At 42.9% G+C, this 576716-nt stretch overlaps 6 protein-coding genes and 1 non-coding gene across 18 annotated transcripts; 3 read left to right on the plus strand and 4 right to left on the minus strand.

The window, feature by feature from the left end:
• Window positions 1-4495: 4495 nt before the first annotated feature.
• On the minus strand, window positions 4496-324015 carry Fz2 (frizzled 2). 4 transcript variants are annotated; one of them, XM_076313303.1, is made up of 3 exons: window positions 323593-324015; window positions 242994-243073; window positions 4496-10395 (listed from the first exon to the last, which is right to left on the minus strand). In XM_076313303.1, the coding sequence occupies exon 3, from the start codon at window positions 10343-10345 to the stop codon at window positions 8066-8068; it is 2280 nt and encodes a 759-aa protein (XP_076169418.1). In that variant the 5' UTR covers window positions 10346-10395; window positions 242994-243073; window positions 323593-324015; the 3' UTR covers window positions 4496-8065. The 4 variants fall into 4 exon arrangements, with proteins under 4 accessions (XP_076169418.1, XP_076169410.1, XP_076169402.1 ...); XM_076313295.1 differs by lacking the exons at window positions 242994-243073; window positions 323593-324015 and adding an exon at window positions 237047-237181; XM_076313287.1 differs by lacking the exons at window positions 242994-243073; window positions 323593-324015 and adding an exon at window positions 164902-165711.
• On the plus strand, window positions 300730-323052 carry LOC143149690 (BTB/POZ domain-containing protein 9). 8 transcript variants are annotated; one of them, XM_076317269.1, is made up of 10 exons: window positions 300730-300888; window positions 304995-305215; window positions 316937-317057; window positions 319518-319683; window positions 321305-321498; window positions 321713-321930; window positions 321993-322175; window positions 322248-322326; window positions 322386-322564; window positions 322641-323052. In XM_076317269.1, exons 2-10 carry the CDS (start codon window positions 305019-305021, stop codon window positions 322840-322842), a joined length of 1539 nt encoding a protein of 512 aa, XP_076173384.1. In that variant the 5' UTR covers window positions 300730-300888; window positions 304995-305018; the 3' UTR covers window positions 322843-323052. The 8 variants fall into 8 exon arrangements, with proteins under 8 accessions (XP_076173384.1, XP_076173419.1, XP_076173376.1 ...); XM_076317304.1 differs by having other exon boundaries at window positions 304998-305215; XM_076317261.1 differs by lacking the exon at window positions 300730-300888 and adding an exon at window positions 301025-301722.
• On the plus strand, window positions 320370-321152 carry LOC143149727 (putative small nuclear ribonucleoprotein E). Its single transcript, XM_076317332.1, has one exon. It carries the CDS (start codon window positions 320453-320455, stop codon window positions 320735-320737), a length of 285 nt encoding a protein of 94 aa, XP_076173447.1. The 5' UTR covers window positions 320370-320452; the 3' UTR covers window positions 320738-321152.
• Window positions 324016-325427: 1412 nt separating the features above from the next.
• LOC143149974 (knirps-related protein) lies at window positions 325428-356400 on the minus strand. 2 transcript variants are annotated; one of them, XM_076317907.1, is made up of 3 exons: window positions 356388-356400; window positions 338509-338586; window positions 325428-330932 (listed from the first exon to the last, which is right to left on the minus strand). In XM_076317907.1, the coding sequence occupies exons 2-3, from the start codon at window positions 338584-338586 to the stop codon at window positions 329727-329729; spliced, it is 1284 nt and encodes a 427-aa protein (XP_076174022.1). In that variant the 5' UTR covers window positions 356388-356400; the 3' UTR covers window positions 325428-329726. The 2 variants fall into 2 exon arrangements, with proteins under 2 accessions (XP_076174022.1, XP_076174012.1); XM_076317897.1 differs by lacking the exon at window positions 356388-356400 and adding an exon at window positions 348926-349724.
• Window positions 356278-356349, plus strand: Trnap-cgg (transfer RNA proline (anticodon CGG)). The gene has a single exon. It is a non-coding gene; the product is annotated as a tRNA-Pro (tRNA).
• Window positions 356401-451546: 95146 nt separating the features above from the next.
• LOC143148803 (protein GVQW3-like) lies at window positions 451547-452381 on the minus strand. The gene has a single exon (XM_076315471.1). The coding sequence runs from the start codon at window positions 452202-452204 to the stop codon at window positions 451557-451559; it is 648 nt and encodes a 215-aa protein (XP_076171586.1). The 5' UTR covers window positions 452205-452381; the 3' UTR covers window positions 451547-451556.
• A 10753-nt stretch (window positions 452382-463134) lies between these two features.
• LOC143151194 (uncharacterized) lies at window positions 463135-555853 on the minus strand. Its single transcript, XM_076320103.1, has 4 exons — window positions 555709-555853; window positions 555493-555605; window positions 467761-467981; window positions 463135-463349 (listed from the first exon to the last, which is right to left on the minus strand). Exons 2-3 carry the CDS (start codon window positions 555587-555589, stop codon window positions 467761-467763), a joined length of 318 nt encoding a protein of 105 aa, XP_076176218.1. The 5' UTR covers window positions 555590-555605; window positions 555709-555853; the 3' UTR covers window positions 463135-463349.
• Window positions 555854-576716: the final 20863 nt, after the last annotated feature.

A 576716-nucleotide genomic window follows, 5' to 3' on the forward strand; every position in this document is an offset into this window, starting at 1 on the left:
TCTTTTGATAGCGTTGAATTTCCAATAATGGATCTAAAGATGATACAACAAAAATTATCTCTTGTAGCCGAATGCATGTATGTGTATATATATGAATGTATGTATGTGTATATGCATGTATGAATGTATATATGCATGTGTATATATAGAATGTCTTTCTAGAATCTTCTTGTAATATTTCTCTAGAAACCCAAAATTCCAATAAGTGGAAACTCTCTTTGCGATTTATTCAAAATATTTGAAGTATGTTTACGAATAAGAGACACGTAACAAAAAAAATTGTAATAAGTGCCAGAGGTAACCATCGTTGTTTATCGACCGATTTTGCTCAAGATCGAGCCAATTATTGTAACGAGAATATAGAACTTGAGTATGAAGTTTCGTTAAAATCCGAGTAACGGTTTGAAAGTACACACGTGTAACCTGCGTGTACTGTACGCAGCTGGAAAGAATGCTTCTGAATGAAATTCAAATTTAGCTGTCACAATTTTTGAGAAGTTTCGCGTTACACAAAAATAATTAACGACTATCGTGAAATAACTATCGTGAAAACGCAATTTGTGAGACTATCCTTTCGAATGCGTTCTTTACAGCTGCTCACAGTACATACTTTTATTTAATAATCAACAACGTGATCGTGATGTTTTACAACGCGATTTCTTCGTAAAAGAATTCTGCTCGTTATTTTTCCCACTGATAATAAACTCACCTTGTTTAGAGGTTAAAAAGGATAAAACTCAATTGTGTTGCGTTAAACGCTTGCAGTTCCACGAAGCGAGTCGTGGAATGCGACGGTTATCAGAGAACTCCAGATTTGGTGGGAAGAACCGACAATGAACGCCTAACCGAGAGAAAACGGGAAACGGTACCTACGCTCGATACGATCTAATGTTAGACGCCTCGTAGGGATCAGGGCGAAAAGTCGAGGTCCTTTCCACGCCGCCTGGAAAATGTTCTCTTGACTCGACAAACAGAGGGCGAACGCACGAGATCCGTTCCCGCCCCCGTAAATTAGTTTTCTTAGGCGCAATTAGTCGTCGTCGATCACGCCTCGTAGGAGACCAGCGTCGCGACCGATCGGTGAGGTGTCTTTCGGCAAATCTACTCGTAAATCGTTCTCGAAGCCAGTCTCTCGGTAAATAACGATGTCCCAGGATCTATTTCGGACAGCCATCGAAACGAACTACGTAGAGACCCGCGATCAAAGTCGAAACAGATTCGTTGTGGTTTCGATGTAACGCTTGAAGGGCTAGCTGGTTCAAAACAATCGCCATTTGCAATTTTAGCGAGGTTCAGAATAGTCGCCATTTGCAATTGTAGTGAGGTTCAAAGTAGTCGCCATTTGCAATTTTAGTGAGGTTCAAAATAGCCGCCATTTGCAATTTGTGTGAGGTTCAAAATAGTCGCCATTTGCAATTTTAGTGAGGTTCAAAATAGTCGTCATTTGCAATTTTAGTGAGATTTAAAATAGCCGCCATTTGCAATTTTAGTGAGGTTTAAAATAGTCGCCATTTGCAATTTTAGTAAGGTTCAAAATAGTCGCCATTTGTAATTTTAATAAAATTCAAAATAATCGCCAATTTTTGGTAAAAAAAAGCGTGTATTAACATCAGTATCGTCGATTGTAGTTGTAACTCGCCATTTTTTATTTCTATTCATCATTTTTGACGCACCCCTTGACGCCATCTTTGATATTACTGAGAAAGAATAATACGAATCGAGGAAGAGAAAATTGTGTAAGGTACAATGGGACCTAACAAATAGGGAATTATGTTATAATTAAATTTGAGTTTAGATAAATGGAAGTATGAAATATTATGTTTATGTAACGCGCATTCATACCGAGCCGATGATGTTTTACAATATAATAATTGATACTCTGACTGATTAAGTATGGGTTGGTAGATAGATGCATGTTGTATAGAAGATTCCCCTCACCTTAGACTAGTACTAAAAATGGCGATCGAATTGGTCGGACGCAAGCAATGTTTGAACCACGTATTTAAAACTCTCGACCCTATCTTGCGTACTTAGAGGAAAGGATACTTAAAAATTGACAAAATAAAACAAATACTTAAGAAACGCTTCAAAAAGGAAAAAAAAGCCCCCCAAGTGAGATAAATTATTATAAATACACATCTTGCGGTATATACAATGTCTAGAGAAGTACTCAAACATGGACATACACGGTCAAACTCTCGATCTCGAACAAAATCGAGAAAGAACGAAATCAAAAAAGATGTAAAAATTGTTACAAATACGAAGATATAAAAATGATCATAAATACAAAGATACAAAAATTGTTACAAATCCAGTACACCCAATGTCCGAAGAATCCTTCAAAAAATTCCGTTTAAAAACCATCCCATCGAACCCCCCCATACTCTCCACCTGCCCGCTACCAAACACGACCATAATCGAAGCCGGTCCTCCATCGAGCAGCGTCCAGATCCCGACGGCGAACGCGTTTAATTAAGTCAAAACGGGACACCCATAGATATCAGCGAACGATACGGGGACACGCGAGCACACCCCGTCCCTCCATCGGTTGACAACATGGCGATTCACCGCGAGCCCTTCCGTTCCGCGGAAACTGGCAACGGGCGGGCCGCAATTAAGGAAATCAACGCGTCGCGCGCGGCCAGTTAACTTAACGAGCGAATGACTAACGGAGATCCTTATCTTCCGGAGCAGCCACCGAGGGCCGTAAACGTCCGCTCGGTTAATATCGTTTGTTTATGGCGGCGATCCTCGAGGTGCAGCGACGCACCATAAATTCGTCGCTGCGCTCGGAAGGAGAGAGGTGGGGCGAGAGGGGGCGGTCGTTGTAGATTGTGGGTGGTGGCGGGGGGTCGTTGGAGGCGGGGAACGGTAACGTCGGTGGTGTTTGCCCCGCACGGCGGCGACCGCGCCGCCGGCAGTGACTCACGACACCCAGGGGTAGGTTTACTTAGGTGCCCCCCGGGTTAAACGGCGATTTTCACCAGGGCGATTCGTAACCTCGTGTAAATACCGACGTCCACCCGGGTTTCAAACCCGTCTGCGTTTACATTAATTCCGAGCCAGCCGGTGATACAGAGAAGGAAAGCGTTATAAACAATATCCAGCCACGGGCTCGTTTCCCAGCTTTTCTGCCACCCCACTGGCGCGTCTTAAAGACAGATTTATCCTCCCTAATGGATCCGCCGAGAAACGCGAAATTTTCGGCATTTAACCCTTTGAGGCAACGGAGAGAGTATTCTTAGCCACGAGCTTCCTCGGTTACGGTTCGGTCGGAGCGGGCGTCGTGCTTTACTTTACGCCGCTTTTTCCGTGGAAATAGAATTCGAGGGGCTGCTTCCTTCCTCGTCTGCGGTGAGGAACGATCGCGTCCGGTACGGGTTACTTTGTTCGGGACGCGTGGAGTGGGGGGACGCGGTGGGCGGGACGCTCGGTACACTGCTGCCCTCTGTTATTGCACCGCCCACTTTCAGGTGAGACTCGTCTAGGATGTGTTTCGAACTATTGTAACGGAGAAATGGAAAAATTAATTTTTGTGGTATCCGTGGAATAGGTTTGATCAGGGTGGATTGGTTTTGATATTTGGTAGTGTGTATCTGTGTGGAAAGTTGTTTTCACGATACTATTTTTTTTTATGTTGGAATTATTTTGCACGATTTTTCAAAGGGGAAAAAATTTGTAGTTTTTTTTTTCTTAAGGATCGGTGGTCACCGATGACACAACTTGCATTAACGATACGTATGATCTGTGTCTGAATTCCTTTGGTAGCTTCTTCTCGTTGGGGTACTCTCGCTCCCAGATGGAAGAATGTGGCCACTTGTTCGAGCCTCTTAAACAGAAGGGACCCTTTTTTGTTTTATACAAACTGAAGTGTGGGGTCCCCGGGACTTCTGTTTATAGTCAGCCATGATTTAAAGCAGGAAGTATTTACTTAAGACGACCCCGACGTTAAATAATTATACCCCTGGTGTTCCACGGATCAAAACATAAATATTTATTTCGTTTTCCGTGATTCACGTTGGGAAGCGGAAAAAACAGTACGATCTTAACCGTTTGGAACCCGTGTCGGAGAAATGTAACGCGTGTTCGTTGTCGATGGTGGTACACGAGTTACGAAACTTTCAGCCACTATTTTTTTATCCAATAATTACAACGTCGAAGTTGCAACAACTTATTACGTTGTCGCAGATTATGTATGTAAAACTAATTATATCGCAAAATATACATACGTATAAAATTAAAAAAATAATATACACAAAACTAACTTACCTTCGTTTCCGTTTCCCGTATCCTGGATTTGAATTTCGCGCCGGTGGACGTTCGCCGAATCGTTAGGGAAATGAAACCGATAATACGAGGATCGAGGACAGCTCTGAGGTACTCAAGAACAAACGCAAGGAACTTAAATAATAATAAAGTATATTAAAAATCGTATACAATTTTGATTTCAGTATATATATATTTATATAACGATATGGTCGTCGGTCATTCGTTAACTACTATGGCAACGTAAAAGTTGTACAAAGATGGTGACGTGCACGGATCTCGAGGATCCGATACGTTTTCAATGGGGGGGGGGGGGGGGGGGGGAGAGAACATAAAAGCCAAACGAGGAAAACGTACAAAAGAAAAAGTAGAGGAAGACAAACAACGATCCGTTGTTCGAGCCCGGTCGTAGAATCGTCACCAAAGTAAAAAAAAGAAAAGAGTCTCGAGAAAGAGCCCGAACGTGGATAAAATTCCGGAACACACACGTTACACACAGTATTTTCAATTTTATTGACAATCATCGTGACAAAAAGTGGCTTACAAATACTCGTTATAAACTCCTCCCTCTTGTTTCTCCGGCGTCGCGTTCGTTTCCTCAATCGGTCGTACGATCGGTGCGCGGTGACCGTCTCGCGACGGCAGCGCGCTCTGTCGTTCGTTTTTTCCACCAGTTTTTTCTCCGGCCGGCCCTCGTCGTCAATCGTCCGCGAACGCGACATTGTCCGTTTTCGCTCGTAACGGCTTGGCGTGATATGTGACACTAAAAGGTTTCTTTACTCTCGCTACTTTACAACATTACACGTGTACGTTTCGTTTGGCAGGGGTCCCCGTCCGGGATGCGATACGGGTCGTGTTTCTTTTAAGGTCGCTTGAGGCAGTTATCGTTTTTCAGTCCTTTCGCCTGTTTCCTTTCGCTCTCCTCGCGTGCACCCGTTCCCACCTGCTCTCCTCGCGAGTGACGCGTCTCGCGGAGACGATCGCGTGAGCCGTTGAAATTTCAACGACGAAAAACGGACCCCCCGATTAAGAAGAAGAAGAAGTAGAAGTAGAAGAAAAGAAGAACGACGAAGACGAAGAAGAAGAAGAACAACGCGAGAAAACGTTTCGTTTGCCTCGGTGCCATCGAATCCTAACCTCGAACGCACGCGATTTCCTCGCGAGACGCGCCTCGAGCGAGAAGCACCGACGAGAGACGGTTCACCCCGGGAATCTTTCTATCCTCTCTGTTCTCCTCCAGTGAGTACGAAAAAAAGGACGAGAGAAAAAAAAAAAAGAACTGCGAGATATCCGTCGGTGAACAGCGCGCGTATTCGTTCGACATATATAATATTTATATTTATATATTTATACGTATTCTGTAATATTTATATATATACGCGTACTTAAATATATATTCATATATATCTCTATATACACGTATATATTTACGTACTTGACGACGACTTACTCGTTTATGCGTGCATTCGATTTCGCACTCGTGTCGACAGCTACTTCTAGGTTTTTTTTTTTTTCTTTTTGTTGTTGCGCGGACATAGACACGTGAGCGTGTACAAATTTGCTTCGTTACTTTTTCTTTTTTTTTATTTTTTACCTACGAGATACTCAGGGGGTACACAGAGAATGTTTTCGTATCTTTCTTCTACGGCGTGCGCGTGTACGGCTGTATGTATGTGTTCGTGCGCGCCCGCGTGTATGTGTGTATATATATATTTATGTGTGTGTAATACTGTGTTGCGAATGAGGTTAGTGTCCCGTGTGCGTATGCGCGACCCGAGGCACCGATCGGGTACCGAGAGTCGCGCTAGGTACAAAAAACAGGTGTGTCTCTGATGGTGGTGGTGGTTTGTCTCTATACACTTTTTTGCCTGCTACGTTCGAGACGCGTATATACGAGTAGTAATATATAAAAAACGGTCAAGGGGGGGAAAAAAGAGACCTTCGTTCGGCGGTAAAAAAAAAAAACGGAAAGTTCGTTTCGCACGCGTGAAATCGCGCAGGGTCGCCGCGCGTGCATCGCACGCGCGATCGCGTTCCTTCCGGACGCGTTCCTTCGTCCGTGGCAAGACTAGCGGCTCTTCGAAGCTTCCTTCGAGGTATTCCGATCGCTAATTGATATCCGTCGAAGCCGACGCGACGCGATCGGCTCGACATCTGTCGGATTCTCGAACGAGCGAATCGTCCATCTTCGTCGCACCGTGACGTCACCCGAGCCGACAGCCGCGACGACACACGCGCACACACTTCGAAAGAGATTCGTGACGAATTCGAGGCTCCACGGACTTATGTACGCGATAGACCAAGTAAAATAAAAAAGGAACGCGTACGATGACCATATCCTCGCGTCTATACGCCTTCTTGTGGATCCACAGCTCGTGCCGATCGATGAATCGTTCCGACGATCGTTTCATTTTCCCTCTCTCTTTCTCTCTCTCTCTTTGTTTATTTACAGCGCTTTTTACCTAACACCTAAGAGTAATATTTACAGTTACGTCGCCTCACCGTTCTCTTCTCTCCTCGTCTCCCAGCGTCTGCGCTATACACTTGCTCGTCGTACCCCGTCGGCGATCGTCGCCGGTGAGTCTGTATTCCGAGTCTGTTTACTTTCTTCGTTCTCCCCGCGAGAATCGAGACGGAACGGTCGGTTGTTTTTTCCCCTCCCGCGCGGCTCGTCTCGACCGTGTGCGAAATTATAGAAAAAAAAAAGGAGAAGAAACCTCGTTCGCTTCGGAACACCGGACTCACCGTCGTCCACGCGCGCGGTACGATCCAGAAAAGAATCGTGTTTTACACCTATATTCAGTTATGGCCTAGGTTAGATAAATAGACGAGACGATACACGTTAGACGGACATGCGGACTTTACGAGCTCCGCTACGGTATATAAGTAAGAAAGAGTTTTAGAGATAGATACGAGTAAGAGAGTGTACCTGTCACACGTTTTCTCGCATTCGCGCGTCCCATTCGTTCGTCGTTGCTTTCGATCGATGCACTAAAAAAAATCACAATCTCGCTAACCGAGCTGTCTCGAGCGCCATTTTGATACCACCGCGCCCTCTGGCGGTCTCGCGCAACGAGGGTCCGTGCGCCGTCTATCGCTGGAGGTTTTCGTCGCGACTCGTTTTTACCGATCACGAAGATACGTTTCACCGAGAAATTTCACCGACCGATCGAAAGAACCCAATGAAAAAAAAAGAAAAAAAAAACAGAAACGAAGAGACGTCGGTAACCCCTTTCGCGACTCCCGCGATAACGCGCACCGATGATACGATGGTAGTTAAAAAAAGGGCGGCTCGAGACACCCGGCGAAGAAGACACGTACGGGCTAATACGTATATCGGGTAATCGTGAAGCACCGTCGCGAGTGATCGACGCTGATTCGTGGCGGCGTTGAGTGGCACATGGCCCGCGCGTTAACCACGAAACGCGGGCGGGCGTCCCCTCGAGCCGATCGCGATCGCGCTCGAGCATCGCAACGTACCTACCTACCGGCGTAAATCGATTCAGACCTCAGTGGCCTGGGTGTAAGATGGCGCGAGCCCGTGGGCCGGCGTGAGCGGGCCCGTCGTCGACGCCAGCGACCTCCTCGAGTAGATAGTGGCCGCCGAGTGGGGCGTGTGAGGTGCTGTGTGAGGCGCCGCGTGAGGCGTATGCCTGCGCGAGGCCGAGGCGAAGGGCTAAATGGGCCCGTAGTTGCTAAGGGCGGAAGGCCTCTCCTGTTGCTGCACCGACTGTTGTTGTTGTTGTTGCTGCTGATCGCAGCCAGCGGTGTTCATGTCGCCCCCCGCCGACTGGTGACGTCATACGTGCGAGAGAGGCGGTTGCTTGAGAACGTGATGATGAAGATGATGCTGGGAGGCGCTCGCGACGCTACCCGGCGGTAGCAACGCGCTACCCGGTCCGGATGCCGGTGGATACGGGACTCCGACACGTCCTACGACGCCCTTGATGCTGGTGCTGCCTATGCCGCCGCTGACGCCTGTCACGCCTGCTACCATACCGCCGCCACCGCCTCCGTGACCGCCTCCGCCGCTCCCGCCTCCGAACAAACGCCTCCATAGACGTTTCCACGAGTCGACGGTTTTGCCGCTCCAGATCCACACGCCGGACGTGATGCCTACCGCGAGCGCCATGAAGTACTTGAGCATCAGGACGGAGTAGAGCGGTCTCGCTCGCGTCCGACACGGGCAGGCCAACGAAGCGAGCCACTCGCCCCGTAACGCGGTCTCGTACATGTGACATGCCAACACCACCCCGGCCGGTAGCGTGTACAGCACGCTGAACACGCCGATGCGTATCATCAGCTTCTCCAGTTTGTCCGCTTTGGCGCCCGGTTGACGTTTGATCACCGATCGGATCCTGAACAGGCTCACGAAACCGGCGAGCAGGAAGCTGGTGCCGAGCAACAGGTAGACGAACAACGGTACCAGGATGAACGAACGTATACCGTCCGGTGCCACGGTGCAGACTCCCGCCACCGGATCCCCGGCCACCCCACCGGCCACGTACGCCGACACCGTTTGAACGGTGGGCGCCAACCAAGCGGCCAGATGGAAGTACTGAGAGTAAGAGGCGATCGCCTCGTTCCCCCATTTCAGACCGGCCGCGAGGAACCACGTGAACGCGAGTATCACCCACCAGACCGACGAGGCCATCCCGAAGAAGTAGATCATCAGGAACACCGTGACGCAGGCTCCCGGCCCCTGGGCCCCGGACTTCAACGCCGGTCCGTCGCACGCGATCTCCTCGTGACCGAAGACGCTTCTCGACAGGTAACCGATCGAGACCACGAAGTAACACGCCGAGAGGAAGACGATCGGTCTCTCAGGATACTTGAAGCGCTGGGTGTCGATCAGAAACGTGGTGACGGTCACGAGTGTGCTTGCGGCGCACAGACCGCTCCACAGAGCCAGCCACACGGCCGCGAACCCTCGCTCTTCGGGGGTGAGAAACGCCCCGTAACACGGGAGAGCGCAGTTCTGTACTCCGGCAATGTCCTGCATGATGTTCCGGGCGATGTTTATCGGTGGCGCTGGTATGGCTCCACTTACGGCCATGCCTGCCAGTCCAGCCCCGTTGCCGATGTTGCCGGCGTTGCTGCCGCTTATCGGACCCGGTATTACCGTGCCCCCCGCCCCCAGGGGTACGAGGGGTGCTCTGCACCGGCACGCGCACTCCCTCGCCCTTTCCCCCGGGGGATGCTGACAGTTTTTTTGATTCTTGCCCGGCTTGCAGCGCGGTGGTTGGGTGGTCTTCGTCGGTCTCGTGGGACGCGGTGGGGCAGCGGCCGGCAACGGTGCGCTGCTCGCCGCTCCGCTGTTCCCGGATCCGGGTCCCGTGCTGCTGGTACGGTTGTCCTGCTCCATGCAGAGGTTGTCCGGGTCACCGTGAGTCGGTAAACGCTCGCACGCCATCCTCTCCGGCCACGAGAATCCGTACTGTTGCATCAACGGGGCGCATCCAGCTCTGGCACGTTCGCAGACGCTACGGCAGGCTGGCAACGGTTTCGTGTACTCCGGTAGACAGATCGGCGTGTACATCGAGCACAGGAAGAACTTCAGATCCGGGGAGCACTTGATCTCCACCAACGGCCAGAACTGGTGCACCTCCATACCCGCCTCCTCCTGGGTGTCGTGGTTCAGCTCGTTCGGCATCGCTGTCAGATTGTAACCGATACCCCGGCACATCGGGATCGTGATCTCCTCGCATCTACCGTTCCCTGTCGCCCCACCGCCGCTCAACGACGAGTGTCCACCACCACCGCCACCGCCACCGCCGCCACCGCCACCGCCACCGCCACCACCTCCGCCACCGCCGCCTCCACCGGCTACCACACCACCGTCTGACCCCACCATCCCACCGGAACCCGAACCGCTGCCAGACGCGACGCCCACCATCGACGAGGAGCTCGCGGACGAGGAGGACGACGACGAGCCGCTCGACACCGAGCCCACGCTGCTCGCCGGATTGATCGCCGATTCTAATCGCGCGTTCGGTAACGCCGCGAGTTGAAGCAGCAACGGTAACAGAGACGCCATCGTTCGCCCGGGGAGCAGCTTCGTCCGTCGAACGAGTCCCATTGTGAACGATGCTTAGGGCCTTACTCTTGCGTGGGTCGCATCACTCCGGCCTGGAACAGACAACGGAAGACATTTTATCGCGTGACTACCACTTGCGTAAGCGGATTCGGAGTTAAGCGGGGATCGTTCGGCATATTTGGTCAGGTGCTCGCGCCGGAGATGTTGCATCCCCGACGACAGGAGACTAGACCCTAGGATCATCGATTAGGAGGGGGGATTACCGAGCGGTGAATGTGTTATTGTTAACTATTGCGCTCGTGACGAAATTTGATAGTTGTAAACGGAACGTATCTCGAAATTCTCGTTCTCGAAATTTCACAATGATATTTCTTATATTTGGTAATATCGTTTTATTTACTTTGTAAAATATTAAACTTTGTAAGCGTAATTTACTTTTTTTTTTATATATTACATCGTAATGCTCGTGTAATATTATTTGATACAGTGTAACGAAATTGCTAAAGTATTTGAAGCCAAACGCGATATTAATAATCAAGTTTGGTGTGAGAAAGTTCAACGCGTGGAACCACGCATAAGCCAACGTCACATTGTGAACAATAGTACCTCGACTTGCGTCTTTTTCCGCGTTTATTACAGACGACACATTTTCGGACTTGATTTTTTTTTTGACGCCTCATTCGAGGCATTTTTGATGCCAGATATTCGATTAACAAAAGTATTTCGTGTAAAGTATGAGGTGAAAGTATATACTGCATGAACGCATATATACGCTCTTCGTACTTCAGCGACCACTTTTCTACAGCGTATATATACGCTCTTTGTATATGAATGGTCATTCTTTGAGAGCGTATATGTACGTCCGTCGGAGCTAAAGGGTTAAGAGAATACTTCTGTATTCTATTGATGGTGACATCTGCTTGCATGGGAAAGAATAAAAAAAAAAAACAAAAGAAGATCTAGATTGTTATATGGCGAGCACGAGTGTGGCTATGTGCAAAGAGTAACATGGGAATATTAGTGTAATTAAGTATAATGTAACTAGTAAAATTAATATATATATATTTATTATATATATTACATACTTTATACTTAATTTTACTAATATTCACATGTTACTTTTATAACTATATATACATATAAAACCACAGTGCATATTTTCCTTCAGTTATTCTTTCGATGCTCACGGTGACTATAGTCATCCCTTAGCCTACAGGGACCCTCAACAGAGGACGATGGGAGACGATGACGTGAATCACCACCGTACACTCGCTATATACTGTGGGAGATTATGGTCATCCATCGTCATATGTTTGCGGTATACTACGGGAGACTATGGTCATTCATCGTCATATGTTTGCTATAATACTACGGGAGACTATGGTCATCCATCGTCATATGTTTGCTGTATGCTACGGGATACTATGATCATCCATCACTATGTGTCCACTGTGCCCTACTGGTAACTATAGTCGTCCATCACTGTGTGTCCGTTGTACCCTACTGTTAACTATAGTCTTCCATCACTAGATGTCCGCTATGCCCTACTGGTAACTATGGTTATCCATCACTATGTGTTCGCTGTGCCCTACTCGTAACTATGGTCACCTATAGACTCGTGTGCTCGCTGTGTCTTAGAACTCACTACGATCACTCGTATCGTCGCGCACTACAGTTGCGTCTCACTAATGACTACAGTTACTCGTTAAAATTTACCATCGACTTGCAACTTCGTTCAAACATACCACAACTCCTTCATTTCAAAGAACCGACAGTGAACCGTATTCCCACTTGACCAGACCACGTACTATGCGTTGCTGGAGAAACGATTAGCGGAACAGATGCAAGAAGAGTACCTCTTCTCGTATCTCCCACCATTGCATCGCTTGCTTCGAACTATTGGGTTGTTCGGAAAGTAATTCCGTTTTCCAAAATGGAGAATATATAATTTAATAAAATGTTTACACGCTCTAAAAAAATCGTATTTCCTTTCCACCAAAAAAAAAAAACCGAATTGACTTTCCAAAAGTTATTCCGTTTTCCAAAATGGAGAATATATAATTTAATAAAATATTTACACGCTCTAAAAAAATCGTGTTTCCTTTCCACAAAAAAAAAACGAATTGACTTTCCAAAAGTTATTCCGTTTTCCAAAATGGAGAATATATAATTTAATAAAATGTTTACACGCTCTAAAAAAATCGTGTTTCATCTTCACCAAAAAGAACGAAATTACTTTTCGAACAACCCAATATTTCGCTCCCTCTCGACGAGTCCCCCTCTTTGTTAGGGCAACGCGATCGGTAGCAGATGAGAACCGTTTCGCCCAATACAAACACACTAAGACCAAATGTGGATACAATTATGCCTAATCCGCTCCGACCAATCGAATTCACATTCCTTCCACTCGTCATTCTCCCATCAGCGCATAGTACACACTTTTGAAACTCAAACGCAATAAAGATGAATTAATTCACGAATGCAATTACTCCGTTTCCATACTCATCACAAAACATTTCGCTAAGAAGATCGAGCAATACTATCAAACACCTCGAAACCGTCTAAACTGCCCACATTGGTAGAAGTTTGCCCTGAAATATCTCCCGATACAAGAACAGTGTGTACCTCGTCCTCGTCCCCATCCGTATCGAAAGAATTAACAACGACAGGGGACGATCGTTCAGGGAGCCAGGATCGCACCTGTTGGTCGACAGGTACCGAAGGCGGATCGCTGTTTGACTTTGGAGAGGTTTACGACCAGGTTCGGGCCGTACACAGTGGCTACGAGAGTCACGTAGCCATCGAGTGTCGCGCGATTGTTTAGAGAAGCCACGGACCTTTGGCGAGAGAGGCGAGCACGTTGGATCGTCCGAAGAAAGAAAATACGGTCTATTGGGGATCTGAAACCTAGGAGGGGCTTCCGTGTCTTCCCTAGGTGGATCGCTAGGAACAGCACTTAGCCTGGAATCGCCTTGGGGAAAATTAGTATCGAGCGAGCGGAGCGAGTCGAGCGTGTTCTCCTATGGTTCTCGAACGTACAGTTATCATCGCCATTATCCCCCGGATCTAGATACCGAAACGAACCGTTCCCGAAGTCGCGAAACCGTTCCCGTATCTATTCCAGCGTTGTTCGAGACACGAGCTGTGGTAACACACGAATCGTCTATTATCGGTATTACTCCGAGATGCTCGCAGAAGGCCGATATCGATGGAGGTTTCACGGAGACTCTCGTAAATATGCACACCCGAGAGACTCGTCCCCGGCCAACCGTGACACACGTCCTTATACCCGGGATACGCGCGCGGGCCCCGTGCAGGCCCCTGTTATCGAGACTCGCTTAATGGACAGATATTATTACACTGTTATCGTTCCAACCTCCTTGTAACCACGCTTGGTGGCGGGTTCGCGCGTTGTCCGAGTGAGTCAGACATTCCACCGCGCGCAACTGAAAAATACCACGATAAACTTCTGACTTCGTACTTGTTCGATAATAACCGAGATGAGGGAGAGAGACTCCAACCGGACAAAACGGGCAATTATTCGAACAGACGGCTCGCGCGAGATTAGATTAAGACCGGCCGAAAACTGGTCACTTCGTACACAACCGTGGAATCGATCGAGCATTGAATGCGGTTCCTCACCCCCCCTCGTCCAATCTAGGACGAGCGAGGACCCGACGAAAGAGACTCAATTTTGGAGAGAAATAACTCTCTCCGTCTCTATCTGTCTCTCCGCATCGTCGAGTCCCTCGCCCCTTAAATATAGTCATTTCTTCGTACCTTCCCGCGGTAGACGGCGGAGAAGGGACAGAGGAGGGGTTCACCGTGCAAAAACGTGTTCAATCTACGGATCCCTTTACGGTGGTCCTAATTAAGCTCGCCGATGGTCCTCGTTGCCGGTGAAAAAGGAACAAACGCGACCGTCCGCGGCTGAACTAGCATAACATTATATAACCCCGGGACTCACGGTTCTAGACGATCGGGGATCCGGTGTATTTGCATAACCCACGCATACGGAGTAGGAGGAGGATACTACGTAGACCCAGGGACGTCTTCACGACCGAATATCTCGATTCGCTGGTTTATTCGTGGAGAGAATACAGAGAGAGGGGAGGAGGGAGCGACCGTCTGCGACCTTAACGAACAAGGGCACCGCGCACGAGGGGGTTCAGGTGGCTGGGACGCATAAATCAACGTCCGAGGCTAGATCCCGGGCTAGATCTCTCTCTAGGCACCCGGCCGGCACCGGAGATATCGCAGGAAACGGAGGAGGAATCGGCGCAGCAAGGGGGTGGGAAAGGGTGAGCTTCTAAGGCAACCGACCGGCGAATACGAAGCTCGAAGGAGGCGGAGGAGATGGAGGTGGAGGAGTTGGAGTTGGAGGAGGTTAGAGAAGACGACAGTCACGGATCTTATAATAGTCGGGACCCGCGGAAAACACGTGACCGGGAGCGAAATGTTATTGTAGGAGGGCGGTGTTAGTTTTAACGTTTGTTAACTGCTAGCACCCCGAGACACGCGCTCCGTGGCTATTTATAAGACGACGTGTGCGCGCGAGCGAGCGAGCGAGCGGAGGAACAAGCTCTCGGGGCGCTACGTGTGTGGCTCCCGGGAGCGGAGAGATTGACGCGCGCGAGGAAAGGATCGGAGGCGGAGAAGGAGCGGACACGTCGCGAGGTGTCCCTAATCTCGACTCCAGAGACCAACCGACCGATGCGCCGGAGTATTTTCTCTTCTTGGTAGCTAGGGAAGTTCAGGTGTACCTATTCTCGAACGATATCGTTCAGTATTTTCTCGTATGGGGAGCTGGACAGTTCGAGTGTCCCTAATATCGACCGATACAGGAAAATAGTTTCGCTTCTTAGGAGCTAGGAATGTTCAGGTGTCCCTATTCTCGATATTGTAGAGTATTTTCTCGTATAGGTAGCTGAAGAGTTCGAGTGTCCCTAATATCGACCAATATAGGAAAATAGTTTCTCTTAAAGGTAACTAGTGAAGTGTCTCTAATCTCGACTGATATAACAGTGTAATTCCTCTTCTGGGTAGTTGGAGAGTTTGCGTCTTTAATGTCGTCTAATACAGGAGTATTTTTTTCTTCTGGGTAGGTGGAGAGTTCGAGTGTCCCTAATGTTGTCTGATACAGTAGAGTATTTTTCTCTTCTGAGTAGCTGGAGAATTCAGATGTCCCTAATTTCGACCGTTATCGGAGAGTATTTTCTTTTCTGGGTAGCTGGCGAGATGTCCCTAATCTCGACCGAAGAATAAAGACCGATACAGTAGAATATTTTGTATTTTGTGTAGTTAGAAAGTCCAGGTGTCCCTAATATCGGCCGATACGGGAGAGTATTTTCCCTTTTGAGTAGTTAGAAAGTCCAGGTGTCCCTAATATCGGCCGATACGGGAGAGTATTTTCCCTTTTGAGTAGTTAGAAAGTCCAGGTGTCCCTAATATCGGCCGATACGGGAGAGTATTTTCCCTTTTGAGTAGTTAGAAAGTCCAGGTGTCCCTAATATCGGCCGATACGGGAGAGTATTTTCCCTTTTGAGTAGTTAGAAAGTCCAGGTGTCCCTAATATCGGCCGATACGGGAGAGTATTTTCTCTTCTGGGTAACTGGAAAATTGAAATGTCCCTAATATAGGTTAATACAAGAGAGTATTTCCTCTTCTGGGTAATTGGAAAATTCAAATGACTCTAATATAGGCTAATACAGAAGAGTATTACCTCTTCTGGGTAACTGAAAAATTCAAATGTCCTTAATATCGGTCGATACAGCAGAGTAGTTTCTACTCTGAGTAGTCGACAAGTTTAAGTGTCCCTAATATCATCCGATACAGCAGAGTATTTTCTACTCTGAATAGTCGACAAGTTCAAATGTCCCTAATATCGGCCGATACAGCAGAGTAGTTTCTATTCTAAATAGTCGACAAGTTCAAGTGTCTCTAATATCATCCTACACAGCAGAGTATTTTCTACTGTGTATAATTGACAAATCCAAGTGTCCCTAATATCATTCGATACAGCAGAGTATTTTCTACTCTGAATAGTTGACAAGTTCAAGTCTCTGATATAATCCTATGTAGTAGAATATTTTCTACTCTGAATAGTTGACAAGTTCAAGTGTCTCTAATATAATCCGATACAGCAGAGTATTTTCTACTCTGAGTAGTCGACAAGTTTAAGTGTCCCTAGTATCATCCGATACAGCAGAGTATTTTCTACTCTGAATAGTCGACAAATTCAAGTGTCCCCAACATCATCTAATACAGCAGAGTATTTTCTACTCTGTATAATTGACAAATTCAACTGTCCCCAACATCATCCAACACAGCAGAGTATTTCCTACTCTGTATAATTGACAAATTCAAGTGTCCCTAACATCATCTAATACAGCAGAGTATTTCCTCTTCCGTATCTATCTAAAGAGCATATCTCCACTCCCAACCGATACACCAGCGTATTTTCTCTCCATAACTCGAAAGTTCAAGAGATGGGTTACCCCTACGACAAAGTTTCACCGATCCGCGACCTATCGCGAGATATGGGATTCCCCGGGATAAAAACCAACCAACAGGATTAACCGTGGAACCAGGGAGGAGCCTAGGAGTGGAGCAATATGGGTTTAAACTCTTGGAGAAATAAAGAACGGAGCCAGCCGTCACGAGTAGGATGACTCGCCGGGTGCTGCTCCCGTCCCTCGTAACTGAAAGACGGAAGGATTGAGGAAGGATTCGAGACAAATTGCTTCCCTTCGAGGAAGAGCTGATATTTCTCTCCCCGTGGCGTCTCCCCGGTGGTATCCAGGGTTCCGAGCGCGTTCGAGCAGCTCCCGTTTTCAGGGACAATGGCCGTTGAACGCCGAAGGTCTGGAGATACTCGAGGTCTCGGTTTGAAGAAAAAAAAAGAACGCGGCTCGCGAGCCAGCCGACCGTTTCGTGCTTACGCGGGGCGCCCTCTTAACGAAGAGGAAAGGAGCACAAAATAAAATGAAAATAAAGTAAACGCTTTATTGCTTCGCGAGTCCCGTGTTCAAGTACCGGGGTGAAACGAGAATCCGATATTCACGGCGGACGACTCTTCTCTCTCTCTCTTTCTCTCTCTCATTCACTCACTCACTCTCTCTTTCTCTCTCTCTCTGGTGAACGTCTGGACGTAGTCGCGACCGGGGTTTAATCGATCTTTCGCGATACGGCTGTCACCGGCTAGGTCTGGCACACGGTCTAGGGTTCGGTACGCTCCGATCCATCCAACGGGGGCGATATTTCCACCCCTACCATGGACTTCGCCCCGGTATTCGGAAACACGTGACTCATGCCACCGGGTGTCTCCCCACCCGTGACAGAGACACCCCTTGGATTTACGCGACGCCCGCGTTGGGACGACCAGCGCGTGAGTCTGCAAAGGTGCACCTTTCGGTTAATCGACGCGCGGCTAATGGATCCGCTGTTTCTCCGTTCGGTAACGACAGCCATTGGCTGTCCCTCTCGGCTACCTCCCCTCTCCAACGAGCAAAGGGTGGCTCGAACGGTGACGTTTCAACCCCCCGTTCCCCTTGTGGTCTCCGGGATTCGAGTTTCTTCGTCAGGGTACGGAAATTGTTAGGTTAGATGCGACGTTATGAATAATACATGACGAATCGGAATGAAATCTTGGTGTATTAGAAGCCATTGCCCCTCGAGAATATTAAGCGGGAAGTGGAACTGCTCGAGAGTTTCGAGCACCCTTCGATCATTCGAGAAATAAAACTTTCGCGCTGGGATACTTGTTTCGTCGACGAATCTTTTGTATCGAAAGGGGATTACGCGGTTGGGATATGGGGCAAGGTTCCTCGCGAGAATAGGTAAAGTTTGCCAGTTTTGCCTCGTTTTAAATTGTGAATATTTAATTATCTTATTATCTCGGTCGCTACCACGAAACGGTAACTCGTTAGACATTGATCTCTCGTATCGAAAGGATATTACTTAGGCATAGTATAAGACGAGATGTTTGGTATAAAAATTTGGACAATTTTGTACACTGTCCTTTGTCTCGAATCGCAGAGATTCAAACTCATATAGAAGTTACGTCAAAATGGTAATTCGTCAGATTTCGATTTTTTATATCAACATGTTACTTGGTTGTATCAGAATACTTTTGTTGTAAGAATAGAAAAAATTCACGAGTTCCTCTTTGTTCCAAATCTCAGAAATTTAAACATCGAAGTTGCTACCACAAAATGGTAATTCGTCAAATTTCAATTTTTTATATCAAAATGTTACTTGGCTATATCAAAATACTTTCGTTGTAAAAATAGAAAAAATTCACGAGTTCCTCTTTATTCCAAATCTCAGAAATTTAAACATCGAAGTTGCTACCACAAAATGGTAATTCGTCAGGTTTCAATTTTTTATATCAAAATGTTACTTGGCTATATCAAAATACTTTCGTTGTAAAAATAGAAAAAATTCACGAGTTCCTCTTTATTCCAAATCTCAGAAATTTAAACATCGAAGTTGCTACCACAAAATGGTAATTCGTCAGGTTTCAATTTTTTATATCAAAATGTTACTTGGCTATATCAAAATACTTTCGTTGTAAAAATAGAAAAAATTCACGAGTTCCTCTTTATTTCAAATCTCAGAAACTTACTCATCGAAGTTGCTATCACAAAATGGTAATTCCTCAGACTTCGATTTCTCATACCAAAACGTTACTTGGGTACGTTACAATACATTCCTTAAAAAAATAGAAAAAGTTCACGAGTTCCTCTTTATTTCAAATCCCAGAAACTTAAACATCGAAGTTGCTACCACAAAATGGTAATTCCTCAGACTTCGATTTCTCATATCAAAATGTTACTTGGCTATATCAAAATACTTTTGTTGTAAAAATAGAAAAAATTCACGAGTTCCTCTTTATTTCAAATCCCAGAAACTTAAACATCGAAGTTGCTACCACAAAATGGTAATTCCTCAGTCTTCGATTTCTCATACCAAAACGTTACTAGGGTACGTTACAATACATTCCTTAAAAAAATAGAAAAAGTTCACGATTTCCTCTTTATTTCAAATCCCAGAAACTTAAACATCGAAGTTGCTACCACAAAATGGTAATTCCTCAGTCTTCGATTTCTCATACCAAAACGTTACTAGGGTACGTTACAATACATTCCTTAAAAAAATAGAAAAAGTTCACTTTTTCCTCTTTATTTCAAATCTCAGAAACTTACACATCGAAGTTGCTACCATAAAATGGTAATTCCTCAGACTTCGATTTCTCATATCAAAATGTTACTTGGCTATATCAGAATACTTTCGTTGAAAAAATAGAAAAAGTTCACGATTTCCTCTTTATTTCAAATCTCAGAAACTTACACATCGAAGTTGCTACCATAAAATGGTAATTCCTCAGACTTCGATTTCTCATATCAAAATGTTACTTGGCTATATCAGAATACTTTCGTTGAAAAAATAGAAAAATTTCACGAGTTCCTCTTTATTTCAAATCTCAGAAACTTACTCATCGAAGTTGCTATCACAAAATGGTAATTCCTCAGACTTCGATTTCTCATACCAAAACGTTACTTGGGTACGTTACAATACATTCCTTAAAAAAATAGAAAAAGTTCACGAGTTCCTCTTTATTTCAAATCCCAGAAACTTAAACATCGAAGTTGCTACCACAAAATGGTAATTCCTCAGTCTTCGATTTCTCATACCAAAACGTTACTAGGGTACGTTACAATACATTCCTTAAAAAAATAGAAAAAGTTCACGAGCTGCTCTTTGTCTCGAATCGCAGAAACTGAAACGAGACCTCCGAGTCGCTACCAAGAAATAGAATAGGAAAATTGATCGTAGATGCTTTGTATTCTTGCAACAGTGGGGTACGGCGAATACCGATCTATCGAACGGTTATTCAGGTACACTGGACAATCTATTGTCCTATATGTCTTGTTCAGGAATAGCAGACCCGGTGCACGTATCGTTGTATCGATTAAATCAAAACCTTGGTAAGTTCTCGGTAAGTACTCCGCTTATCGTTCTATGCCATCGTTTAACATTAAACGCATTGAGAGAGCCCGGGCGAGTATCGTAGCTCGCGACTTAGAGAACGATTCAATTAAGTCCCGTAACGCGGATCGCGGGCAACTCCCACGGGCCTTACGACGTCTCAACACTTTCGTAATTGTTAACGCGTTTGAAAACCTGGCGCGGCCGCGCCCCGTGACAAAAATCAACTTGAACCACTCGTTGTTTCGAAAGATCGTTGCGTGTCTTCCACCACATGGAAATGTTTCACGCCCGGAATAACGATCGACGCGGTAACCGTAGAGCAAATTGAGAATCAATTAGCGATAATTGGTGGAATTGTATACGTAGTCCCACGTGATCGGTTCCCTGCTTTACACGCGAGTAAACGCGGTACACGCGTTACAGGTCCAACGTGTCACGACTTTCGCTCGAGTTATCAGCGAAGTTGTTCTTCGACGATTCTCGGTACCGCGGTGTACGCGAGGTTAATAAATAAATTAACGTTTAAACGAGTAATACGGAACGTGTGATATATATTTTAGTGGCTGCGCGAGTTGTTTTTGTCGCGTTGGGGGCAGCGTAATGTGTATCGCGAATTGCGTCTCGTATTTATCACGTTTGGCCTGTAATACGGGCAATGGGCCCGACTCGATATTGTAAGGCGAGGGGTTAAGATATTTATACTTCGCGTTTGCACTGTTTAAATACTACGATTATCTAGATACGCGATTCGAGAAAATATTCGACGTAACAAGTATTGCAATCGTATTCGAATAGTACAGAATCGAAACAGTATTTAAATGGTAAAGAATTGCAATTGTATTCGAACGATGAATTATTAGTACAGTGTTCGAATCGACGTCTGAGGGACTAGTATTCGGAAGGTCGAGTACTGCAACGGTATTCGAATAGTCGAGTGTTCCAACAGTATTCGAATAGTTGAGTGTTCCAACAGTATTCGAATAGTTCAGTTTTAAAACAGTATTCGAATAGTACAGTATTAAAACAGTATTCGAATAGTACAGTATTAAAACAGTATATAAATAGCAATCGTATTCGAATGATGAATTATTAATACAGTGTTCGAATAGTTGACTGAGGGATTAATATTCGAAAGATCGAGTACTGCAACAGTATTTGAATAGTTGAGTATTCCAACAGTATTCGAAAAGTCGAGTACTGCAACGGTATTCGAATAGTCGAGTATTTCAACAGTATTCGAATAGTCGAATGTTCCAACAGTATTCGAATAGTCAAGTGTTCCCACAGTATTCGAATAGTCAAGTGTTCCCACAGAATTCGAATAGTCGAGTGTTCAAACACTATTCGAATAGTTGAGTGTTCCAACAGTATTCGAATAGTACAGTATTAAAACAGTATATAAATAATAAAGAATTGCAATCGTATTCGAATGATGAATTATTAATACAATGTTCGAATAGTCGACTAATATTCGAAAGATCGAGTACTGCAACAGTATTCGAATAGTCGAGTATTCCAACAGTATTTGAATAGTCGAGTTTTCCAATACTATTCGAATAATCGAGTATTCCAATACTATTCGAATAATCGAGTATTCCAATACTATTCGAATAATCGAGTATTCCAAAACTATTTGAATAATCAAGTATTCCAATACTATTCGAATAATCGAGTATTCCAACAGTATACAAATAGCCGAGTATTCCAACAGTATTCGAACAGTAAATCATCTCAAAGATGTTCGAATGCTACCGAACAGTCGAGTACTACAACAATACTCGATACTCAATTATCGGAATAGTGTATTCCATTGCTCGGAGCATTCGATCAGTGTACGAACGATACTGGAATAATATCCACACGATCGATTATCGTAACAGTATTTGAATCACATTTAAGCGACACTTGTACGATTCGTGCACATCCTTTCGACGATCTCGAATACAAATTGAAAAAAAAAAAAAAGTAGCGGCAGTTTCGCGTATAATTCCGGACACAACGGCATCCCCGCGCGAGGAGACGCCACCACCGCGGCGTCTGCTCGGTCGAAAACGGAAACACGCGCGCGTCTTTTCGATTATTAATCGCCACGTGGCCGAGGCATCGTAATTCATCCGGTCTGAACGAACACGGCGAGCTGCGCCTTATACCGGAACACGGTCACGCGCGATACGAGCGATCGATCGTTAATCGCCGGACAACAACGTGCCGCGCTTATTGACGCGTCGAGCGGGGCCCCACGGCCCCGGGAAATTATCGCGTTCGAAAACGCGATTGGAGCCCCGGTTCGCCGCGGGAACGACCGCTTATTATTCCTGCCTCACCCTCGCGCGGATTCGTGCTTCCTTCTACGTGACCGCCTCGAACGAGAACGCGCGGAACCGCGCCGATGATGCTCCCCTTTCTCTCTCTCTCTCTTTCTCTCTCTCTCTTTTTCTCCCTTTCTTCCGCTCGCGCTATAATTTCCCATTAAGGAACATTTTCGCGGGATACATCGGACACGTTTGCGGGTTTCTCGCGCCAAGTAAGAGAGGAGGATGGATCGTGTCGGTGTAATGAATCAGTTTTAAAGGCCTCGCCCCTGCCAGGAATACGCGGGGCCCGCTGGCAGCGCGTTGTTTGGGTTATGATTTACACTTCTTGCATGTAAATTCTGCTTCGCCCCTTTTTCTTTTCTGCCTACGCGCGACGCACGCGGACGTCTCGCTGTGAAACTCCTTTCCTTAAATACCACGCGCGTATTGTACGGCTTTCGACCGGGGAACACCGGGGAAGAACTCGTCAGAATTCATCCGTTTCGCGACTTCGGTCGCTCGTATTTTCCGCGCGAATGTTACACGAATTGTCCACCGACTCGATTATAGCTACTCGAATATACGGTGAATGTCGTTCAAATATCTGCTACTCGGATACTTTCATAGTATTTGATTTGATAGTATTCGAATACTCGACTGTTTGAATAGTATTCGAATATTCGACTGTTTGAACAGTATTCGGATACTCGACTATTTGAACAGTATTTGGATAACGACTATTTGAATAGTCGATGAGTATACGGTGAATATCGTTCAAATATCTACTTGGATAGTCGACTATTTGAATACTATTCGAATACTCGACTGTTTGAATAGTATTCGAATATTCGACTATTTGAACAGTATTCCGATACTCGACTATTTGAACAGTATTCGGATACTCGACTGTTCGAACAGTATTTGGATAACGACTATTTGAATAGTCGATGAGTATACGGTGAATATCGTTCAAATATCTGCTACTTGGATAGTCGACTATTTGAATACTATTCGAATACTCGACTGTTTGAATAGTATTCGAATATTCGACTATTTGAACAGTATTCCGATACTCCACTATTTGAACAGTATTTGGATAACGACTATTTGAATACTATTTCGAATAGTCGATGAGTATACTATTGAATATAGACTTGAATATTGGATTATTCGATCGTTCGAGTACTTACTATTCAAATACTCTAACGTTTGAAGAATAGACGGATACTTAATTATTTGAACAGCATTCGAATACTCCTCGAATATTCGTCCATTTGGATACTTACTATTTAAATACTACGATATTTGAAGAATAAATAGGTACACGACTTTTTGAATAGTATTCGAATACTCGATTATTGAATATAAATTTGAATATTTGATTATTCGATCATTCAAGTACTTACTATTCAAATACTCCAACGTTTGAAGAATAGACGGATACTTAATTATTTGAACAGCATTCGAATACTCCTCGAATATTCGTCCATTCGGATACTTACTATTCAAATACTCCGACATTTGAAGAATAGATAGGTACTCGATTGTTCGAATAGCATTCGAATACTATTCGAATAATCGATCGTTCAAGTACACACTATTCGAACACTCGATCTTTCGTAGAGTACTCGAACACTCGATCGTTTGAATACTATTCGAACGTTCGACGATTTCAATATTTCGCGCACCGATCGAGCGTATTTGTAGACTTTGAACAGCGCAAATATCCAAGTGTACTTGGTACACTAATAACGATCATCGACTACTCGAATACCCGAAAGGAGAGTATTCCTACCATTCGAATACATATAATACATTCGCGGACCATCCTCGAATATTCTCACATCCATAAAACATTTCAAAATTATACCCAGCGTACGACCAGTCCTAGGTGTAGAACCCTATCCCTTATTCCGACATTTCGCGATCGGTAAGCGCGAAGGTCTTTCATCGATGCACCCTCTTTTCCACGTTACGAATTTCTCTCTCTCTCTCTCTCTCTCTCTCTCTCTCTCTCTCTCCCCCTTGTATCGATCCTATTACACAATTTCCCACAAAGCATCGAGTCACCGCTTCACAAATACCACCCTCCCACGTTATCAAGAAGACAATCGTCACGAGAGGTTAGACGCTTCGAAAAAAATTTTGTTTCTCCCCCCACGAACGCTTGGAAAAATCCTCCCGACGAGAATCAACCAAATAAAAAGGAGTTTCGCGATCGTCGCCGAGTAACGGACGATTTGTCGACGTCCGTCGGAGCATAACTCACGACGCGCGAGAAACTTTCAGGAGAGACCGCGGGGCCGGAAACCGCGTGAAAAGGATCGCGGCGGGGACGAGGAGCATGGAGGGGACGGTTAGTGGAACCTCCTGGTTGACGTTCAGCATCTTTGAAAGGACGTCGCACCGGTGACCGGGGACACGCGTCCCTCTGACGCGGTCGTTGCAGAAATTTTTTAATCTCGACACGGTCCACGGTCAAAGGTAACCCGTTCGCCAGAGGCACGGACAGAAACGAAGTGAGACGGAAATACGGACAGACGGAGAGGTGTAGCAGCGAGGGCAACGTAGAACCGTGAAAGAAGCTCAAAGAAGAAATCCTGCGCGAACGACGGACCGAAAGATGCATAAATCAAAGCGGTCCCGGAGATTTATGGCGAGGTATGGATAAGGTACGCGCGGTGCACGCTCGTTAGTTGGCAAAACTGACGGGCCACGGTGTCAGGTTTTATATCAAATCGCGCGTCACAGGCATTAATCACGAATTCACCGAGGGGCCCCCGTGAGAGGTGACAGGGACACGAAACAACGAAATCTGTCGCGCTCGATTCTCCCTCGCGGTACCGATGATGGCCGCTCGTCGTTTCGCTCGCGTTCTCCTCTCTGTTCACGTTTATCTCATTGTACCGGGACCGGGTGGTACGCGCGGGACACCGTGAATGCGCCCGGAGCTGCTTCGACGCGGAATGTTAATAATTGAAGCCCATGGAACAGAGAAACGCGAGCTGGTGGTATCGGCTCTGAATGTCTACGCTGGAAAACAAACTTGTTAATTCTCTCGTGCGCGTGAGCGAGAGTGCGTGCGAGTTCGACGTGTGCTCGTCGTCTGCTGCTCCGGGGAACCCTCTTTGTTGCCAGCCCGTATCGCGATGCAGTTTCTGGTTGGTTATTGTTACGTTTGCCGCGTTTGGCGACCGTGTATCGCCGATAACAGCCCGTTCGAATTATGGAATTTTATTATCTACGAAATGGGGGGAGATACCCCTGCTGACGACTGTTTCGAGTTTTTTGTTTTGTTTTTTTTTTTCTTTTTTTTCGTTGTAACTCGAGAGTCGGTGAAACGGAAGTTTCGACAAAGGGATTCATAGTGGGCAGATTGAACCGGAGGGGGGATTTCCAAAATGAAAATGGAAATAATGGGGTGGGAAATTGTCTTTCAGGAGGACCAGATATTTGCTTGGTGAACATACTTGTACCGAATGCTAAATGTCCTCTGTTAATGTGAAATAGTACGATTGAAAATTTATTTTTGCAAATATCTCGAATAAAATAACAATGTAATAAATCTTGAACGATTTTTTACTTGTGTGTGTCTATTAACTTCTCTGAAAAAAAAAGATCCATATTCAGGAAAGGAAAAGTATCCTCGATCTCCTTACGAAAGAAAACTATTATATTTTCCAAAATCGTGGTCGTTCTCGAAAATCTGAGATTTTCTAGAAATTTTCAAATTTTTACCACCGTTTCTTTGCACAACGTTTCTTCCCTGTCAAATGTCCCCGAAGTGCCACAAACTTACAGGAAACGTCCCGTCGTACCCGGAATTGCGCGAAAGCCGAAAGGAGGCCCAAGGGGGCCCGTGTCGCGAGCCATCTACAGCGAGCCATCTACAGTCGCGAAATATCCCCCGTCCCCCCTTCTCAGTGCATCAGAGAGTCCTAACGCGTCACGAAAACACCCTCATTACGTTATTCCACGATCGAGAGTCCACCGACGAAAAAACCCGGCTCTGCGACATTTTACGCGGTCCCAGGTGTGTTTCTCCCTCTCCTTTTCCCCGAAATCGCATATTCCTCCTTGGCTTGGCGGGTCCGTGGTAAGAAAAGAAAAAAAAAAATAAAGAAAAAGTGAACGCGCCGGCCATAAGAATCGTAATTCATCGCGAATAAACAGGAGACGAACACGAATTCGGGTCTCGGTCGCGGTCGCGCGTCGGGCCCCATAAACAGACGAAATTAATTCCTTCCGAGAAGCACGATCGGAGGCAGCGAGTGTTAATTATAGACAAAACGAGCTGTTTCGTTTCCCTCGTCTCTCTCTCTCCCCACCACCGCCGCGGTGCCAAACGGTCACGGCCAGAGGCGAAATATTCCGAGGTAGGAATTTCGAATCGGCCGCCCGTCGCGCGTACGCGTCGTTGCATGATGGATCGAGCCAACGGAGATCGAACAGGGCCCCACACTGGGGACCGTGGTTGGTGGAGGGGGTACGCGGAGTAGATACCGCGAGAGAGAGTGAGTGAGAGTAGGTGAGAGAGTGAGTGAGTGAGAGAAAGAGTAAGAGTGAGTGAGAGAGAGTAAGAGAGAGAGAGAGAAAGAGTGAATGAGTAAGTGAGTGAGTGAGTGAGAAAGAGAGAAAGAGACACACCGTAAGAGAGAGAGTGAGTGAGTGAGTGAGAAAGAGAGAAAGAGACACACCGTAAGAGAGAGAGTGAGTGAGTGAGTGAGAAAGAGAGAAAGAGACACACCGTAAGAGAGAGAGTGAGTGAGTGAGTGAGTGAGTGAATGAGTGAGAAAGAAAAACACACCGTAAGAGAGAGAGTGAGTGAGTGAGTGAGTGAGTAAGAGAGAAAGAGACACACCGTAAGAGAGAGAGAGTGAGGGAGTGAGAAAGAGAGAAAGAGACACACCGTAAGAGAGAGAGAGTGAGTGAGTGAGAAAGAGAGAAAGAGACACACCGTAAGAGAGAGAGTGAGTGAATGAGTGAGTGAATGAGTGAGAAAGAAAGACACACCGTAAGAGAGAGAGTGAGTGAGTGAGTGAATGAGCGAGAAAGAAAGAAAGAGAGAGAGAGAGAGAGAGAGAGAGAGAGAGAGAGAGAGAGAGAGAGAAAGAGAGACACCGTAAGAGAGATCGTCGCCCGTAACGGATGACCTACGAGTTTCGGGGAAGTCGCGAAAGAAGTCGCGAATAAATTGTATTCGCGCCGGCGTTGGGACCGGGCGTCCCCCCACCTCGAGCCGTCGAGGTTTTTGCATAAATTATCCCCTTGCCGCGGGAGGTCCGACGCAGGCTGCCTGCTCGCCCGATAGGGAAAATATTTGCGAGCGTGGGGAAGCGCTGCCGCGTATCCGAGCGGAGTATCGTTTTATTTCTCGCGTCTTTCTCCCTCTTGTTCCGTCCTCGACGCTTTTCGGGGTTCCTCGTGTCCTTCTCGCCACTACCACGACCACCGCACACACCACCCCACCTCTGTCTCTTTCTTTCTGGTTTTATTGGTTCGTTTCGGTACAGGGGGGAAGAACACGACCAACGGCCACCACCTTCGAAAGAATATATACGAGCCGAGATATTTTTTTTCTCGCCCCGTCGGTGGAGGAAAGTAGTAAAATGTTCAACAAGATAAGAGTTTGAGGTCTGTGTCTCGGGCAGGCTATCTTCGGTGCGGGGTGTTTACGCGAGAAACGATTGGATAGTTATCGGGTTTCGGGTGTCGCGGGCCTTGATACGTTAATGCGTTTTCTTTCTTGCGGTGAAACCGTCCGCTCGTAATGTGTCCCGGTGCTTCCATTTCGCGCGTTTATGGTTATCAATCGACGAGACACCGGGGAATTGGACTGGTTCCTGCTTCCCAAGGAGGTATTCGGGTACACCCTCGGGGACATCGAGCCTCGTAGCTTTTCTACGTGTACGGTTTCGCGTGCATTGAGGATGTCGAATGAAACAAAGGGAGGGTTTCTTATTTCTTCTTTTTTTCTTCGGGGGACGTTACGGGGGAGTTTGCGCGGATTTTCGTTCGTTTTTGAAAATTGCGGGAATCTATCGAAGAGATGGTCGCTGAGAACATTTTACGGAGTTTTAATTCACCGAGTTGGTAATAGGTTTGTAGAGGTCTTGGAAATTGTAATAAAATTTTTCTTGGGGAAGGAGAGTACAGTAAGTATTTGGGCTGAGAAAATTTTACAGAGTTGGTAATATCTTTGCACAGGATTTGAAAGTTATAATAAAATTTTTCTTAGAGAAGAAAAATACAGTACTGAGAAAATTTTACGGAGTTGATGATAGCTTTGTAGAGGTCTTGAAAATTATAATAAAATTTGTATTTTGAAGAAAAATACAGCTCGTAGGTATTTACACTGAGAAAATTTTATGGAGTTGATAATACCTTTGTACTGGCTTTGAAAGTTATAATAAAATTCGTACCTTGGAGAAGAAAAGTACAACTCGAAGATATTTGCACTGAGATAATTTTACGGAGTTTTAATTCGCGAAGTTGATAATACTTTGTACAGGTTTTGAAAATTAAAATAAAATTCGTACCTTGGAGAAGAGTACAATTACTAAATATATATACACTGAGAAAATTTAAACAAATTGATAATACCTTTGCACAGATTTTGAAAATTAAAATAAAATTCGTACCTTGGAGAAAAGTACCATTACTAGATATATATACACAGAAAATTTTACGAAGTTGATAATACTTTGCACAGATTTTAAAAATTAAAATAAAATTCGTACCTTGAAGAAGAAAAGTACAACCAGCAGATATATACACTGCGAAAATTTTAACGAGTCTTAATTCGCGGAGTTGATAACACCTTTGCACAGGTTTCGAGAGTAATATTAAAATTCTCACTTCCGAGAAGAAAAATACGATACGCAGCCCGAGAGTCACGTACACGAGTGTTCGATTTTAGAAATTTGCTACGATTCGACGTCCCTCGTCAAAAGCAGCGTCGTTATAAAAACTCGTGCAATATAAAAAAAAAAAGGAGCCGTACGACATAAAACGAAGAGTCGACTCGTGGATTTCTCTTCCGACCTCGAATAAAAATACTCGAATACAAAATTAGAAGCATGGAGTACGTACAATATATTCCTAAAAAAAATTTGCCCACCGTCCTTGTAAAAGTTGTTTAGATCCCTACGAAGACGATAAAATATTACGATTTCGTCCGAGAAAAAAAGAAGAAAAAAAAAAATATATATATATACATACATACACATATATACGTGTTGCCATGGTATATATCGAGTTATGAAAAATTTCGGGCAGAAACTTGAACAACGAAAGGTTAAAAATATATATCGCAGGGGCAAAAGGGGGTGAACGGGCAGGTCTCCACTTTGAAACTCTACACCTCCGTCCGATATCGCGTTTCACGACTATGTTTCACGACTGCTGTATTCAAAATAACGACAACGATAAATTACCGTTTCAAGGGGGGCGGGAGCAAGAGAGAAATAGAGAGAGGGTGTGCAGAATGTCGTGTGTCGACAAAGGGGGACAAGAACGAGAAAAAATCCTGAAAAATCCTTAAAAATCCTTTAAAATCGTCGAACGCCGCGATATTGGAATCTACGCGCGTATATCGAGCGTTCGTTCGAGTCGTGGGATCGTATTTCCGTGGTTTCGAGGACTGTGACTCGCCACGCGCGACTGGCGGCTATTAATCGAAATTACCTTGGATCGTCTTCGAACGAATGAGAAGCACTGAGTGGTGGCGGTGGTGGGGCAGGGGCAGGGAGAGAGAGCCACGGTGCACCGGGAACGAAGAGACAGGTAAAATATGTCTGCTGTCGCCTTAACATTTTGCACGGGACGAAGATATACGTCGATGCCATGGACGCGACGTTACGAGCTCGCGAAAGAAACGCGAGTTTCGCTCGCGGGACACGTGTGCCCCGCTCGATGAAAAATGTCATAGCGTTTCTTTCGTACGTCCGATCGATTCGTTCCCCGACGTCCAATCTCCACGGAAGTCGATCCTCCTCTCGAATATTCCCGACGTATCGCTGAAACGACGCGACCCGAGTGGAACCGAGCGGTTCGTTCGTTCGTTCGTTTCCACGGCGATTTTTCACGCGCGGATTCCCCCGCGTACGGTGGTACGAATACTCCGTGGAGAATTCGAAATTTTCGACGATCGAGCCGTACGAGATCCCGGAAACTGGAACTGGTTTCTTTTAACGGGTATTTTATTCGAACGACCTCGGGATCGCATAGATCTCGCGGAGTCGTACCGCTCGATTCTTAACGATCGCGATCTTTTAGTTTCTACGTTCGGTGGGACTTTATCGTCTGTAATAGGACGAACGAACGGGTTTCGTTCGCGAAGGCGGTTTCTTGGATTGGATTTTCGTGGAAGCGGCGTGAAAGTTGGAGGTTTTGATTGTTTGGTTATTTATTGGGTTGTGAAGGTGGAGAGGTGATATTTGGGAGAAATTTTGTGAGGTGAGTTACGAGTGTAGGGAGTAGCTAGTTTAGAGTGATGGTGGAGAGGTGATGTGAAATTATCAAAGATGAATTAAAATTATTTATTGTGTAGTCAAGGTGGAGAGGTGATATTTGGGAGAAATTATCAAAGATGAATTAAAAGTGTAGGGAATATTTACTTTGCAGTGGAGGTAGAGGGATGATAGTTAGGATAAATTATCAAAGATGAATTAAAATTATTTATTGTGTAGTGAAGATAGAGAGGTGCTATTTGGGAGAAATTATGTAAGATGAATTAAAAGTGTTGGGAATATTTATTTTGCAGTAAAGGTGGAGAGGTGATTTTTGGGAGAAATTTTGTGAGGTGAATTGCAAATGTAGGGGATGTTTATTTTGTAACGACAGTTGAGAGGTGATATTTGGGATAAATTATCAAAGATGAATTAAAATGATTTATTGTGTAGTGAAGGTGGAGATATTTGGAATAAATTATCAAAGATGAATTAAAATTATTTATTGTGTAGTGAAGATAGAGAGGTGATATTTGGAACAAATTATGTAAGATGAAGTAAAAGTATAGGGAATATTTATTTTGCAGCAAAGGTGGAGAGATGATATTTGGGATAAATTATGTAAGATGAATTAAGAGGGTAGGGAATATTTATTTTGCAAAGAAGGTGGAGAGATTATCTGAGGTGAATTAAAAGTGTGAGGAGTATTTATTTTGCAGTGAAAATTGACAATTAAAATTTGAAGGAAAAATAATATATAGTCTTTTTACTTTTAGATTACCTGAAATAATAGTTTTCTAGGATCAAATTTTCGTCTCTACGCGACACCCAGTATACAAGATTACGCGAGGTTGACGGCGATTTAATTTTTAAAGATTTTCTTACGAGAAACCGTACCATAGACACTGTCAATTCTAATTAGCAGGTGTCTCTGTGCTCGCCGTGTCTTTTATTCGTCTCGTCTTTGGATCTTCACCTTTCCGTCTCTGACCGGAATCTCGTGAGGATAAAACAATTATTTAAGAGTAATGAAATTTCCTGTTAGGTGATGAAAAGTCGATATCGCCCCGTTTTAAAGTGTAACAAATTTTTATTCGGATAGATATTTAACCAATGCTTGCAACATATCTGATGGTAGAGGAATAACAAAAAAATATTTAAATATCCCAAAATTTCAAGTTAGAAACCGATATCAACTTTTTTTCGGCGCAGGAAATTTTTATCCGGATGCAAAATTATTTAAAAATCAAATATCCTCCTAAAAAGTAAAAAGTCCAATCTCACCCGTTTAACACAATGCATAAGAGATATTTGTTCAGATAAATATTTAATCAGTGCTTACAACGTAGCTGATGCTAAATAAATAACAAAAAGTATTTAAATATCCTGCAATTTCGCGATAAGAGTCAATGTCAACCACTTTTCAGCGTAGGAAATTTTTATCAGAAATGCAAAATTATTTAAAAATCAAATATCCTCCGTAAAAGACAAAAAGTCCAATCTCTTATCGCATCATTCGCAATAGATGTTTATCCGTATAAATATTTAACCAATTCTTGCCACGTATTTGATGCTAGACGAACAACAAAAAATATTTAAATATATCAAAATTTCAGGTTAGTAGCCAATATCAACTTTTTTTCAGCGCAGAAAATTTTCATTCGGATGCAAAACTATTTAAAACTCAAATATCCTCCAAAAAAGACAAAAAGTCCAATCTCTTATCGCATCATTCGCAATAGATGTTTATCCGTATAAATATTTAACCAATCCTTGCCACGTATTTGATGCTAGACCAACAACAAAAAATATTTAAATATCCCAAAATTTCACGTTAGAAGCCAATATCAACTTTTTTTCAGCGCAGAAAATTTTCATCTGGATGCAAAATGATTTAAAAGTCAAATATCCTCGAAAAAAGACAAAAAGTCCAATCTCTTATCGCATCATCCGCAATAGATGTTTATCCGGATAAATATTTAACCAATTCTTGCCACGTATTTGATGCTAGACGAACAACAAAAAATATTTAAATATATCAAAATTTCAGGTTAGTAGCCAATATCAACTTTTTTTCAGCGCAGAAAATTTTCATTCGGATGCAAAACTATTTAAAACTCAAATATCCTCCAAAAAAGACAAAAAGTCCAATCTCTTATCGCATCATTCGCAATAGATGTTTATCCGTATAAATATTTAACCAATCCTTGCCACGTATTTGATGCTAGACCAACAACAAAAAATATTTAAATATCCCAAAATTTCACGTTAGAAGCCAATATCAACTTTTTTTCAGCGCAGAAAATTTTCATCTGGATGCAAAATGATTTAAAAGTCAAATATCCTCGAAAAAAGACAAAAAGTCCAATCTCTTATCGCATCATCCGCAATAGATGTTTATCCGGATAAATATTTAACCAATGCTTGCCACGTATCTGATGGTAAATAATTAACAAAATTATTTAAATATCCTGAAATGTTGCGTCAGAAATTGATATCAACTTTTTTTCAGCGCAGAAATATTTTATCCAAAATGCAAAATTATTTAAAAATCAAATACCCTCCGAAAAAGACAAAAAGTCCAATCACTTATCGCATCATCCGCAATAGATGTTTATCCGTATAAATATTTAACCAATGCTCGGAACGCGCCTAACCATCGAATTTCCCAAATGGTGTGTATCCCGGCATTTTTCGCCGCGGTCTCGTAAAACAACCCCCGGGAAAGCGTGTCGCAACCGCTCGGCTATTTAGCGATCATTAGCGCGATTCGTGTAAACACAAATCACGATCCGCGTTAATAACCGGATATCCTGGTATTAATTAACGCCCGGTGGCGGGGCCGGCGCGTCGCGACGCGAAAGTGGACCGTAAATTCGAATTAAAACCGGCCAAACGCGATCGCGGCCCGTTCAAATTAAATACGCCCGGTCGAAACGAGGCGGGCGCTCGCGCGAGCTGCCCGTGTGCGAGCGAGATTCTTACCAATTGGTGGAAGCGCGAGTATTCGGTCGTTTTCGCGGATAAATGGAAAACCGTGACTAATGAAGCGCGAGCTCATCGGTGCTCGTGTTATAATTTACAGCAGGGGTCGGCCGATTTCGCTTACCGAGGCAGAAAGGAACGAGCACGATCGGTAAATTCCGCGCGGCGGGATCGTACACGCGTTCCGTGATGCGTTTCCATCCACCATCCACCATCCCCGTGCCAGCCAGTCGAGTTCCGTGTTCCGTGAATTCCGGCGGTATCGACGCGCTGAATCGCGATCCAGCGATTCGAATGACAAGCGAGACGCGATCGCGGCGAGAGATCGCGTTCAATGTATATACACCGGTGTCGATTTATCGTACGTGGTTCAAATTTTCGACGATCCTTTTCTCTTGTTCCGCGATGCACCGCTTCGAGCCGCTGACCGCGAACGGGCCGGAAACATTTTGCGATAAATACGGTAGCGCCGCAGCTTTGCGTAATGGTTGTTTTTTTTTAAATATTCGAACGATGTTTATTCGACTTTGAGTGCCCGTGTGTGTGCGAATGTTTTTTTGGGTTGTTGAATGTATGAGTATGAGTATTTGAGTGGTGAAGTGTTTGTGGAGTTGAGTATCATTGTTCGAGTATTCGAGAGTATTTAAGTATTTGTGGAATTGAATATCATTATTCGAGTATTTGAGTATTTGAGTACTGAAGTATTTGTGGAGTTGAGTATCATTGTTCGAGTATTCGAGTACTGAAGTGTTTGTGGAGTTGAGTATCATTATTCGAGTATTCGAATACTGAAGTATTTGTGGAGTTGAGTATCGTTGTCGAGTATTCGAGTATTTAAGTATTTGTGGAGTTGAATATCATTATTCGAGTGTTTGAATACTGAAGTATTTTTGGAGTTGACTATCATTGTTCAAGTATTTGAGTATTCGAGTACTGAAGTATTTGTGGAGTTGAGTATCATTATTCGAGTATTCGAATACTGAAGTATTTGTGGAGTTGAGTATCGTTGTCGAGTATTCGAGTATTTAAGTATTATATTTGTGGAGTTGAATATCATTATTCGAGTGTTTGAGTACTGAAGTATTTTTGGAGTTGACTATCATTGTTCAAGTATTTGAGTATTCGAGTACTGAAGTATTTGTGGAGTTGAGTATCATTGTCCGAGTATTCGAGTATTTAAGTATTTCTGGAGTTGAATATCATTATTCGAGTGTTTGAGTACTGAAGTATTTTTGGAATTGAATATCATTGTTCAAGCATTTGAGTATTGAAGTGTTTGTGAAGTTGAATATCGTTGTTCGAGTATTTGTGGAATTGAATATCATTGTTTGAGTTTTTGAGTATTTAAGCATTTGTGGAGTTGAGTATCATTGTTCGAGTATTTGAGTATTGCAGTATTTGTGGAGTTGAATATCATTATTCAAGTATTTGAGTATTGAAGTATTTATGGAGTTGAATATCACTATTCAAGTATTTGAATACACGAATACAATTATTCGAATATTTGAGCGTTCGAATATTGTCACTCGAAAACTCGACCATTCTTTCTTACAAAAACTATTTCATCACCAACTAACAAAGAAGCTTTCAATTCTTCATAAATTCAACACGATCTAACATCTTCATCTATCCTCCAATGTGTTCCAAATTATTTTGCAACCTCGAACAAATCAAGCTTCAACCTTCTCCGATACAAATTTGTAAACACTTTCATCAAACTTCGCGTGTATTACATTCATACACAACTTCAAAAATTCCTATCCGTTCAAAGAGAGTCATCTTCACCCCTCCCTCGTGTATCCCTAATACACAAAAAAAAAAAAAAATAAAGAACCATCGTTAATTCTTCCCACAAAATCGCAACTACGATAAAAGTTCCCCAATGAAGTCGATCCCCGGTGTCGTTCCACAAAACAGAAAATCACGGACCAATGGGATCGTTTTACCGCGATAAAGAAAAACACTACGTGGCTCGCGCGAGAGAGTCCAAGAGGGGCGCGCGAACTTTTATCGAGGCGACTTGGAGTTACAATTAGAAACTCCGTATTTAATAGTCCGCGTGGTAACCAAGTGTCGTGCTCCGCGCGGGGTACTCGTTTCGTTTAATGCTAAATACTTAATACACGGAAACGCGGCCGGTTGAAGTGTCGGATTTTTCGCGGCTACGGGCGACGAAGTCGTTCTACGCGCGCCGCCATTTCCCTAATGGATCCGAAATTGCCCGCGATTCACCCCCCTCCCTCTGACATTCGGTCGAAACTCACCGTTCCCCGCGCTAAACTTTTACGAGATCCTCTCGTCGTTTTTCCACATTACTCGAAACAGCCGCGATACGCCGACGAAAATTATAAGCCCACCCGATGGGCGCTTACTCGCTCGCTCGTTGTACGCTTGGGAAACCGTTATCGCGAAAAAGACGCGGCTGGGTACCTCGGAGCGTTTCTCAGATTGCCTCTCCGTTGCACGGGTAACAATCTCCACGATACGAAAACCTCGATTTCGCTGTTTCAAAGCGACGAGTTTATTAACCGTTTGCACTCGAGGCCGTTTTCCATTGGGGCGTAGGGGTAACTCGAGACTACGTGACGCGTATTTGGTGTCTTCCTTGCGGCTGGAATTATTTTGTCGCAAATGTTCCGATTATATTATCAGGTTTAATACAATATACGGTAATATAGTGGTTTAAAGTTCAGTTGTTGTAAAGTTCAGATTATAATGTGTAGTTTAGTATAATGTGCAGGGATCTCGCGTAGGAAATGTAGCGTTGAGTCGAGCTGTGTTGAGTCGAGTAGTACTGAGGCAAGTAGTGCTGAGTCGAGTAGTACTGAGTCGAGTAGTGCTGAGTCGAGTAGTGTTGAGTCGAGTAGTGTTGAACCAAGTGTCGTGAAGCGTTTTATAAGACTGTGCACAGCAGTCGCGTTACTTACTGTTATCTGGATAGTGTCTTTGTTGTAATGTTCCGATTATATTATCAGGTTTAATACAATATACGGTAATATAGTGGTTTAAAGTTCAGTTGTTGCAAAGTTCAGATTATAATGTGTAGTTTAGTATAATGTGCAGGGATCTCGCGTAGGAAATGTAGCGTTGAGTCGAGCTGTGCTGAGTCGAGTAGTACTGACAATGAGGCAAGTAGTACTGAGTCGAGTAGTGCTGAGTCGAGTAGTGCTGAGTCGAGTAGTGTTGAGTCGAGTAGTGTTGAACCAAGTGTCGTGAAGCGTTTTATAAGACTGTGCACAGCAGTCGCGTTACTTACTGTTATCTGGATAGTGTCTTTGTTGTAAAGTTCAGATTATAATATGTAGTTTATTATAATATGCAGAGATCTGGCTAGTGTCTGTGTTGTGAAGTTCAGATTATAATATGTAGTTTAGTACAATATGCAGGGATCTCGAGTAGGAAAAATAACCTTGAGTCGAGCAGTGTTGAGTCGAGCAGTGTTGAGTCGAGTAATGTTGAGTCGAGTAGTGTTGAGTCGAGTAGTGTTGAACCAAGAGTCGTGAAGCGTTGAATAAGACTGTGCATAGCAGTCGCGTTACTTACTGTTATCTGGCTAGTGTCTATGTTGTAAAGTTCAAATTATAATATGTAGTTTATTATAATATATAATCTCGCGTATCCAGTAGTATAGTTTTTGTACATATGAGAATACAAAGTCCGAAGAAACGAGTATACAGTGATATGCCTTGACGTGAACGACGACAGTGTCGTGTGGTCTTCGTGACTCTCGACTTGGAACTGGATTAGAAAGAAAAACCAAAAGGAAAACAGCCAAAGCGTTGACCGCTTGGCGGACGACCCTTCCGCGCCAATATGGAGACAGTCCTTAAAACTGACATCGACATCTGGTACTTGTCAAGAAATGTCAAGAAATGTCCCACCTTTTCAATACCCTGATATGCACTGTGGGATATTTTTCCATCCACCGTGAAAAATGAAATAATATCTATACAAGTTGCATACAAGTTGAGACTGTTAATATTCCATCTGGTGATTAAATATCTAATTGATCCACTTTTTAGTTTCACTTAATTTGTATCGTTTCGCGCATTCAGTAACTGTGCCTCGAAGAGTTAAAGTTCAGGGGGAGAAACCGTGACGGAGAGGGGTGGAGAGAGAGGGAACGAGTGAGGAACAGTGAGAGAGGGGTGGAGAGAGAGAGAGAGAGAGAGAGAGAGAGAGAGAGAGAGAGAAAGAGAGTCGAAGTCACGAAAGGACCGATAACCGGAACTATTGGGTTGTTCGGAAAGTCATTTCGTTTTTTTTTTTTTAGTGAAAATGAAACACAATTTTTTTAGAGCGTATAAACATTTACTAAATTACATATTCTCCATTTTGGAAAACGAAAAAGTGGATCGTAAAATCATTAGCTCGAGTTGAATTTATAAAGTATAGAAAGCTTCTTTGTAAGTTGGTAATGAAACAGTTCTCGTAAGAAAGAATAGTCGAGTTTCCGAACGACCCAATATTTATTAGTTCCACGACGATACTCTTAATATTCCATCAGACGATTAAGTATCCAATTGCTCCACTTTTTAGTTTCACGTATTCAGTATCGTTTCACGCATTCAGCGACCGTGCCTCGAAGAGTTAAAGTTCAGGGGGAGAGGGGTGGGGAGAGAGCGTGCGAGTGAGAAACAATGAGAGAGGGGGTGTAGAGAGCGAGAGAGAGAGAGAGAGAGAGAGAGAGCAAGAGCGCGAGAGAGCGAGCGAAGAGAGTCGAAGTCGCGAAAGGACCGATAACCGGAACTATTTATTAGTGCCCCGGGGCGATACGCGTTCGCGGGCGAACGATGTACCACGAGAGGGCCTTTATGCGATTATAAAGTACGCTTTATACGTTTCCGAGCGTGGCTGGTGTCGACCCGTGGCCGGCCCGCTTGCTAATAACTCTATATATCTTATTCCGGGACAGGCCACGGGAGGCACCGGTGGCATGCAACGCGACGCGTCGTTCCTTTTTCAACCGCGGGGACAGGACACGCAACGCGCGATTACGCGCGCGACCAATGGACTCGGCCGATAAAAAGCGCGGAAGGTATTCCTGATACTCGCCCACGTCGCGCCGCGCCACGGTGAAATACAGTCTCGGGGGTCTTCGACGCGCGTTCGCGGACACGTTTCCGTCACGATCTTCTTTCGCTTTCTAGATTTAGATTCTTTTTCTTCTTTCTTTTTATTACACGAGGGGAAGGGTTACACGGGACTCGGGAAGGCCTTCGGGACGCACGACTGGTTTCAACGGTGCGTTTTTTTTTTATTTTTCGAGGTACGAGGAGGGGATATTTCCATGGAAAAAGGTTTTTGAGAATTGGAAATATTGAGTTCTTCGGAAAGATATTTTGTTCTTTTTTATTTTGGTGGAATGAAACACACTTGTACACTCTTTTAGAGTGTATCATTGTTTTATTAAGTTATATATTCTCCATTTTGGAAACTGAAACGACTTTCCGAATAATCTGATGATTTGGGTATGTTTCAATGGTAGATTCGGGTTTCTTATCGGTTGGAAACTATCGGACGAGGAGCCTGTATTTTACGAGGTACGAGAAAGGTGGGGATATTTCCATGGAAAAAGGTTTTTGAGAATTGAAAATAATTTGGATACGTTTCAATGGTAGATTCGGATTTCTTATCGGTCGGAAGGTATTGGACGCTTCGATTCGTTTTAACGGGGAGTCTATATTTTCCGAGGTGCGAGATAGGAGAGGATCCCCGTGGAAAAATGTTTTGGAAAGTCTCGGACGCTTCGATTCGTTTTAACGGGGGGTTTATTCTTTCCGAGCTACGAGAAAGAAAAGTATTACAGGTGGAGAACTATTTTGAAATGGAAGTTTAAAAATTTTTTTCATATACGTAAGTACAACACTATTGGATCTAAACGATTGAATAGGTTTTCGAATCGCGAACAATGTTTATTTAACGCTTCCCATAGATACATTCCTTATTTGTAAAAATTTTAACAAATGTTTTCCATTGATCTCCAAGCGAATTGAATTGTAGGTAAAAAATTCGAATAAATAAAAAATTCATTGTTATCTTCCCTACTAAAAACAATATTTAACAAAATTTTAAATATTAAACGAACTACATTTTTCCCTCGAAAAGTATCCTAACATCTCCATTAAATCGACAAATACTCGAACCATCGAATCGGTTAAAATCGTACACTCCGTATTACGTGTCCCAAATCGCGATGAAAAACCTTACTACTTCATTATTTTTCCATACGAACTGATAATCACTCGTTGGTCCCAAAAGGAACGCAAAGTACCAGTCTCCACAATTGACTCCACAATTGTGAAACAACTCCCCGGGCGCGTGAAAGTTTCGAGAGAAAAAAACAAAAAAAAAAAAAAAATAAAATAAACATAACCAACCGGTCGTCCCGATCGTAAGGTACATCTCGATCGGTCGACCGGTCGAGAGGCTCGTTTACTCTCCGAATTCCGAGCGCAGAAAAGCATCGCGTCGCGTCAAGTCGAGTCGAGTCGAGTCGAGTCGCGTCGCGTCGCGAGACGTTGGCTCTCCTCCTGACACGTCCGTCGCGCTTTTACGCGCGGAGCGAGTCGAGACTATTTCTATGGACACGCAGCCGTTTACATGGCCGCGCGCTGCTGCGTGTCGACTCCGGGAACAGGATACGACAACGGCTGATGCGCGTATTCACGCCGCGAGAAAACAAACACGTATTCGTGTTACGGTCCAGGACACTAACCGGGCGACGGGTTCTGGGCAACGTGTCGCGCACCGCGGTGAGGCTCTTTTTAGCACGGCTTCTCCGCTCGAAAGGCCCCCCGTGCCCCCACCACTCCCACCTCGAGCGTTCTATCCCCTCCCCGCGGCCCCACAGCTTCTCTGTCCGGCCGAACGGATCCGACCGAAGGTGAAACCCGAGAGTCCGCGACGCAGGAAGTGGTCGGTATTGGGATCCACTTTAAAGTTGACACCTCTCGGCGTTAGCCCGTTTTCTGCGCGTCTCGTTAGGGTTGGGGGAGAGGGGGAGCTAGGGGGAGTGGGGGAGAGACCAGCGCGGTGGTTCCCGCCGAAATACCGGTTGCGTGTTCCGGTGTGCGATTACCGACCGTCTGCATCCTGATCACGCGACACCAAACGCCTTCTTTCCTTTCTCCTCTTGTTAATCGCGAAATACTACCCCGGGATGAATGCGCGGAGGATGGATAAAGCGGACCAGAACGAAGAGGGATTGCGACAACGACCAGACGCCACCGGCTTTTCTAACGAATTACGCGCGACCGAGTGCGTTCACGTTGGGAATCTTTTAACGAATTTTTCCGATCGTTTCGACCGCGGGGAACGTTTCTGGTAAAATACTTTGGTGGTGAAATGTAACCACGGAGGCAAAAATTGAGGATTTTCTGGAATAGTGCAGATTTTCTTTTTTTCTTTTCTTCGTACCGAATTTGGTTTATCGATGAGACATGGTATGATTGAAAATAGAAGATTTTCAGGGAAATGTAAATTTTTTAGTTATTCGTACCGAATTTGGTTTATTGATATATACCTGTCGATGAGAACGTATGGTTGAAAATAGAAGATTTTTAGGGAAATGTAAATTTTTTACTTATTCGTACCGAATTTGGTTTATTGATAGTACATACCTGTCGATGAGACAACGTATGGTTGAAAATAGAAGATTTTTAGGGAAATGTAAATTTCTTAGTTATTCGTACCGAATTTGGTTTATCGATATATCTGTCGATGAGATACTGTTTGGTTAAAAATAATAGATTTTCAGGAAAATGTAAATTTCTTAATTATTCCTACCAAATTCGATTTATCGATACATCTGTCGATGAAACACCGAACATGTAACAACACCGGATATTTGTCTAAACTCAGAGCGCTCTTTCTTACTGACTCTCTTCTTACTCTCTCGAATAATTTTCAAATCCACATACATCAGGGGGTCCGATCGAACTAAATTGAGCGCTCAAGGTCGTTCGGTCCGTCTGGACGCAATCGTCACTTTCACGCTGCACCGGCCAGCTGGCCTCTACCGCCGAGAGACAGAAATTGCCGGCAGACTCGCGCGTACGAAAAAACCCGAGTGTTTCGCGAGGTAACCAAAGAGTTACGGTGGGGATAATCCCACGGTAGCCTTCAACGGCCAGTGGATTCTCCACCGTCTGTAACGAGTTACGCTTCCCGCACCGCGCTCGAAAAGTGTCAATATTTACACAAGAAAATTCGTGCAAGTGCGTGTTTTCTTATCGCGGGAGGAGCGTAACACCACCGACGCGTTCCCGAGACCACGCACCGTGCGATTTCTGCTCGCTGAAAACGACGAAAGTACGTTTACGTTGCGAGACGGTGACCAAGGTCGCTAACGTACACTTGCAAGTGCAACAGTATCGTAACACGCGGAGGATCAAATATCTCACGGAGGATTCGAGAATTGTGGAATAATGGAATTGTTGAACACACGAGAAAAGTAATTTAAATAATAGTTTATATAAATAATATGACGTTTATTTAAATAATAGAACGTTTATTTAAATAATAGAACGTTTATTTAAATAATAGAAGATAATAGAGTGACGCGGTGGGGCATGGCGATGAACGACCGACTAGACTGTAACCGAGACACCGAAAAATATCGAGGTCGTTAACGACCCCCACCCCCGTGCCTTCACTTCTCAAGGGCTGCATCGGTCCAAGTGGTATTCCAACGAGAACCCGTGCGAGAATCGCAAAAAACGATGGAAGAATCCCCGAGGCCGAAATAAATTCAGAGACTATCAGACGATCGATACCATCGCGCAAACATTCTTTACAAACGTAAACATTTCGTCCAACACCGTAGTATTTCTCAAGAAACGCCATCGAATTTGTCCTCAGCCGTTCGTTAATTTCAGAGAATCAACTTTAACGCGCGCGGTCACGAAATTTATGTACTACACGTAACCGTAAAGAACGGCCCCGGGCGATGCCGAAGACCGAGTAAGAGAAATCCGTCTCTCCTCGATCGTAAATCTCGTTTTCGCGATACGGAGGCGGCCGTCGGTCATAAATCGAACGTGATTCCGACCGTTAATCGCTTTTTCGAAATCGTTGCTAAAATTCCAACCCCGTGGAATGGGTCACAAGAGGACGCGTTCTCATCGTTTCCACGCGCGACGGTGAATAAACGATCCACGTGCGCGCGCAGTTCGAGAGTCGGCAATTACCAATTAAAAGTCGCGCGCGTCCCCCTTCCCCCACCACCGCGCAACGAGCATACCGATCTTCGCTGTAAAACCGCGTTAGGAGCCGGACAGGCCTGGCCTAGACCACTGTCGTTTCCACCGCGAACAATAATCCAGGGGTTAATAGCAGCGGCGTGCCGCGAGGCCAGAAGCGGTTCGCAGCCGCTTTTGTCCTAGCTGGCGAGTTTACAGCACGCTCGTCTCGTCGGGCACGAGTAAACGTGGCCAGGAAAGGAAGGATTACAGTAGGCCTGTGTCACGCCTCTCTCTTTTTCCGTCGTTCCGCTGCTCGTCTCCGCTCGGTGCCGCGTTACCACCACCGCCGTACCGGCAACCCCTCCCCCCACCACGCCAGCTCGCCCCCACCACTACCATCACCGCGCGCCGTCTCTTTCTCCGCGCGAGTACGCTAATTAATTAGGAGTGAATTATGGATTCGCGGGGCCCGTTAATTGGATCCGTCGCTCCTCCCGCGGAAACGACGCCGATGCGTGTCCGCTTCTCCGCGTTTCCTCTCGTAGCGCGCGCCGTGGCAACCGACCGACCGAGCCAGCGAGCGGGGCCGTGACTCCTTCGGGGCGGATGCGCCAAACGACCCGCCGGTGCAACGCTCGTGACTCGCGCGCGAATATCGACGTTATCGAGCGTCGTCGTTTCGCCGCGTCGGAGACCCCGCAGGGCCGCACTGCGCGCGGGATATACGATCGAGACTGTACACTGTCGTCGTCGTCGTCGTCCTCCCTTCTCTTCCCTTCTTCCCCTTTCCTACGGGCTCTTCCTCGTCTCCCTCCCACCGACGTGTTTCAAGCGACGGTTGAACGCCGTTGACGCGTCGAGTGGTCGTGACGAGATTTCCGTGTCCGTGGACGTGCTCGATGGATTTTTCTGAATTCGTAATGAGGAGGAACGGGGACGCTTGATCGGCGAGACCCGGTACGCTACGGTGTTCCGTGGCGATTACGATTGTCGGACACACGAGTTCCCCCGACCGTTAGGGTTCCTGGAAACGGGACCTCTGCGGGAGCGGACTCTTTCGGTGGAAGAAACGCCAGGTATATTTAGAAATGCATCTCGCCAATTTTGTTACTGAAGCTTACTTCTGCGCGTTCGATTCTCGACTTTTACCGGGGTACCCGTTTCACCGGAACGGCAGTGTTCGAATAACGATGTTCGAATACCAAATTTGAATAACGATGTTCGAATACCAAATTTGAATAACGATGTTTGAATACTAAATTTGAATAACGATGTTCGAATATTAAATCTGAATAATGTATATTCGATGTACCTGATGATGTTCAAATTTGAATAATGATCGAATATTAAATCTGAATAATATATATTCAATGTACCTGATGGTGTTTAAATACCAAATTTGAATAACAATATTCGTGTATTAAATCTGAATAATATATATTCAATGTACCTGATGATGTTCAAATACCAAATTTGAATAACAATGATCGAATATTAAATCTGAATATTATGTATTCAAATACCTGATGATATTCGAATACCTAAAGATATTCGAATAATAATATTCAAATACCCAAAGCCATTCGAATAATAATATTCAAATACCTGATGGTATTCGAGTACCCAAGTAATAATACTTAAATACCTGACGGTAGTCAAATACCTAAAGGTAGTCGAATAATAATATTCAAAGACCTGATGATATTCAAATAATCAAATAATGATATTCAAATAGCCAAAGATATTCAAATAATAGTATTCAAAAACCTGATGATATTTAAATATCCAAATAATAATATTCAAATACTTGACGGTAGTCAAATAAAGGTATTCGAATAATAATATTTAAATAGTCAAATAATAATATTAAAAATACCTGACGATATTGAAATATCTGATAATATTCAAATAGCCAAAGATATTCGAATAATAATATTCGAATACCTGTTAATGTTCAAGTACCCAAACAATAATATTGAAATACCTGACGATATTCAAATATCTGATAATATTCAAATACCCGATGATAATCAAGTACCCAAATAATAATATTGAAATACCTGACGGTAGTCAAACACCTACAGGTATTCGAATACTAACATTCAAATACTCGTATAACAATATTCAAATACCTGAGAATATTCAAATACCTAAACATATTAAACTACTAATATTCGAATACTCGCTAACGTTCGAATACTGATATCGAAAGAGTAAATTTGCAATAACGATATTCGAATGGTAGTACTCGTACAGTGATATTCGAATATTTCTGACAGCAAATTACGCGATCGGCCCTATCGTTGAATCGGGTACTCGTAGCCATCGCTAGATGCTGGCTCGGTGTACGTAGTCTGTTTGCATTGTCGTGGAAACGCAATCTACGCGCGGAGCCGGGAAGCGTTACCCCGTAAGGTGCGTGTCCTCGTGGCATTAAATCGTGAGTTTTACCGCCGTGACAGTGAATGTTACGACATTTATCATCGTGAAAACTGAAAGTCGCGTTTTAACGACGTTTCAGACCGTGCCGTGACTTCTGTGTCACGACATCGACCCGACTTTGATTTCTCGCGATATCATCGGGCGACTGTTAGCGAATTACGCGTGCAACGACGCGGTACCACTGTCGCGACATTCTTTCAACGGTATTGTACAGCTGGTATGCAGAGTTGTGTACAACACGGTCACCGATCCATCGTTTTTTTTTCGTTTTGGTAGTTTTCGAGTAATAAATGACCCGACACATATGCGAAGGTTGACGTCACCGGAGCTGGATCCCTTTTTGCGTATATTTACCAAAGACTTCCGAAGAGGACCACCTAGGGTCGCGACACAAAAGAATCACTGTCTCGCACGAGATGTTTTAAATACGCCGACTGAATATTCTTAAAAGTGTATCGCACGTTAGACGACACTCTACTGTTTCGTTTCTTTCTCTAGACTTAAAATAGAGAATCATCTCTGTCGCAGATACGTACGTGATCTTAATCGGAATCTTAAACCGAAAGACGAACCATACTATACTCGTCAGGTCAGGTTGACCTGGAATCTTCGACTCTAGCGAGCACTGTGCCGCGCTAAAATCTTCGACCCTTGTTTCCCCTCAACACCTGCTATCTCGAAGGTTCGATGTCCCGGTACACTTAATCTAAGACATTACACGATGCATACTGTCTACCGTGTTATATTACACAGAAGTGGACCTGGTGTTTTCGGCTCTAACGAACACCGTGCAACGTTAAAGCCTTCGATCCTGGCTTCTCGGCACCTGGTACCCCAAGGAGCGAAAGTTTAATGTCCCGTGCAACCTATGCTAACGCACGTGTGACGTCTGGTAGCAAACGTGTTAAATTAAACAGAAGCGGACCCGGTGCTTTCGGTTCTAGCGAACGCTGCACATCGTTGAAACTCGTCAATCCTCTCTTCTCCACACCTGGTACACCAAAGAGCCGGAGGTTTAATGTTCCGTGTGCGTAACTTGACGCGTATTGTAAGAAACAGAATCGGACCTGTTACTCTAGGCTTTAACGAGTACTGCGTTCAAATCCTCGACCTTTCTTCTACACATCTGGTACCCCAAAGAGCAAAGGTCTTTACTGTCTTAACAAACGTTATATTACACAAATTTGTTACACACGGGCCTAGCGTATACAGTGGTAAACTCCTCGATCTTCTTTAGATTTAACACCCCAAAGAGGTACATTGCACACCGCTGAAGTCGTCAATCCTCACTTCTTCACATCTGTCACCCCAAAGAGCAAAGACTTTACTGTCTTAACAAATATTATATTACAAATTTATCACACTCGACCCTAGCGTATACAGTGTCAAACTTCTCGATCCTCTCTACGTTTGATACCCCAAAGAGCAAACTTTTCCCTAACTTAACACACATTAACCCTTTGCACTCGAAGCTTTTCTGTTACCAGAATCGCGTAATTAATTTAAAACGGAGCATTTCCATTTCAACATTTCATAGACATACGTCCACATCTTACAAAAAAATAATAATCGAATTTTAATTTAAATTCCAAACCACGATGGTTTTCCCAATTGGAGAGAAGTACACCGAATTGAATGACGATGTAGGATCACCCCTCGAGTGGAAAGGGTTAAAACAAACAGAGACCTGTTACTTTCGATTCTACCAAACATTGCACACCAAAATCGTCAAATAGTCAACCATTTCTCCCCAACACCTGATACCGAGAAAACGAAGGCTCGATGCCCCGTCGAATTGACGACACACGTGTGACGATTGGTCGGCAAACGTGTGAAATTAAACAGAAGCAGGCCGGGTGGTTTCGGGTCTAACGAACTACCGTGGAGCGCTAAAATCCCGCGCCGTTTCCTCACCGCAGCTGTCCGGTGTGCACCGACGAGGAGCTTAATGCCCCGTACAAGCATCGACGACGAGGTCTTCCTGTTCCAGGAAGCGATGAACGAGGTAGCCGTGAGCGCGTCCCTGCCCGAGACTCGCTAGAAAGTACACCAACCACCACCGGCCGTTTTACCTGGCCGTTCTCGGCTCTATCCTATCTCTATCGTTTAGCCGGCGGCCAGCGGAGGGCGGTGCAACGATGACGCGCTGGCAAGTCGTTGCCACGGCGCGCTGTTTACTTTTCACGAGCTGACCGGCCGGCCGGTCGGCCGAGCAGCCAGCCAGGCAAGCAGGCAGGCAGGCAGGCAGGCAGGGCAAGCAGGCGTGCACCGGTCGTCCTCTGCTCGTATATACTCTGGCGAAACCAGCTCGAAAGATCGGAGAACGAAGTACGGTCAGAGTAGGGAGGAGAGGGAGGGAGGGAGGGAAGGTCCTGGTCTCGACCTCGCCTGGATAGAGGAGCTCGGAAAGAGGCTCGAGACCGTAAATCATCGTCCCACTCTGCCCCCTCCTACCCCCCCTACCTCCCTGCCAGCCCTGACCCCCACCCCTCTCCGTATCCCTTGGCCGGCTCGAAGATGACGCATCTGATGGAAAAGGGAGGAAGCGAAGAGGGAAAAAAGGGAGAAAACGAAACAGAAGCGAACGACGAGCGAACGACGAGAAAGGGAGACCGAGGGATCGGGAGAAAGGGACGGGAGACGGACCCGGTGTGCTCGTTATACCTCTCTTGCTGCTCTTATCCGCGACGATCTGTCTCCTACCCACGGCTAACCTTGAACCCGGGGTGCGCATCGCCCAACGAGAGACCCATCCTCTCTCTCTCTATCTCTCTCTCGCGCGCGTTCTAGGTCTGGTTATCTCTCTCTCTTCTCCGAGTCTCTCCCTCGCTCTCTCTCTTTATCTCTCGTGGAAACACACACACACACATATACGTACACACACGTACAACACGTCGGGACGCAACGAAGCTCGATGGGTTCGAGAGATCGCGCCGTTCGATGGGACAGAACGGAAGCTCTAATCCGTACGAGGGGACCCCGGTGAGTGTCTCGGTGACACTGGGCCAAGGTGTCGTCCACATGTGCCCTTAATTAGGAACCCGGTCCCCCTAGCGTCGTACCTCACCTACCCCCGTATCGAGTCCGATTTACGGGCGTGGATGCGAGGCTCCCTTAATGAGAGGGTGCCCGGAGATAAACGGCTGGCGTGTTTCGTGTTTACAAGCTCTTTAAACGGCTCGTTGTCACTTAATTATGTTACGCGGAGGCGAGCGGCGTGACGGTGTACGCGTCGAAGGCGGAACACCGGGGCAAACGCAACACGGGCCCGGAGAGTGATGAACGAGCGTGACGTCGCGAAATATTCAGACGTGCGCTCGGACGGACGGCCGCCCGCCCGATACTCGATGGGAATCGCTGGAAACACAATGTCCCGACGGTGGACCACGGGTGGGGGCAGCAGACACCGCGTTATCTCCGGGGCTACCGGGAGACACGATAAATCGTCCGACACGGACGGACCGCGTTGCCTTTCGAACTTTCCCGACCCAGACCCACTCCGCGAATCGAGTTCCACCACGCGGGACGAGCGCGAAGCGTTACCAATAGGTGAGCCGGACGGATACTGACGTCAAGTATCGGGTTACCGGTGGCGAATAATTTCGTGGAAACTGGACGAGCGCATTAACGCTAATACTACCGACTGGTTCTCCCTCGGTGTATCGAGGCACATCTCGTACATGTCGCTCGGGGGAAAGGGTGGATGAAAAGAAATTTTTTGGGAATTGTGATTTTCTTTGGAGAAAAATTACTTCGTGGAGAGGAATCTTTGCAAATGGATTTCTTTGTAGAAGACATTCTTTGGAAGATACATATCTGTGTAAAAAAGTTGTACAAAAATTCTTTGCAATGTCAAGTTTCTTACGAAACAATTCTTTGCAAAGTCAAGTTTCTTACGAAAAAATTCTTTGAAAGGTCAAATTTTTTACAAAAAAATTCTTTGCAAAATCTAATTTGTTGTAAAAAAATTCTTTGCAAAATCTAGTTTGTTGTAAAAACATTCTTTGCCAAGTGAAATTTCTTACAAAAAAAATTCTTTGCAAAATCTAGTTTGTTATAAAAAAATTCTTTGGCAAGTGAAGTTTCTTAAAAAAAAATTCTGTATAAAGTCAAGTTTTTTACCAAAAAAATTCTTTACGAAGTCAATTTTTTCAAAATAATTCTTTACAAAATCTAACTTTTTACAAAAAAATTCTTTGCGAAGTCAATTTTTTTTATAAAAAAATTCTTTGCAAAGTCAAGTTTGCTTTAAAAAAATTCTTTGCCAAGTCAAGTTTCTTACACAAAAATTCTTTACAAAGTCATTTTTTTTCAAAAGAATTCTTTACAAAGTCTAGCTTTTTACGAAAAAATTGTTTACAAAGTCAAATTTTTTACAAAAAAAATTCTTTACAAAATCAAGTTTGTTATAAAAAATCTTCCTTCCCAAGTCAAGTTTCTTACAAAAGAATCCTTTACGAAATCAAGTTTTATACAAAAACAAATTCTTTGCAAAGTTTAAAAAAAGAATTGATTACAAAATCAAGTTCGTTACAAAAGAATTCTCTGCCAAGTAAATTTCTTTAGAAAAAAAATCATCGTCGGAAACGTGCAAAGACACGTAAGTGTCTTATAGTGTACATATACGGAATCCTTTCTCTCGTTCTAGATCGTGTCGGTAACCAGATTGTTAATCCGAATACAAAACGACAGTGAACTCGGTTTCTCGAAATCACTCTTCGGCGTGAATGGAGACGGTTAAGCCACGGTAATCCGTTCCGTTCCACGGACACCGAGATCGACTCGGTTATCGATTCGAAGCTCGGAAGAGCAAACGGATCCTTATTTCGGTTGCCGGGAGAGGAGCCCACTGTATTCCACGAGCCACCGACGGGGCGCGACTCGTAGTTCGAGGAACACTGGCTTAGAAAGGAGCTCTGCTCGCCGGGCGAGTAAACGACTCCTGCGAACGCGTGGGAAGCGCGTGGCTCGCGAGACAAATTGGAGAAGTTGTCAAAGGGAATGCGCAGAATCCGCCCTCGGTCCGTGAAATTCGGTCTTTCTATGGGGCGCCGCTACCTTGGAATTTATTTCGCGACGTTCTGGATGCCACGATGTGGCGTGTCTCGATCTCTCCTCAAGGGTCTGTCAAATATTCTAGAATTCGGATCCAAGAACGATTCCATAGGGGAATGTACGTTTACGGTCGATAGGTGTGTATACTTTTCACTAAATTTTCTTCAATTTGGAAAGTTTTTAACCTTATAAGTTATTTTTAGGAAGAGTCAAATAAATATGTAAAAATTATAAATCGAATAAAACAATTAGAAAGACACTCGTAGGAATTAGTTTATCCTTCTCGGAATAAAAATACTGCATCGTTTAGAAAAATTATTATACATTATATTTATTATACACGAAAATAAAGTTTAAGAAAGAATAACACGTTTGCCACCACGGTGCATTTATAGCGATTTTAATGAAATAGCGTGGCCTTTAATCTTGTACAAATTGAAACGCATTAAACAGGTCGGTTGAATTTTTTTGTTCACAGCGTTTCGCGAAATATGACACTGGTTCGTGTATTGTTCGTTTATACGGATGTAAAATAGAAAGTCATCGCAAGTGACACTCGGGAGAATCAACGACGCCACGCGTATGCGACGCTTGGTGTGCAAAGTGTCGAAGTACACGATTTACAATCCAGATGACTCGATTAGAATTCAAGCACTCGTGAATTATAATCACCGAATACGAAACAAGTCGATCATCTGCCTCGTCCTAACGAGGATTGCTATCCCTGTATCGAAAAATTGTAACGGGTTATTCGAAAAGTCATTTCGTTTTTTTTTTTTTTTTTTTTGTGAAAATGAAACATGATTTTTTTAGAGCGTATAAACATTTTACTAAATTATATATTCTCCATTTTGGAATACGAAATCACATTCCAAACAATCCAATATCATACGTTACAGAAACAATTCCCAAAAAGAACTACTATAACATTTAACCCTTTCCGCTACCAAAAACTACCACCTCGATGAAATCCTTGACATCGTGTAATTAATTTAAAACGGAACATTTTCATTTCAACATTTCGTATACATACATTCACATCTTACAAGAAAGTAATAATCGAATTTTAATTTCAATTCCAAACCACGATGATTTTCCCAATTGAATTGCCTCTCGAGTGGAAAGGGTTAAAGATTTATACAATATGTTAAAAAGACGACTTCCAACAAGAACAATTATTCCTACGTTTAAAAATCGTACCGTTCCTAACTCTACAACCGAATCCCGCATACACACAGCCTCCTATCGGTCCCATAAAGCATCGCCCGAGGACCGTTCCAAGAGACCGACGACACCGTCCGTCATTTACGCAGAACGATCATCTCGAATTACCACGATCGAACGTCCAATTTTCACAAGAATTCCCCGCTCGTTTTACCAAGAAGCGTTCACGAGTGTCCGTGGAGTAACGGTGAAGCGGTTAATTCCCGACCTTCACGGACGGTTTTTGCCCGCTCCCCGAGGACCGAAGGTATCCCAGAAGGACGAGAGGCTGGTTTCCGTGCTCTCGACGCCAATGCAAATCGCTACCGATGCATCACCGAGCTGTCAACCGTTCGTTGCTTCGCGATAAACTTTCCCGCTCGTCCGCTCGAACCGGCCCAGCAGGGAGAAAGAGGTCGTGCACGACCGATACGCACGCCTGGCTGTGCCCTGTGCGTTCAACGTACGCGGCGCATGCGCGTGCGTGTGCGTTGCGCGGACGCCCGCGCGCAGCTCCCCCGCGCGTCCCCTACACACGAGAGAAGTTCGCGCGAGCGAGCGGGCGAACGGGCGAGCGCCAGAACCGCAAAATAAAATTCACGCGGCTGTAAACGGCGGAACAATAGGCGTCGTCGTCGACCGGCAATCGCCTCGCGCACCACCGTTCCACCGGGTTAATCACCTGGGGTTAAATTTAGTCCCCAGCGAGACGAATATTCCCAGAGACGGGGATTTATCGGGAAGATTCCGATAATTCCGACCCTATCTCTCGCGCATTGGGAAGATTACAATGGCGCGTACGGGAAGGAGGGAGGGGAGGGGCTTGGGAACGCACGGATCGAGCCGCATCCTGTAAAAGGTGGAACGATTGGACAGGAAACGATTCTTCGGCGAAAAAATGAAGCGAGAACGCGCGTCGAATAGAATTTTTGCCCCGCGAGGTCTCGCCTTTTCGAGGAAATCGATTTCGAGTGCGCGCCGGGGCATCGTCGCGCGCTTCGAACTCTCTGTCTCGCGCGTTTCTCGTTTTTCTAGCACTTTGCCGCTAGTGGAACGCTCGCGTTCCTTCCGACGAATTTTTCGACGAATTAAATATCGAAATCGTTCGCGCGCCTTGCAATAATCCATCGTTAGAGAAGATTTGTTCAAGTTCGCGCGGAGTTCGAGATAATGAAAATTTTTTAACGGTGATACGACATACTTTTTGTCGTATATAAAATTTCTGTACGATTTCTACCGGGTAGTTCTTCAATGCTGATATTTCAAAATGTGATAGTTAATAGAAAATACATTTGGACAGTGTGTTTGGGGATTTAATTTATTTTAATTTACACGCAAATTGGTGCGTGTATAATTTTTTTTTTTTCGAAGATACTTACACCCGAATCATAGGAGTTTTAAAAATATTGTACCAACGAAGAAGTCAGATCCGTAGAATTGGATTCGAATCGAGTGCAGGCGCGTACCCCCGCTCGCGCGCGCGCGCGCGAAATCGATTTTCTCCCCAAACAGGAATGAAATTCATTCCACGTATTTTACGTATTTTTTCAAGCAACGTTGCTATCTGTTATACACGTGACATGTTCGAAAGTTTGTTGAACAAACGTTGGTGGCATGTTCTACGAGTAGAAAACAGGAGGGAAAGACCTTGTATAAACAGAGGTATAACGATTCTTTATTAAAAAGGTACGAGGAGATACGAGGCACGAACAAAAATAGTAACCGGTTTGTCGTTCGATAGGAGCGCGACGACGATGTTTATCTTATCTGTTTATTCAAGTCGTGTTTACTATTTGAGATAATCAAGGCATCGTTTGATCAGATTCAGTGAAACGACTACAAACGGGCAACGGTTTAAAACTCAAGATTAGGCGTGCGTGCGCGTTGCTTTCACACTTATTTACATTCGTCATGCATTTTACATTACCGTACGGAGTTCTCGTTTTCTGTATTTATTTTTTTTTTTGTTTTTCTTTCACCCCTCCTTTCGTATTTTTCGCGCTGCGAATTCAACGAACAAATTTTCCATTCACCTTCGTCGATCACGAAACAAACTTTACCACGAAGCGGTACGAATCGCGAATACGAAAACTTAATTACATTACATTAGCGACTCTCGGGGTCCTCGTTGCATTCATTACCCGCGCCCGGCTACTATAAATACGAAGGTCGTCGATCACCGACGCCCAGTCGTCGTCGCTATCTCGATACGCGCGCATCGCGATGAATTCTCGGAGATACCGAGTCGAGGAATTAACATCTTTCTTTCGACGAAAAAAAAAAAAAAAAAAAAAAAAACAAAACAAAAAACTCCTCGGATCATCGGACGCCTCTAATTGAACAATTTACGCTCGACGGTTCGAGTACCAGCTACGTGTCGATGATTCGATTAAACGCAATTTCCCCACGGACATGGTGTCGCGAGTAAAGAAGAAAAAAAAAAAAAGAAGAAAAAAATGATTTCCAAGCGCGGCGTCGGATTTTATCGTCGCGATTTATCTATCGGTATGCAATTTGTCTTTTTTCTTTTCAATCGTTAACGAGCGTTGCCCTCCGCGCGCGAAACTTATCGATTTTCCGTGGCAGACGCGGCAACGTGGGGGCACGCCGCGGATCCTTTTCGCGATTGCTTCGCCGCGGCGTCGCTTTCAGGTAAATGCGAATTTGCCGGGCGCGCGCGCGGAAAGCCTTTTTCCCCCCATTCGTCGCGATTGGAAAAACGCAGAACTGGTCCGAGCGCGCGCCGCGATGAAAGGCCGACGAGGGCCCCTCGGTGCGCGTCGAACTGGATTCGCGAGCTTTATTAGACGGGATTTAATGCGAGGGGCAGCGGCGGGCACAAGGCGCGCGCTTGTTCCATATTTCCGCGAAAGGGGACTTCGTCGCTACCCGACGACGGGCTCGCACGCTCGTGTGCCGTCGACAACCGTCGACGAACGAACGAACGGGGGGAAAATCTGTCGCGATTCCTTTTAACACTCGGACGCCGGACCGTCGGCCGACTACCCAGCGGCGGCGCTGGGCCCGAACGGACCCCAACGTCACGCGCGCAAGATTATGTTTCATTGAGGAGTTTTACAAAATATGGTACGAATTATATGAAGAATAATGAATGAAATTAATTGTGTGTGTGTGGGGGTAAACAATGTGTAATAAACGATGCGTGATAAACAGTATGTAATGAGCAATGTGTAATAGACAATATGTAATAAGAATGTGTAATAAACAATGTGTGTATATATACAATATGTAATAAACAATGTGTAGTAAGCAATGTTTGTATATATACAATATGTAATAAAGAATTTGTAATAAGTAATGTTTGTATATATACAATATGTATTAAACAATGTGTAGTAAGCCATGTTTGTTTATATACAATATGTAATAAGCAATGTTTGTATATATACAATACAATAAACAATGTGTAATAAGTAATGATTGTATACATACAGATATTTGTTTTATTCATTATCCTTCTAATTATTCGTATTATATTTTGTAAAAATAGTTAATTACACGTAATGTTACGTGAGTTACGTTAGGGTCTGAACGGACCCAGCATCGCAGCTTGCGAATGTTACCACTAGATTTACCAACCAGTCAAAACGACTTGTTACAATTATTTTCATAATGAAATTTTGTTTAAATTCCATAGCATAGTTTCTGAAGACGTTATGACTTTTTCTATTTTACAGGTATGATCAATTTTATTAATTCCTCTTTTTCCTCATCGATTGGTTTTTTTTTAGATAGATATAAGGTTCTAGTGTTCATCATTCGTGCGTTGTCAGTGAACAGAGGCTTCAGTCGATCAATCGACGAAGGGAGAGAGAGAGAGGGAGAGAGAGAGAGAGAGAGAGAGAGAAATCGTCGATTTTTAATCCCTACCTAACTCGACTGTTATCAAATTTTTGCAATGGAAAACTGGAAACGTCGAGTCAGTCCGAAAACATTTTCGGAATTCATCGGGGGACGAGACACCTGTCCAATTAAATTCTATTCTCGAGAGGAAGTCGAGAATACCTGTTCATCGATATACTTACGTGTGTGTGTATATTATACTACGTGCAGTTGGTCCAATCTGGTGTTCGAGACACGGAGTTAACCCTTTCCGCTCGAAAGGCGACTCTCGTTCGCCGTAGAATTTAAAAAACAATTACTCGACGTCGTACCGTGAAAAATTTCAAGATTTGTAAAGAGTAAAACTATTTTTAAAAGAGTCGATGTAAAAAAGTTACGTTTAAAGTTATACGTAATTTTTGTTCTAAAAACCAAAATTTACAAAACCAACGACTAGTTCTTCGTTCCAGAAGAATCTTAAGGGATAAAGGATTAAAAGTGAATTGTTTACATTCAACATTTTTTTCGTTGCAAAAAATTGCCACCTCGAGGAAATCCTTCAAAACGTATAATTTATAATGTGATATTTTTATTCGAATGCTTCGTGCAAGGTTGCTTACATTCTCCAAGAAAAATTTGAATTTGAAATTAAAAATAGAGAAAATATTCTTGAGTAAAAAAGAAGAGAACACTAGATTTACCAATAACATAAAATTACTGTTTTCCAACTGCTTTCACAATGAAATTCGGTTCAAATTCCATAACAAGTTTTTCAAGGACGTCATGGTTTTTTTTTATTCTATACATGTGATCAATTTTAAAAATTCTTCCTTCTCCTGGTCAATCGATTTTTTCTTTTTTAAACAGATACGAGGTATACATTAATATTCTGCAATCTATCGGTAGTTCTAGAGTTAAATTACCGATAGACGAGCAACGCGTAATCTTCGCCATTTTTCATTTCGGAAGCGAGCACTTCGCGAAGCAATCACCGCGATGGCGGATACACTCGGAACGATTGTAAATAGGAAGAACCGAACCCTGGATGATAAAACTACCGCAACGCGATTCCATCGTCGATAATATTTACGTTTCATCGATTAATCTTTTGCTCAAACGAGCCGTGATCCTTGCAGCTTGAGAAAAGAAACGTTTAAATCTAATTTTAGAACAAATGGAACACCTTCGATCCAAGGTTGTAGATTTCGTTCTCGATGTACGCGAATTTTTTCGAACATTATCATCGTCGCATCGCGCGATCTTCGATCTTCGGATTAGATCGATGCCAACTGCGTCGGAAATAATACCGAATCGATATCGACACTCGTGTGTAAAAGCATCGTATCGAATCGTTTCGATTATGCGAACCACGATACGTATCAATCGGAAAAGAAATTTTACAATATTGATATTATGGTAATCGTACTCCCTGTAGCTGATCGCATCGTCATACCTGTATCTATATTTATCGAAAATATTCCGGATTTCCGTGTATTGGAACAATTCTAGAACGGTCTATTTGTTATCCAACCAACGATTATATTACGCTTATTGTATTCGATGCTTTTGTAACCCTATCGAGATTTGCTCGGTTCGCGTAACATTGGTATCGATCGGCGTTTAGACTGAAATTGCGATCAGATAACTGTGATTCGAATTGTTTTATCGAATTGCTATTATATATTTAATAGCCGAATATTGGAGTACCACGGTGATTCGAGTACTATCGGATAACCGAAGTCTAGTGCCATTTCTTTGTTCGATTTCGATCGTTGAAATGGGGATACTCGAACGCTAAAATTCGAATAGTAATGATAATTTTAACAATGACAATTTGTATTTTTATCGTAACTTTTCTTCTAATTAACGTCCAACCAGACGGATGAGGATTCTTTGGTAATAGGAGAACGGTACATATTGAATTACTACATGTGTATTTCTGTTTTTTAATCTACGTTTCAGCCACATGCTGGCTTCTGGATGTAATTACAAGACGCATATTTTTGATTGTTAGTATTTTTAATCTGCACCGCAGATTTTTCCCCTTTGAACTCTGAAGCTTTTTTTTATTATTGATGCATTATGTTTGAATAACGATGGTCAAATAATGATAGTCGAATAACGATAATAATGTTCGACTATTCGAATATTCATGGTTCGTTCGTAGCATTCGAATATTCAAATATTTAAAATTCATTCGCAGTATTCGAATATATAAATATTTAAAGTTTATTCGTAGTATTCAAATATTTAAGATTCATTCGCAGCATTTGAATATTCAAATATTTAAAGTTTATTCGTAACATTCAAATATTTAAAATTCATTCGCAGCATTTAAATATTCAAATATTTAAAGTTTATTCGTAGTATTCAAATATTTAGAATTCATTTGCAGTATTCGAATATTCAAATATTTAAAATTCATTCGTAGCATTCAAATATTCAAATATTTAAAGTTTATTCGTAGTATTCGAATATTCAAAGTTCGTTCGTTTGAATACCCCCATAATATTCAAATATCATTCGTAGCATTCGAATACCTTCACAATATTTAATCTTCTGATAACTCTATTTGAATACCTCCGCAATACGAAAAGTTCCTTCGTAGTATTCGAATACCCCAAAGATATTTGAATATCGGAGCATTTGAATACTCCCAAGTTATTCGAATATCCAACCATTCGAATACCCTTAAGATATCCGAATATCCAAGCATTTAAATACCTCCAAGATATTCGAATATCCAAGATTTCGAATACCCCCAAGATATTCAAACATCGAAGCATTCGAATACTCCCAAGATATTCAAACATCGAAGCATTCGAATACCTCCGAGATATCCAAATATCCAAGAATTCGAATACCCTCAAGATTCCCAAATATCGAAGCATTCGAATACCCCCAAAATATTCAAACATCGAAGCATTCGAATACCTCCGAGATATCCGATATTCAAGCATTCGAATACTTTCAAGATATCCAAATATCCAAGAATTCGAATACCCCCAAGATATTCAAACATCGAAGCATTCGAATACCTCCGAGATATCCCATATCCAACCATTCGAATACCCTTAAGATATCCGAATATCCAAGCATTTAAATACCTCCAAGATATTCGAATACCCCCAAGATATTCAAACATCGAAGCATTCGAATACTCCCAAGATATTCAAACATCGAAGCATTCGAATACCTCCGAGATATCCAAATGTCCAAGAATTCGAATACCCTCAAGATTCCCAAATATCGAAGCATTCGAATACCCCCAAAATATTCAAACATCGAAGCATTCGAATACCTCCGAGATATCCGATATCCAAGCATTCGAATACCTTCAAGATATCCAAATATCCAAGAATTCGAATACCCCCAAGATATTCAAACATCGAAGCATTCGAATACCTCCGAGATATCCCATATCCAAGCATTCGAATACTTTCAAGATATCCAAATATCCAAGAATTCGAATATCCCCAAGATATTCAAATATCCAAACATTCAAATACCCTCAAGATATTCGAATATCCAAGCATTCGAATACCCCCAAGAAATCCGAACATCGAATCGTTCCAAAAGCTGAAAACAATTCCCACGTAAAATCCCTCGGAACACCTCCAAAATAATCGAGTAGTTTTCAATCCCAATCTGTACCAATCGTATCGAAAGCCGTCGTTAACGACACGCGTTGAGCACGGCGGTGCCTTATCACGCGTCTGGAACGGGAGTCGGTCGCCCGGTAACCTGGCGTGTAGAAACTAAAAACACACCTCGCCGAACGGGGCGAGAGCAAGTACGTCATTATTTTGCGGCTCGTTTATGGAAACGGTCGGTTTTTCGAAACCTACGGGCGCGCAAAAAAGAACCTGTTCGACGACGACGGTTTCTCCGCTATGGTGCACACCGCCACCGTGGCTACGTATGCACGACAGAGGACGCGACCGGAATCTCTCGAACGTTCATCGAGAAACTCTTATTTCGCCCGACCTCACCGCGTCGGGTCGGCCCGCTCGTAGCGAGCGGGAGAGTAGTTTAATTGATCGCGGGACAAGGCGAACTGTACCGATCCGTCCGTTTACCAATAACGGACTTACGAGGTCGTTTCTTCGTCGTTCGCGCGCCGCTTCTTCTGCCGCTTCGCGGGGAAAACATTAATTAAGACTCCGTGTGCCGCCCGATCTCGATTCCGCGGAACGAATGCCGGTTATCACGAAACCGAGCTGCCGCGCACGGTGGCGGTGCTCCGCGACCGTGCTAAACGAATCGATCGCCGTTTCGAGGTCTGGCCTCTTCGCGGAACGCGCTCGGCGATTTCCACGCAGTTCCGAGAGCTTTTCTACAACGGGTGGGGGGACCACACTCCGCGTGGACGTTGAATACGTGTCTCGGAAACCGAACTATGCGCGAATCGAACTCTTCGCGATCACCACCTGCCCGTACCATCCTACGGGCCTTGCGTGTTCCTCGCCTCTCGTCATTACGAAACAACAAGTAGTTTTTCAACTACTTTGGCAAGTGTTCTTTTCGAGACATGAATTTTATGATTTTTTTTTCCTACTATTTTTCGAGTTTTTTATAGAGTGGGAGGAACGTAATTTTAAGGGAAGAATATTTATTTTGGGCACGAATTATTTTTCTCGGGACGTTTCCTCTTCGGTGGTCCATGGTCATTGAGTGGTTGTGGAACGGTGTGGGTGGTCGTGGATGAATGTATGGGAGACTTTGAAAATTTTCAAAGTATACTTATAGTTTGAACGAAGTAAACTTTAATGGTTTTCTTCTTTAGTGTAAATTTTCTAATTTTTTGATCGGCATTTTCAGTATTCAGTAGAAGTGGACGAAAGCACGGGGGTAATTTTAACGAAAAATATGGAAAATTATTTATTTAAGCACGAATAACTTTCTGGTAAATTTCCTCCTCGATGGCCTCGGTCGTCGAGAGGTTATGGATGAAAGTATAGGGGACTTTAAAAATTTTCAAAATACACTTATGATTTCGAACAAAGTAAACTTTAATCGTTTTTTTCTTTAGTGTAAATTTTCTAATTTTTTGATCCGCATTTTCGGTATTCGGTAGAACCGAACGAAAACGCGATGGTAATTTTAACGAAAAATATGGAAAATTATTTATTTAGGCACGAATAACTTTCTGGTAAATTTCCTCCTCAGTAGTCTCGGTCGTCGAGAGGGGTTAAGGGACGGTGCGGAGGATCGTAAACGAAAGTACCAGGGAGCGTCACGCGGTCGGGTCATTTTTTAAACAAAATTTAATTAAAAAGTTAGCTATTCGTATCAACCGGTGGCACATAATGTGCTCGAGTGGAGCTCCACTGAACCCCCTCCCGCGCATATATTTTAAGGTTATCTTCCAACGAAGAAAATACACCTTCGTACTTCAGTTCTATCTTCGATACAAATAAAACGGTGTTTCGCTTCGTAAATGTTTACAGTTGTTTTTCAAACGCGAACAATCGATAGTCGTTCGTCACGGTGGAAAATTCCACCGAACAATGGCGTCGCCGTATCGATTTGGGGAAAAATTTGAACACGGGGCAGAAAATACGCGATGTATCCTCCCAGACACCGACACGAAGGGAAGACCGTAATGGAAAATCTTATGGTGCGGTGACGACGTTTCTCGTTGGCACACGGTCGATAGGGCCGCCACTCCACCACCACCGTCCCAACCACCGTCATTCCACCCACCATCAGGGCTCCCCTTGGAGAAGCTTTCCGAGCGTGCCGGTGCTATCGACCCAACAGCTTCCCGTGAGACCACTATACGCGAAATTTTGACCTTACCCAAAAAACCGTGGCAACGGGGGAACCTAACAGCAACCGTCGCTCGAGGAACGAAGCTGACCTCGAAATAAAAAGACCGACCAGACCATACTTCCGTAACTTGTACTCTCAACGTAGTACATTTGATACGATTTATTCGTTGGAAAGATTTCAAAGAAATCACACTTTCGAATGTACATTGAAATTAAATCTAAAAAAAATTAGATTTTTGAATAATTACTAGAAGCGTATAAGTAAACTATATTAGTAGGTAACCTCGAAATTAGTATCGGGAATCTTTATCGAGGGAACAGTGCGAAAAATTAGATTTTTGAATAATTACTAGAAGGGTATAAGTAAACTATATTAGTAGGTAACCTCGAAACTAGTATCGGGAATCTTTATCGAGGGAACTGCGCGAAAAATTAGATTTTTGAATAATTACTAGAAGCGTATAAGTAAACTGTATTAGAAATGGTAATATATACACATATAAGCAAACTATATTAGAAACAGCGCAAAAAATTAGATTTTTGAATAATTACTATACGCGTATGAGTAAACGAAGCTGACCTCGAAATAAAAAGACCAACCAGACCATACTTCCGTAACTTGTATTCTCAACGTAGTACATTTAATCTGATTTATTCGTTCGAAAGATTTCACAGAAATCACATTTCCGAATGTACACTAAAATCAAATGGCGGCGAAGGTAACCTCGAAACTAGTATCGGGTATCTTTATCGAGGAAATGGCGCGAAAAATTAGATTTTTGAATAATTAATTGCATATAAGTAAACTACATTAGAAACAGCGCGAAAAATTAGATTTTTGAATAATTACTATACGCATATAAGTAAACTGTATTAGAAACGGTGATAAATCGTAATTGAATTTCAAAATATTAACCCTTAGGACTCGAGAAGAGATCCTCGCTCGCCACTTAATATTCAGTGTACTGTTTTCGATCCGGGAAAACTTGGTGATTTCGAATTCAAATTGGAATTTAAATAGTTCTTCTGGAATGTAAACGCACGTGTGCGAACTATATAAAAATGTTCCATTCCATATGAATTTTACGACTTAAAGAATTTTCTCGTGGCGTCGGTTTCTGGTAGCAAAGAACTCTCGCACCTCAAGTACAAAAAATTAAATCTGTTCTCGAATAATAGAAAGAATATAAAAATTCATTGGTATCAATTTTTAACCACGAATAGTATCCACGTACCTCTACGCCTCTTCGTTACCTGATAACCAAGAATTTATTTCTCATTTTCAATATTATAAAAGACAATAATGTTAACAAATAAGCGTCAACCGGTGTCAAATATCAGACTCCACTGTCCAGGAGCCGATCGCCGCTCAAAGGGTTGAATATACGTATCTTGGAGTTCGTTCGGGCGAGCATTCGGCAATTACTGAAATCCAACGGTGTTTCTCTGAAACCCAATCCCATTCTTTGTCGCCGGAGCGTTTCGCGCGGCACTCTCCCCCACCCTCGAGACCCTCCTCCGATATTTCTCGCGCAATGATCGGCGCACAAAGGGCGAAGCTACTTATTTCGAGTGGGGCAACGATTCCCCGAACACGGTCGGAAGAAGACAAAGCGCGGTGCATCCACGGTGTACGATATCGCCGCGTTCGTGGTTTTTTCCAAGGATTCCGCGGGCGTAACGTGACACCGCGAAGGAAAACACCGGCAAAGTTTCACCGGTACTACTTCGGTGTGCAGCGGCCGACAAAGCGGCTTTGATCCTTATCAACCGCGTACCCCGACTGCGCAGCTTCGTCGACTGATCCGCGAGCCTCGAAAAAGCCCCCAGGTAACGTTCAGCAGTTTCGAGTTACCTTTGGCCAACCGTGGATTCAAAAGGGCCCGCGCGCTGCGCGTTATCGAGCACCGCCTAAGCAAATATAATACGCTACGAGACAGAGAGACCGGGAACGGAACGGTACACGACTAACCCTTTCGTTCGTGGTGCGTTTAATACGGTACAGTGAGTTTTCGGGCGTTTTCGAAGTAAGTTGGAAAATTCGGTTTCAGATTTCTTTTGTAAGGTATCTTTGAACGCAACGAAATCCATCGATATGTTTTCTAAGCGAATTAACTGGTTGTTGATTAACGAGGTGTTTTGGATAATAGTGCTTACCGATTCACACTGTGTAGACTAGGTTAATTCGTTTTTGTATCGTGTTTTATATATAAAGCGGTGATCATGGAAAATTATTAATAAATTATGACTTTTTGTAGTTATTGTTCGGAAGGTTATTTCGTTTTCCCAAATGGAGAATATATGATTTAATAAAATGTTTGTACACTATAAAAAAATCGTGTTTAATTCCCCTCCCCCCCAAAAAAAACACGAAATGTCTTTCCGAACAACCTAATATTTATCTTGTGCTCATATGTTAAATAAATTGTGCGTTTAAAGGGTGGTGGAATTTTTATGGTGATTTTTGAAAAATGTCTCTATATCCATAGAAAATTTTCTTTTATAGAAAACGACCTAGCATTTCTGTGTACACCGGGTGTTTGTAGATGTACAACAGATAATTATTTCCTTTTGTGTTTTCTTCGAGGTTTGAAGAATATTAAATTATCGCCGCAAGTAGTTTTAACGGTTTCACAGGTTACGCTTATGTCAACTACGTCGCTCAACGCCTTTTACACCAGAGAGTTGTAGAAATAGCTTCCGGATTCTTATTTCTCTACTGCTTGGGATTTCGTATCGCGTAAACTACCGGTCGCGGAAATGCAATTTATGGGCACAAATAGCACAGGTTCTTTATATCTCTTTGCAATACCGAAGCTACAGAAAAATTTTACTCGACCGTATTCTCTAATCTATGAATCGTCTACTCTTGGAAACCTTGATATTAGTAACTTTCGGCTTAAAAGTCGCGCAACGAACCCCGTTAAAAGTCGAGCCTCTCTGACGAAGTTTCTCTGGCTCTATTTCCAAAACTATCAATCGTCTGCTTTTAAAATTGCGTACCATTACTCTCGAAATGAAAACCGCTATCGTTGCGTGAACACCCCGTTAAAAGGCGAATGTAACTCTCGTGAGCCTCTCTCTAGTCTATGAGTCGTCTACACTTGAAAACCTTGATATTAGTAACTTAAAAGTCGCGCAAGGAACCCCGTTAAAAGTCAAGCCTCTCCAACAAACTTCCTCCGGCTCTATTTCCAAAACTATCAATCGTCTGTTTTTAAAATTGAATACCATTATTCTCGAAATGAAAAGCGCTATCGTTAGGTGAAAACCCCGTTAAAAGTCGAACGTAACCTTCGTAAGCCTCTCTCTAGTCTATGAATCGTCTACTCTTGGAAACCTTGGTATTAGTAACTTCCGGCTTAAAAGTTGTGTAAGAAACCCCGTTAAAACTCGAGCCTCCTCGACAAAGTTTCTCTGGCTATATTTCATAAACTATCAACCGTCTGCGTTTAAAATCGCGTACCATCACTCTCGAAATGAAAACCGCTATCGCTGGGTGAAAACCCCGTTAAAAGTCGAGCGTAACCCTCGCGAGCCTCCCCGCCCCTCGCGAGCAACCCTCCGTGAATCGCCTCTTTATTTGTTGCTTCAATTTCCATCGCGTGTCTCCGCGCGCTTCGTCGCCGGCCACAGGAGCCAACTGGGAGACAACAAAGGAACAATTCTTTCCCTTCGGTCGGTATCTCCTTTATTTATCTATCGTTCGGGGAACCGAGCCGAACCACGGATTCCTCCTCCTTCGAAGAGTTACGATCGCCGATCTCGCCAGGATTCACGGAGCTCTCCTGACCTTTCGAAGGGGACCTAGCCCTCCGTCTCCCTCCCTCACTCTTTCTCCTCTCTCTCTTACTCACTCACGGTCGCTCTTCTTTCTCTTTCTCCTCTATCCGCGTTTCGATGCAGATTCCAGGCAGGGCTGGCCAAGAGTCGAACCGAGGGAAGAACGAAACGAGAGGAAGCGAAGGAACACGAAGAGTAGAGGCGAGACGAGCGAGCAAACGGCCGGCGAGCAACCCACCGGAGAGAGAGAGGGGTGGGGGAGAGACACGGGAGAGTAGGGTGGGGGGAGTCGTCTCGCAACTGGTGTTAACTCGCATGGCTCTGCAGAGAGAAGACGACGACGACCACGGCCGCAGCCTGCTGCCTATTTTTTTCGACCCTTTTGCGGCGCACACCCGTTATGCAGATACGTGGTCCGCGAGCGGTATTCCGCGAATCGCGGCGGCCCACACGGACGTGGAACGTTGCCACGAGCAACGAATCGCGTTGACGTTAGCGCGAATAAGCGAGCGACCGACCGACTGAGCGAGCGAACGAATTATGCGGAATTGTGTAACCTCGGGATGAAAAGTGGGCCTCGCGCGTAGGAAACGCGCACGTGGGTGGTTAATCGAGGCGAGTGTCGCGCGAAACCGGGCGAAAAATTTTCTCGTAAACGAGTATCGGCCTCGCTCGGTTACGGAGGAGCAACAATCCTAACACTCCTCCTCCGGCGATCGTTCCACGGGCCACGTTCCCCAGTAGTAAACAACTCGCGGGGTGGATATATTTCGCGCTCACGAAGAGTAATGCGCGCTTAATTCGCTCTTGTCTCGCGCCGAAAATCCGCGCGGTTGTAAACAACTCCGGGTAGAGCGTATCGCGTTATGAGGAATAATGCCCGGTTAATTGCTCTTTGGTACCAAAATGGTTGCCTTCTGTATTTTTTTCATCGAGAAGCCTTCTGCTCTAGACAAAAAAAAAAAAAGAAAGAAATGCAAACGAACGTGGAACGAATTATTAACCATTGCGATACCAGCTGTTCGGCCGATGGCGAGGGAAGGTAACGTTTGGGTCGAAACTGACCCGTATTTTGATTCGGTTCGTGCAAATATTTCGAACAGAAGTTCTATCGTTTTGTAGTGACTATATAAGTTTCTAAAGTTGTACTAACGATATTATTGAGCAATGTAAAAATTTCTCTGCGACTGTTGTGATTTTTCTATCGTAGAAAATTGTACAGGACGAAAACGTGTACTAGTATTGCAGGTATGAGATAAATATCGACATGTGTTTGGGATAGAGCGATACGGAGAGGATGTTTATAGCTTGCAGTGCGATATCGGTTTCGAAAGTGTGAATAGAGTCTTGGAATGCGTTTTAGACAGGAGACGTACGAGGCGATCATAGAAAGAGCTTTGTCGAGAGAAGATTGGATCGTGGTCAGAGTCGCGCCGCGTACAGCGAAGAGTACCATTTTTAAATATATTTCACATTTTCATTATAAAAGGAACGTATTGTGTCACAGCCTGCTCGAATGCCTGGCATTCCTCTGCGATACATTGGGTGCAAATATTGTCCACGAAATGGACAATTCGCATGATTTTTTTTACATCGTGCTCGAGAAAAATATATGTAAATGTGGGAAAAATATTAATCGTTCACGAAGGAACCATTTTCTTTGACGATTTTTTATTTTAAATTTTATTCAAGGAGAATATATATATTGATCGTTCTTTTTGTGTCACTTTTCCCACTTTGATTCTAAACACAGAAAATGTACAAATAGAAGAAATTAAGGAAGTCTAACTGAAAAAAGATTTTATTCCACCATCTTCGTTACACAATTGCGTTTTTTTTTTTTGTTTATAATATATTTCCAAAGAGTAGCTAAAATACAGAGCAAACTACGATAAATCATAGAAGCCATTACTCACAGGATGACTACAAAGAACCCATTATTCTCCTGCAAGGGAAACGAAAATGAAAAAAAGAAAAAAAAAAAAAAAACAACCCGTCCGATGTATAAATATATATTCTTAAGGCGCAAGTACACGGTTCCGCGCGAGCGTATATTTATCCGTCGTCTCGTTTCTTTTACAACGACGCGCAAAATTTTTTTACATTAGGTAAATTCGTTGCATCTGCCGCGCGAGACCCGCGAAAAATCTCTCCCGATCTAAAGTTTCGGGCAACCAGCGACTTACGAGTGTCTCGAGTGAACCCACCTCTTTAATTAAACGGATCTTATTCCAGCCGATCTTAACGAGGCACTTCCCAACGTTACCGTGGAGTGTACCAAAATTACCGGTACACCTTGTAGCATCCATCCAGCACGGCGGAGAGCGAACGGTGACTGGCGTTCCTTCCCGCCAGCTGTTACCGGCTTAATAGATTATCGTAATTCCACCGCGGCGAAATTACTATATTCACGTAATTCCCGTGTACCAATTTAATTCTCGTAGCTTAATGAATGGCCACGCGGTGGCTGTCACCTGCCCGGAACAATATATACTTAGCATACACTTAGCGTACACTTAATTCCAGCGCGTTCCGTTCGGCGTTTAACGCGTGATTTCATTAAGCGAGACGGTACGCCGCGTCTTCGAGCGGGGAAAGGTTAATCCACCGCCGTCTGGAGGCTTCTATCGCGTACACGGGCGCGCGTGTACACGCGTAGACTGACTTCAACGTGGACGCGTACACATAGGCACGTGTACACACACAGAGAGAAAGAGAGAGAGAGAGAGAGAGAGAGAGAGAGAGAGAGAGAGAGAGAGAGAGAGAGAGAGAGAGAGAGAGAGGAGAACAGAGCGCGGTTGTGCCTCGCGTGCGTCGATTACGGTTTCACCTGCCCACCGGAGAGAAGAGTCAAAGGGACGGGTGTCGCGTACGCTTCTTCTCGCTTCCCTGTGTGTGCGCGCGCCCCGGCAAACGACTCTGCGCGCGGCAGAAAGGGAAAAAGGGACCAGGGGGGGTTGGTTGGTTGGTTGGTTGGTTGGTTGGTTGGTCGCGGCGCGACTCGGCGAAGTTGACGCGACATGAAAAGCGCTCAGAGCCCGCAGCGGCGAGGCCAGGGGAGGAAGGAGGCGGAGAAAAAGTCCCGTACTGCGAGACGCGTTCGCCAAGTTTTTCCGCGAAACAACGGCGAGGAACAACGCCGTAGCAGGTATAATGCCCGCCTCGTTAAAAAATAATTCATTTAACCACTATGCTTCGACGACGTGGGAGAAGCAAAAGTTCGCGCGCCGCGCACGCTAGACGAGCAACACCGCATCGAGTCTCCGGTGCAACCCCCTCGTGGCGATACGCAACAACACACAACCTCTCTCTCCCCCCCACCCCCACCCCCCTACTCCGATCTCTTCCGCCAGTAGTGCGCCTGCCCCCCTTTGTCCTGCGCGCAGACCCCACCCTACTCGCGTCACTGTGCTCACAATAACGCGGCACCGCGACGGGGCGTTATACCAAGGGAAAACAGCGCGTTGTAATTAACGCAATAAATAAGCATCGTGCGCGAACAAGCGACTCGGCGCTTCGAAACTGCCCGCCGAGAGGCATCGTCGTCGTATCGTCGTCAACGGCCGAGACAATTTTACTTTCGTTTCGTCGCACTTGTCCCGGTTTTGAACCCCGTGTCGCGTCGCTACTCGTACCGTTCGTGTATCACGCGCGCTCGAATATCTTTACCGCGGCGGCGTTTCGTGCATCGACCGCGGTTAAGTGTCGCGGCGCTACCGAACGAACCTTCGAACCGCGGGATGTTTAGCGTCCACCGTTCGGCCTTTTCACGCTCCTCGAACCGAGTTTGAGTGCACCGGTGGTCGATATTTTTCCGGTAAATATTAACCGGCCACTGTGTACCCGAGATGGAGTAGAATTTTACTCGGGGAAATTCTGCGCGACTGTTTGTTTGCAACGTTCGGTCGATTGACCGAAATATTTTTGACGAGTATTTATACAGTAGAATTTTACTCGAAATTTTATACGAGTAATAAATAATGAGGAAAATTCTGTGCGACGATTTATTTGCAACGTTGATTGACCGAAATATTTTTGACGAGTATTTATACAGTAGAATTTTACTCGAAATTTTATTCGAGTAACAGATGATTAGAAAAACTCTGTGTGATTATTTGTTTGCAACGTTGATTGACCGAAATATTTTTGACGAGTATTTATAGAGTAGATTTTACTCGAAATTTTATTCGAATAACAAGTGACGAGGAAAAAACTTTGTGCAACTATTTATTCGCAATTTAGTCGATTGCCAATTACTTGGAATTTTATTCGAATAGTAGACGACGATTGAAAACTTTGTGACTATTTGAAAAATTCAGACAATTAGAATTTTACTGGAATAATAAACGACAAGTGAAAACTCTGCGCAACTATTTATTTTTACTTCAGTCGATTGGCAATTACTTGGAATTCCATTCGATCGGAAACTTCGTACAACTATTTATTTGCAAGGTACAATCGATCGACAATTACTCGTGTGAGCTTTTCTCCAATCGTTTGTAAATAAATAACGCGTCAAGGGTCGTTCGGCTTTTATCTCGTTATTCGAATTTCACCCACTTCTGGCGCTCACGTTTCGAATTTAATAAAATAGAACACGCGCACGCGGTCGAGCCCCGATTACTGTACAAGAGCCTCGTTTGTTGCATTACATCGACGAGTGGAAGGGGATGACCATATTGCTAACGAGGGCAGCTGGAGGGGGAAGCAACTGGTAATAGTGACCATATACGTATAGTGGCTATATTCCCTACAAGTGAGCCTCCTTCTCATTGGATTGGTTACCTCGATCGTTGCGCGAATTTTCATCCCCGTTTTCCCGCAATAATCCACAGTTTCCACTGTATTAGGTACGCAGCAACGAAGTCGACCTTTCGAATACCATAATGTACAATTCAATAGCATTGAAATCTAAATCGAGCGTTCGAAAACAAACGACCCGATTTCGAACGAAAAAAGAAAAAAAAAAAAAAACAAATCACGGACGATCTAAAAATAGAAAAACACACCAGTGCACGTAAGTGGCGATCGATACGTTAAGTATAAATAATCGTTAAATTATTCACATTCCCCTCCTTGATTATTCTTCCGTTCAAGGACACTCCGAGACTTCTAAGGTCCACGGGACTAATTTCACGCGAATCCGTGAATTTATTCCAACGAAGTAAACCGTCCGCGACGTGGAAAGCGTAATTCGTACACAACGAGACACGCGGGTATTTTAAATCGTCGAGGACCCGATGCAACGGGACGATGATCCGGCCGCTAGCGAAGGGTAGCTTCGACACAAGGGAGGAAGAACCGTTTCCGGAGCGAAACGACCGGATTATAAAAAGTGTTTCGTCGAATTGTCGTCAATTAAACCTCCCCCTCCACCACCGCTCGTCCAACTTGAATAAATTTGTAAGCACCAGCATCCCCACCCCCGATCGATACCAAGCGAAGTCGCGGTTGAATGGAGACGATCCAGCGATTCGAATGATAATAACGCGGGACGAGCTGGGCCCGTTTGTTCGTTTACGTTCTACCTTTCTTTCTCGTTCTATTCTCTACGGTGCGCAAACTAACGTAGTACACAATATATATGTGTACACATTATATATATATATATATATATATATATATATATATATATATAAAAATGAAATATATGACTATAACAAAGTTTTCAATCCTTGTCTATTATTCGAATAAAATTCCAAATAATTGGCAATCGACTAAAGTACAAATAAATAGTCGCGTAGAGTTTCCATTCGTCGTCTATTATTCCAGTATTATTCCAAAAATGAAATATACGAATATAACAAAGTTTTCAATCCTTGTCTATTATTCGAATAAAATTCCAAATAATTGGCAATCGACTAAAGTACAAATAAATAGTCGCGTAGAGTTTCCATTCGTCGTCTATTATTCCAGTATTATTCCAAAAATGAAATATACGAATATAACAAAGTTTTCAATCCTTGTCTATTATTCGAATAAAATTCCAAATAATTGGCAATCGACTAAAGTACAAATAAATAGTCGCGTAGAGTTTCCATTCGTCGTCTGTTATTCCAGTATTATTCCAAAAATGAAATATACGAATATAACAACAAAGTTTTCAATCCTTGTCTATTATTCGAATAAAATTCCAAATAATTGGCAATCGACTAAAATACAAATAAATAGTCGCGTGGAGTTTTCATTCGTCGTCTATTATTCCAGTAAAATTCTAATTGTCTGAACTTTCCAAATAGTCACAAACTATTTACACTCCCATAACTTATTTATATATACGAATGGTCGTGTACTACGTTAGTTTGCGCACCGTAGAGAATATATATATATATATATATATATATATATATATATATATATATATATATATTGTCATATCGCTAAGTAGGATCGTTTAAAAGTTTACAAATATTTCATTTCTTGTAAACTCGTGACCATCGTGACATTCAACGTGTTTGCACTCAATCTTTCTTCGAATCTATATATATATATTCTTCGATCTATATATATTGTCGATCTAACTACATATATTATATCTATATATATTGTCGATCTAACTATATATATTATATCTATATATATTGTCGATCTATCTATATATATTATATCTATATATATTGTCGACCTAACTATATATATTATATCTATATATATTGTCGATCTAACTATATATATTATATCTATATATAATTCTTCGACACACTCTCTCTCACTCACTCTCACTCTCACTCACTCATTTATATATACGAATGGTTGTATATGGTTATGTATATATATATGTATATATTTACACGTATAATAGATAATATTGAAGAGAATCATAGTGGCCGTAGGCATCGATGCGACCATTGTCCGTAAGTTGAAAGCATGTCACGGCCTCGAACGCGGCGTTCCCGTTTCCGTTTTCGCCCTTTCCAAACATTTTCTTTTCTTTCATTAAGCGGTCTTTTCACGCCGACTCCCGGAGACCCGACCGTTCACCTTCGCCTTTCATGGGGGTTTCACGGGCCGGGGAGTCGCCGAGGGTGGACCAAAAAAGGCCATGGATTCTCGGGGAACCCGTTCGCATAATGGGAGGCACCTCCAGATGTAGGTTTACCGGATACTAAAGCGTGGAACGCGCTTTTTTGCCCGGCCCAAGTGGGACGACGCGCGAAACGACGTCGATAATGACTCGGGGGCCCGTCTATTCGTGCGCCGCGTGCCCGGGATCAACGGGGACACGACGCTGGTTTCGATCGGGACGAGCCGGTAAAAACGGACAAGGTGAACAGCGTGACAAGGTAGGGGAAAAAATCGACGGGAGACGGGGCACCGGAGGGGGCAGAGAAAAAGAAAGAAAGAGAGAAAGAAAAAAAACACGGGAAGAGAGAGAGGAGAAAAACCGGGAAACAGAGAAACGAGCAACAAAAACTAGAAAGTTCGATCAAAGTAACAGGTGACGCGACGAAATCGTTCGCGCGCGTTCCATCCACCGTGAGCCAGCCGCTTTCTAGCGCCGGGATCGATAAGGTTTCTCGAGAGACACTGGCGCTCGTATATTATTAGCGATCGTGGATTCCAAGTGTCGCGAGACTAGTGTGATAGAAACTCGGCGAAATTCTGAAACGATTGCGCGAATGGTACCGAGACTCGACGAAACGAGAACACTGAAAATGTTGATCAACATTTAACATAGGTATGTAGAGCGTGGGTGAATGTTTTTTCTTTGCGTCGATTTCAGTGTCGAGCATTGTGCTGTTAGACACGAATGGTAAATTACGCAATTTGTATCGTTACGGTGCAATATTTTATCGAAAAGTTTCATCTGTTTTGTGGATTAAAAGTTGTCAGTTTGAAGAGAAGAACGATCGAGTGCAAACACGTTGAATGTTACAATGGTCACTAGTTTACAAGAAATGAAATATTTGTAAACTTTTAAACGATCTTACTCAACGACGTGACAAAATAACAATTACATCGATACGTCGACGAGTATTTTTACTTTCTACGTTACTATTTGTAGAAATCTCGAGTGTCTACTTAAACAAGGAAAACTCACGCGTTCAAAGTGTTCAAACGCGGCAACGATTTCGTTTTCATTTCCGCGTATGAAAATGAAACGATAACAACCGACACGGTCGAAGATTTCCTCGAGAGGTTCGAGACATCGCGAGCCAGTTTCGATCGTAAGAGATTTTCAAGATGACCGGGGGAGTTTGATGTTCCAGATTCTTTCAAAGCCGGCAAATGTAACGAGGTTTCACCGGTCTGGTAATATTTACCAGATTCGAGAAAAGTTACAACTCCCACGTCATTTGTTCATTGCGTATAAGATATCCCCCGAGAATATATACGAACGAGGAGGAAGTTCAATGTGGAAAAATAAATTGTAAACCTGGGGAGTAAATTTCTATTCAGCTTTGGACAACGTTTATAAATATTACAACCAGTCGAACGATATCCAAGAATTCGTCATCAGCCTTTGTCATCATTTTCAACGCTATCGGACGACAATCGTTGGCTGTAAGGTCTGACCTCATCCCCACCCAATCGTTTCTCCACGCTCAATCTCAGGGATCTTATTAAACTTGATAAGCCGCACAAACACGCGGGCAAACGTTCGTATACAATATCTTTTAACCGACGATAGAGTAATTTCAACGGACGATTAATCATTGAATCGCAACGCGCGAAATATCCTCTTTCTCAGCTCGGAGGTAACACGCTTCCAAGATTCGCAACTTCTCGCATTAACCAAGTCGGTACCCCCCGTTCAGCTAACGAAGACTCTTCGAATTTATCCAGCTCCTTCGTTCCAGACTTTCCGCAAGATTTTCTTCGGCTTCGTTCCACGGTACGACACGTGTTTGCCATTAGAATTCTCCGCAAGTTTTCCTCCCTCGTTTTTCTCGACGTCCACGCGGGGACAGATTACTTTCTTTGAAATTAAAAATACACACCGATATTGACCCATATCGCGATAAGCTCCTATACGTTTCACCGCTCCGATGACTTCTTCCAGCGAGCGCGTCATCCGATTCACTCGTAGCAATTACGTTCGAGAGATTGCGATAATCGGTATCTTCGATTGAAAAAAACAAAGAAAAAGAAAAAATATCTACCCGTTCGTCTATATAATATTTATTCCCAATTACGTTTCTTCTACACTGGAACTAAGCCGTAAACTAACGCACGCGTACCCTTAAGTGGTTAAGCCACGTGAACGTATACCAGGTTGCAAGAAGCACGACTATATCTCGAGCAGCTAAACGTAATGTCAACCGGAACAGAATCGTTTCCACCGTTGAGTCTAATCTCGGCCACTTATCCGAAAAAAATCAATTATTCCGACACCACGAAGGAGGGCACCCCTCGTTTGAAATTAATTCAAACGATCGCGACGCAAGCGCTATGAATGAAAGAACGAAACGCACGCCTGGCCGCCATGGTTGGACTTCGCTCGGCGCGGTGTCGCCCGATCTAATCTAACCGCCGAAAAAAAAAGAAGAGAAAAAAAGAGAAAAGAGAAAAGAGAAATGAGAAAAAGAGAAGAAGAAAAAAGTCGAAAAAAAAAAAAAAAGAAAACTTGAGCGTCGTTTATCTCTCGGCCTTTTTACGACTATCGTGCGGCTTCCTTCCTGCCTGCGTCCCGGCGCTCTCGTTAAATTTGCACCAGGCCGCGCGACGGCGATATTTGCGGCCGTATATTTTTTCTTCGCCCGCTAGTCGGCCGTCGGCCCGCCACCGCCGGCGATATTTATTCCGGCGTGTCGTTCGAACGGAAACGCGGGACGATAAATCGGCGCGTTTTCCACGGAATCCGTCCGCCTCTATCAGATACTCGACCGTCAGCGTGCGATAAGAACGCGTACCAGCTTCAGATTACGACTAGGAACGCGCGAAGAAGACCCGTCCGTCCGTACGTCCGTACGTCCGTTCGTTCGTACGTCTCTTAGGCCGTGCTTCCACCTAAGCGACGCGCGGTCAAGGAAAAGGTCGTGAGCGTGCATCGCGCGAGAGACCCGACCGTGCTCGCTTCGCTTTGTTAGGCCATTCTTCCACCCGGGTGACGGCTATTGAAAAGATCGCGGCAGAGTCGAGCCAAGGCTCGAACCTCAAGCCGTTGTTGCGCCTCGACTATTGAAATGGGAGAGAAACAATTGCGAGACCATTTATACGGAGAATACTTAAGCCGTTTTTCTACTTGGAAATTGTCACTTTGTAGCACGATTGAAAATATTAGTATGAGAGAAACTATTGCGGGTTATGGTCACGTAGAATACTTAAGCCGTTGTTCTACTTGGAAATTGTCATTGTGAGATTGAAAATTTTAGTACGTGAGTAGACACGTAGAGTGTTAAGCCATTGTTCCACTTGAACGAAGGTATTGCCATGGGAGAGAAATAATTGCGAGTCAATTTATATGGAAAATACTTAAGTCGTGGTTCTACTTGGAAATTGTCACTTTGAAGCACGATTGAAAATATTAGTTTATATGGAGAATACTTAAGTCGTTGTTCTACTTGGAAATTATCATTGTGAGATTGAAAATTGTAGAACGTGAGTAAACACGTAGAGTGTTAAGCCATTGTTTCACTTGAACGCGAGTGCTACGATGGGAGAAAAACAATTGTAAGTCAATTTATATGGAGAATACTTAAGCCGTTATCCTACTTGAAAATTGTCACTTTGAAGCACGATTGAAAATACTAGTATGTGTGAAACAATTGCGAGTCATAGTCACGTAGAATACTTAAGCCGTTATTCCACTTGGAAATTATCATTGTGAGATTGAAAATTTTAGTACATGAGTAGACATGTAGAGTGTTAAGCCATTGTTCCACTTGAACGTAGGTACTGAAATGGGAGAGAAATAATTGCGAGGCGATTTATATGGAGAATACTTATGCCGTTGTTCTAATTGAAAATTATTGTGAAATTGAAAATTTTAGTATGTGAGTAGACACGTAAACTGTTAAGCCACTGTTCCACTTGAACGCGAGTAGTACGATGGGAGAGAAACAATTGCGAGTCAATTTATATGGAGAATATTTTTTAAGCCGTTATCCTGCTTGGAAATTATCATCGTGAGATTGAAAATTTGAGTATATGAGTAGACCGCGACAAACATTAAGCTTGTTGTTCCACTTGAACGTAGGTACTGCGATGAGAGAGAAACAATTGCGAGTCAATTTGCACGGAGAATACTTAAGCCGTTATCCTACTTGAAAATTGTCACTTCGGAGCTCGATTGAAAATATTGTTACGCGAGTAGTCGCATCGAACGTTAAGTCATGATCCAATTAGAGTGCGGATACTACGATGCACTTCACGCGATTATGACTCGATGGTCGTTTACAAGTGAAACACACAAGCCGTTATCCTATTAGAAAATTGTCACCTTGGAGAACGATGGAAAACATTAGTAAAGTAGACAACTGCTTCAATGTTTAACGTCCAAAAATAAATCGATTGATAATTCTTCTAATCTCGTTTAGGTGTTCGTACGAGAGATTGGTTGAACCGCTTCGCTTCGAAGTTAGCCGGGAGTACGGGTGAAGGCAAGCAGCTAGTCGCACAAAGAACTATAAACCAATACAATGTAAATTTACGATCAACTGCAGCCTCCTTTCAACGACGTATAATTATAGTCACCTTTACCCAATCGAAGTACCAACTATGCAACGCGCGAGTAATTATCAAATACTAGATCTTACTATTGCACAAAATTACCGATCGACCGTAAGAAGCAAACGAGACACGTATTCCCACGTTACCAATTTTTTCATCTACAAATGTGGGTTCGACCAGGTGGGAGAACGGCCTAAATGTTCGATCCGCGAGCGACTATTAATCGACTTTGGTATTTTTTCGATCGGGTCGCGTAGGTGGGAGAACGGCCTTAATTATCGTTCCCTCGTGCAACGTACGAACAAGTTCGCGAGAGTGTTGGTCGTCTCTCGTATCGGTTAGCAGTTTTCTTCCCTGTCGTTGGTTCGACGTCTGTCGTAACCATCGATGCTCGTATTCAGGATACGACGTAGATCCCGATCTGGTCGACGGATCGCGAAAAAGGAGCGAGAATCGCGCGAAACCGGACCACCGCTCGCGACGCGGGTTGTTTGCGTGAGAAATTACAGGGGGCCGGGAAAGCGCATGCGCATGCGCAGGCGCAGGCGCGCGCGCGCACTGGTTCGCGGCAAAGGTAAACTAGACGGCACCGAAGCGGGACAGCAATAATTAGTCATGTTGCTCGAGAGCCCACGGTCTCCGTTGCCAAGGCAATAAGAAGTCGATCCACCGGGCTCGTTTCGCGTGATATATCGTCGCCCAGGTGGGTGATGTCGAGCCTGCGAAACGCTCCTAGCGATCCTTTTGCACGCTTTCGGGAAAGGGTAGAGACAGGGACACGTCGCGATGAATACGTTCGGCGCGACTACCTCATTCTTCGCGTTAAAGACGCGGTTAAATGTGTCCCCCCTCCGTGTAATAAATAGCGCGAATGATGGATCGCCGACCGGAGTGTTTCGCGCGAGCTCCTGCTCCCGCTCCCGCGCGCTCGCACGGCTGAGAAACATGGATTTCGTATAATAAATAGCCGTGTGTCTTTCGAATAATAAATGGCAGTCGTCTCTCGAATAACAAATATCGTAGATAACGCACGGATTAAGATTGTTTACGGGGAGACTCGGTGAAGTATGGGTTACGAGCAACGCGCCTAGCCGGAGATAGCGCCAGATTAGGATATGCAACGGGAGTGGTCGGGACGTACCTTTCGAATAATAAATAGTAGATAGCCCGGTTGTTGGGTTGCGCACGGTTGAATGTCGAGAAATTCTCGTGGAGACGGTGGTGTGTTTGGGAAAATTCTATGGCCGACGATAGGGGCCCCGCCGACTCAGAGGCCACTTTCCCGGTACGCGAGGGTGAACTCTGGGAATATCGAAACGTCTCGAGAATTTACACTGGTCGCCCAATATCGCGCGATAATGCGTGAAAAGAAATTTACAACCGGTATTCGAACGCCAGGGACACCGGGGGAGAAGGTGCGCGATAAACGCGTCAGTCCGTCGAACCACGTCAAACCACGTCAAACTTCTGTGAACGAGATAGAGAGTAAACTTTGCGCGTTTGTAGCGATAGGCTACCGTTCGGAGAGTCGAAAGATAGAGTCCCGAGGGATACCACTGGGGTAAAGAAACGTTGCTCGATCGTCGAGATTCCTATACCGAGCGAGCCTCTAAATTCGAAGCCGGACAATAGATAGGGTTCTTCGTGTGCACGACAAAAGAGGAAAGATTTTGACCAGTCGGACCCGCCGCATTCCTTCCGCGACAGTTCTTTCCGCCCCCCTCCCCCTTACCTGCCTCACGGTACCCTGACCTCGGTGTACGACGAATTTCTCTATTCGCAGGGGTTAGTTAAATCCGGTAACGTATTCCGCTCCGCGAACTCCGCAAGAACTCCAGGAATGCGCGAACAATGCGCGCGATACTGTTAGAAATCAACCTGTCGATAATACGCGTACACGTAATAATACGTGCGTAGAACACGGTCGATAATACGGCGTATCGACGCGTGCGTAGTTGTACGCGATAATCCGGCGCGGAGCGTGTACCAACGCAGAAATTCTAACGTTCAATTAATCGCCGCGAGATCCTTCGTACAACGCGAACGTATCTATTTCAATCGGCATTTTTACCAAGCGTCCAGACCGCAACGCGAACTCGCGCGAGCGTACATAAAGATTCGTATCTCATGTTTATTCAAAAGTTCTTTTCTCAATGCTGCGACGTAGAATACAGATTGCGAATTTTCAGAACGCCGCTTCTGAATCCATGTATAAGATTACTCCGTCGTCGTCGTATCGAACAGACACGGTGTATTTTTATCGTCGCTCGACGATACGCGATCCGTATTTCTAAATTGTCCAGATACGCGTATCGTGATTGTTACGCGAATGTAAATAAATAAAACGAGAGCGGCGTACGAGCGCGTAAGAGGCGAGGTGCGGCTAAAATTACCGTTGTTAAACCCTAACCTCTATTGGAGGTTAGGAACAACGCTCGCACCTTGTACGCTTCGTTTTCCTGTATCTTATCTTTCGCGTCTAACGAACGTTCACGTTGCGCGCGTAATACCGTACATTACGCGAGACAGGTTTAAAAGAACGATACAATTTATAATGTAAAAATACGTCCTAGTCTAAGGGGTTAGAAATTGTTATTAAATTTTCGCTATAATTTGTTCGTTCGCTACGCCGCGTATGCGATCGTAAAACGATCGATAAATACTGTATCAATCTTCTGTCACCGCCCGAGGCTTCACGGGAACAAGGAGCCACGATTCTCGTCGTCGCGATTGCGATACAACGTCTGCTCGATTTTATTTGCATGAACGTGCTCGGTCTCGTCGGTCGCGTATAGACGCGGGCGCGTCCTTGATCGAAGTCCTTATTCGAAACGGGGCTCATCGCGTATGAATAGCAGGTACGCAATTACGAGAGCGCGCAGATGTCATCGGCAAACAAAGTTGACAAGTCTCGTTGGCCAGAGCCCGATTGTCGAGGATTAACGACACGAGAGCGAGCGAACCGGAGCCTCTCGTCGGACCTGCTTTCGTGTTGCAACTTTGTTCCACGCGATCTGTGCCCCCCTCCCCTCGCTCGTTATTTTTATATCGTCAGCCGTGAAACGGCCCGTGTAAACGGTGACCGAGAAAAATGGGGAAAGTCGTTAGACTGAAAAATCTGACGTGAAAGCGTCAGAGGCGTCGACAAAAGATTCTTTCTTTTTCTCCTTGTTTCACCGCGCTAATTGAGGCTCGGTTATCGGATGCCCCGGTTTATTAATACCGCGACTCGACCGATCTGCCCCTCCCCCTTCTCACGATATCGTTACAAATGAACATTACGGAGTAACACACGCGCTCGATACGTACAATACGGGAGGAGTGCGATTCGCACACCGAATGTTCGATTTCGCGAACGTCGTACTCGAACCGTTTTTGTTTTCTCTCGGGAACGTGAGAAACCTACGGAACTCGATCGCGTCTAGTACCGCATTCGTCGCGAGTGAGAAATTCCAGCGACGATCGAGATAATAACGCGGAAGATTAAATACACGCGGATCGATACACACCCACCCTTTTCCTCGGTTAATCCACGCTTTACCGCAATTTCGATACTCAATACTCGCGAGAGACGATAGCGCTACGAACATTCGTACGGCGTAAGTGTATAACCTATTTCGAGGGAAATGCGTCGCTTACCCGAGTTCTCTTGCACGCCTCCGATATTCGGTCTTTCGGGAAACTGATTTTCACACAATCGAGACTTCAGCACGGTCTTGGTCTATCGGCCGGTAATCGATTCATATCGATGCATTTCGCGAAAATGCTCGAACGAGCATTCCTTTTCGTACGCGCTCCGAACTACTCGATGCGAAACAATACTGTTTAGCATCGAGCGCCGCTCCCGCAGTTGCTCGTACAGCCGTCCTGGTCGTCCCGATCGGCGAGTGTTCCGAAAAAGGAAAAAAAACAAACGCGCGGCGCGGCCTGTTTACCGAGCGGGACCGTATTCCTAAACCATCGATCGCGTTTGCATGTATGATTTCGCGGAGGGACAAACGAAAGAGACTCGCGCGCGAGTCGTCGGCGGGAAGAAGTACGACGCGGGGTACCGCGGGAACGAGAAAGAGGAAGAAGAAGAAGAAGAAGAGGAGGAGAAAGAGGAGGAGGAGGAGCAGTAGGAGATATTCGGTAGGCATCGGTAAAATAGAAGGGGAATTGGAAGCAAGGTCTGTCGTTCGGCATTCAGAATGCAGAAAGACCGAACGAAAGAGAGCGTGCGGGGTGGCTCGAGTTCGCGTGCATGTGTTTCTCGTTCGTCCCTATGCACGGAGTCCAGCGAGTCGAGAGAGGAGACAAGGGAGAAGGAGCAAAGGAGGGAAAGGGAAGGAAGCGAGAGGCCGCAAAATATATGCTGCATGCTCGTGGATGCTCGTTTGCAGCGTTCGTGGAGGGACGGAGATAATCGCGGGCGCTCCGGCGGCGTGCAGAGCGAGACGGAGGAAAGGAGAACGTGGAACGGTTCGGCGAGGAGGCTGGTCAATGGTAGGCCGGCTATCGGAACACCCTTCTCGAAAACAAAGCCGGATCTCACCTTGATTTATCGCAGAGTGCTGCCGCGTTGCTGTTGCTCCGATCCGGGCGAAGCCGCCGGGGTAAACTCCCCGGCGAAAATTAATCCATTATCGGCTGCTCGTTGAAAACAAAATAACAAATCAGCGCCGATGCGGAGACGCGCGGACACCGCGGCCGAGAAGTAACGGGGGGGAGGAGACGGGGGCACGGGCGACTGCTCGCTTCCGGAGTCTCTTTTTTTCCCTTCTGGTCGGTCGACGGACAGCTCTACTCGGTCGGTCGGTCGGTCGAATCGTGTATACACACTCGATGCCCGCCACTAAATCAGCTCCGTAAACGTATGCACGGCAACGTGAGTCACGGACGGAGTCGAATGCTTGCACACGGCAGCGGATCACACAACGCGTTTTCCCCTACGCGTTCCGTACGCGCACAGACACACCGGACACGTTTCTCCAAATATTTTCCTTCGTGCGCACGCTCCCGCTGGCGACGCGTCCCGACGCAGACACGACGAGCGAGCACGACGGTATCGATGCACGTGCGAGCAGCGACGCCGAGTCACGAACCACCCCTAACGCCGACCGAGAACGCACTGACGTGAATGCAACCGAGGAAACACGAAAGCAGAGATCCGATCGAGTCCGCGGCCGCCGGTGGGGGAACCCGCTCGGATGACTTCGGGACACCTCGGCGCGGCTCGTTCCCTACCCCGCAGCGTCCCGCGCTCATCGTTACGCACACAACCGGCAGGCACACAACCGTAGGATCCTCCCGTTCCCTACGTAGCCGCGCGAGAGTCAGTTCCGACGTGTACACGTTACCCCCCTCTCGCCCTTTTTCACTCCTCCCGCGGCTCCCTCGAACCGCGTTCGCGCGCTCCCACACGCACACACCTGTTTCCGAGCGCGTGTGCACGCGACCTGTACCACCTTACCCTCTCGCGGCAGGCTCTACACGCGCGGTGACGTCACGCTGGGCGCCGTGGCGTGGATAACGAGATGGCCCGAGTCTTCCTCGGGACCCTCGATCGCTAATTATCGTCCTAGAGGTTTCGCCTCGTTCCGTGCTCGGTTTATTCCTTTTTCTCCCCGGGCTGCTGGCAGACGGAGAAATCGTGTGGCCCCGAGAAGGCACCCGGGAGTAGTCACCCTTCCCGCTCGGACGTGGATTTTCGTTCGGCCGCTCGTTCCCCGGTGGCATTAATGATGTCTCGTGTAGGTACAGTCACGACCGGTTCCTCGAGACCTACCTCCTATCAAGATCGAGTATCTACTAGCGACTCGGTGGACACCGTACCCGGTTACCCCGGGTACAACAATTCCCATCTAAGGTTTCACGTGGTGTGTAAAACACATTCTTCGGGACCGCGCTAACTTCTCGACACAGGACCCCGAATCGTTCTCGGATTTTTCTCCAGACTCGTACGAACGAACCGAGCGACGAATTCCATGAACGACGAGACGAGACGCGGACGCGAGCAACCGATACGCGCAAAAATGAGCCTCGCGTTCGACGTATAAATAACGAAACACCCCCTTGCAGGACGCTACGAGACCTCGTGCAATAAATAACGTCCGAGCGGAGCACACCTGCAGCGACAAGGCGTGTCCGATGGACGATGAAGTTTAACGTCCCTTCCTCGTTTATTTCTCTGCCCAAAGCTATTGCAAGACGCGACGCCAATAAAATGCTAATCGCCCTTCCTCGTTACGTCGCGCCCGCTGTTCGCCGGACCTGTGTACCCTTTATCGCGATTTGAGATACGAGCGCGTCGTGATCCCAGACCAGAATTCAGTCCCGAAGGACGACTCGTGTCTCGAGCCTCGTACGGAATTTATTTCGAGAAAAACCCAAACTTTGCCCACGTACTCGGATCTTCTTCTACAGACGACGTTTAAAGGTTCCGTGAAATCGAACGCTTTTTCTTTATATTTTTTTCTTCGTTTCGGGTAACATAGCGTTCGGAATATACGTTCCACGAACGTCACCGTGCTTAAAACGAGGGTCGGTGGTTTTATTTTTCGGAGTTTTTCGGCGACTTTGAATCGCGGATAATTATTCACGGACGATGGTACAATTTTCGGATCGATTTTTAATCGTTTTCACCGATCTCGAGTTATCGTGACATTACTTTTCTTTGACGATTAAAATTTCAAATCTCGAGTACAAGATTGAGGAACTTTTTCGCGTCGATCGAGGATCGTAATTGCAGTGAACAAATATTTCGCGTTAACGAACAAACGTTAAAATTTCAAACATCGAGTACAAGATTGAGAAACTTTTTTGCGTCGATCGAGGATCGTAATTGAGAGAAAAAAATATTTTGCATTATTGAACAAACAAACATTCAATTTCAAACGTTGAGTACAAGACGGAGGAATTTTTTCGCGTCGATCGAGGATCGTAATTGCAGTGAATAAATATTTCGCGTTAACGAACAAACATTCAAATTTCAAACGTCGAGTACAAGATTGAGAAACTTTTGCGCGTCGATCGAGGATCGTAATAGCAGTGAAAAAAATATTTCGCGTCAAATCCAACAAATTGGAACGAGTCTGGACCAAATTGAATTTTGTACGGTTTATTATTCGTGATCCGTCGCTCGAACAACATGCTACCCGTCCCTCTGGAAATTGCACGTTGAACTTTGGCGAGGATTTTTCATCCGTGCACGGTGCAATAAACCTTTGAACCGAGCGCGGAGGGGAAATCTTTATCGTGTTTGTTCAAAAATCTACGCAAGATACTCCATAAATATGACACATGCTTATTGTACCGTTTCATATCTCTGTACATACCGTACCGGGGAAGATATTGCGCAATCTATTTCGCGAAGAATACATGTATTCGTAAACGGAATACGAGAGATACAAGTTTTCTAATATACCTGGCCGACAAGTGTCAAGAACGACCAAACGAAGAGTCGTCCCCACCTCGAGGGATTAGAATAGTTTCAGGGTGGACCATAATCTCGGCCAGTTTTATTGCCGTAACGGTTTCCACCGTAACAGCTACTACCCTTTTCCTCTCCATTTAACAATTTTGCACTTACGACTCTATCCGACGAAACGAACCAACGAACTAATAGCGAAATGACTCGCTCGTGGCTCGCGCAAGGGTCCGGTGTAGTCTCCACGCGCCATTACCAATGGCGGTTCGAAACCCACCCAAAGTTGGGGGTGTCCGATCAATGAACCGTGTTCCGAGTCAATCGAGAATATATACCTGTAAGATATTTTTCAATGTACTTGTAAACCGTTAGCGATACCCGTAACGTTCACTTGTTCTCTTTCGTTTGTTTCAAGGTTAAGACAACTTTGTCGATATTCGCGTTAACTCGTTCTCTTTCGTTCTACCTGTTCGATTCAAGGCTGAGACAACTTTATCGATATTGTACAAAGTTAACTCTTTCGTTGTACTTGTTTGAAGGTTGAGACAACTTTTAAAAGTCAATTGTATATACCACAATTAACTGAAGACTAAATTGGAACGATTTCGAGATTTATCGCGTTAACTTGTTCTCTTTTGTTGTACTTGTTCCAAGGTTGAGGCAACTTTCAAAAATGAATTGTATATACTACAATCAATTGTAGACCAAATTGGAATAATTTCTATATTTGCAATGCTAATTTGTCCTCTTTCGTTGTACATACCTGTTCGATTCAAGGTTGAGACAACTTTATCGATATTGACAACGCTAACTTTTTCGTTGTACTTGTTTCAAGGTTGAGACAACTTTCAAAAATCAATTGTACATATTACAATCAATTGTGGACCAAATTGGAACGATTTCGGTATTCACCGCTTTAACTAGTTCTCTTTTGTTGTACTTGTTCCAAGGTTGAGACAACTTTCAAAAATCAATTGTAAATATTATTACGTGGTTTCTAAAGTCATTTTAGAATCGCAAAGTCACGTTAGAATTACCAAAGGGGTCGATTTGACCTGTTTCGAACTTCTTTTTAAAATTATTGGGTCGTTCGGAAAGTCATTTCGTTTTTTTCGGTGAAAATGAAACACAATTTTTTTAGAGTGTATAAACATTTTACTAAATTACATATTCTCCATTTTGGAAAACGCAATCACTTTCCGAACAATCCAATACAATCAACTGTAGACCAAATTGGACCGATTTCTATATTTGCAATACTAATTTGTCCCCTTTCGTTGTACCTACTTGTTCGATTCAAGGTTGATACAACTTAATCGATATCGACAACGCTAACTCTTTCGTTATACTTGTTCCAAGATTGAGACAACTTTCAAAAATCAATTGTACATACTACAATCAACTGTAGACCAAATTGGACCGATTTCTATATTCACAATGCTAATTTGTCCTCTTTCGTTGTACCTATCTCTTCGATTCAAGATTGATACAACTTAATCGATACCTACTAACGCCAACTCTTTCATTATACTTATTCCAGAGCTGAGACAACTTTCAAAAATCAATTGTACACATTACAACCAACTCAAGAAAAAAAGCAGAACCGATTTCGATATTCACGACGCAAACTCGTTCTCTTTCGTTGTACAGTACTTGTCCCAAAATCCCAACAACTGTATCGCCATTCACCTCAACTAGTTCCCTTCCGTTGTACCTGTTCGATTCGAGCTCCAACTTTCTCGACATCCAAAACACTGACTTGTCCTCTTTCGCTATTTCTTTCAAGACAACTTCAACTGTATCGACACCCTCATTCCCTTTATTCCAAAGTTCAGACGTTCAAACGTTCAAAAATTCAAAAATCAATCCCATGTATCAAAACCTTCACCGAGTGGCCCGAATTCGACATCGAAAGGATCATCGAGGGTTTCAACAACAAGAACATCCTCCGAGAAGATGGCCACTCTGCGGATGATTAATATATATATATCTTTTTTTTTTCATCGGTACGCGCTCGAGCTCCAGGTCTGTGTCCCCTCATCCAGGGTTATCCTCGGCGTCTCCTCGCGGCTGGAGGGAACTCCCCGAGCCCTTGGGGGCCACGGACACTTTCCCCCGTTGCTCTGGCAATAGCCGAGAAAGCGAAGGGTAGCTCTTTTCTCCCCGAACGAGCCCCCACAGCCGTGGCAGCGGCGGCGGTGGCGGCCGGGTTGCAGAGGAACGACGCGGAGGATTGGTTCTGATTACGATCTCGCGTCACCCCAGCCCCGAGGAGCCAGCGACAATGACGATGACTGTAATTCCGCGTGCGCGCAAGGTGGTCCATTATAATCCTTCGACTGGAACACGCGACGAGGGGGCGGTAGAGGGAGGTGGGGGTGGTGAAATTACCGAAGGAATCCGTTCAGTTCGCGCCAGCGAATCCTCCTTATTAAATTCATCGCGGTTCATTACTTCCTTAACCACCCCTTCGCTTGATCCCGGAAGAACCGAATTATCCGGGTTTATCGAAAACTATGCGACCGTCCGAGCATCCTCGATACGATTCATCGAGACCGATATTAATTAACGCGGCAAAGATTCACCGCCAATGGTTTCCACAATGGCCGCAAGTTTCAGCCCGTTGAACTCGGGGAGCCGAAGTAGTCGAAGAAGTTGGGTGCGTGGCTGGGTGGACGTGGGGGTTGAAAACGAAGAATTTCCAACGATTGTTCCGGCAACAATGCCACGGTCCAGGAATTTACCGTCGAACTTAAATTTTAAGAGTCACCGCCACGAATAGACTCGCCGCTGTTAAAAAGGGTTTCTTTTTTTTTTTTTCTCTCTCTCTACTTCTCTGTGTGCGTGGGTGCGTGTGTTTTTTCTTTTTCTTCTTTCTCCGCTCGAATGGACCCCAAGGTCCGTCGGAGCTCGCCATTCCGCGCGACGAATAATTCAAGAGAGAGAGAGAGAGTCGAAGAGAGAGGAGGACCGATCTCGAGGAAAGTTGCGAGAAACTTTTCCGTTTCTGTAGCCTCGATTCACGAAGATCTGGAGGGTGTGGGGGGCAGGGGGCGTCTGAAGAGGATTCTCCCCGCGGAGTCGATCGGTAGCTCGCGGTCGTTTCGTTGGATTCAATTACAGTTCTTTCTCGTTCGAACCGGAGGGGAAACCGGACCGGTGGGGTAGGCGTCAAAGCGAAAGTTTCCATTGTAACGCCTTCGCGGCGATGCCTCGCGTCTCTCGTCGCCCGGTCAGAAGCCCGAGAAGTTACGCAAACGAACGCTTCGCGAACAGAACGAGAAAACACACACAGAGAAAACGGGGGAGGGAGGAAGTCGCGAGGTGGAACTGTCTCGGGAACCGTGGACCGAGGGACCTGCTTTTTCACCGGAGTGTATCATCGGAGTCGAAGACCCACGAGCGAATAACGAATAACGGGTGATCGCGCGGGAGGATGGGAGGAAGCGGTGGGTTTGGGAGAATAGAGTTTGGTATTGATGGAAGAGCAAAAAGAGTAAGTAAGGAATAATGGAGATTTGAAGAGAAATGTATAAATCTGTGTGTTTTGAAGAATTGAGGAGTTATCGAAGAAAAAAATGAAATAATTAAAGGGAATAGCGTGAGGTGTTATTTGGGGGAAAACAGAAATTGGCAGCTTGGGAGAATAAAGTTAGGCATTGATGGAAGAGCAAAATGGTAAGTAAGGAATAATGGAGATTTGAAGAGAAATGTATAAATCTGTGTGTTTTGAAGAATTGAGTAGTTATCGAAGAAAACAATAAAATAGTTAAAGGGAATAGCGTGAGATATTATTTGGGGAAAAAGAGAAATCGGTGGGTTTGAGAGAATAGTGTTAAGCATTGATGGAAGAATAAATTGGTAAGTAAGGAATAATGGAGATTTGAAGAGAAATGTATAAATCTGTGTGTTTTGAAGAACTGGGTAGTTATCGAAGAAAACAATAAAATAGTTAAAGGGAATAGCGTGAGATATTATTTGGGGAGAAAGAGAAATCGGCGGCTTGAGAGAATAGAGTTAGTTGTCGATTTGAAGAAAAAATAGAAACTAGTGTATTTCTGGAGAATCGAATTCTTGTCGATGAAAAATACAATAGTAATTAACGAATAGGGGACGTTTGGACAAGAAAAATAGAAGTCAGAGTACTTCGAAGAATCGAGTAGTTATCGAAGAGAAAAATAAAATAGTAAAAAGGAATAGCGTGAGATGTTATTGGGAGAAAAACAGAAATCGGTGGGCTTGGGAGAATAAAGTTAGTCGACGATGGAAGAATAAAATGGTAACTAACGAATAATGGCGATGTGAAGAAAAAATAGAAATTAGTGTGCTTCTGGAGAATCGAATTCTTGTCGATGAAAAAAAAAACATAGTAAAAAAGGAATAACGGGAGATAATTGAAGAAGAAGAGAAATCGATTGGCTTGGGAGAATTGTCATCGATGGAAGAACAAAATGGTGAATAACGAATAATGGCGATTTGAAGAAAAAATAGAAATTAGTGTGCTTCTGGAGAATCGAATCGATGAAAAATACAATAGTGAATAACGAATAGGGGATGTTTGGAAAAGAAAAATACAAGTCAGTGTGCTTCGAAGAATCGAGCAGTTATCGACGTGATAACTACTCGATGAGTAGAATAAGTAACGAGTTATCGAACTCGAGTGATATTTATATTCACTTCCTTACGAGCGATGTTAGTAAGTTTGACAGAGCGCGAGATTCTTTTTGGCAATACGCGATCGTCGAGGTTGCACCATTGGGAAAATCGATACCAATTCCTTCTTCAACGGACCAGTCGCCCTTCTCGTCTACTCGAAGCTCCTCGAGGAGATTCCCCCCATCGAGAAGCAGCAATCGGAGGACAAGATTCGATAATCCGTGCAACTTGCGCGCTCGTGTCGCGTCGAAAGTTTCGTTCTCGCGAAAAAGTGTTTTCGTTTCCAACTCTCAAAACGGGTAATTGCACGTACTTTCGTTTCGAGCTCTCAAAATAGGTAATTACGTGTATTTTTATTTCGAGGTTTCAAAACGGATAATTCCACGTGTTTTCATTTCGAGCTACCAAAATTAATAATTCCACGTGTTTTCGTTTCGAAGTTCCAAAACAGGTAATTGCGCGTACTTTCGTTTCGAGCTCTCAAAATAGATAATTCCACGTATTTTTATTTCAAGGTTTCAAAACGGATAATTCCACGTGTTTTCATTTCGAGCTACCAAAATTAATAATTCTACGTGTTTTCGTTTCGAAGTTCCAAAACAGGTAATTGCACGTTTTCTTTTCGAACTTCCAAAACAGGTAATTGCATGTATTTTCTTTTCGAGCACCTAAAATAGGTAATTGCACGTATTTTTATTTCGAGGTCTCAAAACGGATAATTCCACGTGTTTTCATTTCTAACTACCAAAATGAATAATTCCACGTGTTTTCGTTTTGTAGTCCCAAAATGGATAATTCCACGTATTTTCGTTTCGAGCTTCCAAAACAGGTAATTGCACGTTTTCTTTTCAAGCTCCCAAAATAGGTAATTGCACGTATTTTTATTTCGAGGTCTCAAAACGGATAATTCTACGTGTTTTCATTTCGAGCTCCTAAAATTAATAATTCCACGTGTCTTCGTTTCGAAGTCTCAAAATGGATAATTCCACGTATTTTCCTTTCGAGCTTCTAATACAGGTAATTGTACAGGTATTTTTATTTTGAGGTCTCAAAACGGATAATTCCACGTGTTTTCATTTCTAACTACCAAAATGAATAATTCCACGTGTTCTCATTTCCAGCTCCCAAAATGAATAATTCCACGTGTTCTCGTTTCGAGCTCCCAAAACGGACAATTCCACGTGTTTTCGTTTCGAGCTCCCAAAACAGGTAATTGTCCACGTTTTATTTTCCCGCTCTTAAAACAGGTAATCGCGCACGTTTTCTTTTCCAGTTCCCGAAACAGGTAATCGCAGTTTCTTTCGGTTTCGAGGTCCCAAAAAGGGTAATTTCACGCGGTCGTAGCCACGCCGCGGAACTTGTAACAATCCCGGATACAAAACACCCTCGACACGGCCGAAAATAAAGGGACCGGTCGAGAGGTGCCCCCTCCCACCCTCTGCTCTCTGCTCACCGCTTCCCCCACCGCGCGTCCCCGTTCCACGGTGTTTTTTTCACTCGCGCGACAGACCTCGGTCTATCGGGGGGATGAAGTCCTCAGAAAAGCCGCGCGGCTCGACGGCAGGTCGGAAATATCGGTTTTTGTCGCCCCCGGGGGTGGAAGTTAAAGTCCTGCTCCCCTTGCCGCGTGGTGCGCGGTGCGCGCGGTACCGCGTGGCAGTGTCTTCCGTAGCCATTGTTGGGTCACGGTTGACATTCACGGGCGTCCAGGCTCGTCTGGGCCGACGACACCGGGGGATATTCTCGAGGGAGGGCATCGTTCACAAAGAGATCCGACCGGGGGCACCCTCCTCGAACTTCCTGCGCCCGTAGGACCTGCTTTAGAAATCCCCCGAAACCAATTTATCTTGAGAAGCTCGGGACTCCGGAGCTAAACGGATTTTCTCGTCGGTGGCATTAGGCGCTTTTATTCGACGCGAAATTAGCTTACGCGCGGCCACCGTCTCGTGGATATCGATCCCCGCGAAATTACACAGCTCGTTCTCTCCTCTTCTTCCTCCGTGGTGCTCGTAACAGGGAGCAGGAAGAGACCGGTAGACGGGATCGCCGATGCTTCGAAAACCGCGAGCAGTTGGCGGCCGCGCGAGTATCCCGAATCGCGTTTCCAATCGTTCCCACGACACCCGGTCCGTCCGTTGACGTCTTCCTGCCATTATACGCTCGGCGGCGTGCGAATGACGGATCGGTGGCCGACCACTGTACGTTCGCGCGATCGAGAATCGTCCACCCGGTTCGATGGTCCGCGTCCCTCCCACCGTACTCTGTACAACGAGATTACGACTTCCTGCGACGACCGAGAGCTATCCACGGTGCTCGTCAACCGTTCCACGGTGCAACGTGTGAGTCGCGTTCACCGTACTCGGCGGCCGGGTGGTCGCGGGGACCGAACGAGATAACGCGGTCTCGGTATCGCTCGGCGACCAAGGAACGCGATCCAGGTGCATATACAAACGGTGCACTCTCTCTCTCGAGCGTCCGGAGAGAGTCACTGTTTTTAAGCTTTCCATTGTAACGGTTCGAGCTCTACGAGTCGTTCCAAGCCGGGCGTCGTCGTTGTCGTCGTAGTCGTGGTCGTTCGTTATCTGCTCACGGTTGGCGATACGTTACGAAAGGCGTTCCTCTTCTCGCTCTCGATGGCGCGTTCGTACCGTGGATGAAAAAGGAGCACGGAAGGTGGTCGCGTCTCCCACTCTTTCTTCTCGTTCCAAGAGGGGAGCGGCGGTGGTGGAGGAAGAGTAGGGGGGGAAAAAAAAAAGAATTCTTCTGCTACGTGGTGGTACGGTGCGGTCACGAAGTTACGGGGTACTCTTCCGTTTCGAAACGCGTCTCCGAAAGGTCGAGGCAAGTAGCGGAGCGTCGAGTCATCGTTGCTCGCCTCTTGAAACTCGCCGTGGACGAGCTAGAAGGAAAGAGAACCACCGAGAGAGAACGAGACGACCACAGAGTGACTTAAATGACCGATAGACCGACGCTGCGGGGTACCGAGCAGGCCCAACCAGTTTCTGGACACCATTTCTCCTTCGAGTCTCTTCTCCCCCTCCTCTACGAAAAAAGATGCAGTTACGCGCGTATTTCACTCGAAATGGACTTGTTTCTTTCTTGCGCCCTGGGGCCCGAAAGGGAGCTTCCTCCCTATTGTTTGCCACGTGAAGGAACGTACGTGTCGCTCCGTGGCCGTTTCACAGAAGTTTGCAAACACTATGGGCGACCTCCTGGCTGTTACGGGCGCGAGTGTCGCGCAACGATGATGGACGAGGATCGTTTCGGTCCCCGTTCGACCGAGCCACGGATCGTTCCGAAGACGAAACCTTCGGGGCCCCGTGTTATCCGCGAGGATCTCGGTCCGCGTGTATTGACAGATACACGGACGCGGAATAAATTATGAAAATAAATCGTCAACACGACGCGGGAGACGGAGCGTCTAGCGTTCGGTACAGGCCGCGTTCTACGAGTTGTCTTGTTCCGATCTTGGAATTGTCTCCGTGGCGGAGTAAAGAAAAATTTCCATCTCGGTTTCTCGTACCACCGTGCCGATCCTTACCGCGAACCGAGAGAGAAGTTATACATCGATCGAGTTCGCTTCACGGAGTATCGACCGCTGGAGTATCAATTATTTCGTTGTCTGTACACTTATGCTTAATTTGTATTTTTTCTTTGTACTCTAAAGAGTGTACTTCAGTTGATAAACGAGTAATAAGAATTCCATTGTTACGTAGAGAACGACCGTGTGAATTTACGAAATTGTGGTAAATATAGTTTGAGAATTGAAAGAAGGGAGCACAATTTGAGCGCGAACATTGATGAATCTAGAGGACGTTTATCGAAGTTTCTAATTCAAATTTTCTAAAATATCTCGAGAACAAAAATTTTCCGAAACTGTGCTCCTCGGTGTTTCTTAAGCTTCTATTAGAGCAGAAAGTATATTTGTCGAATTTTCTAACCTAGAATCTCTGTATCTCGAGAACAAAAATTTTCTTAGGTGTTTCTTAGGAAGATCCTTGTACTTCAACTTCTTATACTTCATACTTCTTATATTTTATACTTCTTATGCTTCATACTTCTTATATTTCATACTTATACTTCCTACTTCTTATGCTTCATACTTCTCATACTTCCTACTTCTTATGCTTCATACTTCTTATACTTCATACTTCTTATATTTCATACTTATACTTCCTACTTCTTATGCTTCATACTTCTCATACTTCCTACTTCTTATGCTTCATACTTCTTATACTTCATAGTCCTTATACTTCAACTTCGAATAAATTAAGAAATATCTACGTGTATAAAATTTGCCAACTTTGGTGTATCTTAAAAAAAAAAATTTTTCCAAACTAGTGTCCTTCATCGTTACTCCTTAAACCTCTTTCAATCAATCAGAAAGTATTCCAGATCTATCAAATCTTCTCACGTAAAATCCACGAATCTCCAACTTTTCAAATCCGTGCTCGTCGTAACTATTGGAACAATTTCCACTAAATCAAACGTCAGACTTTTATCAAATTTCTATTTCAAATAAAAATCTCTGAAACAATCCCGAGTCACACCTTACCACTAGAACGCATCACCATTCGTATCAAATCAAATCCGTACCCTCCAAGTTAAACCGTAAAAAGTACAAATTAATTCGCGAGTACCATTACTCGTCTATTTAAATAATTGCCTATGAATATCGTGAGCAAACACTCGGTGAACGATCCAGTAAAAGTGTTAGAAAATTCTCGAAAGTAACGCATCGAAGTTAGAAAGAAGTCGAAGCGACCCTTTGTTAGTTCCAAAATGAAACAACATTCGCCCTTCATAAATTACGCGACACTGTTCCGGTATCAGCCCCGCGTGCTTCGCCACTCGTCAATGGCTAAAGTCGCGCGAGATATTGCGATTTCGTTCGACGTCCCTTCGTTCGAGCCCCTCCCCCTGACACCGAGTGACTTCTCACCGCGGACTTAATAACGTCTCTTTGCCCCGCCCCTCGACTCTTCCTCGACTTTTCCTCCGCGAAAGTATCCCGATCGGCGCGTCCAATCCGCTCTCGATCGAAATTATTGTTCGATCGGAGTAGTCGAGGTCGCTATGGTAGACGGTGGCTCGTAAATCGCGCGACAAAAGACTGGGCGAAATCGACGTCTCGTATCTAGAATACGCCGGGAACACAACGCGTAGACCTGGATGGCGGGGAGGGGAGGGGGTAACCCGAGCCGTAGGGAAAAGGGAGAAGATGCCGGAGTAAGATTTAATAAATGCCACAGGCCGCAGGTAGGCGACGCCTCGGCACCGCAAAGCCGCCTACAGGGAGTCGGATTTCCTCGAGGACTTCGATGATTCCCGGCCGCGACGAGACCTCGCGCGTCCCTGTGTTCTCTTAACGAGGCTCGAGTGGGACGAGCATCCGTTTCGTGTTCGACGCGCCAACGAGTGGGGGTGGGGGGAACGCGGTGGTGGACCGAAAACCTCCCGATCGGTCGTCACGGCGGCGCGTACTCGCGCGAAATTTCGTACACGGAGACTTCGACGCGTGGACGGACAACGCTCACGCTGAAATTACAGCGGGACACTCGTATACACGGGTTTCCATTGCGATTTGGACATGGCTAGGTGGAATTCGTGCAGAATTGTGCTATTGTCAGCTCTGTATATTTCTCTGTGTATTACTTAGAGAGAGTAATATACATATTCTCTGTATATTAGCTCTGTATTTTAGCTATGTATATTACATATAGAGAGGAATATAAATATTCTCTGTATATTAGCTCTGTATATTATATATAGAGAGTAATATAAATATTTTTTGTATATTACATATAGAGAATAATACAAATATTCTCTGTATATTACATATAGAGAGTAATATAAATATTCTTTGTATATTACATATAGAGAGTAATATAAATATTCTCTGTATATTACATATAGAAGAGTACTATAAATATTCTCTGTATATTAGCTCTGTATATTTCTCGAAGCTGACGACCTCTAGGTTTATTTATAATACGAATGGGTACACTCTTCTTGAATCATTGAAATTATTTTCCTTTTGTTCAGGGTCGTGTTTCATAGAATGGGAGTTGTAATCATGAAGAAGTTTCTTCAGGAAGAAGTTTCTTCAGGAAGAATTCTTCGTTAAACGTTTCAACAATTTCCATTACTTTTCAAATAGTAATAAATACTCGGTTGATAAATGTATCTCTCGACATTTTCGACACAACTTTCGCTAATTGTCACTCAAATTATCTCTTGTGATATTTTTTCTTTAATTTTATACACTATGTTTATTTCTCTTTGCGGAGCAATGGGTTTATTTAACCTATGCCCATAAAATAAATAAATAAAATCTTTGCAATATTTTGGTATTTAGACGTTCCATGACTTTCGAGATCTTATTTGGTAGACATTGACATTTGATTTTAGTCGATGATATCTCCAAGATTCTACGCAATGTTTAGAAAAATTGAAATACCTTCCGATGCAAATATCTTGAAAATAAATGCTAAAAACCGTATAATTAGTATGATCGTTAACTTTGTTTTAATATTCTATATTATAAGTACAAGAAAACCGAACATGGAACATACTATTTCAAAAATATCAATGACCTTGAAATCTCTAAAAAAAAAAAAAAAAAAATTCCTTGAAAAAATTTCTTCACACGAAAAACACTAAGATGGTGATTCTATTCATCCGAGACACCCTGTAGACAGCGTTTGCCACTGTTTCGACTATCTCCACGGACTCCGTAGCCCATCCCCCGTGAATGGGATCTTACCGGCAACGACCCTCTCTCGGTGAAAGTTCCAGCCCCGGAAATGGTCTTCGATTCGTTCCCATTTTTATGCAAAAGGAGACGTTCGCGCCAACAGCCACGACCGTCGGCTCTCGAATTTAATTCCCTCGGTTTTCGACAACGCCACGATCGAATAAAAACGTTGATTTAAACCGTCGCGTTTCACGACTCCGTTCGTGGACGTTCCAAGAGACGCGGCCCGCGATTATTCCGCACTCTCGCATACCAATGAAATAGAGATCGTTCCCTGGACGCCACAGTGTTCGCGAACGTTTCGAGGGAAACCGTAAAAAAAGAAAAAAAAAGAAAGAAAGAAAGAAAGAAAAAAGAAAAAAGACCAGAAATAAGAAACGTGGACAAGCGAGATTTGGAAGCTTGTAAAATTTCCGCTCGACGAATTTTTGTCTCGCGCCTCGAGAGTATTCGATACAAGTGGTGACAAGGTAATTGTGTCGCGGTTAATAACGACCCTTATCGCGCGAGATTTGTTACGCGTTGAATGCATCGGTGAGGGGGCACGAGCAATAACAGCCCACTCTTGGAAAGTCGTTACTCATTGTTGCGTCTAACGACGCCACGGGAATTAATCGACGCTGCTACGGTGCACTCGACCCTCGTACAACACGATTTGCGAAGAAATACAATTAGAATCGTCGATCGTAGGTCGGTAACATCCTTATGTTTATTGTCTACGTGTTGTGTATGGATGTACGAGTGTGTACGCGAGAATGAGTGTGAGCCTGCCGCGTGAGTCATTGTTTTTATTCTGTAAGGACGTACGGAACAACAAACATGTGTACGTATTAGGTACGTTAAAATCATTGATAATTAAATAAATTCTCGTTTATTTCAAAGTCTAGCTAAAATTTATCACGGTTAATTCGTTCCGTGTTGTAATCGAAATCAAGTTGAGTGAACATTAAACGTGGTGGGAACTGATTCGTGTTGTAGGATTTGGTCGAGGTTCATTAATAATGTATAGAAGTTTATAATTTACGCAACGTGTTATGAGAAGGTCGAGTGTATTTGTTCATAGATTTGGGATTTTTTGAGAGCATTGAAAAGAATTTCCATACGTTGAGTAGAACTTGAAACAATTGTCGATGGAAAGTATTCAGAAAATTTTTGAAATTTTTATCGATCTTTTCTGGAGGTCTTTTTCGAGAAGAATAAAAGGAGGTGTGTGTTTTAAAAAGAACTATGCATTTTTTTTTACATAAATAGTGTCTTTTTTTTGGAAATTCTTCAAACACTCGATCCTCCTATAATACTATTAATTTTTTGTTTTACATAAATGGTGTCTTTTCTTTGACAATTTATAAAACACTCAATCTTCCTACAACACTGCTAATTTTTTTTTTTTTACATAAATAGTGTCTTTACTTTGGAAATTCAGAAAACACTCGATCCTCCTATAACACTATTAATTTTTTTTTTACATAAATAGTGTCTTTTCTTTGGAAGTTTATAAAACATTCCTATAACACTATTTATTTTTTTTTTACACAAATAGTGCCTTTTTTTTTGGAAATTTATAAAACACTCGAACCTCCTATAACACTATTAATTTGTTTTTTTACATAAATAGTGTCTTTTCTTTGGAAGTTTATAAAACACTTGATCTTCCTATAACACTACTAATTTTTCTTTTACATAAATAGTGTCTTTTCTTTGGTAGTTTATAAAACACTCAATCCTCCGATAACACTATTAATTTTTCTTTCACATAAATACTGTCTTTTCTTTCAAAATTTATAAAACACTCAATCCTCCTATAACACTATTAATTTGTTGCATGTTGCATCGAAAACGTGTTGAGCGAAACCTAGCCAGTGTGATGGAAATATTCGTATTATTTGCGAGGGTTGTCCATGTTTATAAGAATCTCGTCATACTTACTATATTTCTGCACCGTGTTACATCTAAACCGTGTTATAAGGGGGTCGGGGGTAATTCCCTCGATATTTCGGCGCGCGATTTTATTTTCTCTTTGAGTCGATCGCAGCACCGCGGACAGCGGTAACCCCGGGGATAAAATGTTGCGTAAAGTTATGATAAATTTATGCAACATTCGGGAACATTTAGAATTCAGTATGTGGGACCGGCATTATGCGAATAACGGCCTTGCGTTGTATCTTCGCAATTTACATACGATCTTGTTTGCTCGGTAATAAGAGTTATTAATAGCATGCGATCTCGTAAATCGCGAAGCGCGATTAGCGAATAAAATTGAACCGATGGAGCTGGTCCGATTAAGCGAAGGCTCGTGTACGACTCGGGAAAAATTACGGATAAATAACGTACAGGTGGTTTCACAACGAGGGGAAAAATATTGTGATAATTTGCGCGTGATGTCGTAGCGATGAATAATAATTACAGCGAACCAAAGTTTGCCGACTTTTTACCGTAGAATCGGGGGTACAAGAATTTATCATCGTTAAGGTCATTATTTATCACATCTTCGAACTCGAACACCGGCATTACGGGAAAAAAAGATTACGAGCAATTTGTTGTAAGTACTCGAAGATAGATAATTGTACCACGGTTGAATTTTTACGATTTTTTTAATGTTCAAAGTTGTCGATTTTTTGAGATTCAATGGGCGGGTCACTTTAGACCCTGGTAGACGATACAGTGCATCCTGATAATATCTTTTGTATTTACATTAAACGTATGGAAGATCTCAAAGACTAAAACAATCTTAAAGAAACGCCTACCAGCGTTCACTGTATGTGTATTTTAAACGAAAGGGGAATCTTATTTATTAACAATTTTGATATTCGTTACACCGATTTTCAGCGTAGCCACTGGATCACAGGAAAGAAAAACTATTTATTAACAATCTTTAAATTCATTATATCGCTTTTCAACGCACCCACTGAATCTCGGACAAGAAAAATTATTTATTAACAATTTTTAAATTCGTTACCTTGTTTTTCAACGCACCCACTTAATCTCGAAGAAGAAAAATCATTTATTAACAATCTTCAAATTCGTTATCCCAATTATCAACGTATTCACTGGATCAAAGGGAAGAAAAATCATTTATCAACAATCTCTAAATTCGTTACTCGAATTTTCAATTAACACATTGGATCACAAGAAAGAAAAATCATTTATTAACAATTTTCAAATTCGTTACCCCAATTTTCAACGTATTCACTAAATCACTCTGAAGAAAAATCATTTATCAACAATCTCTAAATTCGTCACCCTACTTTTCAACATACTCATTGCATCACAGGGAAGAAAATTCATTAATTGTATTTTTCGAAAAGTCATTCCGTTTTTTTTTTTGTTAAAAATGAAACACGATTACTTTATAGCGTATAAACATTTTACTAAATTATACATTCTCCATTTTGAAAAACCAAATAACTTTCCAAACAACCCAATACTAACACTCTTCAAATCCGTTACCCCACTATTCAAAGCACCCGCCGAGTAGATGATCATTCTCGATCCAACTCGTCCCAAGAACCAAACCCCAAAAGACCCACTAAAGTATCCCCACTAAAGTGTTCCAGAAAACCCGTTACGGAACGCTCCCCGTGAATCACACACTCGGGAATAATTGATTCCAGATAACGTCTAACGGTGCACACCGCGGTGGCATACCATAAGAACGTTAGATCGCGGTGTTCGATAACAGTGGTGTGTCGTGGTTCTGTAAAACGCGAACGAGCGACCGTAAGTTGGGAAGTTAAAACCGATAGGTGTCCACCTACCCCGTGTTCCCCATTGCCGATGAAAAAATCTCAAGACCCCCCACGGAAGTGGACGATATCAGAGACGTCGTGGAGCGGGGGTCCTCGCGCGTAATACGAGCGTATCGACGCGTCCCTCTTATAAATACACGTCGATATACGGCGCGAACGATCGGGAGAGGAACGACAGGAGGACGAGGGTGTGCGGTTACGAAGTGATCTGACACGTCGGTAAATATCCCGGTGATCACCGGGCCCCGTGACTTTACGAGAAACGAAACAGGCCCGCCGCTGTGTACCGTAATATTCTGTCGAATTTACGGGGCGAAGTGCGTTACGACTTTATTATGGACGCCGTGGTTCTGGTAACCGTGGCACGGCCACCGCTCGCCCACCATACCACCGTCCCGCGCGAGTGTCTTTGTAAATCCCGGTTTTTTATACTGACATCGTCTCTGTGCCACGATGGCCCGTACCGGTCTAGCGATTATGGGAAAAGTTCAGCGGCGCTTAAACGAAAACCTCGGTAGCCACGAGTGGCCGCTTCGGGGACGTTGGAGAACGACACGTTCAAATCGAGTCACTATGGACGAACCGGTGGGTAACCGAGGCTCTGGGAACTGTTCACAGCGATGTAACGCGGAGTGTTCAACAGTAGGTTTACGGGACAGGTTTACTAGGTTTTTGACGCATTTCTATCGATGAGGAAAATTACTGGGGGATTATGGAATTGTTTAGCACGAGAGAAAATGTAAATGGACGTTTATTTTTAGATAAGTATATTACAGTCGTGCAGCGGGGTATGGTTACGAACAACTGAACAGATTGTAACGATCACGTCGTCACACCAACGGAAAAAATTGGAAAGCTGGTATCGAGCTCATCCACCATTCCGAATACCGTTTACGTTTTTCTTCGGTCACTTGTACCGACTTTTATCCATTTAACGAGAATATGTATTGATATGAAATTCAGTTTCTTCGAAGCTTTTTAATTTTATAATTCTCTACACGGTGTATCTATTTCTTCTTGATACGCGTCTATTTGACGCAAGAAATGTCCGTGAACTTAGTGTTTAAAGAAAAGAGTATTCGTAGGATTTTAGGGAACCGGTGGCGCCGCCCGTGGAGACAAACAAACTAACGATCGTGGACGAAGTGCGCGGTGTTTCTACGCGACTCGTTAAATACGGTGGGCTTTTTAACGTTGTGGGGATATGGGGATATGGGGAACGAAAATAGTCGAGATTGTTTCGGAGAAATAATTGCGTCGTTCGATTATCGTGGATGGTCTCGTGTGGCAGGAATTTATGATATTTTTAAGGAACGCGTAAACGTAGCTTGGATGATGCGATGTCAGTGTTGCATTGTAATGTAATCGTTTTGCTTTACTAGGGTATGTATAGGGTAGAGATTGGCAACCCTGGTGGGAAGTCAGGAAACTACGAAAACAGGAGAGCGATAGGTTAGAGAAGAGAGTTTGTGGGTGCCAAGTGCAATTTATAAGTTTAGTTTTTATAAAAGATCAGCCAAAGATTAATTTTGTTACTGTTTAGTTCGCTGTATTATCGTAATAAAGAATTTTGTTTATTTTCTTTTATAAAGTAATCACGATGTGCGATCCATTTTTGGAACATAACCTATAATAGTTAACGCTGTGAATATTATCCAATAGTTAACATTGGAAGTATGGTTGTTCTTACGTGCTTTTGGTAATGATAAATTCAGGAGATATTTTCGTGGAAAGAAGGTTAGAAATTTATCATATTTATGATGAGCGAGAAGTGGATAAGGGCTCGTCGGTTGTATTTTCTATGACATCATAATCATAGTGATAATGATATTGAAAATATTCATGGTTAATTGATCGAAATTAGATTTTCTCGTTGAACGATTTTCCTTTTGATAAATTACTTTTCACACTACCTAGTATAAAAAAACTTTTCGATTCTCAGAGATTGCAAATAAAAGATAATTCGAGCGAGGCTCCACCATTTCTCAATTCGTCTTTTGTAAATTTTATAAATTGTAATAAAGTTACTATCCGCGAGAAGAAAGTCACCGAGTGTTTACATCCCCCACTCTAACCACTCACAGCAAACCACTCCCCTATCTCGCTATTGGCCGTTGTCGATCTTTCTCACTGTCCTCGACCAATCTACTAGAGGAGCTGGTAATGTGTGACCTAGAGTGGGGGGTATAAACACTCGTCGGCCATCTTCTCGCGAACAGACAGTACCTTTCTTCCAACTGTTTCGATTATAATCCACAAAATTTCTAACAGTAGAATCGAGAAATCTAATGCTCCAACTGCAATCGTATTATTTCGATTCGTCGAGTATTCATAGTATAATACTTCTGTTCCAATTACTAGCCCCAATATACTAACCTCCTATTGGTCGCAAGATCATACATCGATCTCGGGATGAAAATATTCTCCGGGTGAAATATTCTCTAAAAATGTATCTACAGATTAAACTTAAGTAAATAAAACGATTAAAATACGACCTTCGAAGAATAAAATACCTATTGATCTCAAAATCATACATCGATCTCAGAATGAAAATATTCTCTAAAAATGTATCTACGGATTAAACTTAAGTAAATAAAACGATTAAAATACGACCTTCGAAGAATAAAATACCTATTGATCTCAAAATCGTACATCGATCTCAGAATAAAAATATTCTCTAAAAATGTATCTACGGATTAAACTTAAGTAAATAAAACGATTAAAATACGACCTTCGAAGAATAAAATATCTATTAACCTCAAAATTGTACATCGATCTCGGAATAAAAATATTCTCTAAGAATGTATCTACGGATTAAACTTAAGTAAATAAAACGATTAAAATACGAGCTTCGAAGAATAAAATACGTCTATTATCGAGATCGCCAATCTGTAAAACACGATACCTAAATGTGTCCACGATTCTTTACTACTTCCCGCGACATCCTACTTTGGGAGACACTGTTACAGCTGTCCTTGTTCGTCCACCATTGTACGAATAAAGTGTCGTCCGTGCTTGTTCCCCGAGGACTAGACGGGAATGAGATTCCAGGGTACGTGGTATCTGGTCGCGGGATAGGAGTCCCTCGGAATTACAAGTTACAAGCCAATCTGCCTTCGTAGCTTACCGGTGAATCGCTGGGACGATCGTGTTCCAGCTCGGGAAAATGATCGCGGCGTGGGCGTAGCAGGGACGTTCCGCGATCGGATTTTTCACGATGGCGCTATCTCGTACGAAACTCGACGTGTCGTAGGATTACGCGAACTCCCGGCCATCGAACGGATAACCTCCTTATCCGTTGGTAACACAGGTAGCTGAGCGTATTGGACAACGAACGAAAATTCCCTCGCGTTATTTATTTATTTATTTATTTGTCTCGTACCGTGGATAACCGTGTCGCGGGACCAAGTTGAATTCGAATATAATTGGTGTCGATAATGGTACTCGACTGTAACGCGCTAACAAGGAACGGTCGCGAAGTGCCCCCCTCTTGATTTTCTCGGAACTTTGTAGGGGTTTTATTTATTTCGGTTTCGAACGGGGAACAACCCTGTTGTACCGTGACGTTCAATCTGTGTATAATTAGTCACAATAATGGTACTCGACTGTAATGCGCTAACAAGGAACGGTCGCCGAGTGTCTCCCCCCTCCTCTTGATTTTCATGGAACGTAGTAGGGGTTTTCTTCTTTTTTTTTCTGTTTTCTTTCTTTTATTATTATTTCGAACCGGGAATAATCTTCGCGCGTACTAAAGCCGAATCTGTGCCACAATTAGTCGCAATAATGGCACTCGAGTGTAGTGAGTTAACGAGGAATAATTGCCAGGCGCCCCCCCCCCCCCTTATTTTCACGGAACTTTTTTTGCGGTACCGGGAATATATTTCACACGCGTCGAAGTTGAGTTTGTTTATAATTAGTTATGAGAATGGTACGAGAGTGTCCCCCCTTCTTTTAATATAAGTATCAGGGTACTGTATATTTTTTGTTGGAAATGAGGGTGAACATTTCGAGAATTTTTTGTAACATCCGATCGACAAGAATTAAGAGAAGAAAGTGTTTAATTGGGTTTCGAAAACTATTTTTTACGTTCATATTGGACGCGAAGAAACAAGATGGCGTTCCTCTCAATTAGAGGTCCGTACGGTGTGTTGAAGTTTTTCGATTTTAAGCTCATAGAATTTCAAAACAAAAGGTCGAGGAACGTTCTTTTTCTCGAAATATTTCCTAGTCGCTTGACGTACAGGAATTAAAAAAATTGTTTAAATTCTAAAATGTATATCACTTGAAAAAATAAACATCTTTTACTAATCGTGTTTCCATTATATTTCAAAAACTAATAATAAAAAACAATTGTATTTATATTATTTTTAAGGATTCGAGCTATACATTTGTGTAAAAGAAATTTTATTCTTTTCCCATCGCAAAGGTAACGTAACCCCTTAATTACCAACTTAACTTATTCTCTTTACGGTATGAAAGCCGATAGAATATATTTTCCAGTTCTCCGAACAGTTTAACAAAATGTTTCAACTCACTTTCAACGAGTGTCCTAATATCGAGGCGGCGGTGCAGAGTCCCAAACGCGCGCGAATTTTTCGAGTTTATCGCGCGCACTGTCGGGCCCCGTATTTACAAGTACCCGCGCGTACCCGGCCGTGAGTCAGACGAGATAAATAAAGATAAGAGACGCCGGTGCCGCGGAGAAAGTATCGCGCCGACGATAATGTACCGTTGTTGGTTTAATGAGCGGCTACGTTTCGTATGATTTACAGGAATGGCCAGGAGAGACGGTGAAAAAAGGAGGAGAGACGCGAGAGGTAGGTGGGGAGGGGGCCACGCGGCGTATCGATGATTTACACGGATCGAGATTAGGCCCGCGATAGCCACGGACTACTGTAAACGGGGTACATTCATAAATCGCGGGATCGAGAACTTTGAATTTCTATTTGTAACCGAGGAAAACCCTCCGGGTGGGTTCCGTCACCGATACCGTGAACTGGTATTTTCCAGTTGCGTCTAACCCGCACGTGGGACACCAGAGTCCCCGTGAAGCGATTACGTTGCCCGTTTATTTACGTTCTCTCGGAAATTTCGTACCCGAATACAAACTGACCGAGAACTACGCACAAGTGACCCCCGTCAACGTATATTACGCGACAACTTTATCTCACAGACAACTCTTGCGACACGTTTCACCTCCCGGTGTATACCATTTTACGTTTCACCTCAACGGATTCTAGGTTACCGTCGAAAACGACCTTCTCTCGGGCTCGATTCCTCGCTCGAAGGGGAATCGAAATGTCCTTTACCATTTTGCAATCCGAAGCTCCGTTATCGAGATACAAGCGGTTAAAGTTTACACGATACGACTCCCGGTACGCGGTATTTATGTCCCGGTCAGCTGATCGGGCGCCCCACGCGCATGCGCCCACGCTAGGGGACCACGTGACCGTGACGTTACGCGCTTGGTACATTATACGCTCGTATCTCGGGAACGGAGCCTCGGATCGCAAAATGGTAAAGAACTTTTCGTTTCGTATTCGCACGGAGCATCTCGTGAAACGGTTCTAGAATCACAAAAACGCTTCGTATTACTTCCAGAAACGTTTAAATTAAACATAACACAACGTTTCGCGAAAAAAAGAATAAGAAAGCTTCCCAAAAGCTTGGAAAGATACTACCGAGCGACGAACCTACCCGGATAATTTATTCGGTTAAAATACGATAAAATGCCACTTTCGAGATGATTATCCGCTCGTATTTATTCGAATCACGAGCGATCGGGAACCGTACCGGCTGCGTTGGACGCACGTCGGAGACCAATGTCTGCCCCTGGCAGACGAACGCGTTTCGCGGTGATAGGCGATCTCGACCGTTACTCGTCCGGCGATCTTCGATCGCGCTCGGCTCGTCCTCCGTCGGGTTCTCGTTTCGCCGCGTGAAACCCAGCCCCGTGATTTACGGGCCTCGCGATACCGGGACCGATGAAGCGCGAGAATTCCCGTGTAAACCGCGCGTCGGCCAATTAGAATACACGTGTACCCAGAGGTGCCCCGAGTCGCGCCTGTTGATTCGACGTTCGACGAGTTCGCGGGTGTAGTATTCGTCGGTGGCTCGTTTCCACGCGGATTAAGAATCGCTCGCGTGTAGCCTAATTTACGATGCGGCTTCCACAACCCGCCGCCCGCAACCGCCGCACGCCCGCCCGCTACCGGCCGCCGCGCGTTAACCTCGCGGTTAATTAATGATCGCGTTATTTAACGGGCGAACGAGGCCCTCGCGTGTGAGAACCACTTGGACGGGGCGCCGCGAGCGTTTTTCGGGGTGTTGTGACGAATGGGCCGCGATACAGTTATCGATGGCCTTCGTTAATAATCAAGCAGCGCGGAGTTTCACTTTCGATCTGATAAAACCGCTCCTTTGATTAATCGCGCGGCCGCTCGAATCCCACGAGTACGCGTCGACGATCGACCGTAAGAGGTTTACGAACCACGGGGATGACACGGGAAACCCGAGCCTCCGGAGGAATTTTACATTTTCGAACGAATTGTCTCGAACCTTTCCACCTTTCCACCGAGGTTAAGCTTAGGTTGTTTCGATGGGTATAAGTTGTCTAAATTTAGTACGGTACGGAAGTTGTTCATTTTTTCTGTACATCATTTTGGTGATATTAATGGAAGGTTCTGGGTGTTCGATTAAAATTGTTTGCACAAGGTTACACCCTCTTCCATTGATCTCTTTGTGCCACCTTTTAGACAGTGTCTCGTGTACTCCATTTTTCGTACCGGGCATTCGATTAAATTTTTGACAAGATTATCCATTTTGTGGAACGTTGTTAATTTTTTTTACACGTCACTGTGGCGATCGTTCATCCGATCCCTCTGTGTCGTCTCTTAGCCAGTACCTTAGCTACTCTTTCCTTTTCGTTCCGGGCATTCGATTAAAATTTTTAATAGGATTATCCACTTTGTAGAACGTTGTCCATTTTTCGTGCGATCCACCCACCGACCTCCATATGTAATCCCTTAAACAGTGTCTTAGTTGTTCTGTTCTTTTCGTAGCGAGTATTCGATTAAAATATTTTCAAGAAGATAATCCCCGTCCCTCTGACGTCCACGTGTCATCTCCTAAACAATGTCTTCTCTACGGATACAAGTTAGCGCGTAAGTATCCGCCGATGCCAGTTTTCACGTAGATATCTACCGATGCGAGTTATAGCACGTAGTATATATTCACTGTTGCAAATGTTATCGCGTAGATACTTACCGATGCAAGTAATTACGTAGATATCTACCGATGCAAGTCGTCGCGTAAATATTTACCAGTGCTAGTTATCGCTAGGTAAGTATCTACGGATACAAGTTATCGCGTAGGTAAACATTTACAGGTACAAGTTATCGCATAGGAAAGTATCTACGGATACAAGTTAGCGTGTAAGTATCTACCGATGCAAGTCATCGCCTAAATATTTACCAGTGCTAGTTATCGTGTAGATAAGTATTTACGGGTACAAGTTATCGCGTAGGTAAGTATCTACGGATACAAGTTATCGGGTAAGTATCTACGGATACAAGTTAGCGTGTAAGTATCTACCGATGCAAGTCATCGCGTAAATATTTACCAATGCTAGTTATTGTGTAGGTAAGTATCTACGGATACAAGTTATCGCGTAGGAAAGTATCTACGGATACAGGTCATTGCGTAAGTATCTGCGGATACAAGTTATCGCGTAGATAAGTATCTACGGATACAAGTTATTGCGTAGGAAAGTATCTACGGATGCAAGTTATCGCGTAAGTATCTGCGGATACAAGTTATCACGTAAGTATCCACCAATGCAAGTTATCACGTAGATATCTACCGATGCAAGTATCGCGTAGATATCCACCGATGCAAGTTATAGCACGTAGTATATATTTACCAGTGCTAGTTATTGTGTAGGTAAGTATCTACGGATACAAGTTATCGCGTAGGAAAGTATCTACGGATACAGGTCATTGCGTAAGTATCTGCGGATACAAGTTATCGCGTAGGTAAGTATCTACGGATACAAGTTATTGCGTAGGAAAGTATCTACGGATACAAGTTATCGCGTAAGTATCTGCGGATACAAGTTATCACGTAAGTATCCACCAATGCAAGTTATCATGTAGATATCTACCGATGCAAGTATCGCGTAGATATCCACCGATACAAGTTATAGCACGTAGTATATATTTACCAGTGCTAGTTATCGTCTAGGTAAATATCTACGGATACAAGTTATCGCGTAGGTAAGTATCTACGGATACAAGTTATTGCGTAGGAAAGTATCTACGGATACGGGTTATCGCGTAAGTATCTGCGGATACAAGTTATCGCGTAAGTATCTACGGATACAAGTTAGCGTGTAAGTATCTGCCGATGCAAGTTATAGCAAGTAGCATATATTTACTGATGCAAATGTTATCGCGGAGATACTTACCGATGCAAGTAATTACCTAGATATCTACCGAAGCAAGTCATCGCGTAAATATTTACCAGTGCTAGTTATCGCGCAGGTAAGTATCTACGGATACAAATTATCGCGCAGATAAGTATCTCCTCGTTGGCCGGTTCGCTGGAACTCATCGTATTATTTATGCCCGTTGAGTGCACCTCCGGTGTTACACGACCACGTTCGACGAAACACCCTGTACATTGCAACTGGACGCAGTCCGTTGCGGTCGAGGTTGCTTGCCAGACCGCGCGTACCCCACCGAAGACGCTCGTCGCTCGATCGCGGTTACACGCGGGGCGTTCCGCGCGCCGTCCAGTGAAAAAAAGAGTCCCATGAATTATTTAAGATCGCGGAGCCCACGGTGCTCGCCAGTGTTATTTTAATTCGTCGGTGGTATTTTCATATTCCAACTGGGCGCTACCAGGACGAGACTCGCGGCGCGGGGCTACGTCCGTCTTCGATCGTCGATGAATAGACATTGTGCGTCTCCTCCTCGCGCCAGACGCGGATGATCTCCCTGGTTGGGTTCGAGTGGCAACCGGAAGCTGCCTCTCTTCGTAGAAGAACAGTCGTGGAAAAGGAGGGAACCAGTTGTCGCTCAGAACGAGAGAGAGAGAGAAAAAGAGAGAGAGAGAGAGAGAGAGAGGGGGCCCGTTGGCTGGAGGGTAGGAGCGAGAAGGGGGAGGGGGAACAAAAAAAATAGCGAAGAGTGGAAAAGCAGTGGGCGGTTCGGGACCGTTTCGTATTCACGGCCAGTCAAAACAATCGTGTCAAAGAGAACGTTCTGCTACTCGTGAATGGGATAGCCAAACGGCATTGTAAAACATTACGCCCGGTGCGATCCGATCGAGCCTCGTACGATGGATCCGTGTGTAACGAGGGAACCTCGAGTGCACGCACGAGTGTACGTCCACCGGCCCGTTTAACGATGAATCGCCCGATGTGCGTCGATCTAACACCGTGTATTCCCACATTCGAATCGCGTGCTTGACATTTTCATCCGCGCCAAGTGATTTTCGCGCGCGCACCGTGGCCTCGGATTCTTTTTCTACCAACCGTGTCTCCGTTCACGGTACTTTTATCGGGGTGGTCGTTGCGGGCTGCTGCTCCCCGGAACGGGTATTCGTTATCGGAGACGCTCGATAGGTGTATCGGTCGCGGGTTATCACGGAGGTATCTTACGATGCAAATGTTATCGCGTAGGTATCTACCGAGGCGAGTATCGCGTAGACGTGTACCGATGCGAATCGTCGCGTCGATATCTACCGGTGCTAGTTATCGCGTAGGTAAGTATCCACGGATACAATTTATCGCGGAGATATCTACCGATGTAAGTTATTACGTAGGTATTTATCGACGTTAGTTATAACACGTAGTTAGGTACTTATCGATGCAAGTTGTAGTCGTTATACGAGTCGCGTAGATATCTACCCGATGTAAGTTATAGCGCGTAGTATATATATCTACTCGTGATAATGTTATCGCGTGGATATTTGCCGATGCAAGTAATTATGTAGATATCTGTCGATGAAAGTAATTACGTAGATATTTACCAATGCAAGTAATTACGTAGATATCTACCGATGCAAGTCGTCGCGTAAACATCTACTAGTGCTAGTTATCGCGTAAGTATTTACCAGTGCTAGTTATCGTGTAGATAAGTATCTACGGATACAAGTTATCGCGTAGCTAAGTATCTACGGATACAAGTTATTGCGTAGGAAAATATCTACGGATACAAGTTATCGCGTAAGTATCTACGGATACAAGTTATCGCGTAAGTATCCACCAATGCAAGTTATCACGTAGATATCTACCGATGCGAATATCCCGTAGGTATCAACCGATGCAAGTTATTATGGAGATATCTACCGATGCGAGTATCGCATAGATATCCACCGATGTAAGTTATTATGTAGATATCACCAATTCAAATTATACAGATATCTACCAATGCAAGTATCACGTAGGTACTTATCGATGAAAGTCATAACGTAAGTATCTACCAATGCAAGTTGCATCACGTAGATGTCTACCGATGTGAATTATAGCACGATGTAAATTATATCGCGTAGGAAAGTATCTACGGATACAAGTTATCGCGTAGGAAAGTATCTACGGATACAAGTTATCGCGTAGATAAGTATCAACTGATACAAGTAATCGCGTAAGTATCAACTGATACAAGTAATCGCGTAAGTATCTACGGATACAAGTTATCGCGCAAGTATCCACCGATGCAAGTTATCACGTAGATATCTACCAATGCAAGTTACACGCACATCCACCGATGCAAGTATCATGTACGTATTTATCGTTGAAGGTCATAACGTAGATATCCACCAATGCGAGTTGCACCACGTAGAGATCTACCGATGTAAATTATAGCACGTAGGTGGGCACTTACCGATGCAAGTCATCGCGTAGATATCTACCGATGTAAATTACAACACATAAGTGGGTATTTACCGATGCAAATTTGATCACGTAAGTATCTACCGATGCAATACATAGATACCTACCGACGCGAGTATCACACGGTGGTATCCACCGGTGCAAGTCATCGCGCGGATATCTTTTTCAATTTAAGCCCAGCGTCTTTTAATTCTAACGTACACCAAAAGGTTTAACCCACGCGCGTAAGTGATTTTCTACCCACGGTCATCGAAGAGAAAGTTCCACGCTCTAACGTTCACAACTACCTAGTACCGTGCCTGTAACCTCCATTAATCCAAAGCTCCTAAATCGAAAATATCTACCCTCTATTCTCCACCACCACCGAGTGATTCAGACTACGAATCATTTACTACATTTAGTAGTAACTAACTACCACCATTCCTTATTTACTGACTACATTTACTTACACCACTCACAAATATGTTCTCTCTTGCACCAATCTCGCTACCCAAATCCAACCCAATTCCACCATAGACAAGACTTCCATCTTCGCGATGTCTATACTTGAACATCTAATTCGAATTTTGAAAAAATCAATTGGAATTATCCGGCCACGTCTCGCGAGTTTTCGTAATAATTGGTTTTCGTCTCGCCGATGATCGAAGATGTATAAATAATCGGTATCTCGGTACCCGGATCGAATTCGAGCCGAGTCCGCGCGGTCGTCGGTCATTCAATTACGCCGTGTCCGCCATCGCGCACGGTTATGCCACGGATTATGCGTCGCGGGCCACCGCATAAAAATCATTTACTCGCTCGTTAAATGATCGAACGGCATCGGAGAGGCGTTCCAGCGCGGACGCGGCCGTCAGACACCCCGTAGGAAGATTTAAGGGCCTCGTAAAACGTAAAAGGAGGATTTTCGCGCGTCGTGGGTCTCGCGCGCCACCATCTCGAGTTTCCGTTTTTCGAGGCTGGCCTTTTTCGTTCCCGAGGCGTTCACCGCCACTTAAGCGGACAGAGGATGAATAACCCCCGCGCGAAATCTACCTGCCCGGGGACCGTTGCGGTGTCGCGTGACGCTTTATTCCGAGTCTCGTGTTTCCACGGCGATGCTTAATCGATCCTGACACCCTGGAAAATGAAATTCGGGAAGAACGGGGACCGTGAGCCCGAACGTGACACGGGATACGGGGTTACCTCGATAAATGGAGAAGCTCCGCGTTCGTGGGCTAACCTCGAGACTCGTACCGACGTTACGAGACGATGGTTATTTATCGTCGAACGAACTTCCAGTCGAAGGTTCCCGGGACATTACCGTCCGATCGAACGGAAAGAACGTTTCGTTTTATCGAATTGATTCTCTCGAGTATACATCACCGGTGGCAATTTCGTTGAACGGAGTCTCCGCGATTGCACCTCGATAATTGTGCTGCGTTGATCGATAGAACGGTTATTCATCGACGAAGATGGAAGTGACTATAGTGTTTCTACGATTCGGATGCTTAAAGAAAAATAAAGTTTCTTTCTTTCTCCGATCTGTTTGGCAAATTTTGCGAGATCGATCATTATAGATCGATCTCACTTATTCTAATTTCGGTACAGTGAGAAATTTTCGATAAAGTATTTCCAATCGAGTAAACTGTAACCTAACCTTACAAACCTGTCTCGAGCGTGTCTTAAATTGTAACATAACCTCGTAAACGCGTATTACACGCAACAGGAAGTTACAGAGTGTATTCAAAGCGAAGTTGAAATATTTATTCGACGAAACGTCTCGACAATGAACGAATGTTTTTCACTAAGTGAAAAAACGTCGGTCTGAATTTCTCCACGTTGTAGATGGCGCCACTGCGGCCAATCGGATCACTTTTTCGTCGATATCCGCGATGAATCTGGCGCGTAGCATCCCCCACGATTCGTGGAATCGACTCGGTTGGAAAAATGAACCGATTCGTTGTTCTCGTGTCTCTTTTATTCGCTTCCGGTCTTAACGATATCTCCTCGGTGAAATGCATCGAACTGGCGTCGCTCTCCGCGTCGTCGGTGTTATCTGGTCGCTCTCTCCGTGGCACGCTGTAAATTCTACTATCGTCGACATAAATAAAATGCTCCGCGACTATTTGACGCGAGCGGTTGTAGTTTACGTGCAATAAGGCCAGCTAGAGAGTCAACGGGAGTGTTAATGGATAGAATGGAGGTCGTAGATAAACGTTGTTTACCGGAAGTCTGGTATCCTTTCGAACGAGAGCGTTCTGGTGTACGATGTCGAAACCAAGCCGAAGATACGAGGGAATCCGGATCAACGTTGTCTTGTTCGGTTTTCGATACCTTTTGTTTTTTTTTTTTTTTTCGTCTTCGAGGTCGTTGGTTCTTGGAAGTAGGACTTGTTCCTTCTGCGGAACAGTTCCAAACAGACGAGTTGTTTTATGTACTTTTGGAATTGGATGAAATACTTTTTAGCTAGACTCGGTCGGGAAAGTCTGTGCACGTTTTATAGATTACGATGTTTGAAAATATATCGTCTGACTTTTCATTCAGGTTGTTCGATCTACGATCGGTATTCACAGAGATCGATATATTATTGCATAGTGTTCCATCGTATCATGGATCCGTAAGTAATTAATAGGCTTGTGTGTAATAATTACCATGGTGCATCATTGGTAGTACACGTGGCGCTGTAGTCAGTTTCGACGAAGCGAATCCTTGAATACAGTTGTTAATTATTGTACAGACAACGAAAAAACTTATTTGTTTCATTTTATATTTTTCGTAATGTTTCTTCTTTTAGGTGGAAATATCTTCTTTGGTCTGACATTTATTTTCAACGCGTTAAATAAATGTATCGACGTGTACTACATGTGGTGCACATGACCCGGAACGTGTCAAATAGGAAAAACTAGCTCAGCAGTCAACGTATTGATCTCTTGGGCTGGAAATTAATTGGTAGAAGCTCGTGACAAACTGGTCAAAAGGGAGTAATAGTTTCTATTAAAATTTTACGTAGATTGTGCGTAAAAAATGCATATTATCGCACAATTTAGATAACTATTTATCGGCGAAGGTGTAAGTAACTACTTATAATGTTTCTGCAACTCGTCTGCTTGAAGAAAAATAAATTGTATAGAAAACATCGAAGAGGATATACTCGATACGAAATATTGAATTATGAATATTAAAAAAAAATTCCATTTACAATGTTTTGAAGTATTTTAAAAAGCACACAACAGTCGGTGAGATACTCTGTTGCATAGCACCTCTTTCCAATACCCTTTTTGGGCTGGAAATTAATTGTCAGAAGCTTATGACAAACTCGTCCAAAGGAAGCTGTTTCTAATAATAATTTCTATCAAAATTTTAAGTAAAATAATAAAAGTAAGTAAAGTTAAGGTAAAGTAACTACCTATAGTGTTTCTGCAACTCGTCTACTTGAAAAATAAATTGTATAGAAAACATCGAAGAGGATATACTCGATAAGAAATATTCAATCATGAATATTAAAAAAAAAATCCATTTACAATGTTTTGAAGTATTTTTAAAAGCACACAACAGTCGGTGAGATACTTTATGCAACATTGCATAGCACCTCTTTCCAACACCCTTTTTGGGCTGGAAATTAATTGGCAGAAGCCTGTAACAAACTCGTCCAAAGGGAGCTATTTCTAATAATAAGTTCAATTAAAATTGTAAGTAAAATAATTTTTATTGCGCGTAAAAAGTGCATACAGTTTCACAATTTAGATAAGTATTTATTGGCGAAGGTGTAAGTAACTACCTATAGTGTTTCTATCTATAGTGTATTCGTCTGCTTGAAGAAAAATAAATTGTAGAGAAAACATCGAAGAGGATATACTCGATAAGAAATATTCAATCATGAATATTAAAAAAAAAAATTCCATTCACAATCTTCTAAAGTATTTTAAAAAGCACACAACATTCGGTAATATACTCTACGCAACGTTGCACAGCACCTCTTTCCAACGCGAGAAGTTAAGTATTTCTCGAGTATCGACACCCAAACCGATCAGTCATCCTAACCAGACCTCCATCTTGTCCGTTTCTCTCGGACCGATTACACCTCCCCCTATGCGTACAAACTTCGTCCACTCGACCAAAAGAAAGAAAAAGAAAGAAAAGAAAGTTTCTCAACCATCTCGAGAAAGATCGTGGAGAATCGTTGTCGATCTTGCGTCCTCGCCGCTAAATGCAAAAGCGAACGGCCGTGAAGCGGATTAAAGTGGCGACGCGGAAAATAATCGTGGTAAAGAAAAACTGGCGCGAAGGTATTGTAGGTACACGGGTCGCGGCTGGGACACGGTCGGCTTATCTTCGATCGGACACGGAGCGGCTGGAAATCTATTTGTTGGATTAACGGAGTCGGACACCGGCCTCGCTCGGTATCGGGTCTCTCCTCTCACGGTCCGCTTCACGCTCGCCGCGGAACCCCGGGAATCAATTATCGAACGTCGTCCCGTTGGTACTTCTCTCCTCGGTGGCGGGACCGATAAGCCCCACCCCTACGCCGCCGGTGTATCAATTAGAATACCCACCGATGGAAAAAGAAACGAACGGAGCAACGGGCCAACCAGCGCTCGCAAATCAGCTCGAAACGGCGAAACGGCCGGTTATGACGCTCAACCGGATCGTAATAATTAAGAATACAACCGGCCGGTCTGTACGTCGCGCGACTACCAATTAACTCCTGTAATTTATGTAGATTCGAGTGAAATACCACACGAGCGAGCGGCTCGCTCCCGTCACCCGAGACATCTGAATTAAAGGAATCCAAGGTGCGCGCACGTCCCTCGGATTGTATTTGTTGGATTAACGACTAGTTTTATTCCACGTATTCCCCCTCCATTTCACCGTGAATCTCTCTCTCTCTCTCTCTATACTTTTTCATTCTTTCTTTCTCTATCTTCCATCTCGCTCTCGACTCTCCCGTATTGGTAGTTTCTCTCCCGTGGTACACACAACCGGTGGAATCAATTATCGGCGTTTTCCATCTCCGGTTCCCCGTTCGAGTAGTCGAAGAGGAGCTCTCGCACGGCCTGGCCAGGGGCCCCGTGGTCTCGATGCCGTGGTTGGATCAAGGGGGTACAGGGATCACCACCGAGCGAACTTACGAGAGGAACCACTTAGATCTGACGCGAAGTCGCAGCGGGATACGACGCGATGTCCTGGACAGCCTGGGAGTGTCTAGCGTGAGCGTGTCGGTAGGATCGAGTCTCGGCCGTGAATCGGGAACGGAGACCGATCGAGCTGTACGACGCAACGTTCGAGAGAGACGCCCGGAGAAATGGGAGAAAAGGGCTAAAAAAAGACCAGGCTGCCGGGAGAACCCGGAGAGACCGCCGTCAGGAGGGTGGGGGTAAGGCCCATGGGTACTACGTGCGCGCGGACCCGTGTACCTTGTATGCCACACGCTGAGTGACTTATGACGACCGATACGCCAGCGGTTCTCATTCGTCGGGGGAACACGACGGTCACGGGGCCCGTTGGCGTCGCGACCAGGCGTCTCCGAAACGAAAACCGGTTGTTAAGCAAATACCGGGGCCCCGTTCCCCGAAACCAATCTCCTCGTGATTTTTATGCACCGATCCGACCAGGAACCGTCTCTCCGCGGATCTTTACCACGGGTGGGGGTAACGGGCCCTCGCGGAGATCGGGCCCGCGAGGGTCACTTACCGTTTAGGGACCCCCCCACCCCTTTTTTTTTTTTTTTTTTTTAAGCGGAGAGAGTTACTCGAGGGCAGAATACTCCTCGGTACGCGAATATTTCTCCACGGACGAGACCATTCTCCAACGGTTCAACGAATCGATCCTCCTCTTCTTACGAACACGATTATGGACAGGGTTGCTACGATGCGCTTCGTTGCTGCATCCTATTGAAATAATAAGCGCGGCGCAGCGTGCTCGCGGTACTGTGAACGCTCGTGTACTTTTCGGGGACGGGGAAACGGGGCCTTACGGTTCGGAGGATCTATCGGGGTATGGAAGATGTAAAATTCTCGACGCGCGATTGGTATTGTGTAAATATCTATACCGTGTAAACCTATTCTATCGTAGTCGTAGTATTGTGTTGTGCACTAGTGCACGGAGGAATATTGATTCTAGTTTTAGGTATTTTTATACCCAGTAGGTCCTTGAATATTATTTTCGTACAATTGGAATCATTACGGTAAATGATGTATTTTTTTTAGTTCTCTCAGTGTACATTGTAGAGTTTGGTACGAGTTTTGTATATTTGAGATATCTTTCATTCGAAAGTTTTGAATTTATAGTCGAAAGGATGATGGTTTACCAGTAGTTTGATGTAAGATGAAGACGTCGAAGTTTTCGGGTAAACAATGATCCAGGTATGCACGAAGTTAACAAGATACCGTTGAAAGTGCGATTGGTATTGTGTAAATACCTATACTGTGTAAACCTATTGTATCGTACGAGTACTATTGTGTTTTTGGTGCACGGAGGAATATTGATTCTAGTTTTGGAAGCTTTTTACACCCAGTGGGTTCTTGAATATTATTTTCGTACAATTGGAATCATTACGGTAAATGATGTATTTTTTTTAGTTCTCTCAGTGTACATTGTAGAGTTTGGTACGAGTTTTGTGTATTTGAGATATCTTTCATTCGAAAGTTTTGAATTTATAGTCGAAAGGATGATGGTTTACCAGTAGTTTGATGTAAGATGAAGACGTCGAAGTTTTCGTATAAACAATGATCCAGGTATGCACGAAGTTAACAAGATACCATTCAAAATGCGATTGGTATTGTGTTTTTGGTACACAGAGGAATGTTGATCCCAGTTTTGGGTATTTTTACACCCAGTGGGTCCTTGAATATTATTTTCATACGTAGATGATTTTGTATTTTCTTTTTAGTTCTCTCACTGCACTTTGTAGAGTTTTGTATGTTCAAGATATCATTCATTCGAAAGTTTTGAATTTTTAGTCGAAAGGATGATAGTTTACCAATAGTTCGATGTACGATGAAGTTGTCGAAGTTTTCGTGTAAACAATGATGCAAGTATGCACGAAGTTAACAAGATACCGTTCGAAGGTGCAACGAACCGAAATAATACCCGTATCAGATGTATCCGCTGTAAACACTCGTGTATTTAAAAAACAGTGAAACCCCTCGAGTGAAAATGTAAACTGAAGCACTGGAAGCGAATTATGGAGCAATGGCGCGACCCATTTGTTCGTCATAAATCATGTACCGTATTGTTTCGCGAAACAACGGTTCTTCTTTGTGACAATGTTGTCACAAGCACAGGGTCGGTCGAAAATTAAACTTTGAAGGGGCAAGGGGTTAATCTAGGTTAGGTCCCTCAACGGTAATATATCTGTATCTATAATTATTCGTTTCCAACCCTCGACTATCCACGATCCAAATTATCTTGGGTTTGTGGGAAAAATTGTGCGATAAACTATCGACAGATATCCACAGTGGAGAATTGAAAGGTAAATTTTTAATAAGAAGACCATTTAAACTGTGTGTCATCTTGAGCTGAGAAATTGTAATTAAAAACTCTTCTAAATCTATTATATTGTACTCGTACTATTGTTCAGAAGCTATAATGTCGATAATAAAATTATAAAGTCAGATTTTGCAAATACAAGTATACGTAAGCACGTGAATCCAAAGAGACTGGGTATAGACAGTTAACAGGGTCTCTACAATGTTCCAAACTCCGATTCGACAATTGAGTAACACCATTCTAACGTTCAAAGCTCGAAGAACATTTTTTCAAACACTCCACGCTTCAAAGTACACGTAAGTACGTGAACTCAAAGTGACTGATCATAGAAAGTTAACACTGTCTCTACAATGTTCCAAACTCCGATTTGACTATTGAGTATTACCATTCTAACGTTCAAAGCTCGAAGAACATTTTTTCAAACATTCCACACTTCGAAACCACACCAGTGACCTTACCTTCCAACACCCACAACGTCCACAATTTTCCAAACTCCGATTCGACAATTGAGCAACACCATTCCAACGTTCAAAGTTCGAAGAACATTTTTTCAAACACTCCACGCTTCCAAACCGTCCAAGTAGACACCATTGACCTTACCTTCCAACACCCACAACGTCCCCAATCTCCAGAACTCCGACTCGACGATCCAGAGACACCGTTCCAACACCCGAAGCTCCGAGACTTTTTTTTTTTCTTTTCTTTCTTTCTTTTCAAACACTCCACGTTTGAAAACGCTCCGAGTAGACAACCAGCGCCGCGTAAACCACTCCCTCGAGACGTCTCGCGAGACCCAACCGAGACGAGTTCTCGAAACGGGTGATAATCTTGGGTGTCCCCGGTGATCGGGAAGTCTCAACCGGACCTCTGTATTCCTATACATCGTCGATCAGGTGAAACCTCGTAGGAACGAGATCACGGGAGAGAGCCGCGAACACGTCCAACGAGACCAGTTGATAGCCAAAAAAGGGTTGGAAATTGACTCGGTTGTTTTTATCGGTGTTGCGCAAACAGCGTTGCGCACCGGTATCGGTATTAGTCATTTTCCAATTACGCTCGATAGGCCGCCGCCGCCGTTCACCGGCTCGAGCTCTCCTCGGGCTCGTGATGTTGCGACACGCTGGAATCGGGCGTAAAACGAGTCCTCCCGCGGTGTCCTTAAATTTCAACGACACTGGATGCGGGCCGAGACGGAAGTAGACGTTAACGAAATTTCGTCGTGTAACGGTGGCGTGGCCCCCGTCCTCGTTGGTGAACGCTCGTATCGATCGGCGATAGTTCGCGCCACGATAGACCCGGGTATTAGGTCCTACCGTAACCGACGCAGCTCGAGGATCGAATAAAGAGATTAAGGGAGTATCCCTTTCAAAGGGGTTGGAAAACCTCGAGCTTCCTTCTTTTCGTTACGTTCTCTTAACGACTTCGCCATTTCGTCTATTAACGGATAGGAGATTTCACGAAGGGGCTTATACAGTGTAGGAGATACTGTGTTAATTTACTAGGGTGTAGTAATTTATCGAATTTTGTGAATTCTTTTAAGGTTAACTCAAGCTTGAACGATCATTAGTAACTGCAGTTTCTGTTTACATTTGTATAAATTTGAAAATTATTGGATACAGTTTGGTAGATTGTACGTTTTGAGTTTAATACGTTATTGGAAAATTATTGGATACAGTTTGGTAGATTGATACACTTTGATTTTAATACGTTAGAACATTACTCTTCGTTCAATCGAATTCAGACACGATCCAACACTGATATGGATTAGTTGGTTTATCTGATCTATTAACGGATAGGAAACTCCATAGAGTGGGTTACACAGTGTACGAGATACTGTGTTAATTTACTACGTTGTAGTAATTTATCGAATTTTAAGGTTAACTCAACCTTGAATGATCATTAGCAACTGCAGTTTCTGTTTACATTTATATAAATGTGAAAATTATTGGATAGAGTTTGGTAGATTGATACACTTTGATATTAATACGTTATTTGAAAATTATTCGATACAGTTTGGTAGATTGATACGTTTTGAGTTTAATGCGTTATTTGAAAATTATTGGATAGAGTTTGATAGATTGATACACTTTTAGTTTAATACGTTAGAACATTACTCTTCGTTCAATCGAATTCAGACTCGATCGAACACTGATATGGATTAGTTGGTTTATCTGATCTATTAACGGATAGGAAACTCCATAGAGTGGGTTACACAGTGTACGAGATACTGTGTTAATTTACTACGTTGTAGTAATTTATAGAATTTCATGAATTCTTTTAAGGTTAACTCAACCTTCAATGATCATTATCAAGTGCAGTTTCTGTTCACATTTATATAAATTACAAAATTATTGGATACAGTTTGGTAGATTGATGTGTAGTTGACAGTAAAGAATAACGAAACACAAGACAAAGTATAAACGAAAGACATTATACCAGTCGAAGGACATTCAAGTTTGCTAAATCGTTTGTACCGTATATTTCATTAACCGTGTAATTATATTCCAAGTTTCCAGATACAACAAGCTGTGAAACGAGACTTCCAAGGCTAAGAATCGAGGCAACGAGCGACTTGTGGGAACAATTATCGTAGAATTTGAACCGAGTGATTCAAAGTCCAGCCTTTCCGGTGTGTACAATTTTATAAACTTGGGACAGAGTGGAGATAATGTTGGGTGCAGTCGAAGGTAAAATTTTATCGTCATCGAAGACCAGAGTGAGACACAGTATACTTAACGATACCGTAGATAATTTTCAAACCTGGAAATGCAACGACCCTTGGACCAAGACGAAAGTCGACCTTTGAATCCTGAAGTACACGAGTCACTTATATCGAAACTCTGCAAACACATTTCAATTCTTCGATAATTATTCAATTATCGAAGGATGTTTAAGGACACCCTGACCGATAACAAGATTGCTCATCCAACGGTTAAGTAGCTACGTTCATTGTTTAACACTAGGTTCACGTGACACGTCATTTTGACGCATTTCTATCGACGAGGAAAATTACGAATACCGTTTACATTTTTCTTCGGTCACTTGTACCGACTTTTATCCATTTAACGAGACAAACTGTCTCGAAATTTTCTTCGAAGCTTTCTAATTTTATAATTCTCTACTTCTTATAATAATACTTACTTCTTCTTGATACGCGTCAATTTGACGCAAGAAATGTCCGTGAACCTAGTGTTAAACATACAGTTTGGTAGATTGATACAACTGATTAGTTTTATCTGTTTCGTGTTTGAAAAATGAAAACTGGCAGTAAAGAATAACGAAACGTAAGACAAAGTATAAACGAAAGACATTACGCGAGTCGAAGGACATTCAAGTTTGCTAAATCGTTTGTACGGTATATTTCATTATACATACTACTCGTGGGAGCAGAGAAGAACTGTTTGGAGGGGTTGTGGGGGGGTAGGGGAAGCCTACTCGATTTCACGCGTGATCTAGACTTTCTCGCATCGGTCACGAGCAAGAAAGCACGTTTCTCACTTGTCGAAGCACGAAAACGAAACAATTTATTTACAATCATCGAACGTCGATACATTTTCCCTCGGTTTCTGTAACGGTTTCCCGTCTACCAATATTTCGATTCGTACGGTTTTATAAATCGATGAACTGGGATTGCGAAAGAATGATTCGCTCTCCAGACGCGGCTTCATCGGATCATTACTTATTCAGGAGTTTGCAAAACCCTCTACTTGGAATCGACTCAAGAAATGTTGATGCAGTCGGGAGGGCTCCGAGTGAATTCTTGGCATCGAAAATAAGACGACGGGTACCGTTGCAACGAATCGGGGAAAATATATCGATAATTAACGATCTCGAACGTACTTTATGACTCTCGATGGGGAAAAAAGAAAATGTATATTCGTATCACTCGCGATCCGATCGATTCTTGGAACATCGACGCGTAACGCGTGCTTGCAATAACGACAAATGAAAAGCAATAGGTTGCTCGATAAATGTTGTAGTTCGATAAGAAATTAAGCTGTCAGATTCGTCGTTTTATGCGCGAAGTTTCACGCAGATCTGTCGACTCGTTCGTATAATTACAGTTGTTCGAACGTTCAAGTGTCATAGTGTTTTTTTACAATGGAATAAACGACAAAATTTATCGAACAACCTAGTAAATTATACTGTCATTTACTGATATCTAATACTTTGAAGATCTAGTCATCTTCAAAGTATTAATTATTCATAACTGAATAAATTATATCACATATATAATAGGTTGTTCGTTAAGTCTTGTCGTTCGATAAGAAATGGAGTTATTGAGTTCGTTGTTTTATTTTTCTAAAGATGGTACTACTGTTCGATGAACATGTGTAAAGTTTCAAGTAGATCTGTCGATTCGTTCGTATATTTACAGTTGTTCGAACGTTCAAGTGTCATAGTGTGTTTTTACAATGGAATAAACGACAAAATTTATCGAACAACCTAGTAAATTATTATTTACCGATATCTAGCTATCGTCAAAGTATTAATTATTCACAATTGAATAAATTATACCACATATATAATAGGTTGTTCGATAAGTCTTGTCGTTCGATAAGAAATGGAGTTATTAGGTTGGTCGTTTTATTTTTCTAAAGATGGTACTACTGTTCGATGAACATGTGTAAAGTTTCAAGTAGATCTGTCGATTCGTTCGTATATTTACAGTTGTTCAAACGTTCAAGTGTCATAGTGTGTTTTTACAATGGAAAAAACGACAAAATTTATCGAACAACCTAGTAAATTATTATTTACTGATATCTAGCTATCGTCAAAGTATTAATTATTCACAATTGAATAAATTATACCACATATATAATAGGTTGTTCGATAAGTCTTGTCGTTCGATAAGAAATGGAGTTATTAGGTTGGTCGTTTTATTTTTCTAAAGATGGTACTACTGTTCGATGAACATGTGTAAAGTTTCACGTAGATCTGTCGATTCGTTCGTATATTTACAGTTGTTCAAACGTTCAAGTGTCATAGTGTGTTTTTACAATGGAATAAACGACAAAATTTATCGAACAACCTAGTAAATTATTATTTACCGATATCTAGCTATCGTCAAAGTATTAATTATTCACAATTGAATAAATTATACCACATATATAATAGGTTGTTCGATAAGTCTTGTCGTTCGATAAGAAATGGACCTATTAGATTGGTCGTTTTATTTTTCTAAAGATGGTACTACTGTTCGATGAACATGTGTAAAGTTTCAAGTAGATCTGTCGATTCGTTCGTATATTTACAGTTGTTCAAACGTTCAAGTGTCATAGTGTTTTTTTACAATGGAAAAAACGACAAAATTTATCGAACAACCTAGTAAATTATTATTTACTGATATCTAGCTATCGTCAAAGTATTAATTATTCACAATTGAATAAATTATATCATATATATAGTAGATTGTTCGATAAGTCTTGTCGTTCGATAAGAAATGGACCTATTAGGTTGGTCGTTTTATTTTTCTAAAGATGGTACTACTGTTCGATGAACATGTGTAAAGTTTCACGTAGATCTGTCGATTCGTTTGTATATTTACAGTTGTTCAAACGTTCAACTGTCATGGTATTTTTTTTTTTACAATGGAGAAAACGACAAAACTTGCACATCCAGAAACGAAAGATATTCGCAATGCATACTTACGACTCGAGAGATGCGTAGATCATCGACGTATAAAATATGCTTGCAATGTACCGGACAGGAAGTTAGGTAATCTCTGCATACGGATAGAAAATAACAAAAAGGTCGAGAATACTTCCTCGAGGCAGTGTTGCCCCTAGAGATTGTAGGGCCTGATTATTTCCATTCTAATACAATTAAAAAGTTACGCAGATGTTGTTTTTACAGTGTCCAATGCAACTTGAAAATCCTATATTTTTCAAGAAATCATATTTTAGGGTACATTTGAATTTCTTCGATGTAATTTCCAACTCGAATTTACTGCAGGAGTAATATAGTTTTAAAAGTACGGTAAGAAAAATTGAGTGTCTCCGCTGGTACAATTAAGCAACATTTATCTTTTATATTGGGTTAGAGAAAGTTCTGTCGCAATTCAAAGAAAAGATTAACTTCGACTATCGACGAAGAGTACCGAAAGTAGTCCTTTCGTGTTATACAAGAGGTAGGTAAAATAAGGTAGATAAATTTTCTGGAAAGTTCTGTCATATTTTATAGAAGAGATTAACATCGCAAGTTAACATCGAAATTATTTATACACGTTAGAATACAACAGACCATTTCCACCAACCTAATAAAATCTAGTAACCAACAAGTGCGAGGCCAATGTTCCGTTCGCTCGGTGCTAAAGGTCCGTTTTCACGTGGCGGTAAAAGTCATGACTTCAGCCGTCACGATATTGTGCGACAGTGACAATACGATGACAGTGTATGTCGTGACGATACGATAATCATCTTTTCCTACGTCATTGTCACGATAGTGATTCGAAAATGTTCAAGTAACCAACTTCATCGTTTCAAAATTGATTTTGCAGGCTTTAAAATTAATTTATCATAAAGTGTTCTTGAAACAACGAATATAACACACAATTGTACAGTTACCATTGCATGAAAATGAGCCTAAGGACGGTATACTTTTTCAGAGTACACATGATTTGAAGATCAATTCACGAAGATTCGTAGATGGTGCAACGAGAGGCTGTCAGATTTTCCAGTAACAAAATTTATCCCTTCAAAATTGATACTACACTAAAAATTGATAAACTTTAAAATTAATTTATCGTAATAGGTTCTAAAAGCAGCGAATATAACACACAAGCGCACAGTTACGTGGTACACACGATTTGACGAAGATTCGTAAATGATGCAACGAGAGGCCATCAAATTTTCCAGTAATCAACTTTATCGTTTCAAAATTGATATTACAGACTTTGAAATCAATTTATCATAAAGTGTTTCAAAAACAACGAATATAGCACACAATTACACAGTTACTATGACATGAAAACGAGCCTAAGGACGGTATACTTTCTCAAAGTACACATGATTTGAAGATCAATTCACGAAGATTCATAGATGGTGCAACGAGAGGCCATCAGATTTTCCAATAACAATCTTATTGTTCCAAAATTGATATTACAGACTTTAAAATTAATTTATTATCAAAACGTACCTAAGGACAGTATACTTTCTCGAGGTACACATTTGACGAAAATTCGTAGAAGACCCAACGAGAGATCATCAAATTTTCCAGTAACGAACTTTATCGTTTCAAAATTGATATTGTAAACTTTAAAATCAATTTATCATAAAGTGTTCCAAAAACAACGAATATAACACACAATAACACAGTTACTACGACATGAAAACGAGCCTAAGGACGGTATACTTTCTCAAAGTACACATGATTTGAAGATCAATTCACGAAGATTCGTATATGACCCAACGAGAGGCCATCAAATTTTCCAGTAACGAACTTCATCCTTTCAAAATTGATATTACAGACTTTAAAATTAATTTATCATAAACTGTTCCAAAAACAACGAATACAACACACAATAACACAGTTACTACGACATGAAAACGAGCCTAAGAACGGTATACTTTCTCGTGGTACACAGGATTTGACGAAGATTCGTAGATGAAGCAACGAGAGGCCATTGGGAAATAAATCGCGCGATACACGGGCCGGTGATTTAGTAGCGATAATTCCGGGGAAACGATCGGATTAACTCCGCCGAATCGGCTGGATTTATCGGTGGACCGAGGGAATTTATTAGCCGCGCTCCGACGCTCCGCGCCACTCCGCTCCGCTCCGGTCGACGCCACTCCGCTCGGCGGGATCCTTTCCTACGAGGACCCGCGATACGCGTAGATCCCGTTAATTAAAGAAGATTATATCCGCAGTTTTTTCCGATGATCGCGATACGAGTGGGTCCCGGACTCGAACGTGCACGCGCAAATATAACGGACACGCCTTAGCCGCGGCTCGATACATTCGTCGGCCATCATTGTGGCCGAGTCGAAAGGTCTGCAATTTATGCGTGTATCTACCTGGGCTAGCGTGGAACGGTGCCCGTTTATCGATTTTGTAGACGGTGCCCGGCTTATCTTCGTATACGACTTAATTGGGCGACGAATGACGAGCCCGCCTCGTGTGTTTGCCCGGGTAACAAGATCGCGCGGATTGTTCGACGCTACGTCAATTCGGATCGCGCAATCAACGTCAATGTTCGATCGATTATTAACGCTCGGCTCTGTTCTATGGTTTTTCGATGTCTCGGTAGTAACGAGCCTTTGTCGAACATCGACCGATCGCACTGGGTGAGCTTTTTAAAACGATCGTCGCAAGTATCTCTCTGCAATTTTCTCGTGGATCGTTTAAATCATCTTGATTAGGGCTACGTATAGTATCGAACTGCACAGAGTGTGCTTTTTTAAGTGGTCTTTGTAAGTATCTTTCTGCAATTTTCTCATGGGTTGCTAAAGTCACCTTGGTTAGGGTTATGTATAGTACTGAACTGCACATGGTGCAGTGCTTTTTGGAGTGGTCGTTATAAGTACCTCTTTGCAATTTTGTTGTGGGTTATTGAAGTCACCCTGGTTAGGGTTACATGGAGTATTGAATTGCATATGGTGTGTTTTTGAAGTGGTCTTTCTAAGTATCTCTCTGCAATTTTGCCATGGGTTATTGAAGTCACCTTGATTAGAGCAGTACGTACAGTACTGAACTGCACATAGTGCAGTGCTTTTTGGAGTGGTCGTTATAAGTACCTCTTTGCAATTTTGTTGTGGGTTATTGAAGTCACCCTGGTTAGGGTTACATGGAGTATTGAATTGCACATGGTGTGTTTTTGAAGTGGTCTTTGTAAGTATCTCTCTGCAATTTTGTCATGGGTTATTGAAGTCACCTCAATTAGAGCAGACGTATAGTACTGAACTGCACATGGTGCAGTGCTTTTTGGTTTGGTCGTTATAAGTATCTCTCTGCAATTTTGTAGCAATAGGATGTGTTTACTCAAGTGATTGTTATAAGTATCTCTGCAATTTTGTCGTGGATCGTTTAAATCACCTTGATCAGAGCTACCTATAGTACTGAACTGCTCACGGTACAGTGTTTTTTGAAGTAGTCATTATAAGTACCTCTCTGCAATTTTGTCGTGGGTTACTGAAGTCACCTTGATTAGGGCTACGTATAGTACTGAACTGCACATAGTGCAGTGCTTTTTGAAGTAGTCATTATAAGTACCTCTCTGCAATTTTGTCGTGGATTACTGAAGTCACCTTGATTAGGGCTACGTATAATACTGAATTGCACATGGTGCAGTGCTTTTTGAAGTGTCGTTATAAGTATCTCTCTGCAATTTTGTCATGGGTTATTGAAGTCACCTTGATTAGAGCTACATGTGGTATTGAATTGCCCATGGTGTGCTTTGTAAGTATCTCTCTGCAATTTTGTCATGGGTTATTGAAGTCACCTTGGTCAGGGCTACGTATAATACTGAACTGCACATGGTGCAGTGCTTTTTCAAGTGATCGTTGGAAGTATCCCTCTGCAATTTTGTCATGGGTTATTAAAGTCACCTTGATTAGGGCTATATGTAGGGCTATATATAGTACTGAACTGGATAGAGTGTGCTTTTTGAAGTGGTCATTGTAAGTATCTCTTTGCAATTTTGTCGTGGGTTATCGAAGTCACCTTGATTAGGGCTACACAATATATCGTTATTGATGGGTCATTGAGTTCACCTTTCTAGGGCTACATAATATGCTTTTATTGATAACTTATTGAATTCACCTAGAGTGGGGCTAAAGTTCTTTAAAATGGTCGTCGTAAGTATCCGTTTGCTATTTTGTCGTGGGTTATTGAACTCATCTTGATTAGGGCTACATTGTACAGAATCTTTATCGACAGGTCGTTGAAGTCACCTCGTCTGGTGCTACACAATACATCTTTATTGATGGGTCATTGAATTCGCCTTGACTAGGGCTACCTATGTATGTATATTCACCGATAACGTAGTCCTAGTCAAGGTGAATTCATTGACCTGTCAATAAAGATAACGTGGGCCTAGCCAAGGTGAATTCAATGACCCACCAATAAAGATAACGTAAGTCTGGTCGAAGTGATTTCAATGACCTATCAATAAAGATACGTATACGTGGTTCTAGTCGTGGTGATTTCAATGAGCTATCGATAAAGATGTATTGACTAGCCCTAGTCGAGGTGACTTCGGTAACCTGTGGATAAAGATGTATTATGTTGCCCTAGTCGAGGTAATTTCAATGATATATCGATAAAGATACGTTGTCCTGGTCAAGGTGATTTCAACGACTAACAGAATCGCAAAGAATTATTTAGGATAACCTCGGTTAAAAAACAACCTCTGCACAATCCATCGACGTACAACAAAGGCACGTTATCATCGAAGAGACATCGAGAGACTATAGAAGACACCTGAATAATTTATCAGACGTCTTCAACGCTGACATTGTACGAGTAAATCCATACAAGATACCAAATAACCTCGAAATCTCGAAAAATATAATCTTGATGAAATTTTCTGCTAATCCTTCCGAAAGGAGATTTAATTTCCCATACCCTTTCGCCGATCGCGTCTAGGGATTTGCCATATAACGAAGGGAGAAAACAAAGGAAAATTAATGGTCCCATAAAGGGCGAAATAAATCTAACCCTGGCAGCTAGGATAAACGAGAAATAGAGGATTCCACGGTCGAAGATAAACTACGAAACGTGGAATTATATTTTCAAATACGATACTTCGGTTTCGGAGTGAATCGAGGCGCGATTGAAATTCCCTTCGAGGTATTTTACCATAGATGTTTATCGCGTTCGATGCGCGCACAACGTGGCAATTTTTTTCACCGAAAATATCAAGCCTCGCACTGTTAACCCGACATGTTCCGCTTGTAAACACGCGAAAGACGTGTAAAACGGTTCCGCGAAGTGGAAACTCGCCAATCGAGCGCACGCGCTTTCAAAATCGATTATCCGTGAAACGAGGCTCTGTGAAATTTTATTCCACGTTTCCGATTTAGTTTTGGACGTTGAATCGATACACATCTCAATGGTACCGGCTCGCGTTAAACTCTCCGTTCAAGCGATTTACAAAGTTCACCATAATATGCTTTTGTGATTGTAAATAATTGTGGAACGTTAAAAATTAAATTTATTGCTCTGTGGTCTAATGCACCTTATACTCAATAACCTTTTCCTTATAATTACATTCTTTTCACTATCGTAAATATGTAACGTTAAAAATTAAAATTATTGTTCTATTACCTAATGCACCTTAAACTCTATAACCTTTTTTTTATAATTATATTCTTTTCACTATCGTACGTATGTAACGTTAAAAATTAAATTTATTGCTCTATTACTTAATGCATCTTAAACTCTCCACCCTTTTCCTTATAATTATATTTTTTTCACTATCGTAAGTATGTAACGTTAAAGAATAAATTTATTGCTCTATTACCTAATGCACTTTAAACTCTACAACCATTTCTTTATAATTATATTTTTTTCACTATCGTAAATATGTAACGTTAAAAATTAAAATTATTGTTCTATTACCTAATGCACCTTAAACTCTATAACCTTTTTTTTATAATTATATTCTTTTCACTATCGTACGTATGTAACGTTAAAAATTAAATTTATTGCTCGTTTACCTAATGCATCTTAAACTCTTCACCTTTCTTTTTCCAATTATATTTCTTCCACAATTATAAATATTGTAAACCTTACAATATTTAATCAGAAGCAAAACTACGACAATAGTATAAATCGTATACGGCCCGCGCAACCTGAACCGGAACTAACCTAAAAATCGTTCCTCCGCGGAAAGTGTGAACAGTATCGTGGAACACAATTCTCGTCTAAAAAGCTCGATGAAAACTCGCTCGGTGTCTCGAAAATTGAAATACATCGCTCGACCCGATATATCCTCGATCCGGTCGAAGAAACGAAGCGAACCGTGCCGAGTTCTTTTCTATCCTGTTTCTTTAAGGGGGGACGAGAGCAGCGCCCTCTTTCCCGGTAATATTTTGCATTCCTAAGGGTCAGCCGAGACCTCGCGTGGCTCGGTGGCCCGTACGATATTCGAGTTTCGATTTACTGCGCTATGAAACTCGAGACACGCCTTTTGAACGCGTGTTCATTAGTCATCTTCTTCGGATCAGAGGATCTGAAGTTTGCAAGTATAATAAACGCGGACCGCCTCGACAATAAACTTCGATAATTATGGACTCCCCGCTGGAAGCCCCTGAAATTTTCGCGGGCATGGACATCGTACTCCTCCTCCCGCCTCTTCACGATGAAAGTTCGGATCGATCATTCCGTGAACCAAGTCCACCCCCACTTGTCTGTCCACAGCTTTTCGTCAACTTAATCTACGAAGTCCTACGCCCGCGGACGAGTATCGAGAGAGCTAATCTCGTTAACCGATCGTTCCCTCGGGATAAGGAACCACAGGTACACGGTGTTCGGGAGGACAATGAGGAGGGGACACGTGGGTGTACGATAGACATCTACAAGCAAACTTCCAGATTCCCCGATCTCTCTTGAGAGAGAGGGGTTGGCTGGTAAAGATTCTGGAATGTTGAATTTGTGTCGACGTTGAACACCATTGTGTCCCTGGGAACAGATCGAAGACTGTCTCCAATCTCTCACCGATCGCAGGGTTCTTCTCACTTGCCAACGAGCCAACCCCGCTCGATCGAACGAGGTCTGGACAACCCACGTACAGTCTAACCGCTCGAGTTCGCCGAATCGTCGTGTCGGATATTCTTACACGATTGCGGGGAAGGAAACTATTGTGAGCGAAATAAATCGTTTGAATTGTTTCGTCACTCATGGTGTAGATGTGTAGGTTGAAATTTTTGATCGATCTATTTGTGTATTGCAGATTTTTGTTGGTCCAGGCGCGAGATCGAAGTCGTTGTGACGAAGTAAAGGATTTGTAGATGTTGGTTTTTTACAGAATATTCGCGATAGCATTGGAAGAGTATAGTGAGACTTTGGTTGCAAGAGAAGTTCGAATCTCGGGGGATACACTTTCAGATTGTTCCATACGAGATGTATAGTCTAGAATCCTAGAGGTCTAGGATTGAGACTTATTGTTAGTAGGAGGTCTACACTTGTCTAGAATCTGAGTTAGTTCACCAGATGATGTTACAATTACGATAGTAAGTGAGATTTCCAACTTTCACAACCTACTCCGCTTTGGAGACGATTAATGGTTCCGGTTCTGTTACTCGAAGGCGGACTTTCGGTGACATTTGTGTTTACTCCGATTGAAATATCTGAGACCTACCCCGCTTTCGAGTGAATGAATCAACAGGCTCTCTTCTCCTACTCGAAAACAAACGTTCAGTTACTTGCGACGGTTCTTCAATTGAAATATCAGAAAAGCTACAATTATTTCCATTTTTTTCAACAACTGCAAGTTCTTTGAAACGATATCTACCCCGCTTTCTAGCGAATTAACGGTACCTCTTCTTTCAATCGGAATCAAACTTTCGTAGTATTTGCAACCGTTTTACGATTGAAAAAGCAGAAGACCTACAATGATTTCTCTCCTCTCAACAAGATAAAGGTTCTTCGAAACGACACCTAACCCTACCCCGCTTTTTAGGAAACCAACGATTCCTCCTTTTTCACTCGAACTTTTACTACCCAGAAAGTCCAGAAAGGCCATAATGATTTCACGACGCTCCCACGTCCAAGTTTCTTCGAAACGCTACCTACCCCGTTTTCTACCGTCTCAACGATCATCCCTCCCACGTTAAAAGTCAAACTTTCAATGTCACCTGCTACGATTCTCCAATCGATAGCCCAGAAAAGTCACAATGATTTCCCAACGCTCTCACGACCAAGTTTCTTCAAAACGCTACCTACCCCGCTTTCTACCGTCTCAATGATCACCCCTCCCTCGTTAAAACTCAAACTTCTACTGTCACCTGCTACGATTCTCCAATCGATAGCCCAGAAATGTCACAATGATTTTCCAACGCTCCTACGGCCAAGTTTCTTCAAAACGCTACCTACCCCGCTTTCTACCGTTCAAACTATCACCCTTCCCTCGTTAAAAATCAAACTTTCAGTGTCACCTGCTACGATTCTCCAATCGATAGTCCAGAAAAGTCACAATGATTTCCCAACGCTCTTACGAAGAAGTTTCTTCAAAACGCTACCTACCCCGCTTTCTACCGTCTCAACTATCACCCCTCCCCCGTTAAAAATCAAACTTCTACTGTCACCTGCTACGATTCTCCAATCCATAACCCAGAAAAGTCACAATGATTTCCCAACGCTCTCACGACCAAGTTTCTTCAAAACGCTACCTACCCCGCTTTCTACCATCTCAACTATCACCCTTCCCTCGTTAAAAATCAAACTTTCAGTGTCACCTGCTACAATTCTCCAATCGATAGTCCAGGAAAGTCACAATGATTTCCCAACGCTCTTACGAAGAAGTTTCTTCAAAACGCTACCTACCCCGCTTTCTACCGTCTCAACTATCACCCCTCCCCCGTTAAAAATCAAACTTCTACTGTCACCTGCTACGATTCTCCAATCCATAACCCAGAAAAGTCACAATGATTTCCCAACGCTCTCACGACCAAGTTTCTTCAAAACGCTACCTACCCCGCTTTCTACCATCTCAACTATCACCCCTCCCCCGTTAAAACTCAAACTTCTACTGTCACCTGCTACGATTCTCCAATCGATAGTCCAGAAAAGTCACAATGATTTCCCAACACTTCTACGGCCAAGTTTCTTCGAAACGCTACCTACCCCGCTTTCTACTAACTGAACGTTCCCCCTTCTCCCAATCGAGATCGAAGTTTTAGCGGCACCTGCGACGGCAATTTGTTCCCTGAATCTCGAGCCGTGAAAAGTCACGAGGTGGTTCCACAGCGTTGGCGTTTTCCCTCGATTATTCGCACCTGCGAATTTCCGGGGCGGTGATAGCCGTTCGCGTCGGTGCTCTGGCTTGTCGCCAGCGGACTCGAAAGCCTTGAAACGATTTCTTCGTAATGGAAGGGCGTCGTCGGCCGATCGACCGTGGCTGATTAAGCCTCGAACGGTCGCGTCCACGAGGCCAGCGTCGGGCCAGCTCGACCGCAACGTGGGAGGAAAATGCGTAACCGTGTAAAACTCGTCCGCGGCGGTTCGTCCGGGTGGGGGATTGGGTTACCAGGGGGCGCGGAGGGCTGGCACTTTCCAGGGCACTTGTGGTTCTTCGTTCACACCTCGACCCTCCCCGGTAACTGTGTGGCGAGAGAACTCTCGAAGATACCGAGAGGCCCCCGTATACATGTGCACGAGCGTGTACGTGCTCGCGCGACTATCCGCGCACGTATGTCCGCGCGCGTACACGAGAGAGAGAGAGAGAGTGGTAGGGGGAGAACGAGAGAGAAAAGAATGAGAATTTATTGCACCCAATGGCGTAGGCCGTGACACAGCGGACTCCGCGAAAACACGCTCGGTTACACGGCTCGTCGTTACAACTACCGACGAGTCTATTAACGATTTTTGGTAGCGTATAAAGGGCTCTCGGCGTTTTATTCCTCGCGTCCCGAGCCAGGCCCGGATAAACGATGAAAAGAAGAAAAGAAAAAAAAAAGACGCGAACGGTGGAAGGGAGCGAAACACGGGTGGAAAAAAGAAGGGGAAAAAAAAAGAAAAAACGTAACGTAACGCTGGAACGAAGCGAGGGCGAGCACCGCGGGACAAACGGTACGAATTTATCGCACGCGACGCGGTGCGCGACCGGTCTCGCGCCAATTTCGAAATTCAAACGGCATCGTTCGTATTGTTTCTGTAACGAGGTTGGCGTCCTCGCATATAAACGATTTCGTTGCGACAGCCTCAGGAAACATCGATCGACGGTCGCGCGAGTGTGTCCGCCGGTTTCGAGAGTCCACGGCAACCGTGAGGCAAGGGGTGGGGGGAAGAGGGAGTTCGTTGCCCCTCGGCGTCTCAATGTTTGCAAAAAGGGCGCGGGGGCGTGTGGGGGAGGGGGTGTACGCAACGTATTTTCAGACGATTTCTCCCGCCTCTTCTGGATATATTTTTTTTTCTCTCTTCTTTTTCTACTTCGTTTTTTTTTCCTTTTTTTTTTTTCGTTACTTTTTCTTTTCCACGCCGCGCCGACCAGGCTGGCGGCCAAGCTGGAACGTTCGATGGGGCGCGTCTTGGAACTTCGAAGCTTTAATTGCTCGTGTTCCCGGGTTTCTTTTATTTTTGTTCCCTTTTTCCTACCCCCGTGTTGTTTTCAATATTTGTTGTGAAATTATATTACCGCGGTAAAAGGCGTCGATGGATTCGAGTTCGAGCAACCGTGCAATCGAATCGAAACGCGAACGCGCAAGGAACCGTGTGCTTGTATCCGGGGCGAGTTTGTAAAATTTCGCGGCCAACTTTCGTTACACCCTTCCCGCGAACAATGGAACATCTAACGCACGCCAGACGTCGTAATTTACGATAACGGGGCGCAAGGAAGTCGTAAGTTCTCCGCGTGCTACGACGCTCGCGGTAATTGTTTATTGCGTGTTGTTCTTTGCGTTCGGATTATAAGTTGTCTCTCGTCCCCCGTTCTCTTCCCGCATAACTAAACCCGGGCTAAATACCACTTCGCGCCCGGTGAATATGAATTGTACCTTGGCGAAAGTTACACCGGAAGTTACCGCCGGTGTACGTGTATAGTGACTGTAGTGGCACATTACGACGTTATTTACGTGATACGCGAGTAACGTCTCATTGAAGTACGCGTGAGCTGGAGTTTTCCAAATAATTGGACGCTTGGATCGGTTGATCAACTTGCAAAGCGATCGAGAGGTCAGTTCTCTCCACGTGGTACGAGATTATTTATTTTGGTATCGATAAAGAACGAGAAACTATTGTGTTATTTGGAAAGTCGTTTCGTTTTCCAAAATGGAGAATATATAATTTAATAAAACGTATATACGCTTTAAAAGAATCGTGTCTCATTTTCACAAAAAAAAAAAAAAAGCGAAATGTCTTTCCGAACAATCTAATATTTATATCGAAACCCTGAACTTTTCGCGCTTCAGACTTACCGAAAATGAAATTCGATGCATTTATTCAGACAAATGTTTCACACTTTCCGAAAATGAAATTCGATGTATTTATTCAGACTAACGTTTCAGACTTTCCGAAAATGAAACTCGATATATTTATTCAGACTAAAGTTTTAGACTTTCCGGAAATGAAATTCGATGTATTTATAGAGACTAACGTTTCAGACTTTCCGAAAATGAAATTTGATATATTTATTCAGACAAACGTTTTACACTTTCCGAAAATGACATTCGATGTATTTATTCCGACTAACGTTTCAAACTTTCCAAAAATGAAATTCGATATATTTAATCAGACAAACTTTTCAGACTTTCCGAGAATGAAATTCGATATACTTATTCAGACTTTCCGAAAATGAAATTCGATATATTTATTCAGACTAAAGTTTTAGACTTTCCAAAAATGAAATTCGATGTATTTATTCAGATTAACGTTTCAGACTTTTCGAAAATGAAGTTCGATTTATTTATTCAGACAAACGTTTCAGACTTTCCCAAAATTGAAATTCGATATATTTATTCAGACTAAAGTTTCAGACTTTCCGAGAATGAAATTCGATATATTCATCTGACCATACAAACTTATAGTATCGTTGCTCGGATGATCGTTACTCGGTCCTCGTCTCGATGCAACCCTCGAGCTCGTGGCTCTGATTGCCTTTGTATCGTCGCGCTTGACTACGTTATAAAAACAAAAGAAGGTAGCCTATTCTTAAACCTAGTTAACGGTGCGGTGTCGGTAACCTAATTATTGCCGCTACACGCGCTGTCGAGCGCATCTCGGTGCTCCTTGATCGATTTTTACTCCTCGAGGACGCATCGGGGCGATACACATCGATCGTGGAAGAAAAAATACCACGGCGAACTTTCGGTTTCCCGAATCGATCCGAATCGGTTCGTGTTCCATCGCGATGGACGATTGATAAATTTCCCTGCTCGACGTCGGCGATTTATTATCGTTAATTTATCACGTTATTCTTTCTTAATCGGTTCCGACTCGTTGCTGAAAAACGACGGTAGGCAACGTAACGAACACGGTGCGCGTAATCGATCACTCTCGTAAATAAATTAGTACGAGAAGCAATATCGCCGAAAGACGAGCCATTAGTCACCCCGAACAACGAACGGTAAACGTCGAGTGCACGGTCTTAACTTCAAAAGGGTAAGTGAAGTTAAACAGGGCCACACGCACTTCTTTGTGCAAAGAAAGCTCGAAGAATAGGCAGCTTTGTTTAACCTCAATGCGTTCTTCCGTTCGACTACTCGCGCACCTTGGACTCGAAAACGCGCCGAACGCACTTGCGTCTTTAAGGTTAGGATGGTACGAGAGGACTGAGAAAAATCGCGGGAATGTCGGTGCTGTTGGAGTTATTTGTTAATATATAAATACGTACTGGGTATATCAACCGATACGATCGACTCAATTCTTTTTCGTGAAAAACATAGTGTCGAAGAATCGAATGTCCTTTGTTATGTAACTTCTCAATTGTCGTAAGCAACTTTTTAATCTTTCTCAGCTTCGAAACGATCGAAACAATTCAAGTTACTCGAGGTTTGAGTCGCTCGGTACATATGTACATTCGAACTACTCGGTTCTTTCGAGTAGCTCGAAACAATTCGAGTTGCTCGAATTTTTTAAAAGATTCGAAACAATTCTACTTTCTCGAAAGATGTTCGAGCCACTCGGTACGTTCGAGTTACTCGAATTTCTTGACCTATTCGAAACAATTCGAGCTACTCGATTCTCTCGAGACGCTCGAGAAATAATTTAATCTACTGGGTGTTCGCGCTGCTCGGTATATTCGAGTTACTCGATTCTTACGAGTTACTCGAAACGATTCAACCTTCTAGAAAGATGTTCGAAGTACTCGAAACGATTCAACCTTCTTGAAAGATATTCGAACTATTCGAAACGATTCAACCTACTCGAAAGATATTCGAATTACTCGTTTCTTTTGAGTAGCTCGAAACAATTCGAGTTGCTCGAATTTTTTCAAAGATTCGAAACAGCTGTACCTATTCGAAAGATGTTCGAGTCACTCGGTACGTTCGAGTTACTCGAATTTCTTGACCTATTCGAAACAATTCAAGCTACTCGATTCTCTCGAGACGCTCGAGAAATAATTTAATCTACTGGGTGTTCGCGCTGCTCGGTATATTCGAGTTACTCGATTCTTACGAGTTACTCGAAACGATTCAACCTTCTCGAAAGATATTCAAACTACTTGAAACAATTCAATCTATTTGAAAGATATTCAAATTACTCGAAATGATTCAACCTTCTTGAAAGATATTCAAACTACTCGAACCAACTCAACCTTCTTCAAAGATATTCGAACTATTCGAAACCATTCAACCTTCTCGAAAGATATTCGAACTGTTCGAAACGATTCAACCTACTCGAAAGATATTCGAACTGCTCGAAACGATTCAACCTATTCGAAAGATATTCAAACTATTCGAAACGATTCAATCTTCTTCAAAGATATTGGAACTATGCGAAACAATTCAACCTACTTGAAAGATATTCAAACTATTCGAAACAATTCAACCTTTTTGAAAGATATTCAAACCATTCGAAACAATTCAATCTTCTTCAAAGATATTCGAACTGCTCGAAACGATTCAACCTATTCGAAAGATATTCAAACTATTCGAAACGATTCAATCTTCTTCAAAGACATTCGAACTATTCGAAACAATTCAACCTACTCGAAAGATATTCAAACTATTCGAAACAATTCAACCTTTTTGAAAGATATTCAAACCATTCGAAACGATTCAATCTTCTTCAAATATATTCGAACTACTCGAAACGATTCAACCTTCTCGGAAGATATTCGAACTACTCGAAACGATTCAACCTTCTTCAAAGATATTCGAACTACTGGAATGTATTCAAGCTACTCGAAAGATATTCGAACTGCTCGAAACGATCCAATCTCCTCGATTCTGACCGAGTGGTTCGTTCGTGCCGAGTTCTCGGAACGGATCGATCGCACGACTCGAATATTCCTCGTCTTTTCCCCGTGTGCCTTCGGAACAGTACCGGTGCACGTTGCCCGACGAACGTGCAAGGCCACGAGGTACCGCGTGACTCGGTAACTCGGCGCAATCGTTATCGAATTCTCGTGAAAAATCTCCCCCTCGTCCCGTTAACAAAATCGATCGCAATCGTTCGCACCGGAACGAACTGGTCCAAAGGCACAAAGTATTGACGCGGCGTGAAAGTGGCGCGTCGAAAAGCAAACAACGAACGCCGAGCGATTCACCGCGGTGAGATTCCGTCTCGCTCGGTCACGGCGAAGAAGCTCCAATCGTGACGCGGACGTCGCTCGAGAATCGATGACCCCCGGGCGACGCGTTGGACAGCCGGGGGAACAGAGGTTAGAGCTCGTGTACCGAGAAGAGACCACGCCGTGGAAGTAGCGAGCCCGATGGAAAAGGAGCCGCCGTGGGCTAAGTGAAATGGCGCGTGCCCGCTGGATTTTACGCCGCGTTAGTTACGGCTTCCCCCCACTACGAACCCCTCTGTCGCTACAAACCGCGCCAACGAGCGACGGAGAGACCGCGACAGCGAGAAAGTCAGCCGGAGAGAGCGAGATAGCGTGAAAGCGAGTACGAGAGGAGAGGGTGAGTGGAGAGCGAGAGATCGAGAGAGTAAGCGTGAGATAGTGAGATAGTGAGAGAGAGAGGGAGAGAAAGAGAGTGAGTGATATACTGAGCACGAGAGAAGGAGAGGGTGAGAGGAGAGAGAAAGAAAGAGAGCACGAGAGAAGGAGAGTGTGAGAAGAGAGCGAAAGAGAAAGAGAGCAAGCGAAATAGTGAGAAAGTGAGCGCAAGAGAGCGAGAGAGAGAGAGAGAGAGAGCAAGATAGTGAGATAGTGAGCACGAGAGGAGAGGGTGAGAGGAGAGCGAAAGAAAGAGAGTGAGATAGTGAGAGAATGAGCACGAGAGAAGGAGAGTGTGAGAGGAGAGCGAAAGAGAGAAAGCAAGCAAAATAGTGAGAGAGTGAGTGCAAGAGAGCGAGAGAGCGAGAAGATAAGCGTGAGATAGCAAGAGAACATGGAGCGAGAGAGTAAACTTTATATAGCAAGAGAGTGAGCACAAGAGAAGGAGAGTGTGAGAGGAGAGTGTGAAAGAGAGAGAGCAAGCAAAATAGTGAGAGAGTGAGTGCAAGAGAGCGAGAGAGCGAGAAGATAAGCGTGAGATAGCAAGAGAATATGGAGCGAGAGAGTAAACTTTATATAGCAAGAGAGCGAGCACGAGAGAGCAAGAGAGAGAGAACGAGATAATAATAGAGTGAACGTGAGAGAGAGCGAGATGATAATAATAGAGTGAACGTGAGAGAGAGCGAGATAATAATAGAGTGAACGTGAGAGAGAGCGAGATAATAATAGAGTGAACGTGAGAGAGAGCGAGATAATAATAGAGTGAACGTGAGAGAGAGCGAGACAATGATAGAGTGAACGTGAGAGAGAGCGAGAGAGGGAGCACGAGAAAAGGAGAGTGTGAGAGGAGAGTGAACGCTAGAGAGCAAACGAGAGAAGTGAATCCCTCCCCCCACTCCAGACCGCTCGTTTATTCCTTTTCTCGCAGTGTACGCTTCCTACTTACTTTCCGCGTTCCCCGGTTCCGCGAGTTACGCGCGCGGTCCACTTTATCCGCGCGGGAATTATAATCTCCCTTACACGGGGCTCGGTGGCGCGCGATAAATCTCCCCCAGGGCGGTGGCGAGGCTGCCTGGAGCGAAAGAAATCTTTTCGGTCGCAGGACGACGCGAAGTGGAGCGAGCCAAGGCGTAGACGGTGGAGGCGGCGGGGAAGAATTAATTTATCATTCAGTGGAAAAAAATATAACCGAGTGCCAACCGTGTTCCGTACAATTTAAAAGGCCCCGCCGTAAATCGCGCGGTCTCATTTACGGCCTCGGGGTTACAACGAAACTCTAACGGAGGATATTACACGTACACGGAGAGAAGCAGCTCCGTGGAAAATGCGAGAGGGGGGCGGCGGGGGGAACCGGACCTGGCTCAATGCTCACAAAGAGGAAACGTTCTGAAAATTCCTTCTGTGATAACTACGTTATAACGAGCTCAAGGCTCGTAACGACGGCTTGTTACCTTTGCACCGGCACGAAATTTAAATTTCCCGCGGCTCCCCCCGAGGCTGCACCGTGCAAGTGGGGTGTATCGATGTCGCGTTAACCGTATTATGCGTTACACACTTTCAACGTAAGCTGAAATAGCAAGAAAGCGATAAATGCATCGCGTGGGAACAATTGGCGCAAAATAAATAGCATAGAATTTGAACGACACGTGTTACATTATTTGGTGTTTTCAAGTCCGTGGAAACATTGGCAGCATTTCAGAACGAATGTTTATGAAATTTACGATACGTGGGGTGTATCGATGTCGTGTTAACCGTATTATACGTTACACACTTTCAACGTAAGCTGAAATAGCAAGAAAGCGATAAATGCATCGCGTGGGAACAATTGGCGCAAAATAAATAGCATAGAATTTGAACGACACGTGTTACATTATTTGGTGTTTTCAAGTCGGTGGAAACATTGGCAGTATTTCAGAATGAATTTTTATTCATTTCAACACTTTCAACACGAGCTAACGTAAAATAGTAAAAAAGCGATAAATGCATCGCGTAGGAACAATTGGCGCAAAATAAATAACCAAAAATTTTGAACGAAACACGTCACGTTATTCGATACTTTCAAGTCTGAGAAAACATTGGCAGCGTTCCAAAAGAAATGTTTATGAAATTTATTATTACTCGCGTACAATGTTACTTCGTTATTATATCGCACCGCGCAAGTATCGTTTATCGTTTAGTAATTTATTTCAAACACACGCACGATTCTCGGTGTTGGAAAACTGGACTCGACGAGAGAAACGATTCGAGTCGAAGCGAAGACACGTTTCTTTTGTAATTTCTCGAAGATCGAAGGCTTGGAAATATCGTTGCGAAGCGTCGATGGGAATTGCACGGCGTTATGGTTGTATCTATTAAGGGTGGGGGGTCTCGGTCACGGGGGGTCTCGTTGAAGATCATGGGGCCCCCCTGGAAGTTATCTGTAATTATCCTTGGCAAAGGATCATTGAAAACGAGTTCGATATTTTTAGATATCGATTTCGAAGGCATAAATTAAGTACAGTAGGGTTTATTAGATCTCTGGACTCAGTATGAGAGTTAGGTTGTAAGGCGATTGAATCTCGTCCATTAGTCGTGGTACAACTAAAAAGTTAAATAAAATATAAGGGACGAGAAACAACGTTCCTCCAGTTGTCGACGAATGTACGTGCAAAAATTCGAATTGCAAATCGAATGATTTACTCTGAAAGAAAATTCTTAAATATTGTAAAACTTTTCAGAGTAAAGAAACAAACGTGACCCATCGAGGAGAAATGTTAATCGCTTGCACACTCCTTGGAAAGTATTGCTACGAATAATATTACGTTACAGTTACATTTATCAACAGTAGGAAGGCTCAGTCACGAAGGGTCACATCGAAGATTAGAGGGGGCCCCCTTGGAAGTTCTCTATAATTATCTTTCAGGTTATCGAGTCTCTACGTTTAGGGTTAGGATTACGTCGATGCAACCACTGTTCCCTGAACTCGATAAACAAACAATAATTAACAACGAACAAAATTCTCCCAAACTGTCGTCAAATATATAAAAAAAAAATTCTCCTTTTTTCGAATAATTTTCCTCGTTGAAAAATCGTACAATTTTTTGGGGTCAAGGACCGCACGTGTACGTGGCAAAATGCCATTCGCGTGCACCTCGGTGCAAAATAACACCACGGAACGGAATTACCATATAATTATATTTATTAACATTAGACTCAGCCACGGGTCACCTTGAAGACTAATAAGAAGATATTTCGTCATGGAAATAATTGACAATCATCTCCAAAAATTAACCACTGAGATCGAACTTCGATCCTTTGGAGATACTCGGATATAATCATCGAAACATCGATCAAACACATCTTTAACATAAATCTTATCTCAGTAAAGTCAGTCTTAAAGTTACCTTCCAAAACACACGAATCTCGTCCAATCGTCGCGATACTCGTCGAATAAGGAACAAAAACCAATAAAGAAAGATACTTTTCGAAGCAAACAAAATTTTTTCCACCCAAGAAGAAAAATTCGCCAGAAGAATCTTCCAAATTTTCGTAATGAATGATCATGTACGGTAGTCCTCGATGTACCCGTTAGAAAAAATGTGATTCGCGTGCATCCTCAGCGTGCACACCAAACCTTATCTCGTCTTTAAACTCGGCCTTAAATTTACCTTCCAAAACCTCGTTCAATCGTCGAATAAAGAACAAAAATCAATAAAAAAGATACTTTTCGAAGACAAAAAAAATTTTCTCCACCCAAGAAGAAAAATTCGCCAGAAAAGTCTTCGAAATTTTCGTAATGAATGATCGTAGCCCTCTACGTACTCGTTAGGTAAAATGCAATTTGCGTGCACCCTCAGCGTGCACACCAAACCTTATCTCGTCTTTAAACTCGGTTTTAAAGTTACTCTCCAAAACCTCGTCCAATCGTCGCGACACTCGTCAAATAAAGAACAAAAACCAATAAAGAAAATACTTTTCGAAGAAAAAAAATGTTCTCCACCCAAGAAGAAAAATTCGCCAGTAAAATCTTCAACCCTCGACGTACACGTTAGGAAAAATGCGATTCGCGTGCACCCTCAACGTGCACACCAAACTTTATCTCGTCTTTAAACTCAGTCTTAAACTTACTTTCCAAAACCTCGTCCAATCGTCAAATAAAGAACAAAAACCAAAAAACAAGATACTTTTTGAAAACAAAAAAAATTTCCTCCACCCGAGAAGAAAAATTCACCAGTAAAATCTTCAGCCCTCGACGTATCCGTTAGGAAAATCTCGTCTTTAAACTCGTCCTTAAACTTACCTTCCAAAATCTCGTCCAATCGTCAAATAAAGAACAAAAACCAATGCAGAAAATACTTTTCGAAGCGAAAAAAATGTTCTCCACCCAAGAAGAAAAATTCACCAGTAAAATCTTGGAAATTTTCGTACTCGATGATCGTGTACGGTAGCCCTCTGAGTACCCGTTAGGAAAAATGTGATTCGCGTGCACCCTGAACGCGCGAAGAACCGCGAGACGCGTCGCGGATCGAAGGGGTTAGGAGAAAGACGGACGGTTTTATTATTTTATTGCGGTACGGTGAACGCCAGGCTGCTCGCTGAGCTACGAGACAATGAAGCGCGTGACGGGCGTATAAATAATGCCAATTTATCCTCGGTTACGAGATACCTATCGCTTGCGTGGCAGCTACCAAGCACGACGGGGTACCCGTGGCCGGACAGGACACGATCGGACCACGGAACAATCCTCTGGATCCGATGCTGGATCCGGTATACGTATAAAATGGAAGCGGGTTGGAATATTCGCTGTACGGTGTATGCACGTTGCTACGCCGAGCTTACTTATCCAGCTCGTTTTGCTCCACGGTTTCTCTCTCCTGTTCGTTCTTTTGGTGGCTGATACATTAATTCAATCAGGGTTCGTGATATCGGGCGGCGGCCCGGACTTTCGTGGCTCGTTAAGGAACAGGGGGGGGAGGAACGATCGTTTTTCGAAGATTCTATCGCGTAACAATTTGCTCGGACGAACGTGCGGGAATCGAACTATTGGCAGGAGCGTGTTTCGAAGCCTCGTAACGTCGCGCGAGCGAACCGTGTTCGCTGAGAACGGTTTGTGACTTTGGTTGTTCGGTGGGCGGGATGGACCACCTACGGACACCATTTTTGGTCGGGTGGTGGGAGAGGGGGGTTCACGACACGACACTTTCCATGGACGGGGCACGCTCGAAATGATTAGAGGATCGCTAAATCAAGCGACCTTTTCGCTTAGTCGTACGGGGCCGAGGTAGTCTCCGCTCGAGGAACTTGTAAATTATGCATTGTACCGGGGAACGGTTGTACACAAAAGTTGCGTGATTTCGAGGGGGCATAAAGTATGCACTTTGATCGTAGGTGGAGGCCTTTGGGGATATTTACGTAAGTAAGAAGAATGCTTTTTTTTCTTTTTCTCGGGGTAAATTACGAGGCTCCATCTATCAAGCTTTCGAGTGTTTGAAGGTAATTGTTTGTGACTGTTGTTTGTAAAGTTTGGGGAAAATTTGCTTCCTGGGATATGCATATACTTGTATCAAGTATGCACTTTGGTAGTAGTGGAGGCGTTTGATGATATTTAAATAAAAATAATGTTTTTTTTTCTCGGGGTAAATTACGAGGCTCGATCTATCAAGCTTTCGAGTGTTTGAAGGTAATTGTTTGTGACTGTTGTTTGTAAAGTTTGGGGAAAATTTGCTTCCTGGGATATGCGTATAGTTATATCAAGTATGCACTTTGGTAGTAGTGGAGGCGTTTGAGAATATTTAAATAAAAATAATGTTTTTTTTTCCGTGGCTAAATTACGAGGTTGAATTTATCAAGCTTTGGAGTATCTGAAGGTAATTGTTTGTGACAGTTGTTTGTAAAGTTTGTGGAAAATTTGCTTCCTGGGATATCAAGTATGCACTTTGATCGTAGGTGGATGTTTGTGAATGTTTGAGGAAAAAGAATGTTTTTTTTCCGTGGCTAAATTAGGAGGTTGAATTTATCAAACTTTAGAGTATCCAAAGATAATTATTTGTGACAGTTGTTTATAAAGTTTGGGGAAAATTTGCTTCCTGGTATATCAAGAATGCACTTCGGTAGTAGGTGGTTGTTTGGAAATGTTTGAGGAAGAAGAATGTTTTTTTGCCGTGGCTAAATTAGGAGGTTGAATTTATGAAGCTTTGAAATGTCCGAAGATAATTGTTTGTGACAGTTGTTTATAAAGTTTGGGGAAAATTTGCTTCCTGGGATATCAAGTATGCACTTTGGTCGTAGGTGGATGTTTGGGAATGTTTGAGGAAGAAGAATGTTTTTTTTTTTTGGCTAAATTAGGAGCTTGCATTGTTTGTAACAGTTGTTTATAAAGTTTGTGGAAATTTGCTTCCTGGGATATCAAGTATGCACTTTGATAGTAGATGGATGCGTTTGGCGACATTTAAATAAAAATAATGTTTTTTTCCATGGTTAAATTAAGAGGTTGAATTTACAAAGTTTTGAAGAGTCTGAATTGTTAATAAAGTTTCTAGAAAATTTGTTTCCTGGGATATCAAGAATGCACTTTGGTCGTGGATGGGGATGTTTGGGAATGTTTAAGTAAGAAGAATGTTTCTTCTTTCCGTAGTTAAATTAAAAAGTTAAATCTATCAAGCTTTGGAGATTCCGAATTGAATTATTTGTGAAATATTTGTCCATGAAGTTTCTGGAAAATTTTCTCTCTGCGATATTAAGTATGCACTTTGGTAGTAGATGGAAGCCTTTGGGGATATTCAAGTAAGGGGAATTTTTTATCCACGGAGAAATTTGACCCAGAAATATAAAACAGCTGTTAAAAAAATATCAAAAGCATACGGAGCAAATATTAACATGTACATATTTCTTTTTATCGAAGACTCTTATATTTCTCTTATTAAAAGTTTTAAAATAGCTGCAAGATCTTGCTATGAATTAAATGCACTTTGATTCAAACTTCGAATAAATACAGTTCATAATAATTCCATCACCAACTATAGTTACCTCTGTGTTGTTTCGAATAATTTCTCACGAGACGCGCACGGTTAATCGTACCTTTTTAATCAAAAAATTAAAAAGGAGACACCGAAAAACGTTCGAAATCCCTGTACAATTCCTCCGGAGAAAGCACGATTGTATCTCGGCCGATAACTATGTAGAAAACCGTATTGGAAATAGGCGTAGAAGCTGTCAGCGTGTCCAAAATCCCCCAAGTGACGAGAACCTTTTACACAACGAGTTCGATCGTGTTTTGACAAGGACTTACTCGTCCCCGGCGGGATTTAGGTCCCGTTTATCCAAACACCTTGTCCGATTAATTTTTCTCCGTTTCTATTTTTTTTTTTTCTTTCTCTTCTTCTCCTCGAAAAGCAACGGAATTATTTTCAGAGACGATAATCGGGCGCCTAATCCCGAATAAAAGCGTTCCCCTAAATTGTCGATGCATCTCGCCGAGTCGCATGCAAAGTGACGAGGGCCCCCCGACTTAAGGGCTAAAATCTTCACGAACAGGAAAACCCGTAATCCTCTTTGGAAGGAACAAACGTGTTATTCACGAATGGGTTCGACGCGTCAACCTTTCCGTATGTTTACGGGGAAAGATGAGAGAGCTGATTCGCTTTCACGCATCAAAAATCTAAATCTCTATTCCGTTCTCGACCGTCCTTTCGTTCGCGTTTGCTTTCTCTGTTTTCCATCGACGCGAAGCAAACGCTGCCCTTTTAGATTTTCTCAATTTTCGTGGAGATAAATTTACGCAAGATATACGTCGTTCGAAGATTTTCTTTCTTTTTTTTTCTTTTTGCGTACCGATTGGAAATTGTATTAAATATTAACCTTCTTGGATGGGTAACACGTGCGTATATTATACTTTGGAATCGATAATTTCGTGATGCACAATATGCACTTGTGAATGTGCAATTACGAAATTATGGAATGATTCTTTCCAAGTATTTTACACCGAATGTTTACGATTTATATAAAACTATTCAATTAGAAATTCTAACGGAAAGCAACGTTTGAAATATTGTTACAATTATATAAAAATAAAGGAATTTTTGTTGGTTGATGTTCTATGAAATAGTTTCTTACAAGTATATTAATTTTTACGGTTCATTTGAGTTCTTTCCTTAATTCTCCGTTTATTATCGGAAAATTTTCATTAACATTTATTCCTTGAGAACAGTGCTGGAAATACTGTCAATTTTTCTACTATTAAACCGATTAAAAAAGTGACAAGTTTTTAACGAGATTCCATAAGAGGATTAAAAAGTCCGAAGTAACTTTTCGTCTTTTCTACTTATCTTCTGTTTAAAAAATATTCAATATCATTTTGGAGTGACCGTGCTTGCGGTTACGAGCTAATTGAAAAAGGGAAACTAACAAATTGGATCAAGTAATTGAATCGATGTTCCGGTGTAAATTACTTCTTTCAAACGGAAACTTAACATCGACTGTTTATTCGTTGAATTTAAAGTTTTTATGAAAAAATTTGCAGCACTGTACATAAAAACGTTCCTACGAACTCTTTCTAAATCCAATTTTATACTATCTTTAAATACTTCAAAAGAATCGAACGATCCTAGGTGCAGCACGGATGGAAACTTTCTGACGTGATTTTTATATTTATAACACAGAAATCTAGCGGAAAATTATATTACATGCTTCGTCTAGTGGCGATATAAATAAAGAAATATGTTACAGCTATCCCTCTTTCCATACGTTATTTCCATCTCTGGTGAAGTCATTCGTGAAACAACGAGTAGATATCGCGAAGAGCTCTCGATAAAGTGTTCGCGGCTGTACGTATAAATTATATCTATAAATTTGTGTGAATTATATTTATAAATTCGTATGAATTGTATCTATAAATTCGTATGAATTATATCTATAAATTCGTATGAATTATATCTATAAATTCGTATGAATTATATCTATAAATTCACAAGGTAATTTAGTGTTATTTATAAAATAACACTCACGAAACTTCACCACTATGTATAGATATAACAATTTTGCAAGTAGCATGTGCACGTATATATATAATATAACAATTACCATCCCTTTATCACCATATTCATGTGTAGATATAATATAACAATTATCATCCCTCTATCACCATATTTATGTATAGATATAATATAACAATTATCATTCGTCCAACATCATATGCATGCATAGATACAATATAACAATTTTACAATGCATATACAGATATGATACAACAATTTTGTAAATAGCATATACACTTATAGATGTAATATAACAATTACCATCCCTCTATCACCATATTCATGTGTAGATATAATATAAAAATTACCAATCCCTCTATCACCATATTTGTGTATAAATACAATACAACAATTATTGGGTTGTTCGAAAAGTCGTTTCTTTCTTCTTGATAAAAATGAAACACAATTTTTTCAGAGCGTATAAATTGTGTACTCTATTAAATAATATATTCTCCATTATGGAAAACGAAACGACTCTCCGAACAACCTAATCTAATCCCTCCTGCGTCACCATATTCGTGCATAGATACAATTCAACGAATACCATCTCTCGTTCCACACGTAAATCCCACTTTTCCCGAAGTCTTTCGCGATGCAACGATCAGATATCGCGAAAACCCCTCGATAACGCGTCCCGGTGAAATTTACCGAAACATAGCACTTTGATCGGTCACCACTCCGTCGAAAACGAGGTTAAACTGACTAACACCAATCGAGGAGGGTTTGTCCATCCCCTCCAGGCCCAATCAAGATCAGAGGAGGCACTCGGGTCATCAAGCTCCGCGGTGATTGCAGTAAACAGTAATTCGCATTCAAGGGGCGTCGGACGCTGTCAGCTCGTACGAGATCGCAGCTCGTGCCCACGGGTTCGAGCGCGTCGCAGCGCCCCGCTCGTCCGCGCGGCGTCGTCGTCGCCTGGGCATTCGAAAACCCGTGGAAAATCGTAGAAAACATTCCGTGTCGTCGCCGCGAGCGTGGCGTTTCGTGGACCCGGACTGAACGCGCAGCATACGAAAAAAGGCCCCCGCGTACGTACCGCGACTACTAATTATTTCGACCGGTGTGGTGTGCGAACCGAAAAAACAGGGAACGACGAGGAGAAAGACGGACGGATCGCGCGCCAAGTCGCGGAACAGAGAGAGAGTGTGTGTTGTGAGAGAGCGAGCGAGCGAGCGAGCGAAAGAGAGAGAAAGAGAGTGGGGGAAGACGCGCGAGAGACGAGGATCGAATTCGTGGAGACGTTCGCGGAGAGGGGGTACCCGACCGTGGAGAAAAAAGAGGGGAAAAAGAAAAAAATCCCACGGAAAGAAAGGGAAGAGAGGAGGTAGAGGAGAAGAGAGAGCAAGGAGCGTTCACGGAGGCGAGCAGAGACCGAGGGAGACGGAAGAGGGAGGGGGGATGGGTTAGGTCTCGAGAAAGAGAAAAAAAAAGCCTCGTGGGCGAACGGAGAGAATTTGCATGAAAATACAGAAAGTTTCGAAGAGCGTTTCCCTTAGACGAGTTCACTCGCCGGTGGCGCGCACACAGAAGGGGAGTAGGGGTGGGGTGGCGCGAGATTCGATCGGGTGGGGGGTAGCGCGTTGCGCGGCGCGGCGCGGCGTGGCGCGGTGCGGCGTGGCGCGTTGCAGCACACGGGCAACCGGGCACAGTGCCCGGCTATATACAGAGCGTTTCACGCGCGCCGCGACTACCGGTCCACAAAGGGCGGCCTAGGAGCTTTTCTGTGAACCTGCTGGCAGCTTCCGATATGTATATAAGGCGGGAGAGTTTTTTTTAACGAGCACGGACCGAGCGTGGTACGCGGTGCACGGTCGTCGCTGGCACACGGCGCGTTCCCGTTTTATGTGCACGCGCGTCTATAAGCGAGCTACGCTGCCGCTTTGCCGCGGTAATGGCGCCACCGGTAATATTACTCTTCGTGCCCTCCCTGTATTTCTGATCGCGAGTACCAGTACCGAACCCCCTCCCCACCCCGTAACCGCTCTTTACGGCCACCGTGTGTGCGCGCGTGTGTGCGCGTGCTGCGCGCGTACTCGATTTTCCGTGGAAAAGCGTCACGGGTGTGTTACGCTCCGCGAAAATCGGGGTCGGTACAGCGTGCGGAATAGTGTACCGTGAAAAGGGGTAGTTCGCGGGGGTGGGGGAACGGAGGATAGAATTAGAGAAATAATGGACGACGGAGGATAGGGAGAACGGTGGAGAATGGTCGGGAGAAAATGGAAGAGCTTGGAGAGAGACAGGGTAGTTGGTTGGGGGAGGAGATTAAAATAGTGCGGAAGCGAGTTGGGGTTGGAATAATTTAACGTAGAAGTCCGTGGATGGGTATCGGAGTAGGTCAGAGTAAGAAGTTTCGCGCCCGGGTAAGGTAATGAGGTAATTAATAGTTTACAGGAAGTTAACGCGGGTAGAAGACGGCGGGGAAAGAAGTTGGAGCGTGGAATATTTCGCGAGCAAAATTATTCGGAATGGTTATCGGTCGGAGTGGGTACAAGGTAGGTACAAGGTAACGCGGGAATAAGTTAAGCGGTGGGATGAGTTAGCGCTGGAAAAACTTGTAATGGAAGTGCAAGTCGCTGGGAGGAGACATTGGCGTAGACCACTGTGCTGCCGTGCGCGAACCGAGTTGCAACGGTGACAGTGTCGGAATAAATTGCCGCTGGAGAATCGATCGTGGACAGAAATTCAAGGAACTATGTAGAAACGAATTGGTACGGAACAGTTTCGCGTTTACATTTGGCGTGTTTATTTGGCGTAAACGAATTAATTCGAAGCTCGAAGTTCGAGAATCGCAGCAACTGGGTAGAATGAAATTGGCGTAGCAAAATCGCGCGTGGATAAAAATAGAGAAAACGATGTGGAAACGAATTGGTATGAAAAATTTGAGCGTGAATAAAAATAGAAATGATTACGAGTCGATGTAATAAAAATTACTGTACTCTCGTCGATGGAATTAACGTAGAAGTAAATACAATAGTTGTAAATTACAGTGAAAACGTAGCGAAAGTAGAAAATCATTGTAACTGGAAACCAGACGGGAAAGAATCGCGCGCACACATCTGTCCGCAAACCTGTACGCGTGGTTGTGGAGGTGGATGTGGGTGCGCACCGTGCGGAGAACAAGAGACATTGTCGTGGATAGTTTTCGGGTGAAACACGCGCGAAAAATGCGGTCGTTGGCCGACTGGCCATTGTAAACCCCATGAACCGAGTTCTGATAATGGCCCGATAAGCCCATCGTTGCGCAAGTCAATTTTAAAATGGACCCGAGACCTCCGCACGATTTTAACGGACGCGTACCCGACAAATGGAGTACAATGCGGCTTTGTGTACACTGGGTGGCGCGCTTTGACGCGGTTCGGTAAACTAATCACGGCGCGGTATCGTGGTTCGCTGTGTAGAATTTTTTCTCTCGAAATTGTACGCGACCGTACGGTAATGTTAATTCCGCGCGTAGATACGCGAGTAACGCGTTGGACGTTGACGAAGTGAAACCTCGAGTGGACACACGCCGCGCGATTCGTAATTATCGAAATTACGTTACGAATCCGTAAGCGTGTTTATCGTCCTCGAATGTTCGTCTACGTGAAATTTTATCTCGTATTGCACCGTGGTTATCATACGTACGCGAATAAACGGAGTAATGGAAATTACGAAAAAATTGTATTCTATAATATATTTTCAGAATTGATGAAACACGAATATACGAATTTTGTTTGATCAGAGTCGGCGAAGTCTACTCGTCCAGTTCGAGGATCGAAGTTTAAAGATCCGGTTAGGGTCGAGTATCTTATTCGAATAGTTACTTAACGCTGCAAAGCGAACGAGGGTAAAACTTCAAACAGTGCTCGCGTCTCTATCGTTATCTTTAAATCTTTATTCCGTGTAGGTTTCTGTGAGTATTCAACGGCCCTGAATATCATCGAGCATCCTTTACAGCTCGACTTGCGCGACGTAGAATATGCATTCATTGCCGTGCTCCATTAAGATCTATAAGTCTGGATGAACCGAACACTCTGTGTCCAGTAGCACCGAGCACCGAATGTCTTCAACTTCTTCAATGTCCCATTCAGGTCGAACCTGTGCAGAATACGCGTTTACCAATGCTTTCATTCACCGTTCGAAAATTAATCGTAATTGAAGGAAAGGCGAGATCTCGAAATCCATGTAATACGAAGGTTTCGTGCACCTTGTGCACCTTGAATAACCGTTTACGAGCCCACCGTGTGTAAAACGGGCGTTTACGCGAACTTCTTCTCGCTTTCGTGGAAACAAAAATCGTACTCGATCACTGTGTACCATCAGTGTTGAGAATATTATTTCAAAGAAAACCTCCAACTCGTTAAACGCTCGGGAAGGTCTCTCGCTTGATAAATTAACGACACTTACTGCTTAGCGTTCTAAAAAAATTCTAAGCGTCGCGTTTGTACAATTTTCGTTACCGGAGTGTATTTGAATATTTAAATTTAAATTACAGATCCACGGACGTTCGAATCCAGTGATCGTTGCATCGATGGAAGAAATAGAAAGAAACTTTTCAGTTATTCTTCTCTGTGTCAGAAATTTTCTATCGCGAACTCTGTTCGAGGAACCACACGTTTCGAGTCCTCGAACACCGGCTCTGGATCGCTCTGTACACATCGAAGCACGCATTCGCAGAAGCTTCGATTTCTCGGTGTATCCGTGCTCGGTTATCCAGCGAGGTTATCGCGATTCCAACGGTATTCCTGTCCCACTCGGTAACCCTGATTTTTCCAACGCCTCCGCCCGCGTGGCGTGTTTCCCAACAATTAGGAGTCCTTGCTCGACGTATCCAACGTTCTCGACTTCGAAAGCTCCCCGACCAGCTTCGAAGCGATATTCGATTAACAGTGGTACGGGCTGGGCCGAGATCTCTCTCTCTCTCTTTCTTTCTCTTTCTTTCTCTTTCTGTTTTTCTCTTCGTAGTTTCGTTCTCCTCCTCGAGATCGTGAGAGGGAAAGGTCGATGGAGATAGGTGCCCAGGGTCTCTCCGCCTTGGATTTAAGGAAAAACGATTGCACGCCAGATGGATGGATACGGGGGTAAGCGACGCGAAGACTCGTAGCCAGCCGCGTTTTCCATGCACACGCGGGCACGCACGGATCGAGGGTGGAGCCCGATGCGGCCGAAGTAATCTACATTCATCCGTAGACAAGACGGATGTGGCGAGTACGCACAAAAGTACAGACTGCTTTTATTTCTTCCCTCGTTCACCCGTTCGTGTATTTATATTATCGGTAGTGTTATTTTTTCTTCGGTTTCTTTCTCTCTCTCTCTTTCTCTTTTTCACTCGCTCGTACGCATTCTCTTTTGTTACTCATTTACTCACTCGTTCGCTCGTTTACTCATTTCTCGCTCGATCACTAATTCGCTTACTAACTTACTGACTTATTCATTCACTCACTTACGCGCTTACTAACGTATTCATTTATTCACCTACTCAAGTACCAAGTTAGTAATCTACTCGCTTACATGGTTACGAACTTACTAACTTGTTAATTTACTCAGTTATTTATTTACTCGTTTACTCACTTACTCGATTATTCACGTACTCGTTTACTCAGCTCTTACGAACTCACTCTCTTACTCGCGTACTAACTTATCGAATTTACTCACTTACATACACTTACTAACTGACCAACTTATTAATTTACTCACTTACTCATTTCATCTCTTACTCACTGATTCACTTACTCGTGTACTTATTCAATTTACTCACTTATACACTTACTTACTTATTAACTTGTCAATTTACTTATTTCCTCTCTTACTCAGTCATTCACTCACTCACTCTGGTACTAACTTATTCAATTTACTCAATTACACACTTACTAATTTACTAACTTGATAATTTACTCACTTACTCATTTAGTTACTTATTCACGTACTCATTTACTCGCTTACTCACTCATTCACTTCCTCGCGTACTAACTTATTCAATCTACTAATTTACACACTTACTAACTTACTAACTTGTTAATTTACTCAGTTACTCAGTTACTCGCTTACTCACTTACTCACACACCAGTTACTCAGTTACTCGCTTACTCGCGTACTAACTTATTCAATCTACTCCCTTACGCACTTACTATCTTACTAACTTGTTAAGTTACTCAGTTACTCGCTTACTCACTTACTCACTTACTCACACCCCAGTTACTCAGTTACTCAGTTACTCAGTTACTCAGTTATTCAGTTACTCAGTTATTCAGTTACTCGCTTACTCACTTACTCACACACCAGTTACTCAGTTACTCAGTTACTTGTTTACTCACTTATTCACATACCAGTTATTCAGTTACTCAGTTACTCGCTTACACGCTTGCTCACATACTCTTACTCAATCATTCGCTTACTCACTCACTCGCTTACTCGCTTACTCGCTTACTCACTCACTCGCTTACTCGCTTACTCGCTTACTCACTCGCTCGCTCGGTCATTCTGTCTCTCACTCTCTTTCCCTTCTTCTCGTTCATTCGCTCGTCCTCTCTCTCTCTCTCTCTCTCTCTCTCTCTCTCTCTCTCTCTCTCTCTCTCTCTCTCTCTCTCTCTCTCTCACGGAGACACACGCCCTCGTGTCTCTCCTTTTTTCTCGAATCCACGCCGAGAGATCCACCCGTTTCCACGTGATCGCTGGCTCGCGGGGATAAAGTGGTAATCACGCGCAGTGAAGACCGCGTCCGCTAATCGTTCCTATCTAGGCGCGGAACGTTCGGTCGCGTTGGCACGCGCGTTACGCGTCGTAACGCGGAAAGGATCGCCTCCGCGCGTAGCAAAAAAGTCGACCGTGATCGAAATAAAAGTGCTCGCGGCTCGGGCGATCGGGTCGCGCGCAGCCGGTCTATGGGCGGTTCGCGGAATTTCCGCGCGGTCGATCGACGGGGAGGTCTCGCGGAACGTCGCGTGCACGACAACCGTAACTCGATGGAGAGCGCGCGCCGCGCAACATTCTGCTCGTTTGTCCCGAAGGGTCGAGAACCGTGAACAGAGGAGAGACATCGATTACCACGAACGACGCCGTTCCAGCCACTGGAATTCTCCAACGCCTTCGGGCTGTGGATTTCCAGCACGATTCGACTCGCCGTGTCTGATTTTATTTAGTCGGGACCGAAAATTAGATCCGACGATTCGATAACAGCCGCGCGAACCACTCGTGAGACGCTCTTCCAGCCGTTTATTATTATTTATTTCTCTTCTTTTTTAAAAGCTCCCGAAACCGCGCGTAACGTCCAAGAGAAATCTTTATTTGCTTTTTATTCTCGCCCCGGCGAGAAAAAATTCGATTCGACGATTCGATAAGGGTTAACTTCGCCTCGCGGATTTTGTTTCGTGGCGATACCTTTCGACACCGCGCGGATCGTTTTACTTTCGCGCGATCGACGATTAGATTTCGACGATTCGATAAGAGGATACGCCGCGTCCGAGACGATGGTGTCAAGGGATACTTTATCCGCGTAGGAGTCCCGATACTTGTTCCCTTACGTCGAGATTTACGAATTTCGATCGAGGTTTATTTATCTCACCGATAACTCGACTCGATAAGAATTTCGCGCAACGAGCGAAAGATTACCCGATTGAACTGTATCTGATTTTATTTCCTCGCGACGGATAATTGGATCCGGCCAGGCGATAGGTGGCACACAGAAGGGTGGATGGTGTTCCAAGGTAGTATTTTTCAGACGGTTGGAAACCGTGTTCAGTTTTATTTTTCGCGCGACCGAAAATTAGATCCGACGATTCGATAAGAGGCACGTAAACGTCGCACGTATGCTACTTTAACGCGGTGTTTTTCTGGCTGTTGGAAACTGGGCACAATTTCACGGTATTTACTTGTTTATGTCGATGTCGAGCTTGGATAAGAATCTCGAAGAACGAGTAAAAGATGAAATATTTTTTTACGAGTTACCTGTTCGATAAAATTCCAATCTTTATTGCGTTTCACGGTAAGAGATCGTCTCGCGCGGCTCTGTAATGAAATAAATCTCGATGAACGAATGAAAGATGAAATATTTTCTCACGCGTTACTTGTTCGATAAAATTCCAATCTTTATTGCGTTTCACGGTAAAAGATCGTTTCGAATAACTCTGTAATGGAATTAACGTTGCGAATAAATCGTTGTACAGAGTTTTTATTCATCGTTCCAGTAAAATTCTACACGCCTTTGCCCGGAGGATTAATTTCTTTAGCTATGAAAGAAAAAGTCACTCGTATGCGGGTGATTTCAATGGAACCTGTTCGGTATTACGAGTAACTATAATTTTAGTTGGATTGTTTTGCATAGATTTACAACGACATAGAGACCCTAGTGCTTTCCTCGTGATTTTCTTGACTTATCGAGCGATTACATTATACAATTTTGTTTTATAATTAACCCATTCTATCTGAGTTTAGAACCTGGACCAAAACCTGCTATTGTGAGTCACTTAGTTGTTCATCTCGGATAATCATCGATCATAGTTCGTATTTGTATCTGTACAGTGAAGGCTATAATTGTAATATTATTCTCATTTGGCAAACATCGAAGTGAAATGTCAAAAATCGTCCAATGGATATCACAGTTCAAGATGGAGAAGAAAATTGAAAGCTGAACAGGTTAAAATGATTACAATAGATGCAATTGGATGCTCTGTTACTCGCCTAATCGTATTATAAATTCAATTGCTCGATAAATTTTGTCGTTCGATAAGAAATTACGCTACTAGGTCCGTCGTTTTATTTATATAAAAATGGTACTATCGTTCGATGAACCTGTGTGAAGTTTCACGTGAATCTGTCGACTCGTATATTTACAATTGTTCAAAGTCAAAGGGTTAGTGTTTTTTTTTTTACAATGGAAAATATGACAGAACTTTTCGAACAACCCAGTATAGAGAAACTTCTTTTGTCCATTGGAAATTTCATGAAGAAGGTGAAATTAAGTCTTGAAGATTTTAATGTGTTTTTTTTTATATTCTTAATGGAACTTTTCTTGGGACCTCTTTGCAACAGAATGATGCAGCATTAAGAACATTTTTCGTAGGAAAAGTTTTCCTCACACTATTGCAAAGTCGTATTTAAAACATTGAAGAACAAGTGCCTCTGTAATGGCCGATTTCGAACGATTGGAAAGCTTGCAATTTTCACTTTCTTCGTGTGAGATTCGTCAAAAATTTTCTTACAACTTCAATTTGTAAAACTTCAATGTTCAGTGCTCTATCGTTTGCATAGTATTTTTTCATACAATATCCATAGTATTTTTCTCTCAACGGGGGAAAAACGACAAAACTTCTCAAACAACCTAGTTTTTAGAAACTCGAGTCCCAAGCGTTCGGAACATTTTCGTCCCGCGCGTACGACGTTCGAACAGAGTGAATAAACAAATAAACGGAGGAAAGTTTCGCGTTTCATTTTTTTCTTTCTCCCCTTCGTGTTTAAAAAATCGAAGAGAAAGTGCCCTTAATGGCCCAATTCATCTAATTTTGGACGATTGGAAAGCTTGCGATTTTCACTTTCTTCGAAACTTTGTAATCGTGCAAGATGCGACAAAAATTTCCTTACAATTTCAATATTCAGTGCTCTATCTTTCGCATAGTATTTTTTCACACTATATCCATAGTATTTTTCTTCCAACGGGGGAAAAACGACAAAACTTCTCAACCTAGTTTTTAGAAACTCGAGTCCCAAGCGTTCGGAACATTTTCGTCCCGCGCGTACGACGTTCGAACAGAGTGAATAAACAAATAAACGGAGGAAAGTTTCGTGTGTTTTTTTTTTTTTTCTCTCTCTCCCCGTCGTAAAGCAACCCCTTAATAACGGGTCGACATCGGGAGGGAAGCGGGTAGTAGAGCGAGGGAAAAAAACAACGAACGCGCAGAGGCGAGCGAGAGCGTCGAAGAAAGCGATCGAAGCGGATTCCGGAGCGGAGGGCCGCGCGGACGGCTCGAATGGCCGATATTGCACCCCCGGGCGGTAATTCGTATCGAGTTTTCCGTGCTGTCCGGGGCGACTCGATCGGAAACGCGATCAGGACGAGCAAAAGTAATTTTCGGACGATCGAGGCGCGTCCGTGCCGCGGGCCGATCCCGCGATAAGGAAAACGAAGCTCCGTGCGTGCAAGCGGGGTGTCGGCCGTAAAATTTATACCGAAACCGATGCTCTCTCTCTTCCTGTGTACCCGCATCCTATCAGCTCAATGGGAAACGTTCGCTTTGATCGGAATTGCCAATTTCGTCTCGATATTAATCGTCCCTGTCGCCGAGACTTTATTTCGAGCGGGTAAGAACGAACAGAGAGTTGCTTCGAGCGATTGGAAAATATATTTCGTGGACACGGTGTACGCCATTTTGAAGTTGGGTTTGAGGTTAATCGTCTCTGTTGTTGAGACTTTATTTCGAGCTGGTAAGAACGAGTAGAGAGTTGTTTCGAGTAATTGGAATGCTTCGAGTGATTGGAAAAATATTTGGTGGATAAGGTGTACGCCATTTTGAAGTTGGTTTTGAGGTTAATCGTCTCTGTTGTTGAGACTTTATTTCGAGCGGATAAGAATGAGTAGAGAGTTGCTTCGAGCGATTGGAAAAGATATTTGGTAGACACGGTGTACGCCATTTTGAAGTTGGTGTTGAGGTTAATCGTCTCTGTTGTTGAGACTTTATTTCGAGCGGGTAAGAACGCGCAGAGTTGCTTCGAGTAATTGGAATGCTTCCTGTAATTGGAAAATATATTTGGTGGATAAGGTGTACGCCATTTTGAAGTTGGTTTTGAGGTTAATCGTCTTTTTTGTTGAGACTTTATTTCGAGCGGGTAAGAACGAGCAGAGAGTTGCTTCGAGTGATTGGAAAATATATTTGGTAGACACGGTGTACGCCATTTTGAAGTTGGTCTTGATGTTAACCCTTTGCACTCGAGGCTTCTTTGCTACCGTTTCGAATTGGTAAGAATACTTCAGATAGTTGAAATAATCGATAAAAACCGACGCCTCGAGAAAATCCTTTAAGTCGTAAAATTAATCCGGAATGGAACATTTTCATATACTTTGCATAGATGCGTTTACACTCTACAAGAATGTAATATTTAAATTTCAATTTGAATACCAAATTATGAAGTTTTCCCGGATCGAAAATAGTACACTGAATTAAGTGGCGAGCGAGGATCTCCTCTCGAGTCCAGAAGGTTAACCGTCTCTGTTGTTGAGACTTTATTTCGAACGGGTAAGAACGCGCAGAGTTGCTTCGAGTAATTGGAATGCTTCTTGTAATTGCAAAAATATTTCGCGGACTCAGTGTACGCCATTTTGAAGTTGATTTCGATATTAATCGGTCGTCTCGTCGAGACTTCGTTTCGAACGGGTAAGAATACTTCAGAGAGTTCAAGTAATCGATAGAAATATTTCGTAAACTTAGTGCACGCCATCTTGAAGTTGGTCTCGATGTTAATCGGTCCTCTCGTTAAGACTTTTTCGTTTTGAGCGTGTAAGAACACTTATAGAGTTCAAGTAATCGGTAGAAATACTTTGTAAACTTACTGTGTGCCATCGTGAAGCTTGTTTCGATGTTAATCTTCCCTGTTATCGAGACTTCCCTATTTCAAACGCGTGAGAACACTTCAGAGAGTTCGAGTAACCGAAAAAATACTTGAGAAACTCAGTTTACGCCATCTTGAATCTGGTCACGATATTAATTGTCGCTGTTATCGAGACTTCCCTATTTCAAGCGCATAAGAACACTTCAGAGTTCGAGTAACCGAAAAAATACTTCAGGAACTCAGTTTACGCCATCTTGAATCTGGTCAGGATATTAAATCGACCCTATCATCGAGACTTCTCTGTTTCGAGCGCGTGGGAACACTTCAGAGAGTTCGAGTAACCGATAGAAATATTCCTAAACTCAATATACGCCATCTTGAAGTTGGTCTCGATGTGAATCCTCCTTCGCGAGATTTCTTCGTTTCGGAGCGATCGCGTAGGAACTGGAGGCCACTCGGAGCGCGATCGAGAAAAATATTTCGCGTAGCCATTGTACGCCATCTTGAAGCGAACTTTTCGCGTCTTCGCGCAGAGTTTCGTCGTATAGGACGGAGCGAATTTTGCGCGGCAAGCATCGTTGCCGAGCGACATATTGGGTGATAGCCTCCGCGCGCTAATCAGAGGCATTCCCCGGCCGACAAATGGCAATTTAACGCTGTCGACCGTCTCGGTCGATATTCGAGCGACCCTTTGACCGTCGACGCTAATGCACGGCCGGCCCTTTATTTCCGGCTGTCACCCCGGCTCGACGATACGCTCGACGTCGTTCGGTCCGGAGCGGTCGGACGTGGGTGCCCACCAACCCGGTGCATGAGCCGCGTTCTATACATCGCTGAAAAGGACCACGCCTCCTAGGCCAAAGGATTTAATTACGAATTAATTGTGATGCACAGGCGCGTGGGTAATTCCGGCGGCAGGTAATTGCAGCGCTGGATACTGCTTGCTTCGCGTACACCTGTCTCTTCTCCTTCCCTCCTTTGCGAACCGTTCCTATCCGTCTCCGTCTCACGAGGTGGTGTGCCCTTTTATCACGCACGACGACCACCACCCTAAGCATCCCCGTGATCGCGACGTTCACCCCGTTACTCATTGCCCGTCGACCTCGGGAGTTTCACCGTGATCGAACTCGATCCTTGGAAACGCCTCGAAACGTCTTGATTGCGCACGAGAGTCGGTCGACGTCGTGTGGTGGCTCGTTTTCGATCGAATTGAAACGCCACGGGAGGGGAAAACAATTTGGAATTTTTTTTACACGATATGGGTTTTCTGTGATGAAATTACTTTTGAAGATAATGGGGTGGTGGTAGTAGTAATGATTAGTTGGACTTTTTTTCCACGATACGAGTTTTCTATGGAGAGAAAAATCGTCGAAGTCGACGTTGAAGAATAATTGAAATACGAAGGGTACGGACGTTATGTTTGGCATTAAACTATGTTGTTTATTCGTATGTGGGTAATTGTCGGTTTTTATCATGTGTTTTTTAGTTGGTCTAAATTCTTGTTTATCGTTATGTTGCATTTCTCGGTTTAGAAATTAGAGCCTGCTATTCGAATATGTTATAGGTTGGTTATTCGAATACTAACGATTGAACTTCGATTATTTAAACTTCGAGTTATTTTATATATTTTTAGAATATTGTTCGAATATTTGAGTATCTCTATTCGTAACATCATTTTTATTCGAAAGTGATTCCAGAACAATCGAACTCTATTTCCTAGCTAGAGTTATCATCATCCAAGGACGTATTATAGGATTCCTTCTCCTCTGTAAACCTCGTAAATACAATATGGCTGCCTATGGTTGGGTTGAGGAAAAGCCACAGTCTGACAAATATGGCCGGTCCTCGGTTACCCAAAACACAATTTCTGTCAATCAGTAATACAACACACGCTTCCTTTTTGTCGATAAATGATACAGAAAATCGAGATAGAAATGGGCGAAATCCAGTTTCTGAAGCTATAGAAGATAAAGGTCCAAATCGAATTTGTTGCGAGAAGAATGACTGGGATTTGAACCCGGGTCCTTCCGCATAGAGGGCGGGTACTCTAACCGCTAAGCTATCTAGACCGTTGAGAATTCTTTCTCGTCCGTAAACCCTATAACGCAATATGGCTGCCGCGTACGATTCGAATGCAATCGCCGAAACGTTCCAATGACTCTATTCCACAAAAATTCAACTTGTCTCGGTCTTGAAATCTTTCCTCCCATTAAACTTACGTCAAACTTACTTCGTAAAGCAATATGGCTGCTGCCTAAAATTCGAACACTATCACCAAAGTGTTTAAAAAAATTCTAATTCAAAAATATTCCACTCAGTTCGGAAATCCCTGTTTCGAGAAGTATCTTGTACAATTTTCCTCGCGGGAAAAACACTAGTATATGGGAGAAATATTAATTTCGGTTGCTATTACCGAGAAACTCGGTTGTTCGAGAATCAACTGTACATTTTTATAAAATTCTATAATCACGGAAGGAAAAAGTACCGTCCAAGTAGAGTCTTGTCACGAAAAATAGCGCGCTTTTCTCGCTGAAAGAAATACTAGCACCTGTAAATGGGATAAATACTAACCTCGGTTGCTATTACCGAGAAACTCGGTTGCTCAAGAATCAACTGTAAATTCTTTTAAAAATCTATAATTACAGAAAAAGAAAGTGTTATTCAATGAAAGTCTTGGCGTAACAAATAACACAGTTTTCTCGCAGATAGAACGCTAGTGTACGGAGTATCAATCCTTTTCCTCGGTCACCATAACCAAGAAACTCGGTTGTTCGAGAATCAACTGTGCATTCTCCTAAAATTCTATAATTCCAGAAAAAGAAACTGCCATCCAATGAGAATCTTGACGCAACAAATAACGCAGTTTTCTCGCAGAAAGAACACTACTCTACGGAGTATCAATCCTTTCCCTCGGTCACCATAACCGAAAAACTCGGTTGTTCGAGAATCAACCGTGCATTCTCCCAAAATCCTCAAATCACAGAAAAAGAAAGTGCGATCGAACGAAATTCCGGACGCGAAAAGTAACGCGCATTCTTCGCGAAGAGAATCCTGTTCAACATACCAAATACCAATCTCGTCGTAACCGAGAAAAGAGGGATGGAGTGGGGGAGGGGTAGGCGTGTGGATGGCAAGATGCGCTCTTCGGATACGGTACAGCGAACAACGCGAGACAATATACATTTTTCGAAGGTTCAATGCGCGGTAACGAGTGCATCGGTTGTGCGTGGCCTCTTCTTCCGGTCCGCCCCGCGTATTAACCGATCGTTCGAGTGCCGCGGGTCCAGGGCCGCGCGTAATTGCGAAATAACGCGCGGGCGGAGCGCAGCCACGCCACGGCCCAGACCCATTGTCGGGACACTCGGCCGTGCCAGGTGTCCCCGGGACATACGAGAGGGGAGGGGGGTGGACAATACGCTACGGACGGATAACAGAATTTAATGAAGCGGGACCGCCACTTAGAAACGTCGTGTTTCGAACGGCGACAGTGTGTCCGATTCAAAGCGCTCGTTACGAGGGGGCGATCCGTGACGAACGCGGGGGAGGGTTTGCGTTGCTTCCCTCGGACAAAGAGGGACGCGCGCCCGCGCGCTCCAACCCTCTCTCGACGAGAGAGAAAGAGAGAAAGAGAGACAGAGAGAGAGAGAGAGAGAGAGCGTTTCGATAAGATGCCATTCCGCTCGCTGCGACGGCACGGACATGCCATGTATACTAAACACTCGGCAACGCGAGAAACTAACCGCGTCGAATCGATCTGCTCGCTCTTCTCGTCTCGATCGTTGCGCGTACGCGCCGCCCGATCTGTACGCCTAGCTACGCGGAGACGACGGTTCAAAGTTTGCACGTAAACGTGCCGCACGGAATATTAACCCTCTTGGTCCGTTGCTTTTTCCAGAAGCCCCCATTTGGGAGAGGAGTCTCGAGCTTCGAACAGGGGGTGCGAGGGAATGTTTTTTTTTTTTTTTCGTACTTTTTACTTGAACAAATTTTACAACTTGTTTTATCACGGATGTGGAGCTTCTTTGTGGGGGGATGGAAGAGATTTTGTTGCGTTTCTTGGGGATGGACGACTGATTGGAATTAAGGAATTCATGTGTGATCGGGATAGAGTGTGGGCAGGTTGAGGTTTTAGGGGAGAATTTAATTGGGGTGTTTGTCAATTCTTTGTTGATGCAATAGGTGTTTTTAGAATATGTTGAGTGGTTTTTTTATGGGTTTTGGAGACTTTGTAATTCGAGAATTGGTTAAATCGAGACTTTGTGGGTGACACGATCGAGATTTTGGAGACGAAAATCTCTTTTCTCTTTTCTTTGACAAGGAAAATACTGAAAGTAGAATATTCTTTTGTCTCGAAACTTTGCGTAGACAAGATCGAGTTTTTACACCCTCTGAGGGTAGACTGGGTTTTCTTTAAGGGACAGTTTTCGTTATCGAATTTTTCGAGGATCTTGGAATCCTGGAAATCTTCGTGTAGACAAGACTGAGCTTTCGGAGCTAGAAAAATGTGCGTTAATCCTTCCGCAAACGCACAGGATTTGCCAAGGAACGGCCGTGCTTTTGTTATTATATTTCTCGGGGATCTCAAAGAACCGAAAAGTCTAAGATCTTTAAAGTCAACACATCGGGTAAACAACACCGAGCTTCTGGAGCCGGAAAAAATGTGGATTAAAGCTGCTCAGACGCACTCGGTCTCGCAAGCAGCGGCAGAGGTTTCGTTATTGCGTTTCTCCGGGATCACGAAAGCTCGGAATGTTTAAAATTTTGTTCTTGGATACAGTGGGTCTATCGAGGAACAATCGAGCTTTCGTTATTGCGTTTCACCGTGGATCACAAAGGTTCAGAAACTACGCCGGGTTAAGACTTTGTCTAGACAACATTGAATTTATAGAACCGGAAAAAAGTGCATTAACCCTCCTTGGACACACTGGGTCTCTCAAGGAACGGTCGAGTTCTCTTTGTTGCGTTTCTCGGTGATCTCAAAGACACAGCGAGTCTAAGATTTTTAAAGTCAAGACTTTGTACGGGGAACATTGTGTTTACGAAAGGAGAAAAACGTGCATTAACCCTTTCGCGGACACACTGCCTCTACGAAGGAACAATAGAGCTCTCTTTATTGCATCGCTCAGAGATCTCGAGCACCTAGTAGCTCTATGGTTTTATGAATTCAAGATCGAGTTCACGGAATCTCGAGAAACTTAAAAATTCGACCGGTGACGGAACGTTCAATGTTTCGAGATAAGATACCAAATTGAATTGTCTCTGGAAAGGTTAAACGTCCATTCTCTATTAAATCTATTCCAGAACTTCTATCGATCTTGCAACGATTCTGGTATAATTGTATCACCGGAGTATAATTTCTTATTTGTACACGTATACCTCAAATTTAACGCATCGATATTAAAATTGATATTGTTCACATTGAAGTACTCTTACAATCCTTCTAATTTGCATTTACCCAAGAAGATCGCACTTTCCGTTAACGTTTACAATAAAATTCAAATTCACTCCGCAACGACTCGGTGAAACCTTTCTCAAGGTATTGTCCCAATTATCATTATTGCAGGTAGTCTCCACTTTACGAGCGTCACGGTTAATTCGAACGGAACGAGGTTCGCGCTAAAACCCCCCTTTTGGAAATCACCCTCCCCCCGTATTACCAGATCGACGCGACGATCGGTCCCCCATCGATCCACGAGGGACCGTCCCGCATGACTTCTTATCTAATTTCTACGCTTTGTCGATCTACGCTTCTTACCTGATTGCCGGTCCCGATTAGATCGTGCTAAATCGCCGCGCGTGTCCTGGAGGCAATGCGTGTCCCTTCTTGCGGGTGTCCCCCCGTCAACAACGAGGGATTCCCGACATAGTCCGCGATTTATCGCGCCGATAATAGACACCGATTCGGTCGACGATTCAAACGCGTGTTTACGCGGTAAAAAGAACTCTCACTTCGGTGTACCAAGGACGATCTAACGATCCATACGACCACTTCGATCCTTCGTTGTAGTCGTCGTCGTTGAAACTTCTCTCTCCTCGGTCACCCCGCAGGTAACCGCGATAACTCGAGTCCAACCGATTTTTCTCCCCGCGTTTTCAACTTCCACTCCTCCGTTTGGTCTTCCTCTTTCCCCTCTCGCACTGACACTAGCTGTTGGCAGCGGTCACGAACGATCCTCGTCGATTTTCAAACGAGAGAAACCTCCTCTCCCCGGTGCGCGGCGCTCAACCGCGGCGTGGATTCACCGCGCGGTGGTAAGTGTTCGTTCCTTTGTGCTAGTGACACCTTTGTTCGCGCGTGGTACCCGGTCAGTTGCTCTTGTTGCCCGTCAACTCGACGGGAAAACGAGCGGTTGCGCGATCCTCGGCGCGATTTCGAGTGAAATGTTCCGTTGGTCTCGACGATGGCTGCTTCTGCGAGGAAGAGAACAGGTAACGGTACGCCGCGCGTTGCGTCGCGTCGGCCGGGTTGCCGGTCTCGTAGGCGCGCGAGGAATGCACGCTCCGCCCGGCGGCGCTCGCTTTTATCGACGCTCGCGAGAAGTCCGCGCGTTCGCGCGCGCAAGCGTACTCGTTCTCTCTCTCCCTCCCACTCCTCTCTCTCGCTCAGTCTCTCTCTCTCTCTGGCCGCGCGCGCGTCGCGTCTCCTTCTCCCTCGATCGCGCGCCGTGTTATCGTCCGCGCGCCGTTCCCTTTCTCCACCCCCCACCCCTCCACTCCTCCGGCGGTCGACGCGCGCGAAAGCGCGTACACTCGGCCGCCGGAGTCGTGTGAGTCGCGAGCTGCGCGCATCGACGGCAAAGGGGCGTGCGCACGCGTGTGCGCGCGCCTGTGTCTGCTGTCTGTCTGTATGTGTGCGTGGCGTGCGCGCACAGTGCGAGAGAGCGAGGCCGCGCGGCACGATACGACGAGGAAACCGCGCGACCGCCGATAAAGACGCGTCGCATCGCCTGTACGCGACTGCCCCTTTCGCGCGGATGCTTTTCTTTCATCGCTTCGCGCGCCCATCGATCTGCTACGCGACTTCCGACCTTTCCCAAGTCGACGAGAAACCGCCCGCCGAACACGCTCGATTCCTCTCTCTTTCTCTCTCCGTCTGTTCCACGGTTCTTCGATGGATGAAGCACACACGGACGGACGGACGGACCGACCGACCGAACGACGGACCCGCGAGAGCACGCGACTTTTTCGAACCGCCTCGACGGATCCGCGCGGCAAAACCGCGCCGTTGAACGCGATCGCGACGACGCTCTTTCATTTCAGATGCGTTTCTTTTTGTTTACTTCCAATCCTTTTTATCGCTGGTGTACGGCTGACAAGACGTGCTCCGGTTTGGAAATTTTTGCACGACGAAGAATCCGAGGACTTCGGAGAACGCAAGATTTGTATACGCTCTCGGAGTACTCGGGCGTATTCGAGTATTTTGAGCGGCGTGGGTGTATCCGGATGGTGTTCGTGGTACTCGAATGGTTCGAGTACTCGGCGAATTGTGACGCGTTCGGCGGTGTAGCGTTTGGAACGTTCCGGGGATGGTAATTTGAACACTCGTAGGTTATTTTGTGCATCGATCGATTATCTGGATGTTTACAGTGAGAGAGTTCTATTTTTTGGTATTCGAGTATCGAAGTGATTTAAATGGTCGACGAATTAATTCGAATTCTATTCGAATATTTTGCAAACTGGTCAAGAATTGAAACGTTCTTGAAATAGTGCGATGAGTATTTTAATTCGAATTCTTTAAGCGCATAGTTCTTTTCAAAATTTTAATTTCATCGAAGATGTTACGCGTTTCTGCTTCGTCAAAGAAAAAATTAATTTCTCCACATTTTTCGCCCGTAAGCAGCTTCTTTTTGCGGTCAGCACGCAGTGGAAGCATTCCGGTCGTAAAAAATTTTTCTCAGCGAAGGAAAACGTAACTGAAATATACATTATAAAAAACAAGTTTCTTACTTTTACCACTTTAAGGAATATCCATTACAGTGCTGTATTAAAATTAGCAAAATTTAAGTACACGAATATTTTCTTTTTCGAATTTTCGAGTATTCGACATTTATTCGTAGCATTTGAGTACTTAAGTATTCGAATAATTCTGGGTCTGAATGCGGTACATTCGTCGATGATACAAGATCGACGATTTTATGAGTGCTGTCTAAACTTTATCCTATCAATCTGAAAGGGAAAATTCAGAACTGGGATTCTCGAAAGATTACGAAACTTTGAGAACATCTACAGACTACCTACCTCTGTGGAGAGAATTTCGAGTATTTAGATGACTTCGTTAATTTTCAAAGTTTCCCCACTTTTTTAATTTCTGAGAGCTCTCTTCTCGTTTACCTATCCTCGCAAAGTGGATGGACGCATACATCGTTAACGAAAGGAAAAAATTTCTACTAAAACGGTTAGATGTAAGGAAATATCATTCCGTACATATTGTACATCCAAATATCCATATCATTCCTTCTTAGTTCCATTTTCAAACAGATCCACACCTAGATATCCATCCACTACTTTGTTTCATTTTCCAAACAGATCCATACCTAGATATCCATGCACCATTTCTTTCCATGTTCTAAGCATACTTCACATCCAGATATCCACCCACCACTTTCCATTTTCCAAGCAAATTTCCACACCCAAATATTCATATCATTCCTTCTCGTTTCCATTTTCCAAACAATTTCCATGTCCAAATATTCATATCATTCCTTCTCCTTTCCATTTTCCAAACAATTTCCATGTCCAAATATCCATATCATTTCTTCTTTCTTACATTTTCCAAACAGATTCACACCCAGATAACCATATCACTCCTTCTTTTTTCCATTTTCCAAATAGATATCATACCTAGATATCCACACACTCTTTCATTTTTTAAACAGATCCACATCCAGATATCCACCACTACTTTGTTCTATATTCCAAACAGACTTCATACCCAGATATCCATCCACCACTTCGTTCTATTTTTCAAACAAATTCCACACTCGAATATCCACATAATTCCTTCTTCTTTCCATTTTCCAAATAGATATCATACCTAGATATCCACATACTCATTCATTTTTTAAACAGATCCACTACACGCAAATATCCACATAATTCCTTCTTCTTCCCATTTCCCAAACAGATCCACATCCAGATATCCATGCACTCGGTTAAATTTTCCAAGCAGACACTACACTCAAATATCCACATAATTCCTTCTCCTTCCCATTTCCCAAACAGATCCACACCGAGATATCCACGCACTCGGTTAAATTTTCCAAGCAGACACCACACTCAAATATCCACACACACAACCGTTCCGTTATCCAAACTACGGCAAACGAACCGCGAACATTTTCCAGCCGCGACGTGGCTCGAGGTCCCGATTTCGATAGCGGGTGACCCGTCGGCGGGAATGAAACGGTAGCGCCGCCGTAAGAAGCACGCCGACGCCAAACGACGCCGCTCAACGCGCCACGCTGAACAAATGTTTGAGATTGCTCGATTAAGAGCGCCGAAGTGTGTTTGCGCGGCGCATTAATCTAACCGAAAGAGAAAAAAAGAGGAAAAGAGAGAAAAAAGAACCGAAGAAAAAGAAGAAAGAGGACAAAAAAGAAAAGGAAACGAAGAAGCGGAAAAAGAAGCAACGGGAACCGGTGCCGCTTATCGGGTGGCGGCAATTAAAATATTTGTTCTCATACGACGCCGAACGCCCCGATAGATGCGCCGATTCCGCTCGAATATCGCGCGGGGGCGTTCGGGTTTTGTTTTCCTTTCGTTTTTTTCTTCTCTCTCTCTTTCCACCCCCCCACCTCACACAACGAACACTCACCCCCACCAGTCGTCCATCGCGAATTCAACGATCCACAAAAAGCGCCGCTATCTCCCGTCGCGCGACGCTACCGAATTCCCCACCCCCCCACACGCCCCCTCAGTGTATCCGTTCTCGCTCGTTCTCTCGCTCGTTCGCGTATCGAAAATTTACGATTCGTTTTGCGAGCAATAATCGCGGCCACGTGACGCCGCAACGCCGCTGCGAATTATCCCTTAACCCTTGATGAATTGATATTCGCTCGAGTGTTTTGCCGCGCTTTTTTCCTCTCCCATCGTTCACCCCTCCTCCTCCTCCTCCCACCACCCACCGAAACCTCCCACCTTCTACACCCTCTCATACCAACGTCGCGATCCCGTTGAATATGCAATTGATTACATGGCCGATCGGAGGGCCCCCGCGTTTCAATGGCCGCGATTAATTCCGATTCCACGGAGTATCGCGGCCGTCGCGTGTACGATTTAACATATTTGATCGATACCCGTGCCAGCGACCGATTATTCAACGTCGCATCGGGGACCGGAATTATTATCCCGTTACCGTTCGCGAATTTAATTGGCCCGCGGGGGGGACAGAGAGAGAGAGAGAGAGAGAGAGGGAGAGAGAGAGAGCTAGAGAGAGTTAGAGAGAGTTAGAGAGAGCTAAAGAGAGTTAGAGAGAGCTAAATAGAGCTGCAGAGAAAAGAGAAATATTTAAAGTGAATTAGAGAGAGAAGAAGAGAGAGAGAGCTAGAGAGAGCTAGAGAGAGTTAGAGAGAGCTAAATAGAGCTACAGAGAGTTAGAGAGAGCTAAATAGAGCTGCAGAGAAAAGAGAAATATTTAGAGTGAATTAGAGAGAGAAGAAGAGAGAGAGAGAGCTAAAGAGAGCTAGAGGGAAGGAGAGAGAGATCTAAAGAGAGTTAGAGAGAAGAAGAGAGAGAGCTAGAGGGAACTAGAGAGAGCTAGAGAGAGTTAGAGAGAGTTAAAGAGTGCTAGAGAAAGCTAAATAGAGCTACAGAAAAAAGAGAAATATTTAGAGTGAATTAGAGAGAGAAGAAGAGAGAGAGAGTTAAAGAGAACTAGAGGGAAGAAGAGAGAGATCTAAAGAGAGCTAGAGAGAAGAAGAGAGAGAGATAGAGAGAGCTAGAGAGAGTTAGAGCTAAAGAAAGCTAGAGAGAGCTAAATAGAGCTATAGAGAAAAGAGAAATATTTAGAGTGAATTAGAGAGAGAAGAAGAGAGAGAGAGAGCTAAAAAGAGCTAGGAGGAAGAAGAGAGAGATCTAAAGAGAGCTAGAGAGAAGAAGAGAGAAATCTAAAGAGAGCTAGAGAGAGTTAGAGAGAGGTAAAGAGAGCTAAATAGAGCTACAGAGAAAAGAGAAAGATTTAGAGGGCTAGAGCGAGCTAAATAGAGCTACAGAAAAAAGAGAAAGATTTAGAGAGCTAGAGAGAGGTAAATAGAGCTACAGAGAAAAGAGAAAGATTTAGAGGGCTAGAGCGAGCTAAATAGAGCTACAGAAAAAAGAGAAAGATTTAGAGAGCTAGAGAGAGGTAAATAGAGCTACAGAGAAAAGAGAAAGATTTAGAGTGAATTAAAGAGAGAAGAAGAGAGAAATCTAAAGAGAGCTAGAGAGAAGAAGAGAGAGAGAGAGAGAGAGAGTGGGGGATTTTCCGATGAGGCACACGGTCGTGTTTTCGGCGCGAACGTTGAGAATCGATACGCGTTCGCGCTCGAAAATGCGCGAGAAGGTTGTTCCTTCGGGACGAGGTGGAGAGGTGGGGTGAGGAAAAAGAATAACGTCGGTCGAGTAGGCGATCGCCTACGAATGTTTCACGGGTACAACGACACGGTTGTATTCGTTTCTCGAGGCACTCCGCGCGAGTGGTATCGTACGTCCGACGAGACAAATTGCACGTAGCGGGTTACAATGTATCGCGGGAAGCGAGAAAGATCGTTCCCGGGGTTGAGAAACACGCTGGACCGCCGAGCGTAGGGTACAGGAACATCGTCGATTAATGTCCGGTCGGTAGCTGGCCCCGCGATGGCCGACCATGATCGTCTGACCCAGTACGAGTCGCGATTCCTTCCGGAAACGATCTTTTTTCTACGTGGAATACATTCGACGCGCGGTAGGAACTTTAATCGAGGCGTAACCTTCTACTTTACGCGGGGACGAACCGAGAATAGGGAAACTTTATTTAACTCTTGGTCTGGTATGGTTTTAGTCGCTGTGGAAATTGTTCAAAGAGTTTTTTCTTTGAGAAGTAACTATGTTTAACGTGTAAATTAAATGCAATAGTGATTGAGTAGAGAAAATTAAGAAAATATATACTCGGAGCGAAACACGGTGAGTATAAATAGTATTCCGCCTGTTCTGGGGGGAGTGTTAATATAATATATGATCGTGTATCGTAAAGTATTTTAATACGATTCGAGTGTAGTCGTTAGAGTATTCGAGAATTCGAATTATAAGCATTTGACGAATATTCAAGTATCCGAATTGTAAGTATTTGACGAATATTCGAGCATTCGAATCATATTCACTAAATATTCGGATATTTGATTTGTATTCGCCGAATATTCGAGTATTCGAATCACATTTGAAAGTCAAGTATTCGAGTATTCGAATTATATTCGTCAAATATTCGAATATTCGAATCATATTCACCAAGTATTCGGATATTCGATTTATATTCATCGAATATTCAAGCATTCGAATCACATTCGAAAGTCAAATATTGAAGCATTCGAATCTCCATTTGTAAGTCAAATATTCGAATATTCGATTTATATTCACCAAGTATTCGGGTATTCGATTTATATTCATCGAATATTCAAGCATTCGAATCACATTCGAAAGTCAAATATTGAAGCATTCGAATCTCCATTTGTAAGTCAAATATTCGAATATTCGATTTATATTCACCAAGTATTCGGGTATTCGATTTATATTCATCGAATATTCAAGCATTCGAATCACATTCGAAAGTCAAATATTCAAGCATTCGAATCTCCATTTGTAAGTCAAATATTCGAACATTCGATTTATATTCGCCGAATATTCGAGCATTCGAATCACATTCGCCAAATATTCGGGTATTCGATTTATATTCGCCGAATATTCGTACATTCGACAACACTATCCCGCACCAATAGACATGCACGAGCAGCAAGATTTATCGTCGAAAGAAAAAGCTTTTTTTCAAGATAGTCTTAGCTTATTCGCTAAACGTTCTCGATATCGCGCACGTCCAATCATCGTACGCGTTAATCGTTTGCTCGTACAAGACAGCGGGGCACGTCGAAGCGGGACACGCGATGGAAGCCAGACTCGAAGATCGCGGACGTGCGTTTAATCCCGCGAAATCTCGTCCTGTCTTGTAACAGTGATCGACCAGACGTCCTCGCAAAAACGAGTCGAACGTAATTAAGATATTAATAACTCCATCTCGGGTGCGCCGCGACCCGCTGTCATAACTACCGTACGAAGTTCCTCGTGTCTCTCGGAACGATCCTCGATCAGTCGGTCGATCGAATCCCCATCGTGCGACCTTGAATCGAGAGATTGTATTTCGAGCGGATCGAATCGAATCATCGAGGCGTTCGCGCCTCGTCGTCGAGAGGCGAAAAATTGCTTCGGATAGAGACTAATTCGACCGACAACGATCACGCGAGGCAACGTGACTCCGTTACTCGGTGTCGTTCGGCTCCAAGGGAATACTTTTCGTCCACGAGATTACGCGAATCTCGGTCTTTAAGCGGTGTACCACGTACAAAGCGTACGTACACACAACCATGTACACGACTGTGTACATTTATACGTAGAGATGCTCGTAATTCACCGCCCAGGTATTTCAATGTTCGTAATTTCAGTTCAATCATAGATCCACGCGTGTACAACGCTGTGTACATATATTTATAGATGCTCGTAATTTACGCTCGGCTATTTGAACGTTTCGTAGTTTACGTTCCGTGGTAGATCTACTCCGGTGCCTGACACGTGGTTCTGAAATGTAAATCGAAAAGCTAGAGTTCGACGTTCGCTCGAACGAGTGGAAAATATCGAATCCCGTACAATACGATTCAATGGACGCGGAAGATCGCGAGTTTCATTGGCTTAAAGCCACATTTCCATCTAGATTCTTTCGCGGGAAATTTATATCGCATTTTTCGGAAATGGAGTCACAGTTTCGTTCGAGCTTCCTTTCGTTACGTTCTTCGGATTAAGGATACATTTTTGCTCGAATTTTGTTTAAAATTACGCGATACTGTAATAAAGCCACACTGTCGCCTAATTTTTCCTCGAGAATCAAAGTCGAGTTCCTTGAAAATAGAATTGTGTTTGGAATCTTTTCTCGATCAAGTTGCGTTAAATTCTTGTAAGTAAAGCCACAGTTCCATCGAATCTTTCACTCCTAATAAAGTCACGTTCCCGCTTGAACCTTTCTCGATAAATTTGAGTCAAGTTTTTCGAAGATAAAGTAACACCTTTGCTTAACGTTTGTATTAAAATTACGTTGTGCTTACTGTAAGAAGGTTATCTTTTCGCGTAGCAAACCTGCAACGAATAAAAAATGTTACCGTGATAACTCTACATTCGTAAAAATCGTTGTTAAATCATTCTCGGGACTTTCTATCATGTCCCAAAGAAGAATCCTGATGAAACATCGAGTTATGTTAAATTCTTGCAAGTAAAGCCACAGTTCCATCGAATCTTTCACCCCTAATAAAGCCACGTTCCCGCTTGAACCTTTCTCCATAAATTCGAGTCAAGTTTTTCGAAAATAAAGTCACATCTTCGTTTTAAAAGTGAATAATGCTTACGGTAAGAAAGTTACCTTTTCGCGTAGCGAATCTGCAATATACTGTACAATAATATAAAAAATGTCACCGTGATAACTCTACGCTCGTAAAGATCGTTGTTAAATCGTTCTCGGGACTTTCTTTCAGGTCCCAAAGAGGAATCCTGATGAAACATCGAGTTATGTCGTCGTCGTCCTTTCTTTCTTTCTTTTTTTTTTTTTGTTTCAAATTTACGCGCCGCGAACTTGAGAGATTTCGGTCACGGGGAATACCCAGCTGGACCTTTTTTAAAAAATCGTCACTGGTTCGAAACGCCCAATGGTTGGTGGGCATCGCTTGAACGGACACATCGAGCGTCAAGGAGCCAAATAATTCTTCGATTTCGTCGCAGTCGCGTATATTTCGTCGCCGTAACGCGCGCTCCGAGTTCCATTTAGCGCGATAAGTGTAAGCGTTCGTGGTAGCATTCCACCGGCTCGACGAAGACGCGTCCTAGCGGCTGACCGTGGTGAGAGAGACCGCGATGAAACTTAGGGCCCGTATCTGTTTAGACGCAAGAGTAGCGGAGCGTCTACTATATTACCGCGACTAATGGTAATGACGCTCGTAATTCTCGGCGATAGTGGCGGAGCAGGGGTCGAAGGGAAACGTGTCCGAGGCCCGATACCAAATGAGTTATACCTCCGTGGCAGGTACTTAGCCCCCGATGTTCGGTATCGGTGAAACCGAAGAGCGCGGTGAATCACGCGAGTGAAGAATCGAAACGTTAAAAAGGGAGTCGTGACCGAACGGGTGAGTGAAATAGACCGAGAATAGAGAGAGAATAGAGAGAGAATAGAGGGAGAATAGAGAGTGAAATAGAGAGAGAAATAGAGAGCAAAATAGAGAAAATAGAGAGAGAATAGAAAGAGTAATAGAGGGAGTAATAGAGAGAAAAATAAAGAGAGAAATAGAGAAAAAAAATAAAGAGAGAAATAGAGGGAGAATAGAGAAAAATAGAGAGAGAGAATAGAGAATGAAATAGAGAGAATAGAGAGAGTAATAGAGCAAAAATAGAGCTAGAATAGAGAGAAAAATAGAGAGAGAAATACAGAGAGAAATAGAGAAAAAAATAGAGAAAGAAATAGACAGAGAAATACAGAGAGTAATAGAGAAAAAAATAGAGAGAGAAATAAATAGAGAAATAGAGAGCAAAATAGAGAAAATAGTGAGAGAATAGAGAGAGTAATAGAGGGAGTAATAGAGAGAGAAATAGAGAGAGAAATAGAGAGAGAAATAGAGAGACAAATAGAGAATAAAATAGAGAAAATAGAGAGAGAAATAGAGAGAGAAATAGAGAGGGAATAGAGAGAGTAATAGAGTAATTCTCTCTCTATTTCTGTCTATGTTTTTCTCTATTTCTCTCTCTATTCTCTCTCTACTTTTTCTCAATTTCACTCTCTATTCTCTCTATTTCATTCTCTATTCTCTCTCCATTCTCTCTCTATAATGTAATAGAGGGAGAAATAGAGAGCAAAATAGAGAAAATAGAGAGAGAAAGAGAGAGGAACAGAGGTAGAGGGGAAAGTATATGAACAGCCACAGAGTGGTCATTTGTGTCTAGATGTGGCTACGAGGAATTTTTAAATAAAATACGCTCCGCGTGGAAAATTTTCCAAATAAATGTAAAAATGAATTTCTCCACATTTCTAGTAAATTTTCACAGTTGCCACGTTGCCGAGTCCTTTGTGCCTCGGAACGGTTACGAACCACGAGGCAATTCAATGGACGGTCGAATTTTAAATAGAATTCCCTTCACGTGCAATATGTTCAAAATAAATGTAAAAGTACATTTCTCGATATTTCTAATCAATTTTCACGCGACGCGTCGCCGGGTTCTTTTTGCCAGTGACGCACGGGACGTTTCGACGGACGGTCGGAACTTTAAATAAAATTCACTCTACGTGCAAAATTTACAAAATGAATTCCTCCATATTTCTAATCGATTTCCACGCGTCACGTAGCCTCTTTCTTTACCTCCACTGTGCGCAAGACGATTCGACCGTCTGTCGAATTTTGAATGAAATTCCCTCTACGTGCAAAATTTCCAAAACGAATTCCTCGATATTTCTAATCATCGATACTTCAATTTCCATGCGGCACGTTCTCTCAGCTTCGTCCCAACTATTTTAAATAAAATTCCCTCTACGTGCAAAATTTTCAAAACGAATCCCTCGGTACTTCTAATTATCCGTATTTTCAATTTTTCTTTACCAAAGCTATCTACAAATCGATTCGACCATCTCTGGAATATTAAATAAAATTCCCTCCACGTGCAAAATTTCCAAAATGAATTCCTCCATATTTCTAATCATCCATATTTCCATTCTCAATTTTTTTTTTATTACTACTCTACACAAGACGATTTCCAAAATTTCCAAAATGAATTCCTGCATACTTCTAATCATCCACATTTCAATTTTCAATTTTTCTTTACCAAAACTATCTACAAGACGATTCGACCTTCCGTCGAACGTTAAATAAAATTCCCTCCACGTGCAAAATTTCCAAAATGAATTCCTCCATATTTCTAATCATTCATATTTCCATTCTCCCTTTTTTGTTTTATTACTACTCTACACAAGACGATTTCCAAAAATTTCCAAAATGAATTCCTGCATACATCTAATCATCCACATTTCAATTTTCAATTTTCCTTTACCAAAACTATCTACACGTCGATTCGATCGTCTCTTGAATATTAAATAAAATTCCCTCCACGTGCAAAATTTCCAAAACGAATTCCTCCATGTTTCTAATCATCCATATTTCCATTCTCCATTTTCTTTTTATTACTACTCTACACAAGATGATTTCCAAAATGAATTCCTGCATATTTCTAATCATCCACATTTCAATTTTCAATTTCTCTTTACCACAACTATCTACAAGTCGATTCGACCGTCTCTGGAATATTAAATAAAATTCCCTCCACGTGCAAAATTTCCAAAACGAATTCCTCCATATTTCTAATCCTCCATATTTCAATTTTCAATTTTTTTTTTATTACTACTCTACACAAGACGATTCGATTTCCAAAATGAATTCCTCCATACTTCTAATCATCCACATTTCAATTTTCAATTTTTCATTACCACAACTATCTACAAGACGATTCGAACGTTAACTAAAATTCCCTCCACGTGCAAAATTTCCAAAAAATAAATTCTCCTCGATATCTCAAACCGCCTATAATTCAATTTACAATTTTCCTTTATCTATATATTATAATATTAAATACGATTCGCCGAACGCGAACAATTTTCCCAAATGGAGGAATAAATTTCCCGTTATTTCCAATCGTTTTCCGCGCGACCCGTCCGCGGAGTACTTCCCGTCAATTTTCGGCGCGCGTTCGCGGGAAAACTGGTGTCGAGTCCCCGATTTACGCCGCTTCATCGGGCATTCCGTCGGACGATACGATTAAATGCCCTGTAAACGCTTCCTACGGTCGTCCACTTGGTTTTCTCGCGTGCGCTATCGCACGTGTTTCAGTTTGGTCGCGTGAGCGCGGACCAGGAAGAGGAAGGTCCGCGCGGGGGACCACACGGCGGACACAATGGGCGTTGAACGTCGGTGGAACACAGCGCGGTGTACCCGGCGCAGGTAGAAAAGGAAACGAGATAAGCCGTGCGCGCGAAGCGTCCTGATGAATAGCCCGTGAATCGGCATTGAAATCGTACGTGACCATTGTCCGTGGAAACCGGGCGACGCTTGTATCGACTTCGCTCGCGCGCCGCCGGACCGGTATTGTCGTAAAAATCTGGACGCGAAATTAATAACACCCGCCTGCTCGAGCAAGACAGAGAAACAGAGTGGGGGAAGGGGAGGGGGGTTGGAACGATAGGGGGAGAACCCGCGGATCTTGTTTTTTCGAAAGCTCGTTACACTGCTCGTGAAATAGTGGCCGACGATTATCCGCGGAATTGAAACAACCGTATGAATAATGTATCGAGCGCGAATAAAATGCGTACGAGCCTCGGAGCGTATTCCCCGGCCGAGTGGCCGGCCGTTGGAATATTTTCAGGAGGCAAAGGGTAATATTCGAAAAAGGCCAATTTTTCGCGCACCGGGAAAAAAAGGAAAATGTTTTCATTACGGCGCACGGTGAAAATAATAATAAAATTCCACCGTACCGAACTCGAGGTACTCTAACGAGGCGATTCAATCGGACGGGTTTCGGTTCTTTACTTTTTCGCCGCTACTTCGTGATAAGAGATCGACCTTTTTGTAATTCAACGCTTTCGTGACAATTTGTTTGCGATCGGGTCGACGTGGAAACTTTCGAACGGAAGATTTAACGGATTTGTGGTTTTTATCGATTGTCTAGGTGAGGATTGTTTCGGAGTCTTGTAGGGGGGGGGGGTATGATTCCCCTCCCACTTTTTGGTTTTAACGCGGGTTTGGAGGATGTTTTATAGAGTTTGCTCGAAGACGTGGATACTTTGCACGTGGATACTCGATAATTTTGGAAATACGAGTAATTGAAAATGAACTTTGGGTATCTTTGTATTGTACGTAATTTTAATTGTATTTTTGCAATTATTGAGTACCTGCAGTTAATATTTCGCGCGTTGCAACTGTCGTCTTTTATTATTTTGCAAAAGTGCAGTAAGATCAGAAGGGGACAGTTCGTGTCTTTGTTTAGTAAATATAATTGTATACCAGGATGGTGGAGTCTCTCCGAGTAAAATGCTTTCAAAGTCATTTCCTGTTAACCTCCTAAAGATCGACGATCCTTCGAAACTGTATAATTTGTAACTAAAGAAGACACCGAACGAACCCTAAACTTCAGTTCCCAGCAGTTGCAAGGGTCAGTGTTGGGTCACTTTCGCTACCGGAGTTTGTAATTTTTCACCATTGTTAATACCTAGCAAGGTTTAGTACGTATAGCTAGGAGCTGCACAGATGTCTTCCGAATTTGGAAAAATGTACTGTGCGTGAATCGTTTGCTGTCATACGAAACCTATCCCACAGTTGACTGGTTCATTTTCTTCGTCACTGGTTCCAGTTGGCAAGTGTGACTTCTTCGGCAAATAATACACGAATTACTGTAAAAAAAATACGTGTAGGGAGCTAATCTACAAACGAACATTCCTTCCAGAGGTCATCAAACGATACACGCACTATAGAAATCGCTCGACAAACGTGAACAGGGTTGAGCAATGTTTGCTCACTCGTAGCCTATTGGAAACCAACCCAAACCAAAGGAGGTGATCTTCTCAGCTCTGTGGAATACGAATGGCATAAAAATTGCTCGTTCGAGTGCCGAGCAGAATAGATGTCTCCCGAATTTAGAAAAATGTACTGTGCGTGAATCGTTTGCTATCACACGAGACCTATCCCACTATAGAAATCGCGTGGACAAGGTCGAGCAATGTTTGTTCACTCGCAGATCATTGGAAATCAACCCAAACCAAAGGAGGTGATCTACTCAGCTCCGTGGAGTATAAAAATTGGTCGTTCGAGTGCCAAAACTAGCCATTTTCGAAGGTTCGATATAAAAATCGTTCAACAAACGCGGACAGAGTCGAGCAATGTCTGCTCACTCGCAGTCCATTGGAACCCACCCGAAACCTAAAAAGGTGATCTTCTCAGCTCCATGGAGCACGGACGGCATAAAAATTGGTCGTTCGAGTGCCGAAACTAGCCATTTTCGTAGTTTCGGTCGTCCGAGATCCGACGGAGCGTCCCCTTCCGATCGAGCGGTCCACCGTCCGAAGATCGGACTTTTCGCCGGTTTCAAGTTCATCGAATAAAGGGATCGAGAGTCAATAGGAGATTAATTATCAGAGGCCTCGCCGGCGGCCACTTACTTTGCGGCGTAACACACGGGTCAAACGAGAGCTCGTGAAACCAACGAACCTTTTTCAACCGGGGAACCTTTTCCTCGCGGGGCCGCGCGTGCTCGTGTGTTCACGCGCGCGCACACATACACCATACACTCACACATACACAAGCCGGTCCTTCTGGCTAGATGCATCGCGTGGAGCATCTTGTTCTTCATCTCCGGTGACGACGGTGCTCGTCCACCCTCCAGCCTTTTTCCTCTTTCTTTGGCGTTCCCGCGTACCGGGAGAGTACCTCGCCCCCTTTCCATCGGCGTGTTGCGACGACCGGCACAGCGAGGTAACTTTGTGCCTCCATCTCGGCCTCTCCTTCGGCTCTCCAGCAGCGTCCCTCTCTCTTTCTCGTTCTCCGCTACTCTTTCCTCTTCTCCGTCTTTTTCCTTTTCTCTTTTCTCCTTCTACTTCTTTTTTCCCCCCTTCTTTCATTTTTTTTCTTCCTCCTCTATTTTTTTTCGAAGCTCGAAGAGAAGAAAAAGAAAAAGAAAAAGAGGACCAAGAAGAGCGTACCGCCGAGGTAATCAAAGGGGTAGGTGTATATTCGTGGGTACTTTAACCCTCCCCCACCCCCTCGTCCCCCTTCCTCTGCCCCCTCCTCCGGTGGCTCTCGAGGTACACGAGGAACACGCGGGAGCGTTGCCGAACAATCGTTTCGGGTGCTTTGAAGTTTCCTCGGCTGCACGCCCCCGTCCTCCCTCCCTCCCTCCCTCCCTCCCACCCTATACCCCGTCACCGCGCGGTTCCATCAACGGCGTACGCGACGCGCGCAAGGGGGACCGAAACGCGTATGGCGTCGTTGGGCACGGGATGCGACACGGTGACGCGGTGCTGGCTCTTGGTAGGCGGCGGGCAGCCCGTGAGGGGTGGGGGGAGGGAAGAAGGAGGTTGCCGACTAGGGACCGAGGGGGAGGGAAATAGGTCCCGGACTCTCCACCCACGGTTACCGAGTACGACGATAATGTCGTCGAACGTGCCTCTGTTTCACAAAGAACGATCCTCGCTCGGCGGGGCGGGGTATGGGGTGGTCTCGTTGGGTGGTTGGGGTCGGGTGGGTGGGGATACGGATGTTCAAGGGGCTAATTACCAGTATTTTTCCCTCGGAGATTCGCACGATGGTCATCGTGGCTTGGATGGTACCTGCTTTGATTTATCCCTCGGCGGTATCTTTGCGCAGGAGACGGGGCTTTGTGACGCGTCGCCGCGATAGGTGTACTCGCGTAGCTGTCTTCACTCCCGCACGGGGGCTAATCAACCAAAAAGAAGCTCTTCTTCCTTCCTGCGTCTCACTCTGGCCAGCTTCCGTCCTCTCCGTCCCACGTTCGCTCAACGTTTCACTCCCTCGGTAGCTCGCAACCGCTTTTCGTTCGGCTTCCAAGCTCCTCCTCCTTCTTCTTCAGGCCACCCTGCGTCGCTGGCACGCCGCGCGGGTACCACTCGCTCCGTTCCGCGCGTTTCTTTCGCGGCCGCGCCGCGGAGAGCGGAGCCTTTGGCTCCCGATGCCGCCGTATGCAGAAAACATCGCGGAAGTGCCCACTCATTGTCCCCGGAGTGGCGGTCGAGTGCAGCTTTGCCGACGACGGGGTAATTAGTTCGTATTATACTTTGTGACATCGCCGGGGTCGGCCGATGAAGCCGAAGAGGATCCTCCTCCCTTCCGCTTTTTCCTATCCGCTTCTCGCTCCGCCACCACCGTCATCGCTCCTCTCCTCTACCACCCCCCACCCCACCACCGTGTCCCCGTACCCGCGCTCTCCACACTTCGAATCCAATTACGATTTCTGGTCCACGAGCCTCCTCGTGAGCTTCCCGGACGGCGGACCGTTCCGCGTGCGAGTGCGGATCAAACGTTCCACTCGCTCCGCTACCCTCTTCTCTCTCTATTTCTCTCTCTCTTTTTCCGATGGCTCGAGTCACCAACAACTTCCGCCGCGTCTGATTTCGACGACCGCGTTTCGAAGGTGCAAAACTCGCGCCGAAAAGCGTCGAGATCGGTGTAAAAAAGCGATCCGCTTTCGTCGCTCGGAAGAATCGCGTCGGCGCGAATTAAATTTTTTCGAGAGGACCGAATCGTCGTCTGTGACCAAACGGTGGGTATCTTTCAATCGAATTTCAACCGTGGAACGTTCAACGTTTAATATTCAATCGTTGATCGTCGTTACGAGCCTCGATACACGAAGAAACGTCGATCTTTCCATCGGAAGTAATTCTTCGCGCGAAAAGAGAACGAAAAGTCCTTTACCGTTTTCCGATCCGAGACTCCGTTCGCGAGATACGAGGAGCGAAAGTTGGTCGCTGCCCCGATCAGCTGATCGCGCGTCCGCGCATGCGCGCAGGCGAACCACGTGTCCACGGGGCACGCGCGCGCGCGAAAACTTTCACCGCTCGTATCTCGGGAACGGTGGCCCGGATCGCGAAACGGAAAAGAACTTTTCCGTTCGTATCGAAACAGGGAATCGATCCGCGGTCTCGTCGATGTCCCCCATGTGCGACAAACAGGCGAAAGAATCCCGGCGCGGTGTCCTCTTTGTCGAAAGATCGTCGAGGAGTGCTCGCGGAAGCGCACGGGCGCACTCGAGAGTAAAGAGGGCCGAGTGGAGAACATCCACGTTCGCAGAGAGCCGGTTCGATCGTTTTGTGGCCGAACGAGGGCGCGACGAAACTCGTCGAGCTGCATCGAACGTTCGTCGGACCGCTTTCAAAAGGCGACGCGATTTCCCCGAGCGGCGGCGTTATTGGCCTCGACTTTTCCCCGCGTAAAAATAACCTCTCGTTAGCGTCGAATCGGATCGGACACACGGCCGCTGTACAGGGAGTGGGCAGAGTGGGGGGTGGGGGGCGTGGCACGGTCTCAAAGACATCGCGCGGCATAATTTTCCATCAGAGAGAACACTCGCGCTTCGTTGCGCTCGGATTCGAAAATTTCCCGAGGGCCACGCTTCTGTTCTCTTCTGTCCGCTCTGTTTGACTCGCGACTGCCGTCCGCCCGTGGAACGGTGAAACGCGACTCGTTGGAGGGTTCGTCGATGAAACGGCGTCCCGGAGACACGGTGCGCGATGGGGTAGGAGGCGGAGGAGCGAAGATGGAAAAAAACTTCGAGACGACGATCGAAGCGAATCGGAGGGTGGAGGAGGGGGACGGTTGGAGACCCCTGCTCGCGTCTAAGAAACTCGGGGAAAAGTGTATTCCCCGCGTGTTCCCTTGTTCGTCGGCTGTCACCGACGTCGGCCCTCTTCTTTTTTTTTTTTCTTCTCTTTTTTTTTTCGTGCCTCCCTTTTTTCGAACCGCGCGCATCTCGCGACGCACCCCCGCGTTATGAGCCATCCAGCTGAAAATGGCATCTCGTGGACGTTCCGTGAGAAAGATCGTGAGAAAGGACCCCGACGCGCGCTAGACGCGCAAAATCGTCGGTCGAGGGAATGGGGATCGAGGGGGGCGACACATCGTCTGAGAAATTTCTTGCGTCGAACAACGGGACGCGGTGTTACGACAAAAAGAACGGAGTCTGGAGGGTGGAAGAGAGAAAGAGAGAATGAGAGAGAGAGAGAGAGGGAGGTCCTCGACTTTTTGGCTCGTTTGGCGTTACTTCGCGTATTGGACACACGAATGTTATGGATGTCTCCGCTTCCTCTGTCGTTTGCAGCCGTCGGTCGCGTTTCCGTTTCCGACGTGCTTTGATTTTTCTCCCGTGTACTTATTTTTATTATTTCTTTTTCTTTTTTTTCCTTCGAAGATCACCAGAATCCTCTTGATCAATTTTATCGAACGCACTCTTCAATCTAGATCCAATCCTCTAGCAGAATTCCAGAAAACGATTATGTTTCATAAAATGATTGTATTTAATAATTCGCTAGGAGACTCCCTAATGGGTCCTCGACAAGAACGAAACGCTTGGTATCTACTGTCGCTGATCAATAATGATTGAGAAATATTTATTTCGAGCGGTGCTTGTCAATGTACGTTTCACCCTTGCAACGCGACGAAGAGAACGATCGAGTTCGATAAAATAGAGACTTTTTAGTTGGGGCCCTCACCAAGATTGAAATCTTTCCTCTCGATTATCATCGATTAAAAAATATTTATCCCGCACTTGTTAACGTACGTTCCTCGTAGCAGCTGCAAAATCATTGCTCTAGATAAAACGGGGACTCTCGAGCGGGGTCCTCGTCAGGAGGACAATATCCCTTCCCTCTCGATCGTTATCGATCGATGACGGTTAAAAGATATAAACATCCTACTTGAAAGTGAAACAGTGCTTTAAAAGTGACACAAGTCACTCGTCCAGTAACCGGTGGATCCGTGACGGTACTCTCATCGACGATGACTTCATCCAACGACGTCTCCGTGGCATTTAACCCATTTGCATCAAAGCACAGAATAATACGCGAACCTACGACTGTCCACTATCACCGAGTATCATTTTACCAGTTGCAACTGGTATGTTTAACCATTTCTGAGAACTTTTTCGTTCCATTAGTTTAATATACATCAGTGTATTCTAAATAAGTGTTACTCTTCTGTGAAAATCTCTCAAACTGCCACTACGAGTGTTGCGGCACGCAAAAAAGGCTACAAAAAAAATATTTTGCTATATAATATTGTGTATCAGTCGTTTTAAACGGTATATCGTTACTAAACTCCATAAATAATTCTGATGCTCGTTACTGCACGTACGATCAATCGCTCGCGGTGATACGGGTCAGTCGTCATCGATGTTTGAACGCGACAGCCTAAACAGACCGATGATGCAAATGGGTAAACGCGTTGAATTTCGTCCTCCTTCCGCCCGTTGAAAGAAAACGGGAATTTCGTAGGCGACCACGGGACCTGGTACGTTTCCTGTTCCGTGGTACGCAACCCACTTGTAAATTCGAGCCGAAGGGGTCAACGCGTTCAATGCCTCGTCCAACTTGTTAATTTCGTTCGAGCCGTCCCGACAACTGCTGCCGCGGCAGAGACGATTTTATGGGAATTCAGGATCCACTTCCTCCCCATTTGCGCGCCGCGTTACATCTGTTTCGCGTACCACTAATACGCAAACCTAACCTACGGCTCGTCTACGTATCCAATTGCGAGAGCGAACGTGAAAATTGCTGAAACAGCATCTGGAGCATCGGTCTCTCGGTCCCGTCGTTTCCCCACCGCCGTGTCGCTACCCACTCCTACGTGATGGTAAATGAGCTCGCGAGCCTACGCGGCAGAAACTATAACCAACATTTTCAGGTTGGCTCGACTCTCGAAACAATCGCGAGCACCTGAAGTAGACGTGGAAATTCCACGTCCGAAAGTCTCGTCGGTTGCGCGTCGACGATCGACGCGGGCACGCGAGCCGTTGTATCGGCGGGTAAATAAATAAATGAAAAGAAAACAATGGAAAAAAACCACGAAAAAAATTAAAAAAAAAAAAAAAAAAAAGAAAGAACTTCCAGCAAAAGAGCAACGCCCGTTTTGTTTGGTTTACTCGAATTGATTCCGTGACATCGATCGCTCGTGGGTTCGTGTTTTTCTATTTTTCCTCTCGCTGGAACCCGCCGGGCAGACATCTGCGCGACTGAATAAATCATCCCGGCGATCGAGTATTCGTTTTGCGACTACCTCGGCCTCGCGCTGATTTTCTGCGACCAAAAATCCCAAACAAACAGCGACCGGTGACACGCCACGGACACCGGGGCTCGATGGGATGAAAAAAAAAAAAAAAGATAAAAAAGGAGAAAAAAAAAGGAACTTGCGCCGTTAAAAGTAAATTTCCAGCGGCGCCATTTTCGCGTTCCTGAATTAATGAAACGTGGCTGCGCGCGCACGCGCCACGCGGTTCTTGAAAGCGGGGCTCGTGAGCGAAAGGCTCGTCGTTTCACCGTGTAGAGACTCAAAGCGACAGTTTCGAGTTGTGGATGATGGGGGGGGGGGGAGGAGGAGCGAGGACATTTTTTGGACCATTTAGTTCCCGATTCCCTGTGAAACTTTTACCACCGTCGAGAAGTTACGGGGTTCGACCGACGAGGGAAAAAAAAATGCGCGGGGACCTAATTTGTTGATCGATAATGAAAATTTTTTGAAAGAATCTTATTTATTGATAGTTGGATGCGTAAATGCACGAAGGGTGAGATTATTAATGCCCTCTGGGCATTTTTGTATATCTTTTTCTTGTCGAAGAAAAATCTGGAGTTTGTATTTCTAGAAAGAAGATTTATGTAATAAATAGTATTTTATATTTTAGTTACTTTTTGAGTCAACTGAGGAAAGACACGAGCTTTACAAGTTATTGAAATTTTAAATTAATATCTTAGTCACTTTTGGGAATTACTTTTGGTTTTTAAAACCTCGTTTCGAGAAAATTGCATTTAAAGATTGAAGCATAAAGAAAAGAGAACCAAGTCGATGTATCGATTTACTTTGTTTAGTAAGTGTTGCGATCAGTGTTTTAACCTATGTAAATCAGAATTTGTATGTTTCAATGTCGAAATACTTTTCATCGAATATTTTAATACGGTTGAATCGTTCGCGTTAATTTTTAAGTTGTGAATAATAGCAAGTGATACGAAAAATTTGAAGAAAAACTGGTGGTGTTGCGAATCAGAAAGAAAGGCGATAGAATTAATGAGGGTGGAAGCTCTGAAACAACTTTAACAATTGGACCTATGTAGAATTTTCAAAATCGGAAGAAAAATCACCAGAAGAAGTTTCGAAACTGATTGCATTATAACATACATTTTGTTGTACAATTTCTCCATAAAAAACCTTCTCATTAATTATTCTTAGTACACGAGAAATAGTGTGCCTAATCTGTAATTTTTGCTACTTCTTCGCTATTTAAAAAATGCGTTACAATTTTTTACACAAATTCCATCAAAAAAGATTTTTCGACACTAGATCTAGAAATATTATACCGTTAGAAAATTCTAACGTTAACATTGACAAAGTTCTACACAATTATAAAAAATTCGCTCATACTCCCCTATTTCTACCCAATAATTTTATCAATCGCTTATATTTCAAGGCTCTTCTAAATAAATCCACTTCTTCTTAGAAATCTTCAATAACAATAAGTGTCTTTAAATTTGTCTATAAAAAGTCTTTTCAATAGTTGCTCTTAATATACGAGAAATAGTGTGCCTAATATGTTATTTTTGCCACTTCTTCGCTAATTAAAAAATAAACGAATTCCGTCAAGGTAAATTTTTAGCTACCATATCTAGAAATATACCGTTACAAAATTCTAACGTTAACATCGAAAAGTTCTACAAAATTATAAAAAATTCGCTCGTACTCCCCTACTCCAACCCAATAATTTCATCAATCGTCTCCATTCCAAAGACCTCCCTAAAAAATCCGTATCCACCCAAGAACCTTCGCCAAGTTTCTTACATTTATTCTAATCGGAAAAGTTTTACAAAATTATAAAAAATTCGCTCGTACTCCCGTACTCCAACCCAATAATTTCATCAATCGTCTCCATTCCAAAGCCCTCCCTAAAAAATCCGTATCCACCCAAAAACCTTCTCCAAGTTTCTTACATTTATTCTAATCGATCGACACAGACGAGAGACGATCGTCCGTCGTTCGTATCGAGCAACGATCGATTCGATCGCGAGTGAGGGCCGAGCCTCGGTTCTGCGAATTCCCATCGAAGCGATTCAGCCGTCCCCGTGAGGCAATTCCGTCCACCCGGTCCCCGAAAGGGTGAAAGAACCTCCGGTTTAGCTGCGTCACGGTTGACGTTGAGGGCGGTCCCTGTTCCAGCCCAGCCACCCACTCACGGACTTATCAATAAATCTCGAAACTGCATATACCGTAGTTTCCCGGCCGGCATGAAAGCAACGTGTCCAGGCGCACTCAGACACGAAGTCGTAACGTCGCCCGTGGTAGACGACGCCAGGGTACGTCGAGGCGCAGGGCGCGAGGGTCCACCACCCGGCTCGCTCACCCTTTCGCGCCCTTCTTGCGCCCATTCTTTTTCCTCCCGGCATCGGCGCACGCACGATGGATAGCTCCGCGTGCACACGTCCGCGCGGAGGAGCCAGCCGCTTCCTACGAGTCGCTACGAACCGCTCCGAGCCGACCGCCGCGCTGCGTCGATGAATTCTTTGATCCGCACTGTAATTAGTTGGTGGCAAGCAACCCAGCCCCACCCTACGCTATCCACCCCACCCCACCTCACCCCACCCCACCCGCCGCGTAACGTCGAGAAGCCGGCGAGCAACCGGGGGGGCCTGGGGTAGCGAAAATGTTTGAGTGGCGATCAAAGTAGTACGACTCTGCCCTGTGCCGGGCTCACTCGGGGGCAGCAGCCGAGGGTGCCTCCGCTAAGGAAAGAAGAGGAGTGGGGAGGAGTTAGAGGGGAGCCCAGCCCCGTCGTCGACGCCACCACGCGCTATTGCCGGCTAGGCCGCCATTGGCGTAGCCTCCGATTACTTTCTTCCGCTTCTTTCGTTCTCTCTCTCTCTCACTCTCTCTCTCTACGACGATCGAAACGGGAGAACCGTTCACGGTAGATTTTTTCAACGTTCGTCCAGAGATACCATTGAATCGTTCAGAAAAAACATCGGTTGTACAACCGAGCGTATTCTTCACGAATAGATATTTCTTTCTCGAACTCGATCGAACCATGTGACAAAGAACGGTCGAAATAATTCGAGAGAGTACTACGCCAGTGTCAGAGGGCGCCGTATGACACGTCGAGTGCGGCACTCCGCGCCCTCAAAGCACCGCCGTCATCGACGTCGTCGTTCGTCGTCGTCGTCGTCGTAGTCGTCGTAGTCGACGTCGACGTCGTCCTTGTCATCGCACCGCGTCCTGTAACGGCATTGCTTCCACGGAGACGCGTTACGGTGTGGGAATTTAATGCATCCGCGGGCGAAGAGCGACGATGGATAAACGGAACGGCACTCGACGCCGTCGCCGGGCGAAACGCAACATGGTTCTCGGGCCTCGGTCGCCGCGCGTCACTAGCAACGGGTTTCGGGATCGCCCCGCCACTTGCACTTCCCGCGGTACCGTGTTTACGCGGAACAACGTATCGCCGGCTGGGAGACGAGCATTGTCTGGGGACGCGCGGAACCGCCACTGGGAGACCGTGAACGTGCTGCTGGTGGGGGGAGCCTCTCGGTATCGCGGACGGATCGAGCGTACGACGAAAAACGTGTTCGGGACTGTGCGGTCGAAGCGCGCGCCAATTTCGACGAAACTTCGCGCGGCTTGCGTAGACCGAGCTAGTTCTTTTTCAGAGCTGGTAAATATCGAGTCGAGGAACGATGGAGCTTCCGTTGGATTTCTCGAATCAACGGAACTTTCAAATTATGGTACAGTGGGGACGGTACTTTTGGTAACAGTGTTCTTTCAGTTTCTTGGTTCGATATTTATTTGAGTTTTTTCTTTTTAAAGAAACTTTTGGATTTTTGTGTTATTGGTTTTGATGGGTATTTAAATGGAACGTTTAAACTTTGGTGCAATGGGAATTGTACACTTTGGAAAAGTGTTCTTTGAGTTTCTTGGTTCGATATTTACTTGAGTTTTTTTTTTAAGAAACTTTTGGGTTTTTGTGTTATTGGGTATTTGAAAAGTTTGGCGGTTTTGTTGGGTTTTAAATGGAACATTTAGACTATGGTGCAATGGGAATTGTACACTTTGGAAAAGTGTTCTTTGAGTTTCTTTCTTCAATATTTACTTGAGTTTACTTACGAAACTTTGGGGTTTTTGTATTATTGGGTATTTGAAAACTTTGGGGGTTTTGTTGGTTTTTAAATGGAACGTTTAAACTATGGTGCAATGGGAATGGTACTCTTTGCAAAAGTGTTCTTTGAGTTTCTCGTATCAATATTTAATTGAGAAGTTAAATATTGAGAGTTCAATATTTGTTACGAAACTTTGGGGATTTTGTAGGGGTGTTATTGGGTATTTTAAATCTTTGGGGTTTTTGTTGGGTGTTTACTTAAATTTACTTATATTACTTAAATTTTATAATAGGGTATCTAAACCTAGTTTACGACACAAATTTTATCAAAATATTATTACCAAATATTACTAAAATACTTGGTTATATTTCACCAAAAATTAATGATCTTTTACAATTAATATCTCCTCAATTTACTGTAATTAACTTAATTAATTTATAGATTCAGTTTAACCGCTATTACTGACAACAAATTTATCACTATTAAATTTAATTTATAAAGAAAAATTACCTTAAAAGGGAACGTTTAAATTATGATACAACGAGAATGGTACATTTTGGAAAAGCGTTCTTTGAGTTTCTATCTCGGTTCAATATTTACTTAATTTTTCTTACAAAACTTTCGGGTATTCGTAGAGAGTGAACAGAGGCGTGCTTTTAGCAACGGTAACTCGAGTGTGAATTAAACGGAGTGTAAATTACAACGAACACCTACCAAGAACACTATTAGTAAGCGTTCTTTCTCTTTCTCTCTTCGTCCGATAATTCACCTTGCTCGATTTTCGCTATTTCCGTTAAATTCCATCGTCGCGAAGAGTATTTTTCGCCCTATTCTCGCGTGCAATGTATTGGATTGTTCGGAAAGTTATTTCGTTTTTTTTCGATGAAAATGAAACACGATCTTTCTAGAGTGTATAAACATTTTATCCAATTATATATTCTCCATTTTGGAAAACGAAATGACTTTCCGAACAACCCAATATAATCTCGAAATATTCTATACGAATCTGTACGAAAGATTGCGAAAAGTCGATGTGTCGCGTTATGAAAAAATTGGCGAAAAATCAATGTGTCGCGTTATGAAAGAAAAAGCGAAAAATCGATGTGTTGCTTTATAGAAAAATTGGTGAAAAATCGATGTATCGCGTTATGAAAGAAAAGGCGTAAAATCGATATGTTGTGTTATAAAAAAATTGTCGGAAAGTCGATGTGTTCCATTATAGAAAAATTGGCGAAAAATCGATGTATCGCGTTATGGAAAAATTGGCGAAAAATCGGCGAAAAATCAATGTATCGGGTTATGGAAAAATTTGGCAAAAAAACGATGTGTCGCCTTAGAGAAAAAATTGGCGAAAAATCGATGTATCGCCTTATGAAAAGATTGGCAAAAAATCGATGTGTCGCGTTATAAAAAAATCGGCGAAAAATCGATGTATCGCGTTATGGAAAAATTGTTGAAAAGTCGATGTGTCGCGTTATGAAAAAATTGGCGAAAAATCGATGTGTCACATTATGGAAAAATTTGCGAAAAATCGGTGAAAAATCAATGTATCACGCTATGGAAAAATTTGGCAAAAAATCGATGTGTCGCCTTAGAGAAAAAATTGGCGAAAAATCGATGTGTCACATTATGGAAAAATTGGCGAAAAATCAATGTATCACGCTATGGAAAAATTTGGCAAAAAATTGATGTGTCGCCTTAGAGAAAAAATTGGTAAAAAATCGATGTGTCGAATTTTGGAAAAATCGGCGAAAAATCGGCGAAAAATCAATGTGTCGCGTTATGAAAAAATTGGCACAAAATCGATGTGTCGCCTTAGAGAAAAAATTGGCGAAAAATCGATGTGTCGCATTATGGAAAAATCGGCGAAAAATCGGCGAAAAATGAATGTGTCGCGTTATGAAAAAATTGGCGGAAAGTCAACGCGTCGCGTCATGAAAAACTTGTAAAAAAATTGATGTGTCGCGTAATGGAAAAATAGAAATCTGTCTCGATGCGTATGTTTGACACCACGGATGTTTGGCTCGATAACATCGGTAGCCGTTGTCGAACGATTCGGACCGGAATCGTCGTAAAGATTTTCAAGATCTTTCGACGTACGAGTAGGAAATCCGTTTGAAGGAGCCAGGGATGACGGAAGACCGAGTCGCATTAGGTGTATGCACACGCGTGTACACGAGTGATTTTATGCTCGCCAACCCTCCTTTCCGCGCGGCGTAAACCCTCAGACACGAGAGGGATGCCAGGATGGGGTTGCACTTTCAGACGTGAATTTTCACGAAGCGAATAAAGCGTGTTAAAGCCCGTGTTTTCGTGACGCTTGCTCGCCGCTACGCTCGAGTAATATCTTAATCCTCTTACACGAGAGAATGGTAACCCAAACTCCGTACGGCCGAGCGTACGGAAAAATGGGGCGGAAGGACGAGTTAAGCCCGAGCGGGGATCCCCGATCTCAAGATCCGCGCTAGCGCTCGAGATCTGCTTACGATCCGGTAGTCGAGCCCGATCAGCTTTCGGGGAACGTTATCTTGTTTGTTTTCAATTTATTTCGAATTCCCAGCCGCGTATTTCCAACCGAAAATGAAGTTTAATCGTTAACCCGAACGCTTTGGATTCGTCTCGCGGACGAAACAATCACCGATCTCTCTCCGCGTTCAAAGTTCCAGGTTACGCGAGTTGGTCCGTGGTTTCCAAAAGTGTCGTCGAAACATTCCTCTCCGGTCGATCGGCGGACGTACCTCGACCTAAATAAATTTCACCTCTTCAACTCGCCCGAACGAATTTCGAGACACTCGTTCAACCCGAGGAAACGTCACTCTTTGTCGATTCTTCGATCGTGGATATTTTCCACGTTCATGGGTGCATTCTACGTGCAAAGTGAAATAAAAAATCTGGTACGAAGTTTCTCCATACGAGGATTCGTTTACGAGAAAATCGATGTCGAAACCGTCGAGTAGGACAGTGGCTCGGGCATTGCGCGTCGAAGTGAACTTATCATTATTGTTACTTAAATGATATTCTAATTTGTTGGAATGGATGCAAGAATGATCTTAAGGGTGCCAGATGTCGATGTTATTTTTAAGGACTGTCAACGGTTTGGCTGTTTTCTTTTTTTTCTCTAGTTTATTCGCAAGTAGAGAGTCACGAAGACCACACTACATTGTCGTCGTTCACAAGGCATTTTACTGTATATTTATTTGTTTAGACTTTGTATTCTCATATGTACAAAAACTATACTACTGGATACGCGAGATCCCTGTATATTATAATAAACTATGTATGTAGGGACGACTTTTGCGCGAGCGAATCGCGTGAAGTTTCGACTGAGTCATTCTTTGAGTGAAGCCCAGCTGCGAAAGACAAAAGATGAGTTTTAATGTAACCAGCGACCGATACGGACGTGAGTCGACCGGTATCGGGAAAAAGATAGAAATAGTTTTCGAGAAAACGTGTGTGTGTGTTCCGCGGTGCGAGCAGGTTTGTCTTTTCCTTTTGTAAGTGTCGTGATCTTGCGCAGACCTTATATTTCCATTTGTAATACAGAGGGAATATATTATTATATCAGAGGAGTAGGTATATTTTCCTATACATATATATATATTTTCCTATACATATATATATTTTCCTCTACATATATATATTTTCCTCTACATATATATATTTTCCTCTACATATATATATTTTCCTCTACATATATATATTTTCCTCTACATATATATATTTTCCTCTACATATATATATTTTCCTCTACATATATTATAATCTGAACTCTACAACATAATCGTCAGTGTATCAAATTGTAAAACAAGAATCCCAACAGTACCAATATTTGCCACACAAACTCCCTTACACCGTCCTCCACAGTGCTCCCCGTATAAATGTTCATAACTCCCGTTAGAATTTCCTAAAAACGATCCACGCGTCCTGAACCACCGACTTTGAGGCCGATTTTCACGTAAACGCGGCCCGCGACGTTGCAACTGCATATTATAATAAACTACATATTATAATCTGAACTTAAGTACATAATCATCAGTATATCAATCGTGTAAAACAAGAATCGATCCCAACACTACCAATATTTCCCACACAAACTCCCGTACACCGTCCTCCACTGTGCTCCCCATAGAAATATTCATAACTCCCGTTAAAATTTCCCAAAAACGATCCACGCGCTCCAACGACTTTGAGGCTGATTTTCACGTAAACACGTCCCGTCAAGTACAAACTGCATATTATAATCTAAACTTTACAATTATCAATCGTGTAAAACAAGAATCGATCCCAACAGTACCAATATCTCCCACACAAACTCCCTTACACCATCTTCCACAGTGTTCCCCATGCATAGAAATATTCATAACTCCAGTTAAAATTTCCCGAAAACGATCCACGCGCTCCGAACCAATGACTTTAGGGCTGATTCTCACGTAAACGCGTCCCGCCAAGTTGAAACTGCATATTATAATAAACTATATATTTTCAACAAAATCATGTTATATCAATCGCATACGTAAAACAAGAATCGATCCCAAAAGTACCAATATCTCCCGCACAAACTCCCATACATCAACCTCCACAAAACTCCCCATAGAAATATTCATAACTCCAGTTAAAATTTCCCAAAAACGATCCACGCGCCCGAACCAACCACTTTAAGACCGATTTTCCCATAAACGCGTCCCGCGAAGTCGAAATGTCGGTTCCACCTCTTTTGATTCATTTTTGCGCGTAGAATCGTCGACGCGGCGTTCTTTTCCGGTGCACGGCGCCGGACACCCCGTATTGTCCGCTCCGGACGCCTAGCCGGCGGCTACGTGAAAATGCGATACGCAACGCGGGGCTTTACGGTGCGCGGCAAAAGGTCGATTTAAAATTTAAAGTGGCTGGTGAAACGACGATCCATCGAAGCCCGGGGTTCCTCTCGAGCTTAGCGATGGCTACACGTCCGTTACCCCTCACCACCGTCACGAGGAGCGTTGTAACCGCGCGATCGATTCGTTGAAGCGCGCCGCGCGAATTCCGACGACGACGCCGGCACCGGCACCGGGGCCGACCCCACTCGCTCCAACCCCCCGGCATTAATGCACCGAAACGTAGTTACAGTTTGTAACTCTATTTTGAGGGACATGCACGAGGTACGCCCCGCTCGCCTCTATGGCGGATCCGCTCATCCCCGGGTCCACCCTCTCGCAATATTCTGCGGCACAGATAACGTTAACGGTTACGACGACGACGTACGGGGCGTCGAAGGACGCGGAGAGGGGGCTGGATAACTAGGGACAACATAGACTCCGACTACTCTCTCTCTCTATATATATAATTTCAGAATTACCGACTCGCCGTCTCCGGCAGCCCCCTTTTCCACGTTGCTTTACCTCCCTTCCTTGTTCTTTCTCTACGCGTCGGGGTGCACGAAACGCCCGTAACATCTGTGTCGCAATTATTCGTTGCACGCTCTCGTAAGTGTTCGCCCGGTGATCGATCGACGACTGCTCGACGATCGTTTAAAAGAGCTCTCGCGAAGCGACTACGAGCCACCTAACGTCCTATGGACGTTTACGAGGAGATGATCCGTTCCGTAGCCGGCGGCTTCTACCCGATGCGATCGATCCCAGTCGTTGGAGACAAATTGAGAACGAAACGCTGCCCCGCACGGTGTCCTCGATTCCTTTCGAGATGCACGACCGGTGAAGGAACTTACAAAATTGCTTTTTTATGGGAGAGGGGGGTTTCCGGTGTTAACGTATGGGGAATTTTACGCTGGAAGTATCGATCGGGTCAATTTTTAACTGCTTAGGAATTCTTTTTTGAAATTGATCGATTTTTCGTCGTGTCTTCGCTTACGATATTCGTGGACGATTTATCTTTCGTGTTTCGTTGTTACATGGAATTTATCAAGATTATTGTCAATATATATCAATAGAAAACATAGAATTTATCAAGATTATTGTCAATATGTATCAATAGAAAACATAGAATTTATCAAGATTATTATAAATATATATCAATAGAAAACATAGAATTTATCAAGATTATTATAAATATATATCAATAAAAAACATTGAATTTATCAAGTGGCAATAGAAAACATAGAATTTATCAAAATTATTATCAATATATATCAATAGAAAACATAGAATTTATCAAGATTATTATAAATATATATCAATAGAAAACATAGAATTTATCAGGATTATTATCAATATATATCAATAAAAAACATTGAATTTATCAAGTGGCAATAGAAAACATAGAATTTATCAGAATTATTATCAATATATATCAATAGAAAACTTTGAATTTATCAAGTGGCAATAGAAGACATAGAATTTATCAAAATTATTATCAATATATATCAATAGAAAACATAGAATTTATCAAGATTATTGTCAATATATATCAATAGAAAACATAGAATTTATCAGGATTATTGTCAATATATATCAATAGAGAACATAGAATTTATTAAGATTATTATCAATATATATCAATAATCTTGATAAATTCTATGTAACAACGATTATGATTAGGAACAAGTACGTTGATTAAGTAAAATTTTTTTCATCTGTTTGGCCTGTATATTTACAGATGTGGGGCATTTGTTTCATCCAGAACGTAGAATTCTTTCCAACTGAATATTAACTATCGGTGGAAGAAAAACACTAGTGTACCACTTTCGTGGTATAATATTGATGAATTATATGTAACAACGATTATGGTTAGGAACAAGTGCGATGATTAAGTAAAATTTTCTCCTTTGTTTCTATATATCTAAAGATGTGGGGCACTTGTTTCATCTGGAGCGTAGAATTTTTTCCAATTCGTGGAACGATGATTTGTTAATATATTGGTTGGAGCTACTCGAATTTTCATCAGTATTTTACATTCTCCTTTAGAGTGTGCTACATCTTTGTTTACATTTCTACCAAAGATACTCTCAATTTTATATATACACACGAGGAATCTTGTCCCTAGATTTCCCCAGAAAATACTAGATTGTCCGACAAGTTTTCTCGTTTTGCTCATTGTAAAAAAATACTGTGACACTTCAACTGTAAATATTCAAACGAGTCGACAGATCTACACGAAACCTCGCACATTGTACTTCTTGCACAATGTCGTCGAATGTGTTTCGAAATGAAACAACGAGCACTGGATTACTAGTACCTTTTATGGTTTTCGTTTTATTTCGATTCAAAGTTCTATTGTTTTTATTGGAAAATTCTATAGATCGTTCCAACCGATATCAACTGCGGTGTGGTGGCAATATACTAGGTTGTTCGATAAATTTTGTCATTTTTTTCATTGTACAAAAATACTGTGACACTTCGACTTTGAACAATTGTAAATATACAAACAAATCGACAGATTTATATGAAACTTCACACATGTTCATCGAACATATTTAGAATAATAAAACGACGAACCTAATAGCGCCATTTCTTATCGAACGACAAAATTTATCGAGCAATTAAATTTATAATACAATGAAACGATTAGGGGAGTAACGGAGCATCTAATTGCATCTATTGTAATCATTTTATCCTGTTCAGCTTTCAATTTTCTTCTTAATCACGAATTATAATCTTCACGATCTACACGAAACTTTGCACATGTTCATCAAAAGGTAGTACCATTTTTAGAAAAATAAAACGACGAATCTAATAGTTTCATTTCTTATCGAACGACAAAACTTATCGAACAACCTATTACTTACATTTTCATTCTCTCTACGATAAATTTCACCTAAATTTTTATCCTCACCAGTACCCCATAGTTTCACTTTTGGTCGAGACGCATTACTCTTCGTGTATACCCGACCAGTTTCTTTAACATTAAAATTACCAAAGGGGTCAATTTGACCTGTTTCGAACTTCTTTTCGAAATTAATTATTCACAGTGCCTTTGTCTACAATATTCGTGGACAATTATTGACATAGACGACTAATACTCGTAAATTAATTTTCCACGTTTAACTTCGAACATACCTATGTGGTATGGTGCAAATAGGAATACATTCACCATACGTAGTTCTAGAGTTAAAAGTTGAAGATGGTAGGTGTATAACACTTGTTTCGAGGTAGGTGTTTTCGAGAGGTTTCTTTCTCTTCATCCTGGTTTATCTTCTTAGTATAGTTTAAGTATATTTAGATAGCAGAGTGATAATTCTTCTTTTGCTAGTTCCTTTTTACTTCGTGTAGTCTCGTCCTATGGCAAAGAAATACTAAATAACAATTAAGTATTCTTTCCTAGTTCCTTCAAGAGGACAGATGTTACCGTAAAAATACCAAACATAACCACAATGGAACATTATACTTTCCAATACCCCGACTCTCCAGAAAAGAAGTAAAGTTTCCCAACGATAACGAATAACTCTTCCTTCCACATTTCTAGGACTGACAAATTCAATTCAGACATCTCGGTAGAAAACACACAAAAGTTAAAAATTTCCCTTTTCCAACGATACCAAAAACATCCACTGTCGAACATGGACCATCGTTAGTTCGCGAGCTCCAGAATGACGAGAATCTCGAGGAATCGAAAGCTCGACGACCTCTCGAGGAAAGGAATCAATCCCAACGATAGACCCCGAACGACTCTTGTTTCCTGTTTTCTCAACACACACACACACACCCGTACAAACACACACCCGTACAAACACACACCCGTACAAGCACATACCCGTACAAACACACTCTCCGTTTCATCAGTTAGCGCCCTCGATAGTAGAAGCGGAAAATTCGCGAGGAATGAAAAGGCGTAGCACCAGGTCCCTAGGAAAGAAGAAAGTCGTTCCTTCTAACACCGGATTACAAGGTACACGTTACTCCGTGGTGCGGTGGCAACGGTCGTAAATAACGAATGAACCGGCGTCGACTCGATATTCGAGCGTCGGTGTCCGTGATTTATGAAACGTTCCGTAATGGCGGGCGGTGGTCGTCGTAAATTAAGGAGGCCCGGTCGTCATACACTTTAATCCGTGGCGCTGTCTTCCCATCTGCCGTCGGATCATTGGCGCGGTGCGTCCACGCGCGACAAATTCTTTCCGTCTGATTAATTTCCTAGTGGAAATTAATCACCGAGTTCGCAGAGAGAGAGAGAGGGTAGGGATGGGGGTGAACGTTTGCGAAACGAACGTAACGCAACGCACCGGGACCACGGTCCGTTGATCTACGTACACGAACGCGTCGAGATCTACACCACCCTGTACCGTTTCTGCGGGAGGGGGTCCCACGAACAAGGGAAAGCGAAAAAGGGGGTTAGGGGGGCGGTTTCGAGCCCCTCGAAATATTGATTGACATCCGGGTGACAGATTTCACCGGCCCCGCAGCACCCCTTTTGCCCTCGAACTGCAACGTACACCTCGGCCGGCACGGCTGACGCTGTTAGGCTCTCTTCCGTGTTCTTTGTCATGGTGATTCGCTCGCGTACGATGCCCACGGTGGTCGAAGCGACGCGACCGGCCGTAGCTGTTATCCAGGAGGATCTAGCTTCTTCTCACGAGCGTGGTTTCGAATCGACGGGGCGGAAGCGAAGGGAAACCGTGCATTATCGTGCCTGATTGCGACCAAGCGCTCGGTGGACCCGAGAACGCGGGATGGAAAATAATTCGTCGAGGAGCGAGCTCGCGCGCTCGGGGAAAATGGGGATTGGTTTTTATAAGATCGAGGTGAATTTCGCGAACGTTCCTTTGGATGTGGAAATAATTTACCGATTTCTGGTGTGCGAAGTAATATAATTACAAATTAGCTGTAAGTCGGGAATATTTGAACATGGAATATTGGCGTAACGTGTGTGGAAGTGTGAGTGAGTGTGTTAGGATGTATTTAGTTAATTATTAGTAGAGTTATAAGATTACGTAATACGACAAATACGTATCAAGTAGTATCCAATGAAGTTGTGATTTATTTAAAATCATACTATAAAAATTTATTACGATGTAAAGGGCCGCGCGCGAGAAAAATGGGGATTGGTTTTTCAAAGATCAAGGTGAATTTTGCAAACTTCCCCTTGAACGTAGAAATAATTTATCAATTTCGGTGTGTGAAGTAATACAATTACAAATTAGCTGTAAGTCGGTAATATTCGAACGTAGAAGATTGGTAATACGTGTGTGAAAGTGTGAGTGAGTGTGTTAGGATGAGTCGTTAGTTCATAAGATTACATAATACGACAAACATGTGCTGTGCAAATGCTATTAATATCAAGTAGTATCCAATTAAGTTGTGATTTATTTAAAATCATACTATAAAAATTTATTACGGTGTAAAGGACCTCGCGCGAGAAAAGTGGGGATTGGTTTTTAAAAGATCGAGGTGAATTTTGCAAAAGTCCCTTGGATGTGGAAATAATTTACCGATTTCTAGTGTGTGAAGTAATACAATTACAAATTAGCTTTAAGTCGGTAATATTTGAACTTAAAATATTAGCACAAGGTGTGTGAAAGTGTGAGTGAATGTATGTTAGGATGAGTCGTTAGTTAGTCATTAGTAGAGTTATAAAATTACATAACACGACAAACATGTGCTGTGCAAATCCTATTAAAATTAAGTAGTAGCCAAATAAGTTGTGATTTATACCATACCATAAATATGGTAGTCATACAATAAAAACTTTCAGGGTGAAAAGAATCGCGTGCGGAAAAATGGAATTTTTTTCAAAGATCGAGAAGAATTTCGAAATGGTTTCCTGGGTGAAAATCATTCACCGTACGAAAATGGAATTTTTTCTGTCGAGCGACGGAGAAATTTAATAGGCGTATCGAAACACTTTTGGATAAATTAATGTATCGTTGTGTGTGTTTATAAATATGTAGGATGGTTGTAAAGAGTGGTGATATTTAAATCGATAAAGTGAAAAGTTTCGTAGAGAATTGATTTAAGAAATAAGATGATTTTGAGAGGGGTTCTCAAGGTTAGATGACGACTCGTTTCTTTTTTTTTATCGTAAACTTATGTGTTTTTTATTTTAGTATTCCATTCTATGTAAAAATGTGAATGTGAATTTCGTCCGAAATATTTCCTTGCGAAACTTCTATTTCCTTGAGTATTTAAAGATCGTGAAATTGTTACATTGTTGACACTGTTTATGGGTAGAACAGGTGGAATGGAAGAGTGGTTGTGCAATGAAAAAATACCCCAGTCCAGGAAGGTTATTTCCGTACGATGCGCGATTATTTTCATCTTTCTTTTGTTCAGAACCGATACGTTAAATTACGTACAATCCTCTGGTGCGGTAAATACACAGAATCTCGAAATAAACATCGATTGAAGCTGAGCTTGAAATAAAATTTCAATAACAACAGGAAAATTAATCGGGTAGTGTTCCGCTCGACTAATAATCGCTTAAGTGTGTCTGATGCAATGTTACAAACACGTATACATATAAAATATATATAAATATATATTTTACACACCCAAGCACACAAACAAACACATAAAAATCCTTTCATTGATTTTCGTTCGTTTCTAAAAAAAAACGGAAATTTTCAAATTTCCTATTTATACCCAAATATTCCTTATTTAGTCCCAATGTATTTAATAAGAAGTATATCGTGAAAATAAAACCAAAGTTTCATTCTATCTTTGATTTTCGTTCGTTTCTAAAAAAAACGGAAATTTTCAAATTTCCTATTTACTCACAAATATTCCTTATTTAGTTCCAATGTATCCAATAAGAAGTATATCGTGAAAATGAAACCTAAGTTTCATCCTTTCTTTGATTTTCGTTTGTTTCTAAAAAACGGAAATTTTCAAATTTCCTATTCCCAAATATTCCTTATTTAGTTCCAATGTATCTACTAAGAAGTATATCGTGAAAATTAAACCAAAGTTTCACACTTTCTTTGATTTTCGTTTGTTTCTAAAAAACGGAAATTTTCAAATTTCCTATTTATTCCCAAATATTCCTTATTTACTCCCAATGTATCTAATAAGAAGTATATCGTAAAAAAGAAAACCAAAGTTTCATCCTTTCTTTGATTTTCGTTCGTTTCTAAAAAACGGAAATTTTCAAAGTTTCCTATTCCCAAATATTCCTTATTTACTCCCAATGTATCCAATAAGAAGTATATCGTGAAAATGAAACCTAAGTTTCATCCTTTCTTTGATTTTCGTTCGTTTCTAAAAAAAACGGAAATTTTCAAAGTTTCCTATTCCCAAATATTCCTTATTTAGTTCCAATGTATCCAATAAGAAGTATATCGTAAAAAAGAAACTAAAGTTTCATTCTATCTTTGATTTTCGTTCGTTTCTAAAAAAAACGGAAATTTTCAAAGTTTCCTATTCCCAAATATTCCTTATTTACTCCCAATGTATCCAATAAGAAGTATATCGTGAAAATGAAACGAAAGTTAATTCCCCGAAACGAAATATTAATGGAAAAGGTCCGTTCGTGCGATTCTTCTATCCTTATCGCGTTAATTGCGACCCAATAATACGCGGGACACCGATATCCGTATCGAGATACTTCCACGTCCGTTCGAAGTTAAAAATATCCAAGTTCGATATTGGCTCGGATTGGCGATAAAGCGCGCAAATTGTGCGCCATTGTCGCGCATCGGCATCAATATCCGGATCTTACGTTATTTTTTTTTCTTTCTTTCTTTCTTTCTATTTTTTTTTTTTTTTCGTCGCTCGTTTCCCCGTTCCGCCGTATATTACGCGCGGGGAGAAAGGGCCGAGAATCGGGAGAATCGTGGAACTGAAAAGGGAGTGGAGAACACGAAGAGAGAGAGAGAGAGAGAGATAGGGAACGGGGAACAGGAGAAAATTAACCCGTCGCGAGCGCACTCCAGTCGAGGAAAAAGAAAACACGCTAGTGAAATGTAAAGCGCACTTGAGATTCTGTAATCGCGTTATACACATCTCGTAATCCTCTTTCCCGAGCGTTCCGGTTCACCTGCCGGTGGGAGAATGTGTATCAATGCGATTCAATGTCCCGCGAAACAGTCACCGGTAATAAAATCAAGCGGGCAACGTGGTATGTATCTACGAAGATACTTTATCGTCAATTTTTTTATCCGGAAATACTTGAATCGGATTTGGAAATTGGTACAAGTGTGTAAATAGGATCGAGTCTCTGATCCGTCTCGTTAGAATATTGTTTTTCGATCGTATTAGAATTTCGAGAGTGCAGCTTGTGGAAAATTGATACGATGTACAGAGTGAGTGTTGTAACGCGACGAGTTGCAATAATAAATTATTTCTGCGAAGTAGCAGTGGTTACGTTTGAAAAATTGAAAGGGATCTTCGTGTTTTGACAAGAAAACGAAATAGAGGGGATAAAAGATTCTTTTCGAATTTAATTCTTTTCTCGTCTCTTTTATTAATAAATACACGATTTACCGAGCTGTGCGTATCAACACACTGGTTACAGTTTGGAAAATTGGAAACGCACTTCGTGTCTCGATAATAAAACGAAATAGAGCGAATAAATGATTTTCCTCGAACTTAATTCTTTTCTCATCTCTTTTATTTACAAATACACGATTTACCGCGAAAATTATACCGCGCGAGTGTCGTTACCGTGGGATCATGGAATTGTTTAGCACGAGAGAAAATGTAAATAGGACGTTTATTTTTAGATAAATATAATACAGTCGTGTAGCGGAGTATGGTTACGAACAACTGAACAGATTGTAACGATCACGTCGTCACACCAACAAAAAAAATAGGAAAGCCGGTATCGAGCTCATCCACTATTCCTTGACTTCTCAAGTCAACTGCATGGTTCAATGTCGTATTCCAACAGTTACTTTTGTCATCTCTGTCAATATTGTTCCCAGCGATAAATTTTTCCACAATTCCTCCGAAAGTATCACTGTTTCGTACCCGAACTGACTCGTGCAACTCTCGTTTACTGCCCCCCTTTAACTCGTCGAGACTGTAATATTCAACGGTGGGAAAATCGCGAATAATAATTAATTTTTAATCAATTCCCTCGCGTAGTAGGCACTGCAAGAGAGGGGTGCAATCGTGGTGGGGTAAAGCGATTAATTTCACGGAATGTAATTTATCCGAGCGAAAAGTACAATTATACTGTAAACCGATCGGCGATTATGATCGCTAATATCGAGAGGGTTTCACGTTCGAACGAGCGGTGGCATCGAGTGGTTCGTGGTTCGAATCAATCGAAAAATCCAATAACAGCGAGTTTCTGGAAAAACAGATACGCGCCGGTCGCAATTATGCGATACGTATCGGCGGCGGGAGGCTAGCGCGGCGCGAAATCGAAACGCGATCGGGTTTCGAGACCGAAATGTAATTTTCAGCGGTCGACGCCGCTCGTTATATTCCCGGCAACCGATACTCGATTTCGCGCGACTCGGTGCACAATGTTTTCCATCTTCTACCGCGGGAACGAGCCGAACGTACGCGAGTCGATAAGGCCTGGCTGTGAGGGACCGTTACGTTCGGTTCACGAATACGGTGATGTCCTTCGGGTTGCCAATTTTCGTTCCTCGAGTTGTTATCTGCGTTTACCTGGGGAAACTACACGCAGCGAACCCTGTTCTGACCATCGTTCGAATTAGACGAGTCGACGAAGCGGAGATCGAACGATATTTTTTGTAGCTTTTCTCTTCTCGTCGAAGAATCCGTTTCGTTCGAACGAATGCAACAATAATTCTGAGAAATATTTCCGTATACGATTTTTGATAATTGTGAGACGAGTGAGTCTGCGACACGGTAACATAATCATTTTGAAAATTTGTGAATAAAGAAAAATAGAATTATTAGTACAGAGTCTACTCTTTCGAATCGAGAAACATTGATTCGGTTGAAAGAGGTCTTGGAATTTTTGAGAAATTAACTTTCAAATGACACTATTCTCATTGCATGGGGGAGACTATTGTAAAACTATAATTTAAAAATAATTTTCTCAGAAAATTGTGTGTTAAAACTTTATATGTTTTTCAAGCAAGATTGCATAGTTTCATTACAGAAAAATATATTTCTTACTCCGGATCGACGTAACAAAATTTTAAACTTTATCCCGTCGACAGGAAAGTCCATGAAAGTTAACATTTATTACATTGTGGAAAATGTGATTAATTCCACAAAAAATAAACAAACAAACAATTTATTGGGTTGTTCGGAAAGTCCCTTCATTTTTTTGTTTTTTTTTGATGAAAATGGAACACGATTTTTTTAGACTGTATAAACATTTTATTAAATGTTGCAATGAATGCAACAATGATCCTAAGAGTGTCAAATGTCGATGTCAGTTTTAAGGACTGTCTACATATTGGGGGGGAAGGTTTTCCTTTTGGTTTTTCTTTCGTCGTGGTTTTACTTCACGTAGACACACCCTACATACTCCAAAACGTTTAAACAAAAATACAAAAATTACAAAAAGCAAAAAATACAGTACTTTTTCATTCTTTTTGAGCCCTAAAAGCATTTGCGTGCGAGTGTCCCACGTAGACACACCCTACAAACTCCAAAACGTTTAAATAAAACTATAAATATTCCAAACGCAAAAAATACACTACTGTTCCATTTTTCTCGAGTTTCAAAAACATTTGCGCGCCAGTGTCCCACATAGACACACCCTACAAACTCCAAAACGTTTAAAAAAAGCTACAAAAATTCCAAACGCAAAAAATACACTACTGTTCTATACTTTTCGAGCCCTAAGAAAGTTTGCGCGCCACTGTCCCAAAAAAACTACAAAAATTCCAAACACAAAGAACACACTACTATTCCATTTTTCTCGAGCCCTAAAAACATTTGCGCGCCAGTGTCCCACGTAGACACACCCTGTAAACTCCAAAACGTTTAAACAAAACTACAATTATTCCAAACGCAAAAAATACACTACTCTTCCATTCTTTTCGAGCCCTAAGAAAGTTTGCGCGCCAATGTCCCGCATAGATACACCCTACAAACTTCAAAACGTTTAAAAAAAGCTACAAAAATTCCAAACGCAAAAAACACACTACTCTTCCATTCTTTTCGTGCCCTAAGAAAGTTTGCGCGCCAATGTCCCGCATAGATACACCCTACAAACTTCAAAACGTTTAAAAAAAGCTACAAAAATTCCAAACGCAAAAAACACACTACTCTTCCATTCTTTTCGAGCCCTAAGAAAGTTTGCGCGCCACTGTCCCAAAAAACTACAAAAATTCCAAACACAAAGAACACACTACTATTCCATTTTTCTCGAGCCCTAAAAACATTTGCGCGCCAGTATCCTACATAGACACACCCTGGAAACTCCAAAACGTTTAAAAAAAACTACAAAAATTCCAAACGCAAAAAATACACTACTGTCCTATACTTTTCGAGCCCTAAGAAAGTTTGCGCGCCAGTGTCCCACGTAGACACCCTACAAACTCCAAAACGTTTAAAAAAAGCTACAAAAATTCCAAACGCAAAAAATACACTACTGTTCTATACTTTTCGAGCCCTAAGAAAGTTTGCGCGCCACTGTCCCAAAAAACTACAAAAATTCCAAACACAAAGAACACACTACTATTCCATTTTTCTCGAGCCCTAAAAACATTTGCGCGCCAGTGTCCCGCGTAGACACACCCCGCAAACTCTCAAACGTTCCACCGATACGATCCACTGCTCCGTGCGTTCGCGTAACGGTGTCCCGTGGTATTCGTATCTACCGCCTGGACTCCCTCGTCTGCGAACGTTTCCCCGCGAAAAATCATCTCGCGGAAGTCCCTCGTAGGAAGGCGCGTAGACGCGCTGGCTGCTCGCGCGTCCAGCTCGACGTCTTCGGTTAACACATCGGGCAGACGGGAACGGGGTTTTGTTTGCCAGCCACTCCGCTATCTAATAACGCGCAATTAGCGCCCGGTGTATAATTACAATTAATACTCGGGACGAATTACCGCTTCCGACTAAACGCTTTCGATAAACAGGTTTCCACGGCGTCTTCGTAACGTAGACGGACACCGTCCCGTTGATAATTCACCTGATGGAACCTCCCCGACGGAACGCGGCGGGCTCGTTATCGCGTACGGTTTCTATTTACCGTCGAGTTAGCCAGGTATAATCTGCTGCAAGGTGCACGATCTCATGCCCGTCGTCGCAGTATACCGTTATCAATACCTGGAACGGCGTAACGATTAACATAATCACTGTCCCGACGGAAACTCTCTTGCCCCGGTACGATTAACTTTTTAGCTGCCGGTACATCTTGGCCTTGGCTCACCGGGCCCACCGCCGCACCGTGTTATTAACGCCCCTTTCCCCTCCCCGGTACTCCTCGTCCGCGTACCCACCCAAGGGCCCGACATTACGCCACAAAATATTCCGCTTCCTCTACACGGATTCGGTATTACCCGGGGCCCTTCGGCTCATCGCGAACGATTCAATCGAGACCCCGTCGCTCGCCCTCGAAGACGTCCCGCACGCACCCGAACCCGATAATTATTACCTACTCGCGAATAACATCGAGCTGTCGTACATCGCGAAATTATTAGCGCGTATTCACGGGGCGTGGGGCCTCACAGAGGTCAGCGACAGATTATTCTTTGTTTTTTGTTTCTTTTTTGCGCAAACGCACCGGGGGAAGACCCAAATGGAGCGGTTTGATTCTTTTTGCGGTTTTTCCGAAGTTGGGCTTCTTTTTCGGTGTATTTTCGACGGAGAAAGATTGAGAGAGATTGAGAGGGATTGAGAGAGATTGAGAGAGATTGAGAGAGTTTGAGAGAGTTTGAGAGAGATTGAGAGAGATTGAGAGAGTTTGAGAGAGATTGAGAGAGATTGAGAGAGATTGAGAGAGTTTGAGAGAGATTGAGAGAGATTGAGAGAGATTGAGAGAGATTGAGAGAGATTGAGACATCGAAGGTCTCATGGGCGAGTATGACGAACGAATTTGAGAAAATTTTGAGAGACTTTATCGAGAGATTGGAATTTTTGGAAGGTGACTAGGTGTGTTTGTCGAGACACGGTATGAAAAGATTTGAGGCTCGTGATGGAGGAATAGAATTAGAATTACAGTGACTTCAGAAAGTATTTGCACATTGTACTATAAGGAAGTTCTTCTTATTTGTAAGATTGATTTTAACGAAAGTTTGCGAGCACGTAGAGCACAATAGTGTATATAGAGGAATTTTTTTTATCCACAGGGAATTTTGGATAAGGTGGAATCAAGTTTTGGAAATTTTAATGTTCTTTTTTGTTTTTTCTTTTAATGAAACTTTTCTTAGGACTTTTTTGCAACGGAATGATAGAGCACTGAGAACATTCTTCGTACGAGAAGTTTTGCTCTATTTTACAATATTGCGAAGTTGTATTTGAAAAATCGAAGAAAAATGTATTAAAGTATAGATCGAGCTTGCGATAATTTTTATTTTCTTTATAACTTTGTAATCGTGTAAAATACAACAAAAATTTTCCTGCAAAGAATATTCAGTTTTTTCAGACAAAGTCCTCCCGAGAAATTGTATTAAAACAACGAAGGAATGTTGAATTTTCTAGTCTTAATTTTATCGTCTCGAGAACATTTTTTGTCAACAATAAAATTATCTCATATGCGGCTCAGTGTGCTTTATGTACACACAAACTTTCATTTAAATCGGACTTGTAAGTTAGGAGAATTTCCTCATAATATAGTATACAAATACTTTTTTGATCCAGTGTAGGTAGAAATGTAACCCATTTGGTTTTGTATTATTATTGTTATGTACGAAACAAATTAGACGCGATAGAGGAATAGAATTAGAATTGTAATATGTGTAAGATACGTAGAAATGTAACCCATTTGGTTTTGTATTATTATCTCTATGTACAAAACAATTTAATGGACGCGGTAGAGGAATAGAATTAAGATTGTAATGTGTATAAAATAGGTAGAAATGTAACCCATTTATTTTTGTATTAAATATTGCTATGTATGAAACAATTCAAGGGACATGATAGAGAAATAGAATTAAGATTGTAATGTATATAAAATAGGTAGAAATGTAACCCATTTATTTTTGTATTATTATTGCTATGTACGAAACAATTCAAGGGACATGATAGAGAAATAGAATTAAGATTGTAATGTATATAAAATAGCTACAAATGTAACCCATTTATTTTTGTATTAAATATTGCTACGCTTCTCCTTTTTTCGAATTAATCACCTCGAAAGTCATCAACGTTCGAACAGATTACACGATCGACGAAGAAGCCCGCAATTGTAAAATCATGTAGAATCTAGGTGAAAAAAGTGGTAAAAGTATCGTTGCACCTAGGATGTCGTAACCTTGTAAATAGCAACGAATCTGTAATTAGATTCTATCTGTCGATCTATCTAGATATCTATTTACTCGAACCGGATGTCTCGGTTTACGATAAGTTTGCGCAAACGTACGTTGAGAAGAAAAAATCGTCCGAGTAAAAATGTTCGTCGAGGCATGAGCGTTCGAACGAGACGGAGAAATAAAGAAAGGAAGAAAAAAAGCTGAAAATTACGACTCGCAGCGTTACAAGTGGTACATATTGTGTATCTCGCGACAGGGTCTCTATTAGCGAAAGACTAGTCGCGGAAAATATGGCACTAAATAAGGAAGCAGCTCGTGGAAGCCCGAAGCGAGACGCGTTAAATTTTACAACCTCGACGACGTTAATGATTAAATGCAAATAGGGCTCGTTTTCTCGTCTTGTTTCGCGTACAGGGCGATTCAAGAACCGGTATAGCGAAGGATCGCGTGCTCGTGTTCCACCCTCTCGGTACGTGATAAAATTCCAACGTAACCGGGATATCTCGAGCCACCTTTTGCCACCGAGATATTTAAATTATCGCGTTAGCAACGTGGCTTAACCTTCGTTTAATGCCACACGCATTCGTCGATACGTATCGTTTCATTGTTACACGCTCACGAACACTCATGACCGATTTCAAATCGTATCGCTGTGCTTTATCTATGCGTTCCCGCAATCACCGAAGAGTTTGCATAGAGAAAAGGTCAGATAAGCTCCGTCGATACGGTAGCCGGGAATTTATTCTAATAATTCACCGGCTCTGTCTCGACATTATCGAGAGTTGGTTCGAGGTAGAGCTTAAACAGTGCTTGTACCGTGTCTCGATCGAACTTGTCCCCAGATCGGTGCAGAATACGTTCATCTTGCGATATAGCTTTTGAATCGATTCGTGGGCGTATCTTGACGATCGTTCGGTTCTTCGTTCTAACGGTTCACGCGTCCACTTCAACGTCGACGAGTATACTTTCTGTTGACACTTGGAAAATGTCTATACCGGTGTTTACCAGGACTTATTTCTTAGTTACACGGTATGAAACGCGCCCGTCAATATTGAGACATCACTTTCGGATCGTCCTGCACGTTCCTCAACCATTCTTTCGCGTTTCTTTCGGTTGCTTGTACATCTGAATCGAAATTGTTCGGTACTATTTACACCGTAACTGAAAACGTGTAGATATTATAATGTACTGGAACCTGTTTCTTAATTCTACACCGTGGAATATACTTATTAATACCGAGATTGCATTTTTGAACAATTCCTTGAGATTCTTCTCAACAGCTTCTGCATCTAATTTAAAATTCTTCGGTATAATTTACACTGTAATTAAAAAGGTGTCGATATCATGCTCACTAAAATTTGTTTCTTCATTCTACAGGGTGAAATACACCTATTAATACTGAGATTGCATTTTTTAATAATTCCTTGAGATTTCTCAACAACTTCTACATCTAATTTAAAATTCTTCGGTATAATTTACACCGTAATTAAAAAGGTGTCGATATTATATTCACTGGAACTTGTCTCTTGATTCTACAGGGTGGAATACACTTATTAATACCGAGACAGTATTTTTGAACAATTATTACAAATTATTACAACAAAATAATTCCTTGAGATTCCTCTCAACAGCTTCTACATCTAATTTAAAATTCTTCGGTATAATTTACACCGTAATTAAAAAGGTGTCGATATCATGCTCACTCAAACTTGTTTCTTCATTCTACAGGGTGGAATACACCTACTAATACCGAGACACCGCTTTTGAATCGTCCCGTACATTTCAGAGCAATTCTTTGAAATTTCTTTCGTCTAAAACTCCCGCATCTAAATTAAAATCGCTACAACCTACACCTTAATAAAAAAAAAAAAAAAATCTCGATGTTACATTCATCAGGATTTGTCCCTCGATCTCACAGTGCATCGAACAAACCACTCTCGGACAATCCTGTACATATCGAAACGATTCCACACGACATTCGTCGCGACAGCTCCTACGTCCGCCTGAAAATCGTCCGGTGTAATTCGCTCCGTAAAAGCTATCAACACCGATTTTTCTCGCTCCCTACCGTTCCCGAATCACCCAACACACATGTCCAAACCATCCTCGACGTTCCTTTCGCAACGTTACCCGCGTCTCGTGTACATTTCGAGCGATCGAAAACGCGTCCTCCACCGAAACACGTTTCGTAGCTCCGCGCCGCAAGGAACAACGCCGTGTCGTCGATTTCCCAGTCTTGTTCGCAAAAAAAAACAGAAAAAAAAATTAAAAAAGCCAGAAAAATGATCCCGGTAATTTTTGCAAAGCTACCCAGTTGTTTCGCTCACCGCGACGTGTAGAAAACATTGACCCGAATCGGTGCAACGACCCCCGGGGGACACACGACGCTGCCTCCGCGGGTTTACGCTCCGAGAAAGCATTATCTGACGGGGGCCAGGGGCCGCTATCTCGCGCAACTTCCGTTGTAGAAGCGTGTTTTCGCGGGCCTGCGACCACCGTCGAATCACGTTACGGCCGGCAGACGCAACAGATAAGGAGGGAAATCGCCGCGGACAAAGACGCGCGAGTAGCGTACTGGCCGCGCCGTGGTGCGACTCTCCTCGCGAGAGCCGCACCGCAGGACGATGATTGGCCTCCGACGGTGGAGGCAATTGAAGATGTGACAACGGCTGGACGCTTCTGAATCATGTCACACGTCAAATGAATGCTCGGAAACTGTCAGCCGGTCCAATTACGTCTTCATACCACAATGGCCGGGAGCCACCGTTACGGCTGTCCCACGCGGTAGCGTGACTCGCGACAGGTTCGATGGTGAGCGTTGAAAATCATCCGATCGGTTTTATCACACGACCGTATCAACGGTCCCGTTTTACGTCATCCTGTGTCACCCGGGTGCCGGTTTGCCCCGTGGTCCTCTCGGCACCGGTGGCACACAGGCAATTTCACGACCCTCTCCTCCTCCTTCTCCTCCTCCACCTCCTCCTCCTCCTCTGGGTACGCCCGATTGCGACACAGACACGTCGACCCACATCGCGGCGACACGACCGTATCGTGAGATTGCAACTCGATCTCCGAGCTGCACCGATCGTTGCTCCTGACGCGCGATCCGATCGCCCAATTAGACCACGTGCACCGGCTCAACGCCGATTAACCCAGCCCCTCGCGAGACACGGATCCCCGACGATGCCGGAACCTGCCCGAACCCAATCGACGTCAAATCGATCTCGTATCGTTGGAAATTGTTACCGACTCGCTTCTGATTTTCACCGTGGGTACTTGGTACTTTTGATTCGAGTCGACGTTGCAATTTTGGAGACTTTTAATCAGAAGGTGGTCGGATCGAGATGATAAACCGTGACGGGGGACAACAGTGGTTCTTGTATTGGATTGTTTGGAACATCGTGCGAACAGAGATGAATAAGTACATAATGTAGGTAACCGTAGGTAATATAGATGCCGCGATTGGTATAATAGTAGCGTACTTCCCGATAGAAATTGACGAGAGAGTGTATAATTAAGTGTAACATGGTTTTTTATTTGTAGGAAATGTTGGAGGAGAGACTTGTTTCGTGACTAGGTATCGATGATGTGTTTATCGAAACATTGTTACGTTTAACATGTACGGTTACGTTAATATCGTGGACATTAACGATATAGGGTAACCAAGGATGATCTTTCGGTGATCAGCGGAAACAGAGAGCGGAATACGAGAACAGAGATCGTGGAAAGGACGTACGAAGGTCATCGATGTTTTTCCTTCACGGAATCGTGGATTTTTGAATGGAACGAGAGCTACAGCTGACCATTGCTAACAAGTATTAGAGATGTAGTACGATTTCGTTTGGAAAAATGAATCTTTGTGCGGCTCACTCGTTGCGCGTACACTCGCGAAGAAATTAATCGCATTAAATTAATCACGAACTGAACTTGAATTAATCTCGATCGACGAACCGTACGGATAATCGCATTTATGAATTAAGATACGGTGTGCGTATACGTACGCTCGCCGCGGAAAGTTACGTCCACTTGCCTTGGAATTTTTCGTTCAGAGGTAATTGAGTATGACGAGAAAGAAATTTACTAGGTGGGAAAATTGTGAAACTTTGGACAATTAATGGGGAATGGTCGATTTTGATAGATTTGTCGAGGAAAATATGTACGGGAGGATATGACTCTTTTATGACTCTTTTGTGACTCTTCTGTGACTCTTCTGTGACTCTTTTGGTGGGAAATATTGGAACACGACGAGAAAGAAATTTACTACGAAAGAAAATTGTGAAACTTTGGGAAATAAATGGGGAATGGTCGATTTTGATAGTTTTGTCGAGGAAAATATGTATGGGAGGATATAACTCTTTTATGACTCTTTTGTGACTCTTCTATGACTCTTCTGTGACTCTTCTGTGACTCTTCTGTGAGTCTTCTGTGACTCTTCTGTGACTCTTCTGCGACTCTTCTGTGACTCTTCTGTGACTCTTCTGTGACTCTTTTGGTGGGAAATATTGGAACACGACGAGAAAGAAATTTACAACGAAGGAAAATTGTGAAACTTTGGGAAATTAACGTGGAATTGTCGATTTTGATACGATCGAATTTTGCGCGTTAAAAAACACACGCGAAAGGAAAGTGCAGCATTTGCATGCGAACGAGCACGATCGAGAAAGGAATGGTAGTCTCGAGCGCCGTGTACTTTTACGAAAGCAGAATCGGTGACTCAAATGGATCGTGATCGTATAAACGGGACCGCGAGGGTCTACCACTTCGACGAAAAATAGAATCGTCGAGCTACTCGAGAATCTCTGAATACGAGTTATCGAACTTTCGCGAAATAGTATGTTTCTGGTCGAGGGACCATTTCGTAGTTATAAACGGTATATGTTATTATACAGACTGGTGCGTCCGATATTACGGTCGAAGAAATCTGCGTTGCTCTCGTGGACGCGGCCAACCGTTACAATTTTTCAGTGCTTTTTAATAGAAATATCGATTCCAGAGTATCGGCGTTTACGGACTTTCGGTGGAGAAAGAAACAGCCTTAGAATTTTTCCGCGCGGAGCTATTCTCTGCAAAAATACGATAATCGATCATAGTGATTTTCCAAGGTGAAGCGATAATTCTTTGAAATTATTCTTGAACGTTCTCTCTTCTAAGGAAAATTCCGAAAACATCGTCTTTGAAAAAAGAAAAGCACATATTCACCTTTTAAAACCCCCCAAATTAAAAAAATCATATATTAAATATTCATATATGAATATTTCGATTACACATTCTCGTCTCAAGTTTTTCTACAATTTTCAACAAAATCGATCCATGGATAACAATGACTTGCACTTTTCTACTTTCTCCAACACGTACTCCTTATTCGAAAAAACTACGTAAAATATTCTCCGTCTGAATCTCAAAGCAAAAAAAAGAAGAAATAAATCAAAAGAGTTCAACTGGCTGTATCCCCATTTTCTCTAATAACGCAAAGATGAAAGCTCATACCGCGCTAAAATCGCACTCTGTCGTCGGAAAGTGCACACGACGTATCTCTGTCGATTCTTTCGTGATTTAGAAGTTAATAATCCGGGTGATAACATCGAGTACCAGTGGACTGCTTTCTGTACCGAAACGTACGCACCGTACTAGCTACTAGATTACAATATTACGAGTGCTCGATAATCCCGCGGCAGCTCCCAACGGATGGATTAATAACTTTCGTCGGTTCTTTCGCGCGCAGCTGGAATTTCGCGAGATTTCAATTTTACAGAGCCCATTACGGGAAATTGCGACTCGTTCCCGTGTTCCGGCAAAGAGAAACGTTGCGAGCGGATAGCGTTTGTAACTATTAGAAATGAACGCGTTACACCGTAACGGTAATGCTCGTCTGGTTCTGGTCGGTAAATAGCGAGGTTTGTCCCGGCGTCCCGTTAGAATATTATAAAATTACCACTTAACACGACAGTTTACGAACATGAGCGCTCACGACACCGCGCACATCTTAATTTACGCGTCCGCCGCCGCGCCGCGCCGCGCCGCGTCGGTTGCGTCGCTTGGGAGAATTCACGGAACTACTCGTTTTCTACGGCGATCACGAGACAGCCGGCTGACTACCGGTCGAAATTTATTCCGATTCGCGGATCCAGCCGATAATTGTTCGTTTTTGAGCACCCGAGCCACCGATACGGATGTTTTCTCGCGCGCGGCGGCCTACGCTCGCCGCGGAAAGTTACGTCCACTTGCTTTGGCATTTTTCGTTCCGAGGTAATTGAGTATGATGGGAAAGAAATTTACTGGGTGGGAAAATTGTGAAACTTTGGGTAATTAATGGGGAGTGGTCGATTTTGATAATAGATTTGTCGAGGAAAATATGTTGGGAGGATATGACTCTTTTATGACTCTTTTGTGACTCTTTTGTGACTCTTCTGTGACTCTTTTGGTGGGAAATATTGGAACATGACGAGAAGGAAATTTACTACGAAGGAAAATTGTGAAACTTTGGGCAATTAATAGGGAATAGTCGATTTTGATAATAGACTTGTCAAGGAAAATATGTACGGGAGGATATGACTCTTTTGTGACCCTTCTGTGACTCTTTTGGTGGGAAATATTGGAACATGACGAGAAAGAAATTTATTATGGAGGAAAATTGTGAAAATTTGGGAAATTAACGTGGAATAGTTGATTTTGATAATACACTTGTCAAGGAAATTACGTAGGTAACGATATGACTCTTTTGTGACTCTTCTGTGACTCTTTTATGACTCTTTTGGTGGAAAATATTGGAACATGACGAGAAAGAAATTTACTATGGAGGAAAATTGTAAAAAGTTGGAAAATTAACGTGGAATTGTCGATTACATAATTATACTTGGAATCTTTTGGTGGGAAATATTGAAGCATAACACGAAAGAAATTTACTACAAAGGAAAATTGTGAAACTTTAGAAAATTAACGCGGAATAGTCGATTAAAAATACCTAATAATACTTGGAATCTTCCGTTTCAAAATATTGGTGCACGATGAGAAAGAAATTTATCGGAGAATATTGTTAAGTTTTTCCTCGTTAGGAAAATTGTGAAAAGTTAGAAAATTAACGCGGACCCCTTGGAATCTTTCGTAGCAAAATATTGTAACATCCTAGAAAAGAAATTCGTTTACTTTATTAGGTAATTAATCACGAACTCTTTGTACATTTTTTGTAACAATAATCGAATATCAGGAAGAAAATAAATAGTTTAAAAATAAATCCAACGGATCGCAAGTCTCCAAGGAATGCGCAAACCATCTATTCAATTTATAATCGTGCAAGAGGGTCGATAAATAAGATCCTGTGGTACCAAAAATAGAAATTACGCGTTCGCAAGCACGGTTCGTTCGATGTATGCAATTTTCTATTTTCCTCCGCGAGTATGCAGTCCGGTTTGCACTTGAGGCACTCGTAGGAGCAAGGTCTGTGCCGAATTTGGTCGATTGGATGGCATTCCAAATTCACCAACGAACTATTCCGTCGAGGCTTAGTTCACCGACTTGTCACCTCGAATGTCGAACATTGGCAGGTTCGATTCGAGTTCGCTGTTAATACGCTAGTAGAGAACTTTTCAATGGACACTTCGTAAGTGTTTAATAAGATCAGCGGGACGGAAAATGTCTATTATATCGGCTCGGTAATTCGAGAACAGAGGTCAAACGAATGTAACTTCTGACCACGGAGGCTCGCTAATAAATGAATCATGTTTTCTAATAGACCTCCATTTATCCCGTACAAGCATGGTAGCTCGACTCGGTGATGTACACCCGGTCCCGAACAGACTTAATGGTATTTGATTCGATAAATCGTGAAATCGTGTACTTCGAAGATATAAATGGAAGAATATGTAATTGGATGTTTATTTAGAACGGAGTTCAACGAGTAGAGAACTTCATTCGGGAGTTCTACGTTTCGAGTTCGATATTTGTTTGCTTTAGAGTTTGATACTGCACGGAAAATCAAACTAAAATTAAGGAAATCATTGTTCATGAATGTTACACAATCGATATTGCAATGTTCTGTGAGTATTTGAAAAAATCTTTTAGATTCTTTTCGTTAAGAAAACCGAACATTCAGAAATGTCTTTCTTCAATTGGTGGTCGTGATTATTTATTTCATTGTGCATTGTGCAAGATTTATTATTTTCTCTACTTTCTAGTATTGTGCAAATAGTTTCCTCCGATCTTGCAGAAAAGGTTACTGATAATTATTTCGTATTCATTTTTCGTAACGTTGCGTTACAAGGAATAGAATATTTGTGTCGTAACTACCGTAAATAAAAAACTTAGAAGCTGATAATATCTATTTTGCACCCGGTAGCTTCCGTGTATCTGTCTCAATAATTTCCAACTAGTGTAAAAATAGACGTACACGTCGCTCGGATATGTCAGGCATATGTTTCATGGCGTATATGTACAACTGTCCTGACAGGTTAAGAATACCAATCAAAATCGTGCAGTCTTATCGAACGTGCATACAACGAATTACAGTCTGTGTCACGCGAGCGTCAGGTATCTGTGCAACTTGATATCTAAGAAGGAGAAAGATCGTAATAATATAAACATATACAACACGCGTTAGCTCAATGACTCTTTGGTATCTTAGTTGTCAATAAAAAATTCTTGAGCTTCTCGAGACGAGTGCAATGTACACCAAACGCTTCGAAACAGTACGGACAGACGAAAATTTTGATCTCAATAGAATCAACGTTGCAGTTAACAACGAATCATCTGTTTGGGCTCGAGTACTTCAAAAAGAAACAAAAGATAGAAAAAAATAGTCAATTGGACGAAATTTTACCGATCAAGATACCAAGAAAGAAGCAAACAATAAAAAAAGCTGTCGATCGGACGAAATTCGACCGATCAAGATAACAAGAAAGAAAGAAAGAATAAAAAAAGACGTCCATTGCAAACAAAATTCTTTTTTTATCCTTTGTTTGTTTCTAACCACCTTCTTCGATCGTTCACTTGGAACGCAGGTGAACACGCGCGACGAATTCCCGGTCAGAGACTTTCGTATCGCGTTCCCGTCTTGTTGCCTAGGCAGGTGACATACCGGTGCGACACGTGACTCGTCAGTAACGTCCTTGTTTCGAAACGCGGCTCGTCACGAGCAACCCCGTCTAGGTAAAGTATTAATCACGGAGTGGGTACTCGCGTACCGCAAACGCTCGGGGTCGCCGTCCGTATCGATTTCTTTGTTCATCCGCAGCCAGACATCTTTAGCGGAATAGTATCGCGCAGATGACTCAGGGAGATAGGAATCCCAGGGAGTGGATGAGGCGGACGGATGTTGACCTCCCTTACGAGACTCGCACGAGACGCCAATAAGAAAATGTCCACGGTGCGGAGGAAGGAGGGGGGAGGGAGGGGGAGGACCGTCTCTTCGGGGAAACGGACGCGCCGCGAATGAGTTAACGGGGCGCCCCCTCCCCCCGTACCCCACGTCCCCCTTGAAAATCGGAAGCGATAAATCGTGGCACGTCGATCCATGGCGAGCTACCGTGTGTCGCGTGTCGTGTCCCGATCGAACGTGAACGAATAAGCGGCTCCTGTCGTCCTCGTTTAAACGACGCGATAAATCGCCCGTTAAAAGCTCGTAAAACTCGCGCCCCACGGCCACTTGTCGCCTCCTTTGGTAGACAGGGGTCGACGGTTGGACGTTTCATCTTCGAGATTCCGTAGCTCCCGGTTCGGATGTACCGAATTAACGCAACCACCCGCGGGGCTATCGAGGGTACCGCCGCGCGTTCAACGGGGGTCCCGTGTGGAAACGAACCGAGCCCCGTTTACGAGCTCGCGAGCCTGATAATCGGTTAAGGGTTCGCCGCTTGGGGAGTCCATGGAACAAAGTAACCAAACGTAAGAACGTTCTTCGGTAATTGTACAAGTGACCAAACGAATGAAAAGTTTCGGGTAATCGGAGCAGTGATCAATAAAAGTTTTAGATAATGTTCTAAAACTTTTACTAGTGAAATATTTCGAGATAATTGGATGGACTTTTCTATGGAGAGGATACTATAGTATATGGAAATGTTTGTGGATAATTGATGGTGCTGCGTGGCAAAATTAACGGATCATTAATGACGATACGAACGAAGAGTTTCAGATTGACCAACGAAAGTTTTAGATAATGAAACATTTATAGATAATTAGATGGACGTTTAAATGGAGAAGATACTATAGTATATTGCAATATTTCTAGATAATTGAAGATGCTGTGTAGGAAAATTAACAGATCGTTAATATTTGAGCAGTGAAGTTATCGGTATTTGAACGGCTGTAACTTTGAGAAGGGAGATCGTACGGTAGTGTACCTAGGCTCATTTTAAAGGGAAAAGACTCTACTTTTTCATACCTATAGTGAATTTTTTCAAGGACCCTTTTATATTTGATTGCAGAGCGGAAAAGTGAAAATGATTCTTTTCGAAAATTTTCTAAATTCGAACGGCTCCACGGGGTGTAATAAATTTTGTTGGCAATTGGTTTTTCGACGAATTCGAAGGCGAAAATATTCTCTTTACAACGAGCTATTGAAAGTTGGTGTACGAATTTTTTTCACCAGTTTGTCGCATTTTGAATGAAAAGTGTGTCGAAAATTTTCGGAAAAAGGAACTATGTTCAATTTCCTGCCTCCGTTTGAATATAAAAGCATATTCGAGATAATTCAATCCAGGAATCGGAAAGTAGAGGCCTTCCGGTTTAAAATGAGCTCAGATACACTGCTGTGTGATTTGTTTTCGCAAAGTTATAGCGGTTCAAATATCGATGATTTTCCCGCCCAAAATTAGAGATCTTGTAATTTTCAGTCGAAGTGTAGTTTCATTCCAAAGTGCATTGATCCTTAGTGTAGTGACTCCTTGGGTCATTAATGACTCATATACCGGTTCAACAACGGATTTTGCAGAATTTAGTTGCTCCAATTGGGTACTACAAAAGAAAAAAATATATATCCGGAAGCGAAAACGTGGTGTATAAATAATCTATACTCGTGCATTGCAAGCACGAACTTTTCGAACGTGCAGTTCCGCTGCAATTAATTTTTAATTGTCATCGAAGGTGACCTAACAAAACGAGATCGAAACGTTCGGATATATGAATACATTAAATCTAATAAATCTCTGTTTTATCTCGTCGAAATACTTGTAACCGACGATGTACGAGAAAAACAATATATTCTTACATTTTGTCCATCGTATTGAGAGAAAACGGACACCCTGTAGATGAAAGTGTCGAACGAAAGGTAGAATTTTAAACGCAGAACGCTATACATTCTAACGGAAGTTGATCTCGTGATCAATTTTTCCCCGTATTCGAACCGAAACGTACGCTCGCGTCGTTTAAATTATTGACATCGTTTCTGAATTTAGATTCACAACTTGAACGCACTTTTTCTATCGCAGTAATTTTTTAAACGAACCTATCGACGTTCCACGTCTCTAAGTCGAGGCAACTCTACAGACCTTCAACGTTAACGATCGAGTCGAGCGAGTACAATCATGGAAGACGTATAATCGGGATTATTTCGCGTATAATTTCAAGAACGCTTTCGCGATACAACGGAACCAATGCAAATACGACCGTGGATAAAAGTCGATGGAACGCGAGGACGCAATCGTATAAACATCGCGATCTCTCGTCACGTTGCGAGCGTTGCCGGTCTGAAACCAGGAAAACCAATGACATCGACAGCGATGAATGGCGTGTCGTGACTTGTTTCACGATCGTCGTTGTATGCACCTTCGCGCGCCATTTCCTCCGGAGGAAAAGTATTCTCGTTACGGACACGTACCATTCAACCCTAACCGTTTCGTAGAACGGACCGTTTTTGCATCGCGAAATCGATAAACTATTAAGAGTACGGACAAGTTTCCATCGTTTGCACACAGCTGGCATTATGTGTCATTACCGAGATACGTACAGTCTTTTCCATTACGATTTACGATACAATTTTCCGTTACTTTTCACTAAACAATATTCTTCGTGGATCTTCGACGTTGTACGGTTTAGTATTTTTTACATTGATCTAAGATAAAAAATCAATACCGTTTAAGAAATGTAAAATTAATGATAAATTTCTTCGGAATTTCTCCGAAATTCCAGAACCGTGTGTTATTATTAATATTATTGTATCTTTTTAAACAGAATTGCGTAGTTTTGTTAGGAACAAATTACGGAAAGTATTCCAATCGAAGAATATTATACGGTTGTGCAATTTAATAAAGAAAATCGGTCGAAAAACGATGGAAACTTTACTCGAGCGTATACCCGATACAATGCCGGAGCTAGTGACCGAGCTGCGCGTGTGTTCGTTCGGCGAGCTGTCACGGCAGTCGCGCGAGGTGCGTTCAGGATTTCGATAGACAGAACGCTCTACTATCGATACGTTTGAACGGTAGCGTCGAAGACAAGCCGCCTAGACCTCTTTACGCATCCAGGCCGAGGACTTGGTAATGACAGCCCAACGAGCACACGGGCTCTATGGATCCTCGAGCGCGTGAGACTGAACAGCCGGTGAATCGCGCTGCAAGACACTCTAGACGCCTAAAGTACTCTACACCGCCTACGGTACGCGGATGAATTGACATTTTGCAGCGTATCCCGTCGACTTTTTTCCAACTCTATACCCGGCTCTACCAGCTCGCGAGAAACCGTTGCGTTCTCGTTTCAAGACCGCGCTACACGAGTAACGGGCACTACGTCGAGGATCGCGAGTTGACAGCAAATCGGATCGATTGTTTGCACCTCGAATTACACGTGGTTTCGTTATTGGCTGAGGTGATATAGTGTACAAGTGACGAACATCGCGAAGAAGAGCCATCGAAAGGGAAAGAAACGGAGCGACGACCACGACGACTGACGACTGACTGGGGACGCATTGGCGTAGACACGGGAACTGAATATTAATTATTGGTGGAAGAAAAACACTAGTGTACCACTTCTTTTCGAAATTAATTATTCACGGTGCCTTTGTCTATAATATTCGTGAACAATTATTGACGTAGACAACTAATACTCGTAAATTAATTTTCATTATGATGCAAATACGTTCATCATACGTAGTTCTAGAATTAAAAGTTGAAAATGGTAGACGTGTAGCTCTTGTTGCGAGATAGGTGTTTTCGAGAGGTTTCTTTCTCTTCATCCTGGTTTATCTTCTTAGTATAGTTTAAGTATATTTAGATAGCAGAGTGATAATTCTTCTTTTGATAGTTTCTTTTTACTTCGTGTCGTCTCGTCCTATGGCAAAGGAAGACTAAATAATAATGAAGTATTCTTTCCTTGTTCCTTCAAGAGGACAGATGTCACCGTAAAGATGCCAAACATAACCACTATGCAACATTATACTTTCCAATATCCCGACTCTCCAGAAAAGAAGTAAAGTTTCCCAACGATAACGAATAACTCTTCCTTCCACATTTCTTGGACTGACAATTTCAATTCAGACATCTCGGTACAAAACACAAAAGTTAAAAATTTGCCTTTTCCAACGATACCGAAAACATCCACTGTCGAACATGGACCATCGTTAGTTCGCGAGCTCCAGAATGACGAGAATCTCGAGGAATCGAAAGCTCGACGACCTCTCGAGGAAAGAAATCAATCCCAACGATAGACCCCGAACGACTCTTGTTTCCTGTTTTCTGGTCCTTACCAGAATTCTACTTCCATTCTACTCCTTAGTAGAATACGTAGCAGAATACGGAGATTCTACTCCTATGCAACGCGAACACTCACCACCGAAACACTTGGACGCTTGGTGGGGATTGGGTGGAGCAAGGGCCCGGTCCCCTTTTCTCCCACTATTGTCCAGTTCGTACTGGCAAGTTACGATCTCCGCGTAGTGTCCCGAGCGTTTATACCCATAGGTTTTTATATACGGCGCACTTACTCGCGTTTCGCGCACGGTTTTTATCTGCGCGTCCAAGAATAGTCGCGTTCACGGGGAGAGATAAGGATAAACCGATCTATTCTTCCCTCGTGGGGCTCGTTCCAAAGTAAACGTCTGGAGGGGGACACGGAAGCCTAAACAAATCTTTCGCCTTCGTAACGTGTCCACGTTTCAACGACGACCCGGCCGAAGTCATCGATCTTGTATCCGACAATCTCGTGCCTACTCACTCCCATTGCCACGGGTTTTCACTCGATCGCAAACATTATCTCGCCTCCTGGATCTTCTCGTTTCTCGTTGTAACTCGAATTACATTGTTCCCACGCGGTTGATCTCCCGTGCTTGATGAACACGCTCTAAAACCACGCGAGCGCAATATTTCTACGTTATAAGACGAGAACGTCGACCCGGGGCCCGTGTTTGCTCTACTTGTGCATTGTGCACCAGCTGGCTACGTTCTAAGAGCCCTGGTCCAAGTTGAAAGATCAGACTGTTCCCGCGCCTCGCGACGTGGAAATTCCGATCCATTCTTCGAACGGTCGACCTACTTGCCGCGTAAGACATGCTCGCTTTAACCCATTAAGAGACGGTAGATTCGTCACGGAGCTCGATTCAATGGTGTAATTGCTCAGGTGCGAATTCGAGTAACGTGCAACGTTAGTTTTTATTCAATATAGGGGAAAGTGTGGTGAAACGGAACACCAATGTTTCTCTCGAAGGAGAGCTGCGAGAGAGTGGAGATTCTACGACGATTTACGATCGATCGTAGAGCCGAGCAGACGTTGTTAATTAATCGATGCTATTTTTTGAATCTTCTACGAAGATCGTCGAACTGTTTTTTGAACGTGAAACGTAAATTCGTTTTACAATATTTAGTGAAAAAATACCAGATTCAAAGTAAATTTTATTGCCCCATTTCTGCTCTGGTAGTGTATATGCCCCCACTTTTGGGGATCGTTAGGCCATTTGTGGAACGTGAAACAGTCTCACTTTATAATATTTATGGAAAAAGTACCAGATTTTCCCATTTCTACCTCGGTAGAAACATACCTCCACTTTGAAGATCGTTAGCCCATTTGTGGAACGTGAAACACAGTATCACATTATAATCTTTACATGAAGAAGTACCTTTATTAAATTCTCTCTTTATTAAAAGTAAATTTTATTATCTAGATAGTTTCTCCCATTTTTGTCTTAGTAATATACCTACTTCATTTTTGTCTCAGTGGTATACCTACTCCCATTTTTGTCTCAGTAGTATACCTACTCCCATTTTTGTCTCAGTAGTATACCTACTCCCATTTTTGTCTCAGTAGTATATCTACTCCCATTTTTGTCTCAGTAGTATATCTACTCCCATTTTTGTCTCAGTAGTATATCTACTCCCATTTTTGTCTCAGTGGTATACCTACTCCCATTTTTGTCTCAGTAGTATACCTACTCCCATTTTTGTCTCAGTAGTATACCTACTCCCATTTTTGTCTCAGTAGTATATCTACTCCCATTTTTGTCTCAGTAGTATATCTACTCCCATTTTTGTCTCAGTAGTATACCTACACTCATTTTTGTCTCAGTACTTTACCTACTCCCATTTTTGTCTCAGTAGTATACCCATTCCCATTTATTCTCAGTAGTATACCTACCCCAATTTTGGTCTCAGTAGTATACCTACCCCAATTTTGGTCTCAGTAGTATACCTTCTCCCATTTATTCTTAGTAGTATACCTACTCCAATTTTGTCTCAGTAATATACCTATTCCCATATTTATCTCAGTAGTATACCTACTCTCATTTATTCTCAGTAGTATACCTACTCCCATTTTTGTCTCAGTAATATACCTACTCCCATTTTGTCTCAGTAATATACCTACTCCCATTTTTGTTTCAGTAGTATACCTACTCCCAATTATTCTCAGTAATATATCTACTCCCATTTTTGTCTCAGTAGTATTCCTACTCTCATTTATTCTCAGTAGTATACCTTCTCCCATTCTTGTCTCAGTAGTATACCTACTCTCATTCTGAAGACGGTTAGCCAATTGTCCAGCTCGGATTCCAAGTCCGCGAACCGTGTACCCTCCGGTCGAGAAAAATTCCATCCAGCGATTGGAGCGTTCCGTTCGTCGGCGGTGCTGTTATCTCGAAACAAGTTCGATAAGGGCGTCGCGCATCGATCGACGAATTACGATTTGGCAAGCGGGAACGCTTCGGTCGTCGAGGGAGGCGAGCGTGAATCGTGGTAACGTTCCACCGTACGTATCCAAATATTGGTCCATTACGAGATCATAATGCTCCCTCGCCTGGCGTATCAAACTCTCGTTCCAGCCTCCGGAGAGTTTGCCCAGGGATGAATAAGGTAGATCGTGTGTACACGCCGCTCCAAGTGCATTCTGATCTAGGCCACGTTTCCTTTTGTGTCCTGTTATCGGCTCTTGCACCTCGTACAATGGGACCCCGGGAACATTGTACTCCGGGTTCAACTTCTGTTAGCTGTCTCGGTTCTGTTATTCGTTTTTCGTCGCCGACTGCGTTCAACCGGCTGAATTGCCATTCCGGCGGCGAAAATCGTAAAAATTTCTTACCGTTCTGTTCCCTAACTCCCATTCCACCCGCGACGCTCGACGTATACGAAACGCGCCTTCTTTCCATTTCCAATAATACACCACCGGCGAGATGGTACCCGTATCCGTTCAAAGTATTGCCTCGAGTACCACTTCCCTTTCCTCTGTGCCGTGGAATATCGCGTGTTCCCTCTCCCAATGGTACCGACCGTATTGGAAGGGGGAGTTCTTGCTCGTCTCTTTCGAACGCCACACGCTCCAGATAACTTTCCATTTCTTCGGAGTATACCTTTCCCCCTCTCTTTGTGTGCCCACGGTTGCTCCAGTTCCGTGAGTATCGTTTCCACGACTCCTGGAAGCAATCTCGGGGACACGAGGGTACACACACGCTGTATGGCGATTGAATGGAGAACAACCAGGACGATCGATCGATCGTCGAACGATCGACACGGGCGTCCAGCGAATCGGTGGCTCGTACCGGTAACGTTGAATCGGCCCCAAGGTGACGCCCGAACGAATAAGATCGTTGGTAGACGTACCGTGGACGTAGCCTAGGTCGTATTCCAATTTAGGCCGTGTTTCCTCCCGCTTCGTGTTATTGATTTCCGCCCTTTGTGTCGCGTGATCAAGAAAATTGCCGTCGCCCTGCCGAGGAAGCACATCAATGCCGGGAAACGAGGAGCCGCCCCTCCTTGAAAAGAGGGGATGGTGCGGTACACCTACCCCGGGACTGGTAATGCACCATCAGACGGCGATAGAGTAACTGCGCACCGAGACACGACCCGAGCGGTTCGGCTTTACGAGCTTCTCGTTTTCATTAGCCAATGATCGACGAACGACGAGGAGAACGTCGTCGACGACGACGACGACGACGAGGCGCACGAATTCTGCATTTTCTCCGAACCGGGGTAGAGTCGTTACGAATTACATAGATTCCTCGAAGGCAATTTGAGCGGAACCGAGATACTGCCGGATGCTCGGTGTATCCATTCAGACGAGTCGGGGTATACGAGACACGGAGAAATTGGGCAGGGATTATTCCAATATTTTCGCAGGTATTCCGGTGCCGTGCATTGCTTTCGATGATTCGTGTATCGTTGATTGGGTATTTTTATTCGATGAGTGTGAGAATGAGACAGTGGTCGGATAAGAGAGTAGTCGAGTATCAGAGAGGGTCGAATAATGAAGTGTTTGAATAGTCGAGTAGTCGGATATTAGAGTGGTCGAATAATGAAGTGTTTGAATAGTCGAGTAGTCGAATATTAGAGTGGTCGAATGGTGAAGTGTTTGAATAGTTCAGTACTTGAATATTAGAATGGTCGAATGGTGAAGTATTCGAATAGTCCAATACCTGAATATTAGAGTGGTCGAATAGTAAAGTATTCGAATAGTCGAATACTTAAATATTAGAGTGGTCGAATAGTAAACTATTCGTATAGTCGAGTACTCGAATATTAGAGTAGTCGAATGGTGAAGTATTCGAATAGTCGAGTATTCGAATATTAGAATGGTCGAATGGTGAAGTATTCGAATAGTCGAGTACTCGAATATTAGAGTGGTGGAATAGTAAAGTATTCGAATAGTCGAGTACTTAAATATTAGAGTGGTCGATTAGTAAAGTATTCGTATAGTCCAGTACTTGAATATTAGAGTGGTTGAATAGTAAAGTATTCGAATAGTCGAGTACTCGAATATTAGAGAGGTTGAATAGTGGTGTATTCAAATATTAGAGTGCTCTAAAAGGCTAGTATTTGAATATTTGAGTGTTCGAATATTCAAATATTGTAACATTGAAGCATTCAAAGGGTCAAGTATTCGAATGTTAGAGTGTTCGAAAAGGCGATTAGTAGTACACTAATTAGTAGTACACTACTAGGCAAACTAATATTTGAATATTTGAGTGTTCGAATAACGAAGTACTCGAACATTCAAGTATTCCTATATTTGAGTACTCGAACAGTCAAATATTCTCACAGTATTCTCACAGTATCCGAATGATGAATTATTGGCAGACTATTCGAACGATATTGCATTTTAGAAGCGCCAAGACATTCGAACGAAGATCGTTTCGAGAAAACGGATCGAAACTGCCCCGTGGAATATTTTTCTCCCGCGAGACTTCGGTCTCGAGACACTCGATATTAAACGTGAGAAGCGCTTAAATAGACCTCGTTAAAAATGTTCATTGTGTCGGCGCACAATGTGCGCGGAAGTAGGGAATTCATAATCAGCAACGATATTTCCTTGGCAGAAATATTAAAGATCCCTGGACCGTGGAGTGCATCGGATTTTAAAAGATTTCGCAAGAAGGGGAGATCCAATGGAGGGTTGTTTCGGTGAAAGTACGGCGAGTTAGGGGGTGACGCAAAGGGAAAGTACAAACTGAGCTCTTACGTTTTAAACAAAGAGAAGTTACTCGTTCGGTATATTACACTCGGATGACACATTGATAGAACAGTCATCCGTGAAACAAAAGATTCGACTCTCGACCCCATGTCTAGCGATCCAACTGTTTCCTACGATTACAGTCACGAACTATGGGGCAACATACGCTACACGACGATCGTTCGAGAATTGCATTTTCCGTGTCACTCGGGAGGGGGGAACGATTGGGAACGACGTAAATACTTTCCGCTCGACGAATCAAGTGCCAACGAAACTCCCCGAAGGATGTCCCAAGAGCATTTCATAATTCGGTTCGTTATGGTCGCGCAATTTTTCAATTTATATATATTTCTTGGATCGAGCTTCTTACGCATTAAAATTTCAAAATATTCAAACTGGACAATTTCGCCAGTAAATTAAAATTTAAATCTCCACAAATTATCAGGCTGTAATACTTTGGTCTCAAAGACTAGAACTAATAAAATAAATATTTCCTTAACTCGTTCGAATCATTCGACTCCAGCAAAACTTTAAAACGATAACGACTCGCAATGTGTACAGTGGTCTGTGTAAGAATGTGAAAACTATGATAAAAATGCAACGTGAAATATTTATTGTTCAATTTACCATGATTTTTTTTTAACTCTGTGGACAATTTCGATTTTCTACATGGCAATCCGAGTACCAGGATCGCCATGGGCATTTAAATGCGAGTGGAACGAGTCAGGAATCATTTCCATTCGCCAAGAGTCGATTTCTCACCGCGAGGAGTATAAAAATTCATCTTTAATTTAACGAAGCAAGATCTCGCTCTATGGCCAGTTTGTGTAACCAGTCGGAGTTGAATTATCGGACGCTTCGTTGAACAATAATTTGTTCCAGAGGGAGCTAGTTTAATTATCTCAAACGGGCGCGTCTCTCCTTATTTTGCTTCAACGTCTCTCGTTGAACGAGAATAGCAATTTAAGGTGTTGTATTATAGTCAGAAGTCTGAAAATAATCGATTTTTGACTTTTGATCGTTTTCGAAAGTATCACGATTTGAGAACAATTAACCAAAGAAATATTTTCCGTACACGATTTCGGATAATCGTGAGGCGAGTGATTATGTTGCCCCACGGTAACATAATTATTTTTGCACATTTGTAAATAAAAAAATATATAATTATCGGTACAAAGTCTACTCTCACGAATCAAGAAACATTGATTCGATTGAAAGAGGTCTTGAAACTTTTGAGAAATTAATTTCCAAACGACGCTATTCTCATCGTATGGGGGAGACTATTGTAAAACCATAATTTAAAAATAATTTTCGAAAATTCGAAAGAAATCCCAGAACCGTGTGTTAAAACTTTATATTTTTTTCAGATAAGATTGCATAGTTCCATTACAGAAAAATATATTTCTTGCTCCAGATCAACATAACAAAATTCTAAACTCTACCCCATAGACGAGGAAGTCCATGAAAGTTAACATTTATTGCATTGTGGAAAATGTGATTAATTCCACCAAAAAAAAACAAACAATTTATTGGGTTGTTCGGAAAGTCCCTTCGTTTTTTTTTTTTTTTTTTTTTGGTGAAAATGGAACACGATTTTTTTAGAGTGTATAAACATTTTATTAAATGTTGGAATGAATGCAACAATGATCCTAAGAGTGTCAGATGTCGATGTCAGTTTTAAGGACTGTTTACATATTGGCGCGGAAGGTTTTCTTTTTGGTTTTTCTTTCGTCGTGGTTTTACTTCACGTAGACACACTCTACATACTCCAAAACATTTAAACAAAACTACAAAAATTCTAAAAGCAAAAAATACACTACTCTTCCATTCTTTTCGAGCCCTAAGTTCCAAGTCGAGATTATACATATCACTGTATACTTGTTTTTTCGGACTTTGTATTCTCACATGTACAAAAACTATACTAATGGATACGAGAGATCTCTGCATATTATAATAAACTATGTATTATAATCTGAACTTTACAACATTAAATTATATATTCTCCATTTTGAAAAACGAAATGACTTTCCGAACAACCCAATATAATCTCGAAATGTTCTATACGAATCTATACGAAAGATTACGAAAAATTGATGTGTCGCGTTAAGGAAAAATTGACGAAAAATCAATGTGTCACGTTATGGAAGAAAAGACAAAAAATCGATATGTCGCGTTATGAAAAAATTGGCGAAAAATCGATGTGTCGTGTTATGGAAAAATTGGCGAAAAGTCGATGTGTTGTTTTATAGAAAAATTTGCAAAAAATCGATGTTTGGCTTTGTGAAAAAATTGGAGAAAAGTCGATGCGTTGCTTTATAGAAAAATTTGCGAAAAATCGATATATTGCTTTATAGAAAAATTTGCCAAAAATCGATGTGTCGCGTTATGACAGAAAAGGTGAAAAAATCGATGTGTTGCATTATGAAAGAGAAGGCGAAAAAATCGATGTGTCGCGTTCTGAAAAAATTGGTGAAAAGTTAATGCGTTACTTTATAGAAAAATTTGCGAAAAGTCGGTGTTGCTTTATAGAAAAATTTGCGAAAAATCGATGTGTCGTATTATAGAAAAATTTGCGAAAAGTCGGTGTTGCTTTATAGAAAAATTTGCGAAAAATCGATGCGTCGTATTATAGAAAAATTTGCGAAAAATCGATGTGTCGCGTTATGAAAAAATTGGCGAAAATTCGAAGTATCCCGTCCTAAAAGAAAAGTCAAAAAATCGATGTGTCGCGTTGCGAAAAAATGATCAAAAAATGGTTTCATCGCTGTTTTCCATCCCCTCGAACGATTCGTTCGCGTAACGAGCTACTGAAGGCGGTTCGGGCCGGTCGCGAGGCGCGATCTTCGAAGAAGTAACCGAGGCCGCGTTCTCGCGCGTCGCGGTGGAGGGAAATCGACAACGGCAACAAGAGTAAGCCGAGACGGAACGCGACGCGGCGAGAGGGAGGGACGAAGAAAAAGAGAAAACAGAGCGCGCCGTCCCGTGGGATCTGTTGGGCATTGTTGAGGGGGTTGTTTGGTTCGTCGCCCGTCGTTGGAGGGCGCCACGGTGTACCCTCTCGCGCCGCCTCCCTTTCCTTCCGACCCTTCTGCACCACCTCTGTCCATTCCTCTTGTCGGTACGGGGAGGGGTGCACCTTTTCACGGGGGGGTTGGCTCGGGTCTGTCACTTGGTGATGGATGATTCTACCCCAACGCGATCAATTCGCCTACCGCGCGTGTACATGCCTCGGGGGTGAAACTCACCCTCGAATACGCCGCGAATCGCACCGCTTCCGACCGATCTAGCGGAAAGACGAATTTCTTCGATGGTGGAAGATGAAGAAAAAAAAAAAGAAGAAACGCCGTCGAGCTGGTTGCGTCGGGGACAGCGGAACTCTTCTCGTATGGAAATATTTATTTAATGGAGGTACTGAGGGTCCGACGCAGGAGAATTTAATACGCGGTGGCGAACGATAGATTCTGTTGCGTTTGGACGATTTTTTGGTTGGAAAACGAGAGAGGATTAATTCGAACGAACTGCTTCATTTTGCTCGCACGTATGTTTCGAAGGTTTTGTTATTTTGTTGTGTTTTTCTTTATTTATACGGAGAGCTAGGTTAGTGGTATAATTGAGCGATGTGTGTTTGTGTGTTTTAAAAGGAGCTGGGGCGGTGAGGAGTAATGGAAGTATTTATGATTTTCAGTAAGTGCTATTCGTTCTTGTGACTTCCAATGAGTACTATTTAGTACTTGTGACTTCCAGTAAGTGCTGTTGAATACTTATGACTTCCAATAAGTGCTGTTAAATACTTATGCCTTCGAGTAAGTGCTGTTGAATACTTATGACTTCCAATGAGTACTATTAAATACTTGTGACTTCAAGTAAATGGTGTCAAATACTTATGACTTCCAATGAGCACTATTAAATACTTATGACTTCCAGTAAGTGCTGTCAAATACTTATGACTTCCAATGAGCACTATTAAATACTTATGACTTCCAGTAAGTGCTGTCAAATACTTATGACTTTCAATGAGTACTATTAAATACTTGTCACTTCCAGTAAATGCTGTCAAATAGTTATGACTTCCAATGAGCACTGTTAAATACTTATGACTTCCACTAAGTGCTATTAAATACTTATGACTTCCAATGAGTACTATTAAATACTTATGACTTCCAATGAGTACTATTAAATACTTATGACTTCCAATGAGTACTAGAAAATACTTATGACTTCCAATGAGTACTAGTACATACTTATTACTTCTAGTAAGTGCTATTAAATACTCGTGACTTCCAATAAGTGCTATTAAATACTTATGATTTCCAATGAATACTATTAAATACTTATGACTTCCAGTGAATACTATGAAATACTTATGACTCCCAATAAGTGCTGTCAAATACTTATGACTTCGAATAAACACTATTAAATACTCACGACTCTCAGTAAGTACTATTAACACAAATACCTACAACCAGCACTCCGCTTCCTTACTTTCCTCTTATACGAATGTTCTTCACACAGTACCCGGGTAAAACGATGCGCGAATTGAATGATTTTCCGAAACAAAAAAAAAGAAAAAGAACCCGGAAAAAGAGTCGATCGCCGTTTTTCCATGAAACTCGACTAACGCGGATCAGGGACGCGAGAATCATAAGGCTGCGCGACGCAGATAGGATAGACGACGGTATCGACTAGCCCCCGATGAAACCTCGTTTCGCGCGGCGGTGATCCAACGGGTCTCGTCGTTCCCGATAACGTCGACACGGCCCCGTCAATGCTGAAAATGCTAATGATAACGATTCATCTTTTCAGTGGGGGCCGTCCCACCTCCCCACCGTGTCTTCCGCCCACGCCTGTCGCTCCACGAGCGCAATCTAATTTGCATAGTAAATTTTAATCAATCTAACCACGAGCGGCGATACACGCGCTGACGAGAGGGGGTAGCCGTAGATACGCGTGTGCGTGTGTGTTTGTGTGTGTCTGAAGCTGTAGACGAGGATACTCCCGCGTGTGCGAAATACCCCGTTCGTCGGTTACACGGCGAGGTACACCCCCAGGTAGGCAGAGGTGCGTCACCAGCCGCGATTCTGCGAGCTCCGTGCGAGGTTGCGTCTCGCGTTGCCTCACCACCCCGTAATTACTTTCCTCTACCTGGCGCACGTCAATTCAAATTGCTTTCGAATTACCTAACGCTCGCCGCGGAACCACCGGAGGTGTAACTGGGGGAACGATAGACGCGGACAGAGATCGAAACCGAGGGGGCGTAAATAAGAAGAGAGAAAGAAAGAAAAATTAAAACACACAGAGAGAGGAGAGGAGAAAAGGAGAAGAAGAAAAAAAAAATAGAAACCCCGGAGAGACCGGTGAACGCGAGAAAAAGGGTGTAATAAAAGAGAGAAGGGAAAACGACCGAACCATCCTCTTTCTCGCTCCGTATGCCCCGTTCCTCCTGTAACAAGCTCGAGAATTACTCGGCCGACGTTATGCTCCCGGTTACATAGCCACGGGCGTTTAGTTCCATCGGCGTTGGCTCTGCCAGTCGACCCGGCCAAAGAACTGAAACGACGGTTCTTCGGATTATCGTGCGCGACAAAAGATAACGGGCGCTTATCGCGCCCGAAAGGGGGAGAAAAATTCTGTGAAAACGCGCGGCAGCCGTATTGTCGAGGGCCCTACCCCCTCCCCACTCGCGCGCCTTCGCCTCTCCGCAACCACCACCCCTCCCACCCCTTTCCGTGAACCACTCGTTCTCGCTCTGTCCGTCTCTCGTTCTGTCCGTCTCTCGCTCGCTCCAGTGCTCTGTTCTCCGGCTTACGCCTCTATTCCGAGTGGCTCACGAGTAACCGGATTTATGTAGGCAAACGTTGCGCGTCTGCGATAAGTCGTATTGTGTGTTTCAGCCCGCGATCGCGCCACTACCGAGGAATTCAGTGATTCTCTGCGCGGCGGCGAATAAAGCGTCACCGTGTCGGACTACATCACGGGATACAGATTCCTATCGTCCACGATGTCAAAGATGGACGATATCCACCGATACTTTCCACCGATTATCGATGGATAACGTTCCGGTGGATTTTCGTGTTTTTTCAGGGGTTCGTAGAGGCAATTTTATGGTTAGGTGAATTATCGTTCGGAAAGTCGTTTCGTTTTCCAAAATGTAGAGTATATCATTTAATTGATACACTCTAAACGACACTTTCCACCGATTATCGATGGATAACGTTCCGGTGGATTTTCGTGTTTTTTCAGGGGTTCGTAGAGGCAATTTTATGGTTAGGTGAATTATCGTTCGGAAAGTCGTTTTCCAAAATGAAGAATATATGATTTAATAAAATGTTTGTACACTTTAAACGACACTTTCCACGGATTGTCGATGGATAACGATGGATTTTCGTTGTTTCTCCAGCGAGTTCGCAGACGTCGTGGTGGCGATTATTTTTAAATTGGAGGGAAATTTTATGGTTAGGTGTATTATCGTTCGGAAAGTAATTTGGTTTTCCAAAATGGAGAATATATAATTTAATTTATATACTCTAAACGACACTTTCCACCGATTATCGATGGATAATGTTCCGGTGGATTTTGTCGTTTTTTCTAGGGGTTCGTAGACGTCGTGGTGGCGATGATTTTTAAATTGAAGGGAAATTTGATGGTTAGGTGAATTATCGTTCGGAATGTCGTTTCGTTTTCCAAAATGGAGAATATATAATTTAATAAAATGTTTGTACACTCTAAATAAAATCGTGTTCCATTTTCACCGAAAAAAACGAAATTACTTTCCGAACAAGCAAATAATTCTAGGCGTTCTTTGGAGTAATTTTGAGCGTATGGGTTTGTTTTAGGAAAGTAACAAAAATGGAAATTTTGTATCGGGTGTACGATTAGGTGAATTTAATCCTAGGTGTTTTTGGAGTAATTTTGAACATTTGCGTGTAAACCAGACGTTCTTGCGTTTCTCACCGAAAATGGAGTGTGCTTAGAAGAGATGATTTGTTTAGGAAAGTAACAAAAATGGAAATTTTGTATCGGGTGTACAATTAGGTGAATTAAATCCTAGGTGTTTTTGGAGTAATTTTGAACATTTGCGTGTAAACCAGACGTTCTTGCGTTTCTCACCGAAAATGGAGTGTGCTTAGAAGAGACGATTTTTTTTAAAAAGTAACAAAAATTGAAATTTTGTATCAGGTGTACGATTAGGTGAATTAATTCTAATTTTAGGTGAATGAATTTTGGAATAATTTTGAACGTTTGCGTGTAAACCAGACGTTCTCACAAAAGGGGAGTTTGCTCAAAAGAGAGGATATTTTTGTTTAGAAGAGTAACAGAAATGGAAAAACTGTGCAAAATAATTGTTGGTGTTTGTCTCAACAAAGTCAATGAAAATTACTATTATCGTCGATACAATTGTAAATAAAACTTGGAACACTTGAAACTTGAAATAAAAAATAGACCCTCCCTATGTTTAATTTAACAGAAGAACTATAAAATAGTGTGCATTTTTGTTCTTAAATCTATTCGATTTCGAATTGAAAAATATTAACATTCTTTTAATAATAATTAAAAGAGTATATTACGAGAGGAAAGAAATTTGTACAATCGATATTCAATATTTCGTAGAAACGATTAGAAAAAGAATTTTTCGTTTAAGATCGAACATTGCTCGGGTAAGTAGAATATTTTGTACACAAAATGGCGGCATTTTAGATCCAAGAAGGTAGAACACGACCGGTGCTTTAAATCTTCCGAGCAGCACCTGTAACGAACACTCGGAAGTTCGAACTTGAACGCGTGCAATTATAACGTTCTCAAGAGGGACATTATCTACCGTGATTAGTATTCTTGTACGTGCACGCGTAGAGGTCGTGCGAAGGTGATATACCTATGCTTAACTCGCACCATTTTTAATGCATCGCTCGTTGTATCCTACGAAAATCTAACTTATTTAAATCGAAATATTATTCACCAATAAATCCATCATTTTCATCATTCTACATCGCGAATTCTTCGATAAAATAACGCAGTATCGAAACGATACACGAGTAACTATCTCCGATTGTTTTTTATCTCGTAAAAGATATGTCCATTGACAATATTCCAATACCACATTGAAATTGAAATGTCTTCTAAACCAGTATCATTTCGTAGGAAACAAATCGAAATGAAAATATTACACAAATTCGTTTTTTATCTCGTAAAAGATATGTCCATTGACAATATTCCAATACCACATTGAAATTGAAATATCTTCTGAACCAGTATCTTCTCGTAGCAAACAAATCGAAATAAAAAAATGACACAAATCCGTTTAACGAAACGTGTATCACTTCGTACGACTTCTACGTTACAGAAAAATTGATCAAAGTCAATTATCTCTTACTCGAATAAAATTCAAGTTCGGTTAATTTTTCACGTACCAGTGATTCACTCGTAATTCCTACCGGTAGATTAAAATCAACACCCTGTACAATACAATTGGTGTCACGAGAATCCACGATTTCGTTCATGGGTGAACCATTTTAGGCGATCCTATTCTACTCGAACAACCACGGAGCTATTCGTCGTCCATCGGAACGAGAAACGTTCTCGACCATCGATTCTCTGCCAGCACAATAGTCACCGATCGAAAACACGATGAAAACGATCCCAGAAAAAATTCATTCTCGCATAATCATTGAATCCTCCAACCAGTACCGAAGCATTTAATTTAACCCTCCCTTTGAAACTCCGTTTAAAAATAGCTCGTTCGTTCGTCAATTATCCAAATACAGAACGAATTATCGAATAAAAAATTTTGCTCTTCTCAATTTCAGACACCTACACTACACCCCGTGCAAACAATAATACGTACCAACCTGAACAGCCCCGCGTTTCGAGCCTTAATCGATTCGCTGGCGCGTAAATAAAAACTAATTTCTCCAGCGGGAGCAAACAGACGGTTGAGAGGGGCAAAAAAAAAAAAGAATAAATAAAATAAAGAAAAATTCACGCGATACAGAAATCAACCCGGGTATTTCACTGGGTAGCGAGGCTCGCGGTTAACCACGAAACCTAGTCCACGGTAAAGATTTCCTGGTTTTCATTTTCCACGGCATAAATCGTGAATAAGGAAGCGGCTCCCCTCTGACCAGCCGCGTCTCAAGAATATTCCGAGCACGAGGGGTGGTTTGTTTCACGTTCGCGTGATATCGGCCGGCACCAGCCAGATCGATTGTCCGTTTGCACGAAATTATAGTAGGAGAGGTCTACGATGCCCGTCGGACCCGAAATTGCGTAAAAATCATCCAAAGTGGAAGAATTTGTTCCTTTAGGTGAATTTTGGTGTTCGTTTAATTGTTATCGTGGCTCGCGTAACTTGACGATCGTCGAAGACCTCCTCGAGGCTACTTATCCCGGTCGCGTTACGATCCTAACGACAGCTGGCTGCTCGAGGAAAGTGGCTGTCCCACGACGAAGAGCCTCGTGGAAAAGATCCTCGTTCGTCGCGGCGAGACGCTCAACGGGCAATTGAAACTCGCGAGTGTTCTTAACAGTGGAAAAAAAGAAAAGAAAAAGAAAAAAGAACAAGAAGAAACTCTGAAAAGAATGTTCAACCAACGGTGTAAAAAAGACACTCGCGCGTCGTGGAGGTATCAACCGCGCAACGTGCGTTTCTCGCGAGTAAATGACAATTCGAAGGACCGGTCTCTCGTTACTCACCCGTAGAAATGTACACGGATGTCAGCGGGGGCCTGGGATTTTCTCGCGGGTTCCGGTTCCGTGGAGTTGTCTCTCTCTCACTATCTCTCTGTCTCTAGTTTCACCCGATCGGTTCCAAAAATATAAAAAAAAAAGAAAAAGAAAACAAAAGCGTTCACCAGTTGTCCGCAGTAGACCACGATTTTTTCTTTTTCTTTTCGCGGACGGTGCGATTGTCTTTCTTCGCGTGTGTGTATATATATATATATATATATATATTTTTATGTATATGTATTTATATATATATATATATATATTTTCGTTCTCTCGGTCGGTTTGGTGTCTCTATCTTTGTCGCGGGAGACGCGCGCGCGCGCACACACACGTGGAACGTCGAAGCGAGAAAATCCGCGGCGACGCGACGCGACGCGACGCGAAACGAAGAGCGACGGGACGACGACACTCAAGACGGGGCTATCCGGCACTTTCGGCTGGTGGCGGTGTTCGCGTTGCGTAGGTATATATATATACGTGTCGGTTAACCTTGAAAAGGCAACCCGGTTGCGACGATACGCGAGGCTGTTTTGGGTGGCGTGCCGGTGCAGCGAGAGCGCGACTCTGGTTACGCCTCCTCGTGACTGCCACGCGAACCAGAGAAATCGATAGAGTGACCCCGGCACATGCGTGAATCGTGTCCCCCTTGCTCGGAGACCGACCTAGCCAGACCGTGGGAGGAAGTGGAAGAAACGCGTTGCCCACGAGGGCCGTGGAAGAGGAAGACGACCACCACCACGACCACCACGACCACCACGACCACCACGACGACGACGACGACCGTGACGACGACCGTGACGATGACGACGACGACGACGACCACGACGACGACGACGACCACGCGCAGCAGCAACGAGCAACGGCCCAGGAAGACGAAGAAGAAGGGTACTAGACGGACTCTCTCTCCCCCAAAGTAATGGGAATTTCTTTTCCATTTGTCGTCTCCGTTCTTTTCACGTGGGGTACCTGCCTCTGTTTTTCACCATCCTCGAACCTCCCCCTCTGCGACTGCCGACAACCATCCCCCTCCGTCTCCCCGTTCTTCCTATCCACAGGGCTCTTTGCCCGCACTTGGAACGCCCTTGCGACTTGTCTCATCCTCGGCCCGCGCGCACCTCCGCGTACCGACCTAACAAAGGCTAAGAAGGTCTAGGAAAGCCGAGTTTATCTTCCCGGGATGAAAATGGCCGCGGTTTGCCGACGCCTAATCGTCAAAGTGGTCCGAATCGTGTATCGTGGCGCCCCTCAACCGAAACCGAGACTTTCAAAATTTCCAATCTTATTCGAGGAACCTGGAGAGGGCATTTCTGTTTCGGGGTATCGAGTCCACGTAGGTGGATAGGGGTTTGCTAGCTCGGTACGGTTCTTATTTAACCTGTGGAATTAGGGAGGTTCTTGGGTGTGGAAGTATTGGTACCGAGGAAACGGAGATTCGGAAATTTCTGCAATCTTTGTTCCTGGAAAGAGAGAGAGAGAGGATGTCTTTCTTTCTGGAGGTGTTCAGTATTGGCAGGTGGAGATGACTCGCTTGTTTTACTTTTCGTTTATCTCTTCCACACTCCAGAATACGGAAGATTCTACCGTGGAAGGGGTTCAGGAATCCCGAATATACTGACGCTGCAACGTGAAGGAATAGACATTCGGAAAATTTGAGATTTTCGTTCTGAAGGGACAGAAGGGAATTTCTTGTCCAAGGTGTTACATTTTGTATAGGTAGGTGGTTTTGTACTGGGCATTTACTCTCACTGTCTCGTGAAATCCAGAAGATTCTTCCGTGGTAAGTATTGCTACTTCCTGGAAAAAAAGAAACTTTTCAAATTTGAGATTTTCGTTCAGAAGGGACAGAAGGGAATTTCTTTTCCAAGGTGTTACATTTTGTATTGCTAGGTGGTTTTGTACTGATCATTTACTTTCATTGTCTCGTGAAATCCAGAAGATTCTTCCGTGGTAAGTATTGCTACTTCGTGAAAAAAGAGAAACTCTTCAAATTTGAGATTTTCGTTCAGAAGGGACAGAAGGGAATTTCTTATCCAAGGTGTTACATTTTGTATAGGTAGGTGGTTTTGTACTAGCCATTTACTCTTACTGTCTCGTGAAGTGGTAAGTGGTAAATATTGCTACTTACTGAAGAAAGAGAAACTTCAAGTTTCTGATTTTTGTTCAGAAGGGACAGAAAGGAATTTTTTCTCGAAGGTGTTAAATTTTGTATCGATAGGTGATTTTGTACTGGTCATTTACTTTCACTGTCTCGTGAAATCTAGAAGTGGTAAGTGGTAAGTAAGTATTGCTACTTCGTGGAAAAAGAGAAACGTTTCAAATTTGAGATTTTCGTTCAGAAGGGACAGAAAGGAATTTTTTCTCGAAGGTGTTAAATTTTGTATCGATAGGTGATTTTGTACTGGTCATTTACTTTCACTGTCTCGTGAAATCTAGAAGTGGTAAGTGGTAAGTAAGTATTGCTACTTCGTGGAAAAAGAGAAACTTTTCAAATTTGAGATTTTCGTTCAGAAGGGACATAAGGGAATTTTTTCTCGAAGGTGTTAAATTTTGTATCAGTAGATGGTTTTGTACTGGTTATTTACTCTTACTGTCTCGTGAAATCTAGAATTGATAAGTAAGTATTACTACTTCGTGAAAAAAGAGAGATTCTTCAAATTTGAGAATTTCGTTCAGAAAGATGGAGGAGGAATTTCTCCATGAAGGTGTTGCACTTTCTATTGGCAAATGGAGGAGCTTTAACTACCTCGGTTTATTTCCCTCTTACCCCTCCTACCCACGTAAAATCTAGAAAATTTTCTCATGAAATGGTGCATCGCTACACCTTGAAAAACAAGACTCCAAAAATTTGTGATTTTCGTTCGGAAGAGAAGAAGAAGTATTTTTTTTTTAAGGTGTTGCATTCCCTACCAGTAGATGGAGGAGTGCTAACAACCTTGTTTCGTTTCCAATTTCCCCCTCCTATTCCATGGAAACGTGTATCGATACTCCGTGAAAAAGAAGAAGCTCCGAAAATTTGCGATTTTCGTTCCAAAATACAGAGAAGGAATTTCTCCGTGGAGGTGTTACGCTTTCTATTGGCAAATAAAGAAGCTTTAACTACCTCGATTTATTTTCCTTTCTACCTACCCCTTCTACCTACGTAAAATCTAGAAGATTCTCCCATGGAATCGGGTATCGTTGCTCCGTGAAAAAAGCGAAGCTCCGAAAATTTAAGATCTTCGTTCAGAAGGATGGAGGAGGAATTTCTCCGCGGAGGTGTTGCGCTTTGTATCGGAAGATGGAGGAACGCTAACGAGTTTGTTTCATTTCCTATTTAATCTTCCCACCCCATGGAATCGTATATCGTTGCTCCGTGAAGAAAGGAGCGCTCCAAAAATTTGTAATTTTCGTTCCAAAAGACAGAGGAAGAATTTCTCCATGTAGTTGTTACACTTTTCATTGACAAATAAAGAAACTTTAACTACCTCGATTTGTTTCCCTTTCACCCCTTCTACTCACATAAATTCTAGAATATTTCTCTATGAAATCGTGCATCGTTCCACCCTGAAGAAATAGCCGCTCCAAAAATTTGTAATATTCGTTCCAGAAGACAGAGAAGAAATTTCTCTACGTAGTTGTTACACTTTTCATTGACAAATAAAGGAGCTTTAACTACCTCGATTTATTTCCCTTTCACCCCTTCTACCTATATAAAATCTAGAATATTCTCCCATGAAATCGTGCATCGCTTCACCTTGAAAAAAAAGGCGCTCCAAAAATTTGTGATTTTCGTTCCAAAAGACAGAGAAGAAATTTCTCCGTAGAATTGTTACGCTTTCTATCGGCAAATAAAGGAACTTTAACTACCTCAATTTATTCTCCTTTCACCCCTTCAACTCACGTGAAATCTAGAATATTCTCCCATGAAATCGTGCATCGCTACACCTTGAAGAAAGGAACGTTCCGAAAATTTGCAATTTTCGTTCCAAAAGACACAAGAATTATTTCTTTGTATAGTTGTTACGTTTTCTATCAGCAAATAAAGGTACTTTAACTACCTCGATTTATTTCCCTTTCACCCCTTCAACTCACGTAAATTCTACAATATTCTCCCATGAAATCGTGCATCGCTACACCTCGAAGAAAAGGAGCGCTCCGAAAATTCGCGATTTTCGTTCCGGAAGACGAAGGAGGAATTTCTCCGCGAAGGTGTTACGCTTTGTATCGAAAGGTGGAGGAACGTTAACGAGTTTGTTTTATTTCCCATTTAACCCTTCCACGGTCTGGAATCCGGAAGATTCTACCATGGAAAGGGTCGAGGGATCTCGAATCGCGGAGCCGCGGCGTTTGCACACCTTCGGGTCGGGGTTTACCTTTCGCCTAAGCGCGAAACCGAGCGTATCCGCTCCGCGTCGCGACGATCAAAGCGTAGCATAATTCCGAAACTTATTCTCGGTTAATTAAACGCGCGTCGCGAACGAAAAGGTTGGTACCAGGTTTAGGTGTCGGTGACGTTCGAGTCGACCGGCCGAGACGAAGTTTAAACGTAAGACAAACACGGATAAACGTGGCTGGACGCAGTCCAAGAAATTTATCGTTCGGAATGGCTGGCTGGCCGAGCGTACGGGTAGCTTGTAAATTCAACCCCCGATAAATCCAGCCGTACACAACGGTAAATTTTCATAAGGGAAGTCGAGGGGCTTTCTTTCGGTATCAATCGCGCGCCGTGATGCGGCGCGAATCGGCCACCTCGAACGAACAGCATAATTCATGGTTCTTTTGTACCGAGACGTGTACGGTATTATTTTTTCAACGTAGAGGAGTACACGGTGTGAGTTCTCGCGGATAGAGAGACGACGTCGGAGTGTTGCAAGTGGAATCGTAATGGAAAGCATCGAAGACGTTGCTCGATACGCGGGAATATCAAGGGGAGGATTATGGAAAATAAAAACATGGGAGTCTTGCTGCTGTAGTGGGTAGAAATTTAAATATTAAATTTGAAATATCTGTAGAGTGTTTATTTTTTTTGTATTTTTACCTCTTCGAGGAGTTTTTAATTTGTTATCATTTATCTGATAGGAATAGAAAGCATCGAAGACGTTCTGTTGCTCGATACGAGGGAATATCAAGGGGAGGATTATGGAAAATAAAAACACGGGAGTCTTGTTGCTGTAGTGGGTAGAAATTTAAATATTAAATTTGGAATATGTATAGAGTGTTTATTCTTTTTGTATTTTTACCGATACGAGAAATTTCTAATTTGTTATCATTCATCTAATAGAAATAGAAGACATCAAAGACGTTCTATTGCTCGATACAGAGGAATATCAAAGGGAGGATCTTCTCCACTTGTGAAATTATGGCAAATAAATACACGGGAGCCTCGTTGTTATAGTGGGTAGAATTTTAAATATCTGTCGAGTGTTTATTTCTTTTTATTTTTACCGATACGAGAAATTTCTAATTTATTATCATTCATTTAATAGAAATAGAAAGCATCAAAGACGTTGTTCTGTTGCTTGATATAGAGGAAATATCGAGGGGAGGATCTTCTCCACTTGTGAAATTATGGAAAATAAAAGCACAGAAGCCTTGTTACTATAGTGGATAGAAATTTAAATATTAAATTTGAAATATCTGTCGAGTGTTTAATTATTTTTGTTGTGTTTTTACCTCTTCGAGGAATTTCTAATTTGTTATCATTCATCTAATAGAAATAGAAAGCATCGAAAACGTTGCTCTGTTGCTCGATACGCAACAGTAACGATACGTGACTATCAACGAGAGAATCTTCTCCATTTGTGAAATTATGGAAAATAAAAGCACAAAAGCCTTGTTACTATAGTGGGTAGAATTTTATAAATTAAATTTAAAATATCCGTCGAGTGTTTATTTTTGTTGTATTTTCACCTCTTCGAGGAATTTCTAATCTTACCGTTCACCTGATGGAAATAGAAAGCACCGAGGACGTTGCTGTATTTCTTGGAAGACTCGGTGCAGGTAGACGATCTCGAGCTGAAAAATAAAAATATAGAAACATTATTGTTATCACAGTAGATCGAATTTCCCGAGAAAGCAATCTTAAACGTCCAAAATATCCAGCGTAAGAATGTTTAGTCTCAAACGTCTAAAATATCTAACGCAAGAATCTTTTGCAACCTGAACTCACGTTAATTTTTAATTTTCAAATTTACACCAAGACGAGCAATTCCTCTTACCAATTCCAAGATTCGATCGTTGAAACAAAATGTAAATATCCTTTCCCGGGACTTTCGACCGACAGAAGAATCTTTTAATTGTCCCTCTTTTCCAAAAACAAACAAAAACACCCCTTTAATCCAACCTCTCCCATAATTCCATCGATTAAGAATTCGAAAAATGTATAATAAAATTCCCCGCCGGTGAAACGCTTCGTCCGATTCCCTCGAAAGTCTCTTTTCCCGGCGGGACGCGCTCGACGCTCCTCGGAAGTTATTTCACCCGACAATGGGGCCGGTTGGATGATAAAAAAAAAGAAGAAGAAAAATAAAAAGAAAAAGAAAAAAATTTTTCTCCACTTCCGGACTTATTGTATCGAAAAGAATCGGTCCTTTGTCCCGCCCCGGTGATTTCTCCCCGTGTACGATACGTGCGCGTTCGTGAACGACGACACGAGTGCCGGCTGGCAAATGAGTGACGATTTTTTTGTATTTGACGTCGGTTAGTCGCATTAAAAAAACAGTGGAGCCTCTTCGCTGCGGGAAAGTTTTCAAGTGGTAGGCGGGGCACAGGGGGACCGGGGTAACCGTGAAATGTGCAGAAAGGCAGGATGTACGACATCGGAAGACGCGGCGTCAAAGGGGAACGGACTAAAGGAGAAAGAGCAGGACGCTTGGATCGGTGCCAGGCTGCATTTCGGAATAGGTAGGGATGTTGCGAGTCCTTGCCAGAAAGAGATTTTTCCATCGTGGCTTTAAGCTCCGGGAGCGTAATGGCGCGGAATCGGGTACGCTAGTAAAATTCTCGATGGCCACTCTCGTATAACATTTCATACGCGGTGCTCGTTTTTCAACTGGAAGAACGAGACTGGACCCGTGTCGCCTCGTAAAACTCCTCTTTCTCTTTGTTTCTTTTTCTTTTTTCTTTTTTTCTTTCCGTCTTTTTCGCCCGATGCTTCGAAGAGACGGCTTCCTTACGAATAAATACGCTATCGGTCGTAAATTCGGGACAGTTTCGTTCGACTTTATATTTTCGAATACAGAACAACCAACTGTCGCGAGATAAACGCCCACGTGGACGAGCCTCTCCAATCGGACGACCAATTGGCGAAGCTGGAATTAATCAAAATCTTATATTATTTATTCGAGGAAATGCTATGTCAGGGGCCCCAATTATTAAAGGAATTATTCAGTTTCCAAATCCCCCAATTAGTTGCTCCTGTTTTACAACTAACAACGAGGAATAAATGAATACACTCGACGTGGGTCGACTCGATTTCGAGAAAGTTTCCTTCGGTGTCTCTTTCGTTTATTTTTCGAATTCGAATACGGAATGTTTCTATGTAGAAAGTTTCCGCGCTTCGTTTTCGCACGATGGATTTCTCCGAAGGAAGGTGGAAATTTCGAATATGGAAAATTAATCGAGATTGTTTTATTATCGAAGCGTTAACCGCTCGGTGGTGGCAAATCAGGAATCTGAAATATAATTTTTGATATTTTAGGTAAATCTTACGGTAGAAAATTCGATTATCGTCTGGTTGTATCGAGCGAAATATTTTTACAATGTTGGAAATAATTGGAAAGAAACTGTACATCGTTTAAACTAAGTTTCTTTTCGCGTTACTATTAAACGTATTAATTTTTAACGATACTTGTCCTTAAAGATCGTACAATCGTTTTCGAAACATTGTATTGGAAATAATCGAATCGATTTCGTTGCTTCGCTCGATATAATTAAATAATATAGAAATTTCCAACGCGATTTATAAAAATTGAACTCTCTTTCCTCGAGAGGAAGCCACGCCGCGAAAGAATTTTTCCCCAGCGAGTGAAATTATGAATTATAATTTGGTTGTATCGAGCGAAATATTTTTACAATGTTGGAAATAATTGGAAAGTAACTGTACATCGTTTAAACTAAGTTTCTTTTCGCGTTACTATTAAACGTATTAATTTTTAACGATACTTTGCTCTTAAAGATCGCACACTCGTTTTCGAAACATTGTATTGGAAATAATCGAATCGATTTCGTTGCCTCGCTCGATATAATTAAATAATATAGAAATTTCCAACGCGATTTATAAAAATTGAATTCTCTTTCCTCGAGACGAAGCCACGTCGTGAAAGAATTTTTCCTCAGCGAGTGAAATTATGAATTTACGTCCGCGACGATAAAACGGGAGACTTCATTAGCGCTTTTGGTCTCACGGACGCGTTTTCTACCCGGTGCTAAAAAGTTTCGCGCGAAAACGGCCACGAAAGTTTTCCAGTCTTTCCTCCCCGAAGGAATCCAGTTCCGGTAACAACGGACAGGAATATCTGGGTTAGGATCCCCGGTGAACAAAAGCCCCATGTAAATATTTCTGTGGACACAGTCTCTCGCCAGGAAGAAACGATCCCGCGGCGGAACACAGAAATTCTATTAAGGAAAGCAATCTGGTAATACCCGCTGAAAAAATCGATTTGAGTTTTTTGCGTTTGCTTGAAGTAGGCCCGAGATCGTGTGAATGTAAATTTTGAAAATTTGGGGGGTATATAGAATGTTTAAGGGGATGGATCAAAGTTGATTTAGGGAGGAATTATTTTGTTTAAAGTGAAGGAAATGTTTTAAGTAATATCGATATTTGTTAAATTTACGAAGATGATAGTGTACTATTTTGGGAAATGTATAATGTGAATTTTGAAAAATTGACGATTTTATAAAATATTTAAACGGAAGGATCAAAGTTGCTTTAGGGAGCAATTATTTTGTTCGAAGAGAAGGAAATATTTTAAATAATATCTACTTTCGTTAAATTTACGAAGATAATAGTGTACTATTTTGGGAAATGTATAATGTGAATTTTGAAAAATTGACGATTTTATAAAATATTTAAACGGAAGGATCAAAGTTGCTTTAGGGAGGAATTATTTTGTTCGAAGTGAAGGGAGTGTTCTAAATAATGTCGACATTCCTTAAATTTACGAAGATGATAATAAACTATTTTGGGAAGTGTATAATGTGAATTTTGAAAAATTGAGATTTCTATAAAATGTTTACATGGAAGGATCAAAGTTAATTTAGGGAGGAATTATTTTGTTCGAAGTGAAGGGAGTGTTCTAAATAATGTCGACGTTCGTTAAATTTATGAAAATGATAGTATACTATTTTGGGAAATGTATAATGTGAATTTTGAACAATTGACGATTTTATGAAATGTTTACGTGGAAGGATCAAAGTTGCTTTAGGGAGGAATTATTTTGTTCGAGATGAAGAAAATGTTCTAAATAATATCGACATTTGTTAAATTTACGAAGATGATAATGTACTATTTTGAGAAATGTATAATGTGAATTTTGAAAAATTGAGATTTCTATAAAATGTTTACATGGAAGGATCAAAGTTGATTTAGGGAGGAATTATTTTGTTCGAGGTAAAGGAAATGTTCTAAATAATATCGATATTTGTTAAATTTACGAAGATGATAATATACTATTTTGGGAAATGTATAATGTGAATTTTGAAAAATTGAGATTTCTATAAAATGTTTACATGGAAGGATCAAAGTTAATTTAGGGAGGAATTATTTTGTTCGAGGTAAAGGAAATGTTCTAAATAATATCGACATTCGTTAAATTTACGAAGATGATAATATACTATTTTGAGAAATGTATAATGTGAATTTTGAAAAATTGACAATTCTATAAAATGTTTACATGGAAGGATCAAAGTTGCTTCGATCCCTTTAAGGAAGAATCACTTTGTCCAAAATGAACGAAAATTTCGAAACAATATCGACTCACGAAATTTCTTAAATTTACGACAATGATATACTATTTTCTGAAATTTTTGAATTTTATGAAGTTTTATAAATTTTGAATTTTTCTTCCAAATTTTAACAGTCGCTTTCAAGTTACAAATTTTTAAATTACGTACGTATACTTCGACTAAAACTTTGAAATCGTCTTACTCCTTATTATAACTTTGTAGCATAATTACCGGAAGGTGGCGCTAACGATTCTGTTATTTTAATCCGCGTCTAGAAACGTAGAATACGGATTAGTTTATCACCGTTCCCTGTCCGTGTAAGTACTCTTTGTTTTGGCTATAAATGTCGGTGTAAGCGCTTAATCCTCCCGAAGCGTATATTCGACGATTACGTCGAAAGAATACTCGTGGAAGCTACTAAACGAACGTTGGAGGAACATTGCACGAGATACGATTGAAAAAGTAATTCAAAGGATGCCTGGAATTGTTCGAGCGGCAAACCGGTCCAAAGGAGGATATTTCGAGGAAAAGGGCGTTCAAGGAAACGGTCGCAAAATTATTTTACATATCTTCGCTAAAATTAAGTAAAACTGTCTAAATAATAAAACGAATAATTTTCTATCGATATCATATATATATATGATATATTGATATATATTATATCAATGTAATTTAGAGTAACATTCTTTTCTTGCAGTGGTGTCAAACTTTCGGCCATTGTTCTTAGAGGTTGATCCTCGTACAGATATCTCTCAGCTTTTGTACACCAATCTTGCAACTTTATGCGAATCCTAGACATCCTTAGCAAAATGAAACAAGAGACTCTGAAGAATAGAAAAATAAAGTATCAATATTCTCCGATGGACAATTACATAATTCCACGTATATTATGTCTCAGGTTGTACACACTATGTTACCCAAGATATAATCTCCACTGATTTCTCATCTCATTCAATTATTCCTTTCCAATGGAAAGAAATTATAAAAAGTGGTATAATTTCTTCCCAATTCGACTACTTTACACAATATTTCACTAATTACCGATCTCGTTCAGATTATTCCTGCGCGTGTAAAAAACAATTTCAAAGAATCCTCCGAATTTTCGAATAGACTTACCACAGAATCCTTTATGAATTATTATACCTATTTATCGATATTTCCTGATTACCGATCTCGTTTAGATTATTCCCGCGAGTGCAAAAAACAATTTCAAAGTATCCACCAAATTTTCGAACCAGATTTATTGCAGAATCCTCTACGAATTTCTAATTAACAATATTTCTTAATTACCGATCTCGTTCAGATTATTCCTGCGCGTGCCAAAAAAAAATTCCAAAGAACTCTCCGAGTTTTCGAACCGAGCTACCCAGAGCATGCAAAAAAATTTGTTCCCCACTTCCACAATCTTGCGCAATATTCCACTAAAAATAATCTCGTTCAGATTATTTCTACGTGCACAAAAAGCAATTCCAAAGAAAACCCTCCGAATTTTCGAACCGAGTGATCCCACAATCCCTTAAGAATCTTCTATTCACTGATTTACCGTTTTTTCCGAATTTTCGAGTCGAGTCATTGCGGAATCATTTCAGAATTTCTTATTTACTGATATTTCTCAACAACCGATCTCATTCGGATTGTCCCCTTTGCATACGTGCAAAAAAGGAAAGAAAAAAAATTCAAAAAAAACCCTCCGAATTTTCGAGTCGAGTCATCGCAGAACCCTTTCAGAATCTCCTATTTACCGATATTTCCTAGCAACCGATCTCGTTTGGACTATCCCCTTTGCATACGTGCAAAGAGAAAAAGAAACAAGAAATAAAATTCCAAAACCCTCCAAATCTTCGAGTCGAATCATCGTGGAACCCTTTCAGAATTTCTTATTTACCAATATTTCCTAACAACCGATCTCGTTCGAACTGTCCCCTTTGCATACGTGCAAAAAAGGAAAGAAAAAAAATTCCAAAAAGAAAACCCTTTGAACTTTCGAGTCAAGTCATCGCAGAACCCTTTCAGAATCTCCTATTTACCAATATTTCCTAACAAATGATCACGTTCAGACTATCCCCTTTGCATACGTGCAAAAAAATAAAAAACCCTCCAAATCTTCGAGTCGAGTCATCGTGGAACCCTTTCAGAATCTCCTAATTACCGATATTTCTTAACAACCGATCTCGTTCGGACTGTCCCCTATACAAACATGCAAAGAGAAAAAGAAACAAGAAAAAAAATTCCAAAAAAAAAACCCTCCGAATTTTCGAGTCGACTCATCACGAAACCCATTCAGAACTTCCCATTCCCAGGAGTGGGTGGTCCGTAGCGCGCGAATCGAACTTCCCGTCGGCTCGAAGTCGCGAGTGTCTTTTAAGAGGAAATCGTGCATTCTATGGCCCGGTATAATTTCTCCGCGCGCTCCTTATCGCTTTTCCAATATGCCCTGGCAGATGCTACCGTTCCTCTGATAAGATGACCGTGCACGAGTACCGAGCGACGTCGAGGGACGACGTTGCCCATGGGTGGGGAGGCTAGGTGGAAGGGTTCGGTGGGACGTGGTGGAAGCCAGTGTAAGGGGTGGGGGGTGGGGGGAATGGGACATCGATCGCGCGGCCGATTCTCCTTTTGAAGGAGCCGCCGTTAACCTCGTACGGGCTCCTCCGACGCCGCGATACGTTCACGTTCCGCGACAGTGTGCGTCTGCCGGTGCAAAAGGGGGCCAAAGGCGTTCTCTATCGCGACGGGTGTTGCCATGACACCATGAAACCTCCACCCTGCTTCTAAATCTTCCCCTCCCGCGACTCTAACCCCCCCGAGTGCCTCTACTCTTGTACATACGCCCGTGGGCAACTACAATTTCTTGCTTCAAATTTGCTGGAATCACTCGTAAAATACCGCTGGCCGCCTCTCTCTCTCTCTCTCTCTCTCTCTCTCTCTCTCTTGATCTCTCACTTGATCTCTCTTGATCTCTCTCTCTCTTCTCAGCGATGCACGCCACCCGCACCACGCGGTATTTATTGCACTCGCCGCGCTCCCGTGGATCCTTTGAGCTTCGATCGAGCGCGGGCTCACCCGTGCCCGGGATTTTACAATCGGAAACCGAGTTTTCTTATCGCGCCCGGTAATGGGAACGATCCGCTTTGTGTCGAGAGCGTGTTCTTTGTAAGTGACGGTTATCGATATAAATCGTGAACCATCGGGGAGATTTCTCGGTAATTAGTATCAATAGGGTGGTAATGGGTTCTCATCGTTGAAAATGGACGGTTAGCGAAATAAGTCGTCGAGTATTCGGAGATAGTTTTTAGTAATTAGTAATAACGGAGTGGTAATGGGTTTTCGAGAATGAAATTGTATGCACGAGATTTTCAGCTTGAACGATTGTTTTCCAATTTTTTGTGGGTGTACCGAGCGGAGACTGAACGAAGAGATGCGAGAAAATAATTTTCATGTGTTAGAATAATCAATGCTTCGACGTTCTGGAAGGTGGGGTGTGTTCGATCGTTTTTAAATTTCCCAATTGAGAATGAAGACCGTGTGTTTAACAATATTTATCGCGCGGGAATAATCGGTGCTTGCACGTTCTGAAATAGGGGATGTAAGTTGTGAAGTATTGGAGAGATTTTTTAGTAATTAGTAATAACGGAGTAGTAATGGGTTTTCGAGAATGAAATTGTATGCACGAGATTTCAGTCTTGAGTGTCTCTTGATTTCGAATCAGTTGTTTGTTTTGTATTAAAGTTAATATTTGAAAGGAATTGGTGATTGTACAGAGGAGAAAATTTTAACTTGGGGATGTTCTTGTACGGTGTTCGTCCAGAGGGTCGTTTGAATGTTTTTAATTGTTTTTCAGAAGATTATGAGAGTTTTTAATATCGAGAGTGTCTCTTAATTCTCGACGAGTCCTTCATCTCTATTGGCTGATGGACGAAGGAAAGGAAAATTATCAAATTGGGGATGATCTTCTACATAAAATGTGAAAAGGAAGTAAACAAGTCCTAAATGATTTTGAACAACCTTTGTCCAAAGCGTTTAGATATTTTTAATTGTTCTCTTTAATTATAGCTGGAATTTGAATCGATGAAAGAAGAATTTGATTTGATTTAATTTGATTTAAGATTCAAAAGAATTTGAATCGATGAAGGAAGAATTCGATTTGATTTGATTTGAGATTCAAAAGAATTTGAATCGATGAAGGAAGAATTCGATTTGATTTGATTTGAGATTCAAAAGAATTTGAATCGATGAAAGAAGAATTCGATTCGATTTGATTTGAGATTCAAAAGAATTTGAGTCGATGAAGGAAGACTTCGACTTGATTTGATTTGAGATTCAAAATAATTTGAATCGATTTGATTTGAGATTCAAAAGAATTTGAATCGAAGAAAGAAGAATTCGATTTGATTTGATTTGAGATTCAAAATAATTTGAATCGATTTGATTTGAGATTCAAAATAATTTGAATCGATTTGATTTGAGATTCAAAAGAATTTGAATCGAAGAAAGAAGAATTCGATTTGATTTGATTTGAGATTCAAAAGAATTTGAATCGATTTGATTTGAGATTCAAAAGAATTTGAATCGATGAAAGAAGAATTCGATTTGATTTGATTTGAGATTCAAAAGAATTTTAATCGATAAAAATTGATCGAAAGAAAGAAAATCGACTCGACGATGAAACGGTGACAAATATTATAAAATTTAGAACAATCTCGTGCGTAGAACGTCACAAGTTTCTTTCAAGAACCCTTTGTTTCGACAAAGCAGATCGAAACGCGTCCCATCGCTACTGGTGGCAAACGGTCAGCGATAGTGGCGTCGATATCCAATAGGATATGCTCGATTTTTGGAACCATTAATTATTTATATACGCTCGGAGTGCATACTCGGGTCGCAAAAGTCTGCCCACTCTCTATAAATTGCAATCCATAAATTTCTTCGTTTTGCGAGCTATAAATTGGGTATTTCGTGGGGGACAGAACCGACCACAATCGTGATCCCCGTTTTAAATCATTTTAATCTTTGTACTTTGGAACAGAGCCGAGCAAATTTCATACGGAACGAAGATAAAAAAAAAAAAGAAAGAAAAACAACCGCTCCGAAATAATATTTCGCTCCTTTATTTCCCGTAACGTTGCCGGGAATTCGAAATATCGATTCGTTTCGAACGATATGTATCTCAAATAAGCTCTGGAATAATAGTAACGTCGTTTTCGTAACGAATAAATATTTTCTCTAGAAATGTATTCGTCAAATAGAAAGCAATTTTTAACGTAATTCGTAACAGACTCGTCTTATTTTTCCCCGTAGAATATTCCACGTGACGTTTCCACAACCATGAAAAATACCCGAGGTGCGTTAAAGAGTATGAAAACTGTTCTCGATTGTTAGTAATAACGTCACTGCATAAAATACGACACGTGATAGGAAAAAATATAATATGACTCGCGAAAGTAAATTTCGTGTGGTCGGTTATTTGCACGTCTTAAATACGTGTACGAAATTTCATTACTCGAATCTTAATTCTTCGTTAGATTGCTCGTAAAATAAACAACCGAAGACTTTAATGGCGCCGTAAAACAATTATTAAAGAATCCCTCTACATGCGGATAAACGGCAATTATTCATGGACGGAGATATAAAGTAAGACCTAACCTTACTCGGTGCCGACGGTTGAAACCAATTACGACTACAAAATTGCAAAGTCGGCAATTAGTCTCCGAACGATTCAATACCACCGCAACATAATCGCATTTATTTGATTGCTATGCCATTTTAAGAGAGCTTTCGCGTTTCGCGCGGCTCGATTGATTGTTTTCTTTTTTCTTTTTTTTTCAAGTATTTTCTTGTCGTTAATAATCTTAAGAATAACCTGTAAAAATCGCGAACCAAAGTTCGAAGGATTTGCAAAGTCCCACGAATTAAAGGTTTAGGGTAAAAGCTTGTGATTATTGACAAAAGTGATTGTTATTAATTTCTTTTACGCTTTTCCACAATTTTTCGAATTAATGATCTTAAGAATAACATGTAAAAATCGTGAACCAAAGGTCGAAAGATTTTGAAAGTCTCGCGAATTAAAGGTTTAGGGTAAAAGCTCGTGATTATAAACAAAAATGATTGTTATTAATTTCTTTTACGCTTTTCCACGATTTTTCGAATTAATGATCTTAAGAATAACCTGTAAAAATCGTGAACTAAAGTTCGAAGAATTTTCAAATTCCAGCGAATAAAAGTTTTACGGTAAAAGCTCGTGATTATTGAGAAAAGTGATTGTTATTAATTTCTTTTACGCTTTTCCACGATTTTTCGAATTTTCAACATTTCTCATTTATTCCAGTATCACGGATCAAACCGATATTTAATTCAAGTTCTTTTATATTTTTTCACAATTTTTAGAATTTTCAATATTTTCCATTTATTCCAGTATCACGGATTAAATCGATATTTAATCCAATTTGCTTTATATTTTTGTGCCAACGGTTAGTGTCGATTCTCGAATCACATCCATCCAGAGAGAAACTTTTTCATTCGCACCTGTGTAACAAATATTCTCTAAAAAAACTATTCAGAATATCAACGTGTGAACATCGGTAGGTTTTCTTTAAACTTGAAAAAAATTACAAATTTTTAAAATTTTATAAATTAAAAATTTTCAAACTTTACAATTAATAGCTGATAACTACACGTAACAAATTTGAGACTAATCGACCAAGTAGTCTTTTTCAATATAAATTCCCAAACACACCCCTTCTTTTTAGAATGTCGAAGCACTTATCTTAATGCAAGAAAATTATTTTAGAAACATATAATCTTCCTTCACTCTCCACTTGATCCCTAAAATTACATACATCAAATTCGAAAACAATCCTTCAAGTACTCTTCTTTGTCAACCATCCCTCGTTTCAAGACGTCCAAGCACTGATCATTCCAACACATAAAACTCGTTAAGCACATAATCTTCTTTCACAAGTGGAAAATTTGAGAACGATCGATCGAGTAATCAACTTTATAATAAATTCCCGAACGCAACCCTCCTTTCGTAACATCGAGGCTTAAAAACCACCCTTGAAGTACGGACTTAGTAGATCGAGGAACGCCTAACCTGCGACAGGACGCTAGATATTTCGTCTTCGGTCGACACTCGAGCGAATTTCGAATTTCGGATATATGCGGGAGTCAGATGCCGGCCTGCGCCTACGAAATTTGAATTGCAAATCCGGACGCAATTAAAAGTGTATCGCGCGGGAGTTGCAGGCCGGGCCAGCCGGTGTACGGAACCGTCGGGGGTCGAATTCGCAATTAAGGCGAAACATTATATAACGATCGCAGTCGAGGGGTCGGCTCTGGCTCCGCGATTCCTGTCCGCAAAAATTAGCGTCCGTTTAAAAATCGCGACACGGGCAATTTATCGCGGCGCGGGCGCGAAACTGGCTCCCTAACCTCGACGCGTGACCGAAGTCGAGCTGATAAAATCAAACCTCGCTATCTCGTGTCCAATTACAACGAACTGTGCTAGTTCTCCTTCGAGATCTGCTTCCTTCCTCGAGAGAAAGGGAGAGTTGGACGGTTTGATGGTGGGGGGTAGCCTGGGTGACCTTGAACGGCCAACTCGTTTCGCGCGGACTTTGACCGAAGTAGAGTTGATAAAATCAAACCTCGCTATCTCGTATCCAATTACGTTGAACTGTGCTAGTTGTTCTTCGAGATCTGCTTCCTTCATCGAGAGAGAGGGAGAGTTGGACAGTGTGGTGGTGGGGGGCTAGCCTGGGTGACCTTGAACGGCCAACTCGTTTCGCGCGGACTTTGATCGAAGTAGAGTTGATAAAATCAAACCTCGCTATCTCGTGTTCAATTACGTCGAACTGTGCTAGTTTTCCTTCGAGATCTGCTTCCTTCCTCGAGAGAAAGGGATAGTTGGACGGTGTGGTGGTGGGGGGTAGCCTCGATGACCTTGAACGGCCAACTCGTTTCGTGCGGACTTTAACCGAAGTCGAGCTGATACAATCAAACCACGCTATCTCGTGTCCAATTACGTCGAACTGTGCTAGTTCTCCTTCGAGATCTGCTTCCTTCATTGAAAGAAAGGGAGAGTTGGACGGTGTGGTGGTGGGGGCTAGCCTCGGTGACCTTGAACGGCCAACTCGTTTCGCGTGAACTTTGGGGGAACGTCGTTTTCGATCGGACGAAAATTATTCCTGAACAGATTGCGCGGTCTGTGTTTTTTCGAATACTTGGAAAAGGGAAAATATAATATGTTTGGATATACTACCAGTATAGTATAGAGATTTCGGAAAAGTAAAGGGTGTTTGTGGGTATATTTAGAAAATATTTCGAAAATATTTAGAAAATGTTTAGAAAATATTTAGAAAATATTTAGGAAATATTTAGAAAATATTTAGAAAATGTTTAGAAAATATTTAGAAAATATTTAGTAACTATTTAGAAAATATTCAGAAAATATTTCTCGTCAGAAAATATTTGGAAAATATTCTTCAAGCGGCGGTGAAATTTGTTCGTGGCATTGCGTGACTTTTAAGGTCCGGAGGCTCGAGCAAAGCGAAGGGTAACTTTTTTCGTAACCTCTCTGTTGCAACGCGCTTTGAACGAAAGAAGAAATTTAAAGTGTCGCTTGACTTTCAAGGTACGAACTTGCGACTCGATTCAAGTGTAATTCTTCGGTACGTAGCGTGCAATTTTATACACCGCTTTCGCGTACTATTTCCACTTTGAATTTTCCAAAAAAAAAAACCCCCTTCGTAGTTTTCCTCCTGGGAACGATGCACTGAAAAAAAAGTAACAATTCGACGGATCGATCTCGTTGAAAAATCATCGGAGTCCGCGATGAAATCCGTATCCGAATTTCGCTCGGTGACTCGCACAGAGGTACGCCGAAAGCTGCGGCGTCGACGAGCCAAAGGAAGCCTCGAAAACGATACGTGTCAAGTGACCTACATAATTGACAAGTTCCATCGGAATTGCAAATCCCCGCGTATAAATAGAGGGGTTATTACATAAGAGGAGCAATCTTACGTAACGATGTCGTCGTCCGTGTCACGAGCTTGCAACTCTCCCCTCCCCTCGGCCGCCTCACCCCCCCTCGCCCTACGGTACGACGACGCCCGGCCCGACTTTAAGCTGCAATTTCGTTTTGCACCGATAATTGCGCCCGAGCGCAAAGATCCGCGCGACAAACTCTCTCAGAGGATTTATGCCGGCTATAAATACGAAGCTTATGATGTGACTCAGCCGAGCGACGAATTCCATTAGTCCGGAAAATTTTCGGTAAGCCGACGTTAATCTAGGCTACGCGTTAGCTTTAACCGGATATTAGGGCGCGAGGATCGATAACGCGAGCTGCAGCATCCGTGCACGCCCGATTAGCCTCGCGGAAAGGATGGAATTATCTCTGCCAGGTGGAGACGCTGTTCGCGATACACTTGCGAACTCGACCACAATTATTCAGAAGCGATCGAGGGGTAAATTCGTGCCAATTAAAATCGATCGGAAGTCGACGCGAGAACCGAGCGAGTCGTGGCCCACGGAGTAATTGAGGAAAATTCGATTCCCCCGTACACCGTAATGGCGGTTTCGGTGGGCTGCTCGGAACTTTGCGTCGACTTCTGCTCGCCAGGCCACCGAGGCTACCGCGTTGTCCTGCTAGCCCGATTCCGCGTCCCGCCCTTCGTAGGGACTACGAAACGGGGGGTCGTCTCTCTTTTAACCCTCTCGTTACGGTGGTCCCCTATGTTGGAACGAGACGCGTCGAAAGTGTTCGCGTTGCGCGTAGACGGTGTAGTCGGTGGTTAGGTATTGATGCTTGAGAAGTTAGTTTTGTCATTTGTTTTGGGGAACAATTTTCTACTATGGGTGTACATGTTAAGCGTTGGGAGTCGTCTGCGGTTAGGTCTTGCGTTTAAAAGAGTTTGTTTTGTCATTTGTTTTGGGGAACAATTTTTTACTATTAGTGTACATGTTAAGCGTTGGGAGTTGTCTGCGGTTAGGTCTTGCGTTTAAAAGAGTTTGTTTTGTCATTTGTTTTGGGGAACAATTTTCTACTATGGGTGTACACGTGTTGGGAGTCGTCAGCGGTTAGGTCTTGCGTTTAAAAGAATTAGTTTTGTCATTTGTTTTGGGGAACAATTTTCTTCTATGGGTGTACACGCGTTGGGAGTCGTCAGCGGTTAGGTCTTGCGTTTAAAAGAGTTAGTTTTGTAGCAACTTTTGGAAAAGAAGTTTCTTTTGATATTGTCGCTGGGAAAGTTCTCTTCATTGGAACGTGGATAGTCGTCAACGTTTGGGTCTTGTATTTTGAAAATTATTTTTGTCATTATTTTTACGAAAAAAATTTTCGCATAGGAAGTCATCAGCATTTAAGTCTTGCGTTTAGAAGAATTACTTTTGTAATGATTTTTGGAAAAGAAATTTCCTTTGATATTTTTGCTAGGAAAGTTCTCTTTGTTGGAACGTCGACAATCGTCAGTATTTGGATCTTGGGCTTAGAAAGTTATTTTTGTCATAATTTTTGCGAAAAAGATTTTCACGTCGGAAGTCATCAGCATTTAAGTTTTGCGTCTAAAAGAATTACTTTTATAGTGATCTTTGGAAAAGAAGTTTTCTTTAACCCTTTCGTTACGAAACTTCTCTTCGCTGAAACATCGATAGTCGTTAACGTTTGGGTCTTACACTTAGAAAACTTACTTTTGTAATAATTTAAAAAAAAAAATTGTTTTCTAACAAGTTACTTGTCAGGAGTCGTCAATGTTTAGGTCTTGCACCTAAAGAAGTTTCCTTTTTAATAATTTTTGGCAAAAAAGAACTTTTGTTTGGAGCAAGATACTTACATTTTAATTAAACCCTGAAAAATTGTAATTTCATAGTAAACATATGGAAGATTATGTACAGCGATTATAGTCCCCCATCGAACACAAATGGCGCCTCATAACTATGATCGTCCGTTGTAGCAAAAGTGTTCAATGAAAATATTTACAATTCTTCGATAAACTCGCTTTAGTTAAATCGTAGCAAAGGTGTTCAATGAAAATATTTACAATTCTTCGATAAACTCGCTTTAGTTAAATCGTAGCAAAGGTGTTCAATGAAAACATTTACAATTCTTCGATAAACTCACTTTGGTTAAATCGTAGCAAAGGTGTTCAATGAAAATATTTACAATTCTTCGATAAACTTACTCTGATTAAACACTGAAAAATTTCAATTAATAAACGTGCGTAAAACTGATTATAGTCACCCATCGAACACAAGTGTCGTCTCATAACTATAACCATCCGTCGTAACGAAAATGTTCAATAAAAATATTTATAATTCTTCGATAAACTCGCTTCGATCAAATACTGAAAAATGTCAATTTCTTAATAAACGTGCATTTTTCTCAATAAAACGTTATAGTCACCCATCGAACCCAAACGTCGTCTCATAACTATAACCATCCATCGTAACAAAACTGTTCAATGAAAATATTTACAATTCCTGGCTAAACTAAACCCGCTTAATGAAACACTGAACTGAACACCTCGCCTTAATTAAATCCTGAAAAATTGCAATTTCCGTAGTAAACGTACGGAAAACCGTGGACGGAGATTATAGTCATCCATCGTACACAAATGGCGTCTGGTGGCTGAGGACCATGGTCGGTGGTCGCGTCGTAGCGCAAAAAAGAGTTAATTAAACTTTCGTCGCCGAGCGCGCGCGGACCTGTTCGTTGTTAACGTTCGCGTCTATCTTCGCGCGACTCGCGCGCGTTATTAAATCGTTCGAATCGCGCGCAGTGTTAAATCCTTTTTATCCACGGGTTCCACTCTCTCTCTCTCTCTCTTTTTTTTCCTCTTTTTTCTTTTTTTCTATTTTCCACACCGCGTTTCTCGGCCAGAACTCAGTAATTATTGAAATTTCTGCGCCCCCGAGCCATCGGACGTTTGCGCACGGGTCGAGCAATCAATGCAGCTCCCGCATCAACCACCGCGTACCAGTACCATGCGCGCGTATATCGCGAATCATTTCCAAAAAAACGTGGAAAGCACAGCGTCACGAGAGAGAAAAATACACAGAGACAGAGAGAGTGAGAGAAATTAAGAGAGAAAGAGAAAAAGATAGAGAGAAAAACAGAGCAGAGGGAGGTTCGATGAGGGACGAGTCATCGCGATGGGAAAAATTCGCGGCGTTTCCAGCCGGGTGCATCGCGTAACGCCCCCCCTACCCCAACGTCCAGCCCTCTGCTATCGAATTGTACATCACGTTGTTGAAAGAGCAGCCGGAAACATCGCAACTCATATTTTTCGGCCCGATCCGGAGTTTTTCAGCGACCCGTAATTTTCGAACAAAATTGTGCCACCAATTGAATCCGCCGCAGAGATGCGCAATGAATTTCGCCCAATTGCGATTTATCGTCCGGGGCCGAGTTTTTTAACGAACGATGGAAAATGTAAAGAGAGCCGCGGAAACGGTGGATACGTGTGTTATTCTCTTTTCTATTCGTTTCTCTTTTTTTCTCTTTTTTCGGTCAGTGTTTTTTTCCTTTTTTTTTTCACGGACAGTGTTTTTTTCTTTTCTTTCACTGACAGTGTTTTTTTCTTTTTTTTCACGGACAGTGTTTTTTTCTTTTTTTCTCTTTTTGATCAGTGTTTTTTTTTTCTTTTTTTTTTCCACGGACAGTGTTTTTTTCTTTTTTTTCACTGACAGTGTTTTTTTCTTTTTTTGATCAGTGTTTCTTTTTTTCTTTTTTTCTCTTTTTGGTCAGTGTTTTTTTTTCTTTTTTTGCACGGACAGTGTTTTTTTCTTTTTTTCTCTTTTTGGTCAGTGTCTTTTTTTTCACGGACAGTGTTTTTTTCTTTTTTTCTCTTTTTGGTCAGTGTTCCTTTTTCTTTTTTTTCCACGGACAGTGTTTTTTTCTTTTTTTTCACTGACAGTGTTCTTTTCTCTTTTTGGTCAGTGTTTCTTTTTCTCTTTTTTCACAGTCAGTGTTTTTTTCTTTTTTTCTCTTTTTGGTCAGTGTTTCTTTTTCTTTTTTTTTCACGGACAGTGTTTTTTTCTTTTTTTTGTTAGTGTATTTTTCTCTTTTTTTTTCACAGAAAGGGAAAACGAAACTCGCGACAGATCCACGTACAACGATCTACAGAGGGGTGAGGTGGATCACAAGGAGTGGTGGTTCCTTTAAATTTTGACGACCCACCGGGCCAATTTCTACTCGGAATTTCGAGTCGAGTTCTCAACGTTAGCTTCGAGCCACCGAACGAAAGAAGAATGTTATTTTTAACGCCGCGACCAGTTCGCGCTATGGGCAAGCAAACGTTTCTCCTCTCGCTTTTATTTCGCTTCACTTTCCCGTTTTATTTTCTTTCGCCGGTAGGGTGTATCGCTGCGAGCTGCGGCCGTTTTAATCGGGACCTGAAAATCTGAAACGCAATTGAATCGCGTGTTTTTACAATTATTTTTAGCTACAAATACCGTGCCGCGGAAGAACGTTAACTTTATCGGTGAAACTCTTCGCGCCACGGGAAACGTTTTCTCTCTCTCTCTCTCTTTGGTTTATTCTTTTTTCTTTTTTTTTTAGTGTGTATCCACCCATTGTAAACACTTTAATATAGAGATTGGAACATTCGTTCCCTGATTGAATTTTCGAATTTATTTTCGGTTATGAATGCAAATCGAGAGGTGAATGTTACTTTTGTACACGAATCTCTTTAGTTTTAAAGGGGATTGAAAAATCGCGATTGTTATTTCTACGGTTGGTCCTACCACGCGTTAAATATAAAATTTACAGTTTTACAGGACACTTGAAAAGGTATTGGAAAATAAGGGAGAGAAATTCCATTTTGTTCCGTAGCAAGGTCTAAACTTTACATCTTCTTCTACGTAATAACAATTTTTGCGACGTTGCAAATATCGTGAACCATGTACCGCGAGCAACACCATAAGAGCCCATAACGTGGGACATACACGACCCACGCAACTCGACCGAAACATGTTAATACATACGGTGATCCGATTATTACGAACAATCGGAAATTATTAATAATTCGAAGTTTGGTTAAGAATGGAGTTGAGAATGTATTTAATTCGTAGCAATATCTTACAACTATTTTAAAACTTGTATTGTTTTTCGCAATAAAAACAATATATACAATTGTCCGAACACCTCTTTGCACAATTTTGATATTTTTTCGACAATTTTCTTGTTTCTAGGTCGTGATGGTAAATAGTTATAACTTTCTCAATTGACGTTTATTACGTGTGATTAAATATTCGTGTACATACTTTTTTTTTATTATAAAAGCTTTAAAATAGTTCAGTATATTTATACAAATATAACAGTATATTTTTTAGAAGATCAAGTATCGTTTTAAGTTCCATTGCATTTTTAATTTCACTCTCGACGAAATTTATTAATTACCAATCGTTCGTAATAATTCGATCACCCATTGTACCTACTTTTCTTCGAGATGTAGTCTTCATCCACAATTGTAAGTTTAAAAATAGTTAACAGACGTTGTTACAAGTATAACAGCACTTTTCCTAAAAAATCAAAGTACCCTTTCAATTTCCATTGCATTTTCAATTTCACTCTCGACGAAATTTATTAATTTCCAATCGTTCGTAATAATTCGATCCACCATTGTATTATACTTTTCTTCGGTGTTTAGTCTTTATCCGCAATAGAAGACTTTACGAATATAATGGTGCATTTTTAAAGACACGAAAATATGATTTTAAATTCCATTGCACTTTCAATTTCACTATTAACGAAATTTACTAATTTCCAAGTGTTCTCATTGTACTTCCTTTCGGTGTGTAGTCTTCATCCACAATAGAAAATTTTACAAATATAATGGTACACTTTCAAAGAAACCAAAATATAATTTTAAGTTCCATTGCATTTTCAATTTCACTCTCGACGAAACTTACTAATTTCCAATCGTTTGTAACAATTCGATCACCCATTGTACCCACTTTCCTTCGATGTACAGTCTCCATCCACAATTGTAAATTTTAAAATATTTAGAAGACGTTGTTACAAGTATAACAGTACCTTTTTTTAAAATCAAAGTAGTTTTAAGTTCCATTGAATTTTCAATGTCACTCTCGAGAAACTTACTAATTTCCAATCGTTCGTAACAATTCGATCATCCATTATACTTTTCTTCGGTGTGTAGTCTTCATCCACAATTGTAAGTTTTAAAATAATTGGAAGACGTTGTTATAAGCACAATAGTACCTTTTTTAAAAAATCAAAGTAGTTTTAAGTTCCATTGCATTTTCAATTTCACTCTCGAGAAATTCACTAATTTCCAAGTGTTCCCATTGTACTTCCTTTCGGTGTGTAGTCTTCATCCACAATAGAAGACTTTACAAATATAATGGTATACTTTCAAAGAAACCAAAATGTAATTTTAAGTTCCATTCCATTTTCAATTTCACTCTCGAGAAACTTGCTAATTTCCAATCGTTCGTAACAATTCGATCATCCATTATACTTTTCTTCGGTGTGTAGTCTTCATCCACAATTGTAAGTTTTAAAATAATTGGAAGACGTTGTTATAAGTACAACAGTACCTTTTTTAAAAAATCAAAGTAGTTTTAAGTTCCATTGCATTTTCAATTTCACTCTCGAGAAATTCACTAATTTCCAAGTGTTCCCATTGTACTTCCTTTCGGTGTGTAGTCTTCATCCACAATAGAAGACTTTACAAATATAATGGTACACTTTCAAAGAAACCAAAATATAATTTTAAGTTCCATTCCATTTTCAATTTCACTCTCGACGAAACTTACTAATTTCCAATCGTTCGTAACAATTCGATCACCCATTGCAACTGCTCTCATTCCACCCGCATAACAGTCTTCATCCTCGATTGTCGTTCAGCTTTGTAACGCGGGGCGTCGGACATCTTTATCGTCGAATTATCGCCGCTGCGTTACTCCGCACGCGATAAAGGAGTCGTACGAAACCGACGAGGCGCGAAGGTAAAAAATTACGACGGCCAGTATCCTTCTTTTATCGATCAATTTGCCAGGCGATCGTTCGTTGAAAATTATCGACGCGATAAAACTTTTCACTCGGCGTTCCTTCCTTCCTTCCTTCCTTTCTTTCTATTTCTTTCGTCTCTTTTCCTTTTTCCGGAAAGATCCGCGTATTTATACATTCACCGTCGGTTCACGTTTACGGCTCGTTTCCGTAAAGTTTATACCGGGGTGGCCGTGGAATAAAGTATGACGTATCGGCTCGCGTGTTTACGGTCGTAAGTGACGATCGCTAGACGATGTTCCCGACAGCTTTATGACGACGCCGGAAAATAATCCGCGTACCCGGATCGGCCTCCGCGCCGCGCCGCGCTGTTTATTATTCCAGCCGAGTTCCAGTGACAGACCCTGCGAATAAAGGCTATCCCTGAATACGTTTTTAGACTGCGAATTAAACTCGAGGCGATTCGCGCGTCCCTCTGGCGCGCGCGGCTCTGCAATGGAAATCTTGACGGAAGTTGAATCACTGTACAATTTGCCTCTGATTTCACGGGGCTCGTTCGAGTATCGATAATACGCTGAAAAATTAAATCTGTTGCGAGCCCGCCTCGAAAGTGCGCGGCTCATTCAATATCCACGGGATCGTATAAACGGGAGGAATCGAATATTATTCTCCTTATTGTTCATTAGTGATTTAAACAACAACCTATTACAATTTTATGTTTGTACGTATTGTGTTTGTAGTTGTTAGTATTGGAATGTTTTGTTAGAGGGAATTCTGACTTTAAAATACAAAATGTATATAAGAATAGAGATTGATTTGAAATTGAAATTTCAAATTTTCATATGTGTTTAATTATGGATTTAGGCGACAACCTATTACAATCTTATGTTTGTACGTATTGTGTTTGTAATTATTAGTATTGGAATGTTTTGTTAGAGGGAATTCTGACTTTAAAATACAAAATGTATATAAGAATAGAGATTGATTTGAAATTGAAATTTCAAATTTTCATATGTGTTTAATTATGGATTTAGGCGACAACCTATTACAATTTTATGTTTGTACGTATTGTGTTTGTAGTTGTTAGTATTGGAATGTTTTGTTACAGAATATTCTATATAAAAATAGAGATAGATTCGAAACTGATATTCAAAATTTTTATATGTGTTTAATTATCCATTTAGACGACAATCTATTACAATCTTACGTTTGAACGTATTATGTTTAAAGTTATTAGATTGGAATGTTTTGCTATAGAAAATTCTAACTTTAAAATACAAAAAGTACATAAAAGTATGTAAAGTTTTCTAAACGATTATCATTGTAAAAGAAAGAACGACGATGTAAAAATCCGTGAAATGAATTCGGATTCAGCAATTTGTAACCGGTAAAGAGTTGAAGAGGGTTAGATTTTTTATCGTTTGCTTTGGTTGGAGAGATGTTTGAGAAAATCTATTCAGCGTGCTTTCGAAAAGGAAAAAAAGAAAGAAAAAAGAAAACGACGAGCACCGATTAACACGAAACCTTAGACGAAGGGTGGTAACCGAAAACCGTAAAACACGTGTTCGATTCTCATCGGTCTGGTTTTTTCAAGGTTGATAACGCGAAGCTACACCGTATGGTGGCGGTACACGGTTTTGAGGTGTCTACAAACAAAATCCGTATGGCGCACCGCGACCAAAACCCTTGCGGTATTAATTTCAACGGGGAGACCGGCAGTAGCATCTGTACGATGTTAAAGTGGGAATTCAAGTTACGAGAGAATCGAGAGTAATTAAATTATCTCGATACTTAAAGGATCTGGACCAGTCCCGCTTCGCGAGTGCCGCGTGTATAATTTTCGTTTTCAATGTTTGAAAAAAAATAATCCCCGGCCGAGTAATCCACGCTAAGCGACCCTTTCTTTCGCTTTAATTGCACGATTATTTCGTTGGCAACTCCCCGTGGTACTACTTGAAGTACTTTCTATTGAGTTCGGAAAATCATTTGGTTTTTTTTTTCTTTTTGATGAAATTGAAACACGATTTTTTTAGAGCGTATAAATATTTTATCAAATTATATATTCTCCATTTTGGAAAACGAAGTGACTTTTCGAACAAGGTATCGGTAAGTTCGACTCTTATACCTCGAAATTTTAATCTTCATTATAACACATCTCAATTTTAAACACTTCATTATATTGCTTCACTCCTTGCACACCAGGTCCAGCTTACTTTCAGAAGTAAAGGGTATTTCTATTGTATAGCTAAGTATAGCTAAGTATACATGTAATTATACCTTATACCAGGCTTACTAATACAATAGATACACCCGTTACTTCTCCCACTCCATTACACTGCTTCACTCCTCGCACACAAGGTCAAGCTTACTTTCAGAAGTAAAGGGTATCTCTATTGTATAGTAGCTAAGTATATATATAATTATACCTTATACTTTGCATACCAATACAGTAGATACACCCGTTATTTCCCCCACTCCACTTCACTGCTTCACTCCTTGCAACAAGGTCCAGCTTACTTTCAGAAGTAAAAAGTATCTCTATTCTACAGCTAAGTATAACTAAGCATACATATAATTCTACCTTATACCAGGCTTACCAATACAACAAATACACCCGTTACTTCTCCCACTCCACAATACGCGCCTACCCCCATTCCTCTCACCCGAAATTCAATTTATTTTCCCCAACTACGTCGGTCAACGTCTCGAGGAACATTGTCGCGATTTTCGCGTCGATGGTCACCTCCCCTCCCACCCCCACCCCCCACTTCCACGCACCTAGTGTTTACGAAGAAACGAAGAAATTAGAATTCCACGAGGGAAAATCAGGAAAAGATTATCGTCAAGGCTCTGTTCCTCCCGCGTGGAACGTGGACGAAAAATGAAAGAGGAGGGCATGAATGAAAAGGGTGGTGGGGGGTCGGGTTGGCGAGTAGGCGCGCGGAGAACGAGGGAAATAGGCACTAACTTTGTCGCGTCTTTTTGCAAGGCCAAAGGCACGAGCGTTGAATATATTAACGAAGCCGCGCGCTTTGACGCACACGGACCGACCGCGGCGCGTAATTTTTAATTACTAAAAAGAACCATGCCTCCGCTCAACGGTCTTCTTCCACGGTCCCGTATTCACGGATACCGTCGGGCGGCTGACTGGTGCCCTCGTATTTATCGCGCCCCGTGTGGTCGGTCTCGCCTTTAAATATATGCTCGACTCCGCGACAGCCAAAGCGAATACGACGCGGTCTCGGCTTCTTTCTCTTTCCCTTTTTCTTTATTTACTTCGCGTTCTTTCTTTCCAGCGATTCGCTGTCGAACGTGCTACTGTGCCCGGATCGTAAGTTGTCGCGTCCCAGGAACTGAGCGAGTGGTGGGGGAGAGGGAGGAGGGGCGAGTGGGAGCGAGTGGGAGCGAGTGGGAGGGAGGGGCGAGTGTAAGGCCCTCGCTGCAGCCAATCCCCGCCCGGTATTTAGACGATGAGCGGTCACATTGCACAGGAGTGACATCTATGGGAAATATACGAAACTTACCACGGGGATCTTATCGCGCGACGTAGTCTTTTTAAACGTATTATAAGGAGCTTATTAGCTATTGCTGGACGAGTTTGAGAGACGTCGTTAGATTCGTTTTCATTCGGGTGAACTATAAACAATTATCATTTTCGGAAATTATGATTATGTTTGAGTGGCATCTATGGGAAATATACGAAACTTACCACGGGGATTTTATCGCGCGACGTAGCCTTTCTAAACAAATTATAGGGAGCTAATAGCTCGACGAGTTAGAAAGATGTCGTTAGATTCATTTTCATTCGGGGGAACCCTGAACAATTATCATTTTTGGAAATTATGATTATGTTTGCTTAGACTGCTCCAATGTTGGGAACTTTCATCGGATATTGGAGCACCACGACTCATCTTGCCCCTGTGACGTTTCATGAATCAACTTACCAGCTTTTTACAAGACAGAGAAGAATTGTTACGAAAGAGACAGTGTTTTTCAAATCATCGTGGATAATTTAATAATAGAAATGGACGATATATCGCTCTGGAGCGAACGAACAAGGAAATTTTTCTCGATTGGGGTACTTGTTCTCGAAATTAATTGTTATTAGGTAATATTCACCGGGAACGTATTGTAAAAGTTTCTTTTCCTTCCTACGATAGTTAATTATCACTTAATAGCGATAGTTGATAAAGAATTTTTCTTGTTCCCCTGATGGATAATTTTCCGTCTCTGTGTCTACGCCAATGCGCTCCAGTCGTCACTTGCTACCGCTCGTCTCGTTCTGTTTCGACGCTTCTCCTTTGCGACTTGGTAGACTCGTGATCGCCTTAACCAATAACGAAAATACGCCTTGATTGAAGGAAGGACGGCTGATCCAATTTGTTGCCAACTTATGATCCCTGTACAGTAGATACGTTCGCTTCCAGTTGTCTACTAACGCGATAACCAAATCCCTGGAGTGTTTAATGTAACTCTCCTAACCGCGGATTACCGTAATCGATGCGGTTAATCCGTCACGTCGACGTTCAAATTTCGAACTACGAAAACAACTATGACAATTACTTTTTTTTTTTAATTTTTCAATCCTACGAGGAGTCTCATAGTAATCGAGAAAACCCGATGAGTGTGCAGAGTCAAAGGATGAATTAGCTTTCACGAAGGAAGACGATCGATAGACTCACTTTCTGTAGATATCCCATAAGACCGATTCGTATTACACGAAAGCAATGTAGTTTTTCTACCATCGATTTAGGATAAGAATAATGCTTCTTTTGTACAGTGATCGTCATGTTTGAAAACATCACATTTATCTCTAAAGGATCTATCCTGCGTAGCATTATTATTATGAGAAGAGACAGAGAAAACGTTGTTATGATTTTCATAAAATGTTAAAGGAAACAATTTGTGAAGAATATTGGACATTATTCGAAGAAATAATAAATGACGAACAGAACTTGTAGTGTACCTTGAATTATTCTATTGCCAGCGGCACACTTCGTTTAAAGTGCGATAAATCGGAGACAAAAAATCGTAGCCCAACTTTTGATGACTCGTTGGAAAGAGGATACTTCCACTTTCAAAAATATTGTTCAACCAATTGCGAAATAAATTTACCAAACCCCATAGAATCGTTCAAATTTTCAAAATTTTCAAAAAGAAGCATCTTCGCTCTCCCGTTCCGCGTGCGATTATCGAAGCATCCTCAGGAAAATTCGATGCAGACATAAAAAAGTAGAGACTTTTCCCTTTTAAACGAGCCTAGATACACTGCTCTACGATTATTTTTCACAAAGTTACAACCCTTCGAATATCGACGATCTATCCACCCCCAAATAGCGATTTTTTAATTTCACCACGAAGTGTGCAAACATTCGTGTAGTACTATCCGCAACAATATTTACTCGTAACACCATGTCCTCAAGTTGTCTTTGAATCTCAGAAGAGATTTTTACTTTAAAGTAAAATCTATACAAAGTAATGAATGTAATTCTATCGTAAAGTTCCATTAAAATCACAACGATCCATCACGATAATCAATACTTTGACTCTTCGAGATACAATTGTGAACAAACATGTCTCGATATAAAATCGTGACATCGCACAAAACCTGTGAAACGATACAAAACAACTAAAACTGAAAACACATTAATTATAAATTTAATTATAAGATAGAACGAACCTATGATATAACAGTCTCCCCACGCAACTCGCATAGAATTATTCTAATCGTCCACAATGGATTAAAGAAACACCCCACCGTGCGTATCACCAGTTTATCGTAAAGACTCGTATCTTAACACACTGTGACTGGAAGATTCAACACGTGTGTCCGAACGGATGATAAAAATCGGTCTCTGTGTGTCAACGGGGGTTCCGTAGTTCCAACATCGTTTGACAGGGTTCGGATGACATAGGATCCGGATGACGCGGGGACAAGATTGAGTTTGAACAGAAGTATGTACCTAGGTGGCTGCATCGGTGTTCGAAACGACGTAACCGGCGACACTTTCGTGAAACGCCCGGTTAAACCGATCTCGAACGACTTGTTTGCCTCCATTGAATGCAACTCCGTTTGTCGGTGGTGGTTCGAGGGTAGGGGAAGCGGACGTTCCGTGTCTCCCGGTGTCTCCACGGATATAGTCGTCGAGGAAAGTTTTCCTTCCGTGCCTCGGGACCGGACATAAAAGCCGCCATCCATCGATCCGTCGCGCGTCCCCTCCCGCGTGCTTCTTTTCGGTGTAGAAAACCACCTCGTCGCGAAAATCGATTATGAAAATACGGGGAAGCCCCGAAGAAAAGTCTCGGTGGCGCGAGCGAGCCAGCTACGCTCCGCGAGCGGAATCTTCGGCCCCGGGGACGATTTCTTTGAGCTTGGGACCCATCCCTCGGTAACGGCGTTCCGTTTTTCATTATCGAAGCACCGCGATATCCACAACCACCACCACCATCCCTCCTTCAATCCTTCGCTGTGAGACGGACGGAAAAATCAGCGTGCATCGGTTACAAAGCAGAATGGAAAATCCCCGGGTTCAAGCGGCGACGACGTTCACCTATATTGGCGGGGCCGTGTCCCTCGATCGGCTACGATTCATATGTGCCGAGCAACATAATACCCGGTAGCTTTATTTGCAGAGTGTGTCGGAAAAGCCCTAGGAGATTTCGCCTTTCATATCGGGTCCGCGCCCACGGTCTCCCGGTGCAATATATTAGGTTGTTGCGCGCGTGGCGCACGGTACCCGCGGGGAGGCTACGTACTATATACCTGGAACTACGAATCGATTCTTTTTCGAATCGAATCGCGCTTTCATGGGGGATTTAGTGTAATTTTTAATGTGTAAAAAAGTGGAATTTGGATTATTTGGTTCGTTTGGGCACTCTTCGTGGGAGTGCCTTGGTTGTGAATAAATTCTTTTTTGGAATCGAATCGCGTGTTGATGGGGGATTTAGTGTCATTTTCAATGTGTAAAAAAGTGGAATTTGGATTATTTGGTTCGTTTGGGCACTCTTCGTGGGAGTGCCTTGGTTGTGAATAAATTCTTTTTGGAATCGAATCGTGAGTTCATGGGGGATTTAGTGTAATTTTGAAAGTGTAAAATATTGGAATTTGGATGATTTGGTCCTTTGGGCGTTCTTCGTGGAAGTATTTACTGTTATTAGAATTTAGAAAATATTTTAGTTTAAGTATAAATTGAAATTTAGAAAGTTTGAACCTTTGGGCACCCTTCGTGGGAGTTCCTTGATTTATTGTAAGTAGAAAGTGTAAAGTTGTCATTTAGATAATTTTGTCTTTTAGGAGCCCTTCGTGGGACTTCCTTGATCGTGAATAAATTCTTTTTGGAATCGAATCGCTTATTGATGGTGTATTTATTGTAATTTTAAAAGTGTAAAAAATTGGAATTTAGTTAATTTAGACGTTTGGGTTTTCTTCGTGGAAGTTCCTTGGCCGTGTAGAAATTCTTTTTGGAATCGAATCGCTTATTGATGGTGTTTTTATTGTAATTTTAAAAGTGTCAAAAATTGGAATTTAGATAATTTGGACTTTTGGACATCCCTTGTGGAAGTATTTACTGTTATTTAGAAAATATCTTAGTTTAAGTATAAATTGGAATTTAGAAAGTTTGAACCTTTGGGCACCCTTCGTGGGAGTTCCTTGATTTATTGTAAGTAGAAAGTGTAGAATTGTCGTTTAGATAATTTTGCCGTTTAGGCACCCTTTGTGGGAGTATTTATTGTTATTGAGAAAGTATTAAATTGAAATTCAGAAAATTTGATCGTTTGGGCGCCCTTCGTGGTAGTTTCCTGATTTATTGTAATTTAAAAAATGTAGAGTTGTCATTTAGATAATTTTGTCGTTTGTGCACCCTTTGTGGGAGTATTTATTGTTATTGAGAAAGTATTAAATTGTAATTTAGATAATTTGGTCTTTTGGACATCCCTTGTGAAAATATTTACTGTTATTTAGAAAATATTTTAGTTTAAGTATAAATTGAAATTTAGAAAGCTTAAACCTTTGGGAACCCTTCGTGGGAGTTCCTTGATTAATTGTAATTTAAAAAATCTAAAATTGAAATTTAGATAATTTAATCTTTTGGACATCCCCTGTGAAAGTACACACTGTTATTCAGAAAGTGTTAAATTCGAATTTAGAAACTTCAATCTTTTGAGCGCCCTTTGAGGGAGTTTCTTCGTCGAATATTGTCTTTGAGAAGCAATCCAAATGTTCGAGAACGTAACGTTGCAAAAATGATCAAAAAATTTCGTTTTCCTTAATTTTTCCATCGATGGGCACGGCTAACCGTAATAAATTTATCGAAAAAACTTCCTCCTATCTTTGAATAGTTGCTAAGATAGCATCCGGGGGATGAAACTTCGAAGGGTGGTTTCGTCCCTCGAACTTGAGTCACCGCGGTTAAAAGAAAATGGGTAAACACAATTTATTTCTCGCCGTTCCGCGAAAAGTTTCATCGAAATCAGAGACTCGGGACAAACAGTTTTTATCGTTGTTACGGGGACTGTGTGTTTTTCCCTCGCGTTTCGTAAATGCGATCGTCAAACGGATCCGCATTATATTTCGTTCCATTCTTTTTTGCCACCTCGTTATACGCGCACGAAAGGAAAAGAAACTTCGCGTCTAGGCGCGGACCGAGAAGGGGTTATCGATGTACAGGGTGGTAAAAAATTCAAGACTCGAAGAGAGCTTCTAGTATTCATCGACGGGAACAAAAAGTGTGTAATCAACGTACCTGCTACGATTCATCCTCTCGGTGTAAAAATAACTTTTGTTTTTAACGAGCATCCGACAATGCAAATGAGTCTCTGTTCACGATATATTGAGAATGTATCGAATGTGTATTGAATTCATACAACGCGTAAAGAATTGTTTCGTTGAAAGTGCACCGGTTCGATGTAATCAAAGTTTGTTAACATCGACTGAAATTTGTCGCGATAAATATTCGAAGGATTTTAAATCTTTCCATTATTTTGTATAATTATACACAAATGCCTAGACTACAAGAGAGACATGTATTCGCCATATTGAATGTATATTGAATACATACAACATGTAAAGTATTATTTCGTTAAAAATGCACCGGTTCGATGTAGTTGACGCAAGATTGTTAACATTGCCTGAAATTTGTCGCGATAAATATTCGAAGGATTTTAAATCCTTCCACTATTTCGTACAACTATACACAAACGCCTAGACCACAAAAGAGACCTGAATTCGCAATCTAATGAGAATCGAACGTACTTAAATGGCTAACTGATAGCCAGTCTAACGCGACAACAGATGTCGCTAGCGCAACGCGTATTGTCTATCCCCTAACACACTAGATGTCGCTGCATCGTCGTTAATTTCAAGCTACCAACTCCCGCGCGAACCTTCGAAGTCTTTTTCTTCTTTTCTTTTACCCAACTGTACGAGTATACCACCTGCCGGGGCACGATTATCCAGCGACAACGTAATAACTCGGCGAGATCGAAGAATCGTGAGTCTCGTATGCAAACGACCTAATAGCAACCCCGGCGAAAGGCGGAAACACACAGAGAGAGAGAAGCGGCGAGAGCGATGAAAAGTGTAATTGAAAGCGGTGGCGGGTCACGAGCAAACAGGGAAACGGTGTAACGTTAAATTCGTTTCATTCTTCGAACCGAGGAGTGGGGTGGTGGTGGTGGTGGTGGTGGTGGTGATGGTGGAGGAGTAAAAGGCGTCGAGCGAGCCGGAGCGTGGAAAAACTCGTATCGCCGCGGAATATCTTGAAGAACCTTTGCGCGGGGGTCCATACGGTTTTCTTCTCTGTGTCCGACAGGTGTGTACACGCGTGTGCGGGTACACGTTACGCGTGTGGGTGCGCGAACCCTTTGCCCTGGCGCCCTTGCTTTAATTTCAAACAGCGTGTCGGTAATTCCCGCATCAGGCGGATGCCTGAAAAGTCTGAACCGTGAAATGTCTCTTTCCTTTTTCCCTTCTCGGTCGTTCTCTCTCTCTTTCTCTCTCGCTCGCTCTCGCGTGTTTTTTTCCTCTTTCTCCGTCCACAGCGCCCCTCCCCCCCACTCCGGTCCTCCCTGTGCCTTGAACCTCGCCTTCCCCTCAAGCTTGTGTCCCCTCTTTCTCGCCCGGTTGCCGCGACGCGCCGTTGCGCCGGCGGATCTTGAAAATTCACAGTTCCGGTGTCGAAGAGAGAATTCTCGCAAGGCAACGGTGGATTAAGGGATTAAAGGATGCGTGGCAGGCTTTGACGTTCTCGTTTCTCACTTCTCTCAGCGTTTTACGACAGGAGCATCGCTTTCCCGAATGCCTCTTTTCTTTCTTCGCTATCCCCGATCTCCTCTCCGTGGCCCCGCGCGTCAGCCACCGTTTCCCCCCCACCACCACTACCACCGTGCCCGCCAGAAACCTCGAATACCCCGCCCCCTCTCCCCCCACCCCTCACAGCCACGCTCCTTCCCCGTTTTTCACGTCGCGAGAGCTTCTCTCTATTTCTCCACCTTTCGCCCCCGCGACGCTCCTTCGTTCACCCTTTGAGCCGCTTTTTCTCGAATTGCCTTTGCTCGTTTCGCGTTAAGGGGTCTCTGCCTAGTTTGGACACGCAAAAAGAGAAATTGATCTTTTTCGTTTCGCGTTCTAGTCGAGTTTCCAGTCTTGGAAATATCACGTCGGGATGTCTCCACGGTGATTTGGGAGAAATCGACGCCGGTTACTGAGACTTCGAAAAAGTAAAGTAAAGGTACATTTTTCATTTATCTTCACTCGCGCGGAGAATCAAAGTTTTCGTTGCGATTTCGAATTTAATCGGTTACTGAGACTTCGAAAAAGAAACTCCGCGCGAAGAATCGAAGTTTCCATTGCGATTTCAAATTTAATCGGTTACTGAGACTTCGAAAACGAACTTTGCGCGAATAAATGTTTTCTCACGCCAAGAATCGAAGTTTCCGTTGCGATTTCGAATTTAATCGGTTACTGAGACTTCGAAAGGGAACTCCGCGCGAATAAATATATACTCGCGCCAAAAATCGAAGTTTCCGTTGCGATTTCGAATTTAATCGGTTACTGAGACTTCAAAACAAGAACTCCGCGCGAATAAATATATACTCGCGCAAAGAATCGAAGTTTCCATGGCGATTTCAAATTTAATCTCATTACTGAGACTTCTAAAAAAGGAACTCCGCGCGAATAAACATATACTTGTACAAAGAATCGAAGTTTCCCTTTTCGATTTCAAATTTTCAAATCCCTCGTGTTCGTACAGGTCGAACAAGTCCTATTCCAGGTTCCCGTGGAATAGGAATCTCTCTGAATTCTTTTCGTTCTTAGTAATCGTTACCTAGACGTGGCTCTCTGTACTTGGACGAAAGAAGTTGCCCTATTCCTGCCGAAAAATTCCCGGCCGTAGCTTTCGATGTTCGAGTAGGAAACGGGCGGCGTCCGATTCACTCGCGCGCACTTTGTGCCGATCGACGATCGGATGAAAGAACGGACGATCGTTTGAGTAAGGCTGCGAGTCGCGGGCTGATCCTACGGCTCGCCAAAGCGATTGCTAATCGCGCCGGCAGACGCGAAAGGAATTGCAGATTCGCAGACACGTGATATCTCCACTGGCTCCGCTTTCGACGCGTCGCTCGCTACCGGGGCCAATAAGCCAACGGGGGCGGTGGGGGTGGCGGTGGCGGGTGTGCAAGGCGCCGCTTGTGAAACTTGCCCGATCGAATCTTTTCAATAAAACTAATCAATTCGCGGACGAGTGGTCCTCATTTGCAAGGTACCGGGACGTCAAAGTCTCTGTCGTTGGTCGGCGACGCTTCTTACGCGGTACATCCACCGGTTAACAAGTGACCCTTTCTCTCCTCCTGGATAATTACCTCCGTTAATTACCGCCCGTTGCTGAACTCCCCAATCAACGCACCCGGTCATCGGGATATCGCGACCTGAATATGGAAACGGTCTTATGAATAAGACTTCACAGAAACTCGTTCCACGATCAAAGACACGGGGAACTCGCGGCCGGACAAGGCCACGGTTTCGATTCCGTTAATGAAGCGCAAATTGCCGCCATTCTTCTCGATGCAGCCAAGATGTAGCAAAATTGAAGCGTTTCGAAACGAAAAGTATTTCAAAATTGTGTGCCTCGTCGAGCGATGTGCCCAATTCTTCGCTGCTTGGAAATGAAGTGATGATAAAGTTTACTTAGGAGATCATTGTCAATGGACTTGAGAAACAGTAGACCAGGGGATTATACGGGTAGTTGTCACGCTGGAGGGAATGTGGAGTAATGTTATATGTGAGATCGAGCATGTATGCATAAAGATAGGTCAAAATTTGTACAGTTGAATTATTGGAGATTTGAATAGGTATGTAGCAGTGGTCAATCTGTGGCTATTTGCTCAAATTATTAATGTCGATATTTTGTCGCTGTTTCTGCATTTTCCGAAAATTTGAACATACTCCAAGACTTATTTATACTAAATACTCAGATCTCCCGATTCATAATAGGTATCTAATAATCTAATACTCTAATGGGGGAATGGTAAAACACACGTGCAACAGTTACAATTACAACACCTTCTTTAACGCAAAATTTAGGATCACATCAAGAGAATGGAAGCAATTCAATAACAGAACAAAAGTTACAGTTATTGTACGAAACGAACTTATTGAAATGTACAAAATTATCAGATTAGCCGGATTATTAAATTAATCGATCTTTTATTAAACTGTTCAAGAATCGTATTAGACTTTCGTGTTCAAAAATATTTATCATTTCTTACAAATTTAATTTAGCTGCCTTAGGTAGGTATATCGAAGAAACCAAAGAACGAGAACCGAAGAGGACTGCTTCATCGCATCCTTCGTCGCATCTTTAGTTTAATTTTAAGTTTAAACTAAAATAGTTTTAAGGCCACTATATACGACTATCTGTGATCTGTCAAACAATTATCCAATCTTTAGCTTATTTTTGCTCGCTTCCTCGTTCCTTAGCACGGTCACCTCTGCTTGTTGCATAAGCAAGTGACCGGCCGTGTAGGTGGTCCGAACGGTCAATCGCCGTTGCTTCTGGTGCGTCTGCTTTTAGAGTGAACATGAGGTGAACACAGAGGCAAGTATCATTGTCGGTTCGTGCAAAAGCTACCAGAATAATACCCTCTCTTCGTCATTCTTTATGAGCCAGGTCTATGCAGAGCGTGTGCTTTTGACACGGAGTTGAGAGAAACAGGGCACTCCTTTAGAGGAGTTGAGGAGTAGCGCATTTCCTCTTCAATTGGGCCCACTGAGGGTAAACGGGCCCGATCTAGTAGGACCAACTCTATTTTCCATAATTACAATATACAATTTCCATAATTGTAATTATATCCATAATGTAATTGCTCGGTAGAACTAAACGAGGAGATCGAAGTTACTTTGATTCCTTCCATCTCCTCGGTTTAGTAATTTCGTTTGTATCGCGTGTCGAGGGAGATCGATGGAACTTTGATTCCATCTATCTCCCTCCGGGTCTCCGCCTGCAGCAACCTACACGTGGCGAGTCCTGGTAATCGGTACTACTCGCGACAAACAGTAATCCTTGGTCGAGAGTAGTACTCAGTTGATTGGCTGTAGATTTGGAATAGTGTCTTAAAATTTATAAATGCATAATAATTTTGTTTTTTAATTGGAATTTGAGTATAAATGGAACTTGGTAGTGTGAGGTAAGTATACTTATGGGTAGGTGTAACTTTGAAAATATTCTTGGTATCTTGCTAAAATGTTGCAAATTCCATTTATGAAATATAATATGTAATATTCTGCTGTAGGTAACTTTCGTAACCTATATGTTACCCTGAATATTAATAATTTTGTACATTTCAATGAATTCGTTTCGTACAATACCTGTAACTTTTGTTCTGTTTTTTAATTCCTACCATTCTCTTAATGTGATCCTAAATTGTGAGTCATAGAAAGTATTGTAAATGTAACTGTTACATGTGTTGTTTGATTATTCCTTGTATAAGATACCTATTACAGAATTGGAGTTTGAGTGTAAATGGAACGTCTGGATAAGTGTAACTTCGAAAATATTCTTGGTATCTTGTTGCTAAAATGTTGCAAATTCCATCTATGAAAACGAATGGGAAACAAATATTTTGTTATATTTATCTACGTTACGATACTGTTCCACGTTATACAAATTGCGAACAATATTCAATCTGCAAATGTAAAGGACAGACATTTGACTGAACCAATGTTCCAAAAATCAGACTTTTGATTTTTCGCTGAACGAAAAAGAAAATCTTACACTCTCTTTCTTTTTTTATTATTCTAGGCTCTTGCGTTAGTCGTATAACATTGAGGACAATTTCACGATTCACTGTGTAGCTATTATACATAATCTAGTATATCTCAAGGCTACCCAAATGTTGCTCTGACCTACTCTTTGATCGTTACCAATATCACAGCTGCTCTTAGAAGCACAAACTCGCTCTCTCTCTCTCTCTAAAATAAAAATACAATGTCGTAAACGGAAAAGTCTTGCCCGAGCGACCAATCGAGCCTGAACCGACCGTAGAAACAACGACGAGAAAGTCAGAGCGCGAAGTAATCAGCAAACCAATCTACTTAACCAACGATGTGAATTCGTACGAGCAACAATAAATTTACGCGATGTCGTGGTGCAATTGTACGTTTCATTTCATTGGACTCTGTAATTTCGTAAAACGAATGTTCAACATCTATGGTTGTAATTAAACGAAAGAAATATAAACTGAAAATTAGTACTTGTATCGTTGAATGCACCATTTGGATCATAGAACAACACTATAGTCTCTTGTCTCGTTCAATCCTCTAACAATGTTCAATATCTATGGTTGTAATTAAACGAAAGAAATATAAACTGAAAATTAGTACTTGCATCGCAGAATGCAACATTTGGATCATAAAACAACACTATAATCCTCTAACAATGTTCAATAAATATGGTTGTAATTAAACGAAAGAAATATAAACTGAAAATTAGTACTTGCATCGCATAATGCAACATTTGAATCATAGAACAACACTATAGTCTCTTATCTAATTCAATCCTCTAACATTGAACTTGCAACATTGAAATTCTTTCCATATACGTACAAATAATACAATAAATTATTCGATTTTATCCGTATAAAATTCTATCCATCTTTCACCGATGCATTTCCAACAACCAGTGGAATGCATCCGTTAATGCACAAATCGTGCGATACCGGTGTTATGAATCTTTTAACCCTTTGCACACGAGGCTTCTTCGCTACCAAAAACCAACGCCTCGAGAAAATTCTCTAAGTCGTAAAATTAATCCAAAACGAAACATTTTTATATACTTTACATACATGCGTTTACACTCTACAAGAACGTAATATTTAAATTCCAATTTGAATTCCAAACCACGAAGTTTCTCCATACCCAAAATAATACCCCGAATTAAATATCGACCAAAGATCTCCTCCCGAGTCCAAATAATAAATAACAATTTAAAAAAAAACCATTTATATACTTTACATACATGCGTTTACACTCTACAAGAACACAATATTTAAATGTCCAATTCCAATTCCAACCCACGAAGTTCCTCCATACCCAAAATAATACACCCAATTAAATATCGACCAAAGATCACCTCCCGAGTCCAAATAATAAATAACAATTTGAAAAAAAAACCATAAAATTTCCCCTGTAGAAATAAATCTCATCCTCCCTGCGTAAATTCTTTACTTTTCCTCGCGATCGATTCGTCGTTCCAACCGGAATATATCCACACTCGTTTTCGATAAATTCGTTTCTTCCCCGAGCGGGCGGCAAAGGTGAGAAAGTTAACCGTCGAGATAATTACCGAGCCGATCCAGTCAACCGGTGAACGCGAACTCGTAGTAACGGTCGGTTGGCTAAATACCTGGCTTTGTCGAGCGTGTACGTTGCCGGTGTGCGGCTGTACGTGCACTGCTCGTATTACTATCTGCGGTCGGGGACTAGTGGTAGACGTGGTATCCAATCGGGACATTGCCTCGGGGGCAACGCGGTAGTATTCCCCTCGATCGAGGAGGCGTCAGTCGCGAACCGTTTCATTGGTTCCTGGCACACGTGCGGACGCGTGCACGTAGCTGCGATACACGGGGATCGATGCGCGCGGCGCTACTTTCCTGCGAGAAAAAATCGTCGCCACGGTGCAGTTTATCGCGTACGGTTTTAATCGGTTTATTAAACGCAACGGTGTACGACGGGGCGATGGATCGTCGGTCGGGAACGGGAGAGCCCTTTCAAGCCGACCCGTGTCTCGATCGTTCGATTGAGTTCTTTTTTTCTTCTTTTCGTGCCTCGGGGACCCAGAGAGGGAGGAGTTGGGACGGTGTTCGGTGGCACCGTTGCGATAACACCGATTGATCGATGGCCACGGGTAAAGATGATCGAAGGATTTCGCCCGGCGAGTTAATTCCGTCTAGCAACGAGGCGTAAATACGCGCGACAGCCGCGGCCAACTTTGACGCAATGAATATGAATGAGAGCAAGTCCACGCGCGCGCGTGGTCTTGAAATTGCAACGGTGAAATTCGAGCGGCCCACGGGGTGGCTCCGTGCCTCTAGCAGCCCCTCGTTGCGTGTGCCCATGGGAGAGGGTGCTTGTCGAACGCCGAATACCTACGCCGATATGCCAAATCGAATGTGACATTATAATGGAACCGGCATTAGCGGTTTTGCCCGGCTCGACCGAGACGCGAATCGCCCCGGGAGAATCTCGTTGGGAATTGCCAGGCTGCAACCTTTAGTGCGGGAACGAGCGACAGGATACGAACTTACCGGACCGCGATCGAGAGGCGAGAGAGAGTCGACGAATTCTTTGGAGGGTTGACGAATTCTTTGGAGAGTCGACGAATTATTTGGAGAGTCGATGAATTCTTTCGAGAGTTGACGAATTCTTTTGAGAGTCGATGAATTATTTCGAGAGTCGACGAATTATTTGGAGAGTCGACGAATTCTTTCGAGAGTTGACGAATTCTTTGGAGAGTTGACGAATTATTTCGAGAGTCGACGAATTCTTTTGAGAGTTGACGAATTCTTTGGAGAGTCGACGAATTTTTTAGAGAGTCGACGAATTCTTTTGAGAGTCGGCGAATTCTTTTGAGAGTCGACGAATTATTTGGAGAGTCGATGAATTATTTGGAGAGTCGATGAATTCTTTCGAGAGTTGACGAATTCTTTGGAGAGTCGATGAATTATTTGGAGAGTCGACGAATTCTTTCGAGAGTTGACGAATTCTTTGGAGAGTCGACGAATTCTTTTGAGAGTCGGCGAATTCTTTTGAGAGTCGACGAATTCTTTCGAGAGTTGACGAATTCTTTGGAGAGTCGACGAATTCTTTTGAGAGTCGGCGAATTCTTTTGAGAGTCGACGAATTCTTTTGAGAGTCGATGAATTATTTCGGAAGTCGACGAATTCTTTGGAGAGTCGATGAATTCTTTGGAGAGTCGACGAATTCTTTGGAGAGTCGATGAATTTTTTCGAGAGTCGACGAATTCTTTGGAGAGTCGATGAATTATTTCGAGAGTCGATGAATTATTTGGAGAGTCGATGAATTATTTCGAGAGTCGATGAATTATTTGGAGAGTCGACGAATTATTTGGAGAGTCGACGAATTCTTTCGAGAGTCGACGAATTATTTCTAGAGTTGACGAATTCTTTGGAGAGTCGACGAATTCTTTGGAGAGTCGACGAATTCTTTGGAGAGTCGACGAATTCTTTGGAGAGTCGGCGAATTCTTTCGAGAGTCGACGAATTCTTTGGAGAGTCGACGAATTGTTTAGAGAGTCGACGAATTCTTTCGAGAGTTGACGAATTCTTTGGAGAGTCGACGAATTTTTTAGAGAGTCGACGAATTCTTTTGAGAGTCGGCGAATTCTTTTGAGAGTCGACGAATTCTTTCGAGATTCGACGAATTCTTTGGAGAGTCGACGAATTATTTGGAAAATCGACGAATTCTTTCGAGAGTCGACAAATTCTTTGGAGAGTCGACGAATTTTTTTGAGAGTCGACGAATTCTTTCGAGAGTCGACGAATTCTTTCGAGAGTCGATGAATTCTTTCGAGAGTTGACGAAACTTGGTCGAAATCGCAAAATGATATTTTTTCGCAGCTCCGTTTTCGAGTAAATCGATGGTAAAGATTATTCTGTAGTACACTAGACTGGTGGTATAGGGTCGTGTCCAATTTGGAATGTACTCAAGTATTTTAGTATTTAGAATTTTATTTTAAATATTTGAATATGATTTCCACAAAATCACAAAAAGACAAATATTTGTCTTATGTTTCAACTTATATGTCTTATATTGTCTACATTTCAACGAAAGATAAATATTTAAATACGAGTGAGAATAGGAAAGAGATGGTAGAAGCTTCTCATTGGTAAAATATTGTATATAATAGGTTGCTCGATAAGTTTTTTCGTTTGATGAGAAATCGAGCTATTGGGTTCGTCGTTTTATTTTTTTTTAAATATGGTACTACTGTTTGATGAACATGTGTAAAGTTTCGTGTAGATCGTGTAGATCTGTCGACTCGTTCGTATATTTGCAGTTGTTCAAAGTTGAAGTGTCACAGTATTTTTTTTACAATGGAAAAAAGAACAAAACTTATTGAATAACCTAGTAATTGTAATTTATGAAGGGATTGATCAGTGACTTCGTGTTTTGAAATTTGAGTGGCAGAATTTGAATTTCAAGGACGATGATCAATAGTTGTTTAAAAAGTAGACATAAATTATTTTATAGTTTGGAAAAGAAAGTTAGGAGATTTGTGTTCTTTAAATGTGAAATTCGTGAATAAGAGTAGTTTTATATTTTGGAAAATAAAATTGCTATGGTATCGTTGGAGGTTGAAAAGAATACTCAATAATTCCTCAGAAAGTAGAATTTTTAAACAAATGCAACTTTATGTTTCGAAAAGTAATCTGTATGTATAATACCGTTGGGAGGGAGAATGAGATTTGAAAAATTGTGAGATTTGTGAATAAAAGTAAGTTTGTATTTTGAAAAGTAAAATTGCTATGGTATCGTTGGAAGTTGAAAAGAATACTCAATAATTCCTCAGAAAGTAGAATTTTTAAAGAAATGTAACTTCATGTTTTGAAAAATAATTTGTATGTATAACAACATTGACGGGGAGAGTTAGATATGGAAAAATTGCTAGATTTGTGTTCTTGGAATGTTGTTAGATTCGTGAACAAGAGTAGCTCTGTATTTTGAAAAATAATTGCTAAGTTACCGTTGACGCTCGAGTAGAATTCAATGGATCGTTCCTTAGTAAGTCACGATATTTGTAACAAAAGTAACCTTACGTTCTGGAAGAGAATCGCTATTTTAACCATTGACGCCCGAGAATAATGGTCTCGATACTTCTTTGGGAAGTGGTGTGATTTGTAAACAAAAGTAATTCGATATCTTGAAAAATAATTGCTACCTATGGGACCCTTGGCGCCCGAGAAGAATGCCATTGGGGTCCGTTAATTCTTTGGTCTTGGTTGGTCCCGGTAACTGGTGACTCTCCGCTCGTACGAAAAGAATGAATGGACCCCCAATGGCATTTCTCTTGGGTGCCCACCACAGGCGACCATTTGTATTTAATGTTCGATTTTATGGTAATCATTCGAAAAAATACATATACCGTCGTTCTTTGTAAATAACATTATCAACTTTGGAGATTTACGTTTACGAACGACTATCTAAAGACTTATTCGTTATTCGAACAATCCACTGTTCTGATATTAGACTGAATCATCTTCTCGTCGATGTCTCGATGATACTTTGTGTTTAAATTGTATCGAAATAAAGAGTATCGTTAATATTAACGACAACCAACTTCTATACTTGCCCGATCGTATAAATAGATATTAATTATTATTCTCATCTACTGTTCTGATATTAGACTGAATCGTCTTCTCGTCGAAGTCTCGATGATACTTTGTGTTTAAATTGTATCGAAATAAAGAGTATCGCTAATATTAACGACAATTAACTTCTATACTTGCCCGATCGTACAAATAGATATTAATTATTATTCTCATTTACAGGAGGTATATTCTTAATGTTTTCCTGAAAGATCTTAATATTATTTTCTTCCTTCAATTTCTCTTACAAATTTTATTATTTTTGAACAATATCCTTTCAACGAATTTTATCGAATGGAAATATAATTCTCCGTCCTTTTGCTTTACATTTTTAATATAAATTATAACAGAAGCATCTACTCTGCATTCGACGTGTATACTACCCCATTGCTTGATTTTAATTCCGCGCCCCGTGAGAGACTTTCGACACTAAATTCCACGATTAACGGATTAAAAAAACAACAATAAACCACTACGTACCAGAATGTGTACTGAGATTTAATGTTGGTTTTTATACACATAAATGCACATGGATTAATCCAATCAATCCTATCATTACTGATTCTAACACCCTTTATAGTCGTATAGATATTTTCTTTGGATCTTTACATAACTTTAAAAGACAATTGCGTACTATAATTGATCAATGCTATTTCTTTTCGTACAATGCGTTGTTGCACGCGTCCCTCCTTTGTTTAAGTTAAATTCAATTTTTATACATGTTGTACAAATGGTTTCGGAAAATTTTTTTAATATTATTATTTATTAAATAAATAACAGTGACAATGACAATGACAGTGACAGTGACAGTGACAGTGATAGTGACAGTGGCAATAATAATGATAATAAACGTTGGTCTGGGTTAGGTCTGGCTTAGGTCTGGGTTAAGTAATAATAATAATAAACGTTGGTCTGGGTTAGGTTTAGGTTAGGTCTAGATTAGGTAATAATAATAACACAATAATAATAAAGGTTGGTCTGGGTTAAGTTTAGGTTAGGTCTGGGTTAGGTAATAATAATGCAATAATAATAATAATAATAATAAACGTTGGTCTGGGTTAGGTCTAGATTAGGTATGGGTTAGGTAATAATAATAATACAATAATAATAATAATAAACGTTGGTCTGGGTCAGGTCTAAGTTAGGTCTGGGTCAGGCAATAATAATAAACATTGGTCTGGGTCGGTCAATAATAATAAACATTGGTCTGGGTTAGGTCTGGGTTAGGTAATAATAATACAATAATAATAATAATGATAAACGTTGGTCTGGGTTAGGTAATAATAATACAATAATAATAATAATGATAAACGTTGGTCTGGGTTAGGTCTAGGTTAGGTAATAATAATACAATAATAATAATAATGATGAACATTGGTCTGGATTACGTCTACGTTAGGTCTCGTTTAGGTAATAATAATAACACAACAACAATAATAATAATAATAATAAACGTTGGTCTCCGTCGGGGACTGTAATTGTCTTCGGAGCTAGTCGCGGAACTCTGTACGGGAATCGAGAAGAAATAACGATCTTGTGTACACAATGCATCCGCGGGAACCCCCACCGGAGAAATTCTTTCTCCCCTCCGGGTAATTGGTCGCCGCGGGTGGCGAGCTTGCTCTTCGTTACCGTTCCGAGCGGTCGTTACACGTTTCGACGACTGGAGGACCGAAGCAGCGGGACCCGGGAGCAGTTGACGTCGTCGAACCGACAAGCGGTCCCGATTTCCCTCCTGCCTTATAACGTTAGCCGGCAATCGGATCGAGCGCGAAACACAACGCACTGCGTCGCGGCCGATGACAGCGCTCGGCGAGTAGCGCGGCGCGGGGTGGAGTGGGGGGTAGGGTGAAAGGGCCACGGCGCACGTGTGAGCAGTCGCAAATTAAAAGAAAGCAATAAGAGTCACTTTGGCGCGATCGAAGCCTGCGAGGGGAGCGACGCACCACGCGACAAAAATCCAATTCTACGCAGCGCTGGAAGCAAATGACTCATTTGTCGCTCCGATTCGTCCCGACGTGGCTAATCCCGATCGCTCTCGATCAATTCTTTCGTACGAGACGCGTAACCTCCGTCAACCGCTCCTCGTGAACCTCACCGGACAGTATTTAGACGCGGACTGATTTATCGACGGATCGAGCCTCGCGCTCGATATTGTTTCGCGTTTCGTCGATGACCGAGCGTGTCAAGTCCCGCGTTCCGCTCGGATAAATGAAATCGTTGCGGAGTTTAGATTGTAAATGCGTTGATTATCATAATACGCGGTGCTTCGCGTATACGGTGATCGTACACGCAAGAATGCAACGTTGTCCCAGGATCTCGATTGGACTTTGGTCGCGATTAAACTAACGTTGAGAACTTTCCAGCCCTTTCGTTGGAAAGTTCGGATTATAATTTGTTGTTTATTGTAACGCGTAGGAGCCTTACGTATCTAGTAATACAACGATTGTACATACAAGAATGCAAAGTTGTTACCGGATATGCATTGGACTTTGGTCTCGACTACCCCAACGTTTGAAACTTTCTAGCCCTTTGGTTGTAAAGTTTAAATTATAATATCTAGTTTACTATAATACGCGGAGATCTTGTGTGTTTAATGGTACAGTGATTGTATGTACAAGAATGTAAAGTCGAGATAAGGAAATATATAGCGATTTAACTTGATGTGAACGATCACAGTGTCGAGTGCTCTTCGAGACTCTTGGCTTGGAGATGAAAACAAAATCTAAAAAGAAAAATGGCCTAATCGTTCACTGTGTAGCGGAAGACTCTTCTGCACCAATACGAAGACAATCTTTAAAAATAATATCGACTATTTCGAATTAAAAATAATTCGCTAATATTTGACACTCTATGTCATTGTTGCATTTGCTCGAACAAAAATAGACAACAATTTTGTTTTCAAGCTTTTCGGTTACTTTTCAGCGTTTGTAGTGTCTGCAGAGTGTTATGAAAAATTCGAGCGAGAAATGAACGATAATGAGATCACCGAAAACATTAAAAATACGTTTTTACGAGCCACGGAGGAATTTCACGATTTCGTGGGCATCGAGTGTGGGGTTTCGATAGATTCGGGAATATTTCACGGTTTGTTCGTTTCGGGGACACGTACGGGACGAATAATAAACGATGAACCAGCTCCTATGGGCGAGGTATAGACCGCGATAAATTCTAATTTAGCGAATGTACATGTAGGGGTGAGTCAGGAGAAACAGGAGCCTGAAATATGTCCGTTATTTATCGTTGCATCGAAAAACTTCTCGAGACAAAGTATCGACGTTAGCTTCGCGGTATCGTGATAAATAATACACGATTTCCACCGATGACCTTGACATTGTGTAAACAATGACCTAGAGAAGCTTCGTCTCTCGTCGTGGCGCGCGTCTCTTCGAAGAGGGAAACTTTTTCCAATTTCTCGTGACTCACCCTGTATTGGACGTGCCTACTGCGAGGAGACAGGAAATGGATCGATCGTAGGATCTACGTAGATCAGACGTTTCTGTTCCTCTGGGTAAGTATCATAAGCTTTCGAACTTTTGAACCGGGTAAACAAGACTGAATTGTCGAGTAAAAGAACGCTGAAAGATCAATTCTCGATGCTCGAAATACCAACGGTTCGGGTAACCTCGGGGAAGACCACGCGTGGGTCCAAACTGACCCGTAATTTCTCCCCACTCGCGTAAATGTTTCGACTAAAAATTCTATTATTTTGTCGTATCTCTTTGGTTTTATAATAAAGTTGCGTAAACTGTATAAGTGAGTAATGCGAAAGCCTCTATGGGTCATGAAAGACCCAAGCGTGACAAAACGATTGCACAGTTCTATAAGAAAACCTCCGTTATTTTACCGTATGTTTCTTAATTTCTAAAAATTCTACCAACGGTATAAACTAGCAATGCAAAAGCCTTCTTGGGTCATAAAAGACCCAAAGGTAACGAAAGGAGTTCAATTATGTAAGAAAACCTCCATTATTTATCGTACCTTCCGCAATTTCTAAAAATTCTACCAATGGTATAAAAGTCTCCCTGGGTCAAAAGAGACCCAAGCGTGACAAAAGGAGTTTAATTATGAAAGAAAACTTCCATTATTTTATCGTACCTTCCTCAATCTCTAAACATTCTACCAACGGTATAAACAAACTTTAGAAAAGTCTCTCTGGGGTCAAAAGAGACCCAAGCGTGACAAAACGAGGGTTCACTTATATAAGAAAATCTCCATTACATTATCGTGCCTTCCGCAATTACTAAAAATTCTACCAATTGTACAAACAAACGTTAGAAAAATCTCCCTGGGTCACAAAAGACCCAAGCCGGACAAAAGGAGTTCAATCATGTAAGAAAACCTCCATTATTTTATCGTACCTTCCTCAATCTCTAAGAATTCTACCAATCGTATAAAAGTCTCCCTGGGTCAAAAGAGACCCACGCGTGACAAAACGAGAGTTCAGTTCTATGAGAAAACCTCCATTACTTCATCGTACTTTCCTCAATCTCCAAAAATTCTTCCAGCGTTAGAAACGAACCTTAGAAAAGCCTCCCCGGGGTCAAAAGAGACCCACGCTCGCCTAACCGGGCCACGAATAATTACCGGACCGATCCCAAACGCGAATTTTCCTCCGTGGGATCGATTCGTGGAAAACCGTTTCTACGGATCAACGCGCGCGTGCACGTCCTTCGTTAAACGGCGGACCGATGTTACCCGAGCCGCGGCTTCGAAGTTCCCGGGTTACGGGCGTTATTTCATTGCGGCCATCAATATCCCTCGTTTTTTTTTTTCCTTTCCTCGAGTGCGTGTCAGTTGGGAGACTGACACAACCGGCCGTCGACGAGGAGAAAAAACGCGGAGCCAGTGGCTCGTCTACGCGGCGCGAGTTTCCATTGTCGTGAAACGTTCGTTCCCGTGTCTCGCTCGCCTCTCTCCATTGACAGTTCGAACAGAGGCGAAGTGTCGACGATGGTCGGGGCGCCGATTCGAATCTCGTACTCAAACGCGGACCCCATTCATAGGAGCATAATGGGGTACGAAGGAGAATGGAGGGACCACGCACACGCGCGTACACGCCGTGACAGTGGATAGGCTCTTGCACGAGCCTCACCACGGGATAGGTCCTACAGATATACCGCGCGTAGAGCTGTCCACGGACGCGGGCACTGTGTACGCGCGAAAACGGAAACTCCCGTCGATACGCGCGAGCCTCGCCACTCACGAGTTTCACGTTTACGTGTACGATAAATCCTTTATTGACTGGCGAGGACAGAGGGTGGAGTTTCCCGCTGAAAATTAAACGCATCGATGCCCGATGTCTTGGTCGCCCGGAACATCTTTGCCATTCACGGGGGGTGGAAACCGCTTCGAAACCGTGGTTTAGGGGATGAACGGGCAGAACGGATTTGCTAACTTCCCAGGGAGGGAGGAGTGTTTCAATGTGTCGCGTTTATGCATTCAAAAGAGTGAAATAAAGCTTCGGGTCCTTTCAGTTTACAGGGGAAAGAAAAATAATTCTTGAAATAACTTTTAATGTAGATTATCTTCTTTGAATGTAACTATAGGTATCAGCATATAGCGAACGAAAGAAAGTAGATGAATTGTTTTTCTTTGACAAATTTTGTTATTGTATTTGTAGATTTAAAGGAGTTAAATGGAGTTTAGGTTTCTTTGCTTTGATAGGGGATGGAAAAATAATTCTTGAAGTAACTTTTAATGTGGATTATCTTCTTTGAATGTAGCTATAGGTATCAGCATATAGTGAACGAAAGAAAGTAGATGAATTATCTTCTCTTGATAAATTTTGATATCCCATTTATGGATTTAAAGGAGTAAAATGGAACTTAGGTTTCTTTGCTTTAATAGGGGATGGAAAAATAATTCTTGAAATAATTTTTAATGTAGATTATCTTCTTTGAATGTAACTATAGGTATCAGCATATAGCGAACGAAAGAAAGTAGATGAATTGTTTTTCTTTGACAAATTTTGTTATTGCATTTGTGGATTTAAAGGAGTTAAATGGAGCTTAGGTTTCTTAGCTTTGATAGACGAAAGAAAAATAATTCTTGGAATACTTTTCTAACAATTTTGTCCAGGTGTAAATTTCGATCCGATCCGTGCAACATTCTCAAACAAATTCGAGTAACGCGCAGCCACTTTCGAAGCTCCGCCCTCGTTTATCGTAACTCTGATTGAGTCCGCGTTAAAATTGTAACGCGCTTTCAACTATTGTATTTTCCCTCGTTCGGGAATCGAAACGCAATCAAGGCAACGCCTGGACGGAATTTATCGACTTTAATATGCGATAAACAACGTAAATACCGGGCGGGCGATTGTTTCGATAAAAAATTATGCGAACAACGTTCGAACGAAACAAACTGTTTGCACGCCAATAAAAACGCGTTCGTCAGTCGCGAGAAGCGAATTATTATTCATCGTTTTTATCCGTCGGCGCATTATCCCCGCAATATTTTCACCGGCGCCGCTTTACGCGCGGCGATCGGGTCCGCTCGCTAATGAAATAAAATCCCGTATTCCCGTGAAATTAATTTCATCCTTTTTCTCCGTCCGTTTCGAAGCGGCCGCGTCGAAATGAATTTGTATCCCGGCCAGTTTATAACGAATTTACGCTCGATTGCTTGATTTCGCTCGCCGGTTGCCGGCGTATCGAATCGGCTCCGATATATAATAAATTGTCCGTCCGGATACCGGTGCATAAATTCGCGCGCCGCGTTAAACGTTTACGTTCCGCCGGTTGATTTACGCGGCTGATAAATTTTCGATGCCCGAGCGCGTCAACTTCGCCCCCGAATACACGCCCGTACTTCTGGACGCGGTTCGACGCGATCGTTTGTATAGGCTCGTCAACGAAGAAAAGATCCCCGAGGGAGTGGCCGGATGTAACCGACCGAGCGCCGGGGATCCGACGCGGGGACGCAACGTTTCATTCGTTGACCGACGCACGAATATCGGACGGCTCTACGTCGGCTTGAAATTTCCTTCTCGGACAATAGACTGATCACTTTACGTTTACACTTGTTTTATAACCTCGACGTGATTTCACGAATCTTACTATTTTTATTAACTTCTCACTGCGGAAGTTTGTTTATTTAGTTTCGTAACGAAATGTCGTGAGGTATAATTGAATAATAATAATAATAATAATAGAAATAATAATAATAATAATAATAGTAATGACGTTGACGATGAAGATGACAATGACGATGACGGCGATGATGATGATAATAATAACGATAATAATAATGATGATGATGATAATAATAATAACAATAATAATAATAATAACAAAGATAATAACAATAACGATAATAATAATAATAATAATAATAATAATAATGATAACGATAATAATAATAATGATGATGACGATGACGATGACAATGATAATAATAATAACGATAATAATAATAATAGTGTTCATGATGATAATAACAATAATAATAATAATGATAATGATGATAATAATAATAACGATAATAATAATAGTAACGATGATAATAATAATAATAATAATAATGATAGTAATAGCGATGATAATAATAATAAGAATAATAATAACAATAATGATGATAATGATAATGATAATGATAATGACAATGATAATAATACTTCTCAACGGTTAATTCTTTGGAAGGAAAAGATACTAAAGTATTCATCGATGAGCAACTGAAGAAGGGACCGAGTCCACGAGAATGCCTGGTAGGAGAAGAGGCGTGGCCAGAGATTCCCCCACCGCGAAGATATTTTCTAACTCGTCGAGCTATAGATTCGTATCAAGCCCCCCCTTATCCACGAGCAAGGAAAAAGGGATTTTTGTCCAGAGAGAGAGAGATCTGTTTCGAAGAGCCAATACCGTGCGAATATAACAAAGATCGAACATTGTATCGCGAAAAAATAGAAACTATGTTCAACATTTAAAAAATTAATTCGACCAGAAGGCTGACACTTAACTCCACGGTATCGTCGATAAATCGTACGATCGAAAAAAAGAAAAGAAAAATAGACGAAGCCGCGGGTGCGTTCCAAGTGGAACACCATGAATCTTTCACGTTCGTCTCGCGAGCGAAGTAGTGGGGATAAGTAGGCGTGGTCAGCGTTCCCCCACCCGGTTGTACGTTTTTCCAAGTCGTCGGACTATAGATTTTGCCCGCGGTGGCGGGAGGGTGTGAATTAGGCTACTTTCCTGATGGCGGACGGGGACACACGGTCGGTCCGTGAAAACGGCACAAAGTGGACGGTTTCTGAAAAGATAATGGAGCGGACGGGATACGTGAATGTAAGTGGAGTTGCAGGAAAGCGTGTCGAGCATTGTTCCGCGTATTACACATTCCCTGTGTCGCGTCTTTAGAAAAACCCTCCGCCGGCGTTCGTAAGGCAAGATAGGTTGTGTGCACGACGGAAGGTTCGCAATACGCTTTCCCTATCTCTCTTCCGTGATGCGAGTTTTGTGTTTACACCACGCAAAAACTGCTAGGGGAATGATGCTGCCGCCAGCGTAAGGTGAATAGGATGCACGAGTTCCCGGTTCGACTACCCGTGTAACTGCTTGAAAAACCTTGAGCGGGCTCCTGGATTCAATTCACCGGCGTAAAATAGATAGCGATCTTCCGCGGGCCCGCTTTTATCGCGCGGCTGATACCGTAACGCGTGCTCGACTCGACTCGGCTCGGTAAATGGATTCGACATCGACCAACGAAAGTGGCCACGCGGATCGTTTTTGGGAAAGAGCGACTTCAACGCGGCCTCGGAACGCGCAAGTGTCTATTCGTAACGTCGACGCGAACCGCTCGAGATCCCGTGCTTTTTCGCCAAACATGTTCCGCGTGCTTCTCCGTTTATAGCCACGTTGAAAGACTCGACTCGGGTACTCGACGTCGAGTTAAAGAAGTCGTCGCGTTGTTCGAGCGTACCGGCACCACGAATCGATGTATTTACGAGCTAAACGAGACAAGACTCCGATAAGATCGTCGTAGGCGGGTACCCGAAACCGTGTAAAATAGGGAACGGGGGAATTTTCTCATTTTTTTAAGGAAGGACAATGGGAATTTTTCTACAGCTACCGCTCTCGAGGGGAAAGTAAACGATGGAAATTTGTCTCGGTGAGGATTCTGGAGAAAAAATTAACGTCTAAAGTTAACTATGCGATTGTGCAATTTTGTTCCACGTGAAATCTAGTTTGCAATATTGTGGGACAAATTTAATTGGCGATGATGCTTCTTCTGTAGTTAATTTCTACAATTTTTTCATTTCGTAGTTCATACTTTCTACAACTCTTTCGTAGTTGATTATTTTTAGAATTATTTCATTTCGTAGTTAATAATTTTTACAACTCTTTCATTTCGTAGGGGATCATTTTTAGAATTATTTCATTTCATAGTTCATAATTTCTACATCTCTTTCGTAGTTGATCATTTTTACTATTCTTTTATTTCGTAGTTCATAATTTCTACAACTCTTTCGTAGTTGATCATTTTTAGAATTCTTTCTTTCATAGTTAATAATTTCTACTCTTTCATTTCGTAGTTGATCATTTTTACTATTCTTTCATTTCATAGTTCATAATTTCTACATCTCTTTCGTAGTTGATCAATTTTACTATTCTTTCATTTCATAGTTCATAATTTCTACATCTCTTTCGTAGTTGATCATTTTTAGAATTCTTTCATTTCATAGTTAATAATTTCTACTCTTTTATTTCGTACTTGATCATTTTTAGAATTCTTTCATTTCATACTTAATAATTTCTACTCTTTCATTACGTAGTTAATCATTTTTACTATTCTTTCATTTCCTAGTTAATAATCTTCACCATTCTTTCGTTCCATACTTTCTACAATTCTTTCAATCCATCCTCTACAATTTTTAAAATCATTTCGTACATTCGTTTCATCCATTCGCTTCGCAGTTAACAACTTTTACAATCCTCTCCTTTCGTCCCTTCATAATTTCACCTCGCAGTTTATAATTCCGATGTTACCATAGAAATCACCTTCACGCGAGCTTCGTACACACGCCGAGCACGTACGAGCTAATAACTCTTCCGCCACGTAAATTACCATTTCTCCAATTTTCCGATAAAAATTACCACCGCTTGGTGGTTCTCGGGTACGCTTCGAAAATACGCGATAAAAAGTCCCCGTTGACGCTCCTGCTCGCGCAGAGCTCGCGCAGAGCTCGCGCAGAGCTCGCATACGGTGTATTTAAAGGGTTGAACGTCTTCCGATTGCCTGGCGCGTCTCGTTATCTTTTCCTCGCGTTCTCGTCGTCCTGTAATTAAACCCGATTTTATGCGTTCTAAATAACCCCGATCGTGCACCATTCCCACCACTATGGAACATTGTTCGTCGTCGTCGACGCGACGAGCGATTTCTTCAACCGTGGAGAACGAATCGTAGGTTACCGTAGCGGTCGATTATTAAGGCGAGTCCCTTGGTCAACGACAATGGCGTTGCTAATAATTACTGTTTACAATTGATATTGAGCCCCGCGTCAATGTACTTACTCGCGAGTCGCCGAGCGTGCATTTTCCATAGATCTCCGCGGAGTCTTTTCAGCCCGTGGCCGTGGCGAACGGGCACAAAAGGGACGGGAATGAAAGTAGTTTACAGAAATGCTTCTTCCTTCGTCAGGGTCAATTTACGCGAAACAACGTGGCGGCGGGGGCGGTGAGCTCGCGTCTCCTTCACCGAGGCCCCTTATTCACGGTCGGCGAAACGAGCCTCGCTACGAAGAAAACTCTTTCGTCTGTGACACCGTCGCGCGGATAAGAACATCTAATCCGGTCAGCCGCGTTAATTAAGTGCTCATTTTCTTCCGCGATAATTAATCCTCGTTTCGTACAACTCGTTACCGCGCATATATCGCGCGGCGCCATTGTCGCCGGGGGATCGATTCGTCGCGTTGCTGGAAACGAACCCGCACGGTTCGCGGTGAAGAATTTCGTTTTTCCGGGGAACTCGGGCTCGGAGAATCCTTGGATACGTTTTCACGATGCTTGGAATTCGGTTTCGAGATACGAAATCGAACCATTTGGTGTTGTGATTAATGGTGAAATTGATAGGGAATTAAAATTCGTGAGAAATTAGGAATCGTTGATTAAACATATGTGTTTCTTTGGTCAAATGTTGTAATTCGAGAATGTTTTGTTCTTGAACAGATTAGAATTCCGCAAATAAAAATTGATCGGTGTTGTGATTAATGTTGAAATCGATAGGGAATTAAAATTCGTGCGAAATTAGGAATTGTTGATTAAACAAATGTGTTTCTTTTCTCAAATGTTTCGATTCGAGAATGTTTTGTTCTTGAACTGATTACAATTGCGCAAATAAACATTGATCGGTGTTGTGATTAATGTTGAAATTCCTAGAGAAATAAAATTCGTGAGAAATTAGGAATCGTTGATTAAACATATGTGTTTCTTTGGTCAAATGTTGTAATTCGAGAATGTTTTGTTCTTGAACAGATTAGAATTCCGCAAATAAAAATTGATCGGTGTTGTAATTAATGTTGAAATCGCTAGGGAATTAAAATTCGTGAGAAATTACGAATCGTTGATTAAACAAATGTGTTTCCTTCGTTAAATATTTCAATTCGAGAATGTTTTGTTCTTAAAGAGATTACAATTGCGCGAATAAAAATTAATTGGTGTTGTGATTAATGTTGAAATCACTAGGAAAATAAAATTCGGGTGAAACTACGAATCGTTGATTCTTGTATTTTCAATTTGCAAGGGTGTGTTTCCAAAGGTGAAGTTCTTTAATGTAAAAGATTTGATTCTGAATGAAAATAACAAGTCAAAAATATAGAGCAACTTTTCTTCCCGGTGTACACCTTCTTTAATTTATATCACTGTAGCCCCTATTGTTTCAATTAGTTATATTTAGATAGTAAACAGAGGATGTGTTTCTTTCATCAAATATTCTAATTCAAGAATATTTTGTTCTTAAACAGTTACCTACTCGCGTTCTTCTACTGTATAGACAACACTCTAAACATGATTGGACAAATAAAAATGAATCAGTATTGTAATCGATCGACATCAACTTATTCGAAAATCTTTTACTTATTTTTACATTTTTTACTCATTTCTCCGCGCAGATCGAGCCATCGTTTGGGAAACACCTTCTGCAATAAGGGTGCATCCTGTTCTCGTGCACCGTGTAGAGAATTTGTTTCCCTGACACGATTCCTCGAACCTAATCGAGGAGTATCGGTCACACTCGCGTCTGGGTCTTTGCAAAAGAGCCACGTTCGACGAGAGTGTGCCCTACTCTTTGAATATCTACCGGAACGACGCGGGTACTACTAATTGCACGGACGAGTTGCAGCAGACGGTTTATCACCTCCTGCTCTCGATGCAGTGAGCGTGTCACCTGCATTATCCGGGGACTGATAATTCGATCCGATGTTAAATAAAGTAACAAGAACGGAGAAAGTCACCGGGTGCTTTTAAATACAAACGTTGACAGAAATAGCGGTCTACGTGAATCGCTCGATTTTCTTTTACACGACGATTCTATTCGTCGACGAATAACATTGGGTTGTTCAGTAAGTCATTGGGTTGTTCAGAGTCATTTCGTTCTTTTGGTGAAAATGAAACAAGATTTATTTTAGGGTGTGTAAACATTTTATTGAATTGTATATTCTCCATTTTGGAAAACGAAATGATTTTACGAATCACCCAATATATTTAGTATATTATAATAGATCTTGATATTGAGTCGAGACACGATACACGGAAGAGGAAATAAGACAATAGTTGGTATTAACCAACCCCTGAATTTATAACTCGATTTAAAGAGAAGGTGAAAATTATTTTTAGGGGATCCAACCTTGGATCTGTCTTGAAACAGAAATTGGAAGTTCCAGAAAGGTAATAGCGATGCTATTGTTAAAAAAATATGTGACATCATTGGTAAATGTGTCAGTAACAGAACGTATTGTGTAAAATTGATATTAGATGTTAAATGAAAATCCGAAGTATCCTTCGTGGAAAGATTTTCCTTTGCATACAGTGGGGGTAATAATACAATTACAGCAAACTTGTACGCTTAAAAAACAGATCACAAGACACTCGTCGATCGTGAGAAACGCTTTTTGCAAGAATCGCCCCAAAAAAAAAGTCAGAACGATCCCTCTTACCTCACCCTTCTTAATCGTCCTACCTAGCTCGCATGGATAATCGTTCATTTCCATCCCTAAAAAATTCCTCAAACGTACAAAAATTTCATCAATCGCGTACAAGAGTTCAATCTTCTTTTTCACGAAAGGTGGCGTACTCTTTTTGCCTCTGGAGTCGACAGGTTACCAAACAGATGGGGAAAAAAAGTGACGTTCAATAACGGGGAATACCTTCCGGACCGAGTTGTTTCTCAACCCTTTCAAGAGAGAGATAAAGTCGTCACGGAGAAAAACGGCAATTACTTCCGGCTCGATCCAATACCTGACCCACGTCTCCGGAAGCTCGTCTTTCCCGTCGTGTCTACAATAAACCATTCCGGGCACAAGAAATCCTCGCGCTCGAATACATAAAAATGGGACATCCCTCGAGTAATCTTCTCCTTCGCGCGATCTCGAGAAACTCGTCGTCGTCGTCGTCGTCGTCGTCGTCGTCGTCGTCGTCAAGGCGGACGTCGCGTCGAGTCCCTGGTACCGATTTCCCCTCGACGGTCCTGAGCGCGGTACCGTGTCTGTTTTTGACATCCGGGGGACTCCGTGTCGCGGGGACATTTCGACGCCGGGAAATACGATTTCACGCGGGGCAGAGCGTGCGTCGCGTCGAATTATACCGGTGAAACGGTGCACGACGTGTCATCGACGTCGCTATCGATCATCCGAACGGAGCTGCCGATCGATGATGGTTTTTTTTTTCTTTTCTCACAACGACACATTCCCAAACGACAATTCGTAAGATTTGCCCCCTTTTATTCTATTCGTTTTTTTTTTTTTTTGCAACGTTGAAAATTGTGAGGGAAAATTCTTAAGATTGGCCTTCTTCTACTATATTTGTTTTCTTTTTCCTGCGTCGGAAACCGTGAACGAAAATTTGTAAGATTGGCCTTCTATTCTATTCGTTTCTTTTTTTCAACATCAAAAACTGTGAGCGAAAATTCTTAAGATTGGTATCCTCCTATTCTATTCTTTTTTTTTCCAGCATTGAAAATCGTGAACGAAGATTTTTAAGATTGTCCCCTTTCTACTCTATTCGTTTTTTTCTTTCCAGCGTCGAAAACCGTGAGCAAAAATTCTTAAAATTGGTTTCCTTCTACTCTATTCGTTTTTTCTTTTCCAGCATCAAAAACTGTGAGCGAAAATTTGTAAGATTGGCCCCCTCCCACTCTGATATTCTTTTCCAACGTCAAAATCCATAAATAATAATTCGTAAGATTAGCCCCCTCCTACTCTGATATTTTTTTCCAACATCGAAAACCATAAATGATATTTCGTAAGATTGCTCCCCTCCCACTCTAATATTTTTTTCCATCGTCAAAAATCGCAAGAGACTATTCGTAAGATTGCCCCCCTCCCACTCTAATATTTTTTTCCATCGTCAAAAATCGCAAGAGACTATTCGTAAGATTGGCCTCCTCCTCCAACTCCGTTCAATATTTCTTTCCAGGGTCAAATTCCATAGATAATAATTCGTAAAATAGTTCCCCTCCCACTCCATTCGATATTTCTTTTCGATCGAAAAACCGTGAACGACAATTCGTAAGATTGGCCCCCATCGTTCGATATTTTTCCCAGTCGAAAACATGGGTAGATAATTTCACGCGAAAAGGGGGGGAGGGGGAGGGGGGTTGAGGAGGCAAACCGAGGGCGATGGATATATTTGCAGTGATCGGCTGCGAAATTTCAATTACGCGTGTACCAGAAGGGAGGAGGGGGACGGGGGCGGGGATACGGGGTGGGAGGCCGATTCGATTATCGGAACCCGGCTTGATTACCGATTCAATTGTTGCAACGAGTGCACCGAGGAATTTGTTCCTGTTTGCGCTAAAGCGCGGCCGAGGTATCTATTATGCAGCGCGATCCTCGGCCCTAGCTTGTTCGCACTCTCTGACACCTTTCCCCGGCTGTATTATAGCGTCGCGTCGCGTCGTTCTATCACGCGGACATCCCGTGCAATTTCCCCCCACCACCGCTCCACCGCTTCCCCCACCGGTGTCGCTACTCCCCCCACCCCGAGCGCTTGCTCTATCTCGTCCCGTGGTTTCGCGGCTCTCCCTTCTGACTTTTATTCTCTCCACACGGCCCCGATGCGCTCGCGTTTCCGTGGGCGTTAAACGACGTAATGCGGCAATTTTGTTAGGCGCTCGCAGCAAATTTTCGCCGAGGTGCGAACGTTACGACCGGAGCTCTTACACCGGGAGGGCCATTAAGTGATCTTTCCCCGATTATTGCTGCTCAGCCGGGATTCCATTTCGCGACCGGAGGAAAAACTGTCGGGGATATTAACGACCGGTGGATAGGAGGAGGGGAGGTAGGAAACCTGCGGGCGCCCCCAACCTCACCCCCCACTCCTTCGCGCGGGTGGAAGTCACTTCGCGCTCGTTAATGCGCGCCCGTATTACGAGAGAATTGCGCGCGCGGTAACAGCGAATTTTTCGCGCGCGCGTCCCCCTCGTTACGCGTACGCGCATGCGCGAGAGCGAGCGCGGGCCAAGTTCCTCGAAGTGTCGCGCACCCGATGGGACGAGCGCCTCTCCTCACGGTGGATCTCCGGAGAGCGTACCCCTTTTGTATCGACGGTGGTCGAGATCGAGGGAGCGCTTAAAGATTAAACGCCCGGTCGTTTTTAAGACAAAGTTTCGACGACGCGCGGCGAGATCGAGGGAACGTTTAAAGATTGAGTACACCCGCTCGTTTTTAAGTCGAAGTTTCGACGATGGTCGTGGGCCCTGGGAGCCCCTCGAAAATTAAATACCGCTCGTTTTCGAGGGGAAGTTTCGCGATTACGCGGTTAATTTCGCCAGCGGGTGAACGATAGTTTCGGACGCGATTGCACGAGCATCGCAAATGGGAGAAATTTTACCGAGACAACAATTGAGCGTAAGTTTCGAAAGGGTCGGTGCGTGAAGTATTTATTACACGGGGTATCGGTGCCGGATTTACCCACGGAGAAACCAAGGCGTTGGTTTCTTTTATTTTTTGATAAATAAATATTCGATCGCGCGCTCACTTTTATTCCGAACGCGCACCGTTTTATTATTTATACTCGTAGGTGGAGCCCGCTGGCGGATCGAATTAACACGTACTTGACGGCGAATGTATTTTATTGTAATTTTTGTTCGCCAGAGCGACGTGTGTTAATATTTTCGAATTATCTTCAATTATTACCAATGTAAGTGTAATAACTGTTTTTATTGCATCAAGTTGTTCGGAAAGTAATTCCTTTTTTTTTTGTTTGGTGAAAATGAAACACGATTCTTTTAGAGCGTACAAACATTTTATTCAATTATATATTCTCCATTTTGGAAAACAAAATTACTTTCCGAACAACCCAATAGAATGTATCAATATTTTTCCATATCTGATTTCACTTACAAATCGTATTCGTTAAAATTGCACGAGTATTCAAATATTTTCGCGTTTCCCCCTCCTACGATCGTTAAAGATTGCAATAAGAAAACGAGATTAATTTCCTTGATACCTATTTATCGTAGTTCGATCGATATCGTGATCGTTGGATCAACGATCGATATAAACGAACCGACGGAGCAACGGTTCTGCTTTACCATCGATCGATCGTTTCGACGCCACGGAAATCGACGATATTTTACCGTGGATCAATACACTTTCCCGGAGCAAGTTCCCAACTCGCGTCTGCAATTTATCGTTCCTACCGCGTAAGGCCGCAATACTGCGGTGGAAGTTAAATGGGAAGCATAGAAAGTTACAGCATATCCCGTCGGAACGGTAGCGGGGAACCATTACAAATTCCACGCAGACCCCGGCCAGATTCCAAGATAATTGTATTCCCTGGATTGAAAAATGGACATCCTCGAACGGTCTCGGCGAAATTTAATTACGAGTCAAATTCTTCCAAGTGAGCCGAAATTACCCGATACGTAAGGTAGAGGACGTAGATCGCACGGACAGCTTGTATCCTCAACGCGACGTCGGCCATTGTATCTTCGAGCCGAAAAAGCCAATAGATGGCGGGGTACATGAATAAATCATCGAACGCGTAGCAAAATAATATCGGGTCGAGCAACGTATTCAACGTTGCGTGCAATTCAAACACCGTCGTCTCTCGAAAAATATTATTTTATTTTATCCGGTCCAACAGGGCAGAAAGCAGAGTTTCGTTCTTCCAACGTGTAATTCCTACAAATTTAAATACCGTATAGAAAGATAAATCGATGGTATAAATCAGGAATAAATAAACTCCTCGATGGTTCTGTCGGTCAATCGCCGGTGTAATTTTTATTCGTTCCGTGCACCGAACGAATAAATTACCCCGAAGCGATCTGTTTCTCGATTCGTATCGTTAATCACAATCGATCGTCGATTACGGTGAAAAATACCGCGATACGTTTCGAGCGCGTTCTTCCCGATGATCCTCGCGTATTTATTCCTGCTCGTTGGTAAAGTCGTCTTCGTGCCGGTCAAAGGAAATCGTTTGTCCCGTGGCCGTAGCTGAACGCGATATTGCCATCGACGCGAAATTGAACCGAAAAACACACGCTTCGGGAGTCGAGTACGGGAACACGAGGTTCGAGCGTCTAAATCGCAACGTGATCTCGCCGAGAATCTGGTGAATCACGGACGGAATCTCGGGAGGTGAAACGATGGGGTGGGGCAAGGGAGGCTGCACGAGCGACGCAAATAAAAGGATGATCTCATTTTGTCGGGAAAACTAGGAAGCACCGCATTGCGGCAATATCGCGCGATCGAGCAAAACCACGGGCGAACCCGTCTCGAAAACAAGAGCACAGTCGGATGAAGCGATGAGAGAGAGAGAAAGAGAGAGAGAGAAGCCGCAACGAGAGCCGGAGAGGCCTTTGGTGCGATTTAAGAACAAAGGTAGGAATGTGGATAAACAGCGCTTGGTCGACGAGGAAGAAACAGCGAAAAAGTGAGATCAGGGTGGACGAGGGAGGGGTAAGAGGGGCAGGGGGGATTCCGCGTGGATCGCGGGGGCCAAGTCGGACGATTCCGTTGCTAGCTGGAACGAGGCAGCGGCCGTGTAAGTATCCGTTTCGATCGCTGCGTCGGATCGGTGCTCCAGAGAGGATCTGGCAACAACGGCTGGAGGAGGAGTGATCTTGCAGGAGCATTGGCCACGCGGGACCCGGGGAGCGAGGGGAGGGGTGTCCCGGGCCTCGGTGGAACGAGGCGCGAGCACAACCGAACGCCGCGATGAAGCGAGAGGGAGTCACGAAGACGACGAAGGCGACGCCGCCGGGACAGAGGCCAGGCCCGGTCCAGCGCTCGTAAAACTCGTCTCGTGCTCGAGAAATACCTCTCGCTGGCGGTGAACTTGGGGAAACTTCCGGCCGAAACGGAGAACCGTGCCCGAACCACTCCACTCTTCGGTGCATTTCTCGATGTGTGCTCGCGGTGGATCTCGCGGGAGTACGTTTGCGTTGTAGAACAACGGGTGAAACCGGCTCGCTCCGGGCGGGAGTAGGGGATCGCGGCACGGGGAACTTTTCGGGGAAACAATGTTTCGCCCCGCGGGAGTGTGAGAGCATCGTTGGATCGACCGAAAATGCAGTGTTTCGCGCGCGAAGATAATACTCGTCCACGTGTGCCACGGGAACACCGACGCCGCGCGCCGCTTCGGCTCGCTTAGTCTGCTACATCCGAGAGCATCGTCTCCTCCACGCGGCTCGTTCTCGTCCGCCGACCTCCAAGGTGAGAGAGCACCCGGAGCTTTTCAGAGAACGCGGTATACATTGCTACCGGGACCGAGCTTTATCACTCGGACGACGCAGCACCGCGAATGACAGCGCCTTGGGCCCGAACGAGTGAGGCGAACTCGCCTCGTTTCGGCCAGAGTTTCATCGTCCGCGCGCTATTTATTTATCCGAACGTTATTGAACGCGACGGCGAGCCGATCGGGCCACCGAATTCAAAACAAACATCGGCGACCGACCGCGGCAGTTCGTGCGCGAACCGTGAACGAGTTTGCGGACAATCTCGTCCGTGCGAAGTACGCGTAACGAGAATGTAATTCGACGATTTCGATACCGGCGTTGGAATTTTACGCTATTGAGCCGGGGATCTCTGGTTCGGGGCACAGACGGGACGGGAGACGACCGTTCATCGCGGATTCGTATCTCGGACAACGCTGTCGATAGTCGCTTCCGGGAACTTGGCGTATTTGTTTGTACGTATTTCGACGAAACCCAGTATCGTTTTTTCACCGGGAAATATCGACTCATCGGAGCGACGTGCGAATGGAAGAGCTTCCCCGATTTTGTAAATTCTATCGGTACGAAACGAGAAAAATGACAGTGCTTCGGGATATGTACGAGTACGGCCCGGCTCGGGACTGTGAGGGGAGAAACGCATGGAACATTTTTTTCGAAACGACGACGATTTAAAGGGGAATAGTGAAAATTTACGGGAAAAGTGATACGTTTGTTTCAAATAGAGACAAAGTAACTGCTGGTACGCGCTGGTTGTATCGATAGAAACAAATAACTAGGAGAAACTTCAATTACGAATATTATCGAAAGACGAACTTATCATCGAACATTCACTGAATGCGTAACGGAACAGACTATTGTCTTATGATCCCAAGTGTGTGCTGCAGTAACCTGTATACTGTGTATATATTATGTATATATATATATGTTTAGAACCGAACAGCGGTTCCATCTCTCAAGCATATTCGAATACTCGACGATAATATGCGCCGTGTCTACGGTGCACTGGCCAACTCCTCCGTTTTCGTGTCCTCTGGAAATTCATTGCTTCAATTTCTCATTACCGATATCGATGTCTCTTCAAAGACCAACGGTATATTCGGTGCAATTACATGATTACACTTATCGTTGATATCGATTTCTAACCAAAGACGAACACCGGTAGACGTTTCCAACCGTCGGGATCTCTGAAACCTTTGAAATACCGTAGTCGTTTACAAAACACTGTAACAATGTTCGTAGACTGAGCCGCGACACAAATTTTTCATCGAAAGGGATACTCTCGACGCACGGAACTTCGAGGAAACCGTCGATCTCCATGAATCTCGCGGATCGGGGGATAACCTGAAATTTTGCGCGAGCGAAACGAGTGTATTCATTGTCGCGGCGGTAATTTCGCGTCGGGGTCGGTGCCAGACGATTTCGTTAGAGGACGCGCGAACGATGGAACCCGACGAGTCGAAGCGAGCCAGGAAATTCGCGGCCGTTAACAAATTTTTTACGCCGCGCGACTTGCTCGACCGGGAGTAAACAAAACCTCGGGACGGCGAATGGCTATTTGATCGAATCGCGGCGTCGGAATGCGAGATGCGACGGAGCGAGGAAATTCAGAGGGGGAGGGGGTGGGGTGGGGGCAAATGACCGGCAATCGCGATCACTCCCTTCCCCCCGATTCCCCCCCACCCGGTCCCTGTACTCTCTCTCACCCCCCATCCCTCGACGGTCTCCTCGTCGGCGATACGCGGTACAATCGACGCGTGACGCGTTCGAAAACTACAAAACCCGAACTAATTAAAAGGGAATCAGCCAGCCGCCGTGACACAAAATCTCCGCGTCGATCGACCGACCGTGATGAGAGGCGTCGAGAGAGGAAGAGAGAGAGAGTGAGATAGAGAAGAGAGAGACGGGCCGCGTCGCGACGAGGTGCAAATCAAATATTAATCGTGCAATTAGCGCCGATTGTACGTTAATCGGTTTTGCTTTTTTTTTCTCGCCGCGGTATGCTCGCTCGCTCGCTTGCGCGCGCGCGCCCACGATCATGGAAAATGTTCGAGGCGAATTGACGCGCGGCCCGTCGCCATTCGCGCGCGCTGTCATCGCCGTCACGGGTTTATACCCGTTCACGGGGCCCCATTAATTTCGGATTAGCCGCGGATTGCTCGGCACCGACAAACTCGCGCGATCCGCGAACCAACGATTAGAAAAGGATAAGCAACGTCTTTGTGCCGGCTGGTTCGACGACTGTCGTCGACTCGGTGTCTCCGAATCGAGCGCGAGTACGCTCGAACGGTGCAAAAGTTGTCGTCAGAGCGACGGGAGTTTCGCAAGCGGCGGTGCTTCGAGGAATGCGACGATCGACGACATTTTTCAACGAGTCGCGGAACCACGAGTAGATCTCAAAGGAGGATTATTTCGCGGCGAGGAACACCGCAATGCGTTCAATTACGAACTTGAATTGAGTTCGAATTTTCATTCATCGAATGACATTTCAACGTTACAAAATTCTATCGGGTTGTTCGGAATGTCGTTTCGTTTTTTCTGGTGAAAATGAAACACGATTTTTTTAGAGCGTATAAACGTTTTACTAAATTATATATTCTCCATTTTGGAAAACGAAATGACTTTCCGAACAACCGAGTAGTTCCATGTTTACATTCGGTAGTCCAAGGTCAAATGTGTTTACACCGTCTAAAAATAAAATACGACGAAAAGCTACGGTAGACACAGTACTCGACAAAATATGATATATATAGTTTTTGAATGGGTCTCAATCTTCAACTACAATTGAAGAGAAAAATACGTTCCTGTTTGAAAAACCCAAGGTGACCTTGGTATCCGCTATGAAAACTCTATTTTCAAAATTTCTGCCCTCGATACTGATCAATTTTTGTCAAAAATTTTTTTTCACCAAATATTCGCTAAATGGCCGATAAATTTGATAAATTACCACATCACCTTGTACCTCGTATCGAACAAATTTTTTCTCAGACTCGTCCAGTTTCAGAGATACCGATGTATCGATACGATCCTCCGCGAGTTAAACCGCTGCTTAACCTTTCGACTACGCACGACTTCAAAACGTACGCCGTGTGCGTAAGATCTCCTCCCATACGTAACGTACACGCGTGTCGAACGCCCATAGGCGTTTATCGCACGCGATGAGTACAAAGAGGCTCGAGAGTGTTGAAACGCGGTATTTACCGATCGCGACGTTACAAAAATCGCGCGTTTGATTCGTTCCTTCTCTTTTCCCAGTAGGTGATTCTTGATTCGTACGTCATGGGGACCAGAGCCGTTGCTGTGGGAGCGGCACCAGGTGCGGCTGGGGTATCGGGCGAGGCTGGTTTAGCCGGTGTACCCAGACTTCTGGAGGACTTGGCCCGGCTCTCCGAGGACAAAGACACGGCTGACATCATCTTTCTGCTCGGTCGGGACGAAACACCGGTGTACGCTCACAGAATTATACTCCAAGCGAGGTCAGTATTCCTCGCGTTCCATATCGTTCCAATCGCGCGCATTAATTTATTCGCGCCCTCGAAATCGTCCATAATGGAACAATTTATATTATTCTCTCTCTCTCTCTCTCTCTCTCTCTCTCTCTCTCTCTCTCTCTTCCCCCTCCCTCCCGATATCCTGCGACGTCCCACGGGGGAGAACGTCATCGACTTCGACGCGTTCTTCCCGCGAACGGAGCCAGTCGAGCTAGAAATTTTATTAAACGAACACCGACGTCGCGCGTCGCCGTGGGATCGAATTAATTGTTAATCGTAATTTTTATTAAAACAGCACGTCGCCACGGCCGTGTACGATCGATCCGTGAACGAGTCGGGATTTCCTCCGAGACCCGGATGACGATCCGGGAAACGCCGCGTATCCACGGGGCGGAAAGGGCGAGATGTACTCGTGAAAAATAAATACGGCTCTCGGCACGGTCGGGACAACGGGTCTCGACGCTTCCAGAAAATGGAGAATTAACGCGGGAACGTGGAACATTACGCTCCCTTATCTTCGCGGCGTTTTCTTGCCGTGTAAATGAAACGGACGTCGCGGGGGGGGGGGGCGCTGTCCGCGTTTCAAAGTGTCCGTAGACTCGCGTTAACCTCGAAAAGACCGAGCTGGGTGCGTTGCAACGGTTAGTCTCAAGTATTAGGGAACAAATAAAATGGATTGATTTTTTTTCTTTTTTTTTTCTGGAAAATTTTACTCCGTTAACGAATCGTTTTTGTGGAATAAATTAGGGAAAAATTAGACGGAGAGATCTTTTCGTACAAAATTCTAAAGAAAATTTTCTAAAGAAGAAAAATAAGATTGTTTCTTTTTTTACGCAATTTGCAGAGAATGAACTAGGAGAAAATTAGTTTGATAGTTTTTCTTTAGAAAATTTGCAGAGAATTTTCTAAAGGAGAAAAATAAGATTAATAGTTTCTCGTTTTACACAGTTTGCGGAGAATAAATTAGGATAGATTCTTTTAAAGAATTTTACTTGCTTAACGACTCGTATTTTCGAAGAACAATTTCTGTTAAGTATTCCCATGCCCGTTATTTTTACTTCAAGACTAAAACATCCCCTCTACAATGTTCGTGTCTCGTTACAACGCATACAAATTATTATCGTCGTTCGAAGCAATCTAAAAAAAAAATATGTCGACACTACCTAAAGTGTCCATACGTTTCTTATTTTAAACAAAACATAATATATAAACGATAGACGTCGACATTCGTATCGTCTAAAATTCCATTCTTAAGAAAAATCGTAAAATTTCCAAGACGGGAGTTCCCGAAACGTTCGAAACGAAAAACTAACCTAAAACCTTCAGATACGAACTGTACGCAAAACAGTGTACTCTGGAAGTGTACAGTGTACTCGCGAATTTTACGCGGGAAATCGAACCGTTTACCCGCGTACGTGACCCTTCCCCCACTACACGTGTCTACGCGTCCACGATCGAGACCGTTGGTGGGGGGAACTGTACTTAATACCGGGGAAACTTACTTCGCGGCAACCACGTCGGGGAAACTTTTTACTCGCCGCCGGGGAACCGGTAGAAGAGAGAGAGGAAAAAAAGGAGAAAGAAAAGAGGGGGGAAAAAAACACCCCGCGGAGTTAACTTTTCCGCAGAATCCGCGAACCAAGCCAACGGAAGTGAAATGATAACTTCGTTAAATTCTTGAAGTCGCCGACGAACCTATACATAATTCACTCGTTCCGGTTACGGGTCTCGCGGAACGGTAGGCGGAGGGCGCCACGATCGTTCCCGCGAAAGTAAAGAGGAGAAAGAGCGATCGTCTCGGGTTGGAGTTTCCCGTTTGCGAAACAATGTTCGGATACGGCGGCGAACTAGGAAAATTCTTGGTCGAGCGAACGGTGCCCCTTCGGGGGTGAAAAAAATCGCGAAGTCATCGAACTTTCTTCTTTCGCTGGAAAGAAGGAGGAGGGTGGGGGACGATGGTGGTACGGCGGTGGAGTCCGGCGATGAATTTTAATTAAGGGGCCGGTAAGATCGTTACGGCGAGATGAATCGATCGAACGTTCTAATTAGTCGGACAATAAGGGAAAAGAGTGCCTACTCGGGAGGATTCGGGTCGGTGCGGCGTCTCCCGGCCGCGTTTTCGCCAGCTTGAATTCTAATTGTTTTAAGAAGCCGAGTGCCGCCGGTGGTACCGGCGGTGGTGGGGGTAGCGTCACGGGACCCGAGGGGGCGGGCCAGCGTCAAGGCAACGACATTCCGCGGCTACGGGCCGATGCTAATTGTAAAGTCAATTACGATATTTCCGTGGAACCCTTTTGATATCGGCGCTGGAGGGTAACGCTGGTTCTTTTGTCATCGGAGGTGGATGGTGGGGGAATACTGGCGCCCTCTTTTCTCTCTCTCTCTCTCTCTCTCTCTCTCTCTCTGTCTCGTTCCACCGACACCGGGCCTCGGAAAATTAAGTTACGCATGCTCGTGACAGGCGTCCGCGGGAGAAACGAATGGACAATACGCGACCGCACTCAGAACTCGCGGTGCTCTACAGTCCGGTGAAAATCCTGACAAAGAGTCGCGGGTACCCACACCATAACCCCTCCCCACCACTCACGTTCCCTTGTAATCCTTGTCATTTCGAAAAGCGAAACGAGTACGAGTTGGTCGACAACGGGAGAGAAGAAATTGAAAAACAAGCCCCCGGTGCTTCGATTGCACGATGGCACTTGAACGCGCGCGCGCAATCCCAAACCCCGAACACACTCGTTGCTTGTCGTTGCTTGTCCAGTTACGCGTCGAATCGGTCATTAACGATCCCGTGAGTTCGTTTTCCAAAGTTTGCCCCGAATCGGTAATTTTTGTCTCTGGTGTCACGATGACACTGTATGTACACATTTTAAGAGAAAGTGAGTCTCAAGTATTGGAAGGTCGAGGAAAATTTTACGTTCGATTCGAACGCAAGGTTTGCGTGTTTCTTGCAGGGACGAATATGTGGATATTGACTCGGGGATGTACGAGTGAATTTAGATTTCATATTTGGACCCGGGTGTATGTTTGGTGAAACGTTCGAAAGCGTTGGTCGAGGTTTGGCGAAGTTTGGATGCGTGTTTAATTGTAGGAGACAGACAAAGGTACTGCAAGAATATTTTATCCCTTTGAGAAACGATATTTGCGATTACAAGGCGTGTGTGAATAAATCTGCGAGTCATTGTGCCTAGAGGGTGTCCCGATAATCACCGGTCGATTTACTTTAGGAACGAAACTCAAATGGTTTAAGTAATCTTGATTTCTTTTTTCACGATCGATTTACCATCTATCTGGATAATATACGTCAAGTTTCAGGTTAATCGGTTGGACGTTTTAAAAATGGCGCGAAATTCAAGTCGACCGGTGATGATCGGGACACACTGTACATAGTCCCTATGACAAGGTACAAAATCACGTACTTCCCTCGTACAGTTGATCCTCGTGTCTCGAAAACCTCTAGAACACTGTAATTTTGTTCGTCCCCTTCCGTCGGTCTTCGTACAAAGACTCTGTGCGTGAAATGTTCATTCGTTAAATCTCCTTCGCTCGAGAACATCTACAAGTCGAAGATTTTGGTTCTTTATTCGAGGCTCGCTCGTATTTCTCAAAATATCCAGACAGCATCGTTCGAGAAATGAATTTTTTATAAATCGATATCTCTCGACCTTTCCACCGAAAGGAGCACGTACCAGCTCACACCGCTAGAAAACCTTCTAATTGCAAAATTTCAATTATTAACCGAACTAGCTTTTTAGACCGTTAGACTCGGTCCAACAACGCTTGAAGCGCTGTTGCGAGCGCTCGTCGAGAAACTTTTAATTGTGTTTATAACGAAAGCTCTCGAAATAACGTACCGAATCAAATTTAGTAGCGGTAAATTTAGAATGTACAATTCGAATTACAAAATCGCGTCCCGGAACAATGGCTGTCGGATTCCCGTGGAATTATCGAAACCACCGCGGCACAAAATTAGGAACGTTCGAAATCGTTTCGGGGAGTATTAACTGTTTAAATATAAAACTACTATAGAAAAGTTGGTAATATTAAAATTGCGAAGAAGTCACTATCACTGTGATAAATATTCAGTTTGTCACATTCTCTTAAAAATATAACTCTCTTAGCTGAATGTCTTAAGGGAGGATATTACTGTGAGACGTCAAAAAATGGACAAATTTTGCAAATTTTTTTCCTGAGTAATTACTAAACGAAAAATGCAGTCCTTTTCAGAGAATATAGATATAACTATCAGCTTCGTTTTACAATTTTTCGAAATTAAAATTGTACGAATTGGCGAAATTATTCGCTATTCCCTTCTGGTGAAACATTGTTTGTCGGTCGTCACAATTGACAAGAATTGGGATGTTTGAAATAAAAAAATATTGTCGAGGCATAAACTAGAGATTATCATCTAAAATGTAGCATACGATTTTTCGAAAATTGTAATGAATGTGAAAATGGTCGAAGTTTGAAGAAAAATCAATCACTTTTATAAAAGAAAAACGACTTTAAGCGTGTATAAAAAATTAAACAATTAACATACTTAAAGAAATCGTACGTCACATTGTAGAATACTCTATACAGAATATCTTTATAAAATTTGAAGTAAATCGGACGTGCACTTCCGGAGATTTCGTCAGATTGAAAACTATAATCCTGAGAAAAACGTAAAACAAATTTATTTGTAGCTGCAACTTCCCTAAATATTTGAATTTCGAAATATCCTTTCGACGTAACATTCTACACGCTTCGATCTTTAAGAAAATATTTTTTCTCTAAACAAATATCTAATTAATAACCCAAGTATTCATTATGACGGAAATAAATACAAATTCCCCCAATTGCATTAATTAGATATTTTTTTATGAAAAATGTGTAATTAATAATTTCTACATGTTCTTAAACAAACTAAATTAAATACATTAAAAAATGATTAAATTGTCTGGACTCGTCAGGGTGGTGTCCTCCCTTAACCAAGAAAGACGAACAAGCTTGGTACTCGAACACAGAGGAAGGGTTGAACGGCGTACCCGTTTAATTTTCAATCGTCTACGCGAAACACACACCACCGTGCAGAAGTGGGCGTTAGGAAAAATTTGCTCGAAAAACGGAGCGAGCCGGTTTGTGTCGTCGACACGCCCGTAATTATGCACTCGAGTACAATACCATAGATTCGTATCGATCGCGGAACGATCCCCGATAATGGACCGCGGTGCGAGAAGCCACCGTTCGTTTCACCGTTGGCGAAATCGCGGTGTTCGTTGGTCGCGGAATTTGACTGAACGCGTGCACCGGAAGCGTGTAGGCGGTTTTTCCACGGAAATCGACGGAGCCGCTATATAATCGGGCGCTTGGTCGTTAGTAGCGGAGCCCGCGGCGACATTCAACCCTTGCCGCCGTGAAACCAAGCATCCGCGACCCTCGTTTCTCTGCGCGACTAGCCCCCTACCCCTAACCGGTTCTCTCTGTCTCTCTCTCTGGCTCGAGACTCGTGAACCAACGTTACCGAGCCCCCGCGACACCTCGCCGACACACCAGACGCGCGATGCCCTATTCTTTTCTCGGCGTCGCTCGCTGATATTTGGTTTTCTTTGATTCCGCGCCGGCGTTCGCCTGTGATTAGGGAAAAGCTCTCCTCGCCGCGTTCCTTCCCTCTCTCTCTCTCTCTCTCTCTCAGCGTCCTTTCTCCGCCCCCTTTACCCCCACCCGCGGCGCACGGCTCGTTCCGCGTACCATCTATCGCGACCGAGCATCCGGCGCCTTTATTCCCCTCCCCTCCACCGCTACCACGGTTACCACGCAGCGGCAACGACGACAGCGGCAGCGTGGCTTTTGTACGATATCGCGTCCCGGCCACGGTCAGAATTGTTCAGCCGCGTGGAGCTCGACGTGGAAAAGATCCACAACGATGGTCCGAGTACCGAATAGGTGGAACAGGGGCGACGAAAACCGTTTGAATAACAAGGGGATCGTTCGCTCGAAGAACACTACGGTCGTTCCACGTCGCGAGAATTGAAACGATAGATGTCGCGAGAATTGAACCGATAGATGTCGCGAGAATTGAACCGATAGATGTCGCGCGGTGGAACGATTCCTACGGTGTTCCATCTCGGCTATTTCCCTAAAATTCAATCGGTTGTGTATCCACCGTGTGTTTCCCGGGATCAACGTCCTCGTCGAAGAATTTCGCTAGATCGACGAGCGAGACGGAAAGGTTTCGACGCAACGGAGATCGATTCGTTTGAAACGGAGAAGAGTTTGAGGTTAGGTCGGAAGAGAAATTACATCGCGCGAGTTCTCCCTCTCACTCGGGCGCGCAAGCGCACGAGCAAAGAGCGAGCCGAAGAACGCGCGCGACTCCGGATACTTGAATATTTCCCTCTAATTTGCGGATACAAATGCGCGCACTATCACTTTGATATTATGCGCGCGGTCCCGCTTCGTTACCAAACTGCACGCGAAAGCACAAAGGTCGTGCTTTTTCCGTCGGTTAAAAGTCGACCCGCGGACTAGGCGTATACGTAGCCGTAGAACCGTTGGTGTAACGGGTTGGGTGTTTTTAATTTTTTTGAGCACCAGTTTTCGCGGGTCGGCCACGATTTTCCAAGTTTCGCGCACTTCTGTCGACGAAGCTGAGCGTTTGTTAACGCCCCGGTTATATTATAATGTCAAAGCAACACGCGGTGCATGCCTTTTCCATTTGCGCTCGGGCTCTTTGAGCGGAGTTTCTTTTGATTCGATACGAGCCACCCCCACCATCCCCCCTAACACCGCCCCCACGCGCTTTACCCTCTCGCGAACTCTTCTCCGCCTCCGCGGCGCAACGTGTACCGGCAAACGTTGGAAAATCTTTCCGCTTCGTCGAGTCTCGCGGTATTAGAAACCGTACGAGTCGTCGAGGCGGTCCGTTGTCTTCGTCGACGATGGAAACGGCCCGTTCAACGCCGTTCGTTACGCGAACCACCACCACCGCCCCTTGTCTAATGCACGACTCTCTTTCCACGACACCGTGAATCGATAGACCGCGCTCGAGTACGATTTCAACGCTGAAATACGCTCCTACTTACCCGCGACGCTGTGCCGAGCGAACGCGAGCAGCGAGCTTCTTTCTCGTGTTTCTCGCGCGGAGAACAGTCCTCGAGGTGTTTGGAACTAGAGTATAATGTCTACGTGTACGCCTCGATCGAGAAAGAACTCCTGTCCAATGTATATTCGTACCGCGAGCTCGATCTTGATCGAGAGTCGAGGATTCGAAATATTATATTATATAATATAATATAATATAAATTCGAGGGTTGTTTGGAAAGTCGTTTTTTTATTTTTGTGAAACACTATTTTTTTTAGAGTGTGTAAACATTTTATTCAATTGTATATTCTCCATTTTGAAAAACGAAATTACTTTCCGAACTAATATGTAGGATACTTTACCGATGAAAAGCTTCCACAATCCTTTTCCTATTTTCATTTATACACTTCTCCAGCACACCCTTCAGAAGCCATCATATGATAAATATTTAAAATAAAATACTAAATACTAAAATACTTGAGTATTTTCCCAATTGGACACTACTCAAATTATATCATCAATCCAGTGTACTGCACATCCCAAGTAGAATCTTCATCGATCTACCATCGATTTACTCGAAAATAGAGCTGTGAAAAAATGTTACTACACGTTTTTGACTAATTCTTCCACCCAGATTCACCCTCGATAAACTTTCACCATCCTGTACATCGAAAACTTGCAATATCTCCACTCGCGTTGGAACTCTCCGAATTATTGGATTGTTCCGAAAGTCATTTCCGGAATGGAGAATATATAATTTTATAAAATGTTCGTACATTTTAAAAAAAATCGTATTTCATTTTCACTAAAAAAAAAAAAAACGAAATGACTTTCCGAACAACCCAAAATAGGTTCGATAAGTTTTGTCGTTCGATGAGAAATAGAGCTATTAAGTTCGTTGTTTTATTTTTCTAAAGATGGTACTACTCTTTGACGAACGTGTGTGAAGTTTCGTGTAGATCTGTCGACCCATTCGTATATTTACACTTCAAAGTTAAAGTATAGCAGTATTTTTTGTACAATGGAAAAAACGATAAAACTTATCAAACAATCTAGTATACCGATCGGAGTTGGTAGAGAAACTTTCGAGAAAGAAGTCGCCTGCCCTCTGGTGGCGAAATTGAAAATTACCGCCACAATCCCTCAGTTCAAGAAATTGTTAGTTCCTTACCTAAAGTAAACGATCGAAATCGATTTGAATAGCACAGTGATACATTTTGGACGTAAGGATTGATTATCCGTGAAAAATGTTATTACTCTACACTTTCGATTTATCTCTTCACAGAGATTTGTCCTCGATCGGCTTGCACCAGTTTGATAACACCCTGTATACTTCGAGTAACACAGTGACATTCTTTGCATGTAGACATTGACCGTATGAAAGTGTACTCGTGCTCCTCAAATATTTAACATCGATTTATTCGAAAATGGAGCTCCGTAGGAAAAAAACGTCACTCTACATTTTCGACTTATTCCTTCACCGAGATTCACCCTCGATCGACTTGTGCCACCAGTTCGGTAGCACTCTGTATATTTACACAAGAAGTATCTAGTAACCGACCGAAGCTTTCCACACGAGATTCTTTTACACCGTACCTTGTTGGTCCTTTCCAATGGAACCGTGTAGATAGTCACGTACACCTTTCGTTAGAAAAATATTTTCGTGGCTTCGTTTTCAAGTAAATCGATGATAATGTTTCTACTGTGGGGTGTGTAGTACATTGGATGGTATAGTTTGAGTCGTGTCCAATTTGGAAAGTACTTACTTAAATATTTTAGTATTTAGTATTTTATTTTCAATACTGGGTTGTTCAACAAATAATTTCGTTTTCCAAAATGGAGAATATATAATTAAACAAAATATTAATACATTCTAAAAAAATCGTGTTTCATTTCCACCAAAAAAAAAACGAAATGACTTAACAACCTAATACCATCGTGTTATCTCACTCGTATCCAATCTGGAGTAATTTATTCTTTAAGACTACCAATTGTTGAGAAAATTTGCCAAGTGTATTCGACACAGTGTTTATCAGTCTGTAGATCATTGCAAAAATATTCCATTGTTTTATTATCTCGCTTAGATGCCATCCAGACCTTTCGTTGATAATGAAAGGTTGAAAATTCATCGAAAAGAGCTGGAAAAGGTACACCATAACACAAAGAATCGATTTTTATCGCGCGAAGGCTCGATTCGTACGAGTTTCGAGGAATCGACGTTCGAACTCGACCACCTTAGTGAAAAATACCGTGGAACAATTTATTAATCGTAAATAATTAATACTTAGACACTAGTCAGATAACAGTAAGTAACGTGACTACTGTGTGTAATTATATACAACGCTTCAGGACTCTTGGTTCAACACTACTCGACTCAACACTGCTCGACTCAACGCTACTTTTCCTTTCGGAAAAAGGAAAGACTCTTACCCGGTTTCCCACACTCCCACCACACACTCTCCTGCACCCTCACTCGTTGCTCGCCAAATTTCGCTAACACGAGCCACCGTCAACCGCCTTTTCATTGGGTCTACTCCGACCCTTGTCGACTCTTATTCTCTTTTATTGCCCTCTTCCAAGCACGATCCTTAAAATTATTGTAGGACTTGTATTTAAGAACCAGGATGTATCAGAAATGTTTATTCAACTAAGACCATGAGTAATAACCAACAATAACGATATTCTATCGAGTAGACGAAACTTCTCAAAGTACTGTGAAATCGTAATCTACTATACTGTATCTTAAAACTTATGTATCTTAAGCACGATCCTTAAAATTATTGTAGGACTTTTATTTAAGGGCCAGGATGTATCAGAAGTGTTTATTCAACTAACACCACGAGTAATGACCAACAATAATGATATTCTATCGAGTAGACGAAACTTCTCAAAGTACTTTGAAATAGTAATATACTATATCGTATCTAGAGTAGACAACACTTCTCTAGATACTTTAAAATTGACCATACTCTACGATAGTCTAGATTCAATGTTCTCTCTCCAGAAACACGCTACTACAACCATCATTCAGAACGATGACCCTTTTCATACCCCAGAATTTGAAGCCATACGTGACTTATGTCACGCTTCTTGAGAATGCCGAAAGTTGTACTGGTTCGAAAGACAACATCAAACGTGTCATTGGTGAAATTGATCTTAGTTTTCGCGAAAACGTGGTGAAAAATTTTGGGAAAGATCGGCGGTCTGTAAAAGAAACCTAAGCGACCATTTGGAAGATATCTTATTCCATTATTAACTCCCGAGTTTCTACTTTCAAACAAAAGAAAAAGTATCAAGATTACCTAAACCGTTCGAGTTTTATTCAAAAAGTAAATCGACCGGTGATGATCGGGGCACCCTCAATCGGGTCACTCTCCCCCATGCTCTTTCTCTCTCACACACACACTATTCGCTATAATCTTACACTATGTTCTCTCAAAGCTACGTTTTCCTAAACCCACGCCACGCTAACTCCCAAGTTTCTACTTCTAAATAAAAGAAAAAATATCAAGATTACCTAAACCGTTCGAGTCTTATTCAAAAAGTAAATCGACCGGTGATGATCGGGACACTCTCTATCAAGTCACTCGCCCTCATGCTCTCTCTCTCACACACACACTATTCGCTATAATCCCACACTAAATTCCCTCAAAGCTACATTTTCCTAAACCCACGCCACGCTAAACTCACTACATCAAAACATTTTCACTCGAATCGACACCTCTCTTAAACATCCCTTCCGATCGGTATTCGTGTCTCGCGCGAGACCGAACGCAACAAACGTTGCACACCGCGCGAAATTAATATACAAAGTACTTTCGTGGAGTTTCCACGCGTAGAGGTGAAAAAAAAGAAAGAAAGAAAGAGAAGAAAGAAAGAAAGAAAGAAAAATATAAAGAGTACGCGACGACGATTCTAGACGCGAAAAGGGTGCACAACCCGTTTCTAGACTCGTCGATGTTGAGAGCTTTCCTTTTGTGCGTCTAGTCGCGGGCGGCAGCTCGCGCGGAAACGACGACGTTCGACGACGGGAGACCCGTGATCGAATGGTCCCTCTCCCAATGGGTCATGGGGGATCCGCTTCCAGCTCGAGGTGCCAGAAAAGATTCGCTCTTCCGTGTCCCGTTTCGCTCTCCGTGGAGCCGCCGCGACCACCCCCCACCCTCCACCCACCCCCGTTTGAACGCCGCGAGGGGTTCGCGGAGTGACTTTTCGAAGGTCGCCATTAATTTCTAGAGGAACGGAAACTAAAGCCCGGGGACCGCTCGCGGGAGCTAGAAAGCGTACGTTACGAACACCTCTCGTGGCAACGGAGCTTCCTGACGAAGTCAATTAAGCCCTTTTGTAACAAGAAACACTGCCAGAAGTGGGAGCGCCGGGCGAGACACGAGAGAGAGGGAGAGAGAGAGAGAGAGGGGGAGAGAGAAGGAGTGGGGTGTTCGTTAGAAGGGCCCACGCAGCCGCGGCACATTTACGCGCACGCAGCACCAATTCGACCCTCTTCTTTCCATTGTTCCCCGCCCATCGGGCCCCCGCCACCCCCCACCACCCCCCACCACCCGCCACCCGGACCTACCGCGGACCTGTCGCGTGGTAATTATCGTTCGTTGAGAATCGATGCAGCAGGGATTTCATCTCCGCAGGTGCAAGAACTTCACGGCCGCGAAGAGGATCGGGACACCGGGGAATCCCACACCGGTGCGTATGTCGCACGCTCATCCGGAAACATTTCGGCAGTTCATACATTACATCTACACCGGCAAGGTAAATAGTGTTTGAGATTTAACCGGGGTTTTGCGTACGAGCTGTTCGGAACAAGGACAATTTTCATGGATTGTGAGAAAATGAAAAATTGCGAGGATCTTTTATGATTTGATATTGGGTACTTGTACAGAGGTTCAAAGATGGCGCGGTTGGGATTACCGGGGAGGGAGTTTGTTGGAGTTAATTTAGTAGGTTGTTGGATGAGTTTTGTGGGTTTTGTTTTTAGTGTTAGGAAATATTGTTTGGGAAGTTGTTTTTTTTTTCAAAGTAGAGAATATATAATTTTTTAAACTTTGCACTCGAAAAGTGACCCAGTGCAGATTTTAAAATTTCTAAGTTTCAAATTTTTCCAAGTTTGAATTTTTTAAGGGGGAAACTTTCTTCGTTGCTCGAGATAAATAAAGTATCTTGTGTGCGGAATATGTCGACGAGATAACATTCAAATTTATTCCACGATTTGTTTTCATATGTGATATGAAAGATTTCTTTGAGGTTTTGTGTTTTCGAAAATGGAGAATATATTATTTTTAATCCTTTGCACTTGAAAAGCGACCGAGTGCAAATTTCTAAATTTCTAAGTTTCAAATTTTACTAAATTTAATTTTTCAAGAGGAAAACTTCCTTCGTGGCTCGAGATAAATAAATTATCTTGTATACGGAATATGTCGACAAGATAAATAAAGTATCTTGTATTCGAAATATCTCGACGAGATAACATTCAAGTTTAGTCCAGGATTTATTTTCACATCCGATGTGAAAGATTTCTTTGAGATTTCTTGCGTAGAGAAATAATATTGCGTTTTCCAAAATAAAGAATATTTAATTTAACCAAATATATAATTTAAACGAATTTGCACTAGAAAAACGACCAAGACTCGCAAAAGAGACCGATGCATCGGGATTTTTCAAAGTTTTCTAAATTTCAATTTTTCAAGAGGAAAACTTTCTTCATGGCTCGAGATAAATAAACTATCTTGTATGCGAAATATCTCGACGAGATAACATCCAAGTTAATCCACGATTTATTTTCACATCCAATATGAAAGATTTCTTTAAGGTTTCTCGCGTAGAGAAATGCTTCGAACGCAAAGGGTTAATTAAATGTTTATACACTGAAAATCTGAAAAAATAGTGTTTCGTTTTCACCAAAAAGAACTAAATAACTTTCCGAACAAACAAATAGTATGACACTTGAACTTGGAAAAAGTGTAAATATACGAACGAGTCGAGAAATCTACATGAAACTTCAAACTCACATCTTTACAAAAATAAAACGACGAACCTAATAAAACTCCATTTCTCATCGAACGACAAAATTTATCGAGCAACATATTATACGTAGGTTACAATCTAATTATTGTAATCCTTTTGCAAGCCAAATTGTACAATACGAGAAATTTATTTACGAACGTAGGTGCGTTTATATTTACAATTTTTTTATTTTGACGCAAAGAGTTTTAAAAGTGTTACCGGCATGGAGAAGACTTGATGAGAAAAATGATCGAAAAATGAATCAATCGGAGATCGAAATCGAGTAAAATCCAAGTGCCGTAAAATCGTTGTAGAAACAGTAACGAATAACGTGTATATTGAATGTTCGATAATTTAGCGATATTCGATTTAAAAATAGGAACGATACGAAACACATAACTGTGCGTGTATATTTGAAGTAATACCTTTGAGGTAATAATATAGTGGTAATAAAAAATATATGGACGCGTATTCGAAGTAATATATACATTTGAAGCAACGATACAATGGTGGTGAAAGATAGGGGTGGTGTAAAACACGTATAAACGTACATTTGAAGTAATATACACACGTAGGTATTTTACGTCGTTATTATTTTTACGCCAAATGTTGCCAAGTTATCGTCAATAATTCTCCCAATGCAAACCAGTTATATTGGCGTAGCAACGATTTTATAATACTTTGGTTTTGTATCTTCGATTGATTTTCTTGTTAATCCTTTCGAAAATGATTGGTTATTTGAAGAAAAAAAGAAGATGAAAAATAATACTGGGGAATTCCAGTTGTCGTTGCTTCAAACTTTTCACAACAAATCATTTTTAACAACCGTTTTTATAATACTTGGTTTTGTATCTTTAGTCGATTTGTCGATTGATTTTCTTGTTAATCGTTTCAAAACTGATTGATTATTAGAAGAAAAAAAGGAGATGAAAAATAATACTGGGGAAGTCCAGTCGTTGTTGCTTCAAACTTTTCACAAGTCGTTTTTAACAACAGTTTTAGGACAATAGGAATATTTTTTCATTATGAAAACATTCTTGAGGATCCTGCGCGAATTATTTTCATTTCAGGTTAAAAATGACCGTTTTTCAACAACCTCCTCCTCCTACTCCTCCTACTCCTCTACGCGAGAAACCGTCGTGTACGAAAGTTCCCGCTGACCCACAGTGCACGGCCGAGTTTCTCACTCCTGGTAACTTTTCTATATAGATCATGCTACAGGACAGCGGCATCTTCGAGATGCTGGGTCTCGCCCAGGAACTCGGTGTCGAGGAACTTTGGAGAAGTTGCGAGGAACACGTTTCCGCCACTCTCAGCCCCGGGAACGCGTGTGCTCTGTTGACTGCGGCTCTGGATGCCCAAGAGCGAGTTCCTGGTAAGTTATTCACGGGATCCTATTAAAAGTCGAAACACCGAACAATTCCCATTGTCGTCGAACTTGACGGTTTCGTTCCGCCCGGAGAAACGCGACGCGCGTGAAATTCGAATCGAGTGGAAACGATTCGCCTACTCGTGGCTATTGACGAGACGAGACGCTGAGTAACGAGAATTCACGCGAGATTATCAAGAATTAACGAACTTAAAGCGCGGAGTGTGTATTGGTTCGTACAGTTCGCACGATTTTACTTAATTTTTTTCATTACGTTATAGAACCGATAATAGTAGGCTTTGAACCATTCGTATTATGTTATTTTGTTCCGTGAAATTAAGAAAATTGTTTATTCTATGTATTTGTTTTTCGTTGAAAAAGTTTCTTCTCGCACGGTAAGTTACCGACTGTGTTCTTCGTCGCGTAAGTTGGTGTATTTGCTACCGAGGCAGCACGTTGTAGAACAATCGTACGGTATCAGTGGTGCCAACTAACCTTTGCCTCTCTTGACATTTTTCATTATTCGTATTGAATTTGGTAAAATATAATTTACAACGCGTTCGTGTTATTGTTCTTTTATGGCTGCGCAATATTGTTTGAAACTGTCTAAGATATAGGGAGTTTAAAACTATATAATATGTTCGTGTTAAGAACCGGAATAAAAGAACTAGAAACAGCAGTTGGTACGACCACGACGCCGCATTTTCCGGCATTCGGCATACGTGAAACACACGTTCGTTAAGCGTTGCCTATTAATTTTTGAAAACCAACAACAATGTCTTACAAAGGACCACAGAAAGTGCAAAAGGTGATGGTACAACCCATTAACCTCATATTTCGATATTTGCAAAACCGTTCGCGTGTGCAAGTTTGGTTGTTCGAGAACATAAACCTCCGAATCGAGGGTCACATAGTTGGTTTCGACGAATACATGAATTTGGTACTGGACGATGCAGAGGAATATTATATGAAGACGAAAAACAGGAAACCGCTCGGACGCATCATGTTAAAGGGCGACAATATAACATTAATACAAAATACGAATCCAGGGGTGAATTAAGTACCGCATCATAACCTCGGAGAACATTTTAGGATAAATAACAAATGTCTTCTTTTGTACTCTGCGTGATGATCGCGTGTGTATATTGTACTCGGCAAAATGTGACATAAAAACACTCCATTAGGACGAACAATGTCAAATCGATCGTGACAAATTGTTATTCTTAACCGAGGGATGTATTTGTTACCGTAATTTTGTACTTTCCAAGACATTTAGAACTGTCACACATTAAGAACTTTATTTGCAAAGTTTGTACTTTGACGGATGGAAATTGATGCGACCCATCGAATTGTATTCGATTTTGTACTATCGTTTATCTTTTACATGAATTATAGATGTAAATATTACACGACAAAATAATTAATGTAACGGATATGAAGACTACTTGTGTTTAATAAATATTTTTGAATCGTAACGCTTACTTTATTGATAATTATAAAGTATATGTAATGTTTAAAGAAACATTGGTGTAACGTTAAAATTCGTTAAAGTTAAGTATCGTTCGTAAGAATATATCTAAACGTTAATAATTCTTCGCAAATAACAGAGTATTTTTTCTTACCGCAGGTGGCAAAGGGGCTTGTTCGTCTTTCATCGAAAGATGCTTCGCTTTCATCGGAGAGAATGCAGTAGACACGGTTAAAACGACTGCATTTTGTAATCTCCCAAAGGACGCACTGGTGAAGCTTATATCTTCCGACTATCTGGGACTGGAGGAAGAGGACGTCTGGAGAGCGGTTCTAAATTGGGCTAAATATCAGGTTCTTTTTCTTTCGAAATTCTATTCCGTTTCCGAGTACTTCGTATCCCTTGAATTCCAAGAAGACTTAACGCTCTGACCATGCGTATGTCGTGCAAGGTCTTAGACCTTATGTCGCATACGATTATTATCGGGTCCTTGGGTCCTTAGGTTCTTGGATCGGAATTTAGAATTACGAGTTAAGGAACGCTTAACCGTACGGACCACGCTCCTAGGCAGGGGTGACGCAGCCTACTCAACACTGGACAGAGGAGGAACGCTTGAGGGTTTGCCAACATTTATCAGGGGTGATAAATCATGTTCGCCTGCTGCTAATCGACAGCCAGGTCTTTGCGGAGGAAGTAGAACCAACCGGAGCAGTGCCTATAGAGTTATCCTTGGAGAGGTACGAATTTTTCAATCCCGATCGATCAAGTGGCTCAGAATGCATAAGGTACGGTTTGCCAGGAAATTTTGTTTTTCTTGGAGGCTTTCGATTTTTACGTTTTGTTTTAGGTATAGATATGCAGCACTACCCAACAAGTATGCAGAAATTTGTGCAGACAAGCGGTTACAGCCAAGAGTAAGTCCTTTTCTCTTTCCCGGGTCACAAATCCTATCTCGCGATAAGATGGGTTTTCAACGTCTTCTGAATCAATGGTACGGGTCACCGAAACAGAGTTGGCGTTTAGTATATCGGTAGGTTTAATGTGCAATCAATGAAGATGTATCGTCGTTGACAAAACGTACTAATTGTTTTACGCGTTTCAGAGCCTCTAGTCATGGTTACTCGGCAACATCATTTCATCGACATTGCGACGGAGTTTGTCCAACATACGTAATTGCACTGGTATGTAATTCCAAGAGGCGAAATTAAGTCGACGAATAAGATTTTTTATGCTCTTTTAGGGAACTCGTGGAGAAATTTGCGGTGGTTTTAGCGATGCACCATGGGGCAAAACGAATGCTAAAGGGCACTACATATTTTCAGAGAAAGCTTTCCTGTTTACTTTGACGAATAATCAGGACGTACCCCCGACAAAGTACGACATCGTGAAGAGACCATTCGCAATTTGTTATCATCCGGAGTAAATATTATTCACTTAACGTATCTAAACAAATACAATCGTGTAGAACTATATCGATTTTCTAATACCGTTGCAGCATTGGACCAATTTTTGGGGCTGGAGCCGATTTACTCATTTCCAGTAATTGCAACGTGAATATGGAAAGTTACAGTAATCTTCCCCACAGTTACGACGGTGAACATGCTTCCAATACCGTACTCATGGGAGACTATCATTTCCCTGTAGTAGATTACGAAGTTTTTACTCCCAGCCATTCGGTTCCCAAATCCACGCATTAACGATATATAAATATTATCTCTCATTCCATAAGCTTGTACATATATAACTTCGCGAGTACAACGTAAAATGGATATGTATTATCAGAGATTGAAACGTAAGAGTGCAATTTGTTGTTCGGTTTATAATTGAAGTAAATTTTAAACGCGCACAGGGTATAATTAGCAGAAATGTAATTTTTGTACTATTCGGAATAAATGGAAATGAATCATTACGTATGTTTAGTCGCCTCTATCTTTTTTACACGATGAAAATCTAACGCGCGTTGTAAATTACATGCGATGGTCGTTTTGGCTCCGTTTACGGTAGCGATTGAAATCGACCGATATTGGCTTGCAATTAAAGACTTTGGCTCTCGACAGAATTAAAGTATGCCAAACAATTATACGTGTCCTGCGTAACGAACGCCCGATATGCCTCGGTACACAGACCGATCCTCGAGAGACTCATTAAATCGCGCGTTAAATTACTATGTGAACAGATAGCTTCGAAATCTAATCTGTATTACAGTGGCGCGTTCGAAAGTAAACGTGAAATGTGAAAATCCACGGAAAAATGCGAACTGCTGAATACGCATTAGACTATCAAAGGCACCGATGACACGGATGTACGTACGATAAGTAAGATCGTGCCCATTCTACTTATCGTCGGCCAAAATTTAAATTTCGTTTCGCCGCGTAAATATGCGACAGTTCATCGTGCATGCGCTACTACGTTAATTGTCTAAAACTAGAAACGAAGAATAGTAGTACCGTCTCGGCGTGTTGGGTCGCCACTTTCTCTCAAATCGTTCGAGTTGAACCTTTTTCCTTCCATGTTCTCCTGCTCCTACGCGATGCTTGTCCACTGGTTCGGACGTTTATCTAGGAATCTAGCCTTCGGAGCGTTTCGCGCGATACACGATCGTCTCTCGTAATCCGGCCTCGTCCCACACATTTTGTTTATTAACGCGTTGCGTTCGAAAGCATTCTTCCGAGCGGTGTTCATAACCGCAATATTCCCGATAGATCTCGACCGCAGCGAACGCCACCGTCGTTTACATTACACCCGTAACCGTCTATCGATAACCGTAACGAGTTTCGAGAACGCGGAAGGTAACGGTCCGGATAAAGATAAACGGAAATTTGTCCCAACGCACGATAAACGAACGGTTAGTAAATTATCGTAAACGCGACAACAGGACTTTACCCGGTTTCCAACGTTTTCAACGGTTCACGGGCGGTCCGGTTTCGATCGGTCCAATCGGAATGTTCCGTTTCCCGTTTTTCTGTTCCGCGTTCCGGCGTTCCTGGTAGTTTTCGAAAAGCCTCGACGGCTGGAATGTCGTGCTCCGAATTATTCGCAAGTTTTTCACTATTTATTCGCGGCGAGACGTCGTTTCTACGGGTAAGTTGCGCAACACCTTTGAATATTGACTTTAGCTCGTCCGCTCTGCACGTAATATTTGCGGTTCTCGTGCAGGATTATTGCGAAAAGTCTCGTAGCTACGTTAGCGTGTACGGACGCGCGTGCGCGTACCTACTCGCGGTTATTATGCGAGGGACCAGTTTCGCGCGGGATGCAAAAGTCACGTAGCGACGAAAAACACGTTTCCACCCAAAGTAATTGATATTTCAGCGCGAATTGTTAATATCCTCCGCGGACGCTTGCGCGCCGTTGTGTACGTACACGCGCTCTCCTACGGAGAGAATTTATGCTCCCCGTACGCTGAATATTCATGCCGGAGGGTCGCGAGTCACCGCGGCCATCTTTACAACGACTTCGACGCATTATCTATTCGCGCGTGCGTACGGTTTTTTTCGAATTTCGATTAACGGAGTCTCGTTTCGGTGGGGATCGCCGAGAATGGTCGTCGCAGAGCGTAATCTGTATCAAGGCTTTTTTTTTTATCAAAAGTAAAATCTTTATTCTTCAGTTTCCAATTATCGCTAATGTATGTGTCCATCGAAACGTAATCGAATCCTCTCGAGCGTATCGATTGCAATTACAACGGGATCGAAACCTCGACGTTTGATCGCGACCAACTCGATTAACCTTTTTCGATAGAATCGACCCAAGTGCAGCTGTATTTTTTCACACGAGTTTTCTCTTCTTTTTCTTCTTCTTCTTCTTCTTCTTCTTCTTCTTTTTTTCTTTTTCTTATTTTTTTTTTTTCTCCGTTTCTTTCTGCAAAAATTTCCTCGCCAACGTACGCGTTATTTGTACAAATTGAAAAACACTCTCGTACGATAGCTCGGCCTAGTTTCGCGCGTCAACTAGTTCAACGTGGCAGTGAGTGGCTTCCGTAATTCTAAGGAATCGCTAATTCTACGATTTAATGGTCGATGCGTTACAGGTTCTCACGGTGTCGCTTCAAGAAAGTGTTCGCTGGAAAACTGTGTGTGTTTCTACGACGACGTCGGTTCGTTGGCTAGCCTGAATGTCACCGCCAGCGACACCGCGAAACGTGAGTCTCCTGCATACCTCTTTCGATTGTACCGTATTTACAAATATATGTGTACACACATATATATATATATATATATATATATATATATATATATATATATTTAAATATATATATATATAGGGCCCAGGGATTGATGGATTTGTACTTTACTTGTGAAACAGCATGGCTTTATAATTGGTATATCAGTCTAAAGCATAGTTTCAGTAACGTGCACGCCGTGAATTATATTAAATGTATCATAATATATATTTCTATTCGTAATTCGGTGCCACGGCAATTGAATGCCGCCATCGATTTACATAATCGTTTCGTAATCGCGAAGTACACAGCTCGAAACGGTCACAGGATCGCCGAATTCGCGCCAAAAACACTCTAGTCGGATATTACGCAATTACAAATATTAATAAATTCTTTTTCTTTTTTTCGTCGATTTTTTCTCTTCCTTTTCCCTCTTTCGAGTATCTCGTCCGTTTGGTGCACGTTCCCTACGCTTTCTCGAGATCCTACGATCGTTTCGAACGGCGCGATTCGTTAGTCTATGTACAAGTAAGTACTGGCCCGGGTCCCGTTTCGCGCAAATCTTGCCTACTTATTCGATACATTTACACATTTGTCCCCGCCTTATTCTCTAATCGAGATATGTACTTCGGTAGAAAATTACAAAAAAAAAAAGAAAAAAAAAATAGTACACAATACGAAGCGCCCCCGTTTAATCCGTGCCCGCGCACGCAGCTGGGCGCGACCAATTTAAATAGAGTAAGATCTACGATTGCACGTGTCCGAAGTCGCTAGCTAAGAATACGATCAACGAAATTATTAATCATAAAATAAAATACTGGCCATTTATTGACTACCTCGATAATCCTCGATAACAAATAGTACCTAAACAAAGCACATTAAGCGTACGCTCGGGAACGCGTACGGTAAACATAACGGGTGTCGCGATTCGACACCTCGTGACGTGAAAATACACCTTAAGGGAACGTACGGCGCTTTTCTATTTACAGTGTCGTTATATGTACATGATAGATCCGAGCGTACGAACGCTCTCTGCTCGACGATCACGCGAACGTACACCTACCCTCGGTTCAACGCTGCGGATAACTTCGTTGTATACAAATTGTCATGGATCGCTCTGCTATTCCTCGTACGGATTACAGTTTCGTCGAATTCGTACGGATTTCTCGTCCGATTTCTCGCGACGCACGCGCGCATATTTATACGAAATTATATCGGGTTGTTCGGGAAGTCGTTTCGTTTTTTTTTTTTTTTTTTTTTGGTGAAGATGAAACACGATTTTTTCAGAGTGTGTAAATATTTCACTAACCCTTTGCGCTCGAAGCATTCTTCTACGCGAGAAAACTCTAAGAAATCTTTCACATCGGATGTGAAAATAAATCGTGGAATAAACTTGAATGTTACCTTGTTGAGATATTTCGTATAGAAGGTACTTTATTTATCCAGAGCCACAAAGGAAGTTTTCCTCGTGAAAAATTAAAGCTTGGAAAAATTTGAAACTTAGAAATTTAGAAATTTAGAAATTTGCAAATGGTTAAAAATTATATATTCTCCATTTTGGAAAACGGAATATTAATTCTCTACGCGAAGAATTTCAAAGAAATCTTTCACATCGGATGTGAAAATAAATCGTGGAATATACTTGAATGTTATCTCGTCGAGATATTTCGTATACAAGATACTTTATTTTTCTCGTCGAGATATTCCGTATACAAGATACTTTATTTACCTCGAGCCACAAAGGAAGTTTCCCTCTTGAAAAATTCAAACATGAAAAAATTTGAAACTTAGAAATTTAGAAATTTGCACTCGGTCGCTTTTCGAGTGCAAATGTTTAAAAATGGTATATTCTCCATTTTGGAAAACGAAATGACTTTACGAACAATCCAATATTATGTACACATTCTCCGTAATATCGCCAGTTGTGAGAGAACGAGCCCTGAGGACAGTTTTCAAATACCGGAGTGTATTTAACCTCTTGCGGACGCGTGTCGGCGCGTAGTCGCCTCGAACCTTTCGAAAGTATCACACGATGTTGGTATACGAAACTAGATATTTTTTTACAGTCGTGTACATAGAGACACGTGTTTCTTTTACAAGGACAAACTTTGTCGAATTTAGTTTTCATAATGGAAAGATCGAACGCGTTTATTGTATAAAGTGTATGCATCAAAGGGTTAACCCTTTCCACTCGAGAGGCGATCCTCGATCGCCATTTAATTCGGTGTACTTTCTCCAGTTGGGAAATCCATCGTGGTTTGGAATTTTAATTAAAATTCAATTACTATTTTCTCGTAACATGTAAACATACGTATATGAAATGTTGAGATGAAAATATTTCATTTTAAATTAAGTACACGATGTAAAGAATTTTATTTAGGCTCTAGTTTCTGGTATCGGAAAAACTTCGAGTGCAAAGGGTTAACTCTTTCGCCATGACGGTCCTCTCGGTTAGAACGCTCCCGCTAGATGTCGCTGCAAAAGTGTACAATTGCGCGCGAACAGTCAACGTTTCGATTCACCTCTGAAAAGGTTGCTTTCGCGACGATTCGAAAAAAAAAACAAAACTTTTCTTCAAAGCGACATACATGTAACTTCCTAACATAGTTCCAGTTCCACTTTGGCACCGGGTGACATTAGCTCGTTCGACCTTTTTCTCTCGGAATGAAACTGAACGGTTCGATTTCTCTTCAGAGATGTCACAGAAGACGGTTCGCTCGCAATCGGGAACACGTTTGCAACTTTTGTTTTAATTAGAAGAAACTCGATCAAAATCGTTCCAGACAATTGAGCGAAATATTGCAAAAGTCCTCGACAGACTGGTCAAAGTGTCGCTAAAGTATCTTCTCTTCCAAACATCGAGAACCCCCGTTCGTAGCGGATAGACGTAGGACCGCGGAGCGATCGCAATCGCGCGCGAACAGTGTCTCGCGTAGAGCTACGGTGCCCGTCGCGACGAAACGGTCGAACTTCGGCTCGGTCACGAGAAAACCCGATCAAGGTCGACTCGACGCGCGAGGGGTTAAAGATTTCGTCGCGGGCGAGATCCCACGGAGCGCGACTCACCCCCTCCCACTCTACCAGCGCCCGATGCATCGCGCATGCGCGTCCCGAACGTCCCGAGGAAGCGCGGCACGGACGGCGCGGTCGCGTTAAAAGCAAATCTGTGTTCGACGCGTCTAGTCCTCGCTTCGGTCGCGAAAGTATCGTCCATGCCGGGGATAGCCGAACGCGGGTTGGCCCTCCTCCCGGCCCGCGCAGCCCAGCACTCGTCGAGGGCAGCAGCAGTGGAATTTCGGCCGAAATTCTCGAAGCGTGCGTGCGCGCGCCCGTTCCCCCACCCTGTCCCGTTAATCGCAGGGGACTCGTCACGGATTCCGAGCAGGACACGGGGTCCGGGGTGGACGCGGATCCCTTCGTCGTTGACGCGGGGCGGGGTGAGGAGGAGCGGGAGGGGAGGGGTGGGGGATTCTTCGTCTCGGCGAGAAGCGCAAATACGCGCCGGGACAAAAGCGGCGAGAAGAGGCGGCGGCGGTGGCGGCGGTGGCGACGGAGGCGTTTACATTGGCAGGCGTCGAACGCTTGTAAGATAAAGCGGTTGGCAACGTTCTACACGTGTACGCGGGTTTGTAACGCACGTTCCGAACACGTGCACCCCGCAGTTTGACGTGTTTATCAACCGATGTGCACCGTCGTTCCAACCGGCGCGGCTCTCTTCCCGCTTCTGCGAACGGGCGTTCGTCGCCGATTCTCTCTAACCCCCCCTCCTCGCTGTATGTCCGTCTGTCTGTCTGTCTGTCCGTCTGTCTATCTGTCTGTCTCTCTCTCTCTCGCTCCGAGTTGCACACGATCACCAACGATCGAGCGAACGCGCTCGTTAATTAAAGCGGAGGACTCTCGTTAAAGTCGATTGGCTTTTGCGCAACCGAGCCATCGATCGGCGACTCGCGATCCTCGCGAGTGATTACCCGGAATTGAGACGTTAATCCCTCATTCTTGCCGACCGCCACGGATGTTTACGCGAGATTGCGCCTCGGTGTTGCCGGTTGCTCGCGCGAAACGCGCGCAATTTCGCGATTCGGGCCTCCCCGGCGGGTATCGTTCGTTCAACGCGCGGTACGCCCGATCGTTAGACGAGGCACGGTGGGGCCTAACTCCTTGGCGCGGGCAAGGATCGCAATTAAGGACGACGCGGCACGGCTTCCAAGAATCGTTCCGTTCGATCGTCCGCCGCGGCGCCCCCTCCCCGTCAGCACGGATCGGGGAGGGGAGAGGGTAAGGAGAAACGATCGACTCGCGATATATCCCCCCCTTCAGCTGGGAACGATTTTTCCGTCATGGGGAACCGATCTCTTCACCAGGAAGCTCTCTTTCTCTCTCTCTTTCTCTCTTTCTCTCTCTCTTTCTCACTCGTACCCTCTAGGATCTCGTGGTCAGGTCAATGGGAGCTGGTTTCCTCTTCAACGGTGGACTGTCCCGATCGCTGACGCTCTCCATGTCGATCTCGTCGTCCTCCGTCTCGTCCCTCGCCGGTGTCGCGGCCGATTTCATGGACAGGTCCATCGGGTTGTCCTGGGGCGGTAGACAATCGGTTTCCGGTTCGGGGCTGCAACCCGGGGAATCGTCCTCGGAGCGTTCCTTGGACGCTGGTGAACTCGCCGCGTGGGTACGTTGGCTCTTGAGCACCGCGTCCAGGTAGAACCGTTTGGTGTAGGTCTCGCCTACCTCCGGCCCAGGCGATGAACACTGCCTCGATGTTTGCACGTTGTGGTTGTGCGCGTATCTGTCGTTATTATTGTTGTTATTGTTATTGTTGTTGTTGTTATTGTTGTTGCTCTCGCAGTCCTTGTTCTCGAGACCGATGGTGGTGGTGGTGGTGGTCGTGGTTGCGGATATCGCGCTCGCGGTGTCCTCGATCACAGGCGAGTGTCGCAAGAGGCTCGTGGTGTGATTGGGCACCAAGGGATGACCGGCGCCGTGAGACGTCGCGTACAAATGGTACGGGGAGAACATGGTGAGGCTGGGTGGCGGTAGAAAAGCTGGTGGTATCAGCGACATGCCCCCCAGGTGGAAACCCAGCGGTAGGCTCATCATTTCTTTGCCCAGGGCCGAGAGATCGGCCACCGAGGGTTGCAGGTGCGAGTGCAACGGTCGAAAACCCGGGTGACCGGAGAACGCCGCCCGTCTCTCGGATATCTCCACGGAGCTGTCGCTGTTGTGGGACTCGGGTGAGCTGATGCTGGGCGAGGTGGAGTTCTTGTAGTCGTCCAGACCCAGCATCAACACGTCGTCCTTGCGTTGACCCGCGTGGATACCGATCGGCGGGCTCATCGGTTTACGTTGCTGTTGCGCCAGTTGTTGATTCGGCAGGTTCTGCTGGTAGTGGTGTTGTTGTTGCTGTTGCTGTTGCTGCTGTTGCTGTTGCTCCTGGAGGAGGCAGTGGATCTTGAACCAGTTGGACCTGCGACCGTAACGCGAACCGGACTTCGACATGCCTACGAGGAGACACTTGCGCAGACGACAGGCCTTGCAGGCGGTCCGGTTCTTCTTGTTGATCACGCACTCCCCACCGTTCTTGCACTCGGAGATGCTGCTCAGGTTGTTGTACGATCTCCCGAAGAACGACTGCAACAGAGATACAACGATCCGTTATTGCCGACCGACGTAGGAGTCGCGATTTCGTCGTTTCGTGGTGAACGAATCGGGGCTTCAAAGTATATACAACAGTACTGGGTTTACGGTTTACATCTCGCTCGATTTTACCATTCTGTTTCACCCGCACCCGAGAACTAAGTATATGGATTTACGGTGTGCACCGACACGACGTTACGTGTCTAAAATTGACAAATGTATCGGGTATCATTCGCGAGAATTCCTGAAACGTGTCTACCGTATAACGTTGATTAGAAGTCGTTTCGACTGTCTCCACTTTTGACGCTTCAAAGACGTATGATTACCCAGGCTTCAACTATTGGGTCGTTCGGAAAGTCATTTAGTTTTTTTCCTGGTGAAAATGAAACACGATTTTCTTGTAGATTGTATAAACATTTTACTAAATTATATATTTTCCATTTTGCAAAACGAAATGACTTTTCGAACCAACCCAATAGTAAATGAGACTAGTTTGCGAGTAGGTTGGTTCGTTTCGTTATAAACGGTGTAGCGATAGAAATAAGTTAAATCTCATGCGCGAGGAGCGAGGAAAGCCAACCATGTGCAGAATGGGAGAAGTAACGGGTATACCCATTATATTGGTATACTACAATAAGTACAAAGTATAACAATATACCCAATAACAACAGAAATACTCCTTACTTCTTCCACTTTGCCTGTACACTCTTCCTCGCTCCTTACACGTGATATTATTTCCCCAACTACATTAGCTACGATCAATCTGACCGGCATTCCATTCAGATTCCAACTTCCAAGCGTTGCACAGTACCTCCCTCGATAACAGTCCCGACCCGCGGACCGTAAACCCGGCACTAGCGTAAACCGAGTTCGGAGGGTCCGCTCGGACGATTCTCGGCGCGATGTAACGCTCGCGTAACGAGTACAGGAAAAGTCATTAGTCCGCAACGGTGTGCTCTCGTTGTCTCATTCATGTCGTGCGACGGGGAACCGGAGCGGTGTGGGCGCGTGCGGCCTACTGTGCTCGCGCTAATTGCCCAAATGGTGCAATTCCGCGATTCCGACACCGTGGACTTTCGTGTTCGAGACAGAGAGAAACAAAGAGAAAGAAAGAGAGAGTCCCCTTCGGTTCGCACGCGTACTCTCGACGCCATTGTTCTCCCCGATTACCAATCCGTTGCTCGCGAGTTCCAAGTTCGTACGAATTCGTCGTCCTTGTTACCGAAAAATCGGCGAAACTTTTATCGAGGACTTGTTTCGCTCGACTCGTTCGTCGAGCGAAACGGTCCGACGCGGAGAACACAGGTTTGCGAAACGCTCGCCGTGTTTCGAGGCCTCGTTTCACGCAACGGAATCGTCGTATCGACCACGTACCGCCTCGTTTAAACGTCGCCCCGAACCACCCACGGTTTCCTGGGCGAGCACCGCTGGAAAAACGTCGCCCTCCGCGGTAACGGCTCGCGGCAACAACGGGTGGACGGGAGCACGAAGAGCGCCGCGTCCACTTTCGCTTTTTCTGCTTGTACGCACGCCGTATTATTAATCGTTTCTGGTTCGTTTGTTCCGAAAACGAGCTCTTCCTGCGCGCGCAACCCCCACCCCCTCCGCGTACGGGGCCCGTATGCGCGCGCCGCCGGCGGCGACCCAACCGTGCGTTCCACTTGTCTTTTGCCGTGTACCGGCGTCGCGTTGTCGTTCTCCTCGTCGTCTTCGTCGTATTCGTCGTCGTTCATTCGTGTCCGAGTTGTAACGTCTAATGTCGGTCCGGGGCCAGGGACGGGGAGGGGTAAAGGGCGAGGTACGCGTCGGTGGAATACGCGCGACGCTTCAGGAGCGATGACACAATCGAGAAAATGCTACCGTTATTACGTGCCTCTGGGTCCGTCTCCCCTCCCCCATGGTCCCCTACTCCTTCTCTCTCTCTTTCTTTCTTTTTCTTTCTCTCTCTCTCTCTCATTCTCGGTCCCCCCGCGCCCGCGGAGCACACCGTCGTGAGTTATGCAAACGGCTCCACTTTGAAACTTCGCCGTCGCGCCTTTTCATCGTCGAACCTTCCAGCGATTGTTACGGTTTCCTTTCGAAAACTCTGACCCGCCGATAAATAGACCGGCTAATTACGCCACGGTGAACTTTCTTGGCGTAAGAAGCGTGTCTCTCTGACTCACGCCATCGCCTCTACGAGCGGTACGGTGCGCTGAGACGAGGACAAGAGGAAGACGAAGAGGAGGGAGGAAGAAACGGGGGAGAGGAGGAGGGAAAAAAAAAACAACGAACCGACACACAGACCGAAATTCGTTCTCAATGGACGGATAACGAACCATTGTATCGTTTCCGCCGGTTTGCCGCCTTTTTTACGCGCTACCTCGATAAACCGCGAATACGCTCGGTCGAGCATCGAGTCGGGACCGAGTTCGGGGCCCAAGGACCCGCGCGAGCGAGCGAGCGAATGTGTGCGCGCGCGCTCTTCAAGTTTCACCTTCTAATACGTGCTACACCCGCGATCCGTAATCGTGGGACAGATCTACGCGAAGACATTGTGTCGGCGCGAGCACGTGCACGTTTCGTCAATTCTGCTCGTACGGATCTCTCCCCCTTGAGGCCCCCTCGGGCCCCCCTTTGGCCGGGAGCAGCTCCGAGGCGGTGCTTCCGGCGCTTCGCACTTGTCCGCCACAATTGTTTCCGCCCTAGTTCACCGTTACGTCAGCTCGACATTGTTTCGTTTCGTTATTTTCGTTTTCAGGCCCACCGTAGCATGTCAGCTCCCCCCTCTCGCTCCGCGCCGGCTGCGTTCGACTTTACGCTCCACTCGCGGGCCCGTACGCGAGACGCGGAACCCAGTGCTAGCCACGGACCCGAACCGCGTGCACTCGTGGGCCTTTAACCCTCTCGATATGCTAACACAGTGTACACGCGTTTAATTATCGTAATTCGTGATCGAAAAGTTTCCCGGAATTTATTTCCGAAAATGTTTATTCGTTTTAAAAAATTGAGGCCCCTTTTGAAGCAATTCGATCGAAACGTTTTCAAAAATTTATTTCGGATAATGTTTGTTTACTCTAGAAAATCGAAGTCCCCCTTAGAGTGGGCCCTTTCGAAGTGAGCTTCTTTAAAGTAACTCGATGCGAAAGTTTTTTGTAATTTATTTCAGAAAATAATTTATCGACTCTACGATATCGGGGTCCCCTTTAAAGTGGGCCCTTTTAAAACGAGCCTCTTTGATGTGGGCCCGTTTGAAGTAATTCGATCGAAAAATCTCCGGAATTTCTTTCAGAAAATATTTATAGACTGTACTACATACATCGAAGTCCCATTTAAAGTGGGCCTCTTTAAAGTAACTCGATCGCAAAGTTTTCCGTAATTTATTTCAGAAAATATTTATTTAGTCTAGAAAATGGAGGTTTCCTTTAAAGTGGGCCCCTTTGAAGTAGCTCGATGACAAACTTTTCCATAATTTATTTCAATGTTAATTTACTCTAGAAAATCGAGGTCTCCTTTAAAGTGGGCCTCTTTAAAGTAGCTCGATGAAAAAGTTTTCCATAATTTATTTCAATATTTATTTACTCCAGAAAATCGAGGTCTCCTTCAAAGTGGGCCCCTTTGAAGTAGCTCGACGACAATGTTTTCCGTAATTTATTTCAATATTTATTTACTCTAGAAAATTTACTCCAGGAGTGTGCCCCATTAAAGTAGTTCGATCGAAAAACTTCCGGAATTTATTTCAGAAAACATTTATCGTCTCTACGATACCGTGGTCCCCTTTAAAGTAGGCCCCTCGGCAGCGTTTTTTCCAGTCCTCTGCGGTCGCAGAATGTTGTCTTTTCGTTACTTTCTCTGTCTTCGGAAAGAGGAAAAAGTCACAGGGGACCGTGTACCGTCGATACAGTGACCGTAGGCTTGTTTTTCGACAAAGATCGAAGAAGTAGCGAAGCGTGCGCCGATGCATTGTCGCGGCGCAATTGCTACAAGTTGTTTCTCCACGATTCTGGTCGTTTTTCTTTTTTCGTCTCGCTTTGCGCAAACGGTGTAAAAGATGTAAATAATACTCGGCGATCGTCGAGAAAAATTTTCTCAGTTTTCGCCACATCGATATAAATTCCGTGATCCCATCTTCAAAATTTTTACACTATTCGAGAATATTTCCTGCTTTCGTACCTCTTGTCAAAAGCCTTCTTTTATAATAAATTCAACGTAAATATATACGTAAATATATATATATTTATATAGTCTACGTTTATAGTAAATTTAACGTAAATTTTATGTTCCTCCGTATTCGAAAACTCACCGACTATATACGAAACACGTCTTATTTATTCGTTGAAAATTCCATTGGACTTGAATAGAGTGCAAAATTAAAGAACTAAAGAACTTTTCGATCTAGATTCGTACACGTTCATCGAATTGGTATCACGAGCCAAAAGTGGTATCAAAGTGTAAAGTACCAAAGTGGTTACACTTAAGGATATAAAAGTACCAAAGTGTACAGTATCAAAGTGCTTACACTTAGGAATACCAAAGTACCAAAGTGTAAAGTACCAACAAAGTACTTACACTTAAGTATGCCAAAGTACCAAAGTGTAAAGTACCAAAGTTCTTACACTTAAGGATACCAAAGTATCAAAGTGCTTAAGGATACCACTAAGGATACACTTAAGGATACCAAAGTACAAAAGTGTAACGTACCAAAGTGCTTACACTTAAGGATACTAAAGTACCAAAGTGCTTACACTTAAGGATACCAAAGTACCAAAGTGTAAAGTATCAAAGTGTTTACACTTTAGGATACCAAAGTACCAAAGTGTTAAGTACCAAAGTGCTTACACTTAGGGATACCAAAGTGTAAAGTACCAAGGTGCTTACACTTGAGGATACCAAACTATCAAAATTTAAAGTACCAAAGTGCTTACACTTAAGAATATCAAAGTACCAAAGTGTAAAGTACCAAAGTGCTCACACTCAAGGATACCAAAATACCAAAGTGTAAAGTATTCAGCTTCGATGCACGTTGAAAACAGTAGCCACAACACTCGTTGAAACTACGCATCAACGAAAGGGTTGGTGTCCAAGTTGTAGGGTGAATATCGCGATTAATTTCCAGGAATGATTTTTACGTTCGCCACGAGTCGACTTCCAATTTGGGTTGAAACCGTGAGGCGGTTTCCAGCGCGTCGAGTTTCCGCGCGAAAGATAGAATCTTGAGAATCGCTTGACCCTGATGCGGGGGCCCGAAGGCATTCTCCGTGTTTAGGATACGATCTCGGGAGCACATCCTGCGGCTTTTGCCGACTCGCTTAAACGAGACGATACGAAATCGAGTGTATCTATTTCTCGCGTTGGAATTGGGAACGGTCGCGAGTAACTGAACGTAAAAATTGTGCGGGCGTTGAAATCTCTCGAGACTCGCCCAACGATGAATATCGCGTAAAGGAATTCGTAGATTCGAGGACAGTATCGTCCACTGATTCGACACTTCGAAAAGACGATCCACAGTGCTCGGATCCGTGAAACTCTCCGTTCACTCGGACACAATTTTTACTTAATTCGTGTAATTATTCGGCTATTATTCCCATGACGCGCGAAAAAATCCACGAATCGTCGTAAACAGGAAAAATCGTTCGTATTCGCTTAATTCATTTTTTTTTCTCTAGCTTTCGATCACGTTGTAAAACGTTTTCCTCGACTTTATCGCGCGATTACGTTTCAGTATTTTTGTCTTAATGGATATTTAATAGTATCTGGGCCTGTCGAGAACTTGCAACGTGTCTACTCGAGAGTTCGAGATTACTTGGAGCGTTTCACGAGGCACCCTTTCAAGCTTGACACTTGGCTATTTACGCAACGATCGTTCGATGACTTCACCGAATGCGGTTACTTTCGGGAGCCCGGTTGACACGCATGCCTAGTCAAACGTTTAACCTCGGCCACGAAGCGGTTCGTTAAAGCGATCGGTGTTTCTCAGCTTTGCGAAACCGTGGAAAAGATCGTCCATAACTCACCGTGGAGTGCGAAAAAAAGACGAAAACCTACTGGAAAAGTTTCAAGAGTGTTTTACTTTGCCCACCGATCGTGAGTGCAACTGTTTTTTCTTCTACCGTGATCGTCACGGTGCTCGATCTCTCGACGAGAGGAATCGTTAAGATCGAGAGAGATAAATCAATTAAGAATATTCTTTCGCGTAACACGTGGAACGAGGGATACGTTCGATCGTTATTAGTTTGCTAAATTTCCACCAAGAGCGTAACGACGATTAAGGCGCGAGGTTCTGGTCACTCGAGTGTTAAAACGCGAGGTTAGGTTCTGGTCGCTCGACTGTTAAAACCCGAGGTTGGGTCCTGACCGCTTCGGTCGCACCTCGCGTCTCGCGTTGTTCCGTATTCGCAAATATTGAATAAAAATAAAACGAAACGTGGTTTACCGTCGCTCCGGAACCACCGAAGACGAAAATGAAGCTGAATTTATCTTTCCAGCCTCGAGTGAACATCCTACTATTGTCCTTTCTACGCAAAGAGATTTTCTATAATTTCGTATTGTTGTAAAGTTCAGATTATAATATCTAGTTTATTATAATATGCAGGGATCTCGCGTATCTAGTAGTATAGTAATTGTATATATAAGCTGAATTATCTGTATATGAATATATTATCTGTATATGAATAATTGTATATGAAGCTGAATTTATCTTTCCAGCTTCGAACGAACATCCTACTATTGTCCTTTCTACGCAAAGAGATTTTCTATAATTTCGTATGGTTGTAAAGTTCAGATTATAATATCTAGTTTATTATAATATGCAGGGATCTCGCGTATCTAGTAGTGTAGTTATTGTATATATAAGAATATAAAGTTCGAAGAAATGGGTGTACAGTGATATATCTTGATGTGAACGACGAGTGTCGTGTGGTCTTTCTGACTCTGGACTTGGAACTCGACTAAAAAGAAAAACCAAAAGGAAAACGGCCAAATTGTTGATCGCGTGGCGGCCGACCATTCCGCGCCAATAATAGTTCTTAAAACTGACATCGACATCTGCCACCCTTAAGATCATTCTTGCATTCATTCCAACACGTATAAAAAAGTATCCCCTCAATTTCGACGATCGCCCAATTGCATCTACTTTCACACTCCGCCACAGTAACATCACAAGTATTTCGCTTCCTATCATACGATTACAATTTTCCTCGCCTCGATCCAATTTCATTCCCGCCTAATTTTCTCCGCTTTGCTATTGTCGAATATTATTATACGAGTGTGTCCGTTCGAATCGAAAATTCCACGATACCGGAACACTATCACACGAGTGTGCCTATTCGAATAAAAAATTCCACGATACCGAACTCCCAAGATGGCCAATGTATTATTTACCAGTGTTTTATAAACCCCACCCGAGAGTGTACAATCTGAAGCTGCTCTGTAATTCCCTCGGCGAAGAGGGTGATCCCCATCGACCTAAACGTCACAGTAACCGTTCTCGCGTTCAACAACCGTCGTAATTGCCCACCCGTTGGAATAAACTATCGGCTCGGTTTTCGTGTAAAAAGTAAAACGCGGGTAGGAGACAGAGAGAGACACTCACCTTGCAGCCCTCGCAGGTGAATGCACCAAAGTGGAAGCCGGCCGCGGGCTCACCGCACACCTTGCACTGTTGGTTCATCTGCAACAGAAAATAATGGCTCTGTTTGAATGTCGTCGGCGATATCGCGGCACCGTGGACCCGCGTTTCGTTCACGGATCGGTATCGTTCGCCATCCGTTTGTACGTTTACGCGACTCGATTCGAGCGATTCCACGACGCGACGTGCGCGACCGTGCACGCGCGTGTTCGGTTACGCCGCGCGACGAAACGAACGCACGTATGCACGTATCGAACGTATGCACGCACGTATGGAACGTATGCACGCACGCGAGAAGAAAATCCGGTCCGCTCCGCTCCGCGGGGGAACTCAGCCGCGTCGCGTAACCCGTGTATTTCTAGCGTTCGACGAAATCACAATGCGAGCCTTATCGCGCGCCTACGACCGATCGCGCGATTGAGAAAGAGAAGAAGCTCGTTGCGCAATCCCGGCGCGGCGGGTACGCGGGAATCGCTGGATCGTGGCAAAGCGGTGCGTGTTACGTTCAACGAGCGGAAAACCCTCCTTGTGTATGCACTTTTCTCTCTCTTTCTCTCTTTTTCTTTCTCTCTCTGTGTGGTTCTCCTCGTGTGTTCCTTTCGCCTTCTTTGGCCACTCGTCCGGAAAACAGAACCCCCTCGGTCTCGTTTTCACACCTCGTCGCTCGCGATTCATCGTTCCGCGCGCGACCGAAAACATCCTCGCGGAGGGGAAACATTGAACGGGACGAGCAGCGAGTTTTTCCACGCGCGAGACGCTCGAATTTTTTCCCGATCGGCCACGATACGGTTTTTACGACGTCCGCGAGGAGAATTCTTAACGAAGCTGAGCCGATGGGGGGGAAATATGGGACAATAGCCGGTGACCCACATACGTAGCCCGCGGGCAAGCCCCGGTGTCACCTGCGGCGACTTTCATACATGACGGACTGTCGCTAAATGGGAAAGTAAATCCCGGCTAATGGAAGAGACATCGATTGTTTGATCAACGGAGTCTCTCTTTCCTGACCTACACCCCACAGTCGTTGACTCTGCTCGTTCGCGGACGTGCCCACGAGCGCTTCTCGATTCCGCGTTCGAGACTACCGCGCTCCGGAGCCTACCCTCCGACCGGTTTACGCTCGGTGACGAGCTTTCGCGAATTCCGTTTCTAAAGAATCTCGCTTTGGGAATTCTACGGTCGTTTTGTGAATTCTACAGGTCGTTTTGTAAATTCTATAGGTCGTTTTGTAAATTCTACGGTCGTTTTGTAAATTGTATAGGACGTTTCATTAATTCTACGGTCGTCTTGTAAATTCTACCGTCGTTTTGTAAATTCTACGGTCGTTTTAAATTCTATAGGTGGTTTTGTAAATTATATAGGTCGTTTTGTAAATTCTATAGCTCGTTTTGTAAATTCTACAGGTCGTTTTGTAAATTCTATACGTTGTTTTGTAAATTCTTTGGTCGTTTTGTGAATTCTACGGTTGCTTTGTAAATTCTGTTTGTTATTCCCGAATCGACTCGGCGGATTACATTTATCTGTACACCATGTCTTCACTGGTTTTCGTTCTTCAGGAGCTTTCGTGAATTCCATTTGTAAATTCTTGAACGGCTTGTAAATTCTGTCGACGGCTTGTAAATTCGCACTTGCGATTCATTTCGATGATCTTTATTTTTCTGTTTTGTGCGCTTCCATCGGTTTCCTTTCCTGAGAAGCTTTCGCGAATTCCGTTGATCGTTTGTAAATTCCTCGAGAGCTTGTAAATTCTATCGACAGATTGTAAATTCCATTGAACACTTGGGAATCATTCCGGTAGTTTTCAATTACCCGAGAAACTTTGTCCCCACTGGTTTCAATTCCGGAGGAGCTTTCGCGAATTCCGTCGGTCGTTTGTAAATTCCTGGAGAGCTTGTGAATTCCATTGACAACTTGTGAATTCCGTTGACAACTTGCGAATTCCGTTGACAACTTGCGAATTCCGTTGGACACTTGCAAATCGCTTCAGAAGATTCCATTTCTTTTCGAAACTATGTATACACCGATTTTCGTTCCTAAGGAGCTTTCGTGAATTCCGTTGCCGATTTATAAATTCCTCGAGATCTTGCAAATTCAATTGGCAACTAGCAAATCACCCCAGTTTTCTCATCTCCCGCGCCTCAACCGATTTCCGTTCCCGAGGAGCTTTTGCGAGTTCCGTCGACCTTTCGTGAATTCCTCGAGTGCTTGCAAACTCTGCCGACAGCTTGTAAATTTCATTGAGCACTTGAGAATTGTACCGATAGTTTCCATTTCTCCTTGACACTATATTTCCACCGGTTTTCTTTCCAGAGGAGCTTTCGTGAATTCTGTTGACGGTTTACAAATTCCTCGAGAGCTTTTAAATTCTGTCGACAGCTTGTAAATTCCATTGAACACCTAAGAATTGCACCGATAGTTTCTAATTCCCTTCCAAACTATATTTCCACCTGTTTCCTCTCTTGAGAAGCTTTCGCGAGTTCCGTCGACCTTTCGTGAATTCCTCGAGAGCTTGCAAACTCTTCCGACAATTTGTAAATTCCATTAACCACCTGAGAATTCCATCCATAGTTTCCAATTCCCTTCCAAACTACGTTTCCACCTGTTTCCTTTCTTGAGAAGCTTTCGTGAGTTCCGTCGACCTTTCGTGAATTCCTCGAGAGCTTGCAAACTCTGCCGACAATTTGTAAATGCCATTGAACACCTAAGAATTGCACCGATAGTTTCCAATTCCCTTCCAAACTACATCTCCACCGATTCCCTTTCCCGAGGAGCTTTCATGAATTCTGTTGACGGTTTACAAATTCCTCGAGAGCTTTCAAACTCTGCCGACAATTATAAATTCCATTAACCACCTAAGAATTGCACCGATAGTTTCCAATTCCCTTCCAAACCACATCTCCACCGTTTCCCTTTCCGACTTCCGTCGACCATTCGCGAATGCCTCGCGAGCTTGCGAATTCCTCGCCGAGCTGGCGAATTCCGTCTGCCCGATCGCGAATCGGCCGGCGGTTTCCCCGCGGTAGAACCGTCGCGAAACCGCGCAGAATTGCGGTGGTCCGGGCGAGCCTGCGGTGGTTGCCACAGAGCATTTTCGAATCGAGCGGAAAAACTGGCGTATCCGCGCGATGGGGCAATCGTCGCGGTTTGCTCGTTGGACCTCGACGTGCTGCCCGCGAAATCGCGCGGGCCGCGGAGAGGAAGAAAGAGAGAGCGTCGGTTAATTGAATTTAAATGACGACGTATTCTCGTTAAATATAGCCGGCGGGCACGGTTGATATTTGACGGTGAGAGAGAGGGGGAGGGGGAGGGGGAGTAGTACGATAGAGACGAGGAAGAGAAGGAGTAGGAGGAGGAGGACGAGGAGAAGGAGGAGGAGGAGGAGGAGGAGGAGGAGCGTCTCTCGAAGATCGCTCGGCGAGGGATTGTTCTGTACTATTAATTACCGATAGATGCCGGCGGATCGATAGCGCGCGCCGAGTGCAACGCTTCTTCGCGCGGTGCGCGCCCGAGGTATCGCAACCTGCACTGATTGCAGGTGTGCATCCGGTAAGCCATTCAGGGGGTGCCTGCATACTCGAGCGTTTCACGTTCGATGCCTACGACGAACCAACCAACGAACCAACCGAACGTACGTACGTACCAACGAACTCGGTCCGCTCCGTTCGTAGCGAGTACATTGTTACGGTCTCGCGTGTCGCAACGAATTGCACGCGCTCCACGGTGATACCGAGTTTACCGCGGCTTTAATAGAATATACGGCGACGCGAAAAGAATGATAGATGGATCCAATGTTCCCTCTAATAAATGACTTTTAATTACGGCCTCTCCGCGGGCACAATAAAACCCCGTTGATTAATTAAGCCCGCCTACCATTCGCGTCGAACGGATCGCGTTTAAGCGTTACTTAACGAAAATTGCTGCTCCTCCGTGGCTAATGATCGGAAAATATCGGTACGATAATTATTTCTGACGAGGGACCAACGTCGTACACCACGTCCTGGTATCGTACCGAGGGACAAGGTGTTCCTTCCACACGGGTGGGGGAGAAATGGCGCGCGTGCGTTCTCTTCCGCGAGATTCCTCGTAACCGCGTTCCTCTTCTTCTTCTTCTTCTCTTTCTTCTTCTTCTTCTCGTACTCCCGCTCCATCCCTCGTCCACATCGACTCGAGAAACGATTCGACGTCGTCCGACGCGAGACGTCATCGTCAGGATCGTCGTGGATCGCCGCGAGGCCATCGCATCGCCGGATGGCAATTGCGCTAGCCGATCGAGAGCCGTGAGAATCGTAACGACTCCCGCCTCCGCCTCCGCTCGTAACTTTCAGCGAGTCGATCGGTCCGGTAACCCCTACCTCCCCCGCCGATTCATCGTCGTTTCCACGTAAAAACCACCGACGCGAGAACGGGGCGAGAAGGTGCAACCGGCCCGAGCGCGTCTCGAACGTTCAAAGGGATCAATCGAAGTCCCAACGGTTGCCGGCTCGGCGATTGTCCTCCTTTCTAGAGCTGACCTTCTCGATAAAGACACTTACCGCCTCTGATCTTCCGCTTTGAGAAAAGAATGGCATCGACCGACGATCTTAACCGAGCCACCAGCCGCGATCCGCGTACAACGCGCAGTGCTGGACGGAGAGCACCGAAGAGGTTCCTTTCGAATTAGCGAATCGATATACACGTGCACGTTTACGTACGTGTGGTTCTTTTATTTTTTATTTTGCTTCTTCGTGTGTGTGTTTTTTCTTCTTTTTTTTCTTTTTCCTTCTTCGTGTGTGTTTTTTCTTCTTTTTTTTCTTTTCCTTCTTCGTGTGTGTTTTTTCTTCTTTTTTTTATTTTCCTTCTTCGTGTACGTGTTTTTTCTTCTTTTTTTTTCATTTTGCTTCTTCGTGTGTGTTTTTTCTTCTTTGTTTCCTTTTTCTTCTCTCTCCTCTCCTCGCGTGGTTGATTTCCATCGGCGCGTGAAAGTCACCGTGTCGCGCCTCGACGGAAACTATTTTAAATGACCGACGCCTCGTTACTTTCGTCGCGGCGGAGACGGGACGAATTTTAATAAATTAAGTAGACGGTAATAGCCGTCTGTGAGCTGAATCGCGCAAACGAGCGCGAACGAAAAGAAATCGTCGGGACCTCGCGATCACGACACTTCGGCGCGTGGATCTCCCGCGCGAGCTGAGACGATTTTCGATCGTTTCTTTCTCGCGGTGATCGATCGCGTGGGAATTTCTTCTGTTTTTTTTTTCCCTTTTTTTCTTCTTCTACTCGTGGAGTTTCCAGAGTTTCAAAGGAATTTCTGTCCGTTAGTTCGCGTTCACCCAGGATCGTAAAGAAAGGTTCGAGCCGGCTCGCCTCGACCGTCATTCGACTTTTTATTGACGAAAACACGGCTCGAACGCCCCCACAGGACCCACAGACAGGTCACGTTTTTACTGGCGGCCGTAATTATCGGGGACGATTTGTAATAAAACGTAGCGGTCCTCGGTGCGACACTTTGTCCACTTAGTTATCTTCGCGCTGGTTTTCACGTAGCTTTCGTTGTTTTTTAAGACGAGCACCGTTTTTATGAAATGGAAATTTCCAGGAGAGAAATTGATACGTTCAGGATCGATGTGTATATTCGTTTTTTGAGTATCTTGTGTAACTTTCCTTGCACTTCCAATCGAAAACAACGAAGACGGATGTATAATCATCAGGGAAAAAATCACACGTATACATCGAGCCTTGTTATATCAGTACACAGATAATGTACCTTGTCCTAAAAGTATCTTTTGTTAACTTCGAGTCCAGATACTATTTTGCAAAGCACGTATCATTCTGTGCGTTTGTATACAATTGTACGAAACAAGAGAATCGTGTGCATAGGTACTTGATCATTTCTGAATTACTCATATTTCAATATTTTTCGAGCCAGTTTAATACATCGTTCTTCTGTACTCGATGCTACTACAATGGATGCAACCGGATGCCCTCGTTACATTAGAAAGTTAAAAACGCGAGTTTTGTATATTCCAGAGACTTTTTACCCCCATAGACCTTGAGCTTACTCTAACACTATAAGTTAGGGTTCATCGAGTCAACGTCGAAGAATTTAACAAAACGAGTTCTGAAATTGTTACGATACTATTATTATATATCAGAAAATACTTCTATTGTTCTAAATGTGAGTTTCGTATATTCGAGACATTTCTATCCAAACTTCGAACCTACTCCGAAACGAAAGATTAGGGTAGATTCGATCAAAGTCGACGAATTTACCAAAACAAGTTCTAAAATTGTTACAAAACTTCCATTATATATCAAAAAGTACTTCCATTATTCGAAATACAAGTTTCATATATTCGAGACATTTCTATCCAAACTTCGAACCTACTCCGAAACGAAAGATTAGGGTAGATTCGATCAAAGTCGACGAATTTACCAAAACAAGTTCTAAAATTGTTACAAAACTTCCATTATATATCCAAAAGTACTTCCATTATTCAAAATACAAGTTTCATATATTCGAGACATTTCTATCCAAACTTCGAACCTACTCCGAAACGAAAGATTAGGGTAGATTCGATCAAAGTCGACGAATTTACCGAAAGGAGTTCCGTAGCTGTTACAATGGACGCAACCGGATGTCCCGGTTGCATTAGAAAGTTAAAAACGCAATATTTTTAATATTCCACCGAGATTCTTCGACTGGAAGACTTTGCATTTACTCGAAAACGAACAGTTAGGGTGAATCGTGATCAAAGTCGAGGAATTTCGTTTGAGAAACGAGCTCGCGTATACGAGTCGTCCTCTCGACCTCGTCATCTCGAAGTAGCGCGATCCAGTTTGCAGAGTGCAGTTTCCGGTCTTTCGAAACGAAACGGCGTTCCGCAACGCGTGCTCCGACGATCGGCCTTCGCGCGATGCAACGTTGGACCGTTTGTTTCCGATGCCATTATTCCTATGTTCCTCGATAACCAGATTCGTATCCGAACGATCGCGCAACACGTCGAACGCGCTCGAATTTGAACGTCACCGATCCTGGTTCCCGCGCACCGAATTGAACATTCGTCGCCTCTTTGCGCTCGAAAGACGACTCACGGTCGCCGTAGAACTCGAAACAAGTCTCGTCGTATCGTAACGCGAAAAATTGCACATCTTTGGGATTTCAACATTAGATTTCTTTGCGAAATGTCAAGATTTACGAGATTTAAAAGGGAGAAGAAAATTACGTTTAGTGTGATTTTATGTTTGTTTTTAATTGGAAGACTTGACGAGATTTATAGGTTGTTAGGTTGTTCGAGAAGTTTTACCGAACGACGAAAGTATAGTACTAGGTTAGTTAAAATAATAATACTTGAATTAGGTGTAGCGATTTTACTAGGTTGTTCGATAAGTTTTGTCGATCGAACAGTATAGTACTAGGTTACTTAAAAAAAGAAAACTTAATTATTGAACTTACTATACTTACTGTATAGTACTAGGTTACTTGAAAAAAGAAAACTTAATTACCGTAACTTACTATACTTATTGAACGGTATTGTACTAGGTTATTTAAAAAAAGAAAACTTAAATTACGTGTAGCGATTTTACTAGGTTGTTCGATAAGTTTTGTCGTTCGATAAAATTTATTCAACAGTATAGTACTAGGTTACTTAAAAAAATAAAACTTACGCGTATCGATTTTACTAGGTTGTTCGATAAATTTTATCGTTCGATGAAACTTATTGAACGGTGTAGTACTAGGTTACTTAATAAGTTTCATCGAATTACAAGACTTATTGAACAATCTAGTAAAATCAATACGCGTAATTTTAGCGCCGAGAAATATTATCGAGTTCGTCACTAAGAAATCTTGAAACGAAAAGGGTTAACGATGATTTCTTGAAAGCAACTCTTGTCGTATCGTACCGTGAAAAATTGCACGTTTTTAGCTTCAAAAGTTAAATCTTTGTAAAACGCAAAAATATACGAGATATTAAAATGAAATAAAAATTACGTTCAATGTGATCGTATGTATATTTGTAATTGGAAGATTCGATAAAATTAAAATCGATACGTGTAATTTTAGCCCCATGAAGTATCGTCGATCTCGTCATTGTGAAATCTTAAAACGCAAACGACTAACAACAATTTCTCGAAAGCAACTCTTGTCGTATCGTACCGTGAAAAATTGCCCGTCTTTACCTTCAAATTTAGATCTTTGTGAAACGTAAAAATATCCGAGATATTAAAATGAAACAAAAATTACGTTCAACGTGATTGTACGTATATTAGTAATTTGCAAAGACTCCATAAAATTAAAATCGATACGCGTATCGTAACGAAACGACAAGAAATCGTGAAAAATTGCACATCTTTGGGTCCAAAGTTCGATCTTTGTAAAACGTAAAAATATACTAGGTATCAAAGTGAAACAAAAATTACGTCCAATGCGATTCTACGTATATACAATATTTATTTGTAATTGGAAAAATTCCACAAAATGAAAATCGATACTCGTAATTTAGATCCCGCGAAGTATCGCAGATCTCGTCACCGCGAAATCTCGAAACGAAGAAGTTTCAACGACGATCTCACGAAAGCAAACGTCGTGTATTTCGAGGACAAGCGAGGACTGGTTGATTCCGAAACGAGCGAGGAGTTCTTGCAAAAGATGCTCCCGTTTCTTTTTAATAATTCGCATGGGAATATTCCGGCCCGATATCGTCGAGATCGCTCCGCCCGATACGCTCTTACCACGCGAGGTTTAACGAATTAAATAATTAGCCCCCGATCACGAGGTGATCAGCCGTGATTCTCGTAGCGACGAACCTGGACTGTTATCGCGTGCTGGATTCTCATCGGCCGACGCCGCGACGTATCGTTCGGGATCTTGTCGAACCGTGACGCTTTTCGCTCCGTGTCACGACCAAAGACAAAGAAATCGGTCGGCCACACGCGCACGAAATTACGAAACACACGCGTCCTTCGATTCTTCTGCACCGCTCGTGTACTACCGCGCGATACGTTTATACCAGTTCCGCGAAATACCAAGTGAACCAGTCAAAACACAAGTTCGCGTTCACGAGTCGACTTCACGCGATATTTTTCTATTCGAGGACAGCTTCGACACTCTAGCTATCACTTGGTTCGATGTAGCTGCAACTGGAGTTGTAACGCGAAAAGTAGAAACGTTCGACGGTTCGTGTGCACTTTGTCGTTTTGTAGCGTTAACGGAGTAACGTTGGACGAACGATTCACGAATATTTGAATTCCTTTTCTTCGCGAGAGCTTCGATTTTAAAATGTGAACGTGTCGAGTAACCATCGTGTTAACCGTGATTGAGAGAGATACGAGATAAGTCGATAAACTCGACTCGGTATCTACGGATCGGAATCGTACGAATTTCGGGAAGCGGATTTTCAGCGCCGAGTACAATGTCGAGAGGAACCAACCGCGCGAGAAAACGGATACGATCGAGCACAGTTTGTTAAATGTAATCGGTAGGAATGATCGTTACAAACAGCGTCGCGTAGAGTGAAGTTTGTTTCGCGTTTTTTTGAGATGTTGCGAGTGTATCGAAATAGTTCGAAGATTTCACGTAGAGAGCACTTTGTCATTTTAGAGATATTACGAACGCAAATATTGCAAATACATTTGATTACACTTTCTTAGTTTCAATATATTATCAGTGTAACGGAATACTTTAAACATTTCGCGAAAATTCCCCGTTTGGTTTCCCAATTTTGCCACGTTCTAACTACGTAAAACTATCTCGTGTATTTCGCGCGGATACTGTTCCCATTTTTTTCAGTACGTTTAAAATACACCTACTTCGAATACTTCGCGCGGTTTCTGTTTCGAATTTTTCTCACTTATTCGAAGTACAACTATTGTCGAATATTCCCCATAGATTGCACTCCGTTTCTCGTTCTCGGTACGTTTCAACTATATATAAAAAAAAAAAGTTTCAAATATTTCGCGCAGATTGCACTTTGTTTCGTACTCATATCGGTATAATTTCAAACGTACCGAACAATTTCGAATATTCCGCGCGTATTTCACCCTAGGTCTCCCGTTTTCCTTATACTTGTAATGTACCGAATTGTTTCCTACGTTTCGTGCATATTACACTCTGTTTCTTGCATTCGGTACGTTCGAAACGCACCGAACTATGTCGAACATTTCGCGCTGATTACACTCGGTCTCTCGTTCCTCGAGTATATTCGAAACAGACACTCGATCGCAAAAGTATCGACACTTGGACAAACGGGTACGAGAATCGCGATTCGACGATACGATCGGTCCGTGCTCGACACCACGACCAATTCGTGGACAATTCTCGCGTTTATGGTTCCCGGTAGTCGTATCGGGGAACGTGTCGTCCTGAATCCACCATCCCTCGCGAACAAGAGCGATCTCCACGTACCTTGAAAGCGACGGTGGTGAACGTTGCCAGATGATCGTCGACGTACGGAACGACCGATGTCCCTCTCTCAGGTACGTAACACTGTCCGGCACTTTGTCACCATAACGTATTGTACATCGACGGAACTGTCGCTGTCACTAGAAATCCCCGACACTGATTATATTCACTCGTACGCGATATCACCGTGAGCGTCGGGTGCCGTTGATCACACGAAAGTCTCCGACGTTACGTTTCACCGACGAACAGCTCCACTCCGTTAAAAAGCACACGGTGTTTCTCGTTGTACGGGCCCGTGAAAACGGGGACCGTCTCGGTTGCCGCACCGCGGAAAATCTTACGGTTCTCCTCCCTCGAGATGTTCCGATTTCCGTGTCGAGTAGAGAAAAGAGGAGAAAAGGACGAAGAGGAAAAAGAAAAAAAAAAATTTCACTCTCAGCCGCTGGTAGCCGATTCTCGAAATTGGGCCTCTTCTCTGTCAGTTGTGTCACGACTCGTGTGTAATCCCCCGTGGAAACGCGACGATAGGTGTGTTTTTCTGTTCGCCACCGGTTCCGGTGGAGACCGGGGGCGCCGAAGGAACGAATCCTTTCGGCCCGAACCGGATAACGGAAGGAGACGCGAAAGAAGAAGAAGAAGAGGAACAAGAAGAAGATTCTTGACGCGGCGATGACCGTTAGGTGAATGACTTTGGAAGGCGAGGGTGTCCACGTCGATTCTTGAATCAGCCCCCACCTCCGATTATTTTCTGCGGTCCCACTTCGTTCGGGCGATCGGTCGGCCGCTCGTTCGTTCGCTGGCACGGCTCGTGCGCTCTCGTAAGTATACTTCGAATGGGCCTTATGGGCACACTGTGCGTCGGATCAGCGGAGAAGCGTGCAGGGTCCATCCGCGGCACAGGTGGGCCGCGGGTCCTGTCGTACCTTTGGTGGGGGGTCCTGCTGGACGACCGGAGGGATCCTCTCGGGCCACGGGGAGGGGGTACAAGGGAGGGGCCTCACCGCGCTACCCTCTCTTCGCCTCTCCTCCTCCTCCCGAGCCCGGACCTCCTACCCTCTCCGGATCTCGTGGACCGACGAGACGCGGGATCGCGCTAGCGCGAGCGCCGATCCTCGACGGCCACTTCGATAAGGATCCTGCGGTTTCGGGGACCTTTTCTCTTCCGCTCCTTTTTCTCGCGTCGGGTTAGGGTCGCCGGGACGTCCACGGGGACCAACAAGCCTCCACGGATGGATTTAATAATATCGGTTGCGCAACACCGCTTCGAATAATCGGGATTCTTTTACGATACCGCGATGCTCACCGGTGACCGACGCTCGGAAATACATTTTATTACGTGGAAATTAAAAGTTTCCACAATGTTGTTTTCAACGAGTGTCGTTTACGATTGTATAAAATAACAAGTGCATAGACGAATTGTCCAATGTTTATATTTTTTGCGTTAGAATTTAAACGAATGTCGACGACGTTTTTAAATATGGAAAGGTTAGGTTTGGGACAATTGGAATTCTTTTCGAATACCGCGATGGTTACCGATAATCGAAAACAGTTACTAGGAATAAATTTGAATACTTGGAAATTTTTAAACAATAGTTAACGATGTTATAAAATAACGAGTGCACAGACGAATTATCCAATGTTTCTATTTTTCGTGTTAGAATTTATCCGAATGTCGACGATCTCTTTAAATATGGAAAGGTTAGGTTTCGAACAATTGGAATTCTTTTCGAATACAGCGATGGTCACTGATGCTCGAAAACAGTTACGAGAAATAAATTTGAATACTTGGCAATTTTTAAACAATAGTTAACGATGTTATAAAATAACAAGTGTTATTTATATTAAAATAACAAGTGTTATTTATATTAAAATAACAAGTGTTATATGTATTTCCATATTCTATAAATATGGAAAGGTTAGGTTTCGAACAATCGGAATTCTCTTCAAATACCGCGATGGTCACCGATGCTCGGAATAAACTTTAATACTTTTGGCAATTTTTAAACAATAGTTAACGATGTTATAAAATAACAAGTGCACCGACGAATTATCCAATGTTTCTATTTTTCGACGAATTATCCAATGTTTCTATTTTTGGACGAATTATTCAATGTTTCTATTTTTTGACGAATTATCCAATGTTTCTATTTTTCCACGAATTATCCAATGTTTCTATTTTTCCACGAATTATCCAATGTTCCTATTTTTCCACGAATTATGCAATGTTTCTATTTTTCGCGTTAAAATGTAAACGAATTCTCGATGACGTCTTTAAATACGGAAAGGTTAGGTTTCGAACAATCGGAATTCTTTTCGAATACCGCGATGGTCATCGATGACCGACGCTCGAATACAGTTGCGAGAAATAAATTTTATTGCGTGGCAATCTTTAAACAATAACGTCGTTAACGATGCTGTAAAATAACAAGCGCACCGACGGATTATCCAATATTTTTATTTTTTGCGTTAGAATACGAACGAATGTCGAAGAGGTCTTTAAACATGGAAAGGTTAGGTTAAGGTCACCGATTACCGATTACCGGTATATCTCGCGCATATTTCGGGAAAATCGTTGGATGAGATAGAGAAAAATTAACTATATTAATAGTACAGAATAGAAAAAGTTTTCGAAAAATATACTGTGGAATTTGTGGTAAATTTATTTCTAAAAATAATCGTTTCCAGTGATTAGTAAATTTAGAGGTTATGGGCCACGTTCGAATATTGTAGTTTAAATAGGGAACTTTTCGTGAAGAAAGTTCCGACGAGAACACACAAATAGGAGTTTTAGAATAAAATTTACAAAAGATACTAGTTTGCGAGAAGATTCTCGATTCGTACGCTTTTAGAGTACTCGATATTCGGTCGCGTATTACGTCACCCGATTTCTAAAATACCCGTTCCACGAGAACGATCTTCGTTCAAACAGTTTCGAATGGTACAATTTCTTTTTTTGTAAAACTGCCGCGACGTTCGTTCAAAGGAGAAGTATCCTCACGTTCGAAACGTTCTTACATTCGAAACGAAATTTTCCACTTTCGTGCTCGTTCGATCACTGGTCTTGTATCGTGATTTATTTATCGAATTGCACTCGCTCGATCGCAAGATCGTCACCTGGTGTGCAATTCGTGAATCGATGCGAGACCGAGCCCGGGCCGCGAGAACATTTTTTAATCTCTGATCGTGTAAACAAAGCCAGGAGTGGGGTTTACGACCGTGTACTCGTCTTGTTTAATTGAGACGTGTTCTGTAACAAATTACACGGAGTATTAGAAAGGTTCCTTCGCGGTACGGCTATCTGCTAATGAATCATCGACACTTGATCGTAGCTTTTCAAGGCTTCGATGGGTTTTAACAGATAGCTGCACCGAACAGGAACTTTCCTAACACTTACGGGGTCGCTAAAAGAAGTGTTTGAAAATCTCGAGAATCGTTGCTAGATGGAGGAATTAGATAGAAGTGACACGAGAACGAGGATCTTGTAACCGTGGAGTATAATCGAGAAGAAAGGTAGACATTGATAGAACGTTGGTTTTATGAATAAAATTACACGGAACTTCTGCGTTCGTTTCGTGGAAGAAACGATGCGTCTTCGTGCAAGACGAATCGGGAGAAACATATTCCTTTTTTTTTTTTTTTTTTTTTCTTCTTTTTCTAGGAGAAAATCCGTATTTAATAGCGAATCGACCTTGCGTTTTCGTACGGCACGTGGTGTCGAATGTTTACAATTAAATACGTTACCGTGTACCGATATTGTATTACTCACGGCACAGGTCAGTGCTAAAATTAGTTTAAAGAAATACCCTGTACCTACTTCTACGGTGTAACACAATTCTCGCTACGTGTCCTTGAAGATCCAACCACGGCTGCTCGTAGATCATAGAGATCTTAATGATCGATAAGAGCTTTGGGGATTGTGTTAGTGATATATGGAAGCATGTTCGCGCATTCCACGCCGCCTTTCATTTATTCTATTTTAGCTCCACGAAATGGTACCCACGTTTCCCCCCACTCCGAGGAGGAAAAATATTATATTTCCGATAAGGTTGAATTTTCAGCTGTATTATTGGTAAATACGGTAGACACGTTCGCCTCGATGACAATTAGCAATAATGTAACGAGCGTGGCTCGTCGTTGTGTGACCTGAGGCTAAAGTGCAATTAACCAAACGCGATGATTGAAACGATAATTAGAACGGTACCAGAGGCACACTTTTGCGACGTGCATCGCCACGGTAAATGTGTACTGCGAGTTGTTCGTGTTTAAAATTAAATCACTCGACTCGACTTTCTCAAGCTCTGCAATCGTATATATATGCAAGTGTCGTGAATTAAATTACACGCGTATACGTTAGCTGGATGATCTTCGAGTACGAATTAAATAATAGAGTTCGTCGAAGTGAATAAAATTACAAGGATATTAGTCAAAGTTGAGTGTAGTATCTACGATAAGCTGTGACATGGTAGTTTCAACGAGGAAAGATAAAATACAACCGATCGATCGTGGATTGATATATTTTGAGGTTAACTTTGATACTCGTGGGCTGGGAACTGTGAAGAAAATAACTCGTAACATTTCAACCGATACGTCATATATTCTAATTGTACAACACACTTCTGTACAAGATGTACGCAAATTTACGACAACCAAAAGGGAAAATTCTTTTCAAAAGCCGGGTCATTTTCACATTGTGTCCCTGTACCTCGTTAAAGGGACATTTCGAGTTTTATGTGCTCGGTTACATAGGTGAACACAGGCACGAAAAAAATGAATTTCTATTTTACAACTCGAAAACAATTATTGCACATGGGGGCTACATTTACGAGTTCAATCTTTACTAAAAATTTCGAAGTACTCTATATACATCTATAGAGTATTTCCATACACATAATATTCATTCAAAGTACATACATTTCATACACTGTATTTAGAAATTATATCTACCATTTATTCTACATTTCGTGTCAAACGCGAGCAAACTCGGTACCAAAACTTTCCAAACACCCCATATACATTGTTTCCATACACATAATATTCATTCAAAGTACATACATTCCATACACTGCGTTTAGAAATAATATCAACGATTGTTTCTACATTTCGTGTCAAACGCGAGCAAACTCGGTACCAAAACTTCCCAAACACCCGGTATACACCGATACATTGTTTCCATACACATAATATTCATTCAAAGTACATACATTCCATACACTGCGTTTAGAAATAATATCAACGATTGTTTCTACATTTCGTGTCAAACGCGGGCAAACTCGGTACAAAAACTTTCCAAACACCCCGTATACATTGTTTTCATATACATAATATTCATTCAAAGTACATACATTCCATACATTGCATTTAGAAATTATGTCTACGATTTCTTCTACATTTCGTGTCAAACGCGAGCAAACTCGGCACCAAAACTTTCCAAACACCCCGTACACACCGATACATTGTTTCCATACGGGAAGATACTTAACCAAAGCGCGTACACTCTTATTATTCACCAGCGGTGCATTAATTCCCAGGGGAGGTCAATTCGAACGCATCGCGGGGCCTCGCGGAGATTAATGTTCCCAGCGAACTTCGAAACCGTTTGCAAAACGCTCGTAAAACCGCTTTTTACGAGTAGATGAAAGTTTAATCGAGTATGGCCGCGGTAGGTACGAGAGCGCTCCCTTTTGTGAGTCTCGTTACGGCGGTGGTAATCCCGATCGGTGTTCCGTTTTCATTTCGAGAAACATTGGGCCGATTTCGAGGAAAACGCGTTGCTCTACCGTTGAATAGAGATCCGCGGTACGGGCCCCCGGAGTCGTCCCCGGGGCCCGACGTGGCTGCGCGGACGGCCAGGGTCAACGCGGAACAATAGCGGGCCGTTATTGTGTTTTGTGCGAAAAAGGACGAGAATGTCGTAAAGCGATGATGGTGGTCATCGAATCGCTTAATCGGCCCCTCGGTCTTTTACGATCGAGCTTAGCTCTAATTAAAAAGTACGCGCACCGCCCGGCAGCGGCACGCCGTAAAAACGCACCGTTATAAAAACTGTCTCAAAAATTCCTACGATTTTCGTCGCCGCTCCGCTCCGCTCGCATTTTTACGACGACCCATTTTGCTAATCTTTATGAGCGCAAAGTGCCGTCTATTGGCCTCCTCGAGACTCTAAAAAAAAAAAGAAAAAAAAAGAAGAAGAAAAAAAAAAAAAAAGAAACCAGCCTACGGTTTGATGCAACAATAAACCGAGCGGACATTATTTTTTGTGTCGTCCGTGTAGGACGTCCGTCCACCGAGTAACAATCAATCGCACCGCGAAAGGGAAACCTAAAACGGATTCTCACTCGCGGAAATTACGGGTGGAAACCGTGGAAATACACGGATTTTCTACCGCTTCCGTTAATTCCGTCCAGCCGGTAAGAAGAAAGCGTATTCTCTCCCTGTAAGCGTACCGCGCGGCGTTTTACCTTGAATAACAATGGTCCCCGCGCGCCATTATCGCGAACGTGGCTCCGATCTCCGCGAAAAATTCGAGCCCCCGCTTTCCTCGTTTCCGCGTGCGCGCCCCACCGCCACCGGCGGGGAGCGATACCCACTTCCGGCAAGGAGTGGGGGAACCCGAGTCGAAACCCGATTCGACGGACATAGGTTAACCGCGGAACAGGTGACAACGCGTAGCAGTTCGAACCGTCATTTGATCGTGATCTCTCGGATGGTTCGCGTCCGAGAAACGAGTTCGAATCATTTCGAAGTCGTGGGTAAGCAACGTTGAACAACAACGCGAAGGTGGACCCGTCTTCTCGTTCGGCCGTGGTCGAGGATGCGCGAGCATGGACACGGTACGACACGCGCGCACGGGCGACGCTAATCACGAATGCAACGTTTGTACCACAGGTGGCGCCACGTGCACCAACTCCGAGAAACTGGCCACCGAGGCCCCCATTCAAACGAGCTAATTAACGCTTTTTCTTTCGCCGATGCTGATCGAGTTTCTTCCCAGGGTACCGCGGAATTCTCAATGGCGTGGCAAAAAACCGAGACGCCGGCTACGTTCGGAGCCGATCAATTAGGGAAACGAGTCGTTGGAATGCGTGTCGCGGTGGGGGGAAGTTTTTGCGCGCGACGCGCGCCCCGCGACCGCGTTTTCCCGCCAGAAATCGCTCCTACGGTCGAGATTGTCCGGACTGTTTCTTTTTCCAGGTTAGTGGAATTTGTTCACGAACGGGTCCGTTTTGCACGCGTTCACGGACAATATCCGAGAAAAAGAAAAAGAGAGAGAGAACATACCGTGAATCAATCGACACGACGATAAGAATTAATCGCGAACGCGATTTCTGTTGTATTAACGGAACAGACATCAACTCGGCTCGTTGGTCTAGGGGTATGATTCTCGCTTCGGGTGCGAGAGGTCCCGGGTTCAAATCCCGGACGAGCCCGCGGAATTTCTTTACTTTTACTTTTTACGAACCCGTACACTTTCACGTCGCTGGAGATTCTAAACTCGGTCTTGTGTGGCTGGGTAAGTTGTAAGCGTGCGGTAATACCAACGACGAGAAGACTCGTCGTCTCTCGAATATTATTCGAGACGTTTCGTTCCGTGTTCGTCTCCTCTAACGGTTACCGTTCTCCTTCTTTTTTTTCCCCCACCTCCCCCCTCTAACCGTACGAGACGATGCTCGCGCCTTTTCACCGGTAACTTTTTTTTTTCTACCGCCGTTATGATAATTACACTCTCGTCGGCGGCCGTCTTTTCACTCTCTTTTCTTTTTTCTTTTTCATCGTCGCGTTTGATAATGGAGCACGAGCAACGATGTGTACCGCGAACGCGTGTCGGTCGATGTTGCTGTCGCCGGGGATAATTGATGAACAACGTTTCCTTTCGGTGGGTCAGACTCGTGCGATGATCCGACAACCAACAATCTTTTTTTTTTTATCAACGAATTATCGAATTTTGTCTCGCGTTTCGAAGGTACAAATTTCTTCCGTTTGAGTTTTTTTTTTTTTTTTTTTAATTACTATCGGTGTCTCTCGATCAGTGTCGTAATACGGAAACAAACATTATTTTGTTAGTCGATTACTATTCGTTATTCAATATCAAAAGTGTCATATATATGATAATAAACGTAGAATATATTCTCGAGAAATTAATTTCCAGTTTCGTCGGATACACTTTTAACACGGTTTGTAAATTTATTCCGCAAGTTGGAACCGCGCGAATGGTCTACGTCGAGCCGGTAGCGATCCAAAGAATCGATATCGTTTTTTGCAAAATTTAATATCAAATTTGCTAGGAATTTCGAGCCTCGACAAGTTCGATCGCGAATCGTTGAGCCGGGCCAGTATCGAGTTGCACGATGCACTGCACGGATTTGTTATCAGTTTCTAACCGAGTGTTTCGCGAAGTGCACACATTTATATGACATGTTCGTCTTATTTATAGCCCCAGACGAAGCTGGCAACGTTTGTAAACAGAAAGCTGCCAGTCACCCCGTATAATCCGTACGAGCGAATACATTAGTCCCATTTGAACAAATCCGTGATTCACCGTCTGCTACGATGTCTCTAAACTTCATCGAAACCCGCTCACGTCTATTCCAATTCGTGCAACGACGTCTATAATTGCCTACCGTCTTCCCCGATCTGGCGAATGCTTCGTTTAAAAAAATTTGCACACGCTTCGTCGTCGCTACGATTACGTTCGAAGAAACGTCAATTGTAACAGTGATCGAGGGTGATTGTTACGGGGTCGTATCAAAATTTAAATACCCTCGGGTATTTCAGAACGGTTCTCGAAGCTGAAAGACTCGCGCACCGTGCAGAGATCGTATATTCTCAACGAATCGATCGTTCCGTCTCGAATTGCGCGGATTTTCGTTATTGGCCAACGCGACCGTAAGCAAAAAGTCTATCGCGTGACAAAGTTGCAAAACAGAGCGATCGAAACAGAGTGAGACGACAATAACAAGCGACCAATAAAATGCATTGGCGTAGAGACGCGGAATATTATTTACCAGTGGCACAACAAAGTTGCGTTCCTTAACGTACTTTCCAGAGTGTGGAATATTTTTGTCTAGATTTTTGTTAAAGATACTTCTGATTTTGCAACTTTTTATGCAATAAGATTCCTGTACACAAATTTTTTGGTAGTTCTTGTTTTTTAACATTCTTCAGAGTATACAATATTTTCGTTCACACAATTACTAAGGATAGTTTTAATAGCGACCAATGGAACGCATTGGCGTAGACACGCGGACGCGGAATATTATTTACCAGTGGAACAACAAAGTTGCGTTCCTTAACGTACTTTCCAGAGTGTAGAATATTTTTGTCTAGATTTTTGTTAAAGACACTTCTGATTTTGAAACTTTTTATGCAATAAGATTCCTCTACACAAATTTTTTGGTACACTTCTCGCGGATCTGGATGAATTTAAACTTTCAAAATTTTCATCGCTTTTTAACATTCTTCAGAGTGTACAATATTTTCGTTCACACAATTGCTAAGGATACTTTTAATACTTCCTTGTATTTAATACTTTGCAACGTATTTTATAATACTTCCTTCTTAGTTACGCAGTAAAATCTCCGTATACACGACTTTGTATATTTTCCACGAATCCAGAGATTCTACGCCTATGCAATATGACCGATCAGCACCCAAATCCGTGGATTTCTGGTAGGCTGTGGGTGGAACAAAGCTCTAGCCCCCTCTGTCGTTCACTTTTGTAAACACTTGACGATTCGCGATCTCCTCCAAGCACACACTCAGAGACTCGTGAAAGAAATATAGGTTATGTAACTGTGTTACGAGAATTTGAATAAAACGTACGAGCCACGTAGCTAATACGAAACAATTGTGCACCGTGAAAAATTCCCGAGAAGCTCAAAATGGCGGGAGAAAAATCTACGGAAGAGAAACTGTCGAAGATTGTCGTCGGTGATGATTCCGCGCGTTCGATCGACGATCCAAAAATCATCGAGACCCGCGTCTCGACGCTTCGTGGTACGTCCACGAGATAATCGACGCTCGTCGTCCTAGCACGTGTCCGTTTCGACAATCCTTTCTCCGGACGTAGTGATGGAAATAAACGCACGGTTGTCCCCGAAACGCGTTTTATTGCCAGTTTCGGTGAATACGAAGGATTTTTACGAAGGCCGGTTCATTATAAATGTCGAATTCGGGCGCTGGTAAATATTGGCGACGATAAAGTCGGCGGATCGACATTTTATGGGAAGGCGGGCACTAACGACAAAATAAACGTCTATTTCTTCGCAATAAATATGCGCACTATGAGATAAGGGGGCAACGGGCGTCGATGGTGACACAGTGGAGACCGGGCGTGCATTTTGCAAGGTTTGTTTTACACGACGACGGTTCAGGGTCCATTCGATCCTGCTTGTGTTTACTGTGTAAACAATTCGTACGCGCGAGGTCGTGTTATGTTTTTCCTTTTTTTGTTTTTCCCTCTTTCTCTCTCTCTCTCTCAGTCTCGAGCCGACAAGGCCCAACCTCGGGGCCCGTCGCTATTGTGCATCGCCCCGCGAATCGCGTACAATCGTAGTTAATTCGGGGCAGACGCGGTTTCGACATTTTGACAGGCAGACGAGAAGACGAAGAGGAGGAGGAGGAGGAGGAATAAGAAAAAGAAAAAAAAAAAAAAGATACCGTCCGCGAGCCGTTACACAACAGATCTCCGGGCCCAGACGCGAAAAGGGGCCATCTCCTCGCTTCTAAAAGTGAACGTTTGGCCAAAAATGTACCGTGGGCCCGGTAATCGGCGCCGCGACCATAGTCGCGACCATGGCGGGTCTCTTTCGGACGGTGGGTCCCTTTCATCGCGGGGCCCGTACCGAAAGGAACCAGGATGCGCTTCTTCCATTATTTACGTCTTTTTTTTCGGGCCCGGTGATTAAGTAATACGTAATTAATAAAGGCACCGTTTCATTCTGATTTTTTATCGTGCACGAAAACACGCTCCGAGTAATTACAGCCTTCCCCTCCCCCCTCTCTACCGCCCCACGTCCCTCCCCACTCCGTGTTTCTTTCCAGCGTGCTCGTAATCTTGTACACATCACGCGTACGACAGGGTCGGTCGTAAAATTCCGAACGTGCAATTAGGGCCAAGTCGTTAATTTATTTTTCTCTACGTGTGGCCTACACTTTCAGCACCGTCCCCTTATCGTCCCCTGTATCGTATCGGATGCGCGTACGCGCCCCCTCCCCCTCCCCACCCCCTTCCAACGCCACTCTCCGTGAAGGCGTTGCCGATGTTTATGTATCGCGCATCAATAGTCGGCTATCTGCAGAGCAGGGAGCGAAATAGACTTATAATACGTGATAAACGTTCAACGATACCCCGTTTAAAGTTCGCGAGCAGTTAGTATCCTTCCCGCGGCGCTAGTGTCGCGCGAGTTCTTCCCCCTCTCGAATCTTCTCGGGTTGTTGTTCCGTGAAACTCGCGATACTCTTCTCGAGTTTCAAAGTCTCTCGAAGAGAATCTCTCCTGATGAACATTTCCCGAATTATCGTTAATTTTATATTTACCGAAAGATTTTTCATTCTGGATCGACTGTAAAAAATAGTAGACTGCACATCGTCGATAGGAATGCCCATGAAGAATAACATTTGTTATTTTGTGAAATAGTAAGAAAAAAAATTTGTAGCTCGAAATGTTAAATAATATATATATGTATATAGAAAGTAACGAAAAGTTTCATCGAGGTTTTACGTCATACATTTGTTATTTTATGAAATAGGAAAAAAAAAAATATTTATACCTTACAATGTTAAATAATATATATGTATATAGGAAGTAACGAAAAGTTTTATCGAGGTTTTACGTTACACATTTGTTCTTATGTAAAATAGTAAGAAAAAAGAATTTATATCTCGAAATATTGAATAATATATATGTATATGGAAAGTAACGAAAAGTTTCATCGAGGTTTTACGTTATGAAAAAAATTGCGGAGAATTACTTTTATTTCAAAGTTTCATCCGAGTCTCCCTTCGTTAAATATTCGATCGTTTCTTCGGTTGCAAATTCGTTTAAATCCGGGGTGTAACTACAAGGACTCTGACCGTTGCTTCGACGCGTATGAATATTGAACGCAGACTGTTTAACGTTAATTTTCGTTTAGGATATATTTTATTACTTGTTCGTAGATTTTCGCTTGAGTGCCCCGTCAGAATCGACACTTTCTCTTTCCGTAATATTTATTCATTATACTCTTGATTCGCTCGACGACGCTTGTTCGACTTAACAGATGTGTCGTTATATCGAGGGACCATTGCTATTACATAAACGTGCGAACGTCGGACGGGAAACAGTTCTGGCTTTTTAACGCTGCATAATTTATTTATAAGTCCATTTGTAGACCTATTTTACATCTCTACGGAAATTCGACTGGCCGCGCGAAACCTCTCCGAGTGTTTCTCTTGCGGGTATCGTAATAACATCGATATCTCGCGTTCGCGTGCATTTTGCACAGATTTTTTAACTTTCGATGTCGATGGACATTCGAATCGTAACGTTGGCATTTATAAACTAGCGTCAACTTATGGTAATTTCTGGTATTCTTTCATTTTTCCATCTTAGTCTCGATCGAGAAGTAATCGTTACTATTTCGAGAAATCGTTGTTATCATCGTTATTAAGAAATTATTATCATCGTTGAATCTCTGTAACACAATATATAGAACAATCTTGAGCAACAACGACACAGCCAGAGGCTTTTAAACCTAACCTCGAAGCTCGTTACACAAACGAAAGTATTGCGCGAACAATTACGCCATGTCCTAATTACACGTCGTGCAGCGACAAAATCGTTGTTGTCCAACCGGCCGTCCAACACGACCGTAAACAAACAAAGGGTATTTTATGGGCAACGCGTGCGATACATTGCATTTATCGGTCGCATCGTTTGAATTTGAAACGTGTTTGTTTCTCGTTTTGAAAAATTTATCGATTTTTGAAAAACAGAGATGGTCTACTTTATAGATTAAATGGATCGCTGACTATAAAAATAATATATTAGTGAACAAAGAATGCGGAAAAGCGACAGTGACATTCAAAGAAGACTGCAAATTTCGTTTAAATTTATTTATTTGCCTAACGTTCCAAAAACTTGACATTTACGTTTGTTTCTCGATGAAAACAGAGTTGAGAAAGTAATTAGAAAATTCGTTCAACAAAGTAATTGGAAAATTACTTTTAAGTACCTGAGTAGAAAATGACTTTTAAGTACCTGAGTAGAAAATTACTTTTAAGTACCTGAGCAGAAAATTACTTTTAAGTACCTGAGTAGAAAATTACTTTTAAGTACCTGAGTAGAAAATTACGATTAACGCACTAGCTACTTAAAAAATTGCTTTTCCCAAAGTAAGTTCAATTATCACTTACTCTTGTTCAGAGTAACGCTTAAACTTACTTCAAACAAAGTACTTGGAAAATTGTTTCTTCTTCTATAACAAAGAAAAAAAGTTGGTCGTCGAAAATAATTTACCCAGTAATTTATCTCCGTGCAACAACCGATCGAAACGTGCCCTTGATCGTAGAACAAAGCCAAACAATCCGATCCAACCAAACGTCCACCATCATCGTTCGTCACGAGTGAACAGTTTCCGATTCCGCGTTGAATATCTCTGATTCGGTTGGAAAATCCGCGCGCGACCGCACGCTGGTCATTACGTACCCGCGTGTAACTACGAGCGCACCTGCACCTACGTACCTAGCGAGCTGCTTGTGGTCACCCAGTCGGTTCGCGGGCATCTCTTTCAATTACCCGGGTCAGCTCGAGGTCGGTGTCGTTTACGGGCTTTTGAAGGCCCGGTGATCGACCATGAGTATCGCGCGACGATAAAATATCGTCGAACGTATTTTTTTTTTCCAAATCCAACCCTTGAGCTCGTCCAAAACGACCACGATTTGCATCTCAGCTTCGAGTCGCTCGAAATGGCCTCGAAGGTGTTTCGACTAGCGTCGATCTCCGAACGGGAGAGACGCGCGATAAATGGAATTTCCAAAGAAATCTCCATCGTTTCTCCCTCTACGTAGCGGCAGGTATACACGACGCTTTTAGAGGATACACCGTGTGTTCGTTTCGTTGTTTAGAGAGACGGGGCCTGCTAACCGGCACAGTCAACGTAACACTCCAGTTTCTGATTTTTCGACAGATACCGAGGCCGCAGCGGCGTTTTTCGGTCGAGCAAAAGTAGACAAACAGGAAGCACGGGTTAAACGGTCACGTAGGTGGGGAGGTGGCGGGGAAGGTGAACACACGAAAAGAGTCGCGACAGAACGGGACGCGCGTCGTTTTCGCTGACTGGGTAACCGTCTCCTCGAGCGTCGCGTTACTTTCACCCCGGGTCCTTCGTATCTGCGGATTCCGCGAAGCTGTATCGCGTCAGGAGTTTAATTAAAGGCGGTTCAACGGAAGAATTCCCGGTGAGGTTTCCGCGAGAAGCAGGTTCGTTCGGGTAAAGCTCGATTCGCAACAGCGTTGGGAACGAACGCGATGATCGTTTTCATGGGACGGATGTCTTTGGTATGATTCTTTGGAGTGTGTTTATATTTGGGGCAATTGTTGTTTTATTTTTCTTCAGATCTGGAGCAAAGGTACCTTAGATTTAAGAAATGTATCTGTAGAATTTTTGTACACTTCGAAGTGGTCCTCCTTTAGAGTGTAAAATTCTCCTAAATGTGATCAGTATCAACATTTTGATTACTTTGAACAATCGTTGGGAACAAACGCAATGATTACTTTCACGGGACAGATGTCCTCGGTATAATTCTTTGAAATACGTTTATTTTTGGGGACACATGTTTTATTTTTCTTCAGATCTGTACCAAAAATACCATAGATTTAGTAAATGTATCTGTAGAATTTTTGTACGCCATAAGATCTCCGTATGCAATGTTTAACATTCACTTTTTATCAGTTCGAAGAAAGTGATCCTTCTTTAGAGTGTAAAGTTCTCCTAAATGTGATCGGTATCAATATTTTGATTACTTTGAACAATCTTTTTTAGAGTGTCCTATTGGGTTGTTCGGAGAGTCATTTCGTTTTCCAAAATGGAGAATATATAATTTAATAAAGTGTTTATTCACTCCAAAGAAATCGTGTTTCATTTTCACCAAAAAAAAAAACAAAATGACTTTCCGAACAACCTAATATTTTTCTACAGATTTGTATGAAAGGTGTCCTCGATTTTGTAAATTTATGTGAAGAATTTTGTTGCGAAATAAGATTTTGTAGCTGTCTCGCGGATACAGAGATTCTACGCCTATGTAATACGATCACTCATCACTTAGTCTTCTTTTTAGGAATTTGGTACTTTACGATGGTATTATAGAAGCTAAAACGATGTCACCAGAATTGAAGGAAATGTAGATCATGAATAGGCGGAGTGTAGACAGCATCGAGCAATTTTTACCGAGTCACAGACTTCTGAAAGTAAATGTTGCAACTCATTAACCCGTAACTGGTACATTTGCGCCTTGAGAGATCAAGTAAAATTATAATTGATCCAGCTTCGACAAAGTTAACGATTTGCACTTGAAAAAATTCCCCCAGCTCGACAAAACACGAACAAACATGTACACCAAATTTGGATCAATTCTTCCAACTATTCTCTCTCAGAAAATTTCCAAAAGTCATCCATATCGTATCCTCTAAACATTGCAACTGGTGCACCTATATCCCCGACCATCCACCCAAAATTTCCATCGCTGCAGTTTCGACAAAATCAACGCTCCGTGCTTGAAAAAATTCCCCCAGCTCGACAAAACACGAACAAACATGTACACCAAATTTGGATCAATTCTTCCAACTATTCTCTCTCAGAAAATTTCCAAAAGTCATCCATATCGTATCCTCTAAACATTGCAACTGGTGCACCTATATCCCCGACCACCCACCCAAAATGTTCATCGCTGTAGCTTCAACAAAATCAAAGCTCGCTGCTTGAAAAAATTCCTCCGCCCCGACAAAACACAACTAAACACACCCACGGAGTTTCGAATCGATCGATCCGCTACTTCAGCTCCAAAAAATTCTCAAGTGTCTCGCAAACTCGAGATCTCCGATCTGACCAAACCTCTCGAGTACCCATCCCATGTCTCTCGGCAGTGGGAACCGAGCGTAAGGTCGGTCTCTCGTAATCGCGGCCGCGAAAATTTCTCTCCGATATCCCGGCTCTCAAAGGCGTACCGACGCTCGAGATGGTTCGCTCCGCGAGGCGTCCTCGACGATCGACGCTTCGCGGATGAAGCAAACACGAGCGAGAGCTAATTTGGCGGGCGCGAGAGATGTGTCTCGGTGTAATACGGTCGATGGTTCGTATCCACGGATCGAGGAGGAGCTCCTTCTCCTAAGCATCGATGCTGTCGGTGCGTGGACGAGGTAATGTGGGAGAGGTCGAGCGAGGTCGGTTGGGGTCGTGAGCGAAGCACGCATGCCGGAATACAGGGTGCTCGTAAAGTCCCGATTAGCGAAGACGACGAGACGAGAGGACTCGTTGGTCGGTACGTACGTTCGTTCGTTCGTTCTGAGAGTGCATCGCCGCTATGGAAGATCAGGATTCTCGAAGTTCCAGGTAATATCCGCGCGTACGGTCTCGGTGCTCGGCTCTGGTCGACCAAGGGATCGATACGACGGGGGTTTCCAGCGTGGCGGGGACCCCGGGGTTAAACGTCGAACGTATCTCAACACCGCCGGGGGAAGTCGTCGCGTACGCACACGTAATAAGTGTAGGTACACGAGGCACGGGACGACTGGCCGGTTTTGTGATTTACGCAAAGTAATCCCATTACGGGTCGCGTCGCTCGTTAACGTCACTCGGCCATCTCTACGAGGTTGAACGACGTTCCTCTTAAAGGGTGAACGCACGTTATACGAATGAAATCTCGACGATACTCGAAATCTCGTTATTCGAATAAAATCTCTGCAACGATACGGGGAAGTGTGTACTTCGATGATCGCGCGGCACATGGGTTTATCGATGTAGGGGGCGTACTTAGGAGACGTGTTTTAAGTTCCTCGGGGTGGTGAAGGAAAATTTTTGAGGCTGGGGAAAGTCAGGGCAATGTGAATGTTTGAGAAATTTTCAAGGCTGGAAAAGTAAGGGCAGTGTATACATTGAAAAATTTTCAAGAGAATGTAGAAACAATTAAACGTTTGAAGAATTTTCGAGGTTGGAAAAAGGAAGGACAATGTAAACGTTGAAAAATTTTCAAGACTGAAAAGGTAGAAATAGTTAATCATTTGAAAAATTTTTAAGGCTGTTAAAAGAAAGGACAATGTTCACATGTGAGAAATTTTCAAAACTGGAAAAGTAAGGGCAATATAAACATTGAAAAATTTCTCAAGGCTGAAAAAGTAGAAACAATTAAACATTTAAATAATGTTAAAGGCTGGAAAAGTAAGAACAATTTTAACGTTTGAAAAATTTTCAAGGTTGGAAAGGCAAGAACAATGTAAACATTGAAAAAGTTTCAAAGCTGAGACAGTAGAAACAATTAAATATTTAAATAATTTTTAAGGCTGAAAAAAGGAATGACAATATTAACGTTTGAAAAATGTTCAAGGTCGGATAAATAAGGATGATGTAAACATTGAAAAAATTGTCAAGTTTGGAAAATGTAAAGGCAAGATGAACATTTATTTGTATTAATTAAATCCTCTTTATTAACGTAATGGTTTGTATAAAAATTCTTGTTTTTCTTTTCTCGATTAGGTACCTCGTCTTAGTTCGTACGAACTAAGTCACGTTCATACAAATCTTGTCCATCTACAGGAAAAGTAATTACAGCAGATTACGTTCCTCTCAAAAGCTATTCGATTTCAGTCTGAACCATTCTTTACAGTGGCTAGTTTACGAGTAATTCGCATTTATAAATTAGAATCGGATATTCTGTATAATTACTTCGACTTCGGTGAATTAATTTTCTCCCCTCGTTTTCTTTTTTCGTCTTCGATAAATACCTCGTTTCGAATCGAAGATCAAGAAAGCTGACACGTATGTCCGTGTACGGTAGTGGCTCGCATAATGTTCGAAAATCGAGACCGTCGATTATCAATATGCGAAGCACGGGTGAAGAATTTCTTGTCACCCGAAGAGGACGACGATTGGGTTACAATGGGTTGAAGTTCGATCGCTCGGGTTTTCTTCGAAGAAACACAAATTCTTAACAAACTTTAACAATCCTCGAGACATTATCTGACATTTCTTCCGTAAATTGTTAATAAATTTCCAGCCCGCGTCGAAAAAGACTGGTAACCAAAGATATAAAAATAAAAGAATTAATATCTCGATATTAACGACAAATATCTCAAGATTATAAAAAAACGAAAAATATAGATCCATCTTTAACGAGAAACTTTAATTCTAAATGTTTAAAAAAATTTATCGAGAATCTTCCCCTGTGATGCTCTACTTTCACACGATGAAAGAGAATGAAATAATATTTGTCCTGTGAAATCTATCTATGTTCAAAATCTTAACTACAATGATCCAAAGACTCTTGCACTCTTCGTGTTAGGGTCTGTGAAAGGGACTGTTGAAGAGAGGGTATTTTGGAGTAGGAAAGTGTAGAAGAAATTTTGCAACAACACCGGTGGTCGACGAACGAGGTCCGTGTACCAGGTCGTAGAAGCTTCGTTTGAAACGCGAGCGATGATTGAATAACGTTAATAACAACTTCGGTAGCTGTAACTTCGCGCTTGGGCCCGCGCGCTATACCGCGTAACTTACAACGCGAGGAATCACCGGGACTTCGACGCTCACGGCCGTTTTTACACCTTCTTTACGCGACGTGGACGTCCATTCGCGCGAGAGCCGCGCGAACAGGTGGCACTCCCTTTAAACGCGATAAAAATACACGGCCGTAACGATTTAAACGATAAAAACGACGAAGATACGACGGAATGTCGCGTCAACGTTGGGAGGTTTAACAGCACTATCTTTGCGTTTAATTTGCCATCCGCGCGCGCGGATACGCGTTACAATGTAACACTCGATGAGGTTAAAGAGTTTACGGCGGGGCTTATGTACGCGGTGTTCGCGAACTCTGCGCGCAGCAAAGTGACGAGGCTGGAGAACGTTGAAAATGGAGATTCGGGGACGAACGATTCGTCTGCTCGAAGATCTAATTTTCTTTGCGAATTTTCCGTTGAAATCGTCCCGGACGAATTTCTGTTGCGACTTTCAGTTTACCAGTAGTTGGACTTAACCAACTGTACTAAGTTCATCGGTAGTTGGAATTGACCGACTGAACTTTGAGTTAACCAGTAGTTGGACGTAACCAACGTAACTTTGACCAATAATTAACCAACTGAGTAAATCAGTAATTGGACTTAACCAACTGTACTAAGTTCATCGGTAGTTGGAATTAACCGACTGAACTTTGAGTTAACCAGTAGTTGGACGTAACCAACATAACTTTGACTAATACTTAACCAACTGTACTAAGTTCATCGGTAGTTGGAATTAACCGACTGAACTTTGAATTAACCAGTAGTTGGACGTAACCAATATAACTCTGCTCAATACTTAACCAACTGAGTAAATCAGTAGTTGGACTTAACCAACTGTACTAAGTCCATCGGTAGTTGGAATTAACCGACTGAACTTTGAGTTAACCAGTAGTTGAACGTAACCAACATAACTTTGACCAGTATTTAACCAACTGGGTAAATCAGTAGTTGGACTTAACCAACTGTACTAAGTTCATCGGTAGTTGCAATTGATCGACTGAACTTTGAGTTAACCAGTAGTTGGACGTAACCAATATAACTTTCACCAATACTTCACCAACTGAGTAAATCAGTAGTTGGGCTTAACCAATTGTACTAAGTTCATCGGTAGTTGGAATTGACCGACTGGACTTTGAGTTAACCAGTAGTTGGACGTAACTAACGCAACTTTGACTAATACATAACCAACTGAGTAAATCAATAGTTGGACTTAACCAATTGTACTAAGTTCATCGGTAGTCGGAATTGACCGACTGAACTTTGAGTTAACCAGTAGTTGGACGTAACCAACGTAACTTTGACTAATACTTAACCAACTGAGTAAATCAATAGTTGGACTTAACCAACTGGGTGAACTAGTAGTTGGACTTAACCAACTGAGTGAACTGGTTGTTGGACTTAATCAACATAATTTTAACCAATCCTTAATCAACGTAACTTTGATCAATACTCAATAAACTGAGTGAACTAGTAGTTAGACTTAACCAACTAACAATAAGTAAACCAGTAGTTGAACTTAACTAACTAAACGTTAAGTTAATCAATAGACGTATTTAACTAACTGAACTTTGAGTTAACCAGTAGTCGGTATCGTTGGGTCATCAACAACCCGCAACTGTTTCAGTCGTTGACTTTCCATTCGCTGAACAATGCCAGTCTTCGCTCTTTAGTATTCTCAACTAGTGTTTTCCTGAAAAATCCATTGTTTCTTTTTATGTGCACCTCATACAATCGTCATTTAAGACAACGATACACGACACTATTTTTACACGTACAGAAAACAGTAATTGGTCACGAACGACCCCACGATATCAGATACTATAAGGGTTACTCCATCCCTCGTTCTACCTGTAGGAGTTATCGAGACAGATACTTCTAACAAACGTTACCAACTCGACAAAATGAAACATTCGCACGTGAAAAAATTCACACACCTCGACGAAAGACCACCAAAATCACGTACCAAATTTGAAATCAATACCTCCAATAGTTTCCCGCCCAAAAAATCCCAAATACCACCCAACTCGTAGGACATCCAACCAAAGCTGTACGAATCACGTTCGACGCTGAACGACGCAACTTCGGCACTGTTTCTCAAAGCCACGTACACGGAATGCTCTTAAACGAGCCTACTCGAGTAATCTCGAACGACCTTCGAAATTCCCGAACACCGTGTGCATCGAACGGGAAAGCCGTAGCCGGTTGAATTTTCCGGCGTCGCGGCGACGTAACGTTTGGTAATGGTCATGGGACGCGACAGCCGGGAAAAGCATCTCTGTCACGGAGGTTAATATTTAGCCAGGCATCTGGGAAAACAAAGTGAAAGGAGCACGTACGTAGCATCATCATCCTTCGACGATCTTGTACGACGACGCCAGGCCTGCGCGCGCGGTTATATGGCCTATGAATCACGGGCCGCGATGCCCACGTTTAGCCTCAGAGCTAATTGAAACTTTTATTCGTAATTACGCTTCTCTCCTCGTTTTTTCTTAACACGCTTCACGGCTTATCCTTGTGGTAATCCCCGCCCCGTGTGCCGCCGCTTGTATATTCCATCGTTTTGCAAAATAGCGGCCACCGCGGGACGGTTCGCCTTAAAATAGCGTCTGACATGTCCGCGCGGTATCCACACTCTGGAATTACTTCGTACACTTTACCGCCACTTCTGTCCGGAGGATAATGAGCATTCGTTCGCGCGTTTCAGCGCCCGTGGACCGCGATACCTGATTTTACCGCGTTAAAGGTACCGAAAAGGGGAGGATTAAATCGGTCGTAATGAGCGATAACGTTTTTGCCACCAGACGTTCTCAACTATCGCGCAACAACCGTACACCGGCTTGCAGTGTGAGTCGAAACGCTCGTGACGATACAATTAATTGATAATTAATAACAAATCGCGCTTCAAATTCGTACGATGCTAACGGGACGAGTCTCTTAAGAGGTGTGTCTAAAATTAGGGGTTATTATTTTGTAGCCTCTTTGTATGGTTCTTGAGTGTCGCGTGAGGTCGAGTGACAACCCCGCTTAGAAGTCATGGGACATCTATGAACGCTTAATTGTCTATACTCTTCTAGCACGACAAGTTTTTCACGTTGAAGAAGTGTCAAAAATTAGGAGTCATTATTTTGTAGCTTCTTTGTTCTTTGTATGGTTCTTGAGTATCGCGAGAGGTCGAGTGACAACCCCGCTTAGAAGTCACAGGACATCTATGAACGTTTAATTATCTATACTCTCCTAGCACAAGTTTCTCACCTTCAAGGAGTGTTAAAAATTAGGAATTATTATTTTGTAGCTTCTTTGTTCTTTGTATGGTTCTTGAGTATCGTGTGAGGTCGAGTGACAACCCCGCTTAGAAGTCATAGAACACCTACGAACATTTAATTATCTATACTCTACTTGAACAAGTTTCTCACCTTGAAGGAGTGTCAAAAATTAAGAAGTATTATTTTGTAGTATCTTCGTTCTTTGTCACGTTCAACTTTTGTGCACCTCGCGAGTTTGAGTCTCTCTTCGAAAGTCACGGGCTTAAAAATAAAAATCTAAAAAAAAAGAATGGAAACTATTAGAACATTCAACAGAAAGCGATCTTTCATTACATTTTACACAATTAGCAACGTGAGGAAAATTGGTTAAAATGGGTCCTATGATTTTTAAGAGGTCATGTACTGTCCGTTCGCGAGAAGAAGGCGAACATTTACATCCCCACTCTAATTTACGATCTACTACTACCTCACCATTTCACGCACCGTCGCTACTGACCTAAGATGATTCCAAAGATCGATAGGGGTCAACAGGGTACCCAACAGAGGAGCTAGCAGACTGGTGAAGTAGAGTGGGGATGTAAACACTCGTTAGCCTTCTTCTCGCAGATGGTCAGTAGAATATTTTCTAATCGCCCTGACAAACAAGAAAATCGACTCAATCTCTTCTCCAATTGTATCGAGACTGTATCGAACGGTACCCGGTCGAAAATCGACTCGAAGAGGAGATCCAAAGGACCAGTTTCGAGTCCTCGTCGATCGTTTCGAGCAGGCTTTCGCACTTTGACCGCTCGTCGGTCAGCCTCGGCCCCGACCAAGATGGAGATATATATCAAGCGTTGCAGCTCGGCGCGGTCAAGGCTCGCAGCTACCCCCGGATGAGGTCTTCATCCGGCTACCGCGACATTGAGGAATATTCCCCTCTGCACCTATACCCGCGTAACCGTTGAGGGATAGCCACGTCGTGAAGCGAATCAGAGCCGATGCTAATCACTCGCGTCGGTTCGCCGCAGCAACCAAAGTTGCATTATCCGTGCGGAAAAATAAGAGGAGAGCCGACTCTCCGGGCTTCATTAGCATACGCTCACCGCGAGGATTCCCCACCTCCCCACCCCTCCCTTTTTGCGTACGTGCGCTCGTCATTAGCCCCGAGACGCGATTAATAATTGCCCCGCGGACGGTTAACAGTCGATGCTTAATTTCTCCGCGGTGCGTGTACGCGTCTCCCCCACTCCGCGTCTCTCGAGGCCCCGCACACACAACTCTCTCATCCCCCTCCCCCACTCCTCGTTGCGTCGGGGCCTCAGCGCGGAATAATCGTCGGTAATTAGACCGTGGAATCCGGGCATCTTTATCACTCACGACGAGATTATCCGCGTGGTCGTTTAGCGGCTCGGGGGGAGGTTGGGGTGGGGAGGGAGGGTGGTTTTTCTTTTTTTTTTTTTTCTTGTCACGGTTACGTTTTCATTACGGCCGACGTTATGTTTCACTCGCGAACCGGGCCCCGCGCGCGTATCCAATTGAGACGGATTGGGCCCGACGCTCTCGCAACCGGGTAAACGCTTTTCCAACATTGATCGATGCGTTCGAGCGTTTCTCGGAAAGTCGTCGCGTCGATTGGCGTAGCTGCGCCGCGACCAAGTGGTGGGGGGCGGGGGGGAGTGAGCGAGGGCGAGGACAGTGGAGGGGAGGCACGAAAGCGCGCACGCGCGTCAAGAGCGGGCATTATCGATGCAAACGAGGCGCTATCGTCGCCGATCTGCGCGAAACGAGGCGCGCGCGGGGAGATAATTAATAAATTCACGCGAACGAACGAAAAACACCGGTTGTAATCGCGATTACGTCGAACACCGTGGACGCGAGGAGGGTGGGGGGAGGCGAATCGATTGCGCGCGACGATCTTCGGAGAATTACGCCGAGCTGTGGCGATCGTGCGCGCGTTTGATCATCACCGGAACCGTATTATTATTAACCGTCCCGATACGATACGCCGCGTCGACGTGGTAGCGCTTTGTAAAGGCGGCTGGTTTCTCAATTATCCGGGTTGCGTAACTCTTAATTACGATGCCGCTCGGTTGTGCGATAATTCGTTACAATGTGTGCTCTCCGCGCTGGACGCAACCGCCACTTATCTACGTGCACGCGAGCGCCGGCGCTGACGAATTTTCGCGACGGAGGTAACGTTTCCGAGAAACGTGAAACGAGTGCGTTGTGTTGCCGCGAGGAGAACAGGGTCAGAAACGTTGCTTGTTGTAACAAAAGAATCAGTGGCACACACGTGCGCGACGCTTATAGGTAATCTCGACGTAAACTTTCGCAATAACGGCGGTGTAGGCGATCGCGGGAGAGACGACGCGTGGGTCCAAACTGACCCGTAATAAAAATTCTATTATTTTATCGGTGCTCCCTTTTTCGTTTCTAAGGAGAGTTATACCGATGGTGTATGCAAGTGATGTAAAAGTCTTTTTAGGTGTGAAAAGATTCAAGAGTGTTACCAGGGTTAAGGTCCTTGGAACGTCACGAGGACGAGTTGATCGGGACGATACTGTTCGAAAGTTAACGACGATTCGTGGTAGGAAAGATACCTGGAAGTAGTCGAGAGAGGTATCGGGTAACCGGAAAGATTTTTATCGGTTAGTTGGTCGCGATTGGGAATTTAGCGACTGCCAAACGAGGTTAGGACTGCACGTGTCACACGTCATGGAATGGGGACTGTCTTGCGGTGCAACTGACGACACAAACGTGGAACACCCTCTGCAACCTGCTCTCCTGTAACGTTATTTAATCATGTTGGAGTCTCACTTGAAATAAAACACTCTATTTGGACTATTATCGATAATATTGTTCACCTTATGCATTCTTCTTGTGAAAAGACTCGAGATGTCGAATGTTCGTGCAAAATAAACAAAAGTTTTTTTACACCTAAAGGATCGATCGTAGAACCTACGTTGATATGAAATATTACATTCCTCTCGACGAATACTACTATACAAACCCTTGAAGTTTCGAACCCTTCTTTTTACCTCTCTATGAATAAAATCCATTATCAATCATTATCAAAGGGAACTTTGGTAAAATATAAGGTTAATATAAGCTTAAAATATTATATTATCGGTAAAAAAATTCACATCTTGGAGCAACGGATAATATTTATTCGTAATTATTAGATCGTTCGGAAACTCACTTCATTTTCTTCGGTGAAAATTAAACACGATGTTTTGAGAGTGCATAAACATTCTATTAAATTATATATTCTCCATTTTGGAAAACGAAATAATTTTCCAAACAATCCAATAAATTTCTCGATTACCTACCTTCGCAACGTTAAAGTCCCTGAAGAGGTTATGCGCAACAGTGCTCTGGCAAGCTTTCACCGTGCTTTGTTATGCACTTTTGAACACACGATGGTTACGGATCGTTCAATCGGATATTTGACCCGCGTTGTTGCGATTTTCGTGATCATTCGGTTACAATATCGTCGACCACGAAAGGGTCCTTTCGCTAAACCGTTACGAGGAGATAGGCGCGGCAGCGTCTTTACAAACGCGCCTAGTCTCGCCTTTCTCCTCCGCGAAACGGCGTTTTAATTATTACCCAGCGCATTAACCCTCGCGAACCCGTGACCACGCACCTGCATGGAAGCGCGTGCCCCCTTTGCGTGGGCGTGCGCAAATCGTCGAAGACCTCTTCTCCGTGGTGCTTCGCGGAAGAAGGTTTCGCTCGGCGGTATCGCCGCGCGGCGATTTTTCCGCGTCGCGGTTTTATCGCCGGATCAGCGCAGTCGTTGCGCGCGGACAGTCAGAGGAGAGTGCGAGAACCCCTATTAAATTGTACCGTAGGCTTTTGCGAAAGTAGAAACGTTTTTACTTCGTTTACACAACTTTTTAGATGGACAATCGAGTGTCGTGGGTCGAACTCGAATTATTCTACCGTCTTACATTTTTCTGAGTTTATAGTTCAATTTTTGGAACTTTATTTACCTAATTTATCTACTAGAAGTGAGAAGCCTTATTAAATTGTACCGTAGGCTTTTGCGAAAGTAGAAAGGTTTTTACTTCGTTTACTCAACTTTTTAGATGGACAATCGAGTGTCGTGGGTCGAACTCGAATTATTCTACCGTCTTACATTTTTCTGAGCTTAAAGTTCAATTTTTGGAACTTTATTTACCTAATTTATCTACTAGGTACGAGAACCTCTATTAAGTTGTACCCTAGGCTTTTGAGAAAGTAGAAACGTTTTTACTTCCATAGTTTTATTTTACTCAACTTTTTAGATGGGCAATCGAGTGTCGTGGATCAATTTTTTAAACTTTATCTACCTAACCTATCTACTAGGTACGAGAATCTCTATTAAATTGTACCCTAGGCTTTTGAGAAAGTACAAACGTTTTTACTTCGATAGTTTTATTTTACTCAACTTTTTAAATAGACAATCGAGTGTCATGGGTGGAACTTGAATTATTCTACCATCTTACATTTTTCCAAGTTCAATTTTTTCTACATAATTTTTGCAACTTTCTACTGTTTCTCTTCCGATATTATGTTTCCCTTGTAATTATTACAAGGAAAGATACCCTTATATTTTCCTTTTCAAAGGTGTACTATACTCGAGGTCGTTGAAAAGGAATTAAATTCTACATCTATCTACTTACTCGATAAAATTAATTAATATGCATTTCAACAGAGGGGGATGTTACAAAGTGTGAAAAATTCTGGCAGCTCTGATACTTAAAACACTAATAAGAATAGTTCCAAGGTTCAAAGAAATAACAACACACTTTACACTTTCTAATATTCTCATTTCTCCGCTCTATTCGCACAACTAATTTAAAAAAGAAAAATCCAACAGCCCCAAATTGTTACACAAATATACACCGTTACGTCAGCAGAAGAAAAAGCTCTAAGAAACTCATCGATCTTCCTCCGTAAAGCTCGACCCATTCCCAAAGGTATCGTAAGAAATCGAACTCGATTCCTTGGTAATTCCATCGTTCGAGTCTCCCTTCCGGTTGCACCAGGCGCCCCGTGTCCCTCGCTGTACCGAACGAGAAGATCCCGACTCGTTTCCAAAGATCTTGCCACACCGCGACACGAGGGAAAAGTATCCTCGCGTATCCTCGAGTTCGGAGAGACGAAGGTAAAGAAACAACCGTCCGGTTTCCTGTCCGGCAATTACACGATCATTGAATCCACTAACCGTCGACTGTGTTAAACAGGTCGCCAATAAACGCCCACGCGGTTGCAAATCGTCTTGGTTGCGGTACGGGCGGTGGACAGCTTCCCCTACGGTCGAAATCGTCACTAGCGAGCGTCACTGGCAACCTAACCGCGGTCGAGGTGAATTTCGATACGGTAGTGACCGCGGCCAAGTAGCGGATTTAGATTCGCCGGTGTCATTTATTAGGGGAACCCTTTTTCCACGGGGATAATCGTTCCCTGCTCGAGATACCCGGGGCCCAGGCCCAGGCCACGTTGGCGCAGTTGAAATGGTAGCGGCTGAATGGAGCACTCCCGACATGAGCTTGTTCGTTCCCGAAAGAAGTCCGCGGAGCGCAGAACACGGTGGTCCGTGCCGATGCAAATGCAAATGAGCCGCGCCGGCCCATATAGCGGGCGTGCATAGCGGTTCGCATTAATCACCCGGGGACCCGCCGGCCAAATCACTCGCTTTTCGGGACCCTACCCCCCACCCCCAACCCTCGGGGCTCCCCCACTCCGCGTTAACCTATCCAACGGTCCGTGCTTCGGCGCAGCTACGTCCCCGTGGTCCGCGCGGAACCGAGTGTCGCAAATATTATCGCGAACCCGGGATTCTGCGCGACCGGTTCTGCCATGCGGTCTCCCCTTTTTTTTTCGAGATAATGGCAACGCGGTGCCCCGAGAACGACGGGGCCCGGGGGACGCACGAACGAACGCCGCGCCGGGCGGTTGTTCGTCTTCACGAAAATACTTTGTCTTCCGTCCGCGGTCAGTTTTGTAACTATTTGTTTCGACCGTCGGTCCACGGGTTCTTGTTTCCTTCCAAACGGGGAGGGAATTCCGCTTGGAAATACTCCGCGACGCCCGGCCGCGGGCCGATCCTCGCTTTTGCGGACGTCGAATCCCGAGTGGGGATTCTTTATGGAATGGGGCCTCATACCCCGCACCGAGAATCTTTTCACTCTTCTCGCGGTTTTCACTTTTCTGGATTTTTTCGACCAGATTGTGCACCGAATCGATTAAGAGCTTGTCGAATAAAAGTGGGGCCTAAAGTGGGGCCTGTTACCCCCTCCTCGAGGATATTTTTACTCTTTCCAGTTTTCTCGAATTTTTCATGTACCAGACCGATTACGAACTTGTCAAATTATTGGGAAAGAATTGTTTTTTCCTTAATGGTTCTTTCATATTTTTGGGCCTCAACTTTTGCGAACATTGAACCTGGAATGGGGCCTCATCCCCCGCCCCGAGAATCTTTTCACTATTCTCGCGGTTTTCACTTTTCCGGAATTCTTTGACCAGATTGTGCACCGAATTAATTAGGAGCCTGTCGAATCTAAAATGGGGCCTGTTATCCCCTCCTCGAGGATATTGTTACTCTCTCCAATTTTTCCGAATTTTTCACGTATCGATTACGAACTTGTCAAATTATCGAGAAAAGAATTCTTTCTTTCTTAACGATTCTCTCATACTTTGGGCCCCAAATTTTGCAACCATTGAATCTGGAACGGGGCCTTATCCCTTTCTCAAGAATATTTTCATTCTCTTCGCCGTTTTCAGTTTTCTTTAATTTCTCAATTACTTTGCACACCGATTACGAGCTTGTCGAATCTAGGGGCCTTGTTACCCCCTCCTCGAGTGTATTCTCACCCCTTTCATACTTTCCAGTTTTCCCGAATTTTTCGACAACCTCGCACACCAGACCGATCACGAGCTCGTCGAGTTACGGAGGGGGCCGAATTGGTGTTTTCGTTTCTCTTTTCGACGATTCTCCCGTATTTCTGGGCCCGTTAATCGGGCCGGTAACGTCTCCGTGGTGTAGCGCGGCGCTTGTACGCGCGGCGCAACGCCACGAGCAGGTTGCGCTTACAGAACCGTATTCGGCGCCACTTAAGCGCCGACAAACTTATCCGTAACTACTCCGCGGGATCGGCTCTCTCTTTAACTTCTCCGGGGGTACTGGCCGAACGTGGGGCAACGTATCGAGAGCAAACGGCTCTTCCGGAAGTCTTATATGGTAGAGAGTTAAGTACGGACTCGTACGGCCGGGAATAACTCTCGCGAACCAAGCGAGCGAGCCGGGGAGGGGGAAAAGGGGTCTTGGGTGGGTATCGAGGAGGCGAGTCGCACAGTGGAAATCAGGAGAGAGGAAAATGATGCTTTAACGAAGCAATAACCTGGGTAAAGAAAGGGTTATAGACTCGTAAGTGGCCACTTAAGACGGTAAATGAAAGCTTCGCCGCGTAACGGTCCGCCCGAGCTTCCAATTGCTGAATCGGGGAACGATTCGATGCTGCGCCGATCATTCGCGGCCTAGCTTTCCTGATCATTATTATTAACGGGACGAACTCTTTAATACGAGACGCGCGATACGAGCTACAAACACGGAACGAGAAAAATACGAAGCGACCGTGAACAGGTGATGAGAGACACTTGTATCGGGTCGTGAGTTGTAAGTTTCGTAAGTAGCGCGAGGGAAATCATTTTTCCACGGTTATTGTTCCGTAATAAATTTTCGTTCGTCTAGTAATATTTCGATGGATTTTTATTGAGGAGATACGAAGAAGATTTATTCTCGAAATGATTTTCGCAAATTACTTAGTAAGGGGGTTGAAAATTTCTTTTTTTTTTGAAGAGGGCTGGGGTCGAGTACGTATCAATTGAAATTTGTTATTTTAAACTCAATAGTCGAGGATGTATCGATAGAAATTTATTTTTTTTAAACTTGGTATTATACTTCCATGTGTCTTGTTCACTACCATTTACGTATAAAATATTTCGGTGCCCAGAACTCGGTTGTGACATTTTCGAAATTATTTCCAATAGAATAATTTCGCAAATTTTGTAACACGGGGGTGGTAAAGTTACCAATGAGTGGCGTGGAAGAACATTCCAATTGAAATTTCGGCGTGGAAGAACATTCCAATTGAAATTTCGTTTTTTTTTCGCGCTCAATTGTATTTCCATCCGTATTCAATTTTGCGATTCGTCCCCTTTGGAACTCAACCTCGTAAATTTCATTCGACGCGTTAATAGTCGCCTTCAACGCGAGTTCAGCGACCCAAGTATGCGAGACTATTCAATATGGCGGTCGTAGAACGAAACGATCTGGAAAACGTGCGTCTTCTTCGCGACTTAAAGGTCGAGGCTCCGAGTACGTCTCGCGGAGAACGACTGTACGAAATGTGGTCTTAAGATCGTTTCCTTGTTCGTTCGCGATCACGGGCGATCTTCCACGGAAGATCGTCGAACTCGTCTCAATCGTGTGTACGTATATCGCCAACCGAGATAATTATCGTTTCAATTAAAGAGAAACGACTTTGACATTTACCTATTACGCGAGCTCTCGGTGACACCGCGTTTACGACTTGGTTCTATCGATGGTTCAATTTTAACGCGTTTCTTACCCCCCCCCCTACCCCCCCTTCGTGAGGTTCCAACACGGTGTTTCCAAAGATACCCGAAGACGTTGACGATAGTTCGAACAGCGGGGTGCCACCGATCATCTCGTCGATTGCAACATCGTATCTTTCATTAGGTGAATAGGATGTTGCGAAACCGCGATCGAAACGATGCGAACGCACAGTGGACGAATAAATATGATTGAGATAACGCTCGTCGATGATCTTATGTTTAGTAGATTTTGAATGGAACAAGGCAAACGCACATAATATCTTCGTATATTAAATTATGATCTTGCTGAAATAGCTTCCCAGGAAGATCCGCGGAGAAGAAATCGTACGCGATTGAATCTGTCTGTCGGGATTGTGACGCAACCGAGAAGATATCCGAACGAATCGTCGACGATCTTAAAATGTCGGGAAAATACAATCTTCTGGGAAGAGAAATGTAATCGAAGACGCGGAAAAGTAGGTACTCCTTTCTTGTTGGCACCTGAGAACAGATAACGGACGGTGTCTATGGAAAATGGTATTTCATTCTACGTTTCGGTTTCATTCAAAGAATCGCCTTGCGGTAAATGAACAGTGGAAAATATATGTGTGTGTAAACGTGGACGAATGTGGTATTAAACTTGAAGAATATAAATATAAAATTATATATATATATATTGAGAAGACATTTTGATATACGTTTTGGTACCATGAACTAATAGAAAGAAACTTGTCGATGTAGATCGATTCGTTGGGATATATTTTATTGCATTGCTTCGTAATATTTGTATTTTACGAATCGGTATATTTTTCGTTCAGCTTCTCTGCGAGAGGAAACCCACGTTGAAATAGGAAAATTAAATTGTTCCACGTTGAATGAAACAAAATTTAATTGTTCTACGTTGAAATAAAAAAATTTAATCGTTCCACATTGAAATGGGGAAATTAAATCGTTCCACGTTGAATTAAAAAAAATCAAATCGATTCACATTGAAATGAGAAAATTAAATCGCTCCACGTTGAATTAAAAAAAATTTAATTGTTCCACGTTGAAGAAAGAAAATTAAATGGTCCCACGTTGAAATAAAAAATTTAACTCGTTCCACATTTAAATGAGAAAATAAAATCGTTCCACGTTTAATTAAAAACAATTTAATCGTTTCACGTTGAAATAAGAAAATTAAAACGTTCCGCGTTAAAATAAGAAAATTTAATGGTCCCATGTTGAAATAAAAATTTTTATTGTTCCACATTTAAATAAGAAAATTAAATCGTTCCACGTTGAAATAAGATAATTAAAACGTCACACGTTAAAATAAGAAAATGAAATGGTCCCACGTTGAAATAAAAAATTAAAACGTCCCACATTTAAATGAGAAAATTAAATGGTTCCACGTTGAATTAAAAAAAAATGGAACTGTCCCACATCCAAATAAAAAAAATAGAATCGTTCCACGTTGAAACGAGAATATTAAAACCTTCCACGTTTAAATAAAAAAAAATTAAATCGTCTCCCCGTTAAAGTGTGCTTTCACAGCCGAAAAGAAGTACCGTAATTCTTTGGTTCATCTTTCGATACCACAATGGTAACCGCGTTACTCTCGATACGCGTCTCGGTTAGTCCTTAGTTCCCCGCGGGGTATTTCCCATTCGGGACGACAAGGTATCGCGCATATTTCTTCAGTGTCCATTCCCTAAAGAATCCACAGGCATCGTCCCATTATTCCCATTCGCTTTGCCGCGAAACAAAGCGCTCCATTCCCCCTTAATAGTCGCAGATCTGATTGCGAGTCCTACAAGCTCGTTTCTCCGCGCGCTCGCTGGCAAACGATTATTCCAAAAAAGTCCCTTCCGATTACGCGCACTTAATAGGCTCGGACTCGCACGGTAATTGCGAGGTTAACTGATTTTTAATGACGGGTCTGTCGATTGCTACCGCGACCGCGCGCTTCTTGTTCTTCCTCTTCTTTGTGCTCCACCTTCGTCCGCTTCGTCTCCCTTTCTTCTATTTTCGCGTCCCCTTCAGCGAGATTCTCTCTCACGAGTTCACCGATTTCTTCTCTTCCCCTTGGACGCGGGGCTCGTCTTATTCCCTTAGGACGTTTCGATTTTTTCGACTCCGTTTGGGCGTAACGAACCGTTACCGTCACGTTTGTCGACGCAACGAGTCGCGTTCACCGAAGCGGATGGATTTACGTTTACTGGGAAAAAATTCGAATATCCTTGTACTTATCTAGTGCTCGAACACGTTCGAAACGCTCTTTGGCCGTACTTTCAAGTCGTTGGAAGAGTTTCCACTAGTTAATGTAGTGTTTAGAGACGTCACGAGCTCTGCTCAACGAAAGAGGTGGATCTGCGTTTAGTAGACAAAAATTGGATTTTTATTGGGTCAGTTTGCAATCAGAGTCTTTGGAAGAGTTTTTCTTTCGTCATCGTAGCGACTTATCGACTTCACGAGCTCTACTTAAGGAGAGTAGTGTTTGTTGACGTCACGAGCTCTATTTAAGAAGAGTAGTGTTTATTGACGTCACGAGCTCTACATTACAAAAGTAGTATTTGTCGACGTCACAAGCCCTACTCAATAAGAGTAGTGTTTATCGACGTCACGGGCTCTACTTTACAAGAGTAGTATTTGTCGACGTCACAAGCTCTACTCAATAAGAGTAGTGTTTGTTGACGTCACGAGCTCTATTTAATAAGAGTAGTGATTATCGACGTCACGAGCTCTACTTTACAAGAGTAGTATTTGTCGACGTCACAAGCTCTACTCAATAAGAATAGTGTTTGTCGACGTCGCGAGCTCTACTTTACAAGAGTAGTATTCGTCGACGTCACAAGCTCTACTCAATAAGAGTAGTGTTTGTCGACATTACGAGCTCTGCTTTACAAGAGTAGTATTTGTCGACGTCACAAGCTCTACTCAATAAGAGTAGTATTCGTCGACGTCACAAGCTCTACTCAATAAGAGTAGTGTTTGTCGACGTCACGAGCTCTACTCAATAAGAGTAGTGTTTATCGACATCACGAGCTCTACTTAATAAGAGTAGTGTTTATTGATATCACAAGCTCTACTCAATAAGAATAGTGTTTGTCGACATTACGAGCTCTACTTTACAAGAGTAGTATTCGTCGACGTCACAAGCTCTACTCAATAAGAGTAGTGTTTGTCGACATTACGAGCTCTACTTTACAAGAGTAGTATTCGTCGACGTCACAAGCTCTACTCAATAAGAGTAGTATTCGTCGACATCACGAGCTCTACTTAATAAGAGTAGTGTTTATTGATATCACAAGCTCTACTCAATAAGAGTAGTGTTTGTCGACGTCACAAACTCTACTTAACAAGAGTAGTGTTTATCGACGTCACGAGCTCCACTTAACCAAAAAGATAAGGAGTCTATATCTAACAGAAAAAATGTGAAATTTCCTCGAATCTCCTAAGAACCGTGAGATCGTTACCAGTGGAGATTCCACACTGGAGGAAAAAAACTTGAAATTTCCTCGGATCCGCTAGGAACCGAAGTCGTCGAAAGAGTTCCCGACCCGTGACGACTCCTCGCGCCACGTCGATAAATACACGGCCGAGTTGCGCAATCGCGTTATTACAACGTCGATGTCCGTGACCAGTCTTTAAATTATTAAAAACGTCCGCAGAAGCGACGAAGACGACGTAACATTTATCATTCGTCGCGCCAATACATTACGTCTCTTTCCGATTCAAGGATTCGAGAGCACTTAGGATCGTCGGTAAAATAAAATCATTCTAAACGTATTTTAAATTTTCGAAAAGGACGCGATAATTATGGTAAGGGATTCTGGAGCTCCCGAAGGAATTTGGGTGGAAATTTGTTAACGAATGAATCGCGATTCTCGACAAACCGAAACCACGGAAATGGGAATGGAACCTTGAAAGTCTAGCGGCGTTCGGGACATCCTCGATTTTCACGAACGGTCGCGATAATGTTGTCACGTGGCCCGTTGATCGACGCCAGAGAATCGTAGGACAATTGTTTTCCAGGGCGACGGTACCCAAGGTTGCATAATGCAATTATCATTACGTAGCCGCCGCGTGCTAGGTACGTGTATGGTCTTCTTTAATCGGTGTGGGCGTTCTTGGTAGGAAGTCGGGTAAATCCGTGACTTTTCAGACCGTGGATTCACACGATACTTTCGGCCGTGACGGTCACCTACTTCTAGCGTTACTCACGTCGACGTTGGATCCTAAATCATCGTACCAAACTGCGTATCGTCGATAGAGACTGTTGCAAAATTCGCGACGAGAACTCACTTATCACCGGTTCGAATCTAACTCGCATTCCACACAGTCGGTGATTGCAATCTTTATCGAGGTAGCTATTATGATACACGAGGCTTTCGTAGTAAATATTTAGACTTTCCTTTTTGTATATTTTCTTTTCCAGTTTTATGTTTCTTAATTATTAAATAGACCACCATTGGATCGAATTTAATTTTATACACTTGACTATTTTAATCTTTATCGAGGTAACTATTATGATATAGGAAGCTTTCGTAGTAAATATTCAGACTTTCCTTTCTGTACATTTTCTTTTTGAGTTTTATATTTCTTAATTATTGGATAGACTACCATTGGATCGAATTTAATTCTATACACTTGACTATTTTAATCTTTATCGAGGTAACTATTATGATATAGGAAGCTTTCGTAGTAAATATTCAGACTTTCCTTTCTGTACATTTTCTTTTTGAGTTTTATATTTCTTAATTATTGGATAGACTACCATTGGATCGAATTTAATTCTATACACTTGACTATTTTAATCTTTATCGAGGTAACTATTATGATATAGGAAGCATTCGTAGTAAATATTCAGACTTTCCTTTCTGTACATTTTCTTTTTGAGTTTTATATTTCTTAATTATTGGATAGACTACCATTGGATCGAATTTAATTCTATACACTTGACTATTTTAATCTTTATCGAGGTAACTATTATGATATAGGAAGCTTTCGTAGTAAATATTCAGACTTTCCTTTCTGTACATTTTCTTTTTGAGTTTTATATTTCTTAATTATTGGATAGACTACCATTGGATCGAATTTAATTCTATACACTTGACTATTTTAATCTTTATCGAGGTAACTATTATGATATAGGAAGCTTTCGTAGTAAATATTCAGACTTTCCTTTCTGTACATTTTTTTTTCCAGTTTTATGTTTCTTAATTATTGAATAGACACTTCACCACTGGATCGAATTTAAATCTATACACTTGACTATTGTAATCTTTATCGAGGTAACTATTATGATATAGGAAGCATTCGTAGTAAATATTCAGACTTTTCTTTCTGTATAGAATTTAATTCTATACACTTGGCTATTGTAATCTTTATCGAGGTAACTATTATGATATACGAGGCTTTTACAGTAAATATTCAGACTTTTCTTTCTGTATATTTTCTTCTTGAGTTTTATGTTGCTTAATTATTGTAGAGACACTCACCATCGGATTGAATTTAATTCTATACACTTGACTATTGTATCTTTATCGAGGTAACTATTATGATATACGAGGCTTTCGTAGTAAATATTCAAACTACTTTCTGTACATTTTCTTTTCGAGTATTATATATCTTAATTATTGAATAGACACTCACCATCGGATCGAATTTAATTCTCTACACTTAACTATTCCAATCTTTATCGAGGTGACTACTGTGCCACTATAGAAGTAATTCACGATAAACGTTAAGAAAAAAAAAACAGAAGATTTCTCTCCAAATTTTCCTCGAACTCGAATTCCTGAGAATACGTTTCTCAATTATCGACTAGAATTACCAAAACTTGACCAAATTACACGACTCGTAAAGAATCGACAGAGTTTAAAATATCGCGTGCACAAAGAAGTTTTTCACCATAGGTCCTCCGTCTTCGTACTTCTTCGAAAGAAACAGAAGCTTTCTCGTAACGCGTACAAAGGAATCGTACGAAGAACGTCTTTCTTCTAAACCAGACCTTCCGGAACGAGTTCACCGTTGCGTTTTTTTTTTTTTTTCTTTTTTCTTCTCACCACCTTGAAACTCGCGACGACCCCGGACGGATTTGAAATTTCTAATTTCTAGGTTAACTCGACGCGGTGCACGCCCGTTGCGCTTATCTCCGGATCGTTGCAACGTGTTTCATTTCAATTGCGCGCAACTCCGCCGCAACGAGGACACATTGTTATTAAGTGGATAACCACGTTGCAACTACCACGATCCGATAACACCGATGCTCGTCGCCGCGTGGCAAAGATTTTTCCCCGGCGTTCAATGGACCCGCGTTAGAATCCTCGTGGCCGATACCGATCGGGCGAAATTCACCTACGTGTACCTACTTGACGTACTTTCGAACGAAACCGTGTATTCTCCTTGACGAGTAAATTACACCTCCGCGTCGTTCCTCATTGACACGCAAATCGTTCTACATTAACATTGTACGTTACGTGTGGGTACGACAATGGTGCCGGAAATGATTCTCGATTTTTTCTCGTCCACGCGGGGAAAACGCGTCGCCAGAGGGTATATCCGTGTCGAGTACGAGACGAGGACGAGAACGATCGGGTTTGTCGTGGCGCGGTTAGGCCAGATCACCGGACGGAAAGAGATGGCCAACAATGTAACGGAAATCGTTCCTAATACGTTGACACCCATGCACATTATTACCTTAATGTTCCTCGTTGGGCCCTGGCTCGAGGGCCTGCCCTCTGTTCCAATGGTCCATTCAAACGGGGAGAAGTCCGAAATCCGGTCGTCTACGTCGTCGTTCGTTGTTCGTCGTCGTGGTTCGTCGTGGTTCGTCGTCGTTGGTCGTCTTCGTCTTCGTCGTTGTACGGAACGAGCCATTGTGTCGCCACAAAACGTTTCTCGACCGTCCTCACAAAGGAATCGCTGGCTGCTACCGTGCGAATGTTGCAACATAACAATCGTTGCAACGATGCAGCGAACGGACGGTGATGCAAAGTAGAGTCAAAAAACAGAACGCGAGGGAAACAACGCGGCCAACGAGCCACCCGTGTTTCTTCTCGTGTGTGTACCCCCCTTCTTCTTGAATGACCCTGTTGTTGTTCGGGGATGGCCACAGAAATGCAAAGTCTCCGCGTGGATACCATTGATGACGAACCGGGCGACGAAAGTTAGCATTGCTCGGGGTGCACCCTTCCGATCCCTCCAACATTGTTTTCCACGGAAACAACGGTGGGTTTCAACCGGGTTGAGGAACTAGACCGATTTCTACAGGGGATGGAAAAAGGTTCGTCGTACCTGATTTGAATACCGGTCCATCGAGACTTAAGGTGCGAATATTGTGAATTATTTTGCGACGAAATTTTATTATCCGAGAGTTAACGAAGGGCTGGTCTACAGGGTGTCTCTAACGAAAGAGGTTATTTGTGTGAAAAGGATGTTTTCATAGGGAGAGTTTTCTTAATGGGTTTGGAGAGAATTGACAAAGGGGATGAAAAATGTTGGAAAAATGTGTGCTGTATCTGTTTTGAATATCGGATCATTGAGATTTAAGGGGTGAATATTGTGAATTATTTTGCGACGAAATTTTATTATCCGAGAGTTAACGAAGGGCTGGTCTACAGGGTGTCTTTAACGAAAGAGGTTATTTGTGTGAAAAGGATGTTTTCATAGGGAGAGTTTTCTTAATGGGTTTGGAGAGAATTGAGAAAAGGGAAGAAAAATATTGGAAAGATATGTATTGTACCTGCTTTGAATACCAAACTATTTTGCGACTAAATTTTATTATCCGAGAGAAAGAAGTTACTTGTACGAAAAAGATGTTTTCTGAAGCAAAGTTTTTGTAATAAGCTTGAAAAGAATTGAGAAAAAAGAAGAAAGACATTGGAAAGAATATTTTTCTTCCTTTTTTTAGAAGCCAGATCAATTTTTAGGGGAATGAAAATATGCATCGCACCTGTTTTAAACCTTGGATCGTCGAGACTTTGAGGTGCGAATATTGCAATCTATTTTGCAACCAAAATTTTCAGTCGTGAGTTAACAGAGTTGGTCTTTTCTATATTAAAGATATGTTTTCCTAGTGAAAGATATTAATGATCTTGGAGAGAACTGAAAAAATAGAAGAAAAATATTAGAAAATAATTTTTCTTTTATTCGCCATTCAAAAGAAAAAAAGAATATATTTAAGTACCCGATATAACGGAACCGAGTGTGATTTGAATTTTCGTATACTATCCTCTCTTAAATTATAGTTTGTTCTAAACAACGTTTTAAATAAAACGGTGATAAATCTTCCAAGATTTCGAGGCGACCTTGGTTTTATTCCTACGGGCCAGTATGTTTTTATTTAGAATTCATCGACTTAGATGTCTCTCAACATCATTCAAGGTCTTTCAGTATCGATCAAAACTCATAATCGTCAGAAATAGTTCCCCATAGTTATTCGTCGATCCTACGTCCAGTACAATTCTATTACAGAATTTCTTAAAAGTGTTGCAAAAAAAAATAAAACTGATCAAAATCGTATTCAACTTACAAAACCTCGACACGATCAGATTTCCTTCCACCGACCTGTACAATTTCTCTACTTATCCTTAAACTTTCTTTCTTCAATCGGTTCCCTTTGAAAAAAAATTTCGATTACATTGTAACGCGTAACGCAAACACGCGGTTAAAACACGGTGTCGCTCTCGTTCGATACATTCTCCAAAAAAGAAAAAAAAAAGAAAAATCAGGTTGACTCGTAAAGCGTGCAGGACATTAAGTGGCACTACGGTGCGTCGGGCCGCGTACGGTGGGCCTAATGAAGAACGATGCGACGCCGTTAATAAAGAGCCCGGGATGACGTGCACGGGTACCATTAATAAGCGCGTGATAACCAGCGGCGGTTAAAATTCGCGACGTTTACGAGACGTCGTCCGCCCGATCTTCGTTAAACGCGTCAAAGTTGTAAGGGGGCCCTTTCGCGGGGCCTTGCGCGCCGTCCGGCCGGCGTTATTAACGTCGAGCCCACGGAAGACTCGTGGAATAAAACGAATTTTCGTACACACGTACGTCAGCGGTGGCGGCGGTACGGCGGCGGTATGCAAATGCCGGATGGGATGCATAAAGCGGGCCGAACGATAAAATAAATCGTTCGGGGCGCACGCGATTCGGTGCACCGACGATGCACCAACGTGGCCCGTGGTGCGCCACGGTGCCGCGCGCCGCGGCGTTCGATATACATTTAAACGACATAGTAGTCGCACGATGAAACTTTATGGACGCTATTAAGCGGCGCGCACCGAGGGAAGAGGCAGGAGAAGATCGGGGCCGATAAAGACGTTGTCAGGGCCCCGTCGGGGCCCTCAGCCACCGACCCCCTCCCCCGCCGTCATTTTCGGGGATCGACCGCGTGGTAAGGTCGACCTCGGGGACTTAACCCGTCGGACGCACGGCGTCCTCGCGCCTCGGTCGACGTGGACGTTAGTCAGGATTAGAAGGGTTCCGGTGGTGGCTTCGGAGGGCCCCCTCCCCCTCTCCTTGACTCGAAATTCGTTAACGCGAAGATGTATTCACCCGTGGGCCCTGCACGGTTCTCGTAGCCGCGGCGGAGTGGGGAGACGGGCCCCCGAGCCGCGGTGGTGGGGAGCGAGAGAGCTCTCGGTGCTCGGTCGGTGAAAAGACGAACGAAAGGACGCGGCGCATTCCGAGAGATCGAAAGGAAGGCACGAGGAGAAATATTTAGGGCTCGTCGGTATAATCACGCCGTTGGAAGATATATTTTATTGCCCGTTCCGTGAGTACCGTACAGTCACCGAGAACTAGCTCCTGGCAGGTGCAACGGTTAGGTGCCGTGGCATCGAGCACGGAGGGATAAAACGAGCACTCGTTCGCCCGAGATCCACGTTATTTTCAAGGTTCTCGTGCGGCGACGTATACGCGAGCCACAGGAACGTTACGCGAGACTGTAATTAAAACCGCTCGGCGAAGAAAGATCGATGGAGGGGGCTTCGCTTTCGGTGGACCCGGAAACGTTAACGAAGAGAAACCGAGAGGTGCTTTTGGACACGCTGGGATTCAACGTGGGTATACTGTTAGCGATTAGATAAATAGTACGATTCTAAGGTAGGGTAAAGTGGAACAGGGACTCTCTAAAATCGAACAACGCTCGTCGGATGTAAATCGAAACGAAGGATGTACGGTTACGTTTACGTGTGTATTTTAAACGTTTCGACCTCGTTTCTTCGGGTACCTAATCCAAGATAATTTCGTTCCACGAGGAAAAAGAAACTGGACGAGGTATATGTGGAATTGGAAAGAGATCTCGACCATTGAAGACGTATGAAAATAGTTTCTTCCACCCCGTGTGTCGAACGAAAAAATCACCGATCGGTGTTACTCGCAAGTCGAACAATCGAATACTTTCTACGGAGCACGGTAGCGAGTGACCTTTTCTATTCAGCAGAAAATACACAGGATCGTTTTGTCCTTACGGTGGAAGACGATCTCCGATAAAAGCCGGATCCTTTCGAGCCACGAGACGCAATCCCTGTCCCCGACGCGTAATTAATGGTTTCGGTGGGGGATTTGCGGTGCAGCGGGTGTCCTTTATTTTGACAGAGAAATATTTATAACTATATCTTTGCCCTGGTCAGGAGCACCAACGAAAGAGGGGATCACCGCGGCTCGCCTTAAATCCGACTCGACTCGCTTTATGCAAAGCAGGCTTTGCATAGCATTTGACGCGACGACATGGACGAGGATCAATGAGACATGCGACGATAAGTCGTACGCGACGAATCGCTCGAACAACGATCTCTCTCGTTCACCTAGAACATCGCCAACAGTGCTATGAATTCGAGTTTCGTTTACATTCCGGCTGCCAAATTCTCCAACTCGATTTCTTCCGCCTTCTTTTTCTCTCAAGATTGGATTTTGAGTCTTGTTCTTCTTCTCCAGTCGATTGTTCTTCTTAAATTTCAGTTTCAAGTGAATGTTCTCTTCTGGTATTTTGGAACGACACTACGGGTGTGGCTAGGTTCAGTGTGGGAGGATACAGCGCGATCGAAACTTTCTGTCGTGGCATCCCCTAATTGGACGGAGATCATTCTCGCGCGGATTAAGCGCTCCAAAACGCTCCGTTTCTGTCGAAATGGCGATTAGTTTCATCCAGGAACGAGTTCTTTTGGTATGTAACATCTGGAGAGAATTTTCTAAAGGAAATTTGGACACGAATTATTCAACTTGATGGGTAAGACGTCTGGTGTTAAGATTATTTTCATCCAAGAACGACTTCTTTTGGTATCTAAACAAAGAATTCCCAATTTTGGGGGGAAATTTGGACATAAACACGAATTATTCAACTTGGCGGGAAAAAGGTCTGGTGTTAAGATCATTTTCATCCAGGAACGACTTCTTTTGGTATCTAAACAAAGAATTCCCAATTTCTTTGGGAAATTTCGACACGAACACGAATTATTCAACTTGGTGGGAAAGAAGATTGGTGTTAAGATCATTTTCATTCAAGAACGAGTTCTTTTGGTATCTAAACAAAGAATTACTAATTTCTTTGGGAAATTTCGACACGAACACGAATTATTCAACTTGGCACGAGAGACATCTGGTGTTACTTCTCGCGATAAAATTACGCAAATGTGAAAAATATTTACGGAAACTTAACGGGGGAATCACTTATTTGTGAAAATCTTTTTTTATGAGAGACTCTACAACGTAGAAAATCACCTCTGATCCTCCTCCGTAATCACATCTTTGGATTTTCAATCTTTCGAAAATAGGTGGTAACAAATTTTGCAAAAGTAATTGGTGAAATTTTCCGTTGAAGATAGAAAAGTGAGAATAAATACCTAGAAAATTTGTCACTGATACAAATTATAAAACTCGACACGCTTTTTACCGATAAATTAAAAATGTCTTGAAACGAAGAGGTCCTTTATCTTCCATGATAAATTACGCAAATTTAAAAAACGTTTACAAAATCTTCACAGGCAATATTATCCCAATGCTTCGAGGTGCCCACAATTGAGTCTTTCCAACCGTTAACTATCAAATCTCCTTCATCGATCTCGTCTTCGTGTCTCTATTTTTCCAAAATCAGATCTCTGTAGTTAAAAATTCACAAAATTATCTGGATGAAATTTTCCCGTTTAAGATAATTAAATAGATTTCAAAATCGTATCTCTATAATTGAAAATTCGCAAAATCACCTAGATGAAATTTCTTCGTGCAAGATAATTAAATAGATTTCAAAATCGTATCTCTGTAATTGAAAATTTGCAAAATCACCTAGATGAAATTTCCCCGTTCAAGATAATTAAATAGATTAAAAATCAGATCTTTATAATTAAAAATTTGCAAAATCACATAGATGAAATTTCCCCGTGCAAGATAATTAAATAGCTTCCAAAATCGGATCTCTGTAATTAAAAATTCACAAAATCATCTAGAGGAAATTTCTCCATGTAAAATAATTAAATAGCTTCCAAAATCGGATCTCTGTAATTAAAAATTCGCAAAATCACCCAGATGAAATTTCCCCATGTAAGACGATTAAATAGCTTAAAACTCAGATCTCTGTAATCAAAAATTCGCAAAATCACCCAGATGAAATTTCCCCGTAAAGAATAAAAAGCCGATCCCGTTCCAGCCAACCGGAAACAATCGTTTCGTTCGAGGCGCGTCGATGAAATCTATCCACGGACGGTGTGCCCCGTCTCCGCGAAATAAATCGCGTCCCCTGGTCCGAGCGACGGACCGATGAAAGTCGAAAAATGAGCGGTAGAAAATCCCCGGCGGTACGGGACCGTTCCACGTTGACGGTGTATACCAGCGTTCCTCCCGCAGACAAGTGCGACGGAATCCTGGCACTGCTAGATGACCGGTTAAAGGTCCAGATCCCCGCGAGCGGAGACCGGAGAAACTAGTTTCGTCCCCGCTTTGTCCCTTTCGTTTCACGGCCACCCTCCTCGAGATACGGACGCGCGGTTCCGACGCTCGCGCACGGTTTCGACCGCAAAACTCGTCCCGGACTTCGCCGCCGCTAATCGACTTAGGTAGGCAGGCATATCCCGTGAGTAATATCATCGCATTAACCCCGGCTCCGGTCGGTTGCACGCATAAATAGAATCGTCTTTGGCCGGGCGAGCGCGATCTCGGGCCAAAGGGGGTTAATATAAATGCGTGTGCGCGCGGCGGGGTCAAGTCCCTACGCTAGATTGATACTTTACGCGATCGCGGGGCTACGCGAACACGCCGCCGTGCCGTACGTGTTCTCCGCGGCGCGTTACTGCCGTACCGGGTCATGGTGGGGAGGGGTGGGGGGATGAGCTGCGCGGGCAGCCGCGCACGCGCGTGTGGTCTGCGAAAATGCCGGGGGGATCGTTAGGCGTGAGCGAGACCGCGTTACCCGCTCACGGCCCGATGAGTAATTGATTTTAAAGTGCGCGACACTTTATACTTGATTCGCGAATTACACGCTATTCACGCCACTTTGCCTCCGCGTGCACGCGATAAAACCGGGAACGGAAGAATTATTGGTGGGATTAGGGGGCGCGGGGGAGAGACGCGGACCTGCATTCCAACGATAGGGAGATTTCACGCGGATCGGTGTTTAGAAAGATACCCCTTCACCTCCCCTTCCCTACGGGGGGCTCTTTCCGCGTTTACGCGGAGACGATTCGGGGCGAGTTCGCGCACGATGCTACCGGGGGGACGTCGGATCGGTAAGTATCAGCGATAGGGTATTTGGTGTTGTTTTAGGTTTTTTATTGTATCGTAATTTTGATTCGGTGAAACGCAAGTTTTGTAACATTGTTTCCGGTGTGAATTGTACTCGGTGAGAGGTTCGATAACGGAGATCGACTGTTCGCAAGAATGAAAATTTTGCAATTCGTAACGGAAAAATTGTCGATCGTGCACAATCGATAATATCGAGACGGTATTTATAATTTTTCTCTCTACAGAGTGTACGCACCAGCGACCGTGAAAGTGCGCCACCTTGGAACTATAGTGGATTTCAACTCTCGGTTTGCATCGAGGGAAATGTAATTTATTATGACGAAACTTTGCGTATCATTTCCATATATTTCTCGTTAGAAGGAGACAGTAGTCATTTTATAAACAATTCTCTAAATACTTTAAACATATATACTTTAAACTATAACAAAATACTTCCACAAAAAAGATACACCGATTGAAAATAACGCATACTGTTATATTATTCCAAAATACAAAATATACATTTACAGCAAGAAAAAATAAAAAAGTCGACCTCGAAATGACCCTGAAAACATCTACTCTTTAGAAAACCAACGAATCCACTCATAAAGTGATAAGAAACACGTTCCATATATTATTTCTAATCATTTCTCACAATATGATAAAAAACACGTTTCATATATTATTTCTAATCATTCCTCACAATATGATGAAAAACACGTTTCATATATAATTTCTAATCATTCCTCACAATATGATAAAAAACACGTTCCATATATTATTTCTAATCATTCCTCACAATATGATAAAAAACACGTTCCATATATTATTTCTAATCACTCCTCCGCGAGACACTTTTTCATCTAAACTGAATCTCATCTGAACTGTAACGCACTGGTTACACCTTTTGAAAAATTCCACGGTAAGCAACGAACGCACTTGTCTCCATCCAAGTTACGTTCGGGGTCAGGTAGAACCCACTGGAGCAAACGTGTATCAATTTTTCGCCGGTGCACCGTAGGGTTAAGGATACCATTAGAACGTCGGGGGCAGAGGCCGCGTCTCGAGCGAGCGTTCCGATGCATTCGAATAATTCGCCGCCGCATGGGGCACGTCTCAATTACGGGGCACCGTGGCGGCAGCGCGGGTCCCGTCGTCGTCCTCCTCGTCGTCGTCGCGGCTTCCACGAGCGGTACACGGACCACCGCGTGGACGTCGTCATTAGGAAATGTCGCAAATTGGTCCAATTAGCGTTCTCGTTTGCGAGCCGTAACGAGACGGACGCGTGCAATTAACTTTTTGACTCTTTCGAGCTCGAGGAAACGATGAACGAACGAGCTTCGTCGTCTCGGAATGGAATTTCCCGGAGAACGAACGAGGGTGGGTTCTTTATTATTTTTTTTTTTTTTTTTGATTTCTCGAACGGAGAAAGTGTCCCCGGACGACGAAAATAGTAGTCGCGGCGCGCATCGTGGAAAAACGTCGTCGATTATCCGCTTAGAAAGGCACCGTATTCGTGAGGTAAATAGCTAACCGGTGGTCGTTAAGCCGCTTTCGTTAGAAGTTCGTTAGCGGATTTCGAGGATTCGCGGCACGTAGGACCGGGTAACTGGTTGCACCTATTTACCCGGATCGCGTGTTTTCCTCGAGCTGGTTGCCTTTTACGCAATCCTCCCACGCCCGGGGGAACCAACGCGTTAGCTCGTTCGTTCGCTCATGAGCAAGGGAACGCGTTTAGCCGCGAGGAAAACGTGTTTCGGCCCCGTTGGAATTACCCGCCGCGGGAGATGCGTCCGAGCGATCGTTGCTCGCCTCGTGCTCATGTGTATCACCGCGTCCGATGATTCATAGATTTCTTGCGGCTGGCTTTCCTAGCCCGGCCCGTCCCACATCCGTATCGTACAACGAGCGAGCGAAGCGCCCGCACGGATGTAAAATTGCGCGCGAAGGAAACCGTGTGGCAATCGTTTCGCGAGGATTACCTTGCGCCCGAGCGCGAGCGCGCGTCTCCTTTGCAATATCGCTGTTTCCGTACGAAATGTCGTGTTCACGTCCTATTCGACGTTGCGATTCCAGCCTCGTCGCGTAACCGCGAATAAATCGATGGGACCGAGGCGCCCCCCTGGCGGCGAGCGCCTGTTTAATCGACCGCGCCATTATCGATTTCCCTTTCGTCGACGGTGATCGTTCCTGGAATTGCAAATATCGGGCAACGACGAGCGGGAAATTTGTCGAGAGATTTTACTTTTTTGGGATTTTACTTTGAGTTTTTGTACAATTGGGAAGGATTTTTTTTCTTTTGGAGGAAAATTTAGAATCGAGACACACGAGATAGAACGTTGGAGTGGGAACGATCGTTAAGTTGGAGTGGTTTCTTTAAAGGATTTACGAGGAATCCTGATATTCGTGGATATTTGTACATTGATGAACTATGAAATGTTTGTATTTTTTGTATCAGACTTGGAACAAAATTGAGGGTATTCTTCTTTGAGGGATTCTGGTGTGGTAGTGGACGTGTTAGAATTATGCAAGAAAGATTTATTTGGTCGTTAGATTGTTAGGATATGGTATGGGGACGCGATGGGACGAGAAAGAGCCAAGGGATACGTAAGTTCTGTTAGACTTAAGATTTACTATTCTCAATTTTTTCAGAAGGTGTTCAAGGTATCCATATTATTCGATAATGGAAAGTGTTCAAGGTGTCTATATTTTACTTTGACAGAAGGTGTCCATATTTTTCTATAACAGAAGATCTTCATACTTTTCCATAACAGAAGGTGTCCATATTTTTAAGTAACAGAAGATGTTCATATTTTTCTACAGCAGAAGGTATTCAAGGTGTCCATATTTTTCCTTAACAGGTGTCCATATTTTTTTATAATAGAAGGTATCCAAAATGTTCATATTTTTCTATAATAGATGTGGTTCATATTTTTCTATAATACAAAGTGCCCAAAATACCCATATCTTTCTACAACCAAAAATGTTCAATATGTCCATATTTTTGTACAACAAGAGATATCCAAGGTGTCCATATTGTTTTACAACGAAAGGTGTCCAACATGTCCATATTTTTTTATATTAGAATTTGTGATGTTCCCATTTTTCTACAATGAAATTTATCCAAGGTGTCTCTATTTTTCTCTACCGAAAGTTGTCCAAAGTGCCCAAAGTGTTTCTACTTTTCTCGAATGAAAGTTGTCCAAAGTGCCCAAAGTGTCTATTTTTCTCTAACAAAAGTTGTCCAAAGTGTCCAAGATGTCTATATTTTTCTACCGTAGAATTTGTCCAAGATGTCCCCATTTTTCTACAATGAAATTTAAACAAGGTGTCTCTATTTTTCTCTAACGAAAATTGTCCAAAGTGCTCAAAGTCTCTATTTTCCTCTAATAAAAGCTGTCCAAAGTGCCCAAAGTGTTTCTATGTTTCTCTAACAAAAGTTGTCCAAAGTGTCCAAGATGTCCATATTTTTCTACCTTAGAATTTGTCCAACATGTCCCCATTTTTCTACAATGAAATTTGTCCAAGGTGTCTCTATCTTTCTCTAACGAAAGTTGTCCAAAGTGTCCAAAGTGTCCATACTTTTCAACATCAGAATTCGTCCAGCTCCCCTCGTATGTTAAACCGGACCCTCCTCGTTATTTTCCAAACACCGGTGCAAACGATAGCGATGATTCGACGCTCAAGATCGGCCGGTGAGTCCCGATTCAGAGTGGATCCGCGGTACGGTTACGTACAACGACGGAGACGACGTCGAAGCCGACCCCGACGCGGAGGATCCTGAGACAATGGGCGGCCGATTGCGCAAGATCTCCTTCCGCTGCCGGGGCACCAGTGTGTTCTCCGTGCACGAGCCACGGCGAGTGTCGCAATCCCGGCAAAGGCAGGATGTCGACGAGGCTGCTGGTGCACGGTTCTGTGCCCATGCCGATCCTGATTCCGTTTGGACATCCTTTTGGTCTCCGTCCCTCTTCCACTTTCAATTGCGTCGTTCTCTCCGCGCCTGGTGTTTCTCCGTACGGCACCTTGGCGACGGCAACGTCGTCGCGCGAAGGATTCATTCGCGATTGCCCGAGGATACGCGAGATCGAACCAATTGCGAAACATCCTTCGAGATAACAGGCGAATCGAGACAACGAGTAACGTTTCACCCTTGCGTTTCGAATTTCCTCGGAATTGCAATCTATTCGATTTCGATATCCGTTGAATTTATCGTTCTGCGACGCTACTCCCCTTTTTGCATAATAGTTATAAATCGTAATAGTCGATAGAAAATAATTCATAGTCAACTATAATTGGATTTATTTTTCTATTTCTTATGTTTCGATTTGGATATCTACAGGATCAATTTTTTTTATTCGCTATATCTCGATTTCAGTATACATAGGATCACTCTCTCTCTCTCTTCGTACCCAGAAGGATTATTTTGTTATTTACCATCTTCCGATTCTAATACTCGCAAGATAAATTTCTGTGCACCTCTAACTTAAAAATTCGTAAAATATCTTTCGCTCACCGTGTCTCGATTTTAATGCATACCGTAGTGTTCGTTCTCCCGGCATGCAATATCTCCATTGCAAAGTCCACATTTTTCCACGTATCGCATCCCTAAGAAAAAAAGATGACGCGTTTCGCAACGCGCGGGTTCGTTCCTTATTACGAACGCGTTCCTCGACTCTTTGCGCGATCAAGTCCCCCCAGCCGACTCCCCCTCCCTTCGTAATCGAATTAACATTCGTAACCCGAACCATCCTTGATCCAGTTCACGGATTTCCTCAGCCCGGTGTGCTCCCTTTGGAGTCGTGGCTTCGAGGTAGGTCCCACGGGACGCTACGTTTAATGTATTCGGCGGTCGTTCTCGTAAATCCAGTCGAATCGGACGAAACGGCGTCTTGAATATTCGATGAGAGGGTGTTACAAGCGTACAGCCGTCGTCCTAGATACGGTTACAGTCACGGCGGTGCGGCGTGGCGCGGCGGCACGGCGTTCTACGATCACCGCGCGTCTTCCTCGCGCAGGCTCACCGTTTACCGGAAGCGTGGCGGCGGCAGGGACGCAGGAGGGGAGGGAGGTATAAAGAGGCTGCGTTTCCGGCGAGGAACCGGCAAGGACGAGACGGGACCTCGCGCCAGATGCATCCTTCGCTGCACAAGCTAGCGGTTTCTTTCACGTGCCGCGCGCACCGCCCGCTTGGAAAACGGAACTTCGCGGCTGGTGCACACGAGTACCCGTGCGACCTGTCGTGACGACGCGCACCTAACAATACGGCTAACGCGGATTTTCGTAACGCACCGAAACGGGGTCGCGAAGATAAATCGACCGACGAATACCGGCACGGTCGCCCCCCACCGTACCGCTCTCGGAAACGGAAACGATCGTAAAAGGTAACCGATAGGGGGCGCGACTACGTCCACGGACATTGGTAATTCGACGTTTTCGCGCTCTTTTCGCTATATATGTGGATCGTCAACGTTTCGCTATATATGTGAATCGTCGACCTTTCGCTAGATATGTGGATCGTTGACGTTTCGCTATATACGTGGATCGTCGACGTTTCACGCTCTTTTCGCTATATATGTGAATCAGTGGGGATCCAGAGGACGTTGGTGGACCGTGCACGGAATTAACCCTTTCCACTCGAGAGGCGATTCTCGATCGCCGCTTAATTCGGTGTACTTTCTTCAATTGGGGAAACCATTGTGGTTTGGAATTGAAATTAAAATTCAATTACTCCTAGATGAAATGTTTACATCTTACGGTAAAATGCTGACATCTTACTGTGAAATGTTGAAATGAAAATATTCCGTTTTAAATTAATTACACGATTTGAAGGATTTCATCCGGGTGGTAGTTTCTGGTAGCAGAAAAGCTTTGTTGCAAGGGGTTAACGTTGATACTCGTTCTTGAGATAGATGGATGGAGATCGAGGGGATGGCGATGGTTCGTTTATGGAACGAACCTCGATACTCGAGGTAAATCGATAGAGATCGAGATGGTGGTAATGACCGTGTACGCAACGAACGAAATTCCTTCGAGATCGGTGGAGATCGAGATGATCGAAGTAACCCCTTCCACGATGCTTGGTAAGTGGAAGTTGTAACTTGGATTAGGATTTAAACGACTGAATCGCAGTACCGAAAGAATCGAGCTGTGTTGTTTTAAATTTTATAATATTGGGTTATTTGTAATAAAGTCATTTCATTTTTTCTTTGGTGAAAGTGAAACACGATTTTGTTTAGAGCGTGTAAACACTTTATTAAATTATATATTCTCCATTTTGAAGTTTCTCGATCTAAGTTACTATAAGTATGTAGAGCGAAACGAAGATACTTAAATGTTTCTGGTGTTTATGGTTCTGTGAAAAATTCTTTGAGACGAATGTGCATTTTTAGAGAAAGGGTTGGTGTAATTGTGATATTATTATATTGTTACCAATATGTAGAATGAATCATTTGAACGAGAAACCATTTAAAGATCCATTGTTACTTTAACGATGGTATTAATATTTCTTCTAGGGTTGTTTCTTTATAAGAATTTACGGTCATCGATATTTGTTCAAACGGCACGAGGACTGCAACGTTGGCTCGTGTATGCAACTTGAAAATTTATCACGCGCAAAATCTTGAGCTAACTATGACGCAACTTTTGCGAACGGGAAACACGTACAATGGTTGCCCTACTTTTAATATTTACAAGCATACGTAGAATTTTTTACGTTACTCAATCAATTTCGTGGTAATCGTCGCTCGACACGAATGAGATGAATATCTTCGTCCTAACGAAACACGGCAACATCGACCCGCAACATTTCGAATATTAATTCATTAGAAATCCACTAAAGAATATCTCGATCGAATACACCTCAATAATTTTCCATTCTATTGGATTGCTCGGAAAGTAATTTCGTTTTCCAAAATGGAGAATGTATAATTTAATAAAATGTTTATACAATCTAAAAATAATTGTGTTTCGTTTTCACCAAAAAAAAAAAACGAAATGACTTTCCGAACAACCTAATATTTTTCTACAGATTTATAAGTTAGGTGTCCTCGATTTTGTAAATATATGTGAAGAATTTTATTGCGAAATGAGATTCTGTATCTCTCTCACGGATACGGAGATTCTACGCCTATGTAATACGAACGCTCAGCACCTAGTCTTCTTTTTAGGAATTTGGTACTTTACGATGGCATTATAGAAGCTAAAACGATGTCACCAGGATTAAAGGGAATGTAGTATCATGAATAAGGGGAGTGTAGACACCATCGAGCAATTTTTACCGAGTCACAGACTCCTGAAAGTAAATGTTGCAACTCATTAACCCGTAACTGGTACATTTCCACCTTGAAAGATCAAGTAAAATTACAATCGGTCCAGCTTCGACAATGTTAACGATTCGCACTTGAAAAAATTCCCCCAGCTCGACAAAACACGAACAAATATTCACACCAAATTTGAATCAATTCTTCCAACTGTTTTCTTTCAGAAAATTTCCAAAAGTCATCCGTACCATATACTCTAAACATTGCAACTGGTGCATCTGTGTCCCCAACCATCCACGCAAAATTGTCATCGCTGCAGCTTCGACAAAATCAACGCTCCGTGCTTGAAAAAATCTATCTCGCGAATTCGGAGATTCTACGCCTATGTGATACGACCGTCCAGCAGCTATTCTTCTTTTCAGGCATTTGGTACCTTGATTCTTCGGAGTGCGTTTATATTTGGAGTATTTGTTTCATTTTTACACTTCGATACGATCGAATGTTTCGTATTACAGTTAAGAAACTCATTGTGACCTTCCGTAACGAAGTACACGGACGAGAAGAAAATAAAATAATTATTGCACCGGTGTTCCTCTCGGTATCGAGATTATGTTGGTATCGCTGATGTTCAACGATCGAAAAACTGAACTCACAGGGGATGCAATTAACGTTACAGGTGACTGTCCTCCGTGGAGGTTAGGTTCGCGATCGAATTTCGCGTTCGTCTGGTAAAAACGCGGTGACTCGATCGCGGCCGAGCGGTCCGCCAAATTATTCATCGCGCGTTCCGCGTGCGTTTCGGGCTCGTTAAAAGGGACAACGAACGAGCGCTCGTAAATGCGCGTGGCGTTCTCTCTTTTCTTTGCTCGGTGGCGGAGACGAGCCGAGGAGCTTTTCTTTTGCCTATCGTTACGAAGGTGGCGCGACGGAACCTCGTTGTACGCTCGGCGTTTTTGACAGACCTGGAACGACCCGTGCACTCGTTCGGAGACCACGTTTTTCGTATTCATGTATGCGGCCACGCCCCGGTAGTGCAGTACCGGGCCCGCTTCTTGCCCCAGCGTCTGGTCTACTTCATTAGCGTGGTCCGTGCGAGCATATGCGCTTACCGGGACTTTACATACCACATGAGTAACCAGACCCACCTCTGCACCGATCCGCGTCCCCCGTCGAAACGACATTTCGTTCGAACTCGCGAGGGGAGATCCTCCTCGTCGAAAATCCTCGACCGAATCTTACGATCGTTCGTTCTCGAGTGTTAGACTTGGTTTCTTTCACGGGAAGTTACGTTCGTTTTTTACGAGAAGATCGTTAACATTGAATCCGACTATACGAGTTTGATTAGAGTTTGATTGATTAGATATTGACACTGGAACCATCGACAGATTTTGTAACGTTAAGCCTCGTATGTATCTAACAGAGAATCAATCGATGAGGAAAAAGAAGAATTTGTAAAATTGATCATAGAGAAATATAGAGTATAGAAAAATCATAACGTCTTCAGTATGAAAGTTGTTAGAACCAATTATTTTGACTGATTGGTAAATCTAGTTTTAGTATGGGAGTAGCTTGATAAATTTTGGATATTTTTGTAATTTTAACTTGTATATCTTTTTACGTTGAAACGAGAGAGAACTTGATTTATTAGATTCGATATTAATATAAGAGTAACTCGATAAACTTTTCATATTCTCTAACTTTCAATTTGGAAGATATTTAAATTTTGAAACGACAGAGAACTTGATTTATTAGATTCAATATCAATATAGAAGTAGCTCGATAAACTTTTGATATTTTTGGTCGTTTCAACTTGTAAGATCTTCTCACGTTGAATCTTGATTTATTAGATTCGATATTAGTATAGGAGTAGCTCGATAAACTTTCCATATTTTTGTACTTTCAATGGGTGAGATTTCTTTACGTTGAAACGACAGAGAACGTTATTTTTACGTATTTTTACTAATTTATTACGGTCCAGGAATAAATTAGGTATGTATGCAAGATCGTGTAGAAATCTTACAGATGTACCGTAAGCAGTCCGAAACGAAATGCAGATGGAAAGAAAGTAAGAGAAACAACTTGGTGCGAGGACTGTAACGTTGGGTTATTTATGGAACATTTCTCTAACGTTTATCACGTGGAGAATAGTTACGACTAACTAGAAGATACAATTGAAGCGATGATTAATTCCTGGATCGTAAAAGAGTGCACAAGACACTGTACAAGAAACTTACTGTTCAGAAGGTTAGGAGGGTGTGTGATTTTCTTCGGGAACACGATTTTTATCAAAGTGTTACTAATTCGAAAATTAAATACTTATAATGTAACTATTTTTACGACGAACGCGAAGATCGATAAATTACAGCTTCGACGAAACCTACTCTATGAACATTGAACCCGCGCTAATAAATGATATCGATGAACCAAATTTTCGAATTACAAAGTTTCTCTAAAGTTTATCACAAACGCAATTTTTATCAAAGTATGACTAATTCAAAAATTAAAGCAACCGTGCAAAATGTAAGTATTTTTACGACGAACGCGAAGCTCGATAAATTACAGCTTCGACGAAACCTACTCTATGAACATTGAACCCGCGCTAATAAATTATATCGATGAACCAATTTTTCGAATTACAAAGTTTCTCTAAAGTTTATCACAAACGCAATTTTTATCAAAGTATGACTAATTCAAAAATTAAAGCAACCGTGCAAAATGTAAGTATTTTTACGACGAACGCGAAGATCGATAAGTTACAGCTTCGACGGAACCTACTCTATGAACATTGAACCCGCGCTAATAAATTATATCGATGAACCAATTTTTCAAATTACAAAGTTTCTCTAAAGTTTATCACAAACGCAATTTTTATCAAAGTATGACTAATTCAAAAATTAAAGCAACCGTGCAAAATGTAAGTATTTTTACGACGAACGCGAAGATCGATAAGTTACAGCTTCGACGAAACCTACTCTATGAACATTGAACCGCGCTAATAAATGATATCGATGAACCAAATTGTCGAATTGCAAAGTTTCGAAAGTGCGTTGTTTCACCGCATCGAAAAGTGCACTGTTGGTAACCCCGGTCGACAATAATTACGTAAAAGGAGAGACGGAGCCGAAGCACGGTTTCGAAACCTAACCTCAAAACGTTTCAGACGACATTGCTGGGATAATCGGTCGAATGGTATACGGGGAGATAATGTTATGCTGTACCAGACTTTGTTGCAAAGTCGTGCAACCGCGGAGTATTCAACTCCGAGTGCCCTTTCAAACGGCCAGACCTTTTTGTTACATTTACGCAAACGCACGCGGCAGGTGTTCTCGGTTTAATTGCAGTGAAACGCGGCTACGACGGCGACCCCCGTTACGATGCTTCTAATTTGCCAGCTAACAAGAGTACACCGGCGTGCCTCGCTGGGAACTATCGTAAACCTATCCTACTTTGATTTACGCGTCGTTTCGCGATGCGGTGTGTCTCAAACGGGCTATCCGATTTTATACTTTTCCATCCGGGGACCGGTGCACCGTCACGGGGAAATTTACTGGCAGGTAACGCGCTTTTCAGTTAAAAATAACTCTCCTTTAAAGGGAACTTTCAATCAACTTTGTTTCTTCGCGCAATTAGCCTACACGGTATTAAAATGAAACATCGTGGAATTCAATGGCATACGGCGCCGATACGAACAAGACGTGTATATATATATATATATATATATATATATATATATATATATACGACGTGTGTAATTCATCGACAGGGGTTGAAAGACGATTCTGTTCGAGGAATTTGGAAGCGTAGAACGAAATTTGTTATTGCGAAGTTTAACGGTGGAATTTCCAAAAGGGTCAATTTGACACGTTTTAAACTTTTTTTTAAATTACTTAATTATTGACGATGTCTTTGCCTAGAATATTCGTGGACAATTATCGATTTTTTTTAATTGGTCGACAGGGTTTGCAAGAGGATTTTGTTCGCGGAATTTGGAAACGTAGAATGAAAATTGTTATTGCGAACTTTAACCCTGGAACAGCCAAAGGGGTCAATTTGACACGTTTCAAAGTTTTTTTCAAATTACTTAAATATTGACGATGTCTTTGCCTAGAATATTCGTGGACAATTATCAACTTTTTTTAATTGGTCAACAGGGGTTGCAAGAGGATTTTGTTCGCGAAATTTGGAAGCGTAGAACGAAATTTGTTATTGCGAAGTTTAACGGTGGAATTTCCAAAAGGGTCAATTTGACACGTTTTAAACTTTTTTTTAAATTACTTAATTATTGACGATGTCTTTGCCTAGAATATTCGTGGACAATTATCGATTTTTTTTTAGTTGGTCGACAGGGGTTGCAAGAGGATTTTGTTCGTGGAATTTGGAAACGTAGAATGAAAATTGTTATTGCGAACTTTAACCCTGGAACAGCCAAAGGGGTCAATTTGACACGTTTCAAAGTTTTTTTCAAATTACTTAAATATTGACGATGTCTTTGCCTAGAATATTCGTGGACAATTATCAAAAGAGACAAGTAATGGTACTGGTAAATTAATTTGTTCTTTTCTTATCTAACTTCAAATATACGTATGTGGTTTGATGGAAATGATAATACGTTCATCGTCGGTAGTTTTAGGGTTAAGGAGCGGTAGAACTTTATTTTTTTAAGTTTTTTCCAAGTTTTAAAAATATTATTTACCGTAATTGGTGAACTAGATTCCCTTGGAAATTATAATCGGTATTAATAAATATACGTAGAACTAGGTGAAACGTAAATAAATACACGTACAGAATTTGAAATCGATACGTGTAATAGTTCTCTCTCAAAAAAAATCTACAATACCACTCTACGTGTAGAATTTCTCTAGACTCTAAAATAAATTTCGTTCCTAGAAAAACGTAAATAAAACACAAATTTAAAATTCAAATGTACAATGGTTCTCAAAAAAATTTACAATACCAATCCACGTGTAGAACTCCTCTAAATAAATATTCTCATTCACAGAAACAAAATCTACAATATCATCCTATATGTAGAACTCCCCTAAATAAATATTCTCATTCTCAGAAACAAAATCTACAATACCATCCTACGCGTAACATTCCTCTAAATAAATATTCTTATTTTCAAAAATAAAATCTACAATACCATCCTCAGTGTAGAACTCCTCTAAATAAATATTCCCATTCTCAAAAACAAAATCTACAATACCATCCTACGTATAGAACTCCTCTAAATAAATATTCTCATTCGCAAAAACAAAATCTACAATATCATCCTACGTATGGAACTCTTCTAAATAAATATTCCCATTCTCAAAAACAAAATCTATAATACCATTCTACGTATAGAACTCCTCCAACTAACTATTCTCATTCTAAAAAACAAAATCTACAATACCATTCCACGTGTAGAACTCCCCCCTAACTAAATATTCCCCTTCTCAAAAACAAAATCTACAATACCATCCCACGTGTAGAACTCCCCCCTAAATAAATATTCCCACTCTGAAAAACAAAATCTACAATACCATCCTACTTGTACAACTGCCCCGTAAAGAAACTTCAACGAGTTCTCAGCGAACTCGCGGTTCGTTTATTTGTTCGCGAGGTATGCGCCGTACGACGAACGATTCGCTACGGGGAATTCGCCGAACACGGAATCCGCGGGGGCGAGGAGCGTACGTCAGAATCCACTCGAAGGTGGTTCGGTGGAAAAAATTCGAACGCTCCTGGACGCCTCGCAAGACGTACGACGAACAGCCGAGAGCCGCGAGTCGAACGCGTTTCGCACGTGCCGCTCGTGATCGAGGACGAAGGGTTCGCGGAGGACCGGAGCGTATATTCGTTTCCTCACGGAGGACCCGTGAACGAACGGTGAAGGGAAAAGGGGATCGGGATCGGGACACGGCATGCCGGGCATGCCGTCGTGTCGACCCGGAGATTAATGGTGCTTTAATAACGTTAATTGAAGCCCTTAGAAGAATCGATACGGCGCCGATCGGACCGGTATCGTTTCGAGATACCGATCGATCTTATGATAAATAGTCAGCGGCACTGCGGGCGACCGCTCCGACGCCTTCGCCCTCGAATGAGCACCGATCGAGAACCCTTGCCCTTCCATTTCAACTCTTTCTTTTATTGCCACGGCGATGCTCGCCTCCTCGAGACCCCCTTTTCGTACAGAGTATCGTTCTCCACCTACGAAGAATAGACCTCGCGGTTGATCCCTTTGTGTCCCAAGGAGCTACGAAGAATACCCTCGAGTGGCGTTCGGGAGAAATCGGTCCTCTTGGTCTGCAAGTAACGCTATTTAACCGCTTCGTGTAACCATGGAGACATCTCTCCACGCAATACCATTAAGACACCGCGGATCGGGTATCTCGCGGAGTTTCTTAGAACCGAAGTCGTTGAATTTAGGGAAAGATACTTCTGTGAAAAGTCACGTGGATGTTGGACGGAAGTGTTACTTTTGGAAATAATTTCGTTAATTTTTCTTGGGAATGGTACAATTCGAAGCGCGGAGTAACACGTGACGCAACTTTGAAATTTTTAGGAGAGTAAGTTACCATAGTAATTTGTCTCTTTAGGCAAGTTGTTTTCTTCGACTATCAATGAATGTCAGTCAGGAGTACACAATACTCCAGTGCGCAAAATTTACAAAATTCCGTCATGGATGGACGAAACGCGAACGAATATTAAATCATTAAACGATTTATAAACAGTTAAATTTACCTGTACGTATCGGGTACAGGGCAGCTCCTCTCAAAGGATGTACCGGTAGGAACATTGCTCAATATCGTGTAAGAATCCCGCTAACGACGTTCGAATATAATTCGAAACCTCTCGACCTCGTTTCGCGCGTGTCCTCCACACCGAGTATAGAGAATAAGAACGCAATATTTCCTTCTACGCACCAAAAAAAAAAAAAAAAGAAAAAAAACCATGAAGAAACATTCTCCGAATTACCTCCGCTTAAATCCAAGAATCCAAATTCCATCAGTGGTTCGTTCTCTCCGCGCGATCGGCGTCTTCGCTCTCGAAACACCCGGTGACGAGATCCTCGGTACGAAACTGAACGCCGCTAATTGCACCAATCCGGGGTCCGTTCTGTTCTCGAGATCTCGGTTCTCGGTTGGCGCGAATCGTCCCGCGTGGCTCGCAACCGCGCGTAGTCGCCCGCGTACGCGTCGATCCTTTCTATCTTGATAAAGAGACGAACATCGCGGGAAGGCGACCGATTCGGAGTGGTGTCAGCTCGCGACCATGACCCGCCGGCAATAAAGCAGCCAACAATAGACAATGGCGGTCCCATGCTCCACATACGCAAAGCACGGCAGGCACGCGCGTTAAACCCGCGGCGCGTAGGTTAACCGCGCGCACGGTCTCGCGCGAGCACAGGAGCGGGCCCCCGCGGGCCCCCGTGGGTCCCCGTGGGTCCCCGGTGGGTCCCGGCGGTGGTGTCGTTGCGTGCGCGTGCGGCGCTCCAAGTCCCCGGGACGACGCTACGCGTTCACCGGCCCGCCCTACTCCTCCCCACCATTGGTCCACCGGTTCGTTCTCAGGAGCAAAAGTGTTGTCGCTAATTGTCGTGGCGCAACCGCGGCATTGTCCGCGGGATTAATCGTCATGAGAAAACGTCGCGAGCAAGCGTTGCCATTGTTGGCGCAGAAAACCGAGAACCCGTAGGGGAGAACGGACGGGTAAGCGCAGCAACGTCGAGTTTTCGTTGCAAGTGTTACACGGCCTTTTACAATTCGGTGCGCGAAAGTAACGCGCCGGCCGATACATAGAGACGGGACGCGTTATAGGTGGGTAGGTGGTGGGCAGGCAGGATAGATGGACGCGCTTATAGATAGGTGAGCACGTAGGCTGGCTGGCTGCTCCTCCCTGTGTCGCGACGCGTCGCGTTGTGGTCCAATATCGCGGTTTAACGTCAAATATACCGGTAGAGGTTATTTTAACGGCTTTGATTGTATGGAATGATAGAATGTTGTTTCAATCGGTTGAGACGTTAAGTACGTGTGTTCGTGTTTCTGGTTGTTTAATTCGCGGTACCTGATTTTTAATTGAAGTGAAAGATTGTGGTGGATTGGGTTGCAGGAGGAGCAGCAGTTGATGTATTATATGTGATCAAAGGAATTACTATAATAATCCGTTGCGAAAAATCTATAAAATGGTTTCAAAAGGCGCAGTTCAAACGACAAGTATAACAGCTAATAAAGGAGGTTATTTGACGTGTCTTGCATTTCTTTTTTAATATGTTAACCCATTCAGTACCACATCTGTTTGTCTTTCTGCTCGTTTAATTCGCGGTACCTGATTTCTACTTGAAGTTGAAAATTGTACTGGATTATATTGTAGGAGGAGCAGCAGTCGATGTATTATTGGGTTGTTCGGAAAGTCATTTCGTTTTCCAAAATGGAGAATATATAATTTAATAAAATGTTTATAGATTCTACAAAAATCGTGTTTCATTTTCAGACAAAAAAAACGAAATGACTTTCCGAACAACCTAATATATGTGATCAAAGGAATGCCTATAATAATCCGTTAGGAAAAATCTATAAAATGGTTTAAAAAGGCGCGGTCCAAACGACAAGTATAACAATTAATAAAAGAGATTATTTGACGCATTTTGCACCTTTTTAACCGATTAAGTAGTTAACCCATTAAGTACAACGTCTGTCTGTCTTCCCTTCCGTTTAGCCCGCGATAACCGTTTTCTACTTGAAGCCAAAAATGTGGCTTATATTGCAGTGAATTATAATATAATCAATAGTGGATTACATCCACTTATATCAACAGTGGATTATATTGCAGAAGCAGTATTTAATACATCTGATCAAAGGAGTGCCTACAATAATCCATTACAAAAATCCTTAAAATATTTAAAAAACAAAAAAAAGCGGTTCAAACCAAAAGTATACTATCATACTAATGCCTGACACACACTGAACGTTTTAACTGTGTTCGACGAGTGCACACGTCGATCCAATCTTCAATTCCGGTGCATTTCACGCGTATACTAGTCGCGTAAAATAAAAAATTACCATTCCTCGTAACGATTCAACATTCTAATAAAAAGTAATGAAAATCTCATTCAGAGTTCCTCCTTTACAATTACCGATAAGATATATTCAGCGATTTCGTTAATTTTCGATCGAAATATTTTCGAAACGGTGCAATGGTGTCGATGCACCAGCGTCGAGCTCGAAACCGATTCACCCTATCATCAGAATTACGAAGGGGTAGGGGAAACTATTCGGGGCGAGTTTCCATCGTCGATCGCCCTTTGTTCCGAGAATTACTCGATCAAGGGTCACAGACCGCGCGAGATCGTTGTCGGCGTGAAAATTACAGCACGCGGTGCCGGTGACAGATTGACAGTAGGCGCGATAGGCAACGGTCTGTGTCGTTTCTGTCGCCGAGCGCTCGGCCGCGCGCTCGTTACGTCTATATCGAGAACCGCGCGACGCGCGCGATCGCGTTCGTTGCAAAAGCCTTGAGACGATTTTTACACGGGGCACCGTAGGTATGCCCCTCGTGGAATTGTTCGTGGGATTGAATTTGTATTATCGTCGTTGGTTCGTTCCGGATTCTTTCGAGGGGGTTTCACGACTTCGCTTTTGGATCGCGAGAAACGTGAGAACGTTGAACAGTTGTATACAAGTATAGAAATTGTACAAACATCGGTATTATATGTACAGAAAACGGAACTGTATAAGATTCTTTCGAGGAGGTTTCACGACTTCGATTTTGGATTGGGAAAAACGTGAGAACGTTGAACAGTTGTATACAAGTATAGAAATTGTACAAAAATTGGTATTATACGTAAAGTAAAGGGAATTGTATAAGATTTTTTTGAGGAGGTTTCATGACTTCGATTTTGGATTGGGAGAAACGTCAGAAGGTTGAAAAGTTGTACAAAAGTATAGAAATTGTGCAAAAGTCGGTATCATACGAAAGTAAAAGGAATTATATAAGATTCTTTCGAGGAGATTTTCGCTTTTGGATTGTGAGAAATGTGAGAACGTTGAAAAGAAGTACAAAAGTATACAAATTGTACAAAAGTCGGTATCATACGAAAGTAAAGGGAATTATATTAGATTCTTTCGAGGAAGTTCTCGCTTTTTAATTGCGAGTAAACGTGAGAACGTTGAAAAGTTGTACAAAAGTATAGAAATTGTATAAAAATCGGTATTACACAAAAGTAAAAGGAACTATATAAAAGCCCAGGAAACTATTCTCTTAAACAATTGATACTTTACAATTAATGAAGATACCACACCTGCAAGAATACAGTTCCTTAAAACATTCTTCAACCTTACAAATTTTCGGTCACTACCTACGAAATCGAGAAAGTTTGCGAATGAAAAATCTAGTAAAAAAATTCAAAAACTATGCTACGCGTACAAGTTCAAAAATTCCTTCAAAACTTACATTCGAACCAATATTGTTCGAAAATAAAATACCGATGAATCGATCCACAAGCTTCGAACCTTCTAGATATCCACAAACCTACGCTACACAGCAGTGCAAAACCGACCCTATCGTGAATAATCGCCAACAGAATGTAGAAACCCCGTAGGATGAGATCAGCCAGGAATCGTCCAATTAACGCAGCTTGCTGGTATTCACGCGTTCGAAAGGAATACGCAGTCATCGGTTTTTGGTAATACGAGAGGGTGGGGAGGGCCTGAATGAAGCAACGGTGGGGGTAGGGGGTGGGGTGGGGGGGTGTACGGCACCGTGGTGCCTCGTGCCACCCACGCGAGGGCTTTTCACGCCTCTGACGCGACTAGTTCCTTTGCCGGGGCACCGAAAGCCGTCGTCGGTGTTGGCCCTTCGGATATCTCGTCCATGACAGATAACACAATGGCTCTAATACGGCGTACTGTGAAAAGGGTAAAGAGATACCCACGACGACGGCGCCGATGAATGGTGGCCCCGCGAGCGCGGTAGGGAGAGAGAGAGAGAGGAGCTGCACCTATCTTATCGGATCTCCTTCGAGTTGCGGCGCAGCGAGCAACTCTTTGACAGTGGTGCCCATTGTTCCACGTGGTGTCTCTTCGCCCCGCCGCGGTTTTCAGCGACGCGATCCGGTACCGGTTCGATCGTTTTGCGTACGATTTACCCCCTCCCCCTCTTTCGATTCCACTGCGAACGATCACGGTTTCTTTTCCACGGCGAGTCGTTAACGGAAAGGTCGTTGACGAGCCAACCCTCTGTCCGTTTCGTGCCACGGGCTGTCCAGGTACACGGGCCCGATTTACCGTAACTCGGACGTGATCGTACGGCTATATAATAACCGATCCAGCCGCGTTCCGTACGCCGACTACGAATACGAGGATTCGAGAAGTCGATCGTGTATCGGTGATCTTCATTGTGTCTAGATTCTATCGCGTATAGGATTTCTACGTTTTCTGAGAAAAAATCGGATGGATAACTGGCGATGCTTTTGTTAAACGGTTGACAGGTTGATTGTTAACTTTCCGTGTTTCTAAATTTCTAACCGTATTGTGGAGGAATTAATTGAACGGGTATGGGTGAGATTGTTTCGTTTGAACGATTTTCGAGTTTTTTTAATTGTAAATGTATCGGGTTGTTCGGAACGTCGTTTCGTTTTCCAAAATAGAGTATATATAATTTAATAAAATTTAAAGTGTATACGCTTTAAAAAGTCGTGTTTCATTTTTACTAAAACAAATTATATGACTTTCTAAACTAAATGGACAACCTAATAAAATCGAGATATTTGCAGTTCGACGATCTTTGTATACATTCTCCCGTTTCGAGAAACGAATCGTTCTCGGTTCGGTAGAATTTCGAAATATTTGAACCGCGGTAATGAAAATTTAATCGAATTTTAATCGCGAAAGAATCGCGCAACCTCTCCGAGAAGTATGATTTTGAAATCGATACTCGGGCATCGACGATCTTTGAACACGTTTCTCCGTTTCGCGAAGGTATCGTTCTCTCATCGATAGAATTTCACGAACTTACGAGAATCGAAATTTTACAATCGAAATAGAAAATTCGAGTAACCTGTCCCACATGGAATATTTCAGAACGCTTTTGAAGCACTGCCGGAGGGAATCCTCGATTAAATTCCTCCACTCTTCTTTCCGAATAAATCGTTCTTTGTTCGCGAGAGTTTCCCAAGTAACCTTTACCGTCCGTGATAACGTCCCGATCTCTCTGTCCGCGTGTCGAAACACATCTCGCTGAAAAATGCACGGCAACTGTTGGAACGAATGCAACAATGATCCTAAGAGTGCCAGATGTCGATAGCGAATGGTCCATGTCAGTTTTAAGAACTGTCTCCATATTGGAGCGGAAGGGTCAACGGTTTGGTTATTTTTCTTTTGGTTTTTTTTTCTATTTAGTTCCAAGTCGAGAGTCACGAAGATCACACAACAATGTCGTCGTTCGCGTTAAGGAATATCGCTGTATACTTGTTTGCTCGGATTTTGTATTCTATAATCTTGTATAAACTACATATTATGATCTGAACTTTACAACATAGATACTAGCCAGATAACAGTAAGTAAAGCGACTGCTGTGTAGAGTCTTATACAATGCTTCACGATTCTTGGTTCAACACTACTCGACTCAACACTGCTCGACTCAATGTTACTTTTCCTACGCGAGAGCCCTGCATATTACAATAAACTACATATTATGATCTGAACTTTACAACAGCAACGATCCATGGTGTCTCGATTCTCCGTAAAACGCACCGTCTTCCAAACGAGGTTTCAAAGAACGTTCTTCCAAAGAACACTCCTCGATGTTTCGAAGCTCGAGGAATCGACGCAACGTTTCAGGAAGCGGGATTGCACATTCGCATTCCATCGTACCAGTTTAAGGGAGGACCTCACCGGGTTCCAGAATCACCGACGAACCGCTGCACTTGACAGAAGAGGAGCATTGTCTCGCGCGTTGACTCGAGAAGAATGGACGCACGGTACACACGCCCACGCTCCTTCGACATTTTTCTCTTTCTCTCTCTCCCCTCCGTGAAGGGTTCCCCGTAGTGGAAAAGAAGGCGCGCGCGTCCCGTGTTGCGCAACACGGCCGTAACGCAAACATTGCGCGCGTCCGCGTGACAAATCGGAGGCTCGTCTCGTTGAACGTTCGCGCGTAGATCGTTTTCCCGTTGTTCGAGAGTCGCTATCGAAAGCGAATAACCCGCGAACGCCCTCGATCGCCGTCAGATACGCCCCCGGTTGTCGGCCGTGCATCATCGGCGCTGAATGACTTAATAAAAGAATCCCGATTACGCCAGGTCGGGATTCCAAGCGTCGCGGGCGAACAAAGGGGCGACCTCCCACCAGGTGCCGGGGTCCCGGGGTCCCGGGGGCCCGGTGGCCCGCGTCTCGCGCGCTCCGCCGTGTTGCGGCTAGGTGCGAGAAAAGGCCTTTCCTGGCCGAGCTAATGGCACGGATTTATGTGGGTTAGGGCGTCGACTCTCCCGTATGCAAGAAAATCTCACTTGCTTCGGTCGGCGGGGCCCCGTGACTCATACGCGTCTGCCCACCTAATCCGGTGCCCGGTCGCTCTCGCGGCGTTCGCCGAGCGAGACTCTCTCGCGGGCAACGGGGCAACATCGGTCCGTGTGGTGGGGAGGGGATGCCAGAGGGAGCGCAGAGGGAGCGCAGAGGGGAGGGGAGGGGACGGCTGGCTGACAGAGGAGGAAGAGGCACAATGAAACGGGCAAGAACGACAAGTTGGACGCGAAACACAATGCGGGCGTGGGTCCTGGCGAACGGGGCAACGGGGCCCGACGAGGCGAATCTCGCGGCCTTTTTTACTATCCCCCCACTCGTTTCGCTCTCCGTCTCTGGAGTGGCTCTTCCTTTCCTTCGTCTCGTTCCGTCCCGAGCGGAGACGGTTTCGTTCCCAACCTCGTCTTACGCGGGGACTCACCTACACTTTTCCTTTCGAACGTCGCGACGGGCCCCGCTGGAGCGCTCGCGAGCACTGTTTCTTGCGCAATCGCGCTCCGACCCGCGGAGACGCGCTTCGCGCCCTCGTTACTACGCGCGCGGAAAGCTCCCGCCGGACCTTGAAACCGTTTTCCAACGCCATCGAGATCGACCCGCTCGCTCGTTCGACTCTCTCGTTGCTCGTCAGAGCGAGGCGAAAACGTCCGCGTTACTCTTGGGGAACGAGCGCGGCGGCCTTTTAGACGCGACCTCGCCGGGTACGCTTTTCGAGCGTGCTCGCACCGCCGTGAAATTTATTGCCAACGACGCGATCGCGTTTTCCGCGGGCCGCTCGACGAGGCGAGAGATGAACGAGGATGGAGATCTCGCTGCAACCATTCGACAATGTTGATTTTACCGGGAGGATTCTGTTCACCATGGTGAAGTTGTGGTATCGGTTTGTCGGAGTTTTGGTAACGGTTTTTGGGACGAATTTACGTTGGGACGATCGATGGATCTGGAGATTAGGAAAAGTCTCAAACTGGACTCTCTATACTTTAGACTTGTATGCTAGAAGAGTCTAATGAGGAATTTGATAGGTTTTGTTTCGTAGAGTCTTCGAGATGAATTTGTGTCTAAGGTTGACGAATATCTATGATGATGTTTCAAAGGTCCTGATGAGACTAGAAAAAGTCAGCAAGCTAGACGAGTATAATGAGGAATTTGCTAGGTTTGCTTTTAAAGAGTCTTCGAGATGTATTTGTGTCTAAAGTAGACGAATATCTATAACGATGTTTCGAAGGTCCTGATGAAATTTTAAAAAATCAAGAAGCTAGACGAGTCCAGTAAAGAATTTGCTAGGTTTTGTTTCAGAGAGTCTTCGAGATGAATCTGTGTCTAAAGAAGACTAATATCTGTGACGACGTTTTGAAGGTCCTGGTGAGACTAGGAAAAGTTAGTAAGTTAGAGTCCAGTGATGAATCTGCTATATTTTGTTTCAAAGAGATTTCGAGATAAATCCATACCTAAGGTATTAGGTACTTAGACATCGTTTAAGGTAGACGAATATCTATGACGACGTCTCGAAGATCTTCGTGAGGTTAGGAAAAGTTAGTAAGCTAGAGTCCAGTGATGAATTTACTATATTTTGTTTCAAAAAGATTTCGAGATAAATCCATACTTAAAGTAAACAGATCTCTACGACGACATTTAAAAAATCCTGGCGAAACTATAAAAAGTCTGCAAGCTCATTTTATGCACCAGAAATCAAGTTACCGAAATAAATGGGACAGAGTTGCACTTATTAGTTGAAAGAGCATTGGTCTCCAATTTCACATTGTTCTCGTCGCACAACGATCGATCTAATTTTTGGTTATTTACCGTAAATCGTGCGACGAAGGAATTAGATCGGTAATGGGGCTAGTTTTCGTATAATAAGAGCGTGAACGCAATATCAATGGCAACGGTTGCTACGGTGACTTCGATGCGTGGTAGAAATACTTATGATCGCCTGGTTACAGACGAGGATACTGTCCGACACTTCCTGGTGTAAGTTACGTAGTTTGCACCGAGCTTCGTTCGGAGTAACACGTTGTATTTAACCATTTGAGAGACCAGTATCCGCTTTAGTCAGAAATCAATAATAATTGATAATGAAACTTAGTAAAAAAAGGATAAAAATTCCCGTAAATATTCTCAATGTGAATCGCCCCATCGCGTAAATACTTTGTTTTCTCAATTGTAAAAATGTTCTTCATTCAACTTTGAACAAGTGTAAATACACGACTGTAAACACAACGAACAAGTCGATAGATTTACATGAATCTTCATACACGTTTATCAAACAGTGGCATCACCTTTAGTAAAATAAAACAATGAAGAATCCATTTCATATCGAATATCGAACAACAAAATCTATCGAGCAACCTATTATACCGATTCAATTTTCCCTAATTTTCATCCCCGTTTTTCTCAAAATGGACAGATCGTCCACGCTTCGAATCACAAGTTACGCTGACTGTGGATGTATTATGTTGTTCGAAAAGTCATTTCGTTTTCCAAAAATGGAGAATATATGATTTGATAAAATGTTTACACACTCTAAAAAAATCGTGTTTCATTTTCACTAAAAAAAAAAAAAAAACAAAATGACTTTCCGAACCTCTGGTTCTCAATAGACCAATCGATACGTGAAATTTCAACAAAATCGTTGCCGGTCACCCGAGAATTTCCACGTAACGGAATATCCGCGTTGTAGGAGGGTCACCTCGACAATCTCGCAGCAACGACTCGTCAGTACCGTGCTCTTCGATTCCGTGGATCTCCGTCTCGATGAAAAACGAATCCGATAACCCCCGTGAGCGTATACCGTGACAACTCGCACGAGACCGTTCGCGTCTTCGATAATTTCCAACGATGCCGGGACATCGTTGAACGAAAATTAGGTGGAATACCGGGCGCTAGCGTTCGCGATTTAATCGTACACGGTCCCGTAGCGGACCGATCGAGCCGGCGATATTTATTAATATCGATGTCACGTTAATCGTTTCTTATCGAGTCCGCCGTGCGCGGCGTATATACGGCCGCTGTTTATACGCCGATCGTCGTGTTACAGCGTGTACACTCAAGAATGCAGGTATACACAACTTGAGTGCCGTCGGCCGTGATTTACGATTAGGTAGTCCAGAAATCGACAGTACATAGCCAATAAGAAGAAAATAAATGTTCGCAACAAGGCCTGGCGGGCACGATCTACGACTAAGTAAGCTGATACGCTCCCGTGAGCGAGTTCGATCCAGCAGGTTCTCGAAACACGACGTGACCTTCGTGGCTAAGATGCATCGGAGGGGTAACAGAAACTTATCCGATCGAGAGTGACGAGAAACTTAACCGCGCCGCGCTAGCGGACGAATCAAATGCCATCGTCGAATCGGCAATGTAAATTCAGCGTCACCGTCGATTAACGATAACGTTCAGTCAAACATCGTAAAGCAACTTGGGAGAGGAGAGGACACCACCGAGGTGAAAACGAAACAACGAAGAAGAAGAAGAAGAAGAAGAAGAAGTAGAAGTAGTAGCAGTGGAAGTAGTGGAAGAAGAAAAAATATCTGAAACTCCGACAGAGGTGGCTGGAACAGGAACGTGACCGAGAACGAAACAAAAAACCGTTTCCCTTCCGTTGACCGTAAGGGGCGGCCTTTCACATCGGTGAGCTCCCCGCGCAATAAAACCTTAAAATGAAAGCTCGAAGTGATTCGTTCGCAGGGCAAACACGAAAGTGCCCTAAGTTTCTATCTTATCCGTTTCTCCTACCTGTCGGGGCAGTTCCGATTTTACGACCCACGTAGGGATGGCGGTGGTGGTGGAAGGTGGGATACCGAGGCACCTGTTTCGGCACAAATGGTACTCTCGCACCGGGGGAAAGGTGATCATCGTCCATTGTCGGACGGTGTGCTTAGGATACCTACGTTTTCGACGATCACAAGCGCCGACCGTTGGAAATTGGTCTTTAGCGGTGTCGGACGTGTTTACCGGGTCGGGGCCGGACCGATCGGGACCTTGGGCCCGGTGCATCGGCTTCTGCGTTCTCGCAATCCGCTTTAAGTGGCGCGTACACGCTCCGGACACTAATGATACTTTATTGGTTGCGTTCGTAGACCCGGGAGCGATTCGCTAAAATTTTATCCTCGGTAAACAACCAACGGCGGTTCGCGAGAGTTGGTTTTATTGTACTCGTGGAACTCGATGGCCACCGACCGGGGGAGACACGGTTCCTCGGAGGGGGTATCACCGGCTATCGAAAAGACGAGATGTTTCCCCTCGGCTCGTGAGAAATCACGCGGCCGACACCTTCGAACAATGCCTCGCTCGCACCCACGCGTCATTCGACGTGACATCGTTGGCGTTACCCATAACTGTCCCGAGTGGTTCGTCATAAAGTGTAACGAGCTACCGTGCACGGAGATATTTACGGCCGCGTAAAACGGAAATTTTACGTCGTCGTACACTCCTCCTACTCCCCCCCTGTCTGTCGTTATGCCTCTCGACCTTATTAGGAGGACGACTTTTTCTTTTTTTTTTTCGCTCTGCACGAAGAGACGATCGCGTACGAGTCGATGTTCGTGGCTCGTTAACACCCTTCGGGGGAACTATCGATCGAGGAGGAGCTTTCGAGGTGGGATTTTAGGTCTTTGGGTTTCCATTGGTATTTTTATGTACTTTCACCGTTGGTGGATGTTTTCACCCTTGGTGATCCTACGTTGGGGCTTGATGATGGATTTGGGATACTATGGTAAATACTAGGTGGTTCAATAGGTTTTGAACAGTATAGTACTAGGTTGTCCAATAAGTTATTGAACAGTATAGTATCAGGTTGCTCAATAAGTTATTGAACACTATAGTATTAGGTTCTTCAATAAGTTATTAAACAGTATAGTAGTAGGTTGTTCAATAAGTTATTGAACAATATAGTAGTAGATTGTTCAATAAGTTATTGAACAGTATAGTATCAGGTTGCTCAATAAGTTATTGAACAGTATAGTATTAGGTTCTTCAATAAGTTATTAAACAGTGTAGTAGTAGGTTGTTCAATAAGTTATTGAACAGTATAGTAGTAGGTTGTTCAATAAGTTATTGAACAGTATAGTACAAGGTTGCTCGATAAGTTTGGTCGTTCGATACAACTTACTGAACAGTATAGTACTAGATTGCTCGATAAGTTTTGTCGTTCGATACAACTTACTGAACAGTACTACATCGAATACTAGTGTTCAATAAGTTTGATCAAACGACAAAATTTATTAAACAACCTACTATATTGGTGTCATCAAGAGACCCCACCTTGGTAAGATAAGGGTTACGAGAAATGAGGTTGCTCGATAAGTTCTGTCGTTCGATTATTTTGAGAATATTTTCCATAGGGTCCTAAGTGTTATAAGAGTCGTAGATGTAGACACTGTGTACAAAAGGTGTCGCGGTGTTGGTGGTGCAACCAAGAAGGGTCTGATTATGGATCTCAAAATATAATTACGATTAGATTTGTTCATTCGAGGCTTTATTTTCGAAAAGATTGGCTTTGAGTATGATTCAAGTAAGTGTGTACTGAATTCTCCTGTAGTATATTCATATCGATATAATGTGTGTACTTATTACCAGTTTCTTGGATCCGTTTTAATGGTAAGATACAGTGATCATGAATAGTTGGATATATTTTTTGCATCAGGAGTGTACACAAAATTTCAATTTTAAATTTAATTCGGAGAACACATTTTTATGCGTAACATGGCGTCATTTTCAGTCATTTTTGCGCTGATAAAGTAAACCTTGTAAAATACACGTAATATTTTCATTTCTGTACCATTTTTAAGCAGACAGAGATAGGTAATGCATAATATCGATAAGAAATTAATATTATGTATATTAATGCTATTTGTAAACGACACACGATCGGTATCGAGATCAGTTCAAACATGACACAAGTATACACGTACTCGGAGAATATTCAAAGTCGATCTTCGTGAAAATAAAATCACAAATAAAAGAATTTTAACGTATATTTTCAATTAATTTTTTCACGTAGAATCATCCCGTTCGTGGTTGTACCCTCGATACTGAGGTATCCAGTGTTTAATATTAAAGCTTCAATTTAGTTCATAACACTGAAAGGTTACATTAGGTAATTAAAAATGCTTAATATTACTCGAGCTCCAGTCGACAGCTCAGGACAAACTATTGTACAATTCAAATTGTTCTAACGATTTAAAAAAAATCATTTGTTTCTCCCACTTTATTGCACAATGTATTTTCCAGAAGATTCTTCTCTCCAAGAATCTACAATAGCTCGTCCTCAAGAACCAAAAACTCGCTTCAATATTCAACAAGAACCCAAACTATGATCACCAAACGCCAAGTACTCGTTCTAGAGAGAGATAGAAACAAATAAACAAAATTCGAAAAAATTCAGAACAGCTAAGACCAAAAATAAATATACCTGCTACATATTACAACAAGCACCAACTCGTGCCACTAGAAACCTACAATCTATCTCTCCGACTAAATCTACCAGAACTACCTAACAGAACACTCTTCGTGCCCCTTTCCAACCCCCTCGTAGTACTTTAAACTCGGTACCTAACCCCAAACTCCAACGTTGCCCGAATTATATCGATCACCGTTTCCACGGTACTCGATTCAGCCGAGGGCGTTGGAAATCGATGAAAAATTGTGCCCGTGCGAGCAGCCGGGTTATCGCGAGCCCCTCGTTTCCCCTCAGTCTGGATTCCGTCGGCAGTCGGTGAGCATCGTCACGCGCGTTAAATCGGTTATCATACGGTAGTGTTCGCGGTGGAATTTCGCTGCGCGTCCCGTCAGGCTGCGCGCGCAACCCGAGTCCCCATGCGCGAGTGCGTGTGCGCCGGGTGCGTGTTTTGATCGTGCATCAGCAGATGACACTTGCCGCCCCGGTCACGCACAAACTATATTCGTCTCACCGTCACAGAGGTACACGGGCACACGGACTTGGAGGTGACCGGCGACCGGTTCGACGGTGTAACGACGATCGTAGTGACAGCACACGGCACAGCGGCGGCGTAAAATGCCGTGAGTCGAGCGAGGGTGAAGACACTTCAGGGTCAGACATCTGCGCATCGATATGAGGACCTCGTATACCGCTCGCACCGGCTCATACTTATGTTACGCTTAACCGGTAGGTACCGATCGCCGCCCGCCTCTTGGCACTCGGCGCTGTCCGTGATATTTTTTACAATACACGCCCGCCCGGATTAATTGGTAATTGCGGAAGTTGTCGAGCGGGAAACGATGCGTCCCGACCTGGCGACGACTACTGCCCGCGCGGATCGCTCGCTTCCCGCTTGCACCGGGCCTGACCGGAGCCAATGGTGCGCCGAACTCCTACCGAGGCGTGAAGGGAATTTATTACGATGGAAATAACACCGTGCTCGGACAGTTGTCACTCGTTCGCTTTGGATATCGACTTCTTTCTCGTTCTAATCGCCAGTGAACCCGGACGATCGATCGGAGAATCGATTCTCTCGCGTTCGAAGAGGATCGCGAAGGATGATTGGAAGGTGCACGATGTAACGTCACCGTTGTGTAGACGTTGTTTACTTCGAGTTTTTTTTCTCTTTTTTTAATTATGGGTGACTACTTGTCCTTACTGAAAGAATCTTCTGCGATGCGACAGGTGGTAAGGTGGGGTCTGACAGGTTTCGGTGTATTTTAATATCAAGAATTCAATTTAGTTTTTTAACGAATGTTTGTGCAATTGTACAGGATTCTAGGGAGCCGGTATACCGTATACGTGACAAAATAAATACTATAATGGGTGAAGGTTAATAGTGTTTACTGTTGAAAAAGAGAAAGGAACGTGATCGTTGCAGAAGTCGTTATTTACTCTAAATTACTTTTTGTATTTGGCGAGTGGTCATTATGATTCTTGCCCACGTCGAAAGAATTTTCTTCAACAGTGTTTATCAATATCCGAGGAACGAAATGACCGTCATTACTGCTCTCTGAAATCACCGCACACTCTCGATGCGTGAAGAGAATTTATTAGATTGGAAATGACACGATGCTTGAAAGGTTGTCGCTCACGTCGCTTTGAATGGCACCTTCATTCTCGTCCATTTCGCGAGTGAACTTCAAAAATCGTTGTTGCCGGAGATTTAGTTTTATCGTTACAGGGAACAAGTTGTCCAATTAGATGACGCGTGAACTCTGTTGCGTTCTTTGTGTTTGACAAGCTAGTACCACTATTTTGGGAATTAAACTAAGCTTCAATTATAGAGTATCTACCCGTGAGATACCCGAGTCTGAGTTAGATGAAATACATGGAAGTGTATTCATGATTAAGTAAATTTCATAATTAAGTGTATCACGGATATACGAAACGTGAAAATTAACTGACGACATTACGTAAGTGTCACAACTTTATTTCCTCGTGTGTATAGGCATATATATTAAATATCCGAGTACCTAGACAATTTTTGTCTATTTAGGTGTCCCACGAGTAAGCCAGGTATCTAAGTATCTTGCAAGTAAGAATTTCTGTTCGAGTTCGAGTGTAGACACTACATGTGTCAAAAATGGTACCTAATGTATGAAATTCGTGTCTTTAATTTTGTAACGCAAGATTTGTAACCCTTACTATTCTCCTAGAATAGTTTTTCAAAACAAACAAACTATTGAGTCTGAACTCTATTTCACAATTAAGAGCTCTAGCTTGAAGAATTCTGTCGTTCGAATAGAGGCACTAGATATGTCAAAAAATGCCCCTAATATATGAAATTTGTGTTTTTAATTTTGTAACGAGAGATTTGTAATCCATACTATTCTCCTAAAATATTTTTTCAAAACAAATAAACTATTGACTCCGAACTCTATTTCATAATTAAGAGCTCTATCTTGAAGAATTCTTCCCTTCGACTACAGGCACCAGATGTGTCAAAAAAATGTTTCTATAAAAAATCTCTATTTTTAACTTTGCAACGCAAGACTTGTAACCCAGACTATTCTCCTCTATCAGAATAATTTTCCAAAACAAACAAACTATTAACTCCGAACTCTATTTCACAATTAAGAGCTCTACCTTAAAGAATTCTTTCGTTCGAATAGAGGCACTAGATATGTCAAAATATGTCCCTAATATATAAAATTCGTGTCTTCAACTTTGTAACGCAAAATTTGTAACTCATACTATTCTCCTACAACAGTAATTCAAAACAAACAAACTATTGACTCCGAACTCTATTTCACAATTAAGAGCTCTACCTTAAAAAATTCTTCTGTTCAACTATAGGCACCAAATATATCAAAGAATGTTCCTATAAAAAATTTGTATTTTTAACTTTGCAACGCAAGACTTGTAACCCAGACAATACTCCCCTGTTAGAATAATGTTCCAAAACAAACAAACTATTGACTCCGAACTCTATTTCACAATTAAGAGCTCTACCTTAAAGAATTCTTTCGTTCGAATAGAGGCATTAAATATGTCAAAAAAATGTCCCTATAAAAAATTCGTATGTTTAACTTTGCAACGCAAGACTTGTAACCCAGACAATTCTCCCCTGTCAGAAAAATGTTCCAAAACGAACGAACCATTGACTCCGAATTGGCGGGAAACGTGGAACCAGTGTTCGGTCCACTGTTGCGATCGTTGCGATTCGGTTTCACAAGGCTCCGGTCGCCGTTGAAACCGGTACTGGAAGACGCGAGAAAAGAGCGAGCAGAGCGACGGCACCGCGAAAGAATCGAATATTTTTTCTTTTTTTCCCCTTTTTTCTCTTCTCTTCTTTCCAGCGCACGGCGAGCAACGCGGGAGCAACGCGACCGCGGGAGGAAATCGTGGAGGTAGACGCATTGTCATGTGCGACCGGGTACGTACTATACGAGTGCGATATGCAGACTCGCATCACGTCTAGAACCCCATAGTTAAGAGTTAGAAGCCCACACGGTAGCGAACATTGTTATTCAAATCAGGCATTGTCTCCTGGCCGGCAGATGCTAATTTTTCGGTCCCTGCTTATTACACGCTCGGGCGTTTCTAATGCGTTTGGATGTAGAGCGAGAGCGGGCCGCGTCACCGACCCGCGAACAACCGTTTCTCGTTCGATCGGGTTCAATATCGCGGTATGTTACACCTATCGATCGATAAACGCCTCTCTCGCTGATCACGACGCTCTAGGTGCACTACGCCCTCCTACATAATTACGACGTGACGATTTTAACCAGAAACAAAGGAATCGTTCGTTACGACCAACCGTTACACGACTTTCTCCTACGGGTTTCAGTCACCAGCCTCTCGTACTTCGAGATCGATGTTCGAGCAACGTAGAATTCGACGTCGATTCGATGAAAGCAGATCAGGCTGACGGACAGGTGAACGGAGAAGGGTTTGTAACTTTTTCGAAGCGATTTGGGTATTCTTCGATGTAATTTTGTTTTCTTTTATTGAATGGAAATTATTGTATTCGCGTTGGAAATTGTTTCGTAAAGGACGATTTGGAAATTTTTTTTATCAAAGAGTATGATACTGTTTCGAATAATATCGAGTTGGTGACATTCAGTTATAGATTTCCTTTTTATGTAACATTTCAAGGTACAATATTCCTTCCCTGGGTAACTTTAGAAGTTTGATTAAATTTTCTCGTCGCGTGCTATCCGATCGTAATACTCCCACGATAATCGTAACAACGTATAATTTATTAATCAACAATTGGTAACATTTGAACGCATTCGATAACTCAGTAGCTACATATTCTCTTAATTTTTTATTACAAACAACGTTGATATTATTCTCCAACCTCGTAAATTTTCCCTCGATTGGCAATCGATTCTTCGCACTCACCGTATAAAAAAGTTCTCCGAAGTAGAAGCAACGTCTAGCAACGTTTAAAATAATTAAACTAAACCGTGAGCTTGAGTCGACAATAACCGAGACACCTGTTCAACTGAAAAAAAAAAAACGATTGGTTGTAGCGATCCGCTTCGCTGTAAACGTACAGAGTACTCGGTTGGTAGCTCTCCCGTTTGCTCGTCGCTTGTTCGTGACCGTGTACCGATCGAAAGCGAAACGAGTTCCGGTTCAGTAGGAACCGCTCGAAAATTTCGGTCCCCGCGTACGGAAGATTCCGATCTCTGGTTCGCGCACCCGATCGTTCGGATTCGATCCGCGGGCTCACGGTGGCGCCGATCGTGCTGGTGCTCGTACGTGTCAAGCGTAACGCGCTTTGGCGCTGTGGGATATTTTCGAAGGCGAACGATAGAGACATAAAGAAGGGACGTGCGACATCCTGCCCCGCGGGCGGGCATTGGCGAGGTATAAATCATCCGCGCGAGGGATTGCATTTCAATGCCCCGGGCTGGATAAGTACCGGGCCGGGTCGGGCCGCGTAGAACCGCGCTCCGAGCGCCGATACAACCGAGCGGGCCCCGCTTTTATGCACCGTGCGCAGCGACGGTGTGCCACCGTCGTGTCGGAGTCGCGCATCCCTCGTTACAGATGCAAGGAGCGCGTATCCGGCAAGCCTCCGTACCAGGACGACGACGAGGAGGGCCAGCTCTCGGAAACTCGAACCTACGAAACACCTATCTACCACCCCGCTCGTCGCCGTCGTCCTTTGGTGTCGAGCGCGGACGGGGATCGCGAACGAGAGGGGACGGATCCGGGCTTTTGAGTTTTTTATCGGTACACCATCCCTAGAGATTCTTGGAAGACCTAACCCAGACCTAACCCAGACCTAACCCAGACTTAACCCAGACCTAACCCCCCTAGAGATTCTTGGAAGACCTAACTCAGACCTAACCCCCCCTAGAGATTCTTGGAAGACCTAAACCAGACCTAACTCAGACCTAACCCAGACCTAACCCCCCTAGAGATTCTTGGAAGACCTAACCTAGACCTAACTCAAACGTAACTCCCCCTAGAGATTCTTGGAAGACCTAAACCAGACTTAATCCCCCTAGAGATTCTTGGAAGACCTAACCCAGACCTAATCCAGACTTAATCCCCCTAGAGATTCTTGGAAGACCTAACCCAGACCTAATCCAGACTTAATCCCCCTAGAGATTCTTGGAAGACCTAACCCAGACCTAACCCCCCTAGAGATTCTTGGAAGACCTAACCCAGACCTAAACTAGACCTAACCCCCCCTAGAGATTCTTGGAAGACCTAACCCAGACCTAAACCAGACTTAATCCCTCCTAGAGATTCTTGGAAGACGAACGAAAATTCGTGCTTTCGAATCTCGAGATTACCGAGAGTTATTACGGAGAGTCTCGAGATGAGGGGCTTTTGAGTCTCGAGAGAAGTTCTGCTTTTGAATCTTGAGAGGAAGAGGATGTTGCGCTTTCGAGTCTCGAGGTTAACGTGAAGTTGAGCTTTCGAGTCTTGAGATTGACAAGGAGTTGTGCTTTCGGATCTCAAGAGGAGTCTGGAGATGTTTTGAGTCTGGAGAGGAATAAGAGATTGCTTCTGAGACTTGAGACGAGGGGAAGGTTGTGCTTTTGAGTTTTGAGATGAATGAAATATTGTGACTCTTGAGTAATAAATTATGGAGAGGTTGTATCGAGTCTCGAGATTAACGAGAAGTTGAGCTTTCGAGTCTCGAGATTGACGAGAAGTTGTGCTTTTGAGTCTTGAGACGAATGGAAAGTTGTGCTTTCGAATCTCGGGTGGAACGAAAGATTGTATAATACTTTTGAGTCTCGAGAGGAACGGGAGATTGTACTTTTGAGAGGAACGAGAGACTGTGCTTTTGGTGAATGAGAGATTGCGCTTTTGAGTTTCGAGACGAATGGAAAGTTGTGCTTTCGAATCTCGGGAGGAATAGAAAGTAGTGCTTTTGAGTCTTAAAATTAACGAGAAGTTGCACTTATGAGCCTTGAGACGAATAAAGAGATATGCTCTTGAATCTTGAGACGAATGAAAAGTTGTGCTTTTGAGTCCTCTAATAAATGAAAGTATCTTCGAATCTTGAGACGAACAGAAGATTGTGCTTTTGAGCCTTGAATAAAAGTTATGCTCTCGAATCTTGAGACGAATGAAAAGTTGTGCTTTTGAGTCCTCTAATAAATGAAAGTATCTTCGAATCTTGAGACGAACAGAAGGTTGTGCTTTTAAGCCTTGAATAAAAGTTATGCTCTCGAATCTTCAGACGAATGAAAAGTTGTGCTTTTGAGTCCTCTAGTAAATGAAAGTATTTTCGAATCTTAAGACGAACGGAAGGTTGTGCTTTTGATCCTTGAATAAAAGTTATGCTCTCGAATCTTGAGACGAATAAAAAGTTGTGCTTTTGAGCCTTGAGACGAATGGAAAGTTGTGCTTTTGAGTCTCGAGACGAATAAAAATTTGTGCCCTCGAATCTCGAGACGAACGAAAAATGATGCTTCCTCCTCCTCTTCCTCCTTCTCCAATTTAAGATATTATCGAATCTCGATACAAACATAAGTCCATGCTTTCGAGTATACACGCGACGAATGAAAACCAGTGGTTTCTAAATCGAAGCACACATTTACCGCCCCCAGTAGCCCGTTCCGAACCCGTTCGTTCGTGTTCCCAACACCGGTAGCCGTTCCGAAGACAAAAGAATGGCAAATTGCCGATCGATGGAGAATTTACCGGTGATCGAGGAACCCCGGGAAAATGTTCGTTCCCTGTTTCCAGTGCACGCAGACGTACGTTGGGCTGACTCACCCGCCGATTTGCAGCCGAAGGAAATCGCCAAGCACGAAGCAGAGCGGCGCCCCGTTCATCGCGCGCCTCGCTTTGCATCCAGACGATAGTCACCTAGGCGCACCTGCCGCCGCGTGACCCACGTCCGTCCGTTCGTCCGTCCGTTCGCCGATTTTCCCGACCAGAAAGCGGATTGACCGATCGCTACTCGATATAACGGGGGATACAAGAGAGTGTCTGGGTTTCGTGCACCTGTTCGAGCAACCATGGTTGAACGTTCCTGACTCTTCCAACGTGGCGATAATGGAGGACTCCGTGACCTCCATTGGTCCTCGAATCTCGAGACGAATCTTGGTTGTGCTTTCAAGCTTTGAATTAACTTTGAAAAGTTACACTCTGGAATCTTGAGACGAATGCAAAGTTGTGCTTTTGAGTCCTCTGGTAAGTGAAAGTATTCTAGAGGTCTAATGGAGGATTAGCTTAATTAATACAAGCGTACGGGGAACCGCTGTTTTCCACGATCTACGTTTTGGATCGAGGGTATCTCGAGCCTCGATCGAACAATGAAAGTTCGAACAAAAAGGTACTATGATCGTGAAACGCGTTAATACGACGATCAACCGTGTTCGAATAATGGAGTTGACGAAGGTGCAAGGGGTTGATCGGTAGATTGCTGGTCGATCGAGAGAAGGGTCGAATTCGATTCTCCAGCGATCATGGTTACGATTAAGGTAGTGGTTTATTAAGAAGGGGAAGGGTAGAAATTATCTCGGAGGATGCGCTGTGCTTTTATCTCTATAGGAATTAAACTTTTGGAAAGAAATTGTTCCTTGGTTGGAAGGAAAAGTGTGATTCTTCGCGAGTTTTTCCAAATGGTACTATGCAATCCTTTCTCTCGAGTGGCGAATCGATAATAATATTTAGCGAATTTTAGCATTTTGCAATACCACCATTACCTTCGAAGGACACTATGTTAATGCACTCGATACGTTTGACGACCTGACCACAGTTTACAATGTCAAAATGGTCTATATTACATTCAAAATATTTCTTATTTAATTCTTTATAATTCTTCCTGTACCATGATTCTTCTCCCCATTTTACAACAAAAATTTCCACCCAACCGTGACATTCATCGAGGGCGAGAAGTAAAAAGTTACAAAATTCTACGAAAGGGACTCTCGTCTAATGTTTACCCCAATTCCTCAAATTGCAAAAGAAACACATTCTCGTGACGTTTTCATCCCCCGAAGGCTCGAATCTTGTAAAAAAAAAATGGAAAGTTCTCGTTGAGGATGGTCGGTCGGGGCGCCGGATTATGACATCCAGCAAGTCGGGTAGGGGAAGCTCTCTCCCTCGAGATCAGCGGACCGTAGAGAGATCATTCCGAGGTGCGGTTAGCTGGTTCGTTGCTGTGATCCGCGCGCGTGGAACGGCCGATAAACGAGCGGTGTGGTTCGCGGCCAATGGCATAAATCTCGGTTCGCGCGGCACGTATGTGCGTGCGGTACGAGCCACGCACTGGGCGTGTCGCACGCAACGCCTGGCACGTGGATAGCTGGATACGCATCGACGGGTTCTCTCGTGCTCGTATGAATCGTATGCGCTCGAGCGGGTATGCGCAATGCGCTGTTGCACGCATTTACACGTATTTCGTTGCCGGTACCGCTGGCGCCTTCGAGCGAGGAATTCGAAAAAAGGCGACGCGCGCGGTTAGAACGCCGATCGAACCAATTTCAGTCCCGGTCTATCATTACCGGCTGTATTACAACGCGCGCGAAACCAGCTGCACGTGTTACCACGACACGGAGAAATTTTAACACCGCGTACGGGGAATTTCCAGCCGCGCGTATATCTTTATCCGGGGAAGAAAGTATCGGTTTTACGATCGTTCGCGTACGGCTCGCGTGAAACTCGGGGGACATTTCCAGCGTGATACTCGAGATCGATCGTGTATCTTCGCGAGCGTGCGGGGTGGTTTCGTTTAAGGAGGTCACTTGGGCACAAATTTTGGAAATTATACACTGGCTTGAGAAAATTCCGAAAAAAATTGGGAGAAAAGCGTTGGGAATATTTTTTGGGAAATTTTGAAAAATATCCACTGTCTTGTGTAGCTTCCGAAAAAAATTTGGAGAGAAGTGTTGGGAATATTTTTGGGGAAAATTTGGGAAATATCCACTGTCTTGTGTAGCTTCCGAAAAAAATTTGGAGAGAAGTGTTGGGAATATTTTTGGGAAAATTTTGGAAATTATCCACTGGCTAGAGAAACTTCCGAAAAAATTGGAAGAAAAGCGTTGGGAATATTTTGGGGGAAAATTTGGAAAAATATTCACTGTCTCGAGAAACTTTCGAAAAAATTGGAAGAAAAGCGTTGGGAATATTTTTTGGGAAATTTTGGAAAATATCCACTGTCTCGAGAAACTTTCGAAAAAATTGGAAGAAAAGCGTTGGGAATGTTTTTTGGGAAAATTGGGAAAGATATCCACTGTTTCGAGAAACTTCCGAAAAAAATTGGGAGAAAAGCGTTGGGAATATTTTTTGGGAAAATTTTGAAAATTATCCACTGTTTCGAGAAGATTCCGAAAAAAATTGGAAGAAATGCATTGGGAATATTTTTGGGGAAAATTTTGGAAAATATCCACTGTCTCGAGTAGCTTCCGAAAAAAATTGGGAGAAAAGCGTTGGGAATATTTTTTGGGAAAATTTTGGAAAATATCCACTGTCTCGAGTAGCTTCCAAAAAAATTGGAAGAAAAGCGTTAGGGAATATTTTTTGGGAAAATTTTGAAAAATATCTACTGTCTTGAGTAGCTTCCGAAAAAATTGAAAGAAAAGCGTTGGGATTATTTTTCTTCCTCGTCGTGCGCCTCAAGATCGATCGTTTATCTTCGTTCACGAGTGGGTGTTTCCATTTAAGAAGGTCACTCGTTCAAAAATTTTGGAAATTATCCACTGTCACGAAAAGTTTCCGAAAAAATTGGAAGAAAATCGTCGGGACTATTTTTCTTCCTTCTTGAGAAACTAAACCAATTTATAGAGGGGATGAGAGCATTCTTCGTACCTATTTGCAACAAAACCTTCACTGTTATTATATAATATATGGTCCCTTATATGGCGTATCTCAGCCGAAGGTACCTATACACACAATAAAATATTCTTCTAGTAAAAAATTTACTAGAGAAGATATTTACAACACAATTATAATTTACATAATTACAAACAGAGAAGATACTTACAGCAATATATACATACACTCCATCTCTATCTACAGAAACTATCTCACACTCTTCTAAACACACTAGTTGTGTACCTAACCTTCTCGATCTTCCTTCTTGGCAATTTCCGTTTCGCGTCAATCAGACGAGAAACGAAGAAAAGAAAAGTACGCGGATGTGAACGCACTTTCGAAATGTCTCGAGTTCGATAATTGGGCCAGCGTTTCCAACGTTTCCGAGGTACCCGAAATCGACGGTCCCGATGTGAAACGATTTCGTCGTTATGTGGATCAGTCGGGGTTAAACGTTCCCTCGTCGTCTCTTTTCCCGTTCGTTATCGTCGGTTTCGTAATTGTCATGCGGGAGCGAACGTGTTCCGCGTTAAGCCGTGGCTCGTTGCACGCGAGAGATAATACATCGCAGGCACCTGGTTAAGAGAGGAGCGCGTAGACCTCGTACACGAAGGGTGCGTAATGCAGCTCTTCGTGCCAGGGGACGTGACCAGACGCGGAGCGTCCTGTGTCGATGAAGAAGAGGCACTGGACTCGGATGAGTCAGTCTCTTAGAATGTACGGTGGCGTCGTGGCCGACGCTCGCACGGGAATACCAAACGAGGAGTACATGAAAAAAAGAGGGATGTGGCAAAAGAATCGTACGGACGCCGCTTGGTTTGTGCTTTTGACACAGGCTTCCCGGCTTTCCGTTTGATTCGCGTTCACGTTGCACGTCCAGGCATCGAGACTGCTCCGACGGTTGCTCACGGTGGCCAGAGTTCGCGGTACAATTTTCGGACGTAAAGTTTCGTGCAAAATGGGAGTTCTCTACCAGTATACAGGGGATACACTTCGTACCGTTTTCAGGATCTTGAATTGTTTCATTTGAACGGAGTATGAATTGTTTTTTATATTTAATTTCAGCCCCACGTGTCCAGAGTATCTTGTGAATCATTTTTTGTAACGTACGAACGAAATTGGAAGATGAATGGGATTCTATTAATTAGGATTATTTGATAAATAGAATTTGAAATGCGATTACAGGAGATACCAGATGAACCACTTTTAAATCTTCGAGTTTGAATTGTTTAATTTGACCAGAGAATTCTATGAATTATTTTTTATATTTAATTTCAGCCCCTATTGTCCAGAGTATCTTGTGAATCATTTTTTGTAACGTACGAACGAAATTGGAAGATGAATGGGATTCTATTAATTAGGATTATTTGACAAATAGAATTTGAAATGCGATTACAGGAGATACCAGATGAACCACTTTTAAATCTTCGAGTTTGAATTGTTTAATTTGACCAGAGAATTCTATGAATTATTTTTTATATTTAATTTCAGCCCCTATTGTCCAGAGTATCTTGTGAATCATTTTTTGTAACGTACGAACGAAATTGGAAGATGAATGGGATTCTATTAATTAGGATTATTTGACAAATAGAATTTGAAATGCGATTACAGGAGATACCAGATGAACCACTTTTAAATCTTCGAGTTTGAATTGTTTAATTTGACCAGAGAATTCTATGAATTATTTTTTATATTTAATTTCATCTCCTGGTGTCCAGAGTATCTTGTGAACCATTTTTTGTAACGTACGAACGAGAGTAAAAGATGAATGGGTTTCTATTAATTCGGATTATTTGATAAATAGTATTTGTAACACGATTACAGGAGATACACCTTGTACCATTTTTGATATCTTCGATCTTGAATTGTTTAATTTGATCAGAGAATTCTATGAATTATTTTTTATATTTAATTTCATCCCCTCGTGTCCAGAGTATCGGAAGAACTATCTTTTATAACGTATGAACGAGAATGAAAGATGAATAGGATTCTATTAATTCGGATTATTTGGTAAATATTATTTGCAACACGACTAAATGGTTATACGAGTTTATTAAAAAAATATCAAGTCGCAGTTTCCTTATACCAAGTTTCTGAATATTAACGTCAGATGAAATGGAGACAATTTTTACTTGAAATGTTGAAACTAAATGTTATTGTTAACAAGGAACTATTTATGTATTTACAATCTACGATAAATGGTTCGTGTTACTGGAAAATAAACAATGTAATACTCGAATCGCGTTCTCTTGTACGCAGCAACAAATGGAGAGTTAGTGTCGAGTAACAGTAATCGTGTACCAGCGATTGTAATGTTCAACAGTCATCCTTAATTTTTAGGTCTCCCTCGATACAAAAATCTGAAATTATAAGAGTATTTTTATAACATATTTATCATGTAAAGATTATTTTTACTCTTCGAGTCGCTGTTCGAAACTCGGTAACACTTAACGCGTACCATCGAGCCCGCTCCGCCCGATTCGGTCCTGCGCGTCTCGGTGCGCGCTAAAAGTGCTCGTGGCGGCCTATAAACGAAAGAGTGGAAGCTTTCACCGTGTATCGCGGAGGACACCGCTGCGATCGCTCGAAACGGTTATCATCGTGATCGCTTCGCATGAGGTTTTCCGGAAACATATTGCGGTCAACGATCGGCGAGCCGGAGCGTCATTACGATGAGACAATACCGAGTAAGCGAACCGTGATCGCGCGTCGCCGGGTGAATTATTAGACGACCGAGTAACACGACGAGGTTCACGTCCGCCGCGAGCGTTCCGCTCGCGATACTCTCCACGCTCGTACAAGTACACCCGAAACAACGTATCGATTCGTTCTTTCAATTTCCTAACCGACTCGAGCCTCGCGACACCAGCGATTCGAACTATGGGTAAAACCACGCGTGGGTCAAAAGTGACCCGTGCTTTGATCTCGCACAAATTTCTCAAATACAAATACTATTATTCTATTGTATCTTTCTTAATTTCTAAAAAAAATTCCACTACGACCACACCCAACACAATTTAGTGTCGCGTAAATATCTCCAATAAAAATCCCGCCATTTTACGATACCTTTCGTAACTTCCAAGAAAAATTCTACTAACTGTAACCATTCTAAATAATTCGCCCATAATTCCTCCTTTTCTCGCACCAATACTTGGATCGAAGATTCCATTTCATCGTACCTTTCTTAATTTCCAAGAAAAATTGTACTATGGCCACGCGTGGGTCCAAATAGACCCGGAATTCGTCCTCGCACAAATATTCGCAACAAAACTTCGATCACTCTGTTCGTTTCTACGTAAAGTTACACCGATCGTACAATCAAGGCATGTGAGGGTCTCTCCGGGTCAGAATAGACCCACGCGTAACCCAAATGAGGGTCAAAGAAGTCTACGAGTTAGACGGGACGACGAAACGTCGGGAAGCGAACGATCTAACCTACGTGTTCGCCATGGCGAGCCAATCGGCTCCGCGGAGACGAGAGTTCCCCGTAATTCGCGTCAGCTGCAGGCCTCTCCAAGCGTGGGTCCAAACAGACCCGGGATTCGTTCTCGCACGATTGTTTGCAACAAAATTTCGAATGTTTTGAATCACTCTGTTCGGTTCTACGGAAAGTTACACCGACCGTACAATCGAGGCGTGTGAGGGTCTCCCCGGGTCAGAATAGACCCACGCGTGGCGCAAGCGGGGGTCAAAGAAGTCTACGGGTCAGACGGGACGACGGAACGTCGCGTAGCGAACGATCTAACCTACGTGTTCGCCATGGCGAGCCAATCGGCTCCGCGGAGACGAGCGTTCCCCGTAATTCGCGTCAGCTGCAGGCCTCTCGAATCGCGCGGCAAGCGTGGGCCGTTCTCTCTTTCGCCATCGCAGCCAGACGCGAAATATAAAAGTGAATTAGGATTACGTCGGTTCATCCTCGCGTTAACTCACGCGTGCCCGATGGTTCGGCGATAACGCGAGTCCCGGTGTTCGGTGCTCGTAGGACTCGCACTGAACGTTACGAACGAATCCAGAATACTGTAATACGGGTAGAGAGCACCGGGTTCGCGGGCATGGGAAATGTCGCTTCAATGAAACGATATTCGGTGCGATCGTGAGCTACTTTGAAGAGGAAACGGTGCGAGTGCGAGGGATAGATGCCTGGATGAAAAGATTCGAAGATTGTAATTCTCGCGTTACAATTGTGGTAACGCAAAAGTTGCAAAAATACGCAGCTTGTATGGTGTAAAGACAACTTGGATTTCTCTCGCGAGAAATACACGAATGGAACAGGAACGAGTGCACTTTTAAAAAGTGGAGATATGTGTTTCGTGTAGTACAGAGTGTGAGTATTTTTTCTTTTTCTTTCTTTTTTTTTATATCTTCCTTCGGGTGAGAAATTGTACAAATTTTAAATATTCCATACTCTTTTAACTCTCTTTTCTATACTTTTTTAATTCTCTTACATTGTTAAATTTCTTTTGCGTACAATGCTCGAGATAGTACACTCTTGCGATGGTTTTGGTTAAATTTTTCTCAAGGTTGCTCCAATCTTGAAAGATCCTTAGCAACGACGGTCACAGTCTATATTTAAAGAACAAAATTATGAAATACAATTCGGTAGATTAATGTTCGGTGCTCTTATTAATCAAGATACTTGGCGCAGTTCGTTTCACTCCGAACGAAATTAATTTCTCCTCTTCCCCCGTACCCGATTCTTGCCCGTATCATTGTTCCTCCTCCATGCATTAACATCTGAAGTAATCATCCCAGATGAGAAAAGCTTCGATGTAAACGGTCCTCGCGGATGTTGGCGCTATTATTATGACATACGTGCGCAATCAATGACAAAAGCAGACGTGGAATACGCGGAGGAGGAATAACATTCCAACAAGGTATCCACACGTTGGATACTCATCGATCGTGCTATCGTTTTGTCAACATCCATACGCGAATGTTTACATTTCTCGCGAGAGAACCAATCGACCATTCCGCGTAATCTCTACGAGGTACTCGACCGTGTACGATTCGCGATTTTTGTACGCAATTCGAACGCTATTTATCGTATCGTCAATTGTAACAAGCGAAACGAAATACGAAAGGTGTATTCCCGCGTTGGAGCACGATTTCAATAATTCTCGAACGATTCGATCGATCCGGAGATTCCGTTTGCTCGCATCGACAACGTGAGATCCAATTTGGAGCTCGTGTCGTACCCGATCGCATCGATCTTAATAGCGGCTGTGACTCCCGATGAACAAACACATAAGTATTTTAAGACGACTCGAGAGACGTTTCGTTCGACTCAATTAGGTCGATTCGAGAGATTTCTTTCGGGCCCGTTCCGTTCCACCGAGATATTGGCTTTGATTTACGCGGCGTAATAAATTATTCCGCCGGTTAAAAGTGCGCTCGCGTAATAAATCCCGAGTATCGATTATTTCAACGTGGGTATCACCGCTCCTATTATAGAGCGTCTATCTCACGTTTCGTAACATCATCGACGGAATGTGCTAATTAGTTCGAACGACGACCTCGCGTACGGTGCGTCGCTTTCGCGCATGGCGGAGAGATTTAATTGCGCGGGCCCCCGGTGGATAACGCGGCTTTCATAGAAACGGAAAGGAGCGAAAGAAAGAAAGAAATGAAATGAAATGAAAAAAAAAAAAGGTTATTCGTTAATTAACCGAATGTATCGATCTTCGTTAGAGCGGAAGGCTCTGATAGCTCGATATCGAACGTGTCGACCCTGGCACCTCGCCACGCACGGCGGCGGCGGCGGCGGTCTCGACGCGGATTCGATTTCGTAATCGACATCTTGAACTTTTACACGAAGACACACGATCCGCGCGTCGCAGAAATGAAAATAAGGCAATAATGCCTTCGTGATCGTCGTGCTGCACTTTCTCATACTATTCACCGAGTTCGACTTCTGATCCGTGTCTCTGTCTTTTTCCCCCCTTTCCCATCTATCTCGTTTATTTTTACCGAGGTATTTTTTTCTTCTTTTTTATTACGCGGGTGTCGCAACGAACGCGTCGGATTCTTACCCGATCGATCTATCCGCGCGCCAACGCGGCTCGATTTGTCGTAGTTCACGCTCGGACCGTTTACTTGCGCGCGGAGCGTATTTTAATTCGTGCACAGCTTCCTGGAACGCTCGAAAATATTACTATAGTGTATTTCCAAGGAGCACGAACCTCTAGTTACGAATCGTCGTCAAAGTTCTCCAAGAATTCGGGATATTTGAGTTTACTTTGTTCCGTGCTACTGTTCCCGGATGGAAAAATTACTTACGCGTACTACTGCTCGAAAGTTCACCACGGTTCGATCTTCGAGGGTTTGTAACTTTGCGACGAATAGTCGTAGGATAACGTTTCTGGGGTCATTTTAAAGGTTGAATCTTTTACTTTAATGATTTTGAGTTGAATTTTGCCGAAAATTATCGTACACCGGGAAACGATTGAAAAAGTGAAAATGGGGTTTGCGAAAAAATTGAGAAACTTCAAACAGTGCTCAATTGTACGATAATTTTTTTACGTATTTACGATTAATATTTATTGAAAGATTACAGCCTCCTTGTTAAAATGATATCCTGGAAGTTTGCGTACGATTTTTTTTCACCGAGATATTCTACTTCGAACGAAAAGTGTCCTGTCGGAATTAAAGTTAGGGTGTCGTTAGGGTGAACGCAGAAAGTTATATAACCGTCTAATATAGTAACTAATATAAACTTTCGTGTACTTTACGTGACATTCTAAGTTAAAAATGGTCAATTCGGAAACTCACAACTCATCGCGTTACTATTACCCCATCGACACAAATTTATATTCCAAAGCCGACTCGACACATTTCGTTCAAAGTGGAATAACAAAGTGAAAAAAAATCGTATTCCAATTTTCAAGATAGCGTTGTAAAGAGAAAGCTTCGATCTTCGAAATCGCGGTAATCTCATATCCGTGAAAAATTTCATAAACGATCGACGAAGGTTCAAAGTTTTTCAATCGTTTCGAGAACACCATTTTCACTTTTTATAAATTATTTCTCGATGTAGAAAGATTCTCAAGAGAACTCACCTCAGAGGCGTGAAAGTAGAGAGTTCGACCTTTAAAACGACTCCTCAGAAATTATCGTACGGCCATCTTTCGCGAAGTTACAGCGGTTCGAAGCTGTTTTTACTCGTACGTAAAGAAAAAAAAAATGGTCGCCGCGTTGGATGCGCAAGGGTTTCCCGGGACATCGTTCGGAAAATGGTGGCGCTCAATTAAGGACGTTCGCGAGCGTCACGGCGCTCGGATTAACAGGTGGATTAAGTTTCTACTCGTAAATGGCTTCCTCCCACGGTGTTTCGTTCGCTCTCTCGCTACTCGGGGACGCGTGTATCGATTTCTTTTCGTACACGCATCGAACGATCGTGGGATAAACACGAGCCGAGCGATTAACCGCGCGCGGAATATTCCCGGCGCGCGAACGACCCGGGCGAAAATGAAATGTAAATACAAGATGTGTCGCATTACGCTCGGTCGTGTATAATTGCGCCACGATCCGAGTTTGAAGTCAATGAAATTCACTATCGTAGTAGCTCGATGACGCGCATGTATATTCAGGACCGTTTATGCAAAGCAACGTCAATAAATATGCAACGATGTAAATGTCAGATATTTGTACCGCGTTTATGGTCGCGCCGCGAACGTTACCGACATCGGGCGCGTTCGTTAGATTTCCGAGTCGCGGGGACGATTATTATATTTCGCGACGACGGACACCGACACGGTCCTCGAGACATCCTCGAGGGTGTGAACACTTCTGGATACCTGGACAATTTTTTTTCAACGCGAAAGCTCGGATTTAAGATCGAGAGTATTCTTCTCAACGGTCGATGCGATTAGGTTTACTCGATCGTCGAGAAAAATAGAGAGATATTCGCACGACGTGCCAGTTTCAAAAAGGGGACCTACTCGTTAAGAGCTCTTTCTCTTTCGGCTTCACTTTCTTTGCGTTTCTGGATCTTTCCAGGTTTGAAGTTGATAAGCGATTTCTCAAGGATCGAAGCGAATAAGTTTTCGAAAACAGAACCTACTCGTTAAGAGCTTCTTCTACTTTCTGACCAGCTTTACTTTCTTTTCATTTCTGGATTTGAATTTTCAATTCGAAAGCAATTTTTAAACGTTCGAAGCGAATGGGTTGAGTCGAGTAAAGTTGACTAAAGTTATCAATTTCGAAAACAGAGTCTACTCGTTAAGAGCTTCCTCTGCTTCCTGACTAGCTGTACTGTCTTTCTATCTTTAGATTCCGCTTGGTTTCAATTTTGAAAGCAATTTCTCAACGTTCTGTTTCTCGACAACAGAACCTACTCGTTAAGAGCTCCCTCCGCATCCCGACCACCTTTACTTTCTTTCCATCTCTAGATCACATTTTGATTTCGAGAACAATGTCTCAAAGCTCAAAGCGAACAAGTGAAGTCGTTCGACAAGAAAAGTCGACGAAGGTTTTCAATTTCAAAAATAAAGTCTACTCGATAAGAGCTTCCACTGCTTTCCGACCACCTTTACTTTCTTTCCATCTTTAGATCACATTTTGATTCCGAGAACAATGTTCCAAAGCTCAAAGCGAACAAGTGAAGTCTTTCGACGAGAAAAGTCGACGAAGGTATTCAATTTCGAAAACAAAGTCTACTCGTTAAGAGCTCCCTCTGCTTCCTGACCAGCTTTACTTTTCTATCTTTATATTCCACTCGGTTTTGAATTCGAAGCCAATTTCTCAACGATCGAAATAGTAGGTTCTCGAAAACCGAGTCTACTCGTTAAGAGCTCCACACTGTTTTTTGTCCACCTTTACTTTCTTCCCATCTCCAGATCACATTTTAATTTCGAGAACAATGTTTCAAAGCTGAAAACAAACAAGTTAAATCCTTTAACGAGAAAAATCGCCAAAAATGTTCAATTTCGAAAACAGGGTCTACACGTTAAGAGCCCCCCATCGTTTTTTTTATCCAGCGTTACTTTCTTCCTGTTTCTGTATCCCTCTCGTCAAGTAGATCTTCCCGCAGACAGGAGCCACGTCACCGTGAACGTAATGGAAATTCAAATGTATTCCCACTGCCATTTGCGCGGGACGGTTCATTAGCACGGTCCGTACCGAACAGCACACCTTTAACTACTTGGACGGTCCGCGCTGCGATAATAATTTAATTATTACGTTAGATTTGCTAATTCGCCACGAGGGGGTGGTGCCGTTTCTCCGGACCGCTTTTTCCCGGGGGTGGTTTAAGTAATGAGCCACAAGCCCCGCCCCTCTTCGACGGAATTCACTGGTCTCTCAACGAGCCACCGGCGTTTCACGCGGTATCCGTTTCCGCTGGTGGGGCCCGTGCACGCCGCGCGCGCCCCGTTTTTGTCCCCGCGATTTGCATCGTCTCCCAACCAGCGAACCTTCGATTATCCGATCGAACGGCGACGTTTCTTCTTAATCGACGCACGTTTTTCCGTCGTCGATACCTCTGTCCTCGGCCGGTCGAACGACCGGCATAAAATTAACCAACGATTAAATTCTCGTATCGTAATCGTCGCTCACCGGGGTTACACCGGGTCGAAGAGGCGAAATATTCACGGTACTGCCAAAATTGAATTGTGAACACCGTGAAATTCTACGTACGAAATTTCATAAAATTCATTCTACACTCTGCAAATACTATAAATTGTTACACAAGCATTCTTTAACAATATAATTTTCAATTATTCAACTATCTCTTTGCAGTAAATTTCATTCTTCGCAGTGGTTCCAAAAGTCCATCGCGACTTAGAAAAATAAAGAAGCCAATATAGAAAAAAACATAAAAATTTGCTCGAAACAATCGTAATTTCATTTAATGAAATGTTTAAGTTCCTGATATATAGTTCAGGGAATTTTTTTTTTTATTTACGATTGTTTCGAGCAAATTTTCGATGTTTTTTTCTATATTAGCTTCTTTGTTTTTCTAAGTCGCGATGGACTTTTGGAACCACTGCGAAGAATGAAATTTACCGTGGAGAGATAGTTGAATAATTGAAAATTATACTGTTAAAGAATGCTCGTGTAACATTTACAGTATTTGCAGAGTCTAGAATGAATTTTATTTCAATCGAAACGAGTTTACTCGAATATGAGAGCGAATGTAATATTTTTCCGTTAAATTTATTCTTATTTTTTGTTTTTGCTCGAAAGGGTCGTTTTGAACAAATTTTTTTCCCCATTTTTTGGAGAGAAAATTTCTAACCTCTTATTTACTCGAATACACGAGCAAAATAGTATTTTTATAGAAGCAAAGTAATACTTTTCCTCTAAATTAATTTTTTTTTTTCTCTCTAGGCGAAAGTTTGATTCCGAATAAACTTTCTTCCCAATTTTTCGTAAATAATATTTCTAACCTCTCCTTTTCTCGGATACAAGAGCAAACGTAATACTTTTCCACTACATTTATTTATTTCCCATTATTTTCTTCCTCTCTAGTGAAAAACTTCGCTTCGAATAAATTTTTTCCCCAATTTTTCTAAAAGAAAATTTCTAACCTCTCCTTTACTCAAATACGAGAGCAAACGTAATATTTTTCTTCTCTGCACGAAAGTTTCGCTCCGAATAAACTTTCTTCCCGTTTTTTCAAAAATAAAATTCCTAACCTCTCGTTTACTCAAACACCCGAGCAAACGTAAAACTTTTCCCCCAAATTCTTCTTCTCTGCACAAAAACTTCGCTCCAAATAAACTTTCTTCCCAATTTTTCTAAAATAAAATTTCTAACCTCTCCTTTACTCAAACACAAGAGCAAATGTAATATTTTTCTTCTCTGCACGAAATTTTCGCTCCAAATAAACTTCTCCCACTATTCAAAAATAAAATTTCAAACCCTTCCTTTACTCAAACACAAGAGCAAACGTAAAACATTTCCCCCAAATTCTTCATCTCCACACGAAAGTTTCGCTCCGAATAAACTTTCTCCCGAATTTGTTCAAAAAGTGTACTCCTAACGTCTTCCTCGAGAAGCGATCGAACAAGCATCACGGTGGTGTTGCTGGTACCTCGACTCGATCGCAGAAACGATCGCGTCGATCTCGGTTCGGTTCGGTTCGCTACGTTACGCCGTGGTATCGTTCGCCGCTCGCTAAATCAGTCGCATCCGGCGATGTACTCGCGGATATTCGGTGGTCTGTTTGCTCCTCGCGCGAACGTTGCGTGCGAAGATTTTCTCGAGCGGCTGTCGATCGGTAGAATTATGCGGGACCAGTTCCTACGTACGTGCGAACGTAGCACGGCTGAAACACGATTCTCGGTGTTCATCAAACCGGGTTATATCGTAACGCTCTCTCCCGGTACACACAGCGCCGCGCTCTCCGCGGTGTCTCGCGCGCGGAATATGTATATCGTTATTTCATAATGGCCGCGGGTGGTGCGCTCGTCGCATATCATCGGGGCAAGTTGCGAAAGAAATTGGCCGACCTCGTGCCGCGGGAAGCAAACGTTTCGAACGCGACTGGTAACGACCTGGTTCGCCGTTAGATTGGACGACCGCCATGAGTCACGGGAAACGGAGGCTAGTCGTCCCGCGAACGCCCTGGCAAAAATTAATTATAACATAGACGGCTGATTAATCACCGGATAAACATCGGCTTTCGGTCCTTGTTCATGAATAATTCAAACCCGATCCGCTTCAATTTCTATATGAGACGTTTACAAGTAATAACTCAACCGCGTATTACTGTAATTATTTAAAATACTCGAGCGGGAATCGATTGATTTATTCGCGATTCACCGCCGCGACAACCGTGTCCGTCGTGCTTCTACAGGGGGACGCGAGCATCGTTAACCGTTTTCTTTATCAGTGAGGGGCGGTGGTGTCGACGTATCGCAATTCGCGGCCGTATCGCGAGATAGCGAATCGCGATCTCGAAGATGCCGAGAGATCCACGAAGTTCGAGATTCGGGTAGGTTCGGGGAATTTTTTTCTGCTGGTTTCCTCGAAATGGATATGTTTGCGGAGGAGGAATCTTTCTGTTTGATTCGTCGATTTATTTTCTATAGGTGGAATTTTTTTCACTTATGTGGAGTTTGTTTTCTCTTGGGGAAGTCTTTTAATTCTCTTCTGTAACATTTTATTTTACTTTGTCGATTTATTTGATTTACGTGGAATTTTTTTCTCTTACGTGGAGTTTGTTTCCGGTTCCTCTCGGGAAAATTTTTATATTTCGTTCTGTAACAAACATTTTATTTTACTTTGTCGATTTATTTGATTTACGTGGAATTTTTTTCTCTTACGTGGAGTTTGTTTCCGGTTCCTCTCGGGGAAATTTTTATATTTCGTTCTGTATCAAACGTTTTATTTTACGTTTTCGACTTTTTTTTTACGTTGATTTTTTTTTCGATCGTCATCATTCGTTTCTGGGTCTTACTTTGGCAACTTTTATATTCTATCTCCTCGAAATGGAAAATTTTATCGACGAACCTTTCATTCTACTTGAAAGATCGATTTCTTCACGTTTTCGTTCCACTTTTTATTAATGTATACCTTTGCACGAAATCTTCTTTTTCATTGTTTCCAGTTCCTGCACGTAAAATTCCTAAATTTTATTTCCACGAAATCGAGAACCTCGTCGACAAATATTTCGCTCCACTTTATCGATTAATTTTTTCGCGTGTAATATTTTCCTCCTTCGATCTTAATTACTGTTGGTAAAATTTCTAAATTTCATATCCTCGAAACCATAACCTCGTCCTCACACCTTTCATTCTCCTCTACCGATTCATTTATCTAAAAATCTTCTTTTCCATACTTCCAATTATCTTACATAAAAATTCCCAACTTCCATTTCCACGAAATCGAAAACCACGTCCTCACACCCTTCATTCCCCTCTACCAATTCATTTCTCTAAAAATCTTCTTTTCCATACTTCCAATTCTCTTACATAAAAATTCCCAACTTCCATTTCCACGAAATCGAAAACCACATCTTCACACCCTTAATTCCCCTCTACCAATTCATTTCTCTAAAAATCTTTTCCATACTTCCAACTCTCTTACATAAAATTCCCAACTTCCATTTCCACGAAATCGAAAACCACATCTTCACACCCTTCATTCCCCTCTACAAATCCATTTCTCTAAAAATCTTCTTTTCCATACTTCCAATTATCTTACATAAAAATTCCCAACTTCCATTTCCACGAAATCGAAAACCACATCTTCACACCCTTCATTCCCCTCTACCAATCCATTTCTCTAAAAATCTTCTTTTCAATACTTCCAATTATCTTACATAAAAATTCCCAACTTCCATTTCCACGAAATCGAAAACCACATCTTCACACCCTTCATTCCCCTCTACAAATCCATTTCTCTAAAAATCTTCTTTTCAATACTTCCAATTATCTTACATAAAAATTCCCAACTTCCATTTCCACGAAATCGAAAACCACTTCCTCACACCCTTAATTCTCCTCTACCAATTCATTTCTCTAAAAATCTTCTTTTCAATACTTCCAATTATCTTACATAAAAATTCCCAACTTCCATTTCCACGAAATCGAAAACCACTTCCTCACACCCTTAATTCCCCTCTACCAATTCATTTCCCTAAAAATCTTCTTCGTTTCGGGTCCCCGATTCCCGTGCCGAGATCACCGCACGCCTTCGACTCGACTCGATCGCGTTGCTCAACAAACACCTATAGTACTATATGTCGTTCGAACGAAAAAATGTCTCGATAGCGTTATCGCGGTCGGTGCTCGGTGCCGGCGCTTTCCTAACGACGGGGACATCACTTTTCCCGCGACACAGTTTACAATACCGAATCAAAGCAAATTGCTGTGCGTACTGGTCGGCCAACTCGCTCTCGCATGCGTGCGGCTTACAAATGCCCGACGATGGCTCCCAATTACGTAAGATTATGACATCTGTGACACAATCGTGCGCACACGCGTGTGCGTGACGCCCTCCTTCCGTGACGGTCGTCGACGTCCACCGACACACGCTCGTTGTCTGCCTCTCTCGTTCGTGCATATTTTTCCACTTTTTTTTCTTTTTTTTTCGCAACTTTCCGACTTTTCCAGTGTACGGTTAATTGTCGTCGGGGAAACGCGCGCTGTTTTCATCGAGAACGACTCCTCGGAGACCATGTTGCACCGCTGTCACCATTCGCACACTTATTTGCGTGTCATCTCGTTAGGTGCATCCTCTGCCAGGAACTTTGTCATTCTATTGTGTCCATCGCTCAATTTTCAATCTTCCGGCCCTCGAATCGACCTTTTCCATCGATTTTTTCACGTTTGCGTTAATGTTCACTCGACGAGGTGCTGTAGCGTAGAGATCAATTTTTTTGGTGCTATTTGGAATTTTTCTTTGCAAAATTATAATGCTGTATGTAACAGTATGCTGCATTGGGAGTTGCAGCACTGTTTTGATGTATTTTTTAGGAATATGTTTTTTCTGGTCTAGGGGTCAATTGTTTAGGTGCTGTTTGGAAATTTTCCTTTGAGAACTATAACAACGTTGCATTGGGATTTATACAACGGTTTTAATTTATTCTTAACGGGTATACGTAATTTTTCTAGTCTATCAATTTTTTAGGAGATACTTGGAAGTTGTTTTTTAAGAACTATGAAGAGAATTTTGTATTGGGATTTGTACAACGGTTTTGATATATTTTTGAGGAATGTACACCTTTTTTCTAGTTTAGAGATCAACTTTTTAGGTGCTCTTTGGAATTTTTTTGAGAACCATAAAGAAAATGTTGCATTGTGATTTATGCAACGGTTTTGATCTATTTTTAAAGTGTACACGCAATGTTTTTCATAAAAAGTATTTAAAATTGTGAAAGAATTAGTAACACCCCTTTAGTTAAACATACCTTTACGATTCTGTTTTTCTTATCTAAAATGGATAAAAATATATTCATTATATCGTGTATGAATTTTATTATAGTTGGTACCATGAGTATACGAAAATATCGAAGAGAAAAATTTTGGCAACACATTGAAGTTATTGATTTGTTATGTTTTTCTCAACTTTAAAGCGTGGAAAGAATAATTGAAAATGTCGAAGATTAAAAATTATAATATTGATGATACATACGCGTGTTCTGTAGATACACTTCGTATTTGAACGTAATCGATCGATTATAACTTGAGATATCATAATATTTAAAAAACTGCGGTTCGTAGAAAATCCTATTTTAATTTTTCGCATCAGTATCTCAATATTCTTCACTCCATTTGGACTCGACAAATTTTTAAACTTAAAAAATAGATTGTCGAGTCGACAGAAGGAAAAACTTTTAAAAGGAATAGAATTTAACATTTGCTACTTTTTGCTTTCGAACAGCTCGTTGCGTTTCTGTTGAGTACGAAAAGGATGCTGTATCTAAAAAAAAAAAATGGTTCCACCATTTATTGGAAATCATTTTTACCATTTACTCCAAAAAATGGTTCTCACCATTTAGAAAGTTTTCGATCCAAAGAATATTACACGTCTCGATAAATTTGTCGAACGAAACGTAACAGGTGTCGAAAGTGCTCGTTTTCGTCGACTGGAGGCTTCATTTCTCGAACCAGTTTCAAATTTCCCGATAACACGACGAATCGTTGCTTCGGTAGGCCGATTGCGTCTACCATAAATTTCACGTAACGCGCGAAACGTTTCGCGAATAGAAAGCTTTTGGCGATAGATTCGAACTATTTCGACCGGTTGTTCGATTGCATAGCGGTTCGTGGTTAAACGACGTGTTTGCATCGTTACACGGAATACAAATTTCACAAAACGACGGACAAATATTTACATAGATGGCTACAATTCTTGACTGTGCAACGCTCTCGTTGAAAGACGCTGTACTTGGACGACGAGATCAACGATAAAGATTAGATACAATTTTGCATCATTTATGGCGTTCAACGTGTAAAGTATACACCAAATCTATTCTATACACTGATACATTTATTAACAAATATAATAATAGTACAATAAGAATCTTCTCACGATACAGGGTTAAAATTACTATATAAACGTGTATATAAATTACGGGAAAATATACACAGCTATCTGTAACAATTAATAAACTCACCTTTTATAACGCTTTTGTAACAATTCATATATGCGTCTATATTGTAATTTGACTAATTTGAATTTCAATACTGATCAATTTCATCGTCCATGGATTCAAGATCGGGAAAATTGAAATTTTTTAAAAGCGTAACATAGAACGTACGAAACAATTGTACGATAAAAAAAGGCAATAGTTTAAAAGTTATCGTGCACGTGAAACGTGAAAACATCACGAGGTACAAACGTGAACGATACGTTTCTTTCGCTGTACGATTCTCATTCCGGATACCAATGGAATCTCGTAATTATTTCGAGCAGTGTATTTATTAACAGACTGCCGGAATTTAACGTCGACACGTCGCTAATGTCGAGAGAGTGTTTTGATATTTCTGATACGGGCGTGAAATCGATTAGAAAATATAAGGAAGCTTGAACAACTTTGTTCCGCTCTGCAGCATCGGAAGGAGTGCGACGCGGCACTGACAGGCGTTAAAATCACTCGAGAGCGTGACGTTTGAATGCACCAGATGCACATCGCGTGCACTGGGCGTTCATGATTGCAAATTGCGGGAAACATTCGAGGCGGTATCCGGGGCTGTCGTTGCTCGACGTTGCTCGATTTTCGTTGCACATTTTCGACGCAGTGACGCGGAAACTACGATTTCATTCGATCGTTCGAGTACCTGGATAGAACGTATTTAAAATCTTCGAACGGTATTGAAAAGAAAAAAGAAAGAAAAATTGCAATTTCTCCACGGTCAATTCGATCGAGACTTTCGCAAGCTGAGATCTGTACGAAACTGTATACTCGAGGTTCTAGGTATATTATACTTTTTTACGAAGTAAATTATATAATTAATTATAGAACTCTGTGGATAATTGGATATTAAATGTAATCGAGAACACGGTCGAGATATTTGCAAGGTGAAATTTTTACAAAATCGTATACTCGAGATTCTAGATCTATAATATTTATTTACGAAACAAATTACATAATTAAATGCAGAATTCCATGGACAATTGGATATTAAACGTAATCGAGAACACGATCGAGATATTTGTAAGGTGAAATTTTTACAAACTGTATATTCCAGGTTCTAGATCTGTAATATTTTTTTACGAAGCAAATTACATAATTAATTATAGAACTCCGTGGACAATTGGATATTAAACGTAATCGAGAACACGATCGAGATATTTGCAAGGTGAAATTTTTAGAAATTGTATATTTGAGGTTCTAGATCTATAATACTTTTTTACGAAGCAAATTACATAATTAATTATAGAACTCCGTGGACAATTGGATATTAAACGTAATCGAGAACACGATCGAGATATTTGGAAGGTAAAATTTGTATAAACTGTTTATTCGAGGTTCTAGATCTATAATATTTATTTACGAAGCAAATTACATATTAAATACAGAACTTCGTGGATAATTGAATACTAAATGTAATTCCAAACACGATCGAGATGTTTGCAAGATGAAATTTTTACAAAATCGTATACTCGAGATTCTAGATATATAATACTTTTTTATGAAGCAAATTATATAATTAATTATAGAACTCCATGGACATTTCAATACTAAACGTAATCGCGAACACAATCGAGATATTTGCAATGCGAAATTTTTACCAAATCATATACTCGAGCTTCTAAATCTATAATATTTATTTACGAATCAAATTACATAATTAAAACTATTTATTAAATACAATACTTTCACAGTGAACGTACAATAAGGAAATTGAAATTAAAAACTTCAAAGTTAGTACACTCAACCTTTTTACAGTACGGTCTCCATCTCGCACGGTTTAACAAACTCGGACAACTCTTGTACAGAATGAATGTTCCCACCGTACTGTCTAGGTTTCGCTTAACACGGAACGAATTAACCGTGTTATAGGGGGGTTTTCAGTGTACTTACTTAAATTAAGATAAAACGAAACCTCTTTTTCCGATTTCGCCCCATAGGGTGAGTAAAATCGTACGTGCTACACGATATTGCCCCTAATTTGAACTAACAACGATAACATTGAAAATGATCGAGTTCTTCCGGTCTCCAGCTGGTACAACCTTCGTGCGTTCATTCGTTACAATTTATGCTAGTTTACAAACAGTCGTTCGTGGTTTTACCCAGTCCGGTTGTATCCCAGGATACACATAACCTATCGCAATTACGATGAAATAAATACTGCGAATAAATATCTTTGTGTAACTTACTCACCGATTATCAACACACTGTAACATAATATTGGGTTGTTCGGAAAGTGAACGGTCTTCGAGTTTTTTTAATTGCAAATGCATTGGGTTGTTTGGAAAGTCGTTTCGTTTTCCAAAATGGAGAATATATAATTTAATAAAATGTTTGTACATTCTAAAGAAATCGTGTTTCGTTTTCACCGAAAAAAAAAACGAAATGACTTTCCAAACTACTTAATAGTAAAAGTGATCTAAAAGAAGATTCGAAAGCGCGAAAACACGATAAAGTTGATAATATACTGGAACGTAGATATTTTCTAACCAACGACTCTCGACAAATAGTTTGACATGGCTGAAAATTGCTAAGTGCTCGCGGAATTTTTCGAATCGGTTATGGAGAGAACTGTGATATATGGTTTTGCAATGGTACAGTGTTTTGCACAAGTTTTTCCTATTAAAATGATAAAGACGAACGGTTCCAATCCTACGTTCAAAGTTCACAATTTCTAACAGAGCGAGGTAAACTCTTCTTACGTCCAGAGTATATAATTTCTAACAAACTGGGCTAAAAATTCTACGTCCAATGTTCACGATGTTCAATCGAATCTAGCCAAGTCTTCGAATCATACCACAAGTGTTCACGATCTCTACCAGAATCTACAAAACTAACGAAAAGTAAATCAACGAACCACGTTAAACTCTCCAACCTGAAATTCGACATAAGTTGCTCAATAAATACTATCGTTCGATAAGAAATGTAGCTATAATATTCGTCTAATTTATTCATCTAAAGATAGTACTACCATTAAAAGAACATTCGTGAAATTTCGAATAGATCCGTCGACTCGTCCGTACATTTATACTTGTTCAAACTTTGAATTGTCACAGTATCTTTTCTACAATAAAAAAAAACCGACAAAATCGATCGAACGACCTAGTATCGATTCAGAAATCACCGAATTGAACATACGTGAAATTTCGTATGGATCCGTCGACTCGTCCGTACATTTATACTTGTTCAAACTTTGAATTATCACAGTATCTTTTCTACAATAAAAAAAAACCGACAAAATCGATCGAACGACCTAGTATCGATTCAGAAATCACCGAATCAACATCATTTTCAAAATTCAGTTTTCACGGGGTTCTTCGTCGCAAATTTTCCACGTTTACGCTTCAAATCCCCCCCCCCCCCCCCAATGTTACCTATGTTATTAATCGTTCGGTCGAGAGAAATCAACGTGGCATCGGCAACATTTTGCAACGTATCCGCAACACGGGCGTAATTGGATCCGAGCTTAATACATTTATAATGCAAAGTTATTAACCTAACTAACGCATGATCGCTGCAATTAGGCCGGTGTGGGTTTTGCCGTGCTTAACGAGCGATCTTGAGAAACCCGTGGTTGCCGCCATTGCCGCGAATGGGCCGGTCGTCGACGCCGGCAAAGGGCATCGGTTCCTCGCGCGAACGAATCGACGAATTTTACGCCTGCCGCCCGTAGAACGCGGGATATCTACCCATGGTAACGTTCCGTGTGCTCGCGCGTTACGCAAAATGCCCGCAGAACGTTCGCCGCCGCAATTTACGATTGCCGAACGCTCTCGGTCGTATCGGGTCGCCGCGATCGCGAAACGGTCGCTGTCGCAACATCGTCGACGACATCGTGACGGGGAGACGCTCGGGAAGCTACGGTCCGTCTAACAGGAGCGCTACCTGTCAAATTTTCATACAGTAATTTGGCAAATTTTTCGTATTGTCGGGAAGCTACGGTCCGTCTAACAGGAGTGTCAACTATCAAATTTTCATACAGTAATTCGGGAAATTTTTCGTATTGTCGGGAAGCTACGGTCCGTCTAACAGGAGTGTCACTTGTCAAATTTTCATACAGTAATTTGGCAAATTTTTCGTATTGTCGGGAAGCTACGGTCCGTCTAACAGGAGCGTCACCTGTCAAATTTTCATACAGTAATTCGGGAAATTTTTCGTATTGTCGGGAAGCTACGGTCCGTCTAACAGGAGCGCCACCTGTCAAATTTTCATACAGTAATTCGGGAAATTTTTTGTATTGTTGAGGAGCTTGATTTAATACGTATTTTAGGAAAAGTCTTCCATTTTACTCGATCTTTGAGAAACGACTTCGTTGATGCTTAGTGCATCGAGATGGTCGATGGGTTTGTATCGAGGGTACTTAAAAGACGTAACTTTTTTATTGTAATGTTTTTACAAATTAGTTTTGTAAGCTGAATTAGTTTTGACTGTATAGTAATATTTTTGTAATGTTTTTATTAACAATTTTATTGTAACGTTTTTACAAATTAGTTTTGTAAGCTAAATTAGTTTTTACTGTATAGTAATATTTTTGTTCTATTGGAGTTTTGGGCTATGGGTGCGATTAAATAATAGCTTGGTATTTTTATTTTATCGATAAATCGAACTTTATTAAACGACGGAAGGTATATATTTTGTTTGCGGTTTATACGAGACTGGCTTTCGGACCAATTTTGTTTAATAAACATCACGTTTTTGTAGAATTGAGTCTTCTAGAAGATTTGAGAAAAAAGTTATGCATATATACATACATACATACATACGAGGTGTGTTCAAAAAGTATCGCGAATTTTGTGTTTTTTCAAAAATTATTTATTTATTCATGAATATCTATTTTGTCCCCTTCAAAGTAATCCCCATGAGATATTATACACTTGTGCCAACGGTTTTTCCAATCTTCGAAGCACTTCAAAAAATCATTTTTTTGTATCCTTTTCAGCTCCTCCTTCGATGCCGTCTTTATCTCGTCAAGCGTAGCGTAACGTCGTCCTTTCATGGGCCTCTTCAGTTTAGGGAACAAGAAAAAGTCGCAGGGGGCCAGATCTGGGGAATACGGTGGCTGCGGCATCATTAGTGTGTTGTTTTTGGCCAAAAAGTCGCGCACAAGCAAGGATGTGTGAGCAGGGGCGACCCGTCTCATGCCCAAATCATTGATAAAAATCGAATGGCACGAGCCAATCGATATGTTTAGGTCCTCAGCAACTTCTCTAACGGTGATTCGACGATTGGCCAATATCATTTTCTCCACTTCATTAATTTTTTCGTCTGTTGTTGAAGTGCTCGGGCGTCCGGCACGCTCTTTGTCGTTCCCATCTTCTCGGCCTTCTGAGAACATTTTGTACCACCGATAAACGTTGCTTCGGTCCAAGGTAGCTTCTCCATATGCCACAGTCAACATTCGGAATGCATCCGCGCACTTAATTTCGTTTTTCACACAAAATTTGATACAGGTTCTTTGATCCATTTTTCTTAATAGGTAAAAATCGAAGACGATCCAAAACACGTGCAAGCAAAGCAGCTGTCAACCATTAAGTGAACATTCAAAATGGCCGAGCTTGTCGGCATAAGTGAGAGACATGAGTACCAACATAAAGCCACAAAAAGATCGAAATTCGAATATACGTAACCCGCGAAAATTCAAAATTCGCGATACTTTTTGAACAAACCTCGTACACATATACACATACATTCATATATATTGGATTCGGAAAGTGATTTCGTTTTCCAAAATGGAGAATATATAATTTGATAAAATATTTAAACACTCTAAAAAAATCATGTTTCATTTTCACAAAAAAAAAAACGAAATTACTTTCCAAACAATCTAATACATAGATACAGCTACCAGAGATTATTTTCGTTGAATCATCTTTAGATTGTATTGGAAATTCAACATCCAACATCGATCTTATTAACCCCTTCGCTTACAATAGTAACTTACAGTTTGTGGTAAAGAAATCGGGCCAAATATAAGAATCACAGGTGAGTCTTATTCAAATTTGATCGTTCAAATATAGTTTCTTAAAAATATTAGAAAATCTACCATTTTGCTCGATCTTTGAGAAACGACTTTGTTGATGCTTAGTGCACCGAGATGGTCGATGTTTTGTATCGAGGGTCCTTAAAAGACGTAACCTTTCTATTGTTGTATTTTTTTTTTACTGTATAATAATATTTTTCTTCTATTGGAGTACAAACCCTTGTACAATGTTTTCGAAAAGAAAATTTAGCCTTCGCGAGGACAGTGAGAGTTGTGACCGACCTTGCTGTTAATTATGACACGTGTTATCGAAACTTATATCGTAGGACAAGTAGTTAATAGTGACAAAGCTATTAAAGTCACCACGGTTCGAAAATTGTGTTTAAAATCTAAGCTCGAAGACACACGAGGAGAACCCTTTGATTCGTGGCATACCAAGATGGTCGATGTTCTTTACTGAAGATTCTTAAAAGACGTGACTTTATCGTTGTACTACTTATTATTATAGTATGTTTGTTTCAACATCGATCCCATTTCTCGTGACGAACCTGTGAAAATTAACAAGTGTTTCGTTCACGATGGCTCACCTATATTTCACCGTGACCCAAATACTTGTTAGTTATCCTTTAGCATGTTACGTGTTAACATTGAAGCGTATTAGTATTGAGTCGAATAAAAAATGGAGATCTTTTCCTCAACGTTATACAATATAATTAATAGTGTCTCTAACAGATGCATTCGTAAAACTAATGACGATTGGACCACGTATTAGCATCGAGTGTATTAATATTTGTATTGTGCGTTGAGTAAAAAATGGAGGTCTTTACCTCGTCACTGTGCAATTGAATCAATAGTATTTCCAAGAGGTGTAATAGGTTGTTCAATAAGTTTTGTCGTTCGATAAATTACACACTAAATGGCTAATAAAAAGTGGAAGTCTTCACCTCGTCACTGTACAATAGACAAAAATAGTATTTCCAAGAGGTGTAATAGATTATTCAATAAGTTTTGTCGATCGATAAATTACACACTAAATGGCTAATAAAAAGTGGAAGTCTTTATTTCAACACTGTGCAATAGAATCAATAGTATTTCCAAGAGGTGTAATAGATTATTCAATAATTTTTGTCGTTCGACGAATTACACACTAAATGGCTAATAAAAAGTGGAAGTCTTCACCTCGTCACTGTGCAATAGAATCAGTAGTATTTCTAAGAGGTGTAATAGTTTCTTCAATAAATTTTCTCGTTCGACGAATTACACATTACACCTCTTGGAAATACTCTTAATTCCACTGCACAGTGACGGTGCAACAGGATAAGTGTTTCCCTACGACAAAGTTAAAATTTGACGTTCGAAAGCTTATTGCACAACCTAGTACTCCTCGATAAATTTTATCGAACAACAAAACTCATCGAACAACCAAGTATTAGTAAAAACAACGTCGATCGGAGCACGTACCAACATCGAAGTGTATCAATACCTAACGAACCTCGTCGGTTAGGTACACAACTCAGTGTGCGATACAATGGACAATATATGGTCAAAAAATGCATTCGCGAATATAACGACGATCAGGGACCACGCATCGTCGTCGAAGCGTATTAATATTGTGTCAGCCGAGTATGTAAAATGAATTTCACCGTAATATAATAAGCGGTTTCGAAAATATGCCGGACACGGTGTTGTCGGACAGAGCCGTGGTTTGGTGTCGTTCGTTCGAACGATTCGAGAGGCTCGTCGACCGGGGAGAGATAAAAGAGAGCTCATCGGCAGGCCACGGACAAAGAATATGATTTCGTTTTCATATTCCGGGGGCGGGCGCGGCGACGAGCATGGCAATGAGCCCGTGCGGCCTTACGACCGGAAGCGAGGGAGGCACACGCGCATCCGGCGGTGCGAGACGTCTACGCAAGATACGATCCTTTCCACCTTCTTTCACCGCGCGACGAGATTTCCTTCGGATCCGAGCGACGAGTTGAAAATTGAACAGCCACCGTGCGAGAAAGTTTTTCCTACCGCGAGAATCATTATTTACGTCGAATGGTACGCTCGATGAAACACGAGGACTGTTCCGCGGACGCGGGAACACACGGTATTCGATTTTCCACGCGGAGGGTAAGGTTCTCGCTTTCGTAACTTCGAACAACGTTATTGTCGTTGTGGTTGTCGTTGTCGTTGTCGTCGTGGGTGTGTAGTTAATTTCGTCCGTGACGATTCGTATGCGCGAAGCGTCCACCAAAGACCGAGCCTTTAAATCAACGAGTTCCCCGTTCGAGCGCGTGTTCCATTTACATTAACTGCTCGAAACTTTGGAACAGATACCCTGGATTTTGCGATCGTTGGGAACAACGTGGAGATTGAGTAATATTTGTCGTTTTTTCTTTTTCATTAGTTTTTATTCGTCACTTTTCGATCAACTTGTATTTTATAATACGATGTGTTTTTTTATTTGTTTCGCGGTGGACTTAAATATTTTTTTAATGATTAAGGATGCTTTTTAGGGAGCATTCACAAAGGGGGGAAAATTATGTTTCCAGTGAGAGTTACAGTCTGGTGATCGGTGCCATGCATCGAAATCACCCTGAACAGCATTCGCGTTACATTAACGAGTTCATTATACGAAAACGAGTCTCGATCTTGATCTAAATTCTTGGTGATACAATCTCTAATTTACTTATTTGTAAGTGTAAAAATTTCAGATTTCTCGTGTTCAAAATTACTAGATTAGAAACTACTTGAAAGATTTAGTCTAGCGACGACATCGCTGTTAACGATTTTATAGTAGGAAACAAGTTTCGATCTCGATTTAAATTCTTCACGATATAATCTGTAATTTACTTATTTGTAAGGGTAAAAATTTCAGATTTCTCATGTTCAAAATTACTAGTTTAGAAACTACTTGAAAGATTTAATCTAGCGACGATATTGCTATTAACGATTTTATAGTAGGAAAACAAGTCTCGATCTCGAGCTAAATTCTTCGCGATATAACCTCAAATTTACTTCTTTGTAAGTGTAAAAATTTCAGATTTCCCATGTTCAAATTTGTCAACTTAGAAACGAGTTCTGTATAAAAAAAATCTAGTCTAGCGACGTCATCGCCATTAACAATTTTATCGTAGGAAAACAAGTCTCGATCTCGATTTAAATTCGCGATATAACCTCAAATTTACTCCTTTGTAAGTGTGAAACTTTCAGATTACTCATGTTCAAATTTGTCAGCTTAGAAACGATTTCTCTATAAAAAAATCTAGTCCAGCGACGTCATGACTATTAACAATTTCATCGTAGGAAAACAAATCTCGATCTCGATTTAAATTCGCGATATAACCTCAAATTTACTCCTTTGTAAGTGTGAAACTTTCAGATTACTCATGTTCAAATTTGTCAGCTTAGAAACGATTTCTCTATAAAAAAATCTAATCCAGCAACGTCATGGCTATTAACAATTTCATCTTAAGAAAACAAGTCTCGATCTCGGTCTAAATTCTTCAAAATTCCATTCACTCCCGTGCAACGGTCCGAATTCCACACTTCCCGCGTTAAAAATTTTCAATAGTAAAGTCCATCCCAAACCTCGCGAACACGGTGCACGGTAACAGCTCGTTTCGTTCGTTGGAGACGATTCGACGCGACGAAACGATTCCGCGTTACGCCTGGCATTCGTCCACAAAACTCTATCAACCCGGTTGTACCCTTTCGATCGACGTAGTCCGCGTTCCTGGCAACCGCCTTTCCCTCGCGAGCCAAATACTTGTTTGACGAAACGAAGATTTCGTTGCAGAGAGCGCGAAGCGGACGCTCACCGATCGGTCTCGCGTGTTGGGGGTGATTCACGCCGGTTCTTCGACGTCCAACGAGATCCGGATACGGCTGTAGAGGCGATTTCATTATGTAAGCAACGGAGAGAATACCGTGGTTCTTGCAATTAGGGTTACCAATAGGAGACCACTTCGATCGCGTGCCACGGGGAACCGAGCGATTCTTATTGCTACAATATAACAATTGCGCCCGACCGCAGGGAACAAACCGTAGGATGCGTGTTGCAATTCGCTTGATACGTGCATCCGTTGCTTGAACTTTTCCAATCAAGCATTTACCAGCGGATTCGTGTAAAAGCGTTTTGTTATCCCGAGAGTGATTCTTGCCTCACGGATAATCGACGGCTACTTTGTCACGATTTCGTGGACAGGAAAAGAAATGAAAAAAACGAGAGACTTTTCGTCGATCGAGTTAACCCTACTTTGACGAAAAAATCAAAGGTTGGAAAACGAGAGACTTTTCGACGTTTGAGTCGATCGACGATGATGAGGTAATTCGATGTAACGTTGAAGAGAATGTATGAAGTTGGAAAATGGGAGACTTTTCGTCGCTGGATACGGTCAAACGTTGAAAAAATATGAAAGGTTGGAAAATGGGAGACTTTTCGTGGCTGGAGTCAATTAAATGTTGAGAGAAAAGTAAAAGGTTGATAAACGGGAGATTTTTCGTCGCTCGAGTCGATGAAACGTTGAAGAGAATGTATAAAGTTGGAAAATGGGAGACTTTTCGTCGCTGGATACGGTTAAACGTTGAAAAAATATGAAAGGTTGGAAAATGGGAGACTTTTCGTGGCTGGAGTCAATTAAATATTGAAGGAAAAGTAGAATGTTGGAAAATGGGAGACTTCTTGTTGCTGGAAACGATCAAATATTGAGGAAAAAGTAAAAGGTTGGAAAATGGGAGACTTCTTGTTGTTGGAGTTAGTGAAACATGGAGGAAAATGTAAAAGGTTGGAAAGTGGAAGACTTTTCGTTGCTGAAGTCGATTAAATATTGAAGGAAAAGTAGAAGGTTGGAAAATGGGAGACTTCTTGTTGTTGGAACCAGTGAAACATTGAGGAAAATGTAAAAGGTTGGAAAGTGGAAGACTTTTCGTTACTGGAATCGATTTAATATTGAAGGAAAAGTAGAAGGTTGGAAAATGGAAGACTTTTCGTTGCTGAAGCCAATCAAATATTGAGGAAAAAATGAAAGGTTGGAAAATGGGAGACTTATCGTTGCTGGAGCCGACTAAACGTTGAGGAGAAATTAAAAGGTTGGAAAATGGGAGACTTTTCGTTGTTGGAACCGGTCAAACGTTGAGAAAAGAACGATAGGTTGGAAAATGGAAGACATTTCGTTACTGGGGTCGTTCAAACGTTAAAGAAAAAGTAAAAGGTTGGAAAATGGAAGACTTATCGTTGCTGAAGCCGATTAAACGTTGAGGAAAGAACGAAAGGTTGGAAAATGGAAGACATTTCGTTACTGGGGCCGCTCAAACATTAAAGAAAAAGTAAAAGGTTGGAAAATGGGAGATTTATCATTGCTGGAGCCGATCAAACATTAAAGAAAAGTAAAAGGTTGGAAAATGGAAGACCTTTCGTTACTGGAGCCGTTTAAACGTTAAAGAAAAAGTAAAAGGTTGTAAAATAGGAGACTTATTATTGCTGGAGTCGATTAAACGTCGATGAAAGATTAAAAGGTTGGAAAATGGGAGACATTCCGTCGCCAGGGCAGACCAAAATCTGGTCGAACGTCCGTGGTTACACGGTGCACCGTGAAACTCTCGTACACGAGCCCAGAAACCAGTTCGTCGCGATATTCGTTAAACGTTTGTCGTACACGATCGCGTTTTCAAGTTACGCATGGTTCGCGGCGTTGAAATGATTCTCACGAACTAAATTACCATCGGTTCCACAGAGACGTATATACATACGTGTACCGAACGGTAGCCTCGAGAATCTTCAAAAGTCTCTCGCGCGGGCGAATAAAGGAATTCAAGGTTCTGTTTTATGAACGGCACTCGTTCTCCCTCTCTCTCTCTCTCTCTCTCCTTATCTCTCTTTCTCTCTCTCTCTCTCTCTCTCTCTCTCTCTCTCTCTCTCTCTCTCTCTCTCTCTCTCTCTCTCTCTCGGAGCAATTCCCTAGCGATTTATTCTTCGTAACTTTTTATCGCCGCGGCTCGAATGCCAGCCGAATCACGTTTCGACGATCGTTTGTTTGTCGCGGCGAACCGATAGATCACCCCGGTGTACGAGGCGACAGAAACGAACGGGTTTACCTTGCAAACGAGTATGATAAATTATTCCGTACACCCTCGGTCCTCAAAACGTTCCACGGTCTTTTTAAAATCGTCACGTCTAAGGGTAACAGTCGAAAAGAGGTCCTGCGGTTCGCGCCGGGCATTAAGAGTCAGTTCGTGGTTGCAACGGGAGGATGCGGCTACCGTGCACGCATAATATGTAAATGTATCGTGCCCCGCGCTGACTACCAGAACGATTTGCACCGGCGCGAGATGGCATTAGGAGAAACACGGTAACACGCTGACACGCGTGTTGGGGGACCCCGACGCGATTTATCTGGCGGTTGTCCCGCGTCGAAAGGGACCCGTGAGTACCGTGCATCACTTCGGTTCGCGATGGGACGAAGGCTCGAAATCGATGCGCGACGCTGCGGACGGATTCGAGTGATAGATTCCCCGCTCGTCGTGAAATATACTTCGCGTAACGTGTGCTTCGCACGCAGGGACTATCGCCAGTCCTGGAAAGGATGCGTCACCCCTCCTTCGAATGGATTTCCTGTCTCGTGGTTTCGGGGAAACAGTTGGGAGAGGGTTGTTCGTTCCACCGTCGGGATTCACGTTTCACCTTCGATTTCGTACGGGTTTCGACTGTGTCTATTCTCGATACGTTGTCTATTTTTTTTCTTCTTCTTTTTTTTTTTTTTTTGGTTCGAATGATACGAGTTTTGATTATGAGTACCATTTTGATTATGAGTTTTGATCGAGTACAGAGAATTAATTATTACGGGATGGAACATTCATTCCAGTGAAGAAGGTATATGTATTCTTTGGATGAAAATTATACGACTTTCTGGGTTTTAGTGGTGAGAAATATTAAGTGTGCAGAGTTTGTGGAGAAAGAAGTATGTGTTGTCTAATTGGAAAGTCATTTGAAAGAGCGCACTGTTTAATATAACGAACGTATTCGTTAAGTAGGATAATTGATATTCTAGAAACTGTGGTTTGGTGGTTTTCCTTCTTTTTTTTTTTGGTTCGAATGATACGAGTTTTGGAAAACAAATATTGCAGGGAAGATTGTAGACAGAGAATTGATTATTAGGGGATGGAACATTGATTCCAGTGAAGAAGGTATATGTATTCTTTGGATGAAAATTATACAACTTTCTGGGTTTTAGTGGTATGAAATATTAGGTGTGCAGTGTTTGTGGAGAAAGAAGTATGTGTTGTCTAATTGGAAAGTCATTTGAAAGAGTGCACTGTTTAACATACTGAATTTTTATCGTTTGTTAAGTAAGATAATCGATATTTCGGAAACTGTGATTTAGTGGTTGTACGTATTTACTTTTCCAGTTCGAATAATACAACTTTTATCACTTTTACCTATAAAAAATATTCCCTGAGAAATTGTAGAGGAAGGTTTAATTGTTACCGATCTTAAAAAATTATTTACGCCAAATAAAGAGTACACCCTCTAAAACAATCAAAGTACCGCTTACCAAATAAGGTAATGGATATTTTAAAAATCACTCGCACCTCAGAAATTAATTTTAAAGTAATTCTGCTCTGTCAACCATACGAATTGCATTTTATTTTCGACAACATGAACACGCTTCTCAAACACGATAATCATTGATAATTTCTCTCTCCTCAATACTCCCTTCTACGTATTTGCACCCAATCCCCAAAAATCCCAAAAGAAACTATTCTCCAATTGATCATAGACTACAAGACTTCGTTCAGCAAAATTCATCGGTTATTGTTTCCGAAAGATACACAATGCTTCTCGCTAGGTTTCCATCGAAAGTATTGAATCATCTCTCGTAACCACTTACACGCTCGCGCGAGTAAAATTTAATTAAACGATACACAAGAGTGGAATCGTATCTCTGTAGATATTCAGCGTATCGATTCGTTAAAAATTCTCTATGCTCCGAAGAGTTCATCTAGGACGAAATAAATAGCACATCGCTCGATAGCAGGTGACGCACCCACGGTGAGTAAAATTTAATTCAACGCAAGAGTTTTTTTTTTTATAAATTCCCAAGTGTCTCTACAATTTGTTCAGCAAGAACATTCGGTAAATTGTGTTATCGGGTGAGGTTGATTAACAGGTGAATGTTATCCCCATGAAGAACATCTGTATAGGTAAGGTGCCTTTAGTATAATAAATCCTTAGGATGTTTCTTATTCAGTCTACGGGGTAGACTGGTTTCGTAAAGCTTTTTTGCTAGTTCGTTGTGGTGATTGTCTATTCTTTTCTTGTAACTCTTGCAGCGACTGTTGATTTCGTCGGTAACTGTTTTCACTCGGAGGTCCTTCCGGATTTCGTCGTTTCGAACATACCAAGGGACATTAGTTACTGTTCTAAGGATTATGGACTGTAGCGACTCAAGCTTAGAAATATGGCTTTTGGCGGCAATGCCCCATACCTCGATAAATGGGCTTTATAATTGCTTTGTATATTAAAAGTTTATTGTCCAGACTTAGTTCAGATTTTCTGCATGCGAGCTAGTACATGTTTCTCCTTTCAATGCGAATTTGATCGGTTTTAGAGCGTATGTGATGTTTCTAGGTTAATTTTGAGTCCAAGCGAAGTCCCAAGTATTTCAGTGATTTGGTTCGAGGAACAGGAGTATTACGTACAAGAGTGGAATCGTAACACTGTATATATTCAGCGTATCGATACGTTAAAAATTCTCTATGCTTCGAAGTGTTGATCGAGGACGAAATGAATAGCAGATCGCTGGATAGCAGGTGACGCATAGACGGTGATGCGCGCGCAGTGGCGTCGCCGTCGGGGAACATTTAAATTCGCGGTTCGTTACGCGCATCGTGGCGCCACGGTCTGAACGAGCGCGATGGTGTCGTCTCGGTAGTGGTCTCCCGCGCGAGAAAAAACAAAAGGGTGTCCCTAAGGTGCGCAGCCACCTGTCAACGAGAGTCGAAAAGCAAGACCGGTGGCGACTCGTGCAACGATCCCTCGCCTCCGGTCGCCGCGTTTCTTTTTTCGTTGGGCCCCGTCGTCGCGTTCTACCGTTTCACGGGGGCATTCAGCGGAAATATTAAAATGCCCCGGCGAGTCCTGCACATGACAATAAGTTCTTCGCGCTCCGGACGTGCTCTGGATACCGGGCGTTCGCTCTTAAACTACCATCCGCGTGCACGTAGACCGTGGCGGTGTTCCCCTCCTCGTCCATTCTTCTTCCACGGGACCATCTCCCTCGACCATAATTCGTCGGGGTGTCCCCGAGGATTGAAATGCACGCGGTGCACATCCTGTCCGGGAAAATTCAAATGAGCCTCCGCCTGACCGTAGTACCCGACGTCGACCACTAGCCGAACCGGAGATTTGGAAATCTGCCCGACCGTCATCGCGGTCGAACAACGACGAGGATACTCGCGATAAATATCCCCTGTACAGATGTGGTGGGAGTGGTTTTCGATTGTAGGTGGAAACGGGGGAAATTTGAAGGGATTGAGATCGGGGTTTTCTTTCGTTTCAGGTGGAACGAGTCGAGGACGGGGCATTTTTTAAGTAAATGGATCGGAAGTACTGGTGGAGATACTTGTGGTAATGGTCGGTGTTGTATGGAGGGAGATGTTTTCGATAGTAGGTGGGAAATTTTGAAAAATTGTAAGGTGAAAATGAAGTTTGATATTTTCCTGCCGGTGTAACGAGTCGAGAATGAGGGTTTATTAAAGTAAATGGATTAAAAGTATTGGGGACGAAAATACTTGTGATAATAATCGGTGTACCATGGAAGGAGATGTTTTAAAAAGTAGGTGGAAAATTGTGAAAAATTTTTGAGTGAAAATGAAGTTTGATATTTTTCTGGCGGTGTAACGAGTCGAGAATGAAGGATTATTGAAGTAAATGTATTAAAGTATTGGATGAAGACACTCTATGATGGATATCCTTGCACCACAATTGGAGGGATTTTCTATCGTAGGTGGAAAAATGAAAAATTGTAAAGTGAAACCGAAGATTGATATTTTCCTGACTATGTAACAAATCTAAGATCGAGAAGTATTAAATTAAAGAAAAGTATTGGCCGAAGATACTCGTGATAACAATCCACATATCCTGTACTCATTTTCAAACGAGAACCGTGGAAAATTGTAAGCCTACAATAAAGGTTGATACTTCTTTGACAGTGTACTTTCCAACCTAGACTAACAATCTGTAATGATAGACGTTATCGAAAGTGAAAAAAGGATAATTTTTCAGAACGATCGAATCACCAGGTGAAACAAATCAGTATCAATATTGTACGAAGACTTCGTAATGATCGACTTTATAGCTAATTTTCTCAAGAAGGTTAATCTTTTTTACACGTTGAAGAGATTGAACAACACGTTTCGGTATAACTGTCGCATAAATTTATTACATCACTCGTAATTACAACGTACATATTTACACGAACTATCGTGTAACTATCGTTCCGAATACTCGTTTCGGCGCACGGTGGCTGCGCGCTCACGGGCGCCATCTTGATCATGCAGCTCCAAATTCAGTCGCTTTCTCGGTGTCGTCGCGAGTCCGCGACGCAGCCGATTTTCGCGTCGCATGCTGCATCTTGATACCTGAAACACGAGGAAACAATTATATGCTATGGCGTTCGAAGCATCCGCTGGGAAACCGTTGCCAAGGTATAAGGCAAGTACTTTGTTTCGGAATCGAGTGGTTTCGCCGATTGACAAAGATTCTTGATTCCCCTTCAATCCGCGCAAACCTCCGTCAAACAGCAGTTACCGCGATCCTCGACCGGTCATTAATGCGTTACGTTTCCTGTCAAGCCACCCATTTCGTTCCGACGTTGCTCGTTAAGTACAGGACAGAATCAAGGACGTTGTATGTGGAACTGGGATCCACCGACTTGGTGAACTGACCGAGAAGAAATTGTACTTTAAATATTGCGTAGAAAAATTTACATACTGGAACGAACCAGAAGGTGTTCGATAGATCGATAGAGTCCACAATCGAGAAGATACTCGAACTGTCCTCGTGTGCAACATTACTGGTACGATTTAATAGTAATTAAACTACACCTTGCCCTGAGAATAAAAATTTAGATGTTCGAACAATCGAGAAGATACTCGAACTGTCCTCGTGTGCAACATTACTGGTACGATTTAATAGTAATTAAACTACACCTTGCCCTGAGAATAAAAATTTAGATGTTTGAACAATCCACAAGATACTCGAACTGTCCTCGTGTGCAACATTACTGGTACGATTTAATGACAATTAAACGACACCTTGCCCTGAGAATCAAAATTTAGATGTTCGAACAATCGAGGAGATACTCGAACGAGATGATTCTCGTAAATGATATTGTCGGTGAGATTTAGTCGTAATTAAGGGATTTGAACGTTCCGTGTTCGGTGACATTTAAATTATTCATCAACCATGGGAACGAAAATTTACTAATTTCGCGAGAGTGGATTTTCGTGGAATCGTGGAAGAAGTTTCTTCGAAGACGCGGAGCTGAAATTGTGTCGCTTACGTTCGTACAACAAAGTCGAGAACGTAATAACGCAGTACACCGCTCGGGTGATTTCAACGCGCGGTAATAGCCATCGTTGGGGCTCAAAGAGTTAATATCGTACGGTTCGAGTGATAGAAACGAATACAAGTTCTCTTTCCTTTCTCGAGCATTCACTCCGCTGTTACGTTCGACTCTAGTTAATTCGAAATGACTTTCACTCGGTAGAAAAAAAAAAATTGTTTTTCTTGTCCAAGTGGCTCGTCGGTTCATCGCGTAATCGTTATCGAACGAATCTTATATCACGAATACCTCCGTTACGTTATTAATCGACGGGACGACGTACTTTGGATTATTAGACGCCAGAAATATTGCGGAATGAACGCGCGCGACATTTAAACGAATATACAAACGCGAATTTAATTACACTTAATCGTCTTGTAACACGGTTAATTCGTGCCCGTATTGTATCGAAACCGTGTTCAACGGAACCTGAACAATACAATGGAAACATTCGTGTCGTACGAGAATTGTGATACGAAAACCTTGTTGGAAGAATACTGTGTTGTCTGTTTATTTATAGCTTGAACCAGTGTTAAAGGTACAACAATATTGTACAAACTCGTCGTAGAGGGCTACCAGTCGCGTAAGATTATTTCTATGAGTAGTAGGAGGAGCGAAACAATTTAAAAATCTACAAAATCCGATATGAAAACCTTGTTATAAGAATACTATATTATACACTGTTAAACATACAGAAAAATTATTCAAACTCGTCGTAGAGGGCTACCTTTATAAGTACTTTTATAAGTAGTGGGAGGAGCGAAACAATTTAAAAATCTACAAAATCTATCGACGTTAATATATATTCAATTCGTACTATTAAACTGAACCTTGGAGGTCCAGATACAAAGCTTCGTGCGTACGTCAGAAACTCTCAGAAACATTTTTGCGTAATTCTGTCATTTGTCGCGAAGTATGCTCATTGGAAAGCTCGCGCAAACGATGTCGATAAAACACGAATGGCAAAGCTGAGCGTGCAATTGACCAGCGTGTCCGTTTCGTGTACGATCGAATACGTTTTATTTTCAGTCTCGTGCCCATCAACGGTCGTTTTAATACTCGTCTCGCTCGAGTTCGAGACACCTAACGCGAGACGTTGCATCATCAGGTCCCTGGTCAACGGTTGAACCGATTTGGATATCGAACGTCGCGCTAGGAAAATTAGAAATCGATCGAGATGAAAATACGATCTCCAGAGGGTCGTTAAGACCGTTGGTTTAAATATCGATCACGTGTTCGCTCGATCACGGTAGTCGACCGAATATTTCGAAGACTGTTAAATTATATACCTGTTCCGAGCACGTTGTCAAGAGACAGAGTGCCTGCATCGTGTTTCTCACAGTGACATAATCGTGCAAGATTCTCACGGAAGATTTCGTTCGAATTTCTCGATTAATCAAAATTTTCGCGTTTCGAAGGAAATAGTAACGCTTTCGCGCGATTCTCGACATTCTTACGTCGAGACGCAAGATCGATCGTGGAGTCACGCGTGATTTCGGCGCCAAGTTCGAATCGAGCGCGCGTCAATTTTCGATTCGATCGCTGTCCATCCGTTTCACGATTAGCGTAGACTCGTTCACGGAGCTGGAAACGTTCGTAAAATTGTACCACGTTCGTCACCTTCACGCGAGTCCTTCGTGAGAAAGCACTGCTACGGTTTTCCCAAGTGCTCTCGAACGGGCGGCGATAAAACCGCGAATGGAACGCGTGTGAAAAATCACGCGGCTGTGGCTCGCCTTTCGAAACTTCGATCGATATTAAAACGATCCCAGATGATCCAGTCGGTTAATGACTGAGTGGAAAAAAGGATCCGTGTAACCGTCTCCGACTGCGTATCACCGTTTTAACGAGTTCCGAGATTACAGATTGAATCGCAACGAGTAATTAGGCCCTGGCCGGTCAGACGTTTGATTATTTTCTTCCGGGAGTTGCTTCGTAATTCCTACTTTTCTTGCAACTTTTTAATCGAACATTTATCAACGTTCGCGGCGCTACGGGACACGCTGACAACGTTTTCACGGTACTTTGTGGGGGCATGTTACTTATTTTCGCTCTTTCTTAGACACTCGATCAACGCTACATTTCGTAGCGATATATAATTCTTGCGTCATATGTTAGAACGATAATCGTCCAGGTCCGGTTCACTCGTGCACGCTTCAACCACCTTATACACGGTGAAGAAGACTTTGCTACCGCTCGGTGATGCATGTAACGATCTCTTTGTACTGTCGTTATTTCTAACAAATTTTATTTTTATCTACTGTTATATTTATCGTTAAATAACTGTTACTAATATTTACTTCGTTACCGTATAATAATACACAGGAAAATATCTTCGTAGTCTCGATATTTCTAACAAATTTTATTTTTATCTGCTGTTATATTTATCGTTAAATAACTGTTATTAGTATTTATTTCGTTACCGCATAATGATACACACGACAATATCTTCGTAGTTTCGATAATTCTAAAAAATTTTATTTTTATCTACTGTTATATTTATCGTTAAATAACTGTCATTAGTGTTCATTTTGTTATCTCATAATGACACACAAGACAATCTTTTCGTAGTTTCAATATTTCTAAAAAATGTTATTTTATCAACGATTATATTTATCGTTAAATAATTTACATCGCTACCGTATAGTGATTCACACGACAATTTCTTCGTAGTCTCAATATTTCTAAAAAATGTTCCTTTATTATATTTATCCTTAAATAATTCCCTTCGCTACCGTACAGTGATTCACGCGACAATCTCTTCGTAGATATTTTTAAAAAATGTTCCTTTATTATATTTATCGTCAAATAATTCACTTCGGTACCGTATAGTGATTCACACGAGAATCTCTTCATACATATTTCTAAAAAATGTTCCTTTATTATATTTATCCTTAAATAATTCACTTCGCTACGGTATAGTGATTCACGCGACAATCTCTTCGTACATATTTCTAAAAAATATTCCTTTCTTATATTTATCCTTAAATAATTCACATCGCTACGGTATATAGTAGTGATTCACGCGACAATCTCTTCGTACATATTTCTAAAAAATATTCCTTTCTTATATTTATCCTTAAATAATTCACATCGCTACCGTACAGTGATTCACACGAGAATCTCCTCTGCGTACCCTCGATGTTTCTATTTACCCGATGTTAGAGGATAGTCTCCCCGGAGGGAACATTTCTCTGGACAATGTGGAAAAATTCTGTCGGCGCAGGGTCGAGGATGGAACGTATCCGCGGCACGATCGGTGCCCTCGTAGCCCGTGGGTCGTCTGCTCCATTTAGAGGAATATCTCGGTTTTACAGAGCGCTCGTATTATCCGCGGAAATTGGTTCCAGCGAACGCGAGGTCAGGGAAGACCGGGCCGACGCGAGGATCGCGTGCAGGACCGACTACTCATCCACACTCACGTATTAAACATAAGTGCCACTTACCTATGCCTGATCCTCACGAGCCGCGAGCATCTCCGACTCCTCCCCTCCTTCCCGTGTTTCGTTGTTGCCGCGATCCCTTGGCTCTGCCCTTGTTGCCGACTCCGTTACGTTCCGTCCTTTCTCGCGGGCACCGGTACGTCTTTCCTCGTGGCGGTTCCCGCGAAAAACTCGGGCCCCGATGCAACGCGAACGCCCCGACAGGCCCACGGTTCGCCGGAAACCTGTAAATTTCGTTACTTTCGTTTCTTTTTTTTTTTCTCGATTCTCTTCCAACGAAGTATTTTTACCGATTTTGGTAAGAGAGCTGGAAACCTATAAATTTTGTTACTTTGGTTTCTTTTTTTGCTTTTTTTTTTCGATTCTCTTCCAACGAAGTATTTTTACCGATTTTGGTAAGAGAGGTGGAAACCTGTAAATTTTGTTACTTTGGTTTCTTTTTTTGCTTTTTTTTTCGATTCTCTTCCAACGAAGTATTTTTACCGATTTCGGTAAAAGAGCTGGAAACCTGTGAATTGTGTTACTTTGGTTTCTTTTTTTTCTTCTTTTTTTTTCGATTCTCTTCCAACGAAGTATTTTTACCGATTTTGGTAAGAAAGCTGGAAACCTATAAATTTTGTTACTTTGGTTTCTTTTTTTGCTTTTTTTTTCGATTCTCTTCCAACGAAGTATTTTTACCGATTTCGGTTAGAGAGCTGGAAACCTGTAAATTTTGTTACTTTGGTTTCTTTTTTTCTCGATTCTCTTCCAACGAAGTATTTTTACTGCTTTCGGTAAGAGAGCTGGAAACCTGTAAATTTTGTTAGTTTGTTGGTTGTTTAAATTCTTTTCCATGGAATTAGTTTTTCCTCCTTTGGTAAGAGAGCTAGAAATTTGTAAATCTTGCTACTTTGTTGTTTGTTTAAATTCTTTTCCATCGTATTACTTTTTCCTCTTTCGGTAAGAGAGCTAATAATTTGTAAATTTTGTTACTTTGTCGTTTGTTTAAATTCTTTTTTCCTCTTTCAGTAAATACTGGAAATCTGTAAATCTTGCTACTTTGTGGTTTATTTAAATTCTTTTCCACTGAATTATTTTTTTCACTTTCAGTAAATACAGGAAACATGTAAATCTTGCTACTTTGTGGTTTATTTAAATTCTTTTCCACCGAATTATTTTTTCCTCTTTCGGTAAGACAGCTGGAAACTTGTAAATTTTGCTACTTTGTTGATTTTTTAAAATCTTTTCCACTGAATTATTTTTTCCTCTTTTGGTAAAGGAACTGAAAACCTGTGAATCTTGCTACTATGTTGTTTGTTTAAATCCTTTTCCATCGAATTATTTTTTCCTTTTTCGGTAAGTTGCTAGAAACTCATAAATCTTGCAACTCTGTCTTTTTTTTTTAATTCTTCTCCGTCGAATCGATTTCTTCATTTTCGGGTAAGTTGTCAGAAACCTTTTAACCTCGCTGCTTCCTATTTTTGAAAAATTCTTTTCCCCCAAATTGACTTTTTGCTTCTTCTACAAATAATAACACAAAGATAGGTTGCGCATATATATATATGATTTTTTAAAAAATTCTTCCACACCAAATTGTCATCTACTCGTTTCTATAAGTTACTAGAAACCCATACTTTCAAAATTCTTCTCCACCAAATTGATTTTGTTTCTTTTTCTCTAAATTCCTACACTACGAAAAATACGTATCAATAGCATCTTTCCATAGCCTAGATTGTGCCTATATTAACGAACCTTACCAGATTTTCCAAATATTTCGAGTCTTTCGATGCTGTTATAATCACACAAAGCATTCACCAGCCAGAGTCTCACCGTTTATTAATTTCTGTGTTATGTTGTCTATACAATTTCTGTATAGAAATAGAATATATTTCAAAAGAAATAGAGACATAACCAAGTGAGATAGAGAATAGAAACATATATAGAGAAAATCAAGAGAAATAAAGAGATAACCAAGTAAGATAGAGAATCGAGAGAGACAACAAGAGAATCAAAAGAAATGGAGAGACAACCAAGTGAGATAGAGAATAGAAACATATATAGAGAAAACCAAGAGAAATAAATATTATAGATAACCAAGTAAGATAGAGAATCGAGAGAGACAGAGAGGGAACAAGTAGATATCTATCGTCACGATAGAAGAATTCGTGTCCCCATCGTAGCTTCGAACGATTCCTCGTGAAATATTCTCGGTCACGGTTTTGAATTTTTCGTTGAAAAATAAAACGAGAAGACATCCCCGTGGAAACGTGGGAACGAAGCGGTCTCCCGGGACTCGTCCCGTAGGAAATTCGGGATTCGATTTCGCGGAGCATTTGAAGCCGCTTTAGAAACGGTTATTGCGCTCCTAAAGTGCTACAAAATTGGACGCGCGTCGTGATCGCGCGCGAGATCCATCGCGCGAACGGAATATGGGGGCGGGGGAAGCGAGGAAGAACGAAAACACGCTCTCCCGTGGATCGAGTGCGGTACCGTTCGATCTTGAGCGGCGTAGCCGCGCGAGGATCCCGCGGATGGCTCATTTTCACCTGGGATTACCTTTGGCACACAATCATCCGCCATTAAGGCAGTCTGCAAAAATTTCGAAAACACCGGAATATCCCTTTACACGGGGCAGAAAAGGCGATCTCTCGTGGTACGCGCATAACCCGTCCGCCGCGTCGGGTATATCACGAATAGCCCCGTGATCTCGCGGCATGATCTTTCAAGATCGGGAGTAAGGAAGAGTGGACCGGGGGCGGGAGGATAGAACGGGACGGGTGAAGAAAATCGGACGTTGTGTGTGTGTGAGTGTGTGTATTGGATGGAGAGAGAACCGAGGGAGGTGGAGAGCGAATTGAGGAGGAAGAGGCAGGGAGTGAATTGAGAGAAATAGAGGATCGAAGAGACGGAGGAAAGAGAGATGTGAAGAGAGAACCGATAGAAATTGGGAGAGAGCTAACAGAAGTGAAGAGAGAGCCAAGAGTGATGGTGAGAATCGGGAGAAATGAGAAGAGAGTGAAGGGAAATAGGAACAGTGTGATTAGGAATGAAGAGAGAACTTAGGAGAGAGGTAACAGAAATTGGGAGTGAACCTGGAGGAGTAAAGGAGGAAGGAACAGAGCTAGGACTGAGAGAAATAAAGGAAGAGGATTGAGAAGAGTGAAGAGATAACTAACCGAGAAAAATCAAGAGAGAATTAAGGGAGGACTAAGTAAGAGTAATAAAGCAAGAGGACTAAGGACAATAAAGAGAAAAGTAGAGAGAGAATGAAGAGAAATAAAGAAAGAAGACTAAGAAGAATAGAGAGAAAACTAACCGAGAAAATTGAAGAGAGAATTACGAGAAATAAAGTAAGGGAACAATAAAGAGAAAAGTAAAGAGAGAATTAAGAGAAATAAAGAAAGAAGACTAAGAATAATAAAAAAAAAAAAACTAAGCGAGAAAAATCAAGAGAGAATTAGAGAAATAAAGAAAGAAGAGAGATAGAGAGAGAACCAGGAGAAATGGAGAGATAAAACCAAGTGAGATAGAGAATCGAGAGAGACAACAAGAGAATCAAAAGAAATAGAGAGATAACCAAGTGAGATAGAGAATAGAAAGATACAGAGAGAGAATCAGGAGAAATAAAGAGATAACCAAGTGAGATAGAAAATTGAGAAAGATAGAGAGGGAACCAGGAGATAGAGAGATAACCGAGTGAGATAGAGAATAGAAAGATATATAGAGAGAGAATCAGGAGAAATAAAGAGATAACCAAGTGAGATAGAGAATCAAGAGCGACAGAGAGGGAACCAGAAGATAGAGAACCCAGAACGAGAGAAACAAGAGAGCCGGTAATGCGCGAGAGCGAGGAAGAGTGGGAGCAACAACGAGTGCTAGATCTCGAGCAACGATCGCAGATCATCTTCCCTCTTCGAACGGTCTCGTCCTCGATCCTAGACGGAGGCGGCGGGGGCGAAAAGTACGAAGCGTTGCGCCGCCGCCGCCGCCGCCGCCGCAGCCGCAGCCGCAGCCGCAGCCGCCGTATCCTCCGCCGCCGCCGCCATTATCAAATTATTCACTCACACCGAGCGCCATCTATCTTCGGGCAGCGCGATCGTAACGTGTTATTATTTGATCCTCACTTTGTTAGCGATCTGACTCTAACAGGCCCGCGATATGTACCTGGTAGATCCTGCTCGGTGATCTGGAGTACTTCTCACGATCTCGCGGCCGGCAGCCCCGTAGAGACGTTCCTCGCGTAGCGGCGATCCGCTTCGCGCGGTGCCAGCCTGCAGCCGAGCAGCCAGAAGCCTCTCATCTTTGTCGCACGAAACGGACGGAATAGAAACTCGGCGAGGATCGTTTAGGCCCCGATCGCCGCGCGATAACGTCGGGATCCACGAGCGAGTAACTTATAACGATTACGGTCGTGGCAAATTTTAATATTCCCGGCGCGGTGATGGAACGGATCGCGCAGAGATCGACCAAACCGATACCGGAAAACGGTAGTCGTTTCTTGGTGTCCGTGCTCTCTCTCTCTCTCTCTCTCTCTCTCTCTCTCTCTCTCTCTCTCTCTCTCTCTCTCTCTCTCTCTCTCTCTCTCTCTCTCTCTCTCTCTCTCTCTCGGGGTCCTCGATCTTTCGAAACGGCCGCTCGCCGGAAACCCAAGCACGAAACTTTTACTTTTTAATAATTCCGCGCGGACCTTTCGTCGAAAAACATCTCGACTATCGCGGCCTGGACTTTCGCGGGATGAAAGTTTCACGCGGGGAACTTTTTCAAGATTGTGCCCGCGGAGTTGTTTCCTGGAACGAAAGTTCCGAAAGAAAAGTGTGTCTAGGAAATTTCTTTTGGGAATGGTTCGATTGAATAAATGGAACTTTATATTTGTAGTATATTCTCGTGGTTGAAATTGTTTTTAAGGAGATATTTTAGAATTCTTGCAATAAAAGTTCTGAAAGAAGTGTGTCTACGGAATTTTTGTTGGGAATGGTTCGATCGAATAAATGGAACTTTATATTTGTATATTCTGGCGGTTGAAATTGTTCTTAAGGAGATATTTTAGAATTCTTGCAATAAAAGTTCTAAAAGAAGTGTGTCTACGGAATTTTTGTTGGGAATGGTTTGATTGAATAAATGGAATTTTATATTTGTAGGATATTCTCGTGGTTGAAATTGTTTTTAAGGAGATATTTTAGAATTCTTGCTATAAATATTCTGAAAGAACTGTTTCTATGGAATTTTTGTTGGGAATGGTTCGATTGAATAAATGGAACTTTATATTTGTGGGATATCCTGGCGGTTGAAATTGTTCTTAAGGAGATATTTTAGAATTCTTGCAATAAAAGTTCTGAAAAGACTGTTTCTGCGGAATTTTTATTAGGAAAAATATCATCAATTAAAAAGAACTTCAAATTTATAGTAGGTATATTTTAACGTTTAAAAATAATTCTTGCGGAGATATTTCAGAATTCTTGCAACAAAAGTTACCCATCAACCGTTTCCACGAAACTTCTGTTTCACAAATAGAGCTTCAAGTTTATGATATACTTTAAGTAATAGATTTCTTTGACGACTTAACGTAAATGTTCCTCACTTTCTTTTAAAAATATTTTAATTTTCGGTGAGAAGATTTTAAAGATTGATAGAAGACCAAATACAAAATAGTGATATAGGCGTTACGTGTGTTTCATTGAATTTATTCATACCTATTTACATCGAACTAATATTTCAAACCGTACCCCTGTGCGGAAGAGCTTCTCCCACATCGAGTATACATATACTTTGAACGCCTATAGGCGTTTACCGCAAACTATCGACCGATCGATCGATCGAGTGTCTATAGCGATCTCAAAATGTTAGAAACAACCTAACTTCAACTTAAGCGACCAGAGTAGAATAAAAAAAACGATTAAATACTTCCACAAAGTAATCCTCGCTTAAATAAAAAATGTTCAATTTCTCTAACAGTATCCATTCAAGTCGATTTTTTAAAGCAACCAGAGTAGAATAACAAAACGATTAAATACTTCCACAAAGTAACCCTCGCTCAAATAAAAAATGTTCAATTACTCTAAGTGTCCATCCAAGTCGATTTTTTTAAGCGACCAGAGTAGAATAACAAAACGATTAAATACTTCCACAAAGTAACCCTCGCTCAAATACAAAATGTTCAATTACTCTAAGTGTCCATTCAAGTCGATTTTTTTAAACGACCAGAGTAGAATAACAAAACGATTAAATACTTCCACAAAGTAACCCTCGCTCAAATACAAAATGTTCAATTACTCTAAGTGTCCATTCAAGTCGATTTTTTTAAACGACCAGAGTAGAATAACAAAACGATTAAATACTTCCACAAAGTAACCCTCGCTCAAATACAAAATGTTCAATTACTCTAAGTGTCCATTCAAGTCGATTTTTTTAAACGACCAGAGTAGAATGACAAAACGACTAAATACTTCCACAAAGTAACCCTCGCTCAAATACAAAATGTCCAATCACTCTAAGTGTCCATTCAAGTCGATTTTTTATTCTCTCCACAATTTCGTGAAACACTTTACGCGGAACCAAACCCAAACGGTAGATCCTCGAACAGAGCTCGAGATTCACCCGACTCGACCCCACGGACAAACATTATCGCGGCGAGTATGCTATTAGTTCTCGCGCGCGTCGTTTCGCGTTTTCTAATTACGGAATTTGAGTTGCCGCGAAATGAAATATGCGTGAAAATTCCCGAGTGGTTGCTCCGCCGGCCGATCGAAGTTATCCATCGTCTTTTATCGCTTCCTCGATCGATCGAGTCACTTCGGTCAGAATTAAACGTTAACGCGGGTTTAACGCGGCGCGGCGAGCGACCACTCGTGGAAATAATTTTGCAATTACGCGAAATCGTAGCGGCGATCCTCGGTCGCGATGCACCGGCATCGCTCGATTTTCCCCCGACGGACGAGCGCGTAATTTAAGCGCTCGTACACGCGAACGCGCGTTCAGAAACAGAGACACGGGCTCGCGGGCGCGCGCTCGCGCGAGCGCACACCGACACGGTGCACAATTATCCGTATTTATACCGGTCGGCCGGCTCTAATTGCCTTGTGTAATTCTCATAATCGTAAATACACGCGTCAAAAGGTGTTGAAATCCTAGCACGCCTCGAGGAGCCCCGGCTCGATAAATAAATCACGGACAGAGCCGAGATACGTAATCTAATTCCGCGATATGGGTAGCTCGAGAGAGGCTCGAGCGAGTCTACCCCCCTTGTGTCTCACCTTCCTCCCCCTCCACCACTTCTTCCTGATGGAAACGGATAGTTTATGCAGAAGACGTTGAACCTAACATTTCAGGGATCAAGGTGATCCCCTACCGGGTTTTGCCACGAAATGGCACCGACTGGAGCCGATTGCTTCTCTTTCGCGTCTCACGATCGGAACGGCTGATTTCGCGTTAACTCACCGGCCGAGATTATTTCCCGAAGTCACGTGAACCCGATACCGCGATAATGACTCCGTACCGGCGTTTTGTTCCTCGTATTTGGTGAATCGTACAGGGAGACCGTGATTTTTCCGCGACCGTGCTGTGGGAAACTATTCAAAATGGCCGTTACACCGATCGAGAGCAGCCCGCGTGCACGCGCATTGTCTGGATACGGGGAACCTGGCCGTTGCTTTTGTAACACAGCACACCTCCGCGAAATTCTCGAAAGATGACTTTCGTGCATCACCGTGCGCTGGAACGCCGCTGGAACAGAATGAATGGGGGATTTCCCAACGTCTACCGAGCGAGAGGCGTCGAGTCTCGACGAAGAACTTGTTTCTCGGTTCTCGATACGATACATTGGCTCGCGACCGTCGCCAATAACGAACAAACCATTGAAAATAAATGTTCGAGCGACGACAGGGACGATCGGTGGATCGTACTGGGTCATCGAGGACGCAGTCGTCTTGTGAACTTTTACGCGTCCAAAATAAATATTGCAAACGAAAGTTATTCCAATTGGGAATTCTTAAAGAGGTGAAGCTTTTCAACTGAGAAAAACTACTTATTGAGAATAAGTAGTGTGAATCTACTTTAACACTTCTGTTGGGATAGATGCAAGAATGATTTGGGTGACTTTTAAACGTCACTTGGTAAAATAAATATTGGAAACGAAAGTTATTCCAATTGGGAATTCTTAAAGAGGTGAAGCTTTTCAACTGAGAAAAACTACTTATTGAGAATAAGTAGTGTGAATCTACTTTAACACTTTTGTTGGGATAGATGCAACAATGATTTGGGTGACTTTTAAACGTCACTTGGTAAAATAAATATTGGAAACGAAAGTTATTCCAACTGAGAATTATTAAAGAGATGAAGCTTTTCAACTGAGAAAAGATTCTGTTGCGTGAATCTACTTTAACATTTTTGTTGGGATAGATGCAAGAATGATTTGGGTGACTTTTAAACGTCACTTGGTAAAATAAATATTGGAAACGAAAGTTATTTCAACTGAGAATTATTAAAGAGATGAAGCTTTTCAACTGAGAAAAGATTCTGTTGCGTGAATCTACTTTAACACTTCTGTTGGGATAGATGCAACAATAATTTGGGTAGTACCACATGTTGATGACGAATAGTTTATGTTGCATTTTAGGGACTTTCCTTCAGTTTCTTCAGTTCAGTCACAAGCAGTTCCGCACTGTTCGTTATTTACATCAGGTTAAATCATTGTAGTACTGAATACTCGAGATCCCTGTGTATTATAATAAACCCGATATTATAATTTGAACTTTTTCAACTACGTTGAACTGTAGAGTTCGAGATCCCTGTGTATTATAATAAACCAGATATTACAATTTGAACTTTTGCAACTTCGTTGAACTGTAGCAAGAGAAGGTTTAGAGAGAGACACAAGGGTTTGGTTTAAAGGTTAAACTTAAATTTTCTAGTTTATTTGCACGTAGGTCTGTATATACAGTCTTATCCTGTTGAATTGCTTTGAAATATAGTAAGTGAGAATGGGGATTAGGGCAAAGTTCAAAGATGTCAATCAGGTACTGTCATTCCTGGACTGTGGGTTGTTTTTGGCGAGTCGCAAGGGCAAAGTTTGATTGATGTCATCTGATGATAGATAATCTTTGAATAATGAGTCATTTGATGCTTTGAACATGGTTGGTGATTTTATGAGGAAAAGTAAGTCGAAAGTATACAGTAAATTTTTTTATACGAGGCATGGTTTTCGAGAAAATAGAATCTAAATACTCGTCGGATAGGTGTATATTATGTCTCTGGTTAATAATAGAAAGAGAAATTGTCCGATGACTCTGTGTCTCGAAAAAGTAAGTCGAAAGAATAAATTAAGTTTTTTTTACGCGAGACATAGTTTTCGAGGAAATTGAATCTAAATACTCGTCGGATAGGTGTGTACGATATCTCTGGTTAATAATGAAAAGAGAAATTGTTCGATGATTCCGCGTCTCGAAAATATGAGTCGAGAGTATAAAGTAAGATTCTTTTATACGAGACTTGATTTTCGAAAATATTGAATTTAAATACTCGTTGGATGGGCGTGTACTACGTTCCCGTTTAACAATGGAGGTGTAAATTATTGTCCGTTGATTCTGTATCTAATATTGTGTGCCTGGATATAGAAATCGCGAGTAAACTGCGTTACGCTGAATATTGATAGGAAATAATGTTTTTTATCGTTCGAAGCATCTTGCTTCAGCACGAACGTGTACGATTTCCGCACGAGTCGAGGCTATAAAATAATTTCGCGTTTACGCTTAAATAGCCTTTTCCTAGAAATATTCTCCTTTGGACTTCTTCGCCGCTCGAACAATTCCAGGCATCCTTTGAATTAATTTTTCGATCGTATCTCGAGTTCTTCCAACGTTTATTTAGCAGCTTCCACGAGTGCTTCGACGTTGGTATTTCCCGATCTTCTAGCACACGCTTTGAGAGGATTAACGACTTACACCGGCATTTATCAACGAAACAAAGAATACACGGACAGGGAACAATAATAAAGTAATCTATCCTGCTGGTTTCTAGACGTCGATTAAAATAATTGAACCATTACCTTTTAGTAATTATGCTATAGAGCGTAATAAAGAGTGATCTCACGGTTTTAATCGGCGGTGTAAAAAGACTGGAAACGTTTAATAAAAAAGTCACGTTAAATAAACATTAAAATAGTTTCGATAATCTTCCACCGTCCAGGGTGGCTAAATTTACTTAGTAAACGAATGATTTGAGTATTGAGGGTAAAAATTGGTAACGATTGGTTTCAAAGTGTCAGTAGATATACCAAGTCTTTTTTTTTATTATAAGAAAAATAGTTTCTTCTAATAAGTAGGGTCATCTTACTGTTCGAAACACCATTAAACATTTTTCTCCGCTTTGACATTTCAAAAATCGCACAATTTTCGTTAAGAAAGATTATTCCCGATCTCTAATCGTTTCCAAGTCAGATCATTAAAGGTCGAACTTTGGAGAGTAATTGCATCCCTTGAGCTCGAGTTGCAGCACCTATAAAAATACATATCCACTACTATCGAATGAAAACACGTATGAAAACACCCCTTCGAAGAAATTCCTAGACTCTCAGTTACTACCGTGAAATAAACGCGATACATAACCTCTACTACGATGTTCCATAATAAATAATGAAAAAAAAATTCGTTCAAAATTGACATCACATTTATCCCATATACATATTTAATCACAGAATCGTTCGAAAGACGAAACACTCGAAAGTGTCCAACCCGTAAACCGTAGTCATTGAAACCTGTAAACAGTCAGTTGGCGAAAAAGAAATATTTCCACAGCAAAGTCTACAAAGTTGATTTCGAGGAGTTCCCGCCCCTTTCGGCCCCAGCCCGTGTACAGCTCGTCCATTCGAGGTCAAAGGACGCGGTCGTCGGTCGGGCGATTAATTTCAATCGAGCGAGTTTCACCGACCGGGATCGCGTTCCATTCAAATCGATCTTCGGTACGGCGAGAGAGGCTCGGGGCAGAAGCCGCGCTTAATTCTAAAACGTTTCTAACGATCTCTCTGCTTGATATTCCGGCGTCGCGCGCGAAATGGTGGCTCGGACTGGCGAGTGTCCGGTCGCTTGTCGAATTCGATCACGTAGCGTTTTAACGCTTTACATTGAACGCAGCGCGTGCTCTGTGTAGAACGGCGACGCGGTTACTGCGCGGTGGGCGTGTGTGAGTGTGCGCGGACCGTATGCGCGTAGGTGTGCGGGGGTTGCCAGGGCGGGTGCGCGCGACGATGCGCGCGGGCGCGCAAAACGCGCGTGCGTACGCATAGAGACGAGTCGTGGGTGTCGAGTTGTAAAACAAAGTAGTTTCCAGGGGGGACGTTCCAGCTCTCGTCGGAATTTATAGAAGACACACGTCGAGAACGATTCGTGGCGCGCAACCTTTCGGCGCCGCCGTCGGAATTACACCGGGGGCGCCTTTAACACGCTCGTTGTCAGGTGGATCGGTTTGATTTACATCGTGCACCGGTCCAAGCGTCGGTAACACCGGTATCGCGTGCCGCGTACACTGCTCGCGATGTTACAATTGCGATCGGGGCTTTTTCGCGGTTCGAGAGACCGCGCGTGTACAACGTACGGGAACCATCGCGATAGATCATACTACGCGGATAGTGAATTTGCAACGCTTGTCGTTCGGTCGTTGATCGCGCTACGGAACACCGGCTCGCGGTACACCGTGAGACGCAAGAGACGAAAGAGAAAGAACGAACCGGAATATTTGAACTCTTGTGCGCGTGGCACCTCGGGTCGAGATAGACCCAGGCGTTTCTACTAGCTTTCGCGATAGTATGCTCTTCTACTCGTTGCGTCACGAAGTTGAAAGGAGGAGTTTCTTACGTTTGAGATTGTTTTGAGTCGGAGAGTTAGAGCGTAGAGTTAAACGGGAGACACTTTGAGGTTAAGTCGCGCGAGTAGTTCGCGTGGATTCGTTGGGTGGGTTTAAGGGTAGAGTTTGATTTTACCTTTTGGTGGTATGGGGATTAAGGCTCTCGAATTTACAGAAATATAATTGTACACTCAGGTATTATCGATGAATTTTGTCCATTAGTTTTGTTAATACATGCCTCCTTGTACTTCTATAATTGAAGCTGTTACAATACACATTCAGTCTTCTCATCTTTCTTATTGCATTGCAAAGTTAAAAACACGAATTTTGTGTGTTTGGAGCCGCAGACTCTGAGCGTAGACACTTTGAGGTTAGGTATAGGTCTCGTTGACGAGATCGTTGGAAATTTAGGACGAGATTTTACTCCAACTAAGTTCTTAGTTTAATAACACACCGTGGTATTATTAACCCGTTAACGATAGTTTTGTAACTATATAGTTACAACTATATAGTTACTAGTTCTGTATCCTATACAGTTTCTTATGTAATTCCAAAAGAAGCTCACACTCGTATTGGTGATAGCACTCGGTTATTAATACGACCTCCACCGAGCAATAATTTTATTTAACCATGTTCCAACGTAGATTGTTCAAAGAGTCGCTCGACTCATAATCGAAACTTTTGTAGGAACGTTCGCGGCTCAGACCGCGTGTACTCTCAGTGTATACAGCCATTGCAATAGATCATACGACGTGGAAAGTGAATTTGCAATGCTTGTCGTTCGCCTGTTGATCGCGCTTAATCCTGGAACACCGTCTGACCCGTAATACGAACCGTGATTAATCCTCGAGCGTATATTGGACAAGAGAACTAGCAAAATGGCGAATATTTTAAGTAGTGGAACACGTAGTCGCGTTGGAAATAAGATTAGAGGAATCTAGAACGAAACATAACTCTTCGTGATCCGGAATTAAAGTTCTCGACGTATCAACAATAACGTCAACTCTAATTTTGATACTATATCCTTATACTCCGTATTTTTTTTTTTTTACACAATTTCACGACCCAAAATAGGTTGCTCTTATTGACACTCGGTCATTAAAGTTTTCTATTTTTTTTTTGGTTTCAGATCACCGAGGAACTTTACAATTCGTTTTGTAAGGACATTCTGTAAATTGTTCTCGCGGCGTTGCGCGCCTGTATCGCGTAGACGCTTCCTCGTTACGAAGCATCTGCAGGTATAGTAATTACAACGTATATTGTCGGCGAAGAAGGTCGTTTGGATGTTTTCCGCGTAGTCTTCTAGGTAGATTCGCTGTATATAGCTTGTTGGCTAGGTCGCTCGGGTGATCTAATCTTGTTCCGTATCTGCCACGGAGACGTTCAATTTCTTCTGTTACGGATTTAATCCCAAGATCTTTGCGCGTTTCGTCGTTACGCGCATACCACCGGTGCATCGACTACGGTTCCGAGTACGATGGATCGTAATGCTTTCAGCGTGCTCCACAATTCAATCCCGGTGTCCAGATCGGTTCAACGATTACTTTATGCGCTAAAACTTTGTCGTCCGCGTTTTATTTCGAACGTTGTTACCTCTTCTTTTCGCACGATTTCGACCAATCTCGACACGTAGGTGTTTTCAATTGCAATAGACTTTCCATTATTCTGAGTTAACCACATTTTTTTTTTTGACACGAAAATAATTGATCGATGGAAAAATCGACCACTGACGTTTCAATTTTACTCGAATAAATCTATTTTTTGTCACATTGGTCACCACATATTTAAATATATACTTTTCCTCTCGTTGGTCCTTCCAGGGTGCTAAATTTTTTAAATATTGGATTTTGGTCAATAGTGGATTTTTGAATCAATAGCTCGTTTATCTTGTTTTCTATCGTACTAAATTTCTTCAAAGATTGAATTTCGTATTATAGTCTACATGTTTGTATCAACCAAGTTTTGATTTTATTTACAAAAAACCAAATTTTTCAAAAGTTGAATTTTATATTACTGTCTATATTTTTGAATCAACCGACCGTTAATCTTATTTTTTATCGTACTAAATTTCTTCAAAGATTGAGTTCCGTACTATAGTCTACATATTTGCATCAAAACCGACTTTTAATTTTATTTTCTATTGTACCAAATTTTTCAAAAGTTGAATTTAATATTACTGTCTATATTTTCGAATCAACCAACCGTTAACCTTATTTTCTATCGTATTAAATTTCTTCAAATATTGCATTCCGTATTATCATTTATATTTTTGAATCAGCCGACTTTTGATTTTATTTTCAAAAAACCAAATTTTTCAAAAGTTGAATTTAATGCTACTGTCTATATTTTTGGATCAATTGACCGTTAACCTTATTTTCTATCGTACCAAACTTTTCAAAAGTTGAATTTAATATTATTGTCTATATTTTTGAATGAACCAGTCGTTAACCTTATTTTCTATCGTATTAAATTTCTTCAAAGATTGAATTCCGTATTATCATTTATATTTTTGAATCAGCTAACTTTTGATTTTATTTTCTACCGTATCAAATTTTTCCAGAGTTGAATTTAATATCAGTGTCTATATTTTTGAATGAATCAGTCGTTAACCTTACTTTCCATCGTACTAAATTTCTTCAATGATTGAATACCGTATTATGGTCTATATTTTTGGATCGACCGACCGATCGTGTATCCGGTCGGAAGTCCAGTCCCGTAAATGCCGGTTAAGAGTGAGTATTAAAGCGCAATTACGCTCGGTCGTTCCGTAGGATTTCATTCGAGCGCGTTCCAACGTCTCGAGGCGCTGTAAAAATGGCGCGAGTCGCGACTCGTAATCGAGCATCGAAACTTTTGTAGAAACACTCGCGGCATGCGTTCCGTCGCCATTGTCGGCGGTCCGATCTGGAAACTCGGTTACACAATGCTACCAGCGCCGTTCTAACGAGCGCGACTCCGTTGTCAAATGTAGCCGTGCCGGCGGTTGTTTATATTCACCGAACGATATGCAAATCGGCGCCGACCTATGCACCTAGAAAGTGTATAATTACCGCACCGCGGTATTTTAACGATATGTTAATTGTGCAATCGGTGTCTCATTGTAATTAAATTAGTAACTGCTGCGTCGTCGCGGCGTACGCATGCCGTCGCGATACACGCTACGTAACGTCGCGTCGTGTCGCGTCGCGGCGCGCTTTGGAATCCCAAAAGGAGATTCGTGAAATCGTCCAACGTACCAAACAACGACACAACACGTCCCTTATCGGACGGTTCAAGGGTCACCTTTCAACGTCGTCGATTCGCAACACATATTTCACTCTTACCCAATGCTTTAATTGCTTTCGATGCTACGGACGCACGCGTTTAATGAAAAATATTGGTGCAAGCTGTGCACGCGTATATACACGTTCGAAGATAACTCGTATCGTTTAATTTGGAGTAGAAGAATTGGAATGTATGTTCGAGAACCTTGTATGTTCCATTGATGAAGATTAGTGAAAAAATATTCGACGCGGAGTGTTCAGTACTCAGAGGGCGAAATGTTACGCTTTGGTCCGAATTAAGTCTACATTTTAGGGAACTGATCTAAACGCATTATTTACTCGAAACCTGAACTTTGTACCAATACTTAGTTGCGCCACGATTACATTAAAATTTATTACAAATCTTGGTAATAATAATCACTCGATTTCTCATCACGATTGCAAGATTCTCTTACAATTTTATCTTCTTTTACAAATACTATCTCCTACTCGACTCTGTTTCCGTACAAACAGATACTTAAGTTTCGCCGTGACAAATCTTCGAATAATCATCACTCGGCAATTCCCAACCGGTGCCAGATTATCACAATTTTCTCCCATACGATTTATCGTACAAATATCATCACGAGGGTAACTAATCGTAACGTTTCGGACTCGTTTCCAGTCTCACGAAATTACAAACGAGCAACAAAGCTCATAAGTGGGGGTAGGGCTCGAAGTTTCGTCTTTTGTTCGTCGAGCGGCGGAGAAGAAGAAAGCGACGAGGCGATAATGTCGAACGCGTCGGGGGCCCTCTTCTCCTACCCCCCACCCCCCACTCTCTCTCTCTCTCGCTCTCCCAATCCCCCGCTCGGGACCTGTGCCCGTGAAAATCAATTGATATGTGTCACGATGCTCCGAAAGCTTCCTTGAAAACGCACCGGATGCGCGAGGGGGTTCGCGGCCGACAGGCATTGTCTCGGGGCTCCCTCTTTCATCCGACCGACATGTCGAATGCTGGATGCATATCAATTTATGCCCCATCTCAGAAATTCACTCTCCGCGCGCCGGGGGACCCTCTTTCTCTCTTCCTTTCTCTCCTCCCGTTTCGTACTCCCGGCGCCTCGCCCGACGTCCGGCGACGCCGTTTCCTTTCGGTATCACGTATGTTCTCGCGATTCCCTCGTGTACCGTTCCCGAGTCGCAAGTAAATCGGTTCTGGGGATTCCTCGAATGGAAATGTCGTCGCGACGTTGGTACACGCGCTCAACGACGACCGAGGAATCCCTGAGGAATCGTCATTCGACGTCTCGGAAGCGATTTATTCGAGAATTTTTCATCCACGGTGGATCGGTTCTTCAGAAACGATATACTCGTACACTACTGGTCGATGATCCTGGAGGTTCGTCATCGGTTGGATACCGGCTCTCGATGCGATTCAGGGATTCGTCGATCGAGATAATTCTGAAGGACTCACTTGGGATCGATTGAGAATTCTACGCTTTGAGAGGGACGTCTCGAGGTGGTCTAAGAGGAGAATATCGGAGGAAAGTTTCTGGATGTAACCTAGACCTTCAGAATTGTCAACAAAGATAATTCTGAAGAACTCACTTGGAATTGATTGAGAATTCTATGCTTTGAGAGCGACGTCTCGAGGTGATCTAAGAGGAGAATAAAGGGGAAAAGTTTCTGACTCATGCAAGAGAGGAGTATCGAAGGAATCGATACTCGACACCGCGACAAAGAAAAAGAACGTTGTACCCAAGAATGTACGTATAGAAGATTGTCAAGATAATATCGAAGAAACATCATCGAATCGTAAGATATTATCCCACGCGAGTCACCGATAACAAAAATTAAAATCTTGTTGTCGCAACATTGCAACAACGTTCGGTACACTATCAACGACCCAAAACTATCCTAACGTGCCCGCACTTCGAATCCCTGATCTCCCATCGATAATCCTCTTGGATCACCTCGAGAAGTTTCTCTCAAAACATAGAATTCTCTATCGATCTCAAGTGAGTCCTTCAGAACTATCTTGGTTGACAATTCTAGAGGTCTAGGTTATATCCAGAAACTTTCCTCCGATACTCTCCTCTCTCGAGACGTTTTCCTCAAAACGTAGAATACTCTATCGATCTCAAGTGAGTCCTTCAGAACTATCTTGGTTGACAATTATACAGGTCTAGGTTATATCCAGAAACTTTCCTCTGATACTCTTCTCTTGAATCACCTAGAAACGTTCCTCTCAAAGCATAGACTCCTCCATCAATCCCTAGTGAGTTCTTGAGAACTATCGCAATTGACAATCCTAGATATCTAGATTAGATCCACAAACTTTCCTTTGATACTCTCCTCTTGGATCACCTAGAAACGTTCCTCTCAAAGCATAGACTCCTCCATCGATCCCTAGTCAGTCCTCGAGAACTATCGCAATTAACAATCCTAGATATCTAGATTAGATCCACAAACTTTCCTCCAATATTCCCTTCTTGGATCACCTCTAGACGTTCCTCTCAAAACATAGACTCCTCCATCGATCCCAATTGATTCCTCAAGAACTATCCCGATTGCCAATTCCAGACCTCGATATTACCCTTTTGGATCGCCATCAGTTACCCTCAAAAACGTGGAACCTCTACCTCTTCGAATCTTCGAAAACCCCTCGAATACAACACTCGCCCAGATCCTCACCTTGGACGTATTCGCAACCAGCCTCCCGACGCTTCGAATCCTCGATCGTCGACAAGACGCGACAAGGTGGAGCTAACGACGCAAGGTCCTCGAACGACGTCGACTCCCACTTACCTGGTCACCGATCCTTTGGACAGAATGTTGCACGACGTCCACACGAACTCCCACCTTATCCGAGAGTCCGTGCATCGTTGTATTCGATCCCCTTTTCCTCCCACCAGGATTATTCGCCGTGCGTGGAATTAAATCATCCCTGGTCAGCGGGCCGGCAAAACACAAGGTTCGCGCAAAAAGAGACGTCTCGGCGCACGCGTGACGCGGCGCGTCGCGCAATTAGGCCGTATGATTGATTAACGAATCGCTCGCGGAATAATGATAGAGCGAGCCCGAGAGGTGCCGGAGCGAGACACCGTGAAATAGAGAGAGAGAGACCGAGAACGGGTTGGATAGCGTCGTGATTTCGAGGGGCGGAGGGGGTGGCTGGCACATCACGGCGCCCCTGGCAGGTCCATCAGTATGCGTGGGAGTCGGTGGTTTCGAGGACCAGGAAGTGGGTGTTGCTGCACTCCATAATTCACCAGGCGTGCGCGGCAGAGCGAGTGCGAGCACGAGCACGAGCACGAGAGTGCTCGGTCGAGAGGAAGAGGGAATGCGCGAGAACTCGTGGCTCGGCAGCCTCCGTGGTGCGTGTGCGCGTTAAAAGAGGCGAGTTGCGCGCGGCTCGGCTTCGTGGTCCACGATCGAGGCGGACGTATCCGGACGGATGAAGACGTTGGCGCTAACGTTTCAAGAGGCACCGGTGGAAAGATACAAATGCGGCCCGCGAGGCCGTGTACGCCCGCGGTTATAACAAATCGTTCGGAGCGTATAGTAAGTATGCACGCGGTGTTCAGCTCGGCTCGGCCCGGCCCGGCCCGGCCCGGCCCGGCGAGCGGCGCCCTGTCCACTCGATAGATCCGATTTCATTGTACACTTTCGAAGATTTACCGTTGCCCCGTTCCACCTGCCATTTAACGATCGCCGAGCATACCGCGCGCGTGACTATCGTGCCCGCGCGATATTTACAGCGGCGCTGACCGCCCGTATATGCCCTCTCGGGCATTAAAGTCTACCGGGGACTTTGTCGCCGGGCCGCGTAGCCATCGACGTTTTTACGCTCGTATACCGCGCCCGACGGATAATTATTATTGTCTGGTGATTTATCGCCCGCTTTGATCATTCCGGGGACACTGTACGGAGTATTTGGCCGGGATTCTGTCGCGTAAGAGATTGACCAGGGGTGTCGTCTAATGGAGGAATTGAACGGAATATGGAATTCGAAGTCGAGGTAACGATTAGGAGTGGATAGATGGAGGATTTATCGGGGAATCGGTCGTTGAGGGAATTGGTGGGTGATGTTGTTTAATGGAGGACCTGGAATTGAATATAATATGGGATTTGAAATTGAAGTAATGATTTGGAGTGGATATTAATTGGAGTATTTATCGGAGAATAGGTCGTTGAGGGAGTTGGTGGGTGATGTTGTGTAATAGAGGACCTAGAATTGAATATAACGTGGAATTTAAAATTGAAGTAATGATTTTGAGTGGATATTAAATGGAGTATTTATCGGGGAATCGGTCGTTGAGGGAATTGGTGGGTGATGTCGTTTAATGGAGGACCTGGAATTGAACGTAACATGAGATTTGAGATTGAAGTAATGATTTGGAGTGGATATCAAATGGAGTACTTATCGGAGAATAGGTCGTTGAGGGAGTTGGTGGGTGATATTGTGTAATATAAGACCTGGAATTGAATATAACATGGAATTCGAAATTGAGGTAATGATTTGGAGTGGATATTAAATGGATTATTTATCGAAGAATCTGTTGTTAAAATGATTGGTAGGGGATGTCGTTTAATGCAGGACGAAGAATTGAACGTTACATGGAATTTAAAATTGAGGTAATGATTAGGAGCGGATGGATGGAGTATTTGTCGGAGAGTCAGTTGTCAAAATGATTGGTAGGGGATATCGTCTAATGGAAAACGAGTAATTGGACGTAACACGAAATTCGAAGTCGAGGTAATGATTAGAAGTGGATAGATGGATTATTTGTCGGAGCATCTGTTGTCAAAATGATTGATGGAGGATTTCGTCTAATGCAGGACGAGGAATTGGATCTAACATGGAATTCGAAGTCGGGGTAATGATTGAGAGTCGAAGGATTACTGCGATCGAAGTGTTGGTGAAGTTAACGAACCGTGTCGAAGTTCGGAGAATTTGTAACGCGAATTTAATAAGCGATCCGCACGTTTCGGTCCGGTACAACATTTATTATCGGCGTTATCGATAATTAGCTTCGATCGTCTTCCAAGTAACCTTATACGTCTTTCTACATTTTTTTCTCTGTTACCGAATGTTCACCGAAGATTGGATACATCAGTTACGAAGCTCGAACATACACACGAACCAGGAGAATATTAATTACTTCGTTCGCGTTGTTGGTAAAAATCCAATTTAAACAATACCGTCCATTCACTTAGAAATGTCTTCTGCTGACATTTCCTAGCAATATTAACCCCTTAAGATCCAAACTTCCACTAACCTATAACAACTTTTCCTCCTTTCATTAAGTAACATTCACGTTACAAATTCCTATTTCAAAAGAGTTGTATTAACTTTAGCTCAAATTTCGACAAGAAAAACTTAAAATAGTCGGTACCGAAGTACCTTCCTCTACATACTTCTCACAACTCATTGAGCAATCAATCGCTATAAGAAGGTAACTCTAACCCACAAAATACACCAAATACACCTACAAAAAAGCTACAAACTTTCCAAAAGAATCGTCACCATTCGTGACACAGTTATCGAATTCACATTCAAGTTATCATATTCAAGTCTGAAACACCAGGAGCATAAATTCCCAACGATCCCAACAGTTTCCATTCAACGTGAGAAAATGGCTGCCATCGACGATCTCGTTGAAATTAGACGAGCAGTAACAGCGAGTTGTACCGAGCTCGGTTGATAATTAGAAAATTAATCACAAACGAAACGAGGGTCTACGAGAGCTACTCGATCCTTGCGGTCGATTTCGGTCGCGAATTAAAAACTGTTCCACGAGATGACGACGCGTCGGGAGAAGGAGAGGGGTGGCTCGGGGGGTGTTGGGGAGCCAGTTACGAAAAAGGGACAGAGCGAGGCAGCTTCGAATCGAACCGGCGGCTATCTGCGATCGTACCGGCAACCAATTACGTTTCTTGAACCGGAAAACGTCGGGTCGGGACGTATTCCACGCCGGTGTGCCGAGCGGGGCCTCGAATTATAAATCAGACGATAACCCCGCGGCTCTATATGGTTTTCCGTCTTCGTTTCTCCGTTTGCCCCCGGGAGCCTACGTTCAAGTAGAAGGAGAGAGATCGGTCTCCGCGGCGGATCGTGAGGGCTTTTAAGCTCGTACATCACCGCGTGGGTTACGCCTCTCGTATTTGCTTAGTCGTGCGATCGGGGCAGGCGCGGATAAGCGCGGAGATGAAACAATTAATAATTCCACGCGAAACGCACCACCGTGGGCCAGATGCTTCCTCTTCACGACGAGAATCTTCTCTGCTTACTCGCACGTTTTCAACGACGAAGTATCAAACGAGGTCTACTTCTCATCGTACCGGTATACTTTCGATGTGAACTCCTAAATTGACCGTTACACTCTTCCTTAACATTTCAAGTTTTCCCTGTCGAAACTTGAGCTAGGGTTAATATAATTCTTTTGAAACAGGAATTTGTAGCGTGAATGTTACTTAATAAAAGGAGGAAGAGTTGTTACAGGTTAGTGGAAGTTTGGATCTTAAGGGGTTAATATTGCTAGGATATGTCTTACTACCTGGTATCTATGTATACTCTGTTAATTTTCAACCTAACTTTCTGGTAAGTTGCAAACAAACATCCCCAAAGCTTCAAACTCCAAAACTCTCCGATAACATAAGAGAGTTGTAACATTTGATCTTAATAACGGATCTTCGGTCTTAATATCTGGATAACTTCTCTCTTAGTTTCTCTTTCTCTCTATCTACCTATCTATCTATTTATCTATTTATCTATTTATCTATCTTTCTATCTATCTATCTCTCTTTCTCACACACTGTTCATCTTTCGTGTCTTCCGCCGCACTTGTCCCGTGTTGCCACCACTGTTCGTCGAACGCGGTCCTTCCTCTGGAACGATCGAACGAGGTAACGAACGATGGAAATTTTTGTAAAGTTTTTTTCTAGAGAATTAATTTTTGTGTCTTCGAATGTTTCACACTTCGAGGACCTACTCGTTAGAACGAGAGAAAGAAGTCTGGAGACACATTAAGAGCTATTACTAAGAATGTTACAACTCTCTTATGTTATCGGAGAGTTTTGGAGTTTCATGCTTTGGGGATGTTTGTTTGCAACTTATCCAGAAAGTTAGGTTGAAAATTAACAGGGTATATATAGATACTAGATAGTAGAATGTAATGGTCAGTATAGGAGTTCACATTAAACGTATACCGGTGCAATGAGAAGTAGGTCTCGTCTTAAACTTCGTCGTTGAAAACGTGTTGTATATTTGAGACTAACGATACCTTAAATCCACGTTCAAGGCTCTGCTCCTTTCGACGAGCACCACACACCTCCAATGTTTAGCACTTTTAAGGGTACTCTGTACAGAGTCATTGGTCGGGATACTCTATACAGAGTCGTTACTCTATCATCATTGATCGTTCCAAAAGGAGATTGGTAGCTCAGTCGACAAGATGAAAGTTACTAGGTTCGCCTGTAATTACATTAGATTGTTAATACTACTTCAATAATACTAGGACCAATGTTCACCAAGAACGTTCTTCCACCTTTTTCCACATTTCGATGAGTACACTCTCTCAAAGTTTGACATTAACTTTCAGTGACTCTTTGTACAGAGCTGCCATTGTTACTCGTCTTAAAAGTATCGATACATCGAGTGTTGACAAGGTAGTTCGATCTTCAACAGAACGAGCAATGGAAATTTCTAGATTCTCTTGTAATTATAACAAGTGGCTAATATCACTTCTATAATACTTGAATCTATGTCTACTAAGACTTGGTATATTTCAAAGAGTGCTCTCAAACTTTGGCACCAATTTCCAGGGACACCATACAGAAGTGTCCTACCTCTGGTAGGACCTACCATCGTTGGTTCTATCATTGTTGGTCTTACCATCGTTGGTCCTACCATTGTTACTCGTCTCAAAAATATCAACACACTATCGACGAAGTAGTTCGATCTTCGACAGAACGAGCAATGAAAATTTCCAAATTCTTCTATTCTCCTGTGATTACACCAGGTCGTTCGTATCACTTTAATAATACTTGAATCTACATCCACCAATTGCCTAGCACATTTCAATGAGCTCTCTCAAACTTTGACATCAACTTTCAGAGACACTATACTGAGCTATCATCGTTGTTCTTCCCAAAGATATCCACACATCGAGTATTGAAGAAATAGTTAGATCTTCAACAAAACGAATAACGAAAATTTCCAAATTTTGCTCTAATTACACCCGATAGTAACACCACTTTAATAATACTTGAATCTACATCCACCAATTGCCTAGCACATTTCAACGAACCCTCTCAAACATTGACACCAACTTCCAGAGACACTACACAAAGCTACCATCCATGTTCTTCCCAAAGATATCCACACACCGAGCATTGAAGAGATACTTCGATCTTCAACAAAACAAACAACGGAAATTTCCAAATTTTGTTCTAATTACACCAGATAGCTAACACCACTTTAATAATACTTGAATCTACATCCACCAATTGCCTAGCACATTTCAACGAACCCTCTCAAACATTGGCACCAGCTTCCAGAGACACTGCACAAAGCTATCATCCATGTTCTTCCCAAAGATATCCACACACCGAGCATTGAAGAGATACTTCGATCTTCAACAAAACAAACAACGGAAATTTCCAAATTTTGCTCTAATTACACCAGATAGCTAACACCACTTTAATAATACTTGAATCTACATCCACCAATTGCCTAGCACATTTCAACGAACCCTCCCAAACTTTGACACCAACTTTCAGAGACACTACACAAAGCAATCATCGTTGCTCTTCCCAAAGATATCCACACACCAAGTATAAACGAGGTAGCTCGATCTATCGACAGAACTCCCATCGAAATTTTCACGATCCCCTATAATTACACCAGATCGTCCACCGTTGAATCGCGAGCGTCCCAGCAGCTACAACGGGACACACCGATCGCGATACGGGGCGTCGTTGCCGCGCGGTACGCGGGCCTGAAAAATGACGACACCCCGGGGGCTGTATCTCGGCGTACGCGTTGGATATCTTAATTATCGGGCAAAAATTAATTACCGTAACGCCCACCGCGTCCGTGCACCTTCAACCGAGCCAACGACGATGCACCGGTGGACACCCGTGGGGCATTCGTGGGAGTAGAGCAACTCTCGTTCGTTGGTCGCGCCCCCGTGAAATTTTTCGACCGTTCGCGCAGGGGCGAGATCCGTGCCCCATCGGTTGGTTCACGTTCAACCTATGGTCCCGATGGTCGCCAATGGTTTCCCCACGCTGTCCGTGATTACTTTTTCGACGATCCACGGACTCCACGATTGGAAAAAGTGGCATCCGGTTCCGCGATATCTTCTAATTACGGCGACGTGCTTTCCAATGGCCGGCGGCGTTGGCTATCGGCCATCGCGCAGGAAACTCCGTAAAAGCAACGTTATATGAATGGATGATAAAATTCCGTGTCCTTTAGTGGTTTGCGCCGTGGAGAATACCTACTTCGTGTCTCTACTATTGCCAACGCGCGCACACACAGAGATTCTTATTCTTTCTCTTTCCCAATCTCTCTCTTTCTTTCTTTCTTTCTCTCGGTGTGCCCGTGTGTCCGTGTGTGTCCGTTTCTCGGCTACCGCGGGAAGGAGATTCATTTCCAGATCCCGGGACGGTTGCATTCGTATGTCTATGACCCGTATCGGGCTATATCGTATCGGTGAAACGCACGAGAATTATTATACAGCGCGCGGAGGCTGCTCGTTTGCTGGCACGGGGCTTTCGTGGAAGCGTATCAGCGACGAAGCGGCACGAACGCGGAGAGTAACACGAGTAATTTCAGCGATGGAAACGGGGTACGGCCACGGTCCCGGGTGGTGTGGGAGTCTCGGCCGTTTGGGTTCAAAGGTTCGCGATTATAACATTCCGGGCATGCCGTTTCGTGTGCATCAATTCGGTACGCCAGTTCCCTCTTTGCGGAGTTCACAGCCCGCGTGCGCGGAACGCGAGAGCGAGACCGCGCGGATCTACCTCTACGCTCCCTCCTGCGAGCCTTTTTCTTTATTCCCTTTCCTCCTACAGCCTCCTCCGCCACGCCGACCCCGTTCCAAACGAACTTCTTCCACCGCATCACGCGCACCTCGTGCACTTCGCCGAGAAAGAGAAAGAGAGAGAGAGAGAGAGAACCAGAGTAGGAGAGGGCGATCCTTTCCAGGAAGGACCTGCTATCCGGGAATCGGTAAACGCTTCATTTTCCCCGCTCTCTTTTCACCGGTGGTTTGTTGCCTCTCCGCTTTATCCCACGTATCCGGCGAGCAGCGGTTCCGAGCGCGAAGCTCAGTTTCTTAGCGAGACGTGGACGCGTAACAGGGAAAGTCGAGACGATGCGACCGAATCGAGGGGAGTTTTCGAGGGTGAGCTTCTCTTTACGTGGGAAAATTGAATAAGGATGGGTGGCTGAAATAGGGGATAAGGCGATTGGAAATTCGGGACGTTAACGGTGGTTCTAGGTTTATGGAAGGTCTGACGAGACACCAGCTAAGCGATGTAGAATCTTAAAATTTAGTCTTTCTTATTGTAAATTGGAATGTACAGATTCTTGGAAGATCTCGCGAGACACCAGCTAAGCGATCTAGAACCTTTAATTGTAAATTTAATCTTTTTTATTGTAAATTGGAATGTACAGATTCTTGGAAGATCTCGTGAGACACCAGTTAAGCGATCTAGAAACTTTAATTGTAAATTTAATCTTTTTTATTATAAATTGGAATGTACGGGTTCGGGGAAGATTTTACGAGACACTATCTAAGCGATGTAGAATCTTCAATTGTAAATTTAATTTTTTCTATTGTAAATTGGAATGTACGGGTTCGGGGAAGGTCTGACGAGACACCAGCTAAGCGATGTAGAACCTTTAATTGTAAATTTAGTCTTTTTTATTGTAAATTGGAATGTACGGGTTCGGGAAGGTCTCGCGAGATCTCATCTAAATCACCCTTCAGAACACTACGATCTTTCTCGCTTAAATGAGAAAGTCTAGGAGCTTTAACAACACTGATCATGATCTTCCTCTTTTTTCCAAGTGCTGTAGAAAGTTCAACAACACTGATCACGATCTCTGGGTATAAATTGGAACACACGGGTTTATGAAAGATTCTATAAGAATCTGAGCACTCCAGGAGCTTCAAGAACACTGATCGCGAACCTTCTGGTATCAATTGAAACACATAAGTTTGTGAGAGGTCCAATGAGAACTCGTCTAAGCTACTCTAGAAGCTTTAATAATACTGACTATGATCTTCCTGGTGTAAACATTCTATTTAAATACTCTAAGAGCTTTAACACAACTTATCGTAACTTTTGGTCGTTAATTGAAACTCACAGGTTTATGAAATCATCCTACGAGATTAATAGTAATGGTAACTTCATCGCGCACAGATACACAATGGAACAGAGAAACGAAATAATAGAGGGAAAAAGGCGGCGACAATGTTATCTATGGTCTGAAGAGATTCAGTGGTGTATTATTAAATCTAACCCTGGAATATTAATCAGTGTTTCCTTACGTAAACGAATCGAGCCCGATATCTAGTCTCGTGGGAGGTTAGCTCGAAGAAGCTTCGATCAGGAGTTCAGGAACTCGGAACGAATCGCCTTTTAGGGAACTTTTCCATTGTTTTCCGTGTCAAATTTCTTAACTATTTCAGCTCCAGTTCAATTCTAGTTACTTTACGAATTATTACTAATTATTTTATACTCTACAGATGATCGAAGATAATAATAGCCAATAATACGACAGTTTACAGAGATCTCAGAATACACGAAGGATCAAAGTAGAATAATTTGTATTTAACAAGATACTAGTATTGTATTTAACGGTAACAATTAAACCGGTCGAAAGAAACATCGGTAATTCGTTTCCGGTTAATTAATTTCTTCCAAGTACCCCGTAGTTCCGTTCCAAGTTTTCGATAATAAATTGTCTAATATACTTTTCCATCCTTTTTACGAGAAGTTGCGAGAAGCATTAGACCGAAGTATGTTGGAGAACTGGTCTGAAAGATCGGCGGACATTTTTGCGCGGACAATTAACGAGGAATGCGTTAAATCGTGACATTTTTGAGGGGAAAGGAACAGCGCGGAAAAAGGTTATGTTAGCGAGCCGTTAGGCAAGAATGTGTTTAGTCATAGGAAGGTTTAATTGGTGAAAGGGTTATCGGTGTTGCCAGAGGTTATTGTGGTTCGTTCCGGCTGATTCTCAGCACCAACCCCGTAAATAATTTCCGATAGGAAATCTCTAGCCGGGTATTCGAACCTCGTAGATACATATCTTTGTCAGTATGATTATTAACTTCCATATTACGCACATTAGGAGAAAGTGTACACGATTCGCAACAGAGAGCGATTGTCTAATTACGCAAAGGCGAGGTACAGCCGCGGGCTACCATTAAACCTAACCTCAAAGTGGAGCACGGAATAAAATACAAAACAAAGTCTCGGGGCCCGAAGTTGGAACAAGTGCCTCGTGGATGAAATATCTCGTAAGATTCGATCTTGTTTGTCTATCAAAGATCGTGCTTATCTACATGAAATTTTTTCTTTATTTCTTTCTTTTTTTTTGACGAAATTTTTTCTTTTTTTTTTTTCTTACGAACATTGAAACAGTTCGTTGAGAAATCGGGAGAAATCCGGAGCGAGTCGTCGAGATATTTCCCGCGAGTCATGGGCGCGGATCGATGTTAGAATCGCTCAGTTTACGAACGGCCATGATTTTTGCGGATCCGAGGACGGCCAACGTGACCGACGTGGGTCGAGATTACAATAAGGTGACGTCAGCCGAACATGTAGCCGAGAAATACGAACGCTGTAAACTAGATCACCGGCGGGATTTATAGCCAGCGTTGCTTTTTAACCAACGGCTTTATCGCTCCATTGTCCCGTCGCGTTTTGTCGGCCGAGTAATTTAAGCGGTTGGGTACGAGGTCACCGCTAGCGGTCAACGTTGTCGCTGTTCCCCATTGAAATTCGCGTCGCCGCGTAATATTTGATGGAAACGGGTTACCCGCGGAGCACCGTTATCGCTTCGCCGTTCGAACGATCCCGATCGATCGCGATTGCCGCGAAATATGGTAACGTCTCGGTTCTTGAGCAAAGTTTTTCCTCGGATTCGAGATCGGGGAGGGTTCCGATTTGTGTTCGTTGATGGCACGATCCCGAACCATCGAGAGCGGGGAAAAAATGGGAAATAGGGTAACTGTATTGTACCGCCTCGATTATTGATAGAACAGGCTCCCCGGATTCGTGATCGCAAATTGTTCTTATTAATTCTTGCAGGTTGTACGATCGAGAGCGAAAAAAAACGCGAAATGGGGTAACTGTATTGTACCGCCTCGGTTATTGATAGAACAGACTCCCCGGATTCGTGATCGCAAATCGTTCTTATTTATTTTTGCAGATCGAACGATCGAGAGCGGAAAAGAAACACGAAATGGGGTAACTGTATTGTACCGCCTCGGTTATTGATAGAACAGGCTCCCCGGATTCGTGATCGCAAATCGTTCTTATTAATTCTTGCAAATCGAACGATCGAGAGCGGAAAAGAAACACGAAATGGGGTAACTGTATTGTACCGCCTCGGTTATTGATAGAACAGGCTCCCCGGATTCGTGATCGCAAATCGTTCTTATTAATTCTTGCAGGTTGAACGATCGAGAGCGGAAAAGAAACACGAAATAGGGTAACTGTATTGTACCACCTCGGTTATTGATAGAACAGGCTCCCCGGATTCGTGATCGCAAATCGTCCTCAGTTACTTTTGCAGGTCGAACGATCGATAGCGGAAAAGAAACGCGAAATAGGGTAACTGTATTGTACCGCCTCGGTTATTGATAGAACAGGCTCCCCGGATTCGTGATCGCAAATTGTTCTTATTAATTCTTGCAAGTCGAACGATCGAGAGCGGAAAAGAAACACGAAATAGGGTAACTGTATTGTACCGCCTCGGTTATCGATAGAACAGGCTCCCCGGATTCGTGATCGCAAATCGTTCTTATTTATTTTTGCAGATCGAACGATCGAGAGCGGAAAAGAAACACGAAATGGGGTAACTGTATTGTACCGCCTCGGTTATTGATAGAACAGGCTCCCCGGATTCGTGATCGCAAATCGTCCTCATTTACTTTTGCAAGTCGAACGACCGCGATCCGAACAAAAGGAGAATATTAAGTACGGTAATGCCTCGATCACCGATAACAAATATTGCTCGGATTCAAGATCAGGAGTCATCTCTTGTTCTAAATATCTCGATTAGCTAGCAAAAGAAACACACCCGAAAAATGATACCTCCCACGTAGACAATTTCAGATTCTCGGATTAGAGATCGATCGCGATAGAAAAGAAACACATGTCTCGGTTATTGTTAAAATTCAATACTCGAATTATATATCTGGAGTGATCCTTACAACCGTTTCCATCCGTCAAGATCGTTCAATCTCGATCGACTAGCGAAAGAAACGCAAACTACAGCGATACCTCGGTTACAAGTAAAACTGCTCGGATTCAAGTCCAAAAATAATTTCCGTCTACCCATTCGAGTCGAACGATCCCCATCGATGACGAGCGTGAGAAAAGCACGAAATTGGGTAACGTCTCGGTTATAAATATATAATACTTCGTACTTCCCCGGATAAACGTACTTCCCCGGATTCGTGATCATAAATCACCTCCGTCCTCTATTTACGTTTCGTTACCCATCCTAGTCGGTGTTACGTCTCGTCTCGGTCCAAAAAAACTCCCTCCCCTGCGTATCGATAATCGGTGATCCCGGTTCTCGAACGTGAAGCGGGGCAGCTCGGTACGCGGAACGCGCGAAAGGAATCGCGCGGCTCGCGTAGACGACTCGGAGCGAGTGGAAGCGAGTCCTACCGACGTTGGTTGGCCGCACGCGGATGCCGGTCGGTGGGTCGCTGTTCGAAGCCGCGCGATCCAATGATGGGCGCATAAATAACGCGGAAAATGGACGACAGCGACAAAGCCAGCGCTGATTTCGCTAGTAAAGGCAACGGCGCGCGAGCGGCGAGCGGCCAAACGGCCTACCGAGATGGATTTATGCCAGCGTCATTAGGGATTAATTATACGCCTTGTCAGGCAGCTGATGCGCGTTCTAGCGGCCGGAGATGGCCCCGCGCGAGAGTTGCTCTCATCGCGCGAAGACGCGCCAAGCGGGAACGAGGGAACGCGTAGGAACGGCGGCACGTTGTACCGGGTAACCGAAGACAAGGAGAGGAGAGCAGCTTCCCTCGGACTCTGCGTGGCCACGTCCTATGATTTACACCTCGCTTGAATCACGCGTACACGCGCGTACCCTGCGGAACGGAACGTTGTTGCGCCGCGGTTTATGTTAACCGTTCGACCAACGATACCTTCAACGCGGATTTTCTCTAACGCGCGCATGGTGAATGAGGCTCTCGTCTCGGTGTGCGAGCAGCCCTCGTTGAAACTTTCTCGGGACCGCCTCTATGCTCAAAAGTGATCCAGAAGCAGAAAACGATCATCGGTATCAGTTTTGAACTTTTTCACGAGTGTGTCGCGTGAAAGTCGAAAGACAGAGAAATTGTTTCAATAAGAGGACAAGTGACGAAGTGATAACCACTGATTGAGATGAAATTTGGCATAGTGGTAGATCCATACCAGGATGAGTATGAGCCACTTGTAATTTTAACCGTAGACGATCGCTAAATTTTGAGAAAAGTAGACGTGAATTTGAACAATCCTCTGGTTATACTTTATTCTCAGTTTCGTAGTAACTAGTTTAATTGCTAATTATTAATAGTCTTTTATATATATATTTCTACTGTAATGATAATTAATAATTGAATATGATAGAAAAGAAAAATTGGGAAAGTTCTGGTGACCAGATTCGAACCCAGGACAGAAAGTTGGAAATCGTATGGACTAACCACTACGTCAAGGTGATGGCTATCCAAGTGTACTTGGACATGAAATATACAAAATTGAAACGATTCATAGGTAGCCACTTTGACATATGTATCCAATTGTACTTGGACATGAAATATACAAAATTGAAACGATTCATAGGTAGCGATCACCTTGACGTAGAGGTCAGTCCGTACGATTTCTAACTTGTTGTCCTGGGTTCGAATCTGTTCACCAGAACTTTCCCAATTTTGTTCTTCGGTTTGTACAATCTTCGTATTCGTTTCTCTCGAAATTGGCCGATCGTCTGCGCCCAAATTTGCAAGTTGCTCTTATCGTAGGTATAGATCTATCGCTGTGCGAAATTTCACCGTAATCGGTGGGGGTCAGTTCAGAATCTCCCCTTCACTACCGGTGAAACGTTTCCGGGAACAATGATAACGGATCCCCGGTCCGTACGCAAGATGAATTCGTTCGTCGGGTCGAATGAAAGCGAAGCTTAACCGGGTTGGGGATTCTCGTGCGTGCGTATCGCGGACTGTAAGATTCCGCGGACACTGGTCGTCCGTTTTAGGACGACGTTAGGCAATTGCAGTAAAAAAAAAAATGGAAACGTGGAAGATACGAGGACCCGAGGGAGACGCGCGCGTCGACCGGCTGAAACGCACCCATAAGTACCGCGCGCTCTAGACTCACGTACTTCCTTAATGCCGAATACGCCATCCGTTTTCATGCCATATAAGTTTCTATCAAAAGGCCGGATCGTAATCCAGAAATCTCTCGTGTGACCCCCATGGGAATACACACTCGGTGAAACTCACGCGCGTCCTCCCTCCTCGCTTGAGAAACGAATGAAATCGCGGGTTGACTCATCGCCTCTTGGCGCAACCCGAGCACGCGAATTTCCAAAATTATTATCACCGTTTGTACCATTATACCCGCTCGATGAATCGAACGTTAACGGTGGAGGAGTATGGAAGATTTTTTTCCTTGGAAGAATCTTGACTTTCAGGATTTTTCGTTTGGGCGCGAATCGACGGAAATTCGAAATAAGTGTGAAACAACGGGCGAAGGAACTGAAGACTCAAGGACTATGATTTATTAACGATGGTGAAGTAAAAGTTCTTTGGTATATCAAAAGAGTAGATACTAGAGAATCGTTGTAGGACGATACAAATTTGAAGAGATTCTCGAAATTTGTCTCAGTCTTTCAGCGCTAGCACTTTATTGAACACTTTTAGCCGGTGAGCACAGGTAAGAACGGTTCTTAGGTAAGTAATTAAAAGAGAAAAATATAGAGAAGAAGAAGAAAATTGAAAAGTCAATGCCTTCGTGATAAATATCTATCCCAAAGGTCTGGATAGTACTTAGTCTAGATAGTACAAGCTCTAGATAGTACTTACTCTAGATATTTCAAGCTCTAGATAGTACTTACTCTAGATAGTTCAAGCTCTAGGTAGTACTTATTCTAGATAGTACTTACTCTAGATAGTACAAGCTCTAGATAGTACAAGCTCTAGATAGCAAGCTCTAGATAGTAGTTACTCTAGATAGTACAAGCTCTAGATAGTATTTACTCTAAATAGTAAAAGCTCTAAATAGTACTTAGTCTAGATAGTACTTACTCTAGATAGTACTTATTCTAGATAGTACTTACTCTAGATAGTACTTACTCTAAATAGTAAAAGCTCTAGATAGTAAAAGCTCTAGATAGTAAAAGCTCTGGATAGTAAAAGCTGTAGATAGTACTTAGTCCAGATAGTACTTACTCTAGATAGTATTTACTCTAGATGGTACTTACTCTAGATAGTTCAAGCTCTAGATAGTACTTACTCTAGATAATACAAGCTCTACATAGTACTTATTTTAGATAGCACAAACTCTAGACAGTACTAGTCACGCACGTGCGAGACACGGTAGCGCGTTAAATTAATTTCCGTTAAAATCCACAAAGCAAGAAGAAAGCTAACGGGTTCGAGTGTTCCAGGAAAGGATAACAGAAACGCGAGGATAGCGTCCGTGGTAATTCCGTGGGCTCGTTTCGCCATCGTTGAGCGTTTTCCGCGCGGTGAGCAGTGGGTTGGCTCCGGAGCTCGTTGAATTTTCTCCTGAAAAGTAAACAGAACGGTGTAGAGGGCGGGGGAGGGGTATTTCAATTTGACCGCGTTTGAAGCATCTGTGGGAATGGCCAGCTTGGTTTCTCGACCGTTGAAAGATTTTGACGAATGCTCGTCGGTTCCTGGACACGTCGGTCTCGAGTTTCTCCGCGGTACGTTGCGGAGCGTGCTATACATTCGTCGGTAGGCTGGTCGGATCGCAAGTACTAAATCGTTTTCCTGCCCCACTGTTTATGCAGCGTGATTGATGAAGTTGCATTAATATTTCCGCGAGCGGAGGCTTTGCGCGATGCTAGCGCGAACGCGAAACGGTGCCCGAGGATCGTCCATACGTTACGGCCGCGCAATAAAATATGTCTCAACGGAGCGGATTTACGACAGGGAGCCCGAGGATGATGTTACATCGGTCATTGGGTCGATATCATCGATACCGTTTGCCGAACGACGCCGCTCTTCGAGAAAAAAGCAAACAAATTTTCGCCCTCGTGGCAAGAGCCTGAACGTTTTACGTAATCTTCCAATGGTCGTGTATCGATTGTACGCGTTGTAATTCTATGGGAGGCGGAGGGGAAATACAGCTGTCTGTACAGGGTGTCCGATTATTTGCGCGAGATTCGAGGAGTCGAATAGTATGTCCACTATACCGCGAATATCCTCAAAATTGATAGAAAAGGCGATGTACAGCGAATTATTTTTTATTTAGTTTCGAATTTATACACCAGGTGTTTACTCTAGATAGCATTTATTCTAGATAGTACAAGCTCTAGATAGTACTTACTCTAGATAGTATTTACTCTAAATAGTATATACTCTGGATAGTACAAGCTCTAGGTAGTACTTACTCTAGGCAGTACAAGCTCTTTTCTTTCGACGACGATCGAAATTATAAGACGAGCAATCGGAGAAATTATTCTCGTCTCCGTGAAACGGGTAATCGGTGTCCCAGGTTTCACGAGGAGAAATAAGAAAGAAGTCTTGTAAACATGGTCGAACAAAGGCTTTATTTAAAAATTATGAGAAAGTATGAAATCGCGAGGAACTTCCTCCAGTCGTGGAACGACTTTTTTTTCGTATTTATACTTATTGAATTTTTTCCTATTTTTACTATTAAAAAGACTTTTTTCTGCTTGTACTCGTATAATTGATTCGCTAAAGTGTTGTGTATAAATACAGCACGCTGAGATCATTTATTCTGCGATTGACGCCAAAGCTGAACGCACGTTAACTTCATATATAAGATTAAAAATTATTTTATACAATAGACAAATAAACGGTACGAACTTATGGGAAGACCTGATGTATATACCCTCGAATCGTGCATTTTACAGCGAAAAACAACGAAACGTAAAGTAAGATTAAAATATTATTTCATACGGTGGAAAAATAAATTATTATTATAGGACGATCTAATACATACACGAACATGTATATCGTGTATACTCGTGCATTTTACGGTGAAAAACAACGAAACGTAAGATTAAAATATTATTTTATATAGTAGAAAAATAAATTATTGCTACGTAACTACCTAATATACACATTTTCGAATCGTTGTTTTTGTGAAAAATAACGAAACGTAACGTAAGATTAAAATATCATATTATACAGTAAAAAAATAAATTATTATTATGGAACGACCTGGTATACACACTTTCGAATCGTCGTGTTTGTGAAAAACAACGAAACGTAACGTAAGATTAAAATATCATATTATACAGTAAAAAACTAAATTATTATTATGGAACAACCTGGTATACACATTTTCGAATCGTTGTTTTTGTGAAAAATAACGAAACGTAACGTAAGATTAAAATATCATATTATACAGTAAAAAAATAAATTATTATTATGGAACGACCTGGTATACACACTTTCGAATCGTCGTGTTTGTGAAAAACAACGAAACGTAACGTAAAATTAAAATATCATATTATACAGTAAAAAAATAAATTATTGTTACGTAACGACCTGATATACACATTTTTCGAATCGTCGTGTTTGTGAAAAACAACGAAACGTACCCTAAGATTAAAATATTATTTCATACGGTAGAAAAATAAATTACTATTACCTAACGACCTGATATGTACACCCTCGAGTCGTTTACTTCGCAACGAAAAACAACGAAACGTCTAAGCTAATTTTCATCGCGTGTTTCGGCGATCCGTGGCACCGTGCAACGTCGAGCCTCGAGCCCACCGAATTTTTCCCCGATATTAATAATTAGCCGGTTTCGGGACGCGTCGATAAATCAGACCGCGGCTGGCAGCCCCCTCGCGAAAGCAAGTGGGTCGGTTCTCTCCCTACTGTTACGAAGAAATTCTGCTCTGCATGCACGCACGCGCAAAGGGCCTCCGGAGTCAGCGCCGAACGAGGAGCAACCTGTAATTACGCGCATTGCGGATCTCTCTCTTGTTCAGCGTCTGCTTTACTTTACATCCGGTATCGACTCCGCGAAACGTTCGCCGAAACTTCGCGAACTCGTTCCCGTTCGATCGTCTCATTCGTGGGCAGCGAGATTCATCGTAACTGTATTCAAATCAGGTCCATCGTCTGTCCGAAAATTTCACCGGTTGTTCGTTTTGTATTTTTAATCGTCGATAGAGAAAAAGAAAAGAAAGAGACACCTGGGGTATATATTCGAAGTAAGAACAGTTACGTTCGGTATCGTCTTTTGGTCCATTTTGAGAATGTGGGTTGTAGAGGGGATTTTAATTCGGTATGTATAGTGTTTGGCTAATTTTGGGAATGCAGGTGGTGCAGGGGATTTTGAGTCGGTATGTATAGTCTTTCGACTAATTTTGGAATGTAGGTGGTGCAGGGGATTTTGAGTGGGTATGTATAGTCTTTCGACTAATTTTGGAATGTAGGTGGTGCAGGGGATTTTGATTCGGTATGTATAGTCTTTTGAGAAATTTTGACAAAATGGTTGGTAAAATTGATTTCTTTTACCCTTTCTTTGACTTTCACTAGTGTTACTTTCCACTTAAAGTTACTAAGAATTTATAGAATATGGGATTCGTGGAATACACTCGCTTGTGTCTCTGATAGTGATCAGGGTAAGTAACATCATCCCTCGAACTCGAGGCTATCGAAAACTCCAAACTTCCAAAGTTTCACAGTATAAAGAACTTAATTATACAAAAATCGGTCGTGCGAATACAAACTATGTTCTAAAATTGTCCAAGACTAACATCTGTGAACCTAATCGCAGTAACGACTAATCGGAACCGTACCAATTTCATAATCACACATTCTGGGGAGAACTTGGGTCTTCTTCGACCCCCATCACGTCCTTATAATACACCGTGTTTCTATACTCAAAGTCATCGCAATAGACATAACTGCTCTTGTCATTTTCTCGCTCCTCTCACACTATCATGATCTCGAAGAGATGTTTGATATAGATATTCAAAGCACCAAAATGGAAGGACAACACTCTAAGGTCGAAGAAACCTAACTCAAAACTATCACGACGACCTAGGCGAAAGTCATCACTATAGATACAATTGCTCCTGTCATTTTCTCGCTCCTCTCAGAGTAGTATAATCTCAAAGAGAAGTTTGACCACCATAGACATCCAAAGCATCAAGAGGGAAGAACAACGTTCTAGGGTCGAAGAAACCTAACTCGAAACTATCGTGACGACCTATAGACACAACTGCTCCTATCATTTTCTGACTCTTCTCACAGTACTATAATCTCGAAGAGAAGTTTGACAACCATGGACATCCAAAGCATCAAGACAGAAGACAACACTCTAAGGTCAAAGAAACCTAACTCAAAATTATCACGACGACCTAGGCGAAAGTTATCACTATAGATACAATTACTACTGTCATTTTCTCGCTCCTCTCACAGTACTATAATCTCGAAGAGACTCTTATCCACCATAAACGTCCAAAACACCAAGACGAAAGTACAGCGCTCTAAGTTCGAAGAAACCCAACTAAAAACTATCGCGACCACCTAGACGAAAGTGAACTTCTCTCTTCTCTCACAGCACCGTAATCTCGAAGAGACGCTTGACCACCATAAACGTCCAAAGCACCGAGACGGAAGTGCAACGTTCTAAGGTCGAAGAAACCTAACTGGAAACTACCTCGCCGAGCGGGGCGTGAGTATAACCAAGCGCGGCGTTACGGTTCCGCGTGTTCGTGAGTCCTCCTCGGTCGCTTTCACTCGGAAGAAAATCCAGCTCCGAATCCACCTTACGCGCGGCGGCAACGAGAGATGCACGGTCCCGGTAACCGCGGCGGTGAAAGCGGAGAGGAGGCAGATGGGACCAGGTGCGGCCCGTGGCCGACCGGTGGCCGAAACGGATTTCGGGATCACCCGTTAGAGCAGGTAGGAACACGGCAGGTGTAGCCTGCAGGCGAGGAATACGCGCGAGGCTGGCCGAGAGTTGCGTGGGCGCGTTTCTCAGGGTGGCTGCGATGCGTCACACGCGAATCGCGCGAGAAAAGAGAGTCTCGGGGCAAGGAGGCGAGGCCCCGAGAGAAGCGGGACGACGACAAGAAGAGGAGGAAAAGACGCCGGGCGAAAGATGAGGACCGGAGAAACGAGACGGCCCGAGAGAGCAACGAGACAAAGGGAGAGGAGCGAGGGGGAGGGGAGCGGAGCTGGAGAACGACGACTCTTGCGCGCGCTCGGGAACGGAGAAGAAGAGAGTACCGCTGGAGGACCTGTAGGCGAACTATGCTGGGTATCCAGGCTGAAGGTTGGGCAGAGAACTAACCAGCCGAGCTAACCAGCCGAGAGCGAACCAGCCCGGGATATATCCTGAGAACAATCGGACCTACCGACCGACTCACGGCGTGGGCGAGCCACCGGCGAAATATGCATTCCTAGCGAGCACTCGCGCCGAAGGATTATTACACTTACGTGGACCGTGTACGCCCTGGGCCAACGAAACATCGATTACTTCGGTCTGTGGAGACTCCTGGAGGCTGGTAGCGAGAGATTCGGAGCTGTGGCGAGAGGTTGGCGTCGATGACTTTTCAGGAACTCGAGGAGACGAGACACGAGCGAGGATGAGATTCTAGGAGTCGAGGTTGAGGAGGATAGGGACACGGTTGGACTGAAAGTTTAAACACGGAGGATTGGTTTTGCAGAGGTACTAGTGTTCTGAGATCATTTTCTTCTTTGGGTTACCTGAATTTGTGGATAATGTACATCTGTACGTCGTGAGAGTAGACTTTAGTGCTTATCGCTTGTGTACTGTGGGGTCGTTTGATCTTGTTGCGTTGATGATTGGTTCGATTTTAGGTGGTGTTCCTGAGGAGGACCTATAGTGGAGGTTGACAAGTAGAATTGTTTATCTACTGGAAGGTCTGCTTTTGAAGGTTGTGAGGAAGAATCAGGAACCAGAGTATAGTTCAATGTCAAGTGAGTCATGTACCTTAAGCTCTGTCAACTATCAATGGGAACAGAATAGGTTTAGTGTAGTTTAGAATACCTTGTGAGGTATTCCTCGTGAAATTTGAACCTCGAAGACATAGAGTATAGAGACTGCACGTAGCTATCATAACCACCAAAGCCTTGCTCTTAGTCTGGCTAGCCACCAAGCCTATCAATCTTGGATCGCAAACCAGTCACTCTCTAGCATCCACCACGACCAAGAAGTTCGACTCAAAATAGTCTTCTAGTTTCTTGTCTAGTCTCTACTTTCGTTCTAGGCTCCAGCAGTTGCAAGATAAGTTACTTTAGACTCACTTTGATTACAGATTTTTCGCAGAATCCCATCAAATATTTCTGCGTGTAGCTACCATAATTACCAAAACCTTGCTCTTAACCCTGTCATTCTTGGATCACGAACCTGTCACTGTCTAGCATCCACCACTACCAAGAAGTTCGTCTCACAATAGTCTTCTAGTCTTTCGTCTAGTCTTCATCTACTCTCGTTCTAGTCTCCATAAGTTGCAAAATAAGTTACTTTAGACTCACTTTGATTACCGATCTTCCGCAGAATCCTATCGAGAACGAGTACAGGAGACCTAGAAGACACCTAAACATCGTTATCAACGTTGCCCCCGGGACAACACGGAAACGGTACCTGGGCTCTAACGATGACACAATGCATCTCGTTGTCGAACTAATCGACTACTACTCTTTAGTACTCTTTAGTACTCTTTAGTACTCTTTAGTACTCTTTAGTACTCTTTAGTACTCTCTAGTATCTCTGGTATCTCTAGTATCTCTAGCATCTCTAGCATCTCTAGCATCTCTAGCATCTCTAGCATCTCTAGCATCTCTAGCATCTCTAGTATCTCTAGTATCTACCACTACCAAGAAGTTCGACTCAGAATATTCTTCTAGTCTCTCGCCTACTCTCCATCTACTCTCGTTCTAATCTGCAACAGTTGCAAGATAAGTTACTTTAGACTCACTTTGGCCACCGATCTTTCGCAGAATCCCATCGAGAACGAGACCGGGAGACCTAGATGACACCTAAACGGTACCCGGTCTCTAACGGTGACACAGCGCGTCTCGTTGTCGAACAGATGCTCGGTTCACCGGCGATCACGTTATCGGTGCTCGTAGTCGCGGCGCAAATGACAATTACAATTTTTTTTCCATCCGCGGGAGGCGGGAGGCGGGATGCCGCTTTCGTGGCTCATCTCGCGGTTTAAACGACGGGAGTTTTTCAACGCGACCGTGGTCGGGACAATCTCGTTCTACCCGCGGGAAAGATTAGAACTCGGCTGCAATAAACGAGACGCGGCCGCGTCGCAGCGCGTCGCTTCCATCAAACAATTCGCAGGCTCCATTACGCGCGATCGCGGCTCTACCGGGCTGGGGGACGCCGACGTCGTGTCCCGCGGACCTGGTGAACGACGCTCGGGCAGCAGGAAGAGGTTGACGAGACCACGGTTGGACGAGCGGGGGTAAAAGGGAACGGGGAAGGAGGACGAGGATGTCATTGGGGAATAATAGGCCAGCTCTGCGGTCGCTAGAGCCACGGGGTTCGCGGATGTGCCGGACGCGGGCATCGTCGAGGAGATCCTCGGGCTCGTTGAATTGTCGTCATGAGAAACGCGGAGATTGCCGAAACCCGCAGTTTAAATTAGAAGCGTACAAACTGCAAATTGAGACTGTAAATTGCCTCGCGGTATACTTACGTCGAGCGGAGCCGCTACGGTGATCAGCCTCGCTCGTGTAATCGTACGGAAGCTCTCGATTCTTTCTACCTATGTGTACCGAAACCGATCGTGCGAACGAAACATCCCTGTGATTCCTGTTGCGTTCAGCGTTAGGTAGCTACGCGATTGAGAGTAGCCGTGTTGCGTTGGATGTGGTTCACCGGGGAGAAGGGATCGTTCAGGTTCTGGATTCGACGATTGGATCTCTGATTTAGGTCTGTTGGGTCGGTCGAAGGGTTGTCGAGGGACCTGAGATCCTTCCTACTGTCGGAGATTGGAGTCTAGGGTCTTTCGTACTGGGGAGACTAGTCGTTTCGAGTCAAACTTCATGGTAGTGATAGATACCAGGGAGTTTTTGAGTTCGTGATATATTTAGTCCAGATACTCGTGAGTGTTACACGTTACTTCAGCTGAAATTTGGGGTCTTTCGTACCTAGAGGAGACTAGTCATTTTGAGTCAAACTTCATGGCAGTGATAGATACCAGGGAGTTTTTCAGTTCATGATATATTTAGTCTAGATACTTATGAGTGTTACACGCTCCTTCAGCTGAAGTTTGGGGTCTTTCATACCTAGAGAAGACTAGTCATTCCGAGTATAATTCTTTGGTAGTGATAGACACTAGGGGGTAGATGTTTTCCAGTTTGTGATACACTTAGTTCAGGCACTTATGAGTGTTACTTATGGTTACTATAAGTACCTTGTTGAAGTCTGGGATCTTAACTGGAGCCTAAGGTCTTCCGTACCTAGAGGAAACTAGTCATTTCAAGTCAAACCTCTTGGTAGTGATAGACACTAGATGGTTTTCAATTCGTGATATACTTAGTCCAGGTATTCATAAGCGCTACACCCTCATGCAACTGAAGTTTGGGATCTCAACTGGAGGGTCTTTCGAAACCTAAAGAAGACTAGACATTTCGAGTCAAACCTCTTGGTAGCAATAGACACTAGGGGGTAAATGCTTTTTAGTTTGTGATCTACTCAGTCCAAGTACTCACGAGAGCTACACGCTCTTTTAGCTGAGGTTTAGTGTCTCAACTAAAGTCAAGGGTCCCTCGTACCTAGAAAAGACTACTCATTCCAAGTCAAATCTCCCGATAGTGGTGGATACCTAGTGATACTTCCATAGGTCGTAATCTCCGAGCAATGAGCTTGTACTCTAAATCCTCACTCATAAGCACTGTCCATGGAATTCCCAGTTCTCGATCCATGTTTTCTGACTGCTATTTTTATATCATTAAATCCTCCGAAGTAAGTTAACCACAGTACCCAAAAGCAACTGTACATCACTTAAAATTCCCAATAGAACAAGAACAGTAGACCCTACTGAGTCTCTAAGAACGACACCATCTTCTTTCATGTGTCTCGTGGCGCGTTAAATTTTAAACGAATGCTCGCGTAAGCCTCGACACAGTCTCCCGAATTTCATCCCCCTGTCTCTCGAGTTGTCGCGGACGTAGAAGCAATGTTCCAGCGCGTGTCCTCCGTTTTCGCCTTTTTCTCGTTTCGATTCGTCGAACGGTGAGTTCTGCAGACGTTCGTCGGGTAGAACCGTACCGATTAACGGTTAGCGCGCAGAAACCAGGAAGTCGTTTGTTGAATTCTACCGCCGCGTCCCGCGCGGTTTTACAGTTTTCTCAGGCGTCCAATCCCATCGAAATGCCGGCGTATTTCGAACCGGATCGTAATTAACCGCCCATTACTTACCGTCCGGAGACGGTGAAACCTTTTTGTTTCTACGAATCGGCCAGGCCGCGCTCCCCTTGTCTCTCTAACGACGATGAGTCCTCGACTTTCTAACTGCGGCCCGCTGTGGCCGGGATTAGGTACCGAAACCAGTCATTTCGGATATCGTGCTCCACGGATATCAACGACACTCGTTCTCCGGTCGATGAAAACCACGCGTTCATTTCTCTTAACCCTTATCTTACCAGGGCGGTGTCCCTCGGTGACACCAATATAATGGGTTGTTCGATAAGTTTTGTCGTTCGAAACTTATTGAACAGTAGTGTTCAATGCAGACTCTTGTAACACTTAGGACCCTATGGAAAATATTCTCAAAATTATCGAACGACAGAACTTATCGAGCAACCTCATTTCTCTTAACTTTTAGCTTACCAAGGTGGAGTCCCTCGGTGATATCAATGTAGTGGATTGTTCGATAAGTTTTGTCGTTCGATGAAACCGTAGTGAAGAGTAGTGTTCAATGTAGTACTGTTCAATAAGTTGTATCGAACGACAAAACTAGAAGTACTAGTATACTCTTTAATAAATTGTATCGAACGACAAAACTTATTGAGCAACCTAGAAGTATACTATTCAATAAGTTGTATCGAATGACAAAATTGATTGAGCAACCTAGTACTATACTATTCAATATATCGAACGACAAAACTTATTGAGCAACCTAGTACTATACTGTTCAATGTATCGAACGACAAAACTTACTGAACAACTTAGTATATATTTTTTCAGTGTCATTCCACAGCTTGGAAATGCACACCTTGCAATTTTTCTAGGTGTTTTATTACCCATCTCGGTTGGTAAGGACAAAAGAGAAAGAAATCGATTAAAATGATTTTTGATGAAATTCAAAGTCGAGAGAAAAATCTGTACAACTTTTGTATATGATGTTCTTACGTGACAGTTGTTTTTTGTATCGGTAATGAATTAAGATTGTATCGAGATAAACTAATAACGCAGAATGAACAATGAGTGAGAAGTTACTCCATATTGTGATCTCGTCTACCTTAGATAGTTCTTCTGAATTGTTTCTGAAGTCATGGTAAAGTAAATCACTATGGTGGTTTTAATAGGTTTGTCGCGATTGATAGAATTGATGTTGGAAGAAAAATACTATAATAATGATTAATGAGAAAACTATGGAGTCTTTAAGGGCCCCCTTGGTAAACAATATCGATTAACCTTGATACGTTAAGGGTTAACGATCGCAGTCGTGTGAAATTTCTCCATGATTTTACTCCGGCAGATCGGTCCACTGAGCGAAAATAAATAGAAAAAAAGAATGGAGACGAAAGAGCCCATTTTGGGCCCTTGAAGAAACAAAACCGCCTCAATTATATCGATATACCCGCACCTGCTATTTATCGTTAAGCCTCGATGGCCCTTACGGTTATTTACGACAGTCCGCCGTGTTTTAAAATAATTATTCACCCTGTTTCTCGCGAGACCGACTCGTACACCGATCGCGGGAGCGTAAATGACGATAATGAACACAGCAGCGTATCTCCCGGAGCTAATCGCGAATAAATCATCCACTCGAAATTAATCGATCGCTGCGACACTTTGCACGACTTTAATTCAGTCAGTCGCGTGTACATACACAATGAGAGTTTCTGTATTCTAAACTTCGGGACAGTAATTGTTGGGTGGAAATTAATTTCGAAGAAACGAAGAAATTCTTCCTTCCTTGATTCTTCAAAATTAATTTCCTCGATTCTTCAACCTTAATTTCCTCTATGCTTTAAAATTGATTTCCTCGATTCTTCAACCTTAATTTCCTCTATTCTTCAAAATTAATTTCCTCGTTCCTTCGAAATTAGTTTCCTCGAGTCTTAAAAATTAATCATCCCGATTCTTCAGAATTAGTTTCTTCAATCCAGGAAACTAATTTTGAAGAATCGAGGAAATTAATTTTGAAGAATGAAGAAAATTAATTTTAAAGAATCGAGGAAACTAATTTTGAAGAATCGAGGGCCTGTTTCTGTGCTTAAATTTGAAATCGAGGAAAAACACTTCTCTCCGCGATTATAGCACCAATGGTACATAGTATGATTCGTAAGTCGTGATACGAATGGGTTTAAGGAGATACCACAGTTCGAAATAAAACGAAAGTAAAGAAATAACATCAGAAACTTCCTTTTCGAGAATTAATTTCAAAATCGGTCGGTTACGTGTGCCTTTAGTAACCTATACTAAAAATTACAAAAGTGACGACCCACTACGATGTCTAATTTCCCAAAATGGAACCACATACCTCACATTCTCTTTAAAAAAGTATCAAAGGTCTTAAGTCGAAAACTGATCGCTTTAAAAATAAAGATATTTCAGTATAATCCCTAAAACATCGATCACTAGTAAAACACACTCGTCGATCTCTACCATCAAGTCCATGTTTCTCCGAAAACTCGCAATATTGTACTCCCAAAGTTCCTTTCATTCCGATCCATAGAATCCCAACTACCCAGAATGATCTCCGTCGTCCATGAAATCCCTACACACTCCCTACAAACCACTACACACATCCAAGCAAATAATTCCACACACATCGACGATGTCTCTCCTGGAAGATCAACATCCCCGTGTCTGGTTCCCTTCCGTGTATCCGTGCTCGGGTAATTATCGCAACGACGTCGTCGTGGTCGTCGTCTCGATCCACTTTCCAGAGCCAGGACCGAGTGTTTTTTTTCTTCAGCCGACTCCTGTGTAATCGGATAATTAGCTCGAGGACGGTTTCCGCGAGCGTGTTCGCTAATCGCGTTACGAATAAATTGTGGACAATTAATCTCGCGAAAGCTCTCCGCCGACGATCGAGCAGGTGCAAGGGACTCCCAAGGAAGGCTCTGTTGTCTCTGTTGGTTGAACGCTTGTACCGGTGAGTTCGTCATCGTCGGTGGTTACCCGGCCGTAGGCCTACGACTTCTACGTGCGACGATTAGAGCGGTCCGCTAAGAGCGTCGGGGACGATTAACGTCATAACAACCGTAGTCGCCGGCTACGAACCGGAGAACAAAACGATCCGCCGCGAGACGCGGAGCGCACTAATGCAGGTCGTTTCGCGGTTCATAATGGGCCCAGCAGTCCTCTCAGACTTCCGAGATGCGACATTGCGCCTGGTCGTCGGCAGGTTACCTCCACACACATACACATGCACACACACACCGAAACGTTATTACCCTACCTTACGGACAGGTGGCCGTGTTGCTCGCGCAACAGTCGCGTCGCGGCTAATTAGTAGACTGATTACATGCTCGCGCGATTAACCGACCGCCCGGAGATGTCTTTCTGCTTGCTCCGGAATCGTCGCTCCGGTTGCCGGTGAAACCACTCGGTGCCCCACAGACGGAGAGGGGACGAAGAAGCCGTATGTCGCGCGATCCGAGATGACTCAGGTACCACGTTCCTTCTTCTTGGAATTTTATTTTTAGCGATTCAAATCGACCGCCATTCGAAGCCTCCAGTTTCGTGGAAACGAAATTCTAAGTGTTTGGGGACATTTTTTTTTATTGGTAATTTTTTCATTCTTTTCTAGTGGTAATTTTTAGTAGAGGTGGGTCAAAAAGTGAGCGCATGTCACGCGCTCCGAAATGACTCAGGTACCACGTTCCTTCTTCTTGGAATCTTATTTTTAGCGATTCAAATCGACCGCCATTCGAAGTCTTCAGTTTCGTGGAAATGAAATTCTAAGTGTTTGGGGACATTTTTTTTTATTGGTAATTTTTTCATTCTTTTCTAGTGGTAATTTTTAGTAGAGGTGGGTCAAAAAGTGAGCGCATGTCACGCGCTCCGAAATGACTCAGGTACCATGCTCCTTCTTCTTAAAATTTTATTGTTAGTGATTCGAACCGACCGCCATTCGAAGCCTTGAGTTTCGTGGAAATGAAATTCTAAGTGTTTGGGGACATTTTTTTTTATTGGTAATTTTTTCATTCTTTTCTAGTGGTAATTTTTAGTAGAGATGGGTCAAAAAGTGAGCGCATGTCACGCGCTCCGAAATGACTCAGGTACCATGTTCCTTCTTCTTGTAATTTTATTGTTAGTGATTCGAATCGACCGCCATTCGAAGTCTTCAGTTTCGTGGAAACGAAATTCTAAGTGTTTGGGGACATTTTTTTTTATTGGTAATTTTTTAATTATTTTCTGGTGGTAATTTTTAGTAGAGATGGGTCAAAAAGTGAGCTTATGTTATGCGCTCCAAGATGACTCAGGAATCACCGTATACGTTCCTTCTTGTTGTATTTTATTTTTAGTGATTCAAATCGCCTGTCATTTGAAGTTTCGAGCTTCGCTGAAGACAAGATTTTGAGGGTTTAGAAATGAATTTTTTTTACTGGTAATTTTCAATAGGGATGGATCGAAAAGTGAGCTTATGTTATGTGCTCCAAGATGACTCAAGAACCACCGGATACGTTTCTTCTTTACGTATTTTATTTTTAGTAATTCAAATCGCCCGCTATATGAAACTTTAAGCTTCACCGAAGATGAGATTCTAAGGATTTGGGAATGAATTTTTTTTAATTTATAGTAAAGATGGATCGAAAATTGAGCTTATGTTACGTGCTCCGAGATGTCTCAGGAACCACCATGTACGTTCCTTCTTCTTGTATTTTGCTTTCAGTGTCTCCAGTCGCCCGACATTTAAAGTCTCGAGCTTCATAAAAACAAAACTCTAAGTATTTAGGGACGAATTGTTTTTTACTGATAATTTTTGTTAAAGATGGATCGAAAATTGAGCTTATGTTACACGTTCTTAGATGACTCAAGAACCACCGTATAAGTTCCTTCTTCCCGTATTCCACTTTTAGTGATTCAAATCGCCCGCCATTTAAAGCCCCGAGCTTCGCCGAAGACGAGATTTTAAAGGTTTGGAAACGAATACTTTTCTGCTGATAATTTTCAATAGGTAAGCCTAGGAAAGCGAGTAGCGGTAAAATGTACATCGTGGGTAATTTTCACGTAATGTAATCGTAACACCGAGATCGCCCACGTGAATAGTTATCGCGTAATTAAATCGTGAAGGTAAAGATCGATGGTCTCGACCGGGAGATTTCAATGCGTGGTATTTGGGAAACGTTTCATACAATTACAGCTCTATTGTGTAAACATTCCATTTTGTAAGAGGATTCATACCCTGTTGAGCAGTTATCGAACGTATCCATTATTGATACAAACGTCAATCATCGATCGAGATGACTCGAGTTCTCTATCGTACAAAAGCCTCGACTTTCTAAGGATGGAATTCCAAGGGTTTGGTAACAAATTCTTTCCATTGGATAAATTGTAGTTTACCGAATTGGAAATTTTCACCTTTCTAGGAAAGTGTACGCGCACTTGAATCGTTTGACAAAGAATTGAGATAATTTTCACGCGGTAAAATCATAAAGGTATCGACATATACGTCCCTTGGAGACATCAATGCCTGGTAGTACAATTACTATTAATTACTGAAGTCTAGAAACTCGATAAATATTTATTACTTCGATTACTCCGTATCACTTTACATATCACACAAAACCACAAATTGCATCGTAAATTCGCTATCCGTTAATAACAATTTTCTAAACCTCTTTTCCATCTCTTAACTGAAAATTCCTAAATAAAATAAAACCAGTGCTTTTCAAACGTACGTAGAACGAACAATATACTCGCACGCTACAAAGCGAAATAAATTGCACCAAGGGGGACGATTAACACGTTGGCCGCGGGAATGTTTAACCAATTACGAAACCTACTTCCTGCCGAAGATTCTATCTCGAAGGATCAACAATCGAGCACCAGATAATCGACCGTGCGAATTATCGCGTTATTACAATGATTCCCCGATCCGCGTGGAACGGGCCCCTCCGTTCGCCGCGGTATTATTGCTCGAAACGCGCGAATAGGATCGATCGCGGGACAGGCGCGGACCCTAATTTTCCCGCGTAAATCGCCGATAATACGTGACGTCATCGTACATCAGGTTCCCCGCGCTGATTGGGTGCGAGAATTGGGGCCCGCCAATTACCCGGTGACCCAGCCACGATTTATGGGGTCAGTCGTAACTCACGCCGGTTCCCTTCGTACTCCCTCTGTTGGTGGGGGCCCCCTATATTCCATAACTCGACACCCCGTAACCCTCGACGTGACTACACGCCCGGCTACGTATGGGTACTGTGGATGCGGCCACATCGGAACGAGACGGAGGATTTATTGCAGATTAAGAGTCCCGGCCGCGAAACGAAAAACTTGACGCACCGTGGACGGAAATTCATAAGCCGGCGAATTGGCCGCTCGCGGAACGCTACGGGCACAGGTCGACGTGTTGCTTAAAAAAATTACTTCGCACGTAAATACCGAGGTGATTGTCGCGGTATGCGTTATTGAATCGATTGTTGCGGATGAGGTTAAGTGTGGGTGCATGAGGATTAGGGTGTCAGGTTTCTTTCGTTTACAAGTATTAGGATAGGCTGTTGTTTTTTTCTATGAGTATTAGGGTAGTCTGTTGTTTTTTTCTATGAGTATTAGGGTAGTCTGTACTTTTCTTCTATGTGTATTAAGGTATTCTGTAGTTTTCTTCTATGAGTATTAGGATAGTTTGTATTTTTTTCTATGTGTATTAGGGTATTCTGTATTTTCCTTCCATGAGTATTAGGATAGCAGATATTTTCTACCATGAGTATTAGGATATTCTGTACTTTTCTTCCATGAGTATTAGGATAGTCTGTATTTTTCTTCCATGAGTATTAGGATATTCTGTATATTTTTTCCATGAGTATTAGGATATTCTGTATTTTCCTTCCATGAGTATTAGGATAACAGATATTTTTCTACCATGAGCATTAGGATAACAGATATTTTTCTACCATGAGTATTAGGATAGCAGATATTTCCTACCATGAGTATTAGGATAGCAGATATTTCCTACCATGAGTATTAGGATAGCAGATATTTCCTACCATAAGTATTAGGATAGCAGATATTTTTCGTCCATAAGTATTAGAACATTCTGTATTTTTCTTCCATGAATATTAAGATATCAAGTATTTTTCGTCCATAAGTACTAGAACATTTTGTATTCTTTTTCCATAAGTATTAGAACATTTTGCATTTTTTTTCCATAAGTATTCGGATGTTCTGTATTTTTCTGCTATGAGTATTAGAATATTACTTCGTCGATACATATTATAAGTATTAGACCATTCTGTATTTTCACCATAAGTATCAGGGCACCATATACTTTTATCCATTAGTACCAGGACATCGTATATTTCATCGATAAGTATTAGTCCATAAGTATTAGAACCAGTTTAATACTACAATATTTTTAACAATTCAAATTACTCTTTTATGTAAAAAGAATGTCGATATTTTCTTCGTTGCAACGGCAACCTAACCTCTTAATATTTCGTCCTAACAGTGCGCAATAGTTACTTCTTCTACGATCTAAAATATCAACTATGGAAAAATAATAATTATTACATTGTTCGGAAAGTAATTTCGTTTTCCAAAATGGAGAATATATAATTTAGTAAAATATTTATACACTCCAAAAAAAATCGTGTTTCATTTTCACCAAAACAAACCAAATGACTTTCCGAACAACCCAATACTTTTAACTAATACTATTATACATACAATAGTTCGGGACCGACTGGTATCATAATCCGTAATTATAATAACCGATTAATTACAATAGCCAATCCACGATCGAAACAACTGTATTCCACAGTATTCTCATATATCTCTCCATCCTCCGTACTTCATCTCCGCGTTAACGAACAATAACACAGAAAAATTCCCCGATTCCCGACCAAATTCCTCAACCTATCCCGCAACCACAAATTTCGGTCTCACGAACGCTACCAAAGATCTCATCGAGCGTCTCTCATCGGGTTGAGCGACCCCCGGCCAGCTGGCTTCGTTCGGATCGGAGCCCTCTTAATCCGCTCGGATCACGATCAACGGACTCTTCCGCGGCACGGTAATATTCCGCTCTTCCGCCCATTCGCTATTCGGATTGACTCGAGGGATCCAGGTTGGTTGGGCGGGGTTCCGCGGAAATCATCAGCCGCTCGAAGGAGTTTCCCCTCTCCTCCCCGATAAGTGACACGATCTCTGCTTCAGCTGCCAGGTTTCGCGCAGGAAACGGGGGAGGGTGAAACGAGTCTGACTAGAAAGTGCGAGTCGCGGCCGAGCGGGAGCAACAACAATAGCCACGGTGTGCGAAGACAGAGGCCGCGAGGAAGTGTCTCCAGTGGGGAATTATGTGCGCGAATTGCGACCAGGTCTCGGGGCGCTGTTACGTTGCCAAGTTTATGATCGGTGCTCGCTCCGGGGAACTACAACGTCGTTAGTCGTTCGGGCTCTTTACGACAAAGTTGTCGCTCGCGAGTCGCCGGGGCTGCTTTTTCCCGCGAGACCAGCGCCCGGCACTCGCCGCGATCGTCTTGTCCGCGTCTCCGTTCTCTACGGAGCGCGAATGATTGGAGCTATTTTCGTGCACTTATCGAAGTGAACAAAATTAAATTTCGCGGTTAGAGCAACCTTCTATTCTTTTGTCGGAGAAAGAAGGTTGAGTTTCATGGCTGGAGTAATTTCTGGGCTCTTATCGGAGAAAGAAAGTTAAATTTCGCGATTAGAGCAACCTTTTATTCTCTTATCGAAGAAATAAGCTAAGGTAACTTTTGAAGAGTTTATCGACGAAAGAAGGATGAATTTCATGGCTGGAGCAATTTCCGTGCTCTTATCGAAGAAAGGAAGTTAAATTCGATCGTGAATTTTCGAAACGATTTGGCGATAGACGCCCACCGAGACGAATTTCTGAGCGTTTAGCGAAGAAAGAGGGTCGAATTTCGCGATTGGGGCAACCTTCTGTACTCTTATCGAGGAAGGAAGGTTGACTTTTGTAGCTGAGGTAACTTTTGGAGAGTTTATCAACGAAAGAAGGATGAATTTCATCGTTGGAGCAATTTCCGTACTCTCATCGAAGGGAAAAAATCAAATTTTGCGGTTAGAGCAACCTTCCGTTCTCTTATCGAAGAAAGATGGTTAATTTTCGAGACTGAAGCAATTTTCCGACTATTTATCGTCGAAAGAAGGTTGAATTTCGTAACTGGAGTAACTTTCCGATCGTTTATCAACAAAAGAATGAATTTCGCAGCTAAAGAAATCTTCCGTGCTCTAATCGAAGAAAGAATTTTCGTCACTGAAGCAACTCTTCAAGAGTCTATCGTCGAAAAAAGGTTGAATTTCGTAACTGGAGTAACTTTCCAATCGCTTATCAACAAAAGGATGAATTTCTTGGCTAAAGAAATCTTCCGTGCTCTTATCGAAGAAAGAAGGTTAATTTTCGCGACCGAAGCAACTTCCCAAGCGTTTATCGTCAAGACTAGACCGAATTTCGCAATTGGAGAGTAACTTCTCCAGAATTTATCGTGGAAAGAAGCTCGAATTTCGTAACTGAAGTAACTTTTCGATTTCGAGCGTTTATCGTCGAGAGTAACGACTGGTTACGAGGTCCGTTGTGACCGTTTCGTATTTAACGTTCGTTATTATCCCCTGGGAAACGACTCGCGTGATAAACACTGCGGCGCTTAGGAACGAGGCGCGTACGAGCCTTGGCGAACCTGACCGAACAAATAATTTCACACCCGGAGCCAATTTCGTACTCGAGGGCGAGGGAGGGGGGAGCTTCACGGTGCACAACGCCACTACGCAGCGAGAGCCACGGGCCCGAGTGGCCGAGTGCTCGAGTTCGAGTTCACGGATACGCACGGCTATTGTGACGCGTTGTGTACCGTCTTTAAGCGCCGCTCACAGCGCCCTTGGGCCATTGCCTCGAGTAACAAATATCTCCTGATTCGATCCTTGTGTCAGTAACTAACTCTTCCTACGTTTGTTGTTAACCAAGTAACTCGAGGGTCCTTACTCGGAGAAATCGAACACTTGGCAACAATTTCGTTTCTATATTTTCCCTTCGAGTGTCTTTTGGTTTTTTTACAATCTAGTAATTACTGGATGCATAAATAACAGTTGATAGAGACGTTGGAAATATGTACAATGGAATTATAAGATTCTGAACAGTGACTATACGTTTGAAAAGATTCTGGAATAATTGCGTTTTGTTCGTTTCGGTACAAGCACACGTGACTAACAAATAAAAAATGATGAAGTAGATTATATATGTGACGTGTGGACTGTGATAAATTCTAATTTAATGAAACTAAACCTTCTGCAAATCTATCGATAGGGTCTCCTCAAGGGAGAAACCATCCTTTGTATCGACCCTACTCCGTTTCATTTCCATTTAAACAATTTTCAAGTTACAAAATATATCAGAAAATACTCCGAACAAAAATTCTGAACGAAAATACAACATTTCCATACACATCCACCTCATCGAACAAAATTTCGAACACCTCTCCAATGAGAAACCATCCCTTCCACTATCTACCCTACCCCTTTTTATCTCTCCTTAAACAACTCCTAAATTACAATATCCATAGAAAAAACCGCTTCGCGCAGAGATTATTCCATTTCCAGTAGGCTTCGAATCGCGAAGAAGAAAAAAAGTGAGGAAAATTCAAGAAACCACCCCTTCCACTATCTATCCTACCCCATTTTATCTCTCCTTAAACAACTCCTAAATTACAATATCCATAGAAAAAAACGCTTCGCGCAGAGATCGTTCCATTTCCAGTAGGCTTAGAATCACGAAGAAGAAAAAAAGTGAGGAAAACTCTCGAGAAACCACCCCTTCTACTATCTATCCTACCCCATTTTATTTCTCCTTAAACAACTCTTAAATTACAATATCCACAGAAAAAAGCGCTTCGTGTAGAGATCGTTCCATTTCCAGTAGGCTTGGAATCGCTAAGAAGAAGAAAAAAAGTGAGGAAAACAGGCGTTGGATCGACGCAGCCGATCGGTCGGATAGGCGCGCAGGAGTGTCTCGCGCTAGGGAGTATTTTTGCCGTTGGTACGAGTTTGCAGGTTGCGCGAAGCGGTCTGCGCGATCGGCCTGGCCGCTCGGGCTCGGTGACCGAGGCTCCCCCGTGCCCCCGCGGGCCTGAACGGACCCCCGAGTCGCCCTCCCACTGGCCCCTGGCCCGCGTTGCATCGCGTTGCAGCGCATGGCGTCCTCGTGTGGGCGAAGGGTCATGGGTCGCAGACACACCGCAGTGGTTCTCAGCGCCGGTAGACGCCTCGGACGCAGGTTGAACGTGACGTGATCACCGTTCAAACGATAAACGATATCGCCACGAATCACCCGGAAGGTATCAAACCCTCTTTGCAACACCAATCTCACCGATCTTCGATCGACCGTGCGCGAAGATCGACGCAATAGCGTGCTCGTGATTCTTGACAGTGAAAAATATATTTCTCGTCGAGGGACTCGTCGTTTGAGAACCGTCGTGTTTCATCGGTTCCCGAGATAGACGGAGGACCTCGCCGCGAACGATGCACGGACGACGAAAATCGCGTTTGCGCGCACCGGTTCGGCGACAATTGCGCGGACAATTTGTTCGCGACCGACGACACAACGACGTCGCGTAAAGCTCATTCTGAATACAGTGGAATAGGGTACCCCGCGGGTGGAAATCGCTACGATCGAGAGAGGGACCGATACGGTTCGAGGAGGATCGCCAAAGGGTACGGAAGATCGTTTTCGCACTGGAATCGGGCGTTCTCTGGAAAGAAACTCGTGGACCGATGTTCGCTCCGCTGTCCTTTCTGGAGTGTTCTCGCAGTGTTTCCAGATCTCCCGTTTACTATGTGGTCCACGTCCCCGACCGTGTCGGTTTACGATCCTTCTTGAGTATACATTCGGGTTACGAATTCCATGTGCTCCTCGAGGAATAAAAGTTCGCTTCTATCGGGAAGTCGGATGTTTGTTCAGCTTACTTGAGGGGATTCGATACTGATCGTTTGTTGGTTTTATGGAAATTTGGGAGGTTGAAGGTCCACGTGTGGAATCAGAGAGATTGTGATTGTGGATGGGTAACTGGGTGTGGAAGTGGTAAGTTGGGAAAAAGTACTAGTTAGTAGTCAGGTATACTGGAGTAGCAGTGTTTTGATTAATAGTAAGTGTGGCCTAGTGGCAAGTGTAAGAGTCTGGTAACATTCTTGGAGTGGAAGAAAATGATGGATTTGGAAACGGGGTAAAGTGTTACCAATCTCTTCTACTTGCTATAGTTGTTGTTCTAGTATAGTTGACTATCTAGTTTCTACAAATTTTATACTTATATTAGTCTCGTAATTAGCTAGTCATCTACGACTATGATTTTCATCACGATTGTTTCACACACAGACTATCATCTTGTCCAATTTCATCAAAATCGGTGGGGATCAATACTGGTAACTTCTCGGCTTGTTCAAAAATGATCACGTATTTATTTTTTCATAATTGACTGATTATGAAGATCTACAAGTCTGTCAAATTTTATTAAAATTGCTGGGATCTCGAGTCCCAGAAAGATCACGGGATATCTTCGTTATAACTGGTTGTTTACGACTATAGTTCCAATCATGATCACTGTACACTTGGGAGCTACCACTCTGTCAAATTTCGTAATCTTCTCTCCTCGGCAAGGATCGGTAACAATCGTACTTTGTCTCGAACTAAAAAAAGGAAACAAATGTATTTTTCCAAAAATAACTGTCACGTGGACCTACCACACTGTCGAGTTTCCTTAAAATCGGCAAACATCCCAATATTCCCTCGTCCAAGTGTACCAAGTCGCTGCAGTATCTCGATGCAACTCGTTTCGAGAACCCATGCAATTCAGGAGGCGGGTAACAACGAACGAGAAGTCATCTGGTTGGCGGATCTCGCGATAATTCGCGATTCACGTCGGTTCGTATTTCGGTGCACCGTTAGATCCCGGTTGCCCGTGCGGAATCGTCAAGTCGAGGATCCACGGGCAACAAAGAAGAGGGATCACCGGAGAATTTTAGGATTCCGTCGAGCAGCACCGATACGGGTCCTCCGCGGTCGAAAAGTTATGGCACGGAAGAAAGAGAGAGAGAAAGAGAGCTCCCTGTCTCTCGTGCGAAAGGTCACGCGCGAAGGGACTGACCCTCTCTCCGAGTGTTACACGCTCCTGCAGCTGAAGTCTGGGATCTCAACTGGGGTCTAGGGTCTTTCGTTCCTAGAGGAGACTAGTCGTTTCGAGTCAAACTTCTTGGTAATGATAGGCACCAAGGTGTTTTTCAGTTCATGATCTACTTAGACCGGGTACTCATCAGTGTGAAACGCTCCTTCAACTGAAGTTTGGGGTCTTTAATACCTAGAGGAGACTAGTCGTTTGGGGTCAAACTTCTTGGTAATGATAGGCACCAAGGTGTTTTTCAGTTCATGATCTACTTAGTCCAGCTATTCATGAATGTTATACACTTCTTCAGCTGAAGTTTGGGGTCTTTAGTACCTAGAGGAGACTAGTCGTTTCGAGTTAAACTTCTTGGTAGTAATAGGCACTAGGGGGTAGATATTTTTCAATTCATGATCTACTTAGTCCAGGTACTCATGAGTGTTACTTACGTTGGCGTTACTTGTGAGTATCACTTATGGTTATTACAAATGCCTTGTTGAAATCTGGAATCTCAACTGGAGCCCAAGGTCTTTCGTACCTAGAGGAAACTAATCATTTCGAGTCAAACCTCTTGGTAGTGATAGACACTAGGTGGTAGATCCACCTAGTGATCTAGATGGTTTTCGGTTCGCGGTATACTTAGTCCAAGTATTCATAAGTGCTACACTGGGATCTCAACTGGAGGGTCTTTTGTACCTAAAGAAGACTAGTCATTTCGAGTCAAACCTCTTGCCAGCAATATAGTAGTCACTAGGGGGTAGATGCTTTTTTAGTTCGTGATCTACTTAGTCTAAGTGCTCATGAGTGCTACACGCTCTTTTAGCCGAGATTTAGTGTCTCAACTAAAGTCAAGGGTCCCTCGTACCTAGAAAAGACTAGTCATTCCAAGTCAAATCTCCCAATAGTGGTGTATACCAAGTGATACTTCTACAATTCGTAATCTCCGATCAATGTCCTTGTACGCGAAAGTCTCACTCATAAGAACTACCCATGGAACTCACAGTTCTCGATCCGTGCTTTCTAACCACTATTTTCAAACCATTGAATCCTCTAAAGTAAGTTAACCACGGTACCTAAAAGCAACTGTACGTCACTTAAAATTCCCAGTAGAATAAGAACAGTAGACCCTGCTGGATCGCTAAAGACGACACTATCTTCTGTCTAGTATCAATACGACACTTCTTCCATGTCTTCTAAGGCACGTTAAATTTTAAAGAAAGATTCACATAAGCCTCGAAACAGTCTCCCAAATTTCATCCCCCAGTCTCTCGAGTTGTCGCGGGCGTAGAAGCTACGTTCCTGCGCGTGTCCTCCATTTTCGTCTTTTTCTCGTTTCGATTCCTAAAACGATAAATTTTGCAAACTGATTCTAGGGTATCACCGTAGAATTTTAGGATTCCTTCGAGCAGCACTGATACGGATCCTCCGTGGTCAAAAAGTTATAGCACGGAAGAGAGAGAGAAAGAGAAAGAGAAAGAGAAAGAGAGAGAGAGAGAGAGAGAGAGAGAGAGAGAGAGAGAGAGAGAGAGAGAGAGAAAGAGAGGGCGAAAGATAGCTCCCTGTCCTCGTGCGAAAGGTCACGCGCGAAGGGACCGTGCCCCTCTCCTGACCCACGGTCCCACCCGTTCCACCCCCTCTCCGGGTCACTGGGGCCCTACGCGCGCGGAGAGAAGCTACCCCAACAATTTCGGCCAACGTGGTAGATAGAATCTCGGGGCGGGCTGAGCAAATTGAAAAATTATGCCGACGCATACGCGACGCGTTTTTTGGCGAAGATGCGAGACAATAGGATACAGAGATAAAAAGGTGAGGACCGTTCAAAAGGGTAACGCCATCACGGTAGGCGCACCGCGTACGTATACAGCTGTACCCGCGTGGGGCCCCCCGTATATATCTGCGCCGATCTACGGAAAGGTATATACCCCCGGAGGCTTGACGGCCGGTGCTCATGCATAAATGCGTCAACGTTGTTTCGGTCCGCTATCTCCGATCTCCGCGAGTTCCCCGAGCTGTCCGAGTGCGCCTATATCGTCCAGATTTCCGATCGGCTTATCTCTTTCCCGCGCTTCCAATCGGCCAACCATTAAATACCTACGTTGCTATACTTTCTACGCTCGCGAGTGATAAATCGCGAATTGATCACGGTTCGGTCGGGGACGACTCTCTTTGGAAATATTAATTTCTTTCCGCTCGGGGGCGAACCCGCTTCGATCGCGATAAATTTATTAGCGGAAACAGGGGCGTCCGCTTTGTTCACCGCACCGATCGATCGCGAATATAGAAGGGGATGACCACGTTGGAGATATTAATTTCTTTCGAGCCGAAGTCACTCTTATCTTCGATCCGCGTGAGACTTATCGATCGAAAAGGGACCATTTGATTTGTCTAGGTGTTCGACCGTCTCAATGATGGAAGCGAGTTGTCACGAATATTAATTTCTCCCGGTTCGAATGTACACACTTTTCGCTTCGATCGCGATCGATTTATCGATCGGTGCTGGGGTGATTTGATTTATTCGATTCGCGAATCTTCCGGAATCTATCGGAAAAGGAAGAGGAGGAGTCTATTGGAAAGAAATGTTCGAGGGGAACAACCTTGAGTGGAAGTAAACAAGCTTCGATCGGGATTGATTTATCAACCCTTTTGTTATCGATCACGAGATCTCTCGCGTCAGTGATATCACTCGTGTGGAGGAGATATCTCGCGCGTTTTGTATCGGAGGGTGGAATTTTCCATGCGATGATTTGGGTTAATGAATCTATTTACAAGAGATTTTGTCGTAGATAAATGAGGGATCAAGAATGATATACTAGAATGCGTTATGTTTTTTCAAATTAATTTTTTTATCCTGACAGCGTCGCTTTGACGATATCGCGTCCTTTCTAACGAAAGGGTTAGTCGAAATAGGGACATCTGCTACGGTTAGGCGATTCGATCGATTGTGATCGACAAAAATTGAAACTTTTCGAAAGGAGACTCTGTTAAAAATGTGAACTTTTCTAAAAAGGAAAACTTTATAAAAAATATGAATTTTTTAAAGGAGACTCTGTAAAAAACTAAGAATTTTTCTGAAGGAGACTGTTCAAAATGTGAACTTTTCTAAAAAGGACAACTTTATAAAAAAATTAGAATTTTTTTAAAGGAGACTCTGTTGAAAATGTGAACTTTTCTAAAACGGAAAACTTTACCAAAAATATGAACTTCTCTAAAGGAGACTCTGTTAAAAATGTGAACTTTTCTAAGAAGACTCTGTAAAATATAAGAACTCTAAAGAAGGAGACTCAGTAAAAATAATTCACTTCTCTCGCTCGAAGCAAACACGTTTCTATCTTCGTGCATGATAAATTTATTAAAACAATCTTCTGCTTCGCCCTAACGTCGATCGCGAATCCTCCGCGCCCCCCAAAGGAAGAAACTCCATTGAAAATATTAATTTCCATCGCCCGAAGCCAACACGTTCCGACCACGCTAAATCTACCAATCGAAGCGTTCCTCTGCTTTGTCTAGGCGTCCGATCGCTCGTGAATCTCCCGCGTCAAGAATCGCTGTAAACAATCGTCTGTTTGGATCATCGATCTTGCAAACGTTACATTATTTTCCAATTATTTATGACACTTTTTCCGTGACCAGTGTTTATCTTCGCGTAATAAACAGTCTTCTATATTTGGGCTCAAACCAAAAAACGAGAGTTTTATCGATCGCGTTCGAACATTTTCGAAAGAACATCTTTCGAGATGTTAGCAGCGAAATAACGTAGCATTAATGAAACTAAATGCAAAGTGGCACATCGTTTGCCAAAATGTTTCGAAACGTGCGCTGCAAAACTGTCAATTACATTTTTGTAAAAAGAGAACATATAATATTTTACCGTATACTAGTCATTCTTGTAGAGAATTATATACATATTATATTTACATATCTATAGGAAAATACAAGCTTCCATAGCTGGAGTGAAGAGAGAGGTATCGACACCTGGATATTAAACAATTGATAAATTAACCATAAGCGAGTCGCCAATAACGTGCACAGACAGAAAGCATTATTACCAGTACCCTTTCACAATACAAAGCTAATTAATCCCAACGTTCCCAATTTTCTACACTAAAAATCCAATTCTTAACGATAAAAAATTGAATTAATGAATTCGTTTCGTACACAGAATTTTAAATAAAACTCAACCAGCTTCACAGTCGTCGTAATTGCGAATCTCGAAATACCCCAAAGGGGTGTTAATCACCCTAGCATCTTCCCCTCCTCGACACGAAAGAACCAACGAAACTCAGGGGTTTCTGGCCCAGCAACGATGCACGTAGGTCCCATTTTCCCGGGATATAATCGACAGAGTTCATCCAAGCTGGCACGATCCATTCGTTACCGTTTCGTAGGCGCTAGGTGCTCGTAAAGTCTCATCAGAGATCGAATCGAGCGCGCCAGCGGGCAAGTGGAAGAAGTGGTACTGGAAGCGGCGCGGGTTAATTCGCTCGCGACGAGCTCAGCTCTCCCCCTCCCCTCCTCCCTGTTCCTCTATCGTGGTCTGTTCTCTCGCTCGAAACGACGACCGCGCTCGTCGTCCCCGTGGTACTTCGTATATATACGCAACAGGGGCCCCGCGATGTCTGCGGCGCGTCGGGTTCCCACGGACCCGGGACCGGGAGGAGTTCTTTCGAGTTTGAAAACACGGCAATCAGTGTAACTGCTTCTGCCGCAGCGCTGTGCGTACATACATATGTATATATCCGCTCCATCCCGTGCCAAGAACATTGTGCGGTCGTGCGTTTTCTTTCTCGAAAGCTCACCGCGAATGTCGTCGGCCATGTTCGAGGGTTTTTATCGGGCGCCGTTGATTGCTCCGCATTGAGCCGCGGCGCTCTCCTTTGGGACCATGAGAAATCAGCCTGCCGCTCGAACGACGGACAAGACGTTGTAAACTTGTCCCTTCCTTCGTTTTCATTCAGCCGTGGTATACACGTCACGGGTGGGAGAGACGCGCTTATGCCCCGAGCGCGGAGCGAGGAAACGCCACACGGTTAATTTACGGCGCCGGTGAACGCCTAACGCGGGACACCGTACACGTAAATTCGGGACAACGATGCTGACGCGTCACCGATCGGTGTTCAACGTAATACGGTTAGAGGTTAGGGTACGTTCAACAGGACGGTCCGATTGGTGTTTAAGGTAATACCGTTAGAGGTTAGGGTACGTTCAGCGGGACAGTTCGATTGGTGTTTAAGGTAATACCGTTAGAGGTTAGGGTACGTTCAACAGGACGGTCCAATTGGTGTTTAAGGTAATACGGTTAGAGGTTAGGGTACGTTCGACGGGACGGTCCAATTGGTGTTTAAGGTAATACGGTTAGAGGTTAGAGTACGTTCAACGGGACGGTCCGATTGGTGTTTAAGGTAATACGGTTAGAGGTTAGGGTACGTTCAACGGGACGGTCCGATTGGTGTTTAACGTAATACGGTTACAGGTTAGGGTACGTTCAGCGGGATGGTCCTGCGAAATGGTTCTCCCTGTAAACGTTGAACATTTAAAGATGATCGGAAAATCCTCGTACAAAACTTTTCATCGACTTCCTCTACCTTATGATTCTTATTGTAAACGTTGAACATTTAAAGCTGATCGGAAAATCCTCGAACAATTAATCCCTGTTTAACGTAATACGGTTACAGGTTAGGGTACGTTCAACGGAACGGTCCAATTGGTGTTTAACGTAATACGGTTAGAGGTTAGGGTACGTTCAGCGGGACAGTCCTCACGGCGAAAATATAGGAAGCGAGACGAACGATCGTGTCGAGGAAATGGTTTACGAAAGAACGGAGGAGACTTCGATGCTTGGTCAAGGTGACATTGCACAACCGTGATCGGCGATCTTTGTAAATCTAGCGAACGTTCGAATGATACTTGTCGAAATGTCGAAATATGTTAGGATTATTTGAGTACATTTGGAAAAGTTGGGAATATTTTACTAAGCAATCACTGGATGTAATTATTGATGGCAAAGATACTCGGAAGATTTCAATGCGTGGTGAAACAAGAGTCTTATCACTTTATAAAAAGCCATCTAATCTAACGCAAAAAGCACATTTTGTATCATTGCATTCGCTGCAACAGAGCAAATTAAAATATCACTTTCGAATTGAACTTTTCATCGACTTCCTCTATAAAATAATTCTCACTATAAACGTTAAAGGTTTAAAAATGATCGGAAAATCCTCGTACGAAACTTTTCATCGACTTCCTCTACAAAATGATTCTCACTGTAAACGTTGAACATTTTAATTTGTGATCAGAAAATCTTCGTACAAAACTTTTCATCGACTTCCTCTACCTTATGATTCTCACTGTAAACGTTGAACATTTAAAAATTATCGGAAAATCCTCGTACAAAACTTTTCATCGACTTCCTCTACCTTATGATTCTCACTGTAAACGTTGAACATTTCAAAATTATCGGAAAATCGTTGTAGGAAACTTTTCATCGACTTTCTCTGCAAAATGATTCTCCTTGTAAACGTTCGACATTTAAAAATGATCGGAAAATCCTCGTATAAAACTTTTCATCGACTTCCTCTACAAAATTATTCTTCCTGTAAACGTTGAACATTTCAATTTGTGATCGAAAAATCCTCACTACGAAATAACCGTACATCGAGCTGGGTCTAGAATGACCCAAGCAACGCTCATCCCATACGAGCTCCAGTCCCTGCCGGTGTAACCAACGCGTACTCAGCCACGTATCGTTGAGACTCGGAACGATCTTCGAGCGGCTGTTCCCCCCACTCTCGACGTTTTCACCGAGCGGAAGTCTTCCCTGTCGGCGGACGCGGCACGTCTCGATGATTCATTCCCCTTAACAATCGGCTGGGTATCGGGCCTGGGTAACGCCGTCCCCGTCGGCTCTCCCATGACGACCCGGTGACTAACGCCGGCACTATGGCGTGTCGCGGGGGCCAATACCGTGTGGCGTGTATCGGGCCGCGGAGAGACCCGATGGCGCAACTCGGGCTTTATTCTCGACTTTTACGCGGCTGCGGGGCCCTATCTACCGATGTAAAATCAGGAGAAGCACGCGCACAATCGCGTACCGACGAGCGTGCGTACGAGTAGCGCGAGGCGGTGTGCGCGCGTGAGCGGTGCGCGACGGTGGCTCGTACAGCTTCGTCCGCGCGTGGGTGGAGACCTTCCAGCCGATACTCGGGGCTGGGAAATACGCGCGCGGACGCGGTGGTAGGCCGTAATCGAATCGGCGGGTAATTACTCGATAGTCGCCGGTGTCATTCATATATCTCGCGGGCGAATTGGTGTGCGCCTTAGTCGGGTAGCCAGACCGAGTAAATAAACGGCCGCGCGGATTTGCGCGCAGCCGAGCCGATCGATATCGTCGCCGATCGTATCGGGAGTGCGCGCGGGCGTCGCGTAAACGGCGATAAGGCGAGAACTAGCTCGTAACTTTCCGTTCCGCGGCACTACCCAAAGCGATTGCACGCCCCCGCGAGCGTGTAACCCCGCGGCGACCCCGAACTCGACGAGTTAACGCGCGACCGATCTCTTAATTGAACGCGCGGGTAACTTGATGGGAAATTTCAACGAAACGGCGATCAGCGCGGGGAGAAACCAGAAGGAGGAATGATACTCCCGGCGGAGAGTTTTACAACGCGGCGAAAGTTATTTACCTAGGTGGAGATAGAGAATAAACGCTTTCACTGACGACGGTACAGCCTGGAAACGGAGTAGCGCCGCGGTAGAGATATTCAAGCGGCGGAGAATGGGGTTTTTTCTTTTTTTTGAATGAGGATATGGTAAGTGAGCAAACGGAGCAACTTTTGGTAGGAAATATGATTCCTGTATTGATTGGTAGGAATCAATTGCATTGATTGGTAGGAAATTGGAAAGATGTATTTTCTTCATCGTTTGGGGGAATGTGTGGATTTTTCGGTGGTTGTTACGTAGGTGGAGAATACGATTGATTGTATTTTATAATAGTGGAGGGATGAAATTAAATTCGTCTTCTTCTTTCGTCTGGACTTTTGGTAAATTTTAGTTCACACAGTTGATCGTACAATGAGCAAACAGTGCCAAATTATTCTTGCATTAATATTTTTTTTTCTTAATTTTCTCGGCTCGATCTTGGTTTATAGGACATGGTAACTTTTATTCTGGATATAGGAAGAACCAAGAACTGCTTTTACCTATCATCTTTTGGAAATACGCAAAAATTGATGCAACAGGTGATAGCGGTTGCCTATGACGTTTCTAAGTTTTTTAACCATGCTCTCGATCCACAGCATAGTGTTCCTGAAGAAATCTTTACGCGTGCAGGAAGCGATCCTCGCGTTAATAATTTTCTCCCAAATCTTTTCAAACCAAGAACTGATTATGTATTACTTTTCTCTGTTATCTTTTGGAAATAACTGAAAATTCACGTAACGAAAAGTAGCAAATCTTCTACATGTAGTTCCCAAGGCTTTGAATGGTCCCTTTGACCCACGCATTTAACTCCTCAAACATCAGAATCTCTAGAAATATTATTCCTTGCAACCTAGTATTCCTGAAAAAATCTCCATGCATAAAAGAAGCGATCCTCGCGTTTATAATATTCTTCCAAGTCCCCAAGAGCACGTATAAACAACCAAGAACAACTTTTCTCCACCATCTTTTAGAAATAACTGAAAATTCATGTAAAGAAAAGTAGCAAATCTTCTCCATGTAGTTCCCTAGCCTTTGAATGCTCCCTCTGACCCACGCATTTAACTCCTCAAACATCAGAATCTCTAGAAATATCTGTCCTTACAAACTAGTATTCCAGAAAAAATCTCTACGCGTGAAAGAAACGATCCTCGCGTTTCTATGTTCTAATGTTCTCTCAAGTCCTCAGGAGCAAGTATAAACAACCAAATACAACTTTGCTCCACAATCTTTTGGAAATGACCGAAAATTCACGTAACGAAAAGTAGGAAATCTTGTCCATATCTTTCCCAAGCTTTTGAATGCTTCCTCTGACCTATGTATTTAACTCCTCAAACATCAGAATCTCTAGAAATATCATTCCTTGCAACCTACTAATCCTGAACAAATCTCCACGCGTGCAAGAAGCGATCCTCATGTTTCTAATATTCTTCCAAGTCCCCAGGAGTACGTATAAACAACCAAGTACAACTCTTCCCCACCACCTTTTAGAAATAACTGAAAATTCACGTCTAGAAGTATCATTCCTTGCAACCTAGCATCCCAGAAAAACTCTCCACGCGAGCAAGTTACGAACACCCGAGTACAACTTTTCTCGACCACCTATCGTAAATAATTTGTGGAACATGAATCACCGAGTCTCTCTCCTCGCTGAATCCCTTCCTCTTCCAATGCCCACGATCCATCGACCGTGTAAAGAATCTCGGCGTGCACCCTGCGCGATTCACGCGGCAGCACATTTCCCTCGAATAGACGGTCGGTGCGGGATGCAGCTGGATGAATACGATCGAGGAGGTGCGTCCGTCTCCTACGCCGCGCGTCGTGCAAAATGTCTAACAACTCTATCGGCGTGGTATTCGTATTACGGTTTCCCGGTAGGTTAAACCGCGTGGCAGTCGCTCGTCGCGTTCTCGTTCTGGTCGGTATCGCACACCCGAGGCGAAACGAGGGGAAAAGATACAACACACGATCGCGGCCGCGGGAGGTGTTAAAGCGGGCCGACGACGTCGCCACGCACGCCGCGGGGACGATGTTTATGAACCGCGGGTAGACAATGGGTCGTTGATACGAAATCAAATTACGTCGAACCGGGAGACGGCTCGCGGTGGATGGAAGGCCTCCTCGCGGCGGGTACCCCGCGTCGAAGCGGTGGCGAAACGACCGATGCACACGTATACAACATAATACGCCACGCGGAGCCGTGGTTAAGGGGGGGGGGGGAGGGGTGGGTTGGGCGCGGGAGGAGAGGCGAGGCGAGGCGACACACGTAGGTAAACGATCGTTTGTCCTCCCACCTCTCGATTGTCGTCTCGAGCGTGTTGCATCCTCGCGGCTGCGAAACACGAGGGCAAAGATGGAGACGAAGGTGGAGGTGGAGGTGGGTGCCCTCGGATCTTGAGTAATTGGAACACGACCTCTGTCAACCCCCGCTGACCCTAAATGGTCAGCGGAAACGAGCTTACCACCGGGGAGGAAGCCACCACGGGCTCTTCTTGCCCAATCGCATATTAGATGCGGATTCAGATGCAGATGGGGCCCGTGGGCCCATCGCGGTCTAGTAGCTCCCTCCCGCCGGCTGGTACGTTCGCATTTCTACCGGCTGACGCGTACCGTCCCTACGTTCGCGCTTTATTATCCACCCACGATGATTTATGCTAATCCCGAGCCGAGCGTAGACGCTGAAAACGGGCTGGGAGGGACGTCACGGTGAGGGGATTCCTGGCACGCGGGTTTCGCGAGCGAAATCGTTCGGTAACTGAGTGGAAAATATTGCGATCTTCGCCGAGCGAGCCGAAGGAATTTTGGGTTCATCGCGATTTTGGGAGTCGTGGATCTGGGGAGCTGGGGATTCTCGGCACGTGTGACGCGAGGGCGAAACGATTCGGTAACGGAGTAGGGGATATAGTGGTGTTTGAATGGATGGAGGAGATTTTGTTGACGGAAATTTTGAATACGATGGAATGGTGATTTGGTAATCTTTGGTAGCGGATAGAGTAGGAAATATAGTTGATAGAGTGGAAAATATATCTTTGGTAACGGATGGAGTAGGATATATAGTTGATAGAGTAGAAAATATAGCAATCTTTGGTAACGGATAGAGCAGGAAATATAGTTGATAGAGTAGAAAATATAGCAATCTTTGGTAACGGATAGAGTAAGAAATATAGTTGATAGAGTAGAAAATATAGCAATCTTTGGTAGCAGATAGAGTAGAATATATAGTAGTCTTTAGTAACAGATAGAGTAGAAAATATAGTCGATAGAGTAGAAAATACAGTAATCTTTAGTATCAAATAGAGTAGGAAATATAACAATCTTTGGTAACAGATAGAGTACGAAATATAGCAATCTTTGGTAACGGATAGAGCAGGAAATATAGTTGATAGAGTAGAAAATATAGCAATCTTTGGTAACAGATAGAGCAGGAAATATAGTTGATAGAATAGAAAATATAGCAATCTTTGGTAACGGATAGTGTAAGAAATATAGTTGATAGAGTAGAAAATACAGCAATCTTTGGTAGCAGATAGAGTAGAATATATAGTAGTCTTTAGTAACAGATAGAGTAGAAAATATAGTCGATAGAGTAGAAAATACAGTAATCTTTAGTATCAAATAGAGTAGGAAATATAATATAACAATCTTTGGTAACAGATAGAGTACGAAATATAGCAATCTTTGGTAACGGATAGAGCAGGAAATATAGTTCATAGAGTAGAAAATATAGCAATCTTTGGTAACAGATAGAGTAAAATATATAGTGGTCTTTAGTAACAGATAGAGTAGGAAATATAGTTGATAGAGTAAAAAATATAGCAATCTTTAATAGCAGATAGAATAGGAAATATAGTAATTTTTGGTAACAAATATAGTAAGAGATATAACAATCTTCAGTAACAAATGCAACAGAGCATTCAACAATCCTACAAATGGAGGAGAAAACAGTATTCTCGAATAATCGAAACGACTGTTTCCTCCGAAACTTTGCGAAACAACAAACGGGATAAAGACGCAAAGATTGGAAGAAAGACAGTTGTAGCAACTACTTATAATTAATCCACAGAATCAAATGGGGAATACCTCGACCGGAAATTCCTAGAGAATGGTTCAATTTCATCGCGAGGAATCCTCGTCCCGAGGAGTCAATAATAAATAACTCCGTCTTTTATTCTCCGCCGACCGGAGAGTTTTATCCGTTTCGTTTTTTTTTTCTTTTTCTTTTTTTTCTTTTTTCGTCTCCTTTTATTTCGTAATAATTCTCATCGTGGATCGTATTATATACGAGCGATTCCGTCGTAAAGCATACGCAATAGTAAAATTCGAGCTATCCACTGGTTTACGACTCGCGCTATTCGTAAAATTTTGGGGCTCGAGAAACGGCCATAGAAATCGTCTCGGGCAATAAACGATCGTATCGTGGATATTTGGACCGTTTCCGGGGCCCCGGGGGACCCACGTGAATCCGTGACGATACACGCAGACCCGATCGAGGTCCCCTTCGACGAACGAGGCGATATTTTTCGCGAGCTAAGTCTTCTTTCGACATCTCGCGCGGAATATTTCGGTGCGCGTTCTTACGAGCGCTATAAAAAGGAAAGTCGCGCGATTCGGCGACCAATTAAAGAGACCGATTCCTGCGACGAGAAATACTGGCCCGTAAAACGTGCACACGACGTTCAACGATTAGTCACCCGCGCCTACTCATCTTTTTTTCGGAAAACGTAACCACGAGAAATTCGAAACGAGAAAAAAATTGGTTCTATTCCCATTTTAATATTGAAAATATTCCCACGCTGATCGCTATAGCGTACAATGTACTTTAAGTTACTTGGTAGATTGTTTTATTAATTCTAGTCTCTACTAGAAACTTTTACTAATTCAATTAATTCTAGTTTCTAGACAACATTACGACTTCGTTTTTCTCTACTCTTTTAGCTTACACAATGCTATAATTTATCAGTTCGTTTAAAATTTCCTATATCATTTTAACAATGTTTCTTCGTTGCACCTGTGCCGATTTCTACATAAATATCTTACGTTAAACTTTCCACGTCTCCCAAACTCTCTGCGCTACCGATCACACAATACAATTGATATTTTCTAAAAAAATAATTTTCTAAAATTCAAAATTACAAATACCCCGTGCAACGATCACTATCGTTTCAATGAACCGTACTCCGTGCTGTCCATACACAAAAGTAACTATCACCGTATCAAAGGTGCCACAACTAGAAAGTTATATGTTTCAAGAAAACCGATTTCGCACATTTCTATTCAATACAATTTCTAACTTAAATTAACCACGGGAATAAAACAGTTCCGAAAGTACATTAGAAAGAAACAAAAAAAAAACAAAAATTGAATACCTCGGCTGGTGTCTCTCTCGATCGTATATTTTTTTTTAAAAAATATGGAAGTAACGATAAACGCGGAGCCCGAGGCAAGTGCCCCGTTTGGTCGGTGTTAACGGCGGTACTGAACCAGCGGCGTTTTTATGGCTGTCGCGTTCGTTCTTTTTCGTTTCCACTGTTTTTTTTTTTCTTTTTTTTTCACCCCGCTCCTCTTTCTCCCGAATCGTAAAACACTCGAGCGGAATGCGAGGCGGTTCGTCGAATAAATATTCGACGAAACGCGAATCTCCGGAGAGCACGGTTTCGGTGCAAGTTCGTGGAACGCGGCAAAACTCGGCGCGCACTCGTCTACCCGTCTCGTGCGCGAGCATAACGGCGAGAGTCGCCCACGCCGCTTCCAGCCATGATCAAGGAACAATGTATAACAGTTTCTTCATGGTTGTCTCGTCAAATCAAGTATTAGTCATCTGCCAGGAACGAGATTCAGTGAATGTACTCGTGGCCGCGTGCGCGCGCCTTTTCGAGCCGGCCTCCCCGGTTTCCGGTTTCCATTCCCTTTCCTGTGAATCTCAGCCGTCGAGGCGGGCCGCCGCGGCTGTTGCAAAATTATCGCCGCCGCGGAATAATTCATGCCCCGCTGCTCCTTTCTCGATTCCCGCTTGAAATAGAAATGGGCCCCCGATTGATAAATCGCCGCGTGTACGCGCGACCGTTCCTGTAAACGGTGTGTTCCGTGGAATTGTTCGCGCGGAATTCTCGTCGCGGGGTTTTACTTTTTTTTCTCGCGTTCGGAGAACATTTTTGAACAGTTTCGGGCGTTCGAGAATATTTTTAAAGAGTATCGCGCGTTTGAGAATATTTTTAAACGGTATCGCGCGTTTGAGAATATTTTTAAAGAGTATCACGCGTTCGAGAATATTTTTAAACGGTATCACGCGTTCGAGAACGTTTCAAAGTTGGTTTCACGCGTTTGGAGGGAAGTAGAATGGAGCATCGCGTTTAGGGAACGTTAAAGTAAAGTTTCGCGTTCGGAGAACATTTTTAAACGGTATCACGCGTTCGAGAACTTTTTTAAATAGTATCACGCGTTCGAGAACTTTTTTAAATAGTATCACGCGTTCGAGAATATTTTTAAAGAGTATCACGCGTTCGAGAATATTTTTAAACGGTATCACGCGTTCGAGAACGTTTCAAAGTTGGTTTCACGCGTTTGGAGGGAAGTAGAATGGAGCATCGCGTTTAGAGAACGTTAAAGTGGAGTCTCGCGTTCAGAGGAAATTAAAGTATCGGGTTGTTCGGAAAGTTATTCCGTTTTCTAAAATGGAGAATGTATAATTTAAGAAAATGTTTATACACTCTAAAGAAATCGTGTTTTATTTTCATTGGAAAAAAACGACATGAATATCCGAACAACCTAATAGAATCTCGCGTTTAGAGAATTAAAATAGAGTCTCGCGTTTAAAGGCAATTAAGAAAGAGTCTCACGTTTAGAGAAAATTAAAACAGAGTATCGCGTTTAGAGGAAATTAGAGTCTCTCGTTTAGAGAAAATTAAAATAGAGTCTCGTGTTCGGAGGAAAGTAGAATAGAGTCTCTTGTTTAGAGGAAATTATAATAGAGTCTCGTGTTTAGAGGAAATTAGAGTCTCGCCTTTAGAGGTAATTGAAAGAGAGTCTTGCATTTAGAGGAAATTAAAATAGAGTATCGCGTTTAGAGAAAATTAGAGTCTCGCCTTTAGAGGTAATTAAAATAGAGCCTCTTCTTTGGCGGAAAGTAGAATAGAGTCTCTTGTTTAGAGGAAATTACAATAGAGTCTCGTGTTTAGAGGAAATTAGAGTCTCGCCTTTAGAGGCAATTAAAAGAGAGTCCTCTTGCATTTAGAGGAAATTAAATTAGAGCCACGCGTTTAGAGAAAATTAAAATAGAGTCTTGTGTTTGGAGGAAAGTAGAATAGAGTCTCTTGTTTAGAGAAAATTACAGTAGAGTCTCATATTTAGAGGAAATTAGAGTCTCGCCTTTAGAGGTAATTAAAATAGAGTCTCGTGTTTGGAAGAAAGTAGAATAGAGTCTCTTGTTTAGAGGAAATTACAATAGAGTCTCGTGTTTAGAGGAAATTAGAGTCTCGCCTTTAGAGGCAATTAAAAGAGAGTCTTGCATTTACAGGAAATTAAAATAGTCTCGCGTTTAGAGAAAATTGAAATAGAGTCTTGCATTTAGAGGTAATTAAAATACACCTGTACAATTAAACGATAGGAAAACTCAGCCGAAATTGTCAATATTCAAACAATTGTAGCTCCGTTGAAAGTAATCTTAGGACGATGGTTCTTTTTTTAAATTAAAGCTCGAAGTCTCCACTTTATGATTGTATAAAATACGAGGGTATATTGGTGATACTGAAAAATTCTATAGTGTGAGATTGAGAGCAGTTTGAAGTGTTTCAATTTTTTTGAGAAAACTATCTTAATTTTTTTCAATCGCTTTTCGATGGAAGAAGATTTTCAAGAGAACTAAACTTAGAGATATTACAGTATGAAGCTCGACCTTTAAAATGACTCCACGAAGATTATTTTACGACCATTTTACACGAAGTTACAGTAGTCCAAAGTTTGATAGCCTTTTAATAAAGTGTCCGATATATTTTCTTCGAACAACATGTGTACGATAGGAAAAATATTATATGCGATTTATAGTTACATAAATGTATGTACTAATAGCTGCTGGTACAGAAAAAAAGTATCGTTAACACGTGTAACGATACACTTTGGTTTCTTCGAAAGGGGCTCCAAAAAGGAGGTCGAAAGGTCGAAAGGTTGAAAAATATTGAAGTTACGACAACAATTGCGCTCTGGTTCGGCTAATAAATTCCACGAGCATTCAACGGTGTATCTACAACGGAGGCCGTGTCTAGGTATTTGGGCGCCCGGGGCAACAATGGAAACCCAGTCCTCAGCTACTTGCGGTAGATACAGGTACATGTAATATACAGTGTGTTCTGCATCGTGTCGTAAAGTTATTTTAATCTCGAATCTCTGGAGGAGAGACTAAATAGGATGAAAATCATTTTCGCGTAGTTAACGGTAAAGCGTTACAATACTTGTCTCGTGCATCTCTAAAAACGAAAGAAAGTAAAGAATAAATCTGTTTTAGAAAATTAATACGATCGAAACAGTATCACAGAAAGTTTCTTGTGACGGTGAATTAATCAAAAATAAAATAATTCAATTTTGGTCGCCATTAGAGACGAGATGCGAGTGACGTTGTTGATATCCATTACACTCGTAGTCAAGGAAAAAAAAATAATTTTATTTAAGAAACCAATATGATCGAAACACCAATATCTATGTTGTTTTTTATTAACAATTTTATTGTCATACGTTTCGTTCTCAACGACCAGATATATTTTTCTCGAGCACGATACTAAATACATCGAAAGAATACTAAATACATAAATGAAGTCTTGCATATTCTCATGAAAACAAACGAAAGAAAAACCAATATGGTCGAAACACCAATACCTACTTTCTTATTAACAATCCTATATTTTGTACGCATCTGTCATATTTTTCTCAAATACCTTCCATAACGAAATTATCTCAAATTTATTAAGAATCTCCTTAACAATCCTACATTAAGTACTCACCTATCTAATATATTTCTCAATCATTCTCACGGTGAAATTATCCCAAATTTATTAACAACCTTCTTAAAAGTCCTACATTTCTAACGCATCTACCCCTTATATGTTTCTCACCCTATGCAACGAAATTATCCCAAACTTATTAACAATCTTCTTAAAAATCCCACATTTCATACACACCTACCATATTTTTCTGGAACAAACTATGCAACAAAATTATCTCAAACTTATTAACAACCTTCCCAAAAATCTCATATTTTGTACACACCTTCGACATTTTTGCGAACACCGTATGCAACGAAATTATCTCAAACTTATTAACAATCTTCTAAAAAATCTCACATTTCATACACACCTATCACACTTTTCTCAAACACCCTATACAACGAAATTATTCCAAACTTATTAACAAACTTTTCAAAAATCCCATATTTCATATACACCTTCGACATTTTCGCGAACATCATATCCAATAAAATTATTCTAAACATATGAACAACCTTCCCAAAAATCCCACATTTCGTACACACCTACCATATTTTTTCAAACACCCTATGCAACGAATTACCCCAAACTTATTAACAATTTTCCCAAAAATCCCCCATTTCATACACACCTATCTTTTTTTTCTCGAACACCCTATGCAACGAAATTACCCCAAACTTATCAACAACCTTCCAAAAATCCCCCATTTCGTACACACCTACCACATTTTCCTCAACCACCCTACGCAACAAAATTATCCCAAACTTATCAACAACCTTCCCAAAAATCCCCCATTTCGTACCCACCTACAACATTTTCTCAAACACCCTCAGCAACGCTCCGCTCCGCTCCCAATACCGGTGAATGAATCGAAACCGTTCGCGCGTTGCACGTACACCGTTTCGTTCGAGCGAGCTCGAAATTTCCAGATGGCGCGTGATTTGTCGACGCATATATCAGGCGAATCTTATCGCGCAGGATCGTCTGGTTCTTACGCGAGCGGAACATTTTTCACCTTTGACCGGTGGAGAAAACGAGAGGATCACGATGGCTACAAGGCGGATCGGCCACCCGCGGGTGATCCCCGGACGGCAGGTTGATCCCTTCGGAGGGTGCTGGCCGAAGGGTATCGATCGCGAAGTATCGTTCGCGGGCTGACAGTGCCGAGATATATATCTCAGAGCCGAGCGGCCGCAGTGCCGCGGGGTTCACGCGGGGGTAACTCAATTTGTAGTTACAAACGAGCATAATATGATAATGCTTGGCGCTCGGGCACCGATTCGCCCGGCCCGTCTCCGCTCTTTGTTAGCGGACCTCTGCTCGGCAACGCTTTCCCCCCCAGCTGCGCGCTGTCATTTGTTCACGTCTGTCAATACGTCACTGATAGGTACACCGGTACCTCGTTGGGCACCGAGATGCCCCGTCAAGGCTAATCTTCGCACGAAATTTTCGAGTACGCGCGACCGCGAAACTTTCAGCGAGTTTGTACCCGTACTTGAGACGATCACGGTATTTGGGGGAACTGTGATGAATCTTTTAGTTGGAAAGTCATTTTTACTCGAGTTTTCGAATATTATTCCCGGAGGGACGCGAACGCGCAGCTGTCGTCAAATAAGGATGTTAAGTTTCCAATATCGTTTAAAGGTGATGCGAGAAAAATTATTTCTGGTAGTTGTATGCGTGTGTGTGTATATATGTATGTACCAATCTTTGTACGTATAGATGCATGTGTATATATAGAATGTCGACTTGGAATTTTTTAGAACATTCTAGATGCATGTGTATATATAGAATGTCTTTTTGAAATCTTTTAGAATATATTAAATGCATGTGTATATATAGAATGTCTTTTTGGAATCTTATAGAATATAGTAGATGCATGTGTATATATAGAATATCTTTTTAGAATCTTTTAGAACATTTTAGAAGATTCAGGACGCACGAGAAAGATATATTTTCTGGAATATTAATAAAGTTTGATTTATCGATAGAATAGAAATACCGAGCTATTATTTAATTGAGTGGATAATCCAAAATTCTAATAAAGGAAATACATACTTTCGTTTGAAAAATATTGTGGCGAGTTTTTCATGGGAGAAGAACCTTTGGCAAATTTTGTGCGATTTATCGTCGAGTTACTTTTGCTTGAAAAATTGTTGCATTAGTTTCCAATGGGAATATTTGATAAATTATACGATAAATATACGATATAAGGTTTGAGAGATAAATGTAACTTCGTGTGCATTGAAAATTGTTCTTTTCTTTGCATTTTGTATTATTCATTGCGCAGTACGTAAACTATGTATAGAGTGTTACAAAGAAAATATTAAACCCCAAGTAAAACCTAAGAACTCAAAGAAAAAAACAAAAAGAAAAAAGTAAGTCGTTAGAGAAAAATACATTTCCCATTCCTCTTTAGGAACAGTACGTAAAAGTACGTAAACTATATACAGAGTGTTACAAAATATATATTAACCCCCAAGTAAAAACCTAAGAACTCAAAATAAAACAAAAAGGAAAAAGTAAATCATCAGAAAAAATGTATTTCCCACTCCTCTTTAGAAACAGTACGTAAAAGTACGTAAATTATATACAGAGTGTTACAAAATATATATTAACCCCCAAGTAAAAACCTAAGAACTCAAAAAAAAAGAAAAGGAAAAACTAAGTCCTTAGGAAAAAATGTATTTCCCATTCCTCTTTAGAAACAGTACGTAAAAGTACGTAAATTATATACAGAGTATTACAAAATATATATTAACCCCCAAGTAAAAACCTAAGAACTCAAAAAAAAAAAGAAAGGAAAATGTAAGTCGTTAGGAAAAAATGTATTTCCCATTCCTCTTTAGAAACAGTACGTAAAAGTACGTAAATTATATACAGAGTATTACAAAATATATATTAACCCCCAAGGAAAGACCTAACAGTTCAAAAAAAAAAAAAGAGTAAAATAAGTTGTTAGAAAAAAATGTATTTCCCATTCCTCTTTAGAAACACTACATAAAAGTACGTAAACTATATATAGAGTATTACAAAATATATATTAACCCCCGAGGAAAGACCTAACAATTCAAAAAAAAAAGAAAAGGAAAAAGTAAGTCGTTAGAAAAAAATGTATTTCCCATTCCTTCTTAGAACCAGTTCAAACCGTAAAATTGTCAGCGTTGTTAAAAGCAAAGAAACTACTTAAGAGACCTCCCCTAACCCAAACACCCTCTACATTATTTTTCAAAAGGTATTTTCGCGCTCGACATTCTCTTCACTTGTGTTTCTCCGTGTTCTCGCAAATCGATACGAAATGGGGGTGTGAAAATCTCGTTTCGAGTCCGCTTCTCCGTTACGTCAGGCGCGTGATCGTGAGAGCCGGCGCCAATGCGATCCCGCAGGATTACGAACGTGTTGCCGGAGCGGATTCACATAATTCGCCCGGGGCGCAACGGCGGTTCGTTCGTGCCAAAATAAATCAGGGGTCCAGTACTTGAAAAATAGCCGTGTGGCGTCCTAGTGTATATATTCGGGTCGCGAGGGCGAACGATCCTAACAAATTGGTCCCGAAGCAAATGGGCACCACGATGCCGATTTATTATTATCTATTTACGATGCGCCTTAAATCACGCGTACCCGGAGCCAACGGCGTTCGGTCGGCCGGCGAAATCGTGAAGAAAGCCGAGGGAACAAGGAGCGGAAAGTAGTACCGCGGGATGTATTATTAACCGTTTAGCAATTTGACAAGCGTTGTACTTTCGAATCGGGTCCGATACAATCTACGCGAAATGATTTATACGTAAAAGCGGTCCTCTCTTAACCGTGGCGAAACGCGGTAGCGATGCACGCCGAGCGTTATTATACTCCTTTTATTTATACTCTCGCCACCTATTGTCGCACGGGCCTTGTAAATTAACGCTCCGCGTACCAGCGGCGAGAAAAGCTCTCGAGAGGGTTTTTTCCCGTTCGAGGAAATTGAATTGCGCCGTAAAACACTCGTGCCGGAATGATTAACCGTCTTGGTCCGGTTACGAGCCGGTCGTGGGAAGGTGAAACATAGTTTTTGTGCAAAGAACGGGGTCTTTATTCTTGGAAGATGATATATTTTCTTTTAGGAGTGTGCTTAGGTGAACATTTTCGTCAATTTTGAACTCACAAGCGATTCCTCGCGTTGGGAAATTTTCTTTTGATACACAAGGTGTGTAGTTTGAATCTAGGGTTGTTTTGAAATAAATTACACGATGTATACAGAAGGATTTTATAAATTAATTGCGATGGAGTGTGTCCTCCATTGAAGACACTATTCCTGACCGAACTATTTTTTAGACAGTGGTTAAATAGTGTTGCTCTGGTCCCTTAAAAGTATAATTTTCTCGAGGATGGTCGATCAAAATTAGACAGACCAGTCGAGAAGTTACCGAAATTTGTTTCATAATTTTCGAGGATCGCTTTAGTAACTTTAGAATAATCCTAGATACACATTTGGATATTGTACAATACAAATAATTCCAGAGGAAAGGGAGGAAAGAGTTTTGTACAAGTCTGTAACGATGGTAAATTTTATTTAGTTGTAAATTTAACGATCTCGTTTAATATTGTATTTAAAATCTTATTTAACATCCTATTCAACATCTTACTTAACATCTTTATCCTTCTTTACGTATCGATCAATAGTCATTTCCACAATAGTCTTATTCAACATCTTACTCAACATCTTTATCCTTTCTTACGTATCGATTAATACTCACTTTCTACAATAGTCTCTTTCAACATCTTAACATCTTTATCCTCCCTTACGTATCGATCAATAGTCATTTCCACAATAGTCTTATTCAACATCTTACTCAACATCATTTTATCCTTCCTTACGTATCGATTAATACTCACTTTCCACAATAGTCTCTTTCAACATCTTAATATCTTTATCCTCCCTTACGTATCGATCAATAGTCATTTCCACAATAGTCTTATTCAACATCTTACTCAACATCATTTTATCCTTCTTTACGTATCGATTAATACTCACTTTCCACAATAGTCTCTTTCAACATCTTAATATCTTTATCCTCCCTTACGTATCGATCAATAGTCTTATTCAACATTTTATTCAACATCGTATTCAACATCTTATTCAACATCATTTTATCCTTCCTTACGTATCGATTAATACTCACTTTCCACAATAGTCTCTTTCAACATCTTAAAATCTTTATCCTCCCTTACGTATCGACCAATAATAATTTCCACAATAGTCTTATTCAACACCTCATTCAACATCTTCCTTAAAATCTCTACCGCTCGTAACCCGTCGACCAGTATTCCTTTCCCAGCAACGGTATCCCTCGTTTTCGTCCAATCATTTGCCCCGATATTCAAAACTCGCGACTCGTGGAACGACAAAGAGGAACGTGGATCACCGCGAGTCGCGTCATCTTCGCGCGAACGACGCACGGGAATAACGGCGAAATGAGACGCCATGATGCAAGCCGATCCTATAAATGCGCTCCTACTTGTAAGCCCGGGTTTGGACCCTGTTGCGCGGACAGATACCGTGCGTCTTCCTTTAATGCATCCACCGGCAGCACAATGTGAAACCCACTCGCGACAACTTTATTAGAGAGAGCCACGGGTACATCGCAGGACACGCCGCGTTTCAGACTGTAACGCGTGCACCGCTCGTAACTATTACAGGTTAGAGGGACCCACGGTTATGTATTTTCCGTTAACCGTCTCGATAATACAGCTCGATATACAGACACTCTGTCTATTCTATCTCTTCTCTCTCTGTTCTATCAGGTTGTACGGAAAGTCATTTCGTTTTTCATTTTTTTTTTGGGGTGGGGAAAGTGAAACACGATTTTTTTAGAGCGTGTAAACATTTTATTAAATTATGTATTCTCCATTTTGGAAAACGAAATCACTTCCCGAACAACCCAATAAATATTGCGAGAACTGTGGAAGTAACTATGGACGTTTTTAACGAGGATACGATTCTGAATGTGCTTTTTCTTAGGATAGACTCGTCTTTCCTCATTTTTATCATTCTTCCACTACTCGGTGTCTGTAGTCGAGTGTAGTTCTACTCTGTGAACAGAGACAGTGAATAGATATAGCGAGAGCACAAAAGAAAGAAATGGTGTATCAAGTAGAGCGACGATTAAAGTTAGAGCACTTTGAGAAAACCTTGCACGCGTTACGATGGATCGCCCAATTAGCAAAATTTTGATCATCGTGCTGTGGCAGCACTCTCCAGACTTGCCACCAGAGCGAAACCGAGTGCCAAACTACTTTTTATTTTATAGTAACAAAGATCAAAATGAATCCAAACATAAATTGAAGAAATTGAAGAAATTTTATCACTGCTCAATTATTTTTCATCTAGAATCTTCGAATTCGTTAGACAAAGTTCACTCAATCTCGTTGTTACAAAGTTAAAGCGAAAGAACGTAAAATTGTTCAAAACGAATAATTTCAATGTACTCTCCGTCCGCGAGAAGAAGTCATTTCAAGGTCAGCATGTTCTTTTCGATCGTAAACCAGTACTATTTTATTCCACGAACCTACTCATTCCCCGAAAGAATATTCCACAAAGTCTCTACGTTCCAAGACGTTTACAATTTCTACGATCACAGTCACGTTCACGAAAGATCACTGTTCACACTTTAGATTCTTGTACTCTCTGGAAAAGACACACGAAATATCATTTCGCTCGAATGTGTGGCGCGAAAAGTGTGTCGAAAGCGCAACTACCGTGGAACGAGGCATTTCAGAGACCGGTCTCGGGGAATCACCGGCGGCGGGAACGTGCTGCCCCCACCCCCACCCCATCCTCCCGTCGACGTACGATTTGTTTACGACGATAAGGTTTCTTCGCGTGCCGAGGCGTTAAACGGCGAGCGCGCGCGAAAGCGGTGGGAAAGACGAGTGTCGTCGGCTCGTGAACGTGTAACGAAGTAGTCGGGGCCCGGTTGTCAATCGTCGTAAAGCATCCGCGGAGCGATCCTGTCGTAGACGTCTGTCCGTCGTCCCGTGAAACGTTCCCTCTTAGGACAACGTTGCAAACGAACGTAACGCGTCGCTGCGGGGCGAAATGAAAATTTCTCTCGGCGTCGTTACGCACTACGTCTCCGACTACGAGAGTCGCGTGTACACGCGGGAAACGGTTACACCATTATCTCGATTGGCGGTTTTCTAAAGGATTAATCCTCCCACGGATGGGTAAGGACATCGACGACGTTGTTCCGTTCGTGTCGTACGATCCGGTGATCAGACCGCGCGCGAAATCTTGATTTTTGAAAGTACCGTTTCACGTGACCGGGAAAGACACGAGTTCACGCGTCACGAGTACATTGTCAGGTGTCAGGGATGCGTGGACGCTGCGAGAGTGAAGATTCGGAAGAGAATTTGGACACGTGTTGTTTAAATTGATTTTACGTTTCATTTAAATTTCAGGTCTCATTTAAGGCAAGTGTATTGGTTAGACTGTTGAAATTATTAAGAAAAGAAAGAGATACGATAATTGCACAAATGCGAGGGAACAAAAAAGCTTCTCGTGACAGAGCCACTCGGTTAAACTGAAGCTTAGCACGTAATTGTATATTTCTTAGGTTACATCTGGTCAATATTTTCCCCGCAGTGGCTACGTTACTCCCACCAGTAACTTACCGATACTTGTTTCGTCACTGTGCCCGATCTGCATATGCAACTGACGAACTTTCCTACGGATGGACTGGTTACCTGTATATATGTATTCGTAAAGTCGTGGATACCGGCTCTCCGATTTTATCGAAAGTACACCTGTTACTATCTGTCATTGTTTAATTAAGATTTTTCGTTTGAATCGATTCCAAGGAGGGGCGAGTAGGTAGAAGGGTGTGGTACAGTGGAAGGGGAAACGACAGCGCGTGGCTCGCGAGTCACGAGTCGCTTCTTCTCTACGATAGTGTAACAATTGATGTTGCGAATCCAACATCGCGAGAATAAGTTTTGTTAACCGTCACTGTTCTGACGATAATCTAAAAATTTCGATTTTCCGCCAACAACCATAATTAATACTGTAATTAATACAAAGTATCGAACAGGAAACGACAACGCGTGTCTCTCCAGTCACGAGTCACCTTTTCTCTACGATAGTGTAACAATTTCTGTTGCAAATCCAACATCGCGAGAATAAGTTTTGTTAACCGTCACTGTTCTGAGTTACATTTAATAATCTAAAAATTTCAATATTCCGTCGACAGAGTATCGTTTCCAGAACTACGCGTACAAATACTATAATTAATTCAAAGTACCGAACGTAAGGTGGAAACAGTCGAAAGATCGTTACACCGGTACAAATCGACGTGTGTCAATACAAGTAAATTTGATTTTCGTCGATGAATAAAAGAAAAAAGAGAGAAAAAAGGAAAGAAAAGAAATTTCGATTTAAATTTAAATCGTCGCGATTAGTCGCGTTGGAAAACGTACCGCAACGATGAAGTATGCTGTCAGGGAACACGGGTCCCCGTGCCCGTACACGGGTACCATTCTCCGCGAAACCACCGCGGGGTTTCGCGGCCCGTGTCAATTTTACGTTTCACCGTGATTGCTTCCTTGTACGGCAGCCGTGGTGGTATCGAGTGGCCACGCGGTGAAACTCGAATTAAAATCCCGTCTCGGACGATAATGATAACGATCGACGACCGCGAGGTGCTAATAGCTCGACAGCCGCGGATCATCGATTTCTAAGCGACGGGAATCCCCTGGTTTCTCGCCGGAAGGGATCTCGTTCCGTGGACTACAACGTTCTCCACGGTGTCGAAGTGCACGACGGTGCCGATCGCGGAGGTTCCGTGCGGTTTTACTCTTCGCACGATTCGCGGGATCGCGCCTCTTTCTCGCCCGTCGTTCGACTTTCGCTTTCTACAATTTGTACCCGAACGCGATAATTGTTGTCCTTCCCCCCACTCCCGCGGAGAATGTTTCCGACGCGATGGATGTGGTGGGGGCAGGGTCTCTCGGTATTGGAAATGGGTTAAGGAGAAGTAAATGAAGTATTCTTTCATTGTAATCGCGCTTTCTTTTATCAGCACTTGGATGGTATAAGACGTTAAAAGTTTTGTCTTGAGACTATAAGACGTGTCCAAAAATGCCTACGACAATGCTTCGCTTTATACAATATAATGAAGATTTTAATCTTCGAAGAACAGATTCTATTATTCTTCTTGGAAGGAAGTATTTTCTAGGGAAAAATTTTGATTGATTGTTTCTACGCCTATGTAACTATCTGGATACATCGAATTCCCCTGAAAATTCTCTTACAGTAGTTATAGATTCTAAATAAACGCTTTACTCTTCGAACAGACAGATGTGGATTAAATTATTCTTCTTGGAAGGGTTTCCTAGACAAAAAATTTGATTGATTTTTCCTACGCCTATGTAACTATCTGGATATATTGAATTCCTCTGAGAATCTTCTTATACTAGATATCGATTCGAAATAAACGTTTTAATCTTCGAACAAACAGATGTGGGTTAAATTATTCTTCTTGGAAGGAAGTATTTCCTAGGCAACGACTGTGATTGATTGTTTCTACGCCTATGTAACTACCTGGATACATCGAATTCTCCTGAGAATCTTCTTACACTAGATATCGATTCGAAATAAACGCTTTAGTCTTCGAACAAACAGATGTGGGTTAAATTATTCTTCTTGAAAGAATTTCCTAGTTAAAACGTTGATTAATTGTTCCTACGCCTATGTAACTATCTGAATACATCGAATTCCCCTGAAAATCCTCTTACACTAGGAATCGTTCAAAAAATTGAAGATCTCTTTTAGAGATTGTCAATTTCAAACCGTTCTCAATTATTAAACAAGTGATTCACACATCTAAACCCACCTTAAATATCGAAGATCGTACCCTCTTTACAACCTCCCCATGTCGATTAATTCAGAATTCTGAACAAAAATTAATCAATCGATATAATGACAAAGAATCTAAAGGAAAGCGTTCAAATATACATCTAAACATCAGTTAGCGTCCTCTCGGAATAACTTACAAGTCTCCTATGAATTTTCTCACCCCGTTCATCAAGAAAACGTTGCGAAACACAGCGATTCTAATCCAGCTATCGAAACGGTTCCCGTTTCGAACGCTTGGAAAAGTGTGAGCCGGGCGGAATTATTTATACACGATCGGTGGGTGGTTAATTCGATTCTTAAAGCAGCGTCTTAATTGGCTCTTTTAATCGAAGGCATTGCCGCAACGGTATTCGGAGTGAATGATTTCCCTGGCATTCCATCGAGAGCGAAACGAGACGGTGTAAACCGTAAGTATCGTTACAATAACGAGTTCGCGATCGTTCGAGCGAATCGTTAGAAACAATCGACGTGGCTATCTATCACGTTACAATCGGCTGTACAACTATCGATCATTTCTGGCCAGGCCACGAAATCGTCGAGCGGGCGGTTTCGATGCTCGAGAAACGTCGAATGGCATACCGAGGGAGCTGTTCGCCAATTGTCGCGGCTCCCATTCGACGCCCAATTACTTGTCATTCAACTTTTTAATTTATCATCGTCGCGCTCGGCCGAGTTCGCCTCGATTCTCCGATCGGTTGATTTGCGACTCGGGGGTCGTCGGAGGTTAAGGAGAAATTTTGAACCGAATATTTACGATCGGCCGCGCTACGTCCACTTAATTAGGTATAGACTGAGAGAATGAGACGTTAGAAAGCCGCGAGCCGAGCACAATAAACCGTTGATTACTTCCTAACGCGTCGAGGTCTCCGCGATGGAAAATAATCGCTCGGGACGACGTGTTGTGCGAGCTCGCCGCTCGGGAAACCCGCGTAATCGCCGAACGAATTCCGGACCGTGGAAAAGAATCGATTTATCGTTTAAATACCTGGATCTTTTCGATATACTATTTATTTTCAGTTGGTGTTCCTCTCAGTGGAACCACTGGAACCGTGAACGGGCAATTTGTTTGTATACACCGTGGAAACGAACGCCTCGAGACAATTTGATTATCTCTGTGTGCGAAATAACCGATAGGTGCGCAAAACCGGGATAAATGTTCTTCGAATGTTCGAAATTGTCACGATCTTACCCCTGTTGTTGTCAATTTTAAATATTGTTAAATTTTTATCGCGCAGGTGGAACGAGAGTACGAATTACGATTCTGGGAGAGAAGAGTGAATAATCGTTGCAAGCTTTTTCTCTTCGAAATATTTTTTAACGGTACGAAATTGCTATGATCTCCATTCTTCAGAAATGTTCTCTAAAAATTAGAAAATGGCTACGATCTCCCCTTCTTCTCAAAATTCTTAAATATCGTTCAATTTTTGAGGCTCCGAATCTAGCCTGATTGTCTCTACTGTTGCGACAATGTAACGAGTTACAGCGACGAGAGAAACTGTTTCTAACGGAGGAGTAATGAATTACTTCAATACGAGTTAGAGTAGGGTTTACTCTGTACCGAGTAGCTGTATATAAATACAATTATAGAAGATTATATCGAATTAAAATCATCTTATTTATCATGTCCATCGAATGACTCAAAGCTCCTTCTTCGACGTAAAATCTTGAATAAAATTGCCCCACTATTTCGTTTGTAATATAATAATTAATGGTTTCGTACATTGCTCTCAATTATTGAAATCCTTTTACCACGTCTCTGACAACTATTAAACAGCAAAATTTTATCTTAGAAGAAGCTCGTATTTCGCTATACGTTGTTTGTAATGACCTGTACACGATTCTAAAGAATGTTAAGGTTGTAAATCTGTCCTATTCTTTTCACCACTCTTACGATTAATCTGTAGTCCTTTCCTTTGTATTCTAAAAGGTTTATCCTCGTAAATAAATAAATAGATAAATCATTTAGATATAAATCCACTCTACACGCGCGTCACGTGATCATTTACCCCCTATAACTACGAAAGGCGTATATATACGTTCTCATAAATTTATCAATATTTAGGAAAGGCGTATATATTCGTTCTCAAAAGTTTATCAATATTTAGGGAAGGCGTATATATACGTTTTCACAAGTCTATCAATATTTAGGAAAGACGTATATATACGTTCTCAAAAGTCTATCAATATTTAGGAAAGGCGAACATATACGTCCATACAAGTCTATCAATATTTAGGAAAGGCGTATATATACGTTCTCACAAGTCTATCAATATTTACGAAAGACGTATATATACGTTCTCACAAGTCTATCGATATATACGAAAGGCGTAAATATACGTTCCTCAACATTTTTTTTAATTGTAAAACCTTCATTGTTTCACCAGTTGTAAACGTATCTCCAGGTACCGTTTTGATCAATAGTCCGTGGACAACCAATCAAAGCAACTGATGCATAAATATCACACAGTCGGTATTGATGATTCTCTCCGAGAGTGAGACACAGTCAAAGAGTTACTCGATCGAAAGCCACTATATACATCCACCAAGTAGCTCAATACGCCCTCAATATAAAATCTCAAATAAAATTCTCTCCACTGTCTAACTTGTAGGTAAATCGACTCTACACTCGTGACACGATCATTCACTCGATCGAAAGCCATTATATACATCCACCAAGTAACTCAATACGCCCTCAAAATAAAACCTCAAAATCTCTACCAAAATTCTCTCCATCGTCCAACTTACATTGACTCTACACGCAACATACGCGATCATTTACTCGATCGAAAGCTACTATATACATCCATCAAGTAGCTCAATACGCCCTCAATATAAAATCTCAAAAATTCTCTCCACTGTCCAACTTGTAGGTAAATCGACTCTACACTCGTGACACGATCATTCACTCGATCGAAAGCTACTATATAAATCCACCAAGTAGCTCAATACGCCCTGAATATAAAATCTCAAACAAAATTCTCTCCACTGTCCAACTTGTAGGTAAATCGACTCTACACTCGTGACACAATCATTCACTCAATCGAAAGCCATTATATACATCCACCAAATAGCTCAATACGCCCTCAATATAAAATCTCAAATAAAATTCTCTCCACTGTCCAACTTGTAGGTAAATTAATTCTACACTCGTGACACAATCATTCACTCGATCGAAAGCCACTATATACATCCACCAAGTAGCTCAATACGCTCTCAAAATAAAATCTCAACATCTCTACCAAAATTCTCTCCACTGCCCAACTTACATTGGCTCTACATGCGACATACGCGATTATTTACTCGATCGAGAGCCATTATATACATCCACCAAGTAACTCAATACGCTCTCAAAATAAACTCTGAAAATCTCCACCAAGATTCTCTCCACCGTCCAACTTACAGATGCGCTCCACATGCGCGACACGCGATCATTTCCGCGAACGTACTCGGTGGAATCGGGGGACGCGCCGAGACGCAAAGTGAATCGAAGGATCGGTCGGTCGTGGCACAGGAGGAAGGACGAAGGGAAAAGGAAGGATAGGGGAGGGGGCGAGGAGCAATTGTCGGACGCGGCGAGTCGGTCGATAATTCATTATCTCCGAGCCGCGGTCTCGTCTCATTTTCGCTGCACGGGGTCCTCGATCACGCCTAACGGCATCGCATCGGCGTAAATACGTTGCGTAATTAATTTCGCGCAAACCACGGCACGGACCGGCGCGTTATATTTATAGCGGTGCATTAACCCCGTGTGTTTTATGCACCGGTCGTCGAGGGTTCACAGTCGCTCGTATGAACACGGTGGCCTGGTCTGTGTCGGGAATCCAGCGGAAAAAAAATATATTCCCTCCCCAGCCCTCCATCTCGTATAACCTCACCGTTTCTTCACCGAGAAGAGGATTCGCGCGATATTCGCCGCGTATGAAAGAAAAAAAAAAGAAGAAAAAGAAAAGACGTCCAAAGGGGTCGAACACCCGGGTGAAAATATCGATAGGGGGTCAAGTTGAGGTTAGTTAACGCGTTCTCTGTTTCCCTTTTCCTCCACCGTTACCCTCCTAACCCTCTCTCTCTCTTACTTATGGAAGTCTACGCCCTTCTTCGAGCGCCTTCTTTCTCGATTCTTTTATTTTTTTCTCTCCTCGTTCTCGTACCGGGGCGTAGGTGTGGAACCGCCGTGGCAAGTCCACACAGTGGACCACTGACTGCGCACAATTAGGCCTCGGCGCAGAACGAATTCATCTTCGTTGGATAAGCGAGACTCCGGCCAGTTCGGCACGATCGATTATCAATCATTCTACCGCGATGCCCCGGTCAACGGATCCACGGGGCACGACGAAGGGATCGTTGCGCGAGTGCGCGAGAGCGCGAGACCATGTCCCTCCTCCCCTCCCTTCTTCTTCTTTTGGAAAGAAAGAAGAAAGAAAGAAAAAAAAGAAAAGAAAAAGTAGAACCCGAGTCCACGGTGTACACGCTCCTCTCGGTGTGTGCCCGTAGGGTGTATCCACCCCCGCAAGTGGTACGGTGAGCTCGTCCGGGTTTCGACGTTTCCTGATGGACGTTTCCAGTGCCTCACGGCCGCGCACGTCGATTGGGATAAAGTGGCTGTCGGGATTCATAATGATGGCCCCGTGCGTGTCGGATTTTATCGACCGCGGCCCCGGAAACTCGATCCTCCGCGTCGTGATTGATCGTCGCGCCTATTTTCGTGAAGCGTCTCGGCGAGGATCGCCGCCGCGTTCCCGAACCGTACGGCGACGATCTTCGGGGATCTCGAGAATTTCGCGACCGGATCGGACGCCATCTTTGCGGCTCTGGAGTGTATGGGACCCGAGCTGCTTTCTCGGTGCGGGTACGAGATTCGTCGAGAACGCGTGCGCTCGCAACGAAATGATTTTTAAAACGAGATTGATTTTCGATAATCGTGATTACGAGTTACTCGCAAATCGTGAATTATTTAAATGCGAAGAATTTGGAAAGAGTGAATAAATTTGGGTAATTGTAATTTTGAGTAATTTGAAGATTGTGAATAGCTGCGAAGGATTTGCAAAGAGTGAATAATTTTGAGTAATTTGAAGATTGTGAATAATTTAGCTGCGAAGAATTTACAAAGAGTGAATAATTTTGAGTAATTTGAAGATTGTGAATGATTATGACTACGAAGGATTTGCAAAGAGTGAATAATTTTGAGTAATTTGAAGATTGTGAATAATTTAGCTGCGAAGAATTTACAAAGAGTGAATAATTTTGAGTAATTTGAAGATTGTGAATAGCTGCGAAGAATTTGCAAAGAGTGAATAATTTTGAGTAATTGTAATTGTGAGTAATTTGAAGATTATGAATAATTTAGCTGCGAAGAATTTGCAAAGAGTGAATAATTTTGAGTGATTGTAATTTTGAATAATTTGGAGATTGTGAATGATTATGACTACGAAGAATTTGCAAAGAGTGAATAATTTTTAGTAATTGTAATTTTGAATAATTTGAAGATTGTGAATAATTATAACTACGAAGAATTTGCAAAATGCGAATAATTGTAATTATGAATAATTTGAAGATTATGAATAATTGTAGCTAGGAATGATTTGCAAAGTTTGCATAATTGGGAATGATTGTAACTGTGAATAATTTGTAAATAATGAATAATTATAATCACGAATAATTTGTATTTGAAGAATAAGAAAGTGTAGGAGGAAACTATGTGACTATAGGAGAAAGTTACATTTTTTTAATCTTGAAAGTTTCTTTTAAGGAACACTGATTTTTCAACTCTTCGAATCAATAATATACTATCAATAATATACTTCATTTCGATTCAAAGTTCTATTGTTCTTATTGGAAAATGCTACATATCGTTCCAACCGATATTAACTACGGTGTGGTGGCAATACACTAGGTTGTTCGATAAGTTTTGTCGTTTCTTCCATTGTAAGAAAAGTACCATGACACATTAACTTTGTACAATTGTAAATATACGAATAAGTCGACAAATCGAACTTCACTCGTGTTCATCAAACAGTAGTACCATCTTTCGAAAAATAAAACAACGAATCTAATACCTCCATTCCTTATCGAACGACAAGACTTATCGAGCAACCTATTGATAAATGAACGTAACAAAAGTCTTTTACCCAGTCTAGTTGAAGATTCCCCTCGTGAGAAGAAAGCCTTCCAAAAACTTGTAAACCATCGTTTCGAAGATCTACACGAAACTTCACTGGTATTCATCAAACAGTAGTACCATCTTTCGAAAAAAAAAACAACGAATATAATACCTCTATTTCTCATCGAACAACAAGACTTATCGACCAATCTAATAATAAACCAACGTAACAAAAGTTTCTTACCCAGTCTAGTTGAAGATTCCCCTCGTGAGAAGAAAGCCTTCCGAAAACTTGTAAATCACGTTCCTCGTCGTTGTTCAAAAATCGGTGAACATCGCGTCGCGGTTGCGCAATCCTCTTGTCCGAGATCTTTCGTACGTCTGCGAAAACCCGCATTCGTAACATTTATGATCGGTTGGTTCCCTCCGCGACGAGTGTTTTCCACATCGCGTGGAAAAACGTGGTACACGGTCGCGTCTCTTGTAACAACGTCGCGCGGCGGTGGCTTGATTAATGGCAGCTTTCCAGGAATATGGAAAAATCTGACCATATAAATGTAAATTAGATAAACCGTGAACAGTCGCAATCGTCGTGCTGGAAAACCTTGTGTAATCGAGTTTCCCCGGGCGGCGTTGGTGGAACCTGTCGCCTCTCGATTGGAAAAATGAAAGGCGGAGTAGGGACCGTTTTCAATGGACGGAAGAAAATGGCAGGAACGGTGTTGGCACCGGTACCACCGTCGTCTCGCCGCGATCTCAACGTCAGCGATGTTTTCCATCGCGTGGTGCACGCTCGTTCTAGAAATAGACACACCGTTTGAATAATAGAACCGTACGATGAGAGGAGATCCAGAATAAGAGATCCAGATAATGGAGGTACGAGAGTTGCCTATCGTACGGAACGTATTACGGTGGACGACGGTAGGGGTTGATAAATTACATACGCGTAATTGCGATATCGCATCACGGTGTACGGGTTTGTTTCTCGTAAACGAGTAGGCAGGTTATCGACCCGGTGTCCATCTCGAGCGGTCAAAGCCGCACGAATTAATACCGCGAAACGATCCCTGGATTGGCAATTTTGCGTTACGGGTCGTAGTCACCTGCTGGCCAAGTTAGAAGGCATTTACGTAAGTAAACGACGCGCGGATTGGCCGCGTGCCCGCGTGGAAAGAGCCGCGGCCCGCTCGCGGAGAGAAAGACAGGGAGAGTGCACCATTGGTACCGTCGTGCCGATGTCATTGTAGCGGGTGATTTATGGCCGGTGAGCTCGCGCGCTGTCGCCGCTGGAAAATCGTTTGGGTTGCGCAAAATTTAATAAAGCGATCCACGCATCGACATCTCGATTCCCGTAATCTTTACCGCAAGGGGAGCTGAGATCGACGAACGCCTGCGAATCTCGCCTGATGATTGCGTAACACGGTACGTCGCGACGCGATACGCACCGGATTCGACGATTCGTGCGCGAGGATCGATCGTACGGGGAAAAAGAAACGAATCGCGGAGTTTGTGCGGTGGTGTGTGTGTGTATTTGTATGAGTGTGTTTTCTTGGATTCATTGGTTTAGAATAGGTGTTCCGCGCTAATGCTTGCAGATTGAGTAGAGTGTATTCTTTTTCTACCTGTTCAATATTTTTTATTTTCGTTAGGTATTCTTCTGTGACGCTCTTTATTTTTTTTTATGTTAGGAATAGATGGTAATTTTTGTTTAGGTACCATTTTGGGCACGAGGATCGATCGTCCACGGAGAAGAAACTAATCGCGGAGTTTGCGGGTTAGTGTGTGTGTGTGTCCGTGTGTGCGTGTGTATGTGTGTGTTTTCTGGGATTTATTTGTTTAGAATAGGTGTTCCGCGCTAATATAATACTTTCAGATTGAGTAGAGTGTATTCTTTTTCTACTTATTCAATATTTTCTATTTTGGTTAGGTATTCTTCTGTGATGCTCTTTCTTTTTTTTTTATGCCGAGAACAATGGTAATATTTGTCTTGATATCCATCCAATATCTTCTACTCTCTGTAGGCATTTTTTGGCAACCCTCTTCCCTTTCTTTTATATTCAAGAGTAGACAATACCTTCTAAGGTATCCAATATTTTCTACTCTCTGTAGATACTCTTCGATGACATATCTTTTCTTCTTTTAATATTCAGGATCGACAGTAACTTTTTACCAAATGTTCCTTGTAATATTTTCTACTCACTTTAGGCACTCTTTAATGACTTCTTCTCTTAATATCAAGAGTAGACGTTAATTTTCCCAGGTATTCCTTACAATACTTTCTACTGTCTTCAGATACCCTTTGATAACTTCTTCTCTTAATATCAAGAATAGTTGGTAATTTTCGCAGGTACTCCTTACGATACTTTCTACTCTCTTTAGATACCCTTTGATCACTTCTTCTCTTAATATCAAGAGTAGACGTTAATTTTCCCAGGTATTCCTTACAATACTTTCTACTCTCTTCAGGTACACTTTGATGACTTCTTCTTGTAGTATTAAGAATAACTGGTAATTTTCCCAGGTACTCCTTACGATACTTTCTACTCTTTTTAGGTACCCTTTGATAACTTCTTCTTTTAATATCAAGAATAGTTGGTAATTTTCGCAGGTACTCCTTATGATACTTCCTACTCTCTTTAGGTACCCTCTGATGACTTCTTGTAATATTAAGAATAATTGGTAATTTTCCCAGGTACTCCTTACAATACTTCCTACTCTCTTTAGGTACCCTTTGATGACTTCTCTTAATATCAAGAGTAGAAGTTAATTTTCCCAGGTATTCCTTACAATACTTTCTACTCTTTTTAGGCACTCTTCGATAACTTCCTCTTTTAATATCAAGAATACTTTCCCTACAATCCTTCTACTCTCTTTAAACATCCTTCTCCGGCACTCTCCACTATTTCAATTCAAAAACTACACAATCTTTCCTAATGATTCATCAATATTCTCCACTACCTCCACATATCCCTTTGACCTCACTCTTCCCTCTTTCAACATCAAAACCAAACAATACATTATCCCAAGTACTCATATTTTCCACTCCCTCTATCCTTCACCTACTCTCTTTTCCTCTCCCGTACACTTTCCACCAAAGTACCTCCCTTCATCTCCATCCCCGTGAATTTCCCCCATCGGAATAACTCAAGCCACCCAAAGTCGGACGAATCGAGTCCTCGATTGTACGGAATCGATCCAATCCCCGGATAATTTTAATATTGAGTACTCGACGTATTCGATCTCGTTCGACGACGACCGATCGAAAGTCCAGACGCGCAGGTCCAGATACCCGCGATCCAGGTCCGTCGGTCCCTCGAAGCGGGTCGAAACGGGCGTCGAACGGTCGCCGGCATAATCAGCTTGACCTTTTCCGATTTCCGCGTGGTTGAACGACGCGGCGGTTCGGTCCGTCGCGATGAAACGCGAAAAGGCACACGGAAAGGTTGAGGCGGGTCGCGGTTCGCGTAATGGGTCCGCGGGAAACATCGATAGAGTGAGTCGTCGTTGTCGCCGCCGCGTACTCGGCGAACAGTGATAATAGCCGGTATTAATAAATCCCCTTTTCCACGGCCATCAATCGCCGCGCGCCGTGCCAGGGATTGTTAACACGTTCCTACTTCAACATCGACGATAGAAATATCACTCTCCCGGCCGAGATACGGTAGGCGCGAGACGCGCGGTCTTTTTCTTCGGGCTCTCTCGCCTCGTTCCTCTTCGTCGTCGATAATCCGCGCGTTTAGACGCGCGATGGTCGCCCTCGCCTCGCCTCGCCTCGCCTCAACGCGCCTCGACGCGCCTCGACGCGCCGCGTTGCCCCCGTGCGCCCGGACGCTCGCGACTTGACAAATGATCGCCGACCGTTCGATTCCGCGGTGCTTTCTATTTATGCCGTAGCCACCGAACCCCCCTCTCGACCCCACCCCCCGTATGCTCGATCGCGGCGTCGCGTCGCGTAGCGTCGCGTCGTTGTGACGCAACCGGTGAAACACGAACGAAACAGCGACAATGACGCCTCCACCTTCGCCGACACCCGGCTAGCACATTACGTGCACGGGTAAACGCGCCATTGACTACGGGATCGAAACGCGTGCGGGGGTGAGCCGCGGGAAAACTTACGAACAAGAGGCGGCGATCAATTATTACCGAGGGTTGGGTGTATCCGGCTGGCTCTCGACTTTTATACGCGGACCGTGGGGATAGCGCTCTGGGAGTCCCTGGGAGATGGATCTAATATTTTGCGTAACTGTCAGGAGAGATTTCTTGGAGTTTGTGGAACTTATACTTTGTTGTGGTGTTGTTTTCGCCGTTCGAGGTGAGAACTTTTATACGGCGGCACTGGGGAGAGTTTTTTTGGGTACCTTGGAACCTACACGCTGGTCTAATATCCATCTGAAGATTGTGTGGAGAGCTTTACTAGAGTTTATGGAATCTCTACTTTATCATGTTATTGCTTCTTTCATCTGAGTCGAAAATTTTACTCAAAGACTCGTGAGAAGAGCTTTCTTGCAGTGTATGAGACCTCTATTTTGTCCTGGTAGTATTGTTTCCTTCCCAGTTGGGAACTTGAACCCGGAGGCCTTGGGGAGAGTTTCTTCGAGTATCTTCGAACCTACATGCTAATCTAACTTTCACTCGAACACGGAGCAGAGTTTTTTGGGGTCTCTAGAACCTATACGTTGATCTAACATTCGTCCGAAGATTGTGTGGAGGGCTTTACTAGAGTCTATGGAATTTTTACTTTATCATGTTATTACTTCTTCCGCCCGAGTTGAGAAATTTTACTCAAAGACTCGCGAGAAGAGCTTTCTTGCAGTGTATGAGACCTCCATTTTGTCCTAGTACTAGATTTTCTTTCCCAGTTGGGAACTTGAACCTGGAGACCCTGGGGAGAGTTTCTTCGGGTACCTTGGAACCTACAGGCTGGACTAATATCCATCTGAACATTTTGGGGAGAGCTTCCCTGGAGTTTATGGAATTTCTACTTTGTCCTGGCCTTACTTCTTTCGCCTAAGTCGAGAACTTTTTCTCAAACACTCGTGAGAAGAGCTTTCTTGCAGTGTGTGAGACCTCCATTTTGTCCTGGTAGTATTGTTTCCTTCCCAGTTGGGAACTTGGACTCAGAGACCCTGGGGAGAGTTTCTTCGGGTACCTACATGCTAATCTAACTTTCATCCGAACACTGTAGGGAGAGTTTTTTTTTTTGGAGTGTCTGGAACCTATACGTTGGTCTAACATTCACCCGAACACAGTGGGGAGATGTTCACAAATGTCTATGGAACCTCCACTTTGTCCTGTTATTACTTCTTCCACCTAACTCGAGAACGTTTACTCAAAGACTCGTGAGAAGAGCTTTCTTGCAGTGTACGAAACTTCTATTTTGTCCTGGTACTATCTTTTCCTCCCCAAGGAACTTGAACCCTGAGACCGTGAATAGAGCTTCCTTGGAGTCGCTGGAACCTCTATTCCACAATGTTCTACATTTCCACTACCCTTCAATACTATTTTCCTTCCCCGAATCAAGAAACTCCAAAACTTCCACTCTGTCCCGATGACCTAGAATTTCCCTATCCTGTATCTCGTGATCCACCTTGCAGAAATTATAACCCTGCAAGTAATTCCCGACCATGCGTCGTCACGATTGCAAAACGTACCGAAGCCGCGCCAACCTGAGCCTAAATCGCTATTAAATCGTCGTCGAGGCCTCTCTCGTTTATAATTTACATACGCAGACGAAACCTCTGCCGGGTTCGACTAAACGAAACCCTCCTCGGTCGAAACGACGCGGTAGCTATCCAAACGCTCGATCATTGGGACAAACGAGGCCAGCCATTAAAAAGTTGTCAGAAAGTGTTTTCTGCGTGGCTCGATCCGTCCGCGATAATGTCACCGACCGTTGGCTTTTTGCGACGCAACGAGGGCACCGTAATTTCCGAAACGAGGCAAAACGCGATGCAAAACGACCGCCGGTGAAGACCTACGTCCGATTCTCCGCCGCGCCGGGCCGAATTTGCATACAGGTTGGTCGTTATCCACGAAGCGGACCGGAGCACGCGGAGGCGGAGTCGCCAATTTTGCGCGATGGGGCTCATCGCGGACCCAGTTCGAGGGGGCCGAGTTCCACCGCGTAATCGCGACCGGGCAAAAAAGTGATTACGTTTTTTGCCGGGCCCTGGTTCGAGATTAAAAACGGCCTGCGGCGTTGTAATTGCGAGCTGATAGTGGCGCGGCACCCAGTGGCTGCTACCGGACATCAGACCGGGCTGAAACCTTTTTCCCTGGTAGGGACGGGGGCCCGGGGTAGACGGTGGAGAGAATATCATTCCGTGAGGACGATGGAAGGCAGAGCAGGGGACGACTCCCGGGTGGATCCTCCGGGCACGACCGCACAAATTACAGACCACGGAGCCAACGGAAGCCGGTGAAACTGCGGAGGCTACGTAGCGCGGAAGCTGCAACGGCGCGATACCCTTTTCGCGTTCGTGCTCGCGAAGATGTCCAAGTTAACAGCTTCTTCCACGAAGCCGAGCGCGTCTCGTGACACGCCCCGTGAACAGAGGGGAGAGCGTTCGCTTCGTTGGAACCGATCTCTGTTCGTTACACCGAGACGGACGAGTTCGTCTTTCGAACGAAGGAAATGCGCAACTTCGAGGGAACGGTGCAACTCGCATTGACAAACCGTTCTCTCGATCTCGTACCTGCATAGTCAACTGGACAGTGTACGTCCAATGTGAATTTTTTCCAGGCGATTCGCATCCGTTACGTCGACGATGCAAAAAGCAAAGGAGGCTACTGAAATTGTACCGAACCTCTTTTACCAATGTAAATACGATTATTGAAAAGATAAACGTTTAAGATACAAAATACAAAATATTCCAGAACGAGGAACAAACTTCTCCCTGACCAACCACGTCACTAACAACGTACTACAAACTTAATTCGTAGAAATTTAATCGATCTACAATTCCAAAAAACACTATTCTTAATCTATATGGAACTCCACAACAATACGCGTCTACTTCAAGCTTACCCACGTCTGTTACACCAAATCAGGATAATTCTAATCGAGAGTAGAGTATACTTGCCGGCAAAGCTTACCCACAGGTGAAATCAACAAACAAGATATTCAACTCCGAGGGAACATTCATCGTTGAGGAATCCCCAGCGTTATTCGAGCCACCCTCGCGATCGAAATTCAGCTCGACGACAATGGGCGTTTACTTCGGGATTCTCGATCGCGAACGATCGTCATTCCGCGCGTGCTGTCACCGCGGAGCGTTTCCCCGACTTTTCCACTAAGGAGCGCTCTGGGAGGGTTCATTGGGGTGGGAGGTCGCGGCGATCGAAAAAGAAACGGCAAATTTTCACCGCGGCTGCCTCGTCGTTGCTTCGCTCTTTTACGTAATATGATTTTCAATTGCACACGCCCATCACGTATCACGGCGCCTTTCTATTCATATAATCTTGGCCGCGTGTGCGCCCGCGCCTGCGCTCGCGCGCTCGCTCGCTTCGCCTCGATGTCCGTGTGTACACACGGGCGGTGGCATGGCGCGCTCGCGAGCAACGGGGCAAGGCACTTTTGATTATCGAACCTCGGCCGCGGCGAGAGAGACGCGCGCGGGCATAATACCAACATACCCCGGCTTCTTAGCGGGTATGCATTATAATGCATCCACAATGCACCGGCGCGGTGCACATCAAAGAAAGCTACGTGAGCGACCACGTACCCGTGTACCCGGCCAATACCCGGTGTACTGCCCGTGCTGCCGATACCGAACCACCTAATGGCCGACCGATCCATCGCGTGGTATCCGCCGACGATGCTGCCTACCGTTCTTTCCGCGGGAGGATTTTCCGTCAGCTTCCTCATGGACCCGCGTCTCTTCGCGCGGAATTCCGCCAGCCAATCCGTGACTCACTTCGAACGGTTTGATTAGTTCGGAGCGATTCGCTATCGTCCCTGAGACGAGCAGAGGTGATGATAGAGACGAATTTAGAGGTGGCACTTCGTACGTGTATCGTGTACACTGGTTTGGTCACTGTGGAAGGTGTAGAGATCACTCGTTTCGAAGTCAAATTAATCTAAACCTAGTTCAGATCTAAACTAGACCGAAGGTAGATCGAAAGATTGTCTTCGTGTGCCTTTCGTTCAAAGTGAACGTGCAATTGGATCGGTGAACAAAGTAGACGGTCTCTACTTTGGATAAATTGCACCGACAATCAAACCTAACCCAGACCTAACAGAGACCTAAGGATTGTTTTCATCTGCATGTTATGCAAATTGAACATGCAAAGTGACCAATGAACAAAGTAGAGCCAGTCTCTACTTTCGACGAATCGCATGGATAATTCATCGGGCGCAGCCCCCCTAGAAATTGCTGGCTCTTCGATCCGGAATTATTAGAATTATTCAATTTTTCACGGACAAATGTTCCATTCGCCGACCGCATTGCTTTCGTAGGGATGAAACGTTTCGTCGTGAAACTCGCGGGGAGAAGTTCGTGGTAAAGTAGTTCTGTCACTTTATTCATGAGCGACGACTTTGAATTGTAGATGCTGCTGTATTGTCTTGGAAAATGCGTGACAGTTCTTTTAATACCTTTCGATGGCGATTCGAAGAATTCCATGGTCGCGATATGCCGGTCTACCCGATTTTTCGTTCTACTTGTCGCTTGGACTACGTTCGACGTGGTTATTTTCGATCCTGTCGATACCTAACCGTGTACCATTCGACACGAGTCGCGTAATTCTACAAAATTTCTATTCTTGGCAGTGGTCCTCCGCCAACGGTAGAATACGTTCAAAAATAGCATTTGAAAGTCACAGGTGGTGCGCAGCCGCGTATACCTTTCCTCGACCAATCATGGAATAAGTTCAAGGACAACGTTCGAACGTTACAATTACTAGGTAGGGCCCACGTGTGCTCCCCCCATCGCGGCTGAATCCAACAGGCAAGAATTCATACCTTCTGTCTTCGACCAATCGTAGAATAAGTTCAACGTTAACGTTCGAACGTTACAATTACCAAGTAGAGCTACGTATGCCCCCCTTTCGCAAACGACGAACCCCTGATTGGGACATCGAGGTAAGAATTCGTACCTTCTGTCCTCGACTAAACGTAAAATAAATTGGAAGACAATATTTCAACGCAGAACTACACGTCCCCCCTTAATATACAATGAATACAAGACCCCCCAACTGCACACTGACCCAAGAATCCATACCTTCTATCTTTGGATGAACTTAAACATCGGTTCAAAAACTCGGGTTACAATTAATGCCTACACAGAGGTACATATGCCTCCCTCATACATGACGAATACAAGACCCCTGAATAGCACACAGACCAGGAATCCATACCTCCTTCCTTGAACATCGGTTCAAAGATTGCGTTCGAACGCGTTACAATTAATACTTACAGCTACGTATACCTACTCCCCCCCCCTCACGAACAACGGATCCAAGGCCCCCCAATGCAAGAAATCCATACGTCCTCCGTGTTCTCCGTTTCCATCGATCGACCTGCCGTAGGATACCCGAAGCTCACCTAACTCACCGTCGCGCGCAGATACCTATCTTCCCAAGCTCTACCGGATTTCGCTGTTAAGAATGGGGCAATGAATCCAGCGGAGATGTTTCGAGGGGAGACATCTCGTACGCGATACGAAGGCGCGTCACCGTCTCCGGTGAGACGTAGCGGGGGGGAAAATATCACGAGGTCCTCCGATGCTCTGGTACGCGGCGTCGTCTTCGTCCTCGTCCTCGTCGTCGTCGTCGTCGTCGTGGTCGTGGTCGTGGTTCGCCCACTGACGCCGCCGCGACGTTGGAACCCGATTCACCGCGGAGGGAGACGCTCGGTTATCCGTATCCATCGATCGATGAGCGTGACGGAGACGCGAGACAAAAGGGGGATTCTCGATCCGCGGCGCCCAGTGACCCAATACCGCGCGTACCGATCCACCGCTGGGAAAACGCTCGACAGAAACGATCCCGTGGTGGAATTCGCAGACGATCGCGGCGCGCCGACGCACGCGAGACGATCGAATCACCTCGCGCATCCCGCGCGCGCATGTCTCGATTCGATCAGAAGTGGCGCCACACGGCGCGCGGATCGGGGATGCCCGGCGAAAAAGGGGAATAGAGAGAGATAGGGAGAGAAGAGAGAGAGAGAGAGAGAGAGAGAAAGAAAGAGAAAGAGAGAAAGAGAGAGAGAGATCTCGGAGTCAGTTGCATCGATCGATGGAGAAGACGTGTGGGAGAGGGAGGGAGAGAAACGGGCGTAGGACCCGGAGCGTAATGCGTTGGCGTTCCGGGGGCCCCTCATAATACGGTAGCCGCTGTATCGGCGACGTGCAAGCGCAACAACAATCACGGAACAAAGGCAGAAAAGGAAGAGGGGTGAGAGAGAAAGAAAAAGAGAGAGTGAGAGAGAGACGATTGGAAGGGGATGCACGAGAAGGATGATAGGGCCCAGAGGTGGAAGAAGCGGGGGAGTGGAAACGTACCCGAGCGAAACGAACGAACGAAATAACAATCCGTTCCGGCGGTCGGATCATCCCAAGGCGGCGTGTGCTAACTAATGGCATTCAAAATTAGTCCTACTCGCGGCGAAATTATTGAATCCGATCCACGGGCCCCGGGCCCGATGCCGCTCGACGCGGCGCGGACCAAAGTTCCCCCGGGGCCTAGGACGCGGCCCACGGTAGCCGGGTGCCCCCACCCTTCCTACGGTTCCCTCGCGACCGCAATTGCGGAGCCCTCCCAGGTTCGATATTAGTTTTTGACCTCACGTCGTCGTAGCCCCGTCTCGGCTCGTCCCTTCGGTCCAGGAGGGTATCTCTTCGTCGTCGCGAAACGTTTAACCGGTTATTACGGTTATAGAGAGAGTACACCCTCGCGATAATCTATATCCATTTTTCTTCCAACCGCCCCCCACCCCCTTCGATCCCTTTTTCTCTTCCCGCGGCCGAACCGGCCCGAGGAGTAGGGGCACTTCCTTTTCACTCGCTCGTCCCGTCGATTTCGTTGTAATAACAGCGAACGCAATCTCGACTCCGAGGATAGAGTTCAGGGGGGACTTCGGGCCCTTCTCTCTGTTTACTTCGTTCATTCTGGTTTAAATCGAGGAAGGGGAATCCATCTTGTTTTGATGCAGACGCTTTGTTGCCGGGGGAATGAACCTGTGGCGGCACTACCCACGCTTGCCACCAGAGGGAAACTCACCACCAACCGTTTCCCGCAAGTTCCCGTACCTGCTCCGATCGCTATATATACGACCTCTTACCGATCTTCCAATGTCCCGGCGTATAAGGCAGGGCCTGCTAGGATGCCTTACTGACGAGTCCACTAGCAGGCCCGGGATGAAACGCTTATCCCCACTTCCTTATATTTCCGTTCGCTCCTTCCTCACATACTTTAATTTAGCGCCGCCAAAGTGGTGACCCCGTCTAAGAACCAACGCAACCTTCTGGACAGCAGCACAGCAGCAGTACAGGTGCAGCACAAGACGATGGAAGGAACGCAACGTAAAGGCCGATTTTTCGTAAATCCCCCTCTCCGAGGGTTGACTCCTCGACCTGCCAGCGACGACACGAACGCTATACTCCCGGCTAACCATCAGGATCAACCCCAGGAGGACAGCAGCAGGCAGCTTGTCGACATTATTCACCGACCACACCGATGCGTTTCATAAATACTGGTACGCGCACGCATCAACGTCGGACAACAAGCGAAAACGCGGCTTGAGCAAAAACGATGCTCGCCACGCGTATTCCGCAATCGACAGCAGCTGGGCCTTACTACGAAAAAGAAGCATTCTTCTCTTCCACCGCTCTGGACAACCTCCTCCTGTGCCTGTTGTGACAAACCGAACTACGGAACAAATACCTACGCCACTGGGACATCAGGACGGAACTTCAAAGTATCGTTTACCACTGGCAAGGGGGTTATGTGGCGGCACTACCCACGCTTGCCACCAGAGGGAAACTCACCACCAACCGTTTCCCGCAAGTTCCCGTACCTGCTCCGATCGCTATATATACGACCTCTTACCGATCTTCCAATGTCCCGGCGTATAAGGCAGGGCCTGCTAGGATGCCTTACTGACGAGTCCACTAGCAGGCCCGGGATGAAACGCTTATCCCCACTTCCTTATATTTCCGTTCGCTCCTTCCTCACATACTTTAATTTAGCGCCGCCAAAAACCGATCGGTTCCGACGCTTGTTCGACGAACTTGTTCGGTCGTCAAGACGATCATTGTTTATTAACGGATCTTAGGAGAACCGGAGGATCGCGTTGGAACGAGGAGAATGGTGGAATTTGGTCAGAAATATCGGTGCGTTGAATGTACCGAGAGAAAAGCGTGTCTCGCGGTAGGGATTATGAGTTAAACGTGGATAAAAGTTCGGGTGTCCTACGCCATTGCTAACGATCACGAACTGAAAATGAGTTGCACCATTGGTGGAGATTACGGACCAAAATACAGAAAAATTGTACTTTTATTCTACGGATATATCGCTTGAATTAAACGCCATTTGTGGACAAATTTTTATGTCTATGAATAAGGTTCCAATATTGTTGCGACAACTTTCTTTCTTCTGTTTGCAAAATTGCATGCAAAAAGAACCTGTAAATTTTTACATTCGTCCCTCGCTACGAACCACCGATTTAAATCATGTAACCAGGGGTTAATTGTTGGATACGTATCACTCGATCCTGGTGAGTTCCTTGGGTCTATTCTGACCCTTCGTTTCCCACTTGTACATTATTATTCCACATTCAGAACTATCGCAGCACATGCGAACGTTTTTGTATTTCCTTCGTCGTCTGTATCGTAAAATTAGGAAGATGAGTCCCACGCGTCCGTGAGATTTTCGACTCGGAAAACCTTGAGCGTAAGGAGGAACGGAAGAACGCATTAAGGTTAAAGAATTCGTGGAATAAGGTACGAGAAAACGATATTAACGAGGCTAACTCGATCGAACGTCAGTGACGAGCAGGTAATTAGAACCGAAGCCGCTCACGACGTTAACGAGTATTCGTACCGCGCTTAGGATTCGTTCTAGCCTCCCTCGAACGACTCTTGGGCCTCGGGGAACGTTTCCACGCGATCTATGCCCTTTTACCCTTCGGCCCTCTCGAACGAGGCCCTCCCCTCGCCCCTTCCCACCTGCGCGTTCCTCGTTGCCTCTCCCTTGTCCAGGCTCGTTTCGGCCTTCCGACACCTCGACGCGTTCTAAATGCCGGTGATGAGATCATTTATCATCGTACCAAAACGCGAACCGCTCCCCCCTGCCGCGGTCGTCTTCGACCGGGATCGCGCTTCCGCGCTCCGCTCGCCTCGTTCCCACGAGAGGAGGCTACGCGGAAGAACGGGACACGCGGTCCACCCGACACGGATCCCGAACGAACGTGTTCCGCTTTTGCTCCGTCTATGAACAAACGATCACGGGGAATTTTCGCGAGGGACGAAATTATAGTCCACTTTTCTAGTGCGAGCGGATCGTCTGAACTAATGGAAGCTAGACGAACGGAACCTCGATCAGTGGAACTTCGATGGAGGTAACTTCATTGGGTGGAACTTCGATGGAGGTAACTTCATTGGATGGAACTTCGATTGAGGTAACTTCATTGGATGGAACTTCGATGGAGGTAACTTCATTGGATGGAACTTCGATGGAGGTAACTTCATTGGATGGAACTTCGATTGAGGTAACTTCATTGGATGGAACTTCGATGGGGGGAACTTTTGTGGATGCAATTTTGATGGATGGAATTTTGGTGGATGCAGCTTTATTGGATAGAACTCCACTTTGATGAGTGGAACTTTTGTGAGTGCAACTTTGGTGGGTAGAATTTCGATAAGTGGAACTTCGATGGATGTGATATCAACGGATAGAACTTTAGTGGATACAACTTTGATGAGTGGAACTTCGATGAGTGGAATTTCAATGGATGAAACTTCGATGGATGTGAGATCGATGAATGAAACTTCGATGGATAGATTTTCGATGAGTGGAACTTCGATGGATGTAATACCAATGGATAGAATTTTGGTAGTTACAACTTCGATGAGTGAAACTTCGATGGATGGAAGATTGATGGATGAAACTTTGGTAGATAAAAATTTAATGAATAGAACTTCGATGAGTGGAACTCCGATGGATGAAACCTCGATGGTTGTGAGATCGATGAATGGAACTTCGATGGATAGATTTTCGATGAGTGGAATTTCGATGGATGTGATACCAATGGATAAAATTTTGGTAGTTACAACTTTGATGAGTGAAACTTCGATGGATGGAACATTGATGGATGGAACTTTGGTAGATAACAATTTAATAAATAGAACTTCAATGAGTGGAACTTCGATGGATGAAACCTCGATGGACGTGAGATCGACGAATGAAACTTCGATGGTTAGAACTTCGATGAGTGAAACATCGATGAGTGGAAATTCAATAGATTAAACCTAGATGGATGTGACATCGATGGATGGAACTTTAATAGATGGAACTTCAATGGATGGAACTTCGATGGATGGAACTTCGATGGATGTGAGATCGATGAATGGAACTTCGATGGATAGATTTTCGATGAGTGGAACTTCGATGGATGTGATACCAATGGATAGAATTTTGGTAGTTACAACTTTGTTAAGTGAAACTTCGATTGATGGAACATTGATGGATGGAACTTTGGTAGATAAAAATTTAATGAATAGAACTTCGATGAGTGGAACTTCGATGGATGAAACCTCGATGGACGTGAGTTCGACGAATGAAACTTCGATGGTTAGAACTTCGATGAGTGAAACATCGATGAGTGGAAATTCAATAGATTAAACCTAGATGGATGTGACATCGATGGATGGAACTTTAATAGATGGAACTTCAATGGATGGAACTTCGATGGATGGAACTTCGATGGATGTGAGATCGATGAATGGAACTTCGATGGATAGATTTTCGATGAGTGGAACTTCGATGGATGTGATACCAATGGATAGAATTTTGGTAGTTACAACTTTGTTAAGTGAAACTTCGATTGATGGAACATTGATGGATGGAACTTTGGTAGATAAAAATTTAATGAATAGAACTTCGATGAGTGGAACTTCGATGGATGAAACCTCGATGGACGTGAGTTCGACGAATGAAACTTCGATGGTTAGAACTTCGATGAGTGAAACATCGATGAGTGGAAATTCAATAGATTAAACCTAGATGGATGTGACATCGATGGATGGAACTTTAATAGATGGAACTTCAATGGATGGAACTTCGATGGATGGAACTTCGATGGATAGATTTTCAATTAAAGAAACTTGGATGGATGTGATACCAATGGATAGAATTTTGGTAGTTATAACTTCGATGAGTGAAACTTCGATTGATGGAACATTGATGGATGGAACTTTGGTAGATAAAAATTTAATAAATAGAACTTCGATGAGTGGAACTTCGATGGATGAAACTTCGATGGATGTGAGATCGACGAATGGAACTTCGTTGGTTATAACTCCTATCAGTGGAACTTCGATGAGTGAGACTTCGATGGACGAAACCCGATTGATCGGAACTCCAATAATTAGAACTTGGACGATCGCAATCTCGATGAATGCAACTTTGATAAATGTGACCTGGATGAATGTAACTTCCATACCTGAGCAGGCAACTCGTCCGTTTCATTTTGTCGATAGGAGAAAGAGGCGAACGATTAGCAACAAGTGTCTTCCATTCGATGCGAAAGCAGATCGTTGGTAAGAGAGGTCGAGCTATAATGGGAATAGTATAAGTAGGGCTTCGCGTAGAATCTATTGCTACGACGATTGCATGGATTTTCACCATCCCATCTTTATCTTCCATGGTACTGTCTAGATTGAAGAATTAACTGCGATTGTAGGACACAGATCAATACGTGTCGTTCGAGTTCTCGTTGCTACGTACCTTCAATACCACGCATAGAATACCGATCTTAACACTTTGCTAGCTACAGATCATACTCGAGTTAAGTTCCCAGTAACCCTACAATACAACACGTACTCTACGTACAATAGAAACAGAAGAGATTTTGTCTAAAAAATATTGGTAACCTTGACCAATTTATTAGAAACAAATTACTTACCTTATTTACCTACCTACCCGAGTTCTTACACAAGAACGTTTTCGTAACACTATATTCACGTTGAGATTAAATCTCTCGAGAATCTCGATCTCCTTCAAGGTAACAACCATCAAACATCTCACGCACTGTGACAAAGAAATTCAATGGGTTCTATGACTTTGACGGGCAACATTGATTCCGATGACTTCAATACTCGCTAATAGAACGATTTCGATCATTCTCGATTGAAAAAGTTACGTGATTATACCAGTCTACGCACTTGCTCTGGAAGACGATCGTATATGGTAGTAGAACGAGCTCCATGATTCACGGTTCACAAAATTACGAGACCGTAGTCCATAGAAATTGCACGACTTAATAGATTCGTTCCGGGTGACGACAATGCGCGGGTAATAGCTCGAGTGATTTCAATGCCCGGTAAGAGAATCGTTTCGATAATTCACGATCCACGAAATTACGAGACCGTTTCGCCCATAGAGATTACACGGCTGGTCGTGTTCGCTTTGGGTGACGAGATATATCGTCTTTTGACTTTGGCTAACGAAATATCTCACAGACGGCTTAACGCGTTCGCTCTGTGAGACGACAATGCGTGGTAATAGCGCGAGTGGTTTCAATGCGTTGCAATAGTATCTCGCGATCCAATGCGTTCGAGCGCCAGATACCGGCCAATAAAGTCATCAAACCGGGTTAATCCCGCGTTCGTTTCGAGTCACTCGGGCGCGTCATTCCTTTGACTATGAAAGATGTCTATATACTCTGTCTCGGGGCCATTGATACGCACAAAAGACGCGTTATGTACACTCTCACGGTTCCGTTGATACATAGCGAGTAGTTTCTAACAAGTTACCTTTTTCTTTTTCGAATTAAAATTTTTACACCGACGTATCTGGAAAAAGAAGAATTTTGTTCCCAAGAAAATTTGTTCCTTTAAATATTTTTTTCTTTTCATCAATTGTTCTCATATCTTATTCCCAATGAATCGATAGACTTAAGAAATTTTTTAAATACTTTTAACAGGTGCACACTTCGCTTTTCATCGATGCTCCAAAGCTACCAACGCAACAACTTCACCGGAACATGCAACACGTTCTTTAAATCAAACTGGTGGTTTCTGATTAGGAAAAAACCGTCATCGAGTCGTTCTTACAGCTCTTCCGTGTATCTATAAAAAATCTCGCGAGTAGCATCGAAGCCTCGAACAGCAGGTGTCGAAAGTTGAAGAAGAGCAGGTTTCGTGAACACGAGGTACCGTTTCTCGAGCCTAAAAGTTTCTTCGAATTACAATATAAAACCGATCGCTAGAAAGAGACACGCAGAGAAGAAAAGGAACATTTTAAAGAAAATAATCCTCCTTACAAAATCCACTTACCGTTTCATCGCACCGGTGGACCATCGTTTCTGTTACATATCCCGCAGCAACCGATTAATTTCACCGTCGTTGCAACAATTATGCTTCTAGGTTAGAGTGCGCCACAATCGAAGGGTCAAGGAGTCTCTGTAGGGTCCTCGAAGCTAGACTCGGGTCGATTTCCTCGCGACGCGCGCGGAAGAGGATTCCAACGACGAAGCGGAGTCGCGCGGGGCGGCGGTTATCCGTCGGAAAGAATTACCGTTATTACAGGTAACTTTCATTCGACTTTCATTATACTGAAAGTTCATCCTCGTCGTAGTGCTCGCATGCCGGATCAACGCGTTACGTAAACGTCGATTAGACCCGGACCATTTTCGCGCGGCGATTAACATCGGTTCACGGTGAGGCGCGGGCGTATCGCGTGTGTTATTGATTGTGTCGTGCTCGCTCGCGGAGTCTAATTAGTCACACCCGCGCAGGTGTATCACGTTCAGCGAGCGACGTCGATCGGGTTGCCTGCCTCGAGGCTGTGTTCTCCCGTTCGAGGAGAAAGCGCGATGCGTTCGCCGCGATTTCGCGGACAAACGGATCCGATCGGCGCGTACCTGGAGCCGATGGTAATAACAGCGTCGTCCCGTCGCGACGCGACGCGACAGGACGCGACACGACGCTTCGTTCGACGTTTAATCTCGTTCGACTCGATGCACGCTTGTCGTCGCGATCCTCGCTGGTCGTTTCGGAGAGGCAAGAGATGAAATACGTTCGTTGGACTTTAACTCTACGAGGAACATGTGAAATGGTACGATACGTGGGAAATTGGACAATTGGTTGGATAGATTACCTTTGGTGCGTTCCATGGGTCTTTTTTGACCCGTCGCCTTCTCGCGATATACTTCTTTTCTACGATTATGCTACTATAAGTTCTTAGGCCTTTCGTTGTACTGTAGAGTTCATTTAGTACTTTTCGGGGCACTTGTACCTTGGGTCTTTCTTGACCCGTCGCCTGCTTGCAATATATTTTCTTTATACAATTATATTCCTATTACCTCTTAGGCCTTTCGTTGTATTGTAGAGTTCATTTAGTACTTTTCGGGGCACTTGTACCTTGGGTCTTTCTTGACCCGTCGCCTTCTTGCGATATGTTCTTTTCTACGATTATGCTCTTATAAGTTCTTAGCCCTTTCGTTGTACTGTAGAATTAATTTAGTACTTTTCAGGACACTTGCGCCCGGGGTCTTTTTTGACCCGTCGCCTCCTTGCCTTATATTTTTGTTTACAATTATGTTCCTATAACTTATTAGACCTTTCTTTGAACAATACAGTTTATATATTACTTTTTGGGACATTTGTACCTTGGGTCATTTTTGACCCGTCGTCTCCTTGCGATATATTTTTTTTTACAATTGTGCTCCTATAACTTCTTAGCTCTTTCGTTGCACAGTACAGTTTATTTATTACTTTTTGAGACATTTGTACCTTGGGTCCTTTTTGACCCGTCGCCTCCTTGCGATGTACTTTTTTTCTATAATTATGCTTCGAAAATTTGTTAACCATTTGACGATACAGTAAAGTTCATTTAGTATTTTTCGGAGCACTCGTACCTCGGGTCTTTTTTGACCCGTCACTTCCTTCCGATACATTATTTCTCTATAATTATGCTTCGATAATTGTGCTTAGTATTTCGTTGTACCGCAAAGTTCATTTATTAGTTTTCGGAACACTTATGTATTTGGGACGTTTCAGACCTAACGACTTCGAGTGTGTGGTTTATAATGGAGGAACGTTCAAAGGTTAGTTACGAGATGGGACATTAACAGTCACCGCTTGTGTAACTTGTATCGTGTTATTTTAATTTTTCACGACGAGTTGAAAAATATCCATCGGTGTATTGAAAAAGTAGAATTTTTTAACCCATTATGTCCCACAGAGTTAGCAAACCAGTAGGGTCGGTGCAAGTTCGAGTTGCAGTTCGTTTACAAGATACTGTTGCAAAATTTTCACTCGAGAGAAAGGTTACGACCAAGTTGAACCATCTTGTTTCCAATATTAACAAGACCGTTTCTTTACCAATATTGTTCACGATTTCGTATTTTTTTTTTTTTTTATTAAATTAAATTTACTTTAAAAATAATCTGGCACGGTATTCAAAATAAGAGGTACGAATACGAAAAATAACAGCCACTTGCAACAAAAATTACTCGTTTCGCTACACGCGTTAGAAAGATAAAAAATAAATATACATATATTCAGGCAAAAGAGATGCAACTCAAAGTGCACCACTGTTGCAAAATGTGCAACTCCAGAGAAAGGTTTCGACGAATCCACAGTTACCCAACGTTTTCAGTTTTCCGGGGGGGGGGGGAATGCAAAGTTGACAATTTTATCGTTACTTGCCGGGCATTAGAAACGTCTGGACATGCAGCGGACATTTATGGTATCTACAATTTGCATCGGTGAACCAATCGAGTAGAGCGAGCCATTAAGATCCGTATACCAACGGTTTCCACGGTTGGCAGTTTATATTCTACACGGAATGTTTCGTTTACCTCGATCATCTTAATTTCACCGCACGCGAAAGAAACGATTTGCGTTCGAAGAGCACCGTGATTAATCGCCGTTCCCATCGAAGGTTATTTTTTTTCGAAATGTCAACATGTCGTTGAATGCACGATCGTTAGTCGTGACGTTTCTTTCATGGGAAACGCGTGTCCGCGCGTTATTTCGTGGCTTCGAAAGCGACTAGGTACGAACATGATCGAAAACGAGTGCCCTGTTCGCGATCAAAAATTTACTTTGTCTCTCTCTCTCGAATAGAACTCCAAAGGAACTTAAATTCTTTGTATCCTTCATTTTCTACACTCACGGGTTCTCGATCTCGATTTTAATCGAAATAATTGTAAATTTTTTATCGGATTGCGTTTACCTTCTCCCACAAGGGTCGTACCCCCACTTTTAATCAACCTCGATGCATCGATCGTTGATAGATCGCGGTCCTGTCGCAATCCTCGAGCACATTTACAGTCTCGTCGAGGGATTTACGCCCATTCGAATGAAAAAGAATTTTTTGCCCACGGTCACCTACCGAGTTCGTCGCGAGATCGGTTCTTCGAGCCGGATATCCGGTGAATATCGCTCACCGGGGTCGTGTCGCGGAGGCGTCCACGACACCGTCAACGATCTTACAATGAACTCACAATCGGTAGGTGACAGTACGCAAAAAGTTGAAAAATTCGAATGGGCGTAAATCAATCGTGGGGACTGTGAATGCGCTCGAGAATTGCGATATTAGCGATCGATGCGTCGCTCGTGCCCCCACATGGTGACGAGGTTGATCGCAAATGGGGCGAGGAGATACAAACCGATGGGAAAAGCATGATTCTTTTTTTTTTTACTTAAAATTCAGCCTCGATAAGCCATAATTTTAAACAAATTACTGCGTCATCGAATCTTGTTCCTTTTGTAGATTATTACTGTATTGTAGATTAGAGTACGTTTTGTTTACACTTTGATTTCAAATTTTTGCACGTTAAAAAGAAACCATAAGTTTTTCGTTAGTATGCCATAAGTTTGGATAATATACTACGTTATCATAATGTAAGTTATGTTTTCTTCTGTGGATTATTCTGTATATTATTTCCACTTCAGATTCAAATTTCTGCACGTTAAAAAGAAACCATGTTTTTCGTTAGTGTGCCATAAATTTTGATAATATAGTACGTCATCATAATGTAAGTTATGTTTTCTTCTGTAGATTTTTCTGTATCTTATTTCCACT

This window comes from Ptiloglossa arizonensis, chromosome 1 (genome assembly GCF_051014685.1).
Source record: "Ptiloglossa arizonensis isolate GNS036 chromosome 1, iyPtiAriz1_principal, whole genome shotgun sequence".
In the NCBI taxonomy this organism is placed as follows: domain Eukaryota; kingdom Metazoa; phylum Arthropoda; class Insecta; order Hymenoptera; family Colletidae; genus Ptiloglossa; species Ptiloglossa arizonensis.

Coding starts and splice junctions, on each gene's coding strand:
- LOC143148803 (XM_076315471.1), bottom strand. CDS start 452,204: ATGGATCAAAGAACCTGTATCAAATTTTGTGTGAAAAACGAAATTAAG.
- LOC143149690 (XM_076317269.1), top strand. CDS start 305,019: ATGGGGACCAGAGCCGTTGCTGTGGGAGCGGCACCAGGTGCGGCTGGG. Junction 322,176..322,247: donor AGTTGGCGTTTAGTATATCG/GTAGGTTTAATG, acceptor TACGCGTTTCAG/AGCCTCTAGTCATGGTTACT. Junction 322,565..322,640: donor GCAATTTGTTATCATCCGGA/GTAAATATTATT, acceptor ATACCGTTGCAG/CATTGGACCAATTTTTGGGG.
- LOC143149727 (XM_076317332.1), top strand. CDS start 320,453: ATGTCTTACAAAGGACCACAGAAAGTGCAAAAGGTGATGGTACAACCC.
- Fz2 (XM_076313303.1), bottom strand. CDS start 10,345: ATGGGACTCGTTCGACGGACGAAGCTGCTCCCCGGGCGAACGATGGCG.
- LOC143149974 (XM_076317907.1), bottom strand. CDS start 338,586: ATGAACCAACAGTGCAAGGTGTGCGGTGAGCCCGCGGCCGGCTTCCAC. Junction 330,933..338,508: donor TCACCTGCGAGGGCTGCAAG/GTGAGTGTCTCT, acceptor TCTCTGTTGCAG/TCGTTCTTCGGGAGATCGTA.
- LOC143151194 (XM_076320103.1), bottom strand. CDS start 555,589: ATGAATACCAGTGAAGTTTCGTGTAGATCTTCGAAACGATGGTTTACA. Junction 467,982..555,492: donor GGAATCTTCAACTAGACTGG/GTAAAAGACTTT, acceptor CGAAATTTACAG/GTTTCCGGCGAACCGTGGGC.